At 39.5% G+C, this 428,742-nt stretch overlaps 9 protein-coding genes and 3 long non-coding RNA genes across 39 annotated transcripts; 4 read left to right on the plus strand and 8 right to left on the minus strand.

Moving 5' to 3' along the window:
- Positions 1–43,214: 43,214 nt before the first annotated feature.
- CLHC1 (clathrin heavy chain linker domain containing 1) lies at positions 43,215–48,857 on the minus strand. The gene is given in 5 exon segments (XM_075089736.1): positions 43,215–43,963; positions 45,679–45,769; positions 45,829–46,099; positions 48,186–48,299; positions 48,828–48,857. Coding segments are annotated over 5 exon segments (837 nt in total). The 3' UTR covers positions 43,215–43,632.
- Positions 48,856–52,702, minus strand: LOC142055785 (uncharacterized). Its single transcript, XR_012660049.1, has 3 exons — positions 52,067–52,702; positions 50,896–51,114; positions 48,856–49,920 (listed from the first exon to the last, which is right to left on the minus strand). It is a non-coding gene; the product is annotated as an uncharacterized LOC142055785 (long non-coding RNA).
- Positions 52,703–52,889: 187 nt separating this feature from the next.
- On the plus strand, positions 52,890–55,134 carry RPS27A (ribosomal protein S27a). The gene is made up of 5 exons (XM_075088133.1): positions 52,890–53,253; positions 53,575–53,629; positions 53,769–53,854; positions 54,518–54,649; positions 54,944–55,134. The coding sequence occupies exons 1-5, from the start codon at positions 53,206–53,208 to the stop codon at positions 55,091–55,093; spliced, it is 471 nt and encodes a 156-aa protein (XP_074944234.1). The 5' UTR covers positions 52,890–53,205; the 3' UTR covers positions 55,094–55,134.
- A 604-nt stretch (positions 55,135–55,738) lies between these two features.
- MTIF2 (mitochondrial translational initiation factor 2) lies at positions 55,739–68,108 on the minus strand. 2 transcript variants are annotated; one of them, XM_075088131.1, is made up of 14 exons: positions 67,994–68,108; positions 66,475–66,706; positions 65,875–65,977; positions 64,435–64,606; positions 63,830–63,990; positions 63,227–63,403; positions 61,971–62,110; positions 60,636–60,760; positions 59,633–59,837; positions 58,510–58,762; positions 57,680–57,820; positions 56,720–56,884; positions 56,402–56,542; positions 55,739–55,997 (listed from the first exon to the last, which is right to left on the minus strand). In XM_075088131.1, exons 2-14 carry the CDS (start codon positions 66,697–66,699, stop codon positions 55,828–55,830), a joined length of 2,178 nt encoding a protein of 725 aa, XP_074944232.1. In that variant the 5' UTR covers positions 66,700–66,706; positions 67,994–68,108; the 3' UTR covers positions 55,739–55,827. The 2 variants fall into 2 exon arrangements, with proteins under 2 accessions (XP_074944232.1, XP_074944231.1); XM_075088130.1 differs by having other exon boundaries at positions 67,691–68,046.
- Positions 68,109–69,807: 1,699 nt separating this feature from the next.
- LOC142054917 (prolyl-tRNA synthetase associated domain-containing protein 1-like) lies at positions 69,808–71,720 on the plus strand. Its single transcript, XM_075088132.1, has 2 exons — positions 69,808–70,327; positions 71,030–71,720. Exons 1-2 carry the CDS (start codon positions 70,241–70,243, stop codon positions 71,465–71,467), a joined length of 525 nt encoding a protein of 174 aa, XP_074944233.1. The 5' UTR covers positions 69,808–70,240; the 3' UTR covers positions 71,468–71,720.
- A 5,139-nt stretch (positions 71,721–76,859) lies between these two features.
- On the minus strand, positions 76,860–153,202 carry CCDC88A (coiled-coil domain containing 88A). Of its 14 annotated transcripts, XM_075088124.1 has the most exons (35): positions 153,048–153,202; positions 152,062–152,431; positions 151,841–151,941; positions 134,173–134,281; positions 129,810–129,879; positions 125,160–125,218; positions 124,302–124,385; positions 123,593–123,733; positions 122,263–122,432; positions 118,387–118,468; positions 117,574–117,732; positions 114,202–114,348; positions 113,023–113,167; positions 112,053–112,237; positions 109,758–109,895; positions 106,188–107,258; positions 105,498–105,625; positions 102,370–102,511; positions 101,527–101,703; positions 100,810–100,971; positions 98,019–98,296; positions 97,671–97,814; positions 96,463–96,649; positions 95,949–96,094; positions 95,228–95,320; positions 94,815–95,029; positions 89,448–89,531; positions 88,198–88,401; positions 87,821–87,892; positions 87,188–87,274; positions 86,756–86,836; positions 85,053–85,318; positions 82,906–83,395; positions 78,441–78,540; positions 76,860–77,887 (listed from the first exon to the last, which is right to left on the minus strand). In XM_075088124.1, exons 2-34 carry the CDS (start codon positions 152,122–152,124, stop codon positions 78,476–78,478), a joined length of 5,745 nt encoding a protein of 1,914 aa, XP_074944225.1. In that variant the 5' UTR covers positions 152,125–152,431; positions 153,048–153,202; the 3' UTR covers positions 76,860–77,887; positions 78,441–78,475. The 14 variants fall into 14 exon arrangements, with proteins under 14 accessions (XP_074944225.1, XP_074944228.1, XP_074944227.1 ...); XM_075088127.1 differs by lacking the exon at positions 87,188–87,274 and having other exon boundaries at positions 102,370–102,508; XM_075088126.1 differs by lacking the exon at positions 87,188–87,274.
- A 25,937-nt stretch (positions 153,203–179,139) lies between these two features.
- CFAP36 (cilia and flagella associated protein 36) lies at positions 179,140–201,074 on the plus strand. The gene is made up of 10 exons (XM_075088139.1): positions 179,140–179,317; positions 184,048–184,112; positions 185,038–185,139; positions 186,046–186,160; positions 186,992–187,079; positions 188,003–188,054; positions 189,920–190,046; positions 197,773–197,942; positions 198,379–198,531; positions 200,138–201,074. Exons 1-10 carry the CDS (start codon positions 179,200–179,202, stop codon positions 200,222–200,224), a joined length of 1,077 nt encoding a protein of 358 aa, XP_074944240.1. The 5' UTR covers positions 179,140–179,199; the 3' UTR covers positions 200,225–201,074.
- Positions 201,075–202,029: 955 nt separating this feature from the next.
- Positions 202,030–226,806, minus strand: PPP4R3B (protein phosphatase 4 regulatory subunit 3B). 4 transcript variants are annotated; one of them, XM_075088135.1, is made up of 16 exons: positions 226,316–226,806; positions 225,145–225,200; positions 218,745–218,843; positions 216,535–217,155; positions 213,116–213,193; positions 212,219–212,335; positions 210,969–211,085; positions 210,496–210,627; positions 209,885–209,987; positions 208,826–208,867; positions 208,005–208,163; positions 207,117–207,286; positions 205,908–206,047; positions 205,247–205,431; positions 204,610–204,812; positions 202,030–203,780 (listed from the first exon to the last, which is right to left on the minus strand). In XM_075088135.1, exons 1-16 carry the CDS (start codon positions 226,455–226,457, stop codon positions 203,685–203,687), a joined length of 2,460 nt encoding a protein of 819 aa, XP_074944236.1. In that variant the 5' UTR covers positions 226,458–226,806; the 3' UTR covers positions 202,030–203,684. The 4 variants fall into 4 exon arrangements, with proteins under 4 accessions (XP_074944236.1, XP_074944239.1, XP_074944237.1 ...); XM_075088138.1 differs by having other exon boundaries at positions 204,610–204,734; positions 205,247–205,410; positions 226,316–226,737; XM_075088136.1 differs by having other exon boundaries at positions 205,247–205,410; positions 226,316–226,737.
- A 4,500-nt stretch (positions 226,807–231,306) lies between these two features.
- Positions 231,307–252,825, minus strand: PNPT1 (polyribonucleotide nucleotidyltransferase 1). Its single transcript, XM_075088140.1, has 29 exons — positions 252,585–252,825; positions 251,829–251,889; positions 251,447–251,521; positions 250,539–250,644; positions 249,502–249,551; positions 248,951–249,014; positions 248,818–248,865; positions 247,998–248,111; positions 247,553–247,739; positions 246,976–247,027; positions 246,600–246,657; positions 246,347–246,443; positions 246,148–246,250; positions 244,773–244,843; positions 243,274–243,310; positions 242,447–242,513; positions 242,255–242,344; positions 241,331–241,384; positions 241,119–241,225; positions 240,382–240,453; positions 240,221–240,284; positions 237,505–237,588; positions 236,928–237,011; positions 234,838–234,944; positions 234,694–234,749; positions 234,070–234,148; positions 233,593–233,640; positions 233,074–233,232; positions 231,307–232,336 (listed from the first exon to the last, which is right to left on the minus strand). The coding sequence occupies exons 1-28, from the start codon at positions 252,782–252,784 to the stop codon at positions 233,077–233,079; spliced, it is 2,391 nt and encodes a 796-aa protein (XP_074944241.1). The 5' UTR covers positions 252,785–252,825; the 3' UTR covers positions 231,307–232,336; positions 233,074–233,076.
- Positions 252,826–252,929: 104 nt separating this feature from the next.
- LOC142054924 (uncharacterized) lies at positions 252,930–427,469 on the plus strand. Of its 9 annotated transcripts, none has more exons than XR_012659716.1 (7): positions 252,930–253,031; positions 253,583–253,722; positions 254,647–254,725; positions 306,454–306,599; positions 315,168–315,239; positions 323,811–324,660; positions 359,901–362,917. It is a non-coding gene; the product is annotated as an uncharacterized LOC142054924 (long non-coding RNA). The 9 variants fall into 9 exon arrangements; XR_012659718.1 differs by lacking the exon at positions 359,901–362,917 and adding an exon at positions 309,304–309,468 and having other exon boundaries at positions 323,811–325,793; XR_012659723.1 differs by lacking the exons at positions 323,811–324,660; positions 359,901–362,917 and adding an exon at positions 427,401–427,469.
- EFEMP1 (EGF containing fibulin extracellular matrix protein 1) lies at positions 277,684–327,275 on the minus strand. 2 transcript variants are annotated; one of them, XM_075088141.1, is made up of 11 exons: positions 327,001–327,275; positions 326,308–326,395; positions 323,319–323,367; positions 322,874–323,140; positions 290,613–290,735; positions 286,871–286,990; positions 284,352–284,471; positions 282,800–282,919; positions 281,198–281,321; positions 280,880–281,075; positions 277,684–278,912 (listed from the first exon to the last, which is right to left on the minus strand). In XM_075088141.1, the coding sequence occupies exons 2-11, from the start codon at positions 326,386–326,388 to the stop codon at positions 278,754–278,756; spliced, it is 1,359 nt and encodes a 452-aa protein (XP_074944242.1). In that variant the 5' UTR covers positions 326,389–326,395; positions 327,001–327,275; the 3' UTR covers positions 277,684–278,753. The 2 variants fall into 2 exon arrangements, with proteins under 2 accessions (XP_074944242.1, XP_074944243.1); XM_075088142.1 differs by lacking the exon at positions 327,001–327,275 and adding an exon at positions 326,557–326,916.
- Positions 343,707–388,464, minus strand: LOC142054925 (uncharacterized). 2 transcript variants are annotated; one of them, XR_012659725.1, is made up of 3 exons: positions 387,972–388,464; positions 386,336–386,520; positions 343,707–347,176 (listed from the first exon to the last, which is right to left on the minus strand). It is a non-coding gene; the product is annotated as an uncharacterized LOC142054925 (long non-coding RNA). The 2 variants fall into 2 exon arrangements; XR_012659724.1 differs by lacking the exon at positions 343,707–347,176 and adding an exon at positions 354,592–355,087.
- Positions 427,470–428,742: the final 1,273 nt, after the last annotated feature.

Here is a 428,742-nt window from a genome sequence, read left to right on the forward strand (position 1 = left end):
CTCAACCTCTGGTTTCTTAACTTGGAATGTACAAGTGACTGAGCTGAATTAGCTGAACAAATCAAATGAGGAAAATATGTTTCCTGCATATTCAGGGGAAGATGCAAGTGGCAAGAGCTCATCTGGTGGCTCTACTCTGATTCCAGATGTGGAGCTGCTAGCTCAGTGACTACAATTCACAATTCCAACAGCAAGAATGAACTAGCTGAAATCACAGTATTGTATCTACATTATTTTAATAGCTTTTTTAAAACTTAAGAATTCATAAAAGTTATAATAATTTGGAATTTAAATTGGTTGGCTTTTTTAAAGGAAAAGTGTGTATAATTTACATTAGAAGTCAATTTCTGCTCTTTTTATGCATTGATATTTACCCACTTAGGAAAGAAACAGCCTGGTAACCAACATTCAGGGTTATTCCCTTGGTTGCCAAATATGCCCGAGGAGTAAACAGATTGATAGTAGCAACATTTTCATCGTTACTGTAGAGAATGTTGATGGCATTGCTACTGGGACTGTGAAACCTGAATATACAGGCAAAGTTTGCACTGGCAGCAACAGTACTGCTTTTAAAGGGCTCACATTTGAAAGGTACCAACCCACCACCTTCTCCAACTTTGCTCACTACTTAATAACTCATCCCATTGTAACTGCTTTTATCAGACTACAGCAGCTGGAGTCTTCACTTGAGTTATGGTGGTGTTTTGGGTCACAGTGCACAGTGTGGCAGCTTTGGAAGACACCACTAAGACTGAGACTGCTGCTTCTTTCTTATGAGCATTTAGGGAGCTCTTCCTTTTATCTGGGTCAGGCAAAGATAGGACAGCTGAAAAAATTCCAACATGACTACCCTGCTTTCTCAGTATCACATCAAGCTGATCATACACCAAAGCCCTTTATCTCCCTCACCTTTCCCCACATAAAACACTCCAGCTTTTGAACACTTTGGACAATGTCAGTTAACTATGGCAGGAGCAGCAGATTCTAGTCTTTACAAACGTGTGTCTTTTACCCAGCTAGCTAAACCAAAAAGGAGGATGAGAGAGATGTGAAAACAGCTGAAGATATTCCAGGATAGAGATGTAAACAATGGAAGACCTGAAGCTACAGGAAACCTGAATTTGCTAGTTTTACTGGTTTTGGAATGAGTTTCTGACTTTTGTAGATAGGGATGTATTTTAGGTAAGTCATGCCACTGGAAGTGTAGCAAGGGCTACCTAGGTGCAGCCACAGTTTTGGCAAGGACAGGAAAAAAAGGGAGAGAAATCTTGTAGGCTGAATTCTCTCTGATACATCCTGTGAAAAGGAGCAGAAACAAAAGGAAAAGATCTTGAAAAAACAGCACATGAAAAAGAAGTAATGTAGGGCTACTTTATTCCCCAAAGAAGACTGAGGTTCTTCAGATTTTCTAGGGCATGATGTTTGGCAGGTATCACTTATTCTAAGCTGTTTTCAAATGCATTTTTTTTTTCAGTGCAAATGTAGTTTTGACTCTTCTCATTGCAACTTGTGAAAAGCTAGCATATTTCAGTAAAACCTAACTACTTGAATACCATGTAGCATTCGCTCAAATTACTACTTCAGCACACGTATTAACTAAGATTAGCTGGTTTTATTCCATCAGTTAGAATCGGGTTACTAAACAGTGCAAGTTTTAATGTATGAGCCTGGAAACGACTACAACTTGACCATATCCTGGGCAGAAATGCCTGGGTAAATTGAGAAAAAAAAAAATCGGCTTGGCTTTAAAAGTAGCTAGCTTTATGTTATTAGCTTCTCATCCAAATCTTACCCATTTTAAGCTTTGGAAAATAAAATCAGAATTTAGAATGAGCAGTCTTTAAGATTTATCCAACTAAATTGATTTAACGGAGTTCCTCTAAGTTTTGCATCGTGCCATTGTAATGTTGAATGCATCTCTCTGGTGGAGCACATTACAACCTTCCTGAAGCTAATACTGATGAACTAAAATGGCAGGTGGTGTCTACCCTCAGACGCTTATTTCATTCTCTATTTCTTTTTGGTTGCAATTTTTATTTTTACCTAATTCCTGTTCACTTGGATTTTTCATGAGGATAATGACTTCCTTAAAATGCCTTTTGAAAAATTTCACCTGGAAAATCAGTTTCAAACGACTGCTCCTAAAAGAATAAAATCATATAGTGCTTCAACTGTGTAGCCTGCTGTAAAGCCAACCTCACTGAGTGATGACAAACAGCTTTTTGACACTACACTAGTAGTAATTTCTTTTACGTAGACTATGATTCTAGAGGAGGAACAGGTTAATAAGGCACACAAATATGTGCATACTGAATTCATGTCAATTGTATTTATTTTTTTAATTGATTTCTTCTTATTATTATTATATTTTTTAAATAAATTTTATCTATTTTCAGCACATTGTGTTCCTAACAGTGTAAAACTGTCTTGTAAGTATCTTAGTAAAAAATAGAATTAAAGCAATAGACCTATTGATTGCCATTTCAAATAAATTCTCTTGATGGTGAGAAGGCAGCCTCTGTGTTCCCATTAGTTAAATCTAAGAATTCCTCTATTTTTCTCAGTTGCTGTATGATCACAGACCATACACAGGCAGTTTGAGCATACTTTGGCATGCTCATGTAGCCAATGTGATCATAAGATATACCTCTGATCACTCATGTGGTCTCTTTTCAGCCCTTATGCAAGTGCCATGCTTACCTTCTACTCTTGTCTCAGAGGAATCCTCAAATTCAGTCCACTTTTAGGCACATCTCACCAGATCATCACTGTCATCACACTGCTGCCCATCTGACCTGGTTTAGCCCCTCTTATAGCTTGAAGTAAGTACAGACGTTCAATAGTTGTACTGAATTCTTTCTCTGAAGCAAAGTATCCTTTATTTTTCTTCAAGAATGTAACAAAAATAAAGGTTGTAAGACACCAAGATGTATATGCATTTTATATTAACTAAATTTAAAACTTCATCAAAACTTCTATCCTGGCTTTAACCCAAAGTGGGTGATGGTTACTACCTCTGTAGACTCAGCCTCTCTGCCCTGATCTTATGCACTATTTTTTTTCCCCAAAATCCATTTCTATGGATGCCCCAGGATGCTGAACTTGGACAAGTAATTTATGTGTCCCACTGTGGGAGAAGAGGCAAGATAGCTGGGAGCCGACCAAAAGGGATGCTAAAACAGACTAGACCTCCAGCTGCTGATCCACAGAATAGAAAGATCAGCACTGGCAACTGGCATAATCTAAAACTATTAACTTTAGTTCCCTCAGACTAAAACAGCCCAGGACTGGTTACTTCTTCACATAGCATCCATCTAACTGCAGCCAAATAAAGATATTATTCCTAAAAATAGTACAGGATATCATCTCCCATACTTTTCAGAAATAGCAAGGACTATTTGAACTGCTTTACAATAAAATCAGGTGCCCCCATATAAATACATAGTATATGATACATTGGTTCAATTTTAGATCATTTTATGGCAGCTGAATGACATTTAAATTCTCGTTGCGTTCCTGCCAATATGTAATTTTTAAACATGCTACGTTAGGGATTTTGTCTTCCTCTCTACTTGGAAATTTCAGTTCAGATTATGGATATTCCTTCAGCCTAAATATTTATGCATTTATAGTTGTGTGTGGCATATATGTTACATATTTATAAATGTGTATGCAACATGTGAACAAAAAAGCAAAATATACTGTCTCTGGCCTTACTGGCTGTTCAGCTTTGTTTAATTAGGTTCCTGTTTAGCCTACAGAGTGCTTAGACTTCCCCAGTCAAGTACCAAGGCTCACTGCATTATGCAATGTACTGGCATGTTAAGAAGTCGATTCCTCCTACACGCAGTTCACAAGACACAATACAACAGGTGGATGAAAGACATGTTGCATGGGGGTGTTTTGGAAAAATGATGTACCAATAAACAGAAGAGGTCAGTGGAAAAAGAGCAGCCAGTTTGCTACCTACCATTATTGGCTAGTTGGTTGCTCTTGCAGATGTTTTGGCTTTGCTTAGATTTGAAAGACAGAACGAGAAGCAAGCAATGAAATATATACATGCATTGAGGAAAAATAAAGGGTAAAAAAAGGTCTTTAGTGAGCTAAGAATAGCATCCCGTAATACTAGATTTAGATAGATAGGCAGACCAGAATATAACAGATAGCATATACAGGCACCATATATTATAAAATAGCTAATTGCACACACTTCTGTGAGTTCTCTTCAGCTGTAAGCTTCTAGGGCAAAGACTACATAATCTCCTATTTACAGAGCGTAACGCAATGAACCCACAGTCCTGATCACAGCCCCTGTATGATACACAGATATTATAAATACCCCCTGCCAGGATGGGCTGGGTTTTTTTTCTTTTTCAAGCAGATTTCTCACAGCTCCCCAGACAGGCCAAACACGTCAGCTGGAAGCACTGCTGAACCAGGTGCTGGTAACCCACGCTGTGAAAGTTCAGAAGAATCATTATGCCCGTGAAGTTAATAGCACAAGATACAGAACAATTTGATTTCTATTTATTCTGCTTCATGTCAGGCTTCATGTCCGCACATGACTGATTTGTTTTAAAATCCTTTCTAAGTGCTGGCAGCACACAGATGTGTGGGATATGTGTATGCAATGTTTATAGCTGTATCACCTGGGGCAACGTCACATGGGATTTGACAAGATAGGCAGGTTTGGGGTTTGGCAATACTTGGATAAGGAACCCACAAGATTACTGCAAGAGATAGTATTGGGTATTTGTGTTCTCAGCGCTGCTACACAGAAACTCTGACGCTGCCATAAACTGTGTGGTACTCTTCCAAAAATAATAGCCATCTAATAAAGCAAGCATGAAGAATGGCTGGCTGCTCCTGCCCATGTGTCTGAATGAAGTAATATCCTGAGGAAGAGCTACGGAACACTGAAGCTAGGACTTTCGGGGCTTGTCAGCAATTGTTATGTGGGGAAGAGATTGAAATGGCAAATGAGAAGGGTGGGAATTTGTGCACAGACACTGTGAACGATAGGTGAGCAAGCTCCCGGTGCTTTGCAGCCTGGATGGGAGGACAAGCCAAGCAGTGTCAGCCAGCAGCAGCTGGGGAGGAAAGAAAACAGGCAGAACAAAATGGAAGCTGTGTCCCTACATCATTGAAAGAGTGGCCTGTGGCCAGACATGAAAGGGTTAGAAGAAAAAGAGTGAAGTGTATCATGAGTCCAATATACAGAAAATGTAAAAAATGAAGAAAAAAAGGAAAGGGCAAGAAATCCCCTTTTCTAGCAAAAAAATGGATGACGCAGGGAAACAGCAGAAAATGTAATTTCAGGTTGCCTTGCTGCACTGAATGTATTAATAGTTTGAATCAGTTCTGTTATTTGAAATGAAGAGAGAAGAAAGGAAAGGGCATAAAATCCTCCTTACAAGCAGCAAAACAGATGAGGCAGATAAAAACCCAGGAAACCTAACTTCAAGTTACCTTGCTGCACTGAATGTATATACAGTTTGACTCAGTTCGGTTATTTTAGATATTCATTTAAGCCTATATTATTCTCTACTCTCCCTTCTCATTCAAAACTTATTTCTAAGGACCAGTTTTTCTCTCAGGCATGTGCATGTAAGTGTTACTACAGTAAAATGCAGTGTTTATAGGTATCTGAAGGCAAGAGGACTAAAATCTGGTGCAAGATAAATCAAGAGGCAGTTGTTACAGTGTTTTTAGTATAATGAGGGCTGACTTTACAGCCTGACCTTCCATTCTGCTTGTTCTAATTGTATAATTATATTAAAATAGGAAGGTGTTACCCAAAGTTAGACAATATTCTGAAACAACCCTGTATTCATTTAATGAATAATGACAAATTCGAGTTTCTGCATTTATGAATACCACTCAGATGAAACTTTTTGTAGACTAAGAATACATCCTCAAATTACTATTAAGCAAAAAAAGAACACCCACAAATCAAAGCTGAAAAGACATTTGAATGCATAATAATAATAATAATCATCATCATCATCAAAACAGTTATTATGATTAAAACTTTAATGGGATTAAAGAATTTTGGAAGGATTCCACCTAAAACCTAGAAAGCACAATAGAGCTGGGGAAAAAAAATCAAAAGGTATTCAAACTTGGAAATGAACAGTTCAAGAGATGCAGCTGTTTAACTCATCACTTCTTCAGCTGAAGTAAGTATGCCGCCAGTGTAGCCACTTCAAACCCAGAGACTTTTGTGATGAAGTGAAAAACACAAGTGAGCTGAACTGACAAGAGTTTGGGAAAGCACCACGAGCCACAGCCAGAGGGAAAAAAAGGACACTTAAAAAAAAGATGGTGTTGTCCTAACATAAAGTTACCAATATTAATATAATCCTCAGAGCTCATCAGGGTTTGAAGTACCACAAGAATAGATCTGAAACCCTGCTGCATCAGTTTGAGGATTGTGGACAACTTTCTGGGCATGCAGCAGCCCTGCAGAAATCGTGCCCCCCTTGTTTCTCCAGAGGGAGCTTTTCTTCTACGCAGCTCTGCAGTGGAAAGAGCACAACCTCATTCTAAGAATACCACGGCACTTTGTTGCAGTTTTACATGTTGGTGACATTGGTAGACTACACTATTTTCAAAAGGTAACCCCAGAAATGTGTGAAATCATGCAAATGTGCATTTGCTTCTTGGAAAAGTGAAGTGATCCTTAATTTCTGCTGACCAGGGTAAAGATTAGCTCTAGAGAGTTCATGTTATGTATTTAAGAGAATTGTCACTAAGTCAGATCTAACCTTCTTATGCAAAGAGCTACTGGATTAGATCCTCAGCTTGTATAAATTCAGGCTGCTTCATTGAAATCAACACACTGTTGGGAATTAGTGTTAGCTGAGAACATGGCTTGCTACAGTTAGGCTTAAGAAGTTCAAAATTAACTAAATGAAACGTGGGTACATGAAAAGCATCATATCAGAAGATACCTCTGCGCAGAAGAATAGTACTCCAAGCTAAAGTCCAATTCACCATACATCACAGAAACATAGAAGTGGATGGGACCACCTGAATCCCAAAGTCTGCCTTCCTGGTGTTTAATCCAGACAGATCAAAAGATCATCCACTCCTCACACATCCATTTACCACAGTTTAAAAAATACTTCCCCATACCCTACTACGAACTTTCAGGCCCTAGCAAAGACCAAAAGCTAGAATTTTCTTTTAAATGAATGACAGTAGGTCCCTTCACAGATAAGCTTTAGAAACACTCTACCTCCAAAATCAGTTACATTCTGTTTCCTGTTATTGCCTCTAGTGCCCTACAGCAATATTCCTCTGTATATGTGAAAAAAGCAAAACCAAACTGGGTTTAGTTTTACTGCTGTTCTTCAAACTCAAGCCCTTATTCCCACTACTTTAATAATACAGTTTCTGTTTGGGATGGTGTGCAACACTGATACCAAAGAAATCAAGAGACGGATTTAGCAGGACCATGCTGTGATCTCGGGACGACAAAGAACAAGCCATAAAAGGGCTCTGCAAAGTCTCAAAAATCAAGAAAAGACATCTTTAAAGCAAATGTTGTTTATAATATTTTTTATACCTGTATACTAGGTTTTGTGCAACATGCATTTTTAATGCTATCTGGCTTAACTATGTCTTTGAAAATAAGTGACTATTGCCACACTCTTGTGTTTTTCAGAAACTAATGGAAAGGGATGTACCCATAAAATTATCTTTAACTGCACCCATTTTCTTGTACCTGCAGATTTCATCTAACCTTCATACTTGATTCTAAGCTGAAAATTCTCCTGAATAAAGTCCACATATTTCTAAGAACAAGCAGTCCAGATACTTCTATTCTAGTTACCACCATACCACAAGAACTGAAATAGCATCAATTAAAATTGTCATTGACCTCTTACAAAGCACTGATATAAGTGCCATTCTCCCTGTGTCCCAGCTGCCTTTTATACAACGGGGTATTTGATTTCCTCTGAACATTTGACAGAAAGATTAAACTGTCCAATGTTTCCAATTAAAAACAGTTTGTGTTCTACAGTGGATTTAACTACTTCATTAAATCACTCATTACCGATCTCCTCACAGCACTGTTTTCAGTTCTTTCCTTCAGTCTGTAAGTTTTTTTCACTTATGGATCTAATAAAATCACCAGGAAGCTTAAATTTCATTCATATGCCAAGTATCACAAAGATGTAATTAAAAATCATTACCACTATTCCATCTGCCACTTCTGTGTGTTGTCAGAGCACCTGACTCCTCTGTGTCTGCAAATTAATGCAGTATGAACAGAGAAATGTCTATGTTATCTAGACGCAATTTAAACTCTGCATTTCTTTTACAACATCTCGTACTGCTCTTTCTCAACCCTAGGAATCTCTGGTCCAGTGCACAGCCAGTGTGCCTTCATGGGAGTGAAATGTTTCTCCCTTCTTTTTGGGAATATTGCCAATACACTTCCTTGCCCCTTTGGGATGCGACTGTCCTTCTTCACGTCTATGTTTTGTTCCATTTAGATCAGTGTAATGTTAGACCCTTTCTGCTGATGTGTATGCATGCAGAATTAATAGACTTCATCTACTACAAAAAGATGTTGGCATGAGTTTTGTTGGCAGCAGGCAGAGTAAGCACATAACTCCCTTAGTGGCTTAGTTGCCCTGGTTGCCAGCCACATTCAATATTGACCTCAAGGTGCTTCCTCTTGACCTTTAAAACCTTGTGGAATCTCGACCCTAGTGCTTTCTCCAAGGCAGCAATTCACTCACCTTCCTTAGCGCCAAACGGGCTTGCTGGAGTCCTCTCTGTCTCACCAGCAGGTATGCAAATGTGGCCAGCTAACTAGCAACTTGACTGCATCTACTATTTTCCTCCTGCAGAAATGTCCAACCTACTGTGATCACCAAAGTTACAGAGATTGTATTCAAGTTTTTTTGCCCCCTTTTTTCCCCCAAATGCAGGGTTGGCATCCAAAGTTACACCAAAGTCTTATTTTTATGCAAACGCTGTATCTGATGGTTATAAATTAAAATACAAATTAAAGTTGTCAGTCACGGTCACACTCTTTCCTTAACAAAATATTACTAAGCTTTAAGAAACAGGCGACAAGCATACACTGATCCCGATGGCAATTCATATTACTGGATGAAAAGATTAAAATTAGCAAGCTCTCTTTAGCATAAATCAATCCAGGTAATCTACATTTATTTCAATCCAGTAGAACTTTCAATAAGCAAATCATGGTTATACGCAATACGTAATTCAAGGACAAGAACAAATCCTAACTCTTTTGACCCCCACATCCATCAGTAAAACCATAAGCACTCCCACTGGCCTGTATACCAACTAATGGGTCTTGTATATTTGTGTTCCTCTTCATAGTCACAACCTGACCTATTAGTATCCAAAACCGTGCTTAGCAGCAAAGTATTTGCTGGACTGGACCTAAGAGCAGGATTTATATTTTAAAAGTTTTTACTTTAAAAAAATTAGATTATATTCTGAAAATAAAACACAATTTAAAACAATTTCTAGCCAGCTTTTGGGGAAGGAGGTCTAGATTATGTTAAAGATGCGGTAGTTGCCTGAATATCCTTTCTGCCCTATGACCCCTTGGGCCTTTATGGCACTTGCCTCAATAGTACCAATAGTCACAAAACACAACAAATAGCAGAGTTTGCATCTATAGTCATAAATGGATCTGCAAATAATTGTATGCAAATATGTAGTCACAATTGCATTTCAGAATACTATTTTAAGCACCAAACTCAAACTAACTGAGAAGACTGTTTAAACAATGGTCAATAAATATGTTCACTAAAATAGGAATTTTTTTTTCTTTTTATTTACTTTGCAGAGGACTCGCACATCAGCCCTCTCACAAAAATGGTTTTCATAGATAAAAATTGAAAGCTTCTTTTTAACCAGTCCATACTTCAACTTCCCAGTAAAAGTCAGCTTTTCCAAGTAGCACATCTTGGGGAAAAAAACTTACAAACATTGTTTCCAGAGAAACACATAGTTGTGTTTGAATGGAGGGCATAGCTTGTGTTTTGAAACTCCTGATTTTACTTAACAAAGTACTGACACAGGCCTGCGTTGCAGAAGGCTTATTTCAGAGCATTAAAAGACAGCATAAAATGAGAAAGCTGATCCTGGCCTCTTTTCATCTTACCAGAAAGTTTGGCTCAACTCCAATCTTCCCTCAGTTTAGGGAGCAGTTAACAAACTACTTGTCAGTATAAGAAAACAGAGTTATTCAGCCACTTTACCTTTCTGGGATCATTTTCCTTGAGGTCTGTTTCCTAGTCTTATTCCATGTGCCAGAGCTTTCTGTGACAGTCACAGGTTAACATAAAGTGAATGTGATAAAATGGCAAGCGATACCTTCACTGTAATTGCTGCTACAGGTACACTGTAATTGCTACAAATAAGCGATCATTTTTATCCTAGTAGAAGAAGGTGTGGTTTAGTTTGTGCTTGTCAGAGGGTCTGTAGGAGTTTTCACAACAGAGAATCAACACTGCTTTTATTTTAGCAACAAGAGCTGTTCAAGTGATGGTATTTAAGGAATGAGGTCACATATTCAAGCTGTTTAGATACAACAGTGTTCAAAGATGTCAGTCAGGCACCAAGTAGATAAAAAGTGCATCAGCTTATCAGCCAGGCATTTCTAGCACTGGTGTGCTTCTCGCATTTAATAAAGTTAGGCACGCAAAGTGAACTCCATCCTGGCACAGAAGGATGCTTCTGAAGCCCTTTACAGTATATAACACAGCTAGAAAGTACGAATTATGAGGCTTGATGCATGTCTCTGAATGCCTACACTTCAATGGTTCAAGAAAAAAATCAGTGTTCTTACCTGAATCAGCAGTTTTTCTCTGTATTAGGAAAGATTTCAGTCAGCAGATGTTGTAGTGGGAAATCCTAAGCAACCAAACTAATTTCAATTACTATATTGGTGAAACTTATTCAGTAAAGTACTAATCTGACTTTATAACATCATCCACGTGTATTCAACCAACATGGAAGATTTGGCTCAAGATTTCCGGACAATGGCAGAATGTATTTGAATGTTCCCACGCATCCATAGAAAGACCAAAGTCTACTCCATTAAGCAGGAAATTTGCCTGATTATTAGATTTAAAATTGATCTTTTGTAAAAAAGATCAACAAATTGTTGAGAGTCAAGTGGTCGAAACCTGATTTACCACATGCAATTCAACTGAAAGCAACAGGATTATAAACACTGATGCCAGGTTTTATTTGGCCCACAGCCTTTACAATAAATTTCTTTTCAAATGTAGTCAGTTAAAAACAAAAATCTCACTTTTCCTAAATACATCTATCATGGTTACATGGATAAGTTTATAAAAAAAAGTTAAATTCTGTCTCGCAACACACATAAATGCAAATATTTTACACTCCTGTAAATTTCTTAATGGTTAGTAAGTGACATGTCCTTTCTCAAAACACATTTTAAAAAGAATATTTGCCACTGAGGTTTTAATAAATATATTTCTGATATGTGTTTAAATTATAATTTCTGTTACAATAGAGCCAAAAATTGGGCATTATAATCACTTCTCTGAAGAATTTACACTGACCAAGGCTCCACATTGAAAATATTTACATGCATGAGTTCAATGAAAGTATTCACATGAATAAAATAATTCATGTGTATAAATGGTGAAGGCTTCAGCCAAAAAGATGATAGCGCTCAGTACAAAAATACTGGAATTCTTTTTAATACACACAGGATAAACCAAGCTGTCAGGCAGTGATCTGTATTAAATTTTTATGCCAAATATATTTCTTCTGACTTCATAAATGCAAAACAGTTTATTTCCAGGCCTCACACATCTAGCAGATACTTACATTAGGCTTTAGTAATTTACATCATTACAGAGATATCAAGACTGGGCCTTTGCACTGGTAAATATTTCAATAAAACTGATTATTAAGTTTCTAGCTTCCCCTAAATTGTGTTTTACTGTTTGCATATTGAAGCAACCAGATTGCGACAGCGATGAAAAATATTTACAGCCTAGTTTGATTTACATTGCTTCATGTTTACACAGCAGCCAAAAATATTCAACAAGCCTCACCTGTACATGTGAATTTTACTCAAGAAGATAAGCCTGTGTTTGCTTAACAGCATAAAGAATTAGCTCCAAAGAGAGGACCTGAATTTCAGGAATTAACCCTGAGAACTTGCTGAAACACCTGCTCCCATTATATCTGTACAGCCCCAAGGGACTACAGAATTAGCCCTAGTATGATACCAGAAGTCCAAGAACACTTAAGTATAATGAAAGATATCGCAACTTCAGACTTTTCCAAACATGATCTTGTTAAATATTTGTTACATTTAAGAGGAACAGAGAAGACAGATGGGTAAAACCTTTAATAGGGTCTCGATTCACAGCAGTCACACACACTGCATAATATAATCCTTCAATTGAGAGTATTCTTCAAGCATAAAAATTACCAAGCAGCAAGTAAGATAATTTTATCATTAAATTCTGACCAAATAAAATTAACAATTCAGTAACTATTGCTTTCCCACGTTTAACCTGGATGGCAACCATCCGATCTGTAAGATACTCAGTATTTATCTATAGACAGAAAGAAGATATGTGGAACATCCAACTGTAGAAACGATCAGTGAAAGTACTGCCATGAAAAGTGAAAGTACTGCCATGAAAAGTGAAAGTACCACAGGGAGCAGCCAATGGGCAAACTGAGACACTTAAAACTTAATCTTTTCTGCTTGAAAAAAAATATTTTCACTGACATGACTAAAATTATTCTTGTTCATTTCCACGCTGCTCATTCTTTTCTCGCTCTCCCCCCATCAATAGTGGACATCCTAGATAATTTTTGTCCTTTCCTTGTTCCAAAATGAAATTAAAGCCTGTCTGAAAAAGACTGATTTTTGTTTCAGGAACTTTCACCTTTTTCTTTTGGCACTGTTTGTCGTCTCCTTTGTTTAGCCTGTGTATGTAGCCTGAATCTGCCCCAAAACAAAATTATGACTTAGGCTAAAATTAGAAAGCAAATTGTATCTGGTCTCCCCGTCAGAAGGACAAAGTGTTTACATTCATTGAAAAAGAGGCTAACCTGTTGCTAGCTACTGGAAATCTCTTTCCAATAGGCCAACCTGATTGGAAGATAGTGTCCCCAGACAGCAAGTCCCTGGACATTCTCCCTGCTCTCCAAAGGCTTCCACTGGATATTCTTCTTCATTTTGAACTCTCCCTATGGTGGAAGCTGATGCAGAGAAGCACAGAGCTCTTATTAAGGAGCATTAACATTAACATTTGCTGTACACACAAATTTCACTCAGGAAGGCTAACAACAGAGAGTTAGCCCTTCAGTTAATGTAAGCTCTTATGGTGATTTTTTTAATTTGGTTTTGGGTTTTGTTTTGTTTTTTACAAGCATTGTGGCATTACACTGAACGTCCATTTTGAGATAGGACAGGTTAGAGGTGACAAATGCTTAGTCTCTTAGACTCATCCAAGCTGCAGGATTGTATGAGTGCTGGAAATGTGGTTTTCAAGTTCAAACTGGACTACTTTATTACACAGCATCAAGGCTACATTAATAAGGATTCTGATAAGCATGTTTTTTTCAAAGTTTTTGACCAAAACTCTCTTGTCTGTACAATACAATAAACATCTCAATAACCTCCCAAACAAATCAAAGCTATCTTAAGTTGTCCATTAAGCAATTTTCAACCAAGGTAATTTACTTCCATTATAACCAATATGTAAGGTACTAAGAGCATTTTACCACTTCATTATTTCATGTTATCAAAATGCTGGGTGATCTGTATTGTTTAAATGTCTCATTTCATGGCTGAACAGAAGCTATCAGAGTAATTTTACATATCTGATTCAGAAAATCTACCGTTGCTTCTTACAGATGGAGGTCAAGTAGAAATGAATGAGTCTATTTCAGTTATTTACCAGATACACTAGCAATTACAAGTGTTTCTAATTTTCTGTTAATTGAAGGTACATTACAATTGTGCTACATGCTGTACTTATTTTTGCCAGATCCTCAGCTACAGTAAAACAGCAACTTCAATTATATTAATTAACCTGTGTAATTTAGGCCAACTAGATGTAACTGCCTTCAGGATTTTTCTATATTTTTATGCTTGCCCACATTAATACGCTTGTTTCATGTGGAGAAGCAGAATTACTAACTGTAAATACAAACAGAGCACAGTCCAGAAGAGTGAGCCTAGAACAGTGTCTTCATTTCTCTGCTATTATTGGGAGACATCACACAACAGCTTTGAAAAGAAATATCCCAAAACTGGGATGCGTTGTCATCTTTCAGTCAGCTACAGTATACATCACCTCACAAACCATTCTTCCCTTTGACAGCCACTGTGAAGCCTTCTCCAGTTTGAGCTTTTGCCAGCAGATCTCTGAAAATGGTGTCAGGGAACTGATTTAGCCCACCCAGCCACACAATGATGCTGAGTAACTCCCATCCTCACCAGGAGTCATTTCTGCTGCTGTCTCTTCTGAGTCATTACATTTTCTGAGGAAGTAGCCTTCTCTGCTCACTCAAAATTTCTTTGCTACATCAGTGCTGAGTTCAAAATTATGCTTTGCAACTTCCCACAATAAAATAAAACATCCAGACAAGTTCCTTTGGGAAGGAACAACAGCTGATCCCTAGCTATAACTTACTAAATACTTCTGCCTTCTTTTTGTTTCTTTACACAGAAGGAGTCAAATTGTTTTTTAAAGTCACACATCCAAATTCCCAAAATGAAAACTTTCAAAAAGCAACTTCTGATCTCACTTCAACACCCTCTGCCTTCATTCCCTTTGGTCCACATGATTTTCCTCTTTTCCTCTGTATCTATTTCCACCTTTCCATGCTTGTTTCCTTCCAACACCTTCTAATCTTTTTATGGTTTTTTAAAAAAACTCCACATTTTAATTTTTTATTTTGGGAAACAGTGATACAATTCATTGCTGGATAGTAAAGAGGACACACAGCTTGGAAGTGACATCACATCTTCTCCCCCAGCCTTAGACTCCAGACTACCCCAGCTTCTTAGGGAATCTTTCCACTGAGTTCAACAGACACTAAATCTTCATACCTTGACTTCACCATCTTACAGACACATACAAGGCACTATTCTATGCTACAACATGCTTCACTGTTCTTTCTGGCTTCTAGAGTAGTAAAGAACAGATTTAATTTTCCATCTACTACTTACCTTCCTTTGCAAATATAAAATTTATCTCCATATGTTACCCAGTTAAACCAAGTCAATTTATTGTTTAAGACTGTGGATTTCTTATTCAGTGCCATGAGAGATGATAACGAAAAGTCATACTGCTCTGTGCTTATAGATATAGCTTGCTGGAAATTGGAAGGAAAGTAGGGAAGAATGACAGCTCAAAGCTGTTTAATGCTTCCTGTTGAGTGCAGCCTACCTATTGAAGGCGAGTGCTCTGGGAGGTCACTTCCAAACAATAGATATTTACAGATTTTACTATTTTACAGGCAACTTAAGCCATTGTGCCATCTATAAATACTTGTGTCTTCATGATTAGGTAAGATCACTCCACACTACATGAAGTTTTACATGTCACTTATTCTATGTAGGCTGCCAACATTTATGTTCTTAGGCCAATGAAGGCTTCGAAGCATAAGCACTAGCATCTGAATCCTTTCAAAAAAGGATATATAAGCATAAGCCAAGGAAGAAGCAGTCATAAGAAGCTTTTTTCAACTCTGAAAATGCTAAGTCATGCTCTGCAGAGTGCTGAAATTACTTTTCTTTCTCAACCAACCTATGTAAGGCCTTTGCAACACTGGCAAACCACAGATAAACTTTCAATAATAGCTCCTTTTTAAACTTCACACATCTGTAAAAGTCCAAGTAGCTGATCAGTGTTGCACCACTTCAAGTTTTGGTCAGGGGAAGCTCTCTCTTACTTGGAGCATGCTCAGAGTTAATCACCTCCTTGCCAAACAAAATATATTTCTTTGGATTGAGCTTCAAACTGACAATAAGCTTATGTCATGGTTTTAGCTGGGATAGAGTTAATTTTCTTCACTGTAGCTGGCATAGTGCTACAGTGAAGAAAATTAACCCTATCCCAGCTAAAACCATGACAGCTTATCACAGACAATTAACAAAGGTAATGGTTTTTGCTGAAAAAAATTTCACACACAGCAGGATATCATTCAGCTCTAAGAAACACACCACGTAAAGCTGTCTCAAATATTTCAGATGTACTAAGCCAAAACCTGTAGCTTAAATTGCCAATACATTTAGCCTTCTGTGAAAGTAGGTTTCTCTTTTCCATCCCCCATTGTCCTTCACACATTTGCACTTTTAAAACCAGCACTGGGGCAATTTCTTCCCATAGACACCCCAGTAGGAATCCCCAGTGAAATAATCTCTGCATTCTGTCTTCCACCATGGTGTAGCAGCATAACCATACTGGGCTTCTGGAACAAGTTGATGGCTGCATCTGTTTGAGGACCCCACGTACCTTGACAAAAGCCCAAATCTTCTCAGGTTCTTCAGCTTTGAAAAGAGCTTCCCTGTATTAAAAGGGTTTTCCTTTCCTGCCTTACAGCCTCACCAAAATAAGGACATACTGTTGACATGGACAGTATTTTTTCCTTTGAATTATAAGGTTTCTTTTTTTCCCCTATTTAGACAGCAGTATTCTCAGTTCATTAATCTCATTCTTTTTTCAAGACTTCAAAAGTGAAGTACTGACCCAAAGCTTCCTGCAAACACTGTGACATTGCCTATGCCAAGCTTTCTGCAAATAGAGTGCAAACATGGGACATCAGGGAACTTACTGTTTGTTTTACATATTCCAGATGATGAATATCTGGAAAGCTGAAGCCTTCTAAAAATGCAGATGGTGGCCTAAAACAATGTAAAAATGTGAGAGTCTGCAGTCTCTTCTCTCTCCATGATGTTTACACAGCATGTTTGAGTATGCACAGATGTACCTGCTTAAAGAGGAGCCAGGTAGTCACGATGGCTGCAGAAGCTAAGTGCCCAGAGCCTGGTAGGTCACAAGCAATGAAGCTAGACATGTCTAGTCACTGCCTTGGGGATGAACAGAATTGGGGCAAGTTTTTCCCATAGACACCCCAGTAGGAATTCTCACTTTGTAACTGAAAGGTCTCCTTGTTACCTCTTGGTCTCAAACGGTTACAGTGCAAGAGCTGAGCACAAACCTTACAGATAATAACTAATCATCTAAAAAGATACCGTGCTGATTTTCCCAGTGAAATGTAGCAGCTACAGAAAATCCATTTACAGCCTGTCAAGGATGGGTGAAAGAAAAAAAGGAAAATCACAAACGAGCTAATTCTTCATCTTTTTTCCTTTTTAGTCATTAGTGAGAGCCCATTAAGATCAGCTACAAGTCTCCTATTAAAGACAGAAGACCCCTGCAGATATAATGGGGAATTTGAATGTGAGGAGACCCCTCACATCAGTTTGTGCACTGCCATCTGCCCACCACCAGCTTACTGGTGACAATGCTTCATTATCATGAACATCTTCGATTAGGGATCTTGAGCCAGCTGTGCCCTATTGGTTTGAGTCTTGCAATGTGTCACTGCAGCAATACAAATATAGCCAGTGCATTACTCTCAGGTTGTCTGACTAAGCAGCTTTTGGCTGAGAAAATGTGCTGTTATTTCACTACTGGGACCAAATTTTTATTTCAGATGTCATCCTGCAGTCTTAGCATTTCCTAGTTAGGGCTACACTTCTAAAAATCCAAGGACAGATTTGGCCCTCACTGGGTGAACAGCTGGTGAACAGCTCAGAAAGGAATCCACAACTAAGCCTCTTTTTTTCACCCGGAAAGTTAATAAAGGGATAACAGGACACACAAAAATGGACAGAAACCAAAATGTTAAAGATACTACAGGATCAAATTCTATTCTCAGTAAAATGCTAACTTGAGATATTCTGCAAGGATTAACTAAGTCTGGTACTAAAAGTACTTGTCTTTTCAAGGGTATGGAGAAATAGTCAGTATTCCTGAGTCAGGTGTTCCTGGTTAAAAGACTATATAATATAGCAGTAATCCCACATGCTGTAATTTTAATACAATATTGACTGATGCTTTGGAACATAATTTGTAACTTAACACTAGCTTTTTATTTACTACTTAAGAATATGGGAGTCGAGTCTTCAGAAAAACTTCCTGACATAAAATATATTAACTGCAGAAAGGTTGCCTCTCAGGGCAGAAAATCTGGTGCCAAAAAGTAAGTAACTTTTTGTGTGTATGGAAATAATGTGGCAAGCTCTTGTAGGCTGACTACAGATATCTCCCTCTTTACATTCTGCACACACTCGGCTCTATACTGCATGAGCTGTTTTTGTTTGCAGATGACATGGTTTCTCAGCAACGTAAGAATGTGAAGTAGAAACAGCATGTGTCAATAAGAACAAAGCAGAAAGTCAGTCTTGGTTTCCTTTCACAATCTGGTAGTTTTCCTTTCATGCGTCTCCCCTACTATGCTTTTTGCCTGCAGATTACCCGACAATTTGCAGAGCTTGTCTCAGGTGCGCTCCTGCTGCTTACACAAAAATGCCCAAAAAACAAAGGGGAAATAAAAGGTATAAATATAAGTACATAGACAAAATGGTTCTGCTGCACATGCAGCTACACAATACACAAAAACAGATCTAGGTCCCATTCTGTATGATTGGGAAAATCTCAAACCTGATGCAGTTTTAGGTCTATTGATACGCAGAATTGCAGCTTCTTAGGTTAGGTCTAATATTCATCCCATCTGGATATTATGAATGCTTCTGAGTAATCATACCGGTTTCATCTGACCCAAGAGCAGATAAGTTAAAAAAGGCTCTAGTGATCAGTTTTAAAGTTCTGGAAATATGTATACTAGAAAGCTAGTTAACCTTTGGGTTTGTTTTCTTTTTGTTAATGATTATGTCTTGGAGTAGAACCATTGGTCTCTTTGGCCACATTTGACTGCAAATAGCATTCCTCAGTATTGATGTCACCACATCAATTAGCCTTTAAATGCATCCCCCTAACTGTCACTGAGAGCTGCTTCTTCACCGCCACTGAAATTAATTATCTTTTGCATCAAGCCTCAAACTGATAGGCAATGAGGTGAATCACATAAAGGCCCAACGTAGTCAAGACCAAAGCGTGCTCTGTCATTTCTACAGCCCCTCTTCAGCCTAGAAGCAAGAGCAGCCTTGAGACTCAGCACTTCTGGGAGGGTCCAGCAAGCTATCTAAACCATATTCACTTACCAGTTCTAGATTTGTCTGCAGAAGTTGAAACCAAGTGGAAAACAATACCAACAACGCTGCTCAGTTTGATTTGTCCTCTAATGGCTTATCTTGGGGAAGGAAAGAAACTTCTTGCAGGACAGCCTTCACGCCTTCACAAAAGGAGTACAAAAGAAGGAAAGAAGTCATGTCTCAATTTCACTATTCCCAGCAGGCTTATGTCCAGCATACTGTCAATCCAGTACTGAATATTTATATCACTACCAGTCAACAGACTGTGTTCTTTCACAAACTGCCAGCCAAAGTGATTTCTCACAGCCAAGCAGCTGCTATCCTTCTCTGTCCTTTCTGAGGGCTCAACTTCACAGTCACTAGATAGAGAAAGATCAGGCTAAACAAGGGGGAAATTCACGTGTTCTTAAGTCTCAAAACAACAGCTGAGCGATTCGTCCACAGTCACAAGGATCAAGGGCACAAGATCTTTTGGAAGAGGAGTTGTATTAGGAGACTTTATAGAAAGAATATTAACATTTTGGTAGCTAGGTCTGTGAAGAGGGTGCTTTGAGCATCACAACAGAGATGATATTTAGCTGGCCACAAGCCTGCCAGCTTGAAGGGATCAAACGTTCTGCCTGATAGAGGAGGTGATGGATTTCAGAACAGTACAGAAACTGTAACTCAGCATTTCCAACACACTGGATGTCACCCTGATTGTTCAACTAACGTGTTTGCCACATGACTAAAGAAACTGGGATAGAAATTCTTTTTGTCAGTGTCATTCCTCTATTTTGCCATTTCTTAAATTACCATATGACCAGATGGGATAAGTGTCAAAGTTTGAAATCTGCAACATCTGTCCCACCCTTTCTTAGAAGGATGTGGGGAATATAACATTTTACTAGTAATACTTGAAGAAGTTATCCTGTAAAGAAAGTCACAGACCTATTCTGTGACTCATTCATCAGACAAAGGCTAGTTCAGCCTGCTTACAGTATGGAGCCAGAATCAACTTCTCAGAATGCTTTGTTTCCAAAACTTCCCTCTAATTGAGGCAATTTACTTATCCAGGATAGTGCAATTTTATTTTAATGAACTGTCTTCTGAAATTGTTATGGAATCTCCTCATGCTCTCCAGAAGCAGGGTTCTCCTTACCAATACCAAATACAAATCTTGGGATGTTAGATTTCATTCCTCTCCTAGGCTGTCTGCTGTTTTGACAGTGGGCCAGACTCAAGGACATTACCACTTAAGAAAATAAATTATCAGATAAGCACATATTCATTTTCTTATTCTCTAGCATGGTCCACAGACTCATGACAGTGACATTTTCACAGGAGTGTGACTCCAAGGTGAAGACAGGATCATCTTTGAAATGTGATCTTCAAACACATACAGATTATTATATATAATCTTCATTGTTCCCTGGATATTGAAAAACACATCATTTTGCTAAAATGGAATGACTAATACGAAGACTTTGAAGTGCTTGTACCATACAGTCCAGAGGAGGCTTCCTGTAGTTCCATTAAAAATAATTTAAAAAAACAAAACAAACAGGTCCTAATATTTTTGTCTATACCGATCAAGCCTTGCTCCAGCTGAGCACATTGATTTATTCCTGCAAGCCAGTATTTCCTTCTGCCACAACCAGCTAGATTCCCTCTTCTCAGACACAACAGAGACCTTCCTAGAAGAGGGAAGACTCGTGGTCCATTCTGCACTGTGTCCCAGGACTCAGAGGCCATGTGCCTGGCATTCAAAGTATTTCTGTGTCTGCTAGAGCAAGCTGCAACTCAGGTGCTGACAGATAACACCACCGCTATATTCTGTAAGGACTGGAGCTTTGTTCTTGCACAGTGTTTAACTTTTTGGCTATCAAACTTCATCCCCAGTCCAGGTCTATGATGGACTACTTTGACAGCACATGTGTGCACTGCCTGTGAGCCATACCACTGTATGTGTATCTCAGCTCTCTTTATTTGTCTAGAACAATTAACAGAAAAAAAGGTTGAGAAAAAGACAAAAGCATTTCCTCCCCCCCCCTTTTTTTTTTTAAAGCCAATATTAAGTTAGCTGTCTTGGAATAGGCCCTAGGACCATGTTTAGAACAAATAGTTATAGTAAAAATTAGGAAAAGATAATAGCTACCAAACATAGAGCAAACCATAGGCCCTGTTCAAAGGTGGTAAAAAGAAAAGTCTAGAATATAAACCTTTTTTTTTTTTCCTGCTTCTGAAGCAAAAGGCAGAATGGGAATGAGTTCAGCCCACTCCAGTCACTGCTAGATGATGGATGACTTCATTCATTCAAGTTGTAGCATTCTCTGATGTTGCCAAGACTCAGAGAAGACAAAAAGTGCTTCTACAAATTCCAGTACAGGTCCACAGACTTCACACCAGAAAAAGACAGCTCTGCAAAGCCTGGTATTCCTTCACTTGGGAAGCACTCTGGTGCATGGGGGATAAATATTACAGAAACTGTTAAATGGGCAGGTGGCCCTTACCAGGATTGGAAACTGTTGGCTTAAAAAAGTATTGAAGCTGCAAAGATGCTTTACCAAATCTGGCCAAGTTAACTTCAGACTTGTTGGTTAAAACCCCAAACAAACAGACTCCAACAATACTGTTTTTTCCAGCTCCCAGTGTCTTCTAGCATAAGCAGCAGTGCAGTTTTAGGCTTCTGGCTCTTTTATGCAAGGGAAACCTCTGTTATTCTGGTGCTACTAAAATGTAGAACACTTTCTGTAAGCAAAAGAGGAAGAAAGCTGCAGTCACATGCAGTGTCACACAGATGAAGTCATACACTGGCATAACAGCAAGTGTTGTCAGTTGTCAAAGGCCATCTGTAGCCAGCAGACTTAAACTGTCATCCTGGAAAAAGATGCAAACAAGCCTAATGGGAGATTGCATTATCCTCTCCCTGGCATTCAATCAAATGGAGCTTGTTCCCTGAACAGATAGAGAAAACAAAGGGCTACATTCTTTCATTTTCTTTTTCAAAAAGAAAATAATTATTTTTTGGCAGTTGATATATTTTCAAAAGGACAGGAAAACTAGGAAGAACCAAAGAACTCCAGAGCTGAGGAGTCACTTGCCAAATGCGGGTTGTGTATACTCATTCGCTGCTGCAGGGATAGAGGGATTGCTCCACTGTTTGCTCTGCAGAATGGACTCACAGACTTGATTTGAATCATTTAGGGGTTTGCTATGTAAGCAATTCGACATTTTGTTTGTGTGCTTCCTCTGGTTTTGGGGGTGGGGGGAGTTATTTTTAGCGCCAAACACAGTGCGGGAACTGCTGGAAAAGGATACTAAATGAGAGGTCCATCCCTTGGAGCAGGAAATGGATACACGGTTAGAGATGATGCATTCAGTGTTCCTGAGGGAGAGTATCCTGATGGCTTCCGGTACACTTTGCGTATCCTCCAGCTGGCATCAGAGTTCCAAAGCAACCTGCAACCGAAGGCAGGAGATGTGCGCAGGGAGAGGTACATGTTCCACCACGTGTAGGCCCCAATGATGCAAGAGGGGAAATATTACTCTTCTGTATTCCAGGAGGCAAAGATAAATGTGCTTGTTTGGTTGGTACTAGTGCAGGCAGGGGCCAAAGAAGAGGAGCACTGAAAACTGAAAAATGAGTCTTGGGATCTTGTGCCTGGTACTGATGCAAATGAAGGTGAAACTATACAAACAGCAACACAATCAGACCATTCATCATTCCTTCATTAGCAGCTTTTCTTTGCAACACCACCACTAAAGAAAAAACCTTCCCTCTTTTTATGAACAACCAAGAGGATTGAAAAGAAAGGCCTAATTGGTGAGTGTACAGTATGCACGCTGTTTGTAAGACCATTTGTTATGCAAATAAGATAGCCCTGAATCCATAGGTGGTGTTAGTGTAATTCAATTTACACAATCTTTGTAATACAGAAACTTACTGAGCATGTGATATGGAATCTCAACTTATGGTAAAACAGTTGCCTGCTACTGACAGAAAAGCTTCTAGCTGCAGCACTGAGGCAGACACAACTTCTACACTCCAGATGAAACCTGGCTCAGATTTACAGGAAAGGTCAGATTTCCATAATAGAGGCAAATCTAATATGCTCACCTTGCTTACCCACATGAACACAATTACTGTTAGTGAAAAATGATGAAATCGTTTTAAAGTATTTTATGTTCCTTTAAAAGAACAAAAGCCTTTCACGTTCTCTTCACTTGAACGATCTAACATGAAGGTTGTGTTTTCATATACGTGTATTCTACTTGAGGTTCACAGAATTCCATCCTGTACAGCTGCCTGCCGCTCTCCACTAAAACAACTGGACTTCAGCTTCTTATAAACCTTTGCACCAAAATTTTCCATGCCATTGGCTGAAAATTTTGGAGAGCTCTTCAGCAAGAAATGATTCAGCTGTTTCCAAGAAATAAGTCAGGGAGAAAAATACAGTGTCATGGTGATATTAAAAAAGAAATCTTAAGAGGGTGGGTTTTTTTTTTTTGCATCTTGAAGAGCATGTAACTGGTAAGGTGTGCATCTTGTTGTCCCTGAAATAAATTTACATGTAATCCTCAGAAAAATTCTCATATGTACTTTGTAGAGTTTCTTGAATTTGAAGCTACTAAACTTCTAGAGATCCCTACAGATCTTTTACATGTATGTCTGTGTGTAATCATACTGTGCAAATGCTACTCACTTGCAGAGTGTGAGCTCCAGAGACTCACAGGGACTTTCATCTTCAATTACTAAACCCAGACACTAGAAAGCTGGACACTGAAATCAAGGTCAGGCACCTCCCTGTCCTGCTCACAGTAACCTCTTCCTCAGCACCATCAGCCTGGAGAAGGTAGGTGCTTTCTTCAGAGTGCACATGGGACACACAGATTGACACAAGGATGTTATGAAGGAAATGAGCAGAATGGGATAAGACATCTTGCTTGCAGAGTGACAGACAGCTGATTCTACCTATTACAGATCCCACCTGTTAAAATAAAATAAAGCATGGCCAGGTTACCTACAAAGATCACAGATGGGTACTTTGGGCAGCATGGCTTGTTTCTTAATTTCCCCTTTTTGTTACAACTGTAATATTTGTAACACTTCTTAATGCATCACTCTCACTAAACTGTTCGTCTGTGGTGTGATGGTGCTAGGAAGATTTCCTTGCTCAGTTTCCAATTTATAACCACAGGGAGACAGGGAGAAATACAGAGGCTGTGCATTCAGCTAAGACTCTGGAGGAGTGCCTTATATCACATTGGGATACTGCCTCTGGACTGACAGAGCAGCACTGATGCAATTCAAAGTATGCTTGCATGTCAGCTGAAAGAGGGTGCTGCAGAAGTAGGATTAAGTGAAATTAATACTTCAAAATACTTTCAAAAAGAAAGTGCAAAAATACCAATAATCCATAAGTGATGTGAAGGACTGCTTCAGAAAAAATAAACCAGCAGCAGAAATATTGAATTCTGCAGAAGCATAAAGAGGAACAAAAGAAACTCAAGACAAAAAGGGATTAAGCCTTTGGAAACAGATCAACAGTCAAGGATTCTTTGGATTTAAGGTCAGCCTTAGCCACAGGCTGCACTGCAGAAATCGCATCTGAACAGATTACAGTAAATGCAGATTTCAGCATTCTGGTGCCTGAGCCTGAATACTTGCCAGCCCTGTCCTTGATTTGACTTATGCTTAACTCTAGGCCAAGTCTGAAAAGCACTTCTTCAAATCACAGCTGATCAATAAGGATCTTTAATGCATGAGCTGCCCTATTATAAAATATACAATACAGATAACTGACAGTAGGAGACAGATGAATTCACAGAAGCCAGCTGAATTTCAACATATGATGCACTATTAATTTACGCAGTGCGTGCTTGTGTGCCTGGCTCTTACAGAGAGACCTGATACTACAGAGAACCAGAATCAAGTACTAGTAAAATAAAAAAGGTAGATGGAAGTTTGGTTATAGCTGGAGGTTATCTGAGACATCTGTGCCAGACATAAAAGCCAGAGTTGCTATACAAAGATGAGCAGGTCCAAAAATTCACAAATTGTTCTTCCAAAATATCTTTTCAGTTCAGAAGGAACTAATTCCTTTCAATCAGAAGGTAGGGGTACAAAACAACAGGAATCAAAACCAGAAAAACCAGTTCAGATGAACTGTCCACGATGCTCTTAAAACATAAACAGCTTCAAATGTAAAGTTTTCATTCCAGCTAAAACTAACACAGCTGATATTTGTCACCCTGAATTTATTTCAGACTCTGTTTTTACATCTACCTTTACATGAAAATACATAGCTGCTGAACCTGTTTAAGCATGACTCAGAATGAAACCTGAACTGCACAGTAGGAAAACATAGTCCTAGCGCTGGGATTTTACCATTTCAGAGCTTGATTCTCCATTTTTCAACACAGCTTTTATTTGACTTCAAGAAGACTACCCTTTGGCAATGGCCAACATGCAAGCGACCATACTGGGCCCAAAAGGACACAAACCAGGATCAGGAACAGAGCAGGGTGCTGAGCGCTAGGACACTTTAACGAGAGACGACGAAGCCCTTGACCACCCTTGGGTGCAGTTCTGAGAAACAGGAATAGCGAGGAACAGTAACCAGCTGATAAGAAGCTTCAGATGCCTGGATGGGTGAAGGTCTGGGGTAAAATGAGTCAGTTTGGCTGTCTTTATTCTGAATGCTTGTTTTCGTTTTAAAAATCACAAGCCCTAAGCAAAGGAAATAGGGCCTTGCACATTTTCTCTGGAGGATCTGCTCACCACCTTGCAGAGTGCAGCACACGTGCACACTGACCAAACGTTGCCAAAAGCATGCAGTTATAATTCCATGTTCTTTCTGTATGTAAACTATTCTCAACCTCAAAAGTTGTGAGGTTTACTTATTTCAAGTTTGCTATTTTTCCCCCTTTTTAAGTGAAGCTTACCCACGTTTTGTAGCTTATTACCAAACAAATTTTCAGGAATAAAATAAAAAAGGTCATAAAGAAAATGAATTAATATTTCTGTCAGGCATTTCCACCTTAAAGAACATTTACAGAGAAGTCTGTGAGAGAATAACATGGTCACATTTGCTGTTTGAATTAAGAGGCAGTGTTAAAGCCACATGCAAACATAACCGGATTTAAAACTGGATATCTAATTAAACTCCACAGATTAGATCAAAATAATTAAAAACATTTTTTCCCCATTCATCATTCTCAGGATTTCAGTTTAGTAGTACCAAAAGAGAGTGATTGCTATCTCAATGCAGTTTCAACATCTCTTTTAGAAGGAGAACGGATACAAGACACGATCCCCTTTACTTCAGCATGCTTTTTCGCCTAGTTGGTGACCCTAGTGCAACCCTTAAAAAATTAAAGATATTCTACAAAACCTACTGGCCCCACCACAGTTATTCACAGCTATTCACACTGGTGAAGCTTTCCTACAGCACATGTAACATTTTTCCTAGATTACAGAGGGAAAACCAGGACTAAAGAGATCCTTACTGAAGCCGGAGATACACTGTATAGAAACCGAAAGAAGTTTTAAATGAGCCCAGCTTGTTTGACTGAGACCAGGAAGCTCTCTGGCTACAGCAGTCCTGCAGGGAGGCTGCCATGGGCTAATTTCCCCTATTTTTGGACAGTCGAGTTTCGGGCCAGGCTGGATACCTCTAAGGTACACTGCAATCTCCAGTGCAGACATGTCCTGAGGGAGCAAAACAGTGACTTGCTTAAAGTCTATACATTAAGCCTAAAGTCCTCAGGACTACACCATTGGGATTACATCACCTCTTGATTTACTTTTCCTTTTTAAAAACAGTCTTTTCAGATGCTACAGAACAGAAACAAAACAAAAAAAGAGCAACAGAAGTACACTGGTTTCTTTAGGTCAGGGACACTAACTGTGGTGAGACATCAATAATTCTTATAAACAACTCATTTCTCTATCCTTAAAAATAAAAAGAAACTTAGTTATTCTTTAAAAGCCCTTGTGGAGGAACTAATAATGAGCACTGATGGATAATTTTTATCCTAACATATGCTTGAGGAGCTCCTAGACGGTAGCCAAGATGATCTGTCTGCAAACAAGATGTCCCTTTGACTGGATGTTAGTCTGCAAGAGAAAAGCAATTTTAAAGCAAAGGCACAAAATGACACTCATACTGATGCACTGAAAAGGAAAGGAGAAAAGAGTATTATCTCAGGTGCCTAACAGCTTGCCATATGTGTGAGTTACCCAGCACTGCAACCAGAAAGCCTAATAACTCAAGTGCAGCATGAGATATTTCTGAAAAACAAAAAATTCCCATGTGCTCCAGTCCCTCATTTCCCTGGATAAGGAAAAATTTATTGTACACAATTCAGGAGCAAAAATATGAGGCATACCCTTTCTAATAATGGGGTTCACACAGACTTTCAAACAGCCCCTAGGTGTGAGGAAAGTTGAGATCCAAATTAAAACATCTCTTTTAGGTCCACCTCTATGCCTGAAGATGTCTGCTATGCACATGTCTAGAATTATCCTATCCTGAAACGTAGTAGCTCACAAAGAAGCATGAACATCTCCCAGGACCACACTCAAATCAACTAAATTATTTGTGTGGACTGAGTCCAACACCCGCCAATCTCACACACAGGGAGAACTGCAGCAGCAGCTATTGAAACTGTCATGCTTATGTTTCTCATATTCAACTTTTACATTAAAAAATACTAGCAGTCTGTTCTATTACTTGTGACTAAAAGTGAGAGTAAGGCAAATAAGTAAAAAGCAGCAAAATTTCAAAAAAATTTCCATATATAGGTAAACTCTCTTCGAAATTTCAGGTTAAATGAATCATGGACACCATTTGTTTATGGCCACATTGTGAATTATGGAAAGACTGGAAGCGAAAAGCCCAGTATCTACCTATTTACTTTGAATGACCACAGTTTGTCAAAAGAAGAGGATGCCTTTGTCGGTGTGTGTGCAGTGTCAAGGACAGCAGTGTTTGGCACCTTAGCTAGGTACCTTTATTCATCATAAGAAAGATTAAGACATATTTGTATTGGATCAACACTGTCTCAGCACTAGGGAAAGATTTATTCTTCCAGTTTCTTCGAAGATAGGTACAATTACTATTCTAATTTTACACAGGGGAGAATGGCAATGGAGACAAATCATGTCACTTAATTAGCATCCACAGAAACCTTGACAGCATAGTTCCAGATTAAACTTTGTTCTCTAAGCAAATATATTTATTCAGCGCTTATCTCTGTTTTTACCCCAGGAGACATGAGCAACTCAACAGGTATGTTTGGAAATTGCTGCTTCTCCACGTTTGAGGCTCCAGCAACTGCAAACTGATGCACCCAACTGGGCTACGCAGAGCTATGGAAGTCAGAGGTTCTAAACTGTAAGTATGTTTTAGACAAGGACAATATAAGTCACAGGTAGCATCACCAAGTCCACCAGGGCACAGCTTTTTACAGATAGTCCAAGCAACATCTATATACCCACTGCATTCAGGGGGAGACTCATTGAACATCTCAGGGTGCCATGCCTGGAAACTAAGTTTCATTTTCTCTAGCAGCAAATCGAGATCAGTATTTACTGCAGAGAGCTATCACAAGGGTTGCATAATGTTAGCAGAGTGCTGTGAGCATGAAATATGCCTTGTATTATTAAATATGTGACAGATGTACCTGCAGAGAATTCATTAATTCTAATTTCTATTCCTGTTAGTCTAGAAATATTAGCATATAATTGTTAGTTTCTAAAATATTCTGGCAAACTTTTTTTAACTGAAAAACTGTGTCAGTATTTATTTTGGAGTATCAGATGAAGCCTGTTCTCTTGTAATGCCCCTCAAGTAATGTGTTACAATAACCTCAATTACCTAACAGGAAACGTTAGAGCCTCAGCAAGAAGGCCTTCTGCAAGCCTTTAAGTAGGAGCTGCGCAATTTCTTCTCAGTAAAGCTAAATGAAGAAGCCTTCTGTGTGACAAGAAAATACAGGCTGGACTATTCTGAAAGTGAAAAACCAAACAGTGCACATGTGATACACAAAACAGACTGTATGGCAATACTGCATGTATTTTGAGATAGTATTGCAGTGCCCCATCATGGAGCAAAAGGCTGAGTGAACAAGCAGAGAGCAGTAGCAAGTGCGTTGTTAGCTGTAACTGCAGTCTGATATAAAGAAATCCAAAGGAATTTGCATATCTTCTTTCCTTAAAGAGTATGCTAGTTGAAGAAACACTGAATGTCTCTCTTCTGAATTTTGCCCCCCCCCCCCCCCCCCCCCCGGAAGTCTCAAGATCAGTTCATTCTACACAAAACCAAAGCCTGGAAGTAATATCAGACTAACCAATAGCTGTGTACCAAAGCCCTGCAAAAATGAATACATCCATCTTAGTGACAGAAACAGCTCACATTCACAAACACAGCTTCCCTAGTAAGAATGGCAGAAGACCACATGTTGTTCTGCACAATAGCATATGGGGGCCAGGAATTTATTGTATGTTTCCCCAGTCTGCAGCTTTGGGGACAAAATCTTCTCCCAGCTTAGACCCCTCAGCCTGCCTCTTTAGTGTCTAGCGACTTGAAAGACTGACAAAGGAAAACTTCATTTAACCAGAAAGATTTCAAAAGACGGATGTGCAAACAAAGCGCAGCAGTATCTCTGCAAACACTGTGTAAGAATACCAACTGTGTAGGAGAAACTAGGCTATGAAAAAGAAACGTAGCTTCAACTATCTCATAATGCTTAAAACATGGAGATTTGCAGCAATTACAACCCCTGCCAATAGCAAAGTTGAAAGTAAACACACTGGACAATAGATCTTTGCAGGAAATAAGCTGTTCAATTATTTAACTCTTTTGGGAGGAAGCTAATGAGAAGAGAAATGCATGAAATAAATGTGTGGGAATGTAAACACTTGCATAGCAAGGTATTACAAGTGTGGACAAGCGCACTGCAGAAATCACGACATGGTTTTGCCAAGCTGTTTCCCACAGCATGTGATTACATGATTAAAGGCTATGTAATAACCCACATACACAGGGCGGACGAATGAAATTTACATAGGCAAATGGGGGCAAATTTCCTTCTCTGCTCACTCATGCATACCTCATTTCTGATTATTTGTTTTTCATTTCATTGTCCTGTTAACCCAGAACACAGGTCTGTCCTACTGAAGCTGAGGGTTGTTCTTTGGTTATGGTATAATATGATAAAACCCTATGCAGCAGAATGCCTCCTCTAGGGACTCCAATAGCATCAGCTGCTCAAAATGAGTGTCTTAGGTTTTTCTTCCAAGAATGCAAAGTGAGTTGCAACACTTTGCATAGTATCTGAGATGTTTTACTGCTTCAGTTTTTCTTTTAATTCCTACCAAATATTCACAGACTACACATCTACCTCTGACTTCTTTTTGCTTGATCGTTTTTTTTTTGTATCAGTGCAGTGTGGCATCTTACCATGACTAAAAGTTCACTGTCTGTTTAAGCTTTTCAGGCAGATTCCTACAGTATCTTGCATGCTGCAATTTCATAGGAACTCAGAGTCCCAGCTGACTAGGATAAAAGTCTTTGAGATCTGCTTCTAAGCAATACCATAACTGTTAAGCCTTTAATAATACTTGTACTTTGAGAAACCACACTAAATTTGGTTTCTTAACTAGTATCTGGGGCGGGGGGGGAAGCGCATTTTCCATGAAACAAATCAGTTGCACAAGCAAATAGCATACTGCATTTCTGAACAACTGCTAAGTAAGGAAGAAAACCTTATGGAGGCATAACATTTCATTGCATTAAAGCGTAGCATGGCTCAGAAAATATTTTCAACAAGCCTGCAGGATGAACTTCTGCTCAGTTTGGCCCATTTTCTTTGTGCGATCCTGAACTGTACTGAGAATTATGAGGGGCACTTTTAAAAGAGTACACATGGAGGAAAAGAGACAAGGGGGATCGTAAAGTGTCAATGGGAATTATATACACCAATTTTATACCTTCAATCCAGCGTGGAACTTCAGTAGAACAGTGATATGCAATTTATGCTATATATTAAACATACATAGATAGTTAACAGATTACATACTACAATACATTGAGAACAAGACGTTTTAAGCAACTTGTGTTCCATGCACTATGCAGGACTTTATCTGTAGGACTAATGAAGGGTATTCATGCTACTCTCTCACAGTAAAGCTATTAGTTTAAATGGGACCAACTCCTAGTGTCACAGACAGCATAATGCTAAAAGGTTTAATAGGCTACTTGGCAGGAGACAGACAGAATAGATTCAGCTGCTAAAATGGTGACACTGACATTTTGCCCTTTGTTACCAATGTTCTTATCTTTCCCCATAGAAAAACAAGTGTTGGGTGGTGCAAGCTGTCAGTCTGTCAGCTTCTAGTTAGGGTGTGCTACAGCAGCCCTACTTCACAAAGGGAATCTTATTTCCCAGGAATATTTGTAATCTGTTGCTATTAAAGGTTTAATTAAATATAGCTCTAGGGCACTAATGAGCACATAATAATTACATGCTCTGACTATCCTCCACACCCATCATCTAGAAAATATACAAGAATAAATAAAAACGGGTGCACAAAGTGTATACACGTCATGGCCTCGCTTCCCTCCCATTGAATTCAACACTAAAGTTCCGACATAATCAGGCAGAGAACACTGCCCTAGAGAATAAATTGCCTAAATGTCAAATTTTGTATCTTCACAAGTTGGAATTACATGAGAGTTTTAGTGTTAATTTATGGGTCCATGTTTTATTTCCAGTCCCACTGACATTTTAAGGCATGTGGGATACATCAGGGAAAGGACATCTGAATAGAATCGTGAAGACACATTGGATACCCTGAAACAGTTAAAAATAAAGACTGGAGGTGGGGCAAGAACATGAAGAAAGATCTAAATCAGATAAAAGCCAATATAAATACTGTGCTTTTCCAAACCAGAAAAGGGCCAGGTAGTTTTTTGCATCCTTCACAATTAACAGGCCAGAACACCGTTCCCAGAGTTCTCTATTCCCTCAAGAATGCTTATCTAATCCATTTTTAATCCCTCTGTGCGTTTCACCTGAGTGCTGAGAGCAAGAAAAGAAAGCTCCCACATCTAGGCATCCCATCTTATTCTCTCCAATATTTATGAGAGTGAAGAAATGCTTCAACATACGTTGCAAAGCATGACTAAGCAAAAAAATTCATTCCTGACATACCATGACCATTACACCCACCCAAGCAATTATTTATTTGCAATCTACTGACCTTCTGCAAGGCTTTATAAGGGTTTTATTTACCATATGCATTTGCTTCAGACAAGTCACTACTTTTGAAGTAAAGCCACATCTGGAACAAGGGATGCTTTTCCTCCTGCCATGGGCATTACCCTCTGGAATCCTGCAGTGCTTCCCTTCCCGTCACTAGCACTGCACAGCCACTTCTTGCCACAACCAACCCCCAGACAGTTTCAGCTCTTGCACATAGCAATGTGGTGGTTGTCAATTTGATACTTTGCTTGTTGTTCTACAAATTAATTTAGGAAGACATACTATGTGGTGCTTCTTAAGAGCAGCATGTAAAAAAAATGTTCAGGTAATACACAAAAGCAAATGAAAGGGGGTTGGACCAGATGACCTTTAAAGGTCCCTTCCAACCCAAACTATTCCATGTTTCTATGATTCTATACTGGGTCCCAGTGACTGGTCTCGGCACTAGATATTCTTGGGCGCCATCTGCCGGCATTTTATTAATTATTGGCACTTCTAATGATGTTACATGCCCAGGTCAAAGTTTAATGTTTTCTTCCCAAAGGCATTTTCTCTCCCAGAGGTGGAAGCATGTTCACGCACAACTTCCAGCAAAGGTCTGGAACTCAGATCTTTCTGGTCTTTCTCCACATCTGCTCGTGGCAGCTAAAGGTGGGCCAGGAAAGCCCACTCAGCATGGGGCACAACTCCTCCCACAGGTGGAGAAACTCCCAGTAGCCCCTTGGCCTTTCATTACAAGCCTGTGATCTGCAGCCATCCATCCTGTCTTCCACCCTTGCCCTAGAGGACAAAATTCAGCAACGCTGATCTCTATGATCAGAAGTTTCCTAACACCAACAGCAAACCATCACAGCAGCTGAATGCAACTTTTCGTCCAAAAATCTCCTATATATTATATTTATACTGCTGCTGTTAACCTACTATATGTCTCACATATTTAGACAACAGTTGATCTAAGGCAGAACATGTTGGTCTTGACTATGAATGTGGCTCTAAGTCTGAGGTCATTCTGACCAGCAGTGAAGACTGTGATTCACCTTCTTAATAAGAGCTAAAAGTGTGTATTGGGCCAAGATCAGGACTCAGACCCATGAATTCCCCTTTCCCTGCAACTCAGAAACACATGGATGTGAGATTCCAGGTCATGCCTATTCCTAGTCTAGATATATTCTCTCTTTGCACACAATAGCACCACACAATGTTCTAAAAAGAACAAACTCTTGTTTGTACAGGTCCCTGTCATTCCAAACCCAATGGTTATTCCATTCCATTTATTCCCAAAGGAATAAGTACCTCTAGGAGTCAGATACTCCCATTAGGCTCAGGAGGATTAGGCATTATTCATGTGTGACAAACAGAATCTAAATTTACAAGTGTATGAATCAAGAAGGGAATTTCCAGAAGCATTTTAGAGAAGACCATTTAGCTGCCCCTCTTCAAACAAAACTTAGCTGCATGTAGGCTCTGGAATGAGGAAGAAATTCCGCTCTGAAATTCTCTGCCAATGACAGAAAACTCAATCTGGAAACATTAGCTAATGAAAAACACGAACAGGTTCCTGCAACCACAGCTATGAAGACAAATTGAGCATACTCACTGAAGGGAAATTAGAAGTATTTTTAATAGCTGGGCTCAGCAGAAGCAAGTGTACAAGTATTAAACCCTGTCATACATTTTTTTGCCGAAGGATCAATCCTAAGAATAACTAAAACCACCATCATAAGTATCTCAATGTAAAGAGGATTTAGACATGTGCAACTAATGAGGGATGTATAAATCCTTACGCATAAGAATATTTATGCCTACACTTGGTGCTGAAGGAAAATTCTGAATATAACCTCCCTATTCAAATATTCCATGAACAGCTGCCAGTTCCTGATTGCACTTCAAATCCCAGACTGGAATACAACTGTTGAGATTCAAATTCATGCAGCATTACTTGTCTGTGAGTCTAATTAAAGATGCAAACCTGCTGCAAATGTAAGGAAAGCAATGCTGGTTCAGCTGTGCGTGACACAACACGCCAATTCTGCACCACTCGTGTTCATACACAGAACGTATAGTAAATCACAGCCACCTTTCTGGTCTTCTGTCCAATCCAGTTTCAAATATCCCACAGGACAAAACTCTAATCTCCCTTGAACAGCACTTCCATAATACTCACACTGTTAAGAAATACCTCCATGTAATCAGACTAATTTAATTCTTCTGAAATGTCAGTTCATTTCAATGTTGAGATGACTGTAAAAAATTTCATTCATTCCTGGGGCTTTTATGTCTCCTTCTACTGAAAAGCTCAGTGAAAAGGAAGTGTAAAAACAAAAAAAACCACAAAACAAAACCCAAAACAAAACAAACACCACCAAACAAACAAAAAAAACCCCCCAGATTCCCCTACAGGAGTTAAAAATGAAAGGCATAAAAGCTATACATCCATCAGCTGAAGGGCCACTGGATGACAGTCTCTTCTACCTGAAAAATTAAGATATGCCTGTCTTCTGACATTCCTTCAATCTTTTTTTATGTATTTGTGGTTGCTTGCCTGATCATTCCCTGCTGTTTACCCAGAAACTTCTGCATTATTTCTTTTTCCCAGCTCAAAGATTGCCTGTGCTTCTTCAAATTTCTGTATCTTCTATCCTCTCCCAGGGTTCTCTCCTGTTTTGTTTTTCTCCCATCTGAAATTTCGGAAACAATATTAAACTTTTCCTGTATCTTTCCTCCTTCCTCACTTCCACATGGGTCTCCTCTTTCAGCTTTGCTTTCTACATTTTCCTTTCTGTGCAGCCTTTTCTGCACTATATCCAATATACTCTCCCTCTCCCTGTTCTTGAGCCACGCGTCTTTTCATTGATAAATAAATAATAAAACAAAAGCAACTTTTTATGTACCTGATGGCGAGAAACTTACATTTTTATGGAATAATATCACACATTCATGGTATAAATTTGCAGCTTTCCACCAACGTGAGATCATGAATGCTCTGCCATAAGGCATTACACACCAATTAAGTGCCTTGAATTCCTGGCACAGAATCACCACCCCTTTGGCCAGCTCTCATCTCCTGCTCTTTCCACCATGCTCTCATCACAGAGTTCTTCACCTTCCAGGTGACTAACTTTTCTTCCCCTTCTGACACCTTCCCACTTCCCACCTTGATCTAATAAATTCTATTTATTCCTCTTATGGATGCTAAACTCTGCATCTCATTCCAAAGTATCCCCTCTACTGGGACTGATAAAGGAGGAATTTAGCCATCTGTTCAAGTTTCAAGATGAACTTCAAGTGAGGAGGCAAGTATAAATACTCTAACGAATATTTGTTCTGAAGCAGTGGCAAAACCACTTCCATCTGCCTTTGGGAGTGCTACACAGCCCAGCCCAAACAGCATTAACAAGTCTGTTGACATGATCATTCTGCTAGTGCCATCTCTACCTATTTTAATATTACCCTGCTGCACAAGAGCCCCGAACATAAACAAGACTTCACTTGCAGGGTACTATACATAGAACAAAAGACAATCAGTGCTCCAAAGAATTTACTGTCTAAGATGAGGGACAACACGTAAATTTTCTATAAGGGAAGCAATGAGATAATAATATTGGCCAACAAGAGAGGTACTAATCATACTGTTGTGATCAAGATTTTTGTAGGCATCGCTGTACGAACTCGTATCAGAGCTTTCCAAAAATAACTAGAAAACAAATGGGTTGACCCAAACAATATCATTCATCACAATTAAGAAGAAAAATCTAGTTGTTGATAGAAACTTTGACTGCAATGCAACTTTTAAAGACTAAGATGCTTCTTTTTCATATGGACTGTTTCAGACATAATGTAAAGCTTTGTTGCACAAAACAGGAATAAAACATGTGAAGGAAAACCTGGATTCTTCATAAGATGTTATAAAATAAACATTAGTTCTGCCAATCAATATGAATTCCTTGGAAATCAGGATTGCAAAGACAGAACACAGTAAAGCCTACAAAGTATTCATGTTCTGTTACTGATGAAATAAAAAGTAATAGCTATTAAAACAAATGATAATGACGAGGTAATGTTTAGAACTAAGAAACATTTATTTTTCATCAGTGTTAAATTTAAAGAACTTTCAGTAACAAGTCCTCACATTTAACAGCTTTGACAATAATACCAATACTGCAAATGCATTTGTAGAAACACTCATGGAAAGTCTGTGGGGTTGGGGTTTTACTGTATTTTCTCTACTCCTTAAAGAGGACAATCGTAGACACCATCTTTCCCCTCCTTGGTAAGCCAGTTTCCAAAAACTTCATATACATACCATGATTTCCTGAGACCCAATGGGAGAAGGTGCCCTGAGCACTGATAATGGTTCCTAGAAGGCCTATCGCTCCCCTGAAGGATGCAAGCGTGTACCAAAACAGCTTTGCTGTTGGCCCAACATAAACCTCAGCTTGCATTCGGCTAGGTCAGATGCCTCGTACCAAGTTTACCAGGTTAAGGCACCTAAATGACTCCTTAAGAATGCTGTCCTAGTATATAGGAGAATATTAACACTATCCAGCACTAGGCACCTCATGCAATCTGCTCATCTCTTTCAAAAGCAAAGAGAAGGGAAGAAGCTACTCCAAACGGGAAATTTAGGAAGAAGTTTCACTGAAGTGCTGTGAAGCAGCCTCTGGCACCCTCTCTCCATTGTCTATGCAACAACAAGGGCAAATACCTTCTCCAAAACATGTACCAATATTCTCCCTCCTCTTTCCTCCACCCTTTCTATAATCCCTGGGATATCTCTCTCCTCCCACTCCTTACAGTTTCCTTCTGTGCTTTTCTGCTGCTGAATGATCTCGTTGTCTGAGCAACTGCAGCAGAGGAGGGGAGCAGGAAGAGGGTTCTGGCCCAGTTGTGTGCTATCGGCAACAGCACCGTGTTCTGACCCTGCGATGCACCATAGTGACGGTAGCAGTCTCAGGAAATTAATGGTTTGGCTGAGTTAGGTGCCTTGAGCTGGGTGTAACCTCCGCACTAGGTGCTGGGGATTTTGCAGACACCTTTTATTTTTGTTCAGGTATGAATAAAATAACCTAACACTTAAGACTGTCAAACAAGTAGTCGTTTAGCTTATCCGCAGACCCAGATTATATTCACAAAGCAGCCACATTTGTTACACTTTAATTCTGGTCCTAATAGAACTCAGAAGTACGAATTAACTGGCAATTAATCTCTAGAATCAGAATAATCTGCTCTAGAAATTCCAGATTATTATGATGTGTGTCTCTCTCTCCCTTTGCTCTTTTCATTGTGTATTTTAGAATTTAGAAAAGTAACCAGAATAAAAGCATCTGTCAATGACCTTTCCAGATCCACTTCAGCATTTGTACTTTGTCTTCTTTTCATCTTTGCTGTCTGTCTCTTGGTGTTTGAACAATATCTGGTAAAATGAGAATGTAGTCTCAGTGCTATCACTGTACAAGAAATAATAATCTCTGCAAGATATCCAGCAGAGATTTATTTTCCAATATTGTTTTATTGAAAAAATTCCTTTTATTTTTTAACAAATAGCATCCTGCTTATAAGGTTTTGTGTTCCTACAGTATATGATACACTACAGATTGCCTCCCACGACAGTTTATGATCAAAATGATTGTGATTGACTACTTGCTGCTCTGCTGATTGCAGGAGGGAAGGCTGTGCAGTTTTTCCTGCATGTGAGCAAAACATAACTTTGAACATAAAGCACAGAATCGCCTGCATTGATAATTCTGAAAACATGTTAGGACCAGTCTTGCTGAAAAACCATCAGGGAGTGCAGACCTAAATGAGTGTAGCTACTACAGCATTTCACTCTCTTTTTTGTTTAGTTTTTACTTCTAGTTCCAGTTAGCACAGGGATTAATGGTGAGTTACTGGAAAACAATTTGACCTTTTAAATTTCATATCACTGTGAGCTTCATTCAAAATGAATTTACTCCAGCTTATCAAATCTGCCTTCAGCAGCTGCCTGCTCACTAATTCCGTCCCCTGCACTGTATTTATAGCACTTTTTAATTTAGTTTTGGACTATGTTTATTTTTGTTGAGCATAAAATAGTGAACAACTGGAGTTTAAGCCTGACAGAACCCAACCACAAAAGCTCAGAAACTAATACTTCATTTTTTTGTTATCTTCAGAGATAACCTACTTCCACTTGCATCTATCCAGCAGAATAGTCAGAGTGAATATTGCTGGAGTAAAACACAGTCAAGAATTTATGGTTTACTAAATTTGGTGTGAAGCTTTAATTAATGAAGTCTGAAGTGCTGTGACTAGATAGCAGATTCCACCCATTCATTTGGAATAAAACTGTCAGGATTCCTCCATGTATCTGGAAGTTTCAAAACCATCTGTCAAAACAATGTTAATACATCTAGGACATAAGTAATTATGCTTGGGAGAGCTTGGATAATTGGTCAGGTACATCCAGTGCTGCCTCTTCAATAGCTCTTTCTGACTAATGGCTTCAGCAATGGTGCAAATCAGGTGACTGTATGTACAGCTTTCAAAAACAGAAGGGAGGCTCACAGAGTCATAAAATTTAGTGAAGGAAAAGGCATAAGGCCAAACATCCTCAGCGTGACTCATGGATTTCAGTGAGATTACAGAAGGATGGAAACAGAACTCACTTACCGTATTAGGTCACCATGCTAATATCATTAATCTTCCACCAGTGAAAGACTGCTCCCTACCGTTCTGTGATTTAAAGTGGGAGGATAATTGGTCCATGGGGATACAAGAAAGCCAGAAGAAAAAAGGTGAAATAATGGGAAGAGCCTGAAGAAACAACATTTTAAAATATTTAAAAACGGAATACCTTAATCTTCCTTAAAGGGTCCTAATGAATATCACTGATGGACTCTTTATCAATATAACCCCTTATCAATATATTTATCATTTATCTGTTTATCAATACAAACTCTTCTATACTGATAAACCTCTACCTGTGATTTGCATTTGGTGAAAGCTATATCACAAAATTTTATTTCCCCTTTGATAACTTCAGAAAACCTAACTCACATCACATACGAGTTTCGTGATTAAAGCATGCAAAAATCTAAGTTACAGCCATCTCCTTCTCTCATAAAACTTGACAGAGTAATAAGAAAAAACCCCAATCTCACAAAGACAAGAACGCAATGAAAATAGTATTAACACAACTTTAAGCTCTAATGACATTTCTTAGCAGGGGGTGGAGCAAAACCATCTTATATGTGGTGAGAGCACTCACCTGGGAAGTGGATCTTGGATGGGCTTTGTACTTTTTCCAGTGAATAATGAATGAATTTAAAGACAGAAAATGAATAGTGAATTAATTTCAAGATAGAAGAATTCCACAAAGCAGGAAGCACAGCCTACGATTTCCTCCTTCAGCTAAGCATCCTGGGGCACCAGACTACGTAACTAACCTCGCGACATTTCCTCTCATTCCAGTATCTTTAATCTCCACCTAGCTTGTAAGACCCCAATTTCTTCATTAAATCAAGGTATAAATCAGTGGCTGACCTTTGTGAAGTCTGCATTTGAAGGAGGTGAATGCAGCACACCAGTCAAGTGGAGACAGCAATTAAGTCAGTTAGTCAGAGCTTGGCAATAATAAACTGCAGAGGACCACAATGATGTGTACCTGTAAATGTTCATCATTCTTGAAGTATTTTTAAAACTCAGAACCACTTCATTATAGTCTGACCAGACTGTTTTATCCGAGTCAAAGTCTGTCAAACACTGGGAAAATTATACATTCTGGGTTTCATTGATAAATATGAGCAAAAAAGAAATGTGAGTACCGCCAATATCAAAAATGTTTCAGAATCCCTCTAACCTCTCCATCTGTGAAACTGGGTGATTCTTCTTCAAAATAATGTCTGAGACTGGGGACATAAAGTTCTGTAAGGAATGGATTTTTAAACTTGCTTAGGCATTTACAGATGTCTCTAGCTTCTTGGAATTCCATCTCTTCTTTATATGTAACCTTGGGTGTTTGAATGTTACTAAAATACTACTTGGCTTTTATGGACACTTTGGGTAAAAGTATATTGTCACCTTGCTAAATAGACTTTTTAAGACAGTTTTTATTTTTTTCAAGACAAAGTGACTGAAAATTCTTGAGGATGCTGAATAAAACACAGAAGTCTAAATCGCTTTAAATCCCAACAGACAATTAGCAACTGATTCTGGGATTGGGACACACCAAGTTTTTCTGAAGAAAAATAAGGCATATAAAGCAACACCAATACAGACCTCCCCAGTAACCATTGTGTTTGCTCTAGAGAGTATACATTCGACACTGCACTTGCATTGTTTTTCTTACGTAGCATGAGTTCTAGAATTTCCAGAGAATGTTTAATACGTAACAGCTAGCAAGGAAATAGGCCAGCTAAAGCAGCACATACCTCAGGCCTGCCATTTGATCATGTATCCTTGCTAGAAATAACTTCTGCACAGTAAAAATGGCTATAAGAAAAAGAATAAAACTTTGTGGTTTAGCCCTTCACCATCTTGTTCAATTTAACAAATACTTTCATTTTTCAGCTGCTGCAAATATTAAACAAGAACCACAAATTCACTCTGGAGAGTATCACAGTTACATCTGCACTGCTTTCTTGTATGATGACAGCTTTTGTGCAGTAAGAACAGCAGTGATCTTTTCAGTCATTGTTTTTGTCCTTTTGGTCAAAATCCGATGTATGCCACACTGTAAAGTGAGTTACAATACATACAGTGTATCTGAGGTCAAACACCCCATCTTATCTTACAATCAGTGTGACAACTAATCAGATAATGATCTTTTGTCACTTGTTACATACATAAGAAACAGCACCAATAAAATTAATATTCACCCACCAGCATAAAATGAAATGAGAAAATGGAACCTGAAGTTTCAATAGGCATAGCAATGCATTATAATAAATCAATTTTCATCTAGCATGGACTGTCCATTTTTTCCATGACGGTGTATTACTACTTCTGAGCGTTCATACCTGCTTGCTTTTCCCAGCATGCATCAAAAAGTGCAGAAGTCTACGGTCACTCGGGTGGTATCAAGCTGAGTTAAGAGAAAGATCAGGTGTCAGTAGTGAATGCTGTAGTTCTGTTCCAGAAATAACAGTCTGGTCAGCTAAAACAATCTCAATCTGGAAAAATCATCATTTCATGCTCCCTGCATTTCCTATAAAACCAAGCAGTCTCCAAAGTATACTAGCCTGTATTTGCAAACAGTGTGCAATACTTTCTTTTTTTCCCTGAGCATTTGCTCAGGGCTCTATTCTGTAGATGTGCTGTGTTCAGCACTACCAGAGTCGACTTTTTCACCTGACTGCTCTTGGAGTATCTGCACCAGCATATATAGTCATAATGGTAGGATTACATTAATTTCAATAACATGAATAGCAAAAAAGCACTAAAAGGGAAAACTACGTTCTTGATTTGTAGTTCACCCTCACCAATTCTGGGAAAATGTAGCTGAACATTGGTCAAAATTCAGCTGCAATTATATGTAAAGTAGACATCACTTAAGTCATTTATTCCAGATAATGATCTTTAAACTGAGGCTTTAACAAACATTTTAAATCTCTGTTTTCACAATCTTTTGGCAGTATCACCTCTTTCTACCCCCTCTCCTGCCTTTGACTTTTTGAAAGGCTACAAATTCCTCCCTGCATAGCAGATGGAGTACAGAAAATGCTACCTCAGATTTTAAAAATCTGACCTAGGAAAAGACATGATCAGCTAAGACAACTACAAAAGCATCCTGGCAAGGACCTACTTCACAGGGTAGCAGAACTTACCATTTTCTTCAAGCACTACTAAACTGTCCAGTCTTTGATAGATTTGAACCACTCTTGAGGTAGAGGTTCCCATACTCATTATGAAGAGTGTAACCCTAATAAAACTTGCGTAAATTGCAAGCTCTTCAGAGCAGTAATAACTTGCAAGCATTTGGAAAGGCACTTCTAAGTGGCAGGCAATGCTAAAAAAAAAAAAATTAACACTGATTTATTTCAGAAAATTTCTCTATGTTTAGATATTTAACTTAAGGGATATCTTTACAGGACACATTATTCTACATGTTGAAAACTGAACTTGCTTACCTTTCTCTCTTCCTCATCCACACAGTACTTGCAATTATCTGTAACTTGTAATTCTTCTCTTTTAAAGAAAGTTCTCATGTGAATCCTAAATCTGCAGATTTATCCATATAATAAATATGGCCCAGCAGCTTTTAAAAAGTGCCAAAATATATTAAAACTGAAACAAGACAGCAGTAGTTATATCTAGCTTAATTATAGAGGCGTCTGTTACTTGGGAACATGCAGCACAATGACAACAGCAAATGACATTTGCCATGCTTCCTGCTTATACTGGTTGTGGGCTGAGAGCTAAAAAGAGGTTCTGCCAACATGCACGCAGTGAATCTGCTGGCGCAGGACTGCAGTTGGACACCTTCCTCTCCCTAAGACTGAACTACCCATCTCTTAATAATCAGTCTAAGCTAAGCTCCAGTACTGGCTCTTATGGTGTAATGTGGTCCTCAAATCCCACAATGCCCACAGCAATCCAGGGAGCAGGTGGGTGCATGTAACTGAAGCCTGAATTTGTTCAAAGTAGACATTTGATATATTTTGGCTTGTACTACGACTCTGGTGATGCAAGCCTTCTGGCCTATCAGAAAAAAAACCAAAAGACCAAGGCATGGGGGTACGTCTGCAATGCACAATGCCCTTTGTTCAGCTCCCTCAGAACGGTGATACACTCGGAGGAGCTTCCCTTACCCACGCTGATTCTAAACGCCTGGCAGTATCTCCCTCCAGCAATGAAGGACAGACACGATGTACTGAAGCGGAGAACAGGATGGAAAGCACGTGCATACCATCACCCTACCACACCATTCCAGAGTACAACACACCCACTTCCTTCTACACTGAGAATACATTGCCAGTTAAACGAAATACAAACATGCACTCATTCTGAGACATTAAAAGGGACAAAACCCTGAAATTTGATGGTAAATAATTGCATGCATTGTTTCCACATGCTTAGTGTTTACTATGGTTCATACAAAGAGCTAGGAGACTTCTTTACTTGACTGCTGTAAGAGCTCCCTCTGTTGTTGCGCAGAACAACTCCCAGAAAACACGTTCCATTATCCTTCCATCTTTATCTTCAAGTAGCGAATTTTCAAACACTCCATCCTGCGAGGTGAGAATCGACACAATTTTCTGAGATAATTTTTCATGCTTATTTTCTGAACAAGCAACTGCTATCTTATTCCAGTCTTTAAAAGTACAGGCAGCATCATTCAGAACCTGTTTTAACGCATCTAAAAAGAAAAAAAAACAAACAAACCCAACCACATTTACAGATCCTGCATTTGCCCTAATAAGCTTTGTACAATTCATATTAAGCATACTGCACAAACGGTTTTATAGATGCATTATAAATCCTAAGAGTGAGTTAAAAAGAAAAAAAGCTGATCAAATTAAAGACCCTTAAGAAAAACAGTGTTTGTTTTAAATGGAAAAGCTTAAAAGGCCAAACCCCTGATTGCTCTCAAAATGCCTTCTGAAACCTGTAAGAGCAATAGAACAACGGTGGAGCCGCAGGTACTGAAGTTAAGGGCAGTTTATTGGAGCAAGACACAATAAGCACAATAGATGCAAATACCCACCCCCGGCTGCAGAAAAAACCTAATCTCCAGAAATATTATCTTTAAACTTAAGCACTTTTCCTGACTAAGTCCAGGCAGATAAGTATGAGTTTGTTTGCAGAGTAGTTCCAGGACCTGGCACTTGCTGCCCAGGCGGTTTGTTGCAGCTGCCTGCCCTTGGCTTGAGTTCATGCTGCCTGAAGAGCTTCTGCAGCCGTGTCCGGCAGTGTAAAAAAAAAAAGTCCATCTGAAAACTTACAAACCTTACAAAGAAGTAGGACTTTGTGTATTTTTTTTTGTGTGTGTCCTAAGCAGTAAGTGCTGAAGTTGCAGGATGCCCAAGAGCCAGCCTATAAGAGGCTCTGCTAGAGGTGAGCAAAGTGTCTGCAGTTATTCCAGTATCAGGGCTGCCCCGACGGGTGCTCTGTGCAACAGCACAGACTGAACCTGTGTGTGAGTGCAAGCAGGATGGGCCCTCAAAGCTGATACGGTGACCCTCAGCCCTGTGGGAGCTCCGGCAGATGCAAGAATGCACAGTTCACCTCACTGTGAAAGAAAAGCTTCTATTCAGATCACGTTATAAACTAGCAGCAATGAATCCAAAGTAATTTATAGGCTGAAATGGGAGTTAAATTACAATTTCAAGTTTGAAAGTTTATTACAATTTTGCTCTACTGACTGTTCTTGCTCATTTCCTCCAATAGCTCAAAACTGTCCTTTCTGTGACCAGCTCAGACAAAAGACAGGATTGTAGCTCCCACAGATGAAAAGGGTGGTTTTCTAATCCACTGTTGATTGAGACAGTAAATTAATGCAGCGTTAGGACAGTTTTCTAACAGAAAGAAGTAATCATCTGAAAAAAATAAACAAATACCAAGATTATTACATATTTGCATATGGTTACATCTCCCTTTCCTCACCATAAAAACCCACAATGACCTTGACTGATTTCCCTGAACACTGTGGAAAAGCTAGTAGTGACATTAAAATCTAACCTTCTTTTACTTGAAAAAAAAAAAAAAAAAAAAAAGAATATTTCTTTTTCCTGTAATTCCTCAACAAGCTCTAGATGAGATGATAACCTGAAAATCTTCCCTTATCTGAAATATGGCCAGGAAATAACAATGAAAACCTATAACTTCACTGAGCAACAACAGTCGAAGCAAGAATACATACAGAAGGAAAAAAGGACACCACCAGAAGGCAGCTAAGTAGAAATGAACCTAAGAAAGAACACAGGGCACCCTTCTTTCCTTTCAGCATTCGATTAATGAACTCACGATCCGCTAGAGAGGAACAACCTTGGTTTTAAAACTGTAGGCTCTGAGAACCCCCACAGCCTCCTACTGGGGACCTTGCCAAGAGGGTGTGGAGATTTTCTAGTGGGTGTACAAAAAGTAATTCCTTACTTCATCAGAGCACACACAGATTGATGTTATGATAAAATACCTAGCGGTGTTTTAACAGAGCCCTTCACATCTTGGCAAACACAATGACAAAAGTTTGGATATTTGTATTCACTTCAAATGCTTTCTGTACAAATGTGGTGCAAAACATCGCCGTTAAACCTGAAATAAATATATTGTAGAACAATGTTTAAAGACAATACAAGAGCGTTATTATTTACCTAAAGAAAAATGCTCCAGTTGCTGAATCCATTGCTCCAGAAATTCACCCCCTTTACATATGCACAGAGCAACTTTTTTGTGCGCGCCAAACTGACCAAACGCAACCTGAGCCAAAGCCAGGTATTTTGACTCCTTGCTTGGTTCCACTTTCCCACAATCATAAATAGTATCTCCTACTGCCTCAGGAAAGGATAACCTGAAGAAAACAAGGTAATGTAACAGAACAGTGTTACTAATGTGTCCCGTAACTTTGGAATATTTCAAAAGAAGCTACAACAAGTGGATTGTGTAGATGGGCATATTTCTGCTGGTGTAAGTATTAAACTATACCCCTTTCATCTCTTTTTCTCCTCTTGCAGCCTTAATACCCTATATTGAGAAAGTAACCTCTTACTTCTTTTCTTTAATCTCCCAATCGCAGCAGAGAGGGCCCTTAAGAGCACTGAAAGCAACAGGAGAATTCTTTCAGGGATTACTGCAACTCCAGTCCCTGCAGTTGGGAGGAACAACTGCAACCTTACAGTGTTCCTGGATGTGGGAGGTTCAAGGCTGGTTTCAGGAATAAGGAAATGGTTGCGCTGTTCCAAGTTATGATGGAGCAGAGTGGCCGTTGCCATGCGGTCCACTGGTGAAAGCAGCTCTACTCAGTACTGCCGGTATTTACAATTTGGGTTGTCAGTCTCACAATAACTCACAATAAACTCAGAGGAACACGTCAAAAAAAGGTGAGTTTTAGAAGCCTAGTCAGATTTCCAGGGACTATTAGAAGAACAGAAAATGGCTGAGCCATATAGCTTGCTATCCAACTTCATGCTTCCTCCAAAGCACAACGAAGATTCAAAGAACAAGCAGAGGAAATTTTGTCATATTAACAAAAGCAAGCTATTTTGTAGTATGACATTCAGAAGTAGCTCAGCTGGCTTTAACACTTCCCTAAGAAATTCTACCTGACGACACAGGAATGGGCAATAGGTAAAATTTTGCCAGGTTTACAGCGCGCAAGAGTGTGGCAATTATTACCTAACGTAGCACAGCAAAATAGTGCAGCAATTACAGGGATTTATGCTGTCAAGTGTTATGCAACCTGTCTGCTACAGGTGGTGTTACCAGTTTTGCCTGCAATCTAAGTGGTTTAGGATCTATTTATTTTTACTATTGTAAAAGGCTTTTAAAATCAGTACAGAACTTTATAGTTTTCAAATAGGAGGTAAAGCTCCTATTTACCTATACAAACAAGGCATTGTTATGTTCCAGTTACAGCATATTTTTCAACTGGCTTCTCCAGCAAACAAAAGCAATTTGCAGATCCCTCACTACTATAAATAGCTGTAATACGTGAAACTAGAACTTACAGCTGCTTTTCACTCTTCCACGCTAAAGGAACTAAGCTGTTACCTACTAACACTGCATTTAGTAATATTTTATGATTCCCGAGGTGGTCATAAAGCATGGCTTGAGAAACGGCTGTTCAGTGTGATGATGTAACTAGCCAGGTCTTATTACTGTAAGAACAATGATGACTTCAGCATGTCAAAAGAGCAGGCTGTAAGTGGTTTTTTTGCATTAGGAGGATAGGTTATGGGTTAGGACTGAAACAAAGTGGTGGTATTTTGATCCTGACACGAGAGGGTTTAGAATCTCAATTTAAAACTAAAATATGGCCTAGCATTAAAGAATGTTGTTGCTCTTCACAGGAGTCTTTCAGCAGAGAGGCACCCATTACAGTTAATTGAATACCAGACTGTTCTAGTAGGATTTTCACCATTTCAAACAAATCTACGCTGGATTAGATTAGATTTCTCAGATAGTTTAAAGTATTTTCCAAATCAAAAATGCAGAAAGAGACACATTTCTAGGAATTCAAATATGATGTTATCCTATCCCCATACGTAGAAACACAGAGGTCAAGTGCAGGTAGAGGGTTTACAGTTTAAAAATGTTTTTAGTGTTTGAAACTGTGGATCTGGTACTGATATGAGCAATAAAATGAAAGAAATTAATATCCTAGTAATTACAGTTTTTTTAATCCACAGAAGGCTTTGAAAATCTTATATCTGCATAATTTTTTAACTACAGTGTAAGAGAAAAGTGTTTCAAACAAAGCTGGAGTCTACAATGCTGTAACAAAGGCTGACAGCCACCAAAACAAAATGTGTCCTTCAGAAGGAGCTGTTGATATTACTTGTTTGGTTATTTGCTTATATTGAATTTAGGATTTAACAAAATAACAATACAAAAATACATCCATTAATGTATTTTTAGTTGTGTTTTGTTTGAAAGGATTTACCCTGAAGAAAAGGCAAAGCCTCGTGACAAAGAATGGCATATCCTGCTGTGAATCTCAGTGCAGAAGAACCATGTACCTTTGCTGTTTAACCCAATGCGCTACTAGATGTCATTGCTTTTCAGACGATGCACATTTGACTGCTCCCAGAGTTATGGCTGAATTGGAGCGTATCCAGCTACAGTACTTTAGTTTATCAGAGTGTCAAAATGTTTCAGCAAAGGAGTTTTCTTCCTTTCAGGCAGCTAATAGCTAAGGAGATGAAAACAGAAGTCATTGGCTTGAGCACCCAGAAAAGTATCTCTCACTATTTAAGACTTCTTAAGTTTTAGACTTTGTTTGCTGATACCCACCAAATGCCTCTGACAAAATTCTTACTAAATCTTTTATGAGATTGAGTCTTATCAGATGCTTTGTTAATTACTGCAAATGAAGGTTGCACAAAACTGAAGGCAGAGGGTTCATGGCAGTATTTTACCATTGAGAGGCAACGGGTAAATCTCAGGGAGGTTTACAGAGTCGTGGGGTCTTTAAAACATAGTTCTTCAAGTGAGAATACAGAAAACATGACATCTGCTGGTAAGACTACAAATTTTGTAACTTTGTAATTCAGATCCTGTATACTAGCTTATCACAGTTTTTCTCTCAGTTATTGCCTTTCAAACTTGAACAAAAGCCAGTAAATTGCGCAAAGGGAAAAAAATAACAACCAACTGATCTTGTACAGCTTAGCAATGTCCCCATGGCTCCTTCCAAAGGAAGGACAAAATACTCCACTGCTTCATTCTCTGACATCATCAGTATCATTGAATTTTGTGTTTCCAGTTGCAAACAAAAACACTGAGCGGACGATGAAATTATGAAGACTATTTTGCATTTATCTGGAATACTGAAAATAATCAGTAGTTTTTATATACCTTAGATTACAGAAACTAATTTTAATGAATCTAACTAGAATATTGCTTTATGACTCAAAAGACTCAAAAGAGTAATTGACACACATAACAGTAAGGACTGGACTTTCAAACTAGTGGGTAAGCCTTTGATCTTGGCTACTGCACATAATTTGTCAGTAGAAATCAAAAGGTTTCAGCACTGTGTTAGGAACAGATTTATACTGGACCTTCAGATAACTACTGAACCCAACTCCTCACCAACCAGAAGAAAAGCGGTGGCTGTGAGTTCTCCCTCTCTGCCCCTTAGGGCACATCCTTAACATACAACAAAGGGAGGGAAGCCTTACAGCCTTTCTGATTTTCCGTTTGGAATATTAAACATAAGGTTTAAACCCACACAAACGATTCTCGTTTGATAAATCCCAAATTCCTAAGAACTGACATCAACAAAGACCCTGTAAGAATGGCCCCAGTTATCAAGTTCCTACATTTAAGACACTTCAGAGCTTCTTCATTATAGAGAATTCCCCAAGGAGACTTTACTGTGCAATTTGCCACAGCATCATACTGACCATTGGAAAGTAATTCACTGAAACTAGGAAAGAGGAAGAAAAAAAAATACAGAACATGGTATGTTATACAAACTTTAAATAAATACACATATACATATGTAAAATGGGTGGCTGATGGTATAGCAATCTAGTCAAGAAGCCCTAACACACAGAATACACAGCTTTAAAATATACGTATTTAAACTTAATGTATCTTCATCACACCATTTTCCAGTATGAAGCAGCAATTTTGTTTCCACGCATCCAGTTACATCTCTTCTGCCTCACGACCTAGTGCTTCTGACAGCATCCATACTGAAAACTTTGAGGAACCTGGGGGGGAGTTTTATCTCTGGGCAACTGGAAAAAGAAATGAACTATATTTTAACATATGTCTTGTAAAACACTGATTTGGGAAGGACTAATCTTATTAATCGATGGCCAGGAACAGGAGAGAGTTATATCTGTGTAACAATTACACAGCAGGCCGTATGAGATGAGTTGATGAACTAATTCCTATTTTTAATCTCAAAGGATTATATTAGCAATGAGATCCAGGCACCCAGAAGTAGACAGCTGGATTACTGGGGTTTTCAAAAGCATCTGATGTCCAATTTCCTCCAGGCATCTGAATGCTTTTGAAAAACCCTCCAGTTGTACATTTTCATCTGTACTTGCAGAAATATATTTAAGATTAGCTTGTCAGTTTTCACAACAAACAGAACCGCTGGTCTCTTCAATTTCAGAACCTTTAGAAAAAATTGTTGAACTCAGTTTGCTGTCATACTGTTCTGCTGCCCTCAGTAACACCCATCCCCCCAGTTTGCCATGTTATTCTACTTCAGACTGCGTATGGCAAGATAAGTGGCTCTCTTCAGAATCCTACTAGGTACGTGCAGCTACTTTACAATATTTCATCAATATAAGACAATAAATGAGAAAAAGTTCACAACTCACTCACTTTCCCGTATTTCTTAACTGCAGGCGGTGCATCTTAGCGATGCAGTAGGCTCACTTTGAGGCTTTATAGGTTTTACAGGTGGAGAGAATCTGTGTGTGTTTAACTTCCAGGCCTGACTTCCAGGTTTTCTGCAAGCAAAGCCTTTGCTAATTACACCTCAGGTTTGACTGCACAAGGATCAGCACCAGGATGTGAAGAGCAGAAATCTAACAGCACGTTAGCAAGGCTTTACACAATCACTGGCAGCTTTCATATAAAAATAAAATGAGAATTGAAATATTTAAAAAATATAAATGAGAGAAGCCAGCTACAACTAAATTATGTCCTAATTAAACCAATATATTTTGGTCTAAACGTTATTAGAGTTAACTTACTTGTCTTCAAGTAACATTGCTCTTTTCTTGTAGTATAATAGCTTCATGGACTCAGATTCCAGAGCTTTTAATCTCCCGTGAAGAAAAGATGCATTCCTTCAGCCATTCCTGATTCTGGCAATAAATGCCTCATATTCCTGTTTGATTAAAGTCAGGATATTCTTCTATGCTGTAACATACTCTATTATCTGTGAAAGTATTTTTGGGCACGATATTTACCTGGAGAGAACGAACAGAAAAACAACTTTCTGGAACTTTCTAATAAGCGTGACAGGTTTAAAATAAAATTAATAGATTAAATAATACTCCTCAGAGCAAGCTCCATAGCACTGCTCTAACAAAATAAAAAAACAGCCCTGAAAGCAAGTAACATTGTTCAAGATGAGGAAAATACAGAAGAACTTCACATTGTGAAAGACAGCCTCTAAACTGACCTCAGATTCCATAATCACAAATGTTATTAAAAACTAAGGCAATCAGCACTTATCTGGACAGCTGCAGCATCCATTTCCATGTAATAGAAGATATTTTCTCTAGGTGGGCACTAAATGTCCTTAGTACTCACAGGTGTGGAAAATCAAAGGAGCAGGGACTGTACATTTTAATGTCTTAAAGTAGCACTCCAGCTAAAGATTTAAAAACAAACCCAGTAACCATTACTCCTATCCACCTCAAAAACTAAGAATCTTTATCATTCTTGGCACCTCCCGTCTCAGTCAGTGTCTGAAAAAAGCAGACACAATCAGGCAGGCAGGAGTCCTTCAGGAACTTCAGCAACAACCTTTCAGCTGAACTGAAGAGCCATTAACACTGTTATAGGACATACAGGATATATGTCATGGGTCTTTTTAGTTACATAGATTTTCTCCTGGTTTAGGACAGATTTTTAATGCCTTAACATTCCAAAACTGCCAGAAAATTAAGAAAAGTGGTTATCAAGTGTGAACCCAACTATAACTTCTGGTAGTATGAATTCATCATAGTGGCTTCTATTCGACTGCACAAAAACCAGCTGGGAATATACCAATCCTTCGTTTCTGTAACTACACCAATAGGTCACCATTAGTCTGCTTACACCCCTTTTTCTCCAGAAGACAAAGAAGCAGCAAACCACTTCTTACTTGTTATTTTACCTGAAATTATTTACCTCATTTACCTAAAGAACATTTACCTTGTCAAACACATTACTGTCTATAACATAACGCTCCTCATACGGTCCTTGCTCAGCGCATCACGCTTGCTCAGTTTCTGTCAATGTACACGCTCGTACACTCTCCAGAGGTCTCTGGTCCTTTTCAAAAAGGGTGTGAGGGAAGACAGAATGTTTCTCTGCTCCCATGCAATGGCTTGGCATAGCAACCTAGCACCTTTCTCACACGAAGTCTAAGCCTCTTTCCTCCTTTGTTCAACAACTGCCTCAGGTGAAAACCTGGAAGAGTTGAAATTGTTAAAATAGCATCAGCTGATACTCATGCATTCAAGCAAGTCTTCATTCCGCTTTAACCCTTCCCATATTAAAATCATAAGCATAAAACCACCTAACAATTTCCAAATTACTGTGACTCTCTGTTGTCACTATATGTACCTAGTGCTCCACTCTTCCTAACTTATCTACGGTTTCTCTAATTTTAAAAATATTTTCCCTACAAACCCAGATAAATCCAGCACTGATCTTGGGGAACCCGCAGGTAGCAAGGCTGCTGTAGAATGTTTTTAAACTGCTTCCACAGGGATGGACCGAGGCGAAGGGCACCGATTTCTGGGATTTCGTGCTGCAGCGCAGACGCGCAGCCATCCAGCAAAGCGGCGGTGCCCAAACCGCCCCCGCCCCCGCCCCCGCCCCCGCCCCCGCCCCCGCCCCCGCCCCCGCCAGAAGCGGATACGACTTCCCCGCCAAGCCCAGCCTGGCTGAGCGCCGCCTGGCGCCTGAGCCGTGAGGCGGGCTAAGGAACGCCCTCAGGGCGGGCTGAGGGGCCCGCCGGCTCCTCCCCTCAGGGCGGGCGGTGCCCTCAGCTGCGCGGAGCCGCACCGCGGTGCACGGCGGGAGTCGCAGTTCACCCTCCCTGCCGCCGCCGCGCCCCTGGGCCGGAACTACAGCTCCCGGCAGGCCCCAGCGCGGTGGGCGGTGGCGGGGAGCGACGGGAGCCGTAGTCCCACCGCCCCGCCCGCCCCTCCTCCGGCGTGGGTGAAACCCCGTGCGGGCCGGCGCCGCGCTCTCTCGGCGAGCCGCCATTAGGCGAGCAGGTCGCTCAGCGGCTGCGTTCCCGCCTTTCCCTCCCCCCCCCCCGCCCTGCGGGTGCCGGCCTCGCCATGCAGATCTTCGTGAAGACCCTCACGGGGAAAACCATCACCCTCGAGGTGAGGCGGGAGCGATGTCCGGGGAGGGTTCGCCCTGCGGCGTGGCGCAGACTGGCGAGGCCTGGCCCCATCCCGGCCCCCCGCCCCCGGCCTCTCCGGACTGCCCCATCTACCCGAAGCGGCCGGCCGGCGCCCTCCGGAGCACCGAAAGGCCCGAGTGCACGGTGGGGCCCTGCCACCGCCCGAAGCCGGCTGCCGGGCGTGGGGCCCATAGGGCCCTCGCAGCATGGCCGCTGTGTCTGGGGCTCCTGTTTCTGCTACTTTTCTGGCTAAAATAAGAGGCCAAGAGCGTTTTGACTCAGGTATTTTCTCTCATAATAGGTTGAGCCTTCTGATACGATAGAAAATGTAAAAGCTAAGATCCAGGATAAGGAAGGTAAGTTCACGATGCACTTATTCTCTTCCCTGTCGGACTGATGCGTGCCGTATGCAGATGTGATTGTTTGCAGCTGCCTATTATTTTAAAATTTCAAAGTTCCCATTTCTCATTTAATTTTGATCTATGTCACCATTAGGCATTCCTCCTGATCAGCAGCGACTTATTTTTGCTGGTAAGCAGCTAGAAGATGGACGCACACTGTCCGACTACAATATTCAAAAAGTGAGTAGGAAAGTCCGATCAGAGTGTTGTAGCTGGCACTGGCAGAGCAGATTGACCTTTGCTGTTGAGCCTAAGAAATGCTTCAGATGGCTTCAATGAAATCAGTTGATTTAGGGGCAGGTAGCTCTTCTGACTGGGGAAGCACTGATGCTGGGACTAGAATGGACAGTTACTGCAGCCCAGTCTATAGTTTTAGGTTAGAAGAAAAATATTTCTAACAGCTTCTGCTTCCAGTGCTTCCCTTCTGTCAGCCCTGTCCCCCTGTGGAGAGCTTATTTAGGGGGCTTGTGAAAAGTCCAGCTCAATTCTGCTGCCAGATTAACCTTACAGTGAGGCCAGTGAGCACGACTAGAAAGGAGGAGCAAGGAGTTCTGACAATTTGGCTTAGTTACATCATGAAAGTATTCTGCAAGTGCAGTTAGAACTGAGGAATATACTCACAACAGATTTTACAGTAATTGAACCCTCTGGGGTTTGGGATGCAGCACCCCACTGTTGTCTGGAACATGTTCATTTACAGACTTACTAGTGAACAATCCTTTCAGAGCTTTCCTAACAGCCTGGCAGTTGAAATCTTTCTGTAGATAAAAGAAAAAGCCTGCTTGAACACTACTCTTGTCTTGAGAAAGCATTTTGAGTCTGTTTCACATGCTTTACAAATAGGAATCAACTCTTCACCTTGTGCTGAGACTTCGTGGTGGTGCCAAGAAAAGAAAGAAGAAGTCTTACACTACTCCCAAGAAGAACAAGCATAAGAGAAAGAAGGTTAAGCTGGCAGTGCTTAAGTACTACAAGGTATGTAGAACTAAAGGAGAAACTTGATGAAAACTTAGCTCTCACCAGGAAGGACATGAAGCCTGTAACTAGTCTGCACATAGCCTGGCGTATTTGAAGTCCTTCCGTTTGCAAATATCCCACCAGTTAAATAGAAGAGAAACTGTTGCAATAGGGCACTTCTGAACTTCAAGAAGTTCTATGTAGCATCTATCACAAAAACTACTTTGCCAGGGAAAAATTCTCAGAATTACCATTGATGCTAAAAGGTGGTGAGCATATATATATGAGATCTTGTCTCTTTGCCCTTCCCAGGTGGATGAGAACGGCAAGATCAGTCGTCTGCGTCGGGAGTGCCCCTCTGAGGAGTGTGGAGCTGGAGTCTTCATGGCTAGTCACTTTGACAGGCACTATTGTGGCAAGTGCTGTCTGACATACTGCTTCAATAAGCCAGAAGACAAGTAAATGTACTAGACAATAAAAATCTGAAATTCTGTACGGTTTAAGGATTTATTTCTGCTTCTTGTGGCACTGTATTTCCTCCCTGCTGATAAGGGAGAAAAATCTGTGAAACTTTGGGTGCTGACTACCAACTAGGATGAAATACTTTGAATCTAGAACCGAAGCAGCAACTTCTTCTGAAGAGTGGCTTTGGTTAGTTAAGTCTCCTTCAAAGGAGATAATGGGTAGCAATGGCAGGGGGAAAAAAAACCCAACACTCCAGCTAACCTTAGAAGTGGGCTCTCTACCCCTCTCATATTTAGAGAGTACAGTAGTAGTTCTAATCCAGAAAAACAGGAGATCAAGAGGTCCAAAGTCATGTCTACAAGTGGGTCAGCGCTAGAGAAAAGGGTAGCGGAGTCCTGCTAGCAAAATGCAGACTAGATACTGAAAGGATGTATAGCAGCACTGAGGAGGAGAAAGAATATGTCTCAGCTATTTTGGAACCAATAAGAGAGTGATCAGACATATTTATACTGTAATGGTTTTACACACTTGAAGTGCTCCCAGTTAATTGTTGCAGGTTATCCCACGTCCTGGTGAGGTAAGCTGGTTTCTTGTTAAAAGCAGAACATTGTTGTATAAACATCAGATAGAAAGAAGCTCATGTGCATCTCTGAAAGTTCATTTAATGTCAAGAGTTGAAGGCCAGCTAGGAATAATACATGTCCTTTAGTGTTAAGATATTCAAATATATTTTAAAATCCGGGATCCCAGGAAGTTGTCTGTAGAACTTCTTTTTCTTCATAGCAGATAACTTTATCTCCAATACTGAATTCTATGTACTTGTCCAAACTCAATCCACAATCCATACCTGTTTTTATTACCTGGACATCATCTTTATGATGCTTCAGTGACAACAAAGATCCTGCAAAGAGAAAGTGCATTGAAGAGAGCAAGCCTGCTATCATCAGAGCACAGAAGTGTTTTGGTTTGCCCATCTTACACAATTAATGTTTTGCCTTGTAGCTACAAAACAAAAGCAAGAAAAGGTAGGGATTTTGCACACTTGCAGCTCATTCAAGTCAGACATTGGTCCTTTTCAGCAGCTAAATCATGTGATGATGATGCTTTCCTGTCAGAAGTGATGGTTAGGAAAAGGTCTGGGTAACAGTATAGTCTCATTTTGCAGCTTTTCTCTAGCTGGAGCAACTCATCCTAAGTAGTGTATGGGATTGCCCTGCGAGCAGATGTGTACATTTTGCACCACACAGGGAACCAGCACTGTCCAATACTGAGTGGCAAGACATGGTTTGTAGCAATTACACTCACCTTTCCAAATAGCATCCCCGTTACGGATTAACTTAAATTTCATTTTTTTGTCTAGCAACCCCTTCTGTACTCTACATCCAGCCACTGGAATTTTGTTTTTTCCTACTGTTACAGAGAAGGTGTCGAGAACAGAAGCTTCCCCTAAAATAAAAAAATACAAACTTGTATGAAGTACACAAGAATAACAAACTGGCAATAAAAAGAAGCAACCTACACTCTTCCACTTACCAAGCGTTATAACAAATCAGAAGAGCAGCTACAGAGGAATATAAAATAGTTGGTACAATAGGAACACTTCACCAGTCAATGAGAACTCACCTATCGTATTCTCCACCACAGATGGGGGCAGTCTGCTACTCAGCTCATCTTTCAAGTCTTCAATAAGTTTGTAGATGATATTGTGAAGTTTAATTTTTACTCCCTTTTTAGCAGCCAGCTGCTTAATACTTGCATTGGCTTTCACACTGAATCCAAACACAACACCTGATAAAACAATCAGCAAGGGATAACTACAAGGGATCAGTCTTTAAACAATAAGTGAAAGCGTCTGCTGTGTCTATTCTGTAATGCTTAACCTGCAGCCCAGGTTAGAACTAGCAGTCGGCCAACAAGAAACAGCATTTTACTGCCAGTTCCCTTTCAAGGAGGGACCATTTACTTCTCCCACCACTGCACGTCAACTGCTACTGACCTCGTGTCAAAACAAATGGCTCAAAAAAGCCCTCACAGAAAGTTCCCTGATGACAGAACTGGAGGTATCCAAGTGGAAACTAATGCTTACACACAGCCTACCAGAGCTTCCATAAAGGGACAAGCACCTCCTGTTTTTGGGCTCGAAAAACAGCTTGGTTGTCCAAATTAAGCTGGAAGTGAACTCTAAATAATTCTCATCCACCTGTGGGCTATGGCAGGTCCAGTGGCTACACACCCTCTACAGCAGGTGAGAATTATGGGGTACAAAGAGGAACAACCGTTGACAGTCTTTCCAATTGCCTCCCAGAGCTTTGCCCTGCTTGAGCAACCTGAGTGAAGAGTCAAGAGTTTAACCTTAACAATTCAACTGCTGGCAACAGTTTGTCAAGACCATCCCATTTTCACAGGATTTCTAGCCTTCCTCAACTGCACTGCTGTTTGATGTTAAAAGAAACATTTTTAAGATACATGTAAGTTTACCTTATTGATGCTGCTAATTATTATTGAGAAAACAAAACCAGAGACCTACCCGTTTCAATAAAGATTTTGTATTAATTGTAAATTGATTTTTACACAAACACTCACCATTAAATGCTTCAGCAAGACTGATATCAGTTTCACTGATATCTCCCATTCCAAAATGAATGATCTCCAGTTTACATTCACTGTGAGCATCATAGCTGTCCAGAATGTTCAGAATAGCTTCAACAGATCCATCCACGTCCCCTGCATGTATAAACAGAAGTGCTGCTGACTTTGTGTATGTCAAAGAGACACTGAAGTAGAACTGAGGGAATGACAACTCCACACTATGCAACATAAGGTCTTCTGACATCTTTCATTCTTACTATATTGTCAGTAGTATGTTAAAACACATCTATGTTGTCTACTAATTCCAAAAAATGAACTGCATAAATACAACAGGATCAGAGGTTCCACATCTGCTGTCATTTTCAGGTCAAGTTGTATAGTTTTTCAGCTACTACTGTCACTGCTCATATATCACTAAATAAGAGGTCCAACCAAGTTCCTCCTATCCCAGTTTAACTAATAATTATTCTTGTCCTCCATTTTGCTGATCCTCATATAGCTTGTATTTTTTTTAATATATTTTTTTAAATGTGTATATATATAGGCACTTGTATGGGTTTTACTTGGGAGTTCCTGGGTAAAGGGGCTGGGCTCATTAATTTTCCTGTTGCTCTGGCCCTGCTGGAAGTGCGTCCTTCTGACCACTGGATGCTTCCTGATGCCTCTCCGCTTACTGAGAGAAGTTCAGTAATTTGTTGTTTTAAACTGATCTAACTTCCAGTAACAGAAATTTTGATAATAGTTTAGGGCTACGCTTCAGACTGAGCATTTGAGAATGCTCAGAGAACAAAGCCAAGGAAGCAGTAAACAGAAGAGGACAGCACCTTTAACAATTACCGATAGCACATTTTTGTCCATCTCTGTTCTCTCTTTAGGCTTTGAAAACATTAGATGCTTATTGGCCTTATACAGCACCGCCTTCTTCTGTCTCCAGGTCAGATGGGCTAGCTTCTGTTGCTTCTTCTCATACTCCATCCTGTGTTCCTTTTGCTTTGCTTCAATAACTTCCACATCCCTTTTCATCCTCTCTTGTTGTTCAACATAGGTTCTCCACGCCACAACTTCATGCGCCCTTTGCTGGGCAGGAAGAGACAGAAACATTACCTTTCAAAGTGCTGCAGCAGAAAACTCCACATTAACGCAGTTTCATCCTTTTGCATCTTCTCTACAGGCTCACGCATTTTCTTTCACATTTAAAAATAGATTTTGCTGCCAGGATGGCAGCAAAGGAACGCAATAGCTTCCTCCCTGGGCTACAACAGGACTCAAAGCCTACTTTTATGGTATTTCTGCACTGCAGAAGAGAATGATTGTTCATTCTTTCATGTAGTATTTGTCTAGCTCTCACAACACCTATTTCAAGCTATATTCAGTGCATAATCTTTTGTCAGAAACTAGTTCTCTTGTCCTAAAATTAAAACACTGATACCATTAAGTGTTGGACAGTTCTCCAGGTAGGACAACAGTGTGATCACATAAAAAGAGAAAAGTCTTCTGTGCCTTTAGAAAAGGACCACGTTAGAACATATCCCAGATCACCCCAGCAGAAGCTATGCAGGACTGTGGTCGCTGCAAACAAAGCATGGAGGAAGGCAGGATGACCATGAGAAGCAAAAGCATGAACTGAAGGCGACTCATATTTAATTCCAGGGGCAGCCTGCTTTCTTCATGTGATTGTAAGGCAGGTTAATCTGGATGCACAGAGATCAGGAGAGGATGGTCTGGCAGGGGAGAGGCAGGGGCAGTGGAAAAGAAACCACAATACACAAACGCTCATTCCCATTACAGAACTCCTAGCTCAGGCCTCTTAATACCGATGCTCAGCCTTTGTCTTTCATCAGATTACCTAGGTTATTTAGAATAAAAACTATCACTTTGTTTTTACCCAGCTCCTTCCCAACCACCTTACTGCAGCATAAGTTTTCCGTTAAACAGTTCTTTCTGTACCTCAGATTCTAGTTCCAGGATTTCCTCTCCTGCTGAAGGGACCTCCTTCCAGCCCATGATTTCCACTGGGATGCCTGGGGAGGCTGCCTCTATAGCTTTGCCATTCTCATCAAACATGAAACGCACTTTTGCCCAGGTCTTCCCTGCAACCAGAACACAGCCTTTTCTCAGAGTTCCTCTTTGGATGATGGCTGTGGTAACGGGACTAGTGAAGAGCAGACGAGAAAAAATAACTGACAAAATTAAAGTGACTCTGCTTACCTACAATAACCGTGAAAATGGGGAGAAAACACAGAACAGAGCAAACCTGTAGTCAATCACAGGAAGAATATTCTTGTGACACATTTTGTCAGAGCACTAATAAAATTTTAAAGTGACTTGCAAAAAGCCCCAAACCTGCACTGTACTCTTCATTTCTGCAGATCAATTTGGCATTTGTAAAATTGGCAACAGCTTGATTTCACACATTAAGGGACGCCCCATCAAAAAAAAAAAAACCAAACAACACCCAACCCAAACCCCAACAACTTTCTAGAATACAATTCATTTTTAAAAAGGTCAGAACACACTGTGTTTACGGAGAACCTGCAAAAGCACTACAATATTTACATGAGTAAAGTGTCATGTTACACACAATTGGCCAAAAATTGTAGATGTATATTATGACTATTAACATAATCATTCCTACTTTTTAATGACGTCTTAAAAGATACATCTGTTCTAGCATTTTAAACTATTTTCCTATGCTTACAGGATTTCACTTCAGTCACGTGATGAATTTTGCTCTATCAGTCTGCAACTTCTTCTTCTGGCTCTCATGCCATAGAATAGCATTTCAATGCTTTAGTTAAAAACACTGGAAAAAACCTGTTACAGTTTTATCTAACAACAACACAAAAAGTTCAATGTTAAACATTAATATTGAGGTACAAACCACCTGAACAATATCTCTGCATTGTTAAATATTGCTTCATTAAAGTTGTAAAGGCAGTGGATTACTTACCCTTTCCCTTTGTCTTTGCGAGACTCAATTATGGTCCCCTCCACCAGACCTGTGGAATCCGCCTTCAGTTCTAACATCTCTGCTAATGCAACAGTTGCTTCTGCTAAAACCATGAGGTTTTCACCCTATATAAAACCATACACAGATAAAGAAAAATAAAGGAAGCATCAAGTGCCCAGTTAAAGCAAGATCTTAGTGCCAAATTCCCCCGTTTAATTGAGAACTTCTAACAATGCAGTAACAGCACAGATCCCTTTGCCTTCAAGGCAAGATGGCACTGAAGTAATGAGCTATTAAGACCGCTGTACTGCCGGTCCAGAAGGCACCAAACATTAGGAAGGACAGTTTCCTTGCTTCCCTGGTCATAGCATCTGGGCTATAAATGCAGAAAAAGACCTTGCAATATTCTGCTACAAGTATATTAGGAATGCAAATTTTAAAAACAAACAACCAACTCCCCCCCCCAAACTAAACACCTAAACAGCCAAATTGAAACTTGATGACATCTACCACACAGTCAAGACTCCAGGACATCAGAGACACAAAACTGCTGGTCTGTTTTCTTTTTTTTTTTCCCCCTCCTTTATTCTAATTACATTTTATTTTTGAGAACAGATACACCAGCTAGCCATCAGTCAGCAGATCCAGATCTACAGGATTAGCGCAACAACATGTGCTACAGAGGTGAATGGAGAAGTCATTTTTATGTATGTCTGTTTTTAAGTCTAAGTGTGTGACTTCAGAAGGTCTTGAACTTGCCTGAAATTTTAGAAAACTACTTGGGATGCATTTAGAGAAACAGCAATACACCTAAGATACTGCTGAATCAGTTTCGACAAAGCTGCTTTGACTGCCACAAGACAAAAGTTCAGATTTTAGTTCAGTTTTTAGCTATCAGTTGTTTGCAAGGATAAGACAGTAAATCTTGTAAGATCACTACAAAACTATGTTCCTGTGATTCAGCTCATGTTACAAAAACTTTATTTACCCTCGTTTGAACTTCTCCCTTCAGGCACAGCATTATCACCAACCTTGGCTTTGCACTCATTTCATACAACAAGCAAATATATGAGGAAAAGCAATTAGGATGAACCTGAAAAATACACACTAATTTTTGAGTAGAAAGATGAGATATAATTGCTTACTGAAGGTCTGAGCCTCAAACTATGATAGAAGTATGTTTCAAATAATTCTGGGGAGAGCCAGCAGCACTTAGCTCATGGTAAGGTGTCAAATACCAGGAAGATAAGAACTTGTTTTCCAGTTGCCAGATAAAAATGCAGCTGTATGCATTAGACGCCATGAACACCATAATTTTTTCCACCAAAACTCTACCTTGAGTGCAGAAATATTTACAGCTTGAACATCACCTCCAAACTCTTCACAGACCACATCGTGAGCCAGCAATTCCTTCTTTACTCTTTCAGGATCAGCTTCAGGTTTGTCACATTTATTAATGGCAAGGATAAGAGGAACTAAAAAGAGAAAAAACTAAAAACTTATTACCAACCTAACAAAAACTTAGAATCATAGATTCATTAAGGTTTGAAAAGATCTCTAGGATCATCAAGTCCAACCATCAACCCAACACTCCCAGGCCACGTGACACCCAAGTGCCAGATCTACAAGTTTTCTGAATACCTCCAGGGATGGCGACCATACCACCTCTCTGGGCAGCCTATTCCAATGCCTGACCACTCCTGCAGTGAAGAAGTTTTTCCTAATATCCAATCTAAACCTCCCCTGATGCAGCTTGAAGCTGTTTCCTCTCATTCTATCATTAGTAACTTGGGAGAAGAGTCTGACCCCTACCTTGCTACAACCTCCTTTCAGGTAGTTGTAGAGAGCGATAAGGTCTCCCCTCAGCCTCCTCTTCTCCAGGCTAAACACCCCCAGCTCCCTCAGCTGCTCCTCATCAGACCTGTTCTCCAGACCCTTCATCAGCTTCGTTGCCCTTCTTTGGACACGCTCCAGCACCTCGATGTCCCTCTTGTACTAAGGGGCCCAAAACTGAACACAGGATTTGAGGTGCTGCCTCACCAGTGCTGAGTACAGGGGCACGATCACTGCTCTGCTCCTGCTGGCCACACTATTCCTGATACAACTTGCTGCTCCTAGCATAACTGCAGTAAAAGGTTAGAGTGGGTTTTGACCACTTCAAACAAATCATCTCACTTGGCACCTATTCCCTGAACAGACACTGAGATCTGAGCTACCATGAGTAAGCTGGAGGAGTTATCCTAGTAGGGAAGGGAAAACACCAAACTAACATTAGACCCCCCACCCACCCAATGAGTGCTTTTCTTGCACACCTACAAGTCCTGCAAAAACACTAGTATTTTAATATCTTTATTACTGCAACATAAAATATATTTTCAAATACCTTCCCAGGAGAGAACGAATGGGACTACAACAGTTACTTACCAAGTTCTGTGGATTCCAGTTCAAGGAGTTTCTTTTGAGAGAATAAACGTTTGCAAAACACTCACTATTTGCGTGGCATAATAACGCACGTTGTCTTGTACATTAACTTCGTGTACTGGGCTCGCCACTTACTTCAAAATATGCTATTAACAAGTTAAACACTGTACCTCCTGCATTTTTAGCATGTTGAATGGATTCTATGGTTTGTTGCATCACTCCATCTTCGGCTGCTACAACCAGTATGACAATGTCAGTAACGTGGGTACCTCTTGCTCGCATGGCTGAGAAAGCTGCATGTCCAGGAGTATCAAGAAAAGTTATCTTTTCCCCAGACGGCAAATGCACTGTGAACAAACATATACGGTACATTTTAAAATCAGCATTTCACACAGATTTATTTGACCTGTTGTAAATCAAGCGTCACTCCTTTGAGAATTTTTTTAATAATGATGACATATTTTAGGCAGACAGTTAACTGTTGGCATGGAGGTCAAAGGTGCTTTTAATTCCTCAGGAAATAAAAAGTGTCCTGGGATCTTTCATAATCCAAAGGAGTCTAAATGTAATTTCAACTGCACAGACAATCCGCTTCAAAGGACCAGCCACATACTTATAACAGTTAGCACAAGTTACGATTTCCTTTTTCATTGCATATGTATAAACTGTTTACACTGCGATATTTTTCCCCACTGAACTGGCAGCAAGTCACCCCATTATATCGGATGGAGAATAAACTATTTTATGCACACCCATGTACACTTGAGTCATACCAAGAAAAGCCCCGATGTGTTGTGTAATGCCTCCTGCTTCCATTGATGCCACCTGAGTTTTTCGTAGACTGTCAAGTAAGGTTGTTTTCCCATGATCAACGTGACCCAGTATAGTGACAACTGGGGGCCGCGGGGTTAGTACTGCTGGGTCGGCAGGAGGCCTACAATTAAAATAAAAACATGTTTCATAAATACCAAAACAGTTCACTGAGCGACACACACGCCCACTATGGCTAACAAAGAGCCATTCACCAGGACTCAGGATGAGGTGAGCCTAGCTTCTCCCCGCTGCCATCACAAATCCTAGTATGCCACACAGCTAGCCCTCTTACTGCTGCATCAATTAATGAAGCAATTCAGGGTATCAAAGAATTGGCTTTTCTCCGGAAAACGGCATAGAGAAAGCTCACCTAAACCAGACCGAATCCAAGTATCAGTTTTATGGCCAAAGAAATCAAAATAGTGAACTTTACCTTTTAAATATTGTCAGATTGTGACTATACCAGGTATTATCAACTTACCATCAGAACAAAGAAAACATGGTATATGAAAAACTCTTGCAGAAACTGGATAAAAAGAGCCAAAAAGAACAGTTCACAACTCACCTTTTCACGGCATCTGTGTTTTCTCGTTCTTTTTCCTCTTTCAGTTTTGCCGATTTATACTTCATTCCTGATTTTTTAACAATTAGCTTGATATGGTCTTCATATAAGACAGAATCCGGTTCTAGTGAATCCAGGTCAATGTCTGTGTGTAGCAGCACTTCGTAAATATGATCTGTAGAAAAGATAAAGACATTTAATTACATCCACAAAAACATGTGGGATAAAAAACCCTACTTCATACAGTTTATTACTTCTTAATTAGTAGTTTATATCATGCTAATAAGTTTCATTCACAAAGCATTTTCCCTTTAGTTAAACTTATCTAAAAGTTTCTATTACGCTATGTACTTGCAGAGAATTTAATTCAGCAAGATTTCCTGAAAATGACTGCCTCATTAGATGCTATCATCTTTTTCACTCAGATTTTCACAGCTTACTTTTCCATTAACCCCTAAGAAGAAAAAAACCTGAAACTCATCTAAACCAAATAGCAAACAAGTGACTTAAGGAGGAAAGAATGATGATAAATCTGTTCATATGCCACTTTTATTGGTAGCAGAAATATAGAAAGTATTGCAGTAGTCAAACATTGTTACATGCTGACCTAAGTACCATTACAAATCTAGCTCATAAACGTACAGCAAGACACAACAGATTTTTCTGCTTCTCTCCTCATTGATTGCTGAGAGGAAGTCTGCCAGAAAAAAAGTACTCATCTGGATAAAAAGAAATTGGAGATGGATATTATACAGGTATGGAATTATTTCAAATGTCAACAGTCAAAACATGCGAATAACTGCCCGAAAACACTGAAAACTGGTCAAGCTGAGCCACGTGCAACCAGAAATGGTTCATGGGGTTAAAAGCACAAGCCTGCTTCTGTAACCCAGTTGTCAGGGCAGGCACCTAAGGAGGGGAGTGTTTCCAAACAAGTCCTGCCTGCTCCCTGTTAATCAAATGACTTTTTAAATGAAATACATATTGCTCCTGAATCCTGCTCCCAGGCTTGGATTACAGGCTGAAGCTCTTTTGCGCCTTCTCCTTTTAGCCATGAATACTTTACTCACAGGGGCCAGGCTTCGACAAACCAGGTGCAATGTTTTTCCTTCCAGAATGATTTAGCACTTAGGAAACACAAAGAGCAGCCTACATGGGTCTTAAGCCTTCCTGCTGGGGACAGAAGAGAGCCCAGGGTTCTTCACATTAAAGCGTCTTGCCTGGTAATTTGGATAGCCCATCTTTTTTTCTCTTTAGTCTGTCACTGTGCCTACCAACATTTTCTTTGGTATGGGGACACTCTGCCTTGCTAAGGGAGGGATCAGCAACCACTAACTAATGCAGTCGTAAATACCTTTGCCTTTACCGCTCATGGGAGTGACACAACCGAATGAAACACAACAGTTAAAATCTACAACATCAAACAACAGAGCAGGCTCTCACCTATGCCTTTACCCATCGCTCCTGCAAGTTCCTCAAGAGTCATCTTCTGCTTTATCTCCACCTCACCTTTTGTCAGTGGCATCTTCTTTTTCTTCTTTGTCTCCTACATGGAATTAGACACATATATAGTAACATATAGCTGGCATAAACTAAGAAATAATAAAAACAATATAAAAAGAAAATGGTCTCAAGCCATATGATGCTAACACATCTTTTTTACTACAATACTAATGAATTACAATAAATGACTTAACACATCATACTGAATATTTAAAGTGCATAGCGTATTACACAAACTTTTTTTGGTTTTAATTTTTCAATACAGAAAAAATCCACAGAAGAATTTTCATTTGTGGTTGTAATAGTTTCCTCCTGCCTCTGCACAATTCATGATGCTGCTGGTATAAGCACTTTAAGTCAATATTTGAGAGGGATTCCCAATACAGTCATACACTGAGTACATTTTGTCTTATAAATTTGTAAGAACTTATCTATACTCATTAATAAAGCTCTTTCCTCCTGTAATTAAAATGCTCAGGCTGAGCTCTTGTACTTTCAAATTTCACACAAAAGCAGAGGCTACTGGATTTTGTTAATTACCTCCTTTGTGGCTAGATGCCTGCGTTGCAATAAGGCAATACTGATTAATTTGTCTTTTTGCCAGAACTGAGGATACAGAAGAACGGACCACACAGGATGTGCAGATGACTGCACAGGCTTCCATTGTGCTCGGTGAACTTTTCTGTAGGATAGAGTACGCAGCTGCCGGCAAGCGCCACGTAACTGGACCAGATTTTCAAACTTCAGTATCAACCCTCGATTCATTTCCTCACTGAAAATACAAAGGATGCATTGAAATCAGTCTCAAAGCTGAAAGATATGCTTTCCTATGATAATACGGACAGGAACACAAGGAACAAATGTTGTGTTTCAAAACAGGCTTTTTAATGCTGAAAAAGTTACATTATTTAGTAACTGTTCCAGTTTCTCAGTTTCCTTAAGTGCCTCCCCTTTCTCCACTATCCCACTGCAGACACACAGATCTACTAATATCGCCCCAGCTTACAAGTCTTTTGCCTATCTCCACTGATCTTTAATATGAACTACTAAAATCACCATTTCAGGTTCCCTGACACTACCCAGGAAAAAGAAATGCTTGCATTCCTCGTCCTATACTGATAAGAGCTACCCAGGTGCAACCTAGCTCTCTAAGCCAGTAAAACTGATTTGCAAAATGCTGTTTAAATGAGCACATACCACCACTAAAAGACTGTTGCACTGTAGCAATACCAGTGCTGTCACATGGACAGCGATGTCCTTTGAGGCCAAGTCCTGGCTTAGCAATTAAGCTTTCCTACATGCTTCTATCAGATCATCCCACATCTTGTTTTAACCCTCTTAACTTTGGCTTGAGTCACTTTGCTTATTATCTCATACAAATCTCCTGGTCACGGTTGTCTATTTTGTCCTTCCGCGCAGTGATGCCATTCTCTATACATTCTACGTCTCCTCTCAAAGGTGGCTTTGTACCATCCTCCGAGAAGCTCCAAATAAAGGAAATACTCTCAATTCCTCTCAGAATGACCGCGGTCCCTTTAAAAACTCCCTTGTATCCGGATGCCTGCAGGAAGTGAGCGGGAGACAAACTAACCAACCAAAAACTACTTTTTCCCCCACCCTAAAAAGAAATTTAAAGGGACAGATTCGGTAAAACCGAGGGAGCTGCCACAAGACGCTGCATACACCAGAAGCTAACATAAGGTCAACGCGAGACTGGACAAGCTGACAGAGGAGAAATCCAGGCGAGGTTGCTAACCGCAAGGAAACCCCTCCCTGGCTCTCGGCCCGGGGGTCACCGGCGGCCGGGACAGGCGCACTCCTCCACCTCCTTATGCTCATCGTTTAGGCTGGTACTGCAGAGAAGCCATCAGCCTCCAGAAGCCTTTCGCCTGACAAACCGCCTTCACTCGCGCGGGGCACGAAGGCGAACAAGTTACCTCAGGAACACCCTCACTCTCGCTGCGAGCGGGTCCACCCGGCAACAACGCGCACCGCGAGGCCGCCAAGCTCCCGAAACCTCCCAGCCGCAGCCCCCCCCGCGGCCGCAGCCTCTCAATACCCGCTCCCCGCCCCGGGACGGCCGCTGCCCGGTCCGGTCCCTCCGCTGCCCCTGACAGACCCGCTGCGGGAGGCCGGCGGCCCTACCTCCCTCCCGCCCTACCGCGCCTGGCGCCGGCCGAGCCCCTCATTGCGCAGGCGCGGGGCGGTGGCGCTCGCCGCAAGGGCCGGCTCCCTGGGCGGGATGGGGCGGGAGCAGAGCTTGAGCCTCCCCTCCCCTCCCCTCCCCTCCCCTCCCAGAAAGCGGGAAATTCCCTGAGAGAGCGGCCGACGCTGGCTGCGCTACCGATAAATGGCTGCTTTTGAGCTTCCTTATACTCCTCCTAGGGCTTCGGGTGTTTTTAAGCGTGTATTTACACATATATACACACACTTAAATTTAGGGTTCTCCTGGAGATAGCGCGTCCATGAGGTAACAGCTTTTCTTTGCACTGTCCTCCCACCCACCTCCACTCTAAAGCTTTAACACGGCTGATTTTTTTAAAGCTCTCTCTAATTTGGCATCTCTCAAATAATATAACTTTTTTTTCCTTAGACTAAGGAAAAAAATAAGTAAGAGGAAGCTCTGTAACTGGTTTTTGAAAAATCCTTCATGTTCCCTCATTAATACTCTCTGTAAAACGCAGAGATAATCCTAAATTACATCCTATGACATCCTTTACCCTTGGGGTCTGCTTGGGACAATGCTGCTTCTACAGCCATCTCTGTCAGGCAGCTGCAAATCGTGTGTTACGAGTAATAACCATAATTTCCTCTACTTAGGCTGGACCTGTGTATTTTACACGCTTTGCCCATAATGCAGGACTTAGGGTAGTTCACACAGGTGGCTTTCCGCACGCTTGCAATTGGTGGTATGTACGTCTTTTGCTGCCACCGGAGTTTACTGCAAATCTGCTTTTTGAGTTGATCTTCCGTTGGATGCTGCCTGGAAATCTTTCTGTGTGCTGCTGTAAGGCTCTGGGAATTAGCGTGGGGTTGTGTTTCATCCATGTCGCTTAACCACAGATTCATACTGTTTTCATTTAAAGCTTTGTTATAGGTTGCCTGTCTTTCTGAAACTGAAAACAAATAATTTCTGATGTCATAGGTCAGGACAATGGTTTGGGTTGTAGAAATATTTTCCGCTTAACTTATGTGGCGTTAATGCTTAGATTTGTCCCTTAGTTGCAATTCTTTTTTATTATTATTGGTTGCCTTTAAAAAAACCCATTTGATTATGCAGTTCTCATTTTTAGGGTGCATAATTAACTAAACAGTTTACCTTCTTTCGATTTTTCTAGATTTGAATTTTTCTTAACTTCCTTCTTTAGCCACGTTTTCAGCAAAACTATGCATAAGTGACAAGCTAGCATGTGAAATTACAGTGAGCACACAGATGAATAATTTTGGTACATATTTGAGGCAAATACCTGTTTTGAAACCAGTATTTCAACCAAATACAGTTCACACTGGATGTGAAAACCTGGTGTGTATCAAAGCAATATATTCTTTTAATGTCGGTATTTGACAAGGAAAGAGACAGCTTGTTTTAAGGAACATGAAATATACTGAACTGTGTGGGAGGGGAGGTACAAGGAGACACGTGGAGATGCGTTTCGGATGGAAAACTTTGCTAGGTGAAGCTGAAGGAGGAAGGCAGCAGGCCCGGGGAGCTCTAAGACAGGAGGGACAACCAAGCTTTTCTGCTCCCAAGTAGACAGCAAGCTCTGCTCTGTTGGGAAGGTGCCTCTGGAGACCGACTCATGTCCTGGCTCAAGCAGGGTCTGAGGGAGCAGGCTGCCTGGGATTGTGTCCTGTCGGGTTTTGAGTATCTCCAGGGATGGAGACTGCACAGCATCTCTGGGCAGCCTGTTCCTGTGACTGGGTTTAAGGGAAGGGCTTCAGCAGCCAGATCCAAATTGCCCTGCTCCCAGATTGGAAGTTCTACAGCAATAATGCACTCAGCCATTATAACCAGGCCTGAAGCTTAGGGTTTTTTTCCTTATCAAACCTTACTGCAAATGTGTTTTATTTACAGCTCGCTTCATGCTCAGAAGCTGCTCATTCAGCGGCGGCTCCAGCCCTGCGCTCTCCCCCAGGAAGATTCGAGCTGCGGGGACCTCAGCCCGGCCAGAGGATCCCCCCGAAAGGGGTGCAGGCCGAGGGGCTGGGTGCCACGTTAACGCTACGGAAGCTGCCTAACGGAAGGGGTGGCCGTGGCGGCGGTGCTGCCCGCCCCTCTGCCCGGCCCCGGTGGAGCAGGAGGGCGATGGCGGCAGCACCGGAGCTGCAGCAAGCACTGGCGCAGCGGCTGCGGGACTTGGGCATCGCCACGGTCACCGCTGAGCACCCCCAGGTAGGGGCCGCCTCTCCCCGCGGGCCTTGGCGTCCGCCGGAGATTTTTTAAATCCGGAAACAAAACACAATGTACGAGCAGCACAGAACAGGCTACGGGGCAGTTTTAGGCCTTGTATGTAATTTTTTTAGTATAATCAAATATCAGGGTGGAAAGCATCACTTTGCATTTCTTGCTAAATGGGCCTACAGGTGCCGGGCCAGGCAGGCAATTTTGGGGGTTTTGGGGGCTAATTTGAGCATCATCCCCCCCCCCCCATTTCTGCCTTTCAGGCCCCCCTTCCCCTCCAGTTCCCCGGCAGTTTCAGGAGCTACAGCCTATCCACTTCTTCACCATGAAGTCCGCACCATCCAAGATGCTTTCCAGACTTTTTCTCACTCCCAGTTACAAGCACACACCCCACATCATTCCGATCTCTGTGCGGTGGAGCCGCACAAAGGAGTGCTATAGGGGCTGCCTTTTTGCGTTTTTGAAGTGCAATATTCTTGCTGTATACGTGAGACAAATGATTCAGAAAACGCACAGGAGCAGCATGTCACATTTTATTTGTGTTCTTTTAAAATTTCTTCATAAAAGGGTACAGTTTTTTAGGCAGAGTATAACATTCAGTATTTTCTAAGTATTTAACAAAAGGTACCTGCCAGTAGGCAACTGGGAGTCTAATGGGACCTAGTCTCACACTATGCTGTTGGTATTTTCCAGGTGTTCACTGTTGAAGAAATGATGCCCCATGTTCAACACATGAAAGGAGGTCACAGTAAAAACCTTTTTCTTAAAGACAAAAAGAAGAAAGGGTTCTGGCTGGTGACTGTTCTGCACAACAGGCAAATCAATTTAAATGATCTTGCTAAAAAACTGGGTGTTGGAAGTGGAAACCTAAGATTTGCCGATGAAAATGCTATGCTGGAAAAGCTAAAAGTAGGCCAGGGCTGTGTGACACCGCTAGCCCTCTTCTGTGACCAGGGAGACGTGAGGTTTGTACTGGATGCCAGCTTTCTGGAAGGTGGTCACGAAAAGGTGTATTTTCACCCAATGACAAATTCTGCAACCATGGGCTTAAGCCCTGATGACTTTTTGAAGTTTGTGAGGTCAACAGGCCACGATCCCATCATCGTACACTTTGATGAAGACATCAAGTAGATGAAGGCATAGACTTTGTAGAGCAAAAAACCAAAAACCACCAGGCTTACTCCTCCTTTATTTTTTTTCAGTTGTGTAAGTTTATATTATATAATCTGGTGAGAAAAAATACCATCTTCGGGTTATTGAAAGTTTAACAGAATATTCTTAAAAAGACATGTTTGCAATCTACTGCTATGTAACCAGTAAGTGGAGATGGTGTTACTGAAGTAATGTTACCCTGTTTATCCATTTTTATTAATAAAGCTGGAAATATTTCTGTGGACCCTGGTACTGGCCTTGAAGGTTTAAACTTCACATCATTAGGAAATAACAAATTAGAAGCTCTAAAATAATTGTCAATACACAGAGGACAGAGATGCCTAAACTGTACCTGTACCCATTTATCCCCTGCCACATGTTGCTTTATTATTTTTACCTAGAAAAAACCAACTTAGCTACACTACCGAAAAGGCATTTGATTGTCTACGGTTTTAGTCACTTTTTCCCTTTCACACGATCCTCCCCTTGGGAAATACCAAGTCCTCTGGCACTTCCCAGATGACACAGCTACTCACAGTCCCGTGCCTCCCCCCTGCCTAGACCGCCCCCAGATGTTACTCCCAGGAGGGATGTTAACACAACCTGCCATGGTATTAACTCCTCTGCATAATTTCTACAAGCTGATGAACCCATGGAGGACATGCATCTCCTCTGGTCCGCTGTACCTGAACCAGCACCTATAGGAATGGAAGGAATGGTCCAAGGAGTAGCTAGCTGTACTTAAGCTTCTCCCTTCGGGAGAAGGAGACTACACATGCAAACATCCATGGGCTTAAGAGGTGTAGGGGAGGCTGACTTGGCTTTCAATAGATGACATACATTTAGTACAGAAAAGTATCTATCAGCAGAACCAGACCGGTACATTCTCAACATTAAATTTCTAATTCTTTCTCCTCCTCTCTCTTGACAAAAGGAACAAAACCCTCTTTGAGCAGTCTTTGTGTTGAAGAGAGAAGCAGCAGAAACTCCTTAAAGTCCAGTAAACGTACTGCGGCAATGAGTGTCCACCCAAAACCCAAGGAAAGGGAAGTAGTGGAAGTGAGGGACAAAATCAGAAGATGACGGGGGAAGAGGGCTTGTGAACACAGCCTGAGGAAAGTGTCATGTACAAACTACGCCTAAAGGAAAGCAATAGCGCCAACTCAGGTTGGGACAGAATGGAAGTAAAGGCTACAGAAGCATGAAGGAAAAACACAAAAAAGGACTTGTGGTCTCGGATGACTATTTCCTGCTGCCTCATGCTGAAGGATGCAATGCTAATGCTGGTAAAGGGAAACGCTTCAAAAGAAACATGGCAAAACTCGGCCAACTGGAATCAGTTTCACTCTAGATGGCCAAGACAGTTCTAGGAGCCGAGAACATCAAACATTTGTATGCTGGATTGGTTTTCTCTTTCCCCTGTAACAAAGTGAAATCTTTAATTCTACAGAACAAACAACTGCCACCAACTGAGTAAGAAGCAGCATCTTCCAGGGCAAAGCAAGTTACTTCAAAGATCCTTACCCCAGTCTCCTTCATTTCTGAAGGATTTGAAACCTGTTCTCAAAGGTGCAAACTTAATGACTGAGTACTTCATGATACTGCCATTTAAATCCTCCCCTCCACCTTCAGAAGACACAAACCAACCCCAGCTATCACAGTAGTCATCTCAAATGGAAAAGAAGTGACCCAAAAATGTTGAAACTATAGGAAGAGTCACTAGAAAGAGGTCCAGATACATGTGATTTTGTATTTGTTGTGAATAAGAGGCTGAAAGGAACATCTTGTATTTGGAAATATTGGGTTAATTAATGAACTCTGGATATACAAATACATTACCAGTTTAGCTAAATATTAAGATACGGTCTTAGGTGTCTTTGAAAGTAAAATTTATCTTACCCTCTGACTGCCACTCACTCTCCCTTCCCCTGTAAGATTTCTTCTTTATAGTACCCCAAAATCCTTTATTTCTTAAAAAAAAAACAACCCCAACAAACTAAACTTGACTTGTCAGGTTTTTAAATCCAGAAAGCTCTAGATGTGAAAAATTGTTTTAAAGACATGTGCACAACAGCGGTTTACTATGCTTCACGAATCTTAAAATCCGTACTACCTAAAATTTAACTACCTTTGTCCTCAGAAGAGATTCTGAGGCTTCTCTCTGCAAAAATAATAGTCAAACAAAATCAAAGTTTCAAATACTACATTTGGCAAATCTATAGTAATTTCTTATTGTATTACTTATGAAATTAGTCTCTTTTTTTTTTTTTTAAATAACATCAAAATAATGTATAGATAAAAGCTACACAGGTCTACACAAATAAACAACACGAAACAAACTACACACTGTCCAGAAAAATTCTGCTCCAGTTTTATCAGTTTCTTTCCAGGAAGAAATACTCACTGACCACATCACCATTACGTAACACCAATATCCTTCCAGTAACATCAGGTTCCAGAAAAAGTGTGTATAAATGTACACACAAAATAAGATTAAAAATTATTTGGTTTGGAATTTTAATAACATCATTAATAAATGTATACAATGGCAAACATTAAAAAAAATCAATAAGGAAATTACAGATTTAAATAAGAGCTTTTTAAGTTTTGTTTCATACCTAGGTACATTCCTTTAAGGCAGTTTTATTAATATCAAAGCATTATTTACATATACATTATCATCTACCTCTAAAAATCATACATGAGTTCTTTTATGAAGCTGCATCACATCTTGGAAAGAGTTTAGAAATAATACATGCTGGGAATGTCACTAAATCCTCAGCAGACTACCAGAGAAGTAAATGAAAATGACACATTGTATAGTACTACAACTTCTTTCGTAATCTTGAACTAGCAGAGACACATTTGGCAACTCAAGCCGTGTGTGTGCCCTTGTTGTAGGCAGTCCAACAGCTGCCGCGCTCTTCCCCTGCGAGTTTTTGTTTCAGAAAATGTGAAGCTGCTCCCAAATGAAATTTACGTTTTTATTTTATTTTAAGGGCACAGCCTGGGAAGATTAAAATTAAGAAAGGAAAAATAATATAATTTAGAAGTCATCGGAGCACAGGTAGCCTCCTGACTGCTCTTCTGCTCTGAAATTTCATCACAAAAGAAGGTGCTGGGAGAAGCAGATTCTGATCTCTTAAATGCAAGACTATCCCTGGTGCTGCTTTTGGCTAATTTAGCAAATACAACCCAAAATCCCACTCTGGCCTGTGTTCCGGTGCAGGTTAAGTGAGCCAAAACCTGCTTACCATGGCATCAACGGGCACTAGCCAGGACTCTGGCACACGAATCTGACCTGCACTGGACACAACCCTAGCAGGATGAATTCTACCCCCACACTCCCGCTGATTCTCTCATACAAGGAAACTTTGTTTAGGTTTTTGGATCAGGGGGGTTCATTTCTAATACACGTTATCAGTTAACAAGCAATTGTTAAGGTTTGTGACTACACCCTGGCTGTGATCGCTCGGCTGCTTGAAGAAGGTGTAATAATATACAAAAAGCAAGCATAGAAGTTGTGACGAGTAGCCTTGGACAACTTAGTGAATACAGAAAAGAGCTAATAAATGAAATGTCAGGAGGTGCCCGTGTGACAAAAACAACACAGCCACCTGCAGGGAGGGCAGGTTATGTGTGCCCAGCAATGTCCTTCAGAGACGCGCGTGCCGTGCCAACAGTCACAGCAATACACTGCTCTTGCCTAATTCCCAGGGTCTTGGAGAATCTAAACACACACAACTGCTCAGATTCTGTGAATACAAACAGCATTTGGCACTATGGTTTGAATCTGTTCATTCAAGACACGCATGTTCTTCTAAAAATAGTGACACTACTAAATGGTTAGGGTTTAATAGTTTGAAATGCATCAGTCAGAGCTAGGAGAACCCAGCCACACTCAGACCCTGAACAGGGCTTGAAAATACCGTAATTTAGAATCAGAGAGGTTTTCCTAATATTTATGGCACTTCAGTTATCTTTCGTAACAGCTATGCCTTTAGTAAGGGCTATGAGCATTCCAGATTCCCTGTCTTTGCCTATGAAGTTCTGTAAAGGCAACTTTTCCCTCAGTCTCTGTGGCTCTGCCTATATTGCAGTACAGGAGTGGTACAGAAACTAGGCCTGATGCCAGATTCTTATTGCTTAAGAGTACTTTTCTCCTAAAGCATGTCTGGGCTCTATGTCTCTCACTTGGTATTGGGGGAGAAACTCAGCTGTGCCCTGAGCTTTGACATCCCACCCGCCCCCCTGGTGACATCTCATAGCTGCCACTGCATGGCTTGGAACGGCCCGAATCCTTCTCAAAAATGTTGTATTACCTCAGTTACAACACAGGAAATTATTCCAAATGCAACTGAGCTCAGGCTGCCTACAAAACCATTGTGGAGCTGGATTTCAGGAGGGCGCTGGGCTTCAGATTGCTCCTGGCATTGCTGATCTCTGTTAATACCCTGTGAAAATCACCATGCTTCCACAGAAATCAGTGGAAATCTTGACACTGAGAATAAGGGACCAGAAAGGGATGCTAGTGCGAGTTGGTAATTAAAATCAACCAACGATTTTAATGTAATACCAGAAATATCTTCAGATGAAAAATGGATATTCTGTATGGTGGAGAGCTGCAAGATTGGTCCTGTTATTGCTTAAGGGAAAAAAAAAGTTTAAATTCTCTGTGAAAACAATCCTAGGCTGAACCAAGTATTTGTGTTGTAAAACCAAAATATTCTGTTTAGATCTAGAACTTTTAGCACGTTTTAGCATAAAACGTCTTTCAGCATAAAACGTCTTTCAGAAGGAAGTCACTTTAAGTGAAAAAAACAAGAAAATTCCCCTGTCTAAAGCTTACTGAACTGTCCTCTTTTTCCCCCTTTTGACAAAAATTTAGTAAAATTTTAAAAATGACTTGCCAGTATGCCTTTGCATCTGCTGAACTGCTTTCTCTCTCCAGTGAAAAATTATTCTAACTCTCCCTGACAGCTTGAGACTTTATAAATGATAAAACCTGCAAGGCTGAAGAAACAAGCTGTTGTTAAGCTGAAGTTGTAGCATCTCAACCGCACAGCCTGAGCAGCAGCGTGATCAGCTTCCAGTGGTCTGCAACCCTCATTCTGCAACTGTGTCACGCTTACCTTTACTTAGGTGAATGGAGATAGCTGTAGGTGAGAGTTATGTACGTGCCTGCTGGGAGATGGGACACTGGTTGGTTACACAGTTAACCCTTCAGAACAGGAATATGAATGTGCTTACTGGTTTGTAGTAAAATAGAATTATGGTAACTCATTTTGGATCTGCTTATAAATTCATGTACACCACCTTTGAGCTCAGTGTGATTGTTTACAAGACAACAAATGTATGCAACCACCGAATGTGCCAGTAACATTTCTTGAGTTTAATATAAATCAGTAATGAACAGAATGTGTCTTGCTAATAGAAGACGACCTCAAGGGAAACTGATTGTAAAATGCCTGACATTATTTACGTTTCTTTTTGCCATCAGTAAACCTCCTAAGCCACAGTCAGCTCATGTCAAAAGACAAACAATTAAAAAAAAGTCAATACACAAACATCGTAAGATAATCTTATCCTGGAAATGCCATTTGTTGAAAAACAGCCTTATATTAAAAGTTTTAGAAAAGTCATACCTGACAATTTCCTATCAGAAACATCTGGACATATATATATGCAGAATAACTTGGGAATGTGAAAAAACACAGATGACACAATTTCTATGTAATACCATTATCCCATGACTCCCACTTTTGTTAGTTATTGAACTTTTTCATGTATGTAAACGAATTCTTCTCTCGCAGTACGCAACAAAAACCAGCATAAACTGTTTTAGGAGCAATTTCATGCAGATTATGCTAACCAAAAAAGGCAGTGAAGTGCCAGTAAGCTGTGAGGTTTTTGTATCTGTATATACAGTCAATTTCAACAAAATACTACAGCGTTTATTTTACATTTACAGAAGTCAATAAAAACTGCTAGTTATGGGGTTTTTTGGCTAATTGTTAGCAGAAGCTTAAGCAAATCAGTGGCTAATTTCATAAACAGAACATGAAAGCAGTAATTTTTTTTCTGGAGTAATTCTTGAGACCTTAAAATTCTTGGTCCTTAGGGAGATGAGAACTGTCCTTTATTCAGTAGATCTTAACAGTGCAATGTGCAATAATTCCTAAGACCATCTACATATTTGCGGCAGTAGACTCCAGTAGAGCTCCTTGATTCAAGGAAGGAAGGAAGGAAGGTAGGTAGGTAGGTTTTTATTTCTTGCCTGCTCTAGTCACGAAGAATGTAAAAAATTCCCTTAATTTTTATTAATGATTCCTACAGTCGCTGTCTTGTTACTTCAGATATAAAGGCTTCACACTGAGATACTGAAGGACACTTTTCTCTCTGTGTTCAGTTGAAAGGCAGAAAGAGAAAAGAACATAAGAAAAAGCTTAAAGCGTAGAAGTATAAAATACAGAGTTAAGTCACTAACAGAACTAACAGCACTAATAGCATGCATCAAAGGTATTTTAATGAAGTCAAGAGAAGGACAGTACGCCAAAGACAAGCTTTATAAAAAGGCAGTTTCCTTGTAGTAGAGAAAACTTCGTATTTTTTGTTAAGCTATTCTTTTAGATTTATCTGTCCCTTTCTAAGAACTGACTTCAGTATTACTTCTTAATGTGATTGAACTTTCTTCTTCAAGAGAATTGAAAAATAAAAATAAATGTAATTTTTACAGGCAAAAGGCTAAATGGGATGAAGTTCGCTGCCTACACAGGCAAAACAACTGCTGTAAACCAACCTGTTCTGGCTTAACTAATAAGCAAGATAGAAGCCAGTTAAGCAAGCAGTATGTACATCTGGTTAATGCAATGCGCACTTGTTCTTAGATGTAATGCTGTTAGTTTGTTGTAAATGAAATTAATCTCATTTACATTTTGGGCAGGAAACTCACCACTTGGCCCACATCTCATGTAGTGGGTAATAGAATTAGGAGCTTTGTTGCTCCCTAGACCTGCTTTTTGAATTTCTGCTTTCTGGGATAGCTTCCACATCTGCAGAGAAAAGCATTTCATGTTATTCATTGTGTTTATCAGGACATGAAAAAAACCCTCATGCATTAAAACACATTCTACTTATTAGTAGAGCAAAAGGATATATAAACTTTTTTTTTTTTTAGAGGAAAGGACAGAGGAGAGGGATAGAAGAAACTCACTGGAAATGCCTACTCAGCTACACTAGTTAAAATTCATCTTAGCATTTAGAACAACAAGGTATTATTTTCAAAGCCACAGTCAGATATACTTGACTTTCAGATACACTAACTCTAAGTTTCTGCCTGTATGAAAAGGGAAAAAAAGAAAAAAATCAGATGTAATCAAGGCTGACTGCACCTCGCAGAGAATGTAACTCATCTCTGCATTTTTTACCTGCTATACACTCTGACACAAATGTTCGCATTCAATTCTGCGCAACAGAAAATTATCTTTGCATGCAACAGCTGGAACGTGCAAAATGTAGTACCTTAATTTACTATTCACTTAGAGCAAAGCATCAAGCAAACCTTTAACTGCAAGCAAATTATTGACCCTGAACAACAAAAACTTTTTTTTTGCCAGCAGCCACATATTTAGTGTTTATAATTACCATGCAAAGTTCTAACACCATTTTTAAAGGCAGAAGGGACCAAGGAATGAGCAAGTGCACCATGTGCTTTACAGTCAGCCATGTGAGCAGCCAAGGAGCAGCAGCAACTGGGTCTGAAAGGAATTTCACAGATCCTTCCACTACTTGGACAGACCAAAAGAGACATCCATGATGCTACTGGTAAAGCATAAAGACCAAAAAGTGGAGGAAAAATCATCCTCCTGTGCATGAAAACATTTGTTTATTATGTACAAAAGAAAACAAATGTCAACTATTTTATTTTTCAGAAACATTAAAAAATCTCTAGCAGAATACTTTTGCTGCTGCAGCTGAACTCAATGGAGCACAAATAGGAGCACAAAAAGTTTTGATCCTCAGAACTGAAAATACAATTCATTACAGATGTATAAAACCCTGCAAATGAGTAGCTTGAGCTGGACACGGTTAGTCTAGAACTCCCACAGAGGATCTGAGACACTAGTGTTCAAAGACATTAACACTCAGTTATTTGGAAACCCTTTGTGTTTAAGAGAGAAGCTGTTTTAATGCTGCCTACCCGCAATGGAGTAAGGTAAAATATAGGCTAAAAAGGCATTAAATATCAGGCGTCAATAGTCACTATCAGATTTGGTTTGTATGTGAAAGCTTAGTGCTACGACAAGAAAGGAAACAAGGCAAACTGAAGCACCCCATGGACAGTGGCTGGGGAAAGAGAAAAAAAAAAAAAAAAAAAAGTATTTTGTTGACTTGATAGCAGGCTTTAACTTCCCTCCACAGGGGTAAAGCTTTAAAATTTCTCTTTAGGCCTTGGCCTTGCTCATGATTACAACTGGGGTTCAGCGGTCGCGCTGGAGGGTTTGCAGGTTTGCAATAAACATATCTGGAGACAACACTGGTATTTTTTGTAGCTGCGACAGTCTAAGGACCTAAGGGAGACAAGGCTGACAAAGGAGATAACGGCATGCCTGAAAGCTTATCGACTGCTCAAACAATAGCAGTTGATCTGAATAGAAGATACTACACCTAGCTACAAACCTTCTTCTAATCACAACAGTCTCACTGCAAGACACGGGTTTGCCATCAGTTAGTAAAAATACAGATACTGACAGCACAGCGTAAGTTTATAAGAAGTATTATCAGAGCTAAGATGATTTTCTTTACAATTCCTTAAATAACTTGCAACGTGCATCCTGCACACGTTGCTTCAGACAACAGCACTGTTCATCTCAAGGCTAATTCAAACACATTGACAGATGTGTTTATTTTATAGATCTGCATTAATAGAAATGAGATCAAGTGACACGACCCAAGACGAGAACACTGATCTCACTGTGCGAGAGTAAATGTGTGTGAAATTCAGATAATATTTCAGATATGGATTTGTTTGGTTTTTTTTAAAATGGTGAGAGAAATCTAGAGGGATACAGCAATAACCTAACAGCACTCTGTGAACAACATTGAAGAGGAGTGAGAAATAGATCAACCCAATAATAATGGATGCCTGCGGACATGGTAAGAGATGGCTGCTTTACATTCTGAAACAATAACTTTACCCTCCACAGAGTGTCTTTGAAACATCCAGTCTTCTCCCCTCGTTCCTTTCCCCACCTTGAAACGCAGCTGGAGCTCCAGAAGGGGCTATCTCTGCATTTTATTAACAGTTCTCCTGTATGAAATGGAGACCTTACAGGCTAACATACGGGATGTCTTCTGCTTTACCTTGAGGAACTGGGCATCTGCAGCACTTCTACCCCTCCCTAGTTAAACACTAAGGAATTGAAGTTCAACCCACACAGCAGTGCCATGACTGCCAACAAAACTGCTGTCAAAATAAATTCAATAGTAAAGATCAGAATATGACATTAATTATTTTCAATATTTACTTTCAATTTTAAATATTTTTCCCCTAGATATATTTCCATGCAGTTTTTTTTATAGCGTATGTAATTTTGGCCTAAAATAACTGTCAATAACTACTTCCTCTTGCAAAATAGTGCTAATGTCTAAAGCCTCGCATAATTATAGTTTAAGTATGATACGATTTTAAACTCTGTTTATATTTACAATTGAGATGTTTCAAGCAACTGCAGAGACAGTGGCATATTAAGTAATTACTTTTCTACATTTCTCTTTAGCTGGCCACCCGGGATTTAATGAGTTATTCACTTAAACATTGCTATACTCCTATTATTTTGCAGGCAAACTTTTGTTATTTTTTCTTCTATTTAACTGTGTTAATTTAACAGGTTTTCTGTTATTTTGTTACACATCTTGTCTTCTAAAGTATTACTGTTACTTCTATAATGGAGAAAAAAATTAATTTCCACCATAATCAATACAGGTTTTTATTACCATACACCACAAGGAGTCTCGTGTAACTCTGCTATTTGACTCCTAATAAAACCGTACACTTCACCACATTTGCACACCAGACGTGGAAAGACAAAGCATACAAAAGGGAAAAGGTGGAAAGGGTCACTTTTTCATTACAAGAGCTGTATATCACGTGACTATTTATTATCTCTCCATCAGAATTATTTCTGTTAAGGATTATGAATAGCCTTTGTATTTATTAATGCTCAAAAATTTTAACAATTATGAACAGTAATTCATATTTATTGTGCAAGCTAGAGGCACACAATTATTGGGCTACAACTTGTTCCTTGTGCAAAGTACATTTATGCCAGGACGTGGCATAAATGCAAAGGGTAAGACACTGAAATCTAAGTGCTTCTTTTTGTTAGTATCTCATTTTTGAAAGAAGGGAGAAAAAAAAAAGTATTTTTACTCCAAATACATAATCAATATGTTACTGACACATCTGAAAGCACCAGCACAACTGAAAGGTAACTCTTTGTATCGGAAAGTATGTTGTTCACTGTGCCATTTTTGGCAATGCAGCATGCGATTGGTATAACATGCATTCAGTAACATACAGGAAGAAACCAAAATATTTGCAATGCGTGATGAATAAAAATATAGCTTGTATTATAAAGGCATGCAAAATATATACAGTGCAATTAATATTTCATGCAAACTTTGGTGAGGTTACAATTTTACATTTGAACATGCTAGAGTACACAACTGAGCCCTATGCCATTGTTCTTAGAAAACAACAACCCACAGGTCTAACAAGAAATTATTTTTATATTGTAGTGAAATTTTCTCTAAATCCAGTGGACATTGAGAAGAACACCTATATGTCAGACTATGTATATATTTAATAATACAGCTTCATTATCATACACAACCGTACTCATACCACAGAGTTTTATTATCTTCAGAAACCAGTAGTGGGGGTTCAGCCTCACTAGTGTTTACACAGGTGGTAGGAACAAATTCACTAGTTAGTGACCTACAGTCAGTTCTAGGATCAGATTTCTGATTAGCAGAAGGCTGTTCTTGATTTCTCAGTACTGATCTAAATGCTGACAGATTTGCCTGATCAGTTGTTTTTGATGTAGATCTTTGAGGCAATCCACTTATATTACTGACTAATTCAGTGTTAAGCGATAAAAACGGCTGAGCCACAGTAAGTGATCCTGTGCTGTCATTACCAGATAGACTGACTTTATCATTAAACACACTTGTGCTTAGCAAAGATCTCTCACAAAAATTTGACCTTTCCATCCTTGAAGTCTTAGACATATCAGAGTGACATCCTAAATTACATGGTTTAACTGTATTAATTGCATTTTTTTGTGGAACACAATCTAATCTGTAAGCCACACAGTGAAAAAAAGTAGAGGATAACTGGTGTGCTGAGTACTCACTAGAGGTTGATGGAACACTTCTGTCAGCGGTGGATGGTGCTGGATCAACTGATACAGGCTGCCTACTGTCCTTAGACAAAAAATCGTGAATGCTTGTCCTTCGAGTAGTTCCTTCTGCCGTAGAAATCACACTGCTTGCACGAGGTAAGGTGGCATAAGGATTACAATCTCTTGATTGTCGCTGTGATACAGTTGTCTGTATCTTTTCTTTAACTGATCTGGCCCTCCCTTGAGCGCCTGATGTAAATTTTATTGGAGAGCTAGAAAAGTAGGTATCTTCAGTTTTACGAAGGCTGGGCCTAACCAGTTGTTCTGGTTTAATGGATCGTCCGTCTGAGAAATCAACTGTATTTTTTACACTTAAAGATCTCACAATACCACAACCAGCAGATGGCTGTTTTCTTAGCTTTTCCTTTCCAGTCAGCTCCGTAGACTCAGATAAGCTTTTCATGACTTCATCTAAAAGATTCTCTTCACTTGTAGATTTCATCTGTCAAAAATATGAAACATCTTAGAAATTTATAAATTGTAATTTTGATCTTTTAAGAAATCTTTGTGGATGTAAATTAAGAACAATTCTAAAAAGGGTTTGGGTTTTTTTTTCCCGATTTCTCAGATCTAAAAGCAGTATTAAACATTTATGGTACACGTGAGTTTTCTGTACAGCTTACAAGCAAGTACATTGAAAGCTAGGTGTCAGACGGATCATAACTATCTGGAATTAGTTCCTGTAATACTGATCAATGCAACAAATCAGATGATCAGAACTTCAGGTTCATCTTCTCACCCACTTGCCCTCTACCGTCACTCATCAATACTTCCTAAGCAATTGCACATGGACTATTATTTTAACTTATACTGATCATCAAGAGCTAAAGGCTTAACTTCTCTATATGCTCAAATAATAAAGACAAAAACCTCAGAAAGTAATACAAAGCACATGACCTTTAGGCACCCTTGGTGCCTAAATTTGGACTGGACAGCTTCCCATTTTTAATTTTTGGAGAAGAGACTTGAGAGCTAGGAAAAAAAAGTTTAGGTGAACTCTATTCACAGACTCAGTGGAGAAAGACTGCAGTCTTCTTCAAAATGGTAAGAGACCATTTGGAAAGAATTAAGCCAAGAGCATTAAGGAAACGCTCTGGCAGAAAACTGGAAAGAGGCCTCCTGAATACCCTTCCAACCTGAATGATTCTGTGATGCTATGAAAGAGATTCTGTGATTCATGAACAGCAGTGGACTAGACTTGATGACTCAGGTGGCTTCTTTAATTTCTATTGCCAGGAAAGTATTGTCTAATGCTTAAAACAAAAATCCCTGTCACATTTTAAGTATCTAGCAAAGAAATCCAGAAACTTGGCCCAGACTCAGGTCGCAGACTACCCCAATCAATTCAGCTGTGAATATATATTTTTATATTTCAATTGTGTCATTAAAAATAGATGGCGTCTGATCCTTACTCTTCATAGGCCCTAGTCACAGTAGCTGGCTTGCTTTATCCTAGAGCGCTTCTATGTTTTGGACAGATCTACTCAAGAAGCAGTAATGAAGAAATTGGAATACTGGCAGAGACAAGGTGATTTTGGGCTTCTAACACACTGCTACTGGTTTAGAGAAACATTCTCTTTGTGTCATCCCTCTCAGATTTCAATGAGCTCCAAGGTCAGGTTTTTTGCGCCCAGTAGAGTTAAACAGATAAAACTGAAGCAGACAGGAGTCTCTCCTCAGGGAATGAAGCAAAGCATCTTCCTTCCTGTTGATGTAAGACAAATCTGGCAACAGCTCTTACTGAAGACAAGTGCTGAACTGGGAGAAGTAAACCCACTTTGAGTTTATGGCCTTCATCTGAACTCTGAGGAGTTCAGATGTAGTATCATGCATCAGTACATCGGACAATTCTGTGCAGTAGATATCAACTTTCTTACTTAATTCAGTAACCCAGAAAGGGTCAAGCTGTGGAATTCCCAATCATTTCATGTGTAATACAGCAAGTACCATTTATCAGGATACAATCCACACTACTACTTAATGTAGGCATAACTGGTATCTCCACAAAGTTTTAAAGCAATGCTACTCACTGTAAATCTTCTAGTAATTCTGTGCCCACATATGGCATAATACGCAGTGAAAATATTTTTTAAACTAACCTCGCTTGAGGTACTCTTGTTGCTTTCTTCTAAAAACTGTTGCAGGGTAACAACTTCACTCCCAGGAGAACCGATTTTGATCTGTTTTCCACGACCATCCAACATTTCAGTCGTTCTTTGCGGGAGCACAGGACTAGACCTTGTATGACCTTTCAAATACTGAATAGGACTGCTGCTGCTGCTAGACCAAGCCTCATGTTCATGTAGCAGACTAAATTCTCCACTGCTGTGACTTTGTGGCCTGCTTTGATTGTTAACTGCACCTGCTTTTGGAGTAAATGGTATTAAGTATACCGTAAGAAAAATATATGAAAGCTGTTAAACAGTATAAACTTACTCAAATCTGGAACATTATCAGATTCAGGTAACAAAAGTTCTATTTAAAATACTAAAAATTCCAGTTGTCCTTTTTTTACTCAAACCAAATGTATTATTAATACAATTGCACTCCCCTGACTTACCTCTTACGGCTCTTTAAACATGACACAATGGCTTTTGAATACAAAAAACTACCTTTCTCTCATAATCTGGGCCTCCATCTATACAATACTATATTCCAAGAGGCTGAAGATATGCTGCCACTCTCGTTCAGCATTGCTGTGAGGCACACACTCTAATATACTACTACTGAGTTCTACATTAAACAAAATACAAAGGATGGAATGGAAGAGAAAATATTTTCTTCAACATAGCTCTTCACCAAGAACTATTTAGGAATGCTGCTTCTCCAACAGTTTCTGCCATTGTTTCTAGTTTATTACATCTGTGACCTGAGGGAAGCGTTAAATGCAAAATAAATTCCACAACACTAATTCTTTTTATTTTTGAATAATTGCAAATTGCTTAAAAAATACTGATGAATAATCAAGTATTTCCTACTTCATGTTACTCCTAAGAAATGTACTTAGGTTTGAAGAACGATAAATTGTTTACAGCAGAAATTTCTAATACTGTATAGAAACTGGGGCAAGGACTATGTCAGAGGATCTTTTACAGAAGGGAGAAATCAGACAGAAAATAAACTAATAAAAATCTAAGCTAGCATCCATCTCTAAATTTGCAAACAAAGAGATGCTGTTTAATAAATGCCAGCCATGAATATTAAATGAAGTCCTGAGTTGGCATTATTCTAGTTTGTATGTACAATGGTCTCCTACTAGAATGGCCATTATAAACAAAAAATATCAAGGCTTGGAATGTATGAAATTTAGAGAATACTGCTAAATCCAGGAACATTATTAATCTTTTAAAAACAAAATATAAAAGTTCCCTGGATGGTATTACAAAGGCCATTTTGTCCAGTTTGTGCTGTACACTAGACAGCTTTACAGCAGCAGTGCACATGTTGTAGGATGGAAGGAGTGAAAAAAAAATGGAGCAACTTCTCTGCTTAAAAATAAGCAATTTTAAAGGAATTTTGGGGGAATTCTTATTTTGTAACATCATTACTTGGGTTAGGTTTGGTTTAAAATAGTTTGTAACTTGTATACCCATGTCACCCTTTTAATATTTATTAAAAATATAAGTTCTGCTTATACTTGTATCCTCCCCTAACTTGGGGAATGAAGGCTCTAAGATGGTTAAAGAAAAAGACACCATGGTGTGTTGTGGGAATTTTTTCCGTTGTTCTTTAACCTATATGGACGATTTTACAAAGAAAATAATGGAAATGAAGCATGTATGTAAATTCACCTACAGCATACCTTTGACTTCATGGAGTGAAGCATTGTTATTGCTATTGCTAGTGGATGTTCTGCCACTATCAAGGCTGGCTGGTCTGGAAGCTAAACGGAAAATTAGGAGACACCATGACGAACAAAGTTTTAGCAGAGGACACGGTACCTTTACATTCTGACCACAGAATGCTCAGAGGCAGGAATCATGCACTATTTCACAGGCTGAGCATGCCCATTGTCAACAAAGTGGTTTCTTACAGATCAGAAAGCGAAGGGATTTCCAGGCAGTCCAAGAGGACACTTTAGAAAAGGGCACTACAGGAATAGTAAGGTACAAGGGAGAGGAAAAGAGAAATAGAGCATACATTTAGAATTGAAACTGATTGGCTAGTGGGAAACCAGGATTTTACAGACGAAAGGATGGGCATGCAGAAAGCTGCTTGTGATTAGGTCACTTACAACAGATTTGACAAGGAACCCTGCACATTGTTGAAATGCCACGAACAGGAGGAGCAAGAGCATCTGCACAGATAATGTCCTGTACTCCTATCCAATACAAGGGAAATGCACTGTTATTATCTTCAAAAAATGTTTGTTGCTCAATACTAATTTTAAGTATGTATAGAAGAGTTGAAACTTCACTTCTAAATAATCTACGATAGCTTTCACTTCGTACCTTTGCTTGAAGGAGCATGTAATGGTTTTATAAAATGCAGTACATGACAAATTCAGGTTTCACTGAAGAATAAACATTGAAAAAGCAGACCAGATTTGGGGGTTTTTTAGGATGGAAATGATAACTTCTTTTGTTTTACTATTAACTCCAAACAAATTTTTAAAAGGCAAAGTGTCTTGGATCCTGTTCAGATGCACTTCATAGATATTTTCTACTACAGATATAGAACATCTATCTGATGTAGTAGTTAAGAAAGAAAAGAATAATCTGAAGAAATGATACTACACATTCAAGAGATATGCAGATCACAGAACACATGCTCACTTGTAACGATGCCATTCACTACTTTTTGCAAACTTCGTTAACATTCACGTAATATATCCTTAATTCTTTTAATTAAAAAGTTCCCATCTTACCATGAACTCTTGATCCTGTACTAGAATCATCACTAATACCTTGTGGGCTTACATCTTCAAAGGATGTAGTATCTATACATAGAGACATAAAAGATGATGTAAAATCACAGAAAAATATTGAAATATTTATCATCTGCAAAATCTACTAAAATATTTTTCAAACCAATCAATTTTTACTTCTGTAACATTCTGTAAGAAAAATCTGGAAATATTTTATAACTGCAGTTATTAAACCTGATATTCAGTATCTTAGCACTGCAACTACATTATTCAAGTTGCTTTTTGCTGAGAACCTTAAAATATAAGCAAACCCAATACTTTTATGAAATTGCTGTTACACATAGTCACATCACGGTGCAAAAAGCTTCTACCTATACCTTTATTATTTAGCAACTGCTTGGATCTGAAGCCTGTAGAGGAGTTGACAGCTGCAAAGTTGATAGCTGTAGTAGAGAAGGCCATAGCTCCCAATTCTTTCCTCCTTTTACCCGTAGATATATCATCAGGACCCTCCAGATGCTCAGAACTACCTGTCCATTGTCCTCCTGCTAGGACCATGGACTGCACCAGGTCATTCATGGCTGGGATGCAAATGAAAGCAAATGATCAGCATGGTCAATGTATTTGCTTCTGTTCTTATTTTGTATTGCAAAACGTTTGACAGTTTTCTAAGCATTAAAGCACATTGAATACTGGAAGATATAAACGCAAGATCATCCATGTTATGACATGCAATCAGCTCAATGAATGAGAAGTGTTATAAGTCGGAGGCTTCTTTCAGCTCAGTATGGTTCTTAAAACTGATTTTATTAGATATAATCGCCATGCTTGCGCTGCAATGACATGTAATATATAGGTCAGAAGCTTTGATATACTGTTTGCAATGATAAAATGAAATGAATAAGGATAAAATGGGCAAAGGTGCCAATACAATATAATGTCAACAATGATGCGGGATCCTTGTACAGTGCAGGTTACTGCAGGGATACTGTATTTTACACAGTGACAAATAAAAGGATCTGAAAAAGATGACATCTGATGATATTCACCTTCGTTTCTCAAAACTAGAGAAAATTGTCCACCCCTCATTATAAAATAAAATAAATCAATGCAACATTTTGGCAACAACAACTGATGAATACTTTGAAGAGTGACAGACCACCACACAGCCTTGAGCTATTTTCTACACTTTCTTTAAAGAAAAAAGTTACAGTGATTTCTTAACAAAAGGTTTATGAAATGTGTAATTTAGAACTATTTAGGTTAACACAGTGCACTGTAAATTTATATACACAGAGACATGTATATAGACAACTATGTATACAAATATATGCAATCACAATGCACTGAATATATATATGTATGTGCGTGTGCTTGTGCATGTAAATGTGTGGGTACCTGTGTGCACATGTGCACATATATAAAGTATTCAGTGCCAAGGTTTAAAAAAAAAATAAAAAAAGAAAAAGAAAAAAGAAAAAGCTCCAGCTTCTTGTATTGCAGCAGGACTTGCACATTGCAAAATAGGAGGAAAAATACAGCGCAGTCCAGGGAGAGGTTAGTGAAAAATTAGTAATGGAAGCCAGTGTAGCCATTTAAAAGAAGCTGAACTGTCATAAAGTCTTACACATGGAGCGACGGTAGAAGGCCTTCATTTTGTCTTTTTCCTTCGGTCTGTTCCTCAAAAAGGGCAGTCTTTTCAGTGCAACCACTTTTATGTCATAGCATGAGGAAAAACGGAAACAGGGAAATGAAAGAAAAAAGGAGAAGAACAGATGGAAGTTAAATGTTGAAACTAAGGACAGAAATGAATGTCTGAGTTTAAGCTATGTATGCTATGCTAAAAACTATCATTTTCATGCTGCTGTGTGCTAATGACATGAAAACTACACCGAAATATGATGACTACACTATGAAAACTTTAATATACTCAGAAATGCACCAAAAATAATGAAAGTGTAATACAGTTTGAAAGTTCTAACTCTCTTGAAAAAACTCACTCTTGAAAAATACGCTCTTAAAAAAATAAATGTAACTTCTTCGCAGATAATAGAAGAAATTGATGATTATATAATTTTTACTGTGAAAAATAACATTTCTTGAACATAAAGAAAAATATGAAGCAAGTAAAGCTTAAAATGAAAGCACCTCTAAGTACAACTTCTACTTTAAAATATGTTCATATCATTGTTGTTTGAAATTAATAACTTCTGTAATGTTTTGCCCTTCATATCTAGTAGGACACAATCTATTATCAGTCTTCATTTGTGACATTTTCTGCTCATTCATAATTTTGGTCCTTTACTCTCTTATAGAAAAACTACATGGACCTTATGTTCAACCTTGCTGTTTGTGTGCAGTGACTTTAATATTTTAATGAAATAATCCATTTCAAATCTGTAATAAGAAAAATAAAATCAATATTTATTGGCTAGAATGGTATACACTGGGTTTTTTTAGCTGAAAAAAATACCAAATAGTAATAAAAAAAAAAAGCAAGAGAAAATCCAAACGTGAGTGGTGGTGTAACATTTTGGGAGGGCTATGAGAAAACTGAGATACATAATATCAGGAAGCAGAGTTAAAATTACAAATAGTATTAAAAGATGGAGGAGGGGGAAATGACAAGTTAATCTTGCCCTTAGATTCAGCTCTTCTGCATTAGTAACCAATTACTGGCAGACACCTGCATTTTGAAGCAGCAGATAAATGTGTCAGCTGACTGCCAAGCATATAGGAGCCACATGCAAACAACTGGCACGTAATGATACAGAAAGAAATGCATAATGAAATCACCAAAAAGTTCTTATTTATGCAGATACAAAAGCAGTGTAGTGCAGTCTATCAGCCCAAGATCTGCTGATTTTATCTCTCTGAAGTGACTTTTGGGTCACATACTTTGTCACTTGCCTTGGTTTTCTGCTGAACCAGCAGCTTGTTATTCAGCAGTTTCTATTCTATACAGCAGTACATATATACATATGCATTTACGAGTGCACATGAACTACCCTCAAAGAGAAAGAAATCTCCCTCTTCATCATATTATTCTGTGTTTGCACTTACAGTAAGAAGTTTACAATGCAATACATTTTACAACTTCCAGTGAACGCATGATCGGCACAGCCACAAGTGTCAAAAACTAACACAGAAGTTTTCACAGTTGCAGAATATAACTCTATATTGACTCTCCTACGGCAGGTCCTTATCGTGGGGTGGGGAGGAACAGGGAGAAGAGAGGCACATGTGCTACCTATGTTAGATAAAAGAATACAAAGTAGAATTTCACCTTTGAATTATTCACTACGTGGGAATACAGATGTTTTTTGTTATGTACATATACCTGTAGGTACTTCAAAATAACAAGTTTGTTTTGTTTTCAGATTAATAAAGCACTCCTCCTCTTGTAGATCCTGAGGAAAAAAGTCAAAACCAACACAAACACAGATACTGACTGGCTCAAAAAAAAGCAGAGGCACTGCTAAACTTCCCGTAAAGGAGACATTCATATTGCCTATCTAACTGTGTATCAAAGTACGTAGCTTTGAACAGCTCCCTGCCAAAGGAATATGAGGGCACAGCATCAGACTAGTTTTCTAACAGGTAAATAACCAATCAGTTTTAACACTAATGCCAAACCAAAGAGGTAATTCTGTTCCATTTCTACTACTTTCTGTCATCATGATGAAACGTGACTCTTGTGTATCTTCTATAATCCTTTACAGACAAGATAACCGATCCCTCTTAATTAAAGCCATCCACTCTAATCTTATTAAAAAGTAACCAGAGATGTTCAAGAATCATTTGAATCATCTGTGATTCTTGTTCATTATCACAAATCACCTCCAAAAGGACTGGTTTATGGCTCTGCAACTGTACCAGACAGAAAACTCCACTGCAACTACTGATGTCCTGGAAATCATATGTAAAACCTGTCCTTTGTTAAAATGCAACCTCCTTGAGAGACTACATTAGTAATTTCTGCATAGAATACGACTAAATAAAGGTCTTGCAAAAATACTAGACTGACAGAGCAACAGGAGAAACAAACAGGACACCACAAAGTTTAGCTTAGGCAGCTTTCACTCTTTAGAACTTTATTCCAACTGACTTTAAAAATGGGAGGGCAGGAGGACTAGCGTGGTCTTAGTAACCATCTACTCAAAGAACTCTAGTTATAATTTAGTAACTTTTCTTTATCTTTTCAGTATTCTCTGAACATGTTCTTGCTTTCTGAGCTGAGAATGAATGATGAGTATTGCAGAATTCCTCCACTGATGAGGAAATCTCCCATTTTGTAACCCTCCTACTGTTTGCCAGAAATGATCTGGGGAATTCTGTATAGATAGTATATAAAAATCCTCAAATTGTTTCATTCATGCACACAAGAAAATGATAGGCAGACATCTTCTAAATATTTTGGTAACAGAAAATGGAGCCCAATATACTACTTTTACTTCCGCTATGATACGATGTGCCTGCTACTGGTACTATTATTTAACGATGACAGGCTTACTAGCAGCTTTAATTCCTTGGGACATTGTTAATAACCTGAAATGGCTAAAGTGGAACCTAGCAATAGTAATCTGGTTTTCTCCACAGGAAAAAAATAAATAAGATTTCCACTTGTCTGGCCTGGGTTTTCTATGCAAAAGCTCAGAACAGTATCCCATCCCCCCTGAGAAAAAAGGCTCTGCACAACGCACATGTCAGAGCTGTGGTACTCACCTGATTCACCCACTGAACACACATAGGAAAAGCAAAGGTGAAACTCTGCAGTCGGAGGAGCATGCAAGGTTTAGCTTGTGCTGCATACAGTAACAGCCCTACAGGCACCCCCTCCTTTCCAGAGGACCTCTGAAATCAGACAAGGGTTTCAAGCACTCTGTGCACTGTTTTCTCTGCAGAACAGGGTAACCTGATTTTTGTGCCAAGATCACCTCTTTTTGTAAGAGAATAGGTCTCTTGAAAACATTTGCATGAGAAAGCGTCCTGTATCAGGAAAACAGACTCCATCACCACCTTCAAAAGAAGAAAATCTACAAATTTCACATAGCTAATCTGTTTATTGGTAGTGGTAGCAGTGGGATAATTAATTTTGGAATCAATACACCCTCCAGCTTTCCCTGACAAGGGATATGGGGTAGGAAACCTATACATCTCAAAGATCATTTTATGTCAGATACTCTGTCCTCTAGCTTTTGAGAACTCCACTGATTTGTGCCAGTGACTGCAATTAGAGGCATGTAAGTTACCTTCTCTTGCCTACCTAAGGACAGGCAGGACATTTAACCTCAGCAGTTCCCTCTGGAACCACCGCCATCCCCAGATGCAGGAGAGGAGGGTGGAACAGAACCTGTCTCTTCCAGTACCCAAAACTGCCTTCAAGTAGTGTGGAAAGCTACAATACCTAAGCATTTGTATAGACAGGCGGCAACTTACAGGTTTTCTCTTTCTTGTAGTTTCTTTCAGTGGAAGCCGCACTGCCAGGCCACTTCTTACAGAAAAGAAAGGAGCCACAGTATCTTGATATTTAGGATTTACAGTCATTCTAAAAGCAGAAGAAATAGACTGCAAAGTGAGTGCCATTACTGGTACTTCTCACACTGAGATATTCTCTTAACTTTGTGAGACACAAACTGTCTCAATAAGATTGTCAGCATTGAATTGGCACATAATTCATCCAAATTCTATCAAAAACTGTGGTTTCCATGGTGACATGTGTAATGGAGGAAGGTTAGGAACCAGAATTAGACCAGTCCTTCCAGTTTGTGGATAAATACACTGGGATTAAGGGGAACATGAACAAGGCTCATGGAGTAGAAAATTAATGATGTCTGAACAACTTCAAACCTCTTTTGAAGAACAGCCACCGTGGCTCCACCAGGAGGATAACTGCACACTACAAGGTCCCAAGTATCATGCAAAGAAAACTGTCACATGAAAGAGCCCTTCCAGAACATGAAATCGTTGACACAGATGCAGATGGTCTGAATCAAAGCATGCACACTCTCACTTCAAACTAACACACTTGCAAACACAGCCACTATAGCTTCAGTCACACCTGAATTCCACAAGACTTCCAGTTTGTATGTAAAAGCAACAGTTGATTTTTTTAAAGTCAAAAGTACCTGTTACCTTAACAGACCCTTTTACTAAAAAATGCTAAGGTTCCCAAATTGACAAATTAACAACAAAACATACCCTCAAACTTACTATTTTCTTCAGTTAATAGAAAAATGCTCACAGATCTGATTTTAAGTTTCCCCAAAATAGTGTTTTTAGCTGTTTTTAACATTGACTAAGCTTCTGCAATAAGCACAGAAGAAAATACATACATCATAATGGCTTTAATAATTTCTAACACAGCAAATTCATAACTGGCAGAAAACCCAGAATATCAATCTGCTGTCTTTTGAAACCCAAGACATTAAATTTTAAACAAGTATTGCAAAGATTTTAAGTAAATGTTAAGGCACATGTATTCTGATGCTTTTACATGCACAGCCAAAATGCCTTTGGTGCATAATTATTAAATAGAATCATTACAACCTGATAGCTTGGCTGTAATATTATCTCTCAAGTGGTGAGAAATTGGGCAGTTTATGATTCATGCCAAGAGCGGGTAACAAAAAATATAGACAATAAATTTATATGCTGCAGAGAATCTGGCCCTTTATCCTGCGGGCATCCTAACATGATGGCTGTCAGGCTGTTTCAAGGTTAGTAAATTGTGTCTGGAACATTCAGTCTATTCACACCCCTATAACCCTCCTCAGCCCCCCTTCTCAGCCACTTCACTCTGATCTTTAGGATCAGTAACAATTTAGATCTTTTTAACAGGTTATGTCTCTACATTAACTCTTCCTATTGCATATTATCTTCAAAAATCCTCCAAAACACACAGCCTCTTCTGAGCACCTCTTAATTTTCAATTGTATCAAAAAGATATTTAGTCAAATATTATCAAAAGAAAAAAGTGTTTTGCAGTACTCACTATTACTCTTTTTGGTCCCCAAGGTCTGCCCATCTTCAAGAGAGTTTGAGCCCACAGAGGAACTATCCTGACTGTCCTGGTGGGGCAGCTGAAGAAATCCTTCACTGGATTCGGAACGGGTAGGTGTAAGGGTCATGGACTTCAAACGTTCTCGATTAACATCCTTCTTAGGTTTTATCAGCTTCTTCATTTTCAGAGCAATCCAATTGCCCCTTCTGTTGTCAATAATACAGTACATTTATTGCATTTGGAATACATTAGATATGCCTTCAGACTTTTCCTAATTTCTATGCAAGAACACAGACATGATTCTGCTCCCCTGAAGTTTAATGAAATCCTTATTTTCAGCTGGAACAGAATAGGTATGTCATGTTTTAGATTTGTGTTTATTTTTATATCATGTCCATCAGTACCTTCTTGGTGGAGACGGTTCATAAAATTTATACTGATCCATTATCTTCTCCTCCAATTTCTCCTTTTGTCGCCTTAATTCATTTAGCTTGTCACTGCAAACAGAAATTAATGCTAATGTATGCTTCACAAATGTATATATAATGTGTGAGTAGCATGTTCCTTTGGATATCTGTTATCTGAAAGTTGTCGCTTTTCATGAGAATTCTTATATAACACTTGTTTGTTATTGAAAAATCAAGAAAGAGATATAGCAAACAAGCAGCATTATGCTTAACATTATAATATGAAACCGAAAAAAATTCCATCTGCCTCTATTACACAACAGAATCTTCCCCCTTTTTTAATAATAAAGTGCATATAGACTCTAACAGAATAATTTAGACAAGCATATTTTGCTCTTCTCTCAAATTCACTATAAAAGTTTACAAATTACAAAAAACCCTAGGAACTTTGCTTGTAATAGAATGAGGAATAACGTTTTTATTCCTCATTTGCATCATCCGTAATGAACGTAGTTGCACTGATCTTTAGAACTAAATATACAGAGTTTGTAGTTTGAGTTATCTGGTTTTCACATAAAATTTAACTTTTTTTTTAAAAAAAGAAACATTTCAGAAGTAGCACACGTTAATATCTATATTAAACAGAAGGTTTTTAAAAATATATAGGTATTAGTGTAACTGCCCCAATTACAGTAATTTCAGTGTTTTAAAAACTCACATGTACTGCCTTTGCTCTACATGGAAGAGATCCTTGCTTTCCATATTCTGCTCAAGTAATGTTCTATTCTGTAGCATTAATGTCTGAATTTGATCTAGTAGATGTCTGTTTTCCTCCTCCAGATTTCCTTTAAGCTGGCTAAGCAGCTGTTAAAATATACGAAATGGTACATGCATATATATGTGAGCGTATTTTTCACACAGATAATGAGATTATAAAAAAAATTTAGGTCTACAAAGGATTCTGATAGTCAAATCAAACAGAAAACTTAACTAAATAATGACTCAACTGATAAAAGCCTCTTTGACGCTTTAAATAAAGCAGTTTACCTAACACAAGCCCCAATTTTTGTATTGCCTGTACAACAAGCAAATTAGTCTTCAGACCAACGTCATTATCTATAAACCAAATGACTAATTCTAAAGCACTTCGTATGATTTTATGAATCTACAAATACACTTATATAAATATTACAATTATACTAGTCATAAAAAATAGCATAATTCTCACATACCTCACATTGATTATTTAGTTTTGTAGATGTGATATCCAGTTGCTGGTACTGTTCTTTGAGTTTAGAAAATTCGGCTTCTAATCGTGTTTGTTCTAGTTTGGAACTGTTTAATAATGTTTTCAAATTCTTATGATCTGTTTGGAGAACTTCATTCTCTCTCAAGAGCTGACTGTATGTATGAGTAAGCCTGGAATTAAGAGACACCATAAAAGAATACGTGCAGATAGAAGGAAATGTATTCATGGCCCACATTCCCTCTGAACCATGAAATTTCCAGGGCGCTCTATCACTCCACAGAATACATATAAAAATTTCGTAGCATCACATACTGTAGGTAAGTCATCTTAGTCTAATTTCCTTAGGTACGCATTCTGCCTTTAAGCTGAACACTCCAGGTTCTCCGCATGTTTAAAAAGAAAGCAAGATTTCTAAATGCAGACATCACAACTGGTTTTAAGATGCCACTTTTCAAAATACAAGAATCTTAAAATGGCTAGAATTTCTTGCCAACACACAATAGTAAGCCAATAGGAATGGTCCAAACCATTAGCAATCCTGGAGGCTGCATATATTGACTCTTGGGATCCCTTTGTCCTTACTAGGCCCTACCATGTCCCTTTCTAAAAACAACCTCCAGTCCTGTTCATCCTTATACAACGCCAAAGGTAGGAGGCATTTCACTGTGAGCCCCTTTGCCAGATGAACAAATTTTAATGCCTCTTCTTGAGGGAGGAAGCATCATGCTGTGTAAATACTACTGTTCAACTTGACTATTTACAGCAAGCTATACCTCAGTTGCAGGGGTCAAGCAGGGCTTCGCCACCCACTGCATTTCTAATCCTAGCGGTGTTACCCTCAAGTTATCTTGCCCCTTAAGCAACTCACACAGAGTGACTGGCTCCCTCTACAGCTCACAGCTACACTGCACAGTGCTGGGCCTGGCATTCCTCAAGATGCTATGTGGAGTTCAGTATCCTCAGGATATAACAACTATTTTTGTGGGGTTTTTTTCTTTTTTTTTTTCTGTTCAGTTTTTCTAAAACGACTATATCAGACCAATGGAGTGGAGTTGCTATAAGGTATGGACCGTAAGGGTCCCGAATTGCAGCATCAGGTATTAAGAAATGTGAGAGAACACAACGCTTGTTTAGGCTGTATCGGCAAGTGCTCAGAGCTCAACTAACACAGGTTTCGGACTTTTGCTTTACCTTTCATTTTCATCACAAAGTTTTTTATACTCTGCTGCTACAGTTTCGTGTTTTTCATTTTGCTGTAGCATTTTCTCCTGTTCTATCTTGAGTACTTTCTCCAATTCTTCCAGCTGCACTTTCTGTTTCAGCAACTGATTGTACCTGCAAATGAAAATCATCTTTAAGTTTTATTTTTTTGAAATACAAAAAAATACAGAATTTTTTGGAAAAGGTGATCTTTCAAAGTTTTAAGATCTTGATGTTATATTTAAGTAATACTAATTTTATTCATACTAGTTACACAGTATTTTTTGCTTTTTGTTCAGGAATCGCAGACTCATTTTACTTATGCGTATTAGTATTTACCTATCTTCTAAGTCCTTATGCTCCACCTCCAGATTTTTATGTGCAGATTTAAGACTTCCATGTTTAGCAATCAGAGATTCGTACTCGGAAGCTTGGCGTTCATGCAGGTGTTCCAGTTTTTCATGGTCTTTGAGAAGTGAATCATACAATGATTTCAGATCCTCACGTTCCTTGAGCACACATTCATTCTCATTTTCTAAAGCAGACTGCTGGATCAACAGTTGTGCATTCTGATTCATAAGAGATGTGCTTTGAGAATTAAGGGTGGAATTTTCGACCTGCAGTTGTAAATACGTGACAAGAGTTGCAAATTCATTTCATAGTCTGGATTATCTTGTCTATCTCCTCCTATTAAAAGATTCTTTGAGTTTAACCCGTAGCACCTTAGCAACCTTCTAGTTCTCTCATTACTTTGCAACCTTTAATGGGAACACTTTTTCCCTTATATATCAATAGACAATTCCAATTCAAAATATTCCATGAATATTTTTATAGCAGTATTGCAAGAAAGCACTTAAGCATATGCTTAAACTGACATGGTGGTGGTGAGCAATCAAATTACTATTTACCTTCAAGTATCTGTTAAAGTGCTATCTAGATGAGAGGCACATTTTCCTCTCAGCACTGACAGCTATAGTACCAAAATATCTTAAGAGAAATGGATCACCAGGGATCCTCATATCACAGAAGACAAATCGGTGACATGACTAAAAGGAACTTGCATATTGGCACAGACTTTTTTTTAAATCTTTATTGTACAGAATCTCTATTGTCACCATAAAATCCTTATTTTACCCACACATCCTTTACAATGAGACTTTAAACAGTAGCGTCCATTTAGCAGAGAGAAAGGGAAATAAAATACTAGCTCCCGGAAGGAACTACCTATATTCTGTTTTACTATGGAACTGCCATTCACGGTTCTCTTCCAACAAAAGTAAAGTCAGTTGATCACTTCATGTATGTGTTGTGAGATCTGGTGGCAAGCACTCTTCTGCCAGAAGAGTACAGTATTAATATCTATTAATACATTAAAGCCTTCAACATTAGACAGATTTAAAAAACCCAAACACACACCAACTTTACTTTGTGTGCCTCTGGAAATATTAACCTAATCTAATCCTTGGATATTCTAAAGAATTGACGATACCTAACGTGCTTGTCATCTGACCGGTATTAGGCTAGTTTCCTTCTCCTTCCTATTCAAAAGATGAAAAAACACAAACTACTAAGGCTTCTAATAACCTCTGGGTATCTATTAAGGGGGGGGGGGGGGGGGAATCTATCACTCCAGTGCACACTGTTACTAAGGAACAAATCCCTTCCTGTTGGAACTGCAGCATTCTTTGTTATAGATGAGAAAGCTGAACCTTTCACTGGAAATGAAGTAACGTCTGATGGCATGTGTATGCTTGTGAAACTTCCCAGACCGAATCCTGAGTTTGATTTAGTTCAGAATTCCCAGTTATCCTTTAAGACATCCTTTCTCTTGTATGTTCCTTATGGGTATCAGAAGGAACAGTAGAATTACAGTTGCTTAAGAAGGAGTTTTGACATAGTCTGCGTAGGTCAGCTTAGTTTGCACTTCAGATTTAGCTAACAGTTAATCACTTATTTTCATTTTGATTTAGAGTTGATGTCTTCCAACTTGCCTGAAGCTATGAGCAAAACGCTATTACAAAATACTCACAGTTCTGAATCCCAGAGATATATCCTCATCTGCTTAAATGGTGTATTTCCATGCCCATGTCCACTAATTTTTGATGACTAGTCGAGACAGTGTGTGTACAAATGTTCTGTTTTGTTCATAGGCTTGCCACCCACAAAGGGGAGCACTGTGCAGTAATTAGATTTCAGTGTAGTAGATAGAAAGTGCATCTGTGGTACAACTGTGTTCTGTTTCCAGAAAGACACAGGATGATAACTTGAAGCATTCACAAAATGCATTATTTGTTTACTCGATTAAAGACTCCTTCACTCTTTGATTGCCATCCACCCTCCATCATTTCTGTCATTGTTTACTATTTCTGCTGAATTGTGGATTTTGTATTCCCTCTTTAAGCAGATTTGATTCTTAGAACTCCAAAAGCATTAGATCCATGAACAAGAATATTTCATTTATCAGAGAAAAAAGTAGATAGATACATATTTAATAACCCTGTTAAAGATTAAGAATGACAGCTGAATTTTGGCCATAAGAGCTGCAAGACTCTGTGGGCAACCATGTTTATAATTTCCATAGTCGCACACTACCTTTTTTTGCCTATGAATTAAATCTTGACATATTTATGTAGTTTTCAAGGTTCTTCTAACCACACACACACACCCCCACACCCCCATCTTCTGTACTTACTAGCATCTTGATTTTCCTCTAAGGTATGGCTTTTACTACTTTTTTTTTTTTTTTTAAACTCTAGCTATAAAAACAGACAAATACTGAATTTATTAGAGTCTCTTTGGACACACTACTTCCCTGACCTAATTTAGAAATAAAAAAACCTAAAATAATCTCAGAGGACTGGATAAGTGAATCTACTCTACTCCTAAGAATAAAGTCAAGAGTTCAAACTGGACAAACAAAGGATTAAAACCAACTTGTAGAAATGTTATTATTCATCAGCAAAGTATTATTTGACTATTTTAAGTGCAGATGATTTGCACATTACTCTCTTTTCCATGTCTGTACCAGAAGCGTGTGACTTATAATACATTATTGCCATTAGTTTTAAAGCTTTCATTTGAAAAACTTTGAATTAATTTTATTCTTGAAAGCAAAATAGGAAAATATTACCTGTAGCTTGGCATTTTGAGTTTGTAGAGTAGTATTTTGTTCCTGTAGAGAAACAGTCTGTCTCTGAAGTGCAAGAATCTGAGCCTGCAGATTGCTATTCTGTGTCTCAAGTTGCTTTAATTGTGTCTTCAGTGCTTGCTTCTCTGCCTGCAGCGTAGCATTCTTTGAACATTAAAAAAAAAAAAAAAAAGGAAATTTGAGTTCACAGCTGTTTACCGAACTTCAAGAAGAAAAACCCTGTTTCTCTAAAACAAAGCAAGCAGTACGACTTCACAGATACTTACAGGCATGAATTCGCAGAGATTTACAGGGTGGAACAAAACCATAAATCACCTTATATAACAAAGTAACAGTGATATTATCACTACGGGTTTAAGATTGAAGAAATTGGTAACTAATATTGTACCTATGGAGAAATAGTAGACAAATCTCCATGATTCGTGTAAATGGGGATTATGTAAGAAAGATTTAAGAGATATCTGTGGATTCAAAACGGGAAATTCAGGTTTCCATGTTTGCTTTTAAATGCTGGTCAAGCGCTTTACAGCATCTGTCAGTGCAGAACCAGCTGCTTCATAAACCATATTTAATTCACATTCTGCTTGGTATGTAAACTAGGTGATAAATTGCATACTTTCTTAATAATACTCATTCATATTACTGGAACATCTCAGGACAAATAATTAAAATAGGAATAACATTAACAACATATCTTACATTCCTTTCTACTTCGATTAATCTATCTTTAACTTTCAATAATTCTCTAGTAGTTTCCTGATTTTCTTTCTCCCACTTATTGATAGATTGATTGTCTTCTCCACTTCTTGGAGGAGAATTCTGAACCATCCTTTCTTCTTCTTGTCTTTGCTTGAGAGCTTCATAGTTCTTTTTCACCTGAAATTATTGAGGACAACTTACAGTAGGATGTAGAAAATGGAAAATTCTAAACGTAATTTATTACATGATCATCCCACTTTTCAAAGAACAGAAAGTGCTATATATAGATGTTGCTGTATTTGTAAATTTGCTTTTTGTATATGTTTGGGGACGATGATGTACAAACAATTTATGGATACCGATAGCTTAAACATAATAAACACTTGGGCTCATAGTCATACTTGTCTAACTGAAAGAGACCTCCATTTCCTGTTTTACTTCAATGCTTTCAACTGTATCCCCCAACTTTTATAACAAAGTACAACAACCGAGGAGACTGTGTTTCTTTTTTTTAGCCAGTCCACTGAGGGTGTTCAAGGCAGATCAGAAAATGTAACTTACTAAGAAATGACTATGTTTGGCATCCCAAATCAAATAACCTGCAGATTACTTACCCACCTGACCTATTCCGTGACCAATGAATAAACTCATCAACAACTTTTCGCGTGATTTCAACACTGGGTCTGTATTATTGTGGTCTTAAAAAGCAGGACCTTGGTCCTGCTTCACATTACCCAACAATGCCCATCATCTGCTGTCTCACACAAAAGGTCAAGTGTAGAAATAGCAATAGCTGGTATAGGAGTAATTCAATCTTACAGAAAAGAATGTCGTTCTCCTTACTGTTTTAAGTTCCTGACGGAGTTGCTGGTTTAAATTTGTTGATTCTTCTAAACGAGCCTCCAAAGCAGCAATTTTTTCTTCTTTTATTTCAAGAGACTTCTTAAGCGTGGATTCTAATTTTGACTCCAAAAGCTTGTACCTACTGATCAATGACATCACACACAAGAAAGTCTGTATTTTAAAAAATTTTTGAGGTATTTAAATTCTAAAATATTCTGAAACAGTAACCTCATAGCTACATTCAAAACTGCCTGAATAGTGACTCTATTCCAAAGCATGAAAACACCTCGGCATTAATATCAAGTCCTATGTCTAAAACAGAAGATGGTAGTCAAAAACATTTTTGAATCCTTCTTTCTTTTAAAACATATTAGACATACAAAAAGCCACATTCAGCCACACCAGTCGGGTGCTGGCTTTATTTGGATTATTAGAGTGTGTGTGCATGTGTGTGATGACAGCACTCTTGTTTCTGGCTCCACTCCAGTGAATCCAGCAGGGACCTGAACTAAATTAGAAAGTGAAGTATTTGGAGAGCAAGATTTTCATCAATTTCCGTTTCCTGCCAGCTCACAAAGAGGAGGCACTAGGGAAGGAGAAAGAACGTAGTACTTTGCAGGTGCATACTCATTTAATGTATGAATGTGCAAATTGCTCACTCAGCCCAGCTGCTGATATTTTAAGACTCACCACTCCTGATGAGTAAAGCTTCCATTTTTAACCATATTTACAATATTGTAGGCACCTAAAAAACTCAAACCATAGATTTGGGAGAGAAGTGGTCAGATTTAACATCTATCTGTTTAGAACAATATCTCCTGAAAACTGCCAGTGAAGGATATTATAATGAATTATTAGCCTTTTCAGAAAATACTAAAACCACACTCATTAATCACTTTCAAACAGTCCAGTCATTATACGTGTGCTCAGAATCTGGAAAACATCCCACTTCTTCCCACAGTAGGATAAAATAACACAAACCACTAATATCCCCCTTTTTCATTTTGACTGCTGAAGAATCTATCAGTTTAGCAGACAGATTGCAAGAGACTTCTGAATGGACAACAGCATCAGATTTAGTCAGGAACTGGAGCAGAAGACCAGTGGTAAGAGAATTAGTAAGGAGAAAGCTGTCCAGTAGCATCATGTAGTAGGATGGGAATCCTAGATTTTAAAGGTATGACAAGTAATTCTCAGGAGCTTAAGAAACAGTAGGCAGTCTACGACTAGTAGAATAGATGGCATTTCATCATCATCTTGAGTTGAAGTATATATTCAGCTACGAAAGAATTTGTTACTGAAAAGTTATACAGTTATGTAGAAAACAAAGGAGGAAAAAGACTAATAGCAGAGACCCAATATCCAGTCTCCTTTGAACACCTAATAATTGAACACCTAATAATGAAAGATGGTACAAACTGTCTAATATAATTGCGATTTGGGTATTTCAGATTTAGGGTCAAAATCCATAAATCTTTTGTCTAAAGACAAGAGCCATTTGAAAGGCAAGAGAAAACGGAAAACACTTCAAAGTTAAATCAAACATTGTCAGCTTAGGCCCCAAATAGAAAGACTCTGAAGTGCTACCGAGAATATTCAGCAAAAAACCACAAGCAGCTCTCTCCAATCAGGGAGAGAAAAATTGTGCATTTTAAAATTCTGTCATCAAAATGACAGAGGCAGACCGAAAATACACTGAGAAGTAATTCTGGCTTTCTACAGGCCTGATGAAGCAATTGTTAATGCCTCACCTCAGTAATAATATTAAGAAAGCAATCCAGGTACCTTTTGGATGAATGAAAAAGTTGAGAATAATGGAAAGGCAGGAGAGTGGCAGAACACAGTTTCAAACCAACCATTTTGAACACAAATATTCCACATTCACAATCATCCAGCTCTACATGAAATTGTTAAAGACAGGTCTACATTCTGGTTTGACAAGAAGCTCAAAACAGTAGCATAGCCCAAATTCCTTCACATCTGGAAGTATTTTGTCTCAAGCCTGAGCTCAGAGGTAGGCTTTACACAGTGTTCTGGGTAAGCTTCAAGATACAAAGCTTACCGCACACCTCCCCACAGATCAGCCTGAATAGGCACATCATACACAGTCTGATAGCCAAATATCTTGTGCCATCAAATATTTTAGCTCCTTTTGTGCTGCTTTCACATGGTCAGTGGTGGACAATCAGGTTTGCCATAAAAACCTTTCTAGACAGGTGTTATCTCCTGCTGCAAAGCAATCTGCAAAGAATTAAACGTGAGCTGTTCTTACAACAGCACTGGCAGCAAGAAAGGGAAACTGAAGGAAAAAAAGAAAAATGCTATTTGGTTTTCTTTTGATATAGAAGGCCCAAAACCAATCTACATGTTCATGACAATCAGTTGTAGTAACAGATCATGACAGCAGCTTTTTCTTTTTAAAAAGCACCACTGACTAGCATCAGGAAATAAGGATGGGCTAGAAGCCCATATTAGTCTGCTTTTCTCCTGTCACAAATTTTCCCTAAATCCCTGCAGAATAAGACAGAACACAACATACAGTGGAGGAAACAGATGTCAGGATAGCAGCTGCTTTACAATGGCAGGTGTGATAGAGCTAGTACAAAGTTTTGGAGGCCCTCAAGTATTGGACACTTCCCAGCCTGTGCAAGAAGGAATGCAAACAGTTTTCTTTTGGTAGGAAGAATTAGAAGAAAATAGTTGTAAGGAAAGAGTGAAACAGTTTAAGGTAGCCATTATGTGACAAAAGTGAAAACCACATTTCTATCACTCAAGCAGTCAAAAAAGGAAAAAAAATCCACTTTGGGCCTATTATCTTTTACTGCTACTGCTCCTGCTGCTAACTAGAACATGAAACATTTTAATTACACATTACCTGTATCTCCTGACATACTTCAAGAAATTTCTTGGTAAGAAAAAGTGGCAGCTTACTTTCACAGACAGCTGAATGTAAAAGCACATCAACTACCTTATTAATTAACTACATTATTAATTTCAAAGAGTAAGTTCCATTTTGTGCCTTAAAACCTAGAATTATGCACAAAAACAGTCTATAAAACCATTTTATCTTTATGAATAAAAAAGACTCTCATTTCTACACTGTTCCAGGTAGGCCCTGACATTCTCACCTGTCATCACTGCTCTGTTCATCATGCAAGAGACGCTCCTTGTTCAAGCCTATTTTTTCAAGTTCATGGGCAAGTTTTTCTAGATCATTGTTCATTTGTTGAGTCTTCAATTTCTCATTCACCAAGTCCTTACACAGAAGAAATTAGTCAGTATTATCATATAAATAAATAATGTAGTCTTAATTCTAGACATGCCAAGCCTTTTATCACTGCATGGCTTGAATAATTCCATGTTATCTCTCTTTTCCTTCCAGTTATCAGCTTTCAGCTATATCAGACATTAAATTGTTAACTATGATATGATTTCACTGTAGTTGTTGATTCCCTTCCTTTCTGTAAAACTTGCTTTTCAAATTTGGTCTTGAACATTACGGTGAAAGGGAAATGTTTCAGCCAGAACAAACACTAACATTAAGAATCTGAACAACATCCATTTAACAAAGGCTCCATCAGAGTCTGCAAGCAACCTTACAGAATTAAGTGTAATATTGTTATATTATTCTGATTGTTATGATTATATACATTTTGATTATCTAACACTTTCCCTACCATAACCATTAAAGATGCTAATAGTACACAGATTAAAGCATTAAAAAGAATACAAGATACAACCTCTTTTCAAAACCACAGATATAATTTCTCAACACTACAAACAGATTATGACAGGAAAGGTAACTAATTTCTGTTTACCTCTCGTAAAGTGACAAGGGTTTTCTTATCAATGGTAGCTCTTTTCACGAGTTCTTTATTTTCTTTTTCTAGTTCTTTCAGGCGTACACATGACTCCTTATATATAACTATTTCTTTAAATAGAGATTTATTTTCCTTTTCCAGATTACTAATTTTTACATTGTTTTCTTCTAAAGTACTATCTTTAATTTCCGCTTGCTGTCGAAGCCTTTTATTTTCTTTTTCTAGCTGTTTCTTATCTTTTTCCAGTTGAGAAGTCTCTTGTTCTAACAACTTGTTCTCCTTTTCCAATTGCTCTAGGCGCTTACTAGAGATTTTTAACTCTTCTAAGTTCTTTTGCAGAGTCTGATTTTCAGACTCTAAATCTTGTAATTCACTTTCTAATTGCTGAATCTTCTTATTGCTGTTTTCCAGGGCTTTCTGTAGCCTTTGGTTTTCTGTGTCTAGACCTTGGTAGCTGACTTCCAAGCGTTCAGTTTTCTTAAATGAGGCTTTCATGAGTTCAAGGCTTTTTTTAAGTTGCTCCTTTTCACTCTCCAGTTCCTTATTTTCTAACTGTAATTGTGCCACTTTAATGCTTGTACACTTCAAGGATTCAATTGTTCTTCTTAGTTCTAAATTTTCTTCATCGAGTTGTGAATTCTCCTTTTCTAAGGATTCTAATTGAAAAGTGAGATTTTTTAGGCTATCCAAAGTTTTTTTGAGTTTTCTGTTTTCCATTTCCAGGTCTGAGTTTTCTTGTTCTAAGGCCTCAATCTTCTCACAAGTAATTTTTAAATTAGTAATTTTTTTCTGTAATAATTCATTTTCCTTCTCCAGACGATGCAGCTCATTCTCGAGTTCTTCTGCTCTCTCCCCTTTCTCTTTGTAGTGTTCCAGTTCTTTCCTGACTTGCCTTTTTTCAAATTCAATCTTATTTAACTTACTGCTGGTCTCTTTAATAGACTCATGGAGGATTTTATTTTCTTTTTCAATTTCTTTCATTCTCGCTTCAGCACTGATTTGTGAACGTTGTCTCAGAGAAGCTACGGTTTGATTCAAATGTTCATTTTCTTGTTCTAAGAGCTTAATCTAATTTGGGGGGGAAGAATTGTAAACTCTGGTGAGTGACGTGCCAACAAGTAATACTTTCATATATAAGCTGAAATCTACTAAGGTAATAAGATTACATATTATTTCCCTTTCATTTTAAGTTCTAAAAAATTTCTCTTACTCCACTGGTATGTATTGCAGCATTACAAACACTGTGTATGTATACAGGTGGAAGTTTGACAACGCAGTGAGTCAAAGCAAATCTTCAAATATCTTCCTCTTGGATATTAATAGATAAGAGAAAAATAAAACTATGAAGCACAAATGAAACCAAAGCTGTATCTATTTCTTAGCTTCACTTCATATGTGTTAACCCAGATTCAGATTATTTTTTTTAAAACTCTGTAATTTCCAGAGATGTGTGTCCACAAAGAACAAAACTGCAGTCAAGTCCTAAACCAAACTTGATAGAGGGAGGGGTGGAAGCTGCAAAAGTGTCTTTATTTCACTTGGGAAAAAATACAGGTGATCCGTGGGATAAGAGAACATCCTGATCACAGGCAATAACATTGTGTAAAGAAACACAAAGTTGCTTAAGCTTGATCTAAAGTTGACTTAAAAAGAACCCTTGGACACACTGTTCCAAAACAGCTTCAGAGAAAGTAAAAGTCATATTAGAACTGAATTATTGTCTTAGGTAACATATTCCCAGATTAGGACAAAGGACAAAGGCAGCATTTACATCTTAATTTTTAGTGTATCTTGACTTTTTCAATTACTCCAAATCATTTGAAATTATTTGGGTATGTAACAACAGACAGCAAAATCCAGAAAATGGCTTAGATCAATATTTAAGAATACACTACCAACACAGCATAAGGGATGTTTCAACAATAAGCTGTTTTGGAGAAAAGCAAAAGTGCTAGTTGCAATGAAAAACAGACTGAGAAAATTATAGACTGTTCTTTCATATTTAAGTCTGAATGTAACTATTAATTACAGGATCTACGGCTCCACTCCCAGCAATGACAAACTGTTCTGAAACTATTAACGAGAAACTAATTAACAGGTGTCTAAAACCACAACCTTATGACACGTCTTTACATAACCTGGCTTGTTACTGAACATGCATAATTACTTTCCATGAATTCTGCTTCTATAATCCAAGTTTAACAAAAAATCATGATTAAGGCCTCCATAATTTTTCATGAAACCAAATGAACTTTGTATAGTTGACTCCAGTAAGTTTCAGCACAGGATTTGTAAAAGACATGAAAGATGCTGCTAAGCCATCACAGCTCCTAAGTATATTGCTTTTTAAGCAGAAAGTGTCCCACACGTTTAAAACAATATATGCATCCCTGATGGTTGAACTGGGACTCGAGACTTACTCCTGAAAGCATTAGTCCTTTTTTTCCCTAAAGTACACTTCTAATACAATGTATAAGTCAATTATTGTAACAATGAACACTTCTAAACGTGACAAGCTGGCGTATTTTCTTTAAAATTATCCCCACTGTTCTCTTTAAATGAAAGTAAAGCTTCAATGGCAAGCTTTTTTTTTTTTCCTGCTTTCTTTTCAAAGTCTAGAATTTCGTTTACTGATTAAATTGGGTCTTTAAAAATATTCAGGATCTTTGAAATACAATATTCTGTATTCCAAAATACTGTACTTTTAAATTAAACTAAAAAATGTCAATCTCATCAAGAAGTATCACTGGAATTTATGAAAGGTAACTACAGTTCTAATTCTGAAGAACTTGATTACTAAATATGGGATTTCCAGAAGTTTCCATAGCTGTTGTTTCCTCATGGCTGCCTTCCACAGGTCCTCTGAATAGCTCTGCAAAGACTTAGAAGGCATCAGCACCCATTAGACAAATATGTCAGTGACATTCAGCACCCCCTCAAATACAGCTCAAATCTTTTACAAAGACCCAGATGCCAGTTTCTGACAACCAAAAATAAATCCTGCTATCCACCTACAAGTCACAGCTAGAAACCATTCTAGTACAGGGGAATGTTATGAAGCTCCATGTGATGGTTCCTACCCCAGATAAACAAGACTGAGTAACACAGGAGGAAAAGAGTCAGCAGCAGAGCAGACCAACTCTGCTACACTGGACTCTGTCAGGTCCCTTCAAGGGACAGGCAGCTGTAATTCTCATTAATACTCTGACATTACTTCAAACATTGACCAGCTGTCTGGGACCTGTTTTCCTCCATTGAGAGGTGTCTGGCTTACCTCCAAAGCTCCCAATTTTCTGTTTTGGCTGAGCTACACCCTCTAAGCAACTATAGCAAACGCACAGTCCATGAAAGCCACAGAAGCATTACAACACACTAAAAAGTTCTAAAACTAACAGTAAAAATGAGTCATGCCTCTCACTGGCTGCAGGTCTCAGACACAGTATTTTGCAGCAGATATGTTGTTTTGGCAAACTGCTACATTTACAATCCCTTCATGCCTGTAAAAAAGTACAAAAGGAGAACAGTACAGTACAATGCAACATTAAGACCTTTCATCCTGCTACTCACTTGTCGCTCAGAGTTTTCTCGAAGTGCTTCAAGGGTCTTTTCCAGCTGTGCTTTTTCTTTCATCAGATCTTTAGTCAAATTTTGACTGTTCTGAAGACTCTGCTTCTCTTGACTGATTTCATTCTCCAGCTCTTCAAGCTAGGGAAAAAGAAAAAATTTTTTAAATGTACTTACTGATGACAATAGGGTTACTCTTAGTTGGTTGAAGGTACTAATAGAATTGAATAAAGAAGGTTAAAGGAAAGAATAAGATGGAGTTTTCTATTCTTTATCTGAAACAATTAATCTCTTCAAGGAATAAATTTACTTCTGCCAAAATTTTCTCCTTGGCTCAGAAAACTATATCCGTAAAGTACTTTTGCATTAAAAAATTGGTCAGATTTTATCAGGGTCTGGATGTTTTCCCAAGCATCTTTTTTTCTTTTAAAATTCCATTTTAGTGAGATTTATACTGCTCCTCCAAGTCCCTTTTAGCTTACAAGGGCCGAATGTTGTTTGATCTTACTTAACTAGTTCAAGAGATACTGATGATGATTCCTTGGGAATTAAATATACACAATTGTTTTGTCAAATAGCTCCAATTCTCTTAATGTTGCCAGACAGTAAAACTGTTTACAAGTGAAAATAACCAGTGTCATTTTCATGTCACATCTAAATTATAATTAGTTACTCAGAAGCAACATACGCATTGTATTTTTAATCAATCATCTGCTGGAAGGTTTCTATTCTATTCTAACTCCACTGCCCACACTCCCCAATCCTAGTCAAGTCCAGTGTACTTTCAGAACAAGTTATCTGAATTACACATTATAATAATGCTAAATAATACTGAGAAACAAAATCACAAGAAGGTAGTAGAATGGGATTTGTTCCTCCGTGAACCAGTTCATTGATCAGAAATATGCAAAAAGCATGGCATTAGTTAGGTCAGTACCTGAATTAAATCTTTCTCTTAGGATGAGAATACTAATGTTTGACCAGTCTTTTGCTTTCCTCTCCCTCTCAAATTCAGATTTTCCTGGTCCCTCACTTAGCAGACCAATGCACATTTTACAGGGATATGGCACTTCCATTGGTTTTTGCAAAGGAGAAGTAAGTGGCTCAATCACCCCAGCAGGGATGCAGTCAGACACTGCCTGGGAACCAGATCTTATCTATCACCTGCTCAGCTGCCAACTGGGCACTGGGAGTGGAATTCCTGTGGTCACTGTGTCTCATAAGACTATATATTAGTGGTTTGTTCTAAGAGAAAGCGTGTCCAGATGGAAGTAGACTTATGTATATGGGATTCATAACACATTTTGTTCAGCTTTGTGCTTTTTGCTGAAGTGATCACTGTTCAGGACATTGTTTTTAGGGGTGAGTGTGAAAAAATGACATGTCGCCAGACATCCAATGCAGTACGAACAGTATCATCCAACCAGAAGGACCTACTATTGCTTGCTCCTTACACCTATTCCTTTCATTTGTACACTCCTAGCTGTCTTTCTGGTACTGTACAGAAACTCAAAGCAGCACACAGGCTGCTGCAAAAAATAACATACTGTTAAGAAATCAGAAAAAGCAGGGCAGTATGGAATACAGTAGGGATTTATTTCAATTTTTTAAAAAATTATCTCTTAGCCACTCTAATAATAGTCTAATGTCTGAAATATCTGCTGAAGTAAAAGCTATTTCAAAAAGTTTAGGCATCTTGCTCCACCGTAATTAGCCCGTTTTTTCCCCAATTTTTACTGCCTATAAATATTGCTGACTAAATTTGATATACCTAATTTGGAGAGTAAAATATTATAGTTCAGCACAGAAAAACCTGACGAACTCCCCTCATTTACTTGCTCATCAATTCCTTGGCCCAACTTCTCTCATTCTCAGTTATGAATGAGGACACATGACCAAGTTTTCTGCTTAAAATTATCAGTCTCCACCTATGTACACATACTTTCCCCTGCTTAATAATTATAAAAATTAAAATAATGTTCTCAAGTATCATAAAAAGCCTTAATTACCTATATTTCCCCAATATGTTAATATTTTTCCCCCCTCACTGGTATAAGACCTTTCTGAATAAAATGGTCGCATTCTTACATCAGTAAAAAAGTATAATTAAAAAAAAAAGAATATAAACTCTGAGCTGGTTTTCTTTTTTACCATAAACTTACAAACACCATAACATCATTCAGACCCTAGTAATACTTAACCCAAAACAACAGCAATTCATAAAATTACCCTTTAGAAAGAAAATGGCAAGCAACATTAGGCAACTCATACACAATTCAAAGATAGACTGATGACTACCTGTTTGTTAAGTCTTTGGTTTTCCTTTTCCATTTTCAGAATCCTTGAACCACTGCCTTCTACTGAACCCACTGCACTTTGTAGTTCTTCCACTGTCTTCAGCAAGCTTTGGTTTTCCATTTCCAACTTCAGTAACCTGCTTGATGTCAATTCATTTACTTCATGACCAAGTGATTTCTGTGGCACTGTAAGAGAAAAACACCATTAAAAAAGGTTACTTATGACCTGGAGTCCTTGGACCTTGCATTTTCAGACTTAGGCAATTTAGAAGCCTTTGACGGTCCTCCAGGGCCTTCCTGGTGAATAGAGCTAGTTAGGACTAACGATCCACCCTCCTTACCCAACAGATAACATTGCAGATGTGTAAAAGGAAACATTCACCCATCCTACAGTTCCTCATCACAGCAGAGATCCATTTCCTGCAACTGAGGATGCATATCTCAATTTCCACAAATCCTTTGTATGGGGTCCAGCATATGACGAAGCACGCTGTACTGGAAGAATCAAACTTTTTGCCATAGCACTCTTTGCAAACAATTACTCTGCCTTATCTGAGAATCCTTAACAAATCTTTCTTAACTTCGAGAACAGTAGAGCAAGACAATTCATGATCTGTGCTATAGAGTATAGAAGTTTGAATGGCAACCCAATGCCATTCTTCTTCAAGGGTTCAAGCTTCAATGGACTTACGGGTTTTAGACCTCTGTTTAACTGAACAAGAATCACAAGAACAGAGACTTTTCATGTGTGCTGTATCTCCAGGGATACATGGGAATGAGTAAAACCAAAACCAAACCACAAAACCAACCCCACCCCACCCCACCCCCCCCCCCAAAAAAAAAACAAAACCAGAAAAACCCCAACAAAACACTCTGTACTTCAGAAATAAAGACCTGTAATTTCCTAATGATGTCCAGCCTCTGAGCTTTCAATTTTATCGTTTTATCAATCTGCAGGTATTACTGTTTACCTTCAGAAAGTTCAGTAGTCCTATTTATCTGTTCAAGTTCCCAGCCAAGATGCAATGATTCATCCATACTTTGTTTCTGAGCCATTTCTAGAGTCATATTTTCCTCCATGAGTTCCTCAATCTTCTTTCTGTCCATATCACGCTCCTTAAAAACAATTTCACGTGTAATGTTAAAAAAAGTCTCAACACGCACAAAGCATTTTAGTATCTAGTATGCCACAGAGAAATGCAAAATGCATTTTCTGGTTTGCCAATACACAGTGAGGCAGGGAGGAACAGACAAAGGTATGAAGAACTTAGAAGAAATATAACAACCAGTAAAGAAAAATATGCAGAACCACCACCTCTTCTTGTCATAACCTATAGCAATGACTACTTACTCTTTTTCAAAGTTCACTTCTCTCCAAATAATCAGGAAAGAAAGTATAAATAACAACACAGCTTGGTAACACACATAACACATAGACAGACAGAGAAGCAAAATTTTACCTTCTCTAAACTGTCCTAAGACTACTTTGACGTAAAAAGCTGTAAGAGGACTGGGTCCATGATGAGTCTCACCTGGCTCTTTATACACCACTCTCCCCACACGTGCAACTTTAACAGGAATAAGTTGCAGCTGCAACTCTCAACATTTTGCAGAAAATGAAAGTAAACAGAAGGTAATAATCTATCACCACTTACAAAAAGCAGACAAATAAAAAATTACCCCAGCAAATTATGACTTTATATTTTAGAGTATTTACTTTCTGGAGAAGAACTGGTTAAACCCAGAAATTATTTTGGGAATAACCTTCTGATAAATATCTCACTATATTGCCAGAATTTGAAATATGAATAACCTCTTTTACCAAAGTATTTGAGTGACAACTGACTACCTTCACATAAAAAACACCTGATCCTATCGTTCTTACTAATGAGTCTCTGTATTTCTTGTCATCCTATTTTAGCCATCCAGTTGAACACTGTGCTGCCTTTAGGAAGAGTACTGCCTTTGCAATTTTTCCTTCCCTAGGCAGAACCAAAGCTACTGTAGGAAACCATATCCAGAAAGTGTTAGTAAATCAACAAAGATCTTTCTCCTCTCCCCCACTATTCTGACTGGAAGTTCTTTTTTTAAAAATGGAAATTAAATTCAATGTGTATCACTTGTCTTTGTCATCCTTCATTTACACTTACCATCTCCATATCATGTAATTTAGCTTTCAATTGTAGATTCTCTTTTTCTAACTCATGTAATTTATCAGAACGGGCTCGGGTCCCCTCTAATTGATCTTCCAACATTGTCTTTGTTTCTAGCAACACTTGATTGTCTTCCTTTAACTCCTGCAAGAATTCAGCAACAAAAAAATCCCTCACAACAGAAGTACTTCCTTATTCATACAAACTTTGATACACATCATAACTAGTTTTAGAAATGTTGCTCTGTTGCTAAAACATTCATTTGGAAGCTGTAACAGACTTTTTATAAAAGAAAAAACAAATTCACAGCAAGATCATATAACTGTAGTTTAAGAAATTTTTAGGAAAAGAAAATTTTACGTAACTTAAGAGAAATTAAATAGTCCCTAAACCATTAAAATTAAATAAGGTGTTCATAATTATAATCAAACCATAAATGTCTCTGTGATTTGAAGGGTGATCTGGAAAGATGTGTTGCACATATATGGTCTACAGCTAAGCAAAACGCTGACATCAACTAAAAATTACATGTGTCAGGCTCAAAACATACAATAAGAAGTACTTCACACACCACGTAACTGAATTGTGGAGCTTATTGCTACATGATACGTGTAGATGAAAAGGCTTATATGTGTTCAGAAGTTATCTAGCTCATGCAAGAGAAGGACAAAAAGCTCAGAAGTACCACCTCTGAGTACAATTTTCCTAGGCAAAGACTGCTGGAGGCTGGGAGAGCACAACAGGGAAGCATCACCAAGTGCTTGCCCTGTTCCTTCCCTCTCCTATAAGCATCTACTATTGGCCACTGTCAAAGCCTGGAGACGGATGTAGATGCTCATTTGAGTCCATAATTGACCTTATCTTGAACTCCCTAATCTTTGGATTGCAAGAAAGAGATCAAAGTTTATGAGAATAACTTTCTGCAGTCCATAATTAGGTTTACAGGCCACGGGGCAAACCTACTTAAGCCCAAAGTCAGGACATGATGCTGAAAAAGCAACCACATTCTTAAATTACAACCATCCAAATTTAAAGGTTCTAAACAACTTCAATTTATGTTCATAGAAGATTTTTTTTAACGGCATCTGATGAAAATAATATGTAAAAACATATAATTGTCAATTTTACTCATGATGTAAATACAAAACTTTTCAAACTTCAGCATGCAGTCAGCTGCAGAATGTGAAAAAGATCAGTGAATATAACATGTATTTATCTTTCATACTCCTTCCTACACAAATATTAACTTATAATTATTATTGTTATTATGAAGGAAACCCAACTAATTAATATCTGTCTCTATTCAAGCATGCTTTAAAAAAATCAGAGTTTACAAGCTATGAAACAGGTAAACAAGTTTTAGGCCTTTTATGAGTTTAAACATTCTATGAAAATGAAATTCCCACTGTTTTCGAATGCTGTACACAATTCCCTTTTCCATACGCTTTCAGTCCCTCCTACAACAGTAGTAGATATACACAGTTTATAAAGTCATTCATACGTAAGATGATTTCCAAATGGCTCACAGGTCTTCTCACATGCAAGCAGGCTGGTGATAATGCTCACCACTCGCAGTACCTGATTTCCCAACAGGCCCACGTACGCTAACCTATCACATCACATATAGGTAACAGCCAACAACGCTGAGGAAATCTGAGAACATAAATCACAACACTGTACCTCTACCACTGAACCCAAGTTGAAAAGCAGTATCTTGTTTAAAGTATGTCAAACACTGTCAAAAGATCCAGAGGTGGAAAGTAGTTACAAGCCTTTTTTATTTAGCGGCGGTGAAGGTAGCTTTGGAGCCTCCTCGAGAATAGATGTTTCAATAACAGCTCTTAAGGTCTGTATTTAGTATATCTTGAGAAAGTCACTTCAAATTTCAACAGGTTATTTAACATTACACAGTAAGATGATAAAATGAATTTCCAGAAGCAAGACTAGGAACAAGTCATCTTAAAAAAAAGAATCTTGGGAACCAAGACTTTTTTTAAATTTCAGAAATGTCTAAGGCCCTTTTAACAATGTTTTAATCTGCACCATGCACCTTATCTCTTATTACAGTCTATTGTTAATTTTTTTTACACTGCTGTTCACTTGGAAAAACTATCCATCTCATTTTCCATTAAAAAGCTAATAACTCCTGTGTCAGTTGATATGCTTTATTTCTGACTAAAGTTATTATTAGAAGTTTTGGATGAAGGATCTACAGCTGAACATTACAAAGACTTGGGTTTTGCCTTCTAGTTTTTCCCCCTCTCCTTAACAGTCGCTTTTATCAGTGGGAGCTATTTTACACTGTGACATATGAAGTATACGTTCATCAGAAGGTTTTAACTTTTAAACATTCAAAGAAAGAAGTCTTTTTTCAGAGGATGCTGTATCATTGGTCATTAGTATTATAACATTTTTCAGATGTGATAACTAGAATATTAGGGATCTTGTATCATGTCTAGGCAGCAGTTCAGTGGGAAGAAGATGTGGAGGTTACCGCAGATCACAATGTTGAGATGTTGCTTAGGAGTTCCTATATTAGAATGTGTAGAGAAAAGTAATCTTTCCGCTGTATTCAGAACCAGTACAGTCAAAATTAGAGTATGAGATCCAGTTTTAGGGATTCAATTTTAAAAAAGATATGAATTAAGACAGAACTCAGAGAACAGAAAGAACACCTTGTTTTTGCTGTGCGGCTGCAGAGCACAAAGAGCTGGAAGAGAGGGCACATGACATGTCACAGTCTTCAGAGAAGAAGGAGGCTGCTACAAAAGGCTGCAGACACTTCATCACTCAGGTCTTAAAGCACCAATTAATGCCAAGCATTCATTTGGACTGGTATCGGTACATAAAAATACCTTGCTTAAAGCAGGAGGACTGAATGAGTTCCTGAGGCCATGACAGAACTGAAAGTCACTCTCGCCTAACATCAGTGCAGGTTTTTGGTTTTTTTAGTATATTTTATCTATTGAACACTGTAATCCTATACTCATTTATGTGTATAACCACTATTTCATCAACAATTTACTTAGAAAAGTGCCTTCTCTTCTCTACCCACAAGATAAAGAAATTACTACAATTATAGCATATTTTCTCAATACACAGTATATATCCTAAACAGAGGGTCTTACTGGTCTTGCTAGCTTAGAGCTATGGTGAATACTGCTGACTTCAAATGAAACTGCATGGCATTAGACAAAAGGATTTTTACCTAAAAACTGTAGTTTATCACAAAAGACTATCATGTATCCCAGAGCAAGAAGCTGTAACACTGTTTTCATGTCCCAGTGTTTAAGTCATCAAAGTAACCTTGGCAAAGCCACAGCAAACAAAAAATTATGATTATTCAGTATTTTTTTCCCCTTGTTATACCTCCACTCTAGCTTTGTAGAATTCAATATCATGCAGCCTCTCTTTATACCGGCTGACTTCACTTTCAAGCTTGTCGACTCGAATTGCCTTCTCACGAAGAGCATCTAATTCATCTCTATACACTCTGGCAGAACGTGCATCTGAGAGTAAATTCATATTCTAGAAAACAAGAAAATACAAAAATTAGAAGGCAAGAATACTGGACAGTACTCGATGAAGGATAACAGATGCTTCATTATTTAACTCAGGAGGAGAGGGATATAATAAGTTAATACTGAAAAAAAAGGTAAACAAAAAAATAAATGTAGAGGCTCATTCCAGATGATGTATTTCCAGGAAAGCTGCAGTGGCCTTTTTCAAGGAGAGGTATGTAACATTTGTAAATTTCACAACAGCGCGTTTCTTTTTTATAGATAATATTCTCAAATTACTCCCAATGATTTTATATGCTCATATCATAACAATAAATTAATCGGATGTTTTCCCTCATTATCAATACATAGACTTAAAGTATAGAGAAAACCAGCCAAAATTTGAATGGATGGTTCTTGAGAAAAATTCAGTACACATATGCTCATAGGATATGTTGATGGTAAATTGCTTGAATGTGGAAATAATAATAAAAAAATAATCAAAGAAATACTAACCTAACTCAATATTTTTCCAGCATACTAGGCCAAATAAATGAATAAATTATAAAAGATCCCATTTAGAGTGCAGATTTTAAAAAAGGCATTAAAGCATACTTCCTAATAAAAAAACAAACCAAAAACCTAATCTTTATTTTAAACCATAGTTGTTCAAAATCTATACCTCTTGCTGAAGTCTCTTTAGTTCAGCTTCCATCTGTTCAAGTTCTTGCTTACAGTCAAGGAGCTGCTCAGTCTTTTCCTCACTTAAAAGAGAAAACATAAAACACTTAAATATTACTGCAAAACTTTACAAATATCATCTCATTTGAGAACAAAATACCAAGATTCATGAGACTTCCCTTATTTAATCCAGAATTTCATGGTCATCAGAGTGTAAAACTTAGGTATGCCATTATAGACTAAAACCTGAAGAATATCTAACGTATATCTAATCTTCTAAATTTGGTCGGATTTTTCATAGTCATTTAAACTGTTCACTAACATCTCCTACTTATGTGGGGCAGAAAACATTAGGGTGTAATAAAGGATCTTCTTTATGATAAGGGATAAGGGATTTTATTTTTGTAAAAAAACCCAGACAATACACATGAATGTGTATCAGGAGATTCACATCCAAAAGCAAACTTAGAATAATTTCAATATATGTATTCAAAACATCCAGATACTTTCCAAGAGAACCAGACAACCACCACTGATGCACCCTGTTACAGATCATACGAAGTTAATTTTAAAAGCACTTTTATACTTTTGTAATTTTTCTCTCTCTTACAGAGAAGAATTAAGGTTTTCAGGTGCCTTTATTCTTTAAAAGAAGATACTACTTAATAACCTTAATAATGTTATGAAATTCATAAAGACTTTTAGTTTTATGGAAACAATGCAGTATCTGTTTTAGTCTATTCAGAAATATGTAATAAAATCAATCTGACATAGAATACTAAAGTTCTTACAGGACTCAATTCTTAACTCCCAGCTAACACTTGTTTCTCAATGCTCAAAAATGAGTAAGTGCACAATGAGTAAGTGCAAGGGAATTACTTAATTCTCTCAAAGACAGAGTACCTAATGTTCAAAATTCAATGGCACCTCAGAACAAACAGTATGCACTATTGAAAAAACCTCCCATATCCAATATTGTATACCCCTAAAAAAGATATTACATATTCAAATAACGTTGCTATATTATTTTTTATTTTGGAATACAAGTATGAAACAGAATAGTAGAAAAGTGGGAAATAGAAGAGTTTAAGGGACTGAAATGTATAATACAATCTAAAATAATCATACAAAAAAATATATTTGCTTTAAACAAAACTAGGAGAGGTTCTTTTTAAATAAGCCAATCTCACCCTGAATGATCTTTTTGCAACCATGTGTTATTTCAAAAAGGTCTTTGACAGCCTACAAGTATACAAGAGTTCATCTACATAGAGGTCACTGCAACATCATTGTCCACAGCAGATATCAAAGCTTTCCCTCTACTTGAGTGGTCAGAAAACATACAGAAATACAAATATATTCTGTATTATGTTAGATTACTATAACTTCTCTATTAACATTCATACTCCTATTATTGTTCTACATAGAAACACATAGGACTTAATAGAGAAAATTAGGTGTGCAATTTCCAGTTTTGGAGTTTCTATATTACAAGTCTCAAATCACTGTTTTGCATCCAGCTGTTGGCATATGGTGCCATGAAGAAAAATAATCTTTACAGACATTTTGTATGACATTATATTAACTGCAGTGCATACTAAACCAGATATGAAGCTTCACTGCAAAACCAGATTATTTATAATTTTTAGGCTGAATATTTTCAACTCTGGAATGAATAGGATTTTAAATTTAGCAAATACATGCAGCATTTAATACCAAATGCTACAGACAAGTCAATATATCAAAGTCTAGTACTTTAAATATATTGCTACACGTAAAGGAAACTTATTTACGAATTGAATTCAAACAGAGTGCAAAATGTGAAATGTTCCGAGCCGTCACTGTTGGCCTAATTGCATGCTTCAGCTACAGACTAGGGAGGATTGTACTAAATTATACAGAACATACCAGTGTTCACTGTTTAGGCTATCTATTAACTGTCAATCAAACTAATAACAGCAATTTTTTCACTAATTTTCTTGGTGCAGCTGTTTACAGAATATCCTGGGCGGGCTCATTTCAGTAGACACATGATAATACCGACATCAGAAAAAAAGAGCCATATCTTTTTGTCCTCTATTCTTCACGAAGACCAAGATGTAGTGGGGGAAGGGGATCCTCTGAGTAAATCAACCAGATACTTAATTCAGCCAGCTAGAGATGATCTGATCAACAGACTCTGATAAGAGCAGACCAGCAAGCTGATAATTGTGACTTATGCTACCTTCAACTTCTAATTTAATTTTATTTTCTCCCCTCTCTGTGATATATGCTGGATTAAAAATCTTTATGCTGTTTCTAAACCATAGGCAAGTTACTCTCTGTATTGAATCTCTTCAGATTTAACATTTGTATTTTAAGCTCAAACTGCACATACCTTATTCTGTTAAAACATTACACATTGCTACAGGGAGAAACAGATTCTCCGCTGGCCTATTATTGTTCTTCTCTTTAAATAACTCTTCACTACTGCTCAGATTTGTTCCTAGACTATGAAGACAGACAGAGTACCCACTGACACTTACTGAATCACTTTTCTTCATAAAATAGAAGCTATAAAAAAGGTTTTCATTAGAATATGAAAAAATAAAGAATCAAAAATCTTTGTTATAATAGTATTGATTTTTCACAGTACTTGGATGAGGTGAAGGAGGGAAATATACCCCTTAGCTAAGGGGTCAGCACTAGGGGGAGAAGAGAGCACTCCCTTAACTGGATGAACTAGCAAGCTGGAAACTCTAACTGACTCGAGCTGTAAAATTTACTAATTTTATAAATTACATTATTCGTTAAACATAAATAACCATAAATAGCCAGTAAACTCAAAGTCTGTTTCACCGCACCCACGTTTGCAGTGGGTCAAGAGATTTAGTGGAGTTTGGTTTGCAAAATTTTCCTTCTTTCTTTCATTTTTCCCTCTAGAATGGCATGACAGATAGAAGTGGAACAGTATTGAAAGGCATGAGCAAATGTGTGTTGTGCAGACAAGGGATTTTCTACACAGAAAGAAGCAAAGGCGGGGGGAAATTATTCTAATAATTTTTTTTTCTACCTGCATCAAATCAAAACCTTTCATAAACCATAGGTGACTCTCTCTTACTCTAATTTCCAACAAGAAACTGGTCACTTATCAGCAGCATGATTAAGGAATCACTACAGTGTTATCTCCTTTTAAAAAGATATTTTTGCCACTAATCCTTGAATGGTCAGGACACAGCTTTTACTTCCAGTCCCTGCCTGCCTGCCCCACACAACTGCTCAAATGTGTCACCCAATAATTGCCTCAACTGCAAAGATAGTCTCTTAATAACGTATATGAACACCTATATATTAAAACTACAGTCAGATATTCATTAATGATAATGAACAATAGAGGAAGCACAAGGAACTTGCCTCTGAAACAACAATATGGACACAATATGCAAAAGAAAAACACCACCCTGCATTAGATTAGCTGTGAGTATTTCAAAAAGACAATTTATGTAAAGAGCCCATTACTTTGTTGTAACATGCTCAAGAGACTGCTCAAACATAGTTAGTTTTTCAGAAAGTTCAGAGTACAAGAGATGCAAGATTACCACAGCACTAGTTCACTGATTTCAGTATGTTTACAGTTAAAACATCAATAGAATTCATAATACAAATTAAGACAAAACACAGATGAAAAGTTGCATTTGTCACATTCGTGCACAAATATTCTAATGTGCTAAAAATATGCTTCCTGGGGTGCAATAACTAAAAATAAGGCATTTTAAAATGTAACTTAACACTTGAAGGAATGAAGAATTTCTTTATAAAGTACTACTATTGTGCAAAATCTACAGGATTTAAAACCCCCACAACTCTCAACACACTTCTGCCACCTATGTGTACTCACAGCTCTTGCCTAAGCCTTCTTATCTTTGCTTTGGCATCTGCTAGCTCTACGGACAGGTGCTGCCTGCTTTCGGTGCGCTTCATGCCAGGAGATCCACAAGGTGATTGTGCTGCCGATGCGTGAGGTAGAAAACGGAGGCAGTCCCGTTCTTCTGAGAGTTCTATGATAGTCTAAGAAATAAATATTAAAAAAAAGAAGGAAAAAAGCACGCAATTGTGTTTAGAGAACCATTTATATGTCAGAAACTAATATAATTCACTGCCTTAATACATCAAAGACTGCAAGGAAAGAAGAATAATGGAAAAGTTTTGCCGTAAAATAAGTTTGAAGCCCTATATACACCTCTATACCTAAAGCAAGTAGTCACAGCTATTTAACAGTGCTGTTTGGTTATTCTTAAACTACTCCAATTCAGACTTGTTAGTGTACAAAATTATCAGTGCTTAGAATGGACTGGGTAATGAAATGGCATTAATTCCTTGAACGTGAACATAAATACAGATCTCTAAAGAAACTGGTGTTCTTCAGTGAGCAGCAGCATCCTTGCCAACTGAATAAAGCATGAGACCTATAGGAATATTCCTATGTCATCATATAAATAAAGGTGTTACCCTAATATAAAGAACTCTTGTATTTTAAAGTTATTTTTCCTTGATGTTGCAAAAAGGATTGCCTCTCCTCTCACAGTTAAGTTTTAGTTTACTCTTATCAAGACTGTGAACTGGAAAGACAGTAGTTAATGTTGAAATTATTCCAAATATTCCTTTGACAGTTAACATATCCATACTCTACTGAGGGATGAATCTGGGACCACCAAGATGTTTCATAACTTCCAATTTTTATTAAATACATTTCTGTTGCTTGATTCTTACACAGTACAATGACTGTGCCTCATGATAAGCTTGTAAAACCTGCAGTCCTAGTATGAATTCTGCTCCAGTTCACTCAAAGCTGTGCAACTGGATACAGTAATAGAACAAGCCTCTTTCCCTGACTGATTTGCAAACTGACAGGTTACTGATTCCTGGATACTTCAGCTGAGACAGCTTTGGATTTTCTGTTTTCAACTACAGATAAATGCTACTTAGTTTTGCAGATTCTGGTTACACTAAAAAAAAGCCTCTGTTATCATCTTCTCTTGTTTCTCACAGTATTCAACAACTAGTATGCACACCGTAACTGGCTAAAATAACTTTCTGGCAGTGAGGAATCCTTGCTTAAGTATACTAACAGAACAGACATTAAAATCCTAGTTAGAAAAATGGTAAGCTCTATCATTCTCAAAAAATGATTTCTTATATTTCTCTTAAGCAACAAACCACATCAATACCTCTGAGTGCTCATCTCTTTCATCTATAAGCCTTTTTAAATGTAATGCCATATTTTTCAAGAGAGGTTCAACGTATTCTTGTGTCAGTACCATGACATCCATCCACTGCAGATCAAACACATTTTCCTGATTATGAGTTACCTACACGGAATGAAATAGAACAGAAAAAACACCCCCTTTATAGTAGAAGAGTAGAAAGGAAGCATAAGAAAATAAAATGGAAACTCTGTGGGTTAAATTCTCTAGAGGAGGTACAAAAAAACCCCAACAATTAAAATAGACTAAATTGTATGTTACGGAATAGTTTATCTACATGAAAGTAGTACCTTGTACTTCTGGCAAAATAAAAAGCAAAAGGTGTCTATGACATAATATATATTATATATCACATACATGGAATTTGAATTATATTTTATAAATAGATTTGCATATGAAAAATTCATTAAACTAAATTTGCTGTAATGCTAAGAAATTCTTGGAGCAGCATACTTGCTCCCTGGTACTGCTTTAACTATGTAATCCAAAAGAGCTTCATCATTAAATACTTTGTGAATGAAGTAAAAAAAAAAAATAAAGGCATTTTTTGCATACTGAAACCACTAGATACACAAATCACATTTGATTTATTTGCTTTTGAAGAAATACAATTAATCATACAATACGATATTCTACCTCCAAAAAAATTAAAAGCGCAATAATATCAATATACCTCTTGAATATGGGCTGCAACAGCTGCTCTAGTGTCAAAATCCAGACCTTGGATTCTTTCAATGAACTCTTCTTTTTTCTGACACTAAAAATAAAGACACCTATTTTATATACATATACATATATAAAATCACAAGTATTTTCATTCCTCTTTTTTATTTCTAAAAGCTACAAAAGAAAGCTGACATTACAATGATCACACTACTAAATTTTTCAATAATTTTGTTGACCAATAAATACTTGGTTTATGTCATGTTACAGTAATTATAACAACTTTCAACATTAATAAAGCAATTAAGAAAAAACAGCTATTGAAATGGGGCAAGGAAGAGGTTTCTTAATCACTACTTATTCAAGTTTTATGATAGTGAGTTCCAGAGGTATTTTTTCAGCGTTCTCCTCTAGTACTCAAGTTGCTTATTTAAGTTATTAAGAACATATGACCGATTTTATTTTTTCAGTTTAATTAGCTGAATGGTACAAAATTTCCTAATAAGAACGGCAGTCTATCAAAAAAGGTTATGAAATACATGAAACAGTTTCAGTAAGATATATCAGTAAGATAATTCTTCAGTACTTCATTTTCTTCTTTTCTTTACAGTATCAGGCTAATTCACATGATTAAAACTAATAAACTATTAAGAGATCCTACATACACAGTTTGCTATATTCATACAGTAAAACATAAGAGGTGTAGCCATTTTAACTGTAAGAATGCCCAGATTTTCAAGGAATGCAATAGTACCACTAGAGGAAGGAAGGTCAAAGTTATATATAACCTCAGGTATTAAAAATAGTAAGAAAAAAGATCAGCAACTCTTAAATTATTCCACACAGATGTAAACATCATTGAACTTACCTGAACTGCACAACCAAGTAAAAGCAGGAGGAGTTTTTTTATTTCTTCAGTACCTGGCTCTAAGAAGAAAACAAGAACAAAAAAATGGTACGTGTAAAATGGTAATTTGAGTTTCTCCCCCTACTCCTCAGAAAAGATCAGGCTTACTCATTATTTTCATATAATTTATGTTAACCAAGTTTAGAAAACAAAAATATGAAGAAACCCCCATCTTGACAGCTTTCAACTTACTCCTTTTTGCCACTTAAGTGCCAACTTTCGGTATTAACAAATAGCTTAACATCCATAATAGCGTCAAATGGAAGAAACACCATTTCAGCCCTTCGTAGAGCACAATTGAAGAGTGGCGTTTTCAAAAGTGCCTTGGAGACCTACCATCAAGTTTTCAACTGCAAGCGCAGGTATCTTGAGATATTTACAAAGGTGCTTAAATTATTTGCTACCCCCAAGCCATAGGAGTTAGCTTTAGAAAATAATTTTAAGTGAACTTATTACCTATATTAAATATTCATCTGTACATCCAAAAAATCAGAACATATTTCCAAATCTCGCTTTAAGCACCTTAATCTCCTAAAGAAGCCTAAGTTAAAGAACTCTGTTTACAGATTAGTAAAAAGGTATCTTACTTTTTACACTCAAAATGTTCTTGGTCCTGCTACTAAATATATGCTATATCTAGACTATGAATGCTATAAAGCAAATGCTTTATGGATGGCAAAATAGCTTAGGCTAGTTGGAATTAAACTATATGGCCATATGTCGTTTTGCTTTACTGAAACAGAAAACACCATCCATTGGGCTATCTAGGAACAAAAGAGTCCTAACAGCACCCTTTCTTCAATATACGCTGGATTTCAGCCAACAGTTTATTTCATTGTTAGCTGAACAGGTAAAAGCTATGCTGTCAAACATAACATTGCTGGGTCTGGCTAGAAATCTGACCTTTATTCTGCAAAATTGTACTCTGCGACAGAACTACTACTGATACCAACAGATTCACACTCAGTCCAAATAGCAAACACCACAGTGAATGTCTAGTGTGTACTAAGGTACGCACGGTCATTCTTGAACCTGACCTAAGTTACTAAAGTCCCCTTTTTAAAGGGCTTGGTAATCACAGATGATCTCCAATGATCTCAAGATGATTATAAGGATGTAAAAGAAAATTCAACCAGAACCTTCCTTCTGAAATGGCAGTTTGCAATCTTCTATGCTGGGCAACTAAGTCTATTTTGGATGAACCCCCACATAAGAAAGATGTAACCATTCACTTACAAGCACTTGAAAAAATATCCTTTGATTTAATCCACTGCAGTATTTTCTAAGTGAAGTAAATGTAAAATCCTTCTCAAAAAGTTACAGATATGAGGTCATCTTGATCAAGAGAGGAAATCAAAAAGAAATCAGGAAAAAACCTAAAACGATATGTAATTCTTAATGATTTTGATGAGCTCTCAGTAAAGAGTCAAGCCTGCTGTCATAAAACAGAGATGAAAGAGATGGAGCCTAAGCTTTGCCACCTTCCTCATGGCTTCAGGAGTTCTCTGTGCATTACAATATTAAGTAGGGAGCCTTTTTTCAACATGGATTCAATCTGCTTCTTTTAGTGGGATATGTATATCCCAATGAACATGTGATGTTTAATTTTTCAAAAAAGGTTTGTTGAGAAGACACGTTACAAAGAACATGAACTCAAATGGGAGATCTTTAATCATTTATATGGACTTGTACCCCAAAGACTTGTGCTGTGAGGTCTTTCAACATAGAAATAGAAACCATCAATGAACCTGTTTGATCAGAAGGACATGCTTCAGTTAAGGAAGGGGAATTCGACCTGGCTGCCTGTCTTAATAAAGGTTAACCAGAATATTGTAACAGAAGGAATCCATACCAACATCTCACATGCTGCGTTCATTTATCCCAATAAATTTATCACATTTTGTTTTGGTTTTTTTTGTTCTGTATTTGTAAAGCAATTCCTGAACTTCTCTTTGGATGCTCAGCTGCACAGTGCTTCAGCATCTATTGACTGGCTTTTAAAAGCCTACCTGAATATTGTTTCCATGTCTCTCCCCCATGCTCCTTGAAGGCACATGCCAAAATATTGAACAACCTCAGCTTCCCACTACTACCAGCTGTCTTGTATGTCTGTCTTCATTTCTCTGCACCACCAATACAGAAATGGATCATTCTCTTCTACACCCTCCAACTTGCTGCTTGAGCTTTGTCCCTACCCTCTCCTACCCTTTGATCTTCCCTGCCCTCACTCTTACCCCTGACTTTCATATCCTCCGTAGCCTTCCATCCTTCCCTGGCTTGCTCCCTCAGAAATATGAACTGGTTTTAATCTTTCCTCTTCCCCCATTAAAGAACATTTGCCTCTTCATTATCTCCTTTGTCCTTTTCCTCTGTAATTTAACATTTACAATCACAGCCTGTACTCTTCTCCTCCAGTTTTCTCCTCCAACTGGCTTCCTGCCAATTTGCTCAACTGAAATGTTTCTTGATGAAGTCTCTGATGACCTCTTTTATCACCAAAACCCAAATCCAGCATTCTATCTGCATTTTCCTTGATTAGCCAACTACCTCTAATATAGTTAAATATATTTGTCTTCCTGAAATCTTATCCACCCTTGTCTTCTGCAATTTGTTGTCTTCTGTTATTTTTCTACTAATCATTCCTTAAGTGCAAAGTAGCACAAAGGGGAAAAACTGGAAGACATTCCTGAAAAAAAAAAAAAGAAGAAAATCACACCTACAGCCTAAGCTTTAGTGGACCTAACCATTATCGGAGAACTGAATTTTACTATGGGGGCTTGCCTTGATGCAATCAGATTTACACAGCAAGTCTCTCAAAAGGTCACTGAGGTTTGATGTCACTACACTTGCCCACCAAAGAAACAAAGCTTAAAAATCCCTGTAGGGATGAGGTCCTCTTCAAGTTGACACAGCAAGAGCAAAGGGGAAAGGTTCTATATGGAACTCAAAAGAACAGGTCTCTCTTCTGATTCAAATCAAACTGTCATGAACTCAGGCAGGAATATGAAACATCTTCAGGAATACTGTCCATACAGAGAATTTTTTTTTTTAATATGTGGGCTATGCTGCTGTAAAGTCCATATTTTCTCACAAACCCAGTAATGTCCCTAGAGGACAGCAATGCATACACCACCAGAGGTTCCAGTTGCCAAACCACGAACGCTACGCAGACTTAGCTGAGGTCCCAAAACAGGAAGAAGCTTTCTTATTAATGGCTAAAGCATAAGTTTTTATGTATACAGCTGAGTACTAAATTATCTTTGTGGGTTTTTGTAGAGCATTTTTAATAAAATTTCCTCTTCTACTACATGATATTGTTAAGACATATTTTGTCTCAGTATCTTAAAGAGAATAAAAAATGTCACTACAAAACCAGTACTATGACCCATTTTTTAAAATATTTTCCCGCTAAATCTGGTCTCTCGGCAAATCCATGGAGTCTTTAGAAAGCCTTAAGAAAGTGAGGAATCAAAATATAAATGCATGATGGATTCTGTTCTTTTGGAAAAGAAGAGATCACATTCACACTTCTTGGTGCATATGACAGATTACAGCATCTACACGTAGAAAAACTTAAAAGGCTGTGACCTCAGAAGCAAAAGCAGCAATATTCAAAAGCAGAAAGTAAAATAAAAAAATACGTCAAGTTACCCACATAAATGGGATATATGCAGATGGGATATGGAAAGTATCAACATTATGAACCCTGGTATTGAACAGTGAGGTAGCACAGATGGTTCTTCTTGCTCATGAGAAAAATCTTGTCTCACATACACGGAAGCATGGCAAGTAAGACATCTTAAATAAAGAAAAAAGCCAGGGGAAGCTACACAGCCTGTTAGAGTAGTTCCTAACCTCTCTGCTGAGGTGCTAGAACATCAGATGTAGAACACCTGGGACACATTAGACCCAAGTAAATAAATTCTGCCCAATCCATAGTGGCTCCATGCAGGCCAGGTGTGTCTGCTCCGTGCTTCTGGAATTGAGAGCATGGTGCAGAGATTCCCAAGTGGCTGTGGATAGTCAGCTGGGTCCATAGAGGCTAATTTTCTTGGTGTGAAAATTGCAACTGTCAGAGCTGGAAGCAGAGAAGGTGGGAGTATGGAAAAGACAGTGTCAGTTCAAGGGAGAGAGCAAGAAGGTAATTGCAATATTTTTCAGGTAACGATGTAAGAGAAGCAGGAGAGTTTTGGGGGAAGAAAAAGAAGGATTAGGAAGGAGGTAGATCCAAATTGCTTAAACTGCCAATTTTCGCAGGGGTGTCTTAGGTAAAGAAAGTTGAAAGTCTAGTAGCTGGGAATACATGGGAATACATGAAACTTATACTTCGCCATATCAGTGGCTCATTGGTTACCGGGAAATGCACTTTGCTTCAGTAGAAATCCTAACGACATCCAGCACTGAGGCTGGGACAGAACACATTTTGTGAAGTGTGGACCTTTGGCGTGAACAAAGAAAATGTTACTCATCATTATTAAACCACTTATTTACTAAAACTCTTTACACAATCTGCTGTTGAAAGGCTCAATCCTGTATGAATTTTCTTTCCAGTGAAGTAATACAACTTATTACATCAATATAAGTTTTCATCTTAGTGAAAAATAAACTTACCAGAAAAAGGATTTTTTCCAATTATTAACACATTTGGCAAAGACATCATGATCAACTGCTGCAAACTGTCCTATAAAGGTTAATTGAAATATTATTTAAATCATATGTATTGAACAAAAGAAAGCATCAAACACTAATCAGCACTACAGAGAAATTAGTATTACATAAGTAGTTTAAAATTTTTCGGGTCTTAATACATATACGTTCAATACTTAATTATTTAGACCTGAATTAAAAAACACAAGTATGAATTACTTCTACAAATGCCTACTTTTAATAGTTTGCAAGATCACCTCAACATAGTAAAATCCTCTTGTGGCAATGAGCTAGCTTGTGGATCTTAAGCCAACTAGATCCTGTGTCCCAGAATGTAGCAGAACTCCTTTCAATTATTAGTGTTGATGCTTCTCTGCCTAGCTTATTGATAGATGTTTATTTTAGTTGCTCTAAGTTGCATTTATACTACAAAAGATCAATTTCCTCTACTTCACATCCATAGTCTGGGTGGCCTCACCAAAACACAGATGTGAAAAATCACAGGTTTTTTGCTGCAGTTACACTGGAACAATCCTGAATATAAAGGTACAAAATCCTATTTGCATGATCAGGCAGAGTTTTAGTTAGGTTAAGTCCCACACACTCAAGCAGCAGCTTTGCCTATCTATTCTATAGATTGTATCAATGGATAGCTTCTACCAGCCAGTAATGGCTGTAATCAGGTCAAATCCCCAGTCTAGACAGAGCCTAATTCTTCTGAAGCAGAATAGTCTTCCTCCTGTCCCCCAATGTTTATTCACAGCAGATGCCATCCTATTGGAAGCTCTGGAGTCACGCTTTTTGTTTTTCCACAGTGACAGATTCATTAATACATAAAATGTTCATACTCAAAAGCAACATATCCCAGAACTATCACTGCTTTACATCTAAAAAGGCACATATTAGGTGTCACATTGTAAGCTAAAACGTCAACTAATTTTACGTCAAATTTGAAAAATGCCAATTTTACTTGAAAAACACCGTGGAAATTATTACCTATAGCTGTACTTGACAGTTCTCACCAGTTAATATAGGACCTAAAAAATTGTATCTGAGCTGATTATGAATACTAGACAGAAAAATATGTACTCTCACTGCACATGCCTAAGACAAATTATAAGGAGAAAGAATATAGCTTTGACCTACTCAAATATCATTAATTTCAACTAACCAACTCTTGTACTTCTGAGATCTTGATAAAGACAATTTTCAAATAATAAAAAAAACTATGAATTGCACCACAGGAAGTTTTAAATAAATAAAAAACCAGATACAATTATCATTAATTCAATGAGTATTTATAGCTACTACAAAATAAAATCACATCCTGCAAAAATATCAGGGCTTGGTGGCTTTTTTGTTGGGTTTTTTGGGGGGGGGGTTGTTTGCGTGGGGTTTTTTGTGTGTGGGTGGGATTTGTTTGGTTTTAGTGGGTTTGGGTTTTTTTTGTTGTTGTGGTTGTTTGTTTTGTGGTTTGGTTTTTTTTTTTTGTAATTGCTCAAATAATTCCACGATGCTATTATAAAGCTTTTCTTTACTGTGAAGCAGAGTACAAGCAGCAGTTACCAAGAAATATGTCCTCTATGGACTAGTGACAGTATCACCTCTTTTCTTATAACACCTCTATCGTGCTCCAAAGACGTCTACCACCTTTTGTGTCACATGGTGTGAACTTCATCAGTAAGCTTGGTGCAACTGCTCTCAATCTGTGTTTACTTTTGAAATGACTGCTTCTACTAAAAATCTGACATTGGAACTCGTGTGTCCCAAAATTCATGTGTTTCTTTTAGCTGTAGTTTAACCTGAAAAAATAGACTAAGCCTATTTACAAAATTCTGCCTTGCTTGTACAGACTTTTAGAGTTTATTCGTATTTATTTCATTAAAGACTCACATATCATCGGTCAAATGAGGCTGACAGGGCACCCACTGGAGTCATGGAAGCTCACTGTATTAAGCCTCCCAAGCCCAACAAATCTTATAGGGGGATGAGTTCTCCTGAATCAGCTGCTGAGAACAATTCCACACTCTTACACTGCCAGGAAATGGATAGGCTCAAAAGACTGGTTTGGTACCTAGTAAGAGTTTGGTGATACTCAAAAGGAGTAAAGCAGCTTCACTGGAAAAATGAGATGCAATTTTAATTACAGAGAAGCACAACGATGACTCAGGAACCAGAAAACGTGTATAAGCTAACATAACATTTTAATTTTAAATGTTACAGTCTATCAGTGCAGTTTTTTTGACAACATATACAACACTGATGCAATTATTTGCTAAACTGAAAGTTTTCCACAGACATTATAAAAGCACATGGAATAAACTAGCATGGACAAGCTCACAACAGAGTTCTAAAAGTTAGGATAACGTAATGCTAAAAATTAAAAATCCTCGTATCCATCTTATTCCTACTGTAATATTCCAGACATTAATCAATCTCGTACCTCAATACAGTGATTATTTTCCATGTTCCATTATCTTCAGATCTCAGGCATCCTGTACAGAACATATACCAAGCACGATGCCTGTATAGACAGCTGGGCCTGAAGCGCTCAGGTGTGAGCCCTCGTTCCTACGCCAGGCATACCCCAGGCTATGAGGGGCCTCTCAGATTGATTCCAAGGCATCCGTCAAGCACTAGCTTTTCTGCCTTGGGTGATTTCACAGGTGACAGGAACTAAACTGACCACTTTTTGAAAATTAGTTTACATGCTACCTTGCTAACCCATGCATGCGCTGTGGGAAAACTCCAGCTGCCAGGCTGCACTAAGTTTAAGAGGAAACAAAGACTACAGTCCATCCTTTAACACTTGTCTCCAACCCCAATCAACTAACACAGTGCATAAAGCGCCCTGCATGCATGTGAGCATAGCTGAGTGAACACCAACACTTGAAAAAAGCAATTTTAAATTCAAACAAGTGTTCCAGTTTGGCGACTAAATGCCTTTACTCTTACTAAAATGCCAGACTTGTAATGTTTATAAGTTTTCTCACTTGCACTATCTGAAGAGGCTGGCATCTCACAAGACTAGAAGCCTGAGAGACTGGGGGGAAAAAGTTCTCTATAGCTTACACTTACACAGGACAAACTTGAACCATGAAAGGCATGGTGACTGATTTTAAAGTTTATTGAAGAATATTTTTAAAAAGATGTAGTAAATTATTTCTAACACAAAGGTTTGACGCAACAATCATTATCCTGAACCATTCAAAGGTAAGCTACCTGCACGCAAGTAATTCTGCCTGATGCTGTACAGCCAAAGCAGCACAGGGAATGCTTTGTATTCAAATAAAGATAATCCTGTCAGTATTTGTGCCTTCTGTTGCACCAGTTGTGAAACACTAATGCCTGGTCGAAAACGACCACCATCAGGAAATGGAAAAGCATATGGGTCTTAGCAGGTATCACTTATACTCACAGGTAGTGGCTGCTAAATAAAGAATGATGGGAAGTCTGCGTATGCACAAAGTGCTAGACAGAAAGATGCACAGTGTTTAACCACTGCAGTAAGCGACAGCTGGGAATTTTCACTGCACTTGGAAGTTTTTGAGAACATACACTATGTGTGCACACATGAGGAAAAGCATACAACAGTACAGGCTCTGTCATGATGCACTCACTGTAAGAGGGCGATCAAAGGAGATTTTCTCCCAGATCTGGACTCTCCTGGCAGAAAGGTGCAGGGAATTGTGGAAGGGCACTACAAGACGCACTATAAGGGACTCTGGTGATATCTGCAGTGTCCTACTATAGTGTGTCCATGCGTACACCACTCTACCCAGGCTCTGCATCTAGCAGGCATAGTACCAGCACTTACCTATCACACAAAACACAAAATTAAATGGCTATTTTACAGCTCTAAATTAGATAACCACTGCATTTACTGTGAAATCCCATTTGAATGTTACTACCTCACTGATTTTTTCTTCCTGAAAAAAAAAATCAAACTAATTCTAAACCCAATAAATTTTATCACATTTTTTCTTACGAAGATTCTGTTGATAAAGGTAAGTGCATATTTGATAATTTCTCACAGGCACAAAACTCACCTCAATTCAGATAATACCAACCAATAGTGCTTAATGTACTATATGAGCAAAGATGCAGAATATCTATTATATAAACATATCATTCACATACACATTTCCAGACTACTACTATACCTGTAATTTGTGATGAAAAATTTGACCAGATTTCCAAATAAACCAACAGCCATCCATACAATATCTCAAAGTATTAATCTTATTGTTCCCCTTAAAGGCAAAACTATAAAAGAATACTTAGAAACAATTCTAGGCAAAACATGATACAAAAACCAATTACTGACCTGATAATAAGTTTTTATTTGTTTCACCAAAATAGACAAATTTTGAATCCTTAATGACGCATCATTGTTTACTTTTTTGTTTATCCTCTGACTAGCAGACTTGGGATTACTAAAAAAAAAAAAGAAAAAGAAGAAATTAAACACACTGATCATTAATCTTTAAAGCTCTCTGTATAACAAATTACATAGTTAATGTACCAGCGTAAAAGCTTCTTGTCTTGGTTACCATGTCTTTTTTTGCCCCTCTACCAGTAAATAAGCAGTTGTGGAAATGACTGCCAAAGGCAGAAAAAAAATAACGAATCATCTATCTCTGATCCAGCTAGTCAGATTAGCACCCTTTTTGGCTATTAATGCAGCATGTAACTGGGAGCACCCATCACAATTACCAAAGGATGAATAGAAGAAGAAAGTTTGCATGGCTCTGCACTTCACTACCAGCAGCCCCATCCCTGAAGCGATACAGAACACAGGACACAGCCATAATGTAAATATTCCAGCACACACTGCAGACATCAGGAATCATTCTTGCTGATGCAGACTATTTCGAATAACAGAATTCAGACTAGCTACATTAATGAATGTCTATACACTGAAAAACTATATGATGCTATTTTACATTCTGGTTTTGTGTCTCATGATAGTAAGTTGTCACTTTTAGAACAATGAAGAATATGGAATATATCACGCTAACACGCACTAAATTACTTTAGATTTATTTACAGATGATTGAAATCTGTTAACACCACGATTATTAACTGGAGTTTGTGTCATGTAGTCTCATATTACCAGTTTTTTTTCTGGTTTATCTTGGCTTCAGAAAGGAAATCAATCCCTTTGTCCTCCGAAAAGTAGAAAGGATCTGAGACAACACAGATGAGTCACTGTTTTTCAATACCTCGTAACACACCAAGTTATTAACCACATACAAGACAGCATGACAACCACTCATTGTGATTTTTAAAGGGAAACAATGCAGAACCAAGGCAACTCCCCCACAACACCCTGTAAAAGGCTTACGGAATTCATGAGAGATGGCCAATGTGAAGTTTCTTAACTTTTACAAAGATACTTGATACAGTTGCACAACACAACTTTTTATATTTAATGATATTGTATTGTTTAATGATATTATTGTCAGATAAATGTGCAGCTGGATGGAATACTGCACTCAGACAAGAAACTACCAACTTCTCATTGTCAAACTGGAGGTCCCTGCAAGGGTGTGTGCCTGCTGGGTTTGGTTTTAGTCAACATTGTCATTAATTATTTAGACAATGGAATACAAATATACTTACCAGAACTGCCATTGGCAAAAATTGGGAGAAACAGAAAAAAATAATCTTCAAAGAACACTGACAATTGAGAATGATCCTGATTAAGTGCAAAAGTGGTGTGACAACAGTATAACGGAATTCAGTAACATGTACAGGCAAAGGATTACCTTCAAGGAATCAAATGCAGAAAGAGTAACTTGCCGTAATACTGAACTGACCTGAATATTGTAGTGGACACAACCAAATACTGAGGGGAAAAAAAGAAATACCATTGCCAAAACCCCCCTAATTCTTCCATTTTTAGTGCAAGTGTTGTCTAAAAGAGAGGTAGTTATTCTGTGCATGGTAGAGATGATGCTTCCATTACTAGATTCACACTTCAGGGAGGGTCTGTATGTATACCTTTTCCACAGATGAACCACCTGGGTTCTAAGCAGCATGCAAAGCCTCATCACAGGCCCTCCCTCAATTACTTGGGCATTCTGTATTGCCAGGTGCCACAGAGCTACATCTGCACCCAGAGAATAGGAACTGCCTATCAAAAAGCATAACCATCACGCAGCATATTCATTCCTGCAGAGTTCTTTAGAAGGAGACTGAATGGAGCAGGTTACAGGTCAGCAGGACCTTAGCAGCACACCTAGGACTCGCAACCTGAAAGCCAGATGCCACTGACGGGCATCAGATGCATCAGGATGCACTGACTGTGCAGATGACACCAGAAGAATAGGCATCATACAGAACAGATAGATATATTTTATCTAAAGGAACTACATGCAAGCAGTCTATAAGATCATTGACATACATCCAATTTGCACATTTCTACACAAATACTCCAACTGTAATGTGTAAGTTTAAACAACCAACACCTCCCAAATGAGCTATTCCCTCTACTCCACCAAACATAGTAATATCATGAGCTACTTTCATGCAATTTATCACTTTGGTAGTTTCACTGATCTTTGTATGAGTGTTACTATAAATGAAAAATATGTAAATTTTGTCTAAGTTACCTAAACAAACTTATCTGTCTTTTACAGCTTTCCTTGATTTTAGCACATTAAAATTTTTTAAAGATGTATTTATGTCTTTTCTTCAGTTTATTGCTATCAGAATCTCCTGGCTTGTAAGAATGAATAGAAATAACATAGAAAAAAAACATTGCTGGGAAAGGAAGTCAGTTCATATATAAAATGCATCTCCAACACAGTCTTTTTTAAAAGAAAAGCAGGAAACATAGCATCTTTTTTCTCATATACATGAACACAAACCTAGGAAAATTAGAATACAGATTCTTACGGAGTAATTGCCTCATTCCTAAATGCTCATCACTATGTTCCTAAAAATACTATCAACAATTAAAGTACATTTTAGAATATATTCACCAAAACCATGTGACTAAGATGTCACCTTGCTTTTATCAATTCAGCCAACCTGTAGCTGCAAAAGGAACTAAACAGGCTAAAAATGATTATGCTCTGCAGATGTGCAGAACTGAACTCCTTTCCAAACAGAATTCATTCAACTTTGTTAAAATCAGAAGAGAAAATCCAGGATAAATCCTGCTGACCTCATGGCATACAGAGATCAGCTGAAGTCTCCTATTTCTACATTCATATCTCGAAAAGGCCGATTTGGGCCCTTAATCTTCATCTTTAATCTTAATGACTATCGGATTATCTCCAGGCTTTTTCATCATCTTCAGCAGCATTTCTACAGCCATACATTTTAGATGACTCTCCCCCTTTAGAGCACTCAAAACAGAGGGCACTAGAGTTTCCTGGATATTGTAATAGCTCTTATTTTAGTATCAACACAAAATGAGTGTGCAACCACAAGAATTCAAAACACAAATGTCAGAAAAGCTCAGGCTTTATACTTTCTATTTTCAAAAGCTGTACTAGAAAATTCAGACAGATCTTGCAAGAACAAAACCTTTAACATTTGCATAGCACTATGTCTTCATAATGGTATGTAAAAATAAATCTTTACACACTTTTAAGACAAATTGTTACTATCCCAATACTACAAATTGGAAATTAACAGAGTAACAAATTCCCAAACAACAGCAGCAACAATCAGTGCCAAGGATATCTGTGTGGAGGAGGAGGGGGGAAAAAAAACAAACCAAAACACAAACACCACACCACAAAAACATTTAGAGCCCAAGATTCCTTAGGACACGAATTCTTAGTTCCACACCTTTGTCACCACTGCCATCTTCATGGTTTGCAGGACAATACTTCCCTACTGGGACTGGCACACACCAAGATACAGCACGTGAGCTTTGTGTTTGATTTGACAATATGAAAATAATTTTTTTAAATCAGAAGATCAGGAATTGTAGGGTATCATTATACTCATACCTGGACTTTGCTCCTGAATACCAGCATTTCTCCTCATAGTACAAAAAAAATAACTTGCATCTCTCAAAAAATGCATTAACAGATACTAATGGAATCTGAGCACTTGCAGAACACTTTAGCAGACGCTCACCAACAGAGTACTACAGCAAATCATTCTTATGTTTCATCTTCTCCATCTTAATCCTTAGAAATCCAACAGCGTATGGATCAACTCTACCAAATTGTGCATTAACAAAGATAACGAGAAATTCTGTGGTGTTAGCTTTGTGCCAAAGTTAATGTTGATGCATATCAAAGATTTTTTTAATCTTTCAACTACTGTTGAAAGTAAAATAACATTCCTTTATTTCCACCAATTCACCCAATGTATATCTCCCCCCGCATATAAATATAAATAATGTTGTGCATATCTTCATCTACCAAGACCAACTCGGTGGCTGACACAAATTCCTTACATTTTACGGAAATTCCAGGCTTCTTTTTTGATAAAAGTTAGATAGCGTTGGGTCAAAATAATTCATTCCTGTATCTTAAAACAGAAAGCATTTGACTTTGGGGGGGGGGGGGGGGGGGGGGCATGAATTGCAGTCAGTGGTTTACTGAGATGGTGAATTTTGATAGGAAAACTTGGGCCACAGATGTGCTCTGGAAGTGTATCTTTAACACTTGAAAAAACAGTCCAGTTATATAATTCTCTGCTAATGCAGACTATCAATTAAAATCAGAATGTCAGGCTCAGGACAACCTGGTGTACAGAATAAACTTACTGTAATAATCTTAAGTTTTCCCAAAAGATTATGGCAACAGGCCCAACCCAAAACCCAAAGCTCCCTTAACATTTTTCAGCAGAACTTTAGATTACAGTAACAGGAAGTTTAACCCCTTGCTCTTGAGGATCAATAAAATTAAGTTACTACTAAGTATCAGTACTAACACTACAAATCTCTAAAAATCATTTTAATGTAATTAAACACGTAGTCTCAATAACTCACTATAGCTAGTAGGAAGTTTTATTTCTTTGACGTCACTTTTTTGTGAAGATTGTCATATTGGTTCATTACTCTTTAAACAAGGAAGATACGTTGTCTTTGACACTCTTAATCAATACATGTCAACAATGACTAGGATGACCTTCACTTCGAAAAAATTTGTTTCTAAGTTCTCCCAGAGTGAAAACCTGCTCTCAGTACCTTCCAGTGCAAACAGGACTTCACCTCTATACTACAGCAATTTCAATCTTTCTAACCACATTGTGTCATTAAATGATTATACTTTATAAACACAGAATAATAGGCTACCTACTAAAATGACCCAAATGTTGAAACATAAACATTTAAAATAGAGGCCACCTGGTAGAAGAATCCTTCAGTGTTTGTATTTACCAGCGCTCCCTAACCTGCAGTCACTCATTTCTAGCTTTCGGAGTATGTTTGAACTGTCAGTTGTAACTTGCAAGGTGTACTGAACATCAAAGAACATGCCTGACAGACCACTTCTTGCACCATGCACTGGTACCAAGAGAAATGCGATTAGGTCCTTCAGCAGGAGATTGATTATTTTAAAAAATAAACTCACCTTCACTCCCAATACTGACCACCAGGCCTCATTCTCTCAAAGCCTCCAACTTTAAAGCTCAGTAGCCTCCTTAATCCACAAAACATCATTTTAAATAATCTTCACTTAGCCAATATAGTCCCTCTTCTTAAATATTGATGTCTTAACTCCTTCCTCTCAACTAACATAACATGATGTTTGCTACACAGTTTCCATTATAAGTTGTATTGTATTTTGTCAGACTGGTCCAAGCCAGGAATAAAAATACTAATTTTCTTACCAAGCATTTGAAATAACTAATGAGAAAAACAAATTAAATATAATATCTAAGTATTTTTCATACAGAAAGATAAAATTCTAAACCTAAATCACCAAAATCTGTATTGCTTTCAAAAGCATGCATCTTTTAGTTGCAAAAAAAAGGTAAACTGATTTATTTACTACAGATTTTAATAAATTACTTGTATTCGTCTGTTGAATTGTTTAATCTTTATGACCAAGAAAAATTGTTTTTTATAATTACATTTTTAGTAACACTGAACGCTTCTGCTCGCTAGAATACATTTGGTCCGATACCACTGATAAACTAGTACATGCTGTTGGGAATACAAAAAGATGCAAATGAAATAATTTTGAGAAAATAATCAGTTCTACAATAGACCTTTGTAAAAGATAGCTTTAAAAAAAGTCTTTTTAAAAACGTAAGATTCTAGTGGCTACTGTGCTACTCACACTAGAAACATTTTTAAGGCAATACATGCTCCGAACTCTGAATTGCTCCTTTTATTAGGTGGAGATACTGAACTGCTTCAGTGGCAAATAGCCTAGTAAAATAGGGCAAATCTGTCTAGAAGTCAATAGGAAGCAGAGCAGTAAAAGATACCCTTAAGCAATTTAACATTTAAGAGCAACCTACTTATGACAAGATACATTAATTTCAATAGCAATAAAACCAGACAAGAGCATCTACCCCAATAATGCATTAGTTTGAAACTACTGATTACTGAAAGAACTTCAGTGATTTTGAAATACTACCACTGTCATGAATTACAGATTGAGGCTTCAGATAATCAGGGATTACGTGTCTTTAATTTTTCATTGACCAAAATGTATCAGAAATGGGAATGCGATAGCTTAATGGCTTCATGCTTAAATCTATGCAGACTGCAAAGCAGTTGTGTCCTCTCTTGCCATCTGTTCCTTGATGGTACTTAATGATTAAGTCTAGTATTATAATGCACACTAATGTTAAATATATTGTTGTTTGAATGTATTTGTTAAGTACAGTGAATTGCTGAAACAAGCACTTTGGAAAAAATACTACTCAAGTGTACATCTCAAAGGGTAATAAATATTGACCGTTACTTTGTGTTTTAGCTTACAGTAGCACAGCATTCACTTTTACACATAAGTGTTGCTTTATTAACAAAGTTATAAGTTTTGCAAAGTCCCTTTAATTGGAATATTGAGACTCACTCTTGCTCTCCACCAAATATTTAAATAATTACTGATATCAGAATTTTTTTATAGATTCCAAATAACAAAGCAGCATTTCCGTTATTTACTATTAGCAAGAAAATAAAAAACAGGTACAGAATGTATTTTACAAAGAAATTTAATACAGCAGGGTCCTTTTACTGTGAAAGTTAAAATAAAACCAGGGCCTTCACTGGAGAATAACTGATAATCTCTGATTTGCTTTTAAACATTTGAGGCAACACCAGACAAAGCAGTACACTGAGGCAATGAAGCTACCGGAAGCATGTCTGCATATGGGACAAAAGGAGCACCAGCCTTCACCAGTGTACTGTTGAATCAGTTTTAAAATCATCAGTGACAGTCAAAGGGTTGGCCTGCAGGAGTCACAGTATCAAAAAAAAAAAAGGGTATTCTTTGAGAAGGAAAGAAGATTCTGAAGTACAACATTGTCAGTAGCTGAACCTTGTGATCATGCACGTTCCAGAAATGTTGGTACAAGATGGCACACTTCAAACGCCTCCTGCATCTATCAGTATGATCAATTTTTGCTGCCAAAAAGTATTTCCATGCTAAATCTATCAAAAAAAGATACAGAAAAAATCTTAACTCCTTTTCTATACCTCTGGCACATATTCATCCCCATTTCTGCATTGATAGAAATGGATGACTTCCCTAAAGAATAATTCATGAGACAGACTGTCCACTGTTGAAGTGTGCAGAGAACTAACTCGGCACATTCTTATCTGAAAAACAGATGGCCATAAAATCCTTCAACCTCTTGAAGAGCACCACGCAAAACATGCAAGCCCTAAGGCTGCAATGTATTGATGATATCGAACGATGTGATGGCCCAGTGATATTACACAATGCACACATGACTATTACAGCTGGAGAGCCGCAGTCTGGCTTGCTGAAGACACAAGGGATGTACACTCTGGAGTTCCTCAAGCGTTCACTTTCGATTCCTGCTTAGGCATTTTATCTTTGAGTGCTTATGTAGGAGCCAGTAAAAGGATGCTCTAATCCTAACTTGCAATAAGCAAACAAATTGCGTGATTTATACTAACTGCTCTTCCTTGCCTTTTTAGCAGGCACTTACAACAATCTCCCTCTTACTTGTAAAACCTTTGAGGCAATACTGTCTGAGCAGCAATCAACATACACTTAAAATGTTCAGGTAGTTCTGCAGACATCTGCTCAAACATCTAAAGATGATATTACAAATGCTGAGATAGCCTTCACCACAAAGCAAGGTGTGTATTAATATCCCAATTTAAGGACACTTTCCAAACTCTGCACTTGGCAAAGATTGACTTTATATGCCAAAATTTCAAAAGTTCTATCAAAGTTTTTTTGCTTCATGCTAATGTGAGCTTTAGAAGCAGGTCTAACGTCATAAGCCTTCTGGACCTTGCACAAAACCCCGTTTTACTGGGATTATGTCCAACATCACAAGCTATTAGGAGGCTGAAGCCCTGTGCCTATTTAAAAAAAAAAAAACAACACACATAACCAAGTGGCCTCCAACAAATCGACTGGCTGGTGGGGATCACAGGGAACACTGCCAACAATATATGAGTAGATACCGAGCATATGCAGCCTTTCTACTCCCTGCCTTAGCTCTACAGCATCTTACCAGGCTGAACTACTCACAGGGTAGCTGCGCAGTGCCTAAGCTCTCTTGTTGGCACACACAGCAGAGGAACTGCCTAATTACTCGTGGTTGAAGCGTGCTAGAATAGCTGTATCTGAAGCAGTGCCACAAGCCTTTGTGCCAGGTAACCCTGTCTCTCCCTTCTCCACCAATATGAACCTGCTGCACCTCACAACCTCAGGGCCGCTCTGCTCAACTACACTACCGGGTAGTCCCACTGTAAGTGGTATTATTTGCATGAAGAGCATCCCCTCACATCTGTATGCTCGCAGGTTTACACGTGAGCGTGCATACAGCCAGACAAAAATCATAGTATGTTCAAGAAGTCTGGTGACTGATCTTTAATTTCTCCCTTCCAGGGTTTTAATAAACCAGAGACCAGAACAACCTAGATTTCTTTTGTCCTTTCTCTTTTCCTTAGTAGTAATAAGGAAGATGCAGGCAGATAAGCAAAATGTAGGAGAAAATAAGAGAGGAAATAAAACAGTTACCCTGTCATTTACTAAGCATACACTTCTATCCCTGAATTAACACCTCCTAAAAGTCCGTAACTCCCAAGCTTACAGAGCGACAGCTGTCTTTATCATCACACAGTAGGAAACAACTCTACTACTGTTGTTTGAACTTGACTATCAGATGTACTCTTTTCCTATCACACAAAAAGGTACTATGTTTAAAAAAAAAAAAGCTTTCTGCCAAAGACTGAAAATACCCAGGAGTTACCCGGGTGAGCTCCTCACAACAATCTGTGAGGACAGGGAGCATCCTCTGCTCCACAGCTAGCAAAATGTAAGCTGACTTCCACCAAATCAAAAAGTTTCACTGATGGAAAGGAAAATCTATAGGATTCAGAGCATCACAGAACTCTTAATATTGTCACGCAAAATAGACTCTCCTGCTTCTGAGTATTAAATAATTGAGAATACCTAGAAGAAACAAGTTGACAAACAAAACTTATTTTGAGCAAACATGAGAACCAGAAAGTCTGACAAACATACTTCACTACTTCAACACATCTAAACATCTTACAAGAGTCTTCTTGGTTTGGGTTTGTTGGTTTTTTTTTTTTTTTGAGGTTGTGTTTGATTTAGGGTTGTCTTTGGTTTTTAATTGCAAAAGGCCTAAGCAAATATTGTTTTAAAAGTTAGAATTAGACTACTGTAGTACTTGCACTATACCACTTTCCAAATTAAAATAAAACAAAAAGGCAGCAAGAGGATGCAAGAGCATACAGCTTACAACGGACACACAAGAAAGAATATGGACATACCCCAGAAACAAAGTACTGAGAATAATGGATACTGAAGTTTTGCTTTCTACTTTTAGCACCGTGTGTTATTTTCCCTCTCAGGGTCAAGATTTTTTACTTTCCAAACAAGTTCAACTTTTAAGATCTATTCGGTCCAATAATTAACAGCCTAACTGAAAAATATTCGATGTGGTGATTAACACCTCCCTGTAACTGACCAGGGTCAGAAAGCTGTGATCACAGACAGGAAGCTGCAACAGTACAGAGAATGAGACAAATGCAAACACAAGGCTCCTGGACGTAAAGGGATTGCCAAAGAAAACAAGCTACATTTCTTGTAAAAATTTTATCCCCGTGAGCAACTTCACTGCTTCAGCACACTAACTGAAATGTGCTACAAATTTGGCACACACGTGGATGCATGTACTATCCCCTACTGATTTAAATAGAGCAGTACATGAAGGACCTTGCCCCTGTTAACTACACAAAGCTACAAGATAAGCATATATAAAGGCCTGTAAAGAAGTGCATTCTTTTCATCTTCAAAGATTAATATTAATATCCTTGCTAAGATGCAAACCAGCACTTTGTACCTATGACATTTGTCGACATCCTATCATACATCAGCTTGTATCTGTATTATTTTTGTCTGCTGTACACAATAAATACACAGCAAGTATATTCCCAAGCTACCAGGAAATTACACCAGACATTTTTTGCTCAAGGGTTTATTTAAAAAAAAACAAAGATACCATACAAACAAAACCCAGAGCAAGTGTCTCCATACAGCTTAAAATAAGATAAAATTTTGTAATAAACCTAAGTGGACTCTACCTCCTATCACTATAGAGAAGGAAGGAAATTTTCAAGTGCATCTAAATGTGCAACACAGATTCAAAGATTCACTCAACAGTTGGGAATATAATACAAGCCACTTACAAGTTCATCCCTTACTATTTCCCAATCCAAAAATACAACTTAAGGTAATTTTTGCTTTTTCCTCAGAGTAGGCTCATGGGAAAGCACACCAACCGAGTCTGGGTCAAGCAGTAGTAGCCTTGCTTTGATTCATTGCCTTAACATCAATTAGTCCAATGAAACAAAGGGGGCGCATTTTGTAAATACTGCTTGATAACAACTGCTTAAGAGGCCATGCCTCTTTGGAGCATCTTAAGGCATAAATACAGGATTCTCTAAAGCAAAGCAAACAAACAAATGGAGACTCCCACAGAATTATTATCAAATAATCTCTGACCACTGAGGTTATGTGCTCTAACAAAGCAGCATTTTGAAAACACATCTTGATCTCTAAATAATTGCTACATAGGGAAAAGTGGTGCAGTATGAAAGATGAGGAAGGCAACAAATTGGTATTTAGTTTAGAAAAAAAGGAGGAGGAACCAAAAATAAGAGGAACATACAAAAGAACACAAAGCTAGAAAGTCCCTTCTTTAAAGAACAAATGAGGAAAAATCTAGAAGTAAGCTTCTCAAATTTAGCACAGGATTATGATGTCCTTGATTTGGCAACTAATTTGCCAGTTAACTAAACTAGTTTTTGAAAAAAAGATTAGAGCACAGCGATACCTTGCAAAGATTTGTGGTTTAGAGATCCCCAAACTAGCCATGAAAACTGAAGAAACACAGCATTGCGAGTGAAAGATGCAAGCTGATGAGCCCAGCTAAGATATTTTTAGCTAGCCTAAAACTTTGGAATTGATTGCTGCTATACTATCAAGAAATATGGCAACACTGTAGGGTGACTCAAGGCAACTCAGCCACTTGGACAAACCAACCTTTCTGGTACAAAAATTAGAGGAAAACAAGTTGTGTATTGCCTTTCCTTAAAACACAGGGAGCCAGGACCGTGGCAGCACAGAAGCAGAGGCAGGTGAAGAGCAAAGTCAGCCCTGCAAACAGAAATATTACAGCCAGCCATAACTGGAACTGGAAAGCTCACACAGCCTCAATGTTAGGTGCTGCTAAGGGCAAATGACACTTAGGTGATCCACTCAGCGATCACCCCTGAAGCGCACAGCACAGCCACTAGCACAAAACCGGGAGATGTCTTCCTCTGGGTCAAAGTTCCACTCGTGGCATTCCCCACGTGGTCCTGTGGCTTCAGCCAAAGCTGACTGCCTCGTGTAAGGGGAGCTGTATTCAGCAACACTGCAGTGCTCTGTGGCTCTGTCTCCTCCATCACCTCGCTCAGGCATCTCTGCCCTGTAGTCTTCAATGCAGTAGTATACATGAGTCTTGACATATACTTAACTGAGCTAAATTACAGAAGGAAACTGTTTGACAGTACACTCTTACCCACCTGACAATGAAACACCTAAAATATAAGCCTGGAAAGCTAGTACTAAGTTTAATTAATTACTTTTATAGCGAGCTTTGAAACAGCATGTAAATTGTGAGTGAAATGCAAAATACTCTGAAAATAAAACTGGAAAGCCATAGTGAATATATGTTGCCTCCTTGCCAGAACATTTTCAATGCTGAAATGGGTTCATTTGATTTTAGATCTTTCAACTAAGATTGCTATTTATGGAACCGGTAGAGAACTCAAATGATAACCTCTGTATCTTATTAAGAAACGTTTTTAACTGATCTTTTACTCCCTGGACCCAGCTACTAGCCTAGACTAAGGATGGGATAAGTAGTACACTACCAAAAGAACACAGAGTCAAAGATAGATACTAAAGATCACATGTGAAGAGGAGAACGAAGAAGTGGATGTATACATGCAGAGGAAGATTAAACTATTTACTTCTTAATCTTGAAAATACTGCAAGAAACAAGAGTGAACCTCAGAATAGTTTACTGCACGGAAATAAACCAGAGTAAACAGCATGAAGGAAAGTGGATGTCAACTGCGGAAAAGGGTACAAAAGCATAAAACATATAGTGAAACAGAAATATAAGCAAAGATCAAACACTAAGCATTCCATGTTCAACGCACATTTTCTTCCCTTCAGCTACCAAAGCACCTCAGAAGTGCAGGTATCAGCCTAAGTCTGCCTCATTTGCCCAGTTCAGAGCTCACTGCAGGCAGATATTCAAGTCTAAAATTAATCATAATTATGATATAAGAACTACCTTTTCCTTTTTCGTAATCAAAAGGTTTTAATTCCAACGATCTTGGCCACAGTGCACATTCTACTGAACTATTTATTGAAGAATTTGTTTATTTTGAAAAAAACTAAGTGTTATAAATTAATCTTTCCTGAAGAAAAACCTGGGCCCTACTGCTGCAGAACCACTTGTAAGAGCAACAACTTTCACCAACCACCAGAGTGACACCTACCCTACATCTGTGTAAGCCTGACAGAGCACGTCTGAAAAGCTCCATTCGCTTCAAGATCCATTCGCTTCAAGAAAGGGAGAAAGGCGCAGACTTCACAGTGTTTGACTTTTTTTCTAGAATACATGCTCATATTTTACTGCCAAACTCACCAATTTAATTTTCCACAAAACTTTTTTCCATTTCCCCACCCAGCCAGAACCTGGCTGAAGCTGCCTCTTGCTATTTGGTCTTCTTTGCAAGAAAGAGTTAATTGGATGGGAGCGCATGTTCCTGCACTCTTTTACAGAGCCAGGCAGCTGGCTCAAGCACTAGAGACGGAGTCCAGTTTTCAGGGAAAGATATAGGCAAGCCAGAAGTATGGGCTGGCAAGCTCAACTGTTTGGAAAAAAGCATACAACTAAAGACTAAGAGCTCAGAAATGGAGTCAATGAAGCAGTCGTCACATTCTAGGCACATACCACCAGACTGGCGGAAGGAAACGCTTAGCCAGTCTACCTGGAAAATTCTATGGGGGTGAAAAGCCTGCATGTGGATCCAGTTAGTAAAAAACAGTGGGAGAACAGCAAAAGGGAGAAAAACAGAAGCACAATAAGAAACTTCATCCTTTGAAGCAGTTTTCAGCATGTCTGGATGCAACAACTGATATGGATAGTATCGATTAACATATTCAATTAAGAAAAGTTATGAATAAAACACCGTGATGAAAGCAGACGGTTCTCCAAACTGTGGATTAAGTTAACTCAGTTTCAGAGTCTGGTTCTATACACTACTGATTCTGCATCCAATATTTGCCCAATAGTTCCTTTAAAACAGATCCATTTCCACAAATACAAAGCATAGTAAAATAAAACCCTTAAAACTAAATACAGTTTCAAGTCTTTGTTACTTGACCAAATATTAATGGTGGTGCTAAATATAATGCAAGTCCCAATCCTGTAATTACTTGGAGCTATCTATTTTTATTCAAAGAAACTAGTAAGACATGTCAATTTAGGAACCACATTTCATACTACAAGACCTTCAGCATCTCTTGCACAACCCTACTGGAATTCAATTAATGGACACCCAAGAACAAGACCTATCAGAAATGAAAATAAAAACCACTCAGAAAATCAGTGTTTCTGTAAGAATATCTTGATCTTTTTGGATCAGAAGAGTATGTAAACAGCACAATACTAAGATTAAAAAAAGAGGTATTAGTCAAGTTCTGGAAAAATATCTCTAGGACAACTAAGTATTATTTTACTGTAATGGCACCTAGATGTGCAAGAGGTGACTGATCCATTGAATTATACCATTCTATTTATTTTAGTAGTATACACAACATATTTCAAGTATATGAGTACTTCATAACGTTAGTATTATGATATAGAGGTAAAGATATGAAGTATTCTTGGTACGTTCCTCCACCTCCCTGCCACAGCAGAACACCACTGCAGTGATCTCTCGCATTCTGATTTATTTCCAAGAAGCATGACCCCTTTTTGTATCAAAGAACACAAAGATAAAGGCTCAGATTTAGAAAGACAGATGGGTTTCTAACTGACTGACCCCAGCAGACGGCAGGTAACCAAATACTTTTGAAGAACTGGACCCAAATTTAAACAGGAAATGAGAGACATTCTCTCAAGTTAGGAGCTAATATTGTAACACTGGAACTCTCCTAAATTAAAAATAAAATAATATTTTAAAAATAATAAAATTGGCCTGCAGCATCTCCAGCAGGGGAAGAGCTCTTCAGATGTAACTGGACCCTGCACGGAATCTGTGTAATTTTCACATGTACTAAAACAGCCAAAAAGGCAAAAGCAAAAGCCATACAAGGAATGTTATGAGTTATTCTCTTTCATGTAGGAGGTACTAATAAACCCAATGCTGATAAAACCCAACCATGTCGGTACCATTATCCTGCAACTATTCCAATGCTGACATCTCTTTTGCCTGTCTGAATCATTCCAATTGCTGAAAACAAATATGGGCTAGACAAGCTCAAGGAGAAACAAATGCCACACTGACAAACTCTCACTTGTAGCTGACGGCAGGCAGGATTAACTCTATTTTAACTGAACAAAACCCCTTCTCTAAGTAACAAAGCCACTTTTTTTGACTGTGTAACTGTTTACAAACCATGCCTAATCCAATATTAATACTTTTATGGTCGCAGCATTTGTTTTTTCAACATTTGGCAAATATAAATTAAGTATTAAATAATATATGAAGCAGCACCTCTAACAGCCTCCACTTGTTCATACTTTTAACACCCTTTGAAGCATCTCATGCTGCAATGACTTTCCAACCACAGGAACCGACCTACAACACCCCCACATCAAGCTGACACCAAAGTACTGACAGCCTTAGATAACTCAAAACGAGTGTAAATAGTAAGCACAACATAACAGAACTCAAGGAAAAAAAAATCATCTTCTAGTGGTGCTTCCTGCATATTTCTACAAACAGCACTCCTGGTGACTCCTGCAAGAACACCATTTCTCTACAGCTTCTAAGAGTGCCACAGCTCCTAACCACAGATCTCTACTTCTCACATGAAGTCAGTCATTGAGAACGTTAAAAGAAATAAAACATTCCAAAGAAAAATATTTTGCTTCTGAAGTCACATGACAATTTTTTCTGCCACATTTCCTCAACATATGGTAATTAAGACTGAAGGGGGGAAAAAGAGAAATACTAATAAAATGGAAATACTGAAAATAAGTAATATTGATGATTAGTTGGGGCTGCATCTTTTAAATATTTTTGCAAATGAAGATCCATGTTTAATAGGTGGATATGTAAAGTGAACAGGAATAAAAGCTAACACAGTTTCCACAGTGACTTCACCAGAGATAGACTCTGTCTGCAAAACATGAAACATTTTTTCTTCTTTCAATCCTGGCAAAAAACCCAAAACAAATAAAACCCCTCCAAAATAAGAATACAGTTCTGTAAACTTCAATTTCAATTCTAAGCAGTAATCAATCATAACACATTTCAGTCCCCAAAAAATGTATTTTAAATAAAATACAGCCTCCGGTGTAAAATAAATTTGTAAGATGAATTTTATCTGTACACCAGTCCTTTTACACATACCTCTATTTTAAAGCAGTTTTTAATTGTTCTGGCTACCGCACGAGTTTAAGTTTACATCTCCCATGTGTGGTTTTTTATACATACATACACAACTCCTCTAAAGTAAACCACAGTAATCACGGTATGGCATCAAAGATGCACATACAAAGTCAAAGCCAAATTCCACACACGGTGCCTTAAGTGTAAGAATGTTCCCTCTCTGCAGCTTTCCATTTCACATATATGTACTCCCACATCACGTATCAGATACGATTTTATATAGTTAGCATTCCAGAAACTTGCTGAGAAAGTTTAATTTCAACATTATATTCTTCAAAATCACCTTGTTCCAGTTCCAACACTAAATCTGCCTTCCAGCTGTCAAACATTTTTACCAAATAGAAGCTCCACATATTAAATGCATGGTCATAACTGACTAGCTACTTAATTTATACCTAGTCCAAGAAAAAAAATTGTAAAATACAGTATGCTTCGGTGGACATGTCACTTAAAATTCTTATTAAAATATGCCAGAAATATGCTCAAGATTTTTTTCAGTAAATTCAATTCCACTAAGTTTTCTGTGTTTCTCAGTATTACAGAAATAAATACTTGGAATTCACAGAAGTTGGTGACAAACAGTAGTTTCAAAAGGACGCAAATTCAACCTTAAACTCAGTAACATGTAGACCTTTTAACACAGATTAGTTATACAAGCTGAATACCAACACTAAAAACTTTTAAAGTACTAAATATGAGTAAAAACTAGAAACAGAGTAAAAGGATGCCCATCACTGAGCAGTGTTCCTGAGGAACAGCTGTCATCGCAAGCTGCTCACGTGCTGATGTATCTGTCCAGCCACCCATAAGCCTACATTTTTTCATACCTATACAAACAAAAGATTTATTTCTCTGTAAAGCTTAAAATATCAGTGGGGAAAAAAGAAAAGGTAGGGAGAAATTTTTCCCAGTGGTAACATTTTTGTGATTGTATTGCTAGACACTCGGCAAAAGTGTTACTCTAGCATTACAGTAGTGGGCAACCTTCCAGTCAAAACTATGATTAACAAAAAGTTGCTATTTAGAATTTTTTCTAACAATCAGAGTTTTCAATAAACAATTTATAAAACGTTTCTTCAGCGGTTCATAGCCAGAAAACATTCTATACTCAATTAAAATTTCAGCTTTGCTGCATAGCTGCTACGGGCTTTAATTTGGAATTGTAAAAAATAAAGCAGAAGGAGTTAAAGGATGGTCCATTCGCTCAGTAAACAACATTATGTGACTTGTGTATGATCCTTAAGTTGTAGGTCATGTGATCTAAGATACGTATTAAAAGCTTTTTCTTGTATGGGCAAATTTATTCAAAATATTGTTTATGAGCGTGACTTGAAATAGAATGAACCTTTACGCTTCTCAGTGGAAATCTGAGAAGCTATTTACAGTCATCCAATTTTCCAGTAAGTTCTGTATCTCATGATTCAGCCTGTATTACACTATACATCCTGCAAATACATCACATTGAAACTAAACTGTAGAGTATCTGCTACACTCTGAAGTCTCTTAACTGACCACGTGACTCCTTCAAGTATAAAAGAAAGAAATCTACCAGGGTCAATATGGAGGGGAAAAAGAGCTTTCATAAAAGAGCAAAACATGCAAGAGAAATAAAACAACAGAAAAAAATAAGCCCAAGGCACAACGTGCACACACTTACATTTGCAGCATGACTTCGTTCAGAAACACGCCATCCACTAGCGCCACATATTCTTCCAGATTGGTCCCATTTCCTCCAGCTAACGGTCCAAATGTCTTAACCTAAAACATAATCATCACCACCGTGACACTAACTCCACCTCATTGTCTGCCGCAAGGCATTTATCTTCGAACAATAAGCAAATAAATTAATAACGTGTGAGGAAAAAGATGAATGCTTACCCAGGTGACAAGAGGGCTAGACATGAACTGCTCCAAAAGGGGTGTGAATATTTCGTTCTCCATTTTACGAAAAAATGGTTAACATCAATATAGCTCCTCCGATGCAAAAAGACGAGAAGTCCTTCACTGCAGTAACTCTCTGAGATGCTCCGAGGATTTAGCTGGAGTAAGTGAACCCCATTTTTACCAAGCAATGCCACAGCAACAGAAGTCAGTGCGCTGGCAGTTGGGATTTATCTTCCTCTTTCAATAAAAATATGCATTTGAAAGTCCATCTATGCGTATTTCAGCCTTTCCATTGATGTCTCTCCCTTCCTACATACAAGGAAGGAAGGAAAGCAAAGAGGGAGGCTGCCTAGCTACTGCGATTCTGCATCAGACAAAAAAAAAAAACAAAAAAAGAAAGAAAAATCTGCTTCAGCAGCGGCAGCTCCTCAGAAAGGAAGGAGAAATTCCAGTAAAACTCTGCAAGCTCATCCTGCTCCTTTCCCACCCCCTCAAAGAAAAAAAAAAAAAAACAAAACCCAAAGGAGGGGAGGCGAAGGAGCGGGGCAGAGACCCCCACCCCCCTCACAGCTAAGCCCCCCAGGCTGCTTCTGCAGACAAGAGAACCCCTCTGCACCCCCACAACGGCGCAGGCAGCCCCCAGCAGGGATGGGAGGCTATTTTAAATCAGTTCCCTTTTCCAACCCCTTCCCTTTTCCACTGAACTACCACGCAGCACAGGGACAGGACCGGCACACGCCGCCGCCTCACCCCACAACCTCGCCCTTCCCCCGCGCTGGCCGTGCCGTGCCGTGCCGTCCCCTCCCCTCAGCCCCCTCCACCCCCCAGCTCCCGGCGCCCCGCGATCCTCTCCTCAACCCTAAAACCAGGGTCCAGCTGTTCGTCTGCCGCTCTGCCACCACCCCTCCGCTGCACCAGCTCCCCTTCCCACCCTCTTCTCCCAAATAACGGCCACCTCTCCTCAGCCAGCCCGGCCGTACCGCATCACTCCCTCCCTCCGTTCCCTCCCGCGCCGACGGGCGGTTCCAGCGTATGGATCCCTCCGCTTCGGTCTGTGTGCGGCACCCGGTTATCCCTCCGCCAGCCCAGGTCCCTTCCTCCCCGCCGCCCTCAGCCTCCGCTCGGGGATGGCGGCGCAGTGAGAAAGGGGCGGGGCCGGGAGAAAACCGCTGCAGGGCTGAGGTGGGAGGGGGCGGCCTCTGCCCCGCAGCAGCAGGAGGAAGAGGAGGAGGAGGAGCGGCGGGGTGCGGGAGGGAGATGCTCTTCGATTCCCCTTCGGGAAAAGAAGGTGCCCGTGAGGGAAAAAACTTCTTGTGGGGAGGGAAAAAAGGGCGGGGGGGGGGGAGCGGAAGGGGTGTCGCTAACGCCCTTGAAGAGAAAAATGGGGGATTGATGGCACCATGCGCACCCCAACCACACGCTCCCGCCTTTCGGGGGAGGAGGAAGGAGGAGAGGTTTCCTCCTAAGGAGGTGAAATCTAGACACACCCACGTTAACACAAAATCCAGCTTTCTGGAGAGATTTAGCGGGGAAGGGGGGGCGGGGGGAGCGACCTGGTTACAGAAAAGCAAATGATGACAAGCAATTTGCTTGTCTAAGCTATTGTCCCTAAGCTATCTTTTGCCACTTGTGTTTCAAGTCTCAAATACTGCATTAACATACGGGACCGCATCTGCTTAATAGATTACGTAGTATATAGACAAAGCATTTTGCAAAATCTCAAACTAAATCCAGCTTCTCCTCCATGTAGTATAAATTAAATTGCAGCAGCATTTTTCCAAATACCTTTCATTTTACATAGTAAACCACTACAAAACAGTATAGGAAAAGTGACTGAAATCAAGTCCTTTTAAAAAAGATCCCAGTAACAGCTAAACAGATCAGGTTTTGAACCCAGATACTGGATATAATATTTGTCCTAATGGTCCAAGATTAGAAAAAAATTCCAATCGTGACCTTTTCCCTTTATGTGAAACCAAAGAGAATGTCTAAGAGATTAGAAAAATAAATTACGGACCTTGAAACATTAGTATGTAATTTGTATTCCAGGGATTTTTTTTTTTAAATAAAGTTGCATAGTTAAATGGCTTTGGTTTGATTCTCACAGTTATGTGTTTTCAGCAAAAATCAGGTCTTTCCCTCCCAAACTACATCTTTAGAGTGAACTCATAGTCCTGTGAAACAAAAGAAAAGGGAAAAATCTGCAGTCTTGGATCTGAATAAGAGTCTGGTGATCCATGGGTGAAATAACTGCCAATAAACCACTAGCCCTTAAAGACAACTACAAAAGCATTTTTGTAAAAGCCTCACTAACCAACAACTAAGCTCCCTGTATCCGGCAACACTACATAATATGCACCTGTGCATGCAATACTATGGAACTTCCCTGGCTCATCAGTTCGTTTCTTGTGGGCTCTAATTAGGCGGTAATGACTGGCATAAAGGAATTTCTAGGAATTAGAGACTGGCTAGTAGAAGTTGATAGCCCATGTAGTAGTTACATATTAATAACACCAGCTGGCTCATGAGTTCCTGAAGAATATACTGATATTTCATACCATTGAGATAAAGATTTTGATTAAACAGTTTTAGATGGTTTAACTTCATCCATACCATTCAGTTTGTATCCATTTTCAGCATTGCTGTTGGTGACTGTTCCTGCAGAAAGACTGTTATATATTAGCAAAATACTGCATAATGTCTGAAATATATTGTAAGCTGGTTTATGTCAGATGATTTACAATTGCCTATTAGAACTGGAGATTAGTATAAGAAAAAACTAAAATTTCAGAAAGGATATCCAGAAGCAGTCATATGAGTTTTATTTTTGGGCTGGTTTTTTTTTTTTTTTTTTTTTTTAAGACTAAGAGCCCTCAAAGCCTGTGAAGACACTCTACAGTCTCTGTAGCTTATATTTTGTCAAACCAAGTTTGAGAAGATTTACCTAATTTTTAGGAATACACAGACTGCAATCAGAACAGGACAGAAACTGCCTACCTTTGGTTGCTGAGCCCTTGTTCAACAGACATCCCTTGAAATGAATTAAAAGGTAGAAAGAACTGTTTGGTTTTTGAGTTAGTTTTCTGATCCCACAACAAATATGGAAGGCTTCCACTGTTAGCATAGCTGTCAGGAGTCTTCCAGAGTGCTGATGTAGGACGTACTTAGAAGTCACACAGCTCTACTTCAAGTGCCAAAGCAAAAATCACTAGAACCTGTAGCTTGTAATGTATTTGGCTGTGTTATTTTACCACTTTTTACCCAGGAAGACTCCTAAAAGCAAGTTTATGACTGCACTTGAAGTAGTAAATCCAGGAACCTTGTTACTACAATTCAGTACCAGCTGAGGAAGTTGGCAACTTAAGTGACCCAGAAATAGAGAAGGCTGGTAGCAGGTGATTGCTTACGTCTCAAAGTGTGAGCTGAACTGAAATCCTCCTCACTCCATTCCTTTGCCTCCAAGTGGAGCATCTGGATTCTCAGGTGTCTAGTGAGGTGTATGCTTAGATCAGTTTCCTCAATTAGCAAACCAGTGGGCCACCTGTGATGGCAAGACCCCATCTTTGCTCCTCCTGTCATAATCCCAGCACTGTACACCTCCTAAAGATCACACTCCTAGCTTTTTAATTTTGTTAATGTATATGCAGCTCTCCTAAATGGTATGATTCAATTTGAAATTATATCTCTATCTTCTTGGAAAGTAAAACACTATTTTGTCTATAATAGAACGGATAAGATAGTTTGAATGATCCTTTGAAACAATAAAATGCAGAAACATGATTATTAAAGTTAAGTTTTAGTAGTTTCAACTACTCTAGAAATGCATATTCAGGAATATTTTGGAACTAAAAAATTATAATTTTTATAATTTGAAAAAAGTCAGGGAACAGTCTTGTTCTTTCACATCTCCATTCTCTAGAATGGACCTATCAGTATTTAATACAGTGCATGGCCTACTGCAAGTACTGATTTAGAGATTAACCTTTTTATATGAAATGTAGTGTTTGTTCTACAGGTAAAGCAGCCCCATCTCATTTCTATTGCATCTCCTTCAGTACCACAAAGATTCTGCACAGAAGACATGGAAATTATAAACAATCTGTGCCAAGGCCCCAGATCTCCAAATAACAAAATTACTTCCTGATCTCACTTTAACTTGTTTTTCCTCATAGCATAATTTCCTATGCCTGTTGTTGCAAAGTAACAGTTGAAGAGGAATGACTAGAACACAAAGTGATGCATTAAGTCTGCAGACAGCAGGAGAACATATCTGCTTACAGTCCCCTTTACCTCGTCAGACGATTTCTGGTCAGCCCTGCCCACAGTGAGCCGAGGGAGGGGACTCTTTTGGGAGGAGAGTATAAGCAATCTACCCATCTTTAGCTGATGCAAGAGACAGTGGTTTTCTCTTCCTCTCCTACGTAAGCAAAGAGGTGGCGGAGAAGTTCTTGCTGCTGGTTTTGCCAACTGATCTGCACTGCTGGGTTGCTAGGCCTTTGCCTGGCCTGATAAAAATTCAGAAGAGGACAAAACAGGAACCAAGTGTGGATGCTTAGGATCCACAGCAGGGATACAGAAGTGCCGTCAAACTAGAATGTTCTGAATATGGTCTGGCCCGACAGGACAATGGGTAGTGAAAACTGCAAGCTGACAAGGACAGTCACCTTCCTTGTCCTCTGTTTGCTCTCAGAGAAACATGTTTCCCTATCAAACCAAGGCTATAGGAATAGATAGGGCAATAAAGCGAAGAGTAAGGGCACTGAGGGCTGGAGTCTTTTTAAGTACAGCTAGGAATTCCCAAAGGTCCCACAAGTACAGTAGACTAAAAGTTACTTCTTGTTCCACAGGAGCTGAAAGCAGGGGGAAAACCTCTTAACGTGAATAATGAAGTGGAAATTCCACAACAATTCTTGAAGATATCTTCCCTGCTACTGCATCTGCTCTAATGTGACCAAAATTCCCCATCAACTTTAAGGGAACTGTGAGCAAGAACTGTAAGTCACCTCAGAATGAGAGTATTTTGAGTGAAAAATTAAGAACAAAACAGTAGAGGCTTGGGGAAAGTGGCTGTTGTCCACTTAAGGTTTTTTTACCAAGCCCAGACATTTTACAGTTTATGTCCAATTATACCAATTAGGAGGAAATAAGTGACAGCAGACAAGGAATATCCTGTATGGGTATCTGTGATCCAGAACACTTTCCTGCATCAGCATCAATGCAAATGCATCAGAATTTCCTGTCAGACAGAATGCTAATTGCAAGAATGGCTATTTACTATTTCTAGCCATGCCTAGCTAACATATCCACATCAACCTGATTCCTTTTTAGCTGTGTAGATATTGAATCCATCATTTTCAATTGAATTACAATTGAAAGTACAATCCAGCAGATTCACACAAATCTAGCTGTGACTTCCAATAGTAATTTTTGTTATTGAAAATAAACAACTTTATTGTAGGTTCTAACTTTAAGCACTTAACTATGTTTTTTTTTTAAATACATCCTGAACTCAAGAGAAGACAATGCAGTATATTGACATATATGTGTTACATAAATTATGACATCACATATATTGACTGCATACATTGCAATAGTAGAGCCAGATTCTAACTCCCACTATATCACTGAATTACGCATTAGACAAGTCTTAATTTATTTGAAGAACTACATTGGTACTTAAACTGAAAGAGTTGGTGAAAGTATTATATTTAATGCTGCTGTTCATCTGAAGAGGGAGGTGCTTACAGCTTTTTGTTCCTTTTCAATCAGTTTGACTGGCAGGAAGGGTGTTACTCTGGCAAGTCAGCTGATGTGGTCAAAAATAAACAGCAAAGTGTCTATCTGGGGTTTTAAATTTAATAGCCATTCCTAAACATTTCCATAGTCTTAGACTTCTAAGGGAACATTAGACAAATACTGCCTTACAAAAAAATTAATTTGAAATTAGTATTAAATTAATTCAGATCTTTTCTTGCTTAGCCAGTACAATGTTTATTTGTTTCTGACTTTCACCTGCTAACTAGAAGACTGTCTAGTAATGTTGTCTATGAGCTTCCCTTTGTTATGTCCTGCATACAAATAAAATAGATGGGTTTTTTTCTCAAAAAGAAGCTTTAAACATTACAGCAAGAACAGCAGTTATCAAGGACAATAGCTTTGATATTAACTTCTGTTTTGGCCAGTGGAGTGAGACTGAGCAAAAGCTCTTGCTGACATGCCTTCTGTCAAACAAGTTCCTGCCAGTATGAGTAGTGTTTCTTATGAATTGGGTCAGAAAGATGAATTATAGGGCACAGTGTGCATTTCCTCTGACACGCAGCAAAGCGCAGCTCTGTCTGCTAACTGGTAGCAATTACAGTGAGCTAAGTATTTGCAGATAGGTGGCTAGAAAAGCAAGACACTGTAATTGTACCTACAGCACTATGCCATCTTGGATCCCTAACATACGGAAACGTTGAGCTGATTTTCTTCTCTAGTGTTTTCTTTTAGTATAGAGCACTTTTGCCACTCAACAAAACAGAAAGAGGTTTTGTATGCCCTGTGAAACAATCGCTTACCTCTTCAAACTCCCATTGCCTCAGTTTCCTTTTATTATGAAATTAAGTTTGCCTTGCTTCACACAGCACGAACTTACTGGTAATTGCCCCCCTGTCCTTTACCACACTCTTGCTGGTGCCTCCCTACATTCATCCACATTTTTGCAGTCCTGATGTCACTTCACCCCAGTAGCTTGGGCAATGCTGGCATGAAACCCATATTTATCAGCTTAGCGGAGGTTATTAGCTTCCATTTCACATAGAGTCCTGCATCACCTTTGATGTTAACATGTCTCATTAGAGAGGCATTCCTCACCAGCTGGAGATGGTGTTTACGATCTTCCCAGGGTCAATAAATAATGAATTGGATGGAGTACATTTCCGTGTTTGAGATTCAGTTTGCATATATAGACTTAGTTATGCCCACAAGAAAGAATACTCAACACTAGGAATATAATTGTAGTAGAATAATTTCTGTTCAAATTTCTGTTCTTCTGCATTCCCTCCCTCAGGATTATCTATTCATTTTCATGTCTGATTTTACCCCTTATTATTTGTCACATTATTTATGTCCAAGAACAGCTTTTCTCTCTATGAAATACTAGGGAAACAACTAAAAGCTTTTAAGAAATCCCCATTTTGCCATTGGGAAAATGATTCAACAAGCTTGTAGTGCAAGAAAACACAAGTTATTATTTTAAATCATTACATTAAAAAGACCGATATTAAAACATTTGAACTAATTAATAGAAGAAAATAAGGATCAAGAAAAAATAACTAATGCTGGACAAAAAAAATGGTAATTACACTTACCAAATAGCATTGCTGATTAAGCTTCTTGCAAGAGCATGGATCACGAGCCACCTAAAACTGGGAACAGCCTACTCATTCACACCTCTTTCAGGGGCCACTGTTAACTGTGAGACCCCTTTGTTTGTATTATGTCCAGATGGTTCAGTTTACTGGGATACCAGTTTAATTGTGAATTCAGTTTAACTGGAGATGAACACAAAATTGGAATTCTTACCTGTTCCTGTTCATCTCTGGAAAATATGCTGCAACGATTTGTAAAGGCACCTCAAAACTCCAAAGCATTTTTGGGAGCAGGTTTAGTGAATCACAGTAAACACTAGGGCTGTTTTCAGTAGCATACAATTACTGGCACATTCATATCATCTTCACTTTTTATATCCACTGGATGAGGTAATTGTGTATAGTATCAATACATAGGTTATTTTCTACAGTCTATCAGAAATAATCTTGGGAAGGAACTCCATGGTTCCTCTTACGTACACAGTCACAGTGTAATAGCTACGTTATACTAAATGGAAAAATGATGTTAAGTAGAAGCAATTAAAATAGTGACCACTATCACATGTTAACAAATCTGAACTTCTTAGCTATTTCCCTCTCTCTTATTCTCAGGTATTTTTACCCTGCCATTTTTAACCCAAATCTACCCCATTTAAGTATTTATTCAAGTATTTTTCTATGGCAGCTAATTTTTCTTATGCTAAAACCTACCGTGATACATTTGATCATTTTGTTTGGGCTTTTCTGAACCACTGTCACATCAACAGCGGTTTCCTGTATATTCCTTTCCAGTACTTAAATATCTTCTTTGGGTGGATTCTTCTTGCCAGCTTTATATACTATAAAATGCTATCTTTTTTCCTAAGGTGGTCATACAATATTGAAGTTCTTTAGGATTTTTACATACTGCTCTGTAAATAAATTTTTGAGATCATCTAAGTGAAGGGTATAGCATGGTATGCTGGTGGCTTAAAGGTCAAAGGATGGTTTGGCCGAAGAATAATTTTTCCTTGCCATTTCTTGTAATACTGAGATGTCAGATTTTTTTTTTATTTATTATGAAGCAATTTCACACACTAATTTCTTAATGTTTATGAATAAACAATCTGCTAAAATGATTTGCTTTTTCTGCAATAACCTGGGTAAGATTAGAATTCACATTTCTGTGTATATCGGTCTTGATTCCAGCCTGATGATTCTTGTGTGCCAGAAAGATTGTTTAAGATTATTTTAAAATATTATTAACAGGTCAAAAAATGTACAAAATATTAACTGTAAGTAGGACAATATTGTAGGCCTTTTCACAGGGCTGTTTAAAAAATGCTATAATAATCAATAGTTCAAAATTTATTCCTTAAAATTCCTTTCTGCTACTATGACCTACAGGATATTTTTGATCATAGTAGTAGTCCACCTTAACAGTCTACCTTAAAGATGAGATTATTCATCTTGTTAAATCTGTATCTCTGTAAAAGGAAAACACCTTAACAAAGAATGGTTTGTTGCTGACCTGCAGCTGGTTATGGTATTTAATCTGAAAGCCTATTTAAGTTCTTAATGGTAACATTTATTCCCTCTCTCTCAGAGGAGTATTTTACAAACAAAATTAATTAACAAACGAGGATAGCCAATTTTGTGCTATAGTTTAGGCTGACAGTCATCCAAAAGGGGTGTTGGCACTAATAATAATCATTATCTCAAAGTATCAAGAGGTCTTCTGACTGATGAGATCTCTGCTGGAGCTGAAGCTTTCATCCTGGGGTGATGCATGTGGAGCACAGCAGAACAGATAGCAGCTGGCAGTAAAGCAGAAGCCATTGCAGAGGGCACGGGTGCTAATAGTGGAAATAGCATACAAGTAACCTCTGACTCAAATTATCAGCATCTGAACCCTTGATACTTTACCCGAGTCATCCATAGTTCCATTAAAAGGATGACTGACATGCCTCCAACCTGTGAGGCTTTTTTTTTTTTTTAACATTTCAGAGCTGATCCTTCAACATGGAGTGGATATACACTCTTGCAAATGATTCAGATTGACTTGACTTCATACCTGGTCCGCTCTGAGCTCAGATCTTTTGCTCCGTCTAGTTCTTTCTTTTACTGCTTCTGTCTTGATGCAGTTAAGTGGAAGCATGTAACAGTGAAGTATTAGAAGCACTGTAGTTTCCTTTATGGCAACATGGAATGTGTTTAAGAAATTAGTCAGGCATTTAGGAACTGCTAATCCTTCTTCTGAAGAATACAAGGCTTGTTTCTTCGAAGGAATTTCTCACTCAAGGGCCCAAGACATAGTTCAGTTTTACTTACTAAATGCTTTTGCAGCAAGACCGTGACAAAAAAGCAAAACTACGGTTTAAATGTAATTTTCTTTCCTTACTGCCAGTTTTTCTTGGCCTGTTTTGTGGTGGCATTGTTATGATAGATATCATATTTATATGTCTGCTCTTTGAAGAGCTAATAATTATCCCAGTGCTTAATAACAATGATAACAAAGAGAAATCCAACTGTTCAAGAGGCAGGAAAAGCAGCTTAATAGCATACATGTTTAGAAGTAAATTGTAGTTCAGTTATCACAGGTTTGGGAAATGGACACCAAGCAGGAAGCTTCCTCTAAATTACCAAATAAATTCTTCCCTTAAGTAACACATTTTTCACTGTCACTATGGGTCTGCTCAATTTATGCATCCTAGTCTGTAACAGTAGGAAATCCACAAGGTCACATACAGCGACAATTGATTTCCCCCCTGCTTTTACACAAAAAAAAAAATAGTAGAAGGAATAAGAAACAGTGAAACAGGTTAGTTAAGTAAATAATAAATTTCTAAATAATAAGCCTTCATTCCTTATATGATCCTGTTTTAAGTGAAAGTCAAAATTCTGTCTGTAGACATTATATAACTAGATTTCCTTTAGACCAGAATTATAGAACTGAAGATCCTTTACCTTATGTAACACTTATTTTAGCTTATTTTAGCTGTGTCTTGAAAGTCATCCTAGGAGCTCCTTAAGCTTTTTTTGTCGAAGTACTACAAAGGAATATCAAGAGGACCTACTCTATATTGTGGTTAAACCAATAGTGCCCCCTTGAGGAGATTTTTTAACATGCATAGGAGCAGACGGTTTCGGGATGACTGTTTAACTACTAAGTAAACTAATCATTGTACTTTGATATACAAATAAGGCCCCAGAAAGTTGCACACATTCATGATATTTCTGCAGATTTTCTATTAGACTAATAAGGATGCAAAGAAGCCGTGTCACTTCCCTCTATAGTTTTGGCCCTACCTAAAAATGCAGAACTAAACAGTTGTATCCAACTGTAGCACAAATTCTGCAATTTTGTATTTAAGATGATACTTGTAAGGCCATTATAGACAAAGTTCAGACTCAACCCTCTGCCATCCCAACATTTTGAGAAAATGACATCACAGATCCTATATGCTTCCCCTCTGGCCTGCTAATGATGAGGCAGCACTCATTTGACTCAGGATACATCTGTCTGCAGAGCTCAAGTGTGGCTGCAGCTCAGAGCTCTGTCCAAACCGGAAACCAATAAACCAGTTAAAATATTAGCAGCATAGCTAGAGTAGCTCTAGATTCATCTGCTGCATGTTTATGGAGAGACCCTGGTGGGCTTACGCACCCTTGACTATTCTAGCTAAATTTCTACTACTATCTGATTAGGGTCATATAAACTAATCTCAGCACATCGACACAAGCTATTATCACATTGCCAAATAACTATCTGTAGATACTGTTAGAGAAATGATCATTGAGACCGGTCATTTTTCCTCACTTTGAATGTTTGCTATGCTGTGAAATGAGACCTAAAGATGATACAAAATACATTCAAAACATTTTTTTTTTCAAAACTAAAAAAGCACCCCAAAATGCCAGCCTCCCAAAAGTGATGTTTTCTCTAAAACAGGAAGGAAAAAAACAGTCTGGCAAATCTTGAACAAAAATAACAATGCTGGTTTGCAGTAAAGACCAACATAAAAGTGCTTTGCTTCAAAAGATGAGAATGGGAAAAAATTCAGAAATTTGGGCAGGTAAGAAAGATTTCAGAAATAAACAGGTGAGATGTATCATGATACCAGATTATTAGAAGAAAAGGAGAAAGCATGCTGAAACAAAAGTTTTCTGACATTGAAAAAATACAAGAGAGAGCTTTTTGTAAAAGCATATGAGAAATCCTGAAAGTGTCATCTGTATAAAATTTAATAAGAGAACTACTGATTTTAAAAATCAAGAGTTGCTGCTGTTACAGGGCATGCCCACATAGGGGAATGGAACAAATTAATTGTACTGAGCTCAGTTACTACTTATTGAAATGATCTGCATCCATATGATATAAATCTTAGTTTGCAGCAAGTGACAAGATACTACACATATGCTTTTGTTAGAAAGGAGTTATTTGATGGCATAGTAAGTTGGTACTAATTTTCACATCGATGTCTCAGAGCTATACATTACTTTCCAGTCCTCCAGGTGCTTTCTCATACAACTTGCCTTCTCACAAAACCATCAGTTTGCTTTTGTGATCTTATGTCATGATTAGAGCTCCACCATCCTTTGTACCTCTAGACTCACATTAGATTTGGATATTAAGAGTCTTTTGCAAGAGACTGGCTGAGCCCTGAAGGAGAAGCAACATGAAGTAGACCCTAATAACAAATCCCTCATCCCTTTTTCTCTGCCAGCTCTCAATTCCTACACACACCCAAAGATCCAGTCCTGCAATGGAGCCTGTGGCTTATTGGCATTTATCTTGTGACTCATTACACCTGCTATTGCTGTATGCCATTAGCATTATACTTAACATTACAGACTCAATATGCACTGTAATAATAATAATAAAAAATAATCATATCAGATACTAGCATATTGGGTAGATGTGAGTTTTTCCTTCCCTAAGGAGGCACAAAAAAGCAGCAACTACAAAGGATTCTGTTTCGAATCAGTCTTGCCCTGTATATTGCAAGTCATCTGCTCCTAACCAACAGAAATGTCATTCAGCCTGTCACAATCACCTTATCTTTTGAGCTCCCTGTCCCGATTTCTTGGTGTCAAACCTACTCACTCGTTTATTCAGTGGTGAATGCACTGAAGGCCTTGCTCAAAAAACAGCACTACAGTCTTCAGAATTAGATACTACCTTTTGCTGAAGGATTTACTTAGCCACCATCCCATCCTCTCATGTTGGTTCAGCTTTGGTGTGCCACTCTGGAAGTACTTCTCTTTCCCATCCATTATCCTCTTTGGCATCCTGGATTTCCAAATGAAAAACCTACCACAGAAAGTGTTCACTGGGTATATAGCAAGGAGCTAAACACTTTGTGAAGGTCAGTTTGAAACACTCCATCATATTACAGATTAGTATACAGCACAGAACACCACATGAGGCCTTTTGGAGGCACTTTCCAAGTAAAAAGTATTGCATTTCATCTGTACAAAATTTTTCAAGAAATTTTGCTCATATTAAATTATTCTGGCACAAAAATGCATACAAGCAGCAAGGAGCCAATAATATTAATACCAAACATGCTAAACTATTTATTTCACTGTAAGCCATGTGTATTTCTGCAGGGAACGTAAAATTGAATTTGAAGCACAGGAAGTGCTCTATTACTGCTCTGGCACTACAACGCAGAGTTGCTTTGTTGTTTGCTCTAAAATAGGAAACTAAGCCTGTCCAGCCAAGTTAAAGTGTCAGAAAGGAGTCTTCTGATCTGTAGCACCAAAATGTATCTTGCTGGTCTCCTCTCAGCTTTCCCAAACAAGCATTTTTTTCTCTTTTATCACACTGAACATGTTACCAATATTAAGACTCCCAGCCAAGCCTTAAATGCAATTTCTAACCTCCCCCCAACCCTCGTACCTCCATCCAACTCTCCTCACGGCCTAAAGTCCTGCCAGGATTTCTGCAAGATCATGGATCAGCTTCACCTCATGACCCTCAAAACCCTGCTTGCCAGCCCACTATGGCGACATGCAAAACAGCAGAACACCATAAAACCTTGCAGAGAACCATCTACTACAGCCAGTTGTGGAGCGCATCTTAAGGCGATATACTGAGCTCTGAGGAGCCTTGGGTGTTGCATTATCCCACTATTAGGAACCGACTAAGAAAACATTATAAGCACACATCATTCTTCGCCATCCCCCCAAAAACAAAACCAAACTGAAGAGGGCAGGATTTATAAGCCTGGTCTTACAAGATCCTCAAAGCCTCTTCATATTGGGAATGGCAGTTTATCTCTATCCAATCAGCCTTTCCACTTACAGGCTATCAACAACAAAAGCTAGCAGCTGACCTCTGACCCCTTCAGCTGAAAAGCAGGGTGGCTTTCAGTCTTCCACCCCTCAAGAAAGTAGAACTAGGACTAGAAAGAAAAACCCACAGCAAAAAGCTTTACACACCAAGAACTTAACACTGTCCGCCTTCTATTGTTAACACTAATTTGAAATCACTGATTTTTGTACGACTCCTTTCACTTCATTTCCTGTCTGTTTTCTACAGAAGTCTAAATAGCCTGCTTGTTCACACCTTTGTGAAGAGTGTTTAGTTTATTATTGCACAATACAAGTTTTATACACTTGCCATACTTAGGAAGTTTTAGAAAGTTAAAAAAGCATGAGTAAGACATACAGTGGGTGAAATAAGTCCTATGCAATGACAGCATAGCTCCCAGCTTTGAGTTCTACTGTGAAGTAATCCATGATACAGTCACAAAATAACCCACAAAGTTGCACCCAGCATCACTTGATAATGAACATTCTATAAAAGCATAGTTTCCAATTTTTTTTTAAATCATAACATTAAAGCACAAGTTAAAATCCCATATCCTGAATACACAGTCCACAAATTTAAACTACTTAATAAATAACTCATGGTGCTTTCACAAAAATCAACTATGAAAAGTTACACAAAGCTTAACGAAAACCATGCTCACACCGGAATTCTACACTCCGTCTATCCTCCAAGTAGGAACGCAAGCAGCCCTGCTTATGCTACTACCATTTAGTCTGTTTATAAATTGTGAAAGGCTCCTCTCTATCTCCCAACTCTGCTTTATTGTGCCTTCCTGTTCTCACATGTACTGGTATGGCAACTGCATTCAGATATTCAGGGAAATACCGCTCAGCAGCTCCTAGCCATGTACAATGCAGCCTCATCTCTCCCTCTATTCCAAATGGAGCCTCTCGTACACTCCTGATGAGGTGGCACCTTAACAGACGCTAAAAAGGAAATATCAGAGTAGGAGTGAAGTAGCAACACCACAGCCACACCAGTGTTCTTCACAGTGCTGTCTATGGTGGCAAATCTTTTCTGGTGATGCTAGAATCAAATAGTTCCCCTCACCTGCCTTTATTTGTAGCGGGTAACGTTGGCTCACAAGCAAAGCTTGCCAGAGAAGAACAGCAGTGTAGCTTTTTCCTACTTAAAAATTGAGAGGCCTAACATTAAAGTGCAAAGAAAAAGTAGAAATAGGAACACTGGTTCCATCTACTGTCTTAAGCAACTGGAGAGCCCCTTAAAAACCTTATTGACCAGTGCCCACCAAACCTGCAAGCTTTTGGGAGGCCAGTTGCAACAGGGATGAGAGCTAATGTAGTGGTGTTATGAGCTTGTAATTTATGAGCTTTGCTCAGTTCTCCAGCACAGTCACCCTGACACGACTGTGTCACCCCGAACTTCCACGTGGCTTAATCACAACTGTGAGCTGCCACAGCTAGAGCGTTAATTGTTAGCATAGAATCTCTTCTACACCTGGAAGAAAGATAACACACACTGGCAAATGGGATAAAGTTATGCTGTCTAGCATATGTAATTTGCTAATCTAATTTGCATAATTCTTCCAGTATCTGACTTTCTACAAGTTCCATACATCTGAAAACTATGAAATAGGACAGATTATTTTCTATACAAAACACTTCCATCTGTATCCTCACTGAAATACTTCTTCCTTGTATATGCAATTGATTTTTCTGTTTCAGAAGTATAAAGCATAGTTTCTGTGAAGCACTCTAATGCATTGTCTTTTTTGTTTTTCCTGGCTTTTAAAATCAACAATACAATGCAATTAGCCAAAGTTTCTTGGTGGCAACTGAAACATGTGGATAATAAAAATCAGAAATGCAAACGCTGCTTAGGTTCTTCCAAACAGCCCCCAGAACCAGCACTTTTGTCTGTGCTGTACTAAGTGCCTTCTTGAAAGCCAAGCCTTGCGGTAAGACTAAATGACTCAAACTCAACGTCCCGAACCGCTGCCTGTGAGTATTCTTCCTTTCACTATGCAGACTATCAAACTCAAGGCTGGGCAGCCTTCAGGTGTATTCTAGTTTCACTCTCCATATATCCTCAGGTAACACCTCAGTAATCCTCACAGAGTACTCTGTTTTAATGGAAGCTTTAGAAAGCAATTGAAGTGTGAAAAACTGAAGAGAAAATGAAACTAGCTGGTATGTAATAGAAGTCTTACTGCTAAGCTTGCATGATACTTGGCTGAAGATGTTAAAGATTCATAAGAGGGATCTGGGACTTGTATAGGAAGTTTCACAACCTCAAAACCAGACAAGATCTTTCCCAAAAATCCCTATACAACTTCTAATGCTAGGATTTATTTTACTTTTTTTTTTAAACTATTATCATCGAGGACTTGGGTAGTCATGTTCCCTGACCTTTTTCTACTCTTATTCTGCAATAAGAAAAATACCCTAGCATCTGGCAATTTATTCCTGAGTCCTTTGGGTTATAGCATGGGACACAGTCAAGTTAAATCAGCTTAGGTCAATTTCTCTTAAGGGAGTTATAAGTTTTCTAGTTTGGCAAAAATCAAAACTAGTGCCATGCTTCTGTCAACTTTGACAGAGTTTAGACATTGCTACATTGTCTGTAAGGTTAACAGCGCCAACTATGACCACAGCTAAGGCTCTCTTAATTACCGATTTTGTACAATAACATAAAATCTGTAGACAGTGCTGAGAATACCCTGTACGTAGTTCAAGAGTTTTAGCTAAAAGTAGTTTTCGTCTGGTCCCCCCGAACCAGCTCACACAGTTCAAAGTTGGTCCAAGGACCATCCATTGTTTTGGAACTTTTTAGAAGGTGGTAGGTATTTAGTGCTCAGCTGTGACAAACCCTCTGTCAGACTAAACCAAATCAACATGCTGTAAGTGGACAGCCTGGAGATTCACTTCAGAGCTACAATAATGCTCCAAACCCAACACTTAGGCAGATCAGACTGTGTAAAAGACACCTTAATGTGCATCACACAAGACTGACAGACATGAGAGTAAGACCATAAAGAAGCATATATTTTGCCCACTTGAGGACAAAAAAAAAACCCATTTGCACCTTCTAAAGAATTCTGGCATAGTCTGTCACTGGGCTTATAGCCTCTGTTACATACTCACTTCCTGTTCCAATCTACTTCTGGTTGCAGAGCAACAATGGACAGGTCACTTCATGAAATACGTGAATGATGGCCATTTACAACACTGAATAAAGCCTGAAAACCTTATACAGCTTTCAGAAGTACAGTGTACTTAACTTGGAAGTGTAAGGCCATTCTGAAGATTTCATAGGAATAATGCTGCATTAGTGAGGTATCATGTTTTTTAAAGGCTTTCATAACACCTACAGGCAAAGGCTTGTTTAGATTTTTACTGTAGATGCATTTAAAACATAGAAAGCAGCAGAAGCAGGGCTACTCCAGAGGCGCCAAGAGCAATAATAACACAAGGAAGGATACAGACTTTCTAACCAGGTTACAGTCCTGCAGCAGCCAACCAGGGCAAAGCTGGTGATAGCAATGGGTGTTGTCACGCCAGGAAAAAGCCTCAGCCAAGGCAGAGTAACAAGCAGAACCAGAGAACACCTCAAAAGCAGCAAGAGACTCTACATAACACAAACCCACCTACAGCAGAGCTCAAGCAACATAAGCCAGGACCTAAGCAAGCTCAAATTGGGCTCTCGGGCTAATGAGGGAGTGGAGGGAGGGGTGTGGGCCCAGGCCCGGGCCCAGGCCCAGGCCCAGGCCCAGGCTGGAAAGGGTGATTAAGGTGCACCCAGGGCCCTGGCAATAGGGACAAATCAGCTGAAATAAATTTTATCCACTGTGAAACGTATTTCACTCTAGAAATTGTTTGACAATGTCTAAATACAAAATTAGAATTTATGCTGCGTATTTCTATGATGCTGGGTAAATAAAAGATGCTAACACATCCTGAGAAAGTAATATATCTAGGAACATCTTAGATTTTGTTATCATAATACTGCATTAGTCAAATTAAGAATTTGGTTTCTGTCTTGAAACAAAAATTTTAGTCTGAAAATCATGTTGCAATATGTTTTAATATGTTATCTTCAGACTACTGCAGTTAGGTTTACGTATATGTTTGCAATATGCTAAACTAGATAGTTCGCTAATGCCAAAATTAGTTGATCATCAGAACTTGACAAAGTCAATTGCTCAGTTATATTGAACCATCATACTGTGTTATATCCAGAGACCTTTGATCTGTGTGCTGATCTTCAGGTAAGATTCCCTCCCAAAATTTAGTCCAATACTCAACAATTTCTAGAGAAATGATGCCATGAATAAATCATATCAAGAAAATATGCTATGTGAACTCTAGATTCTTATTTTAATTTTTATTAAAAACAGCAAATAGTTTTAATTTCTTGGGACAGTATTATCCTGCTTCCACTAGATTTGGGATGGACCTGTGATTTTTCAGGGCCTGAATTCCCAGAGGCAGTAACTCCTACTGTCTCCTTCTCCTGACACTCTCTGACAGCTTTTTCTTTGGCAGTGAAAAACATTCTCTGTCTCAGTCCAATTCTTGCTGAAAGAAACAGCACCTTGTGAGAAAAAACATCCTATTTTAAACTTTTAAAATGTTTTTTAAAAATCACAGATAGTATGTGTGCTCAGGATTTATGTTCAAATTCAAAAGGAGAATGGCAAAACTCCAGTCAGAGCTATCTTCAGAGCCCTTGACTGTAACCCATTACACAATAATCAGTCCTAATCTAATTATACTGATTATATGAAAATGCTGGTGAGACTGAAATACATCTCATAGAGAGAAATATTATCTCATAGAGAAGTTCTACACTACTTAAACTGCTATTTTACAGCATCTATAAGCGTGGAGTGAGATATTACTAATAAATGTCAGAAATTCCTTTAAGACCACTAGATACCTTGCTGCACACTACAGACTTTCACCGACTATGTGTTACGTGGACCCAGAAGATGCTGCTTCTGCTTGTGCTCGGGCCAGGCCATGAGGGTTTTAATACTGGGAACAGTTACAACACTTTGTGGAGTCAGCAGTGATGTGCTAACAGCCTTCCTGGTTATGGCAGGACAGTGCAAGATGCTTCTGAGCTCCAGAATGGTAGATGAACTCTTCCACATACAGTCTAGTTAAGGGTCATGTCTTAATTTGTAATTAAGTATGAAAAGTCACAAGGGAATATCTCCCAGTTTTGCAAATGCTGAACAATGACAGCAAGTGTAACCCTCGCAAGAAAGAGGTGCTGCGCCTGAGAAGAAAACACTTCAAAATGCTTAGAACTATTACAACAGCAGTCAGTTTCAACGCGTCGTATTTCTGGAATTTAGATTTAGACTTGGCCATGATTACACACATTTTTTAACTGTTAGACTGGAATATGGCAATAGTAGAAAGCAGTGAAAGCATTAACCTTGGAAATTTTGCCTGATCTATAAAACAGCAAAGTGTTACAACTGCAGGGTGAATTACTCTTTTATTCCATTCTTTGCCTCTGGCTGTAGTTTCACGTGTACCAGCTTCCACCCCTTTCTCCCTCGGGTCACGTGGCTGCCAGCATCAGCCACAAGAACCCTTTGACAATTCAGAGGACCTTTTCTTATTTTCCATTGAAACAACTAGAGGATATAAATTTGTTTAAAACATGTTCTTCAATTTAGATTAAGCTTCAGCAAAGTTTTCTCTACTTTAGGATGGAGTTTCTTACCAGGTTCTTCTCTTCTTATGGGAAATCCTATCTTAGTGGTAACAACCTGTTCCAAAGCTGTAGGGAAATGGTCTTCCTGATTTATTGCAGGGACTTTGAACAGCCACATCTATAGTATATATCTATCACACCTACACCTATCTTCTGTTGTATAAACAAGTATCAGCTGAAAGTGAGGACTGGACCTTGGTAACCTGTCGTCTAAAGATTGCTGCCTTAAAGGTCCCACAGTTCTTCTGAACATGTGACATAAATAGTTTTACATGGCAGTCTAGAGCCATCTTTTTAATGGTTATAATTCTTAAATCTTCCGGCACTGCTGCATGTCAGAAATTTGTACATTTATGCATATGTCAGCTTTTGCCACTTCCACAATTGGCCAAAATGGCATTTGGGCCATTTTGCCTTCACAGTATTGTCTACAGGGAGGAAGGGGAATGGAGAGGGGAGGGGTAGCCAGAGAAACTGCTTATTTTGAGCTATCATTCTCTACCTTGCTTTTTATTTTTATAGTCTCCTGTTAAATAGTCAAGTATTCAGATGGTAAAGACTGCAGTAACCATAATAACAGAATTATTTTGTTATTTCAGATGATTTTCATTTCTGTCACATATAGGGAACAACTGGGAGAATAAAAAACATGCTGATGTTCTGCCAATGAATTCCAGCATTTTGCTCAGGGTTTCTAGCCATCTCATACCCTTACTCATGCCATTTCACATGGTTAGGGGTTCCCATGCTACCTTTCCTGCCTCAATGAAACTGTCTACTTCAGAATGAAGGAGACAGGGCTTTCTCTTTTATTTTTTTTTTTAACTTGCTTATGGCTGCAGAACTCAGTGCCAGAAGAGATTAGAATAACAAAGCTCACAGGCTTCCAACCAAACCATAGAATCCACCTTGCCCTAATTTGTCTTCCCTCAATAACAATCAACTGAAATTGGACAGAAAAATCAAAAACATTATAAGGCTTTTTAGAATTCAAGATGTGCAGACACCACAGAAAAATTAATGGTGAAAGCCCAAGAGCTAAAATACTACTAAAATACTTGGTCAGTGTGTGGGGAAAATTCCTATGAAAAGCGTACATGTATATATGTGAATAAATCCTATTTTTGTTAAATGAAGGACAAAATGTGCTTTGGGAAAATATATGAAATCAAATGTATGGGTAGACTTTTGGATAAATGTGTGCATAAAATGTGCATCATTTCCAGTTTGTGTCAAGTATATAAATGAAAAAAGAAAAACTAAAAAAGGGAAGAAAAAAGTAATCTTGTACTTTTTAGTATCTCTTATTTCCACAAATTATAAGGTGAAAGCATTAGATGTTGGGCGCTGTAGATGCTTTTAAGATTAGATTCTTTAGCTAAGAAGCATTATTATCATTATATGAACAGCTTAATACGACAGGATAAGAGAACAGGGACTGTGTTAAGAATATTTTTGTGTCTCTATTAAATCCTTCTTTCGGACTTCTGCACGTATTTAGTAGGGAGTAAGTAAGTAAATCAGTAGGAGCCAAGTTGCTACTCCAAACCCCATGCCAGCGGTGGAACCAGTTTTGGTTCTCCCTTCAGCATCCCAGCAGTGGGAAGGTGTGGATAAGTGAGCACCAAGGGAGAACTTGTACCTGTAACGGGGCTCTCATCTTGGCTTTCTCTGCCCCGGGACAAAAGGAACTGTGGGCTGGACAATGACATTCCTGAATCCTCCGTTTGGTACCTGCCCTGCTCTTGGAAGAGCATCTGACAGCATCTGACGCAGGATGAAGTCTAGTGAAACAGCCATACATTTGTAGAAAACGTTCAAGTCACAAGAGAAAAGAGAAGCTTTATAAAATGAAAGCAAACGACCTAAATAAGATCTTTAGAAGTTCCTGCAGGAGTTCATTTTCCCTAAGGGGAGGAAAATTAAGATAACTCATGATTCCTTATTTGACTTTAAACACTTCTTCAATGTGTTTGTGTTCCTTAGAACCAATTTCACTTCTATTTTAGCTCTGACTAAAATACAAAGAAGTCACTGAAGTATACCATATTTAACAAAAAACCCTTATCAATAAGTAGTTGCAAATAAACCCAGACCGATTAGTATTTTAACTTTTGACCTTTTATGCAAAAGTCACATTCAACTCTGCCTATGAGACTGAAGAATATCACTGGGGAAAAAAAGAGAATGTTCATGTGTTAAATTAGGTGCCAGAGGCACACTGTGTTGTACAAGCTTACTGATACTGGCAAACAGCTTAATGAAACCTTTTATATAAGGACTGCTGAGTACAAAGCACTTTCCTCAGTCCATGTTAAATTGTGCACATAAAACCCCCCGCACCTGGTGGAACATACTCAATTTCTTCCTGGTAAGAAATAAAGAACAAAAATAGGAACTTAGATCTTAGTATATTTTGTGCTGTTGTGCACAAAAAAAAAAAAAAGAGAATGAAAAATATGTGCAAGGAATTGCCAGGGAATATGTATGTTGACATTCATGTGAGACCTGTGTAGGATAAACAGGATACAGAGCTTTAGCTCTGAGCGTAATGCTTGCCCTGTGAATGAAAATACATGTGAGAAGATAGTGTTTGGTAGATGTTTCTTTTGCTGTTTTATATATAGATTATTTTGGAAGAGCAGCCTTGCTGCCATAAAGCAGACTCCCATGGTTTCTTTTTTCTCATAGTAAATGTTTTGCAGCTGGGTAATCAGGAAACAAATCTTGACTGAGTTCCCAGACAGCAGCAGTGTTTTACTCTTTAATCGTCCGGCTACTGACTAGAGGCTGCATTTCTCTAGAGGGGTCAGATAGAAGATGAAGAGAAAGTGCACGCACATAAGCACGTCAATCTGAGCAAGCAAGCTTGTAGTCATAAGGCTTAACCTTACAAACCAATACTCAAGGGAGCTACCCCGCTGACGTGAGAAGCTCTGCCCATTTTCCCGTGACATTCTCTTATGAATAAACCTTCTGGCCTGCAGTTTGCAGAACTGTTTGTATTTTGCCCGAGTGAAAATAACAGCTTAAAAATTTATGAACCGCACAAATTTAGAGGCCTTAACAAGTCATACTGGAGTTTGAAACCTATTTAAATTTTTTTAAAGTAAGAGAGGAGAACGTCACAGTACTTTACACATTTTAAATACAGTGTATGATGTACCTTTTTCCGCCACATTGTTAAATATACAGTTACGCTGTATTCTTGTAGCCTTTCTATTAAATTTCATAACCCCGTATTTGTGGGTCTAGTAGGAAAAACTGGATACAGGGGAAGGTTATAGAATCTCTTTTATTAGAATTTTGAAAAACGAGTTAGATAAAAATATGTCAAGAACAGTATAAGTATACCTTTGCTACACAGAAAAAGTGGAATGTGCTACAGCTTCTCAGGGTCTGCTCCCACGCTGCTGGCCCATAGTTTCCTTTGCACCAGAGTTTTCCGGATGATAGCTTGAGATCAGGGTTCTCTCTGAAGTCAGATTTATACAAGAAGACTGGAATTTCCTTTCAGAGGTATAATTATTCCCTAAAACAATCCCTCCCAAACAAAAATTTATAAAAACAAATTGGAGAAGCTGTATTAGGTTTACTAAGGTGAAAATATTTATAGTTGTAAGACTATTTATTAGATATTACAAATTAGGTGGATGGAAGGATTAAAGCCTAAACAGAAGAGCAATAATAAGACTGTTTACCATAACTGTGGCCCTAGGTATTGTACCTTTGCCAATACCCTCAAAATTGCTCAAACATCAACAAAATTATCCACACTGAAAAGACTAAAAGGAAGAAATTAAAGGTGATATAAAAACTAGCTTTGCTTTGCAAACAGCCGAAAGCTGATCTGCCTTCTCACTTTTTGCCTCTTTTTTGTTTTTCAAATTCATTAGTTTTGACCAACTGCAATAAACTAAAAATTAGGTGCATGGATATACTTGCAGCATTTTCAAATACCAAAACTAGCACAGATAACACCCAGACAGCCTATCCTAGAAATATCCTTAGGGCCTGAATATATACAATAGTGAAACAAATACTGGGAAACAGTGCCTAATAAAAGAATGGAGATTGATTTTTGGTTTTTTTTTTACCCAAAGATAAATACATTTTAAAATGCAGTAACAGATTGGCAATGGCATTCACCAACAAGAAGCCAGATATTCTCAAGATTTTGGAATGTCAGAGTTCCTTATTATTGTGCTGTAGGTCTAAGTGCAGACAGAAAGACGGACACGTCAAGATTCAATCAGAACAGATAACAGAACTGCTTTCCTGTTGATCTTATGTACTTGTTTTCAAGGCCATTTTCTCCAGAGGAAAATATTTACGAGTTGTGCTGCTAGTATAATTTTGTATTTTGGTGCCAGAGATGAGTTAGGCTAGCCCCTTACTGTGGGCCTCAGTTACATTGACGGGATGCAATTGAGTAAAATGTTCATGGATTGACAAACTACGTTCAGTTACAGGGCTATACTTGGGCTCTAACTGTTCAGTATTCCTGTTCTAAAGACACACACAAAATGAATAGTTTATAATCTTAATTATAATTCAGTATAATGCTCATTATACTTAATGCATTAGGACAAAAAATAACTTTTAGGAGGCATCAATAAAGTAATAGAAATAATATACGAGAACATTTATCCAGATACTTGTGGGAAATGAAAAAAAAATCTAGTTATTAGTACAATAATTATTTCGTAGAAGAGAGATTGGAAAAAAGATAGTTTGGGCTTTGTGATTTGCTGCATTATGCATATGAGTGGAACCTACTGGAGGTGAAAAGAATTGGGTGCTGACATAAAGAATTCAGCAGTATGCAGAGACTGGAAAGCCTTAATAAAATTTGCTTGTCAGTGTATATATAAAGCAACAAACCAAGGGTGTGTCAAAATGTCTGATGGAGTAACTTGTACAGAGAAGCTGGAAAATGAAGCAATAATAGGTCTTTTGTGAGTCAAACAGGAGAGCGTTTCTTGCTCCCTCTTTTGCGTTATTAACGGCACAAATACAAACTCAAGCATTCCCCCGGATGCCTAGGAACAGAACAGAATAATACTGGGTTCATATGAGGTGACAAAACGGTTTTGATTATAGTGGACAGGATTCCCTCATCTTCATTACCCTAGCAATTTTTCTTGTAACTATGATGAAATGCTTTACAGTTTATGCAACAAATAAAAAGTGAAAAATAAGATAGCCTATGTTGAAAGAATAAGCAGATTTTTCTCAGCGTCAGAGCTGTGTGTTAGAGACATCTCAGCCAACCTCAGTACAGACAAGCATATTGCTAGCAGAAGCAAGAAAAGCCAGATGTTTTTGGCATGTCCTATAACACAGCTATGTGCACTGGTACGTAAGCTTGTGATACAAAGAACTATTGACTTTGTATTATAACCTCTTTATCATAATTTATCTCAGTATCAATAACGATTAGAGAAGTTATGAGACTCTCTAAGATTTCATATTAATTCTGCTAAGGGAGGTACACATTGTGAGCTCTCTGATATGATGTTCAAAACACCCTGTGTCTTGAAATACATGCTACCCTTTTTGAGAAGTCACATCTGAATGCTGGATGCTCTTTAGTTTCCAAGCATATGTTTCTGTTACGGGTTTTTACTTACTTGACCCAAAGGAGGAGCAACATATAGGACTCCAGGATCCTCTGCTCTGAGCCCTGCCTGATTCCTTTCTCAGTTATTCCAGTTTCATGTTGGGTGTTTGTTGCCTCTCCCTTGCGAAGCTGTTGTCAGTGGGGATTTGCCAGCACAGCGGTGGGTGGAAGGAACAGCTGACAAGGACTGCAGGGGTGCTGAGGCAGCACGAGGGTGCGGCCACACGTCCTCCCATGTGCATGATGCTTTTAGAAGACATCCATGCAAGCAGTGGGAAGCAAACCCATAGTAATGGGCCGTGCACCAGGGGCATGACACTTGGTGGGGATGCTAAGGGAAGGGGGGAGTACTGTGGTGCAAGACGTAAGGTGCAAAACGCTGCTCACAAAGCAACTTACTTTCTAAAGCCGTTATTTATACAACGTTACAAGAAGCAGGCTTTAGAGAAAGCACTACAGATTTTGGAAAAATAACCAAAATATAAGCATTGTTTTTTGCCAGTGCAAGCATAACCTGCCATAGCACACAGTGACTGCTGGCAGCTACTGAGCAAGTTTAAAGTGATGCTACTCCTATATAATTATTTGTAGCCAATTGCATATGAAAGAAGTGACCATACTTTACAATCATGTAAGCCTGAATTAGTAATGAAATTATGTGAACAATCAAATCTGAGGTGGCTCTTCTACAGCAGACAAGTAATACCTTCGTCCTGCTAATAACCTCAGACCACGAAACTGGCGTGAGAAATGGAAGCACTAATGGTGTAAAGGGAGTTAAATTGTTGTGCAAAAGGAAAAATTGAAGGCTTTCCAGTGTGGTATCTTATTAAAATAATTAAATTAAGCACAGTTGATCAGGTATTTCTCTGCAGTGAAGCGATCATAGACTTGTTACCTTTGAGATGAAAATAAATTAGTCTACACTCAGCATTGAATATTTATGCAGGTAACATCTCATTGATGTCTGCAAGTCTTTCTTGAGCAACAACCAGAATAGAGTCTGATGTAACTGGAATGGCCACTGTACCGCTTGTTTCTTGCATTAAAAAAATCCCTCTAACAAGGACAAAGGCAGAAGAGGATAAATAGATTTAAGAGTTTGGATTGGTGGGTTTTTTTTTTGTTTTCACTTACCAGTAACACATATAAGTAAAGCAAGCAGCCATCCAACATTAGGAGGAAAATAAATTTAAACATTAGGAAACTCTTTTCAGTCTTTCAGCAGTGTAACGGGTAAGGACAACAAAAGAACTTACGTTAATTTTAGCGGAACGTGTCCACAAATACCAGCCCTAAGAAAGAATACCCAAGCAATTAAGTTTTGATGTAAATCTTCTTACATAGTGCCTCATAAATTATTTCCTAGTTCTTACACCTTAGGGTGTTTACAGAATTACAAGTTATGCTGAGGTATCCATGTTCCCAGGAAGGCCTTTAAGTTGAGGTCTCTAGTTAGCACACCAGGTGCGAGAGCCGCGGAGGAGCAGATGAGTTAGGGTTTGCCACATGATGCCACAGCACTCCCTGCATGATAAAATCCAGGGTAACGAGATTTTTCCATCATCCAGGATCATCCTCCACATCTTTGTTTTTATATAAACCAAACCTTTAGGGTACTACAAAGTTGTGATTGACAGAAGAGTTAGTAAATAAGGGGGGATCTCTGGGGGGCACCGGGCCTTCTCGGATAAGGTTCCTCAGGGCCTCATCCCATCCCGTCCCCACTGGCCCCCACGACAGGGAAGCCGCAGCCTGGCTGGGCAACCTGTCCCTGTGCTCCATCGCTCTCAGGGTGAAATCGCTAAGGACGAAGCGCCGTCGTTAGTGGCTCATCCCTTTCCGCGCGGCCGAGCACGTGCGCGCCCGGCCACGGGGCAAACGCTTGCCCCGCAGCAAGCAGGCCTCCTCGCCGCGCCACCCGCTAATGCCTGCCTATTTCTGGTGGACGACCCGCACTCCTCTTAAGCCGACCTGATTACAGGGACTGAGCGCCATGACGCCAACCCTCGCCCCCACCCCCTTGCCGCTCCCACCGGCGGCTCCGCCCCTTATCGCCACCGGGGCGGGGCGGTCCCGCCCCCTGACGCCGGTCGCTATAGCGACGGCCGGGGGCACTAATCTCCCTCCCCCCTCCCGCGGCCTCGGCCATGGCGGCGGAGGAGGAGGAGGGCGATGTGGAGTGGGTGGTGGACACCATCGCCGGGTTCCTGCAGGGGCCCGCCTGGTCCATCCCCATCCTGGAGTTCATGGAGCAGAAGTGCGAGGGTGAGGCGGCGGGGCCGGGGGGCGGGAGGGAGGGATGTCCCCCAAACCCGCCGGCGGGGCCTGTCCCCACCTCACGGGGCTTCTGCGCATGCGCGCCCGCCGCTCCCCTCAGGCCGCCGCCGCCGGGGCTCGCTGGGCGTCGCGCACCCACCGGCCGCGCTTGTCCCGCCGTTTTTAGGGAGGCCTCTCCTGAGGAAGCGGTTTTTCAGGACGTGGCCGTTTATCCTTCGTTATCTCGTACAGGGGATTATGGCCGATCTTACCGAGTGACACCCAAAGCGAGTTGTTAGCTCTGCTGTGCATAATACCCTGACCTGGCGAGGAAGCAGTTGGAGGCCTCTAATACTTTTCAGTAATTAGATAGTTTTCTTTAGGAAGCTGGACGGTACAACTGAAATAGTTGGCAGGCCAGTGGGACAGACGAGTAGAAGGCCGGAAGCTAAATTCCTGCAGTTTTGTGAACATTGGCCGTTCAGAGATGAGAAACCGTAAGTTAGTACCTCTCAAAATGGTAGTACTAAAAAGTCAATGATTATCCGTTATGTTTTGTAGGTGGTCCCAGGTGTGAGTTTAGCTTGGAAGCAACTCTAGTTAAACTTCCTTTTCTTCCTCAAGAAAGAGCTGAGGAAATCATGGAATAATCTGGGGAATGCCCTGGATGAACTGGAAGTAGAGGCAGTGGGAAGGGTGACTGGGATAGACCTGCAGCTCTCTGTAAAGGTGCCTGAGGAGACCCATACAGGATTACGTTTGTGGTGAGGAAAGGAAGAAATAGACTTTCTGCAGCAGACATTTGGCTAAATTAGTTCCACTACTTACAGAACAAATTTTCTGCTGCTGAAGAACACCTGCATCCTTATGGTAGCAAAAGAATTACTGTTTGGGTAAGGCTGAAAGCATTGCCTAAGTCCTTTAGGAAAAAAGGAAACTTTTTTTTGTGATTACTGGGGGAAGAAGGCATGTTTGAGAACAGGATGGCCCGTGATCCTACCCAGGCTGCAGACATTCACACATGAGAGGTATTAAAGCACATTGCCATAAACTAATCTAATATGACTTGATTTTATTCATAGTAGCCAAAGAAATTCCTTCAGTATCACTTGACAGGACCATAGGGTTCATTAATAATTTAAACCTTAAAATACTTAAGTCATGAAACTAAGGCCTCCAAATACATTGTATTTCTAGGAACTTGCTAATATCAAACTCAGAGTAGAGTGGTTCTCTCTGTTAAAGTCTCTACCTGCTTGCGCTTACTCCTTCCTCCCCTCCATCCTGCTGTGGGCTCCAGAACACCTACTGTAATGGTTGCCCTCAGCCGGGCCAGCCGTGGCTTTTGATGTGTGGTCATTCTTGTTAGGGTCCGTTGAGAATTTTTATTTCATATTCAGTGAAACAGACACATCTCTGATTCAGATCACAGCTTCTAAACAGGTTGCTTCTCAGTTACCCAGAATGGTTTCTACCCTTCCCAAGCTTTGCATGAGGTAAGATCATCATGAGTGCGTACCCCTTTCCCTGGTATTCTGGGAAACGAGAAAGGTAAAGCTGCTAGACTCTCTACAGCTAGAAAGCAATAAAGAAATCTAGACTAGATGTTTTCTCATTGAAAGTCTGCCCAAACTTGAGGTCGGTTGAGCATTTTCATTATCACGCAAAGGTCTAGGTTTAGGAATTGAGGGAATTGATTGTCCCTCTGTGGAGCAACAATCACCCTTCAGAAGGTTGAGGGGAATTTACTGGCAGTAAGATGATTTATGGAACCTCTGTAAATTCCTATGTTGTCTGAGGCAGGTTTATATAATGGTTGCTTCCTGCTGGTTTGTTTCTACATAAGAAATTGGAGGAACAAAGTAGAGAAATCACTTGCAGTAAATGGTCCTCCAAGGTATCATTTGTGCTACCGAGTGGCGTTGGACAACTCTCAGAAGCTACTGAGAAACAAGAAAAGGCTAAAGAAACGTTACTACAATGCTAGGGTTGCTAAGAAGCACAGTTAAAGAAATTTGAAGTTCTAGTTGCAGGTATCTGTGCTATTTGCTTTTCCTTTCTATAAATGTACTGTGCTGATTCCATTGCTTGTTTTTTTTACTCGGATATTTTGTCAAGACAAAATTCTTTTTGTTCTGAAAACATTTGAGCCTGTGGGCTGAACAAGCAAACTGGCAACATTTTGATTAACTGACAATAATTTGTGATTCCTTAAAAAGAGAATTTGAGTTTTGGTAATTGGTATGTAAGGAATTGATCTTGGAACTGTAGTTACTTAGGCCAAGGCCTTGCACTTCAACTTTTAAACAATCATAATGTTTTTTTCTCAGTTGATAATTATTTGCTTTTTCTCTCTCCCTCTTTCTGGGGACTTGATTAATTTCTCACGGCTTGATTAATTTCCTTTTATGTGGCTGTGAAACTGAAGTTAAATCCATGGGTATGTACTCAAGGTGAGAGGGCTTTTCAGTTTTATTCAGACGTTCCAAGGTTTTAATTGAAACATCATTTGGACATAGATAAGCTTGATAATAGGTCTGAGCAACAGAAGATAAAGGCAAGGTACAAAAGGAATAAACACATTTTGTTGCCTGTGACTCCCTTCCCTCCCAGCACAGAGCTGCCTTACCAGCCAGTGAGGACTGGGGGAGAAAGAAGAGTTCCCTCAGGTTTGCTTACCAGCTCTTGTCTGTGAGGCCAAATGAGTCAGTGGCTCAGCCTAGCAGGGATAACTCAAACTGGACTTAAGGCTCATGCTGTTCAAGGGGTCCTGGCAAAGATTTTTCAGTTTTAAGAGGAAAATTATGAGTTTGTCCCCCAGGATATCTGGGTCCCATGGGTTATCTTGATGTGGTGGTTCTTCAGATCTTTGTTCATGTCGGGTGACCAAAGACACTCTGCCAAAATCGTAATGAAAATAATGACTATGTGGTTTAGGAGCCCCAACTCAGGAAAATCCAAGTCTCCATTCAAAGTCCTCCTTAATTTTACTTAACTCAGAGATGCTGACTGCAGCTTGCTTTACTTGGCACTTCACTTCATCCTCTTTTTGTTCAGAGCATGAGAACAGAGAGCAGTTTGTGCAGGCTTTCCACTCTGCTTTCCGTGTTGTCCTACAGCGGTGGAAGGAGGAGGAGGACTTGGAAGCATCCCCTTGGCAGTGTGAGGCTAGCTATTGGCATGGGCACTGACTGAGGAGTGTCACCCCTTCTTTGGGCGCCCAGGGTGGAAACAGACAGTAGCAGGTAGACGGGAACAGAGAGACTAAGACAAAGGTTGGGGTCTGCGAGAGCTGTGAGAGAAATCCCCCAGAGGGGAGGAGATGCATAAGACAATAGAGATGGTTAAGTGTCTTCTCCATCTTGGGTTTGGTAATACGGTGGTCGCCATAGGAGCTTATTTTTTTTTAGAGCAAGATTTATAGTACTTTTTCTACCATTTTAATTTATTCCTAGATATTTTTAAATCTCTTGTTTTTAATCCCTTCATTAAAAATTTGCCCTTGTGCAAAAATGAAATGAAAGCAAATGTTGGTTTTCCAGATGATGTCATTAAAAAAGCAAGTTTTCCTTGCTTATTTAGAGGGCCTGAACTATTTGATTAGATTTCTGTCATTGCATTGCTGTAAGTTGGCAGAGAGTGATGCAAGTGCTTTCTGTTTTAGGAACCACAATCTTGCATTGCACCTGATTGAGGTTCAGAGCGACGTTGCCTCGGGGCTTTCACAGCTGGGAAGTGATGCTTTCTAAAAGTCACTCTAAATTTGTGTGAAAGATTAATTCTATGCTCCTCAGTACCATCTTCCATCAGAGATGTCATATATATATATGAAGAATAAATCACACTTATTCACCAGTTCAGAATCCCTATTCTTCAAATAACTTCAAAGCATGCACATGGGAAGTGACTTGTCCAACATATAGTGGCTAATCTTGAAGGGGATTGAGGAAGTCTTATTTCTAAGCCTCTGATTTAATTGCTAGGTTTTACATTACCTTAATTCGTTGTTGACAAGATAAAAATTTGAAAAACCCAAACCCTAGTTTTCAGTTTCTCTTATTTTCTGCATCTTCCATCTGTTCTGCAGTGTAGAGAACATTAGCTTGATATTTCCAGTCAAGTTCTTAATACAAATGTATATGAATATGATTAATATGGCCTGTATTATACAGATGTCCATTTTGTCTAAATCAGGATAGATTAAAAAATAGCTTACCTGCAGCAGATTTCTTCTTTAGGGTTACTTGTCTTTAAGCAGGCAGGTCTTATTTTCCTTCATCACCTTGGCTTCGTGCTAAATGAATGGCACTTTAAAAAATTTGCTTTAGGCCATTAATACAGCCACTACATAAATACATGAAGAGACAGGGAGAAATTTCCTGCTTCATGTATGTCATATGCCATCTTTGAACAACCTTACACAAGTTCATATGGTAGTTATTACACTAAAAATCTTACTTTTTAGTGTATATATCTTGCTGAACACTCAACTTGCTTAGAAATCTGCTTCTGTTATGAAGGTACATTTTCCTGGTATTAAATTATGAAAGCAATTACATTAAATTACTAAAAGTACATGCTTTTACCTGAATGTGTAGAAAAATACATTATCATCATCATGCCCTATCATATGATTAAATATATTACCTTGTAAAGGTTAGTCTTTCTCTTTAAGGCATAAGTTAATTTGTGGTGTGTACAAATTTTGTGGTGTGTAAATTTTTTTTTTATTTCTACAGTTTTTGATGATGAAGAAGAAAGCAAGTTGTCTTATACAGAAATTTATCAGGAATACCAAGCTCTGGTGAGCATTACTCACTATTTGTAGTAGATTTCTAAAAAATATTATGTAAAATGTTAAAATAGTATTTAGATGAATTAATTGTGTTTATCTTTGTTATTAACAATTTTCTTTTATTGTCTGTTATAAGTGTTGTTTAGAAATCCTGAGGCATAGTTGTTGTATGCATTTTTATGCTTAAACACCAGATACTTAGAAAAGAAAGTTTAACACACAGTCATAGCTGTGTTACATATGCTGTTCATTTTTTCATTAAAAATGTCATTAAAATTAATACATCTGCTAGCTAAAATACTGTACTTATAGGCTTGATAATGTTCATATTTTCTGTCAAGTTAAAATAACAAACAGCATGATGTCTGAGAACATTAATAACTTGTATTTTGTTCACTAATGAGTCTGGTGAGTCTTTTGAATTGAAAAAAAAAATTACAGGAGATTTTTGGATCATGCTTAAAATGCCTATAAAGCAATGCACGCAGATTTCTAAAATATTTTTTTTGTAAGAAGGCTTGGTAATATTTGATGTTAATAAGCATCAGTTTAATAAATATGGGCCAACATCCCTTTTTGCTCTGAGCCTGACAGGTTTCAGGCACACAGACTGGCAAAACGCCTTTTACCTGCAAGGCAAAAAATGATGAGGAATACTAGCCAGGAGTCTGGGGAAAAGGTAGGGAAGTGAGATTCTTGGAAATTGGAGATGCTAAATTAAGTAGTAATCAAATTTAGCAATAAGAATGCTTATTTTGAACAGTTCATTAAAGTAGATGAAGCCTGACATATAGAAAAATCAGTTATACTATTGCAATGATTTTCCTTTGTATTTAAAAAGTACGTCAGCAGAAAGGAGTATACAGTTAGGAAAAAATTTCATATGATCTTAGGGAAAAACCTCTTAGAAAGTAAGGCTTATACTTTCTTACAGGTTGAAAAACTATTAGAAGACTACCTTAAAGAAGTTGGAATTAATGAAGAGAAATTTCAAGAAGCTTTTTCATCTCCTTTTGCGAAGACACACACTTCACAGGTAAATTTTCCTTTGTTTAGGAACATACAGATTTAATTTTTACCTTTTTATTTCCACTGATATAGCAGGGTGGAGATGAAACTTTCAAAAGTTTTCTTGCTAAAACTGCAATTTTCTAAAACATAGTGTGTTTGTTTATATTATGATTTTGACCGGAAAAATGCACATCTTGAAAATAATGACAGATATTTGTGTGGTGTCAGACAGCTTTTGAGATTCATCTTCTGTGTTTTGTATTTTCTAAAACAAACATCTAAGCTTGAGGTGTTTCTGCCGCCTTTATTTGCATATTTGTCAGCTTTATGTTAGTCTTCAGTCTGCTTACAGCAACAGAGAAACTTAGATTAAAACAACAGACATATTACATTAAAAAAATATATTTTCCCCTGCTTTTGTAATAAAAAAGCAAAATCTATAAGACAAACATCAGCCTTGAGAAGACAAAGCATGGTTAGGCAGTCCCTCACCTGCTCAACGGTATCTTTCAGAATTGTCTCAGGGATATTGGGTAGGTGAGTGGGATTTTCTGCTGGCAGTTTGAATTGGGCTTTGTTGACATATCTCCTCCTGGATGTGTAACAAGCTTCTTCAGAGTGCACATTCCTCCCTCAAGCTTACACATTTGTTCCGGAAGTCAAATGAATTGCAGTTGTAAACTTACACTGGGAAACCCTCCAGGTTTTGTGATAATGTTGTTGTAGATATGTTGATCTGAAGACATAAACCATCAAATTCTTTTCTTGACAGTTAGCTCAACTTGTATGGCTGGTAAAAGAGATGGATAGGAGAAAGAAATATAATTATTAAAAATGTGCTCCACAGAAATGGAATCTTATTGTAATTTCAAGCAGACTGAGATGGTTATGACTTCTCTAGGGTTTTTAATTTTGTGCATGTCTTCCACAGGCCATTTTGCAAACAGTGTTGGCAGCAGAAGATTTTAGACTATTTAAAAAATTGATGGTACAGAAAAATATTGAAATGCAATTGCAAGCTATTAGAATCATTAAAGAAAGAAATGGTAAGAAGTGGTAAATGTGGGGTTTCACTTCCCTTTTTCTTTATAGTGTTCTTTTGGTGACTATGTATCTGCTTATAAATGAGTACAGAATACTGGGTCAGTTCCAATTCAAGTTAATGGAAAACATGCAGCTGATTTTACTGGGACTAGGATTTTAATCCTTAGTCCCTGGCTTGTATTCTCAGTGACAGCTGTCTATATTCCTTTTTTAATAAAGAGGTTTTTCAGTTCTGTTTGTCTAAATTTTTCTGTGAACCTTAGTTTTTTGTTAAAGAATTTTGGCAATAACTTTGAGTGTTAAAGCAACTATATCAGTTCATCAACAATGACAATATTGATAGTTTGAATTATGCTACTTGCACAGCAATGATGCTGTACTATCTGTCCTGCTTACCTTGCCATTCACACTGTGAGGTTGTGTATGAAAAATCCATAGAGAAAGCAGAAGTTAGGGCCTTCATGTACGCTATTAAAGAAGAGAAAATAATTTACACCCAACTTTGCTGCTCCGTTGATGTTTCTGAATCTACCCACTTCTTTGTTCCATGTCTTTAGTTTTACTGTTTTGTTTTTTTCTTCTTACTGCATGCATGTTTTTTCAGAAAATTATTTTCAAATTTCAACTGTCATGTAAGAACTAAGTTTGAAAATGGTTCAGTTAGCTGTGGCTGAATTGCAGTCTATGGGAAATGCCATATAATGGTCAATGCAGAGTACGGCTTATGCTTTTCCCTTAGATAGCAAAACTTTCATAGTTCAGGAAGTTCAGAAACCTAGAGGTACAAAATAATTTTCTTTAGTGTAATGCCATTTTGCCATGTTTTTTAACAGGTGTGTTGCCTGACTGTTTGACGGAGGGTTCTGATGTATTCAGTGAGATTGAACAAGAAGAAATGAAAGTACTGAGGGAAGTTCTGAGGTAAAAAAATGAATCGGTTCTACTTCGTACATTATTTCAAAATAAATAAAGGTATGTAGGACCCAACTCTCCCAGCCTTTTCCAGGAAACTGCCTTCATCTTACAGGTGACATGAATGTTCTTGTCAAAGTCCTACCCAAGAGAAAATGAATGGTGCTAGACAGTGGGTGTGATCAGGAATATTTAACAACTGAGAGAGAACCGCTCCACCATGATGAACTGTCTTGGTGATGCATGGAATGATGTGCAACATTAAGAGCTCCATCATTTCCATTACCTGAACCCCCAAGTAGACCTAAAGTTAAACCTGGGTTAGATGTCTCTGGACAATAGGAGGACACTAGCTGTAATCCATTCAGGGAACACCCTGCACGTTAAAGCCTTGGAAAGGCAAATTCTGCTTTTGCAGTCGGCTTTATTCCTTTCTACAGCTTCCTTTTTAGTTGTGTTCAATGACTGTTGCTGTGATCTAAGATAAAGTGTGAGGACTGATACAACTTCTGTAGGTTCTCTATTCCCAGTTCACATAGATATAAACATAATCTTAAACAAATAATAGCAGATTAATCCATTCATATTATATTAAATTATGCTATTCTCCCTTCTGTATTTTGGAAATACTTCCTGTCTTGAAATAAGCAAATGTAACGAGGAATAGATAAGCCCTGGAAATTCTTACACAATTTTTTTTCTTTTGCACAGGGAAAAATAGACTGAGGACAGGGGCTTTTGAGTGTTTATCATAATTATTTCTATTAAGAGTGCATTTTCATATAAGTCATGGAAGTATTTTGGATACTAACAAAATAATTTTATCATGTAATTTTTTCGGTAGTCCTCAAATATTTAAGCAGTGCTAAATTTACCTAGAAGTCACTAATACTAAAGAAGTTTGGAGTATTAACTTGTATTTTGTGTTACAGAAAATCTAAGGAAGAATATGAAATGGAGCAAGAAAGAAAGAGGACTGAAGAAGTGAGTATCTTACCTTTCCAGATGAGTTCAGTCGATGATTAAGAAATGCTCTGATATTCTTGTCCTGGGTGTCAACTGTATCACTTGAAGGCGATGTGTACCATCCTAAGCAAACAAAAGGTCTGTCAGGAAGGTCTGATGGACACTTCTTTTTGAAAGGTCTATTCTGTTGTTTACGTTTTTTGTGATAGTATCGACAGTAGTGCTATACATGATACCGTTAAACATCAGCCATTTGGTGGAGCTTGTAGGATAAGCATACTCCCTCTTCAGTATCTGAATTCTAAAATCCTGGTAATGGATGTCAACCCTTCAGGTCCAGAGAACATCTGAATTACTAACATTGTCAAGATCAAAAAGACTTCAGAGCGTAAGCTTCTTAGAGATTACAGCATTAATAATCTTTCAGGAATTTTAAGGATCACTTCATAGACAGTATAGTTATTCATTAAGTCAGCACAACACTGCCAGAACCTAATCGCCAGGAACCCGAAATCCTCTCCAAGGTAAGCCATCATTTGGTCTCCACCAGAGTAAACCTTGTAGGTAACTGAATGTAAACGGTGACTGGCTACATTGCCAGTCGTTCAGCAACTGAGAAACAAACTGAAATTGAAATCCTTCGCGGGGAAAACATATGAAAATAGCTGGGATTGTAGGTTGTTTCAAAAGGGAGCAGAACTGCTCTTCTATTCTTTTCAGTCATTAGGAAATAAAGCATGCTAAATTTGAAAAGAGAAAGCACTGAACTGACAAAGGAAACCACCTGGAGACAAAATGTAGCTACGACAGAGGTGGACACTTCATTTCCAATCCTAGTCCCAAATTCAAACCCACGCTAGGTGCGGATGATTGCTATGCTATTGAGTGCAAGTCCTAAACAGTTGGGCTATTCTACCAAGTGAAACCTCCCTCCCAGTGTCTGACATGGTAGAAGAGTGGTGACAACACTCTTCTTTCCGATATTGCGATTATAGATTCCAGGAAATGAGTCATCTGTTCTACTGGATTTCTTACAAAACAACCTGGAAACTCAAGCTTTGGCTCATTTTAAGAATTGAAGTTGTATTAAGACGCAACCCTACACAAATCTTTATAGACCAGCTGAGAATATCAATATTCTTGGTAAACAAGCCATATTAGAGAGGTCCCAGCCAAGTTCACCTGGACAGAGAAGGTGACAGTTATTGTTCAATAATATGGTTTTGTTAGAGAATGTTTTAATACAAAATAATTTAATATTTTGATGAATGCTGGCGGGGTTCTGACATGAATTAGATGGTTGATGAACAGTGTAGTCATTTTCTGGGCAAAGCCCAGCTGGCTTTACTATTTTGAGAGGTGGGCTGCCGTGTCAGGATTTCCCAGACAAGTGTAGAAGTGAAACAATAGTGTTGGAGATGATCCAGACCTGTTGTTCCCATTCAGCTGATTATTTCTCTATTTCTGTGGTAACTTCAGTATACATTCCTTGTTCTCATATTGTATTTTTCTGGGGGACAGAGGTCTGCTTGAAATGCACAGTCAAAAAGTATGGCAAAAAAATCCCCTTCGTTATCTATTTGTAGCTGGGAAACAAAATACCAATTTACCCAATATTCTAAATTCTGATTGCTGATTAGGGAACAGGTTTTGAACTAAAATAAAAAATGCTGACTTAAGACTATAAGCCAGGAAGAACCTTCCTGTTAGTAAAATAAGTAGTTTGCTTTTGTTCACTTTGACAATGCAGTATTTAGTGTAAACAACACAATTTTAACTGAAGGCTCTTTTGGGAACTTTCTTTGTGCTGACAGTTTAACGCCTGAAGTGCAGTGCCAGGAAATGTAATGCTTGGTTTTGTTTGTTTGTTTTTTTAACTTAAGGCACGTGATAAACTTAAATCACCTGATGTTACCTATGGTCTTCCAGGAGATTTGAGACAAGCTGTGAAAGTTAAGGAATTCACTGTGGGAGCTGATGATTCTTCAAAATCTCCAAAATCTCCATTAGGTAACGTTATGGGAAGGTGCAATGCTGAGCGTGAAATATGATACTGTTTCCAAATAACTGACGAGTCCTCTCGTATCAGGATTTTAAGAACTTGGCTGGATAAGGCGGCGAGTAAACCATCCTAGCTTTGAAGTTAGCCCTGCTTTGAGCAGGGTATTTGCACTAGGGGCCCTGCAGAAATGCCTTCCAGCCTGAGCTATTTCACTGTTCGGTGACGTGATAAGTCATCTCCAATTGGAGGAGAAACGCAGGAGTCTAACAGCAGTTTTCATCTTTCAGTTTACTGTGCTTCTGCTGCCATTGTTGTTAAGAGCAGGATGTTCCCTGTAAGCAACTATGAATCATTTACCTAAAAAGTTATGCTGTGTGTGGCCATTACAGATTTAATTTATAATTGTACAACATTTTGTGATAGCAGTCAAATATTTCTGAAGGAACCAACCTTAAACTGTAAAGATTCATTCAAGCCAAATGGTCAGACCACCAGACTGAATCTTTTTGCCTCCAGTTCAGACTTTTGTTATTCATTTTAATCTTTTCAATTTTACATTTTTGCTTTTGAGTGGGATTGTGACACTTACAAACCTATAATAGCAAGGAGAGCTCTTCTTAAGTAGTCTTGAACTTCACCCAAGCTATGTAGGGAAAATCGCCTGAATTGTTTCATAGCCGATCATTTACTGCAGAGCATGACCAAGCCAGTGCTTTTACAGGGAGGAGTAGAAAAGGACCCACTGGTTGTGATGGAGGTGCTCTTGGTATGTTTGTGTTGCAGCTAAAGCACACGGGTGCTGAACTGTTCAGGAAAGCAGGAAAAATCTTAGGTGAACGAAGTATATATATGTGCATATACATGCATATATAGGTACGTACCTATATACACACACGTATCTATGCACGTAGGTATATCTAGGTGATCTTCAAAACCAGGCTGCAACTCAGTGGGATTTGCTGTCTCAGGAGTTTGTGAAAAATTCGTAACTTCATATTCTAACGTCACTTCCCAGTATATCATTCCAGTTTTGGGAAACCACAGTACTCTGTGCTGCCTTTAGTTGAATTTTTCCTGTACTTGTCTTTATGGATTCACACTGGGACTTCTCATATTGCAGACACTTGAGGTGGATGCTTTTAGCGTCAGTAGTACCGTTGGTGCATACTTGCCCCTCGCTTTTCCATTTGATGGCCATCAACAGACAAAGTGGTTGTAGGATCCTCTCTTCATTTAAACTGAGTTAGTGTCTCTCACATTAGGAAATTTAGAATAAATTGTGTCACTGACCTTTTAAATATCTTTTATTTGCCCCTTTTATCCCTTCAGTCTTTCTGCTGAGGTTTTGTTAAATTTATTTGAACTACTCTTCTCTCCCTTCTACCCTTGGAAGTATGCAGAAGGCCTGCAGGTATAACCACATTCTTCTCTTCCCCCAGCCTGCTTTTGCTCCTCTTATTTTTTGCAAAGCTGCGCCACCTTGCAGGGCACCACTAAACTATGCCTTACCATACAGTGGCTGTTTTCCTGTTTCAGGAGGAAGGCATGTTCCTAGCAAATATTCTGTCTGCAGGACTTAATCCTGTGCTTGAGAGAGAGGAGACCTGAGCGCTCCGGAGTCAAGACTTCTCAGCCCTGAGTGCAGCCCTTCTTCCATGCTGTCCCAGTGCCTGCTCAGCTTGTGCTGAGTATTCCCATACTCTTTAAATGCCAAGGAAGAGATGGGTCTACAAAAAGCTTAGCTCCTTGGAAATCTTCATCCTTGTAGAACTGGCATCTTGTGGCAGCATAGCTGTCCAAAGAGGCCACTGAGAAAGTTTGTCATGGTTTATCCTCTAGTATCGCCTTTTAGTAAAGTAGTTTTGGGTAGTGGCAGCAAAAATCAAGAAGAATTGGTACTGGGAATCATCTTCTTCCAGACCCCTTTCTTGCACAGAACTAAGGACTGGCCTCCAGACCAGTCTGTTATTGCCTGCTTCCAAAACATGGGCTCTCAATGAAGGGTTCATCTCAGATACTGGGATCATATGCTCTGCTTGACTTGCTTCCTTTTGGTGCCAGATACAACTCTGGGAAAGGAAACAGCAAGAACTTTTCACAAACAGTTTGTGCCCCTCTAGGGTGGCAGAAGAGCTGCTCTTCTCTCACCTCAGTCAGCCTCTGACCCTCAGAGCCCACCAGACCTGTGCCCGAATTGTGGCTCCCTGTTCTCACTTGTAGGGTTGCATTACTGAGGAACAGGATAGCTCACCTTTCTTGACTGGAGCACAGGGAGGAATCCCGTTCCTAGAGAGTATCAGCTGCCTCGGCAACACAGCCCTTGCATGAACTGTTCTCAGGGTTGGGAGAAGGAAGAAATTTTTCTGTGCTTTTCATTCCCTCCAGTCTGGCATACATTTCTCTTCCTTCAGATATGCAGATATCCTGGGCGCTTGTGTTTTGAGAAGATTCTGAAGTAATTGTCCACATGGAAAAGAATGTTGCTTAGTCACCCTCAGCGTGAATGTACATACAGACAAGTTCTCAAAGAAAAAAACGTTAGGTGCCAGTAACTGTAATTCTTTGAGCTGCATTGTCTATTTGTACATCCACTATCCACCCTCCTTCCCTTCTCAGTATCTTTTCAGGTTCGCGGGTTAAGTGACACTGAGGGTCCTAAGATCACATCTGCAGGTACTGCTAGGACACAAACTTCTCCAGCTCGAGTGGCTTTTATGACAGTGGGACATTCTTCAACAACCATAGGGTGCTAGGGAGGGATGGACTCCACCTGTCTGGAAGGGGCAAGGGAATCTTTGGCAGCAGGCTGGCAAACTTGGTGAGGAGGGCTTTAAACCGAGGAACTCGGGGGAGGGGGACAAACTGGCAATGCTAATGCCATCACATACAATGGGGGAATAAGACAGGACAACCTGAGCAGTGATAAAGGTACCATAGCAGCCTCATGAGATGGCAACCAGGAGACCAACCACCTCAACGGTTTGCATGGCTATAGTGGGTCCTCGTACACCCCCCCGGGGAAACCTGTGTGCTCAAGTACCTCTCTGAAATGCCTGTACACCAACGCACGCAGCATGGGGAATAAACAGGAGGAACTAGAGGTCTATGTGCGGTTGCAGGGCCACGATCTGATTGCAATCACAGAGACATGGTGGGATAGCTCACATGACTGGAATGTGGTCATGGATGGCTACAGGCTTTTCAGAAAAGACAGACCAGCAAGGCGAGGTGGGGGAGTCGCTCTTTGTGTGAGGGAGGAACTGGAATGCATTGAGCTCAGCCTTGGAGTGGAAGGAGAACAAGTTGAGAGCTTGTGGGTAAAACTTCAGGGACAGCCATATATGGGTGACGTTGTGGGAGTTTGCTACAGGCCACCTGATCAAGAAGAGGAAGTTGAAGCCTTCTACAGACAGCTGGAAGTAGCCTCACAATCACAGGCCCTGGTCCTAATGGGGAACTTCAACCGCCCTGATATTTGTTGGAAGAGCAACACAGCGAGCCATGAGCGACCAGGAGGTTCCTGCAGAGCATCAAGGACAACTTTTTGATGCAGGTGGTGGAGGAGTCAACAAGGTGAGATGTGTTGCTCAACCTTATCCTAACAAACAAGGAAGGGCTGGTTGAGGATGTGAGAGCTGGGGGTAGCCTTGGCTGCAGTCACCATGAGATGGTCAAGTTTAGGATGCTGCGAGGTAGAAGCAGGGCAATGACCTTGGACTTCAAGAGGGCCAACTTTGGCCTCTTCAAATGCCTGCTGGGAGGAATCCCATGGTCTAGGGCTCTGGAAGGCAAGGGGGTCCGAGAGAGCTGGACAGTATTCAAAGACCACTTCCTCTGAGCTCAAGACCAGTGCATCCCCAAGAGGAAGAAGTCAGGCAGAGGAGCCAGGAGACCCACATGGATGAGCAAAGAGCTTCTAGAGAAACTCAAATGGAAGAGGGAGGTTCACAGTATGTGAAAAAAGGACTGGCCACTTGGGAGGAATATAGGAATGTTGTCAGGGTATGCAGAGATGCAATGAGGAAGGCCAAGGCCCACTTGGAATTAGATCTGGCAAGGCCTGTCAAAGATAACAAGAAGGGCTTCTTTAAATACACCAGCAGTAAAAGGAGGACTGGGGACACAGCGGGCCCACTGCTGAACAAGGAAGGGGCCCTGGTGGCGCAGGATGCAGACAAGGCGGAGTTACTGGATGCCTTCTTTGCCTCGGTCTTTACTGCTAAGGCTCACCATCAGGCATCTCAGCCCCCCAGAGAGAGAGGAAAAATCTGGAGAAAGGAAGACTTACCATTGGTTGAGAAGGGTTGGGTCAGAGATCACCTGTGTAAACTGGATCCTCACAAATCCATGGGCCCCGATGAGATGCACCTGTGAGTGCTGAGGGAGCTGGTGGATGTTCTTGCTGAGCCACTCTCCATCATCTTTGAAAGGTCGTGGAGGACAGGAGAGGTGCCCGAGGACTGGGGGAAAGCAAATGTCACTCCAGTCTTCAAAAAGGGCAAGAAGGAGGACCTGGGAAACTATAGGCCAGTCAGCCTCCCCTCTGTCCCTGGAAAGGTGATGGAGCAGTTCATCCTGGAGGTCATCTCCAGGTATGCAGAGGACAAGAAGGTTATCAGAAATAGTCAACATGGATTCACCAAGGGAAGATCATGCTTGACCAGCCTGACAGCCTTCTATGATGGCATGACTGACTGGGTCCACAAAGGGAGAGCAGTGGATGTTGTCTCTCTTGACTTCAGTAAAGCATTCAACACTGTCTCCCATAGCATCCTCATAGGCAAGCTAAGGAAGTGTGGATTGTGTGAGTGGGCAGTGAGGTGGACAGAGAACTGGCTCAACAGCAGAACTCAGAGGGTCATGATCAACAGGGCAGAGTCTGGATGGAGGCCTGTCACCAGTGGTGTTCCCCAGGAGTCTGTGCTGGGTCCAGTCCTGTTTAATATATTCATCACTGACCTGGATGATGGGATAGAGTGTAACCTCAGCAAGTTTGCTGACGATACCAAGCTGGGAGGAGTGGCTGATACACCAGAAGGCTGTGCTGCCATCCAACGAGTCCTGGACAGGCTGGAGAGCTGGGCCGAGGGGAACCTCATGAAATTCAACAAAAGCAAGTGTAAGGTCCTGCACCTGGGGAGGAACAACCCCGTGCACCAGTACAGGCCAGGGGCTGCACTACTGGAAAGTGGCTCTGTTGAGAAGGTCCTGGGAGTGCTGGTGGCCAACAAGCTGACCATGAGCCAACAATGTGCCCTTTTGGCCAAGAAGGCCAGTGGTATCCTGGGCTGCATTAAAAGGAGTGTGGCCAGCAGGTCAAGAGAGGCTATCCTCCCCCTCTACTCTGCCCTGGTGAGACCACATTTGGATTACTGTGTCCATTTTTGGGCGCCCCAGTTTAAGAAGGGCAGGGAACTGCTTCAGCAAGTCCAGCGGAGAGCTACCAAGATGATCAGGGGGCTGGAGCATCTCCCTCATGAGGAAAGACTGAGAGACTTGGGTTGCTTCAGCCTGGAGAAGAGAAGACTGAGGGGGGATCTCATGAATGCCAATAAATATCTAAAGGGTGGGTGTCAAGATGATGGGACCAGGCTCTTTTCAATAGTGCCCAATGACAGGACAGGGGGCAATGGGCACAAGTTGGAACACAGGAAGTTCCAGCTAAACACATGAGAAAAAACTTCTTTCCTGTGAGGGTGCCAGAGCAGTGGCACAGGCTGCCCAGGGAGGTTGTGGAGTCTCCTTCCCTGGAGACATTCAAAACCCGCCTGGACACGTTCCTGTGCCCCCTGCTCTAGGTGTCCCTGCTCAAGCAGGGGGTTGCACAAGATGATTTCCAGAGGTCCCTTCCAAACCCTTCCATTCTGTGATTCCGTGAGTGTGATACAGACAGCAACAGTGTAAATTTACATACACACAATACGTTGTAAAGAACTGCTTTCTGTTAAGTAGCTTTCCTTCATCATCGTGTTGGTGATGGGGTAGGTATTTGGCATGCAGTGTGTGGGGTTTTTTGCCTTTTTTTCCCCCCCCTTCCTGCCTTTTAATAAGACAGCTATAGCGTGAGGATTTTTTCTAGCCGTTTTAACTCTGACCTCTCACAGTGCCTCTGAGAACTTTTATCCATCACAAAAAGACATTGGAGCATCAAGACTTTCAGCAGTCATATTTCAGTGAAACGCAAATCCTTCAGCTTGACCTGTGTGTTACGTTTCTGTCGTGGTTTGTTTTCTGTACTTTGAATAACATTTCCTCTTCTTTGCTTTCCTCCCTACCTTTTTTACAATTATATGTTTTGTGATTTTCTGTACTAAAGAAAGCAGCAATATTGCAGAGCTAAATGTATATTACTTGCTCTAACTTAAAGAACGAACTGAGCAGTGTTCACCCTGCTCTAGCTTCAGCTGAGCTAGCTTTGCCAACTCTCCAGTAGAGACCAAGGAGAGTACTCATACCTTAATACTTGTGGAAGTTATTTCTCAGTATTACAGCAAAAATCTGTAGTCCAGCACTGCAGAATTATAATCAGCAACGTTCAGTTATGTGTATCAGCTCGGATATTATGGACAGGCTCAAACTGACTGAGCACAGTAAAATATGTATCTGCATTCTTGCATCTATATGGATATTTTCAGGCATATCTTAAAACAGTCAAAAGCCTCTTTATTTTTAATAAAAGTATAGTAGGAGCAGCAACTTACTTTACTTGGAAGTAGCTGTAGGTGAAGTCAAGAGAAGTCTTAGTGAAGTTGAGAAAACATACCCAGCCCTACAGTCTGGTGACTGGAAAGGCTTTGACTCCGCTGTCAGTAGCCATGGTGCTGTCTCAGACACCATGGAGTTCAGTGGGATGCAAGGCAAAACCAACCTTGGCACCTGCAGAGATAGGAAAGGCACAGCTGGAATAACTACAGGGATACTTTCCTTTGTTGGTCCAGGTGGTGTTTCTCCAAGAAAAAAGCAAGAGGTGAGCAGGGCATTGGGCAGGACTGTTACCTTGCACAAGGTGAGGGACTTGGTAGGGAGTGGGAGATGCCGGCAGGTGCCAGAGCCTCGCGTGCGCCACAGCTGCCCAGAGCTCCCCCACGCCCACCAGCCAGCCCGCCTGGGGCTCTGAGCCCTGCCAGGGCTGGAAGCCTGGTAGGTTCCCACTGTGTCCTTGTGCTGGGGCAGGGTTAGCTCTGAAGGGGAGTAACTGAGTAGCTGTGTCAGTGTAATGCTTTGCACCTCCTGAGCTTCGCTTCGCCCCTCTCCCGTACAAGTTTACCGAAGTATAGTATTTTCTGATTCTTTTCTCTGAAGCTGAAGGCTGAACCAGTACGCTTGGCCTTAGAGTTGGCTAAAGGGCACATTATGAGCTGCCGATTACATTATAAGCTGTCTCAACTTGCCAAGACAGAAATTGAAAGTACAATCTCAATATGAGCTGACTATTGGAACACTGAATGTGAAATTACATTCCAAGTATTTGATAATTGATAATTCACTGCAGCAGAGGTACTTATGACATAAAGCATTATTATCTAATTGCTTTCATAGTGCAAATACAATGTCTATATTTCTTGAAAGAAAGTTTTATTAATAAAAAGGGGAGAAATGTGATTTTTTTTGTTTTTTAAAGTTTTCCATTTGATCAGAAGAGACATCGGGATATTGAAAGAAACACCAATTTATTTTTTTATTAGATATATTTCTGTTCTTTCTAATTGTTTCTTATGCAAAATTGCTGCTTAGATGGATCTTGGAAATCTGCAAGGGAAGACTTAAAACCAGTATGCCCATTAAAAAAAGGAACAGAAAGCGTACCTCAGCTGACTTGTACCAAAGGGAAAGAGGACACGAAGAAAAAGTCAGCTGGAAAACATTCAGAAAATGCAGCGCAAAAAGCTGGGATGAAAGGACCTGTAAGTTTAAAACAAACAAACAAGATAAAACCCTAAACCCAGAACTAGAATGCAAGCAGACAGGATTACATTTAGAATACATATTTAAGACAGTATTACACTTAAATATCTATTTTCTGCTATTGTAGTCAGGTGGGTTTGGTTTGGGCTTTTTTTTTTTTTAAATCAGCATGCAAACACCGTTTTATGGTATTCACCAGTTTCATTTGCATAAAGTTCAGATCATCATTCTAGTTTTAGAATAGAATTCAGTATTCAGCCTTTGTCCTGTGATAATTTCTTAGTAGACAGCTCTGGCTTGAAACTTCAACTTGGATTTTTTCTGTTCAGCTAGTAATTTTGGAGGCAAATGTGATCTAAATGCTTTTGTCTCACCAACACATAACACGCATACCAAAAATTATTTCAAAATGTATTCTAAAAAAAAATATTCCAGAATTTATCAGAACTTGAAGAACAGCAGCTGAAGCAACGAGAGGACTACCTAAAGAAAAAACGAGACATGTTGATTGCTACAAAGAAGGAGTCAAGAAATAACATGTTACCAAAGAACACCGACCAGAAAGAGGAGGAATCATCTCCTACAGAGGTGAAGGATTCAAACATTTTAGTCTCCCTGGCTGCTTTATGAAAAGCACAGGTGGTTTCAGAGAAGATGTAAATGTTGCTGCTGAATATCATAGCAGAATAAAAGCAACACGGGGGAGATGTAGAGAGGAAGCCTTTTCAAGTTACTGTTTTTATGCAGAAGCTTATAGGCTGGAAGTTTGAGTCATTACATTAGCATTATTTTGCTTCAGTATCATTAAATCCTCATGGTTAATTTAAATTTATGAGTGGCCAGAATGCTGGTTTTCTCCTAACCTGTGACCTACTGTTTGGGCTGTCTTAAATCCTGGTTTTTTTGGTGTTTGGGTTTTTTTGTGTTGGTGTGGGTTTTGTTGTTGTTGTTTTTTTTCCCCCAGCTGAAATGGGAGAAACACTTTTCTTTTGTGAAGTCTTATTTTACAGAGGTAACAAATTTGCTCTGCTCTTCTGATCTGAGAGCTTTGTGCCTATTACATATGAAAAAATCCTTGATTTCTATCTATCAGCCAGTGGAATAGAAGCGACACGATGAAGATACAGTTAGAAAGACAAGGCACCCTGAAGAATGGGTGCTGCTGTCAACTAGTCAGTTGCCTCCAATAGAGAAAAAACCCCAAGTCTATGGGAGGGGTGGAAGCCTAGGCCAGAACAAGCACAGCGCAGGACTGGAAGAGGTACAGCTGGCAGTTAGCCTGTTCCTCAAGGTGTGTTTTTCATCTGAAAGCTGTTCTCTGTTCAGAGATGTGCATCAAGTTACTCAGTGAATTAACAGATATATTCCTTGACTTAAAACAAGCACTAAAAAAATAACAAAAATCCTTGCACCATGGGGAGGATAGAAAATCTAGTTTGGGCAAAAAAAGAAGTAACTCCTTTCAGGGAAAGAAAGTATTGACATAAAAAAAACAGACTGCTATGACACGATAAAGCCCTAGCCCTGTAGAGGTCTTTATCAGGAAAAAAACCCCAAACTTCTTTCATTTAATCACTGGTATGGTTAATATGACTTAAAGCACTTACCACAGGTAGGTCTGATATATGTTTATATGAAAAGAAATGCTTGAAAATGCTCAACACAAATGAGGAAGCTAGCAGAAAACCTTAAAACCCCACAAAAAACAGATTATTATTTTTTTTTAAATCATCACTACTCTTCTTTACAGCACATCTCCTTAAGGCCAGAGACCACCTGTGGCCTCACGTATTTTTTCAGCATTGATGAGCATATTATTACACTCAGAACATGCCCAAAAAACTGTTGGTTGGGCAACTGCCAGCACAGCTAAGCAGCACCCATTGCATTTGAGATTAGTCCTCTAAACAAGGTTGGTACAGTGCAGTGGGGAAAAGGCAGACTGATGTAAAGAGCTGGTTGTCTGCATCCTGGGATCTGCGCCTCAAGAAATGGAATGATAATTTTTTTTTTTAAATCATTCTGGCTAGCAAGTGGGGTTGAGGGGCGGCTGCTGCGGCCTCTGGTTTGCAAGGGACCTTATGTGGCTGTTCCTGCGGGAGAAGCTGTGTGTCAGCTCCCTGACAGGGCTGGCACGCCCGGAGGGCAGGCAAGCCTTGCCATTCACTGCCGTGTTTTTTCCCTTTGTTTTCAGGAAGTGTCAGAAGAGAAGCAGAGGTTACTACAGAAGAGGAAAATGCTTGCAGAAAAACTGAAAGAAGAAGTTATTAATAAGCGGTAATTTTAAGAAGTTCGTTGCAGAACCTGAGAACATAAGTACTTTTTTAGAATAAATTATATAAAAATGTAATGGATTTGTTTTCCAATGTCACACTTAGTTTTACAGAACTTTCAGACAAGCAACTTGGTACTTTATGTATAAAAATTTTAAATTACGCTGGTAGACACTAAAAACACTGATTTTCCAGAATGCTGACAACTCGCTTTCCCTGGAAGGTCGTCACAGGGAGGCCACTTAACATCACTGCAGCACACAGGTGTGTTGAACTCCTCCCCTGGACCACTTGGTATTACATAGACCAAAAGCAGATAGCGAGAGCTGTTAAAATAATTCCTATGCGAACAGTTCTGAATGACTTAGAAACTTTAACTTCTTTTAAATTGTAATATCCTAATAAAAGGAGAAACGTTCTATAAACAAATTATTTTCAGCTGTCTGATGTAATAAAGTCTAATTTCACAAGGAAGTGCAGCTCTGACCATCTTAGTGGTTGAGAAATGGAAAATGTAGCCTGAAGTGGAGACATGCATACATTAACTCTGGGTTACAACGATTTGTGTACTTTTGGGGCAGTTTACCAGTCCTTAGGTCCTATTTTGCTATAATTGCAACTTTAAGTAAAAAATAATTGCTTTTGTTGCAAGGCTGGGTCTGTCACCAGCATCTCAAAGTCTTTAAATCTTGTTCAGTGGCTGGGCTTTGACAGACTTACCACGAAGCAGGGAAGAGAGGCCATGGTTTGCAGGATGTCATTACACAGCCAACTGCAACAGTAACTTGCTTTTAAAGGAAACAACCCAACCAATTCAAATTTCATGTAACCTTTTATCAAAATAGCATTTAGAACTGATACACGTTGGCAGATGTTTTCCCAAAAGAGTGGCAGTGGAAGGACCCCAGGCACGGGATCGTGGCTGCCCACAGGCCACACCAGCCCGTCAGACTGGGAAACAGCACCCACGGGGGGCAGCTGACCCCCACAAAAGCCAGTTAAAAAGAATGCTGCGCCTCACCTGCTGTGGGGATTTTGTTTTTAAATGGGACCTCAATACCATTTTACACAGTCTTTTGCTAGTAACTATAAAAATTCATTACATTCTTGTTTTTCCTGTAAAAAACCCACCCCTCATATGGCCGGAGCGTATTTTGAAAGCTCCTGACAGTACTTCAGGGAAGAGTTGGGGAACACTGAGTACAGACTGACAGGCTTCAGGCAGAGACCCCCAGAGCACTTGTTGTGGGTGGCTGTTAGAATCAGCACAACTCAGGGCTGCAAGCTGAGTGACAATTTTTCAGCCTCAGGTTAGTAAAGGCACATACTGTGTAACTCTTGCTGCTTGAGTGGCGTGTGTGGTGCTGGAGGAAGTTAGTCATCGTTACCGATGGAGAGAAAAGACTCATTGGGAAGAAAATGAGATGATCTCACGGCGATGAAACTGTGGCTGCGCTTTACCGGCACATGCTTCCTCCAATCCTCTGCGTTGGGAGCTGACGGGGCATTTTATTGCACAGGTGAAAAAAACCAAGGGAGTCTCGTTTTGGTTGCCTGGAGCCAAAAAGGGCAACATGTTTGTCCCCAGGTCCCCGCATGGGAGCTGTCATCCGTGAGCACGCAGCATGCAGCAGCCTCTAGCTTACACACTGGGAATAACTTGCACGTTCCCTCTGGGATTTCATCTAGTGGTATAGAGTTACTTTTAAAACTGCACAGGTTAATCTTTTTTTTAAAAAAAATCTCCTAAAATGGCCACATTTCAAATTCTGGGCTAACGGACCGTGTACAACAAACCAAACAAAAGCAATAATTATGGAATTACAGGGTCACATTTTAATTCCTGAATTTTACAGTTCAGCATTAATATCACCACATGTATACAAATGGTGTAAAACAAGTACAGTGGTATTTTTAATACAAAATAAACTTCTGTTTTATGGAAAAAACTATACTTCATATCTACACAGACAGCCCATCTTTTTCCAAACAATAGCTAAAATTAAAAATAACTACAAAAATCTCCAAAACAGAGAAACTGCTTCAGTTTAAACTATTCCAGGAGAAATGGACCCATAACACATATTACAAGAGTGATCTATGTGGTGGATTGCAGCTGGTTTCTCATCTGAACATTTCTGACACATTAATTGTCATCGGGAAGTTTCCTCTCACTTCTTCATGATCTCAGATCACATATGGGCAAACTAACATTAAAATATTTACAGTTCACTCACTGCTCTTGAAAATAACACCTGGACTGTTTGCCTCTAGCAACTTGCCATTGACTTGCCTAGTTTTGCCGCACTTCGCTTATCTACTACGTGGAATGTGCTTTTTTTTTCTTTAAAAAAAGCAGCTTTTGTATTACACCCAGATTCAGGTGCTGCTTGTTGCTTCTGCCTCAGAGACCGGTGTTCTGTTAGTGACAATTCCATCTTGGTCCGAAGTGACTTGTGTGTTAAACGCCACTAAACTCCTCACTATGAAAAAAAACCCGTTAGTGTTTCTCATTACCACCTCAATTCTGCAATTTGAACTCGCAAACAGGAAAACAGCTTGCTGCCCCGAGGAGAGAGGCAGCTTGCTTCACAACGCAGAAAGCAATTAAAATTCGGCATCTTCCGCGTGCCGTGTGTAGCGCCGCTCTGACGCAAGCGGCTCTGGGAGATACTTTTGGAAGTGATGGCTTCTTGGCCTAGTATTACTGGACATCTAATCAAATAAAACAAGCAAAACCATCCATTTTGAATCCAGCTTCCATTTTCTCCTCTTGAAAAACAGAAATGAGAACTTATTTTTAAACAACTCAACATGCACTATAACTGCAGCGTCCCTCCCTCCAACCATGAGAAATGCGATTTAATTGGTAATAAATGGTCCCAAAATCTGGATTGTTCGTATGCAAACAGAGTTAGTTCTCCCTTAAGAAGTTGTTGGTTGTTTGTTGTTTTTTTTTTTTTTTTTTTTTTTTAGAAGAGGCATTGCTAGAACACAACTGACAGCACCATTACAAAATTAAGATTACTGGGTTCAAAAATTTAAGCTTCTTTTTTTCCTAGTTCTGTTAAACACTGGGGAAACCCTGCAATATTTTTACAAAAAGTGTTTACCATACCTTTCCCTCCCCCTGCCCTCCCAACACCTGAGACTTTCCTTGCTGAGAAGCCCTCATCCAGGTTCTGTAAATACTAACCCACTTTTTTTAAAATTTTATTTTTTAATTTTTTGACAGCCTGAATGGCAGACTCCTTACTTACTAGAAAGATATTAAGTTCCTTGGAAGCTTCATGTTTACAGAACTAACCCTTTCTAGTTGATACACTGAGTTTCTTTTGCTACTCCTTGTATTATCTTATGATACCCATGGGAGAAAGCTTTCTGAATCAGATTCTTTTTAGCTCTTAGAACAGTTGCAGCATTTGAAACCCCATAATTAAAGTTTTTATTCCAAAGTTTTGGTTTCATTTATGAACCCAGACGAGGTCTTTTCCTTGGAGATGTCTCCTCCTCTTCATCATCATCTTCATCGTCAGGATAATCCACTAGGCCAACTAGACTTCCCTGCCAATTTAAAAAGAAAAAAGAAAATAAAATCTCACATTATAAAAACTAATGGAGGAATGTGCCATTTTAGTATGGCACCCCCAGCCAACCTGCCTGGGACACACAAGGCTGCAGAAGGTTTCTTGGTGATGCCTTTGTCATTCAAAGACCTATTTGTCTTAAGAATGTTTCTGAACCTCAAGGTTAAAAGAAGAAGTACTGGAACTGCCCTTCTTCTCTGGATCTGGCCTCAGAATTATTTAAAAATCACGTTTTAGGCTCCTGGTTGGACAGTCACAAAACCTAATGTGTAACTGCACATCCATTTAGCTGCCACGTCTGAGGTGTGGGCAACTGGATTTCTGCCATGCTTTTTTCATAGCCTCTCAGGAGCTGCAGGCTAAAGGTTAAAATAATGCATGACTGTGTAAGACTTACTCTATTTCGTCTGCTTATAAACACTTATCAATTCCCTGATGGGGGAATTCAGAAAATTAAGGAAAACACAATTCAGAAGAAATACCAGTCTCGTATGCATCTCTCGCACAGACAGCAGCAACCGGACAGTTAAAGCTGAGGAACGGGAGCAGGTAAATTAGGCAGAACATGCGAGATTAAACTGTGCCCATCAGGTTACCCACAGACTCCAGTGCCGCCTAGTGCTTCCTTAAATCTTCCCCCAAACTAGGAAGGCTTTAACTAGAGGGGGCTTTGGATGAATTTATACGTAAATAAGATACCCTGCCCAGTGGCTAATGCTAACCTTACTGCATGGCAATGGTAAAGTCTCATTACACTGCTCCGCCATCCTAAGCGAGGACAGCAGCTTTGGTACAAGTTCTCCCACCTTCGTGGCTGTCACCGCCGTGGTCAGGGTCGTGTTCTTGGAAGAGGAGCCGTTGGAGCTTGCTGGTGATGTCTGAGCTGCCACAGATTTACTGTTTGCACCATTTGCACCATTGGCTGCGCTGGCTGAGTGGGAAAAAGTGAATTTGAATCCCCCAGCTGAAGTCCTTTTAGGAAGATTCTCTTTGTCTTCACTCTCCTTAGCTGAGGGACAAACATTGTCATACTTAAGTATCAGCCGTACACCACGGAGTACAATCCACATCACAGCATAAGCTCAGGGCAAAATCAACAGCTCACCTACTGACCTTGCTCACAGTGCGCCAGCATTCAAACTGAGCACGGCACAGACGCTGCAGACGCGGGGACATTGCTCACTCAGCATGCATGAGTATGTACATACAAAGTTTTGCTTTTGAAGGTCATTTGAACTAGATGCATGTTTGGAGAAATTTAATTCATTATTTTAATCCTAAACTAGCTTGCAAAGACACATTCAGAATTCATTACTTAACTCCGTGGAATACCCTTACTCCCGCTTATGATGCCGAGCACAAGCAGCTGGTTTGTTTACACCACACTCCACATATCTGCCACAGAGCACTTCCCACGCTGACAAGATGAAATTGAGTAAATACCTTTTTTAGTTTCCATAAATTTTTCATAGCTATCTGGAAAATCATCCTCCTGTTTTGACTTCTCAACCGGAGGTACAACAGCTTCGCCTTCTTCCTCTTCATCTTCATTGAACCACATTTCTTCATCCTCCTCTAAGGCTCTTGCATCTCTGCGAAATCTATTGCTACGCAATATAGATGGAACACTGTAAGAGACACACGACAAGGGATTCAAGTTTTGCCTGCTGTTTCAGACTCAGCTGGGGATCAGACACAGCTTCTGAGGCTTTGAAGTGAGTTATTCAGTGCGTTTGAGAAGTCCAGCTCCATCCCTGGTTCTACCGTCAATGCAAGCTTCACCAAAGCCCCAGCCGTCCACAAGGCAGACTGAATCCTAACTCTGAACGACAGAAGATGATTCTGCTCCTCATAATCCGAGAGTTTTCCAAATGTAACATTTAACACACTGACAAATATGAACCATATGACAGTAGGCCACAAGGCAAGTCAGAGGAGGGTTTACTCTAACTGGAGATGTTTTCACCAAGAATGAAAACGCACCCCAATCCCAGCCTTCCGCTTTTTCTGCCCTCTAGGAAAGAAAAAAAAACCAACCAGCAGTAAGAAGAGACTACCTAATGCCATTCAATAGAAGTCTCTGAACACACAAAGTGGGTCATACCTGTTCAGTTTCTGGTTTTGTCGATCTTTTTCTTGCTCATATTTTGTCTTCAGTCCCTTGAATGTCTGAACATATTCGATAGATTCAAGTGCATTATAAAAGTTTTCAACTATATGTGCAATAAGGGACTTAATATCTTCCTGCGTAAGAACAAAACAGGGTTTCAGTCTCACATATTAACACGCAGAAGTTCAGAAAGCTTTACAGTTGAGTTTTAAAAGTAACTGATTCATTGTCCAGAGTCAAAACATTACTTCACAGTTTTGTTCTTTACAGTAATCTGATTTTCCTTAATAAAAAAAGCTGAAATCTAGACATAATTATTGAATTTCCCATATAAAGCGACAACATACACAGTAATGTCCCAATCCCATTTCTGATAGTTTGATTAAACAGTGATGCTTGCTATCTAGGATTAACCCTTCTTGAGAAAAACAGGAACTTTGCTGTGCCCTGCTCTCCCTGCAGATTTTACCTCTCCTTCTAGCACTCGGTGCCTACAGCAGCATACACAGGATGGGGCACTTTTTGGCCCGTCACCCTCTCGCAAGTCTCGCTGTATCAGGCAAATCTCATCTTTCATACCATGCTGGCAGAAGTCACCTTTTCTTGCTGGAAAGGACAGCGGCCATAATTCCCTATGACTGAAAACTGCCCTTCATTTTTGCAGATGCCCTGAGAAGACTCCCACACATCAGGGCACTCGCAGCGAGGAGCTCAGGAGCTGTCGCAAGTCCTTGTTTTCTGTCCCAGTAATACAACAAACTGGGTGCTCCTGCTTGTCCCGTTCGTCCTGTCCACATACACCTTGTTCCCACACACGCTCCTGGTGGAAAAGCTACTGATTCCACACTGACACTGCCTAAGCAAGCACATGCGTAGGATTCTGAAGGATGATGATTGTTCAAATTTATAGTCAAATCAGTCTCATGTATACCCAATAATACCTGGATTTACTCACATAAAACACATATCACTTAATTCCTCACTTCAAAGTTTAGTCCAGAAACACTGTCAACTGCTTAAAAGAACTTCACCTCGAGAATACTGTCTTTTAGCACAGGCCTACACGTACATAGGGCCTACACACACCCCCTGAAGGAAAGATCAAGTAAAACAGCATGAAGCAGCTTACTGGCTCCTTTCTATTCAGATATTTATCTGTGGGATTTTTAGTGTGGCAAAAGCTAAAGGAGCTGCTTAACTTACCACTCTGATGAATTCGAACAGCTCAATCACAGCGGAATTGAGCAGATTGTACCTAGTTCCATTATCCAACAGAGCGTTTATAACTGGTTCAAAGAGATTTCCCTTGGTGATATAACGGTTATAAAATTCATCTTTTAGGCCAATTATCCTCCTCATAAAGCGAAGAGCACCTGTATGAAGAAAGAAATTCAAGAATTTAGTAACTACGTGCCAGGGCTCCAATCTGCTTCTCTTGGAAAGAGCTGAAAAAACCTTCACGTTACTGAGAGGAAGACAGTGCCCCTAAACCAAGTGCATTAAGAAGCACTTTCTGAAAGTTCAGAACAAACATTTGCTGGCAGGTAACTTATCTTTCATCCTTTGACTTTCCTGGGTATTTCGGTGTGATCAGAAACCACTAATTTCTTTTTGAAATACAGCAGCAAAAAGCTTTAGCACATGTGAAGTTGAATTATTAGCTCGCTCCCATGCTCCTCTGTGTTCACCTCCCAGAACCATCCCCTATTCTTTAAATACCACGGTTCACAAAATCTCAATCACTCCCCATAAGGAGCACTAGATTTATGAAGTTTTTAAGAAATGACAGTGTTTCCATTTAAATGAGATAAGACAGCTGATGACAAATGATCCTTGCTGTCAGAGACTTGAAAGGATCACTGTGGACTTCAAAAGATACAACAATTCTCCTCCCACCATAAACTGCATTGGTCTGCATTAACAGACATCTGCCACCTTTTTTACCTTTTTTTCAAAATTCCTTAACAGCTCGTCGGTAATAAACAGGAAATTACAGGAATTTTGAATTTAAGTACACACTGTTACAGGTACACATTCCACACAGTACATACGAAGTCTTGAAGGAGGAAATCACAACAGCTCCATACTCACACAAGGCCAAAAATGTGTGTTTTGAATTCATCAAGACCAGTACTCTTCTTAGCAGGTCTTTGTTCATAATGTAATTCTTGATGTGATATGTGTGGTGTTCCACACAAAAAGTGAGCAGCTCCAAAATTAAGGCAAGTAGTTGTGCCGTTTGATAATTATCTACAAGAAAAATTAATGCCTTAAGTTATATGAACAAAGAAGTATTATCATGCACCAAATCATCCCCCAAGCTTGGCTGCTATTACAGTTCCTGACACATTTTTACTGGCAGATTGCTTTAGGAAGCAGGACATTGGGTCAGAACAAAACACCACACAAAAACCTGGCTTTTTTTTGTTTCTTTTCAGTCACAAAACCTGCCCTGAATTGGCAGTGGGACTTCTTCCAGCATCAGCGAGCTACTGGTTATGGCAATGCAGATTAATGGTATGTAGTTAAAAGAAGAAAGCCAGTCAGACTTGTATTCGTGTGAGCCTAATGAGCAATGTCTTTTCATAATGCTCAAAAAAGAACTCTACACAGATAAAAATCAAGACTGTAAAAGCTCAGCTGTCTCTTTAGTAGATATTGAATTAAACTTTCAGCAGCAAAGTTGACTAGGGAAGAAAAAGTGAAACACAGTAACTCAAAAGCAGATGAAAATATTCTTTCAGCTTCCTGTCGTCTCAAATGAAGCAAAACACCTACTTCTATTTCGAGAAAAAATATTAAAAAAAATAAAATACGGACATATCTAACTTCCCTTTTTATTTTTTTTAAATGAAACCAACACACAGAGCACACAAGACAAGTTTCAAAACCCAAGGTCAAAAACAACTTACCAGGACAAATTGTGTTACTCTTAGTGGACCCAACTACTGCATCTGAGAAGTAGAAAATAAAAACAAGAGTCAGAAAAAGGTTTTCAAAGCACTGTAAATATTTAAAAGATGGGGATAAACAATCAGTTCCACCAGCTGTTCTAACTTGTCATCAAATCCAAAGTTTCTGTAAGCTGTAGGGCAACAAACACAGAGCACAAATGCATGCCGGATGAGATTTCTATATTCAATTCACATTACAAAGCTTCCAATTCAGCTAGGTGAAAACACATAATCTAAACTTTAGGAATATTATTCCTATCTACACTAAAAGAAAGTCTCTAGTCTAAATTTTTCAACTAATATTATACAATGAGTAGTGTAGATATTCTACATGTTTTCTTTTTGTATCAAATGCATAAAACATTTTTTGACTTGACACTTACTATGAGAAGATGGGTAACACAAAAGAAATGTTTTGTCAAATATGCACTGGTGTGATTTAGTCTCTTGAAAGAGTGCTCAGAAAAACACCTGACTCAGGAGGCTGCAATGATGTCACATTTCTGTTTGTAAAGCACTACAGACAAACCAGCGAGTGTTATTTGCATGTGGCAAACGGAGATTTCCAATTCATTTACAGTTACCAGGAAAAATAAAAAAAAAGAAACAAGACAAAGGAGCTCCAAGTCGCATTTCTTTGAGCAGATTCCTCGCAGCATTCCTATACTACAACCCAGTGAAAACTGCTCTTTGAAGTTAATCACCTGAGCACGCCCAATGCCTGGAATCATGGAATCACCGACAAATGTCACAGCATTTTTGTAAACTCTTAGAAAACAGTACCTGTGAGCTGAAGACCCTCTCTGCTTTACTCTTTAATATACAGATGCATTACCATGCAAAGCTGCTATAAAGGGCTATTAGAACTTCTGCCCACAGAACCCGTCACTGAGGGAACGAGGGTTTTCAGCAAGTGTATTCCCAGCCTGCACCACAGGCTTTCTGCCGCTACCAGGACTGCCAGTTGCTTGAAAATTTACAAGATTTAAATCAAGGGCGGGGGGGAAGTAACATTACCTTTTTCACATTTATCTTCTGATGTATTAGCCAGAAGCGGTGCGGTAAGAACATGCATACAATGGTTGTAGAAGAAATTGAGAAATTCACTTTTTTCTGTTTTCTAAAACAAATACAACTTTATTAAATACTTGCATTTGTATACTTCCTTTTAAATAAGAAAGAGTAGCAACATAGAAGACAGCCTACAAATAATTCTATCAACTCCCTTGGGTCTGCCTGTACCTTTCTGGTTGGCCCTGCAACATTATCTTCACTCAAATAAGATATATTTATTTATTTTGGGAAAAGATCTGAGACACATCAAACCACCCCAGCTATCCCCAAAAAACTCCACCATGGATGCAACTATGCTCTTTCACAGAAGCACAGGACTGCTTAATTTAATAAACACTTGCACAATACTGCATACACGTACCTTTTATTACCAGAGGTTAACAGAAATTTTACCTTATTTTTCAGCTTGTTTAAATCCAGTATCAACCACACACAACACCACCAAAGAATAGAAATATCTTTTTTTATCCCCTGACCACAATAACAGCAATAAATACTAGGCTTTTAATTTTGCTGAGACAGTAAAGTGTCTTTACCCCTTTGCATTTTCTTACATTAGCTGTGGCCAACATATTCTCTGGATCTATCAGAGTACGCAAGAGCCCCATTAACTGAACAGCTCCCCCAAGTTCAGGATCAGTATCGCAGATCATCTGCTCAATGACCACATTGATGAGGAGGATATCCTGCAAAAAAAGGACCAAACAAACCAGAGAATAACTAGACACAGTCTCAACAGTGGAATGATTTCCCTAGTTTCTGTATTACTTTTTGTTGTTGAATTTCAGTGGAACAGAACAATTGAGAGCTCCATTTAGACACGGAGCTGTCAAGCACACCACATGTGGAACACTAACATGCTCAGAAATGTTTGTACCTTTAATCTACTTTTCCCCGTGTTTCTAGTATCTGCATTTTTGGGCTAAGTGTATCCCAAATTCTGGAGAGGTTTGTTTTGCTGATTCCCACCCACCCCGTTTGCTCTAAAACTAGTATATTCAACACATACCAAACCACTTTTACTTACATCATCGCTCTGCTGGGCCTCTTGCATTACAAATTCTCGGACCATGGATGGACTAAATTCTACTAGATAAGAAAATATATCTGTAGCAGCAGATCTAACTTGCAGATCATCCATTCCCTAATAATAATAAAAGATCAATTTGTCACAGTAAATCAACTTTGGTTTTTATTATCAAGTAAAGCTGCAAAGAATAGGGAGTTAAAAGTTTTGAGAACATTTTATTACAAAAGTTCCTGTGAGACACAGCAATACAGTTACAGAAGAAAAATAAACCAGCATAATATTTACCCCACTATTTCCCTCCTTTAGAAAGATTGCAAGGACTTCTGTGCCTTTGATAGCCCTAATTTAGGCAGGAAACATTTATATTGTGCTACTTGCTAGACGAAGACGCTAATATTCTGTAGCTGTGACCCAGAGTTTATTGATTTTGTACAAAAGGACCAACTGCACAAATCCATTTGTACAAAACTTTCTGTGTTCATTTATAGGCAATAAGAATTAATTATTTTCCTTAAGGTATCCACTTTTCTCTGATCACTATACAACTTCTAAGCCTAAAATATTAACGTAACCGCAAATATCATGACTGGCCTAGCCCTGGAGAAGAATAAGAATATCAGAGTTCATCTAACCACTGAACATCTATATGACTTTGACTGTTATAAGAACATAAGTGTCCTTCGGTAAGTTCACAGGCTGTTACTGCAGAATATAAAACCCCCTTCACTGACATCGGAATTGCAACCGTCAGACAGCAACAGCTGCTTCAATCAAAGGAGTGAAAAAAATTATGTCTTCACATCGCTGATTAAGATAGATTCATCTGCTTTATACCTCTGAAAAGACAGAATTATGCCATCTTTCAGATAGCAACAAGCCAACAGTTCAACGTGATCTCAAAATACTACTTTGGCAGTGTTCCAACAGCAGCAACGACAGGGGTGGGGTGGGGGGAATCAAGTTGCCCCATGAAAAGGTTAACTTTCAATTTTTACACCACATTGTCAAAAGGACTGCATTTACCACAAACAACTACACCAGGCAAAGTAAAAATAACAACAGCAATAAAGTTAGGCTGCTTCAGAGAACTGTTGGACTTGGAACATTACAATAAACTGCAGCGTTCAGCAGAGCAAAGCTGTCCAATCGAACTTACACAAAGGTGCCTAGCAGATCTGAAAAGCTGGGTGAATGGCTGTGGGTTTTTTTTTCTCCTGTATTAAAATCCGCTTTAAGTTTTCACTTACCATTACAATTTCAAGAGCTGGAAGAATTCCCAACTTTGCCAAGGTTTTGAAAAACGCATCTCTGTTCTGAGGTTGTAACGTCTGAGAAAATGCGCAGAATTCCTTGAAAAAGTTAACCTATGGTGTAGGGAAAAAATAATGTAAGGTGTATTTGATTCAGAAAACTCTCTGAAAGTAGGAAACTGTTACAATTTGTATCAGAGTTTGCATACTGGCTGGCATGTACCTTCCTAGAAAATGATAATATTCCAACCTCTAGCAACAACAAAGGAAAGCAAGAGAACGTAAAAACAAACAAACAAAAACTAAGAGGTTGAAATTTATCTCAGAAAGATACAGTCACCTTACAGCTTTTCATCACATCTAGCATATGAAGGATTTATACTCCTGTCTGGCATACCCTTTGTCTGAAAGAACAAAGATGCTTCCCTTACTGAAAGCAAGATTTTAACAAGGCAATTTAAGCTGATAAACATATTCAAGGACAAATAACATTTGTAGTATAATATGTATCAGGGAACTACTGGTAATCCTCAGTCATAGGACTTCAAAGATCTTTTTAAATTAGTACAGTGAAAAAAGAATTTATGTGACAAACATGAGTGATATGGTATGTCAAAGAGTTCCTGGATGAAAGCACACCTTTAGTCTAGGGTGCCAGCTTAGTGCTAGTACTTTCTCAATGATAAAATAATTGTTGAGAACAAATAAATCAGAGCTTACCTTGCAAGAAATATTCTTCTAGTGAATATATAAATGAAAACTAAGCTACACTGGAAATTATTCTAGGGTTACAGAAATACCTCGGTGACTGCAGAACTAGCAGGACAGTTTCAACATCTCTACTTAATCTCCATACTTTAAAGCACTCAAGGACTACCAAGACCGCTGACTTACCAATTCACATCGTTTGTCATCATCTGTAGCTTCATCTGTTAACTGTGCAAAAACTTCAGACAAAAATTTCTCATCTTCCTGCATAACACACAAGAAGAATATGACTTACACAATGCATCTTAAGTTAAAACATCGGTCTTTATCGGATCCCACACTGAAGAAAGTCAAACTTAATTTAAGCTTAACTATGATGCTTAATTACAAACAAAAAAATACACATTAGTAGATTTGGTAGGTAAGGGTTTGGTTTGGATTTTTTTCCCCCTCCACATCTACATTATCTATAACAAAAAAGGGAAAGGCACATTCAGGAGGATCATTTCCAGCATATTGTTTCAGTACTTATTCTGTGCAGTGGAAATGGGTCCTGGAGACCAGGCCCATACATTAAGCTCAGCCTAAGCACGGATTACTAAAACTGCCTCCTGAACAACTAGTCTCTAAAGAACATGCCATTTCTCTTCCCTCTCCGCTGTGCCACCCCCAGTAGTTTACAGCTCTGCTCTACCCCACATACTCACTGTATGATTTGCCACATACCCCCATGCATCAAAACAACAGAAAATGTCAGTCTCTGCTCCAGGCTCCCTCCCTGCATGTAACCTTCCAGGGAGGCATGAGAGTTTGCCAATTGAGACACAACTTTTACCATGCTGCATCTCTGCCATTCACACTACACCATTAACACCACACCCGTACCAGTTACCCTATTTCGGATGTAAAGCGTTGCAAACATTTTTTCAGTCCACCTGTGTGAGGGTGACTAAATTATAACACCTTAGGAGTTTCCTGCAGCCACATCCCCAAGCACCTTAATCTCAATAAAATAAGAAGTTCAGCTTTTCCAATCTGAGAAACTTTTTTGAGCATTATTTGCTTCTTGTATTCAGATCCTCTACTACCAAGAGATATTTGAGAATACATAGGAAAACATTTCACTTCTTATTAAGCACTTCTGTTACACCATTGCTTAAGACTCAAGAGGCACAAGAAAACCAGGCTGAACATCATCATCTCTCAACTGTTTGGGCACTTTCTGTATATCAATTCCTCTGTACTCCTTTCATGTGGAACGTAGCACTGGCATTCTCTCAAATCAAATGTCTCTGTTACCTTTTAAATACAATATAACAGTGACATTATGCTACAGCATTACAAAATTATGCATCACTGTACTGATTCAGCTCTATAAACTTTACTTACGCATTGAACAAATATGAATGGAATAGCAGTGTTCCAATAGATATATAGACCAACATTACATTGCATAATGTAGAGGATGCTTACTTCTCTATTTCTCTGCATGCTGTCGCTAAAATTTATGTGCTTTATTAGGCTAATATAATACAGATTTTTTACAGTTACAGGAATGCGAAAGGCTCAATTTTTTTTCCTGAAAATTTTAAGACCTGGGGAAAGAAGCACTTTACAAAGAAATGATACCCAGCATCAACATCAGAGAGTGCAATATACACAGACTTCTAAGCTTTGCTGGCTTTAACAGCTTAATTAATCCTGTTAAAAAAAAAAAAAATAACCATACCACAATCAACAACAAATAGGCCAGAAAATCCCCACTACAGATCCCTTGGCAGCAAAGATCTCCTGCTTGCGTAAGGCTGCTGCACAGTGTATCCCCGACGTCCGAAAGCACGTGGGTCTAGGGTTTTTTCCTGTGCTCACTCAGCTTCCGCTGTGGCTGCCTTTCCTCTACAGCAGCGCTGGGATCTACTGCTTCGCGGCACGTAGAAAGGAGCTTTGCTGTAGCAAACGCAAGCTGTTACTCCTATAAACTGCATTCTCTTAGGGAGCTTTGCTAGCATATTTAGGTTAACACGACTTCTAATTTATCCACCAAACCCAAAGGAGCTTTAGACTTCTTGTGCCACAACAAAAAGCTGATTTACACCAGGGGACTGCGAAAACAGCCCTGAACCCGAGGTTCATACTACCATGTAATTCATTCTCCTCCAGTGAGCTATCAATAACATCACCTCCACATGTGCTTTCTTCTTGGTTTGTAATTCTCAAGGCAGGTCAAATGAGGTAGGCATCAATGTTATTTGTAAATCAACACACATGTCTCAATTAGTCTTTAAAACCGAGGCAAACCTACGTGCCATGTACTCTACTACGGCAAAGACAGCAGTGACTGAGAGTAGCAAAGAACTGTCAGAGGATTTCAGAACTTTCTTCAAATAATACTAGAGGTAATGGGAAATAATAGGTTTCCCTATAATAATTAAATAGTCAGTACAGTAAAACTTAAATGAAAAATAATGAACTTCACAGAATTAATCTCTAACTGGAAACAGGACTGTGCCCTCAAGAGAATGATAATTTATTTTTAGTTTTAGAGAAGTAATATATGCAAAACAATAAAAAGGGAAATCTCCATTTAACACAAAGCCATTAATTTTGCAAGTGGGATTTACTTTTTAGTTTCTTTCTGCTATTCAATCAGAAAGAAGAAAGAAGCCCAAAAGCTTATTCATGTGATTCTCTGGTTTTGATTTTTTTCCCAGTCCCCTAACTGTGTTCTTTAGAAATATTCCTTATAGCAATGTTATTTCCCCAGTGCCCCTCTCTTTCCATGACTTTAACTACCCTCCTTTTCCCCTCTTCCTATTTCACAGAGGCTATCCACACTCAAAACCAACAGGTTTCCCACGTTCGATTCTATGCAAATGTACCATTTTTCTAAGGACACAGATCGTAAGCAGGATAAAAACACTTCAGTACCCATTAGTTTGCACAACAAAACACGAACTGGAAATACCCAAAATGTTGTGAAAATCACACACGGCTCTTTACCAAGGCATCCTCCGTGGTCCAGCTCGGCTGTCACCCACAACTGCTCTGAAGCCTGCTTCTGACTACAAAGTACACGTTAAGTTTTTTGATATAACACCATGTTGGTTATTTATTATTACTTTTGGATATCAGTATGAAGAAAAAAACCGCAATGAATGACTTTATACTACAACATGGCCTTTTGAAATTAGTACCATAAAGTAATAATAGTCTAACCGGAATGGTTTGGAACACACTCTTTTGAATCACAGATTCAGAATTTGTTGTAAAAACATCACAAATGTCCCCGATACATAACACAAAAATAGCTTGTTCCCTAAATACCTTTACAAAACCAGCTCAAAATGCATATGTTGCTTGTGAATCAAGGAAAACAACCTGTAATTATTTACAACCCGTTAAAAAATATTAATATACTCACCTGAAATCTACCATTTTTAAAATTAAAAAAAGGCATCAGAAATAAGGGGAAGCATTCAATAAATTATGCAAATGAAAGCACATATTATTAACTTACACAGTGTTAAAGAGCTGTAATCAATTTCTAAACTATAGCTAGAGTTATCTATACATAATCCATCTCTAGCATATTAAAAACCACTTACCTGCAACATACTGACAATCTCAACTTTGTTGAAGAAAATAAAGGAAGTGAGGGTAGAAAGAAAATTCTCTTCAAAAACAGATGGTGTTGGCAAGATGATGTCCTGAATATACTGTACCCTGTAAGTCTGGTGGATTTTTTGCCTGAGTTCAGAGTCTGTTATAGGAATAACCTCCTTAAATTTTGCTGTTTTGGTCAAGAACTCCCTGTGCCGTTTTGGCTGAGCCAAAGAAGGATCATACTCAAGGCATCCAACAACATCCATAATACACTCATCAGAAAACATCACCTCAAACAGAGTTGCTTTGTTGAGGAACAAAATTCCTCTAATAATTTCATACAAATGATGTAAGCCTTCGGTGTTCTCTAAATTCTCGCAGACTTGGAAAAGCTGTAATAGTTTTTTAATATAGCCTTCGTTCTCCAAGGCCAGTGCTAGCTTTTCTCTACGGATGGGTGAGGAGAGAACAGAGGTAACTAGGTCAGCAATCTCTTCAAGTTTATTGAGTTCACAAGTAGGAAGGTCAATCAAAGGACTAGTTTCGGGCATTTCCTCTATGTGTTCCTCTTCTGACTCAATAAGGTCCTGCGTGACTTCCACCGAAGGATCCTTACCTTGAACCTAAGAAAAGAATGTGCACGATTACTGTCTCATCCCAAAAAATCTATAAAAATAATCAAGTCAATAACTGAAAGAACATGTACGTAAGCACTTTTATACTTCAGGTTGACTGGAAAATGCCTAGCTGTGCAGAGGAGTAAGCTTGCTGCCTCTGAATTCTACAAAGTCACTCCCATTATCCTCAACAGTACATTTGTCAAAAAAATCAAATCAAATCAAACAAAACCAAACCCTAACAGCATCTGTGCAATCAAGAAGTCTGAAGCACCTTGGAGACAAGCACAAAATCTAAAAAGAATAGTAGGGCGTAACAAAACCTTCTTTCAGTGTCTCAAACAGTCTTATACTCATAGGAAGAGCCCACAGCTATACCAACATGAAGTGAAACATAACAAAGAGACCAAGAACAAAGGCAGGAAAACATCAAACTGCAAAACTGAACAAGAGGGAAGCAACTGTCTCCCACTCTGCGCCTTCCTTCCGCTTTGTCTGCCCCTCTAACTCGTTTCCCCACTCTTCTCATACATCCTATGCTTTTCATTCCCCCCACTGATCCAGTTCCAGAATTCATCACCTCCTCTTTTAAACTCCCTCACGAAGGATCATGTTATGCAGGAGTCTCAAAGGACAAAGTGGGAGAGTTTTGGAGTCTGATGAAAGAGCCTAAGGCTATTGGATTACACTGTCTGATCACATGAAGACCTCCCTCTCAGACTGGTCATCAGCTCAGCCCCAACTTAAAACCTGCACTATTTATTAGACACATGTACTTGTGGTTACTAGGATCAGTTCCTTTCCCCAACAGTACTTCAGAACTGGCTGAGAAGTCATTACACCCCAAACCATGCTAAGATTAAGAATGCATCTAAATTGCCTAGTTTTGTTCAAAGGAAACTGCTAGGAAATCTAAGTTCTACATTTCCTTTGTTAACAGCTCTACATTGCATCGCTTCAAAATCTGAGAAAGTTATGATAAATTCCAACGTGAAAGCCCAGGTTTCTTCTTTTCAGTACACATAGGTGCAACTCCACTGACTTGTTACTTCCAGAGTCGAAAGCATAAAATCTAAACTGTTTCATAATAAAAAAATGAAGATCAAAATATCCCTAAGCCTCAGATAGGCAATAAGACTTCGGTCTTGATGAAAGAAAAAAAAAAAAAAATCACTGACATTTCTGAGCTCAAAGAGCAACACCACCTCTTTGTCTTTCTCAGTGAAATAGCTAGCTCCTTGTGCATTGCAACATATTTTCAGTTCCACCGCACTCCAACAAGCCTGGGAGAAGGACACTTAAAACATGGTAGTCTGGCATTCCCCTTTTTAATAAAAACAACTAACCAACCCCTGAAGTGCCTAGCACCCGAGTTTCACCATTACGCTGATTTTCAAAAGCATGAAATTCAATCATGAAAATAACTTGTGTTCTGAATAGTGGCAACTTAAGATCTTACACAGAAGAGCAACAGAAAATAATGATGAGTGTGTGCTTATTTTACAAGTAGGTTTAAAAGTTACAGCGCAAATATATGAAGTCACAAAAGACACTAAAACATCTGGAAGAAACAGAATATTTGAAGTTAACTGTACCTGGCAGATTTTTTCCCAAATTTCATCACAGCCAGCTTTTTCTTGAAAACTCAGTGCTAAATCATAGTTTTCTGCTTCTGACCAAACAATCAGGGTGTCCTGTTTAAAACAAAACAAAAAGTTGTTTCTGAAACAGGTCTGGCACTACATATCAATCGGTATTCCATTAGGTCATATGGCTAAAGAAGAAATAATTTTAAGTAAAGTTACACTTGTCAAAAAAGATCATAAATATTAAACTGTTCTGCCTTAAGAGACATCACCTTTCTTTTTTGCTATTTTATGATTACTACCTTACAGGTCATATACTTTTTTTCATATCCAAAACACTTATAATGGCATTTTTCTGCAACATACTTCTGAGCCAACCGTCCTGAAAAGGGAATGCACACATTGTGGGAGAGCAAGAAAACCTGCATTGTAACTATTTAACTCTTTTCACATTTAATAAAGCAGAAAAAAACCCCCAAGATTTAAGTGTTTCCTCCTCAGAAAGTTTAATACAGCCTTAGCAATGCGAGAAACAATGCCTAACTAATGTTAAAATATTATTTTCTGATTTAAAAGACATATAGCCTGAATAATATGAAACTTTTACATTTTTACTAAAGTTAGAAACATCTTGCCAACAGGTATTTTCATTTGAGCAAGGTTTCCCCTCCCCACCACCCCTCCCCGCCATTACTATTGCCTCTATCAACTGAATTTGTGCACTTCCACAGTATATCTAGAAGATTTTGCTGGAATTTCTGAACAGACCAAAAAGGGGTGTTTTTTAATGAGGTTTTATTAGGACACTTGCTGCTGTATTGTAAGGAACGTAAGCTTCGACATTCAAATATATAGTTCAGCATCCTAGAGTAAACACATCTTCAAGTTAAAGTGTTCAAACTGAATGGCTCTCTGCTAACTTTGCAGTACATTTGATGAGCTCCAGCAAACCGGTTCAACATTCCACCAAGTTTATTGACTTCCTGAACTGCTACAACACCTGTTTCGTTTTTAAACACTAGCCAGCCCTTGCTTAATAGTCAATAAGGTAATTTACTTCCCACATTTACAAAGGCCAGCATTCATCACACAACTTACCAAGGCTTGTAAGTCTTTACCTCATGCATCACTTCTATTGTAAACAAGACATTCAAAGTGGTATCTTTAAGCTTAGCAACCAAACCCAAACAAATATCTGACTGGCTTACAGATTCCTGATACACCTTAGGAAACTTCAGGGGTAACAAGAGACAGGCACTGCCATTGCCCCCTCACATCTTCACCCCAAAAGTACTTCTTGGTTCCCTTTGTGCACCAAACGGAAACGATGAAGCTGATGGGTTACCATCTGTAAGGTGTTCACTATGCTAAAAGGCCAATCCATGACATGGTATCGTACAACTATCTGGTCACCATCCTTTGTGTATCCACCGAAGACAGAGAGACAAACCCATAATTAATGCCAAGTGATCATCGCTACCCCTGAACCTGCTGTCAGTCAGCAGTCCTTAATTGTTCTCCATCACAATCAGGTTAGATTACATGGATTAAACAGACCTTTGTTAACGCAGATATCTGGGTTTACACAGGTCAGGGAGCACTCCTAAGTAATTCCACTGGCAGATGCAAGGGGACTAATGTTTGGGACAGGACTGCTGACAAGCAGCAGGCATGGGAGAGTAGGCAAACTCTTCCGTCAGCACAGCTATCTGAAAAACACGTCTGTCTCAATAAACACAGCTTCCCAGCTGCTACAATTATCACTCTGAAAATCAGCATCACTGATAAGGCATTAGTTCTTCAGTTCACTCCTATAGTCATCTTAATCTCTCAGTATCCACATGTAGTTGCAGGTTTTGTCTTTGCTTTTTTTCTTTATAAAAAGTCTAGCATAACATCTTTTTCCTACAGCATCACTGTTGACAAATGCCTACCAGTAGATCAGCCTCCTTCTCCCAAAACATAATCACAGGCCACACTAAAAACAACAGCATTTGCGCAAGCTTGATTTTTTTTTAATTCTTTCTCTTTTTTTTTTTACATATTCCTTTAGAGAAACTAAGTTTTTCTGTTCTGGAAAGAACTGTGCTCGTTGCACTGTGGTTTTAATGCTGCTCATAAGAGTAATTTGTTTATACTACAGTGCCCTATATTACACTCGCACTTTTGTCCTACAGTCCCAAATATTAATAGGTGATCTCCCTGCTTTTGGGCTCTGATTCACATGCGCAAATGATACAGCTTCATATAGCTGACATGGTTTTTGCTTACAGCTGTCCACCCCCATCTCTGGCTCAGGGACAGCTGAATCTCTACATTTACAGTGTGCCATTTTATAGCAAGCAGTTGAACTGGGCTTCAAGGAAAAAAATAATAGTTGTCAATGCAGGCACTGAAAAGTCAGATCAGCTCCCTGATCTGGTTCTCTTTTAGACATTAATTAAAAAAATTCTTAAATACAATTTTATGGCTGGTACAGAACTCAAAATCTTTATCCTGAGATCTTCTGTGAGTGTACTGATGCCCCGACACTCAAAATGAATACAATTCCAGGTGAGCTGAGACTCAGAAGTACCTCAATGAACAAAGGAGGACACATACATGAAGAGGTCCTGTTCATAGCCCAGAACGATTCAAATAAGATACATAGTGCAGGAACTTAAATGACTGCATGCATCCATAGAGACTGCACTCAAGAATTCTGTGAGAGCTCTTGAGTTACTTAATGGTACTCGTTTCCATCTGTACTGCCCACACAAAGCAGAAGTTATGTAAGTTTCTCCAAAAATATTTCTGAAAGACTAGGAGACAGTTTCATCAGAAAATAATTCTCCAATACCAATATAAAACCTACTCATCTGGTGTACACTTCCTGCACAACCTAAGACAACCCACGAAGACCACAGACATCTTCCAGGCCTAGCTACTGCAAGGGACTACCATTCCCATCTGCTTCGATTAGCACCTGGAGCGCTGCACCATCAATGAGCGACAGCCTTAATTCACACAAACACAATATAAAGACACACAAAAGATTAATTCATCACAACAATTTAAGCTGAGAGTGTAGTTCAAACCCCTCCAGTGTTGGTACTGGTTTGCACAATGTCTGCTACTCCTTGTTCCTGCACTGGCCCCTCAACCCCACCATGCCAGCACAAGCATGCTGTACAGCGAACCAGATGGGGGAACACATGCTGATAAAATTAATCCAGGGAAAAAAAAAAAAAAAGAAAAAGAGGTATTTCAATTGAATCAGTTCCTATCTCTAACCTGCCACACAGTAACATGAATACTCGTGCTGGCACGAAAGAGAAGTGAAGAAGCCCCCTGGCAACTGCTTAGGCTGGCTTTAACAGCACCCCTGCAAATGCCTTAAATCCTGGCCTCCAGTAACTCTTTTTTGCCTCAAGCAAATTGCTCTGCTGTCACAAGAATGATGGCAATTCTGTGCAAAAGACAGTATTTGCACACATCTCAGATCTGAGAACAGATAGAACGAACCTAAAAGAGGGTTAACGTGAGAAGGCAGTGCTCACAGTAAGGATTTCTGTAGCAGTTTAAAGTCTTAACAGCCACGCAACTGAAAATTACCGCCCTAGTAACTGAGCTGGAGGAACAAAGCACAGGAAGGGACCCATCCCATTTCTTACTGAAGACACACACTCTTCTGCCAGTTTTGCCAGGGAACAGTAACCTCAAGCAGAGGGTGGAACAACAAATGGGTGTGGTAACAACTTTTTAAACTGCTCCTGCTAGAGCCTCCAGAACATATCTGACCCTGCCCTTTGGCCAATACAGGGTGTCCAGTGGAAGTATAACTCCCAAAGCCTATGCCCCAAAATCCAGGGGGATCTAAAGCTCTTTATGCTCTCATGATCTTCGCATATGTGGAATTAGTGGTTCTTTTATGTTGTATGCTGAGCAGCCTGGCACCTACATCCAATCCAAGTCCTATTCCTCTTGAGAAAGAATCTATGATTACAGTATGCCTGACACCTTGACAGAATTGAATTCTGCATGAAAGCTAGCCACCACAAACACGATTCAAGAAGGCATATAACAGGCCTGCCCTGAGTTGTTATAGTACTACTTAGCACAAATGGTATTATATTGGGAACTACAGATGGATGCACAGCAACTAAAAATCGGGGTGAGTTTTTTTCTGCAGAATGATGGTATGCAAGTCACAGTTTAAGTAACTGCTACCCTGTAAGTCCATTCACGTAATTTCTATGAAGACAGATGTGTAGGCAGGGCATGTTTCCTTCCCATCAAGCTGCACCATCTTGCAGCCTTCCCCAAACCCAAGATGATCAGCACCTTAATGAAAATCTGCAACTGAAGAAAGAAACAAACAAAAATTAAACCTGAAAAAACCCTGAACTGTAATGAAAATGCACTCTGTCAAGTGGAAAAAACGTCCACAACGCCACTCACCTATACAAGCATCTGCCCTGGGCAGATCAGTACAGCCTCCGAGTCTTCAGACTACCTACATAACAGACTGCAACATTCAAGCAGGGACACTGAGGAAAGACCACCCCTCTTCATCTCTGCTTAACCAAAACATTTTGCCTGAATCTTTCCACCTTTTTTTTTTAAAAAGGATCTGTTCCTGAGACACCCAGGTTTGAATACCACAACCTTTCAGAGGTAAGATTGATGCCTCACAAACTGGGAAGCATGAGAACACTGTGTTAAGGTCTGCTTTTTGCTACTCTGTTCAGAAGGAAGCACATAAAACTTGAGGACAAATCTCAGTCAACTAAAAGCTGTATAATTTCAGAGGTCAGACAAATCCAGAACCTGTCACTGGAAGTCATCAATCATTATTCCTTTTCAAAAAAAAAAAAAAACCCCAAAACCCCTCCCCCAAACCAAACTTCTTCAAAAGAGTGAACAGTGAAGCAAACACTTTCAAGCCACAAGGACACAAAAGCATTAGAATCAGTGACAAAAGCCAAGCAAAATAAACCTTGGCCCAAGTTTTTCAAAACTACATCCTACAAAGACTTCCACACGAAAAATGAGAAAAAAAGCTTCATAAGTCACTTGAAATTTTGCTACCAATTAAGAAGGCTTTAAAATAATCAGTTGTACGAGGTTTCAGAAAACAGGCTGCAAAAGGAAGCAATTTACAACTTTGCAGCAACACAACCTGCATTCATATTTCATTATGTATTAGTTTCTTCTACTAAACAGGAAGCAGTTCAAGGCTCTCATAAAGACCGTCCTCCTTCCTCAGCATGGCCCACCCAAGGAAAGCCGATGACCATCATCCACCTGACTAAAACCACCAATATCTGACGAGTGAAAAGCAGAAACCACAGAAAACACCCTTCTGAAAAGCTAGGCCCGACACACTGCCTCGTTCCAAAGCTGAAGTCAGCCAACCTGTGCTCAAGAGTAACAAAGCCTCTTTCCTCAAATTCTCACAATGTAACTTGTCACCTTTTCACTGAAAAAAAAAAAAAGCCAAAACAAAACAGAAAACCCAACAAACCCCAAACAAACAAAATCCTTAAAGATTTGTCTCTTTGTGATTTAGGAAGAACAAAATTACTGTTTTCTAGTGCTAAAACACTTCCAGATACCATTTGGTGAAGAGCAGTATAAAACACTGAACAAAAGGAACACAGAATCCACTGCGGAACAAAGGAATAAGACAGACTAAAACCCCAGTAATAACCATGAGAACAATGTAGGCAGAGACACCAAAAATTGATGCAGAAAAAGGAAAAAGCAATAAAAGCAAAAGAGGTTTAGTAAGCTAATTTTTCAAGTGGATGAGACGGAAGTTATCTATTAACATAGCTCCCAACTGTCTGTCGTCTTTGTTTTGCAGAAGGCTTACCCCCAAGAAAGGCAACCATTCAAGTAAGTCTCACCATGGCTAGTCACTTCACTTAGTTTAGCAGAAGTTTTGAAGGCTTAAAACAAACACTAAACAGCAACAATGAAAGAAGTCCCTCAAAGACAAATTCCTTCGTGTTAGTTCCAGAAAAAGAGCTCAAGAAGTAAATACGCTGTAACAGAGCTGGCCGATGTTTTGCCTTCCTAATTTGGCAATTATTACACATGGCCTAGGAGAGGAGACAGAAGTTACACGTATATGTTTCTAACTATTCTTCCTGTAATGAGTTCAATAATTACCCAAATTGCATATATTCTCTTCAAAGACTGAAGTCCAAAAGGGTTTTTAGGAGACCAACATTTTAATTTCTAGAATGTGAAGTATTATAGCACCTAAAGGCTTCTAAACAAGTTTTTCATCTCTATGAAAAATACCACCACCAAGTACATGCCATGCTACTTTGCTTTTTTTCTGAAAAACGTAATTAGTTTCAGCATAAAGCAATTCCTTACCATTGGTAGTCAGGAAAAAAAACCTAGTAGTAATACTTGCCTGCTGTTTTTGATATGCAGTATTTGGATTTATCTTCGATTCTAACAGCAGTGAACCTGAAAAAGGCACGAGAAGAAATTTACTGAGTTTAACAAAATAAACACCTCCATGCGTCTTACAACCACCGCCCATTTAACAGCTAACATATGCTCAACTTAACCCACATCTTCCAGAAAGTGCAGGAGAACCACATTCTTTAAACATCACTCCATAAAGTAAGCCAGGTGAGACAAAACTCACCATAAATATCCATATTTAAATAATTTTTATCTTCTAATTTAGACCAAAATTCTCATAGCAGCACTGTTTTTTCTCCTGAAACCCAGTGCAACAACTAGCTTGTTTAAAGGCCGTTTTGCAAACCTATAAAATTTGCACCAGGTAACATGCTGCCCAGCATAAAAACGTTTTTGCCCACAGAAACCACGTGGCCCATTTGCTTTTATTTCCTTCAACTGTCCTTCAGAAGTGAATCATCTAGATACTATAAACCCAGGGACTTTATCTTGTGTATGCAAGTAGTGTGTGTATCCTGGCAACAGCTCCAGTATAATTTATACCAGTCTTTGGTGGTTTATTTAGCACAGTAGCACCTGTCGGCTGACAAAGTGGGGAGCGCATACCCTCCGTCCTCCAAGAGACCCTTAAGGTGACTTTAATGTGCAATAAAACATGAGGAACACCACGCAAAACTTGAAGACAATCAGTGAATTTTTAGGGGGGGTGGGGGGGAACCACCAAGCAAATAACTTTTTATAGCAGCAAGAAGGGGAGGCAAAAAGCACTTCAAAAGTGAGGAAAATGATTCTGGAAGAGAACAAAATGTCGTCACCCGTAAAAACTTCATCCCTGTTTGGTTGAAGGAGATGCAGCTGGGGAGGGTACCTGGGAGGGGTGAAGACTAGGGCCAGGGTAGTAAACACAGCTTGCAGCTTGTCGGGGGAAGGAAACTCCGAACAGAGCCGCAAGCTGAAGGGGAGAAAGGGGAAGGGAATGATCGTGCTCTGGGGGCTTTCCCTGATAAAGGCGGGGAGGGAAGCCAGCGGGTGTCAGAGCCGGCGAGCGGGGCGGCGAGGGGAGGAGGCCTGGGCCGGGCCCGGGGGTCGAGCGAAGGAGGAGGCCCGGCCCGGGCCCGGCCTAGGCCTCCGCGCAGTCCCGGCCACGCTCTCACCGTCCGACTCGGCGCGCACCAGGAGCGACATCCCCTTGAGCCGCTCCACGTAGGTGGAGGAGACGTGCCCGGTGCCCCTGTCGTCCCATTGCCGATCCTCGTTGAGGGTGTAGACCTTCACCCGCCGACGGGTGTCCGACATGGTGCAGCCCCGGCCTCGGGCCTCCGCGCCGGTCCCCTGGCCCAGGCCCGGGCCCGCTCCGCCTCCGGAATGGAGCGAGGGCGGGGAGAAGCGGGGCCACTCAGGGGCGCGGCGAGGCCTTTAACGCGCCGCTTTTCATGGCTCCCCGAGGGGGAGAGAGCGACGCCTCGCCCCGCTTCGGGCCCTCCGCTGGCGCCGCGCTCCGCCGCCTCAGCAGTTACCGCAGCGCCGCCGCCATCTTGTAACCCGATTCTCGCCGCCTTTCTCTTCCTCCCAGCCCGGCCACGGGCTCCCCTCGCAGGGGCTACGGCGGCCGACAGCTGCCGCCGCGCCGCCGAGGGACGGCGGCGGCGGGCGGAGAGGGGCGGGGCGGGGCGGGCAGGACCCGCCGCACCCCCTCGCTCCTTCAGGAATGGGAGAGCGTCTGCCTTTAGTCACACGTGTCTGTTTACATTTCCCGGCCTACAGCTTCTTTAAAGTCTAGCCTAAAAAAAGCCGGTACCAGCACAAAGCGTCCCCCTTCACGCAGGTGGAAAGGGCTGTGGACCTGCCTCAGGCCACCCCCAAAGCGATAGGCAAGATCCACATCCATGCCAGAGTGAGGTTTAGGACCAGTCCCTGCCGTAACAACACAGCTTTGTAACACACAAAGGGCATAAAGTTTTAGAAGAAACGGTTTCCAAAAGCCTTCACAAAGTAGCAGCTTTGGGAAAGGTTTCCCTTGTGTCACAAAATAGCAGCAAGGTTAGTCTGTGGCATCTCCTTTGGCCGCTCTAACCCTTCACCACTTTCACACCTATGCCATAACATGCATTTTGTTTCACGTTCCCGTGGTTTGTACAGCTGTACAGAAGGCTCAAAAGCTAAACTGAAGCTGTTCTGTGAAGCTTCTCAATAAGAGAAACATGCTTAATTAGTCCCCACAAACACTGTACAATTTAAGACAGAGCACCTTGCCAGGCATTGTGGAGCCTCTGAATCTTAGTTTTCTATACCAAAAACCAGCTACACATTTATGCTACTAAGAATAATAGTAAAAAAATAATTACATTTCAGTCTTTGCATGGGAATAGGGGAAAAGGACACAAAAGCGTGCAAGAAGTCAAGCTGTGTGAAACAGCAGGGACTTTGGGGAGGAAGGGGAGCTTGAAAGTGTCTCAGAACAAAATCTTTCAGGCTAGGAAGGGGAAGGGAGATGGGAGGGCAAGTGCCAGGGTGTGTCTCATTCCCAGACAAAGCAAGACTTTTCTAGCTCTTGCCTAGTAGCAAAAGCAGTTACACCGGTATAGCTCTTACAGGGCTGGCGTTTCTCCTGTGTAAGTTCAATCTTGTTCCAGATGAAGCGAAAGAAAAAGTTTATTACAGAACACACCACTGTAAGTAACTACGTGCAACTTTTCCATACCTTAGAAAAACATTGCCTAGGCAGATTCAGAAAATTTACATGTCTAACATATAAGCCTTGGCTTTTGATCCGACAATCATTGCAATAAGCCTCCTTAAGATTTACTGCTGTGCAGCACACCGAGTATGTGACAGCCAACGATCACTGCTTGGTGGTCTTCAGTCAGCTTACTCATGTAGCTGAACCGCTGAGAAGTCTTTCACATTCCTCAAGAGGCAGCCTCATGCATCTGAGGATCAGTCAGCCCGCTTATTTAACATCTGCAAAGCAACCCACCTCTAAGAAAGGTTAAGAGAAGCACCCTTAACGTGGTGCTGCGAACTAGGAAATAAGGGCTTGATTGGGCTTGAACCCATCTTTAACAGGGGACACTGAAGGCACACAATCATGAGTTTTATTTGCAGAAGATGGCAAGTCTAAGATACACCTCTGACAACTATCATACACACTTATCTTTAGTTGTCCACATGTCCTGGTTTCAGCTGGGATAGAGTTAAATTTCTTTGTAGTAGCTAGTATGAGACTCTGTTTTGGATTTTTGCTGGAAACAGTGGTGATAATGTGGAGATGTTTTAGTTGTTGCTAAGTAACAGTTACACTGGTCAAGGACTTTTTCAGCTTCCCATGCTCTGCCAGGTGCACAAGAAGCTGGGAGGGGACACAGCCAGGACAGCTGACCCAAACTGACCAAAGGGATATTCCATAGCATATGACGTCATGCTCAGTATATAAAGCTGGGGAAGAAGAAGGAAGGGGGGATGTTTGGAGTGATGGCATTTGTCTTCCCAAGTAACTGTTGCGCGTGATGGAGCCCTGCTTCCCTGGAGATGGCTGAACACCTGCCTGCCCATGGGAAGCAGTGAATGAATTCCTTGTTTTGCTTTGCTTCCACGCACAGCTTTTGCTTTACCTATTAAACTGTCTTTATCTCAAACTAGGAGTTGCCTCACTTTTACTCTTCCGATTCTCTCCCCCCGTCCCACCAGGGGGGAGTGAGAGAGCGGCTGCGTGGCGCGTGGTTGCTAACTGGGGCTAAACCATGACACCACGGTATGGGAACATACTTTGGGATGCGTGCATCATATCATTACAGATAAATAAGTCAGTAACTGTACAGAAGGCCATGTTATGTTAGTGGTTTCACCAACCACTGTCCAAGAGTCACATTAAGCTGTTTACAGTTGGGTTCCACATGTAGCTTCTCTGCTACATGTCAGTGGCCTCTTCCACATTACATGGCCTGATCCCCTCAAGGTTTTACACATTGGACATCTTTCTGCCTCAGTGAAAGCCCTGTAAAAGGAAAACACACAAGAAGAAACACAAAACCCAACGTCCACGGCCTATTGCTGCTTAAAACTATTTGCTGCGTAAAACTAAGTATGCCTTCTCCTACTCAAGATTAAACGCAGTACTTCTCCAGATACACAGCATAGCAAGAAACCACAGCAGAATATTCTGGAGCAAATTCTTATCTATCATGGTAAACAGCTACAGGAAGAGATACATGAGCCAGAAATGGCATGAAAAACTATTTCTCTGCTTAAGCTGTGAGGTAAATCCGTGACCTCTCCAGGCATGCAAATCAATGACTTCTGTGGAAAAATGCCACTCCAGAACACCCACAGACTGCATTCCCTCCAATGCAGGGCTCCTTTTTGCGCAGAACAGCATCCAGGACTCTGCAGCCTGGGGTGTTAGGAACTGCAGCATGATCTTGCAATCTATACCGGTAAAAAACAAGTCAATTGTGGTAGGCTTTGCCTAGAGAAGATATGCAAGACTTGCCCCAACAGCTTTTACGTATCTGATTTAAAACCAGGGTAAATACAAGACCAGGAAAGCAATACATTTGAATCTCTGCATTTTAAGACTCAGAAAGCTAAGCAGCACTTTTTCAATGCTGTGTTGCGCCTGCCAGTAGCTCATGTCTCCCCATTATCACAAAGCAACAAGCTATAGCTATTAGTTTTCTGTTCTTCATTAAAACAAATAATTTTGTTAGGGTAGGCTGCAGACAGAGCAAGTCATCAAGTATCACAACACAGAGCAGCAGCGAGCTCGTTTTTTTTGTTGTTTCCAGAAGCAAGACTGACAACTCATTCCTAGATCACTTAAAATTTCTTGGAGTGAAATTAAGAGACTCTACCATTCCCTCTGGCATGTAATCCCAGAAGTACAATTAGGCCAGCTCTTATGTTTTTATTATAGTACTTAAAATATTTATTGCTGGCATTTAAAGATACCCCAGCTCCCGACACTTTGCACCTGCATGAAAATTTCAGCTTTGTCAGATAAACACATTTCTGGTCCTCTTGACGTGGTGTAATGCTGCAGCTGCCCAGCTTCACTTTCCAAAGCAATTCCTTTCAATGGCTCCATTTAAGATGGGTCATTACAGAAGCTCATTATCTAGGGCAGTAGAGAAAAAAAATCACTATTTCAAACATGAAAGAACAGCTACTGCAATAGGGCTGAGCTTGCTCTCTCAAGCACTGTTAACCTACCCGCTCTCTGATCATAGCTGAGATCACCTGGGAGTCAAGTATATCTCCTGCCACAGTCCAACCTGCTGCTACTGACAGCTCTCGGGTAAACCCAGGATGTCTGAAGCCAGCCTGCCCTCCCTCCAGGAAGGTTCAGACTGGCACACACTTACTCAATTCTTGGCTCCCATCAAGCTTCTCTCCTCAGGTAAGAGCAGCTGGTTTGTGCTCTTTCCACACAGTTCCCAAGATGATTTTTTTTCCCCACCTTTTCCCATAGGGCCTAAAACTTCTTACAAGTGCAGAAAGTCAGGCTGACTGTACAGGTTCTGCCACAGGAACATAAAAGCCTTTTTCCTACTTTGTCATCTAACAGACAAGAAAATCCCCCAGCACTCCAACAGTTGGTTTACTGAGACCACCACCTGTCACACAAATCGTTAATACTCCTGTTACTGCAGGCAAGAGAATACCTTTACAGGAAAGAATGGGATTCTTTTGGCTCCTAAATCATCAATTTTCACAGATTCAAATACCAGTAGGATGCTTGCAATATGCTAGCTAAAACAAAGCATCTAAAGTTAGTATTTTACATAGTAATTTTAGTAACTAGAGCATCCATCTGTTCTACTATGAAGAGGAGCCTTACAGAAATTGTTCTACAACAAAAAAAAACTAAACCTTGGAAAACCACTTAGGGGAGGTCAATTTCTGATAACAGTTATGAGAAATTGAAACATTTCCACTTCTGTTTAGGGACTGTAACATTTGCCTATGTTATTTCATTAACGCTATCTATGTAACAAACCAGGTATCAGTCAACTAAGTCATAGTAAGCAAGGAGATCGGAATTCTTACTAAGAACCAACAGAATACAGTCCTCAAAGAAGAGAAAAAGATTGCTAAGGGAAACCTGTTCAATCTTACATGATCACAGACAGACAGACAACTACAAAGAAGCAGGCCAGTCATTTCTTTAATATTTTAACTTAGAATAAAAGAAAGAGCAATTTTTACTGTACATTCACATTTTTCCTCTCCCCAGTGCTTTGCTTTTTCTTTCAGGTTCAGAGCCCACTTGCTCTTGAGTGGGAAACTGTATGTACACCTAACAAGAAAATCAAACTGGTGAACATCAGAAGGGACACCTCGTTGATTTTCAAGAGTCTACACCTCACAGTAGAAAAACAAGTGGTTCTTGTGAGCCCCTGGGAAATGTTTTGAAGCCTAGAAGAGACCAGTGAACCCACCAGTGGAACATAATCAATAGGGGAATTCTGACAGCCTTAATGAGGGTGTTTTAGGGGGAAGGTTTATCCCATCAATTGTTTATTCCAAACCAATTAAGATGAATGTTTTAATTACTTATTTTAAAATTCAGTGTTAACGAACCCAGATAAATAAATGATGATGTTTCAGCCAGGTTCTTCATTTTGTCCCCCTTCTGCTCAGATATTTTAGCAAGTCTGAACCCTATGACAGTTACCAATGTATTTACCTGAAACAATGTCAATCATGTTAAAGGTGATACTTCTAAGTCTTTATGTTTTGCTCAGCATTTCAATCTTGTACTCTGAGAAGACAGTAAAACTTTGGACAAGTGTGCCTCTCAACCAAGTATACAGAGTAATTCCTTCTCCCAGGAACTAATTGTTAAATACTTGCTTCTCATCTTTGCATTTTTATTTTGAGATGATAGAGAGACGAATGTTAAGCACTGAAATGTAATCTGCTCTTCGGTCTATACAGTTCCATGTTCTTGGAGTCTCATTTCCACCCTTGCTGCACAAGACACAAGCACTGGTTGTTTCTGGTTTAAGAGTTTTTAATCGATTTGAAGACTTTGAAGTTCTCCATCATCTTTAAGTGTAAATAGTGTCTATTTTAAAAATATGATTCACTAACATCGACCTGCAGATTCTTGTGAAGACATCTACAGATTCTAGCAAAGGTCACTTGTATTTCCACGAACTCTCACGCCTTTTTTCCTGGAAGAGAGAAAATAGTCTGAAACCAACTAATTATAACAAGGCATGAAATTAGAAAACATTTATTGAAAAAAACTTATTCAGTGGTTTTAAAATTTCTTCTAGTGTTGTGAATCATTCCTAGAAGACTGCCACAGATTGCCTTATCAAGAGTGCATTGCATTTCCATTTGCCAATCTCATTGTGTAATTGCTCTTGATTTTACAATCAGACACCTTCCTCTTCTAGTAATTTCCTAAGGAAAAGAAACCTACACAACAGTTTTGGGAGAAGTTTAGGCATAAGTCTATTGACAGTCAAATACATGCTGGCAAACTAGTTCTAGGAAAGAGCTTTGGGCATTCCATTAATTGACTGAGATTGAGCAGCTTATTTTTGATTCTCTCCCCCTACCCTGTTTTTTTTCCCTTTTAAAAAATAGTGGCAAGGTAGAGAAGAGGGAATGCTTACACAGACATCATAGATGAACAAGTAAGTCTGTTTTGGAGAACACAGGCTGTCTAGAATGCCTGAAACTATCAAGGCATTTGAACCAATTTTATAACATCAAGCTCTTCACAACTGCAGCACATGTAAGGGCAGTTGCTAAGTTATGACATGCTGCAACACAACTGGCAAGCAGTATTTGCACACCACTGAAGGGTAACTATGATATACAACAGATTGATACAATTCTTTACAACAGTTGTAAGGAAAGTACAGTACTGAGTCATCCTAAGTTGCTCCTATGGCCTTACCTGTCACTGGGATGAAGTAGAAGACTGTGGAGCAGTACTTCCCAGGACAATACTGTTTTTGTCAGTTAGGGTTTTAAGCATAGTTGTGGCTGGTGACTGTAGAATTTTACGTGAAAGCCTCATTCTACCGTCAGTTGGATCACGTCCAAAGTATTTAACCTGTTAAGAAAACAAACCACTTTAAGACTGACCAATTTAAAGAGCTGGAAATAGCATTTTCCTTAGAAGGACTAATTTTTTGGGGTGGGGTTTTTCTTTGTTTTTAATTTGATGCTAGAAAAGCCATAAACAATAGGCACCATTTAGCCTATATTTCTCTGTCAAATTAATGTGGTGCCTAGAGAGCAAGATTATGACATTAACTACATCTAATTTGATATGATCAGGCCTTTAACCAGCACACAAAGGGTATCTGATATGGCAACATATTTTCTTCACAAACACAAAATAAAAAATCCACTCAAATTCTAAAATATGAACAGCAGTTTGTTAACATTTTAAAGTTAAAAAAAGAATTACCTGAATTTCTTGTCCAACTTCTAATCCCAGGGCACTAGGATGTTTAATCTAGAACACAGTGTTTTGCAGAAAAATTACTTCACTGTGATTAACTTTGCAAGGTTAGTTATAAAAATTCCTTCTTATAGGGATTCTTTGTGCTACACTTCAGACAGTCTCAAGGTGGCTCAAGACTACCTTACCAACAACAGGTTTCTAAGTGTTACACAGAAAAGGGTACTGCAGATCTAAAGAACTTGGTGATGTGCATAACAGCATAAACAGTAGGATTGTCACAGGCACATAGATTGTTTGACGCTTTTAAGTACAGGGCAAGCAGAGGTTAAACAAAAAGATGCTCCTAATCTAACAAAGCTTTTAACATGAAAATGGACTCTAGAACAACAGTATGTGAGTTGCAGCTAATGCAGACTATGTTGAAAATCGGTTACAAGCAAATATAAGCGCCTAGTTTATACTTGTTTAAGCATGTATTACCTTTCTTTGATCAAGTTGTGAATTATGAAGTAACACTGGTGTCATATTTGGATACAATTTTACCATCACTCCAGAATCTCTGCAACAGAAAACAGCATGGTTATTTCAAAATATATTGACAGAAATCTGTATGTATTTTACTCTGCATATTGACCTCAAAGCAAGCATTAGTAAACTTTTCAAAAACAAGATTTTACTCCTCCTTTTTTAAAAAAAATCTTATATCAACCATAACATGTCCAGTCATTTTTCCTGAAAGTGGATGGCAATGACTTATTTCAGGACAGTGTATTTCACTAATAAGTACATCCAAAAAGTGCTCATCATTTCAATCCACTATTTGTCTTGCAAAAAAGTAAAAAGCAAATTTCTACCAAAGATGAAAAGGCCTTAAGTTTTACAATTTATAAAGATATCCTAATAACTGAACAAGCAGCAAAAATAAACTGCCTTATTAAGAAAGAGTAATATTTTCAACAATTTCAAATTCAATCGTAATATTTGTGTCACCAGTCTAAGTTTGGCATCCTTTAAAAAAATCAGTTATTTCACATGATATTTAGCTATCAGGAATATAGCTATGTAAAACTAATTTCTACTTCAACTCCAGAGGACTTTTCATACCTTATTTCAGTTATCGTGGCTGAATAAACTGCACCAAATTCCAAATTAACTTCCTGCTGTAGTTGGGGGGGGGGAAAAAGAATAGTAAGACACAAATTCACAAAATGCAAATTGAAAAAGCTAACAGCAAAAGTGTGTCCTTACATCATCTTTGCAAATTTCACTGATAAATTCTCTTGCTTCATGCATAGCACTAGGTGTGGGGGCAAACACAGAATACGTCTCTTCATCCAGCTGACTTACAGTTACACCTTGGAAACAGAATTTAATGAGAGGATTTAGGTGAGCATTGCTACTGTTTCAGCAAGTAGAAAATTTACATTCAGTAAAGACCTGCAGAGAACAAAATTACTCTACACAGACTCATTAAGATGTCAGAGTCCAAATAACTCAAAATATTCTTCTTCAGATTAGGCACTGGACAGCTCTACACGCAACTGTATGGAAACCATTTACAGGTATGCTCGCCAAATACCTGGACAAACTTGGGCTCCATATGGGACTGTTCGTATTTGCAAAATTATTATTAAAATCCTTTCATGTCAGGAAAAAGTTCTTGAAATCATTTTGGTTTTAGGAATAAATCTCAGCTTCTACAAATTAATTTTGTAAGAGATTTTTAATAAAAACAGCTTTCATTAATAGCTGATGGAAATTAATGTGTTTCACAGCCAGAACACAGTAAGATTGCATGGTAAAATTCTTTGCACCCCTAGACTAGTTTTCTGGCCAACAGGCTGCATTGGCTTGCAACCAAAAGAAAGTATGATTTTTTTCCTCCTTTTCTCCACCCCAATCCCCTGAAAAGCACTAATCAAGCTAGCTAGAGCATTACAAGAGTTTCAGGTCCAAAGGAGCTGAAGCAGAACATCTACTTGATACACTACAGATACCAGCCTTTTTCAAATGTTAGTTTTCTAAAAGCAGTGAAGAAGTTTTGCTATATTAAGCAATAAAGGAAAGAATTTGCATTTACAAAGAGATCTAATGTATTTAACAATATCACAGCAGAAACTCACCTCTACTGCCAGGGCTGACTATTGGTTGATTACCTTCATCATGTTGGAGAGATAGTAAGGGTGGGCTATGTCTAGTTTCACTGCTTTGAACAAAGGTTTTTAATAGTGTAGCCTCTCAGAAATACTTAACACTTTGCAAATACCGTTCATTCACTTCTGAGGGCAACTGCAACATCAAGCTATAGGCCTGTCAGTCTGCATTTATCTCAACCAAAGCATCAATTGGAAACAGTAGCGAAAAAGGCACCAAGTTTGATTTTGGCACTTAAGGCCAGGCAGAACAAACCACTGTGTAAACAAATCATTTATTCCAAGAAATATAACAAAGTCAGGAAATTTTTGTCACACTACTCACTACCAGTTCAACCCCCAGTACAGGTCACTCCTACAATGTGATAGCGAGTCAGATTTCTAAAATATGCCAGCATGTTAACAGTGTATACAAGCTCTTCACCGAACCCTAGGAAAAGAGTCAATGAGCACTGTACGAAAAAGCTCAACGTCATCTCTTAACCACAGCAAAAAAGCTTCGTAGGAAGAGAAGCTGCATAGATTTGATCTACACTTCAGCATGTTCATCATCAGACTTGCTTGACTTCACATTTTTCATTCAACACTGTCTGCAATACTGTCCCTAGATGAACCTTTAATTGCCTCTTCTATAAGCCCTGAAAAACACCATCACACATGCACCAACTTTCTGGGAATCCCTGCTGCAAGACAAACTGCAAGCACTTTTACAGAGACAACCTACACAACTAAGCATAGCTGAAAGGAGCTTCACCTAGCTCTTCAGAACACATGCGTCTCTTATCAAGACATGGTACAGATTTCATTTGTACCCAGCATCGGAACAGCTAAACCTACAAGTCTGAAAACAAAAGCAAATACTGTCTTGCAGTCTGCAGCAGAAAGCACAAATTAAAAGGTACCCTTTTCACTTAATACTTTTTCTTGTCTACTTCTTAGATTGTTGCTGCTGAAGCACAAATTCCAGTTTTATGGAGGTGGTCGACAGAACAATTTGGGAAGTTCAAGTTTACCTTCTTATAGTTTCTGAAAGGGCATAAAGATAGCATTAGGATTCAGCAATAGCTGTGCTAGTAATACCTGAGCTACCAAGATCCACTAATTAAACTTGACACTCGTAATTTCTGGATAGAGAAGCTAATAACACATTAGGATAAATGATCACAGGAAGCAAGAATGTCTTACCAGTCTGTGCTTGAAGTTTTTTCAAATTATAGGCTCCAGGACCAACAAATCTTAACCTTTTTGCTAATGGAACATGGATAGTTTCTGAAAGAACATTTAAAAACATTCTGAAATGCTAAACATAATAATCTTGAAAGCTATCACAAAAAAAAATATCTCACTCATTTAGGTTTTAATACTCTATTGCTACTTGTATTATTTGCTGAACACTGATATAATTACATTTAAGAACTGAAATAAATGAAAACATAGAATACAAATACTTTTATGAATGTATATTACCTTAAGTCATACCAATACTGACTCCTATATTCACTCTGATTTTGTGAGAGTTTCATGTAACTTCAGTTTAATTCTGTTTTCTGGTGTAAAGTGAAATAGTACAGTGCTGCCCTACAGGGCAATAAAACCCCAAAATTTGCCTCAAAAAATCGAAAGAAAAAATAACCCCAAAAGACAGGGCAGATACATATAACATATTAATTTTTAAAAAAAGCAGCTGTTTTAAGTAGCAGCTTTTTATCAGTAAGATAATTATAAAAGATATGCATTCTTATCAACATACAGCTAAGCTTACCTACAACTGGTCCACTTTCTTTTCTGTTAGGTCTGGGTTTTGCCAGCGTTTGGCTCATAATTTGCAAAATCTCTCTCTTTGCAGCTGGGAAGGAAAAATAAAGAGTTTTGTGTAAGATTAAAATAAATTTATGCAGTTTTTGTTATCAAGTAGATAAAAATCTGTCCATGAAATCTGCCTCCTGCTTAACTTGAGAATTTATCCTGGTAACTTAACACATTTCAGGTAGTGTGTGTTTGTTGCAGTAAAACATTCTGCTCTGTGTATATAAAGCCCACACCTTCAGCATGTTTATTGATTTTATGCAGCCTAGAACTTTACATACAGTTTTCTTTTGGTGTATTACATAAATCAGAGTGCTGATAAGAGCAACAGGGTGTAGCTTTGATTAGTTATGATACACTGGCCTGGAACTTCAGCTGAGCTGCTTGAAGTGATACACCATTGAACAGGAATTACTAGTTCTTACATTTTAATAAAGGTTTTCTTACTAAAATCTTGCTAATACAATCAAGTTGAAAGTTTTCTTTTACAACTAGTTAAATCCTTATAAAAGCTTGTAGCTTCAGTTTTTCAAATGGCTCGGAGTATTTTTGCTGTACACATCAGAACACAGACAGCAGTAAATTTCTATAGTAAACATAGCTGAATTTATGGTAAATGAGAAATAGTTTGGTGTTCTTTTTATAACATTATTCTGTTGAATTTAAAAAAAAAGTCATGCAATAGGACATTTGTGTGTTAGTCCAAGACCACTTCGGTGTTATGGTAACACTTTACATATTTAACTAGCAACAGATGGCTCCTCCCTCTCCCAACCTGCGCTAATCAAAAGCAATCCAGAGTTTCAGTTGTATAAAGCTGCACTTCAGCCTCAGTAGAGGTAGTAACCTGTGTTACAGAACCATAGAATCATTTAGGTTGGAAGAGACCTTTAAGATCAAGTCCAACCATTAACCCAGCACCGCCAAGTCCACCACTAAACCATGTTTCCAAGCACCACATCTATGTCTCTTAAATACCTCCAGGGACGGTGACTCAACCACTTCCCTGGGCAGCCTGTTCAAATGCTTGACAACACCTTCGGTGAAGGAATTTTTCCTAATGTCCAACCTAAACTTCCCCTGGCACAGCTTGAGGCCATTTCCTCTTGCCCTATCGCTTGTTACTAGGGAGAAGAGTCTGACCCCCACCTTGCTACAACCTCCTTTCAGGTAGTTGTAGAGAGCAGTTAGGTCTCCCCTCAGCCTCCTCCTCTCCAGACCAAACACTCCCAGCTCCCTCAGCCGCTCCTCATAAGGCTTGTTCTCTAGACCCTTCACCAACTTCGTTGCCCTTCTTTGGACACGCTTCAGCACCTCGATGTCCCCCTTGTACCGAGGGGCCCAAAACTGAACACAGTATTCAAGGTGTGGCCTCACCAGTGCTGAGTACGGGGCACAATCACTGCCCTACTACTGCTGGCCACACTATTCCTGATGCTTGTGCCCTACCTGGGCACACTGCCAGCTCATGTTCAGCTGGCTGTCAGCCACCACCCCCAGGTCCTTTTCTGATGCACAGCTTTCCAGCCACTCTGCCCCAAGCCTGTAGCGTTGCATGGGGTGGTTGTGGCCGAAATGCAAGACCCAGCGCTTGGCCTTGTTAAACCTCACACAATTGGCCTCAGCCCATTGATCCAGCCTGTCCAGACCCCTCTGCAGAGCCTTCCTATCCTTGAGCAGACCAACACTCCCACCCAACTTGGTGTCATCTGCAAGCTTACAGAGGGCACACTTGATCCTCTCATGCAGACCACTGACAGAGACATTAAACAAAACTGGCCCCCGCAGAGCCCTGAGGGACATTGCTTATGACCGTCTGCCAGTTGGATTTAACTCCATTCACCACAACATTTTGTACCCGGCCATCCAGCCAGTTTTATTCCTAGGGTATTGAGCTGCTAGATCTTAACCATGAACTCCCTGAGATGACATGGATTTTTACATAAGTTTTAAGAACTCACTGCTAAAGACACATTTAAAAATGGGTCTGAAGTTACTTTAAAGTTAGTTTGGAGCTTATTTTTAACCACCTTTTCTACTGATTTATTGCACGGCAAAGAGCAAGCCTTACTTTCCCCCCCAACTCACCACATAACATTTTTGTCATACTGTATTAAAAACTGTATAAACTGTCATGGCTTAGTAATATTGTACTTGCATAAGTCAAATCCAAAATACTGCATGCAACTATTTCATAATATACTCCTCTACCCTGATGTTGCTCTTTTGTATAAGTTCCCTCCCTCCCTACTTTGCTATGCCACTAATTTTATGGCACTTTTTCAAAACAAGTTACCCATTGCACTAAACTGGTGACTGTTAGAACACCACCATTTCTGTTCCATTTTAATAAGACATAACCTCCAGGAGCAGCAGACACTTTCACTGACACTACATACAGTAACATGAGATGTAAGTGCAGTGGGAAGGACCTGGCTTTTTGGAGATTGAATGCTCTCTCCTCTGAGACAAAAAGCTATTTATTTTGTACAAAGTGCCTATGCTAAAGTATAACAGACAACAGTCAAACCAGACCAGTTTTTCGAAGACAGCAGCTTTTTTCCACAATGAGAACAAAAAATATTTTAGTATTTAGTTTCATAAAACTTAGAATTTAATAAAATTTAGCATTTAATATCATAAAATGGGTGCAAATATAAATATGGACCTACCTGTAGCTTGCTGAATAGCTTCCATTACAATTTTTATTGGTATTCCTGGCAGTTTTAGATCAACCTGATAGGAAAAGAGCTAAGTTAGATCAATATGTAAGGAAAGCTTTATTAGATACATGCTCAGAGTTCCATTTTAGGAAGATTTAATGTTACAGTACCTGCAAGGCAGTTATTCCTTTATTAGTACCTGCCATCTTGAAATCCATATCACCATAGTAGTCTTCTATTCCCTACCAGCACAGACAGAAAGCAGACTGAAGTAACTTTATCCCATCAAGTGTCATTACACTAAAAGTACATTCTACGCTTCAATGAGCCACAACGTAGTTCTGCAGACTTGGAATTACTTCTGAGACTTGCATGTTTTTCTTCAGCCTTATTTTGCTGTTCAGGATTAACACTGTTCCTTTCTCTCCTTATAAATTAAGAGCTTTTGTGGACTAGTTTCTGAACAGATCCACAGTTGATTTTATAGTATCAATGACTGCCACAGGAAGCAGCAGCATGATAATGTGCATTCCCCCCCACCCCTGGTAACTTTGCCAAGTCCTCATTCACCATGCAATATACTCTGTTTTTCAGTAAATTATTCAAGAATTATTAATCTCTTTCTCCCAGTAGAAAAGACAAAATTCATTGGAAAGAGAGCTTATGAGACCTTAAAAGGAATAACTGAGTAGTTACAAAAAAAAAAAAAAGAAACATGACTAGACATTTCATAGAGATTTTTGGAAATAAGGGAGGAGTTTGGGAGACAAAACAGAGAAAATAAAACTATTCAATATTTCCAGTAGCATATGTTCCAGAATTAACTGGGTAAAACATTACAAAAGGCCATAGAGGGTGTTTTATAGAATTAAGCAGCAGTAAAACCAACAATGCTCGAAACACTCACCAGGATGTCTGTCAGCAAACGGTAGTCCTCAATAGCTCCTTTTTCCTGACTGCTTTTGGTAATGAGACCTATTGCTACACCTGCCACTGCACTTGATACTGGAACTCCTAATAGTGGTAAATAAAAATGCATTCTTATAACCTTTTATCATTTCCAAATCCTATAACACATTATCATGTGTCATTTATCCTTGTAAGTGCCATATTTTGTACCTGCATCCATTAACGCCAAACTTCCGCCACATGCAGAGGCCATTGAAGAGGACCCTACAGAGTCAGAATACAGGGAAAAATAAAGAATTAAACATTGATCAGAAGTATTTGAAACAAAACTTGATAGTGATATTCTACAATGACAGTTTGAAACTTAACTCGCTGCTAGGTAGAAAATACAGTGCAGCAACACACATACTACACTAAATAACTGCAATTAGAAATTTTCTGTAGCAGAAGCCTTTTTAACAAGAAATTGGTAATCTAGTTTGAAGTTTGAATCTTTCACGATACTGTTACCCAAAAAGCTAAACAAGCATCACGATTAATATTAAATACGTTAGACAAGGGATCTGCTGGTTTTGCAGGAAGCTGCAAATGGGACTCCTTCCCTTTCTCTGCTAACCCCTGCTCCCAACCACTTAACCTCACTGCAGTGCTAGGAAACAGGAGGTGGACCTCAGGGAGCCTCTTGCCATGCCAGGGAATCTGCAGAAAGGTGAAATGGATTTCCCTCTCCCAAACTGGGCAGATGGGAAAGAACAAAATACAGCCAGCCAGGAGAAGTTCCATCTAAGTCAGTGAGTGTACTGGCTGTGATTAAACACTGAATAATTCATCTCAGTGCATGCCGATTTATTTTCCTCATGCTAGCATAAAAATGGCCCCTAATACCATTTTATTAAACTCATAATTTATAATACTGTTCTGTTATACAAATTGTAAAAAAAATGTCCACTGTTCAAAACCATATACATCCTTTTTATTTTAAGGACTTCAGGTAATAAAGTTATCAAGATTAAGAAGATTAAAAATGAAATCTATTATCTAAAATGCCAACAACTCAAGTTTGTCAAACTCTAGCTTTTTTAAGAACCAAATTTAAGTTCTAGGACTAGGTTAAAAATAAGAAAATCGTAATACCATTTGACTCTAAGACTTCAGAAGTAACTCGTATTGTGAATGGGAAATCCTGGGGAATAACTGGTTTCAAAGCTCTTTCTGCCAGTGCACCTGTTTAAAAAAGAGAAAAACAACCTGAAGTGATCCATAAATAAAAGCAATCAGACAAAATATTAACACTTACAGCATGTGACTACTCCTGTCTGAACTTACCATGTCCAAGTTCTCGTCTGTTCATACCAGTAACTTTGCCAATCTCATTAGTTGCATAAGGAGGAAACTAAGGAGTAAACAAATGCGTACCATAGAAAATTGATTAATATTTTTTCTCCATTTTAAAACATACACTTAGAAAAAAATTATCTGAAATTTTGGTGCATTTCAAGATGAAAACAAATTTAAAAAGTGTCAAACCATCACATGACTTCTATCATCACTTAGTTTGCAAACCAGGATCTGTTTAGGTGGTGTTTAGTAAGTGTTTTATTTCCACAGAACAAAAAGAATAAAGCAGTTGCAAGGTAGTTGAAAAACACCACAACGAGCTTACTCTAATTAAACTTGACAGACAACATATCAGAAGTCTTGTTGCTGTCATACAGATAATAGAACAACGTATGCCTGTTGCCTGTATGAACTACTTCTGGCAGGTTCCAAAGGCTGAGAGAAATCCAAGATGTAAAAGCACTTATTTACTATTGGTGTAGTAAGTCAGCTGGATATGGTAATAGAGTTTACTAAAAAATAATAGAGCAGGTTAATCCTGCTTTCAGTAATAACCTATTCTTAAGGAGCTAACCTAACGTTAAGATATTAAAAAGGCTGCATAAAATGGCAATTTACAAATTATCTACTGCTTTTTAGGAAACCAGCACTTTTGTTCATAAGTATAAATTCACATATGAATAAGAATTAATAAGTTTTAGCAAATCTAGAGATAATTTATATCTTTGGAAGTGATCAATTTCACCTTTAAAAAAGCAAGACATGAAGCCCTTCTGTGAATCATGCAGAAAGCTGTGACACAGTAAAACTCTCACCTCATAATGCAGCATGAAGTTTTTGTCTTTTATTCCACTATTTAATTAAAAAAAGAGACCGTGTCAAAAAGAACAACCAAACATGTCTTACATACAATAGGTAATACTTAACGTTATATTAAGTTATGCTTACAAATATAACCAGCAAAAACACCGAATCAATAGATTTGCTGATCACCCACATTTTTTGTCATGTTTTCTATGTAGTGAATAAATTAAAAGCCATAGTCCACAAAGAAAAAACCTCATGTGTTAGTCGCCATCATTAAAACAGTTTCCCTAGCTGTTTAGAATAAAATAGGCTCTATCAGACCAAAACCAGCATAAGGAACTATCTGAAGAGAAAAAATAATGCAGACTTCAAGAACATTAGCATCTTACTGGACATGTTGCAGTAAGAACTCACAAATATAAGCACTCAGAACAAAAACTAAACATCTCTGTAATCACAAAATAGCTCTTGATTAAATAACAGAATCCGTGCTCAAAAAAGTTAGCGAAGCGCCACAAGATTTGACTCTTAGCAATAAATACAAAAAAGTTAATCTATAAAGAAAGATGCTTCAAGTCAAGACTCATCTGTAGTTTCATACGGAGGCAATCTCTCATTCATGAAGCAACCTAATGACTGCTAATTAAAACCCATTATTTAACACAAACTAATTTCTAATAATACCAAATTACAGAATATGGACAAACACCCCTACACCAAAAAATTTAACTAAAGCAAAGCCGACACACTAAAATGTAAAAGCTCCCACACTGGTGGAATGAGATCACTGAAACGTAGCTTTAAAGGGAAGGAGTCTCCCCTCCCCAGCAAATTAGCCCTTGGCAATAAAATGTTATTGGCACAAGGACTTTCTTGCTACATCATACTCCATTAAAAAAAGAACATTTTCACCCTCTAAACATTTTTCATTTTCAGACAAAATGAGAATATTTAGATAGGCCAATTCAGTTGGGGGAATCCTCCCCGCAATTATCTGCTTCCTTATTTTGTTTTCCATTTGAGCCAAACTTGACAAACGGAACAGCGCTTCATGGGCTCTGCACATCCGACCTATTGATCAAAACTTCAAAACCTGTGAGAAATAGATTAAATGAGTGCAATACATATCGAGTTCCAAGTGTGATGATGAATACTTGGAAGACAGAGAGTCAACTTTCATCAATCATTTTATTTAAAGAGACTTGACACATGGACACAGTTTTACTGATTTGAGAGTAATTTGTTTTCTTCTTTCAAAACCAGGCTGGATGTTACTTGTAATACTCTCCAATTTCAAATGAGTGTCTATGGAATTAATATTATCTTAACAAAAAACAACTGCCAAGATCTCCTGAAAATAGGCCACTTCAAAGTGTGATTTTACACATTTTTCAGTCGTAATGAATTTATATATAGGTATATGTCAAAGTTCAAGGAACTTATCAGATGTGCTTAAATGCTCACCCTCTTTTATTACCACTGACAAAACACCAAAAGATACACATACCTCACTGCTGTTGAGATAAGATCTGATTTTACACTTGATTCTAGAGAGTCAAATGTAACTGTACAGAGAACCTAGGATAAGAGACAGAGGGTAAATAAACTGCTGTTAAACACTTCCATGTTCCACACCTTTTACTGGTTATGAAGAATCAAAAGAATTTCAGCTACAAATATGCCATCACCAGCACTTCTGCAAACTTTTTTTTTTCCCTTAATTGCACAAACTTATTCATAATTTGTAAAGATGATACAATCTTACAAATTAACACATTTAAAAATACTGATTTAATGCTTCTTAACCTGGTAGGAGCCTAGAACAGGTGTCCGCTAAGAAACCGAGCTACTTCATTTAAGAGCCAGGACAGATACAGCCACAGTGTTGTGCAAAAGAACAAGCCTGTTTATCACATGGACTTGCAGCCTGTGTTTAGGGGGATAAGAGGGGACAACACTGAGGAGTAAATCGCCATTTGCAACTACCCATGTACCCTGCAATAAGTCAGATCAATGGCTGACAGTCTTCTAGGAAAATAAGCTATAAAAATATAGGAGACAAAATCTTGAACAATCTTAATTCAGTCCACCCAATATCTGACGCTTTTGGCAAAGGGGAAAAAAAGATCTCATTAATGTGGGTGGTTTTCCCCACCCCCCCCAATTTCCCTATTTAGTGTAGGTTACATATGAAGTTCTTTTAAAAAGAATTCTTATGACATGCACAATTTAGCGCTGCCCTACATTCCAATGACCAGGTTGGACTAGATGACCTCTAAAGGTCCCTCCCAACCCAAACCATTCCATGATTCTATGACCTATTGAGTCACCCATTTTTCTAAAAACAAACAGGATATTTCACATGAAAAGCTTCTGTTTCAACTAGTATCTTTAACACAAAAGTCTACATAGAGGGATGGTAAATAAAAAAAAGATATGATTTTGGACTTATCTTATTAACAACCAATTTTGTCAGCCACCCTGAACTGGAAGGCTTTCTTCTCAAACCACCTCCCTGCAAGACAAAACCCAACCAACCAAAAATGCCCCAAATCTGCCAACCTGAACCAATCAAGGAGAACCCTTACAGCATCTAACTCTGGTTACGAGACATTCTTCAGAAAACCTGAAGACACGATAATGCTTACCAGACTCTTTCTGGACACATACGCTTAGAGGGCTATACCAACATCCATACTGCTCATGTAGCAAGGAGCCAAGCTTTGCCTGCTGTCCTTATGGACTCATACATTTTAATTAAATCTAATCTGTTTACTAGTTGTTAATATTTGAATGTGAAGAAAAAGGAAACTTTGCATTTAAATGATACAAATCTTTCAGCTTTTGATAAATTCATGATTTCTGATATTCAAAGGTACTACCTGTGTTTGACCTCTCTGAAACAAGGCTGATCCATGAAGCATTTTAAACATGTTCACTTCACATTTAATATCTCTGAGGGAAGTCAAATCTCTCCCATCACACCTAAAGTTACAAGCAGAAATTATGAGATCAATGAAACTCTAGTCTTGGATAAAAAGTTGACAGAAATATTACTCACTAGGAGTTTGATATACTTACCTTCTATATTCATTCAGAACAAGATTTCTAAAAATATCCTTTGAAACCACATTGAAAGATTCCATGATTTCATAAGGCTCAGCTTCTGGAAATTTTTCTGGGTTTAAAAAAGAAATTGCATCTGAAGTTGGAAAATGAACTTGATAGAACTTTTACTAAAATAGCTTGGCCAGCAAAAGAACACACTGTAACTCCAAGTAGTGCTAGCTCCATTTAAGCATTCTCTAGATTTTAAGAAACCAGAAATTAATACCTTTCAGCTGTTCTTCTATTTCAAGTCTTATTTTGTTAATTGCTTCGTCTCTAGAAATCTAGAACACAGGATTTGCAACCAGTTAATTCTACAGGGAAGAATAACAAGAGGTTTGTGTTGTTGGGCTTTTGTTTGTTTTAAAATTCTGTAAAACTCAAGGGATAAGGAATAGGATTGTCACACAAATTCAAACATCAATAATGTACTGCAAACAAATATTCTTGTAAATAAGAATTTACAGAACAATTTATTATTACTATTGCAAATATATGCAGAGGAGGAGAGGAGTTTTTATTAACATTAAAGGAACTAAATCTTACTACTGTTATTATATTAATTAAAAAATAATTATATCATGTTTGAATTGATTACTTACTTTATCATGGCTAGAATCTGTGAACACCGCATAGATCTTGTTAAAAGCAAGTCTTTTGAAAGAAAAGAAAGAATTTTTGAAAACACGGCTTAAAACCCACTTACAGAGTTCGTTTCTTTTATGGACTAAATGTTTGCTTTCACTAACAGTATGAAAGCACCAGACTGACATTTATAAACATGACTAGCCCTGACTGTCCTTCCTGCCTGCTGTCCTGCCACCTCTTTGAAATTAGTTATCACCTCCACTCCAAAGCTCATACAAGCCAACGTATCCTGAATCCTCTTGTCACCATTCCACAACAGCAGCATATTAACTCACAATACTTTCACTGGGTTTTCAGGGTATTCGTTTTGCCCCATCCTTCTTACTAAGTGTAAAACAAGAATGCTGGAGGCCACGCTCCTTCAAACATTCTATGAAAAATGCAGCAAGTAATTCTGAACATTCAAAACATGCTATTTTGTTAAACAAAAACCCCAAACTATCTGATCAGAGCTCAGATTAAATAATCCTTAAATAAGCATTTTGAGTCACTTAACAGGATTTAGATAAAAATTATTTGTTCTGAACTTACTTCTTTGTACATTCCACGATCTCTTCAGGAGCAACAAATAGCTTCTGAACAGTTCTCTTGGCAACACCACGTTCTTTCACTAATTGTTGAATTCCCTGAATTATTTGCTGGGTATGCTTCACCCCTACTTTGATGGCATGACAGAAGTCTTGTTGCAATATATTCTCAGCAGTTGCTTCCAACATAACTATCAATGGAAAGTTAACAGTTAAGTAAATTACTATTTTATTGTTCAATAGCAATCTAACTCAACTGAGGAAATACAGGTTAACATTAAACTGCATAAATACAGTTGAACTTACTTTACCTAACCGAAAGTTACCTATCACTGTTTATTCCTGCTATTGTGTAAAAATACAAATTTCGAAGATTAGGAAAACAGCTGCAAAGGGGCACCTACTTGATTCTCAAACACAGAACATATAGTAATACTTAACCTACTTACCAATTTGACTTTGAGGAGCTCCAGCAACAATTAAATTTAAAGCACTAGAAGACATCTGTTTTCGAGTTGGATTGATAATAGTTTCTCCATCAACCAGTCCTACCCTTACTGCACCTACAAAGAAACTCCAGAAAATTATTATTATAGTAAGGAAGTTCTTTAAGGCATCATTTGACTTTGAAAATTATATATCTAAAAACAATTAAAGCTATGATTAATTTTAAAATATTAACATGTTAGCTATATACTAAGATCAAATCTTTAAGGCAAAATTAATTATGCTTGAATTTCTTTTAGGTAGTATTACTGGGTAGGGCATACCCAGTAATGCCAAGTAGCATTATACACAAGGCTGTAAGTAGGTTGGGTTTTCTTAGTCATTTCAGCATATGTTTTCCAGAAAAAAAGGCAGGTGAAAGGAAAATACAGCTAAATATTTGTTCCTGGCTAGATTATTTCTCTTGCTATAAAATATTCACAATGAAATAAAGCTCCTTTTGAGCTCCTAGAGAAAAAGTATTCTTATCAAGCTGTTTTCTAAACAATGCTTTTCAAGAATAAGTTTCTCTAACGAAAAAATTAAGTTAGTGATCTCTATACTATACTACTTCTGGATTATAAATCCTTACAGAGGTATATTTAGTCCAGGAAAAAATGATTTTAAGTGCAATAATGCTAGCCATTGTAAAATTATTTTCAATACTTGAAACAAGACGTAGTGGATGATAGATTCAGATTCTTGTTTAAAAAGAAAGCATGAACTGTGGTCTAAGCCTTCCATTATGTTCAAATTGCCCATCATTTCAAAATATTTACTTACCAATAGGACCATTCCATGGGATATCAGATAATGCAAGTGCTGCAGAAGCTAGAATGGAGATTAAAATTTGTATTAGAAAAAATGGATCATATTAAAAGCACATGGAAGCAGAAATTTTTAACAGTCCTCTTACCTCCATTAATTGACAGAACATCAGGATCATTGACACCATCTACTGCTAAAAGATTACAAAGGATCTGGCATAAGATAAAAGACAATGAATAACTTTGACCTATATGCTTTTATTAGCTGTTGATACAAAGCTAAGGACAACAAACAAAACATTCCACAGATTTATACAAGCTTATAATGCAAATGAGACTTTTTTTCAAGTATTTAAACTAGAAAGCTCACAAAAAACCACTAAGGTATAATATCGTATCATATCATACAGCATATGCTATTACCCTTTCTTTCCTCTGTTGTAGAGGCGATATTTGAATTTTGTTCCTGTATGTCTACAACAAAACTTGGAAACTAGCACGTAATAAAAATAATTTAAGACAAGGAGGTGACGAACTAAAAAGCAACACTACACTATTAGACTGTTTTTCAAAGTGTAAACCCCTCCTAGATACTAAAGAAAACTGCTTTTCTTAATATAGTACCTATATCACATGTGGACATACCCAAGTCTTCCATTTTGAAGGTAGCTATAAGTTAAGGACAGTGAGTGTGACCTACCTGTGTATCATAAAAGTAGCCTACTGGAAAGAGTGGTCTGATTGACCGATCTGAAAAAGAAATATTCAAAGTCTAGGAAATATTTGGTTTTAAGTAGTCAATATTCAGTTTCCCTTGTAATAACCCCACAAGAAACTGACAAAATGGCTCAAATTAAAGACCCAAACAACCGAAAAAGAGAAAAGACAGAGAACCCAGAAGGAAATTTAGCATGAAATATAATCAACTCTAAAACTTCAATAGCACTCAGAGTAAAATAAGAGATATTTGGGTGAGCATACGCACTGTCAGGTAACACACATTAAAAACACTGAAAGTCGTCTATGCTTTAGGATGCAAATAATCTATTAAATACTATTTCACCAGAAATATCTTCAATGAAGGGACATAGTCCTCAACAAAGAAAAGCAACACAAACATGTATGTTCAAAATACTGCATTATTTTCATGATGCATAGATTTCCTATTAATTTTATTTCAGTTTGAAGCATATAGAACTCTAACAACCCAGGCCTTACAGGCTGTTCCCTCTTCTAATTCTTTTCATTGCTGTCTGAAGATGCATATAAATGTTGAATTTCAAGGTATTATCCTATACATGACTGGAGATAGCCATGATGGAGATTACTTTTTAAGCATGATCAAGATGGAGAGAATGAGTATACACCAATCAGTAAGTCTGCCTCTTTGTATTTCAGAGTTTACCTTGGTTGTCTCTTCCACCTGTCCAGAGATGTGCAGAGGTAACATCTCTACAGTTAGGATGAGATCTTAGATACAATAAGATTAACAAAAGCGACAACAAGATTTCTCGAGAACCAGGTGTATATACAAAGGTACATGCACACAGCCCTGCCTGATACACTGTTTTAAACATCAGTACTGATAACAAACTTGTTGCTTGTTTTTCTTCTGACATTACTGCAGAAACAATCAACTCTGCAAACAGCAGTTATAAATCCCTATTTTTTTCCAACATCATGAGGATAACATTACACCACATTTAAACACATTGTAAACAAAATGTTTCAGCCTACCTATTACTCTGCTGGTAAGAATTTCTTTATCAGTGGAACCAAGTTCTCGTCTTAGGTAGTTTGTAGGAATTCTTCCTGCTGCAGCAGCTTTCTGGCGGTAGTCAACCTTTTAAACACAAAACGTGATTCCTAAAGACAACAGACTACTAGTTTCTGAGCCACAGAATCATTCAGGTCAGAAGGGACACCTCAGAAGGCCTATAGTCCAATTTCCTGCTCAGAGCATGGTTAACTCTGAATCCAGATTACATTTTCAGGCTCTGTCCCAATGCCAAAACAGATCCTCCTGTTCCAGCCAGTCAGTTCCCAGCCCAGACTGTTGCAGGGCAGTAATGCACCCTGAGTTCAGGACTCCCAATTTGCCCTTATAGAATTTCACAAGGTTCCTGTCAGCCCATTGCTCCAGCCCCTGGTCCCTCCCCACCGGATGGCAGCCCTGCTTCTGAGCATATCACCTGCAAACTTGATGAGCAGGAATACTAGGTCACTGATGCAAGTACAAAACACGCTGTGACCCAGGACAGAACCCCCTGAAGAACTCACCATTAATTCAGCCTCAAGGTAGAGCATGAATCATTAACCCTCAATACACACAACAGTTCAAGCCTCATAATCCAACTAGTCTTCCACACAACTAAAATATAATGCCTGAACATGGATGTTGTGGCAAAGTTCACAAGGCTTTTGTGGGAAGCCGTGCTAAAGTCAAGGTAGACAGCATCCACCGCTCACCCCTCATCTATCAGTCTAGTTGTTTTATCATAGACTGCTCTTCTGAAGTCCAAGGTCTGCAGTCTGCTGCTTACATTCCTCATTGCCCCCAGCACCTTGAACATCATTATTTAGTGATTATTACTGCTAAGGCTACTGCTGATCATCTCAAAATTAATTTTGTCATTAATACTTACCACTAATGGCATAAACTGAGACGCAGAGGGCTTAGTTTTGCTGACTGCTGTGACCATTACTGCCGTGTCACCTAGCTGGATTAAGAAAAAAAAAAATTTCAAATTACCTGCAACCAAAATATTACCTGAAGTCCTAAACTTCTTAACAAACTAAAACTCCAGAATATTCTTTGCAGAAAACAACTGCATAAATCCATGCTTCACACCATTATTTTTGCTTTTCAAACAAATTTTTTCCTACAAAACACGGCTGTACATTCATTAGGGATTAAACTGCCACTTGAGGCTCTATGTTCTTTTAATAGGCTCTGGTGTCCTAACAATGACTGTTCAGATCCAGAAATTTTGAAGTTGCACAAATTTTACCTTTTTTTTTTTTTACCTGAACAACAGCTGAACCATCAGCAAACTTGGCAAGTTTTCCAGAAGACAGTTCCATCTTTCTATTGGAAAGAAATAGTATGTTATCATGATGAATTCAATACATTTTCCAGTAATATCTGCATTCACCTACAGCATCTACTGTACAGAACATCAGCTACACTTCATATTAGACATAAAAATCCTCATTAGATATGGAAATTGAAACTCTTTGACCAAAAGTGAACTTTAACATGCTTCTGCCTCACATGTCCTGCTTTTTCACCTAGCAGCAGACTTGCACCACCTCAGATATCACCTAAAGGTACATCTACGATTTAGAGACAAAATGCTTTGCTCGCACTGGAACATGAACCTGTTCACCTTGGGTTTGAGTCTTGCCACTAGAAAACGCACGTACACATCTGCTGTTCCCTCACGAGAAGGGGGTAGATGCCTGCATAGCCACAAAGCACCTTCTCCCACCACAGCTGCAGAATATTCTCTTTTCCGTAGGGGAAAGAGAAGGAAAGGCAGCAGCTTTTCACCCACCATGAGTGAGGAAGGGCACACAGCGGTGTCAGCGGCAACTTCTCCTCACGTTTAACCCACCGCCCCCGGACGGTTCTCGCCGGTGGCTCCGGGGCCGTGGGGGTCCGCCGGCCCCTTCCCCGGAGCCAGTACCGAAAGACATGACTCAGCCTGGGCCGAGGGAGTGGGGAACACCCGGGCCGGGCGGCTGCCTCCCCGCTCCCTCAGGGCACGGGGAGCCCCTCACCTGCCCCCCACGTCCACCACCACCGTTCGGCAGGGCCCGGGCTCCGCCGCGATGCCGCGGACGGGCGCCATCCGCGCCAGGCAGCCGTCAGGTAACGACGGCAGCAGCAGCCGCTGCCGCCGCCATCGCGCCGCGGCCCCGCCGCCAACCACCAAACCGCCGAAAGCGACGCGGCGACAGCTCGTGGCGGCGGCGGCCATGGTGCCGGTGTGTAGGAAGGGGTAACCCCACCGGCAACCGCCACCCGATTGGTTCCGGGAGGCGGCGGGGGGCGGGCTGACGCGGAGTAAGCTCGAAGTAGATTGGCTCTCGTACCGGCGGGTTAGTTTCGATTCCGCGAGGCCCTGCGCCCCCTGGCGGAGCCCCGCCGGCCACGGCGGCCGAGGAGGGTCAAGGCGCGGAGAGCGCGCGAACGCGGTGCCTCCGGGCCCCCCTGAGCTGTCTAAGGTAAAAAGTGGCAGAAAAAGCTACCTTTTTGTATCCAGGCGGCCCCTGGATACAAGGCGGCTTTACAGCCGGCTCAGACTAAAATTTGGGGGCCACCAGCCCAAGCGGGGGAAGACTGAGGGAGAGGACTCCTGCCTGCCTCCCTCCCTCCCTCCCGCCGTTGGCATCTCAGGAGTCTTCGTGGCACCTTCACGCCTGCGAAGCCTTGTTGGGCTGCCCGAGGGTCAGCGGCCACCACCTTCGGCCTGGTATCCCTGCTGGGCGACAGCAGCTGCAAGGCCTGGTGTGGAAAAATTATTACATGTTACACAGTCTGTCAAAAATTCAGACCCCGTCCTTTAGAAACATGGCTGAATGAGTCAGCCCCCACTTAAGCTCACACTTGAAAGGAAAAAAAAAAGCATATATTTAGAATTTTTTTGCCAAAGAGACCTTGCTCTGTGCCTCTTGGTTTCAAAGCTATAATACACCCACAACCACCCCTTTCCCCCATTTCAAAATAAAGAATTGTAATTAAACCCCCTGAATCTTTTTACTAATTAATCTTACAGCTGTATTAACTGTAGATCCTGTAGCAGGGCCTGGCGATTGGAGCATGGCAGTGTCTGGAGACTCACACCAAACTTCAAAGTCACGCTCATCTCATGTAACTGTAGGGGTCACTCCACCACACCATTCCTCACTTTTCTTGGTAAGGCAAAAATAGTGTTCCTTAATACTCTTTGCAAAATATTTTTACATTCCTAGCTTAAAAATGCAAGAAGAGGGTTACAACACTTGTTATTGCTATCACAAAAGCTTGCCAGCTAAAATATTTGTTGTGCTGTTACATGGTCAGAGTGCAACAGAATGTTATGCTTACAGGACAGTGGTTTTGCTCATATATTAATTATTCCTCACACTGATTGTTGCTCAGTCGTGTAATGCAAAAGTGATTAGTAATTTACCAGTATTTATATCCATGAGCATGAATGAACAGTAATGTGATCCTGAAGGTCTGACCACCCCAACAGTAAGATCCATGCAGTATTAAATTAATAGAAACCATCACATGATCTTAAACTCGTCTGTCATCTGGAGCTAAGACTTTAAATTTGGTGGCTATGTAATAAAAAAACCTCATGCCATTTATTACTAGTTTGATTCTAATGCTATTTTGATATTGCTTGTTTACTAATCTTTTCTGTTTACTACATGGATTTTTCTGTTAAAGTCGTGTTTATAGAGAACAGATTCATTGGCTGGGATAACAGTTCAAATAATAGTTTTTCTTCTGTGCCAACATGTTTCTTATCTTTCTGGCAAGACACAGAAGAGAAAAATTAGATGGGTGATCCAGAAACTTAGGATTTGGGCTGGGCAAAAGGACCATTAACTTTATCCAGAATCAGAATTCATTGGTATAGTTTTATTTGGTACAAAAATGTATTAGCTGGCAAAGTAAGAATATTCACCATGTTTGCCTGAATTCACATTTGCTTTGCTGCTGACAAACAGAGGATTTTTTGGAAAGATTTTTTTGTCATTATTGCTCATTAAAATTGCTATTCTCTAGCTCATTGCAAATAACTGGTCAAAGCTCTGTACTGTTATAAAAATGTATTTGATTTCACAGAGTGGCAAAGGAGTGATCAGAAGCATTCATATAACACAAGAGAAACGAGCAACACAAGTCTTGTCTTCTGTTAAGCACAGTAGGTGGTTACTTAGGGTTTTTAAAGCTTAATTTCAATTGGGGAAGCCAACATACTTCAAGCAGAGAATTACATGATACAAGTGACAAGCAAAGAAGAGACAAGAAGGTAGCATTTCAGGGAGAATGAACACAAAGTGATATATGTACATTGAGGTTGAACAGACTGACACTGCAGAATTTAGAAAGAAGCATAACAAAGGTGTAGAGGAATATGTAAGAATGACTTACAAGTGATCTAGGAGTGAAGCTCTTTCTAACGGGAACTGTCCATTCACCACAAAGGGCAAAACCACACAAAATTAGTCTGAAGTGTTGTTCTTGAACGCTTTTGCTGTCAACAGTAACCAGCATACTACAAACACATTTGCATTACCCCCAAATGTATGACACTTCGTCTCAATAATTTCAGTATAAAAGAAACCATGACATTCTGTCCTCCTGACTTCTGTCATCAGCAATATTACACAGTCATAACTGTTCTGACATTTTTCTGAGATCTTAGAGAACTGCCATAACTTTTAAGCTCTTGAGAAGCAGCCATGCAAAATATATGCTTTAACTTTAAAAAAAGCCATTCATCCACATTCCTTGTACCAGAGAATGAATTCTATAGCTGAGATTATGTATGGTTGTAAAAAAGTCCAGAATAAACATAAAAAAATATTTTTTAGATGATTTTGAAAATCATTATTAACCTTGTTTTTTTTTCCATTTCTTTCCATTAGAAGAGTTAAAGAGTTCACAAACAGCAGTGAGCATTGAAAATAGATCTTGTGACTTAAACCAAAATTATTAGATAGCTTTTTCCACACTCACCAAAATGAGAAGGCTTAAGTGCATGCGCTTCATAACTGTGATGGGCTAACATGTTATGGCCATACTGCTGTACCAGAACAAGGATACACGAACTCAGATTTAGTTCAAGATACTAGGCAGCTAAGAAAATTCATGTCTAACCTCATGAAAAAGCAAAAATATTATTAATTTATTCAGCAAGATATGCACTTCATTTCTCTCTTCATTATTTTTTCCCTCTGGTATTTTTTTCCACCCAGATTCATATTTAGTTTAATGACATAAAAATAACAAACACCATCCCAGAACACACATCACTTTAATTTACATTCACATTTCCCCCATCTAGTTTGGAATTAGGATAAGAGACATGTTTTTCTTCCAAACTTCCACTTATGCACAGCAGATGCCAGTAAACTAGGAATAAACCTGTTTTGCACTGGAACTTCAAAACTATGGCCCATGAACCACCCACCAACATTTCAGTAGGCAAAAAATACCCCAAAGGTGTTTTTACAGTCCTGTTTAACACAGACACTTGATCTTTTCATACTATACAACACCGCACTCCACATGTAGGATGCCATATGATGGGATTGCTTTCTATAATTAACCTCTACAAATACTCTTATTTAGGCCTCACCTGGGCAGATCACACTTTCCTGACTATTTCTCATTATTTTCTTCCTAAAACAAGACCAAATGTGGCAAATAGATAGTCTATGCACCATGGTCTGAAGACCAGCACATTTGAACTCCTCATCAAGAGAAAAAACAAGCTCCAGAGCCAAGGAACCTCTGCTGTGAACGCCCTACCCACAGATGTTCAGCAATCATAAATAAGGGCTAATCTCAGCTCTGGTGACAGCACATGCGGAGATAGATTTCTCTTTGCTATTTTATTGAAAATGCATCCATCCCAAGTCCTAAAGTCACGCTGAAAATGCTAATTAATATTTGTATGCATTCTCCTTGGAACAATATCTAGGACTAAAACCTCTCCTGAAATGTTTCTCCACCCAGGAATCAGAGATCACCCAAGCAGGCTTTTCTCCCTCAGTAGCCTTGAGGCTGCATTAGCCAGGCTACCCTCATAGTAAACCCCACAGAGAGGGGGACTGGAGGTCAAAATCTCTTTCTGCGGGGGAGGTTGTTCCCATCATGCTGCAATATGAGGCATGTCCCTCCCAGAACAGCTCCCCCAACCACCACCAGCCCCTTGGCCTATGTTTCAGTCTCAGTAGCTGTGACTGCCACTGTTTACCCTATTTCTTGCTCCGCTCAGAAGGACACCCATGGTACATGTTCTGCTTCTGCGGGCTATGGCTTTGTGCTTAGCTGGCAAAGTTATTCTGTTTGAAAGCAAGAAGAATCAGTTGGAAATTAAAAAAAAAAACCCACAACAAACCCAAAGCAACCCTAGAACAAACAATAACAACAAAAAAAAATCAAGACCAGTGTGGATACCTGCAGCTGTTTAGCATAAAAGGCTTGAGCCTGCCAAGAGGTTTTAGAGTCCATCCTTAGTACCTCTTTTTTGTAAAATGGGATTTCAGAGCAGAGATTTCTTTGCTGCATTTGAAAGTTTAACCTCCATGATAATGTACAAGTGCAAATTTCTTAAAGAATATTACATTGCTTCTTTAGAAAGCTCTGCTATAACCGTTTCAAAAATCTCCTAAATCATACAAAGCCTATGAGTCTCTCCTGGGAGACTTTTACTCAGAGGAGCTGCATTAAGAAAAATGCTGAATTTGCCAGGTGCTTTCTGCACTTTGAAACACCCAAACAGCTTGGATGTGTATGTACAAGTGCCTGTGGAAAGCACTGAGTAAATATATCTGCTTGACTTCAATGGTTTTATTATGCTTTGGAACATTAGCCAAGCTTACAGGAGACCAGCAGTAGTTTTTGAGCCTTTTCTAGCAGCCTCTGCCACATAGAAATCAAGCAAGATGTTTAATATCTGTAATGATGTTATTCCATCTTCTTATGCTGTGTAAGTCTTACTGATACTTATCCCATGGTAGTTATTAGAAGTAGGCATTTCTTTCAGCAGCAGCTTAAGCAGCTCCCCTTTGGCCTGTACATCTATGCCCCAGTCTCTCCAGCTCACCGGGTGTGCTGGTGCAACTTGTGGGATAGCAGCCGAAAACTCATCCACATTAAAGTTTCCCAAGTTGCCTGGGGGAATTAGTTATGATCTGCTCAGTCTTAAGGCACTTATTTATTTTGGCCAGGATACATCTGTAGCTGATCGCCCAATTCTATCCACAGTCCACTCCCCATCCTGCAGCTAAATAAATATCTCATTTAAAGTGCTGCCTCCCTGTTAGAGAGCAAAGCATTTTTAGAAGGGAAAAAAAAAGGCAACCCTTATAAAAGAGTGATGTATGCATATTTTAAATGAACGGTAAGCATCCAATCAACTTCTGTGGGAAGAGACAGCTACCATTTTGCATGCGCTCTTCCACTGGGCAGCTTCTTATGGCCCAGCTTTTTCCTGGGCTTAAGTTTATATACTACTTTATACTGTAAGATTAAACTGACCTCCTTAAATAGTTATGGCATGAAGTTATATACACTTATTATTGTGTTTTAATTTTTTTTAAAGTGAAACCCATTGCATAAACCTGGCTACACAAAAGCAACTCATAGGTAACAAAAAAGATAGCACTTACCTTAAAATAAAAAAAATACCCCAATAGTGATCTATTTCCCCTTATTTTACCATTAGTGCAGATAAGGATAACACTGGTAAAAAATTGTACCTGTTACTGTTCCAGTAAAGTTTTCCAGTAGTGCTTTAGCCCTATCACCATACCCAGATAGGACACCCCAATATGCTGATTTCATTACAGGCTATAGAGAATGTTTACAAAATCTAACTGGGGCCAGCAATAAGTAACCCTAGGAGCCTGTTTGTTTACCACACCTGAGCAAGTAACTTTTTTTGAACTGATAAGCTTGTTTTAGTAAGGTAGATAGCTCTCATTCTAACTTTCTAAAGAAGCCTTAGGAGTATACACTGAAATAGAGATTTTAAAGCAACTTCCTTTCTCTTTTACTTCATCTTCTTCCCCTTTCCCCCCATTCTTATCACATTTAGCTCTATTTTAATTCCGTGCTGTATCTCTTGTGATAGCTTTCAGATGCTGCTAGATTTCCTTAGTTTGCATTAGATGTAATGATTACTTGAGTAGATTTCCCTGTTTTCTCCAGAAAACTAATTTGGATGAGCTTAGTAATCAAACCTCCACTGTAGGTGGATGTAATCTTTTATTTGAATGAGGGATTTTGGAGCAGAAGTAAGAAGGGTGGCTGATTGCATTAAACAAACTACCCAGCCACACCCCTCTGACTCCTAGCTTGTGTTACCCTGCTGGGCGCCTGTGTCTTGTCCTATTTCAGGGCAGTACCAGTGCCACTTCCTTCTCCTAGGTACCTGTGAGGCTGCGTGCTGCTCTGCAACCTGAGTAGGAAGGAGGTGTGAGGCAGTGCCGTGTAATGGTATTCAAGATGATCTGCTCCGTGACCTTTCCCAGCACCGAGGTCAGGCTGACAGGCCTGTAGTTCCCCAAATCCTCCTTCTGACCCTTCTTGTAGAGGGGCATCACATTTGCTAGTTTCCAGTCGTCTGGGACCTACCTCCCTGGTTGATCAGGACTGCTGATAAATGATGGAGAATGGCTTGGTGAGCTCCTCTGCCAGCTCCCTCAGTATCCTCGGGTGGATCCCATCTGGCCCCTTGGACTTGTGAATAGGTTCTGAGGACCCTATGACGTGTAAGCGAGGCAGAGGACTGAATGACTGTCAAAGAATTTTTTTTCCCTTTTCTCCAGGAAAGCTATTTGGATATGGCAGTAATCAAACCATGTGTGTATATATAGCCTATATATTTGCATGTAGTCTATCATAGCCACATGTAATAGACACATACAGTCTCTCATACTTTTTTTTAAGTAATAAATTTCCAAGATATTTGAGTTATCATTTTTTTCTTAATGTAAAATCTAAAGTTAGTGGAAGACTTCAGGAAAACTGTTGCTACTTTTTTTCCTAGTAGTGCTAAAAAACCAAAATGGACAAAACAACAAAGAAAAGACAGGTTTCTTACTTGAACAAGTGGAATGCAACTCTTTCATGTTTACCTAGGCTCTCCTTTGTACTATCTATTGTATTAAGTTGGGAATAAAAGACTTTCTTGTTCAGCAACCTGTTTTCAACCAAGGTATCCTGCTGGTGTATGGGATATGATGTTCAGCCAACAAGACAGCTTTAAGATATGCTTTATGCAAAAAAATTTGGACAGCTAGGGTTTTTTTGCAGTCTTCTGGCGGGTTAAAAATGGGCTGAGCAGGTGCGTAGGGTGGGAGCGGCCTTTAAAACTGAGGGTCTCTGTTGAAAACTTCTGTGCTCAGCTACAGGGACTTTGTAGTTGCACATAGACTTTGGCTAAAACATGTTAATGTGAGATCACAAGAGCAGTTCTGCGGGATGATGGGGAATACCTGTCTGCTGCTAATAGAAATTGTTGTACATGCTGATAGAAAACACTCTATATTTCTTGGAAATAAAGGTGTGGTTTGTAATTCTTCTTTCCAGAAACTTTAATGTCCTTGGGCAATTACTGAAGTGGAGCTCTCATGTTTCTGGCAATTGTGGATTTGGGTCCTTTGGCAGTTGAAGCCACCTCAATTCAATGAATCTGATGCTTTAAGTCCAGGTTAATGAATATTTCCATCCCCTGCTTAAAGGAAAATACTCCCTGGAACAAAGTCTGTCCTTTCAAAGGAGTCACCATCACGTCTTATGCCACTTTCTGTTGAGCTGCTTTCTCTTTCACCAGCTCCCCTGGAAACAGAAATATTTCTGGTCAGTGTTAGGGACAGGTGGTGTTACTGTATGGGGTCCTGTTTTTTTTCACGTTACAGTCCCCTAATGCTTAGTACTGCGTGGGGTACCACTCCTGTGCTCTGCTGGTTGCCTCAGCCTGTGGTTTAGTGTGGAGGAAGGTGGGTGATCTCTGCATGAGCAGGGTAAGCTTGGAGATGGCTATTTTGAGTAAAGTTGAGGAGGGCTTGATAAGAATTGAATGGAGTTTACTTTAGTTAAATAACAAAACCTAGATGTACAGAAGAGATGTAGATGTAGAAGGTATTTGTGCTTAGCTTTTAAGTGATGGATAAAATGTAATCACAACATGTGTATTTACTGACAAGAGTACATACATAGGCCTGTTTGGTGTAGCATTTGAGATTCTGCAAACATTTCTTTTAAGTATATTCATATAGCGTCTTTGAAGTAAATGCCCTTTTTGAAATCGTAAATATGCTTTGGAGGTGGGTATCAAGCTGGGGCTGAGGCTCGTGATGGGGAGCTAGGGGATGCTCATGGGATTGGACAGAGAAAAAGAATGAGTAGATGGACCTGAAATGCTTGTTCCTCATTTGTTGTGTTGTTACAAATGAGGACTCTTGGGTTAGAAAAAGGAGGAATGTTGTAAAGTGGGGGAAATTTGTAAATGGAGTAATTTGTAAAGCTGGGCAAGTACCACTAGGTGTGAGTGTGGGAAAGTGGTCCCCTTTAGCTAAGGCAGCAGTTGGTGAGGTTGGAGGAAAAATGTTGAGCCTCTTATTAAAGAAATCCCACCAAGCAGGAATAGAGCATCTACCAAAGCAGTGCAGCCATGACCCTGTAGGTCTTGGTTGGTGCCATTGTTAAAGTTTGGAAGTCGCCTTCTCTTGTTATCCTAAATCTTGGCTGAGATGATGCCTTGCAGAGCTCAGTGAAAGGCGTTAAAAGTTTCTTCTTCTGACAACAGTTTCTTTTTCTTTAAGATGTGTCCCTTAATCATTTTTGGCCTCTCTAGAAAACCAGAGGGATGGGCAACTACAGTGAGAGTTACTGATTTTGAACAGTTCACCGGATACCAGTGTGTTTCCTCCAGAGCAGTGTGAAACATCACATTTTCATCTCGGAGATGATCCGTTGTGCTACATACCTTTGCTGGAGTCTTTTTGGAAGACCCCTGAGGGTGGGGTCTTATCATGCCCTGACATTTCTGTAGTGAAGAAATTGAGACTATGCTGTCCACATTTGCAGCAAGCTCCCTGGACAGCAGAAGACCCTAAAATGAGTTATTTTGTGTGTCTTTCTCTATTTAACCTTCTGCCATATGATGGCACTGGTTAGCTGACCAAGTGAAATGCTTTTCCTGTTGCAGTCTGAGCTGGGTTCCAGCTGTTTTAGGCGATGCCCGCAGAGTGCAGCTTCTGCCCACGCAACTCCTCCACAGCTTCCTTGGAAACTTCAGAAGATAGACTGAATATTTGTGGAATAATAGAAAGCAACAGTTTGGTTTTCATTACATATTACTTCATAGCTCTGTAATCCTCAGGATAAATCCCTAGCTTTCCTCTTCAGTGCGATCATACAAAATATGAGCAATATTGAACTTGCAGGGATGAATGAGTGGCTCAAAAATATTTTTTTTGTTTGAAGTGAAGGGGAAAATCTACACAAATGGTAAATTTTATGAATTCTACAAGCGATGGTGCTCTTTCCTTTGTGTGCAACAGGAGTGAAGAGTAGCTGAAGAGCCACTAAGTCCATGGTTCAAAAAGGAGGACCTAGAGGTGTGATTTTAAACCTGTTCAGGCATTTTTGTGAACTCCTAGCATTCAATGCTGTGTTCTTAACAAAACAGCCGGAGTTTAACAAAAATAAATGCAAAAGCACTCTGCCTGTATGGGATAGGTTTTAGATCCCTCTTTTCAAAACTTAAGTAGCACCACTCCTAACACAACAAATTACTTTTGTGACCTGTATTTTCAGTTAGTTTAAAATGAAATGTAAGTGAATATCATATGTAATGCACAAAGCTTCCAGATGTGTGTGCTCGTTTACTGTCAATTTCGTTTTTGGGTGCCCAAGTTAAAATGGCTTGTACTCGGACAACCTCTCCCCCAAAATTCCATCTGAGTGCTGAGCATTGCATGGGGCCCCTCTCGGTACCAACCTATGAGGTAGTGCATTATAATTTTATCATAATTTTATAATAATTCCTATCTTAATAAGGAATACAATTAGGTCTCAGCTACCTGAGGCCCTGAATTACTCGCTCAGGGCTAAAAACTGTGCATCCTTTTGGGAAGGTTGTTTCTAAAATGAAGGAAAGATCCTTGTTTGATGGGTAAATAACTGTCTCATCCAGCATGTAATGCAAAGAAAATGTGTGTAAAGTAAGATAAAGATATTTTACATGCATTTTAAAAACCAAAACCAGTTATTGTCTGGGATTTTCCTGTGTGGTATCCCATAAGCTAGTGGAACTGTACTTGCTATTGCCGTAAGTCTTTGACAAATTTTAAAGAAATTATAACCTCAAGGCCTGATGTATTTCCTTTACTGCTTTCCTATTTCTGTTAGGGAGAAACATGAACTGTCTTAAGCTGTTTCTTGCTGTCATGCAAGGATGCCTTTGGGTCATTAAAATCCCTTTGGCCACTGCTCTGCTTGGGAGTGTGGCTGCGGATTTGGGGTCTGTCTCTGTCCTAGAACACCTTGTGGGACTGTTGGTACGAGACAATGTGAAAGGCTTTGTGTTGGGGATTAACGCACCAAATGGATGAGTAAGAGAGGTGGTAATTATGCAAGATGATAAGGAGGAAGGCAGCGATAAGGATTGATGGCATGGCTCAAGTTGGTGATGGAGCATGAGGTGAAGATGAGCGATTCGAAGGTGGAGTGCGATTCATCTGTGTTGTGTCAAGTGATGGCATGAAAACAATCAAAAAGGTAAATTTAGAACTTTTCAAATCCTTTGAAAATCTAGCTATGATTTTTTAGCTGTGGATGTGACATTTTGAAATATCTTTTTAATGATGACTTAGGCTTTCACATTGGATGTGCTTTCTTATAACCTGGTGTTTTAATTTTAAAAAGCATTTTCAAGTAAGAGAATAAAAAGACAAGACAGTGATTAATAGGGCTGCTCTAACCCAGAGCAGAGCTCTAGAAGCCTCAAAGCTGCTGATGGTGCCATACAGAAATGCTCTGAAAAGGACTCTCTGAGAAGGACAGGAGGATGCAATGTAAAAATCAGGAGTGGGGGAAAGACAGGAGATGCTTGCTTGCCTACAACTTGCCAATAATTAAAACTTCTTAGGTATTGAATCCTTTTAATTTTTGCTGTCTATGAAACGCAAGGGAAATGTCTTTGAAATATTGTAAAAATTTGGATGTTGACAGAATCTGAACTTGCAGCAGTGCTGTGGGTGTGGTGGATGGCACTGTTGAAATAAGGCAGCAGCCTTAAAGCTTACAGTCCTATGGATTGTATCCATTCCCCCTCTTCCCCCTTGGCATGATGATTTGCATTTTTCTCTCTGATTTCAAAGTAAAACTATAAATAGGAGTTGGGAACTGTGTGGATGTGGTGACTGATATGGGTTTATTTGCTGTTCTCACTCACTTGCTTTGTAAAAGGGGTCTAAGCTTAAATTAAGAGCTAATGATCGAGCAGTTTGTCAACCTGTGCCATGTCCTTCATCTGTTTCCAGAGCGTTGGCTCCATCCTCTTGCTGTGACACATGTCACTGATTTTGGCAGGGCTGGGTCAAGCCCTTTGTATGGAGCTTTCAAATTTTACAATGAACACAAATATGATAGACCCAAAATAAACGTCTTTCTTCAAATGACTTGTTGGAATCCCTAAAAGTTTACATCAAATTTCTTTGCTTAGGAGAAAGAACAAAACCTGTGTTCTTTTGGGGGATGTAATAAGACTTACACCTTGATAATACATACTCCTGTTCAAAGGAGATAGCTCATATTCCTGTAACATGAAGGATGAAAAAAGCAATAAAAAGTTTCTAAGGCTGATAAAAATATGATTTATGGTCAGGACCCAGTTATAAATCCCATCAACACTTACTGTAGTTATACTAGCACGTTGCTGTGTTGTTGAAAGAAAGGTTAGCAAAGGAATTAGGTATGTGGTGTTTAATTTGTACAGTTGCTGACACAAGTTGCAACTAGCTTGAAAAATGCCAGCATTATTAGTAAAAGTAGTAAGAGAATAGTGGTATATGTTAATAGTCATAAGGGTTTCTGCCATGTAAAACTAGGCATAGTCAACAGTGTTTTGGTACCTGAAATGTGTAGAAGAAAATGTATAAAATATTTAATAGAGTAACAGCAGCTGCAGAAGTCAAAGTAGTGGAGGAAGGGGAATACTTTCACTCAGGGTGACAGGCATTCGCTCTATAGCTGATATCAGTTCAGTGATTCAACTTCAACCTTTGATGTATCTCATTTAACTTTGTAATATGTGTTTGGCCTTGAGCTTTTTTTCTGGCATCACCCTGTCCAAAGAACATCCCAACCCCCCAAATTTAACTTTTTAAGTTATTTGTAACTCTTTGTACAGTGGGTGTGAAAAGCATCTAAAGGAAAACCAGGAGCTTCTCCGTGGTACACTCTGATTTTTAACTCTGTGTCACTGGACTGATCTTTATCAACAACTCTCAGCAGATAATTCCCAGGACAGGTGATACTCTAACCCTCTGCCTTTGGCTTCAGAGGTTACACCCCAATTCTGAAAAAAACCCCCCACCTATTATTAAATTATTTTTAATTGTTACTGCTGTTTTCAAGATCTTAAAACGATTGTGGGTGTACAGGCTCTATAAACACACAAACTCAGGGTAGCAATATCCAGTGTGTCATGTCAGCTATGTACTCTTGTTTACTTAATCTTCTCTCAGTGATTTTTTCCCCCCTCCTTTAGGGTTACACCTATTTTCCACTTCCAAATGTTTGTTGGGTAGTTTCTACTTGCAAAATCCTCAAACAGATGCAATTCTTCCCCTGCCATGATTGACAAACAAGCTATCATGTAGAAATCTCTTGTATGTTCTTCCTGAACCTGCTTTGGTCGGATACTTCTACTTTTGAGAGGAGTAGTTGTAAAAGTATGCTAATAAAAACTTTGTCCTGCTTTATCAAAAGCTCATGCCATGTAGACCCATCTCCTGATTGTGTCATTTATAGCCTGGCTGTTACCGCAACCCACTCACATCATCCATGCGGGCATGTGAGCTTTCCTGCAGAAGAGATGCTGGGAGCTTTGGGTTTTGTGGCCAGGTGTGCAAAAGGAAATGTAAAAAAGTCCAGGTTACCTCTGTAATCTTGTTGTGGGTATGTGTGTGTTAGAGGTTTTAATTGCATTGATTCAAAATGTTTCTTAAATGCACTGTAACCAGCATTTTCTAAAACCTTAGTTGCATGAGTTTCATCTCTCTTTTTTTTCTTTTTTTTTTGAGCTGTTTTACTTTCTGCAGACGCCTGCCTGGCAGTAGTGCATGGTCAGCTGTACTTGCACAGCAACTTCCACATATAACAGTGGTACAGTGCAACACGCTGATGGGCACCAGCAAACACACAGCCTCTAAGGAGGCTGTGCAGATAAAATGATGCAAAGAAAATCCTCTCTTCCTGCTTTGCTCTGTAAAGGAGTTTGACTTGCCATGCCACAAAATTTTGAGGCTAGGGCTGATTTTTTTGACCCTGGGAAAGTTTTAAAGCATCTCTGAGGTTGTGAGCCTCTCACCCTGAGTGGCTGAGCTGGAATAAAATCTAATTTCTTGGCCAACTCTGCAAGGTTTGGGAATTGTTGGCCTCCACAGTGGGATCCCTGGCCAGGGCTGGCTCTGAACACCAGTGGCTCCTGTGCCTTGCTTACATGCAGAGGGGAATATGCTTTTGAGGATTGCACTAAAATACTGCTAAAGGTGCATTTGTGACAATTTGGGATGTCTGTTCAGCACTGCCTTTTACTGGGCGGGTGGTGGTTAATGCTTCTTGGAGGGGATTTCTCTTCTGTGACCAGGCAGCTGGTGATGGCATCTCCTAGCCTCACCCTTGTAGCTTGGCAGGACATGTGCTGCCGTCCTGAAACGCCTGAGGTGGGCCAGGGGCTGGTGGGAGCCCACCTGTGTGTCCCCTGACATGTGTTTCCGATGGCAGAAGGATGGGATGGGACACCCTGTGCGCCTGGCTGTGCTGATTTTGGCTGGGATAGAGTTTGGTCTCAATGCTGAACAAATGTCAGAGCAAAGGCTTGCATGGATTTATTCTCACTCAGGGAAATGTGCAAATCTTGGTTACAAAATTAGGAGCACAAATGTTTGTGAGAAGGAAAATGAAGTATTAGTGCACATGCACTGTAACTGTGCCTCCAAATTGAGTTACACTTCCTCAGCCCACCTGTTGCCCACAGATTTCCCCATACTAAATGAAAATGTGCATCTTGTTCGTATTGTCTGAGATAAGTGGAGTGAAACCTGCCGTAAATAATACTGCGGAGGAAAGCTTCAGCTGTGATTTGTTATGAGCTTTGCCATATAGCAGCCTTAAACTCAGTTATCACAATGAAGTTTGCTTTAGATTTTTGTGCTTTTATTGGGTATTTTATTCAGCTGATTTACTTAAGTGGAGTTCCTGAGTATGGAGTTTTAATGTTCCTGTTTTTGCCAACCTTCTAAAAATCTTCAGCAGGTGTCTTGATTTCTGAGAGCTTCGTAAATGCAAAGAGAAGCACTCTCTTATTTCATGATAAAGACACTGGAGATAGTGAGTATACTGATCTGTATAGTTATAGTCGGGGTTGACAGGCAAATGTTTTGCTAACTATTCCTCACCAGTTGCTGTAAAGCCAGTGCTCTGCCTTGCTGGTCCACACACCTGATCAAAGATTCTCTTCATGGAGGAACTGATTACAGTTGCAAAAATTTATTGTAAATTTTTTCTTGAAAATATATTATTCCCACCAATCCAGTGCTGATTCAGTTATAAATGTTTTTGCATTTAGAGGAAAACTTTCTGTGTTATGGGTAGACAGCAGCCTTTCTCGCGGATCCCAGACCTGGTCTGATACATAGATTTTTGCCTATACAATCCGTTTGTATAACTGTTGCCAACTTGATGATTTCTGGTCTCCAATCTTTATTGTCCCTGGATCATGGCAAACAGATGGTGTTCAAGTTTTATTTGAATCTCTGACTACATTGGAAATGAGGCAAAATGAATGCAGCCATCACTAATAAGAATAATGCCAAATCCTCGGGAAGTTTCTTTCCTCCCCTGCTTTTCCATAGTCTTGTTTATAACTTCCTTTGTTAAACAATTCTGTTTCATCTGGATGGTTTAACCAATGGCTTTGGAGATGCACCTGCAAAATTTTTTTGTTTTAAGGTGAATCACAATGATCGTGGTTGCTCTGCACACCAGTGTCCTTTTAGATCTATCCATCTTGTTGGTGAACACAGAAGTGTACAGAAATTGGATTTAATGCAGAAAAACACATCTCCATAAAATAAAAGTTACTGTTCTGGCTAGGTAAATGCAGCATTTTAATTGTATTTATAATTTGAGTCCAACCAGTTGTGTACTCGTAACTGTGTTCCTCACAGTAGTAACCAGCAACAACCGCAGTCATTGAGCTTTATATTTAATCTAATTTTTTTAAAAAATGTGTAGCAATTAATGCTAATAGCCAGCTGATACTTGCATAGCATCCAAGTTCAACTGTACAATTGCCTTTCACAGAGCAGACTTGCAAACAAGATCTGGCACCCAAACAGGCCTGTGCTAGACTGAAATTATTCATGTGTAGTTGGATAAGTAAACAAATAAGGAATTTGGAGACTTTTTAGATTATTATTTTTTTTTAATTTGGTATCTGCCTTTCTAAGTTGGGGCTGCCCAGGATGGTCTTGAAACTAAGCTTTTGGGCTTAAAAACTCATTTATTTGTTTCTAGAATATGTTACTGGTACTTGTGATAAACTAATAGGATTTAACAAACCTGGAACAGTCTCAGAAGGGGAAGCTATTATTCAGTATGATGGACGTATCTAAGCAAATAGGTCCTATGCACTTTGCTATCGGGTTGATGCCCCTGCAGAGTTGAGCTACATGGCACTGATGGCTCAGTTCTGCTCTTCAGCGAAATGTTAGTTCCTTGAATTATCCTTTTGATGTTTCAAAGTCCCAGAAAAGGTGTGTGAGCACTTAATGGGAATGCATGCCTCTGCAAGGGTGACACGAGGTGAAAAGGGGAAGTGGCAGTACATGGGCTGTGCCGGCTCCTGAGCTGCAGAGCATAGAAAATGCTCAAAATATCAGATGTATAAGTTGAAATTGCCTCAAGGCAGCTTAATCTTATATGGGAGGAATTGGCATAGTGCATAAACCAAGCAGAAATGGGCCTTGGCAGTAGTGGAGGAGCAGCAGCTCTCTGGGACAAGTTGTTCTGAACAGTTTATCACTCGTGTGAGCTCACGCTTGCTGCATGGCTGACCTGGGGAATGTGTCTCCTGGTTTGATCTCAGCCTGATATCGCCCTCGGCGGAGTAATCCTGTGCTTTGTTCGAAACTGAGCCAGCCTTTCAGGGAAATCCTCGATGGCTGCTTTCTGCCTGGGCTTTGCGGTGGTAGGGAAGGCTGCGGCACCATCCCCAGGGTGGTGGAGGCAGGCAGCAGAAGCAGTTTTGGAGCTGGAAGGGGGAATAAAACAGCGTATAATAATGTTTTCTCAAAAATAGGTAATATTCTGCCTTTTTTCTCTTTCCCCCCTTCCAGTCGGGATGGGGCGGGCGGGTTTTGCAGTGGTCTGTGCATCCCAATGTTCAAATCAACTTGGGCGGTTTGGTGCCTCAGGACTCAGTTCTGCTTTGTGATTATTTCATGCTGGGACAGCGTGGTGGGGTTATGGGGGAGAATTAAAAGCTTTTTTTGTTGTTGTTCTGGATGGTTTTTGGCTCTGAGAAAACCTGTAGCTCTTGCAAAACGTTCAGCATCCCTGAACTTAAACACTATCGTAACAACAGACCTCATTGGATTTTTGGCTTGAGGCTTGCATCCGGAAGTATTAAAACGTTTGTGTTAGACAGGAATGTTACCCTCGATATAAATTTCCATATAAAACCCTCTACTTGTCATTTCTCCATATATTCCCCCTGTTTGTCTTACCCTCATTTCTTTTTATTGCTCTTTCTGCTTGGCAAGCACCACCACGGTCCTAGCTGCTTGTCAGCCTTTGAGGGAGCTTCTGCAGGGCAATGAGGGTTTTGAAAATAAAAATATTTTTTTAGGCTTCCCGTGGGCTCTCTAGAGCTTTTTGCCCCCTTGCCTATGCCTGGTGAAGGAAATGTGTGAGCAGTGGGATGGGGCTTTGTGTTGCAGGGTGACATGAGGGGAACACCACAGATTTTACCCAGTGTCTGGGTGGCCACAGCTGTGGCTTTTTCCTCTGCAATGGGGCACCCTGTCCCTGCCTGGTTTCCCCTGCACTCTCCCAGTCCCGCTGCAGCGGGTGGGATGGCATTTACACCTTTAAAACCTCCTCAGATCTGTACTGGCGAAAGTCTGTGTGGTTGTTGGCTCCAGCCTCAGCGCTTCAGGGCATGATTTCAACCATGTCTATGGAGACCAATTTTCAACATCAAAACAAACCAGTGTAAGTAGAATTTATATTACCTTTTAAAAACACAAGTCAACAGAGCTGAGGACTCTGCTTCAAGGAAGCCTCTTGGGTTTGTTCAGGGAATTACTACAAATATTTTACATCCTTTTTGAGACTCCAGGCAACCTCAGGAAGCATCTGCTGAGGACAGCTGTTGAAATACCCCAGGTTGCATAGCCGATCAGGGGGATTTCTGGGCCTGTGGTGTGAGAAAGCACCCCCTTGTAACAAAATATCTTATACTGCTTGAAAGCACTGTCTAATATACAGAGCCAGGCTGATCTTTCTAAACATCTAGATAGTATTTTGCCCCGCTGAAGCACAGTGTTTTCAGCTTGGGTGATGGTGGTCTAGAGCAATCGGAGCAAAAGCTTTGATCCCAAGTGAATGAGTGTCTGCAAATTTGGGTAAGCCCAAAGGTGAAGAAATAGTTTACTGACCAGAGATGGAAAATATCCCTGCAGCAATGTCACAGCAGCGGAAGGGTTGAATTTAGGCAAGAAAAGGCCGCAGTGGAGGATGTATCGGGATGCTGCCATTGAAAAGGTGTGTTAAAGATGGGTGAGAGTACGCTGAGGGTTCTCCACCCCGCTCTGAGCACTTGGTGCTCAGACTGACTATCTTGGAAGCTTAGTAATAGATGCTTAAAACCAGAATCTGGAAACATTACAAATGTATTTTGTTGTTTTTCACAAGCTGGTTAGAGCTTATGCCATTTCCCACAGTATGGGGAAGAAAAAGACGTACCAAGCTACTGGACTTAACATTTGAAAATAGCCTTGTTTAGGGTTTTTGGCCTAGGTACAAGCATCAAACTAAGTCAAGATGAATAATGACTTAACTGCTAACTTTATGATAGGAGAAGACAGTGCCAACAAGTTGCCAGCTTAGAGATGTGTTTTAATTATCCTGGTACTTTGTGGGCAGGTGGATTTGAGTGGGATGTTGGTATGGGTGGGATCCTTATTTCTTTACATATCAGCACTGCATGTATGTATCGTATGTCTGTAATGTGTATGTGTGCATGATCTCTCAGGAGCACTTTATTTTCATCCTTGATTGCCCTGATGTGAAAATTATGCCTCTCTAGCTCTTCTTTACACTTGTGTGCAAACAGCCTTTGTGCAAAGTGCAAGTTTACTTCCTTACATATTCTTCACAAGAATGTCCCCTCTTAATGGCCTTTTAATTTCTGCCAATGCCAGAAATGGGGGAAAAAACCTCTTAAAATGGGCAAGGAACCATATTCCTGAAAAATGTTTACTTGTGATGGAACTGGACAGCTTTCAACCTGGTATGATGGAAATTGTAACAGCCAGCAATGTCTCTACTGTATAGCAGTGGGGGAAAGTGTTGTTGAAGGGGCAGCTTCCCGATAAAAGTGCGAAGCTGAACCAGAGCCAGTTTGCTTAGAGATGGAGAGGGCTCTCAAAATGTGATGCTCGTTCAAAGGTTTCACTGTGGTTTCAGTCTGATTTTTCACAGCACTTGTGGGGAAAATGATGCATGAGTCTGGCTTGCAGTAAGACGTAAGCTTATGTCAGCTTGATCTGCTCTGTGTTTGCAGAACATTGAAGAAACTGCAGCCTTTTGTGATCTCTTAGAAGAAACTACTACTTGATCATCCATGAAAATTTAGCCCTTTATTGGAGATGTTCACTGTATAGTTTAGGTCTTCCCTCTTCAGCATATCAGAGCAAAGGCAGAAATCTTTTGACCCCATTAAAGCTTCATGTTACTATTTTGATCCTTGTGATTTGGTTTTTAGTACAAAATCACCGGCCTTGCAGTGAGTGCTTGGCATGTTGCTTCATGTTTTCCACTGCCTACCTACCTTTGCCAGTTTTTAAAGCTCTCATGAAACAAAACAGCGCTACTAATATTGAGGGGGATAGTCTTTAGACAAACCCTGGGTTACAAAATTGTCTGGAACCTGGTTCATTACAGGAAGAGAAAGCAGCAAATGCAAACATCAGCCTCAGGCTTTGAATCACTTCAAGGGTCAATCCATGTCTAATAATCGTGTCCAGAAACAGCTTTCCTAGAAACACAACTATTTGCAGTGATCTGTTTCCTGCTACCTTCCCCCAGGCAGCACCTTTAAACTGGGCAGAAGTTAAATTTTTCTCCCTTGAAGCTGACTTTATTTGCAAGTGTTTGATGCTCGTGGAGTTTGCTTTAATGCTTTTGTGGCCACTGCTGAGCTGGGCACAACAGCTGGTCACCAAATCTGGTGCCGGCAGTTCACCATGGACTGACTACAGCAACCACACAAAAAAAGCTACTAATGCAAATGATTGCCGTAGCATCAAAGTGCTTTGTGCAGGCTATGTCCCTTTTTCCTTTTGGTGTGATTTTCAGTTTTTAGGCATTTGGCATCATAACAGACTGTGCTGATGGTAGAGCTTCTGGCAAGGGTGTGTAATGGCTTTGGAGCTGCTAATAACAAACTGCAAATGCTTCCCCTGCACCCGCAGGTGCCAGAGGAAGAGCTCCTGTCCAGGACAGCCACGTATTTAATGGGTCTTGGGAGGCTTTTCTGTGAATTTGTGCAGTTTTTTTTCAGACTCATCTGAGCTTTAACATTCCCAACTGCATGCTGTAAGAAGGGGTTGAGGGGATGGGACTCAGACTGCATGCTGTGTTCAAGATGTAGTGGATTTTCACAACCGTGTAAATGCTCAGCTTCATTCCCTGCTCTGTCCCCAGTTATTCCTGGAGCCAGATTTGCTTTCTGGAGCTGTGGTTTCCTTTGAATGGCTTGTCATAAGCTCCACACTATCCTCCTGAGAGCTGGTGGTCAGTTCAGAGGCCTTTGCTGATCAAATAAAGCTGGGACAACTTCCCCCATGCACATCACTTTACATTTATCCCCTTTGGTTTTACTTGGCATTTTTTGCTCAATATTCAGAGCACTGTAAAGGCCCTGTTTTTCAGAGGATGCTCATCTTTACCTGAACAACTGGATATCATTAGCAAAATTTCCTGTTCCCCCTCTTCTATCCACTTCTTACTTCAAGGCAGGTCCTTTGATACATTGCCCCTAAGAACAGCTCTGGCATGGTGGTATTGCCAAATTCCTCCTCCAGGAACATGGTAGACAGTTTCATTTCATTTTTCTGCCATGCTATTATCTCTTTTTTTTTTTTCTCATTCCCCTAATGTGTGGGTCATGCCTTGGCCCCATCAGCCTCCTGGGAGGTTGCTTTTGCTGTGATTGGAAGGGGCTTGATTTGCTGGTCCAGGCGTTTGCAAGTTGCTCCTTTGGCCTGCCTTGTTTGTTTTTACGTGTGACCTTCCAGATCTCAGGAACATTTCTATTTTCCTCATTCATATACAACCTCAGCTTCTCAGAGGATGACTTATTGATTTTAATAATGCCTTTTACCCTGCTGTTTTGGTATGTTGGCTTCCCCTCTGCAGCCCTTACTCCTAGCTTCCAAAATCTGTTTGTTTTCCTAGTTTCCATGCCGCCTGCAAGAATTTTGCTCTTTTGACTTCCCACTTGGGTGTTTGTTGTATATATTCTGTATAGGAAACATTCCTATATATTGCACATAGATATTCCAGAAACATTCAAAGTGCAAGAAGAAAATGTGACCCTCAAGAGGAGGTGGTCAAAGGTTCAGATGTTTCTGGAGTGGCATTGGCAGGGTTTAGACCTTGAGGTGTCTGTGTAACTTTAATGATTGTGATTTCAGAGTAAATATGTTACTTTTGTCAACCCAGCTGGCAGGCTGCTAAATTTGAAAGCCTTTCTGTATGCTTGTTTGGGTGTACAGATGGTGATAGTGCATGCCTGTGCATAGGGAGTTTTTGTAGACCAGAACTGCAGAGGCTTTAGGGGGTATCTTCTGAGGGGGGAGGAAAATGCATGTTTCATTAAAGCTATGCAATAAAGTGCACCAGAGTGTGTGTTTGCTGTGCAGGAGCTGGTGAAGCGCTTAGCTGAGAGCTGCATCTTTCTCTTTCAAAGGTCTGCTCTGAAGCATGTTACTGGGAATGCTTCTCCTGTTTGAATGAATATGTGCCATGTGGTTATTTAGAAATTACAAAAAATACTAAAATAAAAAAAATATTAATTATCCAGACATATTTCTGGGAGAAAGCAGAGATGCAGAGTGCTGATGTTTCTTCTGGGACTGTTGGGATCCTGGATCAGAAAGTGAAATAATTTCGCTCTCAAGCGAGAGCAGAAACAGCATGTGGACACAGTGTGACCATATTTACAAACCAAACCTGGAGCTCACCTAAGTCCAATGTTTTGATCAGTAGGCGGTATTGCTGTAATTCTTGGCCATGCAGCCCCTAATCCAATGTCAAGGTGGTTTCTGAGACACCAGAGGATAAATCAGAGGAAGCCTTTAATACTACTTTGTCATATTGTTGTGACACAATGCTTCCAGCTTTTTCTGCTGAGCAAATATACACAGTAAATGGTAGGTTTTAAGGAGTTAACTTTGAGATGGCTTTAAAAAAATTACTTGTTCAGTGTACATAATCTCTATCAATATAAAATTGGACTGTATTTTTTCCCATGCAAAAATGACAAAAGCTTTTGTACTGTCCTTCAAATTTGCTTTGGCAACTATAAGCCACCTTCATTTTATTAAACAGCTCTCTTTCCTCTTAATATATACAGAAATGTTTGCAGTATAAACATCTTAACTAGACATCTGTTTTTCCCCAGATATAAAACACAGTTAACTTTTTGCCCTGTTTCTGTTCACTGGGGCTGATAACTTTTTCTGCTGGCCAGATGAAATAAAATTGGTTTTTGCACCAGATGCAGCACAGTTCAGTTTTGCCTTACGCAGGTGTTCCCCCAGCTGGGAAGTGTGGAAACGTGCCATTTTGCTGAGATGATGGTGAGGTTTAGAAATGTGAGGGCGTTAAAAATAATTCTCCATGTTAACAGTGGGCTTTGTCCCTGGTGGGCTCCATATGCTGAACAGCTGACTGGGGCAGCAGCTGTTCTGTATTTTAATAGGAGAGTTATAAAGTTAGAAACATGGATGATCATTCAAAACATAAGCAACTCTTTGCAGTCATGGATACAGGATTCAACAATAAACTTGCATTTGTGAGCCTTCCAAACAAAATAATCCCATTGCACTCTGTTCAGGTGGTCTCGGGGAAGTGAATGAACTTGCATTTCTATTTCCCTAAGTTCTGTTTACTCAAAGTCCTATTTTTTTACTTTTTTCTCCCTGTTTTTTTTTTTTTTTATTTCTGAGAATATATTAAACTTTGCGTGTGATCGTGATTTAGATTTGTCTCCAACAGTGACAAAGATTTATATGAGAATCTTTCCTGGAGCGCGTTATTGATAATGGTCATGCCAGTAGGATACAGTGAAGGCTGAGCAAACACTTTGCTATTTTATAATTTCTTGGGATTTCAGTGTCCCTTTTAACCCAAGTGGCTATTCAAACTCTTGTTGCATGTTTGCTGCAGCTCCGTATCCTTTGCAAGGAGCATACAAAGTCCTGCTTTCCTGGAGAATCAGATGAACCTGTGGGTTTCCCTCCTAACAGCACACAGGTTTTCTGGCACAGTGTGGCGTACAAAAGCTCTCCTTCTCCAGGCTCTGAACCATCTTCTCACTTTGATTATGGGCTTCTTTTGGACACTCTCACACTCAATCACATACCGCACCCCTATCCAAAACAATACCAACCACCCCCTTCCAATTTCTGCACAGCCCTGCTGTAGTCCCTGGCTTGCTCTGCTTGCCTGCTCATGTTTGGGTTTGGAGGGGCCGCTGTTATTTCAGCTCCCTGCTTCCATAAAAGCACCGTGATTACTCTCATGCGTGGAGAGTGGTGCCCACGCCCAGCGACTGTGTTTAGGTCTCAACCAACCCATAGTAATATTATGGCACGTGGCTGGATCTGTGCTCCTGAGCTGTGTGATAACCTCTGACTTGGCCAATTTGGGCTGTAAGTGGTCTTATATAGGTCTGAATATTGCAAACAGATGGGGAGCAGGATGGTTGGCAGGACAGTTTGTATGGAAATAAAATGGGTTAAGCCAAGTCTATGAGCACTGTGAGATGTGGAGGAATGAGTGGGCTGAATATGGCTTGGGCACATGTACGAGCTACAACTGTCTCTGCTGTTCATGACATTTGATAAGTATATAAATGTTATTTTTTCCTATAGATAGTGATCAATTTTGGGTTATTGTCAGATAAGCAGATATTTAAAAGGAGGATTTAAAAGTGCTGGTGTTGAAAGTGGTGTAAATATTGGCAGAGTGTGAAGGTAAATTCCTGGGGCAGAGCTCTGTAGCTTGGGATGTCAGGGATGATCTGTGGCTGCTTAATTCACTGCAGGGACCAGTCTGGTGCCCTGCAAATCCCAGGACTGAAGGAGGAAAAGCCACTTCAGTCTCCTCTGGGCATCTGTCAAGAGGAAACTCCCCATTTTAAACCCAGAAACAACAACTAATTCAATTGTTTCTGGAACGGGCGATGCTGATTTAAACAGGTGGGAAGTTAAAAGTCAGTGTAGAAGAGTGCTGATGCTAGGGGCAGAGGGGGATGGTTGAGGGCCAGCACGGCTTGTCTGTGAGGACAGACTACGTAGAGAGTAAATGTTAGTTGACATACCAAGCGTGGAGGTGAGCATGTGCTGCTTGCCACAAGAATTGCAGGGAGGAGGAGGAGGTCAGAGGCATTTCGCTCAATACATGTGTGGGATGAGGAACTGCCTTTCAAACAAAGCAGATTTATAGTGATGATGAATGGGGAGGAATCCCTCTGAGGAGAGGAAGGAGCTTCCCACCAGCCAAACTTTCTATATCATAGTTTTCACCATGGAAAACAGCAATTAAATCTCTCTACAAAGCAACTGGGTTTGTACTGGTGAGCTCCTCTGCAGAGAGCGATGAAGGCTACCTGGGGTCTCACCCCATGGCTCTGGGGCCTCAGGCAAATAAAACATGACCCAGCACCAGCACTATTTTTTTGGCCTGTGCCACAACCATGTGCTCTGACCCTTTTGGCAGATGAAGTATTTGTTTAAAGCCACAAATGGCTTCCTGAAGGCATGATCATTGGATAATGGGGTCCTGCTCTGCAATTTGTCTGAGCGTGGGGGATGTGTCACCCTAAACCACAGCAGTTGTGGCCTGTTCAAAGTCATATTCTGGAGCCAATTTTTGCTGTCTTGCCATGCAGGACCTCCAGATGCCAAGTTCTCCAGCTGTGCTTGTTGCTTCTTTGGGCACATCCCCTGAAAGCAATCACTGAGGGTGATTGATGCACTCGATAAATGTGAGTCTGTGGGTCTGCACCAGAGGAGGGATTTTTTTGATGTATAATGTATGCACTGTTCACAAACATTTTCTATAGAAAATGAATTTTAAGTAGAAAAGAGGCTCCTTCCTGTACATCAGCAACTAACTAGCAATGTATTTATGTTGGTATATTTTTTCTTTTTTAAATGTGAAGTAGCATGTTTGTCCTTCTAGAAAGGAATTGTGTTTTTAGTCTTCCACGAACTAATACTGTATGAACTGAGATCTGGGTCATTCTGACTCTGTAGAACTCGATGGGGCTTTGCTGACTCCCACAGTCGCTGACAATTCAGCCCTCTAACGTGGCTAATAAACTAGCTCAAAAAAGACTAAATGGTAAGAGATCTTTATTAAAAATTTTGTACATCAAAGGATTAACTACTACATTTTAAACAAGAAACAAGATTTTACATATTACAAAAGATGTTATTAGTCCTTGAATTAGAAATAAATTTTATGAACACTGTACATGATACATCTGAGTTGTAAGAGCAGGAACAGGACCGAGTGCTGGATAATGATATAACTTAATAAGCAAATGCACTCAATTCTTAGTTTATAACATAGTATTTCTGGAAAAATAGCATGTTAGCTTCTGTCTGACAATGCTGTATCCCTCTAACCAGTAACTACCAACAGTGTTCTCAGGAGAAAGCACAGACACATGTGCCCTGCATGGTGATTTTTCCATTTGGAGTTTCTTTCATAGTTGGAGAAATTTTCTTCCTATGGTCTATTTTTCTTGGAGAGAGCAGAATGTCATTCCACGGTACGGTTAACACAAGCCATGTATAAAAACCCAATGCAAAACATTTCTCACAGTGTAACTTTACCTCCAACCCCGATTAGAAAAACCAACTGATAGCACATAAATGTCTACAGAAATAGATTTTTATTGACTGTATCTTCTATTACGAAGTAGTTAAGCTAAAATATATTTCTTCTTTTTATCAGATAACCGTTACTTTGTGTATCATTCATACTATATAATTTTTTTCTTTTTGAGATTGTCAGTGTAGCTGCATTAGAATTTAAAATAAAAAACCCACAGAAGATCACCTTTTAATTGCATGACCTATTTGGCTAGGAAGGGTGTGTGAAGTTTTACAGGATAGTATGAACATACAGTTCTCACACAAAAGCGTAGTATGTATCTAGTCCAAGAAAAGTAATAAAAAAAGATTTAAATCTTTATACAGAAAGTGACAATGCCCATGTTATACTATGGAACACATCTACTAATTTTGAATTACAGGTGTAATGTGTGGATTAAAGATATCAACTTACTAAACAAACCTTAAAAAAAAGAGAGCAAAATCTATAAATAAAATAGTAAGTGCTTTCTTTAAGATAATATTCTTTGGCTGCTTTAAGTGTCAGTGAAAGGTTATTGAAAACCACTAAAATGCATAAGGTCCCACTATTATTGTTAATCTTAACACCGAGCTTGTACGATAATTCAAACTGTTGACTGTTAGCATCTCCAGATCCACGATGTGTTCTCTTGGTCCCGATAGTGACTTCACCAATACAAGCATTGCACTTACGGCGCTTGTTTGCTGAAAGAACAACAACAACAAAGTTTAATTCAGTCAAATTTAAAATTATTTCCTAGTTGCGTCAAGAGAATGCTTGTGTGTTACTACACCATAAAAATGCTCTCTCTTAGCACAGATACACAATGCGAGTATTCTTTTAACATTTTTTAAATGGTCATGACTAATCTCACACCTGGCTTTGCTGCAGGGAAAACTTTACCTGACCAGGGCTCAGAGGAATAAACGGCACTGCAAAATCTGTTCCTGGTATTGCTGACTCTTCTGAAGGATGTGAAGTGGTAATCTATCCCAGGATGGTCTTTGTTTTTATCCCCATCTATCAGCTTTTAAAATATATGGAGAAAAAGTAAAACAAGAGAGACCTAATGTCTTTAACAGGGACATAGCTTGTTCAGTGGAGGGAAACTGGAAGTCTATCTCATGGCTCATGCTCCAGATGAAGCTGTGCTCCCCTTGCAAACACTGGGAATGTCTGCAACTGGTGTGCCTGTTGACACCCCCATCTTGAACTGCTCCAAAGCCATTCTCCCAGTCTGGGATCATGCTGCTGGGGAGTGCTGACTGGCCTTGTCTGTGGCATGCTGCTAGTTTGTTAAACAGCTTCATTTACAGATGATAATAAAAGGGTAAACTCCACCTCTCCCTTTACCTACTGCAAGTATTTTCTCACCGTGTCAAAGGAGCAGGGTATACAGATGAATCCAATCCATCTGCTCTATCTGAGACCCAGCTCAGACTTTCACTAAAGCAATAAGAATAGCTCCTAAGTAAGCCTTTTTTTACTGCAGTCCCTTGGCAGGAATAAACACATGTTTCCTTACTTAGGGCCTGCGATTCCTTGTTGGGTGGCAACAGAAGACTGGAACTGTTAGTCTAAAGAAAGTCAGTCTGGAGGCTAGTTTGGGGTCTAACCCAAACTACAGTTGGAGTGATTTTGTTCTTTTCAAAGGAAATAACTGTTTGTATTTTGGGGGTAGGTGTGGGGTTTTGATGTGTAATAAATTCAGGGAAAAGCACTAGATTATAGGTTATACCAGACCAAGCGAGATACAGATGAGTAGTTCCTTGTTCCTTGGGGAAACATGGTGCAAATAGGCAATGTGATATCTTGGGGCACTTTTTGGATGTATTGTCAAAACCCCCCCAATCTTCAAATCTGAAGAAAATAAACAAAACTTAAAACCTTCTAATTAATATATTTCTGAATTATTTTTGTACTCATTCTGTTTTACTGAGTGTAAAGCCACATGAAGCAAAAAGGATGTCTCAGGAATTTGTAAATATTACAACCATCCAAGAAAAATAAGATTTCTTCAAAAATCTTAAAAAGCAGATGTTATATACACTTTCATTCATATGTATCTACTTGAATGCATTATACCAACAGGAAATACTGCTATTTCAAGTCATTTGGACTTTTGTGGTTTTCTGAAATAGTTGCAGCACTTTGGGAAAATAAGGGTTTAAGTATGTCTCAACACAAAACCTTTGCAAGCTGGCCTGACCTTGCTGCTCTAGAAATCAGTGCCCCCATCACAAGCTATTTGTTATTTCTTCACAAAGATGAGAAATTTAATAAAAGTAATTGTTCAAGGAATCTTTCTATAATCCTCTCCTATGGGGTGTTGGTACAGAGTGAAAAGCATAGCGGTATCTCATTGTGACACCCATGTCAGATACCAGGATTACTAAATAGTTATGATTTGCTACTAGGGTTGTATTCATTTGAAAGAAACAGTTTGTTTCTCAGTTTAGAGTTTTTAGGCAGAGAAGTAAAAGGCTTTTTAAAACTTGGAAACCAAGCACATTTAATAAGGAAGTATCAAAAGGTTGATAAACTTTAGGATGCTGTGATACTCTTATGGGAACATTTGATGGACTTGTCAAAATGGAAAGGCATTATAACATGTTGGAAGCACCAGTGGTCTTTATACACTGCTCAGGGTCCAGCTCCCACCAATACTCACTCTCAGGTAAAATTCTCCATTTTCGTTTCCAGACTTGATCCGGAATGTGTTAATAGTATTAGGGTAAATCGTGGTTGCCTGAATCTGGAAGATATCAGAGGGCACTGTTCGGTCTGAACGGATGCTCATGTATTTGTACACGACAGAGTAAGGCAGTTCTCGGCAAATGGCATTCGAAACAGGGCAGACACAGCGGCTGAAAAACAAAAATGGGTGAAACTATGATAGTTGTAAACAAATCATACTTGTTTTTTGTTGTATTTGATCATGTTGCCTGTTGAAGATGATCCTAAAAAAAAAGGCTAATTTTTTTCTTACTTCTCAGATGTAAGGACATAGGGCTCTTGACAAGGATTTCTTGGGTAACAACGAAATCCTCCATGGTAATTCCAGCAGATTTCATCCTCTCTGCATTCATTTGTAGTCTCACACTCATTTATATCTAGGAGGAAGGAAAAGGGACTGTGTCAAAGCAGATGGAAATGAGTTTGCTAAAAAACCCAAACACAATGTCCTCAAAACAACAACAAAAAAAGCTCCCTGCTTGTCTGTTGCAACCCAACAGGTTTCCTTGTTTTTTACCTGCTCTTCTGGGGCCTGGCCATAAAGGAAATTTCTCTGCAGAAATGGAATTAATTTGTTTGACTGTTAATTAAGTTTGAATATTTTTTTAGTTGACTAAAGAGATGTATTAATCATATGTAATGCAACTGTAGAAATACTGTGAAGTTTCTAATTAGCAAAGTCCGATTTATACTGGAAGGCATCTTGTAGACAAGAAAAAGGTTTTGGGGAAGGATTGTGACTTCCTGCCATTTGCAGGTTCTCATTTTTAACTGCCTAAGTTTCATGGTTTAACTAAAATGCTTAGTTAATGGCTACTTTTTAACTAAAATAGCTTTGAAAGGAATAATGAAGACTTGTTTGTGCAAAGTAGAGCTTCCTTTTCTTGCCTGGGAAAATAACCCTGGATGGAGGTGGGGACTGTCAGATTTGTGCTGTATTAATGCTTTATTTTCCTGTCAGTGCCCGAACCCCGCTACTATCTACCTATATGGTCTCCTCAATTTAACACAGTCACAGAAAGGGTTTATCCAAATGTAATCTCTCAGAAGGCACAAACAGATTTTTAGATGGTCAAACTAACTACCCCACAATGTTCAGTATCACTGCTGTTCTTAAGAAGGGAAAGAAATTAATCTGAATTTTATTAAAAATATTAACAAAAATGTTATTTCCTCATCCCTTCTGCTAGTGATTAGCACACCTATTTATTTCTAAACATAATAACTATTAAATTGGTTTTTGGATTACATAAACAATGGTTCTTGTGCCTAATATGTTGTTCTGCAATATTCTCTAATAAAATGCAGAGATATTTAGCACCAGTGAGGGAAAAACTGCAAACTTCAAAACTCTGGCATTTGGTGGCACCTGACCAAAATATTTATTTTCTAAACACTAATTATCTAAGCTGTCCAAGTGCTGCATTTTTTTCTCCTGTTATCAGAGGAAAGACGTCTTTCATTTCTACTGTGGCTGGGCCTAGGAACCTCTGTAAAATGAAACATGATATAAAGCCATGTTTAGTGTCTGCAAAAAATGGCCTAATCTTTTTTCAGAGATGTTTATCTGTGAGCAGACTCACTACCTAGACATCTAAGACAAGTTTTACCTCAGGGTTGCAATGACTGAAATTTTGTCCTAGGAATATGAAGGACTTAGAGTTCAAGCTGAAGGATTCAAATATGAATTAAGATATGTAATTAATCATCAAATGCTTTATCAACATATCTTTTACTAACATAACGGTAATCCTGTCATAAAATATAAACACTTGGGTAGCAAGTATTCTTAGCCTTGCCTGAAACACTGGTGTTAATAATGCAGTATTGAGACTACGAAGATGAGGACACTTACCTTGACATGTTCTGCCTCCAACTACCTGGTATCCTTCAGGGCAGACACATGAGAATTTTCCTGGTTCGTTGACACACTGATACTGACATATATAACTTGAGGTTCTGCATTCATCAGTGTCTGCAGAGAGCAAAAGAGCTTAAAGTTACTGGTTTTTAACATCTACCTTGTTACATAACTAAATATAATAGCCAAATGCCAGTCCTAACAGGAAAAAGAAGAATTCTGTCTAAAAAGAGTAAGTTGTCAAAAACCTGAAATGGACTGCTTAATGCCTCCAAGTAGCAAACAGAAAGGCTAGTTCTACTTGTGTTTTATCGATAATCTTCCAAAATGAGGATTTTGGGTTTGGGGAAGCAAAAGCTAGATTAGACTTCAGAACAGGTTTGGGAAAATAACTCTTGAAAGAATTTATATTTTAGTCTTCCAAAATGTGGTTACTTTCACAAAAAACACAGATGTGAGGTTAGTAAGGTGAAAATACTGCCTTTATATGTGTGCCCTGCCCTAATCGACTAGCATTTTGGGAAAGAGGGCAAGGCCTGTTTTTGTCATCAATAATATTGAATGTTTACCACTCTCTTTTGCCTTTTTTTTTTATCCTTGTGTAACCATCAGTCCCTTGCTGGAGAAGCATAGTGTGAAACAGGATTTAACAGTATATGCCATTAATCAGAAATTAATTAAACCTATCAAAACTAGGGAATGTCTTGGAAAACAGCATAACTTCCTCCTACCACCTCTGAGGCTTGAGCTCAGTTCTTGTTTGGTCAGGGATGTCCTTGGAGGCTGCATACTTGCTGCTCCCTGTTCTGTTCACTTGCAAGTAGGATTAGTTTAAGAAGCTTGGAGAGGGAGCGTCTGTAATAGCTCTGCTGGCTTGTTTAGGAGGGCAGTAGTAAACCAAAAAGATCTCTTTGGTTCAAAGACTGGTAGAAAGGATATAGGCTTTAAGGGTGAGATCATCATGTGTCCAAAAGGAGATTAGAGGACCCCTGTGGAGACTCTGGCAGAGGAAATAAAGTGTTGATTGTATAATCATCAGGAGACATGCTGTTTGTATACACAGGCTTGAAAGCACCTCAAAAGCACAATTGTCGCTTACTTAGAATGAAAAATTTGAGGTTTTATTTTCAGAAGAGCCTAACAACACACAAAATTGCACTTGTTTTTGATTTGTATTCCTTGTTATTCATTTAATGGTCATCAGCATTAGACCACACACAATTCAAGTGAGTTTGTGAAATAAGTCTTTAGAAGCCTTATTCTTCCCAGCTGTGATCTGAAATGTGGTAATGTCTGTCCTCTTTTGCACTTACTATTAAAAAGAGATACTCATACCTACATGTATCTGAATGCAGCTGCAGCTCCTGAGGTGTGTATTAGCAACCACATTTGCAACATAAAAACCCAGACGTCTTTAAGGGCTTTGGCTACAAACTGCACCCACAGTGTGGCTGCACTTGATTTATATCCCTTAGTTCATAGAAAGACTTCTGGGAAATTTAAAAAAAAATAACATCATTCTTCCAAGACAAAAAGAATTGCTTACCTTCACAGTTGATTCTGTCACTGCTTAACTCAAATCCTGGATTACACTGGCAGATGAAAGAACCCAGTATATTGTAACACTGTTGTGCACATGGGTTATTGGCATCACATTCATTTATGTCTGAAAGGAAAAAAATTATAGATCTTTATCTTGCGTAGCTGGTAATTAGGGTGATTAAGTGGATTAGTCCTTAGTCTGGGTGTATTGCCTAGCAGAAGCTCAGTCGACTGTATCAATACAGATCTGCAGTCACTGGAACCATGCCAGATCTATGCTTTACATTCAATGTAGAAAAAGAGTATTTTTTCCAGGAATGAGAGTTATTCTAATGTGGGATGAATTCTTCCAAAAAATGTTTAGTGTGGCTATGAAACTCCACATTCCAGCATCTTTTTTTCAGGTATGAAATGCCAAGTCTCTATAAATAATTGATATAAGGAACACATACTGATAAGACCTCTCAGCATGCAGTGGTTAAGATTTATCTGAGCTATTTATTACTCTTAAAATTTGTTCTTTTAAATTCCATTACAATTATAACATGAGCGTTTGAGGCCAGTGGAGTTTTGCAATGCTCTAAGGCCTAGACCATATTGGGGGAAGGTATGTTTCTGTGCTAGATTTTTTCCATGATGTGCCCATCCTAAGAACATATATGAGAATACTGGTATGAGAAGAGAAGCAATTTTTAATGGGAAGTTTATATAACTGTAATAATTTCTGGAATTTATAACACTTGTTTTTCATAGGCTGTTGACTAACTGCTGCTCCTCTGTCATTCACTATGTGGATTTTAGTGTGTTTTCCCTTGTATTCCTCCCCTGCTTGTTTTCCATTCATATTTGTGTTTATCAGATACAACCAGTAGTAGCCACATTTGAAAAAAAATAAATCTTGCGTTCATGGCTTTTGTAAATGCTTATAAATGTCAGCAACACTCAATCGTTTACAGATACAACTAAAACTGACACAGGCAATTAAGGTTAGGAATTCACAAAAACTAAACCAATGAGGAGGATATCAACTCCCTATATAATGAACCTTCTAGTCCTGAAAATGAATGGTAATAGGGGAAAACTGGTTACAAAGGTTTTTTCTTCCTCCTTTTAGTTAATTTCTGGTAACAGTGCAAAGAATGTACATCATGCCAGTGCTACCAGAAGGAATAAATAAGCTAGCCAAAGCCACAATTCTGTTTTCTTTCCAATAAATATTGACTGACTTTCAATATATGCAAAAGTTGTAACACAAATGCAGGTGGTACGACTGTCAAGTAGCACTTCTGCCAGATGACTCTTGCAGATGTGGAAGTATGTCTTGATGCAGCAACCATTCATTTACAGATTTTCTTCTTAAGATTTACTTCACCTTTCCTGGTGGGAGTATGCCTTATTAGGCTGGCAGGCCAGCAAGTCAGAGTAGGGGTGTTTTGGTGAAGCACCTAGCTAACTTGGAGCTGTCATGGGTTTGTAGAGTGTAACTGGAAGAATACACCTTGCATCTGAGCTGTGGAGAGGATCAAATAAGTAACAACTTGTCACATGGTTGTGTTATGTCCATGTGCAATTTTATCTTACCATTTGCTGAAAAACAAGAAATTCTCTTCTCACTTCAGAGCTATGCAGTGTGCCAGGGTACATGGTAAGATAATGGCAATGCTTGAAAGTAATGGTAGAAGCTGGAAAACCCAGATTTATTTATATATATGTAAAATACAGAATATATATATATATTATAGCCATAATATATATCTGAACATCTCCATCACCAATCTCTTGACTTTTTAAAATGACCATTCTCTCTGCACTTCAGCAGCCAGTTACCTTTTTATTATTACTCTAATTCTTCCGGAACAGAACTTATGACTTCAAACATAGCAGCAGTTTTGAAGTTTTACTGCAAGCCCTCCCTTAGTGCTTTACGTCTAAAGGGAGGATCACTTCTAAAGAGTCACTCTTCCTTAGTGACCCTCGCTTTCATTTTATCATTATTGTCTAGATATTCAAATGTGACATTTATAGATGCTTTCTTTCCCCACTATGTTTATCATGTGCTGAGGATAATTACACTTAACTGCAGAGGTGTAGTATTGCTTCCCCTGGTTTCCAGTTCCAGCCTTTGTGTTGCATGAACTGGGAATAATATTGTGAAAGACAATGATAATGCAAAGCAATCCACCAGAACCGAAAGAATAATTAAATCTAAGATTAAACAAGTAATAGAAGCCCCGAGGGTTCCAGTTGCCAAAGTAGATGCACCTCAGAAACCTGCTACCCCAGGTAATAATAAAATAACAGGTTTTCAGTAAGGCTCCAATTTTCTCTCTAACCCTTCTGTACTTCCTAGATCACTTGCAGGAGAGCCTCTCAATACACCAACTGGTGTGCCTTACTGGTTGGTATTTATTTCCTGTAAGTTGGGATGAACATACTTATATTTCAACTGTGGCAAGTCCTGTGTCGGTACTTGTCTCTACACTGAGTGAACTCATGTGTAAGTACATGCAGAGAAGTACTTACCTACACAGGTGTGGTTGTTGGATGCTAACTGGAAACCAGCATTGCACTGGCAATAATAGGAACCGGGAGTGTTCACGCATCGATGGTGGCAATAGGGAGGCAGGGTGCACTCGTCGATGTCTGGGTTACCAAAAAAGAGAAATTAGTTCAAATGGAATCACTGCAGTATGCTGTTGATGTCTTGTGTCCAAAGAAACTGTAAAGTTAATTGCACTTGATTAAAAGCACGAAGAAAAACTTGTAAGAGTCTGGTACTGCTTCTGCAGATATTAATGGGAATACTATATACTTTTTCCAAGTAACTTTTGTAAAAAATCTGTTTTATGCTGATTGTCTTCCAGCCACTGAGATCAAGACACATTCCAACTTTATTTTTTATTCAGTTCCACAGTATTGCTTAGTCTTGTTTATTTTGTATATGTAAAACCCAGAAGGTTTTGTTCTGCTTTTCAACCAAGATTTCTCATGACCAGACATAATGCCAACCAACACGGTGAATGTGGCTTATAGCTCTTGCTTTTCCAAAACTTCACATGCGTCACTCTTAGCATGTACTAAATCTTTTCAACTCCATCAGGAAGAGTCCAAATTTTCTGTGCAAGTACAGGGGAACGTCGAGGACAGAAGATTAATGGGCCTGAAAAGGAAACAGGTGGTTGTGCTTCCGCAGAGATCCCCCAGAAACTGGCTTGCTCCCCCACGGGGCTGCCGTTGCTCCCATTCCCCTGCCTGCCTCTCCTGCATACCTTTCCATCTAGCAGCACTAGCACTTTCTGGCTGTGCTCTCTGGTGCCAAGGAAGGCGATCAGACTGGCTGAAGTTGGTGCTATCTCAGACAGTATTAATTTTCCCCAGACTCTCCTTGCAGATTAGCCCTGGTTTTGAGGTGGAGCAGGCTGCCTTTCCAAGTTTCAGCGTTCCTAATGTGCACTGGAGCAGGGTTTTCACCTGCAAACCACAAAAAATGTGCAACAGCCCATTCTTTTATCTCTCTGCATTTTAAAAGGTTGCCTTGCATTCTGGAGGAGATGCTGCCTTTGTTTTTGTCTGAAAAACATTTTTTTTTGTTATGCCACAATACTGATCGTGTATATATGTGCAGCAGCCATCTTTAGTTGTGGCCTGCTTGAGCTTGGTGAAGAAATCCATGCCGTGTTCTGTACATGTACACAATGTGAGATTTCAAAGGCTCAACACTCAGACAAATAAGACCAGTTTTCACTGGAACAAAGAAAGGCACTTCCCATATCCATGCCAGATCTTGAGTTTCCTACCTCCAGCTGTTTCCACCATAGATGTGTTTAAAAAGAGGCCAAGACTTTTTTTTTATAATGAGGAAAGTGTTTGTTTTAATATCAAGTGAAAAAAATAATCTTTAGAAGTTAACCCTTTCTTCGTAAAATTTGCAGTCACTGTTTGGGGCTAAGCTTAGCAGTGGAGTGTTTTGGATGGTTCTGAATGAAAAGGCTTATGCTGGAAAATTCCTGGCTCTCCGTAGAGTAGCGATTGTCACTGTAACTCTTTTGTTGCAGAGAGAAATTTGGAAGTAGAAATGGAATAAATTAGGAGGCGCAGTAGACGTCTTCCATCCTTGACTCTTACAGGACTAAGCTCTTAAAAATTGCTGTTTAAAGATCTGATTATACAATATAGGCATATGAGCAATGCTTTGCTGCTTAGGATCTGCCTTCCACTATCTGGCTCTACTCAATGGGAGTTCTCCTTGCAGGATTAGGCACATCAGCTCCATGCAGATCTAAGGGCTAAGCATTATCTAATCAGTTCAGCCAAATCTGCTGTCTGAAGTAATGCTGGAAAACAATTCATTCTATCTGCAGTCCCATATTTCAGAAAAGACTAATTTTGCAATATGTGGACAAGCAAATAAAAAAAAAAGTCAGAAATTATTAGTGAATTTAGAATAAAATCAATCAATTGCTAGAAGTGAGTCCTTTTTTCCCTCTACCTTGAAGCCAAAATAGTCTGGAAAAATTTCTTTCAAATTTGAGAAACATTTCCTCCCATATGGAGAACCTCTATCAAGATCTGGCCCCAAGAACATTTTCTGGCTAAGTTGTTATAAAATCCCCAAAGACAGGCTTTATTCTGAAATGCTGACAGTACTAAGTGTAGGGATGTACTCATAATTTAGGTCAGTGTGTAATATGTAACACAGGTGTTATTCTTGGGTTTGACCTAAATAGGAGAAGGGAAATTTCACTTTCCAGGCACCTTCATGTATAGATTTAGATGCATAAATGTATTCACATGTAGATATAAGGGTGTATCATTGTGCTTCTTTTCTTTTGAGTGCTGTAGTACCATAGGTCTTGATGTTAAAAGTCCTGTTGCACAGCAGTAATATACTTTAACTGCTCTAAAAAATATAAAAAATATAGATAAACTGCAGATATTAAAAAAAAATCAATGACGTGTCAAAACTATTCCTCTATCTACATTCCAAACTATTCATCCTCCTCTTGCACAGAGAACTGAGAAAAATCAGGCACACTTGTGTTTATATCAATTTGTCAGTTCAGAGCCTGATCCACATCTTTTGGGAAAGAGGTAAGAATTTTTGGATTGATTTCTACAGCTGTTGGCTCAGAACCCTAAAAAGCAAGGCATGCCCAGCAATTTAAGTTAGTCTAGATGTGTACTGAGATTTCCCCAGTTTCCTTCCTGCAGCTCTTGTCAGACAGTGACTACCTATAGCCTTTGCAAGGCTTTTTGAAAGAGATGAAAAATAAAAAATTCTTGAACACTTTCAAATGCAGGATCCCTGACACAAAGAAGAAGAAAACCTGAAGTTCTGTTATTCCTGTTCTGCTGAGGGGATGGGAGGGAAGCCCCCACCCACCAAAACCTGTTTTTCTCCTAGGCTGCATAAAACCAGTTTTGCATCTTATTCAAGACCACCTCTGCTCACCTCATGATGTCTATATTTGATTCTCTTATTTCATAGTTGTTTTTATTATCTCTGACGAACCTAAGGCTTAAGGCTGCAGTGCCTATAAAAGCAATTCATCCATTGCAATCATGATTAAAGAGGTGTCAAATAAAGGCTGAAGGAGGACTGAAGGAACAGAGTAATGGCACTTCTGCATAACGCCCCCAAACGAGGATGGAATAGGAAAGATGCAGTATTTACACTGCACTTGGATTTAATTTAATGCTATACTTGTATAGGTCCCAAGGGTGCTGATAGTTTATTTTGGCACAAAGAATAAAGTGTAGTGGTTTATAAGTTGCAAATATCATATACCTACATTCAGAGTTTCCATCCCTTTCATTTATACTCATAAAACTGAGTACTGAAACAGACTGTGCAAGGGGGCTCTGCAGAGCAGGGCTTAGGTCTGTGTGAAGGCAGGGCTTTGTCCTGCAGGTCTGGAGTCAAGCGTCACTGAGGTCAGTGGAAAGACATGCTTTAGCTTGCCACTACAGTAGACTTAAGGCTCTTTCTGGGACATTAGGCAATACCCCAATATAAACAATAAACACAATGGTAACTATTAGAAAAATTAATTTTGTGAAGTTCAATTCCAAGTGTTGATTATACTTAAAATAGTTTCCAGTTCCATGTTTTAGTGATTAATTATTGCGATAAAGTGATTATTCCTTTGCATTTCAAAGTTATATAGGTATTTTACAGTGCCCATACCTATATGCTTTATGATCAATATAAAGTTTGCAATTGTGGATAATGAAAGAAAATAATTTAGTCTAGAGCAACACTTACCAACACATTGGTCCCCTCGTTTCTGATAGCCTGGAGGACACTGGCAGCTGAAGGACCCTCTTAAATTGACACATACTTGGTCAGCTCTACAGTTATGGGTTCCAGTTGCACATTCATCTATATCTTTATAAAAAAGCAAATGCAGTATTAGTAATAATGTTTACTTAAAATATTTAGCCTGTTGAAATGCTTTACCCATCTTCAAGCTACCTATAAGTAAAGGCAGCAAAGTTCAAATATACTCCAAAGGTGTCACCTCAACGCTTATTCCATTTGCAGGACATAAAATGTTATCAGATTTCTAATAGCTTTTGATTCTGATATAGTGCATTTGGAAATATTTTCAGATATGGTTATTTTAAATAATCAGATACTTTTATTTGTCAAATACTATTAAAATTTTTTACTTATAAGTATAAAACTTCCTGTAAACTTCTTGCAACTTCATCATATTTTTATCATATTTCAATAATTTTACTTTTTTGGTGTTTCCCCCCCATGCTGGTTGTTTGTTGCATGCTGAATTACTCTGGAAAATTTCAGCAAATGTATTTTGCTTTTTCAAGAATAGGATGAGTTAGAAATATGTTCTTTTGCTAATACTAGAAAGACTCTGGTGATCTTTTTTGCACAGTTCCCGTGCTCCATACTTTGGACAGGGACTTGGAACTTGGTACATGGTGGCCTTCTCATCAGGAAGAGATCTGCCTCTTGTCACTCCCATGAAAATTCCCCTAATTCGGTCAATATGTTAAAGTCTTTGGAAACAGTTTATGTATGTTTGTATTTGAACAACACAGCTAAAAATGCAAATACTAGACCGATACTTTTCAGTGTAATTCAAGCAGCTTTTAGTTCATGTTAAATGCAGGTTAATACAAGTACAGAAGCAACATTATGATTTCGTCTATTCGTTATAACTCCTGGAGGTACTTTATTATAATTAAACTGCATGTGCTGACAAATAGGTTGCTTAAAATGGAATTACAATTTGCTTTCTCATCTGAACATCCCAAATGTTTGGAGAGCTTTTTATTGTAACCTGACACCGTACAGTGAAAGGGCTTTTTAATTTTGGCATTGTATACAATTTGGAGACTCCAGGCTGAATAAACAAATTCCTTAAAACTTATGATCTCTAGTTTACAAATCTCAGCTGACCTCTCTATTTGTATAGGCACTGGGGACGTTAGAACATCACCAGTGGCAGATTCTGGGTGGTGCTTTGGAAAAAATGATGGATTCTTTCTCATAGCAAATGAAAACAATTTTGACCACAAGATTCAATAAAAAATAAACCATCAACAGTTTGAATTAATTCTCAACGTTTGCCCTTTCCCCAAATGTCCAAATATTTTACATATATCCTCTCTTTATCTGACAGGAAAAATAAGGCCTTTTATGTTAGCCTGTTCTTTGCATTTCTGCAAAGTATCAGTCCTAAAGCTGCTGTGTTGATGCAGGACTTGCTGACTGCATTGTTCTGTACTGACAGCTGAAAAGCACATTCTCAGGTGTAAAGACTTTCAGGGACTATAGCTGGCTGCCTCATACCAACCTGACACATCATTAAATGCTTGAGCCAAAGCACGGTGGAGTTCAATGCAAGCCTTTGCAGAGACTTCTCTGGGCTTTGCGTGTACTCCTAGTTTCTAGAAACACTGAAAATAAAATGGCTATAATACTCATACAGCTCAAATCCTTTTTGTTGCAAAGTATACTGGAACAAAGAAAGTTTATTTGATCTTTAGGAACTTCATATATGAGTGAACCTAACATGAGTTCCCTTTTAAGATGGATTAGTTAAAATGCATGAAGTCCTTATGTTGCTGTTTGCATCCATGGCTTGATTTCTGTTTAGCTTAATTTCTATGGAATAATAAGCTACAGCAGCTAAAACGAAGCAAACTAGGTTGACTTATGTGCTCAGGGTCTTTGATTTTTCCAACGGTAAGTTCAGTTTGAAAGAAAAACAATTATTTAGAAGTACTGTTTGATTGCTAGCTGCTTCCTCATTTGGAAACTCTTGGAGGATTCAACATTATGGCCACAAAGTTTTGTGCTTATAAGGACAACCTGTTCTTGAGACTTGTTTCAAGGAATCCTTTAGAGCTCTCCTACGCTTCTTACTCAAGGTAGGATCCCGAATTGGGTTGCATATTAGCTGTGACTACGTCCTGTCTGTCTTCTACATGCCATGAGAATGCATATTGGTATGTGGCGTATTCTTGGTGGGCTTCTGAAGAGCTTTATCAGTGTTGTTACTCTGCATCGTCATGGTACTTTTTGCTATTTTGGCTGTTTTTTCTGGATGGCTTTTGTTGAGATGTGAGACCCTAGACAAGCTAGGGAAACAGATACATGGAACAAAGTATTGATGGCAGTTCTTTGAAAACTCCAATCCTCTTTTTTGGTGGACTTTACTGAACTATCTAAGGTAGGAAGTGAAGGTGGACAGGAGAGCAGCCTGTAGCCTTCACTGGGGAAGGGCAGTAGGTTGCCATGCTTGGAGCAGTTCTGTTCACATATCTGCAAAGAAATCAGTAATGTTAGATGAAGGCCTGAAAATCATGTTTAAGTGCTTCAAGGAAAATTTCGTGGGAGGCGAACAACCCGCAGCTAAAAAGGTTTCAGAGCTGGAACATTCAGTTCTGGAATCTCTAGTATTGCAATAATTACAGATATGTCTACTGTTGTGACTGATGCAAGGGTGAGGAAGCGAGTGGAAGATTTCAGTGCTGAAAGCAGTGCCAAATGTGAATTGTATTGGTGTGATACCAGAAGCAGCCCAGCCCTTGTGGAGTTCAGAAAGCAGCACTGGTGGATTTTGCAATATCATGTTGCTGCACAAATCTCTGCATCTATGCCTTTGGTGAGTGAGGCCCAAAAAGAAGTCTTCAGCTTTTTGGCTCTTGATGTGACCTGAATCATCCTCCATTAGCCAAACAATCTTTTTTTGTTGGTGGTTTTTTTTTTTTTTGTTTTCTAACTGTCCTGAGAGTTATTGGAGCAATAGAGGAGTAGAAGTCACAGGAAGGAAGCAATATCGATGCTGGAGGTCTCCCTGGGATAAGGCAGATCAGCTCCATTTTTTCTCTGAGGTGGCACAGGGTAGTTATCTACCAATGTACATGCTTCTCTCCCCACATGAAATAACATAGTCTTACACTGGTGGTGCCAATATTGTTCTGGGATTCCCACTTACGTGTTCATGGTTCTTGAATGGGTGGACTTCTACCTGCAATTGTTTAGGGTCTGACTGATCTGAGGGTTCCAGATTGTATTCCCCGTTATGTCCTCTCTGTATGGAAATCAGTAACTCCCAGGTCTTCGTTTCATTATTCTAAGATTTTCTTTATCCAGTTTATATCAGATTTTTCCAATCCATTGGATTCCTAGCTTGTTTATCATAATTGCACAGTGCCCTCTGATTCTGTGACAGTGATCTGGAAGCTGCATCAATTCCTGCTTTCAGTCTGGATTGGTGGCAGTAATACTGGGATGAGATAGCGGTTATACAAAGCATGTGTTTTTCCTTAAATCCCACCACCTCATTCCATTTGATCTTTCTTGAAAAAATCCTTGGACTTAAGTGTGAACAGTAAATGAAGGTGTTGGGAATCCATACTTTTGGTTTCTGCTTAGTGCAGACACCCATGACCAGACCAATTTGGTATCTGTGAAGACATAGCAAGCTGGGGCAAGGATGTGATAGAAACTTCTACAAGAACATCAGAGAGCTCACCAACTTTAATCCTAAGAGCAAGATAACTTTGTCTGACCTTTCCTCTCTAGCACAAATGTTTAATGTGTTATGTGCGTGTGTATTTATAATAATTAAAAAAATTAAAACAAGACACTCTACTGCACACACTTGTATCTCTGGGGAGAGGGTGAAAGAACAAACATGTGACAGATGTTTGTCGTGTTGCTTAATGCACTACTGGAAAGCACTCAAGATACCACAGTGATGAGTGCAGTATAAGAAACAGATCTAGAAAGAAAATAATGGGCTTTTTACAAGCTCATTCTTCAGCATCTTTTCTCTGCATCGTCTTTTCCAAATTTACAGTCATCATGATAAAGCTTGTTTCTGCAAGTGTTTCGACAACTGATGGCACAGCTGAAGCTTCTACCTTAAGCAAGTATCTTGTAAACTGTACCTGAAAACACCCTCAACTCATTCCTCACCAACTTTGTTGTTTAAATTTCATTTCTGTATGTTGTACATATATTTGCTCACCCAGGTAGGCAATTTAAATTACATTGGTAACCCGTTGTGAAAGATATCTTCTCCCTTAACATTACCCTTTCTTTATATCTTTCTATTTTTTAATCCCAGCTAACATTTTAAAAGGTTGTGCTGTTTCTACAGAAAAACAAGAGCTGTAAGCGTGTATTAAATTGTTAAACAACCCGAATGGTATTTGATTATTGATGCATGCAACCTGTGAAATATAGATTAATTCTTAAACTCACTGTATCTCTGGATCTGATCTGAGATGTTGCTTGGAATTTTACTCCCAGATGGTTATTCTCTGGACGGTTGCAGTCTGCGTAGTTGGAAAATTTCCTTTGAAATAGCCTGGGTGTCTCTAACAATCCTTTTGCAGATTGATCTTAACTTGAAAATGGAGCTAGGTTATCTTCAGTGTCTTGATCATTGTAAAATTGAACTTGAATAATTATGTAGTCTTTCAATAGGCCATTCAAAAGCAAACTTACTATGGGATTTGTTTGTACTTTAAATAGTTGTAAAAACTTAACAACATTCGTAAAATGCATTTGGATTGAGTATTTGAATTTCCATATGTTGTTTGTAGGTGTTCTATCCACAACACTACACTGAAAGAATATGACAGTTTCAAAGTCAAGTGCTTGAGGGATTGCAAAGCACAGAATTCAGGTTCTCTGGACAGTTTGAGTTCAGATCCATTAAGCATCATGACAGAGTCTTTAATTACATGAATCTCATTCTGGTTTGTTTTTTTTTTTCCCCCACAGGCTTGGGCTTGGTCAAACCTTACCATTCCCAAAATGGGTTAGGAGGTATGGTCCTCTGTCAAGTTGCAATGATTACTGCTATATAAAAACCTTAAATTGATGTAAAGACTTGGGAGTCAATAGAGAAGTGTGAGAAGGAACACTACAGTTAAGGAGACTGGTCTCTCAATTAAATGACATGTAAACCACAATGCTCTTTCAGAGATATTTACGGAAGTCCTCAACTGTACTATGATAAATATGGCCATCAGACCCCTGTGACTCATCCTAATGTAAATACTGCCTTTTGCAGTAATCTCCAGGGCTATTCTAGAAAGCTCATTTTAGAAGACTTTCATACTGATAACTATCAGCAGGTGAAGATATGCTCTGATTTGTATAGGCTACTGTTTGAAGCTTGCAGGGTGCTACAGAAATAATGTAAGAACCATGGAGGGCAGCAGAGCTTGCTCCTGTATTCCTTCATAATACGAATCAACTTGCATTTCATAGTTTTAATTCCACAAGCCTCACTAATAGCTATACCCAGTGATTCGCTCATTTTCTAAAAATGTACCCGCTGTCCCTCTTGAAGTGATTTACACGATTATGTCCTTCCATTGCTGACTTTGGCAGCCTGCTCTATTTCAACCACCAGTTGTGTACAAAAATTTTGCCTGATCTGCTTTTCAGCTATAGCTTTCTCTAAATCTAGTGTACCGTTCCCCATTTTAGAGCTAGTTTGCTTTCTACTTCTCTACTGCAACCCATTCTGTCAGGCTCTTATCTACATCCCTAAAATTCTTTCCTAGTCTCTCTTTCCAAGCTACAAACCTGGCTCAGTTCCCTTCACACTGTGACTCATTTTTCCCAAACCCCCTGACTCATGCTGCTTGCTCAGTTATGCAACAGCTTAATCTCTGTAATTTTCTTTGTATTGTTATGAGAAGTACACAAATTCGTGAGATGCATTTCACCAGTGCTTCAAACTTTTGTAGAAACAAATGCAATCAACATCTACCCTTCATCTTATGTAAGCCATGGAAACCTTTTCTTCTCTAGCTCGTACCTGTATATTGTGCTCAGAGCTGGAGAAGTGTATTCTTAACTAACTCAAGCTTGTCTTATGCCTGGGATTGAAGTGCTCAGCTTCTTGCTGCTCACTGGCTCTCCACATATTGCAATTTCCTACAGCATCTTCATGCTCACCTTATTTGTGTGTACCTTCATCTGTTCAAACAAGCCACAAGATATTTGGAAGTTGCCTTCTCTGTTCTGGTCTGTAGCAATCTTGTAAGCAGAATATTCCACCAGATCAGAGAGAGGGCTCTTAAAATGACCTGATGGGATCCAAATTCTTATTTCTGCCCCCACTGAGCAGTGCTAATGGACTAGCTTCTGAATGGTTTATACAAATCTAAACCTGGAATGATTCCACCGATGTCAGTGTTGCACTTGTCATTGACTCCAGTGAAGCTGTTCTCCATTTGTTTTGAATGTAAACGATAAATATTTTAGTTAATCAGTTTAAATTTTTTGAGTTCTCAGTGTGAGTGAGACCAGAAAATAACTTGGTCTATTTTTCTAATAGATTAATCTGAACTGAAAACACTGCCTCCCAAGTGAGCAGTGGCACCAGTGAGTCTGATATTAGACATACAATGATCTACACAGTTCTGCAGGTGTTGTGGACAATTTACTTAACTTCAGGATTCTGTAAAACCTTTCACTTTCTGTCCCCTTCATTAGCTTTCCTTCTGTCTGTGGGACATTGTATATTAGTATTTTTCAGAAATAACCAGCTGAAGGTAAAATACTTGGAGAAATTAGACCACTATAGTTCTTCCATGAGTATGGGCTTATTTTATTTTACCAAATTAAGTATTCTGCCTCTTATTTATGTTTTTTATATTGTTCTTGCAACTGAAGCCAAGCTCACTGCTATGTCGTTTCCTGGATCCTCCCTGATCCTTTCTTACACATAGGAACAGCATTAGCAACCTCCAAATTCCCTGGTTCCCTCCCCAGCCTTAGCAAGCTATCAACAATTTCTGTCAAAGGCTTTTCTATTTCCCTTGCTACTTCCTTCAACATTTGGGATGTTATTCATCTGGGCTGGATGCCCAGACAACTTTTAACTCATTGGTGTTGGGAGGCTGTACTTTGTGGTGGTAGATACCAGTAGAAAATCTGTTACATAACATCAGGTCAGTAGGTACCAAAAGACTAAATATTTGGAGAAATTTCTCACTTCTGGCCTGGCGAAACCTGTTAATACAGAGCCCTGCACTCTAACAGTGCAGTCACTATCCAGTAGTGTCATGAGGTAGCGTCTATAATTCTGTACAACTCTGTAGCAGCCCATAAAATCTCTCTTTATTGCTGGTTTTTCTCTTTCCCTTCTAAATTTTCCTTTAGCCCTTTCATGTTAAGTATATTGGACTGATTGCCCTGGTAACAAGTTTTCACAGTTGAGCGAAGGTAACCTGCACAAATACTTGTTTGCACAGGAAAAATATATGTAAGAGCCAAGACCTACATTTAAGCAAATATGTGAGGTAGAACGTTTAAATTAATGAGATTTTCATGAAAACCAGCACGACTTTTGGTGTGCCGAAACATTTCCCTTCTCAAATTTAAGAGTACAGCAAAGCAAGCTCCTAGTAGATTTGTCTTTTAGTACTCCTGGACATGATGGCACAGCAAAATAAAAGTAATGCAAGGTATTAATGTAGAAAATGTAATTAAAAAAATCAAATGCATTGCAAATTATAGTCCCTTGTGTGATTTCTGTATTCAGACTGCAAAAGTGTTAGCAACTATCATGAATTTGGGAAAGTTACCCAACTGCAGTGACTTCATGAATATGAAAGCATCCTTTTTCTAGTTACTCAACAGAGTTAACAAGGGATCAAGCTGTAATAATCAAGTCTGGACTGCAGTACTTTGTCACAATTATGTATTGTCTTTGGTATGTCCAAACTGAATTGACTTATCCGATAGAATAGCTAAATAAAGGAGTGAGCCATAGCTTTCAGCACTAGAACATCTCCAACATGTATGTTTGGGAGTGGCAGGCAGCTGAAAAGGGAAAAGAAAATAAGGAATGAAGCTTTGAATTGATGCATTACTTCCCTTCTCCTCCACTTTGCCTCCATCTGTAATGCTGCCTTCCTTCTCTAGCGTATGCCATGCAGTCTGTAAATTATGCTACGAAAGGTAAATGGCTTTTAATTCTGAGATTTGTTTGACTTGGAAGACTGAGATGCCATGTGTAATTGAACACCTTTTTTTTCTACCCTCCATCTTAACATAAGACAATACCTGCAACCGTTACGTTCAGGACAGCGTTTCAGTGGTGACAAGGTAAGGGTGCTTAACCTGCATCAGTGCTCAAATGTGTATTCTGCTCCTATGCCTTCTGCACAGTAGCTGTCCATGCTGGAAATGGAATGGCAAGCTGAAAAACCTAATGCTGTATTACAATTTTTTTCTATGTTGGTCTTTTCCAGGCCCCCACCATTACAAGTTGTGGTTCAACACATCTTGTAGAAACGTGCTCTGATAAAAAGACAAACTTCTTTATCAAATCACAACTGTAGTGGATTAAATGAATGTGACACATAAAACACTGTTCAAGTAATATAGTAATTAAAATTATTATCACAAATAAAAGTGCTATGGCTAATATGTCAACATCAGTCTGATACAGGGCCACAAAAACTAATCCCAAAAGACATTTAAGAAGGGTATTTTCTATCCAATGTTACTTCAACCTGTATTCTTAAAGCAAGAATGCGGATATTAATATGTCTTTGCGCTTAAAGTTTCTCAAAGGGAAGAGTACTTTTCCCCAGTAGAAGACCACAATGTAAAGTATTAGTCTTCCTGTTCATCATAAAAGAAAAGTATTTCATGGTTTTGATTGATCTACATTAATTTAAAACTTGTATTTTCGGCTTTATTTGCTGGCGCCATAAATGGAGCCATACTTGCTTTCAAGTTACAGTCCACTAATTCAGTGCGATGTATCTGCAAGTGTCAGAGGGCTTCAAAATGTGACTTGTCAGAATGGTAAACTCTGATTTACATCGCAATAGCTTATTTTTACTTTCAGTAGAGTATTTCCTGCTGTTGCTTTCTTGTGACATTGTGCTAGAGGTCTAACAACTTGTGCTTTTTTGGTTCATGCCTGCCTAAGTGAGGATCACCCACCCATGATGACCAATACACTTGGACCATACTCAAAAACAACAAGGGTGGATTAAACTATTCCATTATTGCAGATGAAAGAGTTCTCCCCGACATCTGGCATATCATCTTCAAAACTGATATGGAACATTTCCATAAATTCAGCTTAACATTGTTTTTGTGAGAGTTCCAAAGTATTTTTAACATGAAGAAATAGCATGCAAACTAATTTCCTATTTGAAAGTAAATGTCTTGTTCTTATTTCTAATTCACCCAGTTATTAAAAAAAGAAAAGCAAAAAAAAAAAAGATGTTCACTTAACTTGAAGCATACTGTTTTGTTTATTTAAGTTAATGGAAAAGCTAGTCAATGTTTGATGTAAAGCTGCCCCCTTGCTTGAAAGAAAACCAAACAACTGGTTATGAATTATGAATATCTCCTAATAGTTTCCAGAATTATCTGAAGGATGTTTTTTTTTCTTAATTACATACACTTAAAAGTTCCAAGTTCCCTATTCATTTCCATTTTGTTTATTTCTCTCCTTGGAAACCTCACAAGCATTTTCCTTTAGCTAGGCTTGACTGAACAAAATATTACTGCTACAACCTGTAATATTAGGGAAATAAAGGCCTGAAAGCTCACTGCGGTTTTTAATTAGGAAGTTGAAGAATCACTCATTAAATCTTTGCAAGCCTTTTCACAGCACTTACACTGACAGCTGCTGGGTCCCTGCAAAGGAAAACACAAGCTTCTACTTAAAAAGTGTGCTTCAGAGCACACTTTAAAAATCACCTTGTATTCGGAGACAATGCAGAAAACAGTTCCTGCAAAAAATCTTGCTTTTCTTGTGTGCTGGCATGGTTTCAACTGTTTTATTCCTAATCAGACCGCTCCTCTTGTGAGGAACCACAGTGTCTCCTTATGGTGAGGGAGGCATCTTCACGTGGGAGTTGCTGGAAAGGTACTGCAATGGGGGATGCAGTCTGTTGGAAAACCTAGTCTGTCTGTGTGGCTCTACCACGGTCTGCATGTCGTCTGACAGTAAAGGCAGGTAGGTATCCCCTGAACAAAATTAACACAGCAAGCAAAGTGATGCACTGAGCATAAACAATGGGATGTCCAACCCTTGCCTGAAATACAATAGCCTGATTTCTTTTGGTAGTGAGTGCGTAGCTCATCAGCGCACAATTTGCTAACTTAAGAAACAAGGGACATTAAGATATAAGTACCTTAAGATATGACACAAGGGACTTAAAATATTTGATTTAAGGGACTAATTTTATCAATAAAATCTTATTCTCCTTCAGCCTCCGCAGGCTGAATGAGCTGTTTTAGGAATCATAACTGTAGTTCCCAAGCTGAGAACATTGAAGTTCAAGTTGAGTTCAATAGCAACTATCAGAAGGAGAAGGCTTATCTAAACGACGATATTGTTTTTAGCACTAATCATCCTATCTGTTGGCAGTACCAACATATTGCAATCTCCACGGCTCCCTACGTAAATAAGCAGATTCCTGATGCCGTTCCAACTTGAGAAATGCCTTTGAAGGCATTATTTAGTAATGAATTTTTCCTACATGGTTATATGATCCTTCTAGTGTGTTGCTGTATGTACCCACAGATGCCTTGCTTTGAAGAAATTCATCTAGAACTTACTTTCAAAGAATAATTGGTGGGCATCGGCCTGTTTTTACCTTCTTGTGAAATAAAGAAATTCACTTTCACGCCTCCTACAACTTTTGAATGATAGAACAATAAAAGCAAATTATGGAAATAGTACTTAAAAAAGACACAGGGGTTGACCCGGTCCAAAATATACTCTAGGGATGGGAGAGTATATGGGAAGAGCTGGGATAGAAATGCATAATATTCAGGTTGCACAGTACAAGCAAAGTGAAGTGAAATGGATGTGTAAAAGTTAGATTCCTGTGGCAATATCAGTTTGACTGTGTTACAAACAAGCAGTGTTATATGGTACTGATCTAACAAAACCATTAGAAACAGTATCTTCTAAGTTTTTGTTTGTCTGTCTTGCCTTAATTCCCATTAGCTGGCTCTCCATTTGAACTTAACTGGAAAATCCAATTTTCCATGTAATTTTTCACAATAAGAGGGCTTAAAATGAAGGTTTAAAAATTCTTTGAAAAAGAATAGATACAAGAGGCAAAGCCAGGCAGGATCAAAAGAGAGGCAGAAGCACCAGGGAAAAAGACACCTATTCTTTGAAGGTAAAAGGAAAAGAAAAAAGCAGTATGAATATTTATGAAGGAAGAAAAATGAACATTGAAGTTAAAAAGATGTATCATGACAGAGGTGGCTACATGTGGAGGCTAAAGACAAAAAGTAGGGGGGAAAAGCAAGGTACATGCATAAGAACACTACTAAAGTAGCTGCTTCTCACTTACAGAAATAGTGTGTGTTAAACACTTTAACTCAAGACTAGCAGTGTGATCTGGTTAGATCACCAAGGTGTTTTCAATGCTCGGTTTTTGACCGGAGAGCTGGTAAGTACCTGCTAATATCTGTATTTTGCTGCTGTTTTTCTGCTTCGAAGTATAACCAGAGCTGTTAGAAGAATATCTACTAGCAAGTGCCAAGGTGGTATGGTGTACCATGTGTAGTGCCGGAGAACATGTCCTGCTGTGGTTGCACGTGCCTGGGACATGGTGAGAGCAAGATGTGAGCCCAAGGGAGGCTATGGTGGGCTGCGGGCAAAGCTGGGACACACCAGAAGAGTAACTGAAATAAGTTGAGGGCGTGCAGTCTACTGAAGATTGTAAGTTGGAGCGGTGCTCGGGAAGTATTTGTTGTTCTTTCAAAAACCTGACAAAAAACAACTTAAAACTGAAAATTATTATTATTTTTGGCCCCAAACTAAGAATTTTCTGGGGTTTAGCCACATTTCTTCTGTGTTTGGGAACAAAAAAGCAAAAAGACACCAAAAAATACTTTGTTCCTTCAATGAGCCAGTAATAAATAAAAACTAACATTTTGAAAAACAGAAGTTTCCTTGGGAAGAGAGAGTTATTTTTTCTTCCAAAATTACTTTGCCTTAAAATTGTGATTAACTCTGCTCTCAGGCTAAGGATCTGACTTCCCAGCTGCCTTTAAGCAATCAAGTAGAAGTAGCAATTGGGCCAGCTTTTTTCTTTTTTATTTTTTCTTTTATATTTTCTTCCCTCTGGTCTTTGGCTGGGAAGTTACATGGGTTTGCCTCAGAATAGATTCTGTGCTACCATAATCCTGGCACTTTTCACTGAAAATGAGATTTCGGCAGTTCTTCCTAGAGTAAGTAGAGTACTCCTGACGTCTGCTTGCAGGGCTGTTGGGATGGTGAAATGGAGCAACCTGCTTTTGTTTGCCTGAGCATGTGATTTTTTTTTTTTTTTAAATACCTTGTGATCTCCACAGACTTCTGGCGAAGCTTTAAACATTAGTTTAAGAAGGGAGTGGCTATCGTTTGTTTAGAAAATAAATAGGAAAAAGTAGGCCAAATACCAGTAAAGTTCCAGTTTTCAAATATTAAACTAACACACAACATTGCTGGCCTGAAAAGGTCACATGAAGTGGGAGAAAGGATGTATTTAGACTGATTGCCAGGCAGGACGTGGGATCTCTCACTGACTTGGCAGTAGATACTTCAGCTCTATTTGCTATTAGTGCTGTTTCTAATGCTCCTTATTTGCTACGTACTTAAGTTTGACAAGATCCATGCTTTATTTACCAGTATTTACAGGGTATTAAGCAAGTGTGTAAATCCATTCAGAGAGTAACCAAGGCCTACACTGCTCCTTTTTTTCTGCTTTGTATTTGGTTAGTAGACAGGATGCTCCGAAACCTGGAAAAATGGAAGTTTTGAGGGGATTTCCTTTGCAGTGTGCTATCAGATAACAAGGTTACTTGTAACATCTTTAAACTTGCTAAACATGATGGAAGAGGGCCCTTCGCTTCCAAACTTGTCAGTGAGAGTGAAGAAAGAAATGACTACTTAAACTACAACAGAGCCATTACAATTTCTTTGGAAGAAATCTTAAGATTTAATGAAATGTAAGCATCCCTTTCTATGGTCTGACTTTAGGGTACTTGGCTAGCGTAAAGTAGAAAACCTAACGCAGCAGCTAAATAATTGCTGCCACATCTTCTAAGCACATCATTATCACTGCTGGATGAGATGAAAGGTATTTACAAGTGAGAGTCTGCCAGGAGAACAGTCAGCACAAGCTTGATCCAGCTCCAGCTGTAATCAATAGGAGCCTTCAACTAAACTAGAGCTTAAAGAACAAACTAACTTCTTTTTGAAATGTATTACGCTTCAAACTTTGCAAAATTAAACGTGGTGATCATCAGAAGTGAGATGCAGAGGGATTCGGTGCCTAACAAAGCCCCTTGTTTTACTCCATGCATTCTTTGATGGTTGTCAAAATTATACTTTCCACTCTGACAACTCAAGCCCACTTTTTTTTCCCCTCCCCCTTAAATCTCCCACTTTTACTTTCCTCCTGTTTTTCTTTCCCGATTCCTCTGGGTTCTGCCCTTCTAATTTTTCAAGGCAGAGAATGTGCCTTTGTCTGTGAAGAGCAAAGCGAGTTTATGCCACCCTATTCATTATATTTATGAATCATATCTAACTGAATTTTTCCCATAGCCCAAAGGTGGCTGTTTGCCCAAAGGCGCTGCTCTCAGTGCCTGTATTTTCTATTTATAAGGTGTATTTTAGTTTACATCAGAAGCCGAGGGAAAGACTTCTGCTTGATATCACTTCTGCCAAATGAAACCCACAGAGAATCTGTGGCCAACGGAACTCTGTACAAAAGTTGTCTGGGCTCTGTAATTTTGTTCACGTGGGTGCATGGTAGTATATGTTAGTTGCCAATAAAAACAATCTAAAATAGATACAGCACTGTGCAAGTCTCGGGATGATCTTAAAATGTACAGAACACAGGTAAGCGAGCACTGGGAGAGAAACACACTTTGTCAAAACACAGTTTGGTGAGAAAACCAGCTTTTGCAAGATGGTCATGAAGGGACAAGAAGCTCCTCTGAGCTTCTACTCTGTGCAAGTTGATGAAATTCCTGAAAGAGTAGTTTACAACCAAATTAAAGAAAATTGTTGTTTTTGAAACTATTTGTGGTTGTGACAAAGTGTGGGCGCTCCCCAGAACATGTTGATGTTAAGCAGGCAGTATAGTCAAGGACATTGAGGAATTAACTGTTTCAGTCCTCAAAGGGGTACACCAATATTAACAACTGCTCAACAAAAGACCCGGAGTCTTTTGGCTCCGGGTCGCTGGCAGGCATTGAAAAGCACCAGCAGGATGGAGCCTACGTGTAGGAGGAGACCTACTGTGCAACAGTTGTTAGTACAGATGCCCATCCAAACCAGGCTTCTTGCCTCCAGAGACCGGCAGGAATAAATAGGAGTTGACTTTGTAGCTAACATGGGGAAGGAACGGGAAGTAACAGGCCCTGACGGATTCACCGGACAAGTTTTTTAATACTTTGTGGCATAAGACATTTTTCTCTTGCTCCTGGCTCCAGGAAGAAGCCGGAAGCTTTAGCCATCCTTCCCAAAAAGGTAGCATTAAGGCCCTTCCTTCTCTTAATCTTTTTTTCAGAAGGTATTTTGCTTGGTTTTCAGTCTATTCCATCCCCTCTTTAAAAGACACAAGGTCCCAGATTTTTATTTTCTTGCAAATTGACTGTATGAGCTAATTGCCAAGGACATGTAGCCTGTCTCGGCATTTCTGAGGGATGCCCAGAACATTATCAGTACATTGCTCAGCATAACTGCTTCATTGCCCGGTTGTCTCTAGCTCTAAGTAGACAGTCATAAAAGTTAGATTAAAATCTAATCTAGCCTCTCCATGACCACTGCAGAGTTTAACTACTGAGCACAAGCCTGCAGGGGAACGTAAGGGCCTCATATGCTGTTGAAAACAGGCCAATATTGGTTGGTCAAAATAAATTTTGCTCATAAATTCTTGCAGGATGGGAGAAGAGATTTCTCAATTTAGACTTCCATCAAAGGTACTGGAAAAAGCTGTCAATCACACTCAAGGTTTTCATAGATGTCTTGCTGCCTCAAATGCCTTCCAGATGGATTTAATTCCAGTATGACTGATTGTCCACTCAGCTTTGCAGCTGTGCACTTCAGGGGGAAAGTCCATGCCATGCTCATTCATCTGCTGGATGGCAAAAAAAAAAAAGACTAGTGGCTTTTTCTTCATGAAGTGCTATCTTCCAATAACTGATGAGGCAAGAGATGAACTGACAGAAGATGAACCTAGGGGACACTCATTATATCAAAGTAATTAATGCCAAGAGCAAGGAATGAAATTAAAAGGTAAAGCGAGGAGGTATGTACCGAAGCATTAGTGAGACTGTCTATTTATAGTGGAGGAAAAGTAAACATCTGCAAGTGTGTTAATTTCTCACCAATAGGGTAAGGGGGAGAATTGCTTAAAATTCTCAAGCCGAAGGGTTTTAAAATAAGTTTTTTGGTAATTTAACCAACCCTATTATTATTTATGCTACTATGATTTTTGTTAGTTTGAATAACCCAAACCACTGTTTGCAACATTAAGCCTTCTCCTAGCCAATCAACTTCAAATTTATTGCATAAGCTTAGGAGGTCTAACATGGTTCTTGTATTTCTCTGTGCTGTTAGCTTACAGAAGCCCTCGTCACGGATAAGTATTCCACTGTTCTGCTGATATGCAAACTCTGAACCAAAAGGCAGCGCCACTTTCAAACAACCTACAGTCTAAGAGAGGAGAGAACAGAAGGTTTCAAAGGACCGCAGGAACCAGTCCGGTAGGTAACAATATCTGTGGCCTGCAAAGATTTTTAAAAGCTTTTGCAAAATATAAGATTTCCAAACAGCGATTACTGAAGAGGAGGGGAAGTTTTTTAAATGACTGTAAACATGTAGGTGTAAGTAGACTGAAAACTTTCATATATAGGATCTAACCAACTCCATTGATTTAGAGGCCAGTTTTAACTAATCAGATGTTGCCAATAAATATGCAAAACACTAGTGGAAGACCAACGACAAGATTGGCTTCTAGCAGTTAGCTGAACACCTTCTGTAGCTAGGTCTTGAATCTAAACATTTAGGATCTAACAGACTATTAGTATGCTGTGGAGATTTCATGGATGGGCCAAAAGATCAATATGCAAGAAGAGAAATACAACGTCTCAGATAATTACAAAATAGGATCTTCTGAACTGATTTCAAAATTCCAAAAACATCTGAGAGGAATGAAAACTACGTCATGAAGTTTCTTGTACCCTATTATTTTAAAACGGACTGGGAAGTGTTCAGTGTGTTTTAGGATCAAGTCCAAATGATTTTTAAGAAGTTAGGTCTCATTTTCAATGAAAGGAAAATAAAAAGGAAGCAAAGCATAATAGATAAGTAATGGCCGAATACATATTAAAACCAGAAATCTTTTCAAAGCAAAGAACAATGATCTCTTATCTACAGAACGTTCAGTAAATAGGTTAATTCTGCATATTGACCTAAAACTTAGTCTTGATTTATTATTTTTCTTATTTGTGCAGTAATCTTTATTTACCCCATAAGGCTCCACACTTATTACATGTACATGTGCTTGCCCAAAATGTCCAGTAGTAGAGAGCAAAACCTCTTGAGCCAGAAAATGAATCTGAGAAGTTTATGGAACAAACTCTGTGTGACCATAAAGCTACGTGTCGTTCTGTCCCAAACCAGTCACGTCCGCTACATTGTTCTGCTCCTCATAATGGAGAAAATGTATCTGATTTTCAGGTCATAACGATTTTGCAATTCAAATTCTAGAATGGATAAGATTTTATTCAGAGGATGCTGAGGAGATGATTATTTTAGTCAAGCCAGGCATCGCTTCCTACAGAAGTGGCATGAAGTATCTAGTTAGTAAAAGTGACAATAGTTTTTTCATCTGGCACTGTAAACTGTTCACAATCCTATTTAGAGTCACCATAAATCACAAACTGTAAAGTATCTAGTTCCCTGAAGGAGCAGCTTTATTTCATTAACATTTTGAAACTCACGTTGTGATGTTGTTAACTGTATAGTAATTTATCCGGGATCACAGTGTGAATCGCTGTTTTGAGTCAGTTTTTGGCACTTGTTGCCAGTTTAAGTAAAGAAAAGAGGAAGAGAGAATAAAGAATTAAATAAACACAAAAATGACGTGAAGGGTATCTAAAAGGGACAGTACTGCTAGATGTGAGGTAAGCTGGGATACTCAGCAGATTTATCTGAAAACTATGTCCCAGCAATTTAACTGCAAGCTGAGTAAACAGCACTGTTCCTTCAGATCAAGACTACTCCCTCCTATACTTTGAAGAATTTCCTACCCACCCATGAATAGGCTCGGCCTGTGCTTGGTATTGCAGGCTTGCTCTGGCAAGTTTTTACTGAGGGTTTTTAAAATAAAAGATCCTAGCAACAAGGTGAAGGACTAATTTAGGACAGCATTCCTATTCAGGACAGCATTAAGTAATTGTGTAAATTTAGGCACGTGCAAAGATGTCAGTGAAATTGTTGGGATCCAAGCATGTGCTTTAAATGCTGGAACACAACTAAATGTCTCTTAATATGACACCTCAAAGTATAAGCAGTGCTTTTGTTCATTAAAATTGGTCTTGATATACTTTCAGTACTTTAAGAAGTTTAGGCACTAGCTATGAAAAAATTGTTGCATTTATTCAGAGCTTTGCACACTAAGCAGCACAGACACAGATCAGTGAAACTACATTTTTTCCCGGTTGGCGATACATATAGATTTCTTTTTCTTTTAACAATCTGAAACTGAAAAAGCTGCAGAGATTCACTTGCAGCAAGAGCTGGGCCACAGGAGACTGGGAAGGACATTCAGCCTCTCGCTAGCTAGTCTGCTTTCCATGAAAATGTTTGTGCTACTCGGGGCTGCCCAAGAATTGTGTTACTTTCCCTTATACACTTCCTCACCTTCGCCCTTTGTAAGAAAACAAACCAGTCTTTCCCATAAATATAGCACAGTTTTATAAAAATTTTAGTTCTGAAAAATACAGTAGGAAATAGTGATAGGTAAAACCCAGGAAGGTATGTTTTTTATTTTTATTGAGGAAAATAGAGTAAAGAAGGAATGCAAGCCAAATGTTTAAAAGTATGAAGATTGAAGGCTTTCTCCTGTGAGTGCTTTTGCTGCGCCTGTGCATACAGTGCCTTCCAGAAGGAAGCTTTCACTGGTGACTGGTACCCTCTCTGTGCTACAGCCAAATGAAATAATAAATAGATCTAAACAGTCTGATAAGCAAAACTGAGGGACCAATACAAATGAAAAATGAAGGGGGGTGTGTGTGTAAGAGAAAGTCTGCATCTTCAGCACGTGTCTTTTGCCTGTCTCTATCTACTCAGGGTGAATTGAAAGGAGGGGTTCTGATCGGATATAAGCAAAAACCTTTTTCACCATTAGGGCCGTCAAGAAGTGGAACAGGTTGCCCAGAAAGGCTGTGCACTCTCCATCCACAGGAGTTTTCAAGACCTGACTGGATAAACCTCCCTGGTCTGAGGGTCTGATGAACTTGGTCTGACCTCTGAGCTGAGCCTGCTTTGAGCAGGATGTTGGACTAGAGACCTCCTGAGGTCCCTTCTCACCTGAATTATTCAATGATGCTGTAAATGTACTCTAAGCTGGTAAGCAGAACGGAGAACTCTACTACCTTTCTTTCCTCTGACTTTCTACATATAGCATTCTTCAGGCAGTAGTTGAGTCAAGTGAGGTTTCTGATTAAAACATTTATGGAGGCTGAGTCACAGAACTTTTTTTATGCAACCTAAGCACCAAACTAAATAAATTCAGGACAGCTGTGAACTGAGAGAAAAAAAAAAAACCTGTAAGGAAGCCATTTGGTCATCACTGGACTAAATTGTGAAATTAGTGCTAAGAATAGTTAACAATGGGACATAAGCATTTAATTTTTCAAATTAAGGACAAATGATAGGAATGGAAAAACCTGCATATTATCATCCCAGTTTTTAAGGGCTGTTGTCTACTCAGCCCATCCCAATTGCATCCCAACGGGACAGTAATGCTGTCTTGAATCAGAATTTGTGTGACAGAGACAGTTCTGTAACTTTATGCCATAAAGTTGGAGTGCGTGTTAGTTGGCATGTTGCGTGAGCTTCTGCGGTGTTCTGCAAAGACTGTCTTGAGCTGATCCAGGCAGATCCCACAGCTGTCCCACTTGGGATGTTACGGCCAAATTAAAAAACAGTTTTGTGTCGCCTTTTTGCTATTTTTCATGTTTTTAGACACTTAGGATCGTTCTTTCTGGCTGAACTCCCTGAGTGGCCATTCAGACTGTGAAAATCCCAATTGGTCCCTTTGGTCTCTTTAATATTTTGCTTTCAGCTTAATGATCATAGCTGTCGTAGGAGTGTGACTCCACCCTGAGGACAAGGCGCTGTGAAATGGCTCCTTAGCCCCTGTTTGGTCACAGATGAGGCATGCGTATGGAGCCCCCGGGGCTCCCACAGCATCTACGAGCCAGAATTTGCTGAGGCCAGTTTTTGGCTAGGTTGGACATGACAGATGCAAAGAATGATATAAGCTGCTGCTGCTGCTGCTGCTTTTGTCCCAAATACAACACTAAACACAGCAATTATGTTGTGTAAAGGGCGTGCTTGTGAAGGTACACAAGTGCATGCACCACTATGCTGTTCAGAGCAGAACAGAACTCCTTCTACATGAATATGTTGTCCAGAAGAATGGAGCCTAAGTAAGGCCCTTGAAAGCTGTGGCAGTACAAAATGATGTCACTGAATTTCAGTGTTGCATGCTTTTTCCCCCAATAACAAACTGTGAGTCCTGTAATGAAAATGTTCTGATATTAATACCTGATTTCTTTTCAATATAGAAATGTTTTAAATTGTGTTTGACAGCTAACAGTCAGAGCAGATTATTTATACATCACTTTGTCAGAATTACAGAAATTTGTTTGAATCTCGATGGTTTTAATTTTCAACAGAATGACACTTAAAAGTCTCAACCTTCTGCAGCTTGTAGGGCAGGGAATGGTTCCATTACGATACTGCACATCTGATGTCCACCAGACTGATTAATCAAAGCTCTGGGGAATGAGCTTTACGCTCAGTCCACAGGTAGCAGGCCCCAAATCCAGAAAGATGGAAAATTTAACACACTACACTTTCTCAAATTGGGCATGAGATGCCTCAGAAGGGTACAGATATTGCCAATCAACTTTCCAGCAATTAATATAATCCTGACATCCTTTAATAACTAAAGATTACCTTAAACACATACATTAGGTTTGTTATCTCTTTCAAAAGTTGTTCTTTTTTAACTTCTGGTTTCACTTAACTTAAACTGTTCTTAAACTGTTGGCCTCCCTCATATCCTAGAGCAGCGAGTTCAGGAAGCGTTTCCTTTTCTGGGGTCTTCTGACCACCTTTCATCATCATAAACAAAGTTTTGAATTACTGTGTTTCAAAGTGGGAAACAGCAGTTGCAAGTCTGCTTTCTGCAACCCCGTCATTATTTCTGTATGGTTTTGCCACGCTTATCTCATTTTCTTCGTTGTTAAAATCTCTCCTCATCCCTAAACTGTCACTTTCTCCTGCTGTGAGCTGCTCTTATTTTGCAAAATTCCCCTTGAAATGGGCTGAGCAGTATTGCAAACAGCCACACTCCTTAGAAGCTATTTGATAGGTAAGAAAATCAAGCAAGTGAACTGTTTCTGCATCAGGAACAGCCACTCGCATAGCTCCAGCTTCTCTGCTAGCTGGGGAATCCCCCAGGAAGCTTTCATGAGGGTGGAGAAAGCGGAGACAAGATCAAGGCTAGTGCTCTAAAGCTGTGCTTAGGGGAAGAGGCTGAGGGTGTTCGAGGGTGTTGCTGGGTGGATCTCCTTGGCTAGTTTCTGGTTTTGGCTTTATTACATGGCTGTGCTTTCAATTTATTTCAAAGGTGCCTGGAGCCTTATAAATCTGCATACATAGTAAGAAGGAGATTCTCTTCACAGTGAATACTGAAATTCAGTGAAATCATAATGGAGAGAACATTTTGATTTAAATATATAACAAAGCAACCTTTTCATATCTTCTAGAAATGGAGAATTTTCCCTTTATAGGCATATAGAGCCTTCTGACAGAGGAATACTTTATCTTGGAACACACAAAAAAAGCAGCCCCCTCTCCAAAATAATCATTTGCTACATGCTGAATAGTAGATTAAAACTTACGAATATGTTTTCTGGAATGTTTAAGTAATGGTCAAAGAGTGTTTATGATGGGAAAAACTGATGGTTTTCTTCTGCACCCAACTTTTGCAGTGCACAAGCCACATCAGGAGGATGGTTACAACTCTTTCAACTCAGGCTCATTTGAGCTGTAACGCTCTCCTGCTTCTGCAAGGCCAGCATCCCAAGAGATGCTCAACTGGTACAACGTTGCTGACTTAAGGCTGTCATTTTTTTATCCGCTTGCACAGTGTCCTCTGCATTAGGTAAAAAATACTAGGCCTAGAAGCATCGGCAATATCATCTTTACTTAGGGTCTTGTAACCATCCGGAACTCCTTTTCTACTCAAGTAGCATACAAAGAATGAGCTGGAAAGAAAATCTGTCTTGATCCTTCACATTAAGATAGATAAGACTGAGAAATATCTAGGTGCAGAGTAAACGCAAGCAGAATGACTTCAGATAAGAATGTGTTTTTTCTTTACCTCTGGGAAATGGGAATGACTTTTGGATTCTGCACTCTTCTGTGATTTAGTCTCCAAAAGCTTCTGGGAGGAATAAAGCCTACAGGGGCAGATCAGTGGCTGCTCCAAAGCATTGCTTATTTCTGATGTGACTATGTGCTAACTACAACACTGCCTATTGAAATATTACTGCTTTTAATGTGCCTGAAGTGTGACAGGCAGTACATTGTTTTGTCTGGTTCACCTTTATCATCTAAAGGCGATGTGGAGAACTTGTTCCTGATAAGAAAGGCTCTTGAAAACAAAGTAATCTACTGAGAAAGTGCTTTAAATACTACAAGATATAGAAGTACAAGTAAGATCTGTTAACGCAGGTGCAAAACAAAATACTTTCAAACTCGGTGTAGAACTCGGTAACTATTTTTTTAAGGCACCTGTCAAATATCTATTTCTTGAAATGATGCTATCTTTATCAACTTAGATGAACCTTCTCCAAATACTGAACTGGGGTGTTTTTTTTTGCTTCTAGATGTGTATTTAATTCCAGCTCTTTTCTAATGCAGCCCAGATATCAAAAATTCTCCACTGAGTAAGTCTAGACAAGAAAGAAATTGCTTTTTCCATCTTTCTGATAAGCTAGGTTGAGTCAGCTAAAATCACACTTAAATTTCTGCTCACTTTGCCATGTTTATATTCCTTTCCTCTGTGCAAGGCTGTTATTAAATGTCAGCTTATTGGCAATCTCTTTAAAACCATACAGAAAATTGTTACCTGTCGAAAGTCCTTGCATTTTCTAATTCTAACTACTTCAGTTAGAATAGGCAGCTGTTACAGTATTGATAAGGATCACTTTTTAAATTGTCAATGCTGAGAAATATGCAGTAATTGATTATCCATATTACTGGGGGGTTTTTTGCATCATGGTATTTTTTTCATCCCATAAGATGCCTTGTCTTTTTGTCCTTGATTTCTTTAACTCTTGTGAATTTTAAGTATTGAAAACCGAACTTCTAAATCTTCATATAAACCCCAGTTCCACACAGCAATCTGACTTCTCAAAGTTTTTCTTTTGGTGCAAGCAACAGCTGGTGGTGGAATTTAGGTGCCAATATTATCAAAGTAGTTGAGATTATTAGTTACTCAGAGGCCAGCAGAAAGCTGGCAGAAGTTCTCCTTTATAAAGACCATCTTTTTCAAACAAAAGATTAATGGGTAGACAGTGACCAATTACTTTGAAAACTCAGGCTGAAGATTTAACTGGTGTTAATGGACAAAAAACATTCCTGAGCCAATTCAGGCTTGAAACTTCAAAATCACCGTACCCTCCATTGCTTTCGCTATCTATTGAGGTTTGATTGCACACATTATGACCGGTTACCTGTTAACAGAAATCCCACCCATGCAGGCATATGCATATAAAAATCCTTGAACAAGTTCTGTTTGTACTCAGGAAACTACATTGAACATCTGTTCAGGCATGGACTAAACATGCTCAAGTGCACTGTCAGATTTGCTTATATCATATCATACCGGGTCACGCATTAGAATAGAAGTTTACTCCAGATTAAAAGAAAGTTTGTAAAAGAAAGCTCAGCCATGTCTTCTCTTTTCGAGATCTGTTTTGAATAGGCTTAAACGATGTCTAGGTATGTCCACTCAAACGCATACTTTTTTTTTTAATCAGGAATTAATAAAGACAGATTCAGAGCTTCCCAAAGTAACCGTCTCTTCCCGGGAGATACACCTTCACCCACGGAATTGTTTATCATCCTATTTAGGAATTTTACCTATTTCTGTGGTTAGCCATCTATGGTCACCGCCACTATCATTGACCAGACAAGTACTATTTTTCCCACCTCCTGAAAACTAGTGTGGTGACAGTAAGAAATGAAAGTAAGAAAGCTGTGTAAAAAACAACAAAACAGAAATCCAAAAAAACAACCAACCAAAAGCAACAAACAACCGCCCACCTTCGAACTGCAGAATAGTTACAGGGCATTTTTCAGTTAGGTTATTTATTTAAGGAATTCAGTAACATCAACTGATAAGGCTCTACTGAATATCTTGTTCTAAAAATGCCTAATTAAGAGCTTGGGATACATTAGGCCAGAAAAGGTCTAATTCATTTCTGGGCCTCAAGAACTTTTTCTTAGCACTGTAGCTTACAGAAGTGTGTGTAACACATGTTTTCTTAGCAACTTTTTCCAGCTTCAAAGCTACAGGTTTTACCATAAAATTATACATAACAAAACCTAATAATTTCTCTATTATACTTACAACAGCACCAACTTTTAACATGATTTCAGATCAACAAATAAAACAGACAGGCTAATGAGCATAAAAGGTATTTTCTAATAACTACATGTATGCTAAATTACTTCATAGCTATGTAATTTGCAAATCCCTCCTGTATTTTTAGTAAAGCTAAAATGTAAATGAAAGAAGGTACAAGCAGGATTCTTGTGCGTTTAGTAAGTTCTTCCAGGTTAAATTTTGTTGTATATTGAATTATGGCAAATAGCTTTCTCTCCAAAACTATTGTTTTCTATGAAAAAAACCTTAGTGTATTAGAGATGAAAAAAGATATATAATCTTTGTGAAATTATCATGCTTTTTAGCCATGAACCTTGTATGGCTGATTACCTATTCCATATATTCTTGTCACACACAGAGAGAAGAGATCTTACTAGCCAAGTTTAGATCTTCTGATTTTGTGGATAGAAGCAATTGAACTTCATGAGAGGTATGTGGCAAACCTCCCTTTGATGAGAACCCTTCAGCCGAAAGGATGCTTAAATCTTGTATAAAGCATTATAGAACATGCATAAATGATGATAGTCCACAAAAAATAGCTCAAAAAGCACCACAGTGGGAAAATGGGAATAAATATTCTTGAAGTATAATGAAAGGAGATGGCCAACCTCAACTCACATGAAACACACGAACAAAAAGTAAAAGTTCTTACTCGGTTAACGCACATACAGGACAAAGGGGTTGCCATAACAGAATGCTGTACAACAATAGTTGACTATACCACAAAATATCCACAATGTTTAAGATACAACCTGGTAAGGTGAACTCAAAAATTACCCTCTCATTATGGTTTCCACCAGACCAAAAATATCTCACTAGTATGGTCCTATAACACATTGTCCTTGATGATAGGAAAATGGGAAAATAGCAAACCTAAACAACATAGTGAATTAATTCAAGTAATGGTGGAGACTGCCTTGGCTATAGTGCAGCACATATTTTTCCTTAGTAAAGGATATGCAAAGGAACACAGGCATCGCCAGGTGATACAGTGAAGAATCAAACAGACCACTTCTGTATTTGCGGGAAGCTTTGTTCTTCCTTTTGGACCATCTTGGCACTCACAGAAAGGCAAATACAAACAGTAGCTATCATCTTCCTTTGCCACCATGAGAAAGAAATGCAGAAAATCACTTGGAAAGAGAATAAAATAAAGAAAATAACAGCCTGAACTTCAGCTGAACTAGTTTTCCAGCTTGCTCAAGTAGCATCCCATCATTGGAGGTGCTCAATAAATGCCTTGGAACTTTAAAAAGTGTGTCTGTAATGCTAAGATCCTTTAGAGATGTTCTAGGGTTAGAAAAAGTCAATTGGTAACCCAAGCTTCAAAAATGAAAATAAAACACAGATATGAGCATTTCCATTATATACTAAGTAATCTGAAGCAGGAATCAGGTTTGAAAACAGAGAAAAAAAGTGTTGGTTGAGAGAAAATTACCTTGAGCAAACAATTGGGAGAAAGGAGGAAGACACAACCTTTCTCAGCAGGCTAAGGAACTATAATGCAGTAGCGTGGAATGAAATAACAGCAGACCTGCTCAAAGCAAACACATTGAGAACATTGCTGTAATTCTGCCATGGAACTATAGGAGAAAGAATCTATCCATAATGTGGCAATGGTATAAAACTATCCAAGTAGGGTGCTAAAAGTAGCTTCCAGGATGCTCTCACACTGCTGTTACTGCTAGGGAAACCTGCAACTCTGTAGACCACAGTTCATTGACAGCAGGTATTGAAACAGGGAACAAAAGCCAGACCCACGCCCCACAAATCATGTTTTATGCTATCTGTTGCTATTGAATGCAACATGACAGCTATCATTCCTTGTAGGGTTTACTGACTTAGGATGCTTGTGTCCGAGTGCTTGTCACAGATACAGGGAATTCTTCGAAGAGATGAAAAAATACTCTGTGCCTTTTAATGGGTGCCAAGCACACTGGGATGCCCAGTCAGGATCAGACATAAGTGCATTCTTCCCCTTTGCTATCTGGTGTTATCCCTGAATGTATTACGAAAAAGACCTCCAGCTTAGAGTGTGAAATTCTGAAGGAGGACAGATGGCTGGAGGTTTGGACTTTCTTCAGGCCATGTGCCTTCTTGAATACATTTGCTGTTTTGTCTGTCAAAACATTAGCCTCCTCAGAGCTACTAAGCAAACAGGCTTTACAATCAACAAATCAAACCCAAAAGTATGACAGTCGATGTGACTACTGTATGATCCCATTTTTCTTGAAGAAGAAGCCATGAGAACTGCTAATGAGTTTACTTAAACTTGAAGTTTAGTGTTTGCCTGCATAATCACTATTCAGGAAGCTAAGGTAAATACAACTTTCGGAAGCTTGCCTGAATCTAGGACGCTGAGCGTGATTAGCATATGGTATGAATCTTTCGCTGCAACATACTGAGCATATTCCTGCAGGGGTCAGAATAATGGAAAAGCAGTAACTAACTAAAGGAAGTAAAGCAGCTGCTAGTATTTATGCTTGTGATGGATGTTCACAGTAAAATGGTCAGACAGAACAGAGAATATCTATCCAAGGTCTTGACATGACACTCACAGCTGTGCAAATAGCACAGATGGGAAGATTATTCAGAGTGGCCAAATTTTGAAAATGCCCAAAATCAGGCCCTCAGGCCCTCAAAACAAGATGTTTTTTTTTGTGACCTCCCCTCTGGTCCCTCAAGGCTATTAAAGAGATGCTCCAGAAAGGGTTCTCTGCAGCAAAATGCAGCAGTTTCACAGATTAACAGCTTGAACAATTGGTTCAGGATGGGCTGATGAAAGATGATCTCTGCGTTATGTACCCAAATGTACAAGAAATTAATCGGTGTCTATGAACATTCAGCACAAAAAACTGTGAAAATGTCAGCTTGTATCCTTCTGTGGATACTTAGACCTGCAAAATTCCTATACCTTTTTTAAGTAATTAGTGTTCAAATGGAATGTGTAACCAGGTCAGCCTCTTAGGGTGGCTACTGCTAGCAACAAGTATTCTCCACTTGCTGAAGTACCGCAGCAAACATATGTATGTATGAACTGTGCCTGAGTAAGCACTTTGATGAACTAATGGCATCCTAAAACAAATAACTAGACCTTATTTTTCCTACCACAGCCTCTCTCCTCATCCGTTCTGTAAACTAAACTGGTCTTGTGTTGTTGAGAGGGTCAACTCTGGAACAAAACTCAGGCTCTTTCCAAAGTAGTACTGAAAGCATTACTCCTTAAATACAAGAAGTGAGAAAGCTTGGGATGCTGCACTCTTCTAATTACAGGCAATATATTTCAAAAGGCTCCCCAAAATGTTTCTGGGGCCAGACTAAGAAACCATTATAGGTGTATTTTAGGTTATGTCTGTATTAGCAAAGACCATGGAACTACAGGAGCAGATTAGAAGTTGGTGCAGAGGCTCCAATATCCCAGTACGTGCATTTCTGAGGGTCTCTGCGTTCTCTCTGGTCTGGTCCCGGGGCCTGAATGCTCATTAGTGGCTATGGCGTATTAGTGGCACTCCTGCAGTGCATTTCAGGTTTACTTTGTCTGAAAGGGATCTGGTTTGCATGTTCCAAGACCGCTCAGTGAGGCAAATCAAAGCGTGTTAAGTGGAGCTCATTAGGAGGTGCATTTCACAAGTGCAGTCTGCACCCCAACCAAAATGTCAATGAAGAACACCCTGCTGGGGGCACAGCCAGACCCTCCAATCTGAACCAGATCTGCAAAGGGCCAGGCTGAGTGCACCTGCACCTCTCAAAGTTTTAGTTTGTCCATATGCTATTTCCACATCCCTGATACACATACATATGTATATATTATAATGATTTTTGTATGGAAAACAAACCATCGTAAACTGTTCCCCCTTGTCCTTATCTCCTAAAGAAAAAGAAAAGGAATTTGGGCTTACTTAACTTATTTATACTTGCTTAACTTCTTGAGGTAAAAGCCTAGATTGAGTATGGTAAATTACTTTGAAAAGTAGTGGAAAATTAAGCAAAAAGCCCCTAAGCCTATCAATGAAGAGATCCCTAAAATGATTTTGCAGGGTAAAAATAACTACAGCACAGAAAACAATTCCTTTTTGCCCCCATAGAGAAGGAAAAAAGCAACCAACATCCATCAAGTCTAGGCAGATCTGGAAAATATGCCTCTTCTTTTCCCATATAAGAAAGCATTAGTATTATTTATTACAACATCTCCCCTCACTGTATTTTACAGTCACAAGAGCACAAAGGGTTATAAGGAGACTAGAGAACCATAGGAAGCTAATCTAGTTGAGCAGCAAACAGGTTTGCTTACTTTATTGCTTGATAGGAAGGCAAAAAAAGAAAAAGTACTTTTCCCTTCTCAAGTTTACAGGTTATTTGGTACCTTTGCTTGGTCGTTTTTTCATTCAAGTGCCTTTAACATTCTAGGAAAAGCTAGTAGTTTCTTGCAGACTAGAGTTGACAAAATTGAATTAATTGGATGATTTTCAGTTGACTTCAATAGAAGCAGACTCAATCACAGAGAGCCTAACAACACAGTAGAAATACAATTCTGTTTTTGTATGCAGGTACAGAGTGCAGCTTTTTATGTTTTTTTAATCAGGCAAAAAGTGTCTCTGAATATTAGCTAACTCAGTATTTTGCTTAAAAATATTTCTTACTCTGATTTTTTTTGCTCTTCCCCATTTGAGTGACACTTTCAGAATGACAGCTCAGAACATCTGAGTGGCTTCCTGAAAGTGCTGGCAGATGCCACATGTGGGAATCTACCTTAGTGACCAGTTCAGCTGCCCTTTGGGTTAGAGGTAAAGTGACAGTGAAATGGGAACTGACTGTACAGAGGTGGGGAGAGGGGGGATCAATTAAGGTCATAAACTCAGAATTTAAGATACAGTTAAAGTGTTTTAGGTAGAAGCCCAAAACTCAGTGCTCTGTACGCTTTCTGCATAAGAGATCTTCCTTCAGAATAACTTCCCCTCATCTTCTAATCAGTTTTGGGGGTTCCTGGCACTTACTGCTCACATAAAGTATCTTCAGAATTTCCCGGGAAGCTTTTGCTAACCACACTTCTAACATCAACACAGTTACACAAGAACATGTTTCTGACGACTAGTAGTTATAAAAATGATGTCTATCATAAGATCCTGCAGTCATTTCCATGAAGTTACCTTCTGCAAGGCAGCATGGTTGCTATCAACCTGCCACCTGTGCTAGTCATATGGTACACGGTCACTAATAAGTAACAGCATGCATTGCAGACACAAAACTCTCACCACTGGTAAATATCATAATCATCATTTGTTTTCTTCAGGTCAAAAGTTAAGAAGGTATTAAGTATCTTTTGTAACTCAGGCACACGGCCGTGTTTTGGTAGATTAAGAAGTGTGAGAATCACGTGCCTCTCTGAATGTTTCTCAGTAGAAATAGGATCTGGCCACCCTGCATCATGCTCTACCTAACAATGAAGCTCAGCACGTTACTGAAGCCTCCTGAAGTCCAACAGGACTAGTGTCATTTCTGCATGTTTATGCCAAGCATAGAAACCAACATGAGTGCATTTGGCCTATCATACCCTCATTCTTCAATGTTTAATAAGGGAGTGGACACTTGTATTAGAACAGAAGGCCCCTCATACTCGAGTATGATGTCAGTAATACAGCTCCTCAGAGCATGTTATTGTTTTAAACAGAGGTCTCCACACTTTCAGATTGGTTATAAAATACTTAGTGCTGCTGGACTGGAAGGAAAATGTCATACATCTGCAAACAATTAGAAGGAGCTGGACTTCATATTTGATTTACTAAACAATAAAACAAGCTTAAGTGTGACTATATGTGTAAGTTACACTCCCTAGGAGCCTCAAGCAGTTATCACAGTGAAGTCTTTTAACCATAATTAAATAAATCCACAGTGGGACCATTGCTGATCAAGATTATCTTTTATAAGATATTTTCAGCAGTGAAAAGCATGAAGATCATGAAGTTGAATGCATGCTTTAAGTGCTCCAAAAGTCTTTTATCCTTTCTTTCAAGCACACTGTCCACTACCCTTTTTCCAGCTGGAATGCATTCAGTACAATACATTGCAGCTTTTAAAAACTAATATTTCCATGCTTTCTGCATTTAGATTGAAATTTTGGCATGAGGAAATTAGTAGCAAAACCCCGATTCAGCCAAGCCCAAGATTTCACTGTACTTTGTGTGTCTGTTAGTTAAAAAGTTCTGGTACTACAACAACAGTTAGTTGTTGTTATAAATTAACCAAAGATTTGTGAATTTAATGTAAATGTTTAGTTGCAAGTTTCAGGAAGCCAGAGCATGGAGTAAAAATGATAGTAATGTATCACCACCAATCTTCTCCCAACAGAACAAAAACCTCAGCCAGTTGCCAGTCTCTAAGTTAATCCTAACTCTCAACCTTTTTTTGGAAAATATGGTATTGGTACTACATGCTGGTAAATTTTCCTTGATCTGATCCTCTGGGGATTTCTATCCTCAATTGATACACCTAAAGCCATTGTAGAAAAAGTGATGATCATTATTCAAAATTTTCTAGTGCTACTTGCATTTTTTAATCAAAGAAAAATATTGTTACACACTCAAGTTGAAGCAGTTTATTGCAATTCACCGGCAAAGATGAGTGCCAGCCCCAGTAACGCAGCATCACCTGAAGAAGGGAGCACCGGATCACACTCAGCAGTCCCATATTCTGTTCCTGGTTCTGCTGCTACTTCGCTGAGTTAAACCAAGGAGAAATTATTTGCCATCCTTGGCATTGATTTTCCCTTGATAACGCTAAGCGAACACTCAGGGTTAAGGGGATCTCGGTACTGACTTCCTGAGGTAGGTTCTTTACTTGACATTCTTGAATTTGAGTGACAGAAATGTTGAACATTAGCAGATAAGCCAGAAATGCAACTCTGAGATTTTGCCTACAGAAATAACTTCTCCAGCCTCCATGATGATTACTGTGCTTCAGAATGACAGGGAATTTACTTACTAGTGATAAATAATGTTCTGTATACACGAATACCAGAGAGAAAGGAACTACCACTGTATATTACAGCTTGCCCTGATTATAGTCACTCAAGTACTATTTTATATGATTATACTGTTACGGGCCACAAAGTGGAAAAGATGAACCATGGGGTCAAGTTCTACCCTCTGTTTGCATGGGTATCCCACTAACATGCTTGAAACCCAAGTTTATGAACAAGGAGTAGAATATATTTTTACGAAAGAAAACAAAACATTTGTTACTTCAGCAAGTGTAAGAGTAAACTATTTATATAGAATAATAAATGAAACAGCCTTAGTTTACAGTAGCGCTTGTAAGTCTGGTTCCTGAATGCATACAATTAACATTGCTAATACCCTGAGAATTTTGGCACCATGCGTGGTGTATGTACACTCAGATGAAAGCTCTTCAGTGCCACAGATTCCACGACTGGCTAGACTATGACTGGAAGTAACCTGGCAGGGTCTGCGTAGAACTGCTTCCACAGAGATCAGAAGAGCACAAGCTGTTCAGCTGTTTGGTTCCTACTGCTTGACCATACATAATAAAAAGACTGCATTCTTCGGCATAACAGTCTGGTCTAAGCAAAAGTTCATACGGTGGTTAATTTTTGCTCCATTCAGCATTAGCTTACTGAAAAATACATAGTTTTCCAAATCTTTAGAAATCATCTATCATATGACTTGCGACGTTGCCTAGTTTTTTCAAAGCACTGCCTCTCCTGAACTTACTTGATACGGTATTAAATGTTTGACTGAAGTTGTTTATTTGCGTTAAAGTTTTTTTTGAGGATCTACAGACAACACAATTAATTCTACTTGCTAGCCTGAGATAGATGGAACAGACCGTAAGGCTGCAACAAACTGCAAGTTCTGTTACCTTGAACAATAACGATATGCATGTATTTTATTTGTGTGTCTTAAGGAAGCGTGTACGTGTCCAGTTTAATGGTGCAACAATATATGCAACTACATGCAAGACTTACAGGATGTAATTTTCCAGGCTTTAGATCTGTTATCACATGCACTCCAATTCTACTGAAAGTAAGTCATACAGCAGCTTGCTTACCTTGACACACATTGTGATCACTTTGCTCATACCCAGCTGCACACTGAATTTGATGAGTTGGGTTTGGAGGAGCACGGTGAGGATCAACTGGGGTCCGTCGAATGACGTTGTTTCGACCACTAGTGGATTCAGCTGCTGCTGCTGCTTCTTCTCGCTCATTTACAATAATTTGTGCTGTTCTAGGTAGACAGAGGTATCCTCCATAGTGGTTAACACATTTCATCCCACCTTTGCATGCATCTGGGACTATTTCACATTCATCAATATCTGTGGTTAGCAACAACACAAGTCATGCTTTTAACAGTTGAACCTCCTGCAACAGCCATTAATACAAATAACACAACGAGTCATGCAAGCACACCTTCTTGTCCAAAACAGGGGTGTGTCATGATAATACTTAAGGAATACTAACGGCAGGACTGGCTTTGAAAATTTTTTACTGTACCTTTGCACCGTTGCCTAACAGGATCCCATTCATAGCCGTCTGTGCATTGCTATAGAGAAAAAAAAAAAAATTAGGCTACTCAGAATTCTTTATTTTGGAGAAATAATCAAGCATATTTCAGTGAACTCAAAGTTTGACACTAAGGGAAATGCAATGTTTGCATACCTTGGTAAGCTAGAAAATGGCTACTGAGACAGCATTGCTGTGCAGGAACCACAACAAGTATATACAGGGAGAGCCTCTAACTCAGGAAGTTCCTAAGGTATCGATTGTTGTGAGTACGTAGGTTTTACTGGGGCTGGGGAACAAAGTGAGAAAAGCATCACTTTTCTCCTTGCCTTGTTCCTACACGCTGTTTTAGAGCGCCTGTCACTGGCTGAATCTTGGAATAAATGAACCTCTGGACCGACCCAGCTGACCAGTATGAAAATCTTCTTATGAAAAAGAAGAAAGTTTTCCTGAATTTTGATCTTGTTCACTGCTTTCCAACAGGTGAACAACTTTCATTCCTGGGGCTGGTTTCCCAGAGGGACTGATGGGCCTCAATCCCCCTGTACTTCGTCCTCTCTCCCATTAGCACTCAAGCAACAGGGAAAGATGCCATGACAGCTGGAAATTCATTCACATGCTTTTTAATCACATGACTCCAGGAACTACAGTCTAGGAAGAACAATTTATATTGTGAGACATATAATAAATGGTTAGAGTCTATAACAGTGGGACTACTTATATAAATAAGACTTAGCAAAATTCAAACAAGGCTATACTCAGCAACTATTCATACCAGTGCAGACCAGTGACTGTGGGCAGAATTTTAAATAGTCTGCCCTGCAGTTAGGTAGGCATCTTCGTTATTCCTCTGCCCAAAAACATTAAATTTTCTACAGTGCGGTAATTTTAATCTCAGGTGACAATTAAAGAAGCTGATTAGCAAAGTATCACAATGCTACCAACTGCAGGAGACACACTTAAAATACCAGTGAATCAACCAAACTGTCCTACGTAGGTGCATATACATGCTATGCTGCTCAGGATATTACTTTAATGGCCCTACAGAAAAAAAGGAATCAAGTCAGCTAATGTAATTAGTGGCAGTCAAGCAAGCTAAATCTTGTTGCAGCTCCCCTGCTGCAGAGGAACTACATGTGTGACAAATCTGACCTTGCAATGCCAAGATCCACTTGTTCCACGTGCTATCGTCAAGTTATTTTGAGGAACTTGTTACTAACAGACACTGACTCAGCATTAGGATTGAAAATATTTTCTTCATTTGCAGGTGACACCAGTTATCTGCCAAACGTAGCAGCAAGTTGTAACTTTGGAGGGTTTTTCTTCCAAAGGGGTAAGCAGACAGCAAATTGTATTACAATTCTCAATTTCTAAAGGAATGACTACATGCTGAGTTGACAACACCAAAGTTACTGTAGCTATGAAAATGCAAACCCAAAGGAAAACAGCTAATTCATGCGTTTACTGAATCACCCAATTCCTGTTAATGCACAACAGAAGTACTGTCTATTTAACTGGAAGAAGCCAAGTCCATCTATTACTGCAGCTGAAGGGACTTTTACAATTGAGAAAGATTTGGCCCTAAATGAATACAATGTACGCAGGAGAAACAGTAGCATCCTAAGAGTAAAATTTCCAAAAGCTAGGTTTTTTCTTAAGTAGTTTTATATGGTTAGAGTCTAATGATCACTGAAGCACCTAAACGCTAGGACCTCTTTGAAAATAGAGTACAGGAACCCAAGTCATATATGGATGCTAGAAATTTTCCATTGAGATAAACAGAACTATGTAGGCTTATCAGAAAATGCTACTTAATTTTTTAAAAAGAACATGTAATAAGTGGAAAAGGAGGGGGGTGGAATTCCTGTGTTAGTCTGGATTTTCAGAGGGTACTTAGATCTTCAGTCTCCACTTATTTATAGGGACTTAAAAATCACAGAAGCCTCTAAATAGAAGTACCCCCAACCTTCAAAAAACTATTGCTTCTAAAGGCCAGTGCTAAAGTACTTTATGACTGACTTCCTGATGCTTCTTTGAGCCCCATCTTCTATTATAAGGTCCAACTCTGCAATATTTACTTGCTTGGGCCATCCCACTGACTTCAGTGGGATTACTTGTATAAGAGACAATCTCAGTCTCTGGCTGTGGTTCTCTAACTTTTTGCATGCATGCAGGATTTTCTGCTTGTGTGGCATTGCGCTAATGTCTGTACACATATTCAGAGGTCCACCCATATGAAGCAAGTTACAGGGATTACAACTGTAATCAGATGTGAAAATGCAGGTTTTTCCTCAGCCCAAGCCGATGCAATTGCCACTCCTTCAATGACATGCATTACGCAAGCCAAACACTGAGCACAAGCAGATTAAAAAAAAATAAATAAAAGCCTTACAAAAAGGCCTTTACATCTCTTACCCTATCACTTGGTTACAAGTAGAACTTATTTACACTATTCTTGTACAATTTTGTCAAGCCATGCAAAACTACTGCTCGAAAGCAGCTCAGAAACTAGGAGTCCCACAATCACACCAGGACTTCGATGCTTCATTAAGAGCACTGAAATTTGAAGTACTTACATTTTGTTAAAAACAGCTTGAGATATCCAAAAGAAAACACAAAAGAATGTTTGACCTAATTATCTGTCAAATTCCATGTATTTCAAGTGAAGGTCCTAGGGACCCTGTCTTTATGAAAGTGGATTAAAAAACAAATATTAAAACCTCATAATTTTGTTCAGCTCATCAAGCTCAGCACATAGATAAGCTTCTCAGAAGAGGCAGTTGCAGCTTATTTTGCTCAATCATGTCAACTTCAGAACACTGTTTCAGTGCAGGAACAGCTTATTTTATGGTTAACATTCGAACTCAAAGAACTTCGTATTGCATGCCATACATTGGCAAGAAATTTGGTTTTTCTTACGGGTCATTTAGAAAAGAATCCCTGCAAAGCGGTAATTATCTCGAACGCTATTAAACCTTACCGTGTACGTTATGGTTTCCTCAGTTTCCTGCGAATGTACTGTAATAAGAATGAGAGCAGCCAAGAACATAGCTGTCAACATCGTGAACCTTGAAAGAAAGAAAGAGAAAAAAGCAAACAAACAAACCAAAAACGAGGGGAATATTTTTCGCGTTCCCCTTCGCTGGAGGAGGAGTCAGCACCCCCGGGACCGCGTCCGGGACCGGGTCCTGCCCCGGCTGCCAGCGCAGGGCGCCCGCCCAGCCCCTACCTGGGTGAAGCGGCGGGGACGCTGCCCCTTTTCTCCTGCAAGAAGAGGGCGAGGTTTGGCTGTGCTTCAGCCCCTTGTATTTTGTCCAGCTGAGGGGAGGGGGGGGCCCGGAATAATCATAAGTAAATAGAGTTTAAAATAACGCCACACTGGACTGGTAGCGGTGCGCTCCGGAGCGGCGCTGGGCTGGGAGCAGGCAGTGAGACCGCCCTGCCATCGCACGTTTTGGGGTGGTAAAGCGGTTTTTTGGTAAAAACTCACCGTTCACGAGGAGGGCAAGACCCGGGAGGGACGCGGCGGGACCCACCTCCCCGCGGAGGAGAAGCTACCGCCGGGCACCTGCCGGGCTCAGCCCGCCCTGCCCCGCAAACCCGCCCCGGGGAGCGGCCCCCCACCCCGAGGGGCATCAAAGCAGGCAGCAGCCCCCGCGCTGTCCGCTCCTACCTGCGGCGGGGCCGGTGCGGGCGGCGGCGGTCGCTGCTCCCGGCGGCGCGTTACCGCGGCGGCTCGGCTCTGTCCGTCCGTCCGTCCGTCCGTCCGCTGGCTCTCCTTCCTTCCCCCCCGCCACCACCGCCGCCACCGGTCCCGGCTCCTAACGGAGCCCCCGGACGCCCCCTACCGACCCCGCGGCGGCCGGAGCCCTTCGCGGGGCGGGGCACGGCCCGGCGCTCCGCCGCTCCCCGCCGTCTGAGGCGCTCCTAGGCGGAGCAGGTGCGGCGCCTCGCCGCCATGTTGGGCCCGTGAGGGAAAGCGGGCGGAGAGGGTGCGGGCGGCGTCCTGAGGGAAACCATGGGTGAAGCCGCCAGGGGAGGGACGCCTGGATCTGTCCCACCATCCCTGCCTGGGGAATTTCTGTCGTGGGTCGCATGTGTCAGGCGGAGGGAGCCCCATGAGGCAGAGGTGGGAAGGAGGGAAATGAGGTGGTGCTTACTAATTTACCTTTTATAGATTATAATAGACCTGTAGTAGCCTTACTGTATATAGCGGATTATATGGTATGGTTTGCCCTATCCTACAAAGTTGGGCTGTGATCCCAGGAGCACTGAGGTGTGGTGGCTGCCTTGCTCCTTGACAACTGAGTTTCACCATCATCTTACTTGAGGTTTTGATGAACTGGCTCACGCTGGGCACTGGGCTTGCTCCTTGGAGCATGTTTTTGAAAGACTGTGTATAAATGAATGTTTTTAATATACACTGCATTGTGACTTTGAAAGCAATAGTATGGAGTGTTTATCCATCCAGGCAAGCTATTTGAAATTTAGCAAGACTGATGTGTTTTCCTGCCCATTCTGAATTTGGTAAATAAAAAATGCAAGGGATCCTTCATAGAGGAATGCTTGCTCGCTTAGACACTGTGTAAGTTCAGCAATTATTACTTTTGAGCGCTTCTTCTGTATGTGAAATTCCATTATTTCCCTACCCAGCTGGAGAGCTACTGAAGGGAGGATGAGCAGGTGTTACAGAGATTTAGAAGCTCTTGTAGGTGGCACAGTTACGGTGAGGAGCAGCATGCCAGGGAATTCTTTCTATGGAGGGATAAACTGGGTCTTTATTTAGTCCCCAGTTTTGCTTCTGGGGGCACTGTGCTTTAGTAGTGCAGCCCTACTCTATTCCTCTACTTTAGTTGAACACCAGGTCCTTAATTTAAAAAAAAAAAAGCTTTACCTCTGTAATGTTTACCATGAAGGGCCTGGAGAACTTGAGATCTCCTGAAAAAACATCATGCTACATTGCAGATCTCTGGCACTGCTGGCCTAGAGAATAGCTTTCCTACAGAATCCCTTAAGTTCTTAACATTAAATTATATTTGAAATTACGTAAAACATCAGTTATTTTTCAGATGGCCATATGTTGCACGTTAATTTTGTCTCTGAACCAAGTTGTTTCTTTTCTTACCTGGTTTAGAAAGAGCCAAGTTGGGTAATTTCAGAATACTTTTAGCTGTAACACTACGTTGCCTGTCTTTTTTTTATGTAGTTATGAGAGAAGACAGGATTTTTCCTCTCTCACTGAAGTTCCTGTGCTTACAGATAAGTGGGACTCCTAAAACTGTAGGACTCACAGTCCACATACCTCACTGGTAATTAAGCACAGAAGCAACAACATGGTGTCATAGAGAAAATTTAGGTTGACTTCATTTTTAGGATATTTTATATGTACTTTCATATGCCGGCCTATTTAACAAGCAATCTTTTGACACCTACTCTCCCGCTCCAAAAAACATTCCCTTTAAGCCCGTATGTTATTTAGAAATACAACTTTGAAGTGTTGGATTGTTACTCTAAGTTACTGACTTGTGTTAGTGTAAACTGGTTTCATGTTTATGACATGCCCCCTAATTATCTTGAAACTTCACTGTTTCGTGCTTACAGAACAGTACAGGCATTCCTAATAATCTAATGAATGCAAACTAGTAACATCAATTACTTATATCTACTGGCAACAATACTTAGTGAGTTTTGAATGTTTTGTCTTATCTACCATGCAAAGAGAACTGAATTTAGCTTGTTGGATTCTGGATTAAGTCAAAATTTAAACAAGTTTTGTCTTAATCTACTACCCAGGAAAACATTACCTGTATCACAGAACTGCAATGGGTTGTTTTCACTCTAGAAAAAATGAAGCCGAGAACAGCAGAAATATAATTTTGGAGGACGTATGAACGCCGGCTGAGCATAGATCCTGTACTTGGCTTCAGACAGTGTTGTACATTTGCTGAAACCCCATGTTCTGCCAAGGATAGCTCTTGATCCTTTAAATGGAGGTAGTAGACTCAGTTCACAATTTTGTATTTCAGATATCTCCTGCTGAGGCAACTGAAAATTTGCCTGATGTAGGATAGCAGGATTTAGACCCTTGGAAATGTTGAGGAGTGTGTGAGGGATGTGACTGAACTGCTCAGCGGTAGAACAACTTATTTACTTATCTGAAATGTCTGAAGACATTGTGTAAGAAGTGGTCGAACCATCCATTCTTTCTTGCTGACCGTACAACATGGCACTGCTGAAGCCAGCGCCTTACAACAGTCGCTGACAGGGCTTCCTATCGAAGCAGCCCTGTGAGGCTGGCCCCTAATTATCTGCTTTTTGGCTCCTTCTGAAAATGGTGCACTCTATTCCCTGCTGCTTTAGTGAACACTTTGTCACATCTCAGTTTTTGCTTTCTTTAAAAACCATGGGTTTTGTACATTCTTTAACTCGAATGTGTTTACGACTTAAACGTTTATGTTTTTTCTTCCTGGCAGGACTTGTTGTCACCCCTCATTGTCCTCAAAAACCCAAGGATAGGTAGGCTGAAGGAAGACTGTGTGTGGTCAAAATGTCACTGCACTCCAGCTAATTCTGGCTGCTAGAATGGTCCCTGTGGGCAATAGACAGCTGGACATAATTTAGAGCAGGCTGAGATTGATACTAGAGGCTAGCCCGAAAATGAGGAAAACAAAATTGCAGTTTAATCTCTTCTACTCCCTGATCTGACCCCCTTTTCCTGTTTCAAACATAGCTCACTAGAACAGAAAATCAAGCACACAGCGAGTTTAAGCAACTTGTATTTGTCAGCTCAGGGGACTATCAGTGTCAATTTTAGATGATTTCTTTTCCCGAGTATGTCATATCAAGTAACACTGGAGTTGTCTAAAGTAAGAGCTGGAATGGTGGAGATGTTATATTCATGTTGGACTCACAGGAATTTTAGAACATAAATTATTTTGATAACATGGCAGGCTGCCTTTCTGCCACACTGCCTGCAAATGTCAAAAATTTTTCCATGCTTCAACTTGGAAATGACATAGTGTTGGTGAAGGATAAATTGTGAAGAATTATATGTCTGACTTTATTGCTGATTAAATATGACAAATGTTGTACTTTTATTTGAGGCAAGGCTTTACAAGTTTATTTATCTTCAAGGGGGTATCATAAGCATATTGTATATGGTGTGAGGTGTTACTTTACTGTAAACTTAATTTGAAAGAAGAACTGTATTAGCAAACTACTCTTCCTTTTCATGGAAAACTAACAGTGAGAGGTAAAAATGTGTCATACCATTTTCTGATCATAGATGTTGAAATTACAAAAAGTTAACGAGGACCAAAATGTCAGTGGCAAAGGACAAAGAACATATTCTCACCTTCTTAAGGCTCACTTGAAAATTAAAGATATATTTATCATTATTATTTGCTTGCTGCTTTGTACTGCAGTAGAGTACGTAGGTGACAGAATACACAAACAATCCTGCTCCTTAATTCTTGCAATTTGTTGAGGAAAAAAGCATGAGAGGTGGATTAGAAAATCTAGTAGCCTAGAGTTTCAGCCTTTATTTTGTTAAATTATCTCCCATATGAGAGATCTTGCATGAGTTTTGTTGTGCTGAGGTCTTTGGCTAACCTGTGATTTCATTTCTAAATGTCTAACAATGCTCTGAGGGTATTAATGTATGTTGTTGCCTTTTTTAAACTTTTACTAAAGATCAAGCACATGGTTTGCATGCAACTTATCAAGCATGCAGTTTGCTTTTCTGCTGCAGTTTATAAGGGTATGATTGTATATTTTGTGTGTTTCTGTAAACTCTAGCAGATGTTTGAATGCCCAGAGAATGTGGTAATTGTATGGCCACCGGAGTCCTTTGACTGTAAAAGAAGATGTGAGTGAGAGTGAGTGAATGAGAAGAGCAGCTCGCCAGAGGCTGTCCATCTTATTCATTGGTACAATTGTAGAACAGTAATAAATGAGAAAATTGAAGGGCTTCAGAAGTGTAAGTAGTTTTCTGATACAGCTGAAAAGAATGCATGAAATGAGGACATGATAGTGTGGTGGAAGGAGGAGTCCATTTTACTTTCCATGTGTGGTTCGCCACCTCTTGTATCTTAGGGAATTAGCATTTTTCATGCCTGTACACCACTCCTGCTGATACTTATGTGTGATGCTAATTTCAGGCTTCCCATTGAAAAATTAGAGAATATGGCATACAGGTGCTTTCTCAGTGTTTTCAAGGGCATGACTTTGAGGCCCAACTTAACAAAAGTTTACTCACAACCACAGAATTCTATTTTTATGGGTTAACCACACAGGTAAAGACTATTTAATGTAGTAAGAATTTCAGTGATGACAAATTTTGGGCCTTAACTTAAATTGCATCACTATTGCTGTGAAGATTTTATTTTCTTAAGCAATTGTATCTGGAATTTGAACAATCTTCCTATCTCTTGTTTGTATGGGTATTTCTAACTCATCCAGTCATTTTATTCTGTGTAGCAGCTCTTTCCTGTTGCTCACTCTACCCGTGATTTTCCATCGCTTCTTTTCTCTTTTTATTTTTCTCATCCAAGATAAGAGAAAGAGCAGACTGGGAAACATGCCTCAGCATAGGTATGTGGCTTTTGCATCGCTGGAGTTGTCATTCCTTCTTTCCTTTTTCTGGAAAACCAGCGTTGCTGCATACAGGAGTTTAAGCCTGATGCTGTACTAGGTTTCAGCCTGTTTGATTGAAGTGAGAACTGTCTAGAACCTTTTCACAGAACTATAACCCATCTGAGAAATAGACAACCTTCCTGATATCCAAAAGACTAGCTGCAATATATATTTTTCTTCTGATTAAACTACGTCAGTGCAGTTCCTTGCTCTGGCTAAAAGGCAAAATAGAAATACCAGAATTCAGATCCAGTATTACCCAGAATATGCTGGAGACCGTTTTCTTCTCTAGTTTTGGCTTCTCGTGAGTTTTCATGCAAATAATTTAATCTATTTCTTGGTATTCTCTCTGTCTGTGAAATGAAGAAAATATGTGATGCTTGCACAGGGAAGCGGGACGAATGCATCTAGGATTTCCAAAGACTGTTAACTTTCTTAGATACCCAGATCCCTTTCAAAGTCAGTGGAATTTGGATGCTTATCTGTGAGGTTGACTTGAGGCAGCAGTGACAGGGCCTGCTGTGGGCACCTTGCCATTGCCTCAACTGAAAGTAGAACTAGGCAAAACTTCATCTACTGCAACGTTCATGTTTCAGAGAGAAAAACAAGCGTGGATGAGTAAAAACTCTGTGTCCTCTCTTTATCTTCCCTCCATGCAGGAAATCCATTTCTCCTTCCTCTGAGCAGCAGCTGTCTCTTTTTGACCCATAGCCTTCTTCATCTCTGAGAAAGGTAAATGCGAGCTGATTGGAATAGAATATGTATGTATGACCAGCCTGCATTTCTAATTGGCAGGTCAACTTCAGCAGGCTGTTCAAGCTGTTAATATGCCCTAGTTTTATTTTTTGCAGTTTTTCAGTATTGTATTTAGCTCTGCATCTTTTTGAATTATATTGAATAATTCAGCCTTTTTTGTCCTCAGACAAGAGGACATGGAGCATTCCCAATTTTCAGAAAGTACTGAACACCTTCAAGGCAGATATCCGTATTTGAAAATCTTAACCTAATGCTTTCTGCAGAACTTCATGGACCTAGAATGGAGCCGTGATAGTGTTGTGATCTTTCACGCAATAAAAATGAGGCATCTCAGAAATGCTGCAGTGGAAGAGGACCTTAGAAGAACAGATTCGTGGGCAAAGCTCTTGCTAATGGCTGTTCCGCTTTTTAGAATTCATAAACATCAGGATCAGTAGAGATGTTAAACAATAACTTGGTTTCATAAGCATCTTATGAATTCTCTGAGTTTGCTTTTCTTTTCTTTCCCTTTTGAGAAAAAGTTACTAATACCAGAAAAGCAGCAGCAGTTCTTATTTATATTGCGTGTGGGTGAATTTGGCAAACAACTTGCACAGTTAACCTGTTAATTATTGTCTGGAGGCACAACTTTTCTGGTGAATATCGGCATGTTAATACTAAGGACTATATGTCAGAGCATTTTAATTCCCTAGGATATCAAACTAACTTAGTGTTAGCCCGTATGCTGTCATACAGAAAGCAGAAGAAAAGTAAGAGTGGGGATTTTCCTTTTTGTGAGATTAAAGGGGTTATCCTCTCACACCTCTGCAGATACATGTGGTTGAAAGGCATCAGAATTCTGGAAAAGGCTGGAAGTTGATAAAACTGCAAGCTGGCACAGAAAAGTCCAGTCCATATCCCTGTGTGTTCCCAAAACATGCACTGTAGGAGTTTAACCCCATCGGGGAAAACTCAGTTCTGGGAGTGAAATGGAGGGAACACCACTGCTCTGAGTCATTGAGGTGCCCCTTCTAAGTGCCTGCAGAACAATACCAAACATTTTGTCCGTGTAATAAACTAACACCTAAGCTACAATATATACTACTTTTAAATTATGTGTAACATGGGAATTCTTTTTTTATTAATCAGTTCAAGTTCTTGTTCCCTGCAAACCCAAAGCTCTGACAAATTAATTTCTGCTCGTTCACGCCTTACCATGCTTTAAGGGCTATTAAAATTTAGAAGACTGCTAATGCCAAAAGTGATAAAGGCCCAAAATAAACTGATCAATACAAAGAAAAACAAACACCCCTCTCCACCCCCATCGAGGGCAGCCTAGTGTAGTTCAGTTAACTTGCTTATGTCACTCAAGAAACCTCAGAGCTCTGTTTTGCCAACAATAGGCTTAGTGTGTATGGGGCTGTGGGCCTCTGGCACCACAGCTGCAGGTCGTAAATACAGTTCTGGAGATTAAGATATTAAAGTGTCCCTCTTCGGAGGCTGCAGAACAATGCCTGAGGTATTGCCCCCTGCCTCCAAGGCAGCCTGGTAGCTCCCAGGGCTGTCAGGTGACTGTACGGAGCACACTCAGAGAGGCTCCCACATGGGGATTAGTTCTTCTCAGAAATGACATTTCTGCCATTTCCCGTGTTAGCCAGGGAGTGTTTGGTAGGCTGTGCTTCCATGTCCTGCAGAAGGCTCCCTAAAGTTGCTTAAAGTGGTTTGCTGACCGTGAATTCAATGTACATAAGATAAAGGATAGGTACATGCTTTAAGAAAAGCACTGGATACTTTGTGCAGGCGAAGTTACAGTTGGAGCACTGATCTGTCCTCATGTCTTTCCGTGGATTTATAAAATAGTAACAAAAAGAGATGGGGGCATGTGAAAAAAATCTCTTGCATTGGTGCAAAGGAGGGGAATGTATTTACCTGGATCCTACTCAGTGTCTTATTAGTACATATTTCCAGACTCCTTATTTATTATCTTTTATCTCATTTTATGTAGAAAATATTTTTGCTTTCCTGCTCCCTTACTCTTGGAAAAAATGTGCCTTTCTCACTGTAATGTTTGACAGCACTTTAAACAGTGAAATGTGGTTGCAGAGATTTTCAGTTCTAGAAGCCATAATTAGAATGTGTCAGAATTTTAGGTCTTGGTCATTTATGCTCATGCTCATCAATCATTTTTCAAATTGTATCTCTAAGAGAGAACAGACTTTTATCATATAAATTCAAGCTTTACAAGAAAACAGTAGAGCAGGAGAAGCATAACTGATTGAGCTTGCCTGTGCTTTTCTCAAGTCAAAGGAGAGCTCTTGGTTCAACATTTTGTCAGCAAATTGTGGCTGAGTTATTAATTATCTGTCTCAGTTATTAAGTACCTGGAATTTATAAATCTTTCAGGAAGGCATTTAATATACAAATCTCTGAATGTTACTGGAACTCCTGACAGGTATCTTTAAGTAAGCTGTGGGCTCTAAGAAACATGTCATCTTGAATATGAATGAATGAAGCCTGTTGAAGTAGATTTTTTGATTGCTTGGTTGTAAAATAGCTTTTTTGGCACTTACTGCTTTAGGACCAAAGGTGAGATTCTTTCTCTCCCTTGCACTGCAGATGCATTGAGACTCGTGTGGTCGACTGCAGCGCGTGAGGAGCCTGTACAGTTTTGTGAGTTACTGTGCATAATGGCTTTTGGGGACAGGTCTTCTGGTTGCTGTTAGATGGTACATTCCTTGCTGCTTTAAAGGGGAGGGCACAAAGACAATGGAGGTGACTTTGGCCTTAAGACTGTGGCACTGCAGTTGTTAAGAAGAACCCTTCCTTGTTTTTTCCGTGTTTTTCTTCAGTCCCGTTTGTTATGCTGATTCAAAAGAAGATTAGCCAAAAGCAAAAAGAGAGAAAAAAAAGTAACTACTGGACCATGATGTCATTCAGTGGAGTCATTGCTTAAGACTGTTTTCGGGAAACTATAATAATTACTGAACTTAGCATTAATTCCAAACCAGCTCCCACCGTGTGTGGAAAGAGAATGTAACTGCTGTGTGTGAGTGTGCATGTGTATTACCTTGCACGTATATCACAAGATCAGTGAAAACTTGGGGGGGGGGAGGGAGCATGTGGTTCAGAGTAACAGGCAGTATACTCTGACAGTCATCGTCCGAGTTCTTGAGACTGCTCTGCCAGCATCCCAATCTCATCTGCAGGGACACGTCTTATTATAAAGAAGGGAGTTATTTGTGCTTAATATAGTCTGTTCACTTAGAAAGTCTTCGAAGATAACATTTAATTCTGTCTGTTTTAATGGTGGCTTTGTGATGTCAGCACCTAAGTTTTATGAGTAGAACTGTATGAAAATGAGAAGTTTTCTTAAAAAATATAAAATAATCCTGTGAATGGGTGAAAACTTTCTAATCACTGTTCTAAGGAGAAGACTGTAAAACAGTCTTACCAGCCATTCTTCCTATAGCTTCCCGCCTTCCACCAAAGATTTTCCTTTCTTCTTTAATTAGCAGGAAATTTTATAAGAGGATATATAATTCTGTTTCTCTGAAGGCAGAGGGTTGAGTGGTTTTACAACATTCCTTTAGAGCTAATAGTGATTCAAAGTTAACAGTCACATTCATTTTAGAACAAATACATATAAAAAATACTTTTACATAGAAAATCACAGCTTATGGCTGTGGCACAAGGCATTACTTTGGATGGAATTACTCCAAATTCTTGACACACTTAATGTAATTACCTTTGTTTTTCGTCTCCAACATGGCTGTTGTTATTCAGTAGAATCCTTCTACAGAATGCAGGAAATATATCTGTGATGTAGGCCTGAAGCGTAGCAAGCTGCGGTGGTTAAAAGTTAGGCCCTGTGGGCTGGGTTTAAATTGCTAGAACACGCTTGGTTGTGTAAGTCACATTTAGCATAGTTAGGTGAAGTGGTAAGGATAGTGTCTTCTCTACAGCAGAACAAATATTTACTTGGGGTGGATTCACAGTTTCTCAGGTTTAGGAATTTTTTTTTTTTTTTACATGTGCATCTTAGAAAGATGAAAAGAAGCTATTGCAATACTTCGTTTGGAGTCAGAAGACCCTCTTCTACTACACTGTTGCCTTTTCAGAATTATTTCCCAGGGTTAGGCAAAGAATATCATGGAGGTGTGGAAGAAAGTGGAATGGATTTATTTGCAGTAATCTTTACTAGAGAAAAACTCTTGACTTTTCCTCATTCATTTTCCAGGAGGAAATGAAGATCTTGTACATTTCTTTCACAAAAAAGTAGGTTTGATATTTGTTCACCTTGAGATCTGAACAAAATCTTTATTCCCAGTTGGCAATACATGATGCAGCATACCTTTGGTGACAGGCTGTATAAGGGATTAATCATCTTGTGATTTTATTAACGGGAGTAATAAATTATTTACAACTGTTAGGGATCCTCAGTAGTTTTACTAACTCGAATTTAAAAGTATGTGAACGGTGTAAGTCAATTACGAGATAATACTAAATAAAGATGTTTGCTCACAATTTAACTTCTAGTTCTCAAGCTATCAGTTGTTTACTGGTCTGGACCAATGAAGTGCTAAAAGCTAAATACTGTGAAATGTTAAACTTTGATGAAAGATATGAAGAAACTCTTTCTTTTGCCAACACTGTGGTCAACAGCAGTGCCCTGACCTGATTACTTAAGCTGATGTTTTTCCTAAATCTGTCATGAATCAGTAATTATCAAGTTTTGCAATACTCAATGATTCTCTTGTGAATAGCAAGAAGATTTGTTGTTGTAGGTTGGTATTTTCTAAAAAGAAGTGTTCAACTCCTGCATCTGCAAGCTCTATACAGTATGTTTTGCTTTTTTTGCCTGGAGAACTGTGGAATGCCACAACAAATCTCCCGAAGAGTTTCACAAAATGTGAGGAAAATTCAATCTCTGGCCTAATGTGGAAGTGACCCCCCTGGTGTCTTTTAAAATAAACTTTTGTGTCAGTGTGTTTTTCCATTCACGGTTGGAAGATAGCCAGTACAAGTATTAAGTTGTAGGGCTTGTCTTCTAGGTCTTCTAATAGGGAAAGAAACTTTTACAACATATTATTATTATTTGTGAGGTGTTCTCATAGTAATTTAATATGGTAGTCCCAGAAAAATTTCCCTTTTCTGTTGCACCAAGTGCCACGCAGCAGTCTGAGGTATGCTCTGGATGGTCTCAGAAGAGGGACCAGGTCCCTGAATGAGGCTGGAAATGCAGTCCATGCTTCCCTTGATTATGGTGGCATAATACTAACAACTGGCTTCCAAGCCCCAGTAATCCTTGCAGCTCCTGGCTGAGTTTTCTGAGAAATAAGGGACAAAAATTAGGGGAACTTCTCAGTTAAAGGGAATGAGAGATGTGGTAATGTGATGCATCGTCTGTTTAGTCATTTAGAAAAGAATGGGATGGCAAAACCTCTGTGCGGCTTATTTGAAGGATGCTTTCGGTTTGTGTCCATGCAGATCTGTGGCTAGAGCCCTGTGGAAATTTGACTTCGCTTCAACACATGTGCGAAGTTACTATGGAGCCTGCATCCCCCAAAATTTGTATAAGGAATACAGCTGAGTATGGAGTAACAGGGACTGCACTCCCCTTGTGGCAGAGCTCCTGTGATCTGACTGACAGCAATCATTTGTTGGCTGATGGACAAGCCTAAAAGCGGAGAGTGGACATACAAATGTAAATGCAAATGTTGATTTGGGGGCATGGTCTGACATTGGTGGAGATTTTTCCAGATGATAGGCTACTTGATAGCGGGGGGGTGGGGGGTGGGGGGGTGGGGGGGTGGGGGGAAGAAAGGAAAAAATGAGGTAACTTGAACCAGCCACTTCTTTTCTGGTGAAAATTGCGTAACATAGATTTTGTGGTTTTACGTAAATGTGTGCCTTAAAAGAAGGCTGACCTTTAAAAACATGGTTTTTGATAGATTGCTATTATTGCTGTTTAAAGCACATGGACTTATAAGCTGCAGAAAATACCATAAGCCTATGAGGTTGGGAATGCACTGTGGAAACAAACAGCACCCTGGCAAAATAAAGAGATGTTTCCTCAATGGTGCTCTCCATTAAAAAGTCAACTCAGCATAGATCCTTCTGAAATCTGCGTAAGGGGATCCTGCATACCTCCAAAAGATAAATGCACAATAAACCAGTGAATTAAATGGTAACCATTGCGTTTTGCTTTAAAACAGAGAAGGTTTTTATAAGGTTCTTGAGCTGAAGTTGTATGTTGTGGATCGATTGCGTAGGAATGCAAGGAAATTAGTTCCTCTTTGAGATAATGAAAAAGATCTAGAAATATAGAGCTGCCCTCCAGTGGCAACGTTGCAGTATGAGGTGTGTTTGTCTCCTTCAGTGTTCAGAGGTTAAGTGCAATGTTTACTGGAAGGCAAACCAAAATGTGCAAATATTTTTGAAGGGATTCTATAGTTACAGATCAAATGTCAAACCAGCAGAGGAGAAGATGGAATATTAGATAGAAAGCACAGGCATAGTGCCCTCTGGGGGGGCTGTCTTTCCCACGTCTCATACTGTTATGAAGAGCTCCACAGACTTTATATCCAGAACTTGTTCCAAAAACTCTCAATGTATTAAAGAAGTTTGAATTTGGACATTTGATTCAGCTCATTTTGGGAAGAAAAATCATCTGTGAAACTGGGATGTAGCTTCATAGCTGAGCTTGCCCTAGACTGGAACTGTTGAAATTCATGGCTTTGTCCAAGGTTATTATCTGCTACATGAAAGAACTGAATGTTACATTAATCCTCTCCACTTCTAGTTTCCATTGTCTTTTGCTCTGGTTAGTGAAGAAAGGAACCTTCATGGATTAAATGAGCCAAAGCGATGAATTCTCTGAACAGAATCACCTTAAAAAGGAAGCTAATGTCTTTACACAGTGTGCCAGCATATTCTAACATAACATAAGCAATTAAACTAATTTTCCTCCTGTTTAAAGTGTGGCAATAACTACCCCCACCCCCTTTAAGTCAATTTACTTCTTGAGCATTGCATGAGAGAGAAAAGAATCAGAGTGAGTTATGTAAGTGGTGTAGCAAGCTGTTACATACAAACTTACGTGCTTTGTGAGGCTTCATTTGTTGCCTTGTCAAAGCAATTAACTAACCCTCTATGATACAATTATTTGGAAAAGCGTGTGTGTTTCTGTAATGACTACAAAGGTGTCTTTCCATGTGGTGTTAGGAAGAGCTAGACTGGTTAGGGAGTGTTAAACTTTCCTGTCCTGGTATGGTATTTTCTGAAGCTGCTGCTGTAATCTTCATCTTCTGTGCAAAATGTGGTTTCTGTTTCAATTTAGTTAAACAGAAAGTTGGGTAAGATGAATTCAGGAAAAAAATCTGAGCCTGGCAAGAGTAGGAATCCTAAATGCAACCATTTGTCTTAAGGTTCAGGTTCCGGGAATAACAGACCGTTTCAGATTCACAAGGACCGCACCACAAGGGAATCTGGGAGAGGCTGCATTACTCCAGTGTATTTTTTGAGAGTACAATGGGTATGTGTGCAGGGGAAGAGTGATACACAGCAGAGAAGGGTGTGAAGGGCTGTTGTTGAGAAGATTCTTTGTGTGTGTTAATATCAGTGAGGATAAAAAATATTGATTGCATACAGTTTTTATCACTGTTTACTGTCTGTGCAGAGTCTTCAAAAGATTAAAATGAGAGGGAAGACTTCTGCTTGGGGAAGTAGGTGTAATAAGCAGAGTCTAAGGAGCATAGATAAATCAGGTTTTCCTTTATCCATGCTTATCGGGTACCTCTCCTTCTTATTGATGTTTCCTACAGCCTCTTTTGTTTTCCTCTTAATGAAAGCAATGCTTCTTAGAAGGCAAAAATCCATTTCTCTGGGTACAGAAGTCCTGGAAGTATAGACAGACCTATGAACACGCATGCACATGTACTGAAATGCACATGCATATGTGCATACGCACACAGAGAGCACATGCAGTTGTGTAAAGGCCTTCTGGTAGCATCTGCTGTATTTGTCTCCATGGGTTCTGTAGAGGCTTCTCTGTGCTAAGCGATGCAAAGCAGGTTTGGAGAAAGCTGAAAGAATAGGTAGCTCAATGGGGCTACCCCTTCCCACATGTTGTGAACCAGAATTATTAAAGATAATGATGCTCCAGGTTATCTCTGGCATTAGGAGCTAGGAGGAGTCCCTTTTCACATGGGTCTAATGTAGCTGCATAACTGGAAGTCAAAGAGCAGTGCTGGAGGCCACAGTCAAAGACCTCTGTCCAGAAGAGCCTGGCTTTCTCTAAATTGCTGCAAATGAGGCAAAATCTTCCCTTCCTGGGTGGGCTGATGTTGACTAATCTCTGTGACTGTTCCCCTCCAAGGGCTACTCTCTCACTTTTAATGTGAAATGGACATCTTGGCTCAGTTCCAGTGTCAGAGTATTCTTTGGCCTGTCCTGAATCTGATTGAATGAGGAGGCTGACGGTAGTATCTAACACTGATTTTTGATGTGGGGAGGTGCAGATCCTCCACAGAAGCTGCTTAGTGATTTCATAGCTACTTGGAGGCAGACATGGGGTGGAAACTTCCAGGGATAACTAAGTCCAGTTAGACTCTGTGGTAACCGTCAGAGAGTAGAATATCTGTTAATTCATATGCACTATACTGATATACATGTAATATATATGTAATATTCATATAATAACAGCCTGAGTCTTTAAAACTTATCAGACTTCTGTGCTTAGCAGGTTAGGCTCAAGCACATGATAGCTGAAGCTTGTTGCTAGTTGCTTTGTTTGAAGCAACAGTGAAATAATGATTTGATAATATTTCATTATATCTGTCCCTTCATATGGCATTTTTTGTGTCCGATCTCACAATGCAACATATCCAGCAGTAGGTGTTATTTTCCTTGCTTTTCCCACTTGTCCCATCACCCATACCCACTTGCCTCCCTGGGCATCAGTGTTCCCCCTTTTTATAGGGTTTCAGTGCTTGTCATTGATGTTGTTAAGAAGATAGTTTGGGATATCTCAAACAGAAGACGACAGTTGCCAGAGGAGCAAACAACTGCTTTGTGCTTAGGAACATCTTCACCTTTCATCAAGCCTTCCAGAACTGCTCTGAAGCTGGAACCTGGACTGGTTGCTGGCTCCTTTCGTGCTTGTTTTATTTTGTGTGAGATACTTTATACAGATTCTATCTTCACCAGACTACCCGCAGAGCTTAATTTGCATTAGAACATTTACAGTATCCTTCAGGCATATGGTAGAAGGTGCAGATGTTGAATCTCTAGGGAATTTCATATTGTCTGTAGATGCACAGCCAAGAATATAACTTAGATTCCTAGCAAAGACTCATTCAGGCATTCACTGGGGAGCATAACCTCTGCAGTGGGCCTTACTTTAGTTCCAACAGTGAAAAAACTGTAAGCGTCATGAGCTGTGATTTGTTTTCTGAAGAGGTTTGGCAAATTTCCACGAACACTAGGTATCTGTCTAACTGAATTTGCAAGTTCCTCCAGCCGCCCTAGAGAGCTTGTAAGTTCCTTGAACCTCATTCCTGCCCGCCTGGGAGTTACAAGATGTGACTGCTTTGCCAGCAGTGCTGGTAAATTCCAAGAACCCCAGATACTGGATTCACAGAAATTACAGCCCTGCTGGCCACACTGGTCATACTAGAAATGTTTTGGAGTTTCATGAGCCTTAGCTGTTTCTACATGTAATTTGCAAGTTCCAGTTGTGCATCTACGTAAAGGACTTTGGCACAATCAGCTGGAGTTTTTGGTGGTTATAATCTCAGCCAGCACAATGCATAAGCAGGACTTGGAGAATTTGCAGTGCTGATGGTTTCTCAGCAGAGCTGGTAAACCTGGTGGTCTCTGGGCAGAATGTTTTTGAGACTGTCCCTCCGGTTGATTTAGCAGAGGAGATGCTGTTCTCGGGATCCTCAGACTTCAGGGATGGGATATAATCTGTCACATCATTAAATGACCTTGTACTTTTATTGGAGCCTAAAATTAATGATTCGTGGAGATAATAAATTCTGCCTCTCAACTGGCAATATGGAAACCTCTCTATAATGTCTTGATGTGAATGTAGATTGGAAATATAAAAGTCAAGTCATCAATGAATGAGATTATGAATTCTGTGAGTTTTCTACAGGAAGATTTAGATGACACGTTTCTAGCTTTTGTCAGAAAGTTCTCCTTTGGTGAGAGAACAGACGTGCCGTATTTAGATGGCAGTGGGGGATTTTTAGTTTTATAAAATTAGGGTAAATTGGGTAAAAATGTATCTTACCCTAATGTTTTGTCTCACAGAGTTCAGAAGTTCCCTATCAATCGTAGCACTGTGTTTAGAAAGAAGTACCACTCTGGTTTTCTTACCATATCTGACATTTGAAGAATCTCTAGCAAAAGAAATATAAAGATGCTGAACTTTTCTTATGGACAGCATGCATTGTATTACAACAAGAGTTTGGATGAAAGGGTCCTACATAATCTTGTTGCCTTTTCCCTTCATATTCTGTAAACACCGTGAAGAGGTAGAAACAATGCTTTTTGTAAGTGTGTAAAAATTTGCAAGTTGAGTCTTGCCACTTCACGACATTTGAAGTCTGGACTTGGCAGCTTTAGCATTCTTTCAACATTGTTTTTTATGTGTCTAGTTATATACGTAGGTGTTCATGTATAATATAGATTTATGTGAACCAGTAGAATATGGTACGTATATAGAAATATGGCTGCCAGAATAGTTTGGAAAATGGCAGGAGCAAAAAAGAAGTTTGTAGATGCAGTAAGAAAAAATGATCAAAATGGGACATGATTTATATCTGAAAAAACCTTCTAGAGGCCAAGGCTTTTAAGCCAGTAACCATCCTTTCTGTGACATGGAATAACATTCCTGAACCCACTACTTAAAACCAAAAAATGCTGTGATGTGCGTCCCTCTCCATCTGTCAGCACCTGCTGTGCCCAAGAAAAATTTATGTCCTATGTTATAAAAATGTCCTTTATCTTACTAAATATTGTTGAGAAAATAAATCCTGTAGTCCTGTTTGCTAATATGTCCTTACTTTGCAAATGATGCTTGCTGAATATAGGTGGGTGCCTGAGAAAACACAGTTCCAGAACTGCAGTCTACATGTGTAGTTTTGTATTTATTGTTGACTATATGAACTCTATGCCACAGTGTGTTTATGCTTCGCATTGACAATGGTGTAGAGGGGCTATTGGAGTTCTGTACTTCCATGTACATGCATTTTTCAATGTACATTCTTACCTAAAACTGTATCTATGTCACCAGGCAAACAACAGTAAAGATAGAAAAGGAGATTGCTGATTGGATGTGCATTTCCAGTGTCTCCCTTTGTGTTCTTTTTGCAAATCTGAGCGGTTTAGTTCTGAGGGTATCACAGTATTGTGGGGAGGTCAAAGAAAATGATCGATCATATAAAATCTTATGGAAATGCTTCCCTCATAAAGATCTGTCCTCTGTTAGCTGACACATAGGCTGTCTTTCCCCTTTCTCTAAAAAAGGGAATGTGGCAATATATCTCTATGTCAGAGCAGTTTTTCTGTGTCCATAGTCTCTCTCATTCTAGCTCTGTGCATTAGATTAGTCGAGCTGTGTGCCAATGTAATCTTCCGTGGCCATCTTCTCTTCTGATGTAACTCTTTCTTCAGAATTCTGTGGGCAGTCATCTTCTGGGTGGCTGCTCTGCACATGTTTTTTCCATTATATTAGTAGTAAAGTTAACTGGCGTTGTGAATCTTCTTGCCCCCTCACTCCTTCCCCGGCCGCTTTGATTGGCAACTCTTCCTCTCTTTCATAATTAGTGATTGAATAGAATTTTCTGGAAGGGCTGAGAGGGCAGATCTCCAGTGATTTGAAAATTGGACTCGATGTGCATGACACTAAAGTTAATTTTGTCAAAGCTATCGATGAATAAAACTTTCCTCATGTTTTCCTGTGTTGGTTAAATTTAACTCCTACTTTACAAGCTTATTACTCATCTTGTATACATCTCAAGTATAATGGTCGCAGCTGTTAAGAGAGTAATTAAACTTCAAAGCTATGTTATTAAAGATTCGGCAAGAACACCCAAAAGCAGAAGAATTTGCAGTTAAGACTGTACAAATCCATCCTTAACTAGTCCGCAGTGAGCAGGGATTATGTAGCACAGTAATAGCATTTGCTCTACAGAGGATCCCTGCAAAATCTAGACATAATGGACTGCATGGAGTACAGTATGCAGCTGAATGTTCCAGGATTATGATTCTGGGATTTTCTTTATTTCTTTTAATAGACATGGCTTTGCCTTAAAGGGTGTAGCTGAAAATCGTTTTAGATAAGCAGGACTCTTCAGTCCAGGATTTTGCCTTGACAGTCATCTGTAAAAAATGTTAACTGATGTTTCAGTCCAAAATAATGAACAAAAGGCTTGATTCTGCTGTTAGATCTGGGTTTATGAATCACCAAAAAGTGCATTAACCTATGTGTGTGGGTGGCTAACTGCAGTGTGTGCCCCAAGCTGTTGCTCCATTAGGACTGTAGAGTCATCTAAAAGGGTGGACAGCTTTGCGCGCCTTCCCTGTCTGTGTTGAGATATGGTCCAAGTGGGAGGTGGATAAACCAAAACTGGGAAGACCGTAGACCTCCATGCTAGTTACTCAGACCCTACTGTCTGAAATGGGCATCTCTGGAGCACAATTGTTGGGTGTAACTTATTTCATGAGCCTGATGGAATAAATATGGCATCTAAACGTCTCCAAGTATGCAGTCAGGAGAGAGGGGGGCCTGTCATTTAAAACATCTTTCTACTTGCTGAGATACTTGGGCAGAAAGTCAAAAGATGTGTAAACTTCTCTGGCAGACTTCTTTGTGCCCTTAAAGTAGGAATTACAGATTCTCTTTTTTGATACAATGACCTGCTTCGCTACAGTTGCCTTCTTTCCTCATTGCCTAGGCTTTTTCTCCCCCCCTATGTTTTTTTTTGTTTCTTAGTTCTTTCTCCTATTTCCAGCAGGAACTGTGGAATAGTGTGGTAAAATTTACACAAATTTTTAGGAGCAACCACTGTTTTTCATATGCATATGCAACTGCCAGATTTTCAAACAAGGTAAAGCTCAAAGGAAGCTCTGCTGAGCAGAGGTACAAAAAGAAGTGATTCTTCATTACTATGTGTAGTTAAACTGTAGAACTCCTTGCCTCAGGTATTATGGATGCTGCAGTGTATGGGAGCTCAAGGGGATACAGGACAGGTTCATGAAAAATAAGTTTGTTAGGGATACTAAATGCATGGGATTGTATGTGTTGGGGAGTTCATGAGCCACAAATTGTTGGAGCTTGGAAGAGCATTTAGGAAAGTACCACTGTGTTTACCTTGTTCTTGCACCTTGTTTTAGTTACTGCCAGGTGAATTAGATGGATCTGTGGTCTGATGCCATTACGATAATTTATATTGTAAGGAATGCCTGCCTCAGATAATTTTTTTGTATGTATAGAGATTTCTAGGAAATACCAGTGTGGATTTTGTTGCCTTCAAAAGCAGTGAGAGCAAAGTGGGAGATTCAACATGTTAGGATTTAATTACTGGCTTATCAAATGCTTCCTCCTTCTTCCCTCTTCATTTTTCTCCCAGGTCATACCTGTCATAAATGAATGTAGCACTCTGTGGTTAACAAATCTGTGGAACATCGTGTTTGCACACTGTCCTCTGGCAGAGGCTGAATCAGGGAGCGGGAAAAAGTAATGGAAAAGTTGCTTTCCATCTGAGACGACAAAGGTTTCTCAGGGAAAGAATTACTGGATGCTCTCTTAGCAGTGAGAAAAAGGTAAGGGAGGAGAAGTACAGTTAATGACATTTTTTGTGGCTGTCACTGCAGGCTGGTTAGACAGTGGCTGAAGTGGGATAGAAGTGTGAAAGGGGAGAAGAAAATCATGGAAGAAGAGTAAGTGGTCCCTTTTTGCCTGCTTACTTGTTTCTACCAGCTTCAGTGAGGGGGCTCAGAAGCTGGCTCTAAGCATTCAGCAGGGGCGAGGGAGACAAAGAAGTTATGAAAAAGCAGAGTGAGAGGAACCCGAGAGCTTCTTGAGCCCTCTGTGCTATGTTTTCACCATGAAATGTCATGTTCAAATGATGTTTCCAACTATGCATCTTTCTGTTTGAGTGTGTTTGTTCCTGTCTTTCTGCAAATCCTCTCTGGAGAATGCATAGACATTACTGGGGTTCTGGGAAGCTCGGTGGTTTGTTTTCACTGAAAAGCTGTTCCCCTCCCTCCCTGAGTCAGCCGAGTTCCGATGGGGGGAGGCTTCCTTCCTCACCCACTGAGATGAGTTGATGGCTGTAGGCTGCGGATACTCTTAGCCTGATGCTGTGTGCCGCAGCAGCAGCCGTGGCTTCTCTCTGCTGCAGCAAGTGTTGCCTCTTGACGCTGCCTCCCCTGAGGGATCATTAGCAGGGTGGAGGCTATTTTCTTTCCTAGAAACAGGAAGAGAAGAAGAGGATGAGAGATGGGAGGCCTAAACAATCTAGAATTAGATTACGGTGTGAGCTCAATGACATCAGCTCCCTTCAGTCTTCCCACCCATTTGCTCTCTCACGGCATTTCTGTTTAGGCTGATCCGGTATCTGAAGATAACTATAATACCATGCTAATTCCTTGGTGGTTAATTGAGTCCAAAGCAAAGGCCTAGATCTGCCAGTCCCACTCCCCAGTACTGGGAAGCATAAGGTATAGATAACTGCACGTTGCTCTGCACAGGTAATCTGATATATCTAACAGGCCAAACCACTAGGTTTCAGAGCCATTCAGAACAACTATCAAGGGATATAGTCATCTTGAAGTCTAGTAAATTAAAATAAACCTGTAATAACTTTTGCAGCTTTTGTTGTAAGAGCTTTCTCTTTCTTTCTCCCCCTCATTCCCTTCTTTGTAGCTATATGGCCATAAAATTGTGAAGTTCACAGAGTGCGTTCACATTTAGCAAAACTTAACGTTAAGGCTTGTTTAAAAAAAAAAAGTTTTGTAAAAGATTGACCAAATGAAAGTAAAAGGAAAATGGCTTCTATAGAATTAAGAAAACTAGCTGTGTGCTTTATGGCTGTAGTAATTTCTGAGAAGGATGTACTCTTATTGGTTAGGGTTGGCATGGCCTCTGTCTAAATGAGAGTCTCGGGCTTTGAGAAGAGAGGATTGTAACTGCATGCCATGAGATCAGAGCACAAGTGGCACCAGGCAGTGCTAATCACAGAGACCTCAGTTCTTTTTAACTTCTCAAATAAATATGTGCTCTTTGGTGTAGGGACATGGGGGAAGCTGGCTACAATTGCCACAGCACCTAGACCAGTATCTGTCATGTAATTCTGCATATATGTGTGGTGTAGGATCACTTCTGCTCCCTTGTACACATGTTGCCAGCTGCCCAGGTAAGCGTATCTCCTGCAGAAATAGGTACAAGCTTGTGGAATCAGTGAGCATAATGAATGGGACCCATTTTTCTTCTCTTCTCTCCTCTTCCCCTCCTCGTCTCGTCTCGGTCTCCGTCTCGGTCTCCGTCTCGGTCTCCGTCTCGGTCTCCGTCTCCGTCTCCGTCTCCGTCTCCGTCTCGGTCTCGGTCTCCGTCTCCATCTCCGTCTCCGTCTCCGTCTCCTCTCCTCTCCTCTCCTCTCCTCTCCTCTCCTCTCCTCTCCTCTCCTCTCCTCTCCTCTCCTCTCCTCTCCTCTCTCTTCTCTCATATAAAATACTTAATACAAATATAACTTAATTATTACTAATAATTTTATTGCTAGCTCCTTTCTGCAGCAGTTATTCCTCATATTTTGTGTATGTTTGGCCTGTGGAACGATGCCATTCACTCATGCGCTATATGCTGAATACACTTTTGGTGCTAGAAAAGGTCAAAATAAAGTAATAAATAAAAATGTTTGATGTATTTCCCCTTGAATACAAGTGTTCTAAAAAAGATAGACAATAGGAGAAAAATAAGTGAAAGGACAGTGTTCCTAAGTCTTGGTAAGCTTGAAATATTTTCCCAGGAAGGGGAAAAAAAAAGGGGGCTAAGAAACCACTTTGGTTTTCTTCAGACTGTTCCCTCAGAACCTTAGTGCCAGCTGGAGACAGCGTGGATGTCTGTGTGCAGGAATCCGGGATCTGCCTGAAGGGAGGAGATTGTAGGTCACAGTTTAATCTGCTCAGAGATACAAACCAACACAGGTGGTGTTGATTCCCCAGAGGGACTGGAATAAGTTCTGTGTCACTGCATAAACTGCAGTGTTGTGAAACTGGCACTTACCTTTCTGACCTTGCAGACAACATCTGCTTACTCAGGCTTCTTGTTTTACTCCTAAAATTACTCTTGCCACAAGCCATGTTTCCTGCCTTTAGAAGGTGCTCCGTGTCTCTGCATGTACGGTGGCGCCTTTAGACTGCTTTTGTGCTATGCAAATTTCTTTCTTAGTGGATTGGTTCACTCTGAGGGTTTAACCTGTGGACCTGTGCCAGCACTTCTCATCTCTGAATACATGGATTCTAGATTGAGGATTTGAATATAGATTTTGCTTCTTACCATTGTAATGTAATGAAACACACCTTTGGTTAAAAAATGTCTACAATTTGTGGGAGGGAGATGAGTTCCATGTCCCCATTCTTATTAAAAGGTTGTGGCCAGACTAATCTCCAAGTAGAATAAATGGGTAAAACTCATAAGGAGACAGCCAGAAGGTTGTATTTAAAGTTTCTGAGCTTCAGGTCTTAATAAGAATAATGAATTAAACAATGTCAGTTGACTCTGTTACATCATAATTAAGTTCTTAGGCATCCACTTTCCCCCCAGAGAACTGGGGAGGTGATGTTGATTTTGTCAGAGTGCAGGTAAGTTTTGCCAGGTTATCTTTCTAAGCAATTAATACAAGAAAGTTCACTGAGAGTTTTGATATCCTGGCGTACGTATTCCTTCTTCAGTTTACCCAGATCTGTGCTGTAGATTGGTGATCACAAATTCACGTGAGATGAGATAGGTTCTGAATAGAGAGATGAGATGTCCAACACGTCCATGGATGTACTGGAGGTTCCAGATGCTTTCCTCTGACCACATGCTCAGCTGTGAAATTGTGGTATTAACGTGGTGAGGGCTGTGTTCTTCAGCTGAGGTCTAAATCAAGGCTCAGGTTACTTTTGGAGACACAAGAACCCAAAGAGCCGCAAAGGTCTGTCAGATTAATATTTCATAACTGGCCTTCTACTTACCCAGACATCACACGCTATTAAAATTGGATATGCGTCATTCAGTTCCTGAGTGAATTGTTGTGCATTAACATTATATGCTGTCCTTTGCTGTGTTCCAGTTCAGTGTAGCTTCTGTTTCATCAGCGAAGTAAAGATTTCTCTCTCTCTACTTTTACGTTCGGTCTCATAGATATGTACATATAAATCAGTATGCATATTTTTGTGCATCTATTTTAATAATACAAAACAGTTTGTAAATAATTGCGCAGTACTTTTGAAATAAGGTACAAGTGACTTGCCATTATCACTATCTTTATATTTTAGATATGTCTTGTACATCGTTTATGAAGAGAAATACATTGTTGAGGTAACCACCTCAGGCAGGAACAGTCCTCTCTTCCTTCAGTTTTTTCCTCCCAGTCTGGTTGTAATTGCACTGCCCTAATCTGGGAGGGAGTGAGATGTCCCACTGAAAAGCACTAACACCTTTCGATTTCCCTCTAAAGGTAATATTGTGTTTTTGTGAGAGCTGTCAAGTTTTTGGTAGGTGGACATTTAGTGCATGTGTCAGCACTACAGTATTGCAGCTATTCATGTTAGAAACTCAGAGGTGCTTGTTTAGATGCTGAAGGCAATGCATTAGGAACTGATGGTGACTGATTATTATCCAATCAGTTCCTGATGCAGTATCTGCGACATCAAAAACTCTGCAGTGGTTTTGGTTACCTCCTAGATTTTTTTTTTTTTTTTTTTGAAATTTTAAACTTCAAGTGTTGAGGCTTAACAAGGCCAGTATACTAGGAAGTGAAGACGACTGCTTAATTGCACCGCTCAGTTCTTTAGGAAATTTATACCTTTCTTTTATGTAAGTTTTACTAAGAATAAATATTACCAAGAATCACTCCAGGCAGCACTGCTAGGGAGCATTATACACCTTATACAAGTTTTACTTTATTCAGAACTGTTGTTTGTTGGTTGAATAGTTTGACACAAGCTAGTCAGCAAGCGTGTTCTCAAAAACGCAGGAAATTATGTAGGTTTGCAGCAGGGCGAGTCTGTAAATTCACTAAGTGTTCAAGTTGTGAAATTCATGAGAAACTATAAGCTTATGTCAGCATGCATGGCAGTGTCTTGGCAATAAGAACTACAGAGCTAATATTACTCTCCTATTTCTCACACATTTTCTGGATCTAGAAAAAACACTACATTTGAAAGGAATAATCCAGTTTCAGACCTGCGTTTTGATAGCTAGCCTCTGTATTTCCACTGGATGAACACGTGCCAGGTATGCCTGTCCATTTGCTGTAGATGTTACTGTACTGAGAGCTAATAACACACGCACCATAAGCAAGATGTGGTCATCACAGCCCTCAGATATCAAGATTTCTGCTTTTACCCACTTCTGTTTGAAAGAATGCCATCAATGATTTTGGAGATAGTTGGGGTTTGTGTTTCTGGAACAGGCCCATAACGAAATAACCTGGAATGTGTCTGACTGTAACTAATTTAATGAAGTCGCTGTCCTTCACAGAGGTGCCCTGGCTACATCTAACCAGCAGACTGAGGTTCAGTGCCCACTCACGTTGCTGAGGTGAGCTGGAGGAAAAGCTGTGCATGCCCTGGGTAAAGCACTGCTTCAGCTGTGATGCACTGATGTGGAGATTCAGGTTAGAGCTCCCTGTAATGTGCTGCAGCAGAGGCTGATACATCAGCATTGTCCCTGTGTCTCTGATCTGCCAACTGTTCCCACTCTGTCCAGTTCAGAGTGGGTCTCACACCATAGATCAGTTCTAAGATGTATTTATTTTTTGAATTTTTTTTTTAAATTAAAAGCAGTGTTTCCTGAGTTTCAAGGCTGAAAATTAGGCCTGATTGAACAGTAATGGCTAAATCTGTGTTTACCCAGCATCTTGTTATTTTTTTCTAACACTTCCAAATGCATTATTTGTAAGAATCAGCAAAATAAACCTGAAATGAATCTTCAGATGACAGCCTGTTCCTGTCAACTGTTAAAAGTGTCACTCCGTAGCTCTAGCTGCCAGTGCATGACTGGAGTACATGCTGATCTTTAGAATGGGTTCTATTCAGTTCTCCACAATGTTTTTTGTGAGCCATATATAAGTTCATAACTCATTTTGTTACTGCTTCCATGGCACAAATGCCATGCAGTCTGCTAGGTCTGGCTGTTACAATATTGTCCAATCTGTGTCCACAGTGAGCTAGATATTTTCATTAACTTGAACTTTGGGTGTGGGGAAAATAAATGCTTACAGTGAATAGCGGAATTGAAGGACTCTTTCCAGGGGAGAACAAACCATGTCCAGTGACATCTGGTGACTAAGGAGAGTGATAACTAAGTCCATAAAAACATCAGGAACAAACCACACTTTTACGTCCGAGGTACTTTTGTTAGCATTTGCTGAGGTAGAAATAGCATCACTTTGTCAGGGCTGTTTCAGATAGTGCACTTTTATCTCAGAATTATTTTCTTCTAAAATTTTGCAGGACTAAAAAGAACTTGTGTGATACCTTTTTATTTGTGGCTGAGCACCACCTTCTGTACATCAGAGCAATCCATCATTTATCAGGTTCCTTTGATCCTTAGTGTGACACGAGTAGTTTTTGGCAGACTACAGATGCTCCTTGGAATCTCACACGTAAATAAAACTTAGGGAGATATCTCTAAGGACTGGCCATCTGGAGCTTTCAGCCATAAAACTGTGGTGAAATGAATATAACTATTTTATGTGCACTGGCTATATATAATATTCCTTTCTGCTGGGTATCCATAGGCTGACTAAAGCCATCTAATAGTACGGGGAATCTTGCATTGATTTCTGCACCTTTGGGTTGGGTTGTAAGTAATGAAGTTGCAAGCACTGCAAATGTGAATAATAATTTTATAATTGTGGATAAAGAGCCAGCTTATTTGTTTGACAGCATAAGAAAATTATTTGTGAGTGGCGTTTCATAGCAAGGAGGGTCTCTGCTTTCCATAATACCAAATATATGCTTCAGCGTAATAGGATTTGTGTTTGACTACTTGGTAGCTAGCTAACTCTAATGATCTTTGATATCCTGCCAGAGTCAGTGATGACTTTATCATGAAACTGTGATGATTTCTTAAATTAATGGGGTTGAATTCAAGACAGAAGATATTCCTTTAGTTTGCTTATTTATAATGGTATCTCTAATTAGATTTTAAATGTAAGAGCTAAATGAGAACTACATAAAGGTAGATTGTGCATGTCATTTTTCAAACATTGCATTAATGCTTGGTACCGTAAATATGGACATAGATATGAGAGCTGTGTTTCTTGAAATGGTAGGTAATCTTTTGTTCCTCTTCAGCATGTGAACTTCAACTTTAAAAAAGTTACAAGAACCCTTACTGGTTTGAGTTGGGGCATTACCAAGGTCATAAATGTGGGAAAAACTGATTGCAATTGTTTTGGGTAATGGAAAATTCAGTGTAGATGGTGGTTATGGTGGAACATGGATCTTTGAACTTGTGACAAGGCGGGGATAAAGTGAAAAGTCTGGGCACAGAACTTTGTTTATCTTAAAACACTCAGATGTGAAGGATTAAAGACAGAAAAACCATCGTCTGCCCTGCAGTTCAGTGCTAGACCAATGTCTTTAGAGGGTATTTTTACAAATAACATTTTCAGTGGGGTTGGAATGAGATGTGATGTCCGAAAAATTTGTTAACCCAGTTAACACACAGATTATTCTACGGCTGCAGGGTGCTGCAACAGTAAAGCTGGGAAGGGTTAGGAGTGTACCAAGGCAAGGTCTGGAGTTCAGTGTACCTAATGGTGTGAATAAACCACAAGGTTAATCTTCCGTGCATGGTGTGTTTCAATTTTGTGTAGTGCAACAGTATCTCTTGGTCCTGTAATTTAGGTGCCATGCAGATCTGCTAATCCATTAGAGCAAAGAAATTGCTGTGTTTAGCATAATCCCAGATACCACTGTGAGAGAGTTAATAACTGCTCACAGTTGCCAGCTGAGATTAAGCCAATTCACAGCCATCCAGGTTAGGCCTGCAAGTGGATTCATGTCAGCTAAGTTTCTTCCCTGAATGTCCTACACAGGAAAAAATGGCATAATTCCACAGACAACACCTGGTACTGTGAAGATCTGTCATTAAAACATTTAGATTCTCTGTGCCTCTTCTCTGAGAGAAGTGTTATTAAGCAACTCCATTTGTTGAACTGAGGCCTAGTTTATTCCGTGATCTTTGGCATGCCCCAATCTGCATGTGAACTGATAAAGCAGACTTGTTCTTTCTGGTTCAGCCTCTGCTTATTTGGCTTCTCTTGTATAATAGAGAATACAAAAAAATATAAATTCAAGGGAACTCTCTAACTACTGAACAAAAACCATTTATGTAAAGCATCTAATAATGATGTGCATGTTTCTTCAGCTCCTTCCACTTACCTCCTTTTATGCTCCTGTAACTCTACTGATCAGTGCTTTCAAACCAGGGTAGCACATCTGAACTGTAACCAAATCCTGCTTTTGTATTTAGTCATTACGGAGCTCTGTCAGTAAATCTCATGTTTAGAAATAAAATGCCAGGACTGCACACAAGAACAGACAAGAATCAAAGAAGTAGTTGGATGTAATTGAGACATTCGATGAAATTATAAGAAGAAATGTAGATATTGAGAGATTGTTCTGAAAAAAAGCTGTAAGAAAGTCTCCTGCTGACAGAGGGGCAGACACTGGGGCTGCAGGCGATTCCTGGTGAAATTCCTGGTGAAATCTTTACCCTGCACAAGCCTTCCTGTGTGTGTTTGGATCAGATGTTCTTGCAAGGTTGGGCCACTTTCCTTACCTTGCATATTAAAACAGTGAGACCCAGAGAATACAGCCTGTACCATCACCGATGTAAAGCTGTTGATTTGTCTCTGGGAGCAATCCTGTGCATAGTGCAGCCTTGGAGCATGCTGGCAGGGGAGCGACTCAGAAAATCCTCAGGAAAACCAGCCTTCTACTGGAACAAACCAGAGGCAGGCTTGGCAGGTGGTCTGATTATGTTTGCTCAGCCGGTTCAACAGTATTTGCTGGACAAAAGAAGGCATCAGGTGATAGAGAAAGTCCTAAACAAAGCTTCATATGAACACAGACATGACCAGGCTTTCTCATCTGTTGCTTATCTGTGAAAGTGGAGAAAAACTTGTGACTAAAGGAGAAAGCACAAGAGCCAGAAGGCATATCTCTTCTCTTGGTTCTTGTATGGGAGGCTACTAAACACAACACTACTGAGAATTCAGATTTCTGTGTGTTTCTTTTGTAGTACTTAAACTGCTTCCCATTGGTGACAAAAGAGTTAAAACCATGTGGGGTAAATTCTTGTAACTCCTCGTCTTACTCAGTTGTTTTTGGCCTCTACCTTTTTCTTGTTGCCATCCCTGTACACAGTGCTAGCTATCATGCAAATGCAATTTTGATATGGCACTGAAATCAGTCAAACAGCGGTGGATGGAGGATGGCTGTTTGCAATTTTTGTCATTTGAGCCATTTCGGCATCCAAATATATGTTGGTAGAACTTCTGTGGAACGAAAGGCTCCAAAAGAGCAGGAGGAGGCCATTTCTAGGCAGGAACTTAGGCAAGCCTTACTACAACATGGTGTAAATAGATATAGGTTAATATTATGCACAGAAGGTACCTGCATAGGTTAATGTCTTTCATGGAGCAAATATGCATTTTCCATTTTCTCCCTTCTAGCTTCGCTATGAGTGAGAAGATGTTCCAGTTGCTGAAAGATTTGGACTACCTTTCACTTTTTTATGGTGCATAAAACCCTTATGGTAAAAGAATGTTAATCTTGCTCTAACGTGTGTAATCCTGTAATTTAAAATCTATCTCACACCGCAAAGTCACAGAGGGGACAGAATAATCACACAGAGGCAACCTTAATTCTGGCGCTTTCTAATTTTTCATTACTTGACACTTCAACCTCCATGCTCTTTTGACATAGCTTTTGCTTTTTTTTTTTTACGTGGATGTAATAAGATTATAAATGAGTGTAAGAGTATTTAAAAAGAGTTTAGAACTTCCAGCTCAAAGATCAAACAATCAAGCCTGATTTTTTTTTCATACTGTAATTTGTAGTGAAAATGTGTAATGGAAAGTTCAGACATAATGAAGATTTTGCATGCATTAGAGCTGGATAAATACTAGGTTGTGCTTCAGTTCTACATGTTGCAAAAAGTAAAGAATCAGACTTAAAAAAAAAAAATCAGTAGCCAATAGATAGTCTTTGGTCAGTATTTGAAACCTGGGCAGCCCTACAGGAAAAGAGATCTCTAGCAGTTGTTGGCGGCCATCACGACGTTGACTCAGTGCAGCTCCAGAAAAGTTACCAGTTTCCATGTTACCCTCACTGGTGGCAAGTGTTTAAGAACTTTCTTTCTTTTTTTGTAAAAAGGGATTTTTCACTATGTGCTTTTTAATTTTCCACTATTCCAGTATGCTGGGTTCAAACTAGCTCCCTAGCTTTAATGCTGGGTAACAATTTTTATATCTTGTTTAAAAGTACTTGCTAATAAATGGGTAGATGGAAATAGGCCGTTAGAGTGAGGATGAAAGGCTTCTGGAGGAATCCCACAGAGAATAATGCAAAAACTTGTATTGATTTCACTGGGGCCCAGATTTTATCTGCAAAATAGTAAGTGCACATTATTGGCATTGGTGTAATTACTCCAGTTTTATGATAAGATCTTGAAACTTGCAGAAAAATTTGCTTTTCTCTTTCATGCGTGGTATTTTTTTTAATACAGTGGCAACAGTCTGAAGATAGAGGTGTGAAAGCATAGGTAATTCTGGCAGTATGACAAGATAAATGTTTAGAATGATGTCAGCAACTTAAAACATACAAGATGAACCAAAAGAGCCTCCTAATCAGAAGAGTAAAAAAAAAATTAATATAAAAATAATCAAGGGAGTAAAATTTTAGATTAGCCTAGAGTGATTATGGCATCAGTTTGAGCCAGTTCTTGGAATAAACCTTTGATTTCTTTCTCAGGGCTGGATTTGCTGGCATAGCTTCTCTTTGATACATTTCTTTATGAATCTCAATGGATAGGCAAGTTACATATTATTCATCAACAGCATTTTTTGAAATGTGTGGCAGCATATTGATATCTCTGCAGGGCTTGGGATGACTGAATAGTTGAAGATGGATTTAAAATATTAGAGTGGAATAGTCAGAAAAATTAAAAAAAAAGGTACAAAGTAGCTGATGTTTTTATTGCACAGCACATTTTATGGCTTATTGAAAGAGTCTCTGTGAAGACACAGTAGACAAGAACAAGGTGGCTTTATAGTTTATAAGGGTCTGATTGGGGAAAGTGTGTTGGTTCTGATTGCAATTCTGCCTCCAGTCCCAGAAGTAATTTTTTGGCCTTGAGTTGAAACAGTCATGATATTGAAATGAATGGGGCTTTGCCATTGTTTTGAGTTATTCCAGGATATCACCACAGTTTTTATTTGCAGATGCTGACATGCCAATTGTACCTGGATGTGCAATTATCAGCCATAATCTTGGTAGCTGCACATGCTTGCCCTTGTCATTTGTCAATTAACACTTGTTTGAGAAGAATAGATTAAACTCATACCTTTATTTCAGTCTTTATGTAAATTCAAATCTAATCTAGAATAAAGGTGGTAACTCCACTGGAAGAAGAGTGTTTTACTGGGAAGTGCTGGGAACTGGAAAGTCACATCGGAAGGCTGTTGTGCAGACTAAGTATATATCTCTTGTAAACAGGGAGAACAGAGGAGGTGTAAAATGAGGAAGTAATAAAAAAGTGTGGGAATCACTTTGGAATTAAAAAACATCCAGGTGATCCTTTTCAGCAAGGGGTGGAGTACAGCTGCTGGGTTTTGTGGAGTTTTGTGACAAGAGATCGAACCATTCCTTTTCCCTGCCTTGATGTCATGCTCTTACCTGTTCTTCTACCTAAGTAGTATTTGCTTTACGTGCTGTCCTCCTGGAATAGCGCCCTTGCACTTGAAAACACCGTCTTCTCTGCTGTTCCCTTCCCCTGGGTCTAGTAGCAAAGCAGCAAGATGAGAGAAAGAGGCAGTCTGGCTTCCCCAATGCCCATAGTAGCTGAGGTGAAACCTAAGGGACATCCTTGCAGTCCAGGTATATATTTGACTTCCCAGCAGGATTGCAAGTGGAGATGACGGGCCTCCAAGTGACAAGTGTTGGCTAAGAGTCCTCTAGGGTAGCATTAACTAAGATCAAAGTCTTTAACTTGCAATCCAGACAAAAATTATGATCCTGCTTGCTTCTGTTTTCTTGCATGAACAGCTCAGCATCACCATTGATGTCTTTTCATGCCAAGTTGTCCTTCTACCCAGCTTTTATATAAGTTTTGTTCAGGTGGAATGAATTTTTCAGAAGTCTATCTTCTGGAGTATGTAGGCACGAATTCCAGTACGCAGTCACTGGGAAGTGAACTGGGCACATTCGGTTCAATGTTATGTTAACTCAGAAGCACTGAGAGGGTATGTGTGCCTTCAGCTTCTCATGAGCTTTATTTGCATCATCTGTATTGTCCTGTTAAAACTACACACTCTTGCCATTGCTACACCATGTAATTCACAGTGTCATCGCCTTTCTGAGAACGGTGATGAAAATGAGGCCTTGTGTAGGTGTGGCATAGGATTATTCTTGTGCACATATGAGCTTTTAGGAATGCACTTCTGAGAAGGATTGATGCCTTGATGTTTCAAGAACATTCAAGATTTGCTGCCTTCCTAAGCCCTAGTAAATATTTGTCCAACTATTAACCTGTTGAATGTCATTCAAGTAAGATGAGCTAAAACTTCCCAAAAATCAGATAATTCTAGGAATATTTTAAGTGAGAAAAAAAGTTACTTCTCCATTCATGAAGGCCTGCATTGCTAGATATTTTCTTATCTGGGAAAGAGATGTTTCTTTCAAAGTGACTTACTCTTGCTGCCGCTGTGTCCAAAGCTTGATTTTAGAATGTTCATCCACCAAATCTCTCTTCAAAGCATCATCATTTAAAAAAAGCTGAACTCATCGAGCACTGCATGACCTAATCACCCGTGAAAGCCAGGTTCAGATATTCAGGTTCAGTTAACAGTAGGTGTAGCCTATTAATGGAATATTAAGCCCTCATGGTTGAACTATGACCTGTAATAACTTTGTCCCATAGCATACAGATGTTAACAGTAGTTTTCCAGTGTTCAGTAGGTTAATTTATGTAGTTTTTATGCTTTTGTTTTCAACTTTTGGCTCATGAAAATTATTAAGGAAAAAAGCTTACAGTCAGCTACATGCTATTTAGGCAATTTGGATTGAATTCAGCTCAACTCAGCAGAGGTGCAGAAAATGAAGAACTGTATACTTTATAATTACTGTGTATGAAGATGCCAGATTGTAGAATCTCTACAGGTAATTGTGAGATTGCTATAAAGACATCACATTTGCCTGCAGAGATTTCCCAGTCTGCGACTTTTATCCAGGTTGAAGAAGAGAGAGAAGTATTTTCTTTCTACTAGTCCATGTAATATTTTAAACTGAATTTCGAATAAGATGTTGAAGAAGGTTCTGTTGTTGAAAGACCAGACGTAACCCCTTAGAAGTTTTCAAGAAGACTAGATAACTATATTGATAGTAATTGAACTTTTGTTTGGTTCTGACATACTCTACCTTCACAGTCTGTGTGGTTTCACGTCTTCCAAAGGCTGCGTTTCGGATGCCTCACAGTCACCTGGGACTTGATATAGCTGAAACTGAGAATGCCACCTTTCTTCTAAATGTCTGTGAATGAGTACTTCTTGCCCCTGACCCCGCTACTTCTTTTTTTGGTCTCTGCTGGAGTGACTGTAGTTTTCCCCTTTCTTTCTCAACATACATTCTGGTTGTAATCAAATGGCAGTGATTTCTTTTCTCTTAAACTTTTCTATCTGTCCTTTTGTTGTCTAGTTGTTGGTGTTGGGAAAGAAAGGAGAGAACATTTGGAGAGTCTCCTCCAGTCATCATCAGCACCCGTTTGACTGCTGCAGCCACACGGAGGTTCTCTTGTACTAACCTCTCCCCTTCAGTTGATGTAATTCACGCCTTGCTTATGACTCTCCCACTTGTTATGTCTTGTTGTGCATTTTTACATTTAAACTGTGCATTCTCTGAGGCACAGATTATGAATAGACTTGTACTGTGCGGGTGTTTAAAAAATTAAAAATCCACAAACAAACGAGAGGAGATTAATCGTGGACTGTATAGTTTCTAACACTTATGCTAATTCCAAACAGTAAGCACAAGAAATGAAAAAGAAAAAAACCCCCTACTTTAGCCTACTTTAATACTCTTTTTGTGAGCAGCAAAGGAGGCTATAAAAACCTCAGATGAATTTACTCAGTTCTGGTGCAGAGCTTTCATTTTAAGAGATTTGTTTTTGCCAATGCTAAGTGATCCAAAGAATTTGAAGGATGAGGAACAGATCTTTGGTGTCTTTTGCTGTGAAAAATCTTTAATATGCTTTAGAAGGAGCATAAAGGCCACTATTTATTTCCCTTTGTCTTTTGGAAATGAAAGGATGTTTTGTACCAAATTCTTGAAAAATCCATCCAAAAAAGTCTCCATAAGGTGTGACTCACAGTGACTGCTTTTACAGTATAAACAAATGAAAAACAGCTTGTGTCCTTGCTAAGCAGATTATCAGGAGAGGTTGAAAAGGTTCTTTCTAGAGAACAACTAATTCTTGTAATTTTTTGTAATGCTAGTGGAGCTCTAGGAAAGTGGAAATGAAGACAGAGCATGACATTTTCCCCTCACCACACCCTTCGGTATCAGAGAAATCAGCCTGTATTTTGTAAAAAGGAATTGAGGTTATGGAATCTTGGTTTCACTGTGACTTTTGTGTGTTTATTCTTTGCATTCAGCCTATTAGTTAGCTTGTACTGTCTGTTCTGTCCCTGCATGTGTGCTGCCCCTTCTGACAGCTGCTGGGGAGGCTTTGCACAATGAATGGAGGTGCATCATACCTGCTCTGCACAGCATCATCTCACTGCAACTTTTAATATAGCCAATAATAATTAATTTTTGTATAAATGTATAAGAGGGAAAATCCTTTCCTAAATACCAGAATGAAACCTTGCTTCTGTTGCTGTTACTGAGAGCTCTGCATTGGCTGCCTGGGATCTAGGATTTGACTCTCTTGTTTAAAACAATCAGACAAAACCCAACTGACAAAACCTGCAAAACACCCCTGTTTAATTATTCAGTCTCTTCTAGAAACTAAGGAGTATAGTCAGCCAAATTCCATTGTAAAGGGAAATGAAAATTTGGACTGAAAACTGTGATGCTGTGTTTCAAGACAATGAAATTAGCTAGCGTGCATCTCTGAAAAAATTGATATTGAGCTGGGAGACCAGTCTGTAGCAGCATCCCTCTGCATCCCTTTGATGTAAGGAAAAAAACTGGCTTTGTATGCTGATTCACTCGTAAGCACAAAGAATAACTTCATCCTCAGGCTTGAAACTTCCAGATGTTACAGTTAATTAATAATGTCGCTATTTGCCACCTACTGCCTTGATGTTATTGCATTAAAAAACCCATCATCCTAAAAGTGCGGAAGACAATTGTATGCATTTAATGATGAGTCACTACTGATGGGTTGGTTTTAGTATCTTTACTATTATTATATTTCAGTTTATGTTGTAAAATGCCTGTTCTTCTGTCATTTTACTCAGATGTACTTCTGGCAGTGAGGAGAATAGAGACTTGCATAGGGTTTAGCTGGTGCACTGACTGTTATTTCCTGATGATCTACAACAATGGCTATTCGGTAACAGCTGGGCCATATCTTCTTTAGACAAAGCCACTGTGGGGCTGAAACCTCCCATTGCTGAAGCATAACTGTTTCCCTGGTAACGTTTAACTAGCACGTGTTTTATTGTTTCAAACTGCTTTCCTAGGGTATTTGCAGGTGGTAGAAGATGCTTTCTTAAAGAGGGGTCATAACCTCATGAACTTTCAGATGTCGCAACAAATTGGGGGACAAAAACGTTTTTTTTTCTTTCAAATGGATTAAGTAAATCTTATTATATAGCCTTCGCGAGACAGATGTAACTCACAGTTTGATTTTTAGCTTTATATCCAGATGCTGATACAAGCATTTCTGCTGTCAAAATTTTGTTTTCGGAATGTGAATTAAGACCATATTCCAATAAGAAGATTTCAAGCAAACACAGTAAGAACATGCAGACGTTAAGATTACTGTGACTATCTTTTGTCTTGGGTTTATTTAGCTGTGGTTTGTTTCCCTGTATGGATTTCTTTTGAATTTGATATTTCAGTGATTTATCTTAAAAATGCACTTGGTTCTAACAGAATTCTGAGGTTGATCTGTTAGATCTCAGGATAAATACAAAATTATTTGTGAACATGTAAAGGATGGTGACAATGGAAAAACCGCTTGCTTGGTATTTTAAGTTGGAAAGTATAGAAGTGTAATTATGAAGCACACATACATGCAGGGTATGCATTTGTACGCCTATCAGTAAGTGTGGAAGCAGAATTTTGTAAAAAAGAATTACATCCTCATTCTTTCTTATACCAAAATTAAAAGTGCCTTAAAAATATACTTATTGCGTTCATCCAAAAAATGTTCTGTGGTACACAGGAATGTTTTGTATTACAGGATTTTTTGTTAAGAGGAGACGGTCCCAGCACAAAAGGATGGCAAGTAGTAACATGGGACATAGTATAAAAATGTGGTTAGATCTTAATAAGTTCAGCAAAATCCATTCATAATCTAGTGGGATGAAGAGAGAGCTCCCTCTCCTGTCTGTTTGATAAAATTTATAGAAGCTATTTGCATGTTTACTTTGATTAAGGTATAAATAAAAATAATGTTTAAATGACATGCTGTGAAGCTCGTAATAAAAGGCTTGTATTTATCTCTTTGAAAAGAGTCAGTTGTGGTTAAATCTGACTCTGTCCTTTTTTTGAGACATTCTGAAATTATTCTTTTGCATTGGCAGTGTGAAGTCTGTTTTAAAAGAGGTACTGCATAATAGCCTGCAACCCATTTTGTACAGTGTCCTCCAAACTAGGCACAAAACAAAGCTTCCCAGGTTTGTACAAGAAACTGTCCTGATTTTAATGAAATTAACTCTCAGCCCAGCAGGCAGGTCCAAGTCCCCAGGATTGTGGTTAATAATTCATTCTTTGGTGTCTGTGGGTTTTGGGTTTTTTTTTGTATCGGGGCCTCATTCGTGGAATTTATTTAATGCCACATTTTATAGATACAGTTTTCTCAAAGGTACAGAAGTGGAAGGTGTTCCTAGGCTAGCCCATCTGCTCCCTTTGTTAGAAGACACATACCTAACTTGTAGCTTAGATACCTCTGGGCTGTGTGCCTTAGCTGTATCCCAGGCAGATGTGGAGAGAGTGGGGAACAAAGTTTCTGCTGCTCGCAGCTGAGCAGTTCCCAAAGATTTACAGCAGATACAGAGCAGTGAAGATTTAGAGGCTGCTGGTGACTGAATCATGTCATCAGAAGAAAGTGAATAAATCATATTAATACCTGGCTGAAAACAGTACTTCATTTACTGAAATGCAAGTGTGAATACAGCTATGCATTTTTTTAAGACTGAGAGTGTTTGTGGCTCTTTGTTAAAACACTGACTTTTCAGTTTGTGATGGATGTTTTCAGAGAAATTTGGGCATTCATGTATGGATGAAGTAGCCAATGCTACTCTTGTTTTACCTGTAGACTTAATCCAGGTTCCCTTCTGTATCTGTCCACGGCAGTGTCTCTACTTGTCTTCTCTCTGTTCTATATCATATCTTTGCTACAGATACTATTTTGTTACAGGTTGCTCAGTCTTTTAGTGAACATCTTGTGTCTGCGAGAGTCACTCATAACTAACTCGTGTATACGTCCTCAGGATGAAGCCTAATGGTAAATGTGGTACATAACCACAGGGCTGGACAAGGTGTCCCTGCCCTGAGCCCTAACTCTCTGTTGAAGTCCCTCTCTGTGACCTGCCTTGGAACAGGGGAAAGGGCAGGAAAACAGCCTCTGGGCCAGGGCTCCTTGTGCTGCACAGAGCACAGAACAATTCCACACAGCCTAAGGGATTTGCTGTCAGCCCTTGGAGGAGGCTTTGTAGGGAGCTGCGGGGAGCTTAGTACCTGGCTGTATTGAGCCCAGGTGACAAAAAGAAAATAACCTGTTCCCTGGGATGGCTGTGTAGGTCTTTGAGTTTGTGCTGACAAAGGGGATTGGAATCTCAGCTTCTGCAGGGATACATCATACATGCCCTGAAGTGATGGGTGAGAACACCGTTCATTTTTTTACATATGTTCCAGAAGAATATTGCTTAATGATTTCCTTCACTTGGGATCATGACTGAATTGCATGAAAACGAAATCAAACTGAATTTTTGGTCAGATACATTTCCTGTTACGATCTCTACCTAATATAGTAGCAGACATTTGAATTAGGGAGTGGAATCTGATCTGAGACAAGGTAAGGTAGGGAGAAAAGCAACAGGTTGTATGCTCAGCCTATTCCCTCCTCCCAGGTTTTTTTTGGGTGGCTTAAATAAATTAATACTTAAATTAATTAGCCACATTTCAGGTCTGAGTTTTTGCTTTACAGTGAAGATTGAAAGAAGAATGAAAGAATTATGCTCATTGTTCATTGCCTTCATCAGTGCAAGTTTTTAATAATGAAACCAGGTAAAAACATTCTGAGACAGACAGATACAAAGTGTCCTGAGCTATATTATTCAGGAGCATTACATTGGTTAGGGCTTAACCTTAAGATCAATGTGATATTAATTAGTACGTAATTATAGTGAGAGAATTTTTGACCACACACTTGTTCTGCTGCAGGTTATCTGACAGCAGAGTAATCAAAATTAATAATCAGTGTGTAGTCACACTGCTCTGCATGTCTGTGACTCTGTTTCACTCTAAACCAGGCTTGATTCGTCCCTTCCCCTTTTAGTACCAAACTAGTTTTAAGTCTTTCATAAAACAACTTTGAATCCAGTTATAGCAATGACTCCACATTGAATTAATTATGTTCTGTAAACTTCAAAACTCGGTTAAGTTGTTTCATTTTTCATAGTTCTGAATAAAAAGCAAATGAGGCAGTGACAGAGGCTTGAGTGTTGGCAATAAAAAGGTTGTATTTTGCTGTATAATTACTATCTCATTAATTCTAACTGTTGAAGAGCAGCTGCTAACTGTTGGTACCAGTTTATGACTAAAACAATATTCTTGTTTAACAAATGAATTGACAATGCTTTCAGGAAGAAAACAATAAGAATATTTACAGTGCTATAGCAATGATTAGTAACAGTGCCTGCCACATACTCACTGCAACACTACATTTACCAGCAAGATCCCCCCAGCCCCAAATGTAGAAGTCCAGACTTACCAGTAAACATGGGCACAAGCTGTTAACCTTTTATTTGTATGTCTCCAGACTTCGGTATTGCTTCCAGGTCTGCTCGCTAACATTTGTAGTCACTTTAGATACTTCTGTACTGGCATAGATGCTGACTGATGTGAGCTTGGAAATTACTTGAAAAGGGAATCCTGGTAAATGCTGCTTTATGCTCAGACTTTTCTGCCTTTGGTCGCAGTTTACCACAGTTGCTAAAGCCATCCTCTGACTGGGGCAGTAATCTAAGAGAAGATTAATTTTTCACTGACTGCAAAAGAAGGCAAATGGAGAGGAAGAGTTCTCTCCTTGCTCTCAAATCCCCTCTGAGGGCCGACACTAGCACAGGGGCACAACTTCCTAGAGTCTGGCCTACTGTGCCGCCGGCTGCTCCCAGGATGTCAGCTTCCAAGTTGTTTCTTAAATAGAAAAGCATGCATCTGCTCCTCAAAAGTTTCGGATGCACCAGAAAGATAGCTGAGAATTACAAGTGAAATACAAGTTTTCTATAGGAAACAGCCTGGCAGTCCACACTCTTATTCACTTGATAAGCAGAGTCTTTTTGACAGTCCTAACCTTCTAAACTATAGGTCCTGCTGAGCCCAGCATGAGTCAAACGCTGGGTACCATCTGTCAGAGCTTTAGTGTTTGGGTTTTTTTTTCCCCTCTCTCCTCTTTTACTACAATCTGCTAAGAGGGGTGCGGAATAGAAGTTGCTTTTCTACACTTAAATGAGAAAGTAGAGAAATTCAATAAGAAGCATTAAGGAAATCCTGCTGTTCTCAAAAAACTTGGTAGGCACTGGGCAGGAGAACAAATTATTCTGTGTTCCTAAAAATTTTAAAAACAAGTACATAACGTGCCTCAGGAAGTGGGGAAAAAAATCTGAAACCCAGAACTGAAAAGATGATTTTGAAAAACTAAGTTATATGAACCATGGTATTAGCAAGAGTTTTAAAGTGATGCACAGTTCAGAGGTTTCATCCGTTTTGCTAAAGAAACACTCCTAAAGGATATTCCAAATTTCCCATTGATGGACATTTAATAAGAGGAACTGGCAGAGAAGAAATGAGCCCCTGCTGCTTTGTAAAAGAATTACCAAGGGGATGTCTTTATATCTCATTAGTTTATATTCAGCCCTAAATTGGCACCTGTTCTGAACTTGGTCAAAATTTGCTGGAACTTTAGAGACACAAATGTCTATTTCTCTTTAACACGTTACTAACAATTCATCAAAACAGAGGGGTTTGTGGGTTATTACAGACATACATGCACATGTGGAAGTGAGAATATAAGACAAGAAATGTCCTGCCTTTCCAGTGCTGAGGGCCATGTGAGAAGATGTATCTGCAGTTACCTGTGTGATTCTGCAAGTGCAGTTGGCACGTCTGCATGGCACAGCCAGGCATCCGCACCTCCTACCTGCACAAATTGCTGTTTTAGAGTTGAATTCCTAAGAACTGCAGCGGTCGCTAATACTTAGGAAAAAGGAGCGGAAAATTGTTTCATGTGGTTGATTTTTGAGCTGATTTTCTTCCAGCCTGTGCCTTTTAGGGTAGCTGTGGGACTGAGGTCATGTTATGTTCGACGCTGCAGTCAGCTCTAATATGAGCTCCATACCAGAAACACAACCTGTATGTCACAGCCATTCCTAATGGGGACATTCAGCAGCTTTCTTGTCTTTTCTCCCACTACTTTATAAACTGAAGGAGGTGTTTTGACTCCAAGAAGCTGGCTCTGTGACTCCAGCTGGACAATTTTGTTGGCAGTGATCAGTTTTCACATGAAGTGATTGTAATCGACCATAGGAAGTGGGTACATAATTGTGCATGAATTTTTGTTCAAGGTCTGAATTTTAAAAGGCAGAAACTCTTAAATATCTTAAACATGCCTAGGTCTCCTTTTACTCTATTACATTGTTCTACCTCTACTGACTGGCATGAGATAATTTCAATTTATGTTTATTTAGCAGAAGGATATGTGGCTAACTGTGTGCTTAGATTGAAAAAGTTCTAATGCAATTTTACTGTCTCCTTACAGGTTCTTTAGTCACAGCAATTCTATATTGCAATTTTAAAAGGTCAGCAGGGTGATTTTAATATGTGTTTGATTCTAGTCTCATTGCAATTTTATACTCATGCAATTTTGCTTAATACACTGGCAGGCGCTCGGGCTGGCAACACAGGTGGGCAGGTGATCAGCAAGATTCAGAACTTGGATGGTCACTTTGTCTCTTATGAGAAAGGTCATTAAAACGAACCCTTTGGGCACAAGCAGGTAGTCTACAAAACACTGTTGTGGCATGTGCCAGAAACAGCTTAGATAAAGAAGGGACTTTAAGGGCTTATGCGTGGGCAGTTGTACGTGTAGGTGTCATCTTGGATGCCAACTAATATGTATGATTTGAACAATAGCATGGGGTGATATCGTGACTTGCCTAATATTAGGAGGTATTGTGGTTGTATGTAAAGTACATACAACCATACATAATTATGTACATAATATGTACATAAAGTACATATTATCCTTCCTGAATTATTATCATTCTCCCTGCATATGTTTGTTGGGGTAATACATGGGGACAAACCAGAGCTGAATCCCTTTGTTCGTGGTGCTGGGTGAACACCGATCGGTAGAAAGCCCCTTGCCTGAGGAGCTTCAGCCTAAGCAGGCAGGGCACACGGAGAGCAGGAAAGGAGAGGACAGAGAAAGAACACAATACAGACAGTGAACATTCCGTTACCAAAAATGTCCAGCCAAAGCTGATGATGTTAATTATATTATGTTGTTATCTCACCATTAGCCTGTACTTTTTGCAAGTGATGGAGTGTAAAGTGTGTGTTTTCCCATCATGTTATACTGCTGCGTTAGCATAAAAATGCTGTGATAGAGCATGATTCTGTGGCTGCTTACTCTCTTCAATGCTTGCTGAGCAACATTTACATTTATGTATTTCCTTTTGCCGTTAACATCTTTAATTAAATGTACTATATGCTGGATTGTATTTCTAATCACAAAAGTGCTTTAGGCCACGTATCTTCCAGACAGAGCCTTGCTAGTTCTTTAACTGTGAGAGAGTATGACATTTGACAAGATCTGCTTTTAAAGATGTACTGTGAATGTGCAATGAAACATCTCCAGGTAGACAGCTATTTCAGAGATGGTGAGTGAAAGAAATAGCTTTTTTTTTCCCCCCTCCACATGCACCGCAGCTGCAATAAACCAGAGCACCTGTTCTTTGCATACTCCTGCTGGTTTGTGCTGTTTGTATCTGCTGCCAGTGGGGTCCCAGGAGAGATACAGGAGCTTTTTAATGGAACCAGAAAAGCTGGGAGTGCGTAAGATGTGCACTTTCACAGCAGTTGTCTCTCTCTTCTTAGAATGACCACAGTTATGAGGTCAAATCAGATACTTTTGATGTAATTAATAAAACTGCATGAGAATTAGTTACACTTCAGCATGCCAGACTGCATTTGTGAGAAAGGAGAGCTTTTCTAGTGAAGTTACTATACTTTGTGAGTGTCACATTATTCAATTTGTAAAAATTTATGTTAGTATTTTGAAGCACTGAAACCAGTGTAGCAGTCACTCTGGGATAACTAGTAATTTGTGGATATTTAGTAAGTGGCATTTACTTTAATAAGCTAACATTTATATTCCATCAGGATTACTAGAAGGTGTGTATGAAGTGTTCATTTTCCTTTCTTGGCAGACCAAAGAGACTTTAATTTAAAATAGTTATTTAACACAGTGACTTGTGTTGGCAAAAAGGATGACATGCAAAGCAGAATATTTTTATTCCATGTTGTATCTCAGGTGATACAAATGCTATTACACTTAACATTATGTCTGAACTAACTAAAAACTGATAAATAGATGTGATTTTAAAAACAGCTTGTTCTCTCCTTTGTTGCATGAGAAAACTTTCTATACTGCTGTTGCTCCATAATGTCTTACAAACTTATTGGCTCAAATGATTGGTTTGACACAGTCAGTTTTGGTTCAATATAGAGTGAGTCAGTCTACAAATATAAGGTTAAAGCACATAATTTCTAATGAAGGTCTAGGCTATTTGAAAACTATAAGTTTACAGCAAAACAAAGCAAGCAAATGCATCAAAATGGTAGTACTTTATAGAGATGCTAGGATGGTAAGGAAGTATGGGTTGAGTGAGTGAGGTGGACAGAGAACTGGCTCAACAACAGAGCTCAGAGGGTCGTGATCAACAGGGCAGAGTCTGGATGGAGGCCTGTCACCAGTGGTGTTCCCCAGGGGTCTGTGCTGGGTCCTGTTCAACATATTCAGCAATGACCTGGATGATGGGATAGAGTGTAACCACAGCAAGTTCTCTGATGCTACCAATCTGGGAGGAGTGGCTGATACACCAGAAGGCTGTGCTGCCATCCAGCAAGACCTGGACAGGCTGGAGAGCTCGACTGAGGTGAACCTCACGAAATTCAACGAGAGCAAGTGTAAGGTCCTGCACCTGGGGAGGAACAGCCCCAGGCACCAGTACAGGCTGGGGGCTGAACTACTGGACAGTGGCTCTGTTGAGAAGGACCTGGGAGTGCTGGTGGACAAGTTGACCATGAGCCAGCACTGCGCCCTTGTGGCCAAGAAAGCCAACAATATTCTGGGCTGCATTAAAAGGAGTGTGGCCAGCAGGTCAAGAGAGGCTATGCTCCCCCTCTACTCTGCCCTACTGAGACCACATTTCGAGTACTGTGTCCAGTTTTGAGCACCCCAGTTTAAGAAGGATGTGGAACTGCTTAAGCAAGTCCAGCGGAGAGCTACCAAGATGATCAGGGGGCTGGAGCATCTCCCTTATGAGGAAAGGCTGAGAGACTTGGGTTTGTTCAGCCTGGAGAAGACTGAGGGGGAAATTCATAAATACAAATAAATATCTAAAGGGTGGGTGTCAGGACGATGGGACCAGGCTCTTTTCAATAGTGCCCAATGACAGGCCAAGGGGCAGTGGGCACAAGTTGGAACACAGGAAGTTCCACCTCAATATGAGTAAAAATGTCTTTCCTGTGAGGGTGCCAGAGCAGTGGCACAGGCTGCCCAGGGAGGCTGTGGAGTCTCCTTCCCTGGAGATATTCAAAACCTGCCTGGACGCGTTCCTATGCCCCCTGTTGTAGGTGTCCCTGCTCAAGCAGGGGGGTTGGACAAGATGATCTAGAGGTCCCATCCAACCCCTACCATTCTGTGATTCCATTATGTGGTAGAAGCACACCACTGGTATGTTTTCAGTGTTCTAAAATGTAATCAAGTGATCAAAATTAGAAGGGAGACAGATGAAATAAAACATCAATAACAGCTAAACAGATCTGCATTGTAACTAGGGCTATGAAAGCAGCCCTATTGACTGTCACCCTAATGGACTCTTTCTTCAACAGTGGCCTGTCCTTAAATTGCCTTGCCATTTAAGGCAACCTAAAGAAATCTTTCTTTCTTTGTAAGCCTGACAGCGTATGATCATCATGCTGGCCAAAAATCCACAAACTATAGCATGGGTGTCTTTGCAAGAACAGCAACACAAAAGCAAAGGTAGTTTTGGACTGTACATTCCCTGCTCTACCCTGGGGTGCAAAAGGAAGTGAAGCATGCCTGTAATTTTGCAGTGGAGGGGAGCGTTACTGGGAAGCTCTCATATCCTGCTAATCTCTAGGCTGTCAGCATTGGATCTTTTCATTTCTTTGGGGCTGTGGGCTGAGGAAAGTCCACACAATAGTCACTGTATGTGTTGTGTTTTCTTGAAGGACAGCGCAGTTTGCAGCACAGATTCCAATAGGTGGCAGTGTATTGTGTTGCATCAATCTTTTTTTCCCACCTTCATAAAAAAGGATGGTGAAGGAGATGGTGGCAATGGAAAAATTGTGGATCAGGGCAGCTTCCTGTTACCTGAGCTGTATAATAATAGGGCTGCTGAGGGGTAGCATGTCACTTCATGCCACTTTGTGCTCTTCATGCATCTGCAGAGGATGTCAGTTGATTTCATGAGAAATACTGCTTTGACATTAGTTTGAATTATGTTACTGTTGCCAGATCTCCTTCCCCATGTTGGACAGACCCATTTAGTGGTTATTATTTATTACTATTATATTAGAATTGTGGAAGTCTCTTAGGCTTCTCTTTAAATTTTAAATACTCTAGGAAAACCTAACTAAGTCCTGATCCCATAGCCATTAATTTTAGTGGCATAACTGCCATTGATTGAGCGAGCCTTGAGGCCTCATGCTATATATAACAAGTGATGTTTTTAGAAGACACAAAGTGAAAATGTCTTTTCTGGAAAAATACTTGTGTGTCTTTCTCATTTTAAAGCTAAAATCACACCTCAAAGTTGACTTGGAAACTTGTTGAGTCAGTTTTTGTTTAAATATTAAAATGAATTTAAAAAATCCTTTTAGATTGCAGTCTGCATAAATCCCAACAGATATTTCTGAAGTGCACTAGAAAAGGAGAGTTTGTCTTCATTTGTAAAATCGTTCAATGAGTAGATAACAGAACCTTAAAATTTGCTGTCAGAGTAAAATATGTTTTCATGGCATTTATAAAGTACATAAAATAGACGTCTGTCATGTAGTATCTTCTCTTATTATATGTATCACTTAGTCGGGCGTGCTTTCTGGGATTGTAAACTTGCTACATTTTTCATGCCAGATGACATAAGATTGTGTTAGAGGTATTGGATGATTAAATTTACATATGACTGGGGGGATTTACACTTATGTTTGACTTTCAGTCTTATGCAAATTACTAGCATCCAATTTGGCAGAAGTAAAATTACTGACCTTTCAAATGTTCATTTGCCTTCAAGTGTGCAGTGGGATCAATACAGACATTGCTGTCTATATTTTATACCACTGCATAATGCTTTGGAATAGTTTGAGTTCCACAGTTCCTACTGGATACTGGTAGATATTTTTCACTGCATCTCAGGAGTTACTTATTTCTGATAGACTTCTACATTTTTTCATGCTTTGTCTTCCATGAGTTGCTTAGTCCTCTTTAGGAAAAGTCTCTCTTTTACTTGAAAACATCCTTAATTAAATAATGGTGAGATAATTTTCTTTGCTTATAACTTCAAATCTTGTAATCTTCTCTGGAAGGGTCTAAAAAATTAAAGTTTTGAGAAGAGACTTCTTCGAGTGGTCTCCTTCCAATAGCCTGAAATTCTCCTTAATATTAAAAAAAAAAACCCTGGAAACAGGAGCCCATTCTACTTCACTGGTAAAAAAGAGCCAGTTTCTGGACCTCAGTCATTCAATACACAGTTTCAAGTGACATATTTGGCACTTCCATGCTCCCTATTGGAATTTGATAAAGATGATGGAAAAGACATTTTAACAATTTGAAAAAAATATTAGTCATCTCATCTACAGGTAGTTGTGAAATTGGATGAGTGTAGTTATCAAAACAAAGTGTGTTTCATCTGACTTGTTGTACCCAACAAGTCGTATTTCATGGGGTGGCCTAGAGAAAACAGACAGTGTCTTCTAACAATTCTGTAAGTCCCTCTTCCATATACCCTATTTTGACCTGATGAACCTTTTATTGAAGTTTAGTCAATCTTCAATTCCAAACTTGCATTTTATTGAGTTGAGTGGTCCGTATGGACACAAAGGCATTATTTTCCCAAGAAAAGCAGGACTAATTTCTGAAGGAGCTATAGTTACAAAATGCTTTTTTCAGCAGACAGAAATGCTGAACATAATGGTTACACCATTATCTACTTCAGAAAGATGAAAAAAGGATCTCCCTTCTCTTAGACAAACACGTATCTGGCAAAGATGCTAATTTCTACATCTGACCTTCCACAAACACTAATGCATTCTGCAGGGCAGACTTTAGGCTGATACAGATTGCCCCAGTTCCATAACAACAGCTTTGGCAGTACAGATCAGCTGAATATCTGCTTCAGCATACTCAGTTTTCATCTAATGTACTGATTTCTTACAATTTCCTAACTCAAATAAGGCTGTATGTTTTTTGACAGTTACTGTTTAATAAAAGCCCAGGCATTAAGAACAAGGTTGAAAAGGGAAAATCTGCAGAGAGAGAGAGAAGGTGTGTCCATATCCAGCAACTGACTAACACATTAGATTAGAAACAGTAGTAAGAGTGCTCTTACCCGTCTTTTATAAACTCACTGTCTTTCCTGTGTTAACAGAGCTAAATCCTTTCAAAACTTTTTCTGTCAATAACCTCTGATGCCCAGCTTTACTTCTGTGAATCTCTGGACATTAATTTGCCATTAACAGCAATGTTACCTGCTAGAACACAAGATGTGCCAGAGTGAAATAAGAGGAGCAAGTTATTAACACTTCAAGGTTGACCCACCCTTTATCCCAGAATTCGTTCTGTATGTCTTCTTATTGATCTGACTCATGCAGCTTTTTGTCACCTGGGAATTAACAATTCAATGTTTTATTTGACCATTTATCTCTTTAGCAAAATTGTTGCAATCTCTTTGACCTTTTAAAATGTTTATGACAAGGTGTTTGCAGTTAATTGTGCTCATAAAAGAGTATAGCCCAGGTCAGGTCTGATATGTGCAAGGAGCCAACCAAGACTTCTTTACAAAAACATGCTATGCTATAGCGCATTTCATTTGTTTGCAATACAATTAAAATACACAAAAATTTCCCAAGCCAGGAGGACTGGTACTAGGGACAGGAACTTGTCCTAAGACCACAAAAATAACACTGCTGTATTCTCAGTTCCTGCTTCTTTTGTGGAGGGAAGCGCCAACTGAGGGTAGAAATTATCTGAAACTAGAATTGCGTATTAAAACTGCAGTTGGTAAGTAGGTGCACACACGTTTCTTGTCATTTGCCTGCTGGGGGAACACCCACGTTTGCATTACCTAAGCAGTAATTTTGCTATTGCTGTGTGCCATTTAAGTCTGTATAATGGAGAGAGCATGGTATACTGGGCTGAGACTGACAGGTCAAGCCTGTAAAGTTTGTTACTTCTGGCAATGCCTTCCCATAATCACCGTCACAAGGTGTCCTAACCCTCTAACCCACGTCCTCAGTTACCACATATCTCCAACACCTTCCAGGCACAACCTCGCCCAGTTTTCTGCAGGTACCTTGCTCCTGCCCATAGCTGCGGACAGAGGTTATGGTCCCTGGACTCTTTCTTCTGTGCAAAAGGGCATGTTCCAGGTAGGGAAGACAGTTGTAATGCTTTATCCCAGGGCTGCAAATGCATGATGGTAGGGGGAGCAGCACTGACCACACAGGGACAGGGCTACAGCTAGAGGACTCTAGAGCCATGCAGTGCTGCAGATTGGGCAGCCTGGGGATATTATTCTAATTTCTTGTCCTACAGCTGTCAGTGATGCATGGAGGTCAGCGCAGCCCCTGTCTCAACCCATACTCAGCCCCTAGAAGAGCCCGTCTCACTCTGTTTGGCAGCACAGCTTATGATGTCACTTCGGGCACCCCAATAAATTGCTAATCTGGAATAAATCTGTATCCTGCCAGTAGAATTAATGAGGTCACCCTGATTTCCTCAGCCGCTGCACTGGTATATGCCTCCTACCTTGTGTGTCTGAATATGACAACCTGGGCATGCTCAAAAAGCCTTAAAGTTATGTAGTAAGACACTGTGAAAAAAGTGAGTTCAGTGGCACAGCTGTGTGAAATTTCATGTAACAAAACAAAAACCTCACCAATACTGATACTGTGAAGATAAAACCAGCTGCTCAAGAATCCTTGAATTATTTTCTTACCTAGTAAAATATTTTATTGTGTTCATAAGTGACTAACTCTGAAAGTCTATTTTTGCCATGCATGTACTACTGTTCTCATGTTACCAGAGTAAAGTGCAGCTTTGTGGCTCCTCCAGCTGTGCATTTCCCACAGCTAAGCGAGCACATGTTCAATGTACTTTCCTGTAATTTTCAAGGCCTCACTTTAAATGATAAGGCCTGAGGTGCTTGGCTTATTCACATCTGCTGCTTTCCTGGAGGTCAATCAAACAGTTCTTCATTCAAGAAGTAATGAGGTCTTACAAAGGAAAACAATTATTTCACTTGAAATCTATTGATCTGGTTTCTGTGGTTCATGTGGTGTTTTGGGTGCAGAACAGTTGCTTGAAACAATTTGAGATCAATTCAAGTGTAACTGAATCAATACATAACCATAACTGAAATGCACTACTCTTGTTTTTTGTAAGAATAGTTTTTTTTTTTGCTACCAATAGTAATATGAGAATGCTAGGAGTGATCAAAACAGAAGGTCAAAATTAGAAGGTCTTATCTATCAGTGAGAAATACTACTGCTAGCATCAAATTTCAGTCTAAAGGAAAGCTGAGACATGAATAGTATTATGAAAACAGTGAGTTGTTATTTTTAAATGCATTTTAATAAAACCTTTCCAAAGAGTTGGGCTATTTTCTGTTCTGAGTATAAAGTCATCCAAAGCTAAATTTGCTGGATTTATGATATTGTAAAGAATGTTGCTATCTTTAAATAATTTTGCTTCAAGAGGGCAAAATTTGCATTTTAAAATTACATTACTTTCACAATAAATGCTGGTGCTGGAAATTTGTGATTTTATAACCAAGTCTCCTGTCTATATTGCCAGCACAGTTTGTTTTTATTTTACTCGCTTTTCTGTTTGCTCCAGTTCTGTTTTCTGTTGAGGGTTTATTCAGGCAGAAAATTTCTGACTATTTAAAAGAAGTTTGAAAACAATGGATGAGGAAAGGCAATTGGGGTATCAGAAGATGTGTTTTGACATTAACTCTTTGTCTGCTGCCAAAGTACCAGCTGACAACAAAACGAATGAAATGGGAAGCTTTTGTTAAAGCAGTTATTAAACATTCCACATAATCATTTAGTCCTGCACTTTGAAAAATATTGTTTTGAAAATCTTTCCTGTAAAAAGCTGAATGCTGATAGAAGTCTGGTGGATGCTAAAATAGGCAAGTTTGTTTTCAGCTCTGCAGAATGTTTCTGCAAATTACATATTCTGGAGGGATAAGAACTCTTTGGGATCTACACGATGAAGATTGCAACTAATTTTCTGAATCCTCCATTTCTGTGGACAAGGACAGCAACCGCAGGAAAGTAATGCATGGTTAGTAATGAATAAAAAGTGATGGGCAAAAAGTTTAAAAGTCTTTTTATCCTTTTCTGAAATTAATTTCAGTTGAGAAAAAGTAGTGCTTTTGCATCTTGCTAGTTTGCTTTCCTAAAATAATTATTTGACAATGATTGGTAGTGGCTATGGGGAGAAATCTGCTCCATTGCAAATATACACTACAATGGATTTTCACAAAAGACCGTTAAAATTTTCGTGCTGTTTAAGCAAGCTTTTGAATGCATAATTGCACCTGGAAAGAACATTTTGGATAGGAATGTGATCTTGAACTGCTCAGATAACCTGCTTGTTTTGCATGCAGAAATGTCTTTTGTATGCAGCAATATAGATACCTACACATGTAAAACCTTGCACATAGAGATGAGATTGATTTAGTCCAGTGAATCTTAGTAGTGTGAACTGCCTTAAGCAAACTCAGGGAGATGTTTCAGATACTTTGTTATTAATTTAGCTAGTCATTGGGTCTTGCCTAAACTCACCGGTTTCAGCAAAATATTCTAATGACAATAATGGCAAGAAGAAAACCTATTATAATACCTATTTTAGTGCCTTTTGGATCATCAGCGTGGACCGGTGACTGACTGGTTACACAGAGGATTTTATATTTTTAAAGACATACTTTCCACTCAAATTTATTATTAGGCCCAGGTTGCTTGACCTAACTCAGCTGTATGGTAGTGAAAGCTGTTGCAGAAATCTGTAAGAGACAAGCAGCAAATAGTGATGAATTGGTAGTGGAAGGGGAGACAGAGAGGGTAGCAAAAGAAGGGCAATTAGAGTAAGAAGACAAGAAAAGTACACTAAAACTTTTAAAAGTGCTGCAAGCATAATTAACACAGAGACTGAAAGACTGGGAGAAGAGAAGGTTGGTAGACATAGTAGCGACTATAAGTAGTAAGTGCCTGAACCAGAGGCTCATGTATGCATCGCAGATACTCAAATGCTACATAAAAATATACATTTTTACTTTGCCTACCTGTCCAGGTTAGTCACAGAGTTTGTGCAGTGGTTACCTAAGGGCACCCTGCTGTGATGGTGGGTAGGCAAACACGGTTAGCCCCAGAGTCTAGTGCTACTGTTGTTCATTCCAACTTCTGCCATTCTTGTTTTCTCTGGTGCTTTACAACTTGCTTTGCCTTCATTGCTGTTACCTGGTTCAGTGATGTAAGACAATGCAGAGCCAGCGTCAGGGTCCTTAATATAATGTCTGCTATGAAAATGAAGGGGTCATGGAAAAGGTCCCCAAGTTCTGGGTACAAAAAAGGATGGTATGAATTGTTTAATCCACAAGGGCTACCTTCTAGGAAGATACTCTGGCACAGAAAGTCCTTGAAGCACAAATTTCTGGAGGCTGCACAATGTCTTTGGCATATCATTATCCTTTCCTGGTGGCATCTGCTATGTGCCACTGCCAGGGACAAGACTCCAGCTTTAGTCTAACTGGTTTGGCTGTGTTCATGTGTTGTGGACCCTAGGAGAGGCTACAGGCATTGGGCGGTGGCCAGAAAAGGCTTCATCCTGTTGTAACATGAAATTAGGTGCAGGAGCTGCAAGAGTGCACAGTCTGGTGACTCATACTTACAGCAGTTGTACTGTGCCTGCGTTGCATCAGATGATGCAACTTGAATGAGAGTGGAAGAAGTTTTTATAATGCAACAAAATGTATGAAGAGATTACAATTTTTTTGGTTGATCTTAAGATTGGAAATGTAAAATTAAGCACAGCATTAAGATAGAGGCAAACAATATTTATGACTTGTTGCTCAAATTATAGCTGTTAAAGAAAATCACCTTGTACAAGCTGTTAGTGTTCTCTTTTCCAGAAAGATTAGTGGTGTATCAATCTCGGGTCTTCAGGCTGAGCTCAAAAAAGTAGGCAAACCCTACTTTTTTCCAAACTGGATAACACTCAAGGCTGCTGTTAGTTTTTCAACACTGCTTACCGACCAGCTCCAGAGGTGATCTGTTAGATATTCATAGAATCATAGAATCATTAAGATTGTAAAAGACCTCTAGGATCATCAAGTCCAGCTGTCAACCCAACACTACCATGTCTCCTAAACCATGCCCTGAAGTGCCACGTCTACACGTTTTTTTGATATCTCCAGGGATATGAGAGTTTATGCTGAACAACTGTTGTGATATTGAACAGCTGTGGACTTGGTGGGTCCACGATTTTCAGAAACCTACGTTACTTGGAAGAAATAACACATTCACTCATCTCCTCCTGCAGTCAAAACCAACTCTCATCATCCTACACTTCATCATTTAATTTCTCTCTGGACGTAAGTTCCTCTAAATTTAGGGATAATCCTCGTCCATCTCTTACCTCTTGGTGTGTTCTGCTTGAATGGCTCCATAGCTGCTGCAGTGCAGAATAGAGAGCATAGATCTGCAGCGCAGAGTGAAGTATGGTCCTCGTAAACACTGCCATGTGAGTGAGGACTGTGCCAAACTCTGTAGGCAGTTGTTATGTGCCTATCTCGTGTACAGACCTTCAGCGATATCTGTAAGTACAGCGTTATGAACAGATCTTCCCAATTAAGATTCCTAATCTGAGGAATAATTTTGGAAAAGAAAATTGGAGTTAATATTCAACCTGGTTTTGTTTCCTTTCACCTTTCTTCATTTGAATGACTTCCAGTTTAATTGCAAAGGTAAAATGTGCTACCCTCAGAACAAAATTACTTTACTATGAGGTAAATAATGCTAAGGAGAAATGGTATTGTTGGTTGTTTTCATTTAACATAGCAAGTGTAATTTCACAATTCATTTAGGTAATAGACTGCTACAACAACTAATTACAAACTGTGAGAGTCAGGAATCATAAGGACTAGTGAATCTTCTAATTAGCTGGGATTTAAAAGCTGACAGAAAATCAAGACGCTGAGGGTCATAGTGTGGAAGAAAGTACTTGTCACGGGTGAACCAATAAATGCCATGCCAGGGTATGTGGTTTTCCTGCCTGCTTTTCCAGGCGACATTCAAATAAACACGTGGGTACCACAGTCCAATTGCTATCTGCCTATATGTCATAAGGGTTTAAGCAGAAAAGATAGCTCATTAGACTAACATCCATGTCTTTCTCCTTCACCTGTTGTAAGAGAGAGTTATCTTGTCCGTGACATTACAGCTCTCATGTCATTTATGGGATAGACCTCGAAAGAATGAAGTGGGAGTGGTGGAGGAGCAGTGTATCCTGTTGCTCCCTGTGTGTCAGGTGGGCATCCTAGACCTCTGTGATCTCTGACTCTGACCAGGTCTGACCAGACTCTGGTCAGATAAATGCCAGGAAAAGCCAAAGTCCGTCCTGAGAATGTTCAGGAACAAACATCTTTCCAACTAAGCACACGCTTGTGATAGTCAGAGATTGCAGTAGTCAGTCCCAAGGCAGGTTATAAATATTTACTGGTCTTACTGTGAAATGGGAAATTAATAGCGAAGATTGGGTATTTCTGAGACAATGTGAACTTGTCAGCTTGTGTTATTTGCATGTTTTCAATTTTTACCATTTGGGAAACCTGTTTACCTTTTCTGTATGATACTTCGGATGCCACAGTTTTTCTTTCAGCTCCAGGACAGGTTTCCTAGCTGTTTTTTTCTGCTGTGCTAGCAGTGACCATCTACAAATGTGTATGCAGATGGATCTCTGTATTTCTGATTAAGAGCTGCAAGATACAAAATGTGTCTTGTGCTTTGAGCACCATTAATCACGCTTTTTGACAGCCCAGGGTAAATGCATCAGTTCTACACTACAGTTGGAATATACTTATCTTCGTATGACTAATACAAGGGTACTTTTTATATAAATATATTTAATACTTTAGGAGAAGTGTATTACTATTGAGTGCATGGTTGGGAAGGTGATCAGAGCAACAGCTGTTTCTAATATAAAAGTTAGAGTGGTTCACTTCAGGCTTCTGTATATGGCCATTGATGTTTTGGGTCTGAATTTGGAGAAACTTTTAAAGCTTTGCTTTGTAGTTTTCAGAAAGCCTGTTCTCCACTAGTCAAAATGAGGGGTTATTCATAATAACTTTAGCTGATTATAGAACTTGTGATAGAGAAAACACACCTGAGGGAACCAATGGGAAAGAGAGAGTTTAAGAAGAGTAATGGAAATTACAGTGACCAGGGAGGCTCTGGAAGATCAAAAAGCTAATGAGCAGTCACACTCATGGCTCACAGTATTACAAGAAGCTTTCAGCTGGTCATGTGTAGTCTTCCAGAGATGCAGCTAGTGGCCAGCGTAGGTCATATTTAGCAGCCCACATCTGCCGCATAGGAAGGGTACTCTGTGCGGGAATTGGTGCTCCCACATGCACGCACATTGGTTAGTGTCCCAGTGGGACACCTTTCTTTCCTCCCTATGTTATAGAAACTTGTTTTTTTCCTTCAGTGTTGTGGAAAATATTTTTCAAACTTTTGCAAAGCCTTTTCAGCTTGAGAGGTCTCTGCTGTCTGAAGATTTGAAGAGTTGTAAATGTCAGGTGTCCCACCCTGGGAAATATTTGCACTCAGAGGCTGAGAGCAAGCATTACAGGGAAAGTTGGTGAAATGTGTGAAACATCAGGAAAGAGCTTTAACATCTTGGGGTTTCCAATTGTTCTTTACACCTAAAACCTATGTAATTTTGGAGCTATGTGAGCACAAACACAGGCTAACAAAGGAAGGCTCTACTTTGGAGAAGAGTGCATGTTTTTGAAGACTAGGTGGTTTTCAGAGATGCTGTTTTTCAGTCTCTGCTCATTATAAAACAACAACAGAAACCCAAGAGGAAGATTTCAAAGCAGAAAAATGACTATGCAGTCAGTCTTCTCCAAGACTGCCATTTTCAGTCATTGCTTGTAGATGCAAAGTGTATCCAAATAACCATTTACAAATCGTTAGTGATTGTGGTACACTACTGCAGATTTACTAAAGGAAAAGGCAGCTGAAATTTATATTTTGTACCATTTTTTGCCATTTCTGTCTTTTAAATCTATAAAAATGATTGTAGGAATATCATATCACTGTGGCTTTTAATTATTCAATACCAAGTATTTGGCCATAAGAATGTTGAGTGAATAAAATTGGATACAATGTATTTTAAATTAATGATGAAAAAATAGTGAAGAAATGTTCCTTGGTTCTCTGGCTTGCCAGTGTCAGCACTTTGTAGCCTCGTCGTTGTTTATGTGTCCTAAGGAAGCAGGTTAATCTAGGACAGCTGTCTGAATTCGTTTGGGACTTCCCTGGATTTTTTAATCTAGCCTTGGATGTTTATGCGTTCTCCTGAAAGCCCAAATTTTTCAAAACACATGGGACAAAAGGACTTCTACTACTACAGACACTGGAGGAGAAGTGCCCTCAACTCCTGCGTCTGTCCTGCTCTGGATCAACTCCCATATGCTGATGCCTCCCAGCAGGGTGGAAGAGAAAGGAATCATGAACACTTGTCCTAACTTGAGGGTGAAAATTGGGAAAATTCAGAATGTGTGGATCATTAATAATTGGAAATTCCTAATTTCCTCACAGAATAAAGACCTGCTGCTCCTTGCCAGACTGTAGAATTCACGTGGTGGAAATGGGGTGCTAGTGAAACCTGGCCATTGGTAGCCTGTGCCTTGTTGCTGTCTGGGGCTGACACACTTCCTAGTGTCACTATCAGAACAAGATGAATGGAAATTCCCTTTCTGTCAAATTTAGGATCTTAATTAGTGAAGTGTAAGATTATGAACAGAGTTAAGAACAAATGGTAACTGTGTGATTGCTATATAGAGTAATTTCATAATGGAATTAAGATTGAGTACCTTTAACAAACAGCTTTTCATAACATGGTATGTTTGGTTCTTTTATACATATATGTTACCAGTGTAAGTTATACGTGAAAGTTTAACTCTTAGATTCCTGTGTTTGAAGTTCTTTCTTGGTGGATAGTCCCTATAAGGCTTTTATCCTTAATTTAATGACATTGTCCGTAACCCTGTTTAACATGAATTCTCTTTGGGAATTAGTATTTCAACCTCTGAAGGTTGCAGTTGCTGTACCTAGGAAGGTGTAACTTGTGAACAAAGAAAGATCGGCCCTTGTTAAAACTGGAGAGAAGGTTTTTGAGGTCCTTTGGCTGACCACCAGCGTGCTGTGTTAGCACAGATGGTTAAACAGTGTTACAAGGCTGGAGTCCGATAATTCTGTTTTATGCTCATGTATTTGTCTACCACCTCTTTGATGTGAAAGTGGTATAGCAAGTATTCAATAATTTACATAATGTACAATATAGCCAAATATAAATGATGCATTATTCTTCCATTTAGCCCCATTTGAATTGATTGATTACCAAATCTTCCACTTATCATTTATCAGCATTGAGATTATTTATAACTTTTGCTGAGTTTACAAAGTAATGCATCAATCAAGAAGCTGAGTTGCACTTCCCTGATATATAATAGATGTTTTAATGATCAGTGCCTGATCCTGTTATTGTTTATTTATTTAGTTTTGTCAACACTGAGCTTGAAAGAGTAGCCAGAAGATAGGAGGCTAAAGCTAAGGCCGAGAAAGATGACACTCCCCCCCCCTTTCCCTTCTTGCTTTGCATTATTGACTTTTACTATTGTAATAGTTACTCAAAAATGTATCACAGAAATGAAAAACAATGCTGTTAATTTTAGTAATGAGATCAGTGGTGCCCGGGAAGCCACTGGGGACACTCAGTTTCTGGCAGAGGGAGGAGCAGAGCACTCTGGCCATGAGCACTGGTGCAGGGGCTGTGTGGCGGGGCTGCACGCCGGGACACGCTGACTTCCAATGGTCCAGGTGGCACCTGCACCTGGACACTCAGCCTGGGCACCTCCAGGCCTGATGCCTGCTGATGTGAATCAGTAGTGGAGATCTGCTACTGACCCGTTCTGCAGGTGGGCACCCCTGGGGCAGGCGAGCCTGCCACTGCTGGAGGAAGGGGCTGGGTTGGGGCAGGTGGTTAGTGCCACCTGGGACAAAGCCCTGTGGAGGAAGACAGGAGGGCATCTTTCCATTTTTCTTCTACCTGCACTGACTTGTAACGGCTGACCACGGCTGTTAGGTTTCACTTACTCTTAGATGCTGTGATTTTTTACAGACTAGATCTCTTCTAAGCTGTTTTACAATTTGAGTGGATTTCCACTCTTTAATAGTGTGAGAGCTAACCATTTTATGCTGGGAGACTCCGCCCCTTTTCCTTCCCCCACATCCATGCAAAATCCTTCTTTACCCCAGTCGTCTCCCTGGCTATCTCTGCAAGTCAGGTCAGGCTTCTGTCCACCATCCCTACCACACTCCTGATGTGATGGCTACTCCACGGGAAGCTTAAGTAAGGAGCCAGGCCTGATACACAGAGCACTAACGCCTTCCCTAGTTAAAGCCTGCAATCCCAATGAATTCTTTTTTGAGTGAAGCAAGTGGCATCAGTGATTAATTTGAGGCTCGTGAAACAGAGAACTTGGGGTTTCTCGTCTAAAAATTTCTTATTGGAGTTTGAATATTGTTAAGATTCATTGAATAGAGAAATCACAAAATAGGTCCTTTTTGGCTATTGATAGCTTTCATGTTTAATCATTATGCAACCTTTTGTGGTTTGGACTCACCTAATTGCTTTCTTGTTAAAAATCGCACTATTACTCAGTAGCACAACTGGAAAGTGTGGAGATGTACGTGGTGTGCAGCTCACTGGGCTTTTACCCTATCTGCTATCCTTATTAACATTTGCTCTTCTAAAAGAAATGAAGATTCAACATAAAAAACGAAGGTCGTTCATACAGTTGTCTCAATAGCAATCTGTGTGACTTTAACCCTGTTGAGGAAATGTAATTACCCTTTGGCTTCTGATGACCTCAACTAACCTTTGTTGAAGGACCAGAGAAAATAAAGGCTGACCAACAGCCTGCCCTTCCTGCCCTGTGGTTAACCCGCTCTGGGAATGAAGAACACCCTCAACAATAAAACATGAAAATGTTGCCATGGAAATATCATTGGAAGGAGAAACAAAAATCTATTACAATTAATAGTGTTTTATTAGGTGACTCCTATAGAACTGTTTAATCCATGGAAGTTGCTCTATCTTAAGATCTGGGATCAGAAAATTTCAGGAGGAATAAAAGAGGGAGGGAGAGAGGACCTCTTTAAAAATTCAAGAGCTGTTGACAGAGCTGGGATGGTTTGCATGAGATAAAAGAATCAGATGTTGCACCCTATAAGTATGGGAAATGATAGCAAAGAAGAAATGCAATTACAAGAATTGCAAATGATAGCTGCCAGCTATCCAACTGGTCAGAAAGTGTATTTATACACAAATATTTTTGTTCTGTTATTTGGCAAATAACAAGGGTCATTTATCTTTTCATATATTTTTTGCCACACTAAGGCCTTGCCTAGAGAGCACCAGGTTATTTGCAGAGGGTGTGCTGCTTCTGTATATCTGGCATTTTCAAAATTGGGTCCTGTAATGTTTTTGTTTTGATATTTTTTCCTGCTTTTACCGTTTATTAAATTTGACACCTTGCGATACATATCACATTTCTGTTAAATTCACTGGTCTACTTCGGTTTATGTTAGGCTGAATCTTGTGCTGTTCATTACCCCCAGTAACTGGTAGTTTCAGTTGGAGCTGGTGGTGCTGCACATTTTCAGAAGGAGTTTAGTTGTTTCTAACAAATACCGATGGTTCTTTGACCAGGCAAAGACAAAAAATTGTGAAGACATAGAAACGCTGATCTACAGCGTTCCACTTTCTAGAGCAGGAGAAAGCATTTCAATTAAGTAAATTCTGTGACATTTCCTTATTCATGTGATGAATTACAATAATTAATGTAGGAAAAAGTTTTAAATGTGAGTTTCTATGTATGTGTACCTAAACAATTTTAAATCACCCTTTTTGCTTTTAAGAGAAATAAGACATTTTAGCAGGTTTGTTTTAAGACATATTAATACACAGTCATATGCATATATTTTCTGGTAGTGAAAATGAATTCAAAATAACACATTTTTTACAGAGCATCCTTTAAGAATGTTGCACAAAGTTATATACCAGCTTCCTTTTTTTGGTCTTGTTCCCAAAGCACAAAATATTTTAAAAGCTAAGAAGATGTCAACTGAAATACTTTCGTTAATATTACTGATAATCTCACTGTTAGGGTAAATGGGAGCAAGTCTGTGCCCTAACTGTATACTTGTTCTGATAAAAGCTGAAAGCATGCTAAGGAAATGAGTCACAATAAAGCACCATACTAAAATCTTTTTCTTCTTTCAAAATGGTGAATAAGATTTTTTTCTCCAGTATTTTTGTGTCAGCTTCTATTAACACAGCTGTGGATATTCACCACAAGAGTGCTCTTCATCTTAAGTGTATTTTCAAATGGTAATTTGAAAAGAGAATATAATATGCTGGATAGAAACAAACATTTATTTGTGCATGAAAAAGACTTTCACGTGAAACATGAAAATAATTTCCTGTGTTGCAAATATGTTAATTTTCTTAATAATTTCCTAATTCAGTTTTTAAAGTTAGTTTGCCATTCAAAATCTTTGAGCAAAGAGTGTGCTACGTCTAGGTGCAGAATTAGAGTAGTGATAGTGCACCCCGCCTTTTTTTTATAAATAGTAAAATTATCTGTTGCTTTAAAATGGACTGGCTGCTGCTATATTCATTTACAACTGTGTGAACACTTAAAATGGCATTGGTTAGATGTCTTTAACTACATAAGCTTGCATTTCGAGTTATCAAAACAGTGTAGGTCCAGGATGAAGGCAATATGCTTTCATTCATTTTCAGCAATAATTTCTATGTCACTGGCTCCAAATCATTGTTTGCTCATATAACTCACCTGGTTGTGGTGCTGTGGAGAACTAGTACCTGTTTTGTTGACTGTGTCACTTTCTCCCTTGGGCTGATGCCAAGGTTTTCATGTTATTCCCTCTCCATTTCCAAATGCTGTAGGTCCATGGCATTCTGGCTGAAGCTCAGAACAAAAGTCAAGAAAGTCCATCATCATCCATGGAGTTTCTGTTGCTGTTGAAGAGAGAGAAAAAGCAGGAGGAGAAGAATTACAATGTATTGTTCAAAGGTAGGCATATTGATAACCTGCTCTATTCTCAGTACTTTGAGGAGTTTGAGAAATCCCCTTAAATTATGCACATCATATTATTTCTACAGTAGAAGTTGTTGTTAAGGTGTCTTCACTTGTGGATTGTGTTCTGGCTACATCTTTTTCCATTTTAGCTTAATATACTTCTAAGGCCTTAGAAATGTTTTAATTTATCAAGATTTAATTTGTGGGATTAATAAAGAGAGGACTGAAGGATGTAGGAACCGTTACTTGTTACTGTTTTTAAGTGTTTGCCACAAGAATAATTTTCTGACTGAATTAGTAATGAGCTTATATACTTATTCTGCTTTATAGCGTGTTTGATACTTTCATTCTCTGAAATATACTGTTGTCTGCCATTGTCAACTGAATGGGAAATTAAATGCAAACTCTATTTATAGGGTATTATTTTACTGCATTGCTGTTATTTTGATATGTCCATACAGGTGTATGTTATGTTATGCTAAGCACAGTATAACTTATATAAAAGAACTAGGTAGGTAATATCAAAGCAAAATGGTCAGGAATTTTTTTAATTCAAGTACAAAGTCTAGACACATGCAGTCACATTCTTTAGAAAACAAAAACCTATTTATACTTAAGTTTTGTTAATGTGTTCATTGATATTTTCACCATAAAACATACAAATGTAGTTTGGTAGCAAATGATTAATCTCGCTAGCGTATTACCATACGTATGTCGTGGAAAGTCAGAAATGCAATTATTTCTGTGTTATTCTGACCTGATAAATTCATAGAGGTCTATAAAATGCGAGGCTTATAAACATACCACAATTCTTAAAGCTTTAATTGATCTAACATTGCATAACTGGTGTATTTAACTCGTGGGCTCCTATTGTTCTATATCATTATCTAAAAATATTATGGCTTTCAAGAGAAAGAATGACAATACCGAGGTTTAAATGTTGTATAAATGTTATAGGGAGAAAAAAGAATTCATTCAGTCATCAGTGGTAATTATGGCAGAAATATTAATTATAACAAGATTACTTCGTGGCAAACTACAATATTGAAAGTACTGAATGAACATCTGATTCTCAAAAATGTAAATACAGTCTGAATGTCCAAGGCACTGCAAAAATGTTTACAGATTATTTTAGCAATTTGCACAAACTACAGAGGAGGTATTTTTAATTAAATAGTATGACATTTCTGTAGCAAATTACTGTCACTTTAAAGTAATCTACTAGGTAATTTATGAATAGTACAGAAATAAAGCATTGAATATAGTTTGGATAAGTGTTTATTGGTAGCCTACATCAAACAAACAGATAAGTAAATTTTATCTTGATGGTTTTGTTTTTAAATCAACAGCAGTATTAGACATCCTAAAAGTTACCACAGTCATTAAATACCTTATAGTGCTGTATCCCTGGTAATCCAATTTACAAAACTATATTCTCAGCAGAAACTCCTGGGGTACACAGTAGTTATCTTCAGTAAGCCCTTCCTGCTTTTTCTCGTCATGAAGCAGTGATGGTACGTTTTTATCCTGTTGATAAATTGACTCTTTAAACTATTTCTTGTTGACCCACTGGATTGGTCTTTATTAGGGTGGAGGTAGCTGGAACACTGAAGGACTGCAGACCATATATCGTTCTTCCTTTTTTACTGTACCTTAATATTCAACATAGCATCATTATTCTGAGGCAAAAAGAGAAAAGCTGGTCCATCATATATTCCACACATTGCTAGTCTTTCCTCTATGTCCTGCAGTGCTAGAGAGGGGGATTATTGCTGCAGAAAAAAAAAAATCTGGCCATAGTGTAGGAATAATCACTGCAGTCCAGCTCACCCCCACACCTCTCTTTCTCTCTCTCCTTCTCTCTCTCTCCCTCTGTTTGAGGCCCCAGCTGATTCAGTCTGCATCCATCCATACATAAATCATTGCCCTTATTCTATTGGTTACATGGTACATGGCAAGTATTGATTTTTTCCGTTGCCTCATTGCTGGAGAACCCATGGTTTTTGTGAGACTGAAAATGCAAAATTTTTTGCTGGAGATCTTGTCAAGGTACAAAAATGACAAGCGAGGAGGATGCTATTTTAAGGTTTGTGTGACTTAAAAATCTTCACCTTCTCTGCTCTACTCTACATTTGCCTGTGTCCCAAAAAGTCGTGGCTTGTTTAATCACTACTGCTTTAGGTAGGCTTACTGGCTAAGCAGCAGGAGAATAAGCAAACAGAAACAGGGCCTGGCTGTTCTGAGGAAGGCATTGCTTAATTATTAAAAGTTAAATTATCTTCTGAAACATTAACAAAAAGATAAAGAATAATATGAAAATAATGCCATTTGAAGGGAAGAAATGAATCCTAGGCACAAGATGATAATATGCTGTAGACAAATGGATATTTGTTTCCTTTCTGCATAACACAGAGATATAATATTGTGCTTAATTCTTGAGGTAGGTCTTCGTAGTGTTTTGAAGCATATTTGCTAACCCTTTATCAGTATGATTGCTGTACTGACTTAATTTTTCTCAGCATTCAAAGCTGCTTGAAAATGTCTCACAAAAGGTGGCACCTTGTTTCCTCAAAAAAGTGTTTTTGAGGAATAGGAAGTCTGGGTTATGAGACAGATTATGAGATGTTCTCCTTCAATAATAGAGATTTCCCTGGTATAAGACTCTCTCTTACTAAAGCCTGATCCAAAACATACTGGAGTCAACAGGAATGTTTTCATTGACTCCGTAGGTGCTGGATCAGCTTCAGATTACACAGAAGCTGGTATTTTCCTTTTTTTTGGATACCATCACTTTCCCCCATTTTTAAGAAGAGGTGAAATGGGTTAGGATGGGTCGTTTGTAGATGGGTGTAGAATATTCCTATATTTAGTCTGATCACATCTTTTAACACTTTTAAATGACATGTATGCAAATGTGTGCGCATTTTCCTTAATGCCTGGAATGCAAAATCTGACCCATGCATACCCCATGTCATTCCCAATGACTGTACTTGCTTCTGTGCTTTTTTTTGCCTTTGAAAGGCACTGCCTATTTTTTATTTTTTTACCTACACTACCTTTAGAGGCAGTCTTTCACCAAATGTTGTGTGGACTCCATTTAATCATTTTACCTGTCTTCTGCCAATTGCACATCCAAAGCAGGTGATATTTTCTATCTGCTGTTTGCATGCAAATCAAATACCTTAAATAGCAATATAGCTTTAGAGCTTTTGTGTTTCTGGGGCTGTAGAAACTGAGCGTAAAGCTAAAATTACCAATAAGAAATCCCAGCTAGATGCCTTCACTTGCTATATCGCACATACAGGATCTGAAAATGTAGTGCGCTGCTGGCCCTCTAGTTGAGAACCAGGGCTGGACCATTCAACCAGCCCTTCCCTGAGTTGGCTCCACTCCTGCAGGAAACAGCCTGCATTCACCAAAACCTTGGGTCATGCCAGCTCCCCCATGTTTGACGGCAGCAATTGCTTCCTTACTAATGCACTTTTTCCCTCCAAATATATGTTGCAACTCTTTTGAATATGTAATGTAAAAAAGAAGTAAGACTGGAGGAAATCTGAATTTCAGGTTCAAAATAATTCATATAAATTTTATTTAGGAAAAAGGGCAGGACATTGCCATCATCAAATGAGCTTCTCGCTTCACCAGAAATGTAGTGTCACTGAAAAATGTGCCATTTGTCCCACTGTAAACCATAACTTTTCTACTGTTTCTGTATACATACAGGCTAGATCTTCATTATATTCAATAGTAATTTTTGTAGTAATTGAAATGAGAACACTTCTTTTGTAATCTTTGTGGCAGTGGCTGTGTACAAAAGGGTTTGTTACATGTCTGTCTATTACTCATTCAAACCAGTTCGCCAGCTTAAGTTCACTCCTTTAACCTTTATTAGTGAAAAAGGAGGGTGATTTGGCTAGCTGAGGTATTCTTTACCAGCATAGCACCAGTAGTGATCATAACACAAAGAAAAGACACTGAAGAAATACTAGTCTAAATTTGAATATTACCAAGTGTTTCATTGGTTTCTTATAGAGTGCCAGGACAGAAAATGCTTTCAGAATTTGTACCCGTTTCCCAAGCGTTTAGGACTGGTCATCTATAGGGGTGCAGTTCCCTTATATATGTCTCCTTCGACCACCTAGCTTGAAGTTCAGGCATTCACAAGGCTTATTTATGTTAAAGTAGTTTTGCTCTAGTTTATCCTTTTCCAGCAAAGTGTATTTGCATCACAGCTCTGGGTGTTTTGGCTGAAAGCTTGGCAGATGCGGCACACATACACCATAAATACTTCATGTACCTGCTCCTCACCATCACCATTCCTTGCAGTTTTCTTTTCCTTTGAGATGCCATGTCATGTTTTCTGTCAGTCTTTTGTGTAGAAATGCATGCTCTGCTCAGTGTAACCAGCACACATGCATCATACTTGTCAGTCCCTGTGGTACCGACTCGGGTACTGGCTGTGGTAGGTTTTCAGTATGGTGTGAGGAATTCACTCGTTGCTGGTCAAGGGAATAAGGCAAGTCTGAACATGCTAAGGCCGCTGACAGAGAGGCAAGAATTGGTCTTATTCACTGGGTTTTTGTAGCAGAACTGGCTGCACAAATCATTCCTGAACGTTCCTCTGCGCGATACCAGACTGGTAGCTCTTGAAAGCCGAACGTTGCCATATCATAGGTGGTTGTACGAGGGTCTGGACAAGGCAGCACCTTAGATTTCTTCCCCTGGAAAAGAACATGAGTCACGCAAGAGCCCTGTAACAGCCCTTCCAGTGTGTCTGGGAGGTTGTCTCAACATGGCCAGTTGTTTCCAGGAAGAAAGTGGAACGCAGACAGCATGATCCCAGAGCATGGACCCAAGCATCATTTTCCTTCAGATATTATGAGAGGCTGTGCCCATTGCTCTGCAAGAAGGCGGGCAGTTATAAGAAGTGTGATGGGATTTTCTTCACAGTGGCTAGGGACACCTAGAAAGGGGAGTCAGCTGCTCCCTAGGCTACAACCACTTCCTTTGGTGGCTTCTTATGGTTGCTGATAGACACATGTAGGTGGCTGCACTCATCTTGTGGACAGCAAAGCCGTGCTCCTAACCTGAAGCCCATGCTGAACCTTTGTTGTGCACCCAGCAGCCAAACCCTAATCATAACCCCTTTCTGTCCTGCTTTGTAATAGCAAGATGGGGTTAGTGCAGCCAATTCAGGCAACTTCTTTTTGCGTATCTCTTTTGGAGGAAAGTGATGTTGATTTATCAATTTCCTTGAAGATGGACATGAGGATTAATAAATAGCACTGACAAGAGGTAGAAGGGCTTTTCCCTGTAGCAACCAATAATCATATCTTTGTTGAAAATACAGTTGAAAAGAACAGACAGAACTGCAAAGTATGTTTGTGCAAGGTAAAGCTGAAGCAGCCAGGGACATTAACCATTCCCTGAACAGAAAGGGCAGAGCAGCTGCCCTTTTCCCCATGATGGAAAGCCATCAGCCTGCCCCAGAAGCCAGCCCATACTGCTCTGCATGGGGTCACACACAAATACTGCATCCGGAGTTAGGACGAGCTGCTGACAGCCAGGGCCAAGCTGACCCGGTCTCTCTCTCACCCACTGCCAGTGACTTGCCATCCCCACTGTGCACAGCTGTATCTCTGCTAATGAAACATCAGAAAATTATGAGTCTGTTGGGCAAGAGCAGACTTTCATCCTCAAAGGCCTTTGTAAATAAGGTTGCAATGTAGAAAAATAAGGCTTGCTAGTATCTCCATTTCATAGGTGAAGAAATAAACAAACGTCAAGAGCTGGCACTGAAGCTGAGATCATGTTTGAGAGCTCCTGCTTGTGACACACATGTGGGAAAAATTGCTAAAGCACCATGCGTCCATGTGGAAGTTTGACCCCTATAATGCTGCCAAGGGCAGCGAGGTCTTTGGTGGTTTGCTTAGGGAGCGTTACTCACAAAAGCACCTGGCTCAGCTCAAACCTGGATGTTGCAATCTTAAGAAAATTTTGAGAAAATCTTAAAAATACAAGAAAAAAACCTAAACCCCAAACTAAAAAAGGGAAGAAAAATAGGAACACAAAGTCTTTTTTACAGGAGGGCCTGCCTCTTTTGCTGTTTTCCTCAGCCTGTTATTGTGTAAATCACTCTCTTATACCCAGCAAATTAACTACACCCACTGTACCATGCTGTAGGAAGACTGTTGGAGATTTATCCATTTAAATAGGAGCAGAATATAGTGCCACTTCATTTAGCCCACGCTAAATGCTGCATAAGATCCCAGAAAAGTTATTCAGCAATAATTTTAAAGCCCATCTCTAGGAGAAAAAAAAAAAAAAAAGACAAAAGAGCTTTGGACTATACAGTTAGAGGCTGTAGTTGCAATAAAACCCAGGAAAAGGTTATTTTACCTGAATTTATCGCTTAGCAACCAAGAATCTACCTCCTGAGATTGCCGTTCGTGGGTTACCAAGTAACTGGCTGTGACAATTACCAAACAGCTGTCCCAGGAATCTACATAGCCTTTAACCTCCGTCAGCTGAAAGATGGGCTGATGACAGCTAACAAACAATAGAAACACACCCTAATATTTTATTTAAGAGCTGAGGGAAGCCACAGCTGTATGGATCATTCAGCCAGCTGGATTTAACTGCTTCAAACTGCGTGTCCTGTCTTCGAGAAACTGCTCTATAGCCACGCTGTGTGTTTAAAGATGCATTTGGGTCTTTATCCTCCAAACTTTGTGTCAAATAATTGAATCCAAACTATCGGGATAGGTTTTGCTCTTTTATGGGAATGGTAAGCAGCTAATTATCAAGTGTGGGTTTTATTTATGCAACCAGTGATTTACAAAATTTTCCCATTAATTGTGTTCATCTTGGGTTTTTCTGAATGTAACTGTTCCACTGATTATCAGTGAGAGGGAGAATGTTAAATATCAAAGTAATAAAGGAGTAATTTAGAATGAGGGAAAAAGTATCATTAAGACTGGTAAGATAAAATTAAGGAAAAAAGAATACTGAGCTTGCATATTGAGAAGAGCCTCTTAATAATGAGGTGCCTTATGTCTGGGGGTGGTTTCCCAAAGGAAACAAGGGGAACTACCATCAGCAATATGTGAAACTAAACTGGAAACAGTGTAAAACACTGGAAATGTTAGATATACTAATGCAGGTGTCAGTCCTGAGCAGTGGCAATTGCTTTTTTTTCTTTTTCCCCTTCCATTTTTATTTTCTGTGATTTTATAATGTTACAAATAGCAGTCAGCAAACCTGCAACAAATTGCAAATGCAACATTTTTTTGCTGGCGTCTAAGACGCCCTGAGCCAGGAGAGATTTGTGGACACGCCTTCTTCTACAAGTTCTGAGTGGCTCCTTTTAGTTTAAAATAGAAACAGGAAAAAGGTTTTTGGAACTTAAGATCCCCGTTCACATTTACAAATCCCAGGCATGCAAGCTGTGGCTGAAATGGCATCGAGCTCAGTTTCTCCCTGCAGGCTTGGTGCAGGTATCTGGGGCGGCGTTTGGGAATCAGCTGTGTCTTGCTACTGCTAGCCTTTCTCTAGCATATTCTGGTTGAGATACTACAAACAGCTCTGCTACACTCTCTCTTTTTTTTTCCCCTTGTTTTTTTTATTTCTTTTCTTTTTCCCTGACATGTTCCATACGCCACAATAGTAAGAACTGGCTCAGAAAATTCTTCACCAGGTTTCCACTAGCAGCAAGTTCACAAATGAAATTTTCCCCTGGCGGTTTGTGGCCAGAAGCCTCCTCCTTGGCACTGGAGAGTCTTTAACCCACTGGTCAAATTAGCCTAGATTTAATTTGGCAACCCCTGCTTTTTATACATCATTTTTTAAAAGCAAAATTGATAACATTTACCCTTTCACTGCACACAACTGTAATAACTTTTCAGGTACTCAGGCTGTAGAGGAATTTTTGGTTCCTGAAATAGGTTAAAAATCCCCATAGCTGCATCAGCATAATTTCTACTGATAAAGTGAAATCTCTCATGGCACAAGAGTCTCGGACTGCACCTACGGCTTTTCAGAGTGAGTCTGTGCTGTCCTGCAAGAAGGAAATGTTGAGAACTGCAACACACCTGCAGGTACCAGTACACACCTGCTTCTGTTGAGCAGAAGTGTGCAGTGAGTTGTCAGCAATAACACCTTCTTCCTCAGAACTTAAATTTAACCTTTTTTCATCAGTTGATTCAAAGTGAGTGATGACGAATATGTGAATGTGCTTAAAAAAATGAGCAAAGTCTTTGGAAATATTTATTTTAAAAATTGAAGCATATTATCCTGCTAATATTAATGACTTGTCATTTCCATTATTACAATATCTTTACACGTCTGCTGTGGACATTTGGCCGGGCTTGTAAGCTCTGTTAACTGAGATGTCTGAGGGAAGCGTCACCATGGCTGTAAGCAACTCGGTGCATTTTTGGGGAGAGCAGAATGGGTCTCAAACTCGTCACTGCCCAGAGGGTGGTTCCTTTGCTGCTTTCATGGATTTCTTGAGCAAAGTACCAAAGGTGCTTTTACTCCTAAGCTGATTGTTTGCTTATTTGGGTATGAAGAGGAAGGGTAGGAGATCACAGCAACTGTCTTGCTTGCACCCTGTAATTTGTCTCCAAGGTGGAATTTGATATAGGAAGGCTTTACTGGGATGTTCTTTCTGTCTCTTGATGATAGATCATGGTTGTCCTGTTTTCTGGCTGGTAGTTAGTTGGTTACGTTGACAGATGTTGCAATGATTCTTTTGGCAATATTCTGTTGTGCTGACTGTTCAAACAGGAAATTCATCTTTTAGTATTTGCACATGTTAAATGTTTGTTTTAGTAGGAATCAGGTCTGACAGCAGGCTGGTCAAACAGTGTATTTTTGGAGCAGCAAACTGGAATTCTTAAAGTCCTCATCATCCTGTAGGTCTGCTGGTGCTCAGCTTGGAGCTCTGCTCCCTGAAATACCACAGGACTGACTTTTGAGGAGAGGAGATGGGAGCTTTTGAGCTCCAGGTTGTTGCTGTTTCACCCTTTCGGTGATGGGTTCCTGAGAGTGCTTGATGGCACTCGCTTCAAATCATACCATGGTGTGGCACTTTGGGAGACTTCACAAGGTTTGCTGTATGACAGAGGCTGTGCTGGCTTTGTTTTCCCTTTAGTTTCTGAAGATTTGGTTTACTGAGCTGGCCTCTTGTCTAATGTTAACACAAGTGAACAGGAAGAGGGTTGCACCTTGTGCTACACAAGTGCTTTCCTCCTAACAAAGACTAGCTGGAGAATGTAATCTGAGGAAGCTAAATTTCCATGCAAATCTCTGGTGATAAACCCTTTTCAGGTGACTGCTTTTTTGACCTTGGTAGGCAGCTTCTTTGAAGGACAGCCTGCAAATGATGGTGTGATTTAATGGATTACATTCAAACTTGTTTACTGAATTTTCATCAAGCAATATTCTGTGGACTATTTATTTGAGGGCTGACAGTGTCTGGTTCTCGTATGCAGTGGCATTAGAGATATCCTGGCTAGGATCTGTTGTGTTGTGCTTCATAAAAAAGTTTATAAGATGTCAGAAATTACAGTATTTACTTCTGTTAAGTATAGTGTCTGTGCTGAAGACAAGCACATTATTAGAAGTAGCTACCTACAGACTTCTGGTGTACACGGTGGAGGAGAGGTTTAATCTGGTCAAGACCTCTCCAGACCCCTTTACTCCAGACCACTTAGGAGGTGAGAAACAAGTGCCTGCAAGTCGCATGTGAAAGCTGCTTTGTGTCTTGCCAGGCTTTTGGAAATACTTCAGAGCTACAGCTATTTTGAGTAATGGAGCTTGGAAGTGGAAAAAGGCTTTGTGGCAAGCCTAGCATATGCATTTCTGAGAAACACATTTGGTTCCTATATGGTTATTTTTGTGTAATTTGACAGGAAAAAATTAATGTTGAGGAGAACATGCTTAGGTGAGTCAGATAACACCACACACACCCACCAATTTGCAATGTGTGTATTTGCAAAACAAAAGCTATACAATTGCATGAATAACTGTGTGCCTATAATACAAAAATGTTTTCTGATTTTTGCTTACAATAGTTTAGGTACAAAATACATGCTACTCAGTGAAGTTAGCTAGCGAGTCTTTGAAAATGTTACACCTGCAAGAAGGTAGAAGAATCCTTGAGAATCCAGTGCTGATTAGCATTGATGAAATGTAATATAATGAAATATATCCTTCAAAAACTGGCATTTGTGTATTCTGCCATTTGGACTGATATCATCAGTTTGAAACTTGGGTTGATTGTTCACCAATTAGTTGAATTTTGAACAGATGTGGTTTCTGAAGCTTTAGTGTCTTGCATGTTTTGACAGTTTTACTGATCACCAGGATTTTAGATTCTATCTTTTGATCTTGATTTATTATTTTTCTTCTCAAATGCACTCATCCTAATCTCTGAGGAACAACCCTGGTTCTGGAAGGGGCACACTCTTTCCAAAAGAAACTCAGAGGTGTTTTCATGTATGTTGGGTGAAAGTGCATTGCAGGAAGAGGCACTCTCTTTTACCAAAGTTTGGGTTTAAGCACAAAATAATCAGGATTTGGATGTTATTAAAGTAACATTTTTGTGAAAAGGAACTGGATTTACAAAAATGAATCAACTCTTCAGCCAGACCCATTATGAATTGCAAAAGCAGCTGGGAGATTTGGCCAGAAAATCAAGGTTGGTTTTTTTTTTCGATTTGTCAGAGTTTGTAAGATATTTGGAGGGACATAACATTTATTTCTTATTTCTCTGAGTTTCAGTCCAGGCCTTGGAAAAACCCATCTGACAGTGAGTTTGTTTGTATATTTTACATTTTTTTCCTAAGTATTCTAGGCTCATTAGCGAGCCTTAGAAAAGGCATGCTTTCTTAAAGTTAATATGGAAAACAAGATACTAAGCTCTCAAATCTGTCTCCAGAATATAAATATGCATAGCTTCCTTTGGACCAGCTTCTGACCACAGTTATACTGGAACCCTTGTTTCAGGGAGCATTACGAATGTGCGTTTGCTAGGAAATGCTGCTCCTTCAACAAATTTCCTAACAGTGGTTGCTAAGCGTATGCCTACAGGATATACGCTTCTACATACAGAATGACTGCAGTGCATCCAAAATAGCTGCGTAGCACTGTATGGCATGAATAGGACATCGCTTATTGCTGGGTGGGAGATACTTGCCCAGCAGATACAGTGCAGGAGGAGTGTGAATATCAGGGCTGTCCCAAGTCCTCTTCTGTGCCAGGAGAAGGCCTGCGCTGCCGTTCTGTTTCGACCCACAACGCTGGCCAGCAGTGAGCAGGGAGCGAATAGTCTGCTGCTGGCTATGGGCTTGTTCCTCCCTGGAAAGGTTTCCTGTTCCTGTGGATCAAGGGAAAACAAATCATTTTTCCTTGCTTTACATGGAGCAGTTTATTTGGTTGTGGTTTTGCCTCTAGCAGCATAAAGTACTCTACTGCTACACATAACAAAGACGTGGCAATGGCAGCCTAATGCTGACTGGGCTGTCTTACTTCATCCAATAATCAATATGTGACACACTATAAGTACTATAGGATCCCCTCTAGTGTGGTGACCAAAGAAGACACTGCTCAATATTATCCTTCAAAGACTTAAATGAAATATTAAAATTATGTCTGTGGCATTGGATAAAGCAGTCATCTTTAGCTGAGCGTCTTAATTTTTATGGTAAAATTTTAATTAACAGATTGGATTTGAGAAGTTTGCATGTATTAAACATCTGTGTAAGCACTGCTTAACCAGTTGGCTCAGGGTGGATGCATCCTCATTAGTCAGAATTTATACTTTCCTGTTAAGCCAAAGTCATTCCTGTTCACTATCATTATACTAAGCTGGGTCCTTTGGTGATCTCCTAATTCCAAAGTACGATGGCCAAATAACCCTTGATGAAAGCGGTCCCTGTTTTTAAGCCAAGCATATGGTAACACTAGAGAATATCAAGAGAGTGGAGCTGCAACCGTACCAGAGAACTTGGGATATCTTGAATTGCTGCTTGAGAAAAATACAGTTTCTTGAGGTAGGGTGTAAACTGTTTTCATTTGAAACGTGCTCTGGAACTCAAGTCTCCCCAGATTATGCCAATTACTTGCTTCTTCAGCTAATAACCAGAACACTACTTACATGAGTCTCAGCAGGACACCACATGACACCTTTTTTGATTGCTGAAATATTTAAGGCTGCTGTGGTACCACATGGCAAATTCTGTAAAATATTTTTGATTGTACAGTTCTGGAAGGGACAAAACTTACAGTTCTGGCTGTAAGTAGTATTTACTATATTCTATCTGTGATAGCAGCATTTTCCTTTTTACATAATGTTTATTTTTTTGTCAGGTACATCAGCTTTCTCCATTACTCTTTATCTGAAATCACCTTTTGTAGTTACAGAACGTAGCATCATACAGTTACACTGGAGATAACAATATTCTATTTATTATATTAAAGGACAACTAAATGAATGCTAAAAACTCTCAGGTAATCTGCTTTTGCGCACACGTCCGTAGCAATCTTAAAAGGTGGAAAAGGATGCTGTTTTATATTCTTCATAATCTTCATAATTCAGTATAGTGATGTATCAACTTCTTAATCTCCCTGAGCATATGCATTCTATTATAGATTTCACTTAAAGGTTAAATGTTACTTCTCACATATTGCAATAGCGCAGCGGTGTGCAGTTTTAGCATTTGGTGGTATTTACTAGAAGAGCAATCCTTTTCCAACTGGAGGAGGCTGGTAGGGGAAGACTGTTTTCCTGTATGCACAGGCTTGCTGAGCAGCTCTGAAGCTGCAGATGAGTACGCCTTTTCATGGTGCAATTTAACAAACTAGTAGGAGGACTCCCTGGAGCTCTGGGACCAGCAGAATTTGCCTTCCACTCTCCTCTCATATCCTCTTCGGCTGCAGCTAAAGCAAAATGGACTGTTTTAAGAGTACAAGGAGCGTATGTTAAGTGTGCAGACAGTAGAAGGAATGGTCTGCCTAAGTATCTGCTCAAACATTTTGGGAATCCTCTGTGTATTTGATTAAACCTTTCAGTAGTCAGCAAAGCTCGTCACAAATGCACGTGCAGAAAATCTTTCATCACTTCTGGGCTTCGCAGTCTCAGAGAACAGTCTGCCTCGCCACGTTCGTACACATCACTACATCTTACCTGGGATAACTCAAACCCAACACTTCTGGAATAAGTAAATTTTTGAGCTAACTGTGAGCTCTGTCTTTACCTATCTGTCTGTGACCTAAAGAGTTCCCAGCCTTCTCTGAGGCACTAGTGTCTATTTTTATAATATCTGTATGAGATAATGAAGTGTCGTTCTTCCTATTTTTAATCTAGGAAATTGGGATTCAGGGAAATTGCACAACTCTCTGAAGAGGAAGATATGTTTATTTCCCAGTCCCTATCTTCAGTCACAGACCAGTCATCTTCCTGATTTCATTTGCTCCAAGGAGGCTTTAAAACTCTTTTTATAATAGGAAATATACTTCCTTGTGCTTACTAGAGGCTAAACTATTTTATTTTAACTTGTTTTTGTCTGGTGATGTTTAGCTGTTTTCTTGAAACTTTTAGACAGAGAGTCAGATAAAGGGTGGAATGGAAATTCTTGTTAAAAATCAATCACTACAGTTGTTGCTGTTCCTTCTACAAAAGTCCTGAAAAGATCTCTCCCATAACGACCTCATAACTAATTTGTCTCATTCCTTTGCAGAAATCAGTACACAGTAATTATTTCTTAAATGGTCTGTTTGCTCCTCTAATCTGTGTTTAATGGGTACGTAGTGGTGAAAGATTATCAGCAGACATGAAAGGCAGTACTGTCTGTAGGCAAGCATAATCTGGTTGGTACCTGGGCGATGGCAGCACTCCACAACAGCAGAGTATGGGAGAGGGAGCTATATGGTGGCACCAAAGACCAGAAGAAGGGCAGAGGACTGGCAGCCAGAGAATTAAACCTCATATATTATGTGGCAGTGAGCACGCTGAGGTGAGGCACTGAAGGACGTTGTGCTCCAAGTGCTGCCTCAAGAAGCAGAGGTATCACGTGTGTGCTGACCTGCGTAGGGTGTCTTACTGCAGAGACCTTGGAGGATGAGTGAATCCCATAGCACCGGCTATAAGCTGAGCAAGACCAGCTCAAGTGAACATCAGCAGTGCATAACCAGTCCTTTTGCATCGGGATCGCTTTGGAGGATAGCACTGAGATCCCCCATTCATTTCTCATGTCACTGAGGTCTGCTGAAGAGACCTCTTTTGGAAACCTTCAGGTGAATTTCCTGACTCTGCTCATTAATGATATACTAATTTTATTTTCTTCTTTATCTTGTATCTCTAATCAAGAAGTAATTGAATTAGCTGAAAAGAAGGATAAGATAAATGACTAAGAAGAATTAACTGTGTGCACAATTCAAGGTGAGAATTGGCTGGACTATAAACAAGATTTAGCAGGAGGGTACCAAATTCTCTGGCGAATCAAGATGCAGAAATACATACTGCAAACTAGCTGTGAAAATCTAGAGGTATCTGAAAGTCTTTGGGCAATTCCTTTCTGTTTTAAGATGAGAGAGCAAAGGATTGCACTTACATTCTTTCCAACTGCTGTATTTGATGAAGGGAACTTCCCTGAAATTTAACTTTTTATCCTTGTGTGAATAGGCTTTGCCAGAAAAATATTTTTCCTTCTGTATTAATATTAAGGTAGTAAATTGTCTGTCCCTGTGTTCACTTGCTAGCCTTCCTTTTTTTTCCTTCCCCTAGTTGCTCTGTAATTTAAGTTCATCTTTAATGAAAACCGTATGTTGGATTAAAGACAGGGTATTATTTTCATGCATTGTAATATACTCTATTACCTCTTCCATTATAGTGCCATGTAAAAGTAATTATTATTCCATGTGTCACTGTGAATACATTCAAGATTCTTTAGGTCTTCTCTAGCAAGAGTTGATTCCTGATTCACTGGTCTCATTCTTTTTTTTTTTACATCAGAATTAGCCAAGTATAAAGATCTTATTTTTATAAAAGACTTTTAAGATCTGAAAAATGAATATTTAAAAAAAGAGAGAAAATTAGTTAGATTACAATTCAGGGAAATATTAAGCTAATGACAGTAAGTTACTTTACACATTAAAAAGCCCCTGAATAAGTGTAATTAAGTAGCAATGTAAAGAAAAGAAATTCCAATCTTAAACACTAATGCCTTAAAACAGACAAAAGAAGCAGTTTATACAATTGCATTTGGTTTGACAATTGTATTTGCTCTTTTGAACAAAGGTTGAAACTAGGTAGGTTTTAAGAGTTTATGAATTTATGGTTTTGCTGCGAGTTAAAACTGGTTATACTAATTCCATAGAAGGAGACTTCATTTGATAACTTTACTTTGTTGTTAATATTCTCTTCCCACCAAATCTCAGCTGTAGCTGTATTAAATACAAATACAGAAAATGGTATAGTAACCTCACCATCTGCTGTACAGCTTTGGGTTTTGTTCTGGAGTTCAAGTTGAAATACATTACTTGAAATCGTGGGTTAAGTCGCTGAAATTGGATGGGACCCCTGTGGTCTAATCCATAGGAACCGGCCAATTCTTCTGAGTCTTCTGTGTTTGATTAGTTGTACTGTAATTAAAGAAATTACCAATAGTCCTCTCTCTGGAAGCGATTAACCCACCAAATGCTCATACCTATATTCTCTAAGCATCTTCAAGTAATATAAGGTTTCATTTATGTTCCTTAGTAAGGAATCAAATTAAAATCCTCTACAGCCTTAATACTGTGGCTTGTGTGTTACAAACTCTCCCGCTTGTGCCTCGGTGATGTCTGTTCAATTGCTTCTGATTATGCTGCATTTTTAGTTAAAGAACTAAAATGCTATTTTTATAAATGGAACGTGCTTCTCGGTACAGCCGTTAACCATGGAGAGAAAGAAATCAGATAATGATGAGAGCCACCTAAGGAAACAGAATCCAGCATGTTGACCCTGCACATTCATTGAGATGTGGATATGATTGCCTGAATTATGACTGAATTTCTCTTGGGCTCTCCAGAATTAGACTTTTCATTCACTGAGGTACAAAAAGGAAGAAACCTACCAAAAAAGCCTCTCTAAATTCTGACTGGTTGATGATGATAATGATTTTTGCTATTAAATAAATGCAGATTGAATTGTTCAGTTAAATTTGCAGACTGGAAGAGCAGCAAAATGCAAATTCATCCTTATGTGGGCTCTTGTTGGAAGGAGGAGGTTCACAGGCTGTTCCCCAAAAAGAATAAAATTTTTATGCCTAGTGCAAAATTCTCCCTGTGCAGGGGTTTAATCACTGTGGGTTCAATGGGGAGAGCCCTCGTGAGTTTAGTGGCACTGGGCTGGACTCCAGTGCCTGGATTAGGAGGCACAGATAGTAACCTCTGGCCATTTGCTGTGGCTCTCTGGGGTCACACAGAGAGCCCTGTGCTGCGGGTGCAGCGCCTTCCTGCTGTGCTGGCACACGCTCAGCCTCTTTGTATTGTGTTACCTACCAGGTGCCAGAGTTCAGCCACGAAATTTATTTTGCCTTCCCACTCCCCTTGGACTCTTCTCTCCAAGTTCTTTCTAACCGTGAGCAGTAGAAGGGATCAGAGGAAAAATAACAAGTGAGTTTTCCCTCTGAGAGCGGTGCAGCACCTGGTGGGATAATGCACTGAGTGCAGCTGCAGCACCGCTTGGGCTCTGCTGGGTGCCAGCTTTCACCAGCAGGCTGCTCCCTGCTGAGATAACACAACAGTAACGTCATGACACATTGTATTAAAAATAATCTAATTTTCTCCAGAACAGGGCAGAGGAGGGCTCCTGGAAAGGGGCAAATGAAGAAGGATGGATAAGGTGGTTTTGCCTTGTCTGTCAAATATTCTGGGAATATTCCTGCATGTGTTTTCACAGTAAATGAATTTCTGCGTAGGCCTAGATCTTGAACTGTGCCCTGCACAGTAGTGAGGGAGACACAGGTCTCTCCTGTGACATTCCTACAGTCTATCATTTAACTGTTTCTACCCATAAAATGAGGATAAACGCAACATAACCTTTTATAACATGCAAATTAATACAGCTTGCTTAAAATAAGTAGCATGGTGTGTCATGTGTCTATATATAATGGACAGATGACACACAAAATTTCATGAGCTTCTGAAGTGTTCGGCACTATTTTGGATGAAACCACAAAGTAAAATCCATGGTAAAAAATTACTAAATTAAAAATCCTGTAATTGGAGTTTTTCCTTTTGATTCACTTTAAATTGTATTGTTCTTGCAGAAGCTTTTCAGTGGTTTCTTAAAGGTGGTTATTCTTGTGGAATCTTTATTTATCTTAAAAATCACTCAAATGTTCAGCCACCTTTTTAAAAAGAAAAAAAGCCCCAACACAAAAACCAATAGACAACACAATAACAAAGCTAGACTTAAAAGTCAGTACCAAACTGAGTGCTTATAATCAGGTTCTGTAGATCTGAAATAAGTCTGACATGAAATAAATGTGTATTAAACATGGATACTGAACCTGTATCGGTGTTGCTATGGGTATGTCAACTCGATATCGCAAGAGAGAGAAACTGCAGAAGTGAAAGTTTTGAAGAGAGCCACTTGCTGAGCCAAGGTATTTCATCTGCAATGTTTCACAGCTCAGAAAGGTCTGTGTAGGCTAGTTTATTCTGAGAAATAGGAATAGAAATGCGATGGGAGGTTCTGATATACTTTTAGTATTAAGGAAGAGTCCAGAGATGACCCTGGTCCTGGTTCACCTCTGCTGGCAACCTAGGCACAAATCCCAAACCTGTTTTAACCAACTCATGCATCCCCTTGATTTTCATGGACTTCAGATGGAGCTCATAGGCCCAAGGAAATGGCATTTGGAAAAGCTAAGACTTCAAGAAAAAGGCAGTAAAAATGAAAACTCTTTAAAAATGGAAATAAGTTTCTTGCATCTTGGCATGATTGCTCTAGTAGATGATGGGGGGAAAGCAATGGGGGTAAAGGAATGCGTCTGTACCAATTCTAGAATGTTTTTCAAAAATAAATGAGTGGCTTATAAATAGGTTTGGATTACATTTACAGGTAGCTACTAAAATAGGTATTAAAACAGTTGCTGAGGTATTTGCAGGAGCTTTTATATTTGATCTCAGAATTATATTTATTATATTTTTATATTTGATCTCAGAAGTTTTCAGTGCACAAACCCTATTCTGTCTCACAAAAAAAAAAAAAAAAAAAAAAAGGTAAGAAAATCACCCATCTGTGGACAGCAGCAGCATTTTCTTGGGGCTTAATACATCTATCACACTGTCCACACTTCCAAAGCTCCTCCACAACCATTTGCTACCATGTATTTTAGTTGCATGCATCAGAATTTGTGTTAGTTGTAATATGATATATAGTAATGGGCTATTACAATAAATAGAATTTATGGCTTCATTTACTGCAGCATGCAAATTAAAGTTCTGTGTAGTTTCATACAGAAGAAGCTGCTTACACAGCATTTGTCATTGGCTGCTGATTGTCCTCAGGCTGTAGAAATAAGTACAAGATTAGCAAATAAGTTAAGTAAATTTTGTGGAAAGTATTACTATACCGTGCAAGATAGCACAGTATGTGTCTCCCCTTAACATTACAATAGTTGAAGGTTTGATAGAATTCAAGAACTGGTGGGGTCCTGTAAGGCGCTCATAAACATTTTTTATTTGCAGTGGTTTTGAGTAACAGGTATTGGCTGAGAAGTGAATAAAATAGAGATGCTGTGGAAATAACATGAATTTTGCAGGGCTCTGGAGTCATGGGAGTGTCAAAACTGGAAATGCAATGGTCTCATTTGCACCACTGAGCCTCTTCTATGACCGCTCCCTAGCACCTAACACCCCCAAGTGCTGGAGAGTGAAAAAAGGAAAACAAAACTCAGTGGTAGAGAGCAGTTGCCTATTGGATCTTACGCGGCCCTCAGAAAAGCTGCAAGTTAAGTGTTTTTGCCAAAAACTCTCAGTTCATAGCAAGATAGTCAAGGCAGAAGACACTTGTGATCGAACATGGAGTAAGTGGAGTGTAAATTCTAGAAAGACTGATGGCTTTCCCATCTCACACAAAACTGTGGCAGAACCGGAAACTAGGGAAGATCCCCGGCCTGCAAAACAGACTTGTCACCCTCGTTTTCTCAGTTTCATCTGCTTTGATTGTAAACTCTCAGGAGGCAGAAGCTGTCTCTTACCATAAGCTATGCAGTGCTTAGAACAGCGTGTCTTCATCATGGCTGGTACTTCTAGGAATTATAGTTTTTCCAAATGAATATGCATCATGGAGAAATAATAATACTCATCCTTACTGAATGTCCTATCCAACATCACAAGGACTAAATGGAAATAGAGAATAAAGCTACTTTCCTGGTTCTAAAAATAATTCTTCTGGGTCATGTGGAAAATCATTGTGGAGGTTATTTGTGGGAGTTCAAATGTTCAGTTGTTCTGCTTTACTTTTTCTAGGAATTACTGCATGGCTGAGTGTCAGCCTCCAAAATTCTCAAAAAGCTCATGAAAAGAACTTCTGTGTTTCCTTTGGAAAAACTGGATGGCAGCGTAAAAAGAAAAAAAAAAGTGTTAGAATGTGTTACAGCTTTAGCGGGATTTGAAAATATAATGGAGAGTTTAGGATGTACTATTAGTGTCACAACTCAGACTGGACATGGCATTCATTTGGGGGTAGACTTTATTATTCTTAATAAAGTGCTGCGACCCACCGTGAGGACAGAAGTATTGCTCAGCAATGGAAACGTGTCAGTGGAAAATCATGAGGTTTTCCTTGACAAACAATGAAATTCCTCAAAGGTTAGTACTGTGCAATAAAGAAGGTTGATGAGATTACTGTTTGGATCATCTTCAAAGTTGAGGAGAGACTATTTGATGTGCTTAGCCAAGGGGGCACAGCTACGAGCGAGAGTTTGTATGGGCCCTTGTGACAACAGTAACCTGAAAAGCTTGACCCAAAAAAGATGCCTTTCCTGAAAGCCACTGGCAAAGTCAGGATGCTGAAATAGCAAGAGTGCTGACCAGCAGTTCCTGCACTCTTAACTGTTTGCCAATATGTAATAATTTTTTTTTAATAGTCACAGGCTGAAAATAGGAAAAAATAAAACAAAACAGTGCTGGCCCAGTGTAGAGAAAGTTGTTTCCTGATACTAAACCAGTTGTCAAACCACAGGTCATCAGCACTGCAGTTTGCAATTCTTTCTTGTATAAAAGGAAGTCGGAACTGATTGAAGAACAGATAGGTTACTTCTAAGTATACTCAGACTGTTAAAGGCTACCTTGCTCTTTTCAGCTTGTGTGCCAGTGTGTATGTTTATTAAAAAAAAAAGAAAGACAGGAGCTCCCATCTCTTTGTCCTCTCTAATCTTTATTTTTCAGCACAACATGTCCTGGTAACAAGAAAGGGAGATGTGGGGAGGGTGAACTTAGGAAGAAAGCAAGTGGTGGGAAGCTATATAGGCATTTTTCATTTTTCCAGCTCCATCCTGTCTGTTCTGACGTTCATGTAAAACTTCTTTATGTCAAGTAAGGGAAGAAGTTAGCTCACCAATCAGTGCTCATCTTTTTTCAAGAACTAACATTTTATTTCATGTTCTCTTGCCACATGATATGCAAGGATGAGGGAGGAGGACACCTGCTCATTTGTAGAAGAATCTGTTCTACAAAAATTGGAGTCCTCTTAGCCTGCAGTTTTAAAATCTATTCCTTGATTTCTGTAAACTTCAGGAGCACAGCATTAACTTTTCTCCCTCTGTCATGGCAGCAGACTGAGAGGCTGCTGAAATACAAATTGTTTGTCACCTTCTTGAGAAGGATGGAGGCACAGCCAACTGGTGACTAAAACACAGAGAAATCTGAACAACTGAAAAACTCTCTCTTCTGCCTTAATTATCTTACTTGGCTCTAATTTGTAGTCAGTCTTAATACAAGTTTAGCAACCAGGTTTGCAGAGCTGGAAGTTGTTCGCCCTATGAAACATAACTGTCTAACATGATATCAAAACCTGATAATAAATTCAACACCCTGGGAGGCAGAGTTCTGGGTCAGAGGAAAAATTACTTACTTCTAAGTAGACCTAAATGTTGAAGGGATTTTGGCATAGTAAAACTGCTGTAGGCAGGAGGAAATTAGGACTTTACCGAAGAAATAAGGGGAAAAAAAAGTTTTACTACTGGCTTTTAATCTTCTTGGCTTCTCAAATATATATAGGGAAAGGAGAATAATTACTGAGTAATTTGTAGTGAGAATTGGCTGTGTTCTGTCGTGTTAGATATATGTGCGGCATTTGCTTCAGCATCTTCAGCCAAAACTTCCCTTTGCACTGCTGCTGTTCAGGATGCTGAGTCCCGGGTGACTGCTGTTCATCGTTCCAGGCATGGTCGTTTGTAAACGCTATTCTCTGAATTAGGCCCAGTCCTGCTAGAGGAGCTCTGGAAACTCAGGCAACCTCACATACGAGCTCACTGGAGCCTTGGGCTGGATTCTGGAAATTCTTGTTTCCATGAGCAACTTAAATCCTGTGGAAAACTCCCACTGACTTTGCAGGGATTATCCATTTGCGGAAAATTATTTTGAGGGAGGTGCATTCCTTTCTAAAATGGCTGGCAAGAAGTCTGAGCAACACTTAGGTCTCAGTTCTGGCCGTATATTTTTGTTGGTCTGAATTTGTCCTGTGCCTCGCACAATGGGAATGTACTCCATGACTAGAGCTTGCACTTTCCATTTTAGTCTAATAAAAAGTAATATTAAAAAAAGAAAGCAAGGCTTGAGTGTGTACGTGTTTTCAGGTATTGGACCCCTTGGGCTATATCAGGTTTGTGTCTTTGAACAGCTCTCTGTAGAGATCAGAGTGCAATTCTTCTTGAAAAGTGTAGGCCTCACATGACCTATCTTTTGTCAGAGAGCCTTTGGACTCCCAAGTGAGGAAAGTTGCATTGTAACTGGAAAATACAATTAGGTACAGTGTTCTTAATTAATTTTCTGAACATTGTTGTTATTTCTACTCTTTTTATATTTTAATACCTGATCGTTCTATTTATAGTTGTTTTGTGATCTCATTAATCTATGTATTTTCAAAAATATTCCAAATTTAATTGGAAGATAAAGGAGAAAAGTCCCCAAGCTAGCTTGTTTAAAGAACTTGTTATCTGCTGTCTGGTCAACGTATTTTCTATGATGCTTCAAGACAGAGAACCCTGCGCTGCATTTAAATTTAAGAGTTTGTTAGTAAAAATACAGTTCTTCCTGAGGTTATTTAAAATGAGGACCTACATTTCTCACATCCCACTGTTGTCTAAAATACAAAATCCCATCCTATATTGCAATGCCAGAAAATGTTAGCAGATAAAGTGCAGAGCAGGTCACGGTATTTCTAATTCAGATTAATGACCCCATTCAGCTTGTCTCCTTAGCAGGAAATTAGAAAGCGCTAGGAAGGAGAAAATAGTGATTCATAATGCGTGACTCTCTGTATTGGCAGTTACACTCATTAAAAGCTAAGATATTGTTTTGATATAAAATAATTGAGTCTGACTTATTTATGGAATATGGCTGTCTCAGCTCATAGAGATTCCTTGAGGAGACTGCTGGCTCAAAGCCCAGATCGAGGAAGAAGAGGTGACTGAAGGCTGTCAGCAATCCCTGGCCAGGTTAAGTGCACAACTGTCTTATGCTGCAGCAATGATCACAGCTGCTCTTCTCAAAGAGCCTAAAAGGGCAAACACCTTCTTCAGGAAGGTTTTGAGCAGTCAAGGAGAAAGCACTGAGAAACCACTTAGGAAAGCAGCCAGTGTTTGTGGATAATTTATTATGAGCAGGTACTTTGAAGTGCAGGGGTTGTAGCCTGAGGATCCTAGAAGGGTATGGCAGCAGTCAGCACGGCTCCTGGACATGCTGGCCTAGATTTTGTCTGCAGAGGATGGGTATAAAAGAGATCTTAAGTTCTGCACACCTCTGTCAGCCAGTCTAGGGTATGGCTATATGCTCAGCTTCCCTCACCAGCCACAGTCTTCCCTTCATAAGGGGGAGCCAGCCTTTCTCCAAGTTCCTGCTGATGCAAAATGAATTTCTATGTAAAAGACAGTAAAAGTTTTGCCTGGAGAAATGGTCTGAGTTCAAGAACAGTTAAGTCCAAGCTAGTATGGAAGTGTGGGATGCATCTTCAGAGAGTAGTAGTCATGCATGTCACCTGGGCATGAAGGAGGCAGAAGCTCTGTGTGGGGCAGTACACAATATTTCCAGCTCCTTCATTCTCCCTCTCTAACCTGTGTGGCGGGTGGTACAACTTGATTCTTTGTTGAACTGTATAATCTCTGCCCCTGCAGCGAAAGCTTTGCTGTTGGGCTGGAAAGAGAGCGGCACCGTTCTGGTGGGTAGACGGGGTTCTCACTGGTCACACAAGATGTTTAAATGATCCCGAGAAGGAAGGACCAAACCTTCTGCTCTCTGGGAGGGAGTGCTGTAGCTCCCTGATATTAGGGTTTTGCTCCTGTGTTTGAGTTCTTTTCCCTACCCAGGGACATAGCACCAGTTCCTGGCAGATACCGATTTGGAAGATGGCAAAAAGGAGAAATGTTTGTAGCAATGTCTCTGATGCGCTAGGCAAATCCTGAACCCAGTGGGCTGTTTATACAGTGGTAGCACCTTTGGGCATGGTCTAAAGAAAAGGGACTACCAGTACTATTGTTTTGTGAGAGGCTCAGGCCAGTTTGTGCCTGTTAGTCTAGAAACATGCAGTGGATTGAGATCTGATGTGCAGAAAAGGACTTTTGGATCAAAGGGGACCAGAGAGTCTGAAATGTTAGTGTATAGGAGGCTAGGCTTGGCAGAGGCTAGGCTGCGAACGACCTTGGATTTTCAGATTCTCAGCACTGGCATTGGTATTCTATGTTCTGCTGAAATCCTGTATTAGGTGTCTTTTTTTATGCTGGGTTTGACTTGTAATCATTAAGAACTGTAGTTACTAGATACTAGAAGGTGGCACTGTGCACAGCTTAGTGGTGTCTTGATTGAAACACTGAGGTCAAAGGTCAGTAGAAGCCAAAGATCCCTGCAAGCTAACCACGTGCATGGGCTCGCTGAGTCTTCTTCCTCTGTGTCATGAAGACAAATGGCATTTTTTAAAATTCTCCCAATGAACTAGCATTCATTTTCTGGTGTCTCTTCCTTCTTTATTGCTTCCTAATGAGCTTCATTCCCATCACCTCTAGCCTCCTGCTTTCGAACCTGCGTTTACACCAATGCATAGAAGAGAAGCAAATTGAACAAATTAATTAAGTTGGCCTGTCTAATGAAATGGGCTTTGGTGACTTTTGGGGTTTTGCCTCTTGCTTTTTAGGAAATTTTTTATAAATCTTTGATGGCCACAATCGCTGGGCTTTTTCTGCCCATAGGGCTGGCAATAACACCAGATTTTCTATGTGTGGTGTCTCAGACTTAACTGAGAACATTTCATTCTCTGTCTGTATTTACATTTATATATATATATTACATACACCTGTGTATTTTTACTCCTTGTTTGTGTATTTATGGTAGTGGTTTTACTTGCTTGTTTATTTTTTTAGCAACAGAATTTTCATGAAAGTGCTTTTCAGAAGCCATTTGGAATAACAGCTGTTACTTAGGGGAGGGGATCTGTGCTATTACAGTCCACAAAACTTCCTCTCAGCCCTGGACTGGTTGAGGTATATTTTCTCTCCTGCTCTTCCCATGCTGCTTTGTTTGCTCTCTGGAACAGTTCAGCTGATTTAAAGTCAAGTGTTAGCTGGATTTCTGCTTTTTTGAACCTGTTAAAAGCTTGTGTGTGAGCTGGCACATAACATTGCCTCCTGAAATGTTCCTATTGAAATCTGCACCCAGATATAGTTGTGCTTATACTGCCTTTCCCCACCCCCACCCCCCCAGCAGTATCACTTCTTCGCACTGGAGGAAGGCAGCTTTCTTAAACTGTAGAACTCTGCTAATTTCAGTGAATTGGGAATAAACTGAAGTCCTGGCTGCGCACATGGTTTTGTTTCTCATTATCACTGCTTTCCTCTTGGCCTCGGGTGAGATCTTGACCTTTGTGCTGCAGGCTGCCTAGGGATAAAATGTACACGGCAACTCTGTGTGTGCAAATTCATTATTATCTCTCCACGGCTTTCAGAGGTTCTGTAGAAGTGTGAAGGAGCATGGCGAAACTGCTGAGCTTTCAAAGGTTAAGGCTGGATCTAAGAAAGGACTCTTCCACTTCTGACCATTTACTTGTGTCGGCTGTTGTCTGTAAACACCCGCTGCATATGAAGCAGTCAGTGTGTGAAGCTGTTCTTTCGTATGATATCAGGTGTTACCATCAGCAAATCCAAGCTTACTCTTGGAGAACACAAATAATGACAGCCACATTTCTGTTTTGTATCAGCAATACTTTTTATTCCTCCTAACATGTGCCCTTTGCTGCATATCATTGCAGGGGTTTAATCCTGGTTAGAGATGACTAGAACGAATAGCCTCCACCTGATTTTTACAAGATTGCTATTTAATCCAGAATTTCTAAGTGCTGTTTCCTAACACAGCACTACTATTACCAGATGAAAGTGCTATGGATTCTTTCCAAGGAATATGTGAATAATTTTAAATTCCTCTGCTGAAACTGCTTTTACTGAACCTTTCCCCCTTCCTGTCTGCACTGTGTTTTCACTTTGAAGTCATAAATAAGTATAGCCTTTTGGTATCTAGATAGTTACCTTGACCATTTTATTCCTTTTTATTCCACAGCTCATCACTTCATTATACCTGAAAAACAGTGATCCTCCTGTAAAGTGAAGGTTATATGAAACACTGTTCTGGTATGAAATAGTACCTGAAACTTCAGTAGTGGTTAACGGAAGATCTAAAATGTCATACGTTGAAATGTCAGTGGGAATCTGAATCTGATTCAGCTTTCAGTGTTGGTACTCTGTCAGCTTTAGTAGCATTATTGCACAATGAGAAGTATAAATTTTAAACTCACCCTTCTGCGCCTTTTAATTCCCTGCACATAAGTGTGTCCAAGAGGAACAGTACAAGATTTTGTTCTTGCTTCTTCCATCACACAGTGTATCATGCAATATCTTACCATTCTGTAACTAGAATGTGTGAAGATGGATGATAAATATGGAAATATAAATTATTTTACACACTTGCTATAGTGTAGTCTGTGTGATGGGTTTATGTCAGTCCCTGGATGTGAAATTAATAGTACCATCTCAGAAGGAACGAAGGTGATCCAGAATAAAGCAAAAGCCAGCAACTGGGAGTTGATACTGACTGAGAGAAGGAGGTTCTCAAAAATTCTTTCAGCTACATCCTCTTTGTATTCTGTGGGTTTTTTATATGCTCTTTAGTGTCTTTATGTGTTCCTACAACCCCAATGCTAGAACGGCCATAAATGGCTCTCTGTGGGAGACTTAACATGCCAGAAAGTGCTGCTGAAGATGTAGGCTGGGTCTGTGTTGCTAACTCTGTTAGCTTTTGGGGGTTGGACTTGCTACTTGAAAAGCTGCATATCAGTGGCATTTTTATTTGTATTTCTTCCTTTTAGTTTGAGATATCAGAAATATATTATCTATGTTAAGAAGAGTGGCAAGGGTGACTTAACATCTAGGTGAGGTTTTGGATAGTTCCATTAGTCGTTCTGTGTTCAGGTTCAGTGGCTCCATCTTTCATAGTTAAAGGACCCTCTTCCTGGCTGGTATTTCCAGCCAGGAAAGTTGAAGCAGTAAGAATTCAGCTTATTTTAGAGGGCCCAAGTTTGTTGTTGACAATGAGGATCTGCATGCCTCAGACTGTCGCAGTCCTGACACAGGAGCTGCCACTACAGAGATGGAGGGCTAAACTGAATAGGTCCTAACTGTACAGTTTACTTGCGGTTGGTTTGTGCCTTTTTTTTTATTTATTTAATGCCCCAACACCATTTTATGTAAGCTAGAGTTCTTACAAATATTTCACTGCTTTGAAATGGGCCAGAAGCTTGTGTAGGACTTTGACAGAGCTGTTGCCATTTGTGCTTAAGGGAGGTCTGGCTTGAAATTCTGCCAGAGAGAAGGAACAGCGCAGTGGTATTGGTGCACGCCTGCTCACGCTGCCTCACCAGCGCACCTCTGCTCTGCCACGTGGGCATCATTGTTGGGAATTCTATGGACAATTTTCACTTAAAAATTGGCACTGGGACTTAATATAGGAAGCACCTGATGGTGTCTCTTGAGATTATGGCTAACAGGAATAGAGGTGAAATAACTTGTTTACAGCTGCACCACGGGACTAATGGGCCTGGGAATTACCTTAGGCCAGTGTCTTAATTGCTGAATGATTCAGCCTCTTTGTGATGGCATTTCTTCCCCAGTGCCTTCCAGTCTAGAAACAAGGGTGCTAGACCACACACAGACATAAATTCGACAAAACCTTCTAGATTCTGTTGCCACGTACCTGTCATGCCTTAGGAAAAGAAGTTCCCTTTCTCATGCTTTGGAATGCCTTGGGAATGGACTCTCTAGTTATTGTTACTATTTTATAGGGAACAATCCAATTCTTTTAGTCTGAAAGGTCTCTTTAGTTAGGTAGGAAGAAGCCAAATAAGGGGGGTAACAAAACAAGCTGTGCAAGGGAACTCAAACAGCATATTTTCTTTGTCAGTTTTCTTCAGGAAAAGAAGCCATGACAAATACATGCTCTACATGTTTGACGTTAATTCACTTTATGGGAGTTGGCACCACAGAGAATATATATTTATAGGGATGTATTCACACAACTTCTGTTTCACGCAAGACTACTGATTTAGATGTCTAATTTAGGAGCACAGGCTCTCTCTGTAGTCAGTGGAGCCCAAATTAATGTCTCTGAATTAGCCCCTGAAAGGACGTACCTTTCTCCGCTGACTTCAGAGCTACCTGAGGCTCCTAATTTAGGCACGTAAGTCACATGCCCCGTGTATTAGCCTTGTGTAAACAACACTCTGGTTAAGCATTGGGCCCTGCGCAATTCTCATTCATTGAGCAGGGCAGAGACTTCCTAGTGGAGATCTTGCTGTAAACCTGTATTCACTGAGTAAGGAGGGAGGGAGCTTTGCCAAATGTTGCAAGATAGCAGCTCTCTTGGGGCAGAGGATCTTGTAGTCAGCCAGCAAATCAGGAAACTTGTCTTTCACCTAGTATCACAGGAGTGGAACCTCCCTGCTGAGAGCAAGTTGCTGGGAGTGCCCTGGGGTAACTGGGAGAAGACAGAGCTGTTGTTGGAGAGAGGGATGCAGGTCCCAGCTGGAGGTGCCCTCTTTCACAGGGGACAGTGTGGCCAAGGTATGCCTCCTCACCTCGCCTCCTTGATGGGGGGAAGGTGGAGGCTGTGCGCGGGGGGGGCATGCCCAAATCCAGTTGAAGAGCAGAGCAGAGGCTGCCCAGCACACACCCGGGGTGCCTCGGTCCCGTTTAGTGACTGTGGCATGGCACAGACACCTTCAGACTCTTATATCTCTCCCGGCCCACCTGCAAAGCAGCGGTGGTAGGGTTCCCCAGCACAGGAGACATTAGGGAGCTGTCAAGGATGCTTTTTCTTCCAGCTGAGGGCTCAGTGAAGTGCTTATTGCCTTGGCACTCCTTTCTCCACACAGACAGTGAACTCCCCAGATCACTACTTTGTCAGAGTTGAGTGTGTCTGAAGAAAAGGATGATCTTCCCTGGCTGGATATAGCCAGATATATGTGCCTCCGTGACTCGAGGGCGAAGACACACTTGGATGCAACTGTGCCCATGATACCTTTTAGTCAGCGAGGGAAGAGGGAACTCCCTACTGCAGACCCAGCCGTGCATGCTCAGCATCAGGTGGTGGGGCAAGTAGCAGCAGGAAGCTAATCCATGCATATACTAGCTACCATGGATGTTACCTTAGTATGCACTGAGCTTAAAAAAAAAAAAAAAAAAAAGAAAACCCCACCCCAAACCAACCCATATGTGTCTGCAGAAGTGGAGATTAATAAAGTGAGGACCAGAAGGGGCCTGTGAGCCCCTGGCTTCTACATCTGCCTCTGCCAAGGGCTCTTCCTGTGACCCTGCACAGATTGCGGATCTCTTGCTCGTTCTCCACCTCTTTGCCATGAGAATGATTTTATTTACAGGAGGTGATGTCACGAGATTATTGTGAGGGGATGTGACTCAATGTTTGTATAATGCTTTGAAGATGAAGAGTGCTAAGTATTGTTATTTGAGATGGCAACAAAATAAAACAAAATATGTTCGGTGCAGCTGTTCGAGCCAAATCCATTTTCAGTTAATCTTCCAAGCAGGAATTCAAAATCAAAGTAAAAAGCCTTGCCAACTGGAACTTTACAGCTTGATGGGAAAGTTAGAAAAAGAATTAATTGGGTTTTAAATAGTTGTAACTGTATTGTGATGGAGCATGATCTGGAGCGCTCATCTACTCCTGGTTGCCAGTCAGTTTGGAACTGTGAATTAAAGCTTGCTCAGGGGAATCTTTTTTTCGGAAAAGTAAAACAGTTGAGCCATCTTGCATGGCATAGTGTATAAACTGTCAGAAACGGCCCCTCTGCACTCTGAAAACATGTGCTTTCTCCACTTTATGCTGCCTTTTTTCAGTAATTCAAAACAGCAAAAGAAAGCAACAAAATTGCCAAACACCACCACAGAGCACCTCAGAAGGAATCGCTGTCCCCTCCTGGAAAGTTCAGTCTCTGATACTGCCCCAAAGGGCTGCTCCACCTGGGGCAAGTATCCTTCTAGCACCAGGCAAGCATTACCTGGTGGGAGAACTTCAGGATCGTGTGTTGCCGCTCTGTGCTCTGTGCTGACCCTCTCAGCAGCTGCTTCTGGTTTGCTCATACCCGTGTGAATTACGAGAGGATCTTCCCTTTGGATCAGGGTTATTAGTAAGCAGACAGTATTTACTCACAGTGTAATATAGAACAATTCACCCCCCGGCCTTTGTACTCTTTGTGATGGCCTTCAGCCTCTCTTGCCTCAATTTTGGGAACACAGGTATTATTGTACTGAATCAGACTAATAGTTCAGCATTCTGGCAGCAGCGGTCAGTGAAGCCGATGTAAAACCCCATTAAGGACAGCTATCAGCTCTCAGAACAAGCTTCAGAATTGTTTCTACCTCATGGCTGATGTTTTAAAATACAATAGCAAAGCCTGTTGCAAAAATCTGCTTAATACACATTCTCTATAAAATGGCCATAATAACACCCTCGCTTCCCTGGAGCTATAGTCCAGATGGTTTGCAAAATGCTTCCAAGTCCTGTACTGAAATTAGCAAAGTTCAACTATTTTTACCTACTGAAGACCGGCCTCTTTTAAGGAAGGGTCTATGTACATTGGGTTTGGATTTGTCACCTGATGTTCAAAGGGACATGAATGGGTTTCTCAGCCTCTTGTGTTTGGTGGGATTTGTCAACAGGAAGCACCTTACAAGAGGGTTATTCATTGCTTTCTCACTTTCACTGAGCGCACTGTTTTCTAGCTAAACCATACTGTTTGAATTTTGCTCTTCTGTGCAGAGGTATGCCTTCAGATCCTACTTTTTGTTTTCTTAATACTTTTGAAACTCCTTGTTCCTAAAATATGACTCTCAGTAAACATTTCAGCACTTTAATTTGGCTTAAATTTACACTTGAATATTAAAGTTCCAAAATAGTTTTATAAGCAAATAAAAAAAATGATGGCTCTGGGAGCCTTTCTTTTCAATATCTTTTTGTTACGCTAAACTATATACACAAGTAACTGACTTATAAACAGCTTTATATTGCACTCTATTGCAAATCCTTGGAACAACATGCCGTAATGGGTTGCAAATGGCATAACATTATATGCCACAGTTTCTGCAGCCAGAATGAACAAGATCATTGGAAAGATACCACATTGATAAAAGTGGGCACAGAAAAAATAACTTTAACTCTAAATTCTCTATATCACAAGTAATAGAACAAAGGAAAAAATACAGATCTATTTTTCTTCTCAGAAGCAACATGAGCCAACACAATTCTGCTTGCTGAAATGCTTTTCCTATTGTATTCCAAGTAAAATTTTTATTTCCTTCAAAGCTATGCTTGCTGTGACAAAAATGCTTCTTTGCATAAATCATTTTTGGTCACCTTTGGAAAGCTGATTCTCTCTGAGAATCAATTAGTTAGCTGTCAGAAGAAAGTGCGTATCATATATTCACAAACACTTAGTGGGCAGACCAGTGTTGAAACACCCATGGCAAGCATTCATTATGTGAGGTTTGGCAATATTAAAAGTGCAGCACAGGACTGACAAGGGTTTTTTCCTCCCCTTCTGGAGAGAAACCTATATAATCAGTCAGATGCTTATATTTCATACTGAAGTGTAAATGTAGCATTGCAATTTAAAACTGCGTCCTATAATTCTTAGGCACAGCAAACATTGGACTAGCTTTTCAGTTCCTGTTCCCTGCAGTGTTCTTCGTGCCACAGGTGTGTCTGACACTGAACACAGAGTGCTCGTCCCAAAGGACTCATCTTGCAAACCGTTCACACTCTAAATTTCCACATTTCAAGTGCAGAACCCCTTGGAGACCACTCTGCAGGATCAAGCCTGGACTGAATGCTGTGAGGAGAGAGCTTTCAGGGAACAGGTGGAAGACGAAAGAGGCAATGGCTGCGGTCTTTCTCGGGTGGGTCTAGCACGTTCTGCCTTTGCCCTTCTGCCTCGATCATGTTGAGATATGTATGTGTATATACATATATCCCCTTAACCACATACCAACGCTCCCTTGGCTTTATGACCACCATTCAAAGACTGCCCAGAGTCCCCTGTGTCTCCTTATAGGCTAGGGAAGGAGGTTACAGGGAGATCACTGTCAGTGTTGGTGCTACAACAGCTGGGCAGAGGGCAGGGTGCCTGTAATGCTGAGGAAAATTTTAAACCACTGGGTTCTGTACTATGGGAATAGTTGTTCCCTTTGTATCCTGATGTAGATGGAGAGGCTCTATAGACAGGGGAAAATCCAAATGGAGGACTCTAGTGGCATGATCTGGTTTTCCCCAAACTCCACAAAATCTTTTACCTTTGTATGAGTGTAGTGATTAGCTACAAAAATGGAAAATGGAGGGAAAATATGGTCAATACTTGCACAATATTTTACAAAATCTTGTTCAGAAAAAAGATCATGAAATCACTAAAAAGATACACATCTTTCCAACTATTATCTTGACAATCTTGACTTTTCAAGTTCTTTCTGAAACACATCCAGAAACTCATAAGGTCTGGTTCCACATGGTGCAGCTTCTTATGCCAGTGTCTGAATACAGCCACTGGACCCCCCCCTGAAAACTTCAACAAACCCTGCCTGAAAAGTTTTGACAGAAAATAAAGCACTATTAACTGCAGGACATGTGTAGCTTCTTTCTGTCAGCAGTGTTTTGGGTGTCAGCTGTGTGATGATCGTACATTTTAATTAAGGCAGGGTATATTGATGTGTGCAGTTTTATTTGAGCTTGTTCTTCCTTGTAAGCCTAATGAACTTATTCAGCCCCACAAGCGTGAACAAGCCTGTCAGGTACCTTTGCCAGTGGTCTTTGGCAGAGATCCTTGTGCAGATAGTGTGAGACAGAATCATTCAATAGAGTGAATTGTCCAATTCTACAGAAATCTAGCTACTCTGTTTAGTAAAATACAATGCTTAAAGGGGCATATTTTCTTTCTACCTCCCTGTAAGGAAGGCAATGCGTCAGGGGAGAAGGGTGTTTCCCAAACGCATTTCTAGGCACAAATGCTTTTGGAGAGGCTGAGGTGGCTATAGCACACAGAAATTCTGACTTTCATAGTGCTTATTTTGTCAGCTGCTTTGAGGCTTATGAGCTGTACCTGAAAGGACCGTGGCCCTTTCAGGAAATGTCCCTAAGTTTTTCTTCAGCATGGCTTGAGAGCAGTAACCACAAGTTATTGCCCAGTAATCTTCATGGGGCACTTCACTGGGCAGTAAAAGCAAACTGCCCAGTTTGATTTTGGTTTTTATTTTGATTTGATTGTATTTGAACATACTTTCCTGACTTGTGTGCAAGAGGGGAAGAGAGTGAGAGAGGAAGATTGGGTGAAAGTTTTTACAGTGATGTCCCTAATGGTTAGAGCAGCAGTCGTGCATGGGGATTTCTGTCCTTTCCCTGCCTCAGCCACAGCTCATTGTCGCTTCAGGCAATTAACTCATCCTTTCTGATCCCACATTCTGTCTGAAAAATAAGTCTAATAACATTGACTCATGGTGGTGCTGGGGGGCGAACGATGTCATGTAGCTAAAGCAAGAAGTCAGAATAGGGCTCCTGTTCTGTTCAGGTTTACAGATGCTTCAGTTCTCTGCCTTTGAGTGATGACTGAGTTTCCTTCCTGCATCAAACGATATTGTAAGCCGTGAATTGTACATTTAAGAATCGCTTCAGTGATCCTTAAACTGCAGGCTGCGTATAACCTCAAACTCATCAGATGTATAAAATGCCGTTAAAATACCTGCAGATACAGTGAAACAGGGTCTGCAAAGAGGAAACCCTGTAAACCAGCAGTTGGTTCTTGGTAGCACCCCTGGTACTGATAGAAGCATCTTTTCCATGTCAGGTCCCTGGTTTCACAGAAGGCACAGCCATTCTCCAGAGCCAGAGGGGCACAGCAAGACGAGGGCCTGCGGGCACTGGTGAGAATTGCTCTCTGTGGCGCAGTTTCCCCTCACCACCCCCTCACCACCGTCTCCACACAGCACCAGGCCCTGGGAGAGGAAACCCAAGGCTGCCAGAAGGCTGCCACACTGCTTTGCGCCGCCGTTTGCCCTCTGGAAGATCCAAAGGGCGGTTAAGAAGCACGGCCTGAGGTGAAGCCCCTTTGTTCTGTGGACATGGAAGAGGAGGAGGAAGGGCTCAGGTGGCCGGGGAGGCTGTTTGTGTGTGTATATGAGTGTATATACATACAAGGATCACAGAGCGCTGCCTGACGTTAACTCCCAGACCTCCTCCGTGGCTCTGGGCGTCAGTCCGGCCCCGCGAGGCTGCGCGGCCGTTGGGCGGCGGCCTAACGGCTGTGTGGGGGCGCCACCTGCCGGCGCTGCTGCCGCGCGGCCCCGAGCCGCCGTTCCCCGCCTGTGGAGCGGCGGGCGTTTTGTTTTGCCCGCCCGGACTTCGTTTCGGGGTGAGGCGAGAGGCTGCACCGGGCTTTCCTGGCCCCGGCTCCTCCAAGAGGACGGGCGGTGCGTGGCAGCCTGTGCCCCTCCACGGGAGTCAGAGCCACCCGCACCTGCCGTCGAGCTTCTGTGGCATGTATGTGAGTGCGAATCGTGAGGAGGTGCGGTTGAGAGAGAACAAACGTGAATGCTGTTCAGTGTTTTGAAACATGGGTGATCTGACTGATGCTGTGTCATATGTCATGCACGTTTGTCCCAAGTTATATTTTAAGTTTCCCAAAGGGAGAGCCAAGCTTTCAGCCCAAGATTAAAATTTTAGCTGTATGAGGCTGTCCTGCTTTCTGTGAAGAATCTCAGGTGTGATGCCCTGTCATCTTCCATTGCCTCTAATTAAGTTAATGCAGGCAGTGATTTAATTTAAGGGAGCCTGCTTTCTATTAGCTATTTGAACTCTCTCTGACAGGACTGTACTTTTCCTAAGCTGGAAGAAAGCTCTGGATTTGCCCTGTCTAACTTGTGGGCGCCACTAGCCCTGTGGGCAGAGCTGGCCTGGACCAGGTGGCCCCTCAGCCCGCTGTCCCTAGGGGTCTGTGTGCTGGGGATGTGCCTGGAGGGGTCTCAGAGAGCTGAGCCATCTTCTTGTGCAGCACCTCTCTCCCCATGGAGCGCGCAGGGTGACCAGCTCTGTGTGAGCGTGCTCAGTTAGGTGGCAAAAACTAAGGAAGATAAGTCTGGGTCAGTACTTCTAATCAAAGCCAGGCCTAGAGAAAGTTTATTTAGGCTGTATTTGACCTAAGTAGCTAAAAGCCAGAGAGGAATCTAGGTGTTGGCTCCTCAGTGCAATGGTATCTTATTTTGTTTCAAATTTCTGTAATGTCAGTGCTAACTCAAAGTTATTTTCTGAGAATTTCAATAACTCAGTTTCAGTTGTGTTGGTGGTGTTGTTGTTGGTTTGGTTTTTGTTTGTTTGCTTGTTTATTTTTTTTAACAAATATTCACTAAATAACAAATCCATGAAATTCACTAAGTTGACTGAAGTCACTCCACTCCTGACTATTTCTCTGCTTCTCGTGCAGTTCCTCTCATGGACAGATGAGGCTGCTATGCAATTGTCTCTTTCATTTTGGGGGGAGTGATATTTAAGGGACTGTTCCCTCCTTGCTAAATACTCGCTGAGGACTCTCAGAAGCGAGTTGCCTTCCAATAAATCGTTAGGCTGCCTTCCTGGCTCAGTGTGTGTGAGGATTTGGGGAACAACAGGACCGTATCCTGTCTAGTAGGCATCCAGCTTTCAGCCAGCACTCCTCACAATAGGCAAGCTGAACTTCCACAGTTTCCCTGTGTTTGTAAGACCACTAAGAGAGGGCACCCCTAGGAAAGCATGATGATGTGAATTCAGTTTGGAACGAAAAGCACTGGAGGCGCTAAGGGAATCATGTCAGCTCTTGTTGTTGAAGAGGTTGTGATATTCTACAGTCTTGTTTTGTTCTGTTAACAGCCCTGAACTGCTGGGTGGCAGCAACCTTACCTTCAGTGTAGGTACATCCAGCTTCGGTGGGCCAGGGTTTTACAAACTTCTCTTTCTGATGCAGTCCTTGCTGTAGTTACCCCTGCCTAGCTCCTTCTAGACTACACTATCATAAAGCAGAATAACAGAGGACTTCACCCTTGAAGACTGCTCAGTACCTTTAGGTAATGCTGGGGATGGCCACCAATTTTATGGGCTGACACCTGCACTCTGTACCAATGCTTCTATGTTCACCACTGGCTGTCATTTTGCTGCCATGGGCACATTGAAACTTTGGTTTCCATTCAGAGAGCACTGAAATTCCTGAATGCTGATGACCTAAGGACCGCCTCTCCCCTTTTCTGCTAAAACGTTCTTGCCTACCTGAGATGCTCCTGCTCTTTTTAGGCTTGTAGATATTAGGGTAAAGCACTGTCAGTCGAAATCCCTGGCTCCACAACTGACTCCCAAATTCGTAGTCTGGCCTTAACCTTAGCGTAAGCAAATGCTTATTTAGGTTATTTTGCAAGTATATGATTTGGTGACGTCACCAGATTTCTGTCTAATGAAGAAACTTCCAGAAGCAAACAATAAATGGCAGCAAAGTATATCCTTGAAGTAGCTTTGGGGTACAAAAACCTGACCCTTAGAAAGTCTGTCTTTTCAGTAATGAGTTAAAAAGAATAGAATCATCTTTTAGGATCAAGAATATATCTCCTTGTTCTACACATAACACACAGTATAGGATGATATGTAACAAACAGCACACCTGATATCATCTGTGGGTGAACGTCACCATGATGAAAATCACTGTCTCTAGGCAGAACTGTTTTGTACCCTTGTAACTTTAAAAAGAAAATCAGGTAGTTCAGTGCAATGTATTTCCTGAAAAAGAGTGTCTAGTTACAGCAGACCAAACTGTTTTTTTTCCTCCAAGGGAACATACTGAATGAACTATATTATTCTCTAAATAATGGACAAAAACATTCTTTATTATGAAAACTTCATGCTCTTTCATAAACGTTAATAACGCTGGGGGTGTGTGGGTAGGAGAGCAGGTGGGTAGAAATAGAAATGATAAATGCAAAAGCAAAGTGGGATAACTCTGAGGCTGTAATTTCTTATGAAATATTTCTCCATATGATACCTCTTTCCTTCAGAACACTTTTATAAAAGAGAAATATTTCACATTGCCTGCAGTCTTCAGGTTTTTACTGCTTTTTCTAAGTCCAGTTCTTCTGAAAGGCAATGGGAAGGGAATGGCTTAGGGAAGCCTTTATTTAACCAGATGACATAAAGTACTAACAGCAATGGAAATTTCCTCATGCTCTGGGCCTGAACCTTGTCTAAAAATAATCTCTTAGGGTCAGAGCATTATTCCTCTCCAATGTTCATTTATTCTCCAGCAACTCTCCCAAGTCTACTGAGATGGGACAAACTTGCTTGCTCTTCTAAAAATGTTTTCCTGTGCTTTAGAAATTGGATGGATTTTCCTCATTATCTTCTTCAGAGGTCGCAGAGCTCTGTGACCGAGCACTGCTGTTAGTAGCAGCAGTAGTTGCTGCACATGTGGACGGATTCAGGTGGGCTACTGGGGTGGGCTCCACGTCAGAGTACCAGGAATCCTTCCAGCTTATGTTTGCCTGGAAAACTCTGTCATTAAATTTGATTCCTACATTGTAGCAGCCAACATTTCAACTTCCAGAATTCTGTCTCAGTGTGGCAGTAAAGGTCATGGATTTGTTCTTTTTCCTATTTCATCCCCTTTCCTTCACTATTGCTATTATAAAATCTCCCTCACAGATACTAGGAAAGGTTTAGGACCATCCTGCTAGTGAGACTTACGAATGACAATTTCTGTTCAGAGTCCAGAAAACTTCATTAATGCTGAATAAGCACAGTTCTTTCTTACATTGTGCGTGCAGAAATGCTTTTCTGAAGTGATCCATTGCACTTTGACTGAAACTTGTCTTCATAGTTATACAGATTTTTTTCATGGCTGAAAGTAAAATGTGGTGAGCTTGAAATATTGATATGTAGAGCTTCCTGGCTAGCTTCTAAATTAAAGAAATATTCTATTTTAAATAATAATTAAAAATAACTAGCACAAGAATGATTATTTGCAGCCCTATTAGTTAGAAGCAAGTGATGTAATGAGCAAGATTAAAATCAGTGCTGGCCTTTCCTGCTAGAAGTTTGTGGGTGTTTTAGTAATTTATATGAAATAAAATTTGATCACTGAATTATCAGTAAGGACTTTATACAGCAGGGCTTGAGTGATTTCTGTTGGTTTTCCCTATTGTGCTCCCCCTTTGTCACCTCAACCTGTGTGCTGTCAGCACTAGATCTATATTTATTTATGTAATAGGGAAAACCTGAGAAGTGTGCTATTGATTTCATTGATTGGAAACATGTAGCTAGCACAAAAAAAGACAAGTTCGAATGGATACCAGCTGCTCAGAGGCTTCTACAGCCTGCTAAAGAGTTAAGACATGAGCAGAAAAGTCATTTGAAAGAGGTAATTGTATCAGGCTGGATAAATGCTTCTGTCCCTCTATGCTTACAAGTTCAAATGTAAAGTCTGACAATTACACGGGGACATGTGGAAAAAAAGAGATTCTTACAGGAAAGTCTAGCTGGGCAATTTGCATTGGTCCACAAAGAAAGACGGAGAACAGCAGAGGTAAGAGAGTCTCAGCCTACACATCTAGCAGGGAAAATGCTGCAATATGAATTAATTTTCATTAAAAAGGTGTGTGAAACAGCAGGAGGACGAACTGAAACTCTGCAGATGGAGAGGGCAGCGGTAGGAAGGCATCAGCAGGGAGACCCTGTGCTGCAAATTCCCATTGTGGAGAAAAGGCAAATGCATTTACCCTGTCAGCCGAGGGAGGTTTCTTTTTATTGTAGGCTGTGTATGACAGCTAGTGTATATGGGCACTTCTGGCTTTGGGGATTTTTGTTTTGCTTTGGTTTTAGTACCTGAAAAGCCTTGAAAAATATTGGAAAAATCTAACAACAGTGAGTTATCCAGGCACTCAGTCTGATGTCCCTGCAGACCAGTGGCCTGCAAAAAAACCCAGAAGGAACTTTTCCCTTCTCAAAAAGGTCAGTCCATTAGCCACAAACCCAACAGATGTTGAAAGGAAGTAATTCTAAACTGTAAGGTTTAAATTGGCAGCAGGGGAAGATGAGTTGCCAAAATGTGTCTTTGTTCTGCTGTTTCTGAAAGCCTCAATTCCTCTGAATGGAAGACTTCCACATTTGACCCCTGCACAGATATACTTGTGTTACATTTAAACTGCTGTGGTGCAATCAGAAGGCTCAGGCTAAAAAAAATGGCCCATGAAACAGGTACAGAGCAGTCTCAGCCTATGGCAAGCTCTGTACTGCTCTGGTTTCAGCACTAGCAGTACCAGAAGTGGCAATCAGTGAAGGCTGCTGTCACTGGGTGACGGCATTTGCCTCATGGGAAGAAGCGATGGGGATTTGGTCCCTGGGACTTCCCAAATCCATCTGTTGTGTCTGCCCGTGAGCACTTCAGTCCCAGGGTAACTGTAGCTCCAGTGGCTTTTCCTGAGGAGCTTCACCTTGTTTCTGGCATGGCAATCCTGCCATAGGATTGAAGTTACTGCGCAGAATCCCCTGTGCATGAGCAGAGTTTAAGAAAAAGAGATTACATTAATAGGGGTCTGTGGAAATCACCTAAAAGGTGGAATTTTGAAGAGAATAAGAAAGCAGATGTGATTTCTCATGGAGTGTATAGGATGGTTTAGAAACTCTATAATTACTTTGTAATAAGTTGTACAGAATCCTTTTTGTTTATTACACATATGTACAAAGAAATAAGAAGCATTTTGTAAATGTAGTGGTCAGAGACGGAGAGTAATTGAAATGTTAATTCTAATCATATGCTGTGCTCATGCATTTTTAAAATCATGTTATCTATTAATTAGTGCCTGTAAGCGCACTGAAGATAGAAAATGCTATAAATTACTATGTGCTATTGTTACTATCGTTATCCACTAGGTTTAATTAGTTCTCGTACATTTTAATTGGATTATTGAGATGTAACTTAGAGAACATGATTTCAGACCAAATGCTATCCTCAGAATCCTGGTGAAGTCATCGGCTGCAGTGTCTGTACATACAAATAAGATGACTAGCTTGTTTATGTGGATCGATACATAAGTCTTTTTATATTTGTCCTACATGAACGTGTGCATCTGATGGCTTCCATCTTCCCTAAAATTACCCTTGTCTAAGACTAGGCTAGGGCATATGCAGCCCCGCCTCATGGTGGTGTTTCCACAGAAGGATGTGTCACAGTGCTAAGCAGTGCTTTATGGCCCTGGAAGACTAGAAACAAGAAGATGATAGCACAAAGATGAGAAGGGTCTCAGTTTCCCTGTGGGGCCAGCACATTTCTGTCACCCTTTGAAGAAAGGGACTTACCTTTAAACCAATAGTATCTTTAAAAGTACCTGGTTCTAGATTTTCTTTTTTCTTCCCCTGTCAGTAATACTGATGAAACGTGCTGACCTTGTCCTTCATTCTTGCCTGTGGTTCAGAAGGATGTATGGAAAATAACTGTTTCTATTCAGCCTTATTTATTTATTTATTTATAAATAACCACTTTTGATTTGAAGGAAGCGTCAACATTTGATCCTCTTGGAAAAAAACCTTTGGGAGATTTTCCTTTCAAATTGGTCCAAACTGTTTCCCCCCGCCCCCCTGCAAGGTCAGGAAATTTCTGGGCTTGTGTAAAGTTTTAGATAGTCTAATTCCAGAACCTACTTTATTTCTAAACCAGGAATCGGGCAGCAGGCCCATCTTCCCATGTCTGCTTGCAACAAGGCTTAGTGTTCTGTATTTTTCAGGATGTTCAGTCTTATAAGACCCCCTGCTTAAAAATCCTCCCCACTTCCTCCCCCCCCCAAAAAAAAAAAACCCAAAAAACCCCAAAACACATTACAGGGGAAGAAGGAATACATTTGCTCTTATTATAAAAGACATTTATCAAAGTTAAATCAGCTGGGATTTTCTGATACATGGCTGACTTGCAAAATTCTCTTTAACATCTTTTCATTTTTGGCAGTCAGGGGAAGTACTTACCACTTGGATTACTGGAGCTGTAAGGGGATTCCAGCTGACAAGAGAAAAAAAAAGTAGGTGATTTTTTTTAACTATTTTTTTTTTAACTATTTCCCTATCCTACTTTTTTCTGTCATTTTCCCTGTGCAAATGTCCTCCTGCTTTGGTAAGCAATTTCGCAGGGTACCAGTCCAGTGCTCCTTGCAAATAATTGAAAGTCACCTGTTGAAGCCAGGGAGTTTTGGGACAAATTCTAAACCATGTAACAGCTGTCTATTCCCATAGTGCTGAGCTCCTGATTAAAAAAATATTAAGGTTTGCCCCCTTTTTTAAATCATAGCTTTCTGTTAATCAGTTCTGGGGTCTTATGTAGTGATATCCCCAGTTTTTCAGACTTAGTAGGACTGAGCCCAATTGTCCCTATCTTCAGATATTAGGAAGTTAATCTTTTATTTAACCTCTGTTGAATGTTTCCTATGTCAGCCTAAGAAATCAAGTTTGTGGATTAGATCCTCTTTTATTTCACATAATGCTGCAGTTGCAAGAATCCCCTATGCAGCAATCTTGCTTTGTGCGCATCGTTTATCTAATGTTACAAACAGAGCAAACACTTGTCCCCTGAAGATCGGGGTGCGGGTAGGGGTTTGGCCTCTAATATTTCCTTGTCAGAAGCAATTGTTTCAACTGCAGCTTATCAGTTTATCTTCAGAAACACATGCCCTTGGCAATTGTCATACGTCAGCTGTGACAAAATGTACAGCAATTTTATTCTCTTCCCTTTCCTCTCCCTTATATTCCAAACGTTATGGTGTATGTCATCCCTAATTGCTGAGAATGGACTGAGGTTGGCAAGATTTTGCTGGCAGTTCTAAAGCAATGGTTTGTGCTGTACTTAGGTTAATTGTTATTTCTTGGCATCTCCAAATTGTCCCCCTCTCCGTTTTACCTCTATTTTGTTCAGTTTAAGATTTCTGCTATGGTCTGGCATGCCTGTGGTAATGCAAGCCATACATAGGGATTTTCTTGACCAACAAATTTCTGCTCTGCTTAAAAACCCAAGCAAGAGAGAAACCCCCACACTTCAGTGCCCACCTATTAGTGCACCAGCTGTTTCTAGAGTTTGTGCATTTCCTCTTGAATTGATTAAATAATAATAGCTAAAAGGAGTAGGCTTAGATTAGAAATTCTGATTTGGGTGTTCATTTTCTTTTTGCTTTTACTCTTCATAAGCAAATAGAACTCTCCAATAATGTGCATATCATTGCAACACTGTCATGCAGAACATTACGATACAGCATGTAATGTTAAGCTAGCACTGTTCACTTACCTAATATATTGAACATGGC

This window comes from Phalacrocorax aristotelis, chromosome 3, assembly GCF_949628215.1.
Source record: "Phalacrocorax aristotelis chromosome 3, bGulAri2.1, whole genome shotgun sequence".
Classification (NCBI taxonomy): Eukaryota; Metazoa; Chordata; class Aves; order Suliformes; family Phalacrocoracidae; genus Phalacrocorax; species Phalacrocorax aristotelis.

Bases quoted from the DNA above. Each gene is read 5' to 3' on its own strand.
- RPS27A (XM_075088133.1), top strand. From the start codon at position 53,206: ATGCAGATCTTCGTGAAGACCCTCACGGGGAAAACCATCACCCTCGAG. The intron at 53,855-54,517 runs GTGAGTAGGAAA...CTTTACAAATAG, and splicing joins CCGACTACAATATTCAAAAA to GAATCAACTCTTCACCTTGT. The intron at 54,650-54,943 runs GTATGTAGAACT...TGCCCTTCCCAG, and splicing joins CAGTGCTTAAGTACTACAAG to GTGGATGAGAACGGCAAGAT.
- MTIF2 (XM_075088130.1), bottom strand. From the start codon at position 67,773: ATGAGCATAAGGAGGTGGAGGAGTGCGCCTGTCCCGGCCGCCGGTGAC. The intron at 60,761-61,970 runs GTAGAGTTTTGG...GGTTTTATATAG, and splicing joins TAAATATTTCTGCACTCAAG to GGTGAAAACCTCATGGTTTT. The intron at 57,821-58,509 runs GTGCTGTCCTCT...TTATACATGCAG, and splicing joins GCTATCGGTAATTGTTAAAG to GGGACGTGGATGGATCTGTT.
- LOC142054917 (XM_075088132.1), top strand. From the start codon at position 70,241: ATGGCGGCAGCACCGGAGCTGCAGCAAGCACTGGCGCAGCGGCTGCGG. The intron at 70,328-71,029 runs GTAGGGGCCGCC...GGTATTTTCCAG, and splicing joins TCACCGCTGAGCACCCCCAG to GTGTTCACTGTTGAAGAAAT.
- CCDC88A (XM_075088115.1), bottom strand. From the start codon at position 152,124: ATGGAGAACGAAATATTCACACCCCTTTTGGAGCAGTTCATGTCTAGC. The intron at 117,733-118,386 runs GTATAGATTTTG...CTTGTTTTCTAG, and splicing joins TAAAGAGACTTCAGCAAGAG to AATATGAATTTACTCTCAGA. The intron at 98,297-100,809 runs GTAATATTTTCC...TTACAACTGCAG, and splicing joins CTCAAAATGCCAAGCTACAG to GTCGAAAATTCCACCCTTAA.
- CFAP36 (XM_075088139.1), top strand. From the start codon at position 179,200: ATGGCGGCGGAGGAGGAGGAGGGCGATGTGGAGTGGGTGGTGGACACC. The intron at 188,055-189,919 runs GTGAGTATCTTA...TTTTAACTTAAG, and splicing joins AAAGAAAGAGGACTGAAGAA to GCACGTGATAAACTTAAATC. The intron at 190,047-197,772 runs GTAACGTTATGG...ATTGCTGCTTAG, and splicing joins ATCTCCAAAATCTCCATTAG to ATGGATCTTGGAAATCTGCA.
- PPP4R3B (XM_075088135.1), bottom strand. From the start codon at position 226,457: ATGTCGGACACCCGTCGGCGGGTGAAGGTCTACACCCTCAACGAGGAT. The intron at 218,844-225,144 runs GCAAGTATTACT...TGTTTTAAACAG, and splicing joins CTGCATATCAAAAACAGCAG to GACACCCTGATTGTTTGGTC. The intron at 211,086-212,218 runs GTAAGTGAAAAC...TATTATTATTAG, and splicing joins CAGCTCTTGAAATTGTAATG to GGAATGGATGATCTGCAAGT.
- PNPT1 (XM_075088140.1), bottom strand. From the start codon at position 252,784: ATGGCCGCCGCCGCCACGAGCTGTCGCCGCGTCGCTTTCGGCGGTTTG. The intron at 249,015-249,501 runs GTAGGTCACACT...ATCTTATGCCAG, and splicing joins GCTACTTTTATGATACACAG to ATCCTTTGTAATCTTTTAGC. The intron at 246,444-246,599 runs GTATTAATTTCT...TTTTAAACCCAG, and splicing joins AATAGAAGAACAGCTGAAAG to AAAAATTTCCAGAAGCTGAG.
- EFEMP1 (XM_075088141.1), bottom strand. From the start codon at position 326,388: ATGTTGACAGCTATGTTCTTGGCTGCTCTCATTCTTATTACAGTACAT. The intron at 290,736-322,873 runs GTAAGCAAGCTG...TTTTTTATAAAG, and splicing joins TGATCACAATGTGTGTCAAG to ATATAGATGAATGTGCAACT. The intron at 281,322-282,799 runs GTAAGTGTCCTC...CCTTCCTCCTAG, and splicing joins TGGAGGCAGAACATGTCAAG to ATATAAATGAGTGTGAGACT.